Genomic DNA, 576,716 nt, shown 5'->3' with positions numbered 1-576,716 from the left:
TAAGCCAACAAACTGGGAAATCTAGAAGAAATGTATAGATTCCTGGACACATACAACGCACCTAAATTGAGCCATGAAGACATAGGAAACCTAAAAATACACATAACCATGACGGAAATAAAAACAGTAATAAAGACCATCCCAACAAAGAAAAGCCCAGACCAGATGGCTTCATGACTGAACTCTACCAGATATTTAAAGAACTAACTCCAATTTTTCTCAAACTATTCAAAACAATTGAAAGAAAGGGAATCCTCCCAAATTATTTCTAAGAAGCCAACATCACCTTAATTCCTAAACCTGAAAAAGATGCAACTGAGAAAGGAAACTACAAACCAATTTCCTTGATAAACATCAACACAAAAAGTCCTCAACAAAATTCTTGCCAACTGAATCAAACAAAACATCAGAAAGATCATTTACCTGGACCAAGTGGGATTTATTCCTGGTATGCAGGGATGGTTCAACATTTGCAAATTAATCAATGTGATACATCACATTAAAAAAACTGAATTACAAAACAATTTTATTATCTCAATACATGCAGAGAAAGCATTTGATAAAATACAATACCCTTTCATGAAAAAAATATAAATAAGTTGAGTATAGAAGGAATATTCCTCAACACAATTAAGGCAATTTATAACAAATTGATGGCCAGCATCCTATTGAATGAGGGGAAGGTTGGAAGCATTCCCACTGATCTGGAACCAGATATAGATGCCCTCAGTCACCATTGGTATTCAATATAGTCCTGGAATTTTTAGCCAGAGCCATCAAGCAAGAACAAAAAAATCAAAGGAATACAAATTGGGAAAGAGGAAGTCAAACTATTCCTATTTGCAGATGACATGATTCTATAGATAGGAGATCCAAAACACTCTACTAGGAGACTACTAGAACTCATAGAACAGTTTGATAAAGTTACAGGATATAAAGTCAATATACAAAAATCAATAGCCTTTGTATACACAGACAACACCAAGGCTGAGAAAGAACTTCTAAGATCAATCCAATTCACAATAGCTACAAAAAAATCAAATACCTTAGAATAAATTGAACCAAGGATATCAAAGATCTCTATGATGAGAATTATAAAACTTTAAAGAAAGAAAGAAAAGATACAAAAAATGGAAAAATCTGCCATGTTCATGGATTGGAAAAATCACTATCATCAAAATCTCCACACTTTCAAAAGCAATTTATAGATTCAATGCAATACCAATCAAAATATCAAGGGCATTCTTCACAGATCCAGATATAATGATGTTGAAATTCAGATGGAAACACTGGAGACCCTGAATAGCTAAAGCAATCTTATACAACAAAAACAAAGTGAGAGGCATAAAAATACCAGATTTTAAGGCATACTACAAGGGCATTATAATCAAAACAGACTGGTACAAAAGCAGATGGATAGACCAATGGAACAGAATAGAAATGCCAGAAATCAATCCAAGCATCTACAATCAACTCATATTTGACAAAGGAGCTAAAATCAATCCTTGGAGCAAGGACAGTCTCTTCAACAAATGGTGCTGGGAAAGCTGGATTTCCACATGCAGAAGTATGAAGCAAAATCCCTACCTTACACCTTACGAAAAATCCACTCAAAATGGATTAAATACCTAAATCCATGACCTGAAACCATTAAACTAAGAGAGAACATTGGGGAAACCCTGCAAGACAGTGGCATAGGCAATGAATTCTTAGAAAAGACCCCAGAGGCACAAGCAATCAATGCCAGAATTCACAAATGGGATTACATCAAATCAAGAAGCTTTTGTACCACAAAAGGAATACTCAAGAAACTGAAGAGGAAGCAACAGAATGGGAGAAGTTATTTGCAAACTATTCAACTAATAAAAGATTAATAACCAAAATAGATAAAGAGATCAAGGAGCTCCACAACAACAAAACAAACAACTCAGTGAAGAAATGGGCAAAGGACTTGAACAGACATTTTTGAAAAGAGGAAATTCAAATGGCCAACAGACATATGAAAAAATGCTCAAGAACACTAGCTGTCATGGAAATGCAAATCAAAACCACAATGAGGTATCACCTCATCCCAGTTAGAATGGCTTTCATACAGAAATCAATGAACAACAAATGCTAGCAAGGATGTGGGGAAAAAGGTACCCTAATCCACTGTTGGTGGGAACGTAAACTTGTAAAGCCACTATGGAAAACAGCATGTAGATACCTCAGAAATCTGAATATAGACCTACAATATGACCCAGCCATCCCACCCCTGGGAATTTTACCACCATGTTTATTGCAGCTCAGTTCACATTAGCTAAGACATGGAATCAACACAAATGCCCATCAACTGAAGACTGGATAAAGAAATTATGGGATATGTACACTATGGAATACTATGCAGTAAAAAAAATGAAATCTAGACAGTTACAACAAAATTCGTGAATCTGGAAAGCATCATACTTAGTGCAATAAGCCCATCCCAAAGGAACAAATGCCACATATCCTCCCTGACCTGTGATAACTAATAGAGTACCTAAAAGGCAATTACTAGAAGTGAAATTCACAATTTGAGAAGAAATGACTTGGAAGCCCTTGTCTTGAGTGTTGAGGACAGTTTTTTTTTAATACTATTTGTTGAACTCTTTAATTCGCATAGAGTTAAAAATGTGTATAAAGTTAATTGAAATAGATCTCAGTAAAAAGAGTGTGAATAAGAGTGGGAGGAGGAAGAGGGATTCAGAGTATTGGTGGGAGGATGGTCATGGTGGTAAGAATCACCATGTTCCTAAAGTTTAATTATGAAGTACTTGAAATTTGTAAATGTAAAGCTGTGTAGTTCTGCATACATTCATACAGACTTATTTCTTTTTTTATTATTTTTTTCAGGCAGAGTTAGACAGTGAGAGAGAGACAGAGGGAAAGGTCTTCCTTTTTCTGTTGCAAACAGTTTATTATTTTTTTTTTTACAGTACTTGGCTTTTTATTATGTATGACACCATCTTTGCAGTAGCTATTGTTTTGGAAAACTCTGGGTATGTTTCAAAAGTTCTTATTTCTTTTTTTTCTTTTTTTTTATTAAACTTTTATTTAATGAATATAAATTTCCAAGGTATAGCTTATGGGTTACAATGGCTTCCCCCCTCCCATAACTTCCCTCCCGCCCGCAACCCTCCCCCCTCCCGCTCCCTCTCCCCTTCCATTCATGTAAAGATTCATTTTCAATTCTCTTTGTATACAGAAGATCAGTTTAGTATATACTAGGTAAAGATTTCAACATTTTGCCCATATAGCAACATCAAGTGAAAAAACTAACATTGGATTACTAATTATAGCATTAAATAGCAATGTACAGCACATTAAAGACAGAGATCCTACATAATTTTTTTTTTCAAAATAATTAATTTTCTATGCCATTTCCATTTTAACACCAGGTTGTTTTGTTTTTTTTTTTTCATTTCCAATTCTCTTTATATACAGAAGATCACTTCAGTATATAATTAGCAAAGACCTCATCAGTCTGCGCCCACACAGAAACGCAAAGTATAAAAATACTCTTTCAGTACCAGTCCTAGCATCACTTGGCTTTAGATGACACATTAGGGACAGATCCCGCATGGGGTGTAAGTACACAGTGACTCCTGTTGCTGACTTAACAATTTGACACTCCTGTTCATGGCGTCAGTAATCTCCCTGGGCTCTAGTCATGAGTTGCCAGGGCTATGGAAGCCTTTAGAGTTCGCTGACTTTGATATTGTTCCGATAGGGTCATAGTCAAAGTGGAGGTTCTCTCCTCCCTTCGGAGAAGGGTACCTCCTTCTTTGAAGGCCCCGTTCTTTCCACTGGGATCTCATTCACAGAGATCATTCATTTAGGTCTTTTTTTTTTTTTTTCCATGATATCTTGGCTTTCCATGCCTGCTATACTCTCATGGGCTCTTCAGCCAGATCTGAATGCCTTGAGGGCTGATTCTGAGGCCGGAGTGCTGTGTAGGACATCTGCCATCCTATGAGTCTGCTGTGTATCCCACTTCCCATGTTGGATCTTTCTCTCCCTTTTTGATTCTATCAGTTAGTATTAGCAGATACTTGTCTTGTTTGTGTGATCTCTTTGACTCTTAGACCTATCGGAGCTATCAATTGTGAGCTGAAATTGATTACTTGGACTAGTGCGATGGCATTGGTACCTGCCATCTTGATGGAATTGTGTTGGAATCCCCTGCACATTTCTGACTCCACCATTTGTGGCCAGTCCGATTGAGCATGTTCCTAATTGTTCATTTCCTCCCTCTCTTTTTCCACTCTTAGATTTAACAGGGATCACTTTTCAGTTAAAATTTAAACACCTGAGAATAATTGTGTGTTAATTACTGAGTTCAACCAATAGTACTAGAACAACAACAACAACAACAAATACTAAAAAGGATAGAGTATTACATTGTACATCTAAAGTCAGGACAGGAGCTGATCAGGTCATTGTTGCTTATAGTGTCCATTTCACTTAACAGGTTTTCTCTTTGGCGCTCAGTTGTCACCGATCAGGGAAAACAAATGATATTTCTCTCTTTGGGACTGGCTCAATTCACTCAGCATGATGTTTTCCAGATTGCTCCATCTTGTTGCAAATGACTGGGTTTCATTGTTTCTTACTGCTGTATAGTATTCTATGGAGTACATGTCCCACAATTTCTTTATCCAGTCTACTGTTGATGGGCATTTGGGTTGGTTCCAGGTCTTAGCTATTGTGAATTGAGCTGCAATAAACATTAATGTGCAGATGGCTTTTTTATTTGCCAAATTAAATTCCTTTGGGTAAATTCCAAGGAGTGGGATGGCTGGGTTGTATGGTAGGGTTATGTTCAGGTTTCTGAGGAATCTCCAGACTGACTTCCATAGTGGCTTAACCAGTTTGCATTCCCACCAACAGTGGGTTAGTGTCCCTTTTTCCCCACATCCTCTCCAGCATCTGTTGTTGGTAGATTTCTGAATGTGAGCCATTCTCACCGGGGTGAGATGGAACCTCATTGTGGTTTTGATTTGCATTTCTCTGATTGCTAGTGATCTTGAACATTTTTTCATGTGTCTGTTGGCCATTTGGATTCCTCTTTTGAAAAATGTCTTTTGAGGTCCTTGGCCCATCTCTTAAGTGGGTTGTTTGTTTTGTTGTTGTGGGTTTTCTTGATTTCTTTGTAGATTCTGGTTATCAATCCTTTATCTGTAGTATAGTTTGCGAATATTTTTTCCCATTCTGTTGGTTGCCTCTTCACTTTCCTGACTGTTTCTTTTGAAGTACAGAAACTTCTCAATTTGATGCAATCCCAAATGTTAATTTTGGTTTTGACTGCCTGTGCTGTTGGAGTATTTTCCAGGAAGTCTTTGCCTGTGCCTATATCTTGCAGGGTTTCTCCAATGCTCTCTAATAATTTGATGGTTTCGGGTCGTAGATTTAAGTCTTTAATCCATGTTGAGTGAATTTTTGTGTAAGGTGAAAGGTATGGGTCTTGCTTTAAGCTTCTGCACATTGAAATCCAATTTTCCCAGCACCATTTATTGAATAGACTGTCCTTATTTCAGGGATTAGATTTGGATCTTTGGTCAAATATAAGTTGGCTGTAGATGTTTGGATTGATTTCTGGTGTTTCTATTCTGTTCCATTGGTCTATCCATCTGTTTCTGTACCAGTACCATGCTGTTTTGACAACAACTGCCCTGTAGTATGTCCTGAAATCAGGTATTGTGATGCCTCCGGCTTTGTTTTTGTTGTACAGGATTGCTTTGGCTATTCGAGGTCTTCTGTGTCTCCATATGAATTTCAGCATCATTTTTTCTAGATCTGAGAAGAAGGTCTTCGGGATCTTGATGGGTATTGCATTGAATGTATAAATTGCTTTTGGGAGGATAGACATTTTGATGATATTGATTCTTCCAATCCATGAGCATGGAAGATTTCTCCATTTTTTGGTGTCCTCTTCTATTTCTTTCTGTAAGGTTTTGTAGTTTTCATCATAGAGATCTTTAACGTCCTTGGTTAAGTTTATTCCAAGGTATTTGACTGTTTTTGTAGCTATTGTGAATGGGATTGATTTTAGAAGTTCTTCCTCAGCCGTGGCATTGCCTGTGTATACAAAGGCTGTTGATTTTTGTGGATTGATTTTATATCCTGCTACTTTGCCAAACTCTTCGATGAGTTCCAGCAGTCTCTTAGTAGAGTTCTTTGGGTCCCCTAAATAAAGAATCATATCATCTGCAAAGAGGGATAGTTTGAGTTCGTCCTTCCCGATTTGTATCCCTTTAATTTTTTTTTCTTGCCTAATAGCTCTGGCCAAAACTTCCAGAACTATATTGAATAGCAGTGGTGAGAGAGGGCATCCCTGTCTGGTACCAGATTTCAGTGGAAATGCTTCCAACTTTTCCCCATTCAATAGGATGTTGGCCGTGGGTTTTTCATATATTGCTTTGATTGTATTAAGGAATGTTCCTTCCATACCCAGTTTGCTTAGAGTTTTCATCATGAAAGGGTGTTGTATTTTATCAAATGCTTTCTCTGCGTCTATTGAGAGAATCATATGGTTTTTCTTCTGCAGTCTGTTAATGTAGTGTATTACGTTGATTGTTTTGCGAATGTTGAACCATCCCTGCATACCGGGGATGAATCCCACTTGGTCTGGGTGGATGATCTTTCTGATGTGTTGTTGCATTCTATTGGCCAGAATTTTATTGAGAATTTTTGCATCTATGTTCATCAGGGATATTGGTCTGTAATTCTCTTTCAATGTTGCGTCTCTTTCTGGCTTAGGAATTAAGGTGATGGTGGCTTCATAGAAAGAATTTGGGAGGATTCCCTCTTTTTCGATTGCTCTGAATAGTTTGAGAAGAATTGGAGTTAGTTCTTCTCTAAATGTCTGGTAGAACTCAGCAGTGAATCCGTCTGGCCCTGGGCTTTTCTTTGTTGGGAGGGCCTTTATTACTGTTTCAATTTCTGTGTCAGTTATTGGTCTGTTTAGGTTTTCTATGTCTTCCTGGCTCAATTTAAGTAGGTTGTATGTGTCCAAGAATCTGTCCATTTCTGATACATTTCCCTGTTTGCTGGCATACAAGTCCTTGTAGTAATTTCTGATGATTCTTTTTATTTCTGTGGCGTCTGTTGTTACGTTTCCCATTTCATCTCTGATCCTATTGATTTGGGTCTTTTCTCTTCTTTTTTTAGTTAGTTGGGCCAATGGGGTGTCAATTTTGTTTATTTTTTCAAAAAACCAGCTCCTCGTTTGGCTGATTTTTTGTAATGTTTTTTTGGATTCAATCCTGTTGATTTCTTCTCTGATTTTAATTATTTCTCTTCTCCTACTGGGTTTGGGTTTGGTTTGCTGCAGATTTTCTAGATCCTTGAGATGGCTTGAAAGCTCATCTATTTGGTGCCTTTCCAATTTCTTGATGTAGGCACCTATTGATATAAACTTTCCTCTTAACACTGCTTTTGTTGTATCCCATAGGTTTTGGTATGTTGTGCTGTTATCCTCATTTACTTCCAGAAAATTTTTGATTTCTCTTTTAATTTCTTCTATGACCCATTGTTCATTCAGGAGCATGTTGTTCAATCTCCATGTGTTTGCACGTGCTCTAGGGATTCCTGAGTTGCCAATTTCCAATTTCATTCCTTTGTGGTCTGAGAAGCTGCATGGTATGATTCTAATTCTTTTGAATTTGCTGAGACTTGCTTTATGGCCTAGTATGTGGTCAATCCTAGAGAGGGTTCCATGTACTGCTGAGAAGAATGTAAAGTCCTTAGATGTAGGATGAAATGTTCTGTAGATGTCTGTTAGATCCATTTGGGCTATAGTGTCATTTAAATCTACTGTCTCCTTGTTGATCTTCTGTCCTGTTGATCTGTCTATCTCTGAGAGTGGAGTATTGAAGTCCCCCAGTACTATTGTATTGGGGTCTAAGTCTCCCTTTAAGTCCCTTAACAAGTCTTTTAAATAATCTGGTGCCCTGTAATTAGGTGCATATACGTTGAGAATCGTTATATCTTCCTGTTGAATGGATCCCTTAATCATTATATAGTGCCCCTCTTTGTCTCTCCTAACAGTTTTTGTGGTAAAGTTTATGTTGTCCGATATTAAGATGGCTACGCCCGCTCTCTTTTCATTTCTGTTGGCGTGGTATATCTTTTTCCAGCCTTTCACTCTCAGCTTGTATGGATCATTGTTGGATAGATGGGTTTCTTGTAAGCAGCAAAAGGATGGGTTTTGTTCCTTAACCCAATCGGCCAATCGGTGTCTTTTAACTGGACAGTTCAAGCCATTAACATTCAATGTGACTATTGAGAAGGAGTAACTTTGCCCTGCCATTTGCCAAAGATATTTTCTAATATATGCTTTGAGATTCCTGTGATCTTTTGCTCTGAGGTTTCCTTCCTTTACCTTCTTTCATATTGGTGACCGTGTTTCTGTGTTTCTGTATGTAACACATCTTTAAGCATCGTTTGCAGGGCTGGACGAGTGGCAACAAATTCTTTCAATTTCTGTTTGCTGTGAAAGGTCTTAATTTCACCTTCATTCACAAATGAGAGCTTTGCAGGATATAATATTCTGGGCTGGCAGTTTTTCTCTCTTAGTACCTGGGCTATATCTCGCCATTCTCTCCTGGCTTGTAGGGTTTCTGATGAGAAATCAGCTGTAAGTCTAATTGGAGATCCTCTGAGAGTAATCTGGCGTTTCTCTCTTGCACATTTTAGGATCTTTTCTTTGTGTTTCACTGTGGTGAGTTTGATTACGACGTGTCGTGGTGAGGATCTCTTTTGATCATGTTTATTAGGGGTTCTCTGAGCTTCCTGTACTAGGATGTCTCTGTCCTTCTCCAAACCTGGGAAATTTTCTGCTAGTATCTCACTAAAAAGGCCTTCTAATCCTTTCTCCCTTTCCATGCCTTCAGGAACACCTAGAACCCGAATGTTGGGTTTTTTAATAGTATCCTGTAGATTCCTGACAGTATTTTTTAGATTTCTGATTTCTTCTTCTTTTCTTTGATTTGACTGTTTCCTTTCCTGTTCTCTGTCTTCTAATTCCGATATTCTCTCTTCTGCTTCATCCATTCTGTTTTTAAGGCTCTCTAATGTGTTTGCCATTTGATCTATTGAGTTCTTCATTTCATTGATGTTTTTTGCCAGTATCGCAGTTTCCTGTTCCACTAATTTTTTCATTTCATTTTGATTCCTCCTTAATATTTCATTTTCATGGGAGAGATTTTCTATCTTGTCCATTAAGGATTTCTGTAGTTCAAGAATTTGTTTTTGAGAACTTCTTAATGTTCTTATGAATTTTTTAAAATCTGCTTCTTGCATTTGCTCTATCTCTTCATCTGCATAATCTTGCATTGGCGTGTCTTGATCACCTGGGGGCGTCATAGTGCTTTCGTTGTTCTTGGTACCTCCGCTTCTATGTTTCTTGCTTGGCATGTTGGAGATAATTTGTGGTGTTTTTGTTTTTGTTTTTGTTTTCTCTCGTTATACTATGCCTCTAAGTGAGCTGTCTGTTTAGTTGGAGCCTTAGGGGCTGTGATGGGTGTGGCCAGAGAGCTATGCTTGTTTCTTGAGGTTTAAGGCTGTGTAAAGAGCGACTCTCCCAGAATACTTGCTCCTTGCTGGGATACTCTCTCTCTCTCTTTTTTTTTTTTTTCTTTTGACTCAGTTGGGAGTGGAGTTGAGGGTAGTTGAAATCTAGCCTCTGTGAGTATTCGTTTGATCTACCCCTGGGACCACACAAAGAGTTTATGCAGCCCTCAATGTGTTCTCCAGTTTCGCTAAAGATACTGAGTTTGGCTGAGCTTTACATATGTAAAATCGCGGTGCTCTTTGTTTTGCTTGGTGAGTGAAGGGAGAGGCCTCTGTTCCCCCTCCCCCCAATGTCTCGGACTTCTCAGGTCTTTGTCTTACCCTCCTGGGTTCCCGCGCTGGCGAGATTCTGTGGCTCTGGCTCCGCTCCCGCAGCTGCCGCTCGGCTTGTCTCGGTTGGTTTTCCACGCGGTGGGTTCCCTGTAAGTCCTCTGTGTCTCATCCACAAGATCCGGAAGCGTTTCCTCTGCAGTTTTTTTTCTTGAGTCTTTTCCTGAGGCTACAGTAGTTCCACTTTTATGAAAGTTTATTTTCCCAAAGTAAGGCACACGTCCTCACTATCCGCCATCTTGGCTCCGCCCCCCCTGTTGCATACAGTTTAAAAACTTGCCATAGGACCCCAAATCCCCTTAAGCTGAGTGGTAAAAATATGATTTCACATATTAAAGTGATCGTATGCATAAGATTAAGGGCCTGGTAATAATAATAGATCAAACTAAACAGGAATGAATGCTCCAACATGGGAAGCAGTCTATACAGCACACTCATACAATGACAATCACTTCAAATAGCACTCTGACCTCAGATGCAGCCCTTAAGGCATTCTGGTCTGGCTGAAAAGCCCATAAGAGCATTTCAGGCTTGGAAAGCCAAGACATTGAAGCAAAAATGTCTTACATGAAGGGTTTCAGTGGGTGAGACCCAGTGGAAAGAAGTGGTCATCAAAGAAGGAGGTACTTTTCTCTGAAGGGAGGAGAGAAATTCCTCTTTGCTTACAGCCCTGTCTAAAGTTTGTGGATTCAGATGGCTTCCATAGCCTAGGCAACTCATGTCAAGAGCCTTGGGTGATCTCTGATATCATACATAAGAGTGTTAATTGTTAAATTAACAACAAGTGTCATTGTGCACTAGTTTCCCATGCAGGACCTCTGTCCTCAAAGAGTTGTATTATAACTATGTCTAACTGTTCCCAAAAGATGTATCATTCTTGGTTGCTTCATTAAAGTCAATTAAGTTTTCTTAAAAAAAAAAGAAATAAGTGAAATTAAATTCAAGATGCAATTATTTTGAATAGCTTTTGTCTTGACTGTTGAGGAAGAGGCTTTGTTTTGTGTTGTTTTGTTTTTTGCTTTTTTTTTAATTGTACAAATTGTTGAACTCTTAATTTTTTAAAAATTGTTTTGACAAGTAGAGTTGTAGACAGTGAGAGAGAGAGACAGAGAGAAAGGTCTTCCCTTCGTTGGTTCATTCCCCAAAAGGCCGCAATGGCCAGTGCTGTGCCAATCCGAAGCCAGGAGCGAGGTGCTTCTCCCTGGTCTCCCATGCGGGTGCAGGGGCCCAAGCACTTGGGCCATCCTCCACTGCCCTCCCAGGCCACAGCAGAGAGCTGGACTGGAAGAGGAGCAACCGTGACTAGAACCCGGTGCCCATATGGGATGCCAATGCCGCAGGCAGAGGATTAATCAAGTGAGCCATGGCGCTGGCCCCTGAACTCTTTACTTAGTATAGAGTTGGTCTTCTGTGTATAAAGTTAATCAAAAATGAACCTTAGTGGAGAGGAGACTGGGAATGGCAGAGGGAGGAGAAGGAAGAGTGGGAGAGTGGGTGGTAAGGCTGGTATGGAAGAATCACTATATTCCTAAAGTTGTATTTATGAAATGCATGAAGACTGATTCCTTAAATAAAAGGTTTATATTGGAGGAAATAAATAATTTTTTTGAAAAGTATGTATACCACCACTAGTGGTATACATTATATAGTCATGGGAAATAGAGTCTAAACTCACAAATTTTTCAGATGATCCCTCTGTTAAATGGCTGGCAAATGTAAGCTTTTGTTTGGACTCTACTCAACTGGGCCAACTATTATTTATAGCTCTTGTGGAACACTGGTCTTTCTACTTGTTGACTTCTTTATTTAAAATAGAGGATTAAATTTATGATTATAAAATATATTGAAAATGCGTTATCACAAAATTAAAAAATAAAGGAAGGAAAGAGAGAGGGAGGAGGGGAAGTATCTTTATATTCTTTTTTTTTTAAATTTTTGACAGGCAGAGTGGACAATGAGAAAGAGAGACAGAGAGAAAGGTTTTCCTTTGCCGTTGGTTCACCCTCCAATGGCCACCGTGGCTGGCGCGCTGCGGCCGGCACACCGCACTGATCCGAAGGCAGGAGCCAGGTGCTTCTCCTGGTCTCCCATGGGGTGCAGGGCCCAAGCACTTGGGCCATCCTCCACTGCACTCTCGGGCCATAGCAGAGAGCTGGCCTGGAAGAGGGGCAACTGGGACAGAATCCAGTGCCCCGACCGGGACTAGAACCCAGTGTGGCGGCGTCGCAAGGCGGAGGATTAGCCTGTTGAGCCACGGTGCCGGCCGGTATCTTTATATTCTTAAAATTGTATATTAAATACATGAAATCTGTTCTCTTTATATTATTTTAAAAGTATATATAATTTATATTCAAGAATGAAATCTTCTTTCAGAATGTTATAAAAAAAGACTCCAATATAGATATATAGATTTGTAATTTTAAAAATATACCAGAATACCATGAAATATAAATCTAGGGAATGATTCCACAACATGTTAAGTAAGTGTTTCAGTGACATGCTACATATGGTAGTAGGTGTATACAATAAAACAATGTTTAATTACATACCTGAGTTGAAAGGTAAAAAAGAGATCTAAGGTGGTACTTAAGATCTAAGTGATAAATTCAGGACCTAGTATTCCAGAAAGCCAGAGAAAAGTGTCCCAAGACCTGAGTTTTATGGTATACCTAACGTGTTTATTGCCCATAAAGATACAGAAGGCATGATTTGGGGCTCAGGTAAAGTAGGTGCTAAGGTATGAATGCCCTATTCAATGCCCATGTTGAAATTTGTTTGTTGTTGTGGCAGTGTTAGAAGGTGGGACTTCTGGGAGATGATGGGGCTGTGATGGCTGGTCCCTTAGTAGAGTAATAACAAAGGTGTTGATGGAGGCATTTTGCCCTCTCTTGCCCTCTTGCCCTCCCACCTTTGATCATATGATGATGTAGCAAGAAAGTCCTCGCTAGATGCTGGCATCTTGATCTTGGACTTCCAAGTTTCCAGAAATGTGAGCGAGTAAATTTCTGTTCTTTTTAAATTACCTAATCTCAGCTATCTGTTAGAGCAGAAAAAATGGCTTAAGACAGTGGGGGAGCTAAAGAATGACACCATCTAATGCTGGGATAGTTGAAGGTCTATCCTTACGAAAGGGGATGTTCCAACTACTGACACAGAAGGTAAAAGGAAGCTTCTTTGTGAATCTGAGGGAATTGTGAAATCACTTATGAAAAATAAAAACTCCAAGTCTGTTGAAATTTATATCACCCATGGATATGGACATTCTTAATCTGAAAAATTCACAGTAATATTGATCTCAGTTTGGTGAAATTCTTGGAGAACCCAGAAAAAAACAGATATGAAGCTATTCCAAAGCAGCATTTTCTTAAGTGCCAGGACTCCAAAGTGGAGTGGGGGAGGCACAAAGATAAGAATATTCTACAGTTAGTAACTCTGCCACATGTAAGTAACGACACAAGAGAATGTAAATACCCACAGCAAATATAAGGAATATATACTGTCATTACTCTCAGTCAGACATGATATAATCTGGGGTGTGTGAATGCCTAGCAGTTAAGATGCTGCTTGGGATATAAGCATCCCATACTGGAGTGCCTACAACTGAGTGCTGGCTCCTGACTCCAGCGTCCTGCTTATGTGTATCTTGTGAGGCAACTCGTGATGGCTCAAATAGTTGGATCTCTGCCATTCTCACAGGAGGCCTGGACTGAGTTTCTGGATCCTGGCTTCAGTTTGGTCCTTTTGTGGCCATTGTGGACATTTTGAGAGGGAGCCAGCAAATAGGAGCTTTCTGTCTGTCTGTCTGTCTCTCTCTCTCTCTCTCTCTTTCTTTCTCTCTCTCTGGCTCTCAGACAAGGAAATTATGTAAACATTGTACAATCCAGCAATGCGAAGGACTTCATAAATTGATTAGAGAAAAAAGGAATAAAAATAAAACTCAAAGGATATGATAATATAAAAAATATAGTAGACTGAAAAAGAAAGATATTTAGAAACACAGAAAAAGTCAAATTAAAAACTGAATTAAAATAAGTAAATATTTAAAAATGGATAGAGAACTAACAAACTGGGAAACTAACTTAAAGAAATTAGCCAGGGCTGGCACTGTGGTGTAGTAGATAAAGCCACCTCCTATAGTGCCGGCATCCTATATGGGTGCCGGTTCGAGACCCGGCTGCTCCCACTTCTGATCAAGCTCTCTGCTATGGCCTGGGAAAGCAGTAGGAATGGCCCAAGTCCTTGGGCCCCTGCACCTGCATGGGAGACCTGGAAGAAACTCTTGGCTCCTGGCTTCAGATCAGTGCAGCCCTGGCCATTGCAGCCATCTGGGGAGTGAACCAGTGGATGGAAGACCTCTCTCTCTCTCTAGATCTCTCTCTCTCTCTTTCTCTCCCCCTCCCATGCTCTCTCCCTCCCTCCTTCCCTCCCTCCTTCCCTCCCTCCCTTCCTCTCTGCTTCTCCTTCTCTCTGTGTAACTCTGACTTTCAAGTAAAATAAATAAATCTTTTTTAAAAAAAGAAATTAGCCCAACTGCAGCACAGAGAGATGAAAAGCAGGACAAAATATTGGTAGAAACATGAAGGATAGACTATCTGACATAGTTGAATGAAAGGCTACAGAAGACAAAACAGACAATGGGGATTGTTGATCAAAGATATGTTGATAATTTTTCAGAGTTAATGAAATACATGAATCTTCAAATTGTAGAACATCAAAGACATTATGAAAATCCTAAAGGAAATCAAGGGAAAGAACAGACTACCTAGAAAGTAAAAGTTAATTTCATGGCTTGGAGAAAGATGTCATTGGATGGAATTAGAATAAGCATGTAGTTGTATCTATAAAAGTTTATTCTTTCAAAAAATGATCTGAAGCAAATGTAGAAACATTATTATTGTTAAATATGTATAAAGGTATAATGGTTCTTGTTATATTTCTATTAATTATCTATGTGCTTAACCTATTTCTGAATTAAAATATAAAAGTTGAAGTGTAGTAAGTCTCATCAATAAAATAATGGTCATTTATCACAATTAGCTCCATCTCCTTATTTCCATGACCCAAATCCCCACACCAAGCAGTAGTTTTAAAACAGAGTTGAGAGGTTAATACTAATATTCAACTTGGAAGATGCTTAACAGTTACCTTAATGGTGCAGTATAATTTGTCAGGAGTTTTCTAACTATGACCTTGAGGTAGCCACCTTTTCTGTAAAGAATTTTGTTGGAACACAGCCATAGTCCTTTATGTATTGTCTATGGTTGCTTTAACTGTATAAATAGGGGAATTACATAGTTGCAAACCTACAGTGTTTACTATCTAGCCTTTTAAGACAAAGTTTACCAGGACCAGTGTTATAATACAATGAGTTAAGTGGCTGTTTGGGATACCAGCATCTCAGCAACAGTGCCAGTTAGGTGAGTGAGAGTGTCAGTTTGAGTCCTGGCTGCTCTGCTTTCTATCCATCTCCTTGTTAATGTGCCTGGAAAAGCAGTAGAAGACAACTCAAGTACTTGAGCCCCTGTCACCCATATGGAAGACCAGGATGGAGTTCCTGGCTCCCAGCCTTGGCCATTGTGGCCATTTGTGGAATGAACCAGTAGATGAATGGTCTCTTTTTCTCTCTGTCTCTACCCTTCTCTCTGTTACTCTGCCTTTCAAATAAACAAGTTTTTTGAAAAAGTAAAAGTTTAGCAATTCCTGATTTAAATAATGATATTCTTTTTGTTTCCCTTTAACAAATTAGCAGTGTATTTTTATGATGAAATCATAAACCTTACAGATTTAAAGATAATAATTAACTAAGTTTAGTGGTATTAGATTTGTACGCAGGGAAATTTGAAGTAAAAATAAATAGTGAGAAATTCTAAAATACCTTTGAGTATTTATTTAGTTGGACTTCCCAACATCAAGATTCTCAATAATCAAGAAAAACTGGTTTGGGTAACATGAAAGTTCAAAACAGTCATCTGATTCTGAAATACAGCCTAATTAATCTTATGTGTGTAGTTCTTTCCCATGCTCACCAGCCCCAGCTAAATAGGCATTAATTTTACTTTAGCTTAGAAAGCACAGGAAGAAATTATTTGTCTGAGCTTATATTTTTAAAAATTCTCTTTCCAAGGCCAGTGCCGTGGCTCAACAGGCTAATCCTCCGCTTAGCAGCACCGGCACACCAGGTTCTAGTCCCGGTCAGGGCACCGGATTCTGTCCCGGTTGCCCCTCTTCCAGGCCAGCTCTCTGCTATGGCCCGGGAAGGCAGTGGAGGATGGCCCAAGTGCTTGGGCCCTGCACCCCATGGGAGACCAGGAGAAGCACCTGGCTCCTGCCTTCGGATCAGCGCGGTGTGCCGGCCGCAGCGGCCATTGGAGGGTGAACCAACGGCAAAAGGGAGACCTTTCTCTCTGTCTCTCTCTCTCACTGTCCACTCTGCTTGTCAAAAAATAAAAAATTTAAAAATTTAAAAAAAAATTCTCTTTCCATGCATATTTCAGCTTCTCATGAAAAAGCTGAAAATATTGGCATTTCTTATATTTAAGATGGCTGAAATTCATATTATCATACCACTTAATATATCTTGTGTTTGAAGAGAGTAACTCATCACTTAGTCATGGTTGAAAAGACTGAATTTCTCATCTCAGTGTTTGCTTAAACCTCAGGAAATCTTTTCTTTTCTTTCAATTGGAGAATTTTTCTTTCATTAAAGACTGGAGATTTTACTGATTAAATCACTTAAGTCAATAAAAATTATAATAATAGCTTCTTTGAGGATACACGTTATTACTTCCTGCAAATTTGGAAAGGAAAATTACCATAATTTGAGTCCTTCAAGTCCCTTTGTCACCAGGCTCCACCTTCCCTCTGTGCTTCTCCTGCATTCTTGAATCTTGCTTTTCTCAACCACAGCCTGCCATGCCCAATAGCCTGCTCACTCCCACATACCCCTGTAGTTAGGCCTAATTTACAGCTTTTATTTTTTATTCGTCTTGCTGATGCTTGGTTCCAATAATACCATCCTCTAATGATCATTTCATAAATGGATATTGAATTAATTAGTTAATTAATTCACAAATCATTGATAAACTCCTTTATCCTAAAATGATCTTGCCCTTCTCTGAATTCCTGTAGTTCATAATTTTAGAAATCAAACAAACACAAGGGCACATGGGCATTCCCTCCAAGGTGATATTGCTGAGGAACCTGGTATCCGTTTTAATACTCGTTGACTTTTATATATGTCATATGCGTATTTTCTATTTGAAGAAACAAATACTTTTTCAATGTAGTAGTATTTAAAAATTATATTAACTTGGTTTTAAATTGGAAATTGCATAGAAAATTAATCAATTTTTAAAAAAATATCATGTAGGATCTCTGTCCTTAATGTGCTGTACATTGTGATTTAATGCTATAACTAGTACTCCAACAGTATTTTCAACTTGGGGTTGCTATGTGGGTGCAAACTGTTGAAATCTTTACTTAATATATACTAAACTGATCTTCTGTATATAAAGAGAATTGAAAATAAAAAAAATTATATTACATTAGTGAGATATACTTTGGAATCCATTAGATGAATATTTTAAGATCAAATTATTCCTCTTTAAGCAAAAATTCAAAATGGGAATTAGCAAAACAGCAAACAAGGCATTGATACTCAGTTTCTAAGTCCATTTTACTAGCTGACTTATAGTTGGATTTATATTTAAGAGCTTATAGAAGAACTGAACCTGAAAACAGGCAAGAGTGTGTAATTATTCTTTTGCAAGCCAGAGACTATTTTTCATTTTCATTGAAGGTTAAAGTCAGAATCACTAGATTTGTAACTTAGAACTTTTTTACTTCTTACTCTCCTCTGCTTTTCATTTTAACCATCAGAGCTATTTTCTGAGGTGTTTAAATGGGTAATTTCCAAAGAACAACAGTCTCCAAAGCCAGTAATAAGTTAAATCGTAAAATTACCTTCCTTTATAGAAAGCTCATGGACTTTCCACAAAACCCTCCTGTAGTATTTCTAACCACCTCCAACCCCTCTGCTGCTCACTCCTCCTTCTCCTTCTCTACCTTGGATCCACAACTCAATTTTGGCCTGTTACTGGTTGCATAATAGCCATTGACACATATTGTCCATGCTCTCCAAATAAAATGGACATGTGTGTTTTTTAACATTCTTTTACAAAATGTCCAGAAACCGTTTTGCCCTTTAGGCAGGTTGTCAGGAGGAGGCAGATGGTTGAAAGTAAGCCTGGGGATGGGAGAGTTAATAATACATGTGCTTATATTTTGGTATGTACTCCTACCTTCTTGGGACAAAGAGAAGTATTTTCAACAATTTTCTTTAAAGAAAGATCAAGTGACACACTAACAACACAGTGAGTCTGTCCCCAAACAGCGGAACTGAATGAGACACGGTTATTTTCCTTGTGATGATTCACCATTGGTTCACCCCAACAGAAAAGTATTGGAGAATAATAACCATAATTCACACTGAGACCTCTTTGAAGACAAGAAGCCTAATTTCATCTTTGAGTATCCAAAAACTTATAAATATCTGTTGTATAAATATTTGTTGAGTGACTGAATGAGTTTTTATTCTCCTTGTCTTTCCTGAGCAGTACCAAGACCAAATTCCCATGAGTATTCAAGAGCCTGTCTTGAATGTCTTGAAGGGTTGTGCTATATTATGTGTGTGTGTGTGTAATGACATACAAGATCACATGAATGAGGAAATAAATCAATATGAATAGGTATAATTTGCAGCTAAAATTATTTCAACCACAATGCACAGAAATGATTATCATTGATTATTAATGGTTGTGCCTATCAAAAGATGAAAAGGTAGATTTATTTATTTGGTCATTCAATAAGATTCAAATAAGTGGTTATCATGTGCCTTGATCCTGAGCTAGGTACTGTGAATGACACAAACATAGGTCAGATATCTCATTGTCCCTGCAGGTGATTTGTCTGGATATACCACACTCACCATTTTAGAGGACCAAGCATCTATGACCTTCTTCCTTGCTGAGCAACATGGAGTTTCCTAAAAATCTCATCACAGATGGGAGAAGGAGAGGCAGAGAAAGAATTTAGGTTGCACCTACCACAGCTTCAGTTTCATGCTCTTAGGATCTTCAAAAGGTTTGTGGAAAATGAGCATTACGGGAAAAAAATAGATTTCAAATTTTTCAGCTTATCTTCTTTTTTTTTTTTTTTTTTTTTGACAGGCAGAGTGGACAGTGAGAGAGAGAGAAACAGAGAGAAAGGTCTTCCTTTTTGTCGTTGGTTCACCCTCCAATGGCCGCCGCGGTAGCGCGCTGCGGCCGGCACACCGCGCTGATCCGATGGCAGGAGCCAGGTGCTTCTCCTGGTCTCCCATGGGGTGCAGGGCCCAAGCACTTGGGCCATCCTCCACTGCACTCCCTGGCCACAGCAGAGAGCTGGCCTGGAAGAGGGGCAACCGGGACAGGATCGGTGCCCTGACCGGGACTAGAACCCGGTGTGCCGGCGCCGCAAGGCGGAGGATTAGCCTAGTGTCTTCTAATTCCATTTTCCATTAACTTGTTTTTCTTTTTATGTTTATTTATTTTTATTTTTGGGTTAACAGATTTATATTGTAGTCAGTAGTTTGATGCTCCACTAAATAAAAAGCTCAACAAATAAAAAGTAAAAAGACTTTCAGCAGGAGAAATGTTTTTGATTAATTTGGTTTCTCATTTATCCTTCATGCCTCTTACGTCTTCTCTTTGTCAAACTCTGAAAACTGTGAATATGTTATCCTCTATATAATATTAGCTGTTTTGTAGTTTAAAAAATTTTATTGGCATAAAAAGTGTTATGCTTTCCATAGGTGCAGTTCCAAGAAGACAACTCCACTTTCGTCACTCCCCCATTCCCCTTCAATATCCCCCCCTCCATCTGCTCCCGTCATCAGTTTTTCCAAGGAGATAGTTTTAGTCCACTCTATATTCATAGGCTTATTTCACTAAGCATAATGGTTTCCAGTTGCATCCATGTTATTGCAAAAGACATGATTTCATTCTTTTTTTTAAGGCTGAGTAGCATTCCATAGTACCTATATACCACATATTTCTTATGCAAGAATCAGCTGATGGATACCTGAGTTGAGTCTTAGCTATTGTGAATTGAGTGACAATTAAACATGGGGGTATAAAAAAACTTTTTGCCCTTTTAATTTTGCTTGAATAAACTCCAAGGAGTGGAGAGCAGGTCATATTGTAGATCTATTTTCAGATCTCTGAGAAATCTCCATACTGTATTAGTTTATATTCTCACCACCAGAGAATTAGGGTACCTTTGTCCCCATATTCTTATCAGCATTTTTTGTTTGTTGATTTCTGTATGAAAGCCATTCTAACAGGAGTGAAGTGAAATCTCATTGTGGCTTTTTGTAAAGATTTATTTATTTATTTGAAAGGCAGAGCAACAGATAGGCAGAGGCAGGGGGAGAGAGAGAAGTCTTCCATTCACTTGTCCACTCCCCAGATGATTGCAATGACCGGATATGAGCCAATGTGAAGCCAGGAGCCAGGAGCCTACCCTGGGTCTCCCAAGCGAGTACGAGGCCTAAGGACTTGGGCCATCCTCCACTGCTTTTCCAGGCCACAGCATAGAGCTGGATTGGAAGTGGAGCACCCAGGACATGAACCCGAACCAGCGCCCATATGGGACACCAGCACTGTAGGTAGCAGCTCCACCCACCACTCCACAGCACCAGCCCCCTCATTGTGGTTTTGATTTGAATTTCCCTCATGGCTAATGATCCTGAGCATTTTTTCATGTGTTTGTTGCCATTTGTATTTATTCTTTTTTTTTTTAACTTTTATTTAATGAATATAAATTTCCAAAGTATAGCCCATGGGTTACAATGGCTTCCCCCCTCCCATAACTTCCCTCCCGCCCGCAATCCTCCCCCTTCCCGCTCCCTTTCCCCTTCCATTCATGTAAAGATTCATTTTCAATTCTCTTTGTATACAGAAGATCAGTTTAGTATATATTAGGTAAAGATTTCAACATTTTGCCCATATAGCAACATAAAGTGAAAAAACTACCATTGGATTACTAATTATAGCATTAAATAGCAATGTACAGCACATTAAAGACAGAGATCCTACATAATTTTTTTTTCAAATTAATTAATTTTCTATGCCATTTCCATTTTAACACCAGGTTGTTTTTTTTTTCATTTCCAATTCTCTTTATATACAGAAGATCAATTCAGTATATAATTAGTAAAGACCTCATCAGTTTGTGCCCACACAGAAACGCAAAGTATAAAAATACTGTCTCAGTACTAGTTATAGCATCACTTCGCTTTAGACGACACATTAGGGACAGATCCCACATGGGGTGTAAGTACACAGTGACTCCTGTTGCTGATTTAACAATTTGACACTCCTGTTCATGGCGTCAGTAATCTCCCTAGGCTCTAGTCATGAGTTGCCAGGGCTATGGAAGCCTTTAGAGTTCGCTGACTTCGATCTTATTCCGATAGGGTCATAGTCAAAGTGGAAGTTCTCTCCTCCCTTCGGAGAAGGGTACCTCCTTCTTTGATGGCCCCGTTCTTTCCACTGGGATCTCACTCACAGAGATCATTCATTTAGGTCTTTTTTTTTTTTCCATGATATCTTGGCTTTCCATGCCTGCTATACTCTCATGGGCTCTTCAGCCAGATCTGAATGCCTTGAGGGCTGATTCTGAGGCCGGAGTGTTGTTTAGGACATCTGCCATCCTATGAGTCTGCTGTGTATCCCACTTCCCATGCTGGATCTTTCTCTCCCTTTTTGATTCTATCAGTTAGTATTAGCAGATACTTGTCTTGTTTGTGTGATCTCTTTGACTCTTAGACCTATCAGAACTATCAATTGTGAGCTGAAATTGATCACTTGGACTAGTGCGATGGCATTGGTACATGCCATCTTGATGGGATTGTGTTGGAATCCCCTGGCACATTTCTAACTCCACCATTTGCGGCCAGTCCGATTGAGCATGTTCCAAATTGTTCGTCTCCTCCCTCTCTTTTTCCACTCTTAGATTTAACAGGGATCACTTTTCAGTTAAAATTTAAACACCTAAGAATAATTGTGTGTTAATTACTGAGTTCAACCAATAGTACTAGAACAACAACAACAACAACAAATACTAAAAAGGATAAAGTATTACATTGTACATCTAAAGTCAGGACAGGAGCCGATCAGTTCATTGTTGCTTATAGTGTCCATTTCACTTAACAGGTTTCCCCTGTTCAAAATCACTAGCAATCAGAGAAATGCAAATCAAAACCACAATGAGGTTCCATCTCACCCCGGTGAGAATGGCTCACATTCAGAAATCGACCAACAACAGATGCTGGAGAGGATGTGGGGAAAAAGGGACACTAACCCACTGTTGGTGGGAATGCAAACTGGTTAAGCCACTATGGAAGTCAGTCTGGAGATTCCTCAGAAACCTGAACATAACCCTACCATACAACCCAGCCATCCCACTCCTTGGAATTTACCCAAAGGAAATTAATTTGGCAAATAAAAAAGCCATCTGCACATTAATGTTTATTGCAGCTCAATTCACAATAGCTAAGACCTGGAACCAACCCAAATGCCCATCAACAGTAGACTGGATAAAGAAATTATGGGACATGTACTCCATAGAATACTATACAGCAGTAAGAAACAACGAAACCCAGTCATTTGCAACAAGATGGAGCAATCTGGAAAACATCATGCTGAGTGAATTAAGCCAGTCCCAAAGAGAAAAATATCATTTGTTTTCCCTGATCGGTGACAACTGAGTGCCAAAGGGGAAACCTGTTAAGTGAAATGGACACTATAAGCCATTTGTATTTATTCTTTGAAAATTGCCTGCTCACCCCTTTACCCATTTCTTAATTGATTGGTTGGTTTGTTTGTTATTGAAATTCTTCAGCTCTTTATAGATCTGTATATTAATCATTTATTGTTGCATAGTTTGCAAATATGTTCTCCCATTTTGTCAGTTGCCTCTTCACTTTGATTAGTGTTCCCCTTGCAGTGCAGCAGCCTCTTAGCTTGATGTAGTTCCATTTGTCTGCTTTTGCTTGGATTGATTATGCTTCTGGAATCTTTTCTAAGAAGTCTTTGTCTATACCAGTATATTGCAGAGTTCCCCTAATTTAATGGTATCAGCTTGTAGATTTAGGTCATTTATCCATTTTGATTTGGTTTTTGTTTAAGGTGTAAGGGGATTTGTTTCATGCTTTTTCATGTGGAGATCCAGTTTTCCCAGAAGAGACTGTCCTTTCTCCAGTGAATGATTTCAGCTCGTTTGTCAAAGATTAGCTGGTAGTAGATGTGTGGGATGATTTCTGGGGCTTCTAAACTGTTCCATTTTTGTGCCAATACAGGGCTGTTTTGATTATAACTTCCCTGTAATATGTTTTGAAGTCTCAAATTGAGATGCCTCCAGCTTGGTTTTTTGTTGTTTAAAATTGCTTTTGCTATTTAGTATTTTGTGTTTCCATATGAATTTTAGCATTTTTTCTAGCCCTGAGAATTATATCATTGGTATTTTAATTGGGATTGCATTGAACCTGTAAATTGCTTTTGGTAGTATGAATATTTTGATAATATTAGTTCTTCAAATTTACAAGCATGGAAGATTTTTCCATTTTTTGTGTTTTCTTCTACTTCTTTCTTTAATCTTTTGTAATTTTCATTGTAGAGATCTTTGACCTTCTTGGTTAAATTTATTCCAAGGTATTTAAGGTTTTTTTTAGCTATTTTGAATGAGACTGATCTTACAAGCTCCTTCTCAGCCATGGCATTTTCTGTGTATGAAAAGGCCATTGGTTTTTGTGTGTTGATTTTATATCCTGCCAGTTTACCAAACTCTTTTATGAGTTCCAATAGTCTCCTAGAGGGGACTTTGGTTCCCCTATGTATAGAATCAAGTCATCTTCAAATAAGGATAATTTGACTTCCTATTCCCAATTTGTATCCCTTTGATTTCTTTTTCTTGCCTAATGGCTCTGGCTAAAACTTCCAGGACTGTATTGAATAGCAATGGCAAGGATAGGCACCCTTGTGTGGTTCAAGATCTTAGTGAGAATGCCTCCAACTTTTCCCCATTCATTGTGATGATGGCTGTTTGTTTGTCATAAATTACCTTAATTGTGTTGAGGAATGCTCCTTCTATATCCAGTTTGCTTAAGGTTTTAATCATAAATGAATGTTGTATTTTATCAAATGCTTTCTCTGTGTCTATTGAGATAACCATGTTTTTTGTTCTTTAGTTTATTAATGTGATGTATCAAATTTATTGACTTGTGAATGTTGAACCATTCTTGCATACCAGGCATAAATACCACTTGGTCCAGGTGGATGATCTTTTTGATGTGTTGTTGGATTCAATTATGTAGTATTTTGTTGAGGATTTTTTCCATCTGTGTTCATCAGGGATATTGGTCTAAAGTTCTCTTTCTCTGTTGTTTTTTTTTTCTGGTTTAGGAATTATGTGATGCTGGTCTCATAGGAGTTTGAGAGGCTTCCCTCCCTTTCAACTGATTTGAATAGTTTGCAAAGAATTGGAATTAATTCTTCTTTAACAGTTTGCTAGTATCCAGTAGTGAAGCCTTCTGGTTCTGGGCTTTTCTTTGCTTGGAGTGTATTTATTACTAGTTCAATCTCAGTCTGGGATATTAGTATATTTAGATTTCCTGTGTCTTCATGATTCAATTTTAGTAGGTTGCATGTGTCCTGAAATGTATTTGTTTCTTATATATTTTCCAGTTTGTTGGCAGATAGTTGTTTATAGTAATTGCTGATCTTTTTATTTTGATGGAAGTTGTTATTCCATCTCCTTTTTCATCTCTGATTTTATTTGTTTGGGTCTTCTTCCTCCTTTCATTTTGTTTAGTTGGGCCAATGGTTTATTAATTTTGTTTATTTTTTCAAAAAACTCTCATTTTACTGATTTTAAAAATCTTTTTTTGGTTTCAGTTTTTATTTCTTCTCCAATTTTAATTATTTATCCCTACTACTAATTTTTGATTTTTTTTGTTTTTCTAAGACCTTGAGATGCATTAATAGATAATTTTTGTTGCCTTTCCAGTTTCATGATGTAGACTCTAATTGCTATAAACATCCCTTTTAATACTGTTTTCTCTGCATCACATGAGTTTTGATATGTTGTGTTGTCATCTTCATTCATTTCCAGCAAGTTTTTATTTCCCTCTTATTTCTTCTATAACCATGCTTCATTCAGCTTGTGTTATTTAGTCTCCATGTGTTTGTATATTTTCTCATGTTAATTTCTAGCTTTATTCCACTGTGGTTACAAAAGATACATGACATTATTTCCATTTTTTAATTTGTTAGGACTTGGTTTATGGCCTAGCATATGGTCTATCCTAGAGAAAGTTCCATGTACTGATTAAAAGAATGTGTATTCTTCAACTGGGATAAAATGTTCTGTAAATATCAGTTAGGTTCCTTTGCTCCACACTTTAGTTTTGCTCTGTAGTTTCTTTATTGATTTTCTGTCCAGTTGATATGTTCATTGATGAAAGTGGGGTGTTGAAGTCCCCAATTATTATTGTATTGAAGTCTGTGTCTCCACTTAGATTCATTAACACACTTTTTTAAATAGCCAGGTGCTCTGTAATTAGTTGCATATATGTTTATTATAGTCACATCATCCTGTTGAATTGATCTCTTAATCATTACATACCATCAAAAAACTAGATAACATTGGGGAAACTCTGCAAGACATTGGAGACACTGACATAGGCAAAAACTTCTTGGAAAAGACCTCAGAAGCACAAGCAGTCAAAGTCAAAATTGGCAAATGGGGTTACATCAAATTGAGAAGTTTCTGCACTGCAAAAGAAACACCCAGCAAAGTGAAGTGGCAATCAACAGAATGAGAGAAAATATTTGCAAAGCATGAAACTGATAAAGGGAATTCTGACTGTAATGAACTAAAAAACATCAACAATAACAAAACAATCCAGTTAAGAAATGGGCAAAGGATATGAACAGGCAATTTTTCAAAAAAGGAAATATAAAAGTCCAACAGACACATGAAAAAATACTCAGAATCACCAGCTATCAGGGAAATGCAAATCAAAACCACAATGACATTTCATCTCACCCCCATTAGAATGGCTCTCATACAGAAATCAACAAACAATAAATGCTGGTAAGGATGTGGAGAAAAAGGTACCCTAACCATTGTTGGTGGGAATATAAATTGGTGCAGCCATTGTAGGAGACATTATGAAGATACTTCAGAAATATGAATATGGACCTACCATATCAGCCACCATCCCTCTCCTGGGAATTTACCCAAACAAAATGAAATCAGCTGATAAAAGAGTTATCTGTATCCCCATGTTCATTGCAGCTTGATTCACAATAGCTAAGATATGAAATCAACCCATTCTCCATCAACTGATGATTGGATAAAGAAATTATGGTATACATACACTATGGAATACTATTCAGCCATTAAAAAATTAAATCCTGTCTTTTGCAACAAGTTGGATTTAAGTGGAAACCATTATACTTAGTGAAATAAGCTAGTCCCAAAAAAAACAGACACCATGTTTTCTCTAATCTGAGGTAACTAATAGAGTACCTAATGTATTGGAGTGAAATTGACATTTTGAAATTTGATGGTTGTTTACAGGCCTTGCCTCTACTGTTGAGGAACAGTGTTTTTTACTTCATATTTGTTGAACTCTTTACTTAGTAGAGGGTTAATCTTATGAGTACAAATTTCACTGAAGATAGATCTTTGTAAAAATTAAGAGTGAGAATAGGAGAGGGAAGAGGAAGAAGGATGGAAGTGAGGCCAAAATGGAAAGTAGCATATGAAGTATTACTGTGTTTCTAAAACTGTGTATATGAAATACATGAAATTTGTATACTTTAAATAAAATCTTAAAAATCATTACATAATGAATACCCTTGTCTCTTTTAAGAGTTTTATGTTAAAGTCTATTTTGTCTGATATTAGGATGGCTACACCTATTGTTTTTTGCTTTCCATTAGCATGGAATATCTTTTTCCATTTTTTCACTTTCAGTCTGTGAGTATCTTTGTTGGTGAGATATGTTTATTGTAGGCAGCAAATAGATGGGTTTTATTTCTTAATTCATTTGACCAACCTGTATCTTTTAACCTCAGAATTTAGGCCATTTATTTTCAAGATTAATATTGATAAATAATGATTTGTTCCTCCCAGTTTTTCCATGAATATTCATATTGTTTGCTTTGGGTTTCCTTTGTGCTTTTACTAGGAGATTTTCTGCCTTCACATAATTTCATAATGATGTCTATCAATCTCTGTTGCTGCGTGTAGCACATCCTTAAGACTCATTCATAAAGCTGTGGAATAGTGACAAATTCTTTCAGTTTCTGTTTGTTTTGGAAGGTCTTTATTTCACACTCATTTATATATGGCAGCTTTGCTGGGTACAGTATTCTGGCCTGATAGTTTCTTTAAGGATTTGGACTATGTCACTTCATTCTCTCCTATCCTGTAGGGTTTCTGATGATAAATCAGCTGTTAATCTAACTAGGGATCCTCTGAAGGTATTCTGGAATTTCTCTCAAGCACATTTTAGAATATTTTCTTTATACTTTACTGTTGAAAGTTTGACTATAATGTGTCATGGTATAGATCATTTCTGATCATGTCTATTAGGAATTCTATTTGCTTCCTGAACTTGGATATTGCTCTCTTTCCCCAAATTTGCTAAGTTTTCTGCTATTATTTTGCAGAAATTATAGGCCTATATTATTGATATGATACATTCTCTTTCCACACCCTTAGGAACTCCTAACACACAAATGTTGGGTCATTTGATAGTATCCCATAAATCTCAAACACTGCTTTCAGTTTTTCTCATTTTTGTCTGATTGAAATATTCCCAAGGATTTGTCTTCTGGCTCAGATATTCTTTCTTCTGTCTCACCAATTCTGTTGTTGAGGCTTTACACTGTATTTTCTATTTCACATACTGAATTCTTAATTTCTACTGTTTCTCTTCAATATCTGTATCTCAGCAAACATTTTCATCCATTTTGTATATGGATTTCTGTATCTCTTGAATTTGTTTCTCTGTGTTTCTGAATGATCTTATGATCATTCTTTTGAATTCATTGTCAGATGTTTCATCACTCTTAATCTTCAATTTCTAATATTGAAGTGTTTTTGAGTTCCTTTTGGGAAGTTATATTGTCTTCCTTGCTCCTTGTTTCTTGTATTTCTGTGTTTATTTTTAAGGTTTGTGGAAATACTTGGTTTCTCCCCTTATCTTTATCTTTGAACTATGCCTCTGTGTTTTAGTGGAGTGTCTGTTCCTTCCGTGGATATCCAGAGATGTGTGCTTGTTAGGGCCAGGGAGCTCTGGTCAGTGCTCCAGGGTGGGGTGAGACTCCAGGGTTACACCTAAGATGGGAGTGGTATATCTTCTCTATTGTCAGCAGTTGGAGGGTATGATCATATCTGCTGGTATAAGCACAGCCTCACCTCCTCTCTTCCAAGGTGGTCAATGCTCAGGGTAAGACCACAGTGGCTACAATCTCCACTCAGGCAGGAACACCAACAAAGGATCTTTGCAGTCCTCAGTGTGAGGACAGAAACCTCTGTAATGACCCACCCCAGGCAGTCAGGGAATTCTGAGCCTGTGAATCCAGACACAGTGATTACCCAGAGACCCAGTTATACACCACGTCTTGTCACAGAATTCCCTCAGTCATAGTATGCAGATCTCTCTCAGTCATATGGTGTATGGGATCCGCTCTCAGCCCAGCAAGCCTGCCCATCCATGGAGAGAACAGAGGCATTCCCAGGGAGCTACCTGTTGATGCTCTGCCTTGGCTGTGCCCTGGAGCTGGTTATAGGGTAGGGGGATGGGAGCATATCAGTCCTGAGTGCATAACCAATGTCCTGCCAACCCTCTGGGCAAGACTCAAAGTCAGTGGGGACACAGATTTACCCCCTGATAAAATCCCCTAGTCAAAGGTGCACAAGAGCTGCCATAGCCTCTACTGGCTTTAAGATGGTACTTTCTCCCTGCTGTTCACCAGGCGCCCTTGTGGGGACATGGGGAAAAAGAAATGTGTTTTCTTTTCAACAGCTTGCATGAGTACCCTGCTCCCTGCTAGGATTCCAGTCTGGACTCAAATTAGTATGGTCCACATGTTCTCCCTTAGGCAATATCAGCAGTGACACGGGCTGCCAAAGCCTGCTCTCAGCTTGCTCTCAGAAGCTGATGTCTCCTCCAGCCTTAGGCTGTGGGAGTCATGGGTAGTGTCCCCACTTGCTGTGGAGTGTCTGTACTGTACATGCTGCTCCATGGCATCTCTCTTCTTTCTGTAGAATTTCACTTTTGTTGTTGGTGCTGTGTTTTTAAAGATTTATTTATTTATTTAGAAGGCAGAGTTACAGAGAAGCAGAGGCAGAGAGAATCGTCCATCCACTGGTTCACTCCCCAAATGGCCACAATGGCTGGAGCTGTGCCAATCTGATGCTAGAAGCTAAGAGCTTCTTCCTAGACCCCCACGTGGGTGCAGGGGCCCAAGCACTTGGGTCATCTTCTACTGCTTTCCCCAGCCATAGCAGAGAGCTGGATGGAAACTAGAGCAGCAGGGACTCGTGCCATATGGGATGCCAGCGCTGCAGGTGGTGGCTCTACCCACTACGCCACAGCGCTGGCCCCATGTAGAATTTCCACTGCAAACTTCTAACTCTCCCCTGGGAATGAAGTTCCTCTGCTTTTCTTCTATTATCTTCCCCTGATAAAAATCAGCACATTTTTTCCCTGTTCAGCCATCTTGGAATCCCTCCATGAACTTTTTGAAGTATCCAAACATATCTTGTATACCCCATTGGTAACATGGTTTTTCTCCCCAAACTTTCTAGCTCCCCTGGGCTTCTCTTTCCTTATCCCAAGGCACAGTTTTGTGCAATGCTCTTTTCCAGGACAACTCTGGAGCAAACATAATTTGTCTTGTCTGAAGGAAGAGCAGATTGATCTGTTTTTCTTAGGCCTGGTGCCATCAACCCACTAGTTGGAAGGCAGGATCTTAAACAGATTGTGAAGGACTCCATGCTGGTAGTTTATTTGGAAGGTGAACCAAGAGAACGGTGTTAGGACAGACAGGGAGGGATAGGCAGCCAAGACAGTACACCTTTGGGTAATTGGTGCTTAATCTTGCTGGGATTTATGGTAGCTAGTGTCAGACATCCACTTTACCTACCCCTTGCTGAGGTATTTTTTCACCAATTCCCAGCATTTGTTGGTTGAGGGCTGCTCCCAGGTGGTAGTTATCAATCTTCTGACATTTCTGGCCTGCCTTGCACACAGGCACAGTGGGATTTGGCAGAGCAGCTGCTGGCTATGCAGACAGACCTTAGGCAAAGTGGTGAGATGCTGGGATCTGAAAGCTGGGCCCAGACACACAATGGTAAGGTCTGAGGACATAGGAACAGAGTACTGGTGGCATCTTTATAATATCATTAGACAAAAACAAATCAACATAATATCCTTCTCTTGAAGAATTTCCATTCTACTTTACATATATGCAGCATATATGTAAAAGTTGGAAGACAACACCAAATGATCTGAGGCAGTGCCTTTAGGCATATGCTGCAGAGATACTATTCATTCCAATAGCTTCTAAATCTGTGCTCGAAAATGGCATGGGTGCTAGGGATAAAGGTACAGTCTATGTCTTTAAGGAGCTTGGAGTAAGAGCTAGGGTAGGGCAACTGTTGTGATTCAGAAGGGTCAACTAATGGAAATGAGCGGGGATGGAATGAGGCAGCTTTGAACCGAGTTCTTCAGAGTTCTGAAGACAGAGAGTAGGATTTCAGCATAGATGTGATGGAGTCAGAGGGACTCAGAGAGGCAAGTGGGAGGAAAGCTAAACCAGGCTGACAGTCAGCAAGTTCGTAGGTTCCAGAGAGAAGCATAACTCTAGAGGATAGTAAACTATTTGATTTAGCTAGCAATGCGGTGGGCCTGGCCTGAATCTTCACTAAGGTAGGCTCAGTATAAATGTAACTAGCAGAACTTGAGCCAGAGGAAGGACCGTTCTTTATTATTTTCATACCTCTTCAGTCTTTACTACCAGAACCCCCTTAGATTGTAGTAGAACTAGCACATCTTGACTCCCATTGTGCCATCTATGAGTGGATACCTGGTTTTTTGTTGGAATAATTAATAGCAGAAAGAATAACTCATAGAGAATTTCCTGTGTGCCAGGCACTATGCTAGGTAGATGACATATAACTGCTCATTTAATCCTATTCTAAACCCAGAGTTATAGAGACAGTCATTGTCTGCATTTTGAAGATAAAGAAGCTGAAATCGTAATGTCCCCCAGATTGCACAAATATGAGTGTTGGAGCTGATATATTTTTAAGCTTTATTTTTATTTTAAACTGAAACCTAAAATTTTATTTATGGGGTAATATGCGATATTTGGATACATGTAAATGCTGCATAATTTTCAAATCAGGGTAAATATATCTACTGGTGAGCAGATAAATGTAGCCTGGTGTCAGAGCCAGCACTTGCTCCCTATTGGAGGGACTATTTGACTTTGGCCTTTTACCTTTTCCTTACACTATTTTGAAAGGTGGAGGTAAGTATGTGTAATAGCATGTTGTGCCTAATGTTTCTAGGAACCTCTGAGGGGACTGCTTGGCTGAGTTTGATCCCAAGACACTTCTAGTCCTAAGATTCCTCACTGTAGCTACATTCACTGCCACTAATTTCTACCCTCCAAATGGTTGCCTTGTGGGAATGGAAATAGATAAGAGTAGTTCTACCATTTTGCTTTGTGTAGCAAATTGTAACAGCTTCTCTCTCTAGCTTCTTCCTGTCTCAAAACCTAAAACATGAGAGTAGGAAGCTAAATGTGATTTCGTCTGAGAGTGTGCTTTTGCCCTCTCTCTTCCCTGCAAAGCTGAAGATGGGGAAGAATGTGAGACCTCCATAATATAGGAGATGTTGTGTGAGTTGTTCCTTCTCACTCAAACCATCATGTTGAATTGGAAAAATGCCGTTCTATGCTTATCCCCAAACTTATTGTGGTATTTTTCTGCTCCTTATTGTGTAACTTCCAGATTATGTTGTTCCCTGACACATGTCTGACTTTCTCCCACTGGAGTCATCTAAAAGATAGATGATAATGTTGTTTCTCCTCAAACTGATGTCTTCACACTATCCTGGGAAACGTGATCTCCTCCCACCTCACATGACCATGGAACTTGGTCTGCATTGAATAAAAAACAAAATCAAAACAAATCAATGAGGGAGTAGAGGTTGTTCTTTCTATTATAAATTAAGCAAGTAATAAAGTCTGTCTCAACAAAATTTGGGGAATGTAGGGATTATTATAAAGGAACGAGATGAAAGATTCTTCAGCATCCCTGATTATATATAGTAGATCTTGTTTTCCTGGGTTGAAATAGCTCTTTGGACATTTCCTGCACTTTCATCTGTATACTGATTTATTTTTTCTCTAAGTGAATTTAGGTGATGAGAAAGGTGCCTACTTGACATCTCCAGAGAATAAATCCTTCTAATTATCCACTGGAGAAGAGAAACAGAAGGGCAGTCACAAAGCAAATACCTCCTACAATATTTTAGAGATGTGTCTCAAGTCTGAACTTAGCTAAAAACAACTAAAACTTAAGAAATTACTCGGGCTTTCAGGAAAACTCTGGATTTTCTTATAGTTGCTAGTAAATTCATCAATTACTGTCACTCACTGTGGCTGCACAGCTTTTAAAATCTGAAGGAGCCCCCATTCCATTTAGTTCTGGCCGCCAAGCAGACACAAGGGAGTGATAGACATTTAGGCAAGGCCTAAATGCTTGCCCAGGGTTTCTCAACTTCAGCATGATTGATTACCAGATAACTCTTTTTTATAGGGGGTATCCTGTGTATTATAGGATGCTTAACAGCTGCTCTGGTCTCTACCCATTAGTTGCTAGTAGCTCTTTGGCTCCAGTAGCTCCTCCTCTCTTCCTCATCTCTTCCCCTGTTGTCACAATAAATGATATTATCAGGCATTGTAAAATATCTCCTATGGAGAAATTCACCCTAGATGAGAACCTTGACCAGAAGAAACTGTGGACATAGGTCTTAAAGCCCTACAATCACTTATGCGCATACTTTCTGTTGTAGAACATACATTTAATCAAATTCATTTTCATTCTTCTTTGGACTATCCCTTTATTATTTTCTCAGATATATGATTAAAGTTACTCATAGATTTTTCTTATAAGTAATACTTCTTTTATCCTCTAATTTTACAAAAACAATGCCTTGGTGAAGATAAAGAGCTTGAGAAGTGATAGAGTACAGAGAACACAGAGGAAAGTAGGGTGACGCAAAACAGATCACATAAGACAGGAAGTGGAATAGGCAGGCCTTGTAGACTGTTGTGGGGAAGAGTCTAGATTTTAATCTAAAGGCATTGGGAAGCCATTTAAATTTTCAAAAAGGGGAGTGGCATGAACTTGTTTATGATTTAAAAAATCACCCTACCTAGAAAATGAGTTATTAAAAGGAAAAAATGGAATTAGAAAAACCAACTAAGGGATTAATTAAATCATATAATTGGGATTTAATGGTAGAGTGACTCCAATGATGACAGAGAAGATGAAGAAAAGTGGACAGATTCAAGAACCACAATTATCATGGTGAAGGCTGAAGGAAAAGCAAGAAAAACAACTGGGAGAATGTGAATGCCATTTACTAAGTTGAGAAAGACCAGGGGAGAATGAATTTGGCAAAGTTTGGTATGAAGAGTGCCATTGTGAATATATTGTCTACCTTGCTTAATTAATTTCCAAGTAGAAATGGCAAGTTGGATATATAAATCTAGAGGATGAGGAGAAATATGAGCAAAACTGGGTGTCACTGGCATCTAGGTGTTACTTAAAGCCATTAGACTACAACAGATCATGTGGAAAAGACCTTAGGCAGAAGAGATGAGGGCACTGGGAACAGATGCAGGACATCTGTGCATTTAGAGATTTGGAGGTGGAGGCAGAACAAGTGAAGAAGACCAAACAGAAAATGACTGGGAAAGTAGGATGAAATTGGAGGATTATGATATAATGAAATGTGGGAATATCAAAGTACAACAATAGAAGGAAAAGACCAATGAAAGCACAATTCTTTGCCTTTGGTGTCTTTCAGTAGAGTAATTTCCAACTATGAAATTGCTTAAGTCAACACTATAAATATGTTACACATTCTAATAGATACTGCTAAGTTTTCTTCCATAAGCATAGTTATTTTTGTTCTCATCAGCAGTGTGCAGATAAAATAGTGACTTTTACTAAAGTGAACATTGTATTCAAGTATAACATAATAGAGAAATATAAATAACTCACATACAGCACTTAATCTTCAAATATCCAGTACCCAGATGAAAAAACAATACAAAACCAACTGCCCAGAAATCCTTTTCATGTCCTCACTATCACTACCCCAATCAAGGCAACCACTATCTTGACTTCTAACATGATAGATTAACTTGACCACTTTTTGAGCTTTATACAAAAGGATTCACAAAGCATATATTCTTTTGCATCTGTTTTTGTTAAACATAATGTCTGTGATATTTTCCATGTTGTTGAATGTTTGTTCATTATATACTTGGTTAATTCTATTGTCCTTACATGACTCAATTAATTGGTCCACTCCAAGACTGATGAACATGTACAGTGTTTTTGGATTTACACTATTACAAATAGTGCTGCTAATTGTTTCATATGTACATTTTGGTGAACACATACATAAATTTGCCATATATCTAAGAGTAAAGTTGATGAGACACAGGGCATTCTTGTATACAAATTTAATAGATATTACTGAACTGTTGATTCACCAACAGTTTATGACAGTCCCAATTACTCCACGTTCTTGTCAACACTTGGTATTGTCGGTTGTTTTCATTTTAGCCATTCTAGTAAGTGTGAAAAGGTATCTCATTGTAGTTTCTCTTTGTATCTCTATGAAGACTGAATTTTAAAATATATTATTTTTTGGCCATTTGTATGTCCTATTTTGAAAAGTACATGTGGAAGCCTCTTGCATATTTTTCTATTGAGTCAGATTATTATTATTATTTTCTTATTGATTCTTTGGAGTTATTTTGTATATGAACTCTTTGTAAGTGTTGGATGTTGAAAAACATCTTCTCCGACTCCCTTTTTTGCCTTTTTGTTCTGTTGATGCCTTTTGATGATGAGAATTTTCTAAGTTCAAAATAGTCTAATTTTTCAAATTATTCCTTTCTTGTAAATATTTTTTTGTATCTTTTTAAAACAATTTTTGCCTATCATGGTTTTCAAAATATTCCCTATGTTTTCATATAGGAGCCTTTTTTACATTAAAGTTTTTTTAAAAAGATTTATTAATTTGGAAGGCAGAATTACAGAGTTAGGGGGGGAGATGGTGAGAGAAAGATCTTCCATCTTCTGGTTTACTCCCCAAATGGCTGTAATGGCTTGTGCTAGACCAGACTGATGACAGGAGCCTGGAACTCCCTCTAAGTTTCCAATGTGGGTGGCGGAACTCAAATAACTGCACCATCTTCCACTGACTTCCCAGGAACATTAGTAGGGAGCTGGATCAGAAGTGGAGCATCCAGGATTGAACCAAGGTCCATATGAGATGCTGGCAATGCAAGCAGCAGCTTAACCCACTGTGCTACAACACTGGTCCTTAAGATTTACTACTCATTAAGATTAAGATTTACTATTAATTAAGATTTACTATTAATATTTACTATTCATTTGGCATTTATTTTTGTGTATTGTGTGATAGAGGTCAAGACAAACTCTTTTCCTTTACAGACAACTAACTGAGCAAGCATCATTGATTGAAAGCCCTCTGCTCTGTAGGGTCAGTTTTGCCATGATATAGTTGATCACATATGTATTTCTGTATCTGCAAGTTCCATTCTGTTTGGCAGACTGTTATACTTGCTCCAATACCACACTATCATAAACTATAATAGCTTTACAATAAGTCATGATACAAGGCTTCTAGCTTAGTTCCTCTTTTTCAAGATTGTTTTGGTTATTCTTAACTCTTGCATTTCCATATACATTTTAGAGTAAGACTGTCAGTTTGCATTCACACACACACATATACACACACACGTTACCTGGAATTTTATTGTTACTATATTGAAGTTAATCTGGGGGAAAACTGACACTGAGTCTCTCAATCTGTAAGCATAATATTTTTTTTTTTTATCCAATAAGGATTTCAGCCTTTGCCAACCATATGGAATATCAGAATGGAATTCCTGGCTTCTAACTTTTTCCTGGTCCAGTCCTGGCTGTTGCAATCATTTGTGAACCAGAAGATAGAATGTCTCTCTCTTTCTCTCTATCACTCTTTCAATTAAATGAGTAAATAAATCTTTCAAAAAAGAAAATTTGATATACTAATAATTAACATTAACATTAATAATAATTAACACTAATGATGATTATCAATCATTTCATTCTGTTTTTTGAATCATTAGTTTTCTTTAATAAAAATTATGCACATGTTTGGGCAATATATGATGTTTCATTCCGGGTATAAATTATGTAATATCCAATGAGAATAAATATAGTTATCCTTTCAAGCATTTAACATTTCTTTAGAGTGAAAATATCCCAAATTCATTGTTTAAAAGATTCATTTATTTATTTGAAAGGCAGAGTAACAGAGTGGAATCAGAGAGAGAGAGAGAGAGAGATCTTCCATCTGCTACTTCACTCCCCAAATGGCCACAATAGCCAGGGTTGGGCCAGGCTGAAGCCAGGTGGCAGGAGCTTCTTCCAGGTCTCTCATGTGGGTGCAGGAGTCTAAGTAATTGGGGTATCTTCTTCTGCTTTCCCAGATGCATTAGCAGGGAGCTCTATGAGAAGTGGAGCAGCCGGAACTCAAACTGGAGTCCTTATAGGATGCCAGCCCCACTGGCATTGGCTTTACCTGCTATACCATGGCGCTGGCCCTGAAAATATCCCAAATTCTATCTTCTCACTTTTTTTAAACAGATAAATATACAGTGCATAAACTTTATCTATAGTCACTGTATTGTGCAATAGAACCTCAGAACTTGTTACTCCCATCTAGCTATAACCTAGCACCTTCAATCAATTTTTCCCCAACCCTCCCTCCTCACTTCCCTCCCCAGCCTCTAACAATCCATTCTTTTGTACTCTACATATGAGTGAGATCATGTGATATTTGTCTTTTTGTGCTTGGCTTATTTCACAATATGATGACCTCCAGTTTTGTTTCAGATCATAAGATTTCATGCTGTTCTATGACTGAGTAATATTCTGTTGTATATAAGTAGCACATTTTCTTTATCTATTCATCATTGGATGGGCACTTAGGTTGTTTCCATATCTTGGCTATTGTGAATTGCACTGCAATAAACATGGGGGTGCAGATGTCTCTTCAACAGATGGATTTCATTTCCCTTGAGTGTATACCCAGGAGTGGGATTGCTGGATGGTTCTACTTGTACATTTTTGAGAAACCTCCATATTGTTTTCCACAGTGCCTGCACTAACACAGTGTTCAGGGGTCCCCTTTTTCCTACTTCCTTGCTAGTACTTACCTTTTGTCTTTCTGAAAAATAGCAATATTACCCTAGTGAGGTGATATTTCTTTGTGGTTTTATTTTCATTCCCTGATGATCAGTGATATTGAGCATTTTTTCATGTACCTTTTGACCATTTGTATATCTACCGTTTAAAAATGGTATTTGCATCTACTGCACAATTTTAATTCAATTATTTGTTTTTGCCATGGAGTTGTTTGAGTTCTTTACATATTCTTGATATTAACCACTTGCCAGGTGTATAGCTTGCAAACATTTTCTCCCATTCTGCATGCTATCTCTTCACTCTGATGTTTGTTTCCTTTTCTGTTTTCACTATATTAGAAATATTTCACTGGGGGCCAGCCTTGTTAAGCTGCTGCCTGTGACATTGGCATTGCATATGGGTGCCAGTGCATGTCCTGGGTGTTCCAGTTCTGATCCAGCTCACTGCTATTGGCTAGGGAAATGCAGCGGAAGATAGCCCAAGTCCCATTTGACTGTTGTGGCCATTTGGAGAGTGAACCAGTGGGTGGAAGATCTCTATCTCTCTCTGTCTCTCTCTGTAACTCTGACTTTCAAATAAATAAATACATCTTTAACAATAAATCTTGAATAATCAAATCAGCTTCCATAAAACAATTAAATTTATATATAGTTGTAATGTTTTTCAAATGTCTGGGATATACATTCTCTGTGTATGTTCAGTGCTCAGTGCCTGATTTAACCATCAGATGTCATGCTGAATATGCATTCCCATTTCATACACACACATTTCATACACACAAAAGCCTTAAAGTATTTTGTTAATTTCAATTTAACTTCTCCACTATTGAATGTGGTTATACATGTGCATTAAAATTTGAAAATGATAAAAGTTATTGATAATGGTAAATATGTTCTTGATTCAATATTCAAAGCAATTATGCATAAACTCAGTTATTTATGATTGGCAACCATAAGAGTCTTTATACCTCTGATTTCAAAAATCAGTTCTTATTGTGCCCCCACTCTAGATTTCACCTTATCTAGGAAATTTTATTCCAGATATCTCAGTTTCAATTCCAAGAAAAACTGAACAATTCAAAATATGCAATTTTTACCTAATTTCCCCTGATTCTTGAGGTGTATTCTACATTTCTGTTTCTTGGCTGTATTTCAAGATTTCTAATAAGCTAACCACAGAAATCCCAGAATTTGTGTACAAACTTCATGCTTCCAAGATTTCCTAGGTGGATATAAATCTTTTCTCCACAGGGTTCATAAAACTCAATACAAATTTAATTATCTTTCACAACATGGCCAAAAGGGTAAAAAAAAAAGAGAGAGAGATGAAGTTCAGACCAAAGAAAACAAAATCGAGGAAACAATAACAACCAAATATAACCCCAAGGTTAATAGCACAAGTTTTTATATCGTATGGTAATTAATTGTTCATATTATTATACAGATGAAGGAATATTTGTCATTTGTATACTTTATAAAGTGAAATACTACCAAGTAACATACAAGATAATCCTTAGGAAGCCATCTGACATTTAGAGAAACACATATCCTGCTTTTTTTTTTAAGATTTTTGTTTGTTTATTTGAAATAAAGAGTTACAGAGAAAGAGGGAGAGACAGACGGAGAGAGAGAGAGAGATCTTACATCTTATGTTTCACTCCTCTAATGACCATAATAACCAGGGCTAGGTCAAGTTGAAACCGGGAGCCAGGAGGTTCATCTGGTTCTCCCATGGAGGTACAGGGGTTCAGGGACTTAGGTCATTATATGTTGCTTTCCCAGGAGCATTAGTAAGCAGCTGGATCAGAAGTGGAGCAGCCAGGACTTAAGCCAGCACCCATATGGGATTCTGACCTTGCAGGCGGTGGCTTAACCCACTGTGCCAAAGCACCAGTCCCCATGTCCTGCTTTTAAAATGAAAGTCTAAACAGAGATAAGCAATGAAATAAATTTTAAAATATATAATTAAAAGGAAAGAAAATATAATTTATTCTTTCTCATGAATACAATTTTGGAGGCAGATAGATTTGATCCATTTAACATCTCAAGATCTTCTAATGATCCTAGGTGGTTCTAAGTCATACCTACACTGGTCTGTCCATGGCCATTGTCAACATTTGGCAAGTTGCCTCATGAATTTTCAGTTGTGTGTTTTGGGTAATTTCCCATTTTACAATGTAAACTGAGATGCTGTGTATGGCTGTCTAATCCACAATCCCCACACAGCTATGTGCAGTCAGAATTCGTGAACACTGGCTTCCATAGGAAATAGAACCTTGTCCAGCATATCATAGGTTGCCATTTATCTTCTGCACTACAAAGAAGCTATTTTTTCTAATAAGAAGTACTGCACACTGCAAATATTATACTTGAAATTGTCTGCCCTCTAAGAAAGGGAAATGCTTTCATTCTGGAAATTAAAGAATGATATCATCATAGTCCATAAGCCCAAAGCAGACAGGAAATACTGTCATTATTTATTCATGATGGAACTTAGCACTCAAAATAGGACTCAGAGTGTTAACCTCTTATCTAAAGGGCTAAAAGCAACAAGCAGTAAAAGTAGAAAACTCTCAATCAGAAGCAATTTGATTCAGAAAATTTACTGAATAGGAAATATATCTCTTCTTGATAACCTTTTTCAATGGCCTACTTTTATACTTTTATTATATATTTATGTAATTTTTAGGAACTTAAAATTTTATTTTAGGAGCTTAAAATTTTATTTATGTTTTGAAGAAATCTTCCTCATAACTGTTTCTTTTTAAAATGTATGTGTTTATTTGAGGAGCAGAGAAACGCACATGGAGAGACAAAGAAACAGAGAGAGAGGACAGAGAGCTCCTATCCCTGGTTCATTCCCTGTATTTCCACAATGACAGGGCTTGGGCTGGACCCAAGCCTGGAGCTGGAAACTCAATCCAGGGCTCCAGCATGGGTGGCTAGGATCACACTATTCGAGATACCACATGCTCTCTCAGGGTGTGCATGATCAGGAAGCTGGAATTGGGAGTTGAGCTGGGACTAGAACCTGAACACTCCAATGCGGGACATGGTCACTTCAGCTCTGTATAACCACTAGGCCAAATACCAACCCTTCAGCTAGCATATTTTATTTATTTTCTTAAGATTCATTATTTATTTATTTATCTGTCTATCTATCTATGTATTTATTTATTTATTTAAAAAGCAGGGTGAGAGAGAGAGACAGCGAGAGACAGAGAGAGATTGTACATCCCTTGGTTTGCTCCCCAAATGCTTGCAGCAGCCAGAGCTGGACCAAGCTGAAACCATGAGCGAGAAAGTCCATCCAGATCTCCCATGTGGTTGGTGGGCACACAAGTACTTTGGCTATCATCTGCTGCCTTAGAGGTGTATTGTTAAGAAGCTGCATCAGAAGTGGAGGACCTGGTGCTGGAAACTGGCACTCCAGCATAAGACGCCAAGTCTTCCTCGTGGTGGCTTAATGTGCTATGCCACAACACTGGCCACAGTTAGCACATTTTGCATGAAGATTTAGGGCACATAAAGACACTAAGACATAACTTGCAGGAGAAAAGCTTTAACTTTGGGATCTAGAGAGCCATGAATTTAGAATTCAAAGGAATTTGGGTCTTCCAGTTTATTTCCCTTGTTCTGAAAATGAAGAAACTGAGTAGAAGTAAGTGGCTAGCTCTAAGTTATGTTGCTACTTGATGGTACAAGCAGGAAAAGATATATATGTTTTACACGCTCTGCACACATGGTCTGAGTAATGCTAGAAATATCCTGGGTCTTTTCTCCAAGGCAGCATTGGAATTCTGCTTCTCCAACACCACTATCATGAAGACCAATGCAATGATCCTTCCATTATTCAAGAATAATGAATTCTGCTGGCTCATGTACACGTGTATCCCAAATGTTTGTAAGAAGCTTGTTACTATTTCTAGGAAAAGGCATTCCCTTACTCTTTCCTATGCCTAAGTCATTCAGTGTGCCCATTCAAGTGTTTTTGTCTGTCTTTTACCAAACCATGCCTGTCGTATTTCATACTCTCTGGAAAGCTTATCAGTATCATAAAGCTTCTATAGGTTAATTCTTTGCCACTGCTCACTTCCTTTTCCAACATTTCCTTCTTCTACCCCCTTTCCTTCTCAAGAGACTATGTATTTTTTTCTTAACACACTTTAAAACTAATATTTTATATGTTCACCAGCTAGGTTTAATTTCACCTATAACTAACTAAAAGCCAAACTGTAGCTTAAACAGAACTCTGGAGGTAGAACTATGCTTGGGAAGCAGCAGATCAAATTAGATCCAAAGCTGTTTTATAGCGTCTGTGGTGGCAGAAATGAACCCGATTACTATCAGTCTAGGCTGACTTAGTAATTGAAAATACCTAGCTGAAGGGGAAGATATGTGGGCAGAGCAAGCAGCAGGCAGATCATGTCAGAATTGGGATAATACATACCAACCTGTTAAGATAAGCTATTGTAAAGGACTTCTCAATAACTGGGTGCCACAGAAATAACAAGCAACGAATTTATTTTCTGTAAAAATCAAATGGAGTACTTGAGGAGGGGAGGGAGCACTGGATTTCAATGGGTAACTTCAATTCATGAGCCCATGAGAGTATTGTAGGCATGGAAAGCCAAGATACCATGGAAAAGAAAAAAAAAAAAAAAAAAGAAGAAGACCTAAATGAAAGATCTTTGTGAGTGAGATCCCAGTGGAAAGAACGGGGCCATCAAAGAAGGAGGTACCTTTCTCTGAAGGGAGGAGAGAACTTCCACTTTGACTATGACCCTATCGGAATAAGATCAAAGTCAGCGAACTCTAAAGGCTTCCATAGCCCTGGCAACTCATGACTAGAGCCTAGGGAGATTACTGACACCATAAACAAGAGTGTCAAATTGTTAAATCAGCAACAGGAGTCACTGTGTACTTACATCCCATGTGGGATCTGTCCTTAATGTGTTGTCTAATGTGCAGTGATGCTATAACTAGTACTGAAACCGTATTTTTACACTTTGTGTTTCTGCGTGGGTACAAACTGATGAGATCTTTACTAATTATATACTGAATCGATCTTTTGTATATAAAGATAATTGGAAATGAAAAAAAAAAACAAACCTGGTGTTAAATTGGAAATGGCATAGAAAATTAATTAATTTTTTTTTAAATATTATGTAGGATCTCTGTCTTTAATGTGCTGTACACTCTTATTTAATGCTATAACTAGTACTCCAACAGTATTTTTTTTTCACTTTGTGTTGCTATATGGGGGCAAACTGTTGAAATCGTTACCTAATATATACTAAACTGATCTTCTGTATATAAAGAGAATTGAAAATGAATCATGATGCGATTGGAAGGGGAGAGGGAGCGGGAAAGGGGAGGGTTGCGGGTGGGAGGGAAGTTTTGGGAGGGGGAAGCCATTGTAACCCATAAGCTGTACTTTGGAAATTTATATTCATTAAATAAAAGTTTAATAAAAAAATTACTTCCTGTAATTTTCCAGCCATCTAGACTTAGGATCTCCAGATATTGATCATTTAAGACCATCTCTCTCCTCAGGTCTGTACTCTAGTTTAGAAGACTGACACAAAAAATTACAGTTCCATGTGATGACTGTTCTAACAGTTATATATTAAATGGTGTGCAAATCACAGCAGACAGTAACTAAATTTGCTTGAGCGTATCAGAGAAGACACGTCTGAGGCTGACTTTTAAGGAAAGAAAAGAGAAGGTATCCAAAGACCAGAAGACTACCAAGAGTATAAATGTAATGGCATGAAAGAACACAATGTTTTCAGTGAAAAATGAGGTTTATGGAATTAGAATGTACTATTCCAGATAGAGGGTGAAACTTTTTTTTTTTTGCTAAGATCTATTTATTTGAAAGTTAGAGTTACAGAGAAAGAAGGAGAGAGAGAGAGAGAGAGAGAGAGAGAGAGAGAGAATCATCCATCCACTCATGCACTCCCCAGATGGCTGCAATGGGCAGAGCTGGGCCAGATGCAGCTGTCCTGGTACAGCGGGTAAAGCCACCACTTACGATGCTGCCATCCCTTATGGGCGCCAGTTTGTGTTCCACATACTTTATCTCCTCCTGTGTTAATGGATGTCGTGAAGGTATATTTATCACTTATTTCCATACTCTTGTCAACAGCAAAAGCCAAAAATTTCAAAGAATTCTTTTTCTGTTTTTGTATCAGAGGAAAACTTTATTAAAATTTCATGTCTATTGTCTCCATGAAAGTTAGAATACTTATGTATAATACAAAGCTTAATAAGCTAAAGAAAGTATGAGACTATATTGTTTCATGTTTCACTATAAGTAGCTAATGAAGGTTTCTACATTTAAGTGACTTCTATTCTTTCTTCAAATCATAGCAACATAAGTATATACATGTGGAGTTTAGGTATTATATACAGCTCAAGAGTTGTATTCTAATTATTAAATTGTATATAATCTCTTTTTCTTTTTCAAGTAATTAGACTGCATAATACTGATATATGTTCTACTTTCTATATTTACTACTTATTTACACAAACTGAGTGGTGAACACATTTGCTTCTTGTAGGCTACTTGGCAATCTAAACATTTATAATCTTTGCTCTAGGAAGTGTAATAAAAGAGAAAATTCTTAAGCTGGAAAACTGAAGTTCTGATCTGTTCTAAAATGCATTCCCTATTTCCAAAATAACATTCTTAATCTCAGCTTTGTGATAAGAGATCTTAAATGTGCAATAGCATATGCTTTACTTTCAGCACTGTACACCATCCTCCACTCCGAGCTTATAGACCTGGTTTATGGTTCCACTTCAGGTATAAAGCTGTCCCCTTTAATGTCATCTATCCTATGTAATGTACTCTCAGCTCATCTTCATGCTAAATGAGAATCCTTTAAAGTAGCTGGTGAGACTATATGGCATTACAAACCCCATGCAGGTAGGCATCTAAATCTCTACTTTAGGAGATTCAGAACTCAGCTTTATTCTAAAGTCATCTTCAGCTGTTTTGGGACTAACAGCTCTCTTAGATCAGACCTCAGGAGAAGCCTGTCAGTGTATAGTCTGACAGCCACCCTGGGTACCACTGCTTATTGGAACAGTCTGTTAGAGAAATATTCTCATTCTACTTCCTAAATTCACCTTTGAACTAAGACTCTTTGGTACTGAGAATTACTTGCCCTTGTCCTTTCATTAATGTTTATCATGTCTACACATATTGGAGCCATCTAGCTGATATACCGAAGATGCTAGCATAAGAGGTTATACAATTCATCATATGCAGGGGAAAACTCTATTTCCACTACTTTTAGAAGCTAAATCTTGTAAGCAGAAAACACAGATCTACAGTAAATTTCTGGGATATCTTGGCTAAGGAAGTCTTATTTTCACTCTTGCATTCACCAAAGAGCACCCTTGAATTAATTCAAGTTTCTCAGCTTCAATAATATTGGCTTGTGGGGCTAGATAATTCATGGCTGTGGGGCTGTCTTGTGCCCTGTAGGATGTTTAGCAAAATCCCTAGCCTCTACCCTTTAGATTCCCAGTAGCTTCTCCACAGTGTGACAATCAAAAGTGTGTCTTGATATTGCCAACTGTCTCCTGTGGAGTAAAATCGCCTCTGGTTGAGAGTCACTGGACTGACAGTAAGAAAGGAGGGAGCTACTCTCTCCACATAAGTAATAAAGCTCACACAGAACTCCTGCCTGAAAGAAACTCATGCAACAGAAAACAGATTGGCCTTTTTATTGTTTGTCCTAAACCTCCTCAGGCCACCTTCTGGATTGCTGCTTGAATGCTGACAGGGAAGTCTACTTTCTCAATCAAAGTATCGTTAAAAAAATACCCAGTGAAATGCTGTATGATATGGTGCCATACAATAGTCAAGTATGGGAATATTACAAATGTCACAATATTAGTTGATAATAGGTAAGATTTTTTTGAAACCAATTTTTGTATAGCACTCAGTCAATGTGTTTTTTTAAATTCTAAATAAATGCCTTGCTTTGTTTAAAACCTCTACTTGTTTAAAATAAGAATGATTCTCTTTTTTTGTAAATAAAGATAAAAATCTATTAACCATGGACCTAATTGAATTAAATAATTCATTTTTTTAAAAGCCAAGGGGTGGGCTGCGTCTCCATTTTCACAGTCCCTACAAGCTGCAGTATCTATTGTCTCAGCCTGTAACTCTGCTTGCCGGTTAAGGTCACTTCAATGTGAAGAGAAAGAGAAAGAATTCTGCTGTGGACATTGAAAGAAGTAATTTTTTTTCCAGTCATTTCCTACCCATCTTGCTCATCCACTCCACCCCACCCAATATTCAAACATATGCTCAGTACTTTCAGGAAGGAAGGAAAGCTACCCAGGGGGTATAAAATGAGCGTGATTCAAATGCTTTGTCAGCTGGAGTCCAAGCCAGCAACCAATTTTCGCAAACTCTGCTACGTTATTCAAATTATCATAATATTATTCAAATAATCATAACACAGCATTGGGTCTTTGACCTATTAATTATCCTTTCATCCATTCCCTCCCTGCTGCCGAGTTAATTAGTCAGATGGCGGGGTCTCTGCTTTATGTACATTAGCTCAACCACAGAAAGCCACCAAGTTGTGTCAAGAGCTGCAGTGTTAGAGTCATCCTTTTCCGTTCTAATAATCATGTATGCAAATGATGTTTAATCTTTTTCTTCCTGCTAATAGCCTCACTGTTCGGAGGACAGCAAGCTTCCCTTCATCTCCTTTCTACTGCAAGTGTGTAAGTGTGTTTAAGAAGAAATGAATGGCAGCCAGCCACCCGTCACCCCAGATTTCCTCCTTGCCCCAGTTTTCCTTCTCCTTGAAATAGAGGAAACCATTTCTTAGACATGTGGAATTCTCTTTAATCTGTCCTGTGTGCCCCAAAGCCATGATTGAGTGTCCTTGATTGGCACTGGCAGTGGGGATATGGTCCTGTCTCCTGCCGTACTAACACCACTGGGCTCATCATTCAGAAATCTAATCCTCTGCCTCTCACAGAGTGCCTTCCTGGAATTCCTTTCTCATGTACTGTCGGGCTCACCCTAGGACATCAGTCTTGGTAAGCAAACAGCAAGCACATATCTCATGTCAGAAATGCCATCAAGGTGTTTTTAAATGTATGTACCTCTAAACAAACTGAACGGGTTTTCTGTCTTTGGAGTACAACAGTCCCTTTCAAATTGACAAGGAAGACTATTTCTGTGAATGCAGGATTGAAATTAGCATAGCTTTATTTTCTTTTCTATTAATGCAAGTTGAGTCAGGAAAACAGAAACTACTCTAGATATTTTGAAAGAAGGAAATTTCATGCAGTGTATTGGTTGCACAGTGATGGCAGAGCTAAGAAGCCAAATATGGAATGAAAACAGCCCTGAGATTAGCAACAGCAGGAAGCCACAGTGCCAATAGACAGGAGGTGCTGGTGCTAGAACCAAGAAGTCATGTTTTCCAGCTGAAGCTAGACTCATGAGCAGGCTGCCCAGTGGAAATGACACCAAAGAGAAATGCAGTCACTGTAGGAAACTAGCCCACATGAAGCAGAAGTAGACATGGAGAAGTACTCTGGCTGCTTCCTTCTTCCTGCCATCTAATCTCTCACCAGGTCTGCACTGATGGCTAAGAGCCAGATGCTGGGAAACCTGGAAAACATTATTTGCAGAAGGGTGGGAGATGAGTCTGGAACTTGGATTCATCTTTTCTTTTCTTTTGTCCACAGTGATAGGTGAATGAGTGCAGAACTAATCAATAACAGTTGAATAACAGTACCCAGATACACATAGAATTCAGCCCCTCTCAACTAGAATTCATGACAAGTCACAAGGTGTTACCCATCTAACGAACTAAAGAGTGCTCTGAGCAAGTTGAAGGAATAAACACAAACACCTAAGAAACCAACTATTACAAGCATTCTGGTACTTCTAGGATACCATAGTTGGCAGGGCAATGACCTCCTAAAGAGGTCCAAGACCTAATTTCTAGAACTTGTTTATATGTTATTGGGGTGGATGTTTTACCTTGCTGTTAAGATGCTGATTAGGATGTCTATAGCCCATATCAGACTATGTGGGTTTGATCTCTATTCTGGCTCCTGATCCCAACTTCTTGCTAATGTGAACTGTGGGAGGCAGTAGTGATGGCTCAACTAGTTGGATTCCTACCATCCTGGGGAGACATGGATTGAGTTCCTCGTTCCTAGCTCCCAGTACTAGCCATTGCAGGCATTTGATGAGTAAACCAGAATATAGATTTCCCTCTCTCTCTCTCTCTCTCTCTCTTGTCCCCTCCTTTTCTTTAAAATTAGTAGTTTTGGGGGCCAGCACTGTGGTGTAGTGGGTAAAGCAACCGCCTGCAATGCCAGCATCTTATATGGGTGCCAGTTCAAATCCTGGCTGCACCACTTCTGATCCAGCTCTCTGCTATGGCCTGGGATAGCAGTGGAAGATGGCCCAAATCCTTGGGCCCCTGCACCTGTGTGGGGAAACCCAGAGGAAGCTCCTGGCTCCTGACTCCTGGTTTTGGATCGTCACAGCTCTGGCCAACTGGAGAGTGAACCAGTGGCTGGAGGATCCCTTTCTCTCTTTCTGCCTCTCCTTCTCTCTATGTGTAACTCGGACTTTCAAATAAATAAATCCTCAAAAATCAATCAATCAATCAATTAAATTGATTGAATTAATATTTTAATTTATGTTGAGATATTTTACATTTTCTGTTACCACTTAAACCCACTCTGCTCAGGCCAGGAGACAAGAATGCATTCCATGTCTCCCACATAGGTGGCAGGAAACCAACTACTTGAGCCATCACCACTGCTTCCCAGGGTGCATATTAGCATGGGCAGAGCTGGTAAACAAACACAAATACTCTTGTGTGGGATGTGTTTGTCCTAACTGCTTAGCTGTTCCTGCACTCATTCCTTTGATGATCTTGTCCCTTCTCATGGATTAAAATACCACCTATTTACTGATCACTCCCAAATTTTATCCACAGTCCAGGATTCTCTGCAGAACTGTAGACCCAGATATCTAAGTCCCTCCTTGCCAGCTTTGCTGGCATGATTATTAGGCACGTCAGTGTAACATAGCTAAATTGAATGCCAGGGTCTCCATCTAAACCTCTTCCACCTCAGCCAATCCAGCTCAATTCATGATACCTCCATCCTTCCATTAGCTCAGACCCAAAACCTGGACACATATACATAAGTCTCAAATACAAGGAACACACCTAGCAACTACTTACCACTTTTTCACTCTAAGGACCCAGGAATTCTTACAGGCATGGTTGATTCTTGGATCAGGGCTGGAAAATACAGATCTGGAATATAGGCTGGATCATTTTATTGTGCCACAGTGAGAAAGTATTAAAATTAGAATGGAGCATATCAAAAGGACATGAGAACCAGCTTATAAAGGTTCCCACTGATGAAATATGAGATAACTTGAGCATCTAAATACACAATGTTATTAATGGATTATGATCCATTGAATACAAAGAATCTGTTTTATCCATTAATTGATTAATAGAAGGAAAGGGGTGGTATCTCCTTCAATAGAAAGGCAATCAGTAAATTTAGAAGATGGAATTTTAAAAGTCATCATTTGACATTATAATAATTATCAATCCATAGAAAAGTCATCAGTGCATGCTAAAATTTATAAGTAAAAGTCTAATGAGTAGCAGAGTATTTATTGCACAGTTTCAAAGTATCTCCCCACAAGATATTTATTAATTGAAAAGAGAAAATAGTAACTTGATAACAGAGAACCATGTCAGGCATTGTCTCAACCAAGTAACCTTCATAGGAAAGGAACAAATCGATGACATATGGCTCCCATTATATGATGCACTATGAGGCCCACAGCGCCCTTCTGTGACATTCCTGCCACAAACACAAAACCTGCATCTAATCAGAAGACATCAGACAAAGTCAAATTGAGGCATACTTTAAAGAACAAACAAATAAAAAACTGGACAGTGTACTTTAAAATTTTCCATGTAGCCAAAGACAAAGGAAGACTGAGAAATAATTCTTACTTAAAGGAAATTAAAGAGAAAACAATTGAATGCAACATGTGATTCAAGATTATCTTGTACTTTAATAGATAATAATTGGCAAAACTAGTGAAATATGAACAAGGTCTAAAGGTTAGATAGCACTTTTTAGCATATCAATGCTAATTTCCTGATCTTTAATATCATTGTGGAGTTTTGTAAGACATACACACACACACACACACACGGAGCACAAATGTAATAATACATGAGATCATTACAAACGCAATAATATAAATGCAATAATATAATGGGAACTCATTATGCAATAATATAATGGGAACTCATTTATTCTTGAAATTATTCTGTAAGCCTAAAATTCTTTCAAAAGTAAAGTTCTTACATGTTCATAGAACGCTATATATGAACCCAGATTCTTTGTGCTTGTCATCCCTGTTGTTACCACTCTCAGCCCCACCACCATCTGTTTCCAACCCCAAATACCACAGCAGCCTCTGCACTGGTTTCCTGCTTCTGCTCTCATCCCTTGCTGTCTGTTGTCAACACAGCAGCCAGAGCAGTCCCTTTAGAACCTAGGTTGGACCATGGAAACCCTCTATTTGTAATTGTCAGGGGCTTCTTGTCACTCAGAGCCAAATACAAAGCCCTTGCACAGTCTCACAAGACCCTAGCATGATTTGGCATCTCACTTTCTCCTCTCCAACCAGTCACCTTCTTCTTTCTCTAGAACCTCTGCATTGACTGTTCCAATGTCTGTAAGATTCTTCCTCAGAATTCATCCTTCAGCCTTCCTTCCAAGTTCTCAGTGGAGCTCACACTAACCTTTCACTTCAAGATTATTTTTTATCGTTTGAAAGGCAGGATTATAGCGAGAGAGAGAGAGAGACTTCTATCTGCTGGGTTACTCCCCAAATGGCTGCAATGGCCACTGCTGGGCCAGGTAGAAGTCAGGACCCAGGGTTTTATCCAGGTGGGTCTCCCACATGGGTGACACTGGTCCAAGTGCTTGGGCCATCTTCTGTGTCTTTCCCAGGAGCATTATCAGTAAGCTGGATGGAAGTGGAGCTGCCAGGAAATGATACCAGTACTGCAAGCAGTGGTTTAACCCTCTGTGCCACAACACTTGAGCTCCCATTTAAAGTTTTTTTTCTTTTTTTTTTAAACTTTTATTAAATGAATATAAATTTCCAAAGTACAGCTTATGGGTTACAATGGCTCCCCCCCCCCAAACTTCCCTCCCACCCGCAACCCTCCCCTTTCCCGCTCCCTCACCCCTTTCATTCACATCAAGATTCATTTTCAATTCTCTTTACATACAGAAGATCAGTTCAGTATATATTAAGTAAAGATTTCAACAGTTTGCCCCCACATAATAACACAAAGTGAAAAATACTGTTGGAGTACTAGTTATAGCATTAAATCACAATGTACAGCACATTAAAGACAGAGATCCTACATGATATTTTTTTAAAATTGATTAATTTTCTATGCAATTTCCAATTTAAAACCAAGTTTTTTTTTTTCATTTTCAATTATCTTTATATACAAAAGATCAATTCAGTATATACTAAGTAAGAATTTCATCAGTTTGCACCCATACAGAAACACAAAGTGTAAAATACTGTTTCAGTACTAGTTACAGCATTACTTCACATTGGACAACACATTAAGGACAGATCCCACAGACACAGTGACTCCTGTTGTTGATTTAACAATTTGACACTCTTGTTTATGGCATCAGTAATCTCCCTAGGCTCTTGTCATGAGTTGCCAAGGCTATGGAAGCCTTTCGAGTTCGCTGACTTTGATCTTATTCCAACAGGGTCATAGTCAAAGTGGAAGTTCTCTCCTCCCTTCAGAGAAAGGTAGCTCCTTCTTTGATGGCCCCGTTCTTTCCACTGGGATCTCACTTGCAGAGATCTTTCATTTAGGTCTTCTTTCTTTTTTTTTTTCCCCCCAGAATGTCTTGGCTTTCCATGCCTAAAATACTCTCATGGGCTTTTTGGCCATATCTGAATGCCTTAAGGGCTGATTCTGAGGCCAGAGTGCTATTTAGGACATCTGCTATTCTATGGGTCTGCTGTGTCTCCCGCTTCCCATGTTGGATTGTTCTCTCCCTTTTTGATTCTATCAGTTAGTATTAGCAGACACTTGTCTTGTTTGTGTGATCCCTTTGACTCTTAGACCTATCAGAGCCATCGAATGTGAACTGAAATTGATCACTTGGACTAGTGAGATGGCATTGGTACATGCCACCTTGATGGGATTGTATTGGAATCCCTGGCATGTTTCTAACTCCATCATTTGGGGCAAGTCCGATTGAGCATGTCCCGAATTGTACATCTCCTCCCTCTCTTTTTCCCACTCTTATATTTAACAGTGATCACTTTTCAGTTAAAATTTAAACACCTAAGAATAATTGTGTGTTACTTACAGAGTTCAACCACCAGTACTAGAACAAAAAAAAAAAATACTAAAATAGATAAAGTATTAAATTGTACATCAACAGTCAGGAGGACAAGAGCTGATCAAGTCACTGTTTCTCATAGTGTCCATTTCACTTCAACAGGTTTCCTTTTTGGTGCTCTGTTAGTTGTCGCCAGTCAGGGAGAACACATGATATTTGTCTCTTTGGGACTGGCTTAATTCACTCAGCATGATGTTTTCCAGATTCCTCCATCTTGTTGCAAATTACCTGATTTCGTTGTTTTTGACCACTGTATAGTATTCTTAAAGTTACACCACCCTCAATTCCCTTACCTTGCTCCATTTTCTTTTATTCTTATTGTCCTTTTCTTTAACTATATGTGATCCTGTATAGTTCACATACTTATTCTCTCTACTATAAATGGACTACCTTCAACTATTGGAACCTAACTTCCAAAAGTATTAAACACCATCAGTTTTGCTTACTGATCAGGATATATCCCAGTACAATGTGTGTGCAAATTTAATGCTTAAGAAATATTGCCAGAATGGATTAATGAACCTGCACTGTCTTGGCCTTGATTTTTTTTTTTTTTGCTCAACTTTAGGTACTTGAGATTTATAATGTCGTTTATGTGAATATATGGATAGAATGTTCATTCACTTGTAGTTAGAATTTATTCATATTTCACAATTATATAGTGTGGGCTATTGCATGCATGTGCCACAGTTTATTCAAAATGTTGATGGATATTAAGTTTTATGTGCTTCTTGTTTATTACCTATGGATACAAATATTATTGGACACACGCATGATACAAATATACAAATCTTTCTCAGTGTTAAATGTTTAGAAGTAGAAGTTCTAGGATATAGAACATGTGCATCTTTAAATTCAAATTATTTTAAACCACTAAATTTGTGGTAATTTGTTAAAGCAGTAGTAGAAAACTAGTATATACCTAGAGTGATGGCTATCCCCAGTTTTCTAGACCCTTCCTCTTTTTTACTTTTCTTTTTTGTGTTGAACAATACATGCCATTTCCTATACATTATAATTGTTATTATTTCATGTCTATCCCAATAAATTACAAAAGACAGAGAGTCTTTTTGCCTTATTCTCTACTATATCCCCTGAACATAGTACTATAGTGTCTGAACATAAAATACAAGGATCAATAAACATTTGTGGGAAAAATATCAGATTTGAGAGTTTACATTAATAGGAGCAGTCGTTTGTGAAACTGCTTTTATCTTATCAATTTAAACTTGGAATTTTCCATAGCATTATCAAAATGCTCTTCAAATTATACTCAAATGATTTCTTTAAAGGTGGTTTTCATTTTCCTGGAAAAAAGCCTTGTAAGATAGCTACAAGTTGATGCATCCAGGGCTGATTATATTAAGGATTATACACACTGAGCCACAGGAGGAACTCCTGAACCCACTTTAATAAATGGATAACATTTCACCAATTTCATCTACTGTTTAGAGAACCTCCTTCTGCCATAAATCAGCTCTATGGCCTAAGAACAAGGCAGGGGATTGTCAACGTCCCTTTACTGAGTAATTCCAGAAATGCCTTAAAGTTCAACAAAGGAGAGATCCTGACATTAGAAGGCTGGAATTTACAACCTAAGGGAAAGCCCCAGTAGGACGAATCAAAACACCAGGCTGAAAGCCCCATGAGACCATCTCAGTCTTTGCTTGCAAAAGTATTCATATTTCTGTACCAAGACTTTTTCAAGGAAAGAAATTAATGCACTCAAATTCAGCTTACCTTGTAACTAGGACAAAAGCTCTGCCTTTGTCACATTTCTTTGTAATGTTCCAGGAGGTGATCATATAAACAGTCTGCTGTAGATCTGTTTGGCTCCAAAAGAGGAAATGGCTTTTTCCTGTGAACTTGCTAGAAACTTGATGATGTCAGTGGTCTAAGCTCGGGTCACTTCCTGGGACCTGTTAAGGAGCATCAGCTGCATGTGTAAGCACCAAGAAAGTTACACACAGCTCAGATGACAGGAGAACATGTTGGAGCACAACTTCACTCAAGAAGTTATCTTTGGTTTCTAGTAAGGATGTAGTTTTCCAAGATAAAAAAGACACAAAGGCTTCCTTTCATCTGTAAAAACATTATGTAGATTTATTACTTTCATCATATGAAACAATAAAAGATTTTTGATCTGTTGGACTGTCTTTTCCTTTAAAGCAGCTTACCTGGTAGAGTTCTGCCTAATTAAAATCAAGACTACCAAGTATTGCTAAAAATCTATACAAAGTGATCTTACTCAACATTTGAGAGTTGCTCAAGCAAATTGCATTGAAACTAGGGTATGTTTGTAATTGCTGGTTTGCTAAATTTTGATTGCACTAACATGTAGGACACGATGTATATTTGTTGGATAAACTGCATTTACATATATGATACTGAGTATGATAGATGGATTAAACTCAGATGTGAGACAAGCTCACATAAACTTAAAACAACCAAAACAACCAAAAAACAATATAGGCTAAATATCGCTTCAATAAGCTTAAATACTGCGCTGTATACTATCAAAATTAAAGAAAAGTTTACTGAGCTAAGGAATCATTCAGTTATAATCAAACACTTCTCTTACAAATACATGTCTTCTACAAAATAGTGATACCCTCATTAAACTTGGAGCTTTTCACAAATCTAACCCATGGTCTTATAGCTTTGGAGACTAACATCCTATAGTTGTAAAGCACGTAGAAACTGTACGTTTTAACTTTCATCAATGTCCTGAGTGAATAGGAAACATTGATTTAGCTGAGGTAGTCACCTGGAGAGAGAGTGAATTCCTTAACAGATGGGATTGGAATGCAAAATGACCTTGCTACGTCAGAGAGGCAGATAGATGCAGGCAGAAAGACACTCCAGAATGATTAGCACAATAATTAGAGTAAAAATAGCACAAAAATATATAACCAAAGAAAAGGGCAAACCTGGTAAGAAAGGTTACACTGTAAAGAGCCTGGAAGTTGTGAATGTGAAGCAAATTAGATAGCATAGAACAATTAATAGAGTAAGTGAATAATCAAAGCAAGCAAAATATTTACTATAGTTTATGTGCAGATGTGAAAAGAGGAGTTAGATTTTAAAATCCCTCTAAATTCTGAGCATGAAAGTTTTACAAGAGGATTGTTCTAGAAGAATAAATCTGAATTTATTCTTCACTCACTTGTTACGCAATGGAAATACTAAGGTGTATTCTTAATTGCTGTCAAGGAGTCAAGAGTCTAATAAGAGAAGTGTACATAAGCAAACAAATGCAACAGATAGGTATTTTGAAAGAAGATTGATGGAATATTTAACAGTAGTCTTTAAGCACGCATTGTAATCAATGTAATAAGGAAACTGAGACGTACTGATAGAAGGAGAAATTCTGTCCAAGTAGTCTGACTCCAGAGTCACACTCTTGACCTCTCTGAATACTGCACCACTTTGTAAGAACACAAAAATTAAGGGTTGTGAGAACAGTGACTTAAGGACAACTGTCTGATATCTAACGCTCAAGATGGGAAATTTGATTCCTACTGGTTCACATACAAGGAAAGCTAGCCAAACTGACACCTTGAAGGAAACAGGCCAATTACTTAGGTAGCATGGACTTCCCACATCCTCCCTGAGTATTGCACATATTACTTTTCTTTTTTAAAAGATTATTTATTTATTTGAAAGGCATAGAGAAAGGGAGGAGAGAGAAATCTTCCATTCACTGATTCACTCCCAAATGGCTGCAACAGCCAGGGTTGGGCCAGACCAAAGCCAGGAACTTGGAACTCCATCTGGGTCTCCCACATGGTTGCAGGCACCCAACACTTGGACCATTTTCTGCTGTTTCTCAGAAGCATTAGCTGTGAGCAAGATCAGAAATGGAGCAGCTAGAACTCAAACTGATGTTCATATGGGATGCTGGGATTGCAGGTGGTGCCTGTTCCACAACACTGGCCCATGGACACATTATTTTTCTTGGTACAGTATTAATTTCTAGAGGAGAGAGGAACCAAGACTTACTTAAATGAACTCAAGTGAAATAGGAGTTTATCCTAAGAGTGGAGCTAGCCATGGGTAAGGTAAGAGCCTCTGTCACTGGGTCAGGTGTTCTTGGAAACCCACAGAAAGGTAAAACCCCTAGCCTCATGGGAAGAACAGGAGCAGCAGAGGACCAGCATGAGCAAGAAGAACAAGTCAGGGAGTGAGTTCGTTCCAGGCTGGCTCGAAGGGGCCCTCAGCTGCAGGACTTGACTGAGCCTCTGGCATCAGGATAACGTGGCTGTCTGACCTTTGTTTTTCCTGGACCCAGGGCTGCCAACTAACCGATTCATCTTCTCTTCCCTTAAGTTCTTCCTTGTCTGAGTTCTGTCTGCTACAAAAGTGTACCATTGCTTGTGTGGCTCAAAAGCAACATAAATGACTTTCCCCCAGTTCTGAGGCTGGCAGTATGAAAGCAGGGTGCCAGCATGGTCGAGTACTGTGAGGGCGGTCTTCCAGGCTGCAGACTGCTGACTTCTCACTGAAACTTCACATGGCTGAAGAAGAGTGAGGCAGCTCTCTTGGGTCCCTTTTATAATCCTGTATAAAAACCCCATCACGGTGCCAGATTCTATCCCGGTTGCCCCTCTTCCAGGTCAGCTCTCTGCTATGGCCCGGGAAGGCAGTGGAGGATGGCCCAAGTCCTTGGGCCCTGCACCCGCATGGGAGACCAGGAGAAGCACCTGGCTCCTGGCTTTGGATCAGCGCGGTGCGCTGGCCGCAGCGGCCATTGGAGGGTGAACCAACGGCAAAATGGAAGACCTTTCTCTCTGTCTATCTATCTCACTGTCCACTCTGCCTGTCAAAAAAAAAAAAAAATCACAAGGAGTCCACCCTCATGACCTAATCACCTTTCAAGGGTGACATTGGGAATCAGGATTTCAATAAATAAATTTCTAGAGGATGAGAATATTCAGTCCATTGCACTGTCCTGTGGTTTCTGTGAGTTCAACCATGCTGCTTCCTCCTCATTTCAAAGTGTTTGTGGACCTGACTATCTCAAACCTTGGCTCTTTCAGATTCTGTTAATTCATTCTATAAATCTCACTTTAAAATGTTTAGGGAGAGGCTGGCATTGTGGAATGGTAGGGCTAAGCCTCTCTACCTGTGGTGCTGGCATCCAATATGGGCATATGGATGCCAGGCTGTTCCTCTTCCGATACAGCTCTCTGCTATGGCCTGGGAAAGCAGCAGAAGATGGCCCAAGTCCTTGGGCCCCTGCGTCCATGTGGGAGACCCAGAAGAAGCTCCTGGCTCCTGGCTTCGGATTGGCGCAGCTCCAGACATTGTGGCCATTTGGGGAGTGAAACAGCAGATGGAAGACTTTTCTGTCTCTCCATCTCTCTGTCTGTAACTCTGCCTCTCAAAAATAAAATCATAAAAGAAATGTTTAGGGAAACAGGACCTGATTTGCGACACTGATCTTATTGTCTTTATTTGGAGAAGGCTTTTTATGCTCTGTATGAATCAGCTGTGTGTCTCCAGAGGTGTCTGAGGTTTGGGGTGGCAAAGCGAGTATGGGGAATTAGACAAGCCCAGGTGAATCAGAAGTTGGCAACTTCTGCTCAAGAAATGGTGTAGGACCATTCACTTACCCAAACATTTGCTGGTCTCTAAGATGTGCTTAGATACACACAGCCCATTGACACAACCCTGAGAGGTCAGGATTACTGCCCCTACTTGCGGTGGTAAAGTGCTTATGTTGCTGTGCGTGACAGGGCTTAGGTCTGACCCATGTCTGCTCCACCTGAAAGATCTTCTTTGCTCCACCCTGTGTTGTTTGACGTGACTTCATTCCTCTGCACTCTTCTCCAAGCAAGAACTGAGGGGGCAGTGAGAGCAGTACCTAGGACTTCTTGAACTAGGCTCTGGGAAGAAATGTCATGATGAAATAGAAATTGTCTTATATTTAGTTTCTTTGTTCCAAAGTGAACTTAAAAGAAAATTGGCAGCTATCATCCTCATATCACTGACACCAAATCCTGCCTAAGTGCAAATACCTGAACCAGCTGATCTCTGAAAGTTAAAAAAAAGTGCAAGACGTTTGTGTAACACTGAATCTGGGGGAAAAAAAACCCTTTATTTAATGTGCATTTACTCCTTTAATCATCACAGTACTCCAGAAAGTGTTTTACCATGTCTATTTCACAGATAGGAAGACTGAGGCAGTGTGAAACACAAGGTCACCCAGCCATGGGGTGAAGGGCCAGGACTCCATCCCGGCCTTAATGACGCCATAGTGCTTTGGCTCTGCTCTTCCAAGCTTCTGCGCCCTTCATCAGGTGGGTGCAAACATTCTCACCAGGGTATGAGTATGTTTCACCTGTTCCCTGAAGACAGGGGAAGCGTCTCCCTTTTCTAGATGCAAATTGGAAGTTTGTCTACAAAGAGAGGTGTAAATCTGTCATGAGTAAAAGCCTATCAAGGTTTTTTAGAGCAGCTCCATATACCAATATTTGAATTTTAATCCCATAGAGGTCTCTTTCCGTATGTTTCAGACCGATACATGAAGAGCTATGAGTCACAGGGAGATCTGTAAACAATACAGTAGCCAGCATTAATTGTATTATTTACTCTTGAAAAAGGATGACTCTGGAATATGAAAGTGTTCTCATTGTTGCTATAACAACTTCAGCTTGCTTTTAGATTCCCTCTGTTCAATGAAATGCTTATGTTTACCAGAACTAACGATCATGAAGCTTAAAAATATTATGTATCCATAATGCATGCTACTTAGCCAATTCATTTATAAAGGGAAATAATGAGCAAGTGGTGAAAGGTAATGAGTGAAATTCCTTGAGAACTGAACTCAGAGAAGTTCATTGTGAAGCACGCTCCACATAAAGCTCTGTGCTGCCTGTGGCCATGCATTGCTCCCACATCAGCATGCAGGCGGCAGGGGACCAAGACTTGGGTGCCTGTTGTAAACCCAGCACCCAAACAATGCCTGGCAAAGTCATTTGCTGAATAAATGATAAGCAATGCTAGAATCCTCTCGTTTCAGACCACAATGAATGTTTGGTCTCTTTAGTTTATCGACTATTGACAGCAAGTGGAACATAGGATGCTTACCTTCATGGTAGGAGTTGGATTTTCTTGATTTTTGAGTTCTTGCTGTAATGTTGATTTTTTTTTTTTTTTTGCATAGAAGATGCACAGCCAGCAAGTAATTAACTGCTGAGGTGTTAATATTCAAGGAAACAGAGAATAGCCTCATAACTTAGAATTTGAGGTATTATTATGTTCTTTTAAATTATAGAGGTAATTTAATCTTCATTGCTTCCTTCAAATATAAAGGAATCTGACTAGCAAGAGTGCAATGTGAAAGTCAAAGGCACAAGAAAACTAAGCATGCAGGTAACATAGAGACATTCTTGCAGAAAAGAATTGTTCAAGACACTATAGAGCTGCTCAAATAAGCCCACACCTTCCCACTCCTAGAGTCTGACAGTTGAAATGTCAGTGATTACTGGGGCAGGGGAAAGACATCCCCAGGTTCCCTGGAGTAGGGCTTGCTCTGACTGTGATAATTTGTGGATTACTCACAAACCATGTGATCAAGAAAGGAAGCAGTAGAGCCCAAGACTGCAGGTAGTGATGCCTGCTAAACCCTGTAGGTATGGAGAAAAAGGAAGGGGCCGCTTCACCAGCAAGTGATGTTATTTCATTGTCACCTCTCTTGTCTCACGCACATGTGCTTGAAGGCAGGAATCCAGGCTCTTACTATGGGGAGAGCAGGTCACAGTAGCAGCATCCTGTGCTCTTCCTCTTCCTGTTACCTTTCTTTCCTCACTCCTATCTCCCTTACCAGCTATATCCCCTGCCCCTTCTCCACATCACACATCCCATAAAGCCAGGGGGAAAGGGTGAAAAAAATGTGTGTGTGTTTGTGTGTGTGTCACATCATATAATTCTTTACAGCAGTTCCCAAAGTTTTAGAACACACAAAATCAGAAGGGCTTGGGATGTTTGACGGTCATCAGAATAAAACTGGGAACGCAACAATATGCTACAAAAATTCTGAGGGTCTCTTGAGTGCAAAACATGGTAACCAGAAGGTTATATTTGTAATATCTGGAACATAGTTTTAAGAAGCCATAAATGGTAAGATGTACTATAAGTTAAATATCAGGTTTTCAGGAGGAAAAATGCCCACAAATTGATTGTACAAACAAACATGAATTTGTAATAAAGGACAAAACATTCATATATCCATTTAATTAAAGACAATTTTCTCCTACAGGGTAATGAGCAAAGTTGGAATGGACAATGTATTCAGATATGTTGTGTAGGAGTCAGTGGAGCCACACTGAACCCCGGGCAGATTAGCCTGGCATCATGGTAACAAGCTATTTTTCATAACCAGTACACATCATTTTGGTTTCTTTAGCCCTTGAAGATTGACAGTATAATTCTGAAAAATATCAGAGTTTTTTCTGCATTTTCTATTTGGTTAAACTAATAGTTTCATATTTTTCCTTCATTAAATTACATTTCACTGGAAGTTAAGCAGCTTTTCTTGAAAGTCAGCCCAAAGGTTTTGACAGTTGTGTTACTCAAAAGAGTTGAGTCTCTTCATGGCCCACCTTGGCATGGTGTCACCTTTCGAAGGAAAACCAATCTTAAAGTCCAGAAATAATCAAAAAGCAATTTAAATCTTTAGTGCAATCTTTTAAAAATGCCAAAAAATGATTTTGTTTATATCACATAGGAAAACACATTTAAATATTCTTCCTCCAGCTCTCCCTCTCACACCTCCCCCTGCACCCTGACACCCTGACCGCCATCCCACAGAACAAAACACTAGCACTCTCTAGCACTACCCATGTTAAATGTCCTGCCAGCTGTTGCCTCTCCCTTCTCCTCCCCATGGTCCTCTTGGTCTTCTTCCTCCATAGGAAACTCTCTGCTTTCCCAGTGTGCATCTGCTGAGCTGGTTGTGTCTTCCACTCCCCAGTGAGATTTTCTGTTTATTTCTATACATTTTTATTTACTTATTTTATTTTTTAAAAAGATCTATTTATCCAAAGGCAGAGTTACACTTGGGCCATCTTCCACTGCTTTTCCAGGCACATTAGCAGGGAGCTGGATCAGAAGTGTGGTAGCCAGGACTTGAACTGGTGACCATATGAGATACTGGTACTGTGGGCAGTGGCTTTTCCCACTCTTCCTGAGTACTGGCCCTTTATTTATCTCTTTATTTGAAAAGCAGAGATACTGAGAGACAGAGAGGTAGATAGATAGACAGAGGAAGATTTCCCATCTGCTGGTTCAATCCCCACATCCCTGTAACAGCTGGAACTCAAGCCAAGAGCAGGAAACTCAATGCACATATCTCATGTGGGTGGCCAGGACCACTTCAGGAATCACTGCTGCCACCAAGGGTCTGCATTAGCCGGAAGCAGGAATCAGGAACAGAGCCAGGATTTGAACACAGGCGCTGTGATGTGGGATGTGGGCATCCACACGGATCCTTTACCACTATGCCAAGTGCCTGCCCAGAGATTCTCTAGCTAGCCTGTTACTGACCTTATTTTTGCAAAGTTGGGGAGTGAAACAAGGTAAATAAAGTATGGAATTTGGAATTTTAAACAACCAGACCTCAAATTTGATATTGAATTTTTAATCTCTTTAAAAGTCTGTTTCCTGATTGTGGAAAAGGGTTAAGTAAGTACCTGAAGTCACAGTGTCATCCTAGTGGGAAATGAGATGATCTGGAGGCATGCAGAGGGCCTGGAACACAGGAAATACTCAAAGACACTCCCATTCATACCCATGCTCTCAATCTGTACCACTATCTCGGGATATTCATTGATGAATTTTAAAAATGTTGTGCTCGTTTGGGTTTTTCATTTCTTTTTCTTTGTCTTTGTTTCTCTTTCTCTTCTTCACAGGGAATTGGTAGGGAGGGAGGTAAGTGGCACAGCAGAACATTAAAGCTCTAAGTCCTGCTTGGATTTCTTTTACTCAAAGCCACAGACCGTGAGTGTGAAGAAAGTTCTCCTCACTGCTAGTGGGTGTTCTTCCTGGGGGTGTGCAAGTGGCAGAAGGAGGGAGGGAGTGTCACGGAGGCTGGGATGAGAGAAATTACATCCCACTGAGGGAATGGGGTGGTGGCAAGAGCCCAAAGAGGAAAACAGCAGCACTCACATCTAGCAGAGTGTGACTTTACATACCCTTACCCAAAACCTCCTATGTGCTAAGCATGGCGGGGTGTCTGGGCCTGATGAGGCCATAGAGACAGGGACAAGGGACCTCTCAGCAGCAGCTTGTAGGTACCAAATGGAATAAGATAAAGAGGAACCCCCAAATCTAGGCCTTGTTTAAGTTCCCAGAAACATGGCAAAACCCCCAAAACTAACAGGGGAGGATCCCAATAAAGATAGTTTTCCTCTTCTCTGCAAATCCAGTAGAATCAATGCTCAGAGCCAGAAATTAAGTTCAATTTGAGAAGGAAAATTTTCTGTCCTGCACACCAGAGCTCATGAGCCTGAGGTAGGACACGAATATGAGTCTTCCCTTATGCCGTTTCCCATTTTTATCCAAGTGTACAAATGAGGGTACAAAGTGACTACAAAGTCCGGAGCTTTCATCCGTTAAGGTAGTCACAAAGCCGTGTTTCTAAATGAAACCATGAAATCCTTATAATCCTGCAATAATTCCAAGAGTCATTCTTTATGAATAATACATCACCAAATTACACTGCCCCTTTCACTTAGAAAAGAAGCAGGTTGAGTGTTAAATTCTTTATAGATGTCTCCATTTGCCACATGTGAACATGTTTAAATAAGATGTTTTACTGTACATGGAATTGGTTGCTCCCTGGAATATTTGCTGTCATTTTTACTAACTATTTACTCATTCATTCATTTGTTCATTCACTTACCAAGTGTCTAGCTGGTTCCAGACACTACAGCCAACCCATTACTGTCAACCCAAATGCATGCACAGTCTTTACCTCTTCTAATCTGAAATTTCTTTTATTCTTGACGTGCATTTGACCTCCATTTTCTGAGGATCAAAATCAGCCCCAGAGGGCATGCCTAAGTCGCTGACTGAGTTCAAGGGTTCCCATTCTTTTCATTAGGAGAAAAGAATTCTCCAGGGCGAAAGCTTGCACTGTTAATCTGCAGTGAACTCCTAGAATCTTACTAAAGACATTTTAAAATAAATTGGAAAAACAAGATAACAGTGTCAATGCTTCTCACCTGTACTGTAAGAAGCCCTGAAGACAGCACACTGGACAAGATATTTTGGATAAATTAGAGAACCAAATACTTTAGGGATCAATCCAAGATGACAGAATGGAGAGACCCTAAACTCTCCTCCACCACAGAAAAGAACCAGAACAACAAAGGAAGGGCCACATTTCTATGAGAGTGACTGAGGGAAAACTTTAATAGAGAAGTGACAGGAACACTAAATAGCACAGAAACTCTGAAAACCAGCAGAGAGGGAGGAACAAAGCACACTGTAGGTCCTGCCCTGGCTCCCCAACAAGGGGTATGCCATGTTGCTCAGCAAACTAAGTGGAAAGTTCCATGCCTGCCACCAGTGCCACAAACTGGCAGTCCTAACTGCAGAAGAGTTCCATAGAGTCCTCAATGACTTTAAATCCAAGCTAGAAAGCTGACTGAGATCTAAGCAACAATAGAAGCTTACTTTGCCTCTGTCCACCCCTAGAGCCCCAGTTCAGCTCCTGAACTCCATTCTGTCTTTGGGACAGCCAATAGCCCTGTCACTACCAAAAGCTGCAGAGTTAAAGCCAGGGTGTTTCATAGATCAGAGAGGAGATCCCTCTGCATCCCACATCTATGGCATTTCTGGGCATGAGCCCTGAAGTCATGCTTACTTTCTCTGAACAATCTAGAGTTGTTTCCCTCAGGTCTGCCTCTTGGGACTCAGTGACAGCAGCAGCCCATATACAAACCCAGAGAACCAGACCTGAGGAAGTCCCCTCTGCACCTCTTAACACAGAATGCTGGGTGGCCCGAGCAGAAGTCTCTCTTCTGCATCTCTGGGACTACAGCTGCTGCTTCTACAATCCTGGTAGTAATTCATATTCACTAGTAGAACGTGTGGGGCTCTATCTGAATTCCTCTGCTTTGGGCTAGTGGCTGCCAGTCCACATCCCCAGTGTAACCAGCACTATTCCAATGAAACCTGGGTACAGACTCCACTGCATCTTATAGCTCTGGAGCTATGACTGATGGCTCCATAAGTCCTGGGAATACCTGAGTTCTCCCTGTGGGACCCAGGGAAGGCTGTATCTCCATTCCATTGCTGCAGACCCATGGTTGCCAGTGCACAATTTCCAGCATAACCTATGCTTTTCCTGTGAGACCTAGACAAGGTACCCTTCCTGCCCTGCAGCTCCAGGACTGTGACTATTCGTATAATATTCTTCAGTGTCAGCAAAAACCATACTGTGGAATCTAGGGAAGACCCTACTTTAACTCCACTACTCCAAGCTCACACCTGCCAGTGCAAAATCCCCAGCATAATCTGTATTCACCTTGTGGGATTTCAGGAAGGTCCCCCTTCACAAGCCCCAGGCTTTTGATTCTATAAACCTCAGCCTCATCCATGTACAAACAGCAGGACCTATGTAATGTAGATCCAGGGACACAGCTCTTGGTGCCACAAGCTCCAGTGTCACTGAACCCTGCCTGTTGGGACTCTATGTCCCACAGCTTCAGGAATATGAGTAGTTTCATCACAAACCCTAATATGATTGACACCCAATTTTATGGGGGACTAAAGACAATATGAATGTCCTCGTTCACTCCAATGATATACTACTACTTCCATAAACTGCTCGGAACTAGATAAACAGGACACTTTATATATTGCTGGCATTGATTATTGCAGAATAAATCACTCAGAAGTTATACTTCTGGGTTCACCTAGAATCAAAGGCAAAGCAACTACCTAACTTATATCCCACATTCTACCTAAAAAAAAGACTTTTCCAACAAAAACTACTCCACAAAGAAGAAGGAACTGTTACCCCAAATGCTCAGACACTAACATAAAGACACAGTAAATATGAAGAGCAATGAAGCATGGCACCTCCAAAAAGAACAATAGTTCTCCAGAAATAAATCTTGATTTGAAGGAAATCTATAAAATACCTGATAAAGAATTCAAAATAATGATCCTAAGGAAACTATATAAGATACAAGAGAAAACAATCAAATAAATAAATAAAACCATTCATGATAAGAATGAGAAGTTCAACAGAGATAGACATAATAAAAAGAATCAATCAGAAATGTTGAAACTTAAAAATTCAACTAGTAAAAAAATACAAATGAGAACTTCAACAATAGAATAAACCATGTAAAAGAAAGAATTTCTTATCTTCAGGACAAAATTTTGAAATAACTCAGTCAGACAAAACTACAGAGAAAATAAGAGAATGAAGTAAGCATATAAAACATAAGAGATATCTTTAAGTGAACAAATATTCATCTTATAGCCATACTTGAAGGAGAAGAGAAAGAAAGAGGCTTTGAGAACCTGCTGAATGAAATAATAGTTGAAAACTTCCCAAGTCTTGAAAGTGGTATTGGCATCCAGATATAAGAAAAACAAAGGACCCCAACCAGGCTCAACCAAAATGACTTTCTCTGAGGCATATTCTAGACAAATTTTCCAAAGCTAAGGACAAGTAGAGAATCCTAAAGACACTGAGAGAAAGTATTAAATTAAAAATAAAGTGAAACCCATTAGACTAACAGCAGACTTCTAAGTAGAAATTTTAGAAGCCGGAAGACAATGGGATGATTCATACAAAGTATGAAAAAAAAATCCAACCAAAAACATCCAGTGAAGATATCAGTCAGAAGAGAGAGAAAAATAAAGAATTTCTGAGACAGGCAAAAAACAGAATTTATCAATGCAAGACCAGCCCCACAATAATTCTTGAAAGGAGTCCTACATTAAAAATATTCATCATGAAAATATGACAGTAAAAAATTCACTAACACTTCAAATACACAAAAGAGAAAGAGAATCCAAGCTTATTATTACAGAAAGCCACAAAAACACAAAATCAAACAGCAGAGGCAGAACTGAACAGAGGAGATATAAAATAAATACCAAGCAATCAACAAAATGCCAGGAGTTAGTACTTATCTGTCAATATTAACCTCCAATGAAAATGGATTAAGTTCCCCAGTCAAAAGATATTGGTTGGCCAAATGGATAAAAACAACACACAATTATATGCTGCCTATAAGAAACTCACTTCACAGGTAAAGATGCATAAAGATTGAAAATGAAAAGATCTAAAAAGATATACCATGGATATGGAAACCAAAACTGAGCTGGAGTAGTTATGTTCATATCAGACAAAACAGACTTCAAATAAAAAAAATGTAAAAAGAAACAAAGAAAGACATTATATATTGAATAACAATGAATTCCTCAAGATGATATAACAATCATAATATATATGCACCTACCAGAAGACAACAAAATGTAAAGCAAATACTATTAGACCTAAAGGGAGCCAACTTCAACAATCCACTGTCATTAATGGATAGATCATTCAGACAGAGCATTAAGAAAAATACATTAGAGTTGAATAATACTATAGTGCAAATTGATCTAACAAACATTACAGAACATTTCATCTACTAACTACAGAATACACATTCTTCTCATCAACACAGGGAGCATTTTCTAGGATAGACCATATATTAGGCTACAAAACAAGACTCAGTAAATTTAAAATAAAATACCATGTCTATTGTCAGACTACAAAGGAATAAAATTAGAAATCAACAAGAAGAATAAGAGAAAATATGCAAATACATTGAAATTCAACAACATGCTCCTGAGTGACCAATGGATCACTGAAGAAATTAAAAAGGAAGTAAAAAATTATTGAATCAAATGAAAATGAAAACATAATATATCAAGATGTGGCTATAGTAAAAATTATTAAAAAGGAGGTTTATAGCAATGAGTGTATATATTCATAAAGACTTCAAATTTATTACAAATAATTATATATATTTATGTCTACAGTATTATATTTCAAGACATATATAAATGTGTACTGATCTTCTTTCTATGACCATTTACATGTATCAATGTGAGCAGTTGCTGAGAGGAATCTCACTAGAAAAATAATCATAACAACAGTGTAATAATGTAGATTATTCTATTCTGCCAAAGTACAAGTAAGATAGGATGAATATGCAAAAACTTAGCCAAGTAACTCTGTGAACCCCTCATCAACTCTATTCATGTACCCAGTTCAAATCATTATTACATTAGGACATAAGCAGTATACATAATGAAGTAATCTTTTATGCATTACATAGTCCTTTATAATCCTGAAAATCAAGATTCTTCTGTTTAGTATTTTTATCCTGCTGGACTACTCTGGCCCCCTAGCTACAAAATCAAGTCTCAAACTGTGGTGTTCAGAATTAAACAAGTGTTCCTAAAGTAATCGACTTTAGGAAATGGATAACTCTGGGAAAATCCAGGTTAACTTTGTTTAAAGTTGCTTTAGTATAATGATGAGATGCTATTGTGGTTTGGATGTGGTTTGTCCCGCAAAAGTGCATATGTTGAAGCTTGGTCCTCAGTGTGGTGGTATTGATATGATAGAAACTTAGAATTGGGGCTCAGTGGAAAGTAATTAGGTCATGGAGGCACCACTTTTATGAATGGATTGATGCTCTCAACAGCCATTCTCTCTGGTGTGACTAGATTCATTCCCCATGAAAATGCACAGTTATCAGTGAGTCTGACACCACCCTAGAATCCTACCTCTGCATGTGTTCTCACTATTATGATGCCATTGACCAAAAGCTCATCTCCAGAGTTTACCAGATGCTAGTACAAGTACTTGAATGTCATTAACTGATTAAAATAAACCTCTTTATTTCATAAAGTACCTAATCTCAGGCATTTTATTATAGTGACATAAAACAGACTAATATATGTGCATTTGCAGTAGAAAGTGACCTTGACTTAATTTAAAAAAATGCAAGGAAATCCATTATATTGAATTATATATTTGAAAAAATAGATATATGCAGTATAATTATGAAGATAATTGAAAAATGTATAGATTATATCTATGTCTATATCTATTGTATTTACAATAAACTCATTCTAAAGATAAAAATTAGATACATTAAAAATAAAAAGGAGAAAGATATACCATGCAAAAAACCTATCAAAAGAAAACTGGAACAGCTATGATAATTTCAAAGTAGATTTTCAAGTTAGGAAGATTATCAGGAATAAAGATGGGTACAACATGGTGATAAAGAAGCAATTCTCCAAGAGACATGAATATTGTAACTGAATCTTTGATTAACCATAGTCCTTTATAATATGTGAAGTAAAAATTGTGATATATCCTGAAGGAGAAAAGTAGACAAATCTCCAATTATAATTGTAGGCTTAAACATTCCTCTTTTGGGAATTAATAAGACAATTAGAAAATCAGTAAGAATATTCATGACCGGGGCCAGCACTGTGGCGCACTAGGTTAATCCTGTACCTGCAGCACCGGCATCCCACATGGGCGCCGTTTCTTGTCCTGGTTGCTCCTCTTCCAGTCCAGCTCTCTGCTGTGGCCTATGGTAGCAGTGGAGGATGGCCCAGGTCCTTGGGCCCTGCGCCCGCATGGGAGACCAGGAGAGGCAACTGGCTCCTGGCTTGGGATTGGCACAGCTCCGGCTATTGCAGCCATTTGGAGAGTGAACCAACAGAAGGAAGACCTTTCTCTCTGTCTTTCTCTCTCTCTCTCTGTCTGTAACTCTGCCTGTCAAATAAATAAATAAATAATCTAAAAAAAAAAAAGAATATTCATGACCTGAACAATACATTCAACTAACTCGGTGTAACTGATGTATATTTTTAAAGATTTATTTATTCATTTGAAAGGCAGAGATACAGAGATAAGTAAAGATGGTGAGGAGGGAGATAGAGAGAAAGAGAACTTAATGGCTGCGGCTGGGCCAAGCTGAAGCGACTAGCCAGGAGCTTCTAGGTCTCCCATGTGGGTACAGGGGCCCAAGTACATGGGCCATCTTCTGCTTTCCCAGGTGCATTAGCAGGGAGCTGGATTCTAAGTGGAGCAACCAGGACTCAAACTAGTACCCATAAGAGATGCCAATGGCCGCTGCGGCTGGCGCGCTGCAGCTGGCGCACTGCGGCCTGCGTACCACGCTGATCCAAAGCCAGGAGCCAGGTGCTTCTCCCGGTCTCCCATGCGGGTGCAGGGCCTAAGGACCTGGGCCATCCTCCACTGCACTCCCGGGCCACAGCAGAGAGCTGGACAGGAAGAGGAGCGACTGGGACAGAATCCGGTGCCCTGACCAGGACTAGAACCTGGGGTGCCGGCGCCGCAGGTGGAGGATTAGCCTATTGAGCCGCAGCGCCGGCCTTGAAATTTTTTTAAAAGTACTTCTAAACAATATAGGGATTAAAAGTAACTTCAGGGAAAATTTAAAAAATTTTGAAATAAATGAAATTACAAATATCAAAATTTGTGGGATGCCACTAAGTAGTGCTTAAAGGGAAATTTTTACATTAAATGCATTAAAAAGCAAAAATGCCTAAATCAATAGTCTAAATTTCCAAATTCAGAAACTAGAAAGAAGAGTACATTAAAATTAAAGAAAACAGAAAAAGAAAATAATAAATACTAGAGCAGAAATTAATGAGCTGTCCCCTTCCCCAATATCAGAAACAAGTCAAGGATTCTACTCTTAAACTTCCATTCAAGTTTTTCACAAAGGTAGAGCCAGAGCAATTTAGGTAAGGAAATGAAACAAAATACATTTTGATTGGACAGGAAGAAATATAAACTATATATATTTACAGAGTAACATGATCTTGCATAAAGAAAATCACACAGAATCCAGTTTAAAAAAATAACTGTTAGAACTCAAAAAAAAAAAGTTCGCCAAAGTGACAGGTTACAAGAATCAATTGTATTTCAATTCACTAACAGTGAAAAATCCTAAAATAAAAATAAGAAAACAATTGCATTTGTAATAGCATCATGGAAAATAAAATATTTAGAAATAAATTTAACAACTGAGGATAAAACATTGTTGAAAGAGATTAGAGGGGCCGGCACTGTGGCAGAACAAGCCTGCAGTGCCGGTTCGAGTCCCAGCTGCTAGTCTTCTGAGCAGAGAAGATGGCCTAACTCCTTGAGCCCCTGCACCCATATGGGAGACTCAGAAGAAGCTCCTGGCTCCTGGCTTCAGATCAGCTCAGCTCTGGCCATTGTGGTCATTTGGGAGTGAACCAGCGGAATGGAAGACCTCTCTCTCTCTCCCTCTGGCTCTACTTTTCTCTGTAACTGCCTTTCAAATAAAATAAAATAACTCTTAAAAAAAAAAGATATTATAGAAATTTAAATAAATGGAAAGGCATACCTAGTTCATGGACTGGAAGACTTAAGATTGTTAATATAGTAATATTCCCCAACCAATCTACAGATTCAATGCAATCCATATCAAATGTACTGTTTGGACTTTATAGATATTCATGGACTCACCCTGAAATTCATATGGAAACTCAAGGGACTTGGAATAGCCAAAAAGTTCCAGAAAAGGACCAACAAAATTAGAGAACTCAGATTTCCCCATTTCAAAATCTAACATAAAACTGTAGTAAATTTGTACAAAAATAGAGAGTTTTCAACAGAGATGACAAGATAGTTCAATGATGAAAGAATAGTCTTGCCAACAAATAGCACTGGGAAAGCTGGACAACCGTCTACAAAGAATGAAGGTAAGCCTCTTCCGCATACTATATACAAAAATTAAGATAAAACAAATCATTTACCTAAATTTAATGGCCAAAACAATAAAACTGTTAATGAAAATCTGAGAGTACATCTCCATATGACAGCATGTTAGACAAAATCTTCTTAGATCTGACACTAAAAACACAATGATAAACTGTAGTTTATTAAAATATATTTTGTTCATGAAAGGACACTAAAAAGAAATTGACAAAGCAACCCACAGAAGGGAATAATTGAAAACCATGTATCTGATAATGATCTGTACCTAGAATCTCTAAAGAACTCTTACAACTCAGTAATAAAAAGATGGAGTGGGCATTTGGCACAGTGGTGATGATGCCTCTTAGGATGCCTGTGTCTTACATCAGAGTGCCTGGGTTCAAGTCTGCTTCCAATCCTGGTTTCCTACTGTTGCATACCTTGGGAAACATCTTGTGCTTCCTAAAAGTGTATATAGCACATAGGAAAGGAAAACTGTAAAATGAAGATAATGTTTACCTGGACATGGGGGAGGAAATGTTCTCAGGAGATGACACACAGGACATTGTAATATTTTATTTCTTAAAGCAGGTAGCAGGGATACAAGTATTTGTGTGTTACATTCTTCTTAGTATTTAAAGTCTGAAATAATTAAGAATGAATACAGCTTAATTAAATCAATCTAGCTAGTCTATAAAGTTTTTAAAAACGCCCTAAAGCTTGATTATTTCTCACACACTCATTACAACCACATATCCAGCAGCCAGATACAGAAACATCATATGAGCAGCACCCCAGCACCTTAGCCCCTCACGAGGGGCACTGTACTGACTTCCAACACCACCAAAACGATACGTTTTTGATAAGGAGCACCACCATCGTGGCAGAATGGGACAGGAACTTTCTACTTTTCATTTTACACCTTCCTGTATTTTTCTTTATAACTCTGTAAGGACAAACCTCAGCTCTCTTATTTGCAGCTTCTTGATATGACTTCTCCCTGAGTTCTGCTTCCCATTGCCTAGGCCACACTCCAACACTGGTCACCACAAGTAATTGTACTCCTGGAAAATTGTGAGAGTACCTTCATTCCAGTGTTTCAACACTACCTACGCCTACTCCATCACTACTTCTGTCTCCCAGGCCCTCTAATCCCTACTTATGTCCAGTTCATGGATGCCTCTCCTGCACACACACACACACAAACACACACACACACCGGGAGCCAGGAGGGGGAGAGAAAGAGAGAGACATAATGATGTGGTTTCTGTATCCCTGGTGATAGACAAAAATGACAGCTATTCTGATAAAAGCATGCCTGTTAGCAATCCAGGAAGGCTTCTGGAGTAAATGCCAACCCCAGGAGTGTGTACATCATTCCCCTCTCCAAAATCCACAGAACCCCATCAAAGCAAAGTGATAGGTTATGCCTAAAGAAACCTCCTCGTACCTGACCTCACCAGTATTACTGTTCTAAGTCCAATCACTTCGTATAAAATCATCATATCACATGCTGAGAGGTAAAGCACTTCTTGTCTTGCTAATTCTTCCTCTTTCCATGAGACCTCTTTCTTCCTGTGCCTTCTTCATTCTGCTTGGAAATGCGTGCTGGTCCCTCTGCGTGAAATGGCTTCCCAGAAGTCTTCACTTTTTTTTGTATTTATTTATTTACTTGAGAGGCAGAGTTACAAAGAGAGGTTTTCCATCCGCTGGTTCACTCCCCAGATGACTGCTAAAGTTGGGCTGATCCAAAGCCAGGAGTCAGGAGCTTCTTCCCGGTCTCCCAGTGGGTGCAAAAGCCCAAGCCCTGGGCCATCCTCCACTACCTGGGACTCAACTGGTACCCGTATGGGATGCTGGTACTGCAGGCAGATAGATGCCCAACCTACTATGCCACAGTGCCAGACCCAGTCCTCACTTCTCCACATTTTCTTGTTTTCTTGGAAATGGCTTGTCTGGGTTCCCTACACCTACTCTCCAGACAGCTGATCCTTATCTGCTGGGAACACCTGTCCTAGTATGAGAAATATCATTTCCTCTGCTTGGCAGCAGATTACACACATGAAAATACAGAGAAAGCTGCTAAAAGTCACATATTCATTCCATGGGTTACTAGGTTAACAAGCAATGGTGGCGGAACAAAAGATACTGCAAATGCAATAAATGCAGTCGGGGAGAGAAGAGGTTCAATGTAGCATATATTGTAAGTGACACAAGTCTGGAAGCTAGTCCAAGTTTAATGAAGAAGATAAAATAATTGCTTAGCTTTGATAATTGGCATCCTTTAAAACACACATACAAATAAAAACATTTCTTAAACTTCCCATTAAGAAGCATTTATCATTACAGTATTATTTCAACAGACTTTGTGTACATAAACAAAAATTGGCATTAGAAAGTCCTAGCTGAAGACTACTTTTAGAACCATTTTTTCTGTCACTTGTGTTCCTACCAATTGGTGACTGGTTTACAAAGGGGCCTGCCTCTGTTCTGAGCTACATCCTTGAGCTGATGCCCTGAAATGTGAGGGAAGGGTGGATCCCTGATGCATTTTGCAGCTGTCCATGTTTGTATGCCCACCCAGGCTCTAGGAAACATCCGGGTCAAATGGTATCTGACTCCTGGATGCCAATTCGGATGCACTGAACGAAGGAGTGGAAAACAGAACCAGAGACGTAGAGCAGGAATCAGGGTAGCAGTAAGTCTAGTTTCTTAGGGCGCCTCTGTTTGGGGATGGGGAAACCCAGACCCTGCCAGACCACCAGCACTGCAAAGCCCTTCCCTGCAGGCTTCAATCTGGAAGTGCAATTCCACACCTCAACCTAACCCAGGCCTGAACTGCCACCCAGGGCAAGGGTCACAGCTCCCCATTCACACCCACATTCTCTGGTTTGCAATCTTAGCCACAGCCTCGGTGTTGTCATTCAATTCAGAGAAAGCCTTTCAACAAGGCCACGGAGGTCATGGAGATGGCTGGAAGCTCTGGGGAAGGCGGACTCTCCTGCTTCCTGACTTAACATCTGCCACTCAGTTTGAGGCTCCCTTTCTTCCTGGTAGCTTTAAAGAAGAAAAATTATTGAATAGCCCAGGGGTAGGGTAGTGAAAAATCTCATTACTTCGTCTCTTCTGTCTTCTCTCAGGATGCATTTCCTAGTCAATATTCTTGCAACAAATCATTTTTAATTTGAAAGTCACACTCCACCATAAAATGTACACAAATATTAGGAGCCTAGGCAGGGAATTGCTATGCTCAGCATATTGTAAATACAAGAACGGTTTCCCTAATGCAGGAGGAATAAATTATCAATTTATCTTCCCAGGGCTGTCTCATCTGGTTATAAATGATAGCAGAGCTTTAACTAAATTTAAATATTGAAGTTCATTAAACAACTAAGATTTCATCCAAAAACAAAAACAAAACAGTGGAGAGCTGAGCCGTCTGTCATATCTCAGGAAATGTAAATAGGATACAAATTGGCCTAAATTAAACAAAATCATGTTTAAATTCTGCTTCAAAGTTGATTTTAAAAAATAAAGTAATTCTAACAACTTGAATAAACATGGAAATGACCTTCGACTTTTTCTAATTCACTGAAAATATGAATGAAACTGGTTCACCGCTAAAATTCTATGAAGTTGAATTCTGAAAGTAATATTTGTATGTCATTTATGACCAAAATTTGGAATAAAGAGAGGTATCTTTTGGGGTTTTTTCCAATACACGGCCAGTCTGAGAGAGAACCCAGAATAGAGTTCAGATAAGGAAAGATAGGTATCTTACACTTATGAATATCAGTGTGTGTGAGTGGTACAAGTGTATGTGTTCACAAGAGGAGTAGGCGTACATTAATAAGGAAAACACTTTGAGTTTTTGTTTGTGCATAGTTTGAATTTTTAAAACTTAATAATGTGGTGCTGGGTAAACTGCATAAATGTAAAATGACATGTCTACAAATCATCTTAGAGTTTAGGAGCTTGAAGAGCTGTTGGAGACTATGTCCTCATCTTCTAAATTTCCTGATAAACCAACTAGGACCAAGAAGAGGTTGGTGGCTTTCATGTAACCCCAAGTGTTGAACTCAGGCAGCTTCTTCATGGGACAATTTTCTCGTGATCTTCCTTCTTCCCTCCCTTTTTTGGGTTTTCACTTGAAATTTTTAAGAATAAAGCAAAGTGTAAAGGCAAAATCGAGTAGAAAACCCACCACTGCACACTTACTATGATAAGCTATAGTTCCATTGGCTTCAGGTGAACGCCTCATTGACCAAGCATTCTTTCAATTCAGAGAGGTCCACTTTTTAATTTGCTTCAAGCATCTTAAAGAGACACCATGTGTACACAGTCTAGGAGGGTAGGAAGACCCAGGAGGTAGAACCAGAATGACAGTTGAGGATCCCACGTGAGTTGTTGAGTTGTGACCATCACAGGTCTCAGATTTCTAGTCAACAAAATAAAAGGACTGAACCAGGGAATGCCAGGCAGATTATTTACTTTTTCTGGGAGGCTGCAAAAGCACCAGCAAGTATCAGTTACAGCTGGGGAGGAAAAGTGAAGGATCAGAGACAGAAAGCAGTTCTAGGTGTCGAGTGTGAGGGATGAGGGAAGACTATAAACAGGCTGAGAAGTCAAAGAGTTGTGAAATGGATGGAAGAAACAGCCTTGGGAGAGAGAGCAGGAATCCTGATTTTGTGTGGCCCTCGCTGCTTAGCAAAGAGAGTTCATAACAGTGACACTAATTCTCGTGTCCTCCTAAAAGCCTCTGACCAATGCATACTGTAACAAGATCATTGTGGAAAGTCAGAAATATTCACCTTGTCATCTCCATTGTATCAGATCCATTGATATGCACATGATGTATCTTGCCCTGGTCTCTGATAATTTTGTGGATTGGTAATAAAATATTTTCTCTGTGTATTCTTTGTCTTCCACCAATGGATTATAAGCAATATATAAACGAAAGCTATTATTCTACATCAAGGTGCCCAATAAACTGTTTCATAATAGGTACTTAAATATTTATTTATAAATTATTAAATAAGTGATAAAAGCAATACTATTGCAAGATATCATTTAATCACTCATCCATCCAAAATCTCTTTTGAACCTATTACATGTCAGCTATCAGTTTAGATGCAGAGGAATGGAAATACAGCAGAGAAAAAAAAAAGCTTTGTTCTAACATCTAACATCTCCCTCTATGTGGGGCAGTCAAGAAAATTATGTTATTATAATATCCTTGGCCCATGCCACACTAAGAAGTAGTCAAAAGAGAAAACAGACAGCAACCAGCTGATTCTTGGGAAGCCCAGATGGGGTTGTTGAGGAAGGTTTCATAGAGAAGATGATTTGAGTTTTGAAGTTTAATTAGGAGTTTTCCAGAAGGACCAGATGTGGAAATGTGTAATAGAACTCATTGTGCGTGTCTACATCCCAGAATTCTTGGGTTTCAAGAAACTAAGGATAGAGTTAGAAAAGAAGCAAGGACTATTCTGGAACAAGGCTTAGATTCCGTAAGAAGAGTTAGCTTTCAAGTCTCAGAGAAATAACTTCTAGATGTTAGGTTTAACAGACTAGCATATTCCAAAGACATTTTAAGATGAACACGTTTTTAACTTCCCATTGAAATCATTTTTTTAAACTTACATTTATAAAATCAGCATTTCATAAAAGAAAGGATATTTTTAATACCAAAAAACAGAAAAGATATAATCCACAAAAATAGTCCTTTAAGTAAATAAATTTATTTTTGTCAAAATTCTTTAGCTTTGATGCATTAAAACTTCTATCTCAAGCCAGTGGTGTTGCACAGAGGGTTAAGCCACTGCTTGAGATTCTCAGTCCCATATCCTGGCTACTCCACTTCCCTGCTAATGTGTCTGGGTCATAGGATGATGGCTCAAATACCAAAGTCCCTGCCATTCATGTGGGAGAGCTGGTAGAATTCCTTGATCCTGGCTTTGCCCTGGCCTAGCCCCAGCTATTGCAGATATTTGCAGGGAGTAAATTAGTGGCTATAAGATCTTTCTTTCTGTGTCGTTCTTCCTTTCAATAAATAAATAATCTTTTAAAAAAGCTTTCATTGCAAATTGGTGTATATTCCATGATCTTGAATCTGAGAAACTCAAATTTATGTAGCTGATGAAGAACCAATGAAGAATTTCAAGTAAGAGAATTATAGAAAGTTTTGATGTATCTAAATAAAAATAATTCTTACATTCCATCAGAATCCTTAGCCATGTATTCCACATACATTTTTTTCATATTGTATAATTGCCTACTTTATTGTCCTAACATTATGGGGACAAAGATGTTGAAGAGTCATTAAACATTTGGTGACAGTAATACTGGGGACAGCAAACCCAAGGGAGATCAGATATGACTTTGTGTTCTATGTACCCTACTAAATTCTGTCATTAAGGCAGAGTTAGGCAATCCACAAAATCATATGAGACTCCTCAGAAAAAGGCATTCTTAATCCATCCTGCATGTTACTTGAAAATATAAAAATTTAAGATAATTTTTAGATAAATCTGAATCATCATACTCATAGATCAACTTGATTTGTTTATTGTCTTGTTCATTTATTCCCATTAATTCCACAGAAGAGCTCAAGTAGTCATACTTTAAGGGATCTTGTATTTTCATGATTAATGGCAACATATAACCCCAAATCAGAGAAACACTAAGTGATGGATGAAATTCTAAAGCTCTACAAGCTCAGTCCACTTGGAATTCGCATCAAAACATACAGAGGCCTAGCCCAGGCTCATGCTGAAACTGCTAAATTGGGCAGTAAATCTCATGAGAATTCAGCACATGCAATCTGTGGTATTTCCTGCTTTTAATTCATCCACAAATACTTCAAGGATAGATTTTCTTATCATATTTCAGAACATGCTCTTGTGAAATGGGGACACAGATGAGATTTGGTTTGTGTTAATAAGACTGGTTCAAATGTGGCTCAACAGCAGTCATTATATTACTGAAATCAATTGATATATCCCCTACCAAAGGGAAAATGGAAACTTCTTCAAGAATAGAAAGAATCTATTTGGTAACGCAGTGTAAGATATTCTTTAATTCTGACAAAAAGAAAAATGACTTGCAAATCCAAAGTTATAGTGTGGAAATAAAAGACACAAAACAACAGCATTTTCAGTTGGGAGAACTAAGAAAAATTTCCTCAAAGCCATCAAGCTCCTCATAGTCTGTGTGCAATGTTTTATGAATCCTTCCCCTGTTCCTATTTTTCCACTCTCTTCTTGGATAGCTGAAATGTCAAAATTCATTGACCCTGCAATCTATTCCTGGTGCCCTCAGAGTGGCATGTGCACATTTTTCTTAGTCCAGTGGTTTATCCTTTGAAAGGAAGCATCAGTAATCTGGAAGCACGCAAACAGAGGCATGAGAGAGAAAATGAACAACAAAGAACTTCAAAAAATAAATAAATAAAAAAGAAGAACTTAAGCATGCATGTTGTAATGTGCTTGACTAATTGATAAGCCTCGACCCCCATCTTTCTTTTTCATTGCTTTTTTGCAAACTCTATCAGCAAATGGATCTAGTTAATTGACTGTTCTATGTGAACCTTATGCCAACCTCTTGTTGGCAAAAGGTAAGTTGGAGTTGCTCAGGAAAGGTAGGAGCTAATGGACATCCGATGGAAGCAAATTCATGTTTTGTGCAGCGTGAAGCTTAAACAAGTTGGAAGGCCACTTTTAATAAGAATGTAAAATTTAAAAAAAAAACATAATAAGCTACAAATTAAGTACATTTTAAAATGAGAAAAGGAATTACAAGAAATTTTCAGAGCCTTGAAGATTTCTTCTGAGCTCTCTCATCTGAAATGCCTCCGGATTGCATCTTGACCACATTTTCCCATCAAGAATACAAGCAGCAGCTCCCACATCACCGTAGTTCCTCTGAGGGACTCTTTGTCTTAAGAGGAAGTTTGCAAGAATAATGAGGATTTTGTAATTCTTTCTTACTTTTACAAGCCTTTGAATTCAAAAATGGTACAAGCCACTTGCGACTAGGAGATGGACAATGATACTTCTTTAGAATATTATGAGATTGCTACCTGAAAGAAAAACAGACAGTAGGAAAAGTCTCCAAACAGACAAAACCAAGGTAGATATTGGTTTCTCAGTCAGTCTGATAATCATTTTTTGTTGCTTATCCTTCTATGGAGGGCAAATCTTCCTGTTACAGAGATGAGAAAATCAATAGTTCCATGACATCTAGGTAATATGGTTTTAGTATGAGAGTCTAGTGATGATTTTAGTTTTTAAAAAAGTGGAAAATATGCAAATATTTCCTAAGGAAGGACCTCAATGATTCTACAACTGAAATCAGCCATTGTTGAAACCAGTTACAATTTTTTTGTTATTTAATTTATTTGAGAGACACATAGAGAGAGACAGCATATGTGCACCACACAGCTCCCATCTGCTGGTTCACTCCTCAAATGCCTAAAACATCTTGGACTGGGCCCAGCAGAATCCAGGAGCTTGGAAGTCAACCTGGGTATACCATATGTGTGGCGAAAAACCAACTACTTGAGTCATCTCCGTTATCTTCTAGGGTGCCCATTAGCAGAAAGTTGGGATAGGAAGTGAATTTGGGACTCAAACCCAACTGACAATCGCTACACCAAATACTTATCCCCAAAGGTATAATTTTTGATGATTTTCACTAACTTGTAACTGATATATGGTTAATTATCTCCACGTAGTAAATCTCCTCATTTAATTACTTGAGAATACATTCTGCAAAAGACTTATTTCAGAAGCTATGCCGAGCAGTTTAACCACAAGTATTTCTGGAAATATAGAAAATAATTGAAAACAATGGATGGATAAGAATCATTGTAGATTTGAAAAGAGGAGCTTGCATTTTGGAACCATATTTGTTCATTTTTGCATTGCTATACATTTAAAACTTATTTTAATGAATTGAAAGTCCAGATCTTCCAGTGAGAGTCCTTTAGCATCATAGATGTCTTGTGTTTAGATATATATCCTGAGAAACTCCTAATGTTCATAGAAAGAAACCTGCCCACTCCCCACAATACCTACACACACACACACACACACAGGTTGATGGGCTATTAACAAATATGATTCCACACTTGTCTGTAGAGTAACCAGCTGTCCCAGTTTTCCAGGACTGTCCTGATTTAACACTGAAATCCTGCATCCCAGGAAACCCCTCAGACCCAAGCAAACTAGGACAGTTGGTCACCCTATCTCTATGAAAACACGAATGTGTTATAAGTTTTCACTCTTGCTAAATATCAAAAATTCATACTTGAGCTATATTCTTAACCTTAAACTTCCCAAACTTTTAAAAATTTATAACTCTTAGAAACTGTGATCAAAATTTGGTGTGTGTGTGTGTGTGTCTGTGTATGTTTTGTGTGTCTGTGTGTGTATGCACAATTTTCTGTTCAGAGGTTTGCAGTTTTCATCAGATTTTTAATGTGGTTCACCCAGCAAAGTTTAGAGAAACATAGGCTATGGAGGATTGCCTAAAAGATGTGCAGTCCATTTATTTGTCTAAATACCCCTAGTTATTTTTTGCTTCATTGCAGTTTGGATAAGTTAATCAGTTAACTAGAACTACCCAGAGATGTTTGTCTATGTGACAAGGACATTGCTCATTATGGCATAATGTCTGCCTTTTGTAAGAAGTCTTGGAAAGAAATATCTGTCTTGCCTTGCTATCAAAATTCATCTTCTTGTAAGTAACTTTTCTTTTTTCTTACAAATCAGTGACCACATTTCCCTCTTCCTGCTGTCTCCCAGACACCTTAGTAACAAATATCTGACCTTCCATAACATGTATTTAGTGCTTCATGTGGTATACTTTTTGTACACATACATTCCAGTTCAGCTCTGTGTTCCTGCTCTTGTAATCCCTTTGCTTCCAAATTCCCACTGCCTTCTAAACTTATTATTCTATCAGTTAGGAGTTAGATTTGGCTGTGAGAGTGAGAAACTCCCTAAATAGTGCTTACACAAGCAGAGTTTTATTTTGCTTACACAACAGTAGAGGAGACTTTTCTTCCCACAATTGTTGTCTTGTGTCATCAAAGTGACTGTTCTACTATAGCAGCGAATCCTCCTTCCAGGAATGAAAAGAAGAAACACAAATACCAGAAAGCACGTAGCATTTCTGCTCGTGTTCATTGGCCAGAACGTTATCAAATACCAACCCTGCTGGAAGGGGTTCTGGGAAATGTAATATTGTTTTCCTGGGCCCCACTGCCACTGGACAAAGCCAGGGCTCGGTTGACATAAAGAGGAGGAGAATCACAACCTACCATGACTGCACTGTTATCTTCTGGAATATTATGTGATCTTCACTACTGTAAGTCTTGTTAGGAGCATGTGGAGGGGGTCATAGTAACAATCAAATACATCGAATTGTAATAGGTGATCATAAAAATTCTCAGATGGTTTCTGGGATGTTATGATTAGAACTCAGATGTGAGATGTAATTCCCAGCTCACCTGTCATCTATTTCAAAATCTCAGTTTTGTTCCATTGAGACAATTTGGGATACAGAAAACTTACAGATGTAGTTCTCATTCTCAGTTAACTGCCAAAGAAAGCGATCCCATTCTTTGTATTTAGAGTATCTGCTTTATGCCAGGCAATATGCTGAGTTATAGGAATTTGAAAGTTAACGGTTCAGTCAGTTCCTGGCTCCAAGAAGCATGGTTAGGAGAAAACAACAGGGAGTGATAGCATCTGATCGGTGCTAGGGTAGGTGCAAGCACTTGACACTGTAGGAGCATAACTGGCCTGTAGTGGTAAGGGCGCTGGGAGATTTTCTGGAGGCGGCAACACTTGACCTTGAGGAGGAGCTGGGATTAATGCCTGTGTGTAGTGAAGAGGGGATTTGCAGGCTGATGTGCATAAGTGGAGAAGTTGCAAGTAGCCCTGAAATCTGTCTGAGGTAGCAATATTGAAGAGTTCCAGATGCCAGGAGGCATGTCCTCTACGCTAAAGAGGCTGCATTTTGCACTACAATGGGACAATAGCGATGTTTTTTCTCTCGTGGAAAGGGGTTGCATCAGTACATCTGAATATTTAAAAAGGTGCATTGACAACTTGTTCTCCATGGATTGGAGGCAGAAGGAAGTGTTGGGAGGCAGTTGCAGGGGTCCAAGAAAGAGAGACTTAACCAGGGCTGTGGCTCTTCAAGGAAAGTGATTGAGACAGACTTGAAAGCTATAGGGATTGCAGCCTGGTCAGGATTCTGTGACTGAACCCAGGGGTGTTAGTAGGAGCTTAGAGCGACTCTGCCATAGGTTTTTGACTTTATTAACTGGGTAACTTAGTCAATGTTGGTAGCATTTTCCAGAACAGAGGACACAAAGTAAAGAGGTTGCTGGGCAGAGGTTTGTAGAGGAAATCTCAGGAGAGAGGTGTCCTAAAGGGGAGAGGTGATTTCAGATTTTTTTATGTGTTGAAAACAGCTCTTAAACACCTTTGTGAAGTTGCATAGAAGTAGTCAGAAGTCCTTCTCCTTTTGATTCCTCCAGGAGCCTCCTATGGCAATTAATCCCTGTCTTCTGAGGGCCACTTTCACTGTAGCCGGGAGCTACATTCCCCGTGTGACTCCTGTCTCCATCTCCACCTTCACCTCCGTCACTCCTCACCTCCACTTTCTGCTCCAAGTGTGTGCCATGCTTTCTCCTACCTCAGGGCCTTAGCATAGGTTTTACACTCTTCCTGCACACTGTCTTCATTCTGCTCACGTGGCCAGCTCCTATGTATGCCTTTCCAAACCCACAGACAATATTTGTTTTATATTCCCAGAGCCCCCAATACTTCATATCATTTGGTCTGATTGCAATGGTTCATTTAATTACTTATAATTATTTATTTAAATCCTGTTGCTCATGATAAACTTTTACTCCATGAGAGTAAAGGCATTGCCTTGCATAAAGCTTGGCCACAGCACCCAGTAGGCATTGACTGATTACATGACAATGTGCAAGTCTTTCTTGTCTTCAAAAATGAACATAGCTTCTTTCCACTCCTAAATACGAATATCTTTAGCCTTTGGCATGTAGTTCTCCCCTGTCTGCTATCAAGCATCTTGAAACATGTTCTGGTGCTTGCCTCATAAGGTGTGGTGCATCAAGCAGATTGGAAAGAGAAAGGCAGACTTCTCTTCTGGCAGAGAAGACAAGTGTGGACCAGGAAAAGTTGGGGTGACAAAGGCCTGGATTAACATAAACACAAGCAGTCTTCCTATTCTCTGTTTTCATGGTTTCTTCTACTATTTATGTCTTACTTCATATCCCTATCCGTCCACTGGATCAGCTGGGAAAATGGACCTGCAGAACTTGCTGTTGTAAAACCTAATGACTGATTTCAGTGATTAAGTTGACCCCTTTACAGCATTGAACTCCATGGCCCTTCCCCTTTGATGGTTTCTCTAACACTGCTTCTTCCTGGATCCCTCCCTCTCTGAAAAGCTCTTCTCTGTCCCCTCACTTTGTTCCTTTGGCCATTTAATAAATAGCCTGACCTTATTCTATTTAGCTTTATCACTGAAAATCAAGCTATGATCCTGGCAGTCATCTGTACAGTTTCCCAGTAGAAGTTCCATTTCTTCCCATGAAAGAAGGGTCCACACAGGAATGTTATAGGGAGTGGCTTTAAAAAACGTCCAGCTTAGATGCAGATTAGTTTGTAGGAGAAAGGTTTTGGAGTCTTGCTGGCGGTCTCTGCTTCTTGGCAAGGAAAGTAGGAGGAAAATGGAGTGTCACAGACGTGGCGTAATGAGGAGAAAAGAAAGGATGTGTAGTAGAAACAGTGGAATATTGGAGAAGCCCCCGCCTAGGGTTGCGAGCTGGACTGTCAAGGAACCCCTCAAGCACTGAGGGACAGGGGCCTCTGCTGGGCTGGGGGAATCTCTAGCAGTTCCCAGGAGCCAGAATAGCTCAGTTCAGAGAGCCTTGGCAGTGGGACTGCCCCAGGCCTGGAGATACATACAACAGGTATCACGGGAAAACAAGGGGGAAAAGAGAATGATGGTGCTGGGGTGGGCATAGGTGAGCACACAGAATGTAGAGGGAGAAAGGAGGAGATAGAAAGACACTAATAGAGCAGGAGAAAATTAGTGATCAAGGAATGGCTGACTCCTGCCAGCCCAAGGGCTGCTCTTGAAGGACTTATTTCTATAAAAGTAGAAGAGGGAAGCAGCCAGCATTCTTTCTTTTCTAACTTTAGCTTACTCTCTTGTTCTTTCATGTCCTTATACAGCAGAATGAGATAAACACCCTATGATGACTGTCTTTGAAGTCAAGCAGGGCTGGCTCCCCCACTTACCCTTGACCTTGGGGAGGTTCTTTAACGTTTCTAAGCCTAATTCTTATCAACCAGAAACAGATGATGACAGTGGTCCTTCATTCATCAGACTGATGTAAGAATTAAGTAATTCTATACATACAAAACTTAGTAGGGGCCTAGAATATAATACACACTCAGTAAAAGCTCTTATTATTATTCACATCTGGAAAAACGAATGTTTACTAAGAATTACTTTAAGATCAGACAAATGTGAGACAATGTTTCTATAATAAATTATAGTTCCTAATGGGGATTTTCCACCCTAAGATTAGTATATCCTGTGCTGAATTAGCAGAATAATTGAGTTGGATGTGACTCATTGCTGTAGTCTAGGTCTGATTCTATTAATGCCCAACTGGGCCTTTAGATCATCCTTGGGGTACAGAAATCTTGAAATTTACAAACTAGTGGAGAGACAGGCAACTTCGTTGCCCAGGGGTGACAACGTGCACTCTTCATTTGTCAAATTAATGTCCTGGGCCTCCTGGCACCACTTTAGTGTGCCTTAAATTGGAGTTTTAGATGGATAAGAATTTTCTTGAGCTAACTGTTCTTGTCAATCACTATAACCAAGCAATTTCTGTATTTGCTGCATCAGCACAACATTGTATTCAGTTGTCATTCTTCATAACCCCATGAGCAGTAATGCAGTTACCAGCTTGGGTACAGAGTGAGACAGAGCTAGTGTCTACTTTTGGCCATACGACTGACTGACCTGTGATTTAAAGCAATTTTCTTGACCTCTGTATGCTCCAGAGTACTAATCTGTAAAATGGGATAATAATAAGAGTGCCTACATCACAGACTGTGGTGACTGTTAAGGGAGATAACATAAAACAAGAAATGCCTCCACTCAGCGCCTGGTGTATGGTCAGTACCAACACAAATTGACTAATTACTAATGTTTCTTATTTCTCATCAGTCTTTTTCATGTTGTCTTATCCATTTTGGTAACAAAATTACGAAATAGTTGAGCTATGTGATTAGTCTTACATTAAAAAGAAATATAGCTGCTCTCAAACTAGACTTTAGCAGCTCTGGACGATTCAAACCACCTTAAATAAGTATGAGTGAGTCATCAAAATAAAACATTTATTTTTAAGATAGTGTGTGAATAAGATGTAAAACTATCAGTCTGTATGAGATTTCACAGACCAGGTGGTACCATTGCCTGCAGGTTCCACAGTCTTTGGGTCATGGTGACTGCTGCTGCAGGGTTGGTGCTGTTTTGCACCAGGACCACAGTGCTGAGGAAGATAAAATAAGAGTCAGGAGGCTGGGTTGGAATCCAGAGAATAAGTCAACCCTGTCTCTGCACCTGAGGACAAAGCTCTTTGTGTGTATGTGTGTGCATGCACAAGTGTGTGTGTGTGTGTGTGTGAGAGAGAGAGAGAGAGAGAGAGAGTGTGTGTCTCATTTCTTTTCTTTTCAGCGAAGATATCTGGGGTTCTGTGGACCAGAACTGGCGAGGACAGCATTCCCTGAGAAGTCCTCACCACTTCTTTGTAGAGCAGAGTGGCAGTTTGCACTCCATCTTTCCAGCCTACACCTGGAAACTGACCCAACTTTAAAATCTGAAGGGATAGCCCCAAGTATCAGCTGCAGTTGCTTAACAACTCCCAAGGCTGGGCTCTTTTGCCTGGTAATGAACCTGAATTATTCTTCTAGAGCTGAACTGTTTTCCTTTGTTCTTTCCTCAAGTAGAGTTGAGGGCGGTAATGTGAACGGGATTCAACGTGAATCAGGGGAGAGGGACAAAATACCATGTTTATAGTCTGCCCCTATATGTGATATTCTTGGAAGTCGCAAGTCATAGTGCATTTCCAACACAGAATTCTCTTGGTTTTTTAAAATTCATAACATGTTAGGTATCAACTCTAAAAGTGTTATTTTTGAAAAATTACATTATATTTACCAGAAATAAAAACTAATTACTCTCACTCAAATAGAGCTGTGGATCCTACTTAAATAGAGCTATGGATCCCATTCTATGTACGAATGGGCGTCAAAACATTTGTGAGAAAATGAAGTTAAAAGACAATGTGCATTTTTCATGAATTTTTGAAGCCCCCTCATACTGCTCTAAAAGGCAGTATTCATTTTTTAACTTTACTAAATAATTGCTAAACTTCACTGGTGGTAAATTTAGTTGGGATTTTATGGATCAAATGATATTTGATTGCAACAGTAAAAAAGTTATTCTAAAATCTGTTGCTATTTCAGCTAAATAAAATATTTATGTGGGTTGGTTTCTGTAGAGCACAGAATTTTCATTGATGGCTGCTGCCTGTTGCTGTGAGCTTAGTCATGCCCTAAGTGAGACTATTCAATGCAGACCAAAGTTCTATTCATCATGTGCATTGTGTTCTATGGGTTTAATCTCACATTTACATTGCTGGATATAACTTAGAAGCAGAAATCCATGCAAAAATAAGACTTGAAAAACACTTTGACTCATAAATTGATATTTGGAGGAAATCTAGGCAGTGTTTTCCAATATAGGCAGAGAAAATCCTTTTGGCCACATCCTTATTAGAAGATTTTTCAGGAAATTTCTGGACTTAAGGCAGAGACAGAAACAATCTGCATCTGAGTTCACCACATTTCTCTTCTCTTCTACTTCCCTCTTTTGGAGCAGTACCCTCAGGTCAGCACCATCCCCACCAGGCTTCCCAAGGTTGTGGAGAAGCATCTGCCTTACTGCTGGAGGGCCATCACTCACTTGTGTAAATCACGCTTGTTCAGACATTCAAGTTAGGCTGACAGCTGGAAGAAGAGGGTTTCACAATCTTCCTCCAGAAAGCTCAAGTTGTTTTACAAGCTTCACTGGGCAGAGACCCTTCTCTGAGTCTGAACTAAATCCTTCAAACCACAGTTTAAAACATTTCTAAGGCATCATAATAACTCTGAAGACAAATAGTCCACACCTTTCCTGTACCTTAGGCCACACCTTTATCTTTTCTTCCTAGATTCGACTTAGCTTAAGTAATATTCCTACTGTCTCCATTCCTATCAGGAGGGTTGGTAATGACACTGGAAAGTAGAGCAGACATCCCTCTTTAGGCTACAGCTGTTCATACTTCCAAGAGTCATTCCTTCCTTGTAAAAATATTTTTGCAAGAACATGTTACAAGAGAAACTTGGAAAAGTACACATGTGTGTATGTACATAAATGTACACACACACTTTCTACTCCTTTCAAATAAATGGTATATACATTTTTGTGTTCCCAATCACTGCCCTTGTATGCGGCAAAGCATTCTATCCAAAGGTGGTTGTAAAATATCCCCCCATTCCACCTGCACGTCTGTAAGTTCCCTTGATAGACAACCTCATTAAGAGGTAGAGTCTCACTGCCCTCTCTTGCATACGGACTGGCCTGGTGACTCTCCAATATCCAATAGAATGGGCAGAAGTGATGCACTTGACTTCCATGAATATATCAGAAAAGATCATGCAGTGTCCACTTGGGTCTTTCAGAAAGGTCACCCTCCAGATGTTCCCAATTTAGTGGCCATCTTAGAACACAGACCCCATGCTGGGAAAAGCCACAGGTGAGACTTGGCATGGAATCTCTGGTCATTAAATCAGTTGAGCCCACCCTCTGAGTCTCCCAGCCCAGGTACAAAGAATCTGAGAGAAGAAACTTCTAAATGATTCCAGTCTCAGCTTATCCAGTCACCCCCACCACCAACCGTTCAAGTTTACAAGCTGATATCCCAGAATTGTGCAGCCAAGATAACTGATGCCTGCTGTGCCCCACCAATCTCCAACCAGAAGAATCTGTGGCATTCCTTCTTTTGTTCCTCTAAAATGTTAAAGTGTTTGCAACTCAACAGTAAATAATTGAAGCAAAGTGTCACAAATGCAGTTTCTTAACTATAATCTTAGAAGTGTATGGTTTTATATTTTGCACTTTCCCCCACTCAGCCTTTAATTATTCACCAGTATGCTTGCTGTCATAAAGAAGGCATCTAAACAATAGCGGAAAAGTACATGCGTTCGACTCATACAGTCCTGGATATCTGGGCATCTCAGGCAGCTGAGAGATAACTACTTATTTGTTCCAAGTCTTGGTTCCTTCCTCCATCGTTGCTGATAGTAGCATTTTTCCTACATGGATTATTGTGAGGATTAAATGAGATAAGTCATATAACAATAAGTGATATGATTCCTGATAGCGGATTTCTATAAATATTTCCCTTTTCCTTTGTTAACTGTATGCTTATCACCTTATTGGCTTCCTTCTTTCTTTAAAAATATGGAGATATGAAGGCAAGTCACAAGGTTTTTGAGAAGACGAAAATATAAGTTTATTTTGGTGCAAATTTTTGAAATCATAGATATGCGAGATCATCAGAAAGTTCATAGTAAATTTATATGATGAAAAATTATGCATAGATAGTAAAGGAAACTTACCTTCTTTAAATTAATTTTTTATTTTGCTTAAGAGACAGAGAAAGAGAAAGAGAGTGCAAGTACACTCCCATCCACTGGCTAACTCCCAAATGACCTCAACAGCTGAGAAGCTAAAGTCAGGAAGTGGGAACTCAATCCAAGTCTCCCTTGTGGGTGGCAGGGACCCAAGTGTTTGAGCCATCACTTGCTGCCTCCCAGTCTGTATTAGCAGGGAGCTGTAATCAGAAACTCGAGCTTGCTTCAAACTAAGGCCCTTTGATATGGGATGTGGGTGTCTTGACCAGCATCATAACCACTAGGCTATCTTTTAATTCCATTTTCCATAGACTTGAGACTTACTTTCATATACTGCCAATTTTCAATCACTCAGCAAAATATCATAAAAATAAAAAATGTTTCTTTATATGAGATCTCAGGTCTTTACCTCATATTAACTGAGAATTTCATTCTATATATATATGCATGCTCTCCCAGTGTTAACATACAGAAGGGTTTAGAAAGTTGACCAGTATCTGGTGTATGCTATCAAAATATTTAGCGATAAGTATGATTACTTTCTACTTATTTCCATTGAACTGTATTCAATTGTTTCTGATTAGTGTTCAACTTCATTATAACAATTTTGAAGCTGGAATTTCTAAGCAAGAACATGTTATAGATGCTCTAACTCCATTCAAACTTTTTTTAAAAAAAAGATTTTATTTATTTCTTTTATTTATTTCTTTTAGAGGTAGAGTTACAGATAGAGAGAGGTAGAGACAGAAAGAAAGATCTTACATCCACTGGTTCACTCCCCCAAATGGCTGTAACAGTCCGAGCTGGGCAGAATGAAACCAGGAGCCAGGAGCTTCCACATGGGTCTCCCATGTGGCTGCAGCGGCCCAAACAGGTGAGCCATCTTCCACTGCTTTCCCAGGCCATAAGCAGAGAGCTGGATCAGAAGAGGAGTAGCCAGGACACGAACCAGCACCCTATGGGAGAGGCTTAGGCTACTACGCCACAGTGCCAGCCCCCATCCAATCAACCTTTTAATGCCCTGGCCTTCTGATTTGCCCTGTTATATATTTTTTTGTTTTATTAGTGAGGTTAAAAAACTTGAAATTATATATACAAAATAGCATCCAAAAATTCATAGAAAACCCATACTGGGAAAAATAATATATGAATTTCAAATTTGTTTGCACCAAAATAAAATCATTATTTAATCCCATTTCTGTATGACTTGTTTGAGACTAGCTAGCCCATTATTTGTCCCCAAGGTCTGTCTGCTGGACTGCTTGCCTCTTAAGTACTCTGTGCTGATACAGAGGTCGGTGAATGTAACCTCTGTCTTCAAACACATGTGGTAATTGAGAGTAGTAACAGAAGTGCACTGCTAGGTCTAGAGCTCAATCTTCAGAATTACTGTCTTCCAGATGACCCCACTTTATACATGTAAGTTATTCAGATGGGATAACCCAGAAAATTATTTTGCAGAAGGATTTTCCTAATCTTTGACTTAAATTCCTGCTGTCGCAGATAAAGTTTATTGCCTCCCTATCAAGTCATTCAGTACAGGCAAGTTTTCCAAAAGCATCCGCCCCATAGTGCTGCAAGTCTTTAAGGACCATCAATCGACCCCAGTGTTTTATCTATGAGACATGCAGGAAAATGGATTTCCAACTGTAAATCACTGTCGTGTTTCTCCAAGTGGACAATGAGCTATTAATAATAATTCTTTTAATATATTTTATATGTTTCTTGGTCAGTGTCTCTCAAGATAAATCTATCAGGTTAATCAGCCCTGAAGTTTGATTTGCCAAAGCTTTGAGGGTGATTAATCAATACCTTCTTGGGCATACTTAAAATTTTGAAATGATGTTTTCTAATGTATTTTCTAGATGGTTAAATTAACTTATCTTTCATGCTTTTCAGAGTTAGCTTCTAAAATAATGTATCTTCCTATCACTGCTACCCTCAAGTTCTAAAAAGTGATAGCAGCTACTTGTGTCATAATTGCAATACATCGCTGTGGATGTTTATCACATCTCACTCATTCTAAATTTCATCATCAGTTAATTCCATGTTCCTGCTCCATATTCTGATTTCTATTTCCTTTTTTTTTATTTGACAGGTAGAGTTATACACAATGAGAGAGAGAGAGACAGAGAGAAAGGTCTTCCTTCCATTGGTTCACTCCCCAAATGGCCACTATGGCTGGAGCTGCGGGTGAGGGACCCAAGCACTTGGGCCATCCTCCACTGCCCTCCCAGGCCACAGCAGAGAGCTGGACTAGAAGAGGAGCAGCTAGGACTAGAACCTGGCGCCTATATGGGATGCCAATGCTGCAGGTGGAGGATTAACCAAGTGAGCCACAGCGCCGGCCCTGATTTCTATTTCTTACTGTGTATTCTGATATCCTGCTCTTCTAATCTAAATGTAAAATGAGTAAAGGAATGACTGTGGACATGTGTATACTTTCTCTTCTATTCTCTTTTCCATTATTGAAACTATATTTTTTCACATTTTTTTATCTTCAGCTTAATTTTTAAGGCTCACATTTCTTTTGGTTCTTTTTAAATTTAACTTCTTCCTTAATTTGATACTTCTTTGTTTATTATTGAAATCTGTTTTCCTTTTCTGCTGTCATTTCCACTTAATTCACTTAATCACAAGTACTAGAAAATGCCTACTAGGTGTGATACCCAGTGCTAAGCGTAGAATCAACCCTCCTATCACCTCTGGAGAAGCCTGGGGCTCAGGGCCGGGTCTACTCCCATCCCCACCAGGCTTCCAAGAGTGAAGTAAGATGGAGATGCATAGAAAGCTGGTCGTGTGTGAGAAGTTAGATTCCAGGTGAGCACCTAGAAGCTGGAGCTCTATGCAGGGAGAAGAAAAGTCAAGACAGTGGACCGAGCACATGGTCTTCTTCCCCACTTGCAAGTCCTCTCCCTCAGCCAGACTTCATTCTCACTCCCGGCCCATGGGTCCTAACTCCCTTACCCATCGCTGTCCAGAGGGACCTGTTTTCTTGCTATGAGATGTATTTCATATGGTTTGGAAGGCTGAAGGGAAGGAAGAGCCTTGAGCTTGGCAGAGATGACATTTACAGTGGTCCCCAGGCTTTCTCCAGAGAATCACCAGCTTTGGTGCTCCAATCCACCCAGGCCTGTGTCCACTCAGGGGCAGGTTTCTGCACTTCTGCTCCGAGTTCACTGGGCATCCAGATTCCCCCAAAGCTGGTGAAGAACCACAGGGCCACCTGAGTGCCTTCCCTGGACTTGCTGTGCCTCTGGCCCTTTGGATGGCTTTTAAAGCACCCTCTTTCCTTGAAATGTTGGAAGGTTTTCTGCTTTGGAGACTGGACGCTGTCTCAAATGCCTTGAACTAGCAAAATATTTAAAAATAGAATTAGCAGCACAATGTGTAACCCATGAACCACAGAAAAGCAAAACTGAAGGGGGCCATCACCTGAGAAGATGAGCAGGACGGCGGCAGGGGTCCAGGGAAGTTGGTGTCAGCAGAAAGTGAGAGAGGAAATGGATGGGTGATTAGGCAGAGCTGAATGTGGTACAGCTTCAGCCTATCGTTTGCCTTCTGCCTGTGCCAAAGCAAGTGACAGTAGCAGGGGATTTGAGGCTAAGGCAGCAAGGGCAGGCATGGACTTGAAGGGGAAGAGTTTTGTTACCCAGAGAGCTGCTTCTCCCAGGAGGAAATAGGAAGCTGTCTAACAAGAAAACAAGTTGCCAGAACATTTTCATGTCAGCTTGTCCCATCCCTTGCCTACAGCTGAATTGTCAGTGGTAATAGACCAAAAGCCCAGCTAATATTCACAGAACAGTAAACAGGGATTTTTAAATACAAAGATGAGCAGACAACTAAGAATTCCCTGAATATTTGAGGGAAGTCAATAAATGCTATCAAAGAGAGGTCTGGAATTTCACTTATGAAAGGACTTTTCCTGGAAAAATTATTAATATGGCAAGTAGAGAATCTTAAAATAAGTAAAATTAATATCCATAAGGAGATTGAGAGGACAATGCCTCCGTGCAAAAGGAAATAAATATGAATATTCATACATTAAGTATTTCAGTGATAATATTAAAAATACAGTGTTTAATGAATCAGAGAATCTTCATAGTTAAGGAGTAACTCATTAAACCAGAAGGTCAGGCTGAAAAGTCTCTCCCAATGCAGCTCAAAAGAACATAGCTGTGGACAGGATGAGAGCTCTGTGACAGACATAAATGATACACTCACAAGTCCAATGTCTGCTTAATAAGAAATCCTGGAAAAGAACAGGGAGAATGGGGCTAGAGCAGTAATCAATAAAATGATCAAATAAAACCTCACCTGAAGAAGGACTTGGGTACTCAGATTTAAAAATTGAGCACAATTGTAGAAACAGAATGCCTAGAAACGGCACATCTAGAAACATCACAGTGAAATTTCAAAGCAACAGAGAAAATCTTTAGTTTCCAGGAAAAAAAAATCATGTAATCATACAAAAAGAGAATCAGATTGGCAGCAGATTTTTATTGGCAATACCAAGTATGAGAAAACGTGGAAATGTTTATCAAAGTTCTGAGAAAAATATTTTTAAGCTAAAATCTTATATTTTAAAAGCAGTTGTAGAATTGTTAATACCAGACAGTATTCGATAAAATAGAGTTCAAGGAAAAACACATTTTTTGGAGTAGGGCAATAGTGATATTTCCCATTGACAAAAGGCTCAATCAACGAGGAAATTTCACACAGCCAACAAAACTTGAACTATGTAGCATAGAATAGGATGGCAATGTAAGGAGAAATTGATAACCATAGTGAGAGACTCTAATGTACCTCAGTCATGAATCAAAATCTCAGACAGTGGCTTGAAGGACCATAATCAATAGAATTAAAAAACTAAAAATGGGAGAAAATATTTGCAAATAATGTATCTGATAAGAAGTTAATATCCACAATACATAGACAATGCATACTACTCAACAACAGCAAAATAACCTGATTAAAGAGTTGACAAAGGACATTTCTTAAAAAAAAAAAAAAAAAGATAGTCAAATAGCCAAGAAGCAAATGAAAAGATGTTCAGCATTACTAAACATTAGGGAATTGCAAATCAAAACCACAGTACCAGATATCACTTCATCCCATTAGGATGGCAGCTTTTAAACACCACTAGCCATTGGTGAGGATGTGAAGAAATTAGACATTTGTAAATGGCAAGTGAGGAGGTAAATGGTGTAGCCACTGTAGAAACTAAGGTTATGTTGTGATCCAGCAACTCCATCTCTGAATACATATCCAAAAGAATGGAAAGCAGGGACTTGAAGAGATATATACACATCCATTTTCATAGTGGCATTATTCACAGCAGAAGCTACCCAGGTGTCAACTGGCAGATGAATGGGTAAACAGAATATCACATACCATACATTAGAGTATATTCAAATTTAAAAAGGAAGGACATTCTGACACATGCTACAACATGGATTGAGCTTGAAAACATTGTGCTCAGTAAAATGTGCCAGAAAAAAAGGTCAAACACTATGTAATTTTACTTACAATGGGAACTAGAATACTCAAATTCATAGAAAGTAGAATGGCTACCAGAGACTGGGGAGGGGGAGCTTGGAGAGTTAATATCTAATGGGTATAGAGCTTCAGTTGAGTTAGATGAAACAATTCTGAAGATGGATGATGCTGACAGCTGTACAAAAATGAATGTACTTGATGCTATTGAATTGTATGCTTTAAAATGATTAAAATGGTACATTTTTGAGATGTATATTTTATCACAATGAAAATAAACACATTTTTAAAAAGAAAGAAAGGACAAGCAGAGAAAGCAGGGAGAAACTAGGAGCAAAAAAGGCTTGTACCTTGCTTCTCAGGATGTAATTATACTTCTTCTAGAATTCTGGGTGGAGACCCCTCCTCAACACGGATTTCCAGAGTAGAGTGGAAATTGGAAAAATCAAGGCCGAGAGAAGTCTGAAATAGTGCCTCCCCTAGACCCGTGCAAGTAGGCTTTCCAAAAGACCTCATTGGGTACCTGATTTGACTTCTCTCCATAGCATTTATAACTATCTGTCCATTTTCTTTGTTTTCTTTTCTTTTTTAAAAGATTTATTTATTTGTAAGGCAGAGTTACAGAGAGGCAGAGGCAGAGGCAAAGACAGAGACAGAGACAGAGACAGAGATCTTCCATCTGCTGGTTCACTCCCCAAATGGCCACAACAACCAGAGCTGGGCTGATCTGAAACCAGGAGCTTCTTCAGGGTCTCCCACGTGAGTGCAGGGGCCCAAGGACTTTGGCCATCCTCCACTGCTTTCCCAGGCCACAGCAGAAAGCTGGAGCAGAAGTGGAGCAGCTTGGCCTTGAACCAGTGCCCATATGGGATGCTAGCACTATAGGCAGTGGCTTTACCCACTATGCTGCAGTTCCGGCCCCCATCTGTCGCTTTTCTAGTTTATCAGTTTGTGTATTTGTTATCTGACCCTTCCCTCAAGACTGTAATCTTCCTGGAAGGAGGTAGGTCAGTGTGCTGTGTTTATAAGAATACTGACCCTGAATATGAGCCCTATGAATATTTGTTGGATGAATAAATGAATATCTTTAAAGTGAATCTTTTTACAAATATGCAAGTATTTTTATAAGAAGGATTCCTGGAGCTATAACAACTGCTGTATCAGAGGACATTAGCACTGTATTTTGGTTGCTGTTAGGTTATCAGTATGTTCATACTGTTCAATGGACTTGAAGCAGTCAGTGTGTATGGAGTGGGCATTGCTTTGGGGCAGATCAGTGAGTATGGGTTCATCCATGCATCCCCAGGTGGTTCTCATGTGCAACCAAGTTGAAGAACCACTGTCTTAGGCCATCTTCTATGTTGTTCTCGTTACTTATATAGTGCATGAACGTGTGGTTTCCATGTAACTGCTCCAGTCCATTCATCCACAATTACCTAGTCTAACAATTCATTAAATATAGTTTTTTATTATAAATGCTGGCACTGACAGTGAAGAGTAGAGATTGTTTGGAAGAGTTATGTGGCTATCCTGTTTTCTTATCCAATTGTCTTGAAATTAGGTTCTTAATTGGTATAACATACAATTTTAAACACACATCGCCTATTTGGATCTTTGATTTCTTACATCGATGGTTGTTTATAAGCAATGTGCATGCAAGTGAGACTGTCATAGAGAAGGGCTTTGATGACATCTGCCTGTATGGTCAAAAACTCTTATGTGGTTGTGGACAATAGAACACAATTGCAAGAATCTTATCCTTGTGCCTGTTAGGTGTGTGACTCAGAACAGTAAAATTTTTAAATGTCTTATCAATGAAATATGTGAACAAGTAATTATGATGTGTTACTATTTTACTACTAAGTTTTAACATATGCAAGAATGGCATATTGATTGATCTTATGAGAGTTAATAAAGAAGTGGATCATAAATAAGATAGCAAACAGAGACTAGGGATTCAAGAAAAAAAGTATGAAAATTGGGATTTCCTAAAGAAGAATCTAGAACTGGTGGACAATGGCAATAGTAAAATTATAGTAAGAGAGAATGTTGCTGAGGTTAGCTGGATTTTCACCAAAGGAAAACTTGTAACTAAATAAATTCTGGAAAAAAAATGCCTTAAGGACAAAAAAGAAAACATTTTCATGGTTTTCAAGGGTGCAAAACTGTATCAAGTTATATACAAGATGAGAATCAGACCAGTCTTGCTATTTCTTTTTGACAACCAAGATACAATTGGACTGTAAACCTAGAACTCTGAGATTTGTCATTCATGTGCATAAGAAATAGATGGTCCTAGATATGTGAGGGCTCAGAAAATAGCTCATGCATGAATGCCACACACAAAAATAATTACTTAAAAATTGTCTATAGCTGATGAAAAGATTAATGAGGTTGACTATTCCAGTTCTTAACCTATAAAATGTGCAATGATCAAAAAGCTTGATAATACAGTGCTGGCAAGGATGTGACAGGAAATAGACACTCATTTCTTATTCATGGGAGCATAAATTGGTGCAGTCGCTTTCAAAGGCAATTGAAACAGCTAACAACATTTGAAATGCTTGTATCTTCTGGTAGCTAAGAAACTACAAACCGCTTGGAGCAGATGTAGAAGAAAGCATAGAATTGTCATGGCAACATCTCAGAGTCAGCTGGATACCAACATTTGCACAAAGGGTGAAGGGTGGTGCTCATGGGTTAAAACCTTTGGCAAGTTGTAGAGAAAATGGAAATTTCTTAACAACCATTTCAATGCTGACTGTGCTACTAAGGAAATGTAGTTGCTGAATCTTGTAGGGAACAGTCAGAAAACAGCAGTGGGCTTGCAAAGTGAGGAGAAGCCCATCTTAATTGCAATCTTTCCCTCATGGGGGCCTAGAATCAGAGAGGACATAAAGTTGTAATTAATTGGTGAGATCCTATCACCCCCACATCAAAGATGGAGGGGGGAGCCCTGGCTACGAAGACTAGAACACCATGGACATTGAGGCTGTGTCCCTAATATCCCTTTTCTCTCTCCCAGTTTTACGTATTTGTTTAAGATTTATTTATGTATGTGAAAGGCAGAGCAATGGATTGGGGAGGGAGAGAGCCTCCATCTGCTGATTCATTCTCCAAATTGTTGCAACAGCAAGGACTAGACCAGGACAAAGCCAGGAACCAGGAACTCCATCATGGGTGGCAGAGACCAAAGTACGTAGGCCATCTTCTGCTGCCTTCACGGGTGCATTAGCAGGGAGCTAGATCAGAGGTGGAGCAGCCAGGACATAAACTAGTGTACCAATAGGGGATGCAGGCATCACAAGCAGCAGCTTAACCCACTCTGCCATGATGCCACCCTCCTCCCAGTTTTGATAATGATAATCCTCTTTGTCCTGGCTGTCCAAGCGCTATCTAAGCCATTGAGAAAGGGGATTGTGGATATGTGACCAGTGAGAAGTTAGGCAAGGCTTACTGGGAGCTTCTGGAAAAAGTTTCCTCTCAATAGAAACTCTAGGAGATCTCCTGTCTCCCTGCTCGGGGTGTTATTTTGTACACACGTGAAACCAGGAACTTCTGTAGCCGTTTTCTGATCTCTTCAAAAGTAATGGCAATAAAAGAAGGAAACAAGATTAAGCCAAACGTAAAGCCCGCCATACTCCAGGACCTCCGGTTAAGTCAGCTCATCATTTCTCCCTCGTTTGATAAGCTAGTGTGACTTGAGCTTGCTCCCACAATAGTCTGAGGCCTCTTCAATGCTACAGCGGATGTGGTGAGAGAGCATGGAGGGCGCCCTCATGGCCAAGCTTAGCCCGCTACAGTGGGATTTGGGTAAGACCAGCAATCTATCCCCACTCACCTAAGACCTGGAAACTTTTACTGCTTAAAAGGAAAAGGGTTTTGCCAGGCACAGTGCACCTGAGGTGAAAAGAGCTGACGTGGTGCGGAAGAAAGCTGATACACAGAACTAGCACTTCAGCCTCATGTCAAATTTCATACAAACCCCTATTTCACAGGCAGTAGCAAACCAGCCTCGCTCTTCCTGTGTCTCTGGGGATCCATCAACACATCCAGGAGGGATACTGCCTGTATTTCTTCTGGTGCCTTTTGGTTTCAAGTTCCTAAGACTCAGCATTTTTCAGCCCTTTTGTGTCTTTTCTGATCATGTCTGGTGGCTGTGCACTGCCCGATAGTATCTCACCAAAGGCTGCCCGTAGCTGACTTTGCTGCAGGTGTGAGGCCATGTAGGGTACAGAGCAGCGGAGCAGAGCCAGCAGCTTAGCCCTGAATCTCAGATGCCCCACTCCTCACAGCATTCCTTTGATTTCTGGCTGGGTCTTTTGCTTGGGCTTCAGTTTCTTGCTATGTTGTTGATCCTCTGATCTTTCCACTTTCTTCTCTTCCCAGCTCATTTGCCCCTTCAAGAATTCTGGTTTCAAATCAAGAACAGTTTAGCTGTCTTGTTGACTCATCCAGCTTATTCCAATCATGCCCAAAAAGGCTTAATTACCTCTTAAAGTAACATACTTTTTCTCCTTACACATTTGTAATAGCAACAACCAAACAATGAAAACAATCCAAATGCTCAGGAACAGGGGTTTATTTAAGCAAGTTATAGTGCATCCTGTAGTAGAACACAAAGTAGCCATTAGCATCTTGTCATAGGCTTCCATCTCAATATGACAGGCTGAGCATGTTTCAAAGGAAGACAGTAAAGTTTAAAAAAAGAAGAAGAAAAGAAGAAGAACAGTGCACAACTGTGTTGTGAAGGAAGAGGAGGTATCAGGGAAGCAGGTGTTTGGAGAAATCTCTGGAAGTGAGAAAGCACAGTGGACACTGTAGAGCCTGTAAGGGGGGGAGTCACTGTCTTCAGCAGCAAAGTCAAGGCGATGTTCTAGTCTTAGAGGGAGCCAAACTAGGAATAAGGAGGAAAAATCAAGATGATTAATTCAAGGGTTCTCTGCCTAGCAGCTACAAACTCTGGCCCTTCCTCAACCCCATCCCACCTTCTCTACGATAATCGCAGTATTTGCTTTCTGGACAAAACCCAAGGACTACTGTGTAAAGAAACTGACCCATGGGCCAGGCAGAAGGAAGGGTGATTGAGGAATGGAAGAACTCAGAGCAAAGGTTTCCTCATTTGGAATGAAAAAGGATGGATCTAGTGTGCTTGTCTGCCTGCTTGTTAAAAAAATAAATATTTATTTATTTATTTTTACTTTAAAGGCAATGTGAGAGAGAGAGAGAGAGAGAGAGAGAGAGATTTTTCATCCACTGGTTCATTCCTCAAATGCCCAGAACAGCTAGGGTTTGGCCACGTTGAAACCAGGAGCCTAGAATTACATCCAGGTCTCCCACATGGATGGCAGGGACCTAAATACTTGGGCCATCACTGCTGCCTTCCAGGGTATACATGAGCAGAAAGCTGGACCAGAAACAGAGACAGGATTTGAACCCAGGTATCCCATTAGGGATGTGTGCATTCCCAGAGGTATTTTAACCACTGAGCCAAATCCCTGCCTCTGCCTGTTTTCTCATCTCCCTCCCTTACTTGAGGTTTTCCAACAATCACTCTGCTTGTATTCACACTCTGTCTTCCATGAATGGAGACACTTATTGGTTCATGAGGTCTAGACACCCACAGAAGAAACTCAAACCATTTCCTTATACTAAACAAGTTTATCTTTTTGGCCGTTGTACATACACATGATGCAATAAAGCAACTGACCAGAAAAGAAACAGTGATAATTAAGGCAATAGAAAAGAATTTTTAAGATATTAGAGAACAAGTTGCCTATGGAAAATAAACATATCCTATTAAGAAAAATATACATCCAGAGAACTCAAAGAAATGTAAAATAGTGTAAAATTAAGAAATTTGCGAGGGCCTAGCAGATAAGATGTTGGTTAGGATGCCCACATCTCATATCAAAGTTTCAGGGTTTTATTTCAGCTCTGCCTCTGGCTCCAGCTTCCTGACAATGTGAACCCTGGGGGGCAAATGGTAGTGGCTCAAATAGTTGAATCCCTGCCACCTGGACTAATTTCCTGGCTTCCAGGGTCAGTCCTGGCCCAGTTCCAGTCATGGCAGGCATTTGGGAAGGAATCAGTGGATGGCAGTTTCTCTCTGCTTCTCAAATAAATAATTTTAAATAAGATATTAAACAGAAATTTTGGGTGCGGGAATTAAGGAAATAATCTCGAAGATTAAAAAATAGTAGAAAATTTAAGACTTACAAGATCAATCCAGGAGATTCAATATTTATCAAATATCTAATAAGAGTTCTTAAATGAAAGAACAGAGACTATTACAGAGAGAGAAATAATGAAAGGACATTTCTGAAACCTAAAACTATGAATATGAATTGAAAATTCTTACTAAATACCTCTGGCAGATTATTTCGGAAGATTGTCACAACTATATATCCTGTCCCACATGATTTTTGAAATGAGACTTTATTATCCTTTTCATCAAAATAAAGAGTCAATTCCCTTGCCCTTAAGCCTGCGCTTATCAAGAAATCTGCTTTGACCAGCAGAATGTGGCGGCAGTGGCAGTGGGAAGATTGTGAGACCAGGAGTGGGGAGGCTTCGTGCCTGCCTCTTAGCTTGGCTTGAAGAAGCCAGCCACCGTGCTGCAGGAGTGCTCAGGTTAGATCAGATGAAGGGCACAAATGCAGAACGATGCTCCCTGAGTAAGCACCAGAGCAGCAAAGATACCAATGACGCCTTCTTGTTCCTTCCAGCCTACACCAGCGGTCAGCAGCACACAACCGAGTGACCACTGTCGACCCCAATGCAGAAAACAGTTGCCCAGCCAAGTTCTTCATTCTTGCCTGACCAACAGCTCAAGAAAAACAGTAACTTTCTGTTGTCTTAAAGCATTCACCTTCGGGGACACATGTTCTAACTCCATTAGTATTTTCTTAAAGACCCTTACTTGGACATATCTATACATTTTTCAGAACTCCCATGATACAGATGAGACCCCTCAAGGTTCCAGAAAGAAAGAACAATTATATATACAAAGGAATGAGAATAAGAATGGTATCAGACTTTTCATTGGGGACATTAAATACTGTAAGCCAATTGCAAAGTACTGAGTAAAAATCATTTTTGGGTCCTAATTCTACCCAGCCAAAATATAAATTATATATGAATAGAAAGTAGACTAATTTTGACCTGAAAATAGTCAAAAGTTTATCACAAACTACAGACTATATCTGAAGACACTACTTAAGAATGTCCTATAGGGACTGGCATTGTGGCATAGCAGGCAAAGCTGTCTCCTGTGGCGCTGGCATCCCACATGATCCCTGTCCAGCTGCAGGTGGCCCAAGTGTTTGAACCCCCCTCCACCCGCATGGGAGACCTGGCTAAAGCAAAGCTCCTGGCTCCTGGCTCTGGCCTGTCCATCCCTATCCACTGTAGCCATCTTGGGAGTGAACCAGCAGATGGAAGATATCTCTCTGTAAATCGGACTTCCTCCTCCTCCTCCTCCTCCTCCTCCTCCTCCTCCTCCTCCTCCTCCTCCTCCTCGTCCTCCTCCTCCTCCTCTACTATAGGGGCTGGTGCTGTGGCATAGCAGGTAAAGTTGCCTCCTACAGTGCCGGCACCCCATATGGGTGCTGGTTTGAGTCTCGGCTCCTCCACTTCTGATCCAGCTGTCTGCTGTGGCCTGGGAAAGCAGTGGAAGATGGCCCAAATCCTTGGATCCCTGTTCCTACATGGGAGACCTGGAAGAAACTCCTGGCTCCCGGCTTTGGATCAGCGCAGCTCCGACCATTGCTGCTATCTAGGGAGTGAACCAATGGATGGAAGACCTCTCTCTCTCTCTCTCTCTCTCTCTCTGCCTCTGCCTCTGCCTCTCTGTAACTCTGCCTTTCAAATAAATAAATAAATCTTTTTTTAAAAAAAAAGATCTGCTAAAGCAAATTGGAAAAATAATTTTAGGAAAAATTAAATCCAAGGAACAAATGAATTGCAAAGAAAGAAATTTAAACTTGACAGCAATAAAAAAGTCTATAAGACAACAGATAAAACTTATGTCAGGGAGTCACAGACTCCAACAAGAATACATTTAGGGGCCAGCGCCTTGGCTCACTAGGTTAATCCTCCGCCTGCAGCACTGGCATCCCATATGGGCTCCAGGTTCTAGTCCCAGTTGCTCCTCTTCCAGTCCAGCTCTCTGCTGTGGTCTGGGAAGGCAGTGGAGTGCCTTGGGCCCCTGCACCCACATGGGAGACAAGGAGGAGGCACCTGGCTCCTGGCTCCTGGCTTCGGATCGGTGTAGCTCCGGCTGTAGTGGCCATTTGGAGGGGGTGAACCAATGGAAGGAAGACCTTTCTCTTTGTCGCTCACTCTCGTTGTCTGTAACTCTACCTGTCAAGTAAGTAAATAAAAATCTTTTAAAAAAAGAATACATTTAAAGGAAAATTGATTATTCATGATAAATATAAAATATCTAGATTGTCAAAAAGATAAAATCATGCTCTAATAAGAGAGAGAGGAGGAGGAGAAAGATTGCAGTGCCTCTTTTTCCTCTCTTTATTCCACTCTTTATCCTTCTAATCTGCTTTTAGCAATTATTTTGTTGGGGTATAGCACAGATTTAGTGATATAAGAATACATATCCTATTTCCCAGGAGAAATTTTAATTTGTGTTTTATAACTTACTAAATGGTTTGAAATTTTGTTACCATGTGCATACATTACTTATATAAAATGTTGTTTACATTTTGCTATAAAATATTTGCAAATGTTACCCTAGATTTCCGTTACAGGAAAAATATACCATTTTATTTTTTTAAAAGTATATGCATATAAATAAAGAACACTTTGGATTTAGTAAACTACCAATATTTTTTATTTTATAGTAATTCAAATTTTTTTTAAACTTTTATTTAATGAATATAAATTTCCAGTGTACAGCTTATGGATTACAATGGCTTCCCCCTCCCATAACTTCCCTCCCACCCGCAACCCTCCCCTCTCCCGCTCCCTCTCCCCTTCCATTTGCATCAAGATTCATTTTCAATTCTCTTTATATACAGAAGATCAATTTAGTATAAAGGTTTCAACAGTTTGCACCCACATAGACACACAAAGTGAAACATACTGTTTGAGTACTAGTTATAGCATTAAATCACAATGTACAGCACATTAAGGACAGAGATCCCACATGAGGAGCAAGTAATTCAAATTTTTACACTGAAAACTGGAATTGACAATAAGTTTTTAAATTTATATCTCTCAAAAATAATCAGAAAATAAAAATTCATTGAGCAGATTATATCAGGAAAATTTAAACATTTGGCAATAGACCATACCTTCCATGCTTAACTTCCCAAAGCTCATATTATTATAATACCTTTGGGATTTAGGAGTTAACAGATGCATTTTATTATCAATTTTAATTTCAGTCATTTAGTGTCTTGTCCTGTGTATTCATTGTGTACTCATAGTTCTTTGACATATGCATTCATAAAGTCCAGAGGCTTCTATGCTATTTAAAAATTGAAGCTAACACAGTTTTTGTTCTCTATGCAATTAATGTTGAGGAGTTTGGGTTATGATGTGAGTTTCTTGTTCCTTAGTCATTCATTTTTATAGAGAAAGGTATATGTTTGTGTGTAGGCCTTTGCAAGCACAGCCAGCAGAGATAATGATATGAAAGGCAATTGATTGGAATTTAGTTTAGTTATCTCTTAGCATCACCAATGTGGACATGGTGGATGTACAAATCCTGTAGAAACTACAACAACATTTAGTTGAAATGCAGGAAATAAACTGGTAGGCAGAAGATGGAAAAATTTTTCAAGCCAAAGAGAAGCTTTGGAGAACATGAAACAGGATGGGAGAAAAAAAGAGTTGAGTGCTAGGTTAATTAATTCTGTCATATTGGTTTTGGAGACCAATTGGGAGTGGACTCAAAGCATCTGGTAAGGTACTTGAATTAAAATCCAGGGGAGAAATATTTTTTCACACGATGCAAACAGTTTTGACTCAATCCTTCCAAATATCCTTTCCAAGTTATACCAGTTCTAACAGAAGTTGTTTGTTTCTGTATGGTTAGAGGTCAATAGGGCAAATTATTTCTTGGTCACCTTGAAATAAAATGTCTCCTATATTATAAATTAACCCATGATCATGGGTATAGTCGTCATTGATATGTAGGCTCAGACTATCTTTGATCCCTGGACAGCTGTTATGGGCAGGCACGGAGAGAAAAGTAGTGAAATCACTGTCAGGGATGAATCACCTCAGTCCTTGCAAACGGGGCTATCAGGCAAGGCAAAGCTGTAACAAAATCCAGGCACCCTTAGCCATGGGGCAAGGGTGTGCGTGTTGTGGGGGGAGTGCGACGATGAAAACAGAGGGCTTAAGTTATCCAAAAAGGAAATAGAGAAATAAAAGGAGGATCAGTTGTGCCAATCCAGAAGCCAGGAGCAAGCAGCCTCCTCTGGGTCTTTCCCTGCGGGTTCAGGGGCCCAAGGACTTGGGCCATCCTCCATTGCTTTCCCAGGCCATAGTAGAGAGCTGGGTTGGAAGTGGAGCAGTTGGGTCTTAAATTGGTGCCCATATGGGATGCTGGCACTGCAGGCAGTGGCCTCATTGGCTACACCACAGTGCCTGCCCCTCCTTTTTTTTTTTTTTTTTTTGAAGATTGTATTTATTTATTTGAGAGGTAGAGTTACAGACAGAGAGTGAGAGAGTGAGAGAAAGAGAGTGAGAGAGAGAGAGAGAGGTCTTCCATCCACTGGTTCACTCCCCAAATGGCTGTAATGGCTGGACCAAGCCAATCCAAAGCCAGGAGCCAGGAGCTTCCCCTGGTTCTCCCACACAGGTGCAGGGACCCAAGCATTTGGGCCATCTTCTACTGCTTTCCCAGGCCATAAACTGAGAGCTGGATTGAAAGTAGAGCAACCAGGACATGAACCAAAGCCCATGTGGGATCTGGCACTGCAGGTGGCGGCTTTCCCTGCTATGCCACCAAACCAGCACTAGAATATCCTTTCCTTTTAACGTTTAACATTATTCTGTCACATGGATGTATCATATTTTGCTCGTCCATTCATCTGGGTATGGACATTTGGGTAGCTCCCATCTTTTGGCAATGATAAAATCATGCTGCTTAGAATATAAATTAATATTAATTCAAGACCCTGATGTCAATTCTTTTGGTTACATGAGTATTTTCAGAAGTGGGGTTGTTGGATCATATAGTAATTCTATTTTTCCATTTTTGACCAACAGTCACCCTGTTTTCCACAAGGACCACATGGTTTTACATGTAGAGCAGAACTCAGGTAGGGTCCAGAATAGAGAAACACTACTCCCTGCCTCCCACCTTTCCACAGTAGTGCCCTCACCTAGGCAGAAGGTTTCCTACTCTGGCTCTTGAGCTTTCCTGAGCCCTCCAGCTGTTTTCCATCCTACAAGGACCTAGGAGCAGGACCAAGTAGATGTGGTCACTCTTAGCTAACATGTCCACTTCTAGATTGCACTTACTCTATGGGCCTCCTCCCTGGTTCATCTTATGAAAGGCCTACATCTCTCTTATATTTGAAATTCTAGCCCTGAGGGTAGCCAAGGAACACTCACTTGTAGTCACTGGAATTTGGATTAACTATTCAGTATATGATTCGCCAACTGTACCATTACTCCAGGCTTGCAAGGCCTAGAGTTGGGCTGTATAATAAGTGTGGGACAAACAGAATGATTTTATGCATAGGTAAATAGAGGAGAAGTTTTGGGACAAAATGTATCATTACTACTTTTAAACAACAGAACATACTTAAGCAGATCTACAATATATCTTTAAATAGAAAACAAATGTGATTATTTTGTGTCAGAAAGATATTTCCATATATGTGAGGTCTTCAATTTCTTTTTTCTAACTTTTATTTAATGAATATAAATTTCCAAAGTATAGTTTATGGATTACAATGGCTTTTTCCCTCCCATAACTTCCCTCCTACCTGCAACCCTCCCCTCTCCCGCTCCCTCTCCCCTTTCATTCACATCAAGATTCATTTTCAATTATCTTTATATACAGAAGATCAATTTAGTATATATTAAGTAAAACTTTCAACAGTTTGCACCCACATAGAAACATAAAGTGAAAAATACTGTTTGAGTACTAGTTATAGCATTAAATCACAATGTACAGCACATTAAGGACAGAGATCCTACATGAGGAGTAAGTGCACAGTGACTCCTGTTGTTGACTTAACAAATTGACACTCTTGTTTATGGCATCAGTAATCACCCTAGACTCTTGTCATGAGTTGCCAAGGCTTTGGAGGTCTTTTGGGTTCGCCAACTCTGATCATATTTAGACAAAGTTATAGTCAAACTGGAAGTTCTCTCCTCCCTTCAGAGAAAGGTACCTCCTTCTTTGACAGTCTTCAATTTTTTTTTTTTTTTGCAAACAAATAAGAATTATCTTTTTGCTCCATTTTTTCATGAGCTTTCTTCATGGAAATTCTTCTCACCCTGTATGTTCTTCTAGAAGCTTGCCATTCCCTCATAAACAGGTAGATTCTATGAACTCTCCTTACACCTGCATGAACTTTCATGATTTCTTCAATTAATAGTTTACAGCAAAAGTAGCCCCATTAATTAAAAAAATATAGCTCCTACCTAGTGTTCTCTCTCTCTCTCTCTCTCTCTCTCTCTCTCTCTCTCTCTCTCGACACTTGTTTTAGGAACTCATTCACCAAACTATGAAGAAGCCAAGAACCTACAGGGAAGGCCAAAGCGTATGCCATGTTATTATCTGAAGTACCAGCCAGCAGCAAGCAGTACCCACCAGACATGTGAGCAAGACCTCAGAATATTCCAAGTTGCACAGACACACCCCAGCTGATATCAAATAGAACAGATAGGAGCAGTCCCCCATCCGATCCTGTGCAAATCCTAGGTTAAGCAATTGTTTTAAGCCACCAAGTGTGGAATGTGTTTATCTATTACTCAACAATAGATAAATAGATCCCCAAGGATGAAATAGTTTTATTTTAAAATGTGTCATTATATCACATGCTTCACCTTTAAATATAACTTTTTTAAAATAAAGGCAACTTAAGAAGTTGAGTTATGGCTCTTTCTACATGTAACCACGTATAACTCTATTTAATAAATGTAATGTTTGAATTTAGCTAAATTGAGGACCACGTCACAACCATTGGGGTGACTTCTGTCACACACGCACGTGGCCACATACACAGAGAGCAAGGGAACAATCAAGACAGAGAGGATAATAAGTGTTAGTGAGAATGTGGAGAAATTGGAGATGTTATGCATGGCTGGTAGAAGGTAAAATGGTACGCCGCCCATGGAAACAGTGTGACAGTCACTCAAAATTGCCCCAGAAATTCTTTTTCTAAAAATATAATACTGACTTGTTTTAAATTTTTTATTTATTTGAAAGAGACAGACAGATAGCAATCGATCTTCTCCCTGTTGGCTCACTTTCCAAATGCTGACAGCTAGAGCTGGGCCAGGCTGAAGTCAGGAGCTCCTAACTCATTCCAGGTCTCCCATGTGGGTGGCAGAAACCCAAGTACTTGAGTCAACATCTGCTGCCTCCCAGGGAGTGCCTTCACAGGAAGCTGGAATCAAAAGCGGAGCCAGGACCAGAACCCAGGGACTCTGATATGGAATGCACATGCCCCAGGTGGCATGTCAACTGCTAGGCCAAACACCACCTTTGTCCCTAGTCATTCATAAAATCCTCCCTTTCCATCTGTTGTCAGATCTCCAAAAAAATCCTCTCCACTTTCAGCATATATAATCTTTTTTCTGTTATTTCTTCTTACCTCCCCAATCCTACTCCTTTGTTGTACAATGGACATTGTGTATAAATGGACATTATGTATAAATTGACATTAAATGTAAATTAAATTGTATTGACACTAAATCATTCTCCCCCCTGCTGTCACTGTTCTAGTCTTTCTGCTTGTTATTCTACTCTTTTTATCCAAAGCCAAGAGAAGCAGACATTTTCGAAGGGAAATAAAATGAAAGAACAAAGCCAAAATTCTCTCTTGCAGACAGGTGGTGAGTATGAGAGAGAAATGAAACATCTTCATACACCAGTAATTCTTAGTCTGTTGCATTCTAATAGCTACAAAATTTATTGCCCTTTCAATGACAGTATAAAGCTGTTCACAGAAAATCTCTAAACTTAAAATGCTGAAGCTACGGCCTCATCCAGACCATAATTTTTAAATAACATCAGCAACAAGAGCTTAATAAATTAAAGACTATCTTCACTTCTTTCAAGGGCCTCGGGGAGCTTAAAACCTAAAAGAAGAGTTAGTGCCACTGCTTTCTCTCTGCACAGCTTTGGTTTGGAGAGTTAGAGTGGTTTGCACTGAAATTTTGACCCTGAACACTGTGAAATTCCCGCCCATGATGTGAGTCCCAAGAAAACATCTGGGTTCTTGTGCAATAAGTCTCTAAATTTTCATTTCCCCATGCGGTGCCCAGACAGGTTGCACATTGTGATTTAATCAGCTGTCTTTAGAAAAACAGGCACTTAGAATTCTAACACACTGGAACCGGCTGTGGCGTTTTAAAAGTAACAGCAGGGCCACACTTACACCCCAGGACAGAGCTCTGTCAAGGGTTCTTTATATCGTTTTACAGTTCCTCTCTTTGTACAAAGTAAACTTTTCTTCCTTTGGTCAAAAGGACATAGGACGAGCTATCGAAATGAAAGCACGGTTTCTTGTCTCTCATGAATCACTAAGTGATTTGGTTCAGCATTAGGTCACTGGAACACAGCCTGTAACAGAAACACATAAAAGCTCTAGCAGGGGAGGGGAGAGACGCTATTCTGGAATACCGTTGCCCGAGTAACATAAACCTCGTGTGTTTTCACAAGGAAATGAGTCACTTGTTTCTGTTGGCTAAAACCCTGTTTTCTTTAATTTCATATTTTAGCTGTCTAATATATGCTGAAAGAGCCGAGGGTTTCCAGCCTTCAGACGGAGATAACTTGCTAATTAAAAGCTCAACAGAGGGTTTGCGTGGTAATTAAACAGAACTGGATAAAAGGAACACTCCAACAACCAGGAGCACAGAGCAAAGACAAGACTGAGAGCACTCAACCCACAATCAGTTCTCTAAGAGAGCGCCCGGGGAGAAAGGCCCCCACATATTGAGATAATTCAGAAGAAAACAACAACTGGAAATAGCACTTAGGGACATCCATTTGCTAAAACGTAATGGGATACTCAGACAAAGTCAGGACTTTTTTGCCTGGAATCCTTGGGTGATGGTGGTGGTTTTCATTCGTTTTGATGATGTGCATTGGAAAGAATTAGGGCAAGAGCTAAGACTGCAAATGCCCCCAGAGCTCAGGCAGGCTGGCTATAGGACAGCAAGGAGTGTTGGGGACTGGGGCATTCAATCAGAAAATGTAAAACACTGTGCTTTGCAAGCAACAATATCTGTGAGCCTGATTCATCCTATCATGCTCGATAGTGGGACCTCCATGCTAGAGTGCCAAGAACACATTTATTGTATTCTTTACTATTATTTGGATACTGGCTTTCTAAGAAATATATTCACTGATAAAAATATCAATAGCTGTTCACATTTTTTAAATAATTATTAAAACAGTTACATAGAATAACCATCCCAGTACTTGCCTTTAGGATTCATGTGTTGTGCCTCTTTTAGGCTCCTCTCTTGTCTGCTTCCCAAAATGTGTGGGGAGTCTTAGAAATTCAAAAAAAAAAAAAAAAAAAAAGCAAACTATGAAAAAACTGCATAGATTTCAACAAATTTTGCACCAAAATAAACTTATCTTTTAGCTCCATTTCTTCATAAACTTTTTGAAGTACCCTCCTATATGACTATTGGCACTATTCTGGCTGTATTTTTTCTCCCTGCTTTTCTTGATACCTCTTTAAACAAGTGGTTAGTACAGCCTACTGCTAACATGTTAGATCCCCAACCCCTACATCCCCTAACCCAAGTCTCTATGCCCACTTTGCTGGAGGCTTTGACCTCCTAAGCACCATATCTAACAGGCATTCTGACTTCCTATTCATTCCCTTTGGCCTCCCTACGGTGCTGGTCATCACTGAGGCCACTCTTCACTGTTACACTCTCCTTCATCAGCTTCTCCCTCAACCACACTATGTTAATCCCACTCTATCCAGCTGTCCTCTGATGACTTCCTTACGTAAATTATTCAAGGCTAATCTAATCCCTCTCTCTAATTACCTCTTGAATAGTTTTACTTGATTTCCACTGTTCCATCCCAATGCAATATTTTAAATATCAACGCCCCACTCTTTCCTCTTCAAAACCAGCCTTTCTTCCTGACTTTGTTATTTCTTTAGATGGTCTATTATGCTCAGAACAAGGAGCTGTCTTTGATTCTTCCCTCTCCTTCTTCCTACACATCTGATCAGTCACAGTTTTGTTGATTCTGATGAAATAATCTAGTTTGTGTCCATGCCTTTCTTACCAATCCCATAGCCATATCCTTGTCTACAACATTGGTACTACTTCATGCCAAACTTATGATTTCCTATTTCCTTTGATCTTTCCGTGCTACAATGTACCTGCTTACTTCTGCCAGATATTCTGTGTTTTAAAACTCAAGGTGCCTTGCTCAGTCCTGCTCAGAGCCGCCAGTGAGAAATTCAGACATGGCAATCTGACATCCAAGCTCTCCTTAAGAATGCATCCTTTTGATGTACCTCCTCCTAGAAAGCATGCCCCACCCCATTTTACTCATACGCCTACTGTCTTGGTTCATTTCACTGGCCACCTCTTCCTTGGTTGCGCAGGCACTTTTTGCTCTGTTTCAGGGTGTATTATTACATTTTCATGAGTTTGGATCTTGTGCTCAAGAATTGGTGGCTTTGTCAAGACAAGTCTTGTTCATGTATTCTGTAGTCTCAGTGATATTGTTGCAGTAGGTTCTCCTGTAGTGATTTCTTTAATAAAAATGGCAGTTAATGTCATCTATAGCTGCCAAGTTGTACCTTGAGCTGAATATTTTTAATACATTTTAATGAATGTGTTTTCAAGATTTTCATAACTTCTTTTTTGACATCATTTGTTCATCTTCATGCTTGTCTGAAAGATTTAAGAATATTAATTAAATGTCTAATCAATATGCATCATAATTAAATTCATGTAAATCCTTATTTAGCTTCTGTGTTCTTTCTTTTCTGCTTAGAAGCAATTTTTTTCCTCTCAGGGATACTTTTTTTCTTCTGTATTTGTATTCCTTTATATATGCAAGATTACTTCATAAAGTTAATGGGAAATTGAATTGAAAGATAAGTTTCCTTTGGTGCAAAAAAATTTTGAAATCCATCTGTAGCTTTTTTTCATAATACACATTTCCATGGGCTTTTTGAAGACCATTAGTATTTTACTAATTCTTATTTTTTCATTTTTTAAGTTATCAATTTTTAGACTTCAAACTCAAAAAAGTATGATACACTCATATGCACGGATTTCAAAAATTTTTGCGCCAAAATAAACTTTCCTAAATTCCATTTTCCATGAACTTTTAAAGTCCCTTGATGTATATATAAATATTCTCCCATTTTTCAGTTGAGTAAGATGACTTCCAAGAAATCAGATTACTGGGTCCAAGGTTATTTTCACTCACAATTTTGACAGCAATGAATAAATGACCACAAATGAACTATCTTATTCCCACAGAAATGATACGTAGGAGTTGCTATTTCTCCAAAGTTCTAACATGTGCATTGTCAAACTTTTGGCATTGTGTAAACAGCTTGATTGGTGAAAATCAAATAAGGATAATTTTGAAACACTCATCTTTATTGACATATAATTTATGTCATAAAATTTCTGTGAAGTGTACAATTTGATGAGTTTCCACAAACATCTATGACTTTGTAATCACCCCATAAGCATGATATAAAATACTTCCATCACACACAAGTTTTCCTCTTGCCCCTCTACTGCCAATTCTCTGTCCCCTTTCCCAGTCCATGACAACTACCAATTTACTTTCAGTCACCATAGTTTTACCTTTTATAGAACTTCATATGAAGGAAATTGCGTGGTATGTACATTTTTCTATAAGACTCCACTCCTTAGCCAATTAGTTTTGAGCATCAGGTATGCTGATGTGTTTACCAGTCTTTCATTCATGTGTTGCAGAGTAACATCCCATTGTAAGGATAAACCAAAATTCGTATACCCACTTACCAGTTGTTGCACATGTTATTTATTTCCTTTGTGGAGTTATTATGAATAAAGTCACCATAAATAATTGAATATAAAGTTTGGGTAAAAATATGTTTTCATTTTTCTTGGACAAACTAACTACAAATTATATTTCAATTTCTCTTGGATAAATTACTAGTTGCATGATGCATATATTTAATGTGTCATTGTACAAACCTTGAATAATTTTAAAAACTTAATCCTGGATCTGTTGCTGTGGCTTGGTAGGTAAAGCTGCCTCCTCCTGCCAGGCCGGCATCCCATATATGTGCCAGTTCGAGTCCCGGCTGCTTCACTTCCCATTCAGCTCTCTGCTATGGCCTGGAAAGCAGTACAAGGTGGTCCAAGGGCTTGGGCATCTGCACCTGTGTTGGAGACTTGGATGAAGCTCCTGGCTCCCGGCTTTGAATTGGTGCGGCTTGTCCTCTTATGGCCATCTGGAGAGTGAACCAGCAGATGGAAGACCTCTCCCTCTGTCTCTCTGCCTCTGCCTCTCTGTAACTCTGCCTTTCAAATAAATAAATAAATCTTAAAAAATAAACTTAATCCTAAATATTTCCTGTTTGGTACTCTTATAAATGGTATTTTTATCTTCATTTCTTATTATTTCTTGATAGCATAGGTATTTCTGATTTTTGTTTATGGCCTTATATTCCCAAGTTTTTGTTAAATTTGTTGACTAATTTTCTATGACCATGATCATGTTATTTGAAAATTGAATTTTAATTCTTATCTGTGCCTTTATTTGTATTATTTTCTGTATGGGCACTGCGCAATATGTATAATGCCCCCCCAAAATGATGTGTTCCTTTGCCTTGTTCCTGATTCGATGGGAGAAGTTTTGATTTTTTTCATCAACAATTGTGGTTTAAATATTTTTTGTCAATATCGTTTATTAATTGGAGGAAGTTCCCTCTTAGCCCTAGTTTCAGGGAATTTTTCCATGAGTACATACTGAATTTTCTTTCTCATGTTTTACATATCTACTGACATCATTATGGCTTTTCTTTTTTAGTCTATCCATAGGGTATCTACTCCATTGATTGGTTTTTCATACGTTAAAGCAAATTTTCATTCCTGTGATGAACTCCATCTGGCCATGATATATATTATTCTTCTTACTGCTGGCTTGATTTACCAAAATGTTATCAAGGATTATTGCTTCTATGTTCATGAGAATAACTGATCTGAAGTTTTCTTGTCTTATCTTTTTTTTTTTTTTTTTTTTTTTTTAATTAAACTTTTATTTAATGAATATAAATTTCCAAAGTATAGCTTATGGGTTACAATGGCTTCCCCCCTCCCATAACTTCCCTCCCGCCCGCTACCCTCCCCTTTCCCGCTCCCTTTCCCCTTCCATTCATGTAAAGATTCATTTTCAATTCTCTTTGTATACAGAAGATCAGTTTAGTATATATTAGGTAAAGATTTCAACTTTTTGCCCATATAGCAACATCAAGTGAAAAAACTACCATTGGATTACTAATTATAGCATTAAATAGCAATGTACAGCACATTAAAGACAGAGATCCTACATAATTTTTTTTTTCAAATTAATTAATTTTCTATGCCATTTCCATTTTAACACCAGGTTGTTTTTTTTTTTTTTTCATTTCCAATTCTCTTTATATACAGAAGATCACTTCAGTATATAATTAGCAAAGACCTCATCAGTCTGCGCCCACACAGAAACGCAAAGTATAAAAATACCGTTTCAGTACCAGTCATAGCATCACTTGGCTTTAGACGACACATTAGGGACAGATCCCACATGGGGTGTAAGTACACAGTGACTCCTGTTGCTGATTTAACAATTTGACACTCCTGTTCATGGCGTCAGTAATCTCCCTAGGCTCTAGTCATGAGTTGCCAGGGCTATGGAAGCCTTTAGAGTTCGCTGACTTTGATCTTATTCCGATAGGGTCATAGTCAAAGTGGAGGTTCTCTCCTCCCTTCGGAGAAGGGTACCTCCTTCTTTGATGGCCCCGTTCTTTCCACTGGGATCTCACTCACAGAGATCATTCACTTAGGTCTTTTTTTTTTTTTTTTCCCCATGGTATCTTGGCTTTCCATGCCTGCTATACTCTCATGGGCTCTTCAGCCAGATCTGAATGCCTTGAGGGCTGATTCTGAGGCCAGAGTGTTGTTTAGGACATCTGCCATCCTATGAGTCTGCTGTGTATCCCACTTCCCATGTTGGATCTTTCTCTCCCTTTTTGATTCTATCAGTTAGTATTAGCAGATACTTGTCTTGTTTGTGTGATCTCTTTGAGTCTTAGACCTATCAGAGCTATCAATTGTGAGCTGAAATTGGTCACTTGGACTAGTGCGATGGCATTGGTACATGCCATCTTGATGGAATTGTGTTGGAATCCCCTGGCACGTTTCTAACTCCACCATTTGCGGCCAGTCCGATTGAGCATGTTCCAAATTGTTCATCTCCTCCCTCTCTTTTTCCACTCTTAGATTTAACAGGGATCACTTTTCAGTTAAAATTTAAACACCTAAGAATAATTGTGTGTTAATTACTGAGTTCAACCAATAGTACTAGAACAACAACAATAACAACAAATACTAAAATGGATAAAGTATTACATTGTACATCTAAAGTCAGGACAGGAGCTGATCAGTTCATTGTTGCTTATAGTGTCCATTTCACTTAACAGGTTTCCCCTTTGGCACTCAGTTGTCACCGATCAGGGAAAACAAATGATATTTTTCTCTTTGGGTCTGGCTTAATTCACTCAGCATGATGTTTTCCAGATTGCTCCATCTTGTTGCAAATGACTGGGTTTCGTTGTTTCTTACTGCTGTATAGTATTCTATGGAGTACATGTCCCATAATTTCTTTATCCAGTCTACTGTTGATGGGCATTTGGGTTGGTTCCAGGTCTTAGCTATTGTGAATTGAGCTGCAATAAACATTAATGTGCAGATGGCTTTTTTATTAGCCAAATTAATTTCCTTTGGGTAAATTCCAAGGAGTGGGATGGCTGGGTTGTATGGTAGGGTTATGTTCAGGTTTCTGAGGAATCTCCAGACAGACTTCCATAGTGGCTTAACCAGTTTGCATTCCCACCAACAGTGGGTTAGTGTCCCTTTTTCCCCACATCCTCTCCAGCATCTGTTGTTGGTAGATTTCTGAATGTGAGCCATTCTCACCGGGGTGAGGTGGAACCTCATTGTGGTTTTGATTTGCATTTCTCTGATTGCTAGTGATCTTGAACATTTTTTCATGTGTGTGTTGGCCATTTGGATTTCCTCTTTCGAAAAATGTCTATTGAGGTCCTTGGCCCATCTCTTTAGTGGGTTGTTTGTTTTGTTGTTGTGGATTTTCTTGATTTCTTTGTAGATTCTGGTTATCAATCCTTTATCTGTAGTATAGTTTGCGAATATTTTTTCCCATTCTGTTGGTTGCCTCTTCACTTTCCTGACTGTTTCTTTTGAAGTACAGAAACTTCTCAATTTGATGCAATCCCAAATGTTAATTTTGGTTTTGACTGCCTGTGCTGTTGGAGTATTTTCCAGGAAGTCTTTGCCTGTGCCTATATCTTGCAGGGTTTCTCCAATGCTCTCTAATAATTTGATGGTTTCGGGTCGTAGATTTAAGTCTTTAATCCATGTTGAGTGGATTTTTGTGTAAGGTGATAGGTATGGGTCTTGCTTCAAGCTTCTGCACGTGGAAATCCAATTTTCCCAGCACCATTTATTGAATAGACTGTCCTTATTCCAGGGATTAGATTTGGATCTTTGGTCAAATATAAGTTGGCTGTAGATGTTTGGATTGATTTCTGGTGTTTCTATTCTGTTCCATTGGTCTATCCATCTGTTTCTGTACCAGTACCATGCTGTTTTGATAACAACTGCCCTGTAGTATGTCCTGAAATCAGGTATTGTGATGCCTCCGGCTTTGTTTTTGTTGTACAGGATTGCTTTGGCTATTCGAGGTCTTCTGTGTCTCCATATGAATTTCAGCATCGTTTTTTCTAGGTCTGAGAAGAAGGTCTTCGGGATCTTAATGGGTATTGCATTGAATGTATAAATTGCTTTTGGGAGAATAGACATTTTGATGATATTGATTCTTCCAATCCATGAGCATGGAAGATTTCTCCATTTTTTGGTATCCTCTTCTATTTCTTTCTTTAAGGTTTTGTAGTTTTCATCGTAGAGATCTTTAACGTCTTTGGTTAAGTTTATTCCAAGATATTTGATTGTTTTTGTAGCTATTGTGAATGGGATTGATTTTAGAAGTTCTTCCTCAGCCGTGGCATTGCCTGTGTATACAAAGGCTGTTGATTTTTGTGGATTGATTTTATATCCTGCTACTTTGCCAAACTCTTCGATGAGTTCCAGCAGTCTCTTAGTAGAGTTCTTTGGGTCCCCTAAATAAAGAATCATATCATCTGCAAAGAGGGATAGTTTGAGTTCGTCCTTCCCGATTTGTATCCCTTTAATTTCTTTTTCTTGCCTAATAGCTCTGGCCAAAACTTCCAGAACTATATTGAATAGCAGTGGTGAGAGAGGGCATCCCTGTCTGGTACCAGATTTCAGTGGAAATGCTTCCAACTTTTCCCCATTCAATAGGATGTTGGCCGTGGGTTTTTCATATATTGCTTTGATTGTATTGAGGAATGTTCCTTCCATACCCAGTTTGCTTAGAGTTTTCATCATGAAAGGGTGTTGTATTTTATCAAATGCTTTCTCTGCGTCTATTGAGAGAATCATATGGTTTTTCTTCTGCAGTCTGTTAATGTAGTGTATTACGTTGATTGTTTTGCGAATGTTGAACCATCCCTGCATACCGGGGATGAATCCCACTTGGTCTGGGTGGATGATCTTTCTGATGTGTTGTTGCATTCTATTGGCCAGAATTTTATTGAGTATTTTTGCATCTATGTTCATCAGGGATATTGGTCTGTAATTCTCTTTCAATGTTGCGTCTCTTTCTGGCTTAGGAATTAAGGTGATGGTGGCTTCATAGAAAGAATTTGGGAGGATTCCCTCTTTTTCGATTGCTCTGAATAGTTTGAGAAGAATTGGAGTTAGTTCTTCTCTAAATGCCTGGTAGAACTCAGCAGTGAATCCATCTGGCCCTGGGCTTTTCTTTGTTGGGAGGGCCTTTATTACTGTTTCAATTTCTGTGTCAGTTATTGGTCTGTTTAGGTTTTCTATGTCTTCCTGGCTCAATTTAGGGAGGTTGTATGTGTCCAAGAATCTGTCCATTTCTGATAGATTTCCCTGTTTGCTGGCATACAAGTCCTTGTAGTAATTTCTGATGATTCTTTTTATTTCTGTGGCGTCTGTTGTTACGTTTCCCATTTCATCTCTGATCCTATTGATTTGGGTCTTTTCTCTTCTTTTTTTAGTTAGTTGGGCCAATGGGGTGTCAATTTTGTTTATTTTTTCAAAAAACCAGCTCCTCGTTTGGCTGATTTTTTGTAATGTTTTTTTGGATTCAATCCTGTTGATTTCTTCTCTGATTTTAATTATTTCTCTTCTCCTACTGGGTTTGGGTTTGGCTTGCTGCAGATTTTCTAGATCCTTGAGATGACTTGAAAGCTCATCTATTTGGTGCCTTTCCAATTTCTTGATGTAGGCACCTATTGATATAAACTTTCCTCTTAACACTGCTTTTGTTGTATCCCATAGGTTTTGGTATGTTGTGCTGTTATCCTCATTTACTTCCAGAAAATTTTTGATTTCTCTTTTAATTTCTTCTATGACCCATTGTTCATTCAGGAGCATGTTGTTCAATCTCCATGTGTTTGCACGTGCTCTAGGGATTCCTGAGTTGCCAATTTCCAATTTCATTCCTTTGTGGTCTGAGAAGCTGCATGGTATGATTCTAATTCTTTTGAATTTGCTGAGACTTGCTTTATGGCCTAGTATGTGGTCAATCCTAGAGAGGGTTCCATGTACTGCTGAGAAGAATGTAAAGTCCTTAGATGTAGGATGAAATGTTCTGTAGATATCTGTTAGATCCATTTGGGCTATAGTGTCATTTAAATCTACTGTCTCCTTGTTGATCTTCTGTCCTGTTGATCTGTCTATCTCTGAGAGTGGAGTATTGAAGTCCCCCAGTACTATTGTATTGGGGTCTAAGTCTCCCTTTAAGTCCCTTAACAAGTCTTTTAAATAAGCTGGTGCCCTATGATTAGGTGCATATACGTTGATAATCGTTATATCTTCCTGTTGAATGGATCCCTTAATCATTATATAGTGCCCCTCTTTGTCTCTCCTAACAGTTTTTGTGGTAAAGTTTATGTTGTCCGATATTAAGATGGCTACGCCCGCTCTCTTTTCATTTCTGTTGGCGTGGTATATCTTTTTCCAGCCTTTCACTCTCAGCTTGTATGGATCATTGTTGGATAGATGGGTTTCTTGTAAGCAGCAAAAGGATGGGTTTTGTTCCTTAACCCAGTCAGCCAATCGGTGTCTTTTAACTGGACAGTTCAAGCCATTAACATTCAATGTGACTATTGAGAAGGAGTAACTTTGCCCTGCCATTTGCCAAAGATATTTTCTAATATCTGGTTTGAGATTCCTGTGATCTTTTGCTGTGAGGTTTCCTTCCTTTAACTTCTTTCATATTGGTGACCGTGTTTCTGTGTTTCTGTATGTAACACATCTTTAAGCATCTTTTGCAGGGCTGGACGAGTGGCGACAAATTCTTTCAATTTCTGTTTGCTGTGAAAGGTCTTAATTTCACCTTCATTCACAAATGAGAGCTTTGCAGGATATAATATTCTGGGCTGGCAGTTTTTCTCTCTTAGTACCTGGGCTATATCTCGCCATTCTCTCCTGGCTTGTAGGGTTTCTGATGAGAAATCAGCTGTAAGTCTAATTGGAGATCCTCTGAGAGTAATCTGGCGTTTCTCTCTTGCACATTTGAGGATCTTTTCTTTGTGTTTCACTGTGGTGAGTTTGATTACGACGTGTCGTGGTGAGGATCTCTTTTGATCATGTTTATTAGGGGTTCTCTGAGCTTCCTGTACTAGGATGTCTCTGTCCTTCTCCAAACTTGGGAAATTTTCTGCTAGTATCTCACTAAAAAGGCCTTCTAATCCTTTCTCCCTTTCCATGCCTTCAGGAACTCCTAGAACCCGAATGTTAGGTTTTTTAATAGTATCCTGTAGGTTCCTGACAGTATTTTTTAGATTTCTGATTTCTTCTTCTTTTCTTTGATTTGACTGTTTCCTTTCCTGTTCTCTGTCTTCTAATTCCGATATTCTCTCTTCTGCTTCACCCATTCTGTTTTTAAGGCTCTCTAATGTGTTTGCCATTTGATCTATTGTGTTCTTCATTTCATTGTGGTTTTTTGTCAGTATCGCGAATTCCTGCTCCATTAGTTTTTTCATTTCATTTTGATTCCTCCTTAATATTTCATTTTCACGGGAGAGATTTTCTATCTTGTCCATTAAGGATTTCTGTAGTTCAAGAATTTGTTTTTGAGAACTTCTTAATGTTCTTATCATAAATTTTTTGAAATCTGTATCTTTCATTTCTTCTATCTCATAATCTTCATAATCTTGCATTGGCGTGTCTTGTTCACTTGGGGGCGTCATAGTGCCTTCCCTGTCCTTGGTACCTCCGCTTCTATGTTTCTTGCTTGGCATGTTAGAGATAATTTGTGGTGTTTTTGTTTTTGTTTTTTTCTCTCGTTATACTATGCCTCTAAGTGAGCTGTCTGCTTTGTTGGAGCCTTAGGGGCTGTGATGGGTGTGGCCAGAGAGCTATGCTTGTTTCTTCAGGTTTAAGGCTGTGTAAAGAGCAACTCTCCCAGATTTCTCACTCACTTGCTCCTTGCTGGCTCGCTCTCTCTCTCTCTCTTTTTTTTTTTTTTTGACTCAGTTGGGAGTGGGGTTGAGTGTAGTTGAAATCTGGCCTTTGTGAGTATTCGTTTGATCTACCCCTGGGACCATCCACAGAGATTATGCAGCCCTCAATGTGTTCTCCAGTTTCGCTAAAGATACTGAGTTTGGCTGAGCTTTACATATGTAAATTCGCAGTGTTCTTTGTTTTGCTTGGTGAGTGAAGGGAGAGGCCTCTGTTCCCCCTCCCCCCAATGTCTCGGACTTCTCAGGTCTTTGTCTTACCCTCCTCCTCCGTTCCCGCGCTGGCGAGATTCTGAGGCTCTGGCTCCTCTCTCGCCGCTGCCACTCGGCTCCTCTCGGTTGGTTTTCCACGCGGTGGGTTCCCTGTAAGTCCTCTGTGTCTCATCCACGAGATCCGGAAGCGTTTCCTCTGCAGTTTTTTTCTTGAGTCTTTTCCTGAGGCTACAGTAATTCCACTTTTATGAAAGTTTATTTTCCCAAACTAAGGCACACGTCCTCACTATCCGCCATCTTGGCTCCGCCCTTGTCTTATCTTTTATGGGTTGCTATCAAGGCAACTCTAGCCTTGATTAGGGGAAATATTCCCATTTTCTTAATCAGATTTCTGTGAGAAGTTGCATAGAAATAATTTTTAAGAGCTATATGGTTAACTTACTAGTGAAATTTTGGTGCTAAGAGTTTTCTTTCTGAAAAGGTTTTTAAGTATCAATTCAGTTTCTCTATAGATTTGAAATTATTCATGTTATCTATTTCTCCTTATCGAGTTTACTTAAGTTGTGTCTTTCAGTGGAATTTGTTCATTGTATCTTTGCAACAGATTTAATGTCATGAAGTTGTTCATAATATTCCCTTATTAGCCTTTTAATATCTGTAGACTATGTAATAAGTTTACTTTTTCCATTATTGAATCTAATTGTGCTCTATAGCTATCTTTTATTTTGTTGTTAATCTGACTAGAACTATTTAAACAGTATTATTTAATATTATTTAAAACAATATTATTGGGGCTGGCACCATGGCTTACTTGGTTAATCCTCTGCCTGTGGCACCAGCATCCCACATGGGCTCCGGGTTCTAGTCTCGGTTGCTCCTCTTCCAGTCCAGCTCTCTGCTGTGGCCCGGAGGGCAGTGGAGGATGGCCCAAGTGCTTGGGCCCCTGCACCTGCATGGGAGACCAGGAGTAAGCACCTGGCTCCTGGCTTCAGATCAGCGCAGCGCACCTACCTTAGTGGCCATTTGGGGGGTGAACCAATGGAGGGAAGACCTTTCTCTCTCTCTCTCTCTCTCTCTCTCACTGTCTCACTCTGCCTGTCAAAAAAAAAAAAAACCAATATTATTGTTCTCTAAAAACTCCAACTTCTGGTTTCATTGTTTTTCTCTGTTGTCTTTCTGTTTTCTATTTTACTAACTCAATTTGTCTTTATTATTCCATTCCTTCTCCTTATGTTAAGTTTAATTTGTTTGTCTTTTCTAGTTTCTTAAGATATAAGCTAGGATCATTATTGAAGATTTTTTCTCCTTTTTAGATATAAGCATTTAATGACATACATTTTCTCCACATTAGTGGTTGTCAGAGGCTGGAAAGGGGTATAAAGAATTGGCTATATAGGGGTGTGAGGAAAACTAGGTGATAAGAATGTTCTTACAGATTTTGTTTTCTTTGTTTCCACTTTCATTCAGCTTAAAATATTTTCTAAATTAGCATTGTGGTTCCTTCCCTGACTCATGGAGTATTTAAAAGTGTGTTGACCACTTTTCAAGTGCTTTGTATTTTCCAGATAACTATCATCAATTTCCAACAACCTTGATTTATTAAGGTTCTCTTTTATTATTTCAATCCTTTTATATTAATTGAGACTTGTTAATGACCCATACTATGATCTATCTTGATAAATGTTCTGTATTCATTTGAAAAGAATGTATATTCTGGGATTTGCTATAAATATCAATTAGGTCATGTTGGTTGAAGTATTGTTTGACTATTTTGGATTGTTTCTGATTTTCTGTCTTCTTGTTCTATCAATTACCAGAAGAGTAATATTAAATCTTTATTTAAATGATCTGTTTATCTTTTTTAAGTTCTATCTGTTCTTCTCCACATATTTTGAAGCTCTGTTATTAAGTTCATGCACATTTTGGATCGCTATGTCCTCTTGATGAACTGACCTGTTTCTCATTAAAAAATGTTTTTCTTTCTCTTTTTTCTTTGTTCTAAAAACTATTCTGTTAGATATTAACAGAGCAACTCTAGCTTTTTATTTAATAAGTGTTTATTTAATAAGTGTTTGCTTTATTCTCACCTCTTTGTGTCTTTAGATTTTAAATGGGTTTCTTATAAACAACATATTCGGTTCTGCATTTCATATCCAATTTGACAATCTCTGCATTTTAATTGAGGCATTTAGGCTATTTACATTTAATGTGACTAGCAATACATGATTGGTTTAAATCTACCATATCATTCCTTTTGCTTTTTTACCCCATTCATTCTGTTCCTTCCCCCCTCCCTTTTGCTTTTAGGATAAATATTTTTTTAAATGATACTATTTTATCTTTACTATTTTAGCTTTATCTCTGCCTTAGAATTTTCAATTTAGCTGTTAAACTTGGCATTGTCTGTTTTTCTTAAAGCAAAAAAAAAATCTAGTTTAGTGGTTATGTGGACAAGGGTTATAAACAATAAAATGGAAAGATGACCACTTCACATATTTATGTTCAGTAAATATTGAAATAATCACAGATCATTTAGACTAAAATAGTATGGCATTTCTTTACCATTGGTTTGACAAAGAAATAAAACAAAGCTTAATTTGCAGCAATAATGATACACACAGGCATTTCTTTTTCTTTATTGTTTTTGATTTTTTTTTCCTTTTTTAATTTTAGGTACCACATTTAAGGGAAAACATACGGTATTTCTCTTTTTGTGTACAGCTTACTTCACTCAGTGTAATGTCCTCCAGTTGTGTCCATTTTTATGCAAATGGTAGAATTTCATTTTTTATAGCTGAATAATATTCCATTTTATGTATATATCAACTTTTATTTATTTATCTAATGATGGACACTTTGGTTAATTCCGTATTTTGGCTATTGTGAATAGTGATGCTATAAATATGAAACAATGAGTTCATGTCTTTTGGATGTATACCCAGTGGTGAGATTGCTGGGTCATATGGAAAGTCTGTTTCTAGTTTTTAAAGAAATCTTCATATTGTTTTCCACTGGGGCTGCACTAATTTACATTCCCACCAGCAGGGTAAGCCTATTCCCCTTTTTCCACATCCTTGCCAGCAATTGTTACTCTCTACCTTTTGAATGATAACCATTCTGACACAGGGGAGATGACATCTCATTGTGGTTTTGATTTGTATTTTCCTTATGGCTAGTGACGTTGAACATTTTTTCATATATTTGTTGGCCATCTATATTCTTATGAAAACTGTCTGTTGATGTCCTTTGCCCGTTTCTGAATTGGATTATTGGGTTTTTTTTTTTTGTTGTTGAATTTTTTGAGTTGCTGATATAGTCTGGATATTAATCCTTTGTGAGATATATAGCCTGCAAATATATTTTCCCATTCTGTTGGATGTCTCTTCACTGTGTTGGTTCCTTTGACTTAAAGAAGCTTCTGAGTTTGATATAATCTCATTTGTTCAGTTTTGCTTTTGTTATCTGTGCTTTCGGGATTTTATTCAAAAAGTTATCACCTACACTAATACCTTGAAGAATTTGCCCTACATTTTCTTTCATCATCTTCATAGTCTCAGGTCTTAAATATAGGTCTTTAAACCATCTTGAATTGATTTTGGTATATGGTAAGAGATATGTGCCTAATTTCATTCTCTACATTTATACATCCATTTTTGTTAATGTAAAATTAAAGAGAGTATTCTTACTCCAATGTTTGGCCTGAGCACTTTTGTCAAAATTCAGTTGACTGTATGTATGTAGATTGATTCCTGGGCTTTCTATTCTGTTCCACTGATCTGTGTGTTAGTTTTATGCCACTACCATGCTCTTTATGCCAGCACTGCAGCACTGTAGTATTATACTAGAAGTCAGGTGTTGTGATGCCTCAGCTGATTTTTTTCCTTCCTTAGGATTGCTTTAATGATTCTGGGTCTTTTGGACTGGCTTATTTCACTCAGCATAATGTTTTCCAGATTCCTCCATCTTGTTGCAAATGACCGGGTTTCATTGTTCCTTACTGCTGTATAGTATTTTATAGAGTACATGTCCCATAATTTCTTTATCCAGTCTACTGTTGATGGGCATTTGGGTTGGTTCCAGGTCTTAGCTATTGTGAATTGAGCTGCAATAAACATTAATGTGCAGACAGCTTTTTTGTTTGCCAATTTAATTTCCTTTGGGTAAATTCCAAGGAGTGGGATGGCTGGGTTGTATGGTAGGGTTATATTCAGGTTTCTGAGGAATCTCCAGACTGACTTCCATAGTGGCTTAACCAGTTTGCATTCCCACCAACAGTGGGTTAGTGTCCCTTTTCCCCCACATCCTCTCCAGCATCTATTGTTGGTAGATTTCTGAATGTGAGCCATTCTAACCGGGGTGAGGTGAAACCTCATTGTGGTTTTGATTTGCATTTCCCTGATGGCTAGTAATCTTGAACATTTTTTCATGTGTCTGTTGGCCATTTGGATTTCCTCTTTTGAAAAATGTCTATTGAGGTCCTTGGCCCATCTCTTAAGTGGGTTGTTTGTTTTGATGTTGTGGAGTTTCTTGATTTCTTTGTAGAGCAAGGAACTTCTTTCCACTTTTTTGTATCATTGCTGATTTCTTTCATTAATGTTTTTTAATTTTCATTGTAGAGATGCTTAAGTTATTTGGTTTAATTTACTCCTAAATATTTGATTGTTCTTGTGGCTTTTGTGAATGACACTTCTTTCTTAATTTCTCTTTCAGGGAGTTTGTCATCAGCATATTAAAAAGCTACTGTTTTTGTATGTTTATTTTGTGACCCTAACTTCACTGTATTGCTTATTAATTCTCACAGATTTTTGGTGGAGTTTTTCCATGCACATCATGTAATCTGCAAACATGGATATTTTGATTTCCTCTTTTCCAATTTTGATACTGTTTGTTTCTTTCTCTTTCCCAACTGCTCTTGGTAATAGTTCCAATAGTATATTTTAGAAGAGTAGTGAAGTGAACATCCTTGCCTTGTTCCGGATCTGAAGAGAAATGCTTTCAGATTTTCCCCACTCAGTACAATATTGGCTGTTGGTTTGTCAAATATAGCTTTTATAATTTTTAGGTATCTTCCTTCTAAACCTAACTGGTGGAGGGTTTGTATCATGAAGTAGTGTTGACTATTATCAAATTTTTTCTTTGCATCACTTGAGATGACCATGTGATTTAAGTTTATTGATTTGCAAATGTTGAACCACCTTTGCATTGCTGTGATAAATCCCACTTTTTTGTGATGTATGATTTTTTTGATGTGATTTTAGAGTCAGTGTGCTAATAATTTTGTTGAGAATCATTGCATCTATGTTCATCAAGCATTTGGCCTGTAGTTATCTTTTTATGTTGTATCTTTGTTCGGCTTTGGTATCAGAGTGATGCTGACCTCATAAAAAGGTTAGCAGTGTTTCAGTTTATTCAATATTTTGTAGTAGTTTGAAAATTATTGGAGTTGCGTTCTCTTTAAATGTTTTGTAGAATTCAGTAGTAAAGCCATCAGGTCTTGGACTTTTCCCTGATAGAAGACTGTTAACTTGTACTTCAATCTCATTGCTTGTTATGAGTCTTTTTAGATCATCTGGATCTTCTTCATTTAATCTTGGTATATTATATGTTTCTTGGAATTTATCTCATATTTTTGAGGATTTCCAGTTTACTACATATCATTTTTCATGGTAGCTTCTTATGATCCTTTGTATTTCAGTGGTGTCAATCGTAATGTCTCCTTTTTCATCTCTAATTTAATTTATTTGAGTTTTTTCTTTGCTACTTTTACTAAAGGTTTGTCTATTTGTTTATCTCCTCTAGAAACAGCTTTTTGCTTTTTTGAACTTTTGTAATTTTAGTTTCAGTTGCACTTATTTCTGCTCTGAGCTTTATTATTTCTTGCCTCCTGCTGATTTTGAGTTTGGTTTGTTCTTATTTTTCTAAGTCTTTGAGATGCATCATTAGGTCATTTATTTGCAACATTTCTCTTTTTTAATGTAAGCACTTAATGCTATAAGCATACCTCTTAATACTGCATTTGCTGTATCCATGGGTTTTGATATGTTATGCTTTTATTTTCATTTATTTCAAGAACTTTTTAAATTTCCTTTTAAATTTATCCAATGACCCCTTGATCTTTCAGTAGCATGTTCTTAATTTCCATGTGTTTATGAGTTTTGTATTGTTCCTCTTGTTGTTGATTTCTAGTTATATTTGTTTGTTGTCTGAAAAGATACATGGTATAATTTCAATAATTTTAAATTTACTGAGACTTGATTAGTGGCCTAATATATGATCTATCCTAGAAAATATTCCATATGTTGATGAGAAAAATGTATATTCTGTAGCTGTTGGGTGAAATGTCCTGTAATATCTGTCAGGTCCATTTGCTCAATATTGTGTCTAAACTCTGATGTGTCATTATTGATTTTCTGTCTGAATGACCTGTTCATTGATGAGAGTGGATTATTCAAGTCTCCCACTATTGTTGTATTGGAGTCTATCTCTTCTTTTAGGTCTAATAGCATTTGCTATAAATATCTTGGTGGTCTTGTATTGGTTGCATATATATGATTGTTAGATCTTCTTGTTAAATCAATCTTTTTATCAAAATACAATGTCATTGCTTATCTCTTTTTACAATTTGATTTAAAGCCTCTTTTATCTGAAATGAATATAGCTACTTTTTGGTTTCCATTTGCCTGGTATGTCTTTTTCCAACCCTTCACTTTCAGTCTATGTGTATCTTTAATTGTGAAGTCAGTTTCTTGTAGGCAGCATATAACTGGTTCTTGGTTTTTTTATCCATTCAGCCAATAGTCTTTTGGCAGTTGAATATAATCCATTTACATTCAAGGTTACTATTGATAGACAAGAACTAACACCTATTATTTTGTTGATTGGATACAGATTTTACCTGCTCTCTTAGTGAATTTGATGGTGGCATAAGTTTTCTTATTTGCTTCTAATGTAGGACTCTTCAGAATTTCTTAAAAGGTTGGTCAGATGTAAAGAATTCTTTCCATTTTTGCTTATCTGGAAAATACCTTATTTCTCCTTCCCTTCTAAAGGATAGGTTCACAGGATACAATATTCTTGGCTGAAAGTTTTTTTTCTTTTTAGACCTTGAATATATTATCTAATTCTCTTCTCACCTGTATGGTTTTTGCTGAGATGTGTGATGTTAGTATAATTGGTTATCCTTTTTTGTAACATGATGCTTTTCTCTTATGATCTTTAGGAGTCTCTCTTCATCTTTAACTTTTGACAATTTGGTTACAATATGCCATGGAGAAGATCTTTTTTGCTTGAGTCTGAGGGGTCCTTTGATCATCCTATATCTGGATATGCATGTATCTTTCAAGACTTAGAAATTTTCAACTATTATATCATTTAGCAAGTTCTCAATACCCTGTTCCTTCTTTTCTTTTTCAGGAATATCTATAATACAAACACAATGGTCATTTAATGGTATCCAAAACTCCACATAGACTTTCTTCATTCTTTTAAATTCTTTTTTCTTTATTTTTGTCTGATTAGGCTATTTCAAAAGTCTTATCCTTGAGGTCAGAGATAATTTGGTTCACTTGGTCTATTTTGTGTCTATTTTTATTTGACTGAAAAAAAATTCATCTCCAAAATTTCTATTTTGTTCTTTTTAATGATTTCTATCTCCTTAGTAACATTTTCTTCCCTGTCACTCATTGATTTTCTCATTCCTCTAATCTGTCTATGTGTGTTCTTTTGTATAACACTGAGTTCCCTTACAATCATTATTTTGAATTCTATTTCTGGCATTTCATAGATTTCCTTCAGATCAGGAGCCAGTTCTGGGAAACTATTGTGTTCTTTTGGAGGTATCTTGCTGCCTTGCTTCTTCATGTTTCCTGTGTCCTGAGATTGACAGCTGTGCATTTGGTATAATAGTCCCTTCTTCTTCATGGAGTAGATTTTCTTGGAAAAAAGTTTATGGTTTAGATGAAATGCAGGGTATCACTTGGGTTATTGCTTTGCTTTGGTTCTAGGTGAGCCCAGAAGTCTAGCCTCTGAGTGATTTCCATTGTTTTCATTAACGTCAGCTGAATCTAAAAGTGACACAGTGGTCTAGTCAGCTGCAGTTCGCAGGGTTTGGAGTGTGATTGTGAATTGAATTTGGGTTTCCTAGGGTGAGTATCTTCAGTCCACAGAGAGTTTGGTGTCAGTCACACTGGGCATTGTGATAGAAGAGCCTTATTTTTGGTGCTGGGGAAGACAAAGTGGGTGGTGCCCTTGTCGCACTGGCAAGTCTGAGTGATGCTGGGGCTTGTAACACCAGTTGCTGACTCTAGAACTGTGTGATGTCAGTGGTCCCTTCCTCAGGTCTTGCTGGGAGAGTGTAGCTAGTACTGTGGCTTATAACACTAGCAACCCTAGTCCCAAGACAGGAGGATGTGAACTGAGTCCTGCTCCAGTCCTGCGGAGTGATTACAAGGTATACAAGAAAGACATGAGTCCAGTGAGGCGGAATGCAGGTTGGTTTTTCCCTTGGCCTACTGGCTATAGATTCCAGTGGGACTGAGGAAATTAGAACTGATTATCACAGTCCTGTTGGAGGGTATAGTGGGGTCGTTACCCAGCTCTCCCAGGGTGGGAGCAGATTATTTATGTGCTGCTGCTGCTATCCCCCAGCAACTAAGGGAACTTCTCTCCCTCTTACATAAAGTGAGTGAACGTAGTTCCAGGGCCAATGCCCGAAAACTCCCACAGATGCCAGATGCAGGGGATCTGTTCTGTGCACCACACATTGCCCTGAGTCTGACCCTGATCACTTCTGATAGCAGTGGTGCAGAGATCTGCCGTGCAATCTTCACAGCGCTCTGCGGGGATGAGGGAAGGGAGGGAGGCAATGTGGATTACCTTCTCAGAGCGCAGCAGTTGCTCAGACCTCCGGCAGCTCTTCAGGCTGAAGTTGCAGTCAGTGGTCCACTGAGGACTTCTCTCTCATCTAAAGCTCTGGGTGGCAGGGCGCATGGCAACTTCTTTCCATCTTTATTCGATATGATGGCGATTCCCAGCCAGTAGCTGTCTACACTGCACCGCAGGCACCAGCCATGTCTCTGTCTTCATTGTTTTGTTATGTATGTACTGAAAATTTCTGTCCGTCAGACCCCTAGAAATGTGGTATTTCTTGGTCCTTGCTTTTGCGTATTCCGAATCCCAAGGCAGCTTATTCACCCTCACAAGGCTGCACATCCATTTCCTCCCTTCTGCCTTTTGTGCTAGTTTTGTTCACCTCTTTACTACAATATGCACTATCACTATCACTTCTATAATACATTGTTGTTGTTGCTTTAAATGGATAATTGGCTGCTAAATAGGTTTTAGAAGTAAGAAAAAATAAGCCCTTATACTTCCCATATATTTTTTTTAATTTCTGATGCTCTCCATAAATTTGCATAGACCCAAATTCCCCTCTGGTATCATTTCCCTTTTCCACGAGGAATTTAAAAAAAATATTTCTTGCAGTACAGATCTGCTGGTGATAAATTCTTTCAGCTGTGATATGTCTGTCATTTTTTACTTTACATTGACTGCTTACAAAATTCTAGGTTGACAGATTTTTTTTTTTTCCTTTTAGTACTTTTAAAATATCCCTCTACTGTCTTCTGGCTGGCATTGCATTAGATAAGAATTCTTCTATCAGTGCTAACGTTGTTCCTCTGTGCATAAAGTGTCTAGATTCTGTCTGCTTTCAAGGATTTTTTTTTTTCCTTTAACCGAGGTTTTCATCAATTTAATGATGATGTCCTTCATCCTGGTTTTCTTTATGTCTGAATGTCTAGACTCATTGAGCTTCTTAGATTTTGGAATTTGTAGTATTCATCACATTTGGAAAAAAATTGATCAGTGTTTCTTCAGATAATTTTTTTGACAGTCAGAGTGGACAGTGAGAGAGAGAGAGAGACAGAGAGAAAGGTCTTCCTTTGCCGTTGGTTCACCCTCCAATGGCCTCCATGGCTGGCGTGCTGCGGCTGGCGCACTGCGCTGATCCGAAGGCAGGAGCCAGGTGCTTCTCCTGGTCTCCCATGGGTTGCAGGGCCCAAGCACTTGGGCCATCCTCCACTGCACTCCCTGGCCACAGCAGAGAGCTGGCCTGGAAGAGGGGCAACCGGGACAGAATCCGGCGCCCCGACAGGGACTAGAACCCGGAGGATTATTCTAGTGAGCCATAGCGCCAGCCCTGCCCCATCATTTTCTAGTAGAATCAAATATTCTTCTGGTCTCCCATGTATGACAGGCAGGAAATCCTGTATGAGTTGTGATCATATAGATTTTTTTTTTTTTTGACAGGCAGAGTTAGACAGAGAGAGACAGAGAGAAAGGTCTTCCTTCCGTTGGATCACCCCTCAAATGGCCGCTACTGCCAGTGTGCTGCGCCCATCCGAAGCCAGAAGCCAGGTGCTTCTCCTGGTCTCCCATGTGGGTGCAGGGCCCAAGCACTTGGGCCATTCTCCACTGCACTCCCTGGTCATAGCAGAGAGCTGGCCTGGAAAAGGGGCAACTGGGACAGCATCCAGCGCCCCGACCGGGACTAGAACCCAGTGTGCCGGTGCCGCTAGGCGGAGGATTATTCTATTGAGCCATGGCGCCGGCCTCAGATAATTTTTTGGACCATACTTCCTTCTCTCAGACACAAATTAAACACATATTAGACCACTTGAAAGTATCCAACAGGTCACTGTTACTAAGTTTTCTTTTGTTTTGTTTTAGTATTGTTTTCCCTGTGCATTTTTATTAGTTTCTATTTTTTTTTATTTTTAAAAAAATTTTTATTTAATAAATGTGAATTTACAAAGTGCAACTTTTGCTTTATTGTGGCTTTCCCCCCCAACCTCCCTCCCTCCCGAAGCCCTCCCCTCTGCCACTCCCTCTCCTTTTTTTTTTTTTTGTTAAACTTTTATTTAATGAATATAAATTTCCAAAGTATAGCTTATGGGTTACAATGGCTTCCCCCCTCCCATAACTTCCCTCCTGCCCGCAACCCTCCCCTTTCCCGCTCCCTTTCCCCTTCCATTCATGTAAAGATTCATTTTCAATTCTCTTTGTATACAGAAGATCAGTTTAGTATATATTAGGTAAAGATTTCAACATTTTGCCCATATAGCAACATAAAGTGAAAAAACTACATTGGATTACTAATTATAGCATTAAATAGCAATGTACAGCACATTAAAGACAGAGATCCTACATAATTTTTTTGCAAATTAATTAATTTTCTATGCCATTTCCATTTTAACACCAGGTTGTTTTTTTTTCATTTCCAATTCTCTTTATATACAGAAGATCACTTCAGTATGTAATTAGTAAAGACCTCATCAGTTTGTGCCCACACAGAAACGCAAAGTATAAAAATACTGTTTCAGTACTAGTTATTAGTTTCTATTTTTAAAGATTTATTTATTTACTTGAGGGGCAGAGTTACACAGAGAGAGGAGAGGCAGGGAGGCAGAGAGAGAGAGAGAGAGAGAGAGAGAGAGAGAAGTCTTCCATCCATTGGTTCACTCCCTAGATGGCCACAACGGCTGGAGCTGTGCCAACCTGAAGCCAGGAGCCAGGAGCTTCTTCTGGGTCTCCCATACGGGTGCAGGGACCCAAGCACTTGGACCATCTTCTACTGCTTTCCCAGGCCATAGCAGAGAGCTGGATTGGAAGAGAAGCAGTTGGGACTTGAACCAGCACCCATGTGGGATGCCAGCTCTGTGAGTGGCAGCTTTACCTGCTATGTCACGGCGCCGGCCCCTATAGTTGTTTTATTTCAAGTTGAATTTTCAAAATTTCTTTTTATTTATCTAATTTAAAATGTTAATTAGTTTTTGACATATTTAATGTGCTTTGTAGATGCAATTCTTTTTTTGGGGGGGGGTTGAATTGACTTTATTATTCTGTAAATGTGAAATTTTTTTATTAAACTTTTATTTACTGAATATAAATTTCCAAAGTACAGCTCATGGGTTACAATGGCTTCCCCCTCCCAAAACTTCCCTCCCACCCACAACCCTCCCCTTTCCCGCTCCCTCTCCCCTTCCAATCACGTCATGATTCATTTTCAATTCTCTTTATATACAAAAGATCAGTTTAGTATAAATTAGGTAACGATTTCAACAGTTTGCCCCCATATAGCAACACAAAGTGAAAAAAAAATACTGTTGGAGTACTAGTTATAGCATTAAATAAGAGTGTACAGCACATTAAAGACAGAGATCTTACATAATATTTTTTAAAAAATTAATTAATTTTCTATGCCATTTCCAATTTAACACCAGGTTTGTTTTTTTTTTTCATTTCCAATTATCTTTATATACAGAAGATCGATTCAGTATATAATTAGTAAGGACCTCATCAGTTTGTACCCACACAGAAACACAAAGTGTAAAAATACTGTTTCAGTACTAGTTATAGCATCACTGCACATTGGACAACACATTAAGGACAGATCCCACATGGGATGTAAGTACACAGTGACTCCTGTTGCTGACTTAACAATTTGACACTCCTGCTCATGGCGTCAGTAATCTCCCTAGGCTCTAGTCCGAATGCCTTAAGGGCTGATTCTGAGGCCAGAGTGTTGTTTAGGACATCTGCCATTCTATGAGTCTGCTGTGTATCCCACTTCCCATGCTGGATCTTTCTCTCCCTTTTTGATTCTATCAGTTAGTATTAGCAGACACTTGTCTTGTTTGTGTGATCCCTTTGTTTCTTAGACATATCCAAGCCATCGAATGTGAACTGAAATTGATCACTTGGACTAGTGAGATGGCATTGGTACATGCCACCTTGATGGGATTGTGTTGGAATCCCCTGGCACATTTCTAACTCCATCATTTGGGGCAAGACTGATTGTGCATGTCCCAAATTGTGCATCTCCTCCCTCTCTTTTTCCACTCTGAAATTTAACAGGGATCACTTTTCAGTTAAAATTTAAACACCTAAGAATAATTGTGTGTTAATTACAGAGTTCAACCACTAGTACTAGAACAACAACAACAACAACAAATACTAAAAAGGATAAAGTATTACATTGTACATCTAGAGTCAGGACAAAAGCTGATCAGGTCATTGTTTCTTATAGTGTCCATTTCACTTCAACAGGTTTCCCCTTTGGTGCTCATTTGTCGCCAATCAGGGAAAACAAATGATATTTGTCTCTTTGGGACTGGCTTAATTCACTCAGCATGATGCTTTCCAGATCCCTCCATCTTGTTGCAAATGACTGGGTTTCGTTGTTTCTTACTGCTGTATAGTATTCTATGGAGTACATGTCCCATAGTTTCTTTATCCAGTCTACTGTTGATGGGCATTTGGGTTGGTTCCAGGTCTTAGCTATTGTGAATTGAGCTGCAATAAACATTAATGTGCAGATGGCTTTTTTATTAGCCAAATTAATTTCCTTTGGGTAAATTCCAAGGAGTGGGATGGCTGGGTTGTATGGTAGGGTTATGTTCAGGTTTCTGAGGAATATCCAGACTGACTTCCATAGTGGCTTAACCAGTTTGCATTCCCACCAACAGTGGGTTAGTGTCCCTTTTCCCCCACATCCTCTCCAGCATCTATTGTTGGTAGATTTCTGGATGTGAGCCATTCTCACCGGGGTGAGGTGAAACCTCATTGTGGTTTTGATTTGCATTTCTCTGATTGCTAGTGATCTTGAACATTTTTTCATGTGTCTGTTGGCCATTTGGATTTCCTCTTTTGAAAAATGACTATTGAGGTCCTTGGCCCATCTCTTCAGTGGGTTGTTTGTTCTGTTGTTGTGGATTTTCTTGATTTCTTTGTAGATTCTGGTTATCAACCCTTTATCTGTAGTATAGTTGGCAAATATTTTTTCCCATTCTGTCGGTTGCCTCTTCACTTTGCTGACTGTTTCTTTTGAAGTACAGAAACTTCTCAATTTGATGCAATCCCAAATGTTAATTTTGGTTTTGACTGCCTGTGCTCCTGGGGTCTTTTCCAAGAAGTCTTTGTCTGTACCTATATCTTGCAGAGTTTCTCCAATGCTCTCTAATAATTTAATGGTTTCGGTTCGTAGATTTAAGTCTTTAATCCACGTTGAGTGGCAATTCTAAGAACATAATGATGTTCCCTCCTCTCTCCCTCCCTTCCTCCCTCTCTTGCCCTATATCCTTCCACATTCCTCCTTTCTCCTTTTCTTTTTTTTTTTAATTTTTAAGATAACATATTTAAAATTTACATTATGGTAAAAATGCTTAGTATTTCACCAAATAAGCTTAACAAGTAAAAAACAAAAAGACCCTGGTTTAGTGAGAATGTAGATAATGACTATAAACAATAACTGAATGGAAAACCAAATATTTCACCCATATACAGTAAATTTCAAAATAATCTCAGATCATTAAAACTATGGTAAACCATTCTTAACCAAAGGTTTCACAAAGGCATAAAATAGTTTTATAAAAGTGTATTTGCAGCAATACTGCTACACACAGACATTTGTTTCTTCTTCTTCCTCCTCCTCCTCCTCCTCCTGCTCCTGCTCCTCCTCCTCTTATAGCTTCCACCTATAAGAACAGGCAGTATTTGTCTTTCTTATTCTGGCTTATTTCACTCAACATGATGTCCTCCAATTGCATCTGTTTTGCTATAAATGGTAGAATTTCAGTCTTTTTTTTTAATAGCATAATATTTCATTGTATACGTGCACAATATTTTCTTTATCCATGCATCTGATGATGGACATCTGGGTTGTTTCCAAATTTTGGCTATTGTGAATAGAGCTGCTATAAACATGGTAGTGCAGGTATCTGGTACATTGTATTCACGTCTTTTGGATATATATCAGTAGTGGGATTCCTGGATCACATGGCGAGCCTATTTCTAGTTTTTTAAGAAATTTTAAGTTTTCCACCATGGCTGCACTAATTTGCATTCCCACCAACAGTGTATGAGTGTCCCCCTTTCCCCACATCCTTGTCAGCATTTGTTACTCTCTGGGTTTTGAATTTTAGCCAATCTGATAGGGTTGAGGTGATATCTCATTGTGGTTTTGACTTGCATTTCCCTGAAGGCTAGTGATGTTGAGCATTTTTTCCATATATTTGTTGTTCATTTTATATTTCTTCTTTTGAGAACTGTCTTTTGAAATCCTTTGCCCATTTCTCAACTAGATTGGTTTTTTTATTGTTCAGTTTTTTAAGTTGTTGATATATTCAGGATATTAATCCTTTGTCAGATAAGTGGTTTGCAAATATTTTTCCCATTCTGGTAGATCTTTCTTCACTCTATGGATTGCTACCTTTGCCATGCAAAAGCTTCTGAGTTTGATATGGTCCCATTTGTTTAGTTTTGCTTTTGTAACCTGTGCACAGAGGGTTTTGTCCAAGAAGTTGCCACCATATCAATGTTTTGAAGTGTTTCTCTTATGTTTTTTTTCCAGCAACTTCATAGTCTCAGGTCTTAAATTTAGGTCTCTGATCCATCTTGAGTTAACTTTTATATGTGGTGCGAGGTATGGCTCTAATTTCTTTCTTCTACATATGTAAGTCTAGTTTTACTGGCACCATTTCTTGAAGAAACTATCATTACTTTACTGTATTTACTTTTAAGTAAATAAAAATCTTCAAAAAAACTATAAAAAATTACAAACTATTAGAGGGCCTACAGAAGTATTATATAAAATAAATGTTTTCTCAAACTCAAAAAATCATGCTGCTCATTTGTACTATGTTTGCTAATTAGCTGTTAATTCCATCCAGTATATTATTCATTGAATATATTGAAACCTCCTTTACTTGAAAACTTAATACTAGTACAATTTAATTATTTATTTTTATGCTTTCCATTTCTCTTCTCATAATATCCGTGTTTTATTAAACATGTGAAGCAGAGTTATAGTAGTTCTTTTAATATCCTTGTCTTCTAGTTCCATCATTTCTTTTTGATTGATTTTTCCTGGTTTCACATCATGTTTTCTGCATTTTAGCAAATCTAGTAGTTTTAGGGGACATTTTGCTCTGTTGTTTGTGGCTGAATTTCTTGTGTTTCTTTAAAAGTGTTATATTATGTTTTTATGCACAATTGAGTAGTTGAAATTAATTTGGTCATTTCAAACCTTGCTTTTAAAGCTTTTAAACTGTTAGGAAGGGTCTCATCAGGCTTTAGTTGAGGACCAATTCTGCACTGCCCCTTGGAATTCTATCAATGCTTGTGTATTAGGTCTTTTCGCTCTAGCTGGTGTGAACACAAAGCATTAGCAACCCTGTGTGGGATCCTGGAGTTTGTCAGCCTACTGATTTCCAGTTGCTTTTTACCCAGCCTGAGACGTTTTCCTCTCCTAGATGTATAGATTAGTAATTTGTAAAAGACTCGAGAGACCCTCCTGCAGATCCCCAGAGCCCTCTCTCACCAGGTTTCTGCTCGCCACAGTTTCTAACGCCTGGCCTCCCTGAACTGCAGTTGCTGTCTCCAGCTCTCACTAATGAGAGAAAGGTTGTTGAATGATTGAAAGCCACTGCCTGCAGTGGTGGCATCTCATATGGGTGCCAGTTCTAGTCCCGGCTACTCCTCTTCAATCCAGCTCTCTGCTGTGGCCTGGGAAAACAGTAGAAGATGGCCAAGCCCTTGGGCCCCTACACCCACACGGGACACCCGGAAGAAGCTCCTGGCTCCTGGCTCCTGGCTCTTGGCTTCAGATCAGCATAGCTCCAGTTGTTGCGGCCATTTGGGGAGTGAACCACCGGAAGGAGGACCTTTCTCTCTGTCTCTCTCTCTCACTTTCTGTAACTCTACCTCTCAAATAAATAAAGTCTTAAAAAAGAAAAAAGAAAAGAAAGTGAGAGTCCTGAAAAACAGCAGCTCCAATTCAAAGCCTGGATGCACCAGTCTCAGAGACCTGGAGAAAACATGGTGTTGCCCTATAATAAATGAGGACTAGATTCTCGAACAATTCATTAGTATTTTCATGGATACTAGTGCATGTTTTTGGTTCTACTGATGTGATCACTGTTGTTGCATTTAAATGAAAGACAATGAGGAATCAGCAACAGACTTCATTGCTATACTTCATTTATATCACATTCTGGTCCTTCTGCTAGCGACCTCTAGGCTTCCCACCAGCAGAAGGATTAACTAATCTTTCTTTCTCAACCGCATACTTGTCAGTATTTCTCTGACCTCCTGACCATACTGAACCAGAAGGTCTCCCCTAAGGCTGCCCTGGGAGACCTGGTAGTGCGGCTTTGTCAAATCACACTTCAGGCTACATGCTGAATCTCCACTGTATTTGTAGTTGATGAAGCTTCATCCCATGTGCTGACTGTGGCTGGCCTTGTGAATCCTGTGTAGCTACTCAAGGAGGGGTACTCTCAGTTGAGTTTTTCTGCTCTTAACTTCTTCACAAACTCTACCATCAGAGCATCTACTTTTTTTTTTTTTTTTTTTGACAGCCAGAATGGACAGTGAGAGAGAGACAGAGAGAAAGGTCTTCCTTTGCCGTTGGTTCACCCTCCAATGGCCGCCGCGGTAGGCGCGCTGCCACTGGCGCACCGCGCTGTTCCGATGGCAGGAGCCAGGTGCTTCTCCTGGTCTCCCATGGGGTGCAGGGCCCAAGCACTTGGGCCATCCTCCACTGCACTCCCGGGCCACAGCAGAGAGCCGCCCTGGAATAGGGGCATCCGGGACAGGATCGGTGCCCCAACCGAAGAGCAACTACTTTTTTCCCATTAATGGATCACACTTCTAAAACCTTATTAGTGGGAAGGAATAATATCACCTCTTGAGGCTCATCTTTCATTCCTGAATTGACCAAAAGGCCTGAGGTTTTTGATAGTTCAAAATGGGATCAATCCAGTAGGTAAACGTGTTTGATCAAAAGAATAAAGATTGGGAATTACTTCAGTAGCAAAGAAATATATGTCACTTGATCAAATTTATAAAAATTTGAATTAAAATGTAAACACTATTGAAGATGATGCATTGTAACCCTGAATCTGGTGAGATTTTCCTATTCAAAGACAGATACCATTTCTCTGGCATTTTTTTTAAATTTGGGCTATATTATGTTTTTTATAAGGGACACTTTCAATGGAGTTTTTTTAATGGCTGATAACAAAACAGTGGACAACGTAAGACTTAGCAATCACAAGCAGAAATAAACAGCAGAGGCAATATTAACATGATATAAGTTAAATTTAGGTTTGTTAAATTTAAGTTTCAAAGCACTAAACAGGATAAAGAGAGAATATGATGATAAAAATTACAAGTCATAAGATAAAAGTCATGTCTTCAAAGAAGGTAACATTTAGAGATCTATATGCACAAAACTGCAAACAAGAAAAATCTTTAGACATGCAGAAAGTGGATATTTTTAAATGCAATTATAATAGGAGACTTTAAATACTCTTTCAGATATTCGCTGATAAGTAACAATGAAAAGAAATAAGAAAGAAAGAGCCAAACAGTACAATAAGCAAACTCACAATGTAAACAGAGGTACTTCAAATTAACAGGTTTCTGTTTCTTCCCACAAGCACATGAAACACTTACACAATCAGTTATATACTGGCCACAGGGGCAGAACTGCCCTTAGCAAAATTTTAAACTAGGTATTTTAGAAGCCATTTCCACAATCATAACCCAATAAAATTAGAATGAATCATTAAGATGTCCAAGCAATTCTACCAAGTCGGAAATTAAGGCACCCATGTATAAACAACCCTTAGCACTGAAAATGACTACTAAAAATGGATGAAGTAGAAGAGACCCACATACTACATGGACACAGGCCTCTGTGCAGATGAGAGGTCGTTCTTCATTCCTGTCTGTCACTTTTATGTTTAGCAAAGCAGTTATACTTACTCATTGTTTATGCCGATATGAGTCTGGTTTTGATATTTACCTGTTTATTTATTTATATCACTGGTTCATCCTGTTAAAAATTAAACCAGTAATTCAAGAACAAATTAAATCAACCAGCTTTTTTAAACATTTAGTGCATGTGATTGGTTTTGGTATTTCATATATACAGTTTAACACAGTTTAATCCAGTAAGGTGTTCATAAATATTCATACCCGAGTAAACGACAAACACTTAGGACAGGGCACAGCACAGCGTGTCATACGTCCTGTGTTACCGTTTCATTCATGAGTTCCCACCTACTCAGCATAGTAGAGAGTCCCACCCCATGACTACCTACAGGTTCCCTCCCCTAATATTTTCACAAGACTTCCATGGTGCTTGTTCCTCCCGTAGGGCAATTTCCACTGCTCTCAGTGGGCTCTGGGAGCTGGCACTTGTATGTCTCTCCCTGACGCTGGAGCTATGAGAACACAAGCGAACATTTTAGAGCAGTGGGCTTTCCCTTTAGCACTCTAGCTGGGCTCCACTTGCCAAGAATATCTCTTGCCTTCCCCGCTGCAGCCCAGCTCTCTGGGAACTGGTCAGGAAGTGGAAATGCCTAGCTCTCTATCTCAGCAAATGTCTGCTCTGTGTCCTCAACAGGGGCCTTGCAGAAGTTACATCCTGATGGGCAAGACGGAAAACAAAGAAACCATTAATAATGTAGTAACAGTAGGGATAAGTGCTGTGTAAACCATAAAGCACAGTCCATCAGTCAGATCCAGCAAGGGCGACAGCAGTCCGGAGTTTAAGACGTGGTATTCGTCAGTGCGATATTAGAAATGCTTAAACAGCGTATGTATGACAAGCAGGCAACCCTCTTTGCGCATGCGCTCACCTTTGGCCTTGCCTGTGCTGGTAGGGAGGCTGCTAACTCTCCTGCCGGTCTGTGCATCCAGACCACACCTCCGGGAGATTCTAAGGTGATTCCTGACACTAACCAGCGAGCCAGCGCTAAGTACGCTGCATTAGCCAGGGGTCTGACCCTCCCTATCGACAAGTAAAGTCATTTTTCAAGAAGTTTTTTATAGACTGTAAGATGCTTGTAAATCAATCTCCAAATCCCTCGTTCTTGGCCATTTTTCTGGAAATTCCTTTATAATTAAGTCCCTGGACTCTTCACACAGCATCACTTAAGTAGTCCAGTTCTACTGAGACAGCCAGCGCCCAAAGAGCACAGCCTTCAGGAGTTACATCCTAAACTGCAAGCAGAACGTCCCACGAGACCTTGTAAATCTTGGCGCAGCCCCGTGACAGCGCAGCCAGAGCTTACTGTCTCCGGAGCTGTCCTGTCACCGGATTCTTTCCAACCATTCAGATGGGAGGGAGCAGGTGTGAGACGATGGTGACTGAGCCTGCAGGGTTGCTGGGGTGCTAGGGCTCTCTGCTAGTTCTTATCAGGACAGAGAAAAGTTCAGTACCACTCCTTAATGAAAAATACAAGCCCTCAGAGGGAGATGCCGGAGAAATTCCAGCAACTAAGATCGATTCGTGCGGCTCTTGACAGAACCTCGGAGTCCAAATACAAAGAAGTTCCATGTGTCACAAAATACTTCTATTTTGTGATTTCCGCCAACATTTAACAATATGCAAACCACACTTAGAGTCACACCAACAAAAACAAGACAATAATTAACAGGAGAAACAAGCAGTCGAACGGGAGGAGAAATATAATAACAACATTGCACATGACTCAGCCAAGACTAAAAGCCAGATTCAGAACAATGCCAACACTGAGTTTTGATCTAACATAAAATAATGATCTAATTCTATTAGGAAGATGGGGTGAAACTGAGAAGGAAGAAAGGATGTTGAAAAGACCCAAGCTCTCAGCTCCATTGGTAAACAGGATGCCCAATAGTAATATCTAAAAGAAAATTCAAGTACTTGCAATTCTAAATATGGAAAAACATGAAACTTTAGGAAAAACCTAAAGAATTTTGAAATATTCATTTGATTTTATGAAACATTCAGCTATAATATGAGAAAATAATTTTTCCAGAATCATATTTCCATGGTGACTAGCTTCTCTGATGTTCATAGAACTTTTCTCCCAGTGTTTGAATCTAATTTTGGGATGTTAATCTCCCATAAGATTAAATGTCCTATGTAGCAAGGTGAGTCACTTTGTCATTAATCAAAGATGACCATATAAATGGTATGCCTTCAAGATTGTTCAGTGCACAACCTACACACTGCTGTCAACCTGATGCTTTCTACCACCCCCATATTTACAAACTATAAGATGAATACCAGAGCAGGTAACACCAATTTTCCTAAAATATGGTAATCTTTTTACTAAAGAAGTTCTTATGGTTTTCATTTCATTTAGTAAATTACTTTAGAATCAGCCTACTACTAAAAAACTAGTAAACTGTAGGGTCGAAGTGTGGCTCAGTGGGTTAGGCATCCTATATGGCCCCCAGTTCAAGTCCCAGCTTCTCCACTCCCAATCCAGCTCCCTGCTTATGTGCCTGGGAAGGAAGTGGAGGGTGGCCCAAGCCTTTGGGCCCCTGCACCCATGTGGGAGACCCAGAAGAAGATCCTAGCTCCTAGCTTTGGCCTGGCTTAGTTTTGGCTGTTGAGGCCATTTAGGGAGTGAATCAGCAGATGGAAGATAGCCCTCTTTCTCTCTCTCTCTCTCTCTCTCTCTCTCTCTCTCTCTCGCTGTAAATCTGCCTTTCAAATAAATAAATAAATCTTTAAAACAAGAAAACTAGTGAACTGAGCCCAAATATTTAAACATATTACAAACCATGTTGGAAATCCCTAGAGAATTCACATGGAGGAGAGCAGTATTTGTGGCAAATAGTCTGCCTAAGATGTCTTCCTGGAGGCCGTAGAGGCCCTCACTGGGTCCCGGATGCTCATGTGTGCACCTGAATCACATGAGAGTAGCCAGGTGGCAATCTCTGAGAACCAGTGAAGAACAGTGGACACAGGGTGAGGCCAGAATAAAAAGCAAACCAAAGCAAAGAAGCTACCTAGCCAGAAAATGTGGATGCCTAAAGAGCCCAAGGGAAGAGACGAACAAAGTAAGTCAAAGCACCATACTGATGTCTTTCCGAAGTTAGCAGGCGCCCCCCGCAGAAGTGACACCGCCTTGAATCAGAGACTGAGAGAAGAGAAGCTATTACTCAGGTCAAGAAGGGTGTTTCGTTTTTAAGTGTGCTTTGTTCCCTGCCACACTGACGCTAGCCCTGCTGCTGGCACACTGGCTGTGTGTCTTCTCTGACCCCCACATGGAGGGACACGGAGCCAATCCACAAGCTGCAAGGACAGCACAGACTGGCAGCTTAACAGGTACCAGCCTGCCAGGTTTTATTGCTTCTTACACAAACAGTTCTAAATACCACAGCTTCTGGGGGCAGCGATAAGCTTCAGTTGCTTAGCTTGGTTAACATTCCTTCCTTTCTTTCCCAAAAGCCTTTTCCACCAGCGCTTGGACTTTTCTGGGCTGCGCTCTGCATTAAGTTCTTTAACAAACAAAGACCCTTTCTTGTTATATAATTACCTAGACAGTGTCTTTTTGTTAGGAGCTTCTTAGAATGTATATTATTATCTTAACCGAATTATCCAGTGAATGTCAGCACCTGGAGAGACTTTGTTTCATGTGTTCTGAATCTACCAGATCAACTGTTCTGACTGCACTAGGCACGTGCCGTTGAGCAGTTCACCAGTCTTGTCTGAGTTTTGTCCATGTATTGGTGCATTGCTCTGCCTGGCTGGCATGATATCACAGCCAAGAATGTGAAAAGGCAATGGGATAGGCATACCTTTCTGCACACACACACACTCACACACACTCATGTGCACACCCGCCAATACTTGGAGAAGCAGGTGAGATTCTTGTATTGGAGCAGGTATTCTAAAAACAATCCTCCCTGAGCATTGAGGTCTTTTTTATTAGCAAACAGCATAATTAATTTAGACTACTTTGATGATTAGTTTCACAATGCTAATTGTGTTCAATTAAGCAGATTAGATGGTACCAATTGAGTAGTAAATAGGCATTCAAAGACCTGGGATAATATGGAAGGATACTCTAAGCTCATTCTGTAAAGGATATTGGGAAATGGTCTGGTAATTTACTAACTTTTGCTGTCACTTAGAAATAGGCTCAGTTTCTCCTTCCGTCAAATAGTAAGAAATCTTCCTACCATAATGCTAATAAAACTTTATATCCAGGAAGCAAGTGAATTCCTTTTAAATACCAGTTGTGCATTGTGAAGTAAAAGATACTTGACTATAACCTATTGAACTAATTCTCCAGGGAAAAGGTTATATGGATAATAGAAGATAGTACCCAAATAACAGAAAATACAAATGTATGTGTTCATTTAGAATATATACATATGTATATGTATAAAATACAAATGTATATGTTCATTTAGAATATATGCATACACATACATAAATAAATATTATATATATAAACACACAAAACACACATTGCTCAGGTCATTAAATGAATTTTATCTTTTAGGTTAATGCTTTTTCTAAATTGTCCAAAATCATCCAGGAACTTTTAAAAACCACAGATTGCCTAGCCTTTCTCTAAATAAAGATGCTGTTATTATACAATTAAGTAGACAGTGTCTTTTTGTTAGGTGCTTCTTAATGTGTGTATTATGATCAGGACTGAATTATCCCGTGACCTTTAGTACCTGGAGAGACTTTGTTTCATGTGCTCTTATGTCTAACAGAAGAACTCCTGGCCATGCCCAGAAGTGATGTCCTGGCATATATTTTTATTTTCTGAATGATTGTGACCAGGTTTGGAATGACTGACTTAGAAGGCTCACCATTAGTTATGTCTGATTACTTTTCCTGTCTTAAAAAAAATCAATATATTCATCATCAGGTGATATAGAGTTGAGTCAGTTAATTATTCATGCAGAAAAGTCCTAAAATGAGATCTTGGAGAGATACATTAATATTTCTCCATCCTTGAAACATTGCTTTAAAGACCACTCCCTGGACCTCTCTGTTCATCCCTGAGATGCTGAATCTAATTTACTTTCAGGGCATAAGGAGACTGAGTAAATAGTTTAAGAATACATTGGAAAATTTAATGTTGCCTGGTTAATAATTTTATGGCTGGATAATAGTTTGATTGAGTGATTTATAGGCTTTTCCTACTGTGTATTTTCCACTTTCTCCTTCTCCAGTTTAGGTGAAACTTTCCACAAAGAGGTGAGATCAGAACTTGGATGTAATACAAAGATAACTGGAGAAAAAATAAAAAGGGGAGTAAAAAATATATATCTTGCATACCTGAGTTTATAAACAGAAAATCATGTACAGTATAAGTTGCATTCAAATGTTGAGTATGTATACAAGGTGCTTAATATTTATAAAGTGTGTTGTATGTACTGACCAGGTATTTCAGTGAAGTATCTCCCTAGCCTTCCCTTCAGTGCTCATGTTTAGCACAGTGTAAGCACTTGCCCAGTAGCAATGAATGAGTAAACAAGGGTATCATAGAGCATTCCAACAAAAAACATATGATTCACTGGATGTTAATGCAGCCTGGTTTTTCTTTGAAGATATAAAAAATACTTATAATAAGTTAGTTTCTTTAATTTCTGAACCTGGTGTTATTTTAAATCATTTCATTAAAAAAAACCCTGAGCTTCATTTTTCTCCTTCAAAAAGTAGATTTACGTGAGAGTTGCAGTTTCTCCAAAAAATTCTATATGCTAGCACAACATTGAAAATTCATTTGATTAAAAACATTCCTTAGAACTATGGGTTTTTGAAAAGGTTGATTTTCTTCTAATGTAGTCAGATTCATAAATCAGAATGCTAGTACTCTAGTAGATATTTATTTCAGAAATGTCAACCAAAAATTCAGACCCTTATAACAAAGTAGGAAAATAGTAGTTATAGAACCCATATCACTCTGGAATTATAGCAAAAAGAAGACTGTATATATTACATAGAAACATTTTTATGAGATGAAACTTTGATTCAACCAGTTCCACATATTTAGTGACCTTGTTTCATGGATAAAAATAGGGAAACGTTCTCCTCTGTCCGTCTCATCTTTTTGAGGAAGAAACATAAGAATACAGTCAGATGTTTGCATGGTTGGGTCTAAGTTCCCCTACAGAGAGGCATTTAAAGCTTTTTCATAGCCTATGAATTCAGAATAAAAGATTTATTTTAAAAAATACTTTGTGTGTGTGCCTGTGTATTCAGAAAAAAAATGGTTGAATTAACTAATCTAAGAGACACAAAGCTGATTTCTTGCCATGAAGGAATAACATCACCTTTGACATTACTGCCAAAGATTTCCAGGGGTTCAAAAACAATTCCAGGCCATCAATTACTCATAAAAGTTAAATGCTTATTTTTGAAATCATAAAAATGTAATGCTCACAAGTAGATGTAGATGTGCATTTAATTTTTAATATCTAATTCATCTGTACCTTACCCCTTTGTTCTTACTACTTTCTTCCCTTTCAAAAAACCAAGGGCATCCCTTACAGAACTAGAAACAAAATCTTAAAATTTATATTGAATCATAAAAGACCCAGAATAGTCTCAGAAACCCTGTGTAAAAAAGAAAAGTCACAATGGAGGCCTCACAATACCTGACTTCAAAGCATACTTTGGAACTATAGCAATTAAAACAGCATGGTACTAGCATAAAAACTGACACATAGATCAATGGAACAGAATAGAGAACCCAGAAATTAATCTACATAAATATAGCCAACTGATTTTTTACAAAAGTGCCCAGACCATGCTTTGGAGAAAGGATAATCTCTTCAATAAATGGTGCTCACAAACCTGAATGTATATATGCAGAAGAATGAAATCAGTTCCCTACCTGTCACCACATACTAAAATAAATGCAAAATGGATCAGACTTAAATTGAAGACCTGAGACTATGAAGTTGTTGAAAGAAAATGTAGGGGAAACACTTTAAGACATTGGTGTAGGTTGCACATGCAACAAAAACAAAACTAAATAAATGGGATTATAGCAATCTCAGAAACTTCTGCACAGCAAAGGAAACAATAGAGTGAAGAGACAGCAGACAGAATGAGAAAAATTTTTTGCAAGAAACTTACCCAATGAAGGTTAATACCCAGAATAGGTCAGCAACTCAAAAAATTCAACAAGAAAAATGCAGCCAATCCAGTGAAGTAATGGGCAAAGGACCTCAGTAGACAGTTTTCAAAAAAAAAAAAAAAAGAAATACAAATGTTCAACAAATATCTGAAAAAGTGCTCAACATCACTAGTCATCAGGGAAATGCAAATAAAAGCCACAATGAAATATCATCTCACCCCTGTCAGAATGACTAAAATCCCAAAGACAGAGAGGAACAAATGCTGGCCAGGATATGGAGCAAGGCAAATCTTATACTCCAGGGGTGAAATGTAAACTAGTGCAGCCATTCTGGAAAGCAGTATGTAGATTTCTTTAAAAACTAGAAACATGACCGGCGCCGTGGCTTAACAGGCTAATCCTCCGCCTAGCGGCGCCCGCACACCAGGTTCTAGTCCCAGTTGGGGCGCCAGATTCTATCCCGGTTGCCCCTCTTCCAGGCCAGCTCTCTGCTATGGCCTGGGAAGGCAGTGGAGGATAGCCCAAGTGCTTGGGCCCTGCACCCCATGGGAGACCAGGAGAAGCACCTGGCTCCTGGCTTCGGATCAGCACGATGCACCAGCCACAGCGGCCATTGGAGGGTGAACCAACAGCAAAAAGGAAGACCTTTCTCTCTGTCTCTCTAACTATCCACTCTGCCTGTCAAAAAAAAAAAAAAAAAAAAAAAAAAAAAAAAAAAAAACTAGAAACAGACTTGCCATATGACCCAGCCGTCCCACTATATACCCAAAAGATATAAACACATTGTATCAAGGAGATACCTGCCATCACCAGGTTTATAGCAGTACTGTTCACAATAGCAAAAATATGGAATCAACCAAGGTGCCATCATCAAATAAATAGATTAAGAACTTGGATTAAAAAATACATATAATAAAATACTATTCAACTATAAAAAGAAAATTCGCACAAAAATGGATACAACTGGAGTACATCATGTTAAGTGAAATAAGTCTGACACAGAAGGACAAATACTACATGCTCTCCCTTATATCTAGAACTAAAATTAAAAAGTAAAAATAATCAAAAAACAAAAAAAAAGAAATAAAGAAATGCCTGTGTGTATCAGTATGGCTGCAAATGTAATTTGTCAAACTTTAGTTTATATCTTTTCAAAAAATGGTTAAGAATGATATACCACTATAGTTTTAATGATCTGTGATCATTTAAAAAAAATTTTAAATTTACTGAATATGAGTAAAATTGACATCTTTTCATTTAGTTATTATTTATAGCTCTTGCCTATATTCCTGCTGAACTATGGTCTTTTTACTTGTTGAACTTTTTATCTAGTGGAGCATTAAGCCTTTGAGTGTATATAACAATTGAAAATATGTTATCTCAAAAAATTATAAAGAGAAGGAAAGGAGAGATGTAGGGAGGGGGAAGGGAATTATCATTATATTCTTAGAATTGTATCTATAGGAGAGATGTAGGGAGGGGGAAGGGAATTATCATTATATTCTTAGAATTGTATCTATGAACTGCATTGAATCTGTTCTCTTTATATTTAAATACAAATAAATAAATAAAAACTGGAAACAACAAAAATGAATTTAAAATACTATAGAATCACAAAAATATAAGTCTGAAACAGTTCATTCATTCTATAACTCCTTCTTGAAACTCTTAAATCATCCTTAGATATTGAAGTTGGAGGTCTTCCTAAACCACTGTGTATGTGTGTTTTCTTTTGAGGGTACAAGGTTTTGGGAGAACCAGGAAAGTGTAGTTTGGGAGGTCTTAGCACAATTATCTGCCTCCCATATGCAGGCTGGACAAGGAGGGGAGGCCACACACATTGGACTTCCTTCGTGACAGCATACTGGAAGAAATGTCAGTGGCCCAGCCTTGACCTGATTCCATTTGGTTTTAAAGAAATGGAAAGGATTGAAAGAGGAAATACTTTGTGTCCTCAGGGAAAACACCAAAATGGTGTTAAATCAGAGCAGATTTCCACAAGAACTAAATTATTATACGAGGTTAGGGAGCAACGCCATTTCCTTCAGCATAGTAGAGAGACTCTAGCACAAAGTGAAAACGTATTGCTCCAAATTTGTCCCAAACCGATCAGTGACTATGAGCTAGAATAAATACCCAAGTTACAGACCAGAAAACCCTGATGATGGTCTCAGTTATAAAGAAGAAAGTTGTCACTACTATGATATTTCTACTATGAATAAAATTAAGTGCAAGCTGGAGCAGTCATTTGGCACAGCGGTTAAGCTGGTTTTTGGAATGCCTGCTCCCAAATCAGATGCCTGGTTCGAGTCCCAGCTTCACTTCTGTATTTTAGTTTCCTATTAATGTGCACCCTGGAAGGCAGCAGGTGCTGGCTCAAGTACTCGGGTTTCTGTGACACACACTAAGTTCCAGGCTGCTGGCTTTGGCCTGACCAACCTCCGACTGTTGCAAGCATTTGGGGTGTGAACCAACAGACAGGTCTCTGTCTCTCTGTCTCTTTCCCCTGTCAATCTGCCTTTCAACTAAAATGAAAAAAAATAAAATAAAAACAAATTTTAAAAAATGATCTATCTGTAAAATATGTCTGCATTTGTCCAAACTTTCTTAAAATTAGAAACTTTTAAAAAACATTTTTGGCCGTGATCAGATAAAAGGTTTCAAAGTTGGACTGTAAGGGCAAATTTGAAAATGGACTTAGAATTAGCCATCTATCCATTTAGTAAACAGATGGGTTAGATGCTAATAGCTTGTAGATATTATGCAAGGTGTAGGGCATACAAAGATGAAAACAGAGGCTTTTCTTCATAAAACTTAAAAATTAGTAGAATTTGGCTTAAAAAAGGAATAAATTACTTATAAACTTCAAAAATATTATGTTAAATGAGAGAAATCAGGCACAAAAGGTCATATATTGTATGATTCCATTTATCTGAAATGTCCAGAGTAGGCAAATGTACAAAGACAGAAAGCAGATGAGTGGATTTCTACAGGGGAGTAGGGAATGGGAAATTTCTGCTTTAGGACACATCATTTGGCGTATGCATGGATGTTTAAGTATAAATTGAAAGAGGTAAATTTTACTATTTTAAAATTATATTTCCAGCCGGCACCATGGCTTAACAGGCTAATCCTCCGCCTTGCAGCGCCGGCACACTGGGTTCTAGTCCCTGTTGGGGCGCCGGATTCTATCCCGGTTGCCCCTCTTCCAGGCCAGCTCTCTGCTATGGCCTGGGAAGGCAGTGGAGGATGGCCCAAGTGCTTGGGCCCTGCACCCGCATGGGAGACCAGGAGAAGCACCTGGCTCCTGGCTTCGGATCAGCGAGATGCACCGGCCGCGGCGGCCATTGGAGGGTGAACCAATGGCAAAAAGGAAGACCGTTCTCTCTGTCTCTCTCTCTCTCTCTCTCACTTTCCACTCTGCCTGTCAAAAAAATAAATAATAAAAAAATTATATTTCAGAGATATTAAAATTTATTAGCAAAGATAGATATATTCTTAAAACGGTATAAAGGGCATGATTAGCTCTATTCTAAATGTAATTTTTGAAAGGGGATAGGGGAGGGAAGGGAGGATGGAAAGTATCATTATGTTCCTGAATCTGTATATATGAAATTTGTGTACCTAAGATATTTTTTTTTAAAAAAGGGTGATAGGATATACTAAAAAAATGGCAATTAATTTAAACACAAGGCATGAAGGAGAAATGTAAGATTAATGGTTCCTGAGTAATTAGTACACGGTCATCCCAAAATACTTCTTTGTAATTCATTCAAAAATGAAATCAACACAATCAGTGTTTCAGAACTAATATGTCAGTGAAGACTCCCACATAAAAATGGAAGATTTAATTCACACAATTATCTCTTAAGATCCCAAAAACTGGAGTTAAATATATTTGAAAAGGTTAAAAAGTCATAAAGTCAAAGAAAAGACAAGAAATGATGACTGGTGGAATGATGTCAACAAATTATAGGAATTACCAGCAGTAACATTGAAAGATGGAAGACAATGGAGCAATGATTTCAAAATTTGGTAACAATTTCTAAACTATAGCTTATACCCAGCCAAGCTTTTACTCAAGTTTGAAGCTTAAAAAAAGAAAAAAAGGATCTCAAAACTGTATTCCCATGTACCCCTGCCCAGGCAGTTAATAAAGGATGTCTCAAAACAAAGAAAAACAAATGAATAAAGCAAAAGAGGAAGCATGAGATCCAACTGAAGAGTAAGATAAAGGGATGCCCTCTGATGATTGGCCTCAGGAAATTTAGGCAGCTTCAAGTCCAGATTGGAACCTGAGAATCAAGGATTCCAGGAAGCACTCAGTTCCTGGGGGTGGAGGAGTGGTCAGAAAATAAACAAGGCTATTTAGTGTATTTAACCACATGGTGGAGAATTTTGTAGTGTTTTTAAAAAATAGATGTAGAAATGGAGACAATTTTAAATGACAATATGGGGTAATTATTAACTGTAAGCCTAACAGAAAGTTGTACAAGAAAGAAATTATAATCATAACACTATTAGTAAATAGTGATCAATATTTATATAAGCACAATAGTTGAAGTCCTATATATTTACTTTGTGACAAAACTTACATAGTTTTCTTAAGCAGAAGAAGAGGGAAAATAGCAAAGGTTGGCAGTGATAGGAGAGCTTGATTCTTATTTTGAAAGACTTGAAGAGCCAATAAATTATGGCAGGCATTTGGCACAGAGGTTAAGATGCCACTTGGGATACCCACATTCCGTTTCACAATGCTTGGATTTGAATCCCAGCTCTGCTCTGATTCCATCTCCCTGCTAATGTACACGCTGGGTGGTGGCAGGTGATGGCTCAAGCACTCTGGTACCTGCCACTGATGTGGGAGACCAGATTGAGCTCCAGGCTCCTGGCTTCAGCCTGGCCCAACCTTGACTGCAGCCATTTGGGAAATGAACAACAGTATGGGATATTCTCTCTCTCTCTCTCTCTCTCTCTCTCTCTCTCTCTCAAGTTAAATGAATAAATAATTCTTTTAAAAAACCAAGACACATTATTTTAAAATATTGAGTTAATTAGCTCAAAAAACACCTGCCAGATCTCTGAATGTAGTTACTTCTAGGTAATAAAACTCAGGTAGGCATGGAACAAGAGATTGCTATTTTTATTATGTCTTTGGTTAGTTTTTGATATGATAACTTTGTAAATGTATTTATTCAATAAAATTGACTTTTGGAAAACATATGCAGCACTGAAAGTATTGCCAAGTCAAGAACATGAAGAGTACAGTAACATGAGATTCCCTACAGCACAATAAGCACATGCTGTTTAATAATCACCATTCAAATGCTACTTCAGTAGATTGGGTAATGCCTCTTGTGCAATATAATCTGGAACTAAATTTCTCCTTCCATGAGGGCCTACAGGTCATAAGATGCATGAGGTTCTTTGTTCTGATATTGAAAAGAGTGATTGGATGGCAACCAGAGGAAACTAGACAGCTGTCTGTATTAAGTGCATAATGCCTGCCCCACTGCATGTGTTCATACATTAAACAATACTTTTCATTAGCAAATCTAGAGAACTGGTAATAGGAACCGGGAACTTCTAGTTTTACAATTTTTGTGCCCTGTAGAACTTTGGATCCTGTTTCAACAGTTTCAAAAGAATTCTCTTGGGGTGGGCTTTGTGGCATGGTGGGTTAAGCCACTACTTGGGGCGCCCGCATCTCACATTGGGATGCCTCATTCAAGGTCTGGCTCCTCTGCTTCCAATCAAGCCTCTTGCTAATGCATTTGGGAGGCAGCAGATGATTGTTCAAGTACTTTAGTTCCTTCCACCCACATGGGAGCCCTGGAAAGAGTTCCTGGTTCCTGCTCCTTCCTTCAGCCAGGCCCAACCTTGGCTGTTATGGCATTTGGAGGATGAACCATCATTTGGAAGCTCTCTCTATGTCACTCCACCTTCCAAATAAATAAACAAACACATCTTTTTTAAAAGAAAGGATTCCATTCTTCCTTCAAAATCAATCAATTTAAGATATATTAGAAATATCAGTGTGGCAAATACATGGAGCTCAAGAGACACCTACTCCCCACTTCCCTTACCAAAGCAGATACCGCCATCTAAATACATTCTTAGGCAGTAGAAATGGTTTGTCATTTTCAGGAACACACAAGTTTACTGGGTTGACTGCAGTAGAAATTTATACAATATTTAGCAGAGATTGACCTAGGTGTCCACCAAAACAGGAACAACTGAGGCTGAGGCTTGAGTATCTACTTAAAGATTTCTAATGTGATTCATTGATAGTGGGAACACTTTTTGAACTGGGAAGCAGCTTAGTAAGAGATACCACACTCAGCAAAGAAGCTCCGACATCGCAGCTCTAAGGTCCTGCTGACAATCATTTGAAGGATAGTAGAAATGAAGCAGAGATGGCAAGTAGAGGGATTGTTAAGGAGGGAGAGAAATGACTTGGTATATTAGTCAATGAAGGAGCAAGGAGAAGACAGAATTGTAAGTAATGTTAGTAACCATACAAGCTTTTCTAAAAGCACTTAGTATGATGCCAGGGCATTAAACACTTTCCTTATGTTACTCTTTAAATCCACTGAGAGGGATTTTGTCACTCCACCTTCATCCCATTCTCTAGCTGAGGAAGCTGAGGCAATACAGAATGAGTTGTCCACAGTCCCTCAACCTGTAAGTCATTAGAGCCAGTTTTAACCCACTCCATTTCCTAGAGTGGAGAACTCATGTGGGTGGGTGGGGGACTGGATATCCAAGCAGAAGAGTGAGTAGTTAGATATATGGAAGAGAGTTTATGTGAGAGGTCAGGATTTAAAAGATTTGTGTGGAGTCACCATCATTTTGATGAAAGCATTACTTTTGAGAAAGGATGGACCTAGAGCCAAGAACAAACCCTTGGATAATGGTCAATAGGAGAAACTGAAATTCACTGATGGAAAAACAGAAGTGGTGAAGGGAGAAGGCAGTGATCAGACACAGTCTTAGGAAGAAGATAATCAATAGTATCAAGTGCCCCAGAGATATTTAATGTGGTAATAACTGAGAAAATGACACAAGCATGGTAGAAAAGCACAGAGAAAACCATTTCGGCTTTTTGGTAGGAGTGGAACCAGGTAACAGAGATGTACTATGAGGATAGGTAATGAAGAAATTCGCACAATCAATATATTTTATCTGTTCAGGGATTTGGCAGTAAAAGCTGGTAAATAAATTTTTCTCTGCAAGTGTAGTCATCAGCTAACATCTTATTCTCTCTAGATAACCCTGTGCCTAACATCTTCTTTGGACGATCCACGAAAAATGGTGTGCCTCCAACTCCTTGCCACTCATCTGGGAGAGATGTGCTGGCCAAGAGGGGCGTATTGAATGTTCAGAGGAGGTGACTAATTCTGCCAGAACAGAAGCTTCAAAACCACAAAGCTTACTCATGGGTCTAAAGGATGGTAAGTTAGGAAACGTGTGGCAGAGGGTGAGGTGGGGGCACTCTTGAGAACACTCAAGAGGCAAACAGTCCCCAGTCATATGAATGGGCATTCTTGTTATCACCTGGCACAGCTCACATCGCAGGAATTGGGAGGTGGCAGTCTGTCTCCACTGCACAGGCCAAGGACTGTCTACATGACAAACAGCCAGCTGGCCATGCCCCTCATACACACTAAAGCAGCTGAGAAGAAGGACAGAAGCTCTATAATCAGTCTGAGGACTGGTAGGCACAACGCTAGTGCTTTCCTGCTACCACAGCCTCCAACATGCCTGAAGGTAAGAGAGGAAGCAGATGAGGAATCTGGGAAAATCAAAGTCTCCTACTCTGTAGTTCCCCGTATGACACTGGCAGAAGTGAGACTGGAATCCAGCATCCCCACTTCCTCCACTAGTGCTTTCCTCATTATATATGCTAACTCTCTGCTGTCTCAAATGAGTGACCCCCAGTGCAACCAATTTAGTTATTTGACATTTATTGTCTTTTCAATTTGAATCAGAAGCTACTAATCCAGAGTTAAATCCTTAGGCAATATGTTTGTCCTTTCTAAGCAGGGTAGGTAAAAATCCTCACCTTCTTTGAATGCCCAGAGCTAACAATTAACTTTCCGTCTTTATGTCTACATCAAATCTGCCAAAAAGAAAAATCAAAAACATCCTCCCTGGAACAGCAAATTCAAAAGCTGAAAAACATCTTAAGAATTAATCTCTGTGCCCTCTTCTTTGGCTGGCAGGTTAAAAACTGAATTTGCATAAATCCATAGAAGTTGGCCCTCTCTTGTTTGTGAGGATAAAAGAGGTCTTTACATGCTGAAGGGAAGAGGGTTAGCACGCTCTTACAAAGTCACAAAAAAATGGTACAAGGATGAGTACAATGGAGTGCTTTAACTAGGAATCTGGAGGTAATTTTAAGACAAAGAAAGAGTAGACAAGTGGATGAAAAAAGGTTAAATCTACTACCCAGTGGCATATAGACATGGTCTAATCTGGACAGGGAGGGGCAAGGGAGAAGAAGGTAGAAGTTTAGATGAGGGGTTTATCTGAGATTTATGGAGCCTGCCACAGATCAAAGACCCTCTGAACACTCAGTAGCTTACTCTGCCAGCTCCCTCCTCCCCCCATGATATATACAAGACAGATAGGTGTCCATATAGCCCAACTCTGGCATCTGTGCTGATTGGCTGATGCCATGTCATACTTCAGTCAATATTTTAATATCACCCCTTTCCGTATCCAAAACTGTACTCATTAGCTTTAGAACTAAACTCTTTAGAACGTTCAGAAGCTGAACTCATTATCTTCCTTTAGAAGCTAAACTCATTATCTCACTATATTCAGTAGTCCTTCTCGTGGGCTTTCTTTACTCTGTGCCACGTCCATATTCCTAATCAGCCTCACATAGCTTTTAATTCTTGCCCCACACCAGCCTGCATCCTCCAAAGTGTAAGCAGATCCCAAATCCAGTAGAGTCTGCCTGGCGCATACTGAAATTTTACAGAGCATTGTCAATTATATCCTAGACAGGCAAGACCATCAGACAAGACAGCACTTGTGTGCACTAGAGGGTGGTTGGAAGCAGAACAATTGCTAAGGGAGCCATAGTTGCTGGCACAGAAGTTCAGTCTGGTGAGCAAATGTGAGGACAAGGGGTACAGGGTTCTTTGATGTAAACCAGGTAGTCTGGGGGAGTTGGGGCAAATTAGCAGTCATCAGTTTTCTGATGAATCAGGTGCCTCTTGTCTTCCAAGAGCAGGTGAAACCTGGCATTTGTCACATTGTTGGCCACATGATTCTTGGTAGGTCTTTGAACAAGTGGCAGGGCTGATGCTGTCTTAGAGTTTAGCCAAGGACCCAACAATGGTGCGTGAAGGTAATAATAAGACAACACAAATTGGTAGCCCTTGAATGGGATTGTGTTTCTGGACAATTAGCACAAACAAAACTTGAGAACAGGGGTAAGTCAGGAGGGCAACTATAAGAACTGAGTCATGGGGCAAGTAGGATAAAGCCCAAGAATAAGGCAGAATCTTTATCAGAATTCAGCCAATCAATAAATATTTATATCTATCTACTATAAATCATCATAGTGAATACTGGGAAAGAGTTTAAATATAGATGTAGTTCAGTGTGATCACTGCCAAATCCTAATCAAGACAAGAGAAAAGCTGAGAGGAGGGGATGGAGTTATTACATGAGGCTACCTAGAGGGGATGATGCTCAAGCAGACTGCAGAAGTATGAGTAAACGCCAGTGATGTAGAAAAGGAATGTCAGACAGAGGCATGGCAAAGGTGCTGAAGATGGAGTATCTTGAGAACTTTAAGGTGCTCGTGCACTTTGTACTAACAGAGGGTGGCTGAGGGTGTAGCCACCAGAACCTATGGTTCCATGGATGAAACTCTGTAGTCTCTGACTAGAAGTGACCCTGAATGGATATTCAAGCAGGGGTGGACTCAAAGACCTAATCTGAGTGGAGAGGAAGGAAAGACATATTTAAATATATCTAGCTTGACACTTCTGCATTGTGTCCTCTCCATTTCATATTTCAAAGACTGCTGTGGGCCTCCTATTTACTTGTGTCATATCATGAACATAATATAAACAGTCATACAAGTGTGGCCTTGACAGTGGAGGTAAGGGGTGGGAAGTTGAGAGAAGTAGGAGTTAGGTGGAGCTGAAGCCTCAGGCTGACTAGATCTGTCTGTCCTTCCATTTCTTAGACCCTTTTTCTCTTCTGTCTTTGGAAGAGTGAGTATAGAACCCAGGAACCAGAGCTGACATGGGTGACATTATTGTAGCTTTCCAAATGTGTCCTCTGTGACACTGCCTTGTTTTCTTCATTGGTTTTATTTTTGTTTCTTTGCTTGTCTGATCACTTGCATCTTATACTTTCAAAATGTAATAGGTGTTCTTACTAAAATTGGAATGATATAATGATATGCCCCAGCATACAGATGATACACAAATCCATGAAGGGTTCCATACTTTTTTGTAAATTGAAGTTCAATTCACAATAGTCCAGATGTCCATCAACTAATTACTGGAAAAAGAAAATGTGGTATATATACACAATGGAATAGTACTCAGGAATAAAAAAGAATGAAGTCCTCTCTTTTGCAACAAAATAGATGCAACTGGAAACCATTATACTTAATGAAATAAACCAGTCTTGGAAAGACAAATATATGTTTTCTCTGATATGTAGCATTTAATATAGAATACAAAAAGATGTATGAAATGAAGTGGACATTTTGGGATATGACTGCTGCTTTTAGCCCTTGTTTATACTCCTATGGAACTGTGGTATATTATGATTAGTGGTGAATTAAACCTGTGAATATAGAGTGGATTAAAATTGTGGCTTTGCAAAAATTCATGAGGAGAGGGGAGGAAGGAAGGGAGATTGGGAGGGGGAACAAGGGAGTGAGGGAGGTGGCTATCTTCTTGGAACTATACCTATGGAACACATGAAATATGATGTCTTTATTGTAATACATTTTTTTTAGAAAACATAATGGTTAACTACCAGTGCAGCCTTCCTGTGCCAAGTTTTTTTTTTTTTTTAATGCATGTGGAATGAAATGCATTTTGCTTATAAATTTCACTGGTATTTAAAATAGATTTGAAAAGTAAAATAAAGTAAATCAAAGACATCAACCATTATTTTTACTATTGCAACACTTAAAATCTTGAACCAATAAGGCTTTAAGTATAAAATGGTAAGAATTTCTAATTCTAAAATCGTCCACCTTTTTGAAAGTTGAGTATCATATACACAAACAGTAACTGCCATAACAGATGACTATAGAACATCAAGTTATCTGTGAAGGGAGATCAGTGTACATCAGAAAAGCAACTTCTGATTTTTTTATTGAATATTTTTTTAAAAATCTCAAAGAAAAGAGGAAAGGTAAAATCAACGCACCTTCTAATTTTTTTAACAAGTGGCTCCTGTAAGTTTCCAAAAGTAATATTGAATAATTTTGCACTTACTACAGTGTTCCCAAAACATCACAGTGTAATTTCAGGATCTGGGCTCCATTTCAGTGGTCACGGTTCACCTTAAGGAAAAGACCTTTCTAAAGGCAGCATTTCCAAAGAACATAAATGGTTTCTATCTCCCCTCATAGTCTGCTTTTCAATTCTAGTCCATGTCTATGACTGCAAAGACTGCAATTTACAGGTCGGATTCAGAGAAACAAACTTCCCTAAACATCTATCTACCCATGAAACTAAAAGCTCTACAAACCACTATTGGCCTCAAACCTAAGATTTTGTTACAAATGACACCAGGAATTTGGCACAGGAAGGAAGCAGGGTCAGGCTGCCTGGCTGGGCCCAGCAGAGCACATTCCTATGGCTTCCATTAGTGAGGGCCTGTTTCCCAGGGCAGCCGACCACAGCCAGGCTCTGGGCCACCGCAGGAAGAGTTCAGGAAATACACTACACTCGGCTGCTGAAGCACCCCGTTGCAATCCTAAGACCTCCGTTCCCGAGGACTGGAGCACCAGGCGGGAGGCCTTGTGTTACTGGGAACAGAGGAGCCGGCAAAGCAAGGGCAGCTCCACACAGGAAGCAGCAGCTCTGCAATGCCGCCGAAAACCCAGTGCTTTCAGATTTCTGCTGTTTTCTGCTCAGGGTTTGGTTTTTGTTCTCAGCCCTTCGGTCCTGGGAATATAAGATGGCTGCCTCCATCCCGGTACCCCGTGTCTTCCCGAAGTCACTCCAGAACGCAACAGAAAGATGCATTCTCAGGGGGGTGTTTGTTAGCTGGGAGGGAAACCAGTTGGCTGCCCTGCAGGTCCCTGAAACACAGGTTAGGTCCCTTGTGCCAACCCTTATTGTAAGGGAGGGAAGCAATATTGGGTATGTTCTTGTCTTTCGTTGTCTGACAGCAAGATAGAGGTGGTAGCTGCTCACGGCGTAGGAGCAGCTGCAGGATGTAATTCAGTGGACAACCAGCTGTGTCACTCTAGATAGCTAACCACTTTTAATGGCAGCTCTTTCTGGGCATAAACATTGGGCTCCTTTCATGATAATGATGTTGACTGAATGATGCACAAAATACTAATGTTTACAAGGTAATTTTCTGGGAATTTCTAAATGATTGACTTTTCTCCTGAGATAACCATTCTTTAGGGCCTTATACTTAAGTCCTATGAATCAATATCCTCAATATGTAAAAATGGGCAGAGCATGAATAACATTATAACAAGGGCTTAAAATTTTTTTAATGTATTTGAATTGCAAAGAGACAGAAAGATCATCATCCACCAGCTGGTTCACTCATCAAATGTGTATAACAACTGAGACTGGGCCAGGCCAAAGCCAAGAGCCAAGAACTCAATGTGTGTCTCCCAGGCAGGTGGCAGGGACCCAAATTCTTTAGACATCACCTGCTGCCTCCCAGGGAGTGCATTAGCAGGAAGTTGGAATTGGAAACAGAGACAGGACCTGAACCAGATACTCCAATATTGTATATATCAGACACATGGGATGTGGACTTTCCAAGCAGAGTCCTAAGTCTGCTGCATCAAACCCACCTCTTGATGGTGTGTGTGTGTGTGTGTGTACTTTTTATATATAATTTTTTTCAAGAATTTTTTCTAAACTTGGGTAGATGAGGATTGATTACGTCAATTATTGAATCTCCTCCCAAGGGCAGAGTTCACCTGAGGAGTGGGTAGGTGGGCCCCATTTGGTCCGTGGGAGAAGCATTCTTCTGGGCTATGTCAATATAGTACTGCAGCCCAATTGCACAAAAAGTTAATCAACATTTCTACAGGAGTACTGTGCTGACTTCCATAAACTACTTTTAAGAAGAAAGATAGGCTTAGAAGAGAATTCATGCTGAAGTCATGCTTAATTATTTTATTTACTTGCTAGATGGGCACATAAAGTAAAAGGCCATTACTACATGTGACTTGATAGTTCCACAAAGCTTTCTCCTAGGACCTGACTCCTTATCCATTTTCCTTCACAAGTATCTTCTGTTCACAGCTATTTAAAAATAGGTCAAGGAACACAGGTGGTAGGGGGAAGCCTTGAGATACAGACATCCATGGTACAAAGGCAGGTTTGTGACCTTGGAAAACCGCTTATATCCCATCCTCTGTCATCACAGCAGCACAAAGAAGCCCATGTCGGAATGAGACAGGGCTGGGGAGAGGACAGCAGGCAGGGAGGAATGCTGGGAGGAGAGGCTGGGCCTTGTAGGAAGACTCAAAGGTGGTGCTGACACCAATAACAGCTGCACTTCCTGGGAGTTTGTGAGACATGTGGAATCCTAGGCTACCCCCAAACCCACTGAGTCAGGCTCTGGACTTGAGCAAGATCCTTAGGAGATTTTTGAGCAGGTTAATAAGATCTGAGAAGCACTGCTCAAGGACGGGAGGCCCCAAGAACAACCCTGGCTGAGCCTTGGCAGCTGGGGAACGGTCTGGGCTGAAGGTGAGTGTGAGGTTAGATGCATGAGACAGGCACTCTTAGGTATCAAAACAGCCGCGACGACAATTATGATTGGCAGCTTTAATTAGACACTGACCATATGGCAGGTACCATGGTTACTTTTCATGTATGGTGTCTGATTTTCACAATAACCCTGCAACCCAGGTGTCATAAGGAAACAGAGGCTTAGGGAAGTTCGGTAACTTATTCAGGATTATATAGCTAGCAGGTGATAAAACCTCCAGCGACCCTGGGCTTTGGAATCAGTAAAAAGCTGAGTTTAAATTCTGTCTGCTTCTTATGTCCCGTCTCTGGGCCTCAATTTTCTCCTCTGGAAAATGAAGATAAGGAAACATTTAGCTTTCAGGTTACTGTGAGCTCGAAATTATAGATGTGTGTGTGTGTGTGTATTTACTACTCTTTCCAGAAAGAAGGAGGTCTCCAAAACCAGTCACTTCTTCACAATTATGCCCATGCAAGCCTTGTTTCAGCAGGTTGACTTGGAACCCAATGAGATGTGCAAAAATGCTTATGATCTGGGCCTCTCTCTCATTTGACATGCACACCGGTGAAGAGTCTTCATTTGTCAAGAAAGCCTGGTCGACCGAGTCATTCTTGAAAAAAAAAAAAAAAATGTGGCAAGCATTGATCATGTGAAAACACAAAAATGAAATGCAAAGCCGGTAATGGTCCCTAACCTGAAGAGGTGACTGCCACCATCTGGCAAATGACAGAGGAGGGAGAGGTACATTGTGCCCACGTGGGGTGTTAAGTGAACAGGGAGAATATGGCAGGCCCTCTCAGAGATGCAAGGAGGGCTCCACGGAGAAGCTGCTGTCTCACCTGTGACCTCAACAATCACTTCATACATCCAAGTATGATTTTAGAAAGTTCAGGCACTAACTCTCATCCAACTACATAATGAAAATGGAATTATCTTTTTTTCACTGAAAAGAAATTATTTGCATGTCCACTGCACTTCCCTATGAGTGGAAAAAGCAAAGATTTCTTGGTTTGCCAGCCTTATCACTTTCTCATGTGCTAAAGAATTAGTTTCCATTCCTCCATATTCTTTGGACTTTCCTTTAACAGTATTTCTTGAAGTCTACTAAAACGTGAAGTTGGAGGAGTTCAGAATTATCCAGAATCACATTCCTGAGACTATAGCATTTGTTCTTAGGATGCGCTTATTAGTCATGAAATAAGGGAACAAATTACTTCAGAAGCGATGGGGTGTGGTAGGAAGGAGCTTGACTGGCGAGTGAGAGGACCTGGATCCACTCCAGCTTTGCCACTAAAATGGCTGGGTGGCCTTCCTCTTCATGAGCCTCAACTTTCTCATCTGAAACTGAGGGGGTTGAGGCAGTCGTATGGCCTCCAAGGGAGCAGGAAATTTGGTAAAAACAAACAAACAAAATGCAAGTTTCCACACTCCACACTCAGATTCAGAATCAAATCCAAAACCCACTCAAATGGACCCCAGGACTGGCTTGTTAGTGAGTTTTCATGTTAATGGCTCCCCAGGGGATGCCAGTGCAGGTGCAGACTGTGCTCAGAGACCCTGCCAGGAGGTCTCCTCTCGCTTTAGCTGTCCACCACTCCATGTCCCAAATGGGGACCCTGGAAGCCTGGGCTTGTGAGCATCCGTGGGGATTTCATTTGTCCCCTGTTTCTTTTTGGGAGACTGTGGATATTAGTAAGCTCTCATTGTTATACCACTTAACACGCCTGAAAATGCCTGACAACTGCTCCGCTTTTTCTGTTGTGCTGACTGGTAGACAAAGTACGTTGTGGTGGTAGCTGCCGTCGTGAGTGAGCTCTTTGTTGGAGTGCAACACAGGGAGAGTCCTTTGCCTTTTGGCACTCTGTCTTTCCTGGAAGGCTCCCTCACTCCTCTCAGGAAACACTTCCCGTCAGTCAAATCTGTGGTCTTGCGTGGGGCCGGCCTCTCCACTTCCGATCCAGGTCCCCTGCACCCACACGGGAGACCTGGAAGACGCTGTTGGCTTCAGCCTGGCCTAGCCCCTGCCCTTGCAGCCATTTGGGGAGTGACCCAGCAGATGGAAGACTCTGTCTCTCCCTTTCTCTCTGTAATTCTGATTTTCAAACAAGTGAAATAAATCTTAAAAGAAAATGCTGTACTATGATTTGAGAGGACATTTTGGGAATACTGAAGAGTGAGTATTCAGCTCCGTGTTGTTGTTTCACTCACAGAAAACCTGAGTGGTAAATTGGTGTTGGTGTTGTTGCAATGTAATATTTTCTTAGCTGATTTTTGGAAGGGATTCTTTCAAAAATTTAAAACAGGCGAGCATTTACAATTTTCTAAGAGCTAAAATCATGAACTGTGTGGAATGGGTTTGCCTTTCACCTTTGGTTATGTTTTTTTAATTGATTCTAATTGATTCTTCTGCAGTGATTCAGATCAGTGAAATGTGTATTAACAGAATATAAACATGCTTTAGACCCAGAAAAGCTTCTGTGTGCTACAGGAAAACAAGCTTATTCATGCCATTCTTTGTTTCCACAAGACGCTAACAAGGACTTCCAGGGGACTTGTAAGTGGGAACAAGATTTAATTGACCAAGAGTCAAGAAAACTCAGATTTTTTGTATCCTCTATAAACTAAGAAAACTTTTTATAATCCAAGAAAAAGAATAGAAAATTAATATCTTGTTAACAGAGTACATGTGAACACATACCCAAGGTCATACACTTCCCCCTGCTAGAATCAGAATTCTAATTAAGGGAAAACTTAAGTTAACAGTAAAAATTCAGCTGAAATGTAAATGTTACAAAAGCTTGCTATTTTTCAAAAGTGGAATTTGGGCTTGCTTTTAGAGTCTGGTTAGTTAGCACTTCCCAAAAATTCTTGGAGGCCAGAACAATGGAACAAGGATAAATTGCTTACTGTGTCTCCAGGCAGAGCCCTAACCTCACCCAGAAAGCCTCTGTCTCAAACTTTTTCTAATTTAATACCAGTCTCCCATTTCCTGGCAGAATTTGCTTTCTCGCCTGCATCCCAAGCTTCATTGGCTCATGCCTGTGCAAGCACAGGGTGTCTGGTAAAGGCAAACTTGCTACCCATCTTCCTTTATTCTCCTTATTGGCAAATTCATACTCCTAGGTTTACTGGGGGAATTATTTTTTAGTTGAAGCACATTCAATAACTTATCTAAACACCTCATATTTTTAACTTTTTAATTAAATTATATCAAGGAAAAATAAATACAAAAAGCATACACATCTCGTATGCAGAGTGAACACACCCACATATTCTCTAGATCCGGAGATGGAAAATCACCACTACTCAGAGTCGCTGCTTGTGGCATCCAAGTACAGTCACTCTGACAGAAAGCCTATCTTGTTACTTCTCACACCATGTTACTTTTGCTAGTTTTTTTTTAAATTTACAAAATTAAATTCTTGTACTGTTGCTCCTCTTTGTTTGCTTTAGTCCAACGTTACATTTGTGAGATTCATTCATGTTGTATGTAGCTCCTTTTCATTGCTATATGTCATGGCATTTTACAAATACATCATTATTTGGTAACTTGATAGAAATTTTATTTCTACTAGACAGGCGTTTTAACCAGCTAAGCAACAAGGCCCCATAACATTATGCTGAGTGAATTAAGCCAGTCCCAAAGAGACAAATATCATATGTACTCCCTGGTCGGCGACAACTAGCTGAGCACCAAAGGGGAAACCTGTTGAAGTTAAATGGACACTATGAGAAACAGTGACTTGATCAGCCCTTGTCCTGACTGTTGATGTACAATGTAATACTTTATCCATTTTAGTATTTTTTTTTTGTTCTAGTACTAGTGGTTGAACTCTGTAATTAACACACAATTATTCTTAGGTGTTTAAATTTTAACTGAAAAGTGATCCCTGTTAAATATAAGAGTGGGAATAAGAGAGGGAGGAGATGTACAATTTGGGACATGCTCAATCAGACTTGCCCCAAATGGTGGAGTTAGAAATGTGCCAGGGGATTCCAATTCAATCCCATCAAGGTGGCAGGTACCAATGCCATCTCACTAGTCCAAGTGATCATCTTCAGTTCACAGTTGATCACACTGATAGGTCTAAGAGTCAAAGGGATCACACAAACAAGACAAGTGTCTGCTAATACTAACTGATAGAATCAAAAAGGGAAAAAACAATCCAACATGGGAATCAGGAGACACAGCAGACTCATAGGATGACAGATGTCCTAAATAGCACTCTGGCCTCAGAATCAGCCCTTAAGGCATTTGGATATGGCTGAAGAGCCCATGAGAGTATTTTAGGCATGGAAAGCCAAGACACTCTGGAAAAAAAAAAAAAAGAAGAAGAAGACCTAAATGAAAGAAATGAAAGACCTCTGCAAGTGAGATCCCAGTGGGAAGAACGGGGCAATCAAAGAAGGAGGTACCTTTCTCTGAAGGGAGGAGAGAACTTCCACTTTGACTATGACCCTGTAGGAATAAGATCGAAGTCGGCAAACTCAAAAGGATTCCATTGCCTTGGCAACTCATGACTAGAGCCTAGGGAGATTACTGACACCATAAACAAGAGTGTCAAATTGTTAAGTCAACAACAGGAGTCACTGTGTACTTATGTCTCATGTAGGATCTGTCCTTAATGTGTTGTCCAATGTGAAGTAATGCTATAACTAGTACTGAAACAGTATTTTACACTTTGTGTTTCTATGTGGGTGCAAACTGATGGAATCTTTACTTAATATATACTAAATCGATCTTCTGTATATAAAGATAATTGAAAATGAATCTTGATGTGAATGGAATGGGAGAGGGAGCGGGAGATAGGAGGGGTGCGAGTGGGAGGGAAGTTATGGGGGGGAAGCCATTGTAATCCATAAACTGTACTTTGGAAATTTATATTTACTAGATAAAAGTTTAAAAAATCCATAAAAAATCAATAGAAAAAGAAATTTTATTTCTAGTTTGGTTCAAAATTGTGTGCTACGAGTAACTTTATACATATTTTTGGTGAACATGCACTTGGACTTGTGGTATACAAAGAACCAGGAGAGGAATTGCTGGGTCAGATTTCATAGACATTTCAAAATGTTTCTCATTGTTTGGCTTGCAGCAATTTTTACTATAATATGCCTTGGTTTGACTTTTATTTCTCTTTTTTGAACTATTTCTTAAATTTGAGTTCATCAATTTAGGCAAATGCTTTATGTGTATCTTCTAATACTGCTTGTGCTCTCACCCTTACTGATATAAATATCAATTGACATGATAGAGTATTTCTGTGTTTTCCATGTGTCTTTGGTGCTACTTTCTGTATATTCCATTTTTTTCATCTCTATTCAGTTGATCTGTCTCTTTCAAAGCATTGATCCTGTCTTGTGCTCAATCTATTCTGCTATAAAATCCTCCTTGTGAATTTTTGTTTTACAGTTTTACAATTTCCACTTACGTCTTTTTTTATTTTTTTTATTTTTATTTTTTGACAGGCAGAGTGGACAGTGAGAGAGAGACAGAGAGAAAGGTCTGCCTTTTTGCCATTGGTTCACCCTCCAATTAAGTCTTTAATTGATTCCACCTCTTTAGTGAAATTTTTCAGCTTGTCTTTATCTTCTCCACCTCTTCTCTATTTTTGTTAGCATCTAATCATAGTTAAGATCACCTGTAGGCGTGTTTGTCTCTTATCTATGTTTTCTCTTATTTTGGCCATATGAACCTGTCTTGACATACACAATCATTTTTATGGACTACTAGATAAGGGATAGACAGGTAGAAACGTGGATGGATACATAGGTGGTTATATAAACACCTCTGTATCCTGTAGAGGCTCCATATAATGTAAACTTCATCCAGAAATTGTTGCTTTCAGGTTAGGTTCTTCTCCTTTCCAGCCACAGCTTTGGATTTTCAGGGTGGGACTGGGTTGTGAGGGGAAACACAGATGCAGACCATTTGGCTGAAATCGCTGAGGTTTCCGCCTTCATGGAATATTCCTCCTCTCCACAGTCCTGGTGGTTTGAGCAGCTCCCTGATGCCTTGAATTGTTCTGCTTTGTTTTATCTAGCTATCCTGGTTATCTCAAGCTACAGACTGTCTGCTACAAAATGCTTCAACATAACCAGAAGCAAAAATTTATAGTGTTTGTAAAATAAGTTCTAAGGAGCCCTTGCTACAATACAAAAGAGGAGCTACTGGGAAATGCAGGCATATCTGGGGACTCCCTGGCTGATGCACCTCAGTGGACATCTGGGAGTCAGAATAACTGATTGCCACCAGGACTCCTTGTGAACTTGCTGAAGAGCATAGACCAGCCATTCAACTTTCCCTACTTTAAAAAGACGACATTATCTGCTTTTATATGACAGAGCTGTCATGAGAAACAAATATTGATTTAAGTGTCTTGTAAAAGTAAACATGACATACATTATGAATCAAATCAGTTCTATATCATCAAATATGTGTTTACTCTCTAGCTGTTCGGTGGATGAATGTCTTTCTCTCCCAAGACGGCAAACATTTTAAGGACAGGGCCTGTATCCTCTACTTGTATTTTATTTCCTGCAGTTTCCACTTTTGTGCAATTCAAAAAATAGGCACTGTTTAAATGTGTTACTGAAAAAAATGCTGCCTTACTCTATGTCTGCCTGTAAGTGAAAAGCAGGCAACCATCCTTGCTATGGTCTGAATGTGTCCCACTAAAATCCATACACTGAATTCCTACCCCTCGAGGTGATGCTGGTGTGAGGTAACTGGGTCCTGAGGGCAGAGCCCCCGTGACCGAGATGACTGCCCCAGAGAACAAGCTTGATCCTTCCGCCGTGCGAGAACCCAGAGGGAAACTTCCAGCTATGAACGGGAAAACGAGCCCTCACCAGACTGCCCCGCCGCCAGAACCGTGGGAAGTCTCCATTGCTGATATGCTGCCCCGTTTACAGAACTTTGTTATAGCAACCTGGGTGGACTGACAAGCCTCATTTTGATTTGTACTGGGCTGTGTTGGTAAACCCCAGCTTAGGGACTCAGCGTGTTATCCGTTGGCTAATGTGGGGGACAAAATTTCGGTAATTATCTTTTACTCTTTCATCCTTTCAGATAATAAAGCCTTAGGGTAAGGAACTTTCAATTGTGTGCGAGAACAGATGACTTCCCTCGCTTATGATCATTAGACTGAGCAGCTTTTTCCCGTAAATACTAGTATGTGGTAGAAATGGGTCACTGCTCACAAAGATGGAGCACTTAAAGTGAAATGGGCCTCTGCACCCATCCATTTCCCACCCTTCTGACCCTTCCTTTCATCTAAAAGCAAAAAGAATCAGTTACTTTTTTCAAGGTAGTCCTGAAAATCATTTAGGCATAATTAAAGCTAGCAATATCCTGTAAACAAGTATTATATTCTAATATTTTCTGCCAAGAATTGAATTTGCTAGGCATGACACATTTATTGCTGGCAGTAGATGTACCAAAACCTACCAACACCCGGGAATTAATAAATACCACAGGCCTCCTATGGAGCAAGTTGTATGAATATTTAATAGGAAATGCATGATGAATTTCTTGCATGATTATGCAGAAAAACATTTGGGAATGGTTGCAGCTGTTACATGAACTAGCTCAGTCTCTTTCCCCCATCTCCTTCAATCTTTATCAATCTCAATATTGTGCTTTAACTTCTGCAGTAAGCTATCTCCAAAGATGAGTTTTGCAGACACCTGTCAACATTTTTGCAAATGTGTGACTCTTTACATATGCTGTCTGGTTGTGCGTACCTTACAACTTTTAGTGGTACGTTTTGAGGGAACAACTGAGAGGTTCTTGGAAAATGGGAGGGCCATTAGGGAACTCTGACTTAAGAATGTGAAAGAAGCTAAAAGGTAACAGCTGCCATGCTTATGGATGTATGAAATTTTCGCTGACAACTACTTTACATCTCCACCTAAGCCTTGTGAAAATATATTCCAAAGTAAATATAGTGAGGTTTTGTTTTGCAGATTCTAGATGTTTTCTAGTATTATAAAGATCATTTTTTTCTCCTACTACCTCAAATACATACTTTTTCAACAGGGAAAATATGCCTTTATCATTTCTGAAATTTCTGGAATATCCATAAGGTTGAAAGATTATAGCACAGTGGAATTTATTTTAAATCAACAGTTAGAAGCAGAAGATAACTCATTAGAATTATTTGAACAGTGAGGTCGGATCAACACATTTTGAAAGGCAGTTGGTTTGAATTCTCCAGAGCTTTAAAGGGCATCTCTCTGAAACAAAAACCCACTCCGATGCCATTCACATATCACAATTCATAGTATATCTTCAGCATCATGTTCTCTAGAAACGGGGATTCCAGAAAAACCTCAAACTCTGGAACATCCATGATGCCCAATGTTATCAAATCATTGCAGGGAGCTTAGTCGTGTTCAGTGTTTGTCAATGACCAGTGACCTTTTAATGAATTGCAGGGGATTCAGTGTCTATGCCCTCTAAAGCAATTCAGTGCTTACTAGATGCCATTAAAGAGTTGGCAGCCCTTAAATTACCAAGTGATAATTAGATTCTTGGCTTCAAAACAATAAGAAAATCCTCCTTAATTGCATATTTATTCCTCGAGTGTGACAGTAAGATGAATTGTACCATCTAAAAGGGTGACTTTATTTACCTTATTTACTGTTCTCACATTTTGGAATCTTTTTGAGAAGAACTCTCAGTCAACCTGGACAGAAACTCTGCAGTCACAAAGATAAATGCATCTTCATAGAGAGGAATGTTTCTGGTTAGAGAAAGTTTAAACATAAGAGAGGATATAGTTAAAGTCCCAAAGCTCCAGGATGTGCATCCAGATTTACAAAAGCAAGGTGACCAATACTAGAAAGCAACTGTCTTTTTCAAATGTAAAACTGTCACAGTTGAGCAAGACAGCTTGTATTCTTGCTTTTCTGACAGTTTGGCCCTGGCATCTAAATGTCTAATATGTGAGCATTCTTCCAGAAAAAGTCTCACATTAGTGAGAAAGTCCAAGGCTGTGAGCCAAAACCCTTACAAATACATAATCCCCAGAATGGCCCTGTGCTACACAAGGGACACTCCAGTGTCAGTGAGGAATGTGCATCGTTAGCCGTCAGAGAGCCTTTTCCAGCAACATAGTACCCTGGGCATACAACGTAAGATGAAATAGACACACATCACCTCCTCTTTCCATTTTGCCAAAGTCTAAAATTACAACTGGTTCTTATGCAAAAAAAAAAAAATCAAAAAAGGAAAAGCTAGAATTAACCTAAATGCTTTATTTATAAGGGTCCATATTTGGCACTTTGGAATATTCTGTGCTGTCAGAAATAAATGTGTTAAAGGAGAAGAAAGCTAAATGTCCTTTGCTACAAAGAGACGCTTGGAATACATATTCAATCTGACCATTAAATGTTATCTGTGTCGTTAAAACATGAAGTTTAGTTAGTGACGATAACTTGATATAGGACTCAGAGCATTATGGTGGGGGTGGTAGAAGAGAGAGTTCTAGTTCTAGTTCTAGTGATCCACAAAGACCTTTTTATTAAGTATTTTATCAACAATTCTCAAGTAAAGTGATCTAAATATTTATAATAACTCACAAAAGGAAACATTTAGTAAGAAAATCGTCATTGCTTTTTGTGTCATGCAGGTTAGTTCAAAGCTCTCAAATGAATAAAACGTTTTTTTTTAAATTTAATGAATAACACTTAAAATATTATATATAATATTAAAATATATATTACTATTAAAATATTCGGCAATATTTTTAAATTTTCTATCAGAAGCTGACCTGACCCATCTCAGACTTGCTCTAGAGGAGTCCAATTCAAGCCAGCCATGGGGAAGGGGCCGAAGCATAGGCAACAACTTCCTGTTGCCTGAATGTTTTACTGTGTTGGCTCATTAAAACTCCTTGTTTGTATTTGCATTTTACTCTTGGGCAATTTTACAACATAGAATAGCGATAAGCTTTCAGACTGATCCCACTCATTATGCCTAATCATAACTGCAATAAGGGAGATCATGGTATCATGCCTCTGTCTCAGACATACAGCAGTGATTTTAAAATAGACCCGTCCTTTACAAGAGCCGCAGCTCCCGTTCTCCCTGCCTCTCTCTTTTTTCAAGATGAGCTCTTCAAACACAAAATAAAAGGCATAGAACAAACTTGGAGAGGTCCCCATTTTTATTTAGAATGTATGATTAAAACAAGGGGAAAGCCTTGCCTAAAAGCAAATGTGTGGAAACAGAGGGGGAGAGAGAGAGAGAATGGATGACTATCATTAAAAGGCTGGTTGATGGTCTGAGGCTGCCCACACCCCTGCTGTAAGACATTCATCTTAGTGTGGTACACAAGGACCCCGTGTTGTCTCGGGTTGGCCTCCTGCACATTAAGGTTCATATTATAGTTTAACAGAGCTAATGCTTCAGTTTCTGGCATAAGTTACTAATTTTCTTATGTTAATGAAAAACACACATCAGCTCCTTGAAATTCCCAAAAGCAGCATCAGTTTTGCCGCTAATTGCAGTACTGCTGGGGCTGTGGAGGGAGAGGAGAGTGATTCCCATAGAAATAGTTGGGCCAGGGCTCTGCCTCCCTGAGTGGTCCTCTAACTGGAAACATTTGAGCCTTGCCCCTCCTGGCCATGAGTTCTCATGAATTTTAAGAAATTAGAAGCTCCCAGGAGCACCAGAGCATGATGAAATAATGGAACTCTGGTCTAGGAGATATGAGGGAGAAAGTCTGGCGCACACTTCAAACCCCAGCAGAAGGGAGTTGGAGACATAACCATTTGATCTTGTGTCTCAACCTGACAAGCTATGCCTCTTCAGGGCCAAATGAACTCATACTGGCTTCTTCAACAACTAATACCTTATGCATGAGGATATTCTAATGAATCTGACAAGCACAAATACAATAAATTGGCTTTCCATGAGACATAATTTTTTAAACAACCAGAGGACTTTGGGATGTTGAAAATTCCCCCCCCCTCAAACTTGGGGGAAATCACCAGAGGGGTTTTTCCTCTCCTGAAACCCATTTGGAGATTTTCTAATCCTCATTGCCAATGCATAGAAATCAGTTTTGCTAAATAAAATGTGTTCTCTATGTGTCAGGACAGGGGGGAGTGAGGGAGGACCAGGAATATCATAAAAGGGTTGAAGACCCCATTGTGCACAATATCTCAACGTGTGCATATTTAAAACACACATGCTCTGCAGATATTTTAGTAAAATTGTTTTCTGCAAAACACGAACCAGGCAGGAAGGCTATGCACAACGAGTTGATTTCCAAGTCTTATTTGTGGCTGATTTGAGGTTAGAGAGCATTTCTGTGCTGGGTGGAGTGGCAAAATGGATGTTTATTGTTTAGGATTTAAAAGGTCCATTATCATGCAGACTCAGTAAGGTTCTGCCTCACAGGACTGAGTGCCAGACCAACAGGCAACTGATTCAAGTGACAAGAGGTGAGCTGCAACAGCCCTTCCATGTTAATAAAACATGTCCCAGCACTCAAGGAACCCTTGCACAATATGAGAACAGATAGGATTTATTAATCAGAACTACTGTTAGCTGTAATTATAGACTTCCCCCAAGTTACAAAATAAACGGATGCCTTGGCATTAGGGTGGTGTTTTGTATATTGAATCCTGTATTTCCACTGAATCCTCTTATTATAATTGAAAGTGAGTTTTGATAGAAAAAAGTCAAATCCCATTAATAGGTACGGTGAGATAGCTCCCTATCCAATTTCCCACTTTTAACCTTGTAATCTTTATTCTGGCTGGAGTGCTTGTCCGGGAGTCCGGAATAGGAAGCTGCTTCTGGCTCTGCCAGTCATTAAATGTGGGACCTTAAGTCAGTGAGTTTCCCGATGGCCCAAGGTAACTGACTAGATCAGTTCCTTGCAAACACCGGGGAGCCAGTGACAACCCCTGAAAGGATCTTACAAAAACTAGTGACCCTCTCCCCGGAAATACACATGTACACAGGTGCACAGGGCGTGCAGTGTCAACAGCGACTCCACAGAAGGCTTTTTCAGGAATCTCAGATGTAAAACTTTTAAAACAGATCATCTAAGGTAATCTGAGTTTTAAAACCTTTCTGTGATGCTACTTCCACATGGAGATAATGGATTAGAAACATGAAATAAGAGCATTCTTAGGTCTATTCTTGATCAACCAAGACGGCTGTTTACTTCTTTCTTGTCAGCTATCTCTACCTATTTTGCTTTAAGTAACCCATATTGGAGGATGTAAAATACCAATGCTGCCATCATAAAGCCAGGGAGACCTTGTGAGTAGGCCAGCACTGCAGAGGATTTAAGTGCAGCAGATTTCATGAGCAAAGGCCTGTGGGGTGAAGGAGTCACAGAGGCCCTGGGTGTAGCAGCATGCGGGCACACTGCACAGCCTTCCCTCCAGCTCCAGGCAGAGTGTGCCGCTCATGCTGTGCTGTTCCCGTGTGGGCTCCTGCAGTAAGTACCGGAGGAGCAATAGTGCAGGGAGTTCTTGCAGCTACCGTTTTGAAACATGAAACACTTGAAATCACATCTTCAAGCTTCCCTCTTTCAGCATTTAAAATTATTTGGATAACGTATTAAAAATGCTCACGCTCATCCCTGACACTCACCCTTGAAAGTGTAACTCCAACCCTGAAATTACCCTTAGATGCAACCTTTTGTAGGTGAGGCTCTGAGGAGGCAGAGAGAGTGAGGGTCAGGACAAAGATGAGAATCAGGGGATGGAATAAAAGTCAGGGACCGGATCTGTGTTTACAGCTAAGGACTTTCAGGGTCACCAACCTCATACTTTCCCTCACTATCCTTACCCAAATTGAATCAAAGGAGTGTATTTTAGTCTCTGTACACTCAATATACTCGTAAAGAGGCCTTTACTCAAAAGAAAGAGCCTTAGAGAAATAAGCCCAGAATTATTCTGGAAATCTAATATGCCTAGTAATGACCCACCAAGGAAGATAAAGTGATGAATGCTAAGTACCTTGATTTAGATATTATTTGGGCATCTCCCAAAGGCCTATGTGTTAAAGGCTAGATCCCTAAAACTTATTTATCAACTACACCATCAAATGAGCATAATAAGCATTTGAATTTTTGTTGGACAAAAACGTGGTAACTTTTAATTATTTTAGTCCTTTCAGAAAACTCGAGTCTCTCATTCAAGAGAAAATACACTGTGTATGAAAACTAAATTTCATTTTGTGACTAAGCACATCACGTAAGAAATGAGCTTGCATTGCTGTCTGTGTATAGTAGTTCCCTCCGCCCCCCCCACTTACCAACAGTGCTGCTTTCTGTGGTTTTAGTTACTCACAGTTAACTGTTGTCCAAAAATATTAGGTGGAAAATTCCAGAGACAAACAATTCATACATTTTGAATTGCACACCATTTTGAGTCGTTTGATGAAACCTCATGCTGGCCTGCTTCATCCCACACAGGATGTGAATCATCCCTTGGTCCAGCATATCCACAGTGTATACACTGCCTGCCCAGCTGTCACTCAGCTGCCAGCTCAGTTATCAGACCAGCTATCCTGGTTTCACAGAGCCTGTGTTCGAGTAACACTGAAGTAGTCACCTACTGCAGGTGGCACAATGCCTACATCACTCACCTCACTTCACCTCATCTTGGAGGAACTGTGTCATCTCACATCATTACAAAAAGGGGAAGTACAGTAAGATACTTTGAGACAGAAAGACCACATCCATGTAATTTGTATTGCAGTATATTTTTACAATTGTTCTATTTTACTATTGTTAATCTCTTATGGTGCTTAATTTATAAATTAACCTTTGTCATAGGCATGTCTGTATAGGAAAAAAAAAAAAGCAGTGCTTATGGGGTTTGGTACTATCTCTAGTTTCAGGAGTTTTCTGGAAGTCTTGGAATATATCCCTCGTGGGTAAGGGTGCACTTGTGTAGGATAAAAGCCACTCAGCCAGAAAACAGCTTTAAGTCCTGATTCTGCCAGAACACCTGCTGACTTGGTGCTTACATTCTTTACATTCAAATAATAACCACACAGTCAGCACCCCTCATTCAGCTGTATGAAGGTAAAAGGGAACTTCAGTTTGTCAAAAAATGAAATTAAAAGATAGTGCAAAAAATTTTGAAATCTATACATAGTTTTTCCATAACATACATTTTCCATGAACTTTTTGACAGCTCTCACATACATGAATTTCAAAATGTTTTGCACCACACTGAACTTCTCCATGAATTTTTTGAAATATCCTTGTGTAGTATGGAGATGTTAGGATAACTTATTGATATAAAGAGTTTACTATACACAGTCCTAAATAAAGGAACAAAAAGGCTGTATAATGGCTCAGGCACCAATCTTTAGTCTTTCCCCACTGCGAACAATGACCTACTTTTTATTTTTTGTTAAAAAAGACAAATTATTTATTTGAAAGGTGAAGTGACAGAGATAGGGAAAGGTAGAGAAAGAGAGAAAGAGATCGATCTTCCGTCTGCTGATTCACTCCTCAAATGGCTGCAACTGCAAGATGTATGGCAGGCCAAAGGCAGGAACCAGAAAATTCATCGGGGTCTTTCAACTTGGTCACTGGAGTCCAAGTACTTGTGCCATCTTCTGCTGCCTTCCCAGGAGCATTAGCAAGGAGCTTGATAGGAAATGGAGCAGCAAAGATTCAAGCCAGCACTCATATATATGATGCCAGTGTTAAAAGTGAAGACTTAACTCACTGCACCACAGTCCTGGCCCCAAATGCTTAATCCTCCTTGCTGTCAATAACTGTGAAATAGCAGCTGCCATGTAGTGGGAGGGCAGCCTTGGGTGTGTACAGGAAAGCAGAACAGAGAACATCAAAAGTAGACAAAGTAGTAAGAGTTCTAAATGATTAATCCAAAACGCAAGTGAAAAGAAGAAAACTGCTTTGCAAACATTTTTAAAACATTGCTACTTTGCACATAATCAAGACAATCACAACCTGTTCTAAGTATCTAACACTTCTGAGTAGATGTTGGCAGAGACTGGGGAGTTGTAAGAGGCCCCAGAGTGGTTAATGGGGAATTAGCACAATTCAGAAAAGACATTAATTAGGTCAGTCTGCAGTTTTGAAAAACTTCAGCACCTCTCCAATGCTATTAGTGAATTAATGACCCCAGTTCCTGAACAATAGACAAAGATTAACACAAAAAGTTGGGCTGTAAAAGCTGACTTTAAAAGGAGAAGTCCAAAGAGAGAGCTAACAAAGATGGAAAATTGCAGTAAGAATTAATAAAAGTGTGTTTATGAATTATGAAAAGACAATGAATCTTTTGTAAAACCTAAATCTCACAGTTAAAAGGAAGAGAATGAGAATGCCCAGTGATACTGAGCCTAACAAGAGTGATTGTGTAACTTTTTAAAAAAAAATTTTTTTAACTTGTGTAGAAAGAATCAATTTGCTGAATAATACCTGAGATCAAGAAGCATCCCAATAAATTTTTGATTTTTAAATTAAATTAATTCTGGCTTCTGCTTTGGCTATTATAGAACCCAAGACACATGTGTTTTGCCTCCAAGCAGCAAATGGACCTGTCCCTAAACTCAGTGGTGGTTTCCATAGCTGATGCCTCTTTTTTTTTTTTTTTTTTTAGAGCAAAGGTTTATTGTCAGATTGTCGGGTAGGGGAGAGAGGGTGATAGAGAGGAGAGCATAAGAGAGAGAGCGAGGAGGACCAGGCAGGGAAGTAGAAGCAGTGAATCCCATTAAGGTGGGGATGGAGCTGACACCTGTGGTTGGGCCATCTGGTCACCTGGCTTCTAGCAATGGTGATAGGGGCTAGAGCCTAGGATGGCGTCCAGGGCATAGATCACACCACAGATAAGACTGTGGCATTTTACTAACATTCCCCCTTTTGTTTTTTGTAAAGCAAGAGTCCAAGAGGGGTGGAGGGATGATGATCTGTCTTTAGAGCTACTTCCTGCTGACATGAGGCAACGAGGTACTCTCTGCTGGCTTAGGACAATGTCTCAAGCTGCTGTCTCCTGGACAGGGAGCTGAGTATATCCCTGTAGCAGCATTTGGTTGACTGCTTGGTTGGTAAAGTCTTTGGTTTGCTCTAATATCACCTCCTGTAAATACTTAGACAAGGTAGTATAAAAGACAGGGTGAGAATAGCAACCAATGATCCTGAGAGTAGCATTAGAGGGGTTTGTCTGTAGAGAAATTCTAATAACATTAAGTGGGGAAGAGGGCCATCAATATACACAGGTTGTGGGTAGAGCCATTGATGTAAAAGCAGAGGAATGAGGCCCCAAGTGGGCTAGACAGGATCTGGAACAAAGGACAGAGTCATTATTGGAGGACCTAAGAAAGGTGCTGTCTTAACCACAACTAAGTTTTCTGATTGAAAGGCAAATAGAAACTGACAGAAGGGGCCTGATATTAATCAGGTGGGCTTTAAGGCCTTGTCAGTTATGAGGCCCAGGCATATCTATCTCTTCCCATGGGGTACATCCTAAGGGAGGTGGGAACCTCCTAAGGGAAGGCACTCTGTTGACTTCCATTACCTAGCTGGCCTTGGAGGGGAGCTGGCCAGGTAAAGGCAGGTGGCATCTCTAACAGGAAATTTACAGTTCTGCCTGCAATGTTGCTGACCCCACTTGGCCGTCCCATCAGCAGTGGTGGTACAAGTGAACGGCTTCACTTGGCCCATAAGATCTGTGGCTCTGACCTGAAGTCCTCCAACTCCAGGGCAGTTCCGTTTGTTGGTGCTTTTAGAAACCTGGTCCTCCCCTTCAGTCTATCCCTGGTCCTCCCCTTCAGTCTATCAGTGTTGCTCCAGAAAGGACAGAACTTTCCTTCCCAGAAGTCCCCAAAATGACAACTGCAAACTCAGAGGAATTCTACAGTATCACCTTATAGGGTCTAACGAAGTAAGTACAGGCCTTTTACCAAGCAGTATAATATTTCCTTGTCCATGTGTTGCAAATAACATTCAGTTGTTTTACAGCAGCCAGGGTTACATAATTTAAAAAGCTATTTGTTTCGAAACACAGATACCATAATCAACAAACACTTCTATTGGGAAAAGTATGCAAAAACCCAAAACTCAACCAAATATCAAGACTTTGTGTGCATTTTTATGGAAAAAACAATGCTTTTGAAATATCTCAATAACTAATATTGGATATGTTACAAACAGTCTTTTTTTTTTAAAAAAAAAAAAGGATTTATTTATTTATTTATTTGAAAGAATTACAGAGAGAGGGAGAGGGAAAAACAGAGCATGAGATCTTCATCTGCTGGTTCATTCCCCAAGCAGCTGCAGCAGCCTGGGCTAGGCCAGACTGAAGCCAGGAGCTTCTTCTGGGTCTCCTAAGTAGGTGGGTAGGGGCCCAAATACTTGGGTCATCTTCTGCTGCTTTTCCCAGGCCATTAGCAGGGAGCTGGATTGGAAGCAGAGCAGCTGGGATGTGAACCAATGCCCTTCTGGGATTCTGGCATTTCAGGGGGTGGCTTTACACCCCACGCCACAACACTGGCCCCTATATTCTATCATGTTATAAAAATAAAAATTCATTATTAAGAGTTAAATCTTTTGCCTCTACACAAATAATTCTAGAAAAGGGAAAAATCAAGATTTGAAAGAAATATGCCTGATTCCAAAGCTTGTGATCCTTTAAAAACATTAAACCACCCTTCTTCCTGTTAGAATGATCACTTCCTAATAAAGGCTTTTGTGAGCATGAAGATGCTGGATATAAAAGCTATTCATGAAGAAACCATGCTGAGGGCCTGGGCACTGTGACATAGTAGGTTCATCCTCTACCTGTGGCACCAGCATCCCATATGGGCACCGTTTGAGTCCTGGCTGCTCATCTTCCAATCCAGCTATGGCCTGGAAAAGCAGTAGAAGATGGCCTAAGCCCTGGGACCCCTGCATCCATGTGGGCAACCTGGAGGAAGCTCCTGGATCCTGGCTTTGGATCGGCGCAACTCCAGCCATTGTGGCCATTTGCAGAGTGAACCAACAGATGGAAGACCTTTCTCTCTCTTCCTCTCACTGTCTGTAACTCTACCTTTCAAATGGATAAATCAAATCTTTCTTGAAAATTTTAAAAAAGAAACCATGCTGACTACTCACATCTCCCCTCCCAGTACTGTAATTTTTTCTCTTTTGTATGATACAGCTGTAGTAAGCATCTTGAAGATGTCTTATCTACAGCCTACCCCCACCAAAATCCCTGGTAGGGGCACCCTGACAGGCCCTGTGGCCCCATGTTTCTGTAAGCTCAAATCTTCAGCAATGGCTGACCCATGACCAGCCTGTCCATTGGTTGGGTTAGCAACCAGATTCCTCCCTAAATACATAGAGAAGGATCAAACGGTATTAAATACAGACCCAAAAGTTCCTGTCAAACTAGGGTTGGCAACAATGCAGGGCCAAATGAGAAAGTAGAAGAAGCCAGTGTGAATAGAAAGCACCAAGAAAAGCAGAGATCAGAGGAACCACAGACTGCTCCTGCCATAGTTCATTTGCCTTAGATCCTAATTCTGTAAAGACTGGACATATTTTCAGATTTTCATTTCATGTGGTCCTCGTGTTATTTCAACAATGCCCTTTTTACCTGAGTCAGCTTGAGTAGGTCTCCCAGTAGACAAAGAGCCTTGCCTAGAAGTCAGTTTGCTCTCTGGTCAACATTTACTACTTTCCTGCTTTGGACACCACACTTCACCTTTGTAGTTACACTTCCATTTTGGCACTTTTATCTCACCTTCAGTTAATGTTAATTATGCATATGACTTCCTCCCCACTCTTCCTTCAAATGAAGTCCATTCATCTTTCCCTTATCCCTGGTAGAACCTGGCATGCACTAGAATCTTAAACATTTACTGAGTTGGGTAATGCTTGGTGGTATTACTAACCTCCCCATTAACCAGGCCTTATGAAACTATGTTATTGACATACCATAAATGGTTTTAGCATCATTGCCACCTACGTATTTGGGATAGGCACTCCTAACAGGTGACAAAGAAGGAAAGCGAGGCAATGATGTTTAGCCAATCACTCATGTCTGTCTGCTCCTCTGTGGTGCAGGGCTGCTGTGTTAAATGACTTTCCAGCTGAAGACTGTATTTCCCAGCTCCCTTTACATCTAGGGAAGTTGGTATATAACTAGTTCTTTCCCACAGTGTGTGAGCCAAAGGGATGGAAGCCTTTTCTAAGCCTAAGTGATTCATAATTGGTTATCAGGAACATACAATATAGAAGGAGGCTGGGTCCCCAAAAAACCCCACAGGGGGCTGCTAGCCACAAAATGTTTCATGCATTATAATAGGAAAAATCAGTAAAGTTTTATTGGCTCAAATTTCCTGGGACTTCATGGTTTATCTGTTACAGCAAAGGTGAAGATTAAACAGGAGAGCATGGACCCATTGGAGTATTCAATTTCTTCTAGTCTTTTGTTCCCTATGGTATTGAGATTGATGGATTGATTGATTCACTATTTTTAAACTTTAATGAGCCCTCTTTACATCTTTTTACATATTCCTGTGTTACATTTTCTTGATGTTTACCAGCATGTCCTAAGGAGAGGGGGATGGATAGAGACCAGGATATGGAGTCAATGATTCTGAACTTGATTAAAATCCTGGGAGCCTTCACCAGCAGATGGATTATTAAGATTACCTAACTCAAAGTGATCCTAAGCACTAACAGTGTGATAGAGACAAGCCTTCATTGTATGGACTCTGCACCTAGTATCTCGGATTCAGCAAGTAAAATGTGAATGTTGCCCTTTAGCAGGGGGTGGAGCAGATCATTAACATGTTTGATTTTTATTCAGCATTAGAGCCCTCCCTGGAGGTTTTTACCATGAACTTCATATACAAGGCAATTCTATAATATACCACCAAAAAACAATGAGCAAAGTTGTGGTTTTAAGATAGATGGTGCAATTCCATGATGTAAAGTAGTAATGCTCTTGTGTGTGAGGTTCCCTTTTGTGAAATCTAAACTTGAACGATGATTAATGGTGCTGGAGAGAATCATGATTTGGATAAGGCCCCAAGTTCATGGAGTGCCTTACATGTTTTGGCATCTGTTCAGATCCCACAGATCATTAGGAACAGAATGTGCTTCAATTCAGGGTTCTTACTTCAATTGCGTTGGAAGCCAAAATTGAATGACCTTAGCTTAGGAATCAAAGGAATCTCATTTGTGGACATCCAACTATCCAGTGTTCTTCAACATGACCCAAAGCCATGATATTAAACACAGAGTTGCCTCAGTTTCACAGATGAAGGGGCTATTCTAACATTTTCTAGTAATGTAGGAGTATGAATTAGCGCTTATTAGGCTACATATGGCTAGGTAGAAGTCTTTTTGTTTAATTCTTGGCATTTGTTAACTAAGCAATCCTCATGGTAAGTGGATCAAGTTATCCTGCTATCAGTGTTCTCTCAGAACTGAGAAAAGCAAGGCTTATAGAGGTCAATAATTTTTCTAAGGTCACAGCATTAAGCCAGGAAGAGACCCATGGATTGGAAGCAAGACACTCTAAATTCAATGTTCTCTTTAAAAAAAATTTCATTAACATGTAATGTTAATATGTGATGTAAAAATTAATTAGAGGACATATAAAAAGTTAAAATGTTATATTCCTATTACTGAAAGATCTCCAGTATAACACCTCAAAGCAAATACTTTCAGATCCTATCCTATATATACATATTTATTTTTATCAAAATGAGATCATGCTGTAACCTAGTTCTAAAACCTGCTTTTTTCAGTCATCAAGCAGTTTATTTTCTTATTAGTTAATTCTAAAACTAAATTAAAGTTTCCCCAATGACCCAAAAGTGCCCTTTATTGTTCCTCTAGGTAACTACCCAGCGTGGGACCACATACTATGTCTCTTATGTACTTGAGATTCTTTTGTCCTTTAATGGCATCAGTTTGTTGAGGAGACCAACCGGTTGTCCTGTGCAATACCCCATCTTCTGGATTTGCCTCATGGTGCCATTTGTCTCGTTCCTGTATCCCTTGCTAGTTGTGAGTGACATATCATATATGGTAGTAAGAGTTGGAATTTCAACCCATGATCTATTAATGATGCCTTTGAATAATGTGTTAATGTTATTAAGTCTTGGTTGGTCCTAGAGGAGTACAGGGGATAAATATGATAACACTGCTGTGTGAAGAGCAGATTCCTGTGCTGTGAAGTTGGATTCTTTCTCCTGAGAGTACGGAACTGGGACTGAGGAACTCCAGGCTGGCTGGTCTGAGCAGGTCTGATGCATAGAGATGTTATAACTCAGGGTCTGTGCATTAGCTATCTTCTGCCTCATATCTAGAGCAGCATCCTTTTTAAAAAAATTATAAATACAAAAGAACATATTTATGCATTCCATAGGTACAGTTTCAAGAGAACAACCACACTTCCCTCACTCCCCTGTTGTTTCCCAATCCCCCTCCCTCCATACCCTCTCTTCATCAGATTTTGCAAAGCCAAATTTTAATCTACTCTACATCCACAGGCTTAATTTGCCCCTAATCATATTCAAGAAGCAAAAAATTAAAAGACCACAGTTCCACAGAAGTATAAACAGCAGCCAAAAGTGACCATCGTATCCCAAATGACCATTTTCTTTCTATATATATTTTTGGTTTTCTACATTAACTGCCACATATCAGAGAAAATATATGATACTTACTTTATTTGTTTAATTTTATTTAAGGAATAGAAACTTCATACATCTAATATATATAAATTTGGGAACATGATGATTCTTTCTCTTCTCCTCCCTCCCACCCATAAGCCCACATTTCCTCCTCCCTCTCCCTTTTCCATTCTTATTTTTCACAGAGGTCAGTTTTCAGTTAATTTTATGCTCATAAGATTAACCCTACACTAAGTAGAGAGTTCACTGAATAGTATGAAGGAAAAAGAAAAAAAGAACAGAAATAAACAAGAAAAACATTGTTCCTCGACTGTCAAGACAAGAGCTACTCAAAATCATCACATCTCAAGGTATCATTTTTGATCCTATAGATTACCTTTTAGTTACTATTAGTTATCACAGATCAGAGAGACCATGTGGTATTTCTCTTTTCGGGACTGGCTTATTTCGCTAAGTATAATGATTTTCATTTACATCCCTTTTGATGCAAATGACAGGGCTTAATTTTTTTACTGCTATGTAATATTCTTTAGTGTATATATACTGTAATTTTTTTATCCAGTCTTCAGCTGATGGACATCTGTGTTGATTCCATATTTTAGCTATTGTAAAATGAGCTAAAATGAACATGGGAGTACAGATCACTCTTTCATATGCTCATTTCATTTCTTTTGGATAAATTCCCAGGAGTGGGATGGCTGGGTCATATGGTAGGTCTATATTCAGCTTTCTGAGATATCTGTTTTACACAGTGGCTTTACCAATTTAGCTTCCCACCAGCAGTGGATTAGGGTACCCTTCTCCTCACATTCATGCCAGCATTTTTTGTTTGTTGATTTCTGTATGAGAGCCATTCTAGTGGGAGTGAGGTAAAACTTCATCGTGGTTTCAATTTATATTTCCCTGATAGCTAGTGATCCTGAGCATTTTTTCATGTATCTGTTGGACATTTTAATTTCCTCTCTTGAAAAATGTTCAGATTTGTTCATTTCTTAACTAGCTTGTTTTGCAGTTGTTGAGTTTCTTGGTCTCTATAGATTCTGGAAATTAATCCTTGATCAGTTGCATAGTTTGTAAATATTTTCTCCCATTCTGTTGGTTGCCTCTTCACTTTGCTGAGTGTTTCTTTTGTAGTGCAGAAGTTTCTCAGTTTGATGTAATCCCATTTGTTAATTTTGGCTTTGATTGCCAGTGCTTCTGGGGTCTTTTCTAAGTCTTTTCCTATGCCAATGCCCTGCAGAGTTTCCCCAGTGTTCTCTAGTTATTTGATAATATCAAGTCATATACTTGGGTCTCTGATCCATTTTGAATGGGTTTTTGTGTAAGATGTGAGGTAGGGGTCTTGTTTCAGACTTCTGTGTGAGGAGATCCAGTTTTCCCAGCACCATTTGTTGAAGAGACTATCTTGGCTTCAGGAATTGCTTTTTGCTCCTTTGTCAAAAATAAGTTGGTTGTAGATGCATGGATTGATATCTGGAATTTCTATTCTCCTATATTGGTCTACAAGTCTGTTTTTGTGCCACTACCAGGCTGTTTTCATTATAACTGCCCTGTAGTATTTGTCTCTTATGTTTTCATATAAATTTTAACACAATGTTTTCTAGATTTGAGAAGAATGTTGTTGATATTTTGATTGGGATCACATTGAATCTATAAATTGCTTTCAGTAGTATGAATATTTTGACAATGTTGATTCTTCCAATCCATGAACATGGAAGATTTTTCCACTTTTTTATGTCTTCTTATATTTCTTTCTTTAATGTTTTGTAATTCTCATCATAGAAATCTTTGACATCCTTGGTTAAATTTATTCCAAAGTATTTAATTTTTGTAGTTATTGTGAATGGGATTGATCTTAGAATTTTTTTTTCAGCTATGGCATTTCTATATATACAAAGGCTACTGATTTTTGTGTGTTGATTTTATAGCCTGCTAATTTGCCAAGCACTTTTATGAGTTCCAATAGCCTCTTCGTGGAATCTTTTGGGTCCCCTATGTATAAAATCATGTCATCAGCAAAAAGGGATAGTTTGACTCCCTCCTTTCTAATTTGTATCCCTTCAATTTCTTTTTCTTGCCAAATGACTCTGGATAAAACTTCCAGAACTACATTGAATAGTAATAGTAAGAGTTGACATCCTTCTCTGGTTCTGCATCTTGGTGAAAATGCTTCCAACTTTTCCCCATTCAATATGATGCTGGATGTGGGTTTTTTATACACTGCCTTGGTTGTTTTGAGGAATGTTCCCTGTGTACCCAATTTGCCTAAGGTTTTTTTTTTAACCATGAAAGTATGTTGTATTTTATCAAATTCTGTCTCTCATCTATTGAGATAATCAAATGGATATTATTCTTCAATATGTTAATAGGATGCATCATATTTATTGATTTGTGAATGTTGAGGCACCCTGCATATCAGGCATAAATCCCACTTGGTCCAGGTGAATGATCTTTTTGATGTGTTATTGGATTCAATTACATAGTATTTTGTTGAAGATTTTTGCATCTATGTTCATCAGGGATATTCGTCTGTAGTTCTCTTTCTTTATTGTATCTTTTTCTGGTTTTGGAATTAAGTGATGCTGACTTCCTAGAAGGAGTTTGGGAGGCTTCTCTCCCTTTTAATTGTTTCGAATAGTTTGTAAAGAAATGGATTTAGTTCTCTAAAAGTTAGGTAGAATTCAGCAGTGCAAGCATCCAGTCCTGGGCATTTCTTTGGGAGGATATTTAAGATTCAAACTCTGTTGTGATTATTGATCTATTTAAGTTTTCTATATCTTTGTGACAGTTTTAGTAGATTGTATATGTCCTTCTCCCTCTTTTTTTTCTGTTAGTTGGGCAAATTTTGTATCAATTTTGTTTATTTTTTTAAAAAAACAGTTCATTTCATTGATTTTTGGCATCATTTTTTGTTTCACTTTGTTTATTCTCTAATTTTATTTCTTTCCTTCTATTAACTTTTGATTTAATTTTTTGTTGTTTGTCTAGGACCTTGAGATGCAATGATTGATAATTTATTTGATTTATGTCCAATTTCTTGACATAAGCACTAATTGCTATAAACTTACTTCTTAACACTGCTTTTGCCATATCCCACAAGCTTTGATATGTTGGGTTTTCATCATCATTCACTTGCAGGAATTTTTTATTTCCCTTTTGATTTCTTCTATGACCCACTTTTCATTCAGGAGCATGTTTTTCAGTCTTCCTGTGATTGCATATTTTCTAGAGTTTCTAAAGTTGTTAATTTCTAGTGTCATTCCACTATGGTCAGAAAAGATACATGGTATGGCTCCAATTTTTTTAAATTAGCTGACACTTGCTTTATGGCCTAGCATATGGTCTATCCTAGAGAAAGTTCCATGCATTGATGAAATTGAAAAGAACACGTATTCTGCAACCATAGGGTAAAATGTTCTGTAGATATCAATTAAGTCCTTTTGGTCCACAATGTTGATTAGCTCTGTTGCTTCTTTGTTGATTTTCTGTTTAGTTGATCTGTCCATTGATGAAAGTGGGGTGTTGAAGTCCCCCATTATTATTGTATTGGAGTCTATGTCCCCCTTTAGATCCATTAACATTTGTTTTAAATAGTCAGATACCCCTGCATTGGGTGCATATAAGTTTATCATAGTCACATCTTCCTGTTGAATTGATCCCTTAATCATTACATAATGCCCTTCTTTGTCTCTTTTAACAGTTTTTATTTTAAAGTCTATTTTGTCTGATATTAGGAAGGCTATAAAGCTCCTTTTGAGAAGTAATATTGTCTTCCTTATTCTTGTTTCTTGTATTTCTGTGTTTATTTTTAAACAAATGTGAAAATGCTTGGTTTTTCTCTCTAATGGCTTTATCTTTGAACTATGCCTCTGTGCTGTAGAGGATATTCTTCAGTGGATATCCAGAAATGTGTGTTGGTTAGGACCGGGAGCCCAAAGGTGGGACGAGAGCCCAGGGTGACACCCAAGTTCAGCATGGTAGATCTTTTCTATTGTCAGCTGGGGAAAAAGGGTGGGGGTAATGATCACATCTGTTGGCATAAACACAGCATCACTGTATCTCTTATAAAGTGATCGATAACCAGGTTTAGCCCACAGTGGCTATAACCCCCACCCATGCAGGCGCATGAACCACATCAAGGATCTGCAGTCTTCAGTGTGAGGACTGAACCCTCTGCAAGGACTCAACCCAGATGATCAGAGAGCTCTGAGCCTCTGCGGCCAGACAAAGTGATTGTCCAGAGACTCAGCCACATCCCATGGCATTTCATGAAGTCCCGGAGTTTCCATAGTCATAGTGCACAAGTCTCCCAGAGTCATAGTGTACAGAGGATCCACTCCAGCCCCATGTACTGGCCTAGTCTACTTAGAGGGGAAAGGCATTTCCAGAGCCAGCTGCCTGTGGGTGCTCCACCTTGGAAGTTTGAGCCCCAGAGCCTGTGATAGGGTAAGCTGTTGGGAGGGCCTCAGTCCTAAATGTGCATCCAGTCCCCTGCCAACTCTCCAGGCCAGACTCAAAGTCAATAGGGGACTTGGATTTTCCTTCTGGTAAAATGCCCTAGTCTCGTGCAAGAGCCCTTCAGCCTCTACTGGAGTTAAGATGGTGCTTTCTTCCTGCTGGTCACTGGGTGCCCTTTTGGGGAGGATGGGGAGAAAGAAATATGCTTTTCTTAAGCAGGCCCCACGAGGGCTTCAGGCCAGACTCAAGGTCACCGTGATCCGCAAGGTTCTCCGTCAGGCAATACCACCAGTGACAGGGGCTGCCACAGTCTGCTCTTACCTGTTCCAGAAGCTGGCGTTTCTTCCAGCTGCCAGCTGCAGGAGTGGCAGTGGTGTCCCCCGCTCACTGCTGTGTGTTTATAGGTAGCATCTTAAACTATTTTTCAGAAATGCTTGCAAGAATAAAAAAGGCTTTCTAATTTTTCCATTCTTTTCCATGTTCTGTTTTCAATCTCTCTCTGCACTTTGAATCTATGAGATAGCCTTGAATACTTGTAATAATGCATCTATTCTTGATTTCTGTTACTTGTAACCAAACACAGCTGTAAATGTCCTATGAGACTACTGAAACTATATATGCACATATTGCAGTCTCTAACTTGATAATACATGGTTAGCATTACCATGTCCTTTACAAAAGTTTCAAAAGAGTCAACAGATTTTCCACTTAGCTAACTAAGTACCAGATAATGGCAATGCTATTGGCTAAAATGTTTATTTCAGAGGAATATTTAAATTGACAATATTTTCACAAAGAAATATTTTTTTCTGATATAGAAAAAGGGACAAGATAGAGCAAGCTGTTCTAAGGTACAACATATCAATCAAGCATTAGGATATATAAAAAGGGTGGTCATTTAAACACAGCAGGTTAAGCTACTGCTTGCAATGACCACATACTATATCTGAATGCCTGGTTCAAGTCCAGGCTACTCTGCTTCTAACCAAGCTTCCTGCTATGCATATCCTGGGAGGAAGTAGCTAATGGATGAAGTACTTGTATCCCTACTGTAGAAGTGGGAAGCCTAGGTGGAGTCCTGAGCTCTTGGCTTCAGCTGTTGAGGGCATTTGGGAAGTGAAGCAGTGGATGGAAGCTCTCTTTCTCCCTCTTCCTCTACGCTCTCCCTCTCTCCCCCTTCCTGCCTCCCTTTCCACCCTCTCTCACCTTCCCTTTTGTGTCTCTGTCACTCTGCCTTTCAAAGAAAATATTTTTAAAGAAACATAAAAATGGAGGCTGGCACTGTGGCATGGCAGGTAGGTATGGCATGTAAAGTTGTTGTCTGCAATGCTGGCATCCTATATGGGTGCCAGTTCGAGTCCCAGCTGCTCCACTTGCAATCCAGCTCTCAGAAAAGCAGTAGAAGATGGCCCAAATCCTTGGACGTCTGCACCCATGGAGGAAGAACTGGAGGAAGCTCTTGGCTCCTGGCTTTGGATTGGCACAGCTCTGGCTGTTGTAGCCAATTAGGGAGTAAACCAGCAGATGGACGCGCGCGCTCTCTCTCTCTCTCTCTCTCTCTCTCTCTCTCTTTCTCTCTGCCTCTCCTTCTCTCTCTGTGTAACTCTGATTGTCAAATAAATAAACAAATCTTTTTAAAAAATAAAGAAACATAAAAATGGCAGTGATTGACATGGTAGAGCATTTCTGCCTAATGTGCCTTCTTAAAAATGGTTGGAGAATATTAATATCTAATGAATCACCACTGAGACCTAGCACATAGTTTTATGTTTCTCAAAAGAAACAGAATGGCAATACTTCAAGCACGGCAGCTATCAAGAATATCAAAGTCATATTTTTCTTTTTTTAAAAAAGATTTATTTGAAATAGTTAGAGGCAGAGGCAGAGAGAGAGAAAGGTATTCTATCTGATGGTTCACTTCCAAAATAGCCACAATTGCTAGAGCTGGGCCGACCCGAAACAAGGAGCCTTGAACTTCTTCAATGTCCCCAATGTGGGTGCAGGGACCCAAGGACCTGAGCCATCTTATACTTCTTTCCCAGGCCATCAAAGAGAGCTGGGTCGGAAATGGAGCAGCTGGGACTCAAACTGGTGCCCATATGGGATGCTGGTACTGTAGGCAGTGACTTTACCTGCTTTACAGCACCAGATCTTCAAATTCACATTTTTTCCAATAAATATATGAGACAGATGAAAAAGAAAAGTAGCATCAGAGAAGTTGTTGACTTGAAGATTCTCAAGATGAAAATGTTTCTAACCATCCTACATATGTATACTTTCAAAACTAGAGGAGCTAATCCACTTATCTGCTTTGTCAAACTATTATTCCTATTGGAGTGCTCAATAAGGGGAATTTGTGATAAGAAAGAAAATTTTCAGGCAATAAAGTTCAAGTAACTATATAAAGATGCTTTGTTAGAACAACAATTTAATATTAATCCTCAAAATGTTTTGTGAATTGAAAATTAATACTAAATTGATTACATGCCACAATTCTATTTTGAGAATTACTCAAGGCCTACAACTATAATTTTGTACAAAATGTCAGGTAATATTGACAAAAGATACCACCCAAATTCAAGAATAAAGTCATTAGCAAAACGAACCATGCAATCTTTCCTTAAACATGTACTCCCTCAAAATGTTCACTGTATCATGTGGTAGATAAGACCTCCAGAATAATTATGAACAGATTAGTTCATTCATCAAAAACATGTATCAGATATCTATTACATGCCAAGCAAGTGTTCAAGACCCTGGAGTTACAGAAATGAACAAAAGACACCAAATCCCTTCTCTCAAGGACTTCTTATTTGAGGGCAAGGGAAGCAGGCATATGAGGGAAACATGGTGATCAATACCAGTTAAAACTTACATGTTTTGTAATGTCATGATATTAACCATAAATGAAATGAGGCAAAGTAAACATAAAGGGAGAGGTAGAAGAGAGAAAGGCTGTTTTCACTACTGGGCTCTGGAAAGCACTCTGAGATGAGGTAACATTGAGCAAAGATGTCAAAGTTAAGTGAGTCATGTGCATGTTGGTAGGAAAACTCTTCCAAGAAATTGAATAAATAATAAGTGCATAGACACTAGGGTAGAAACGTATCTCACATCTGTTGTGTTTTAGGATTAGTAAATGCAAACATGGCTGAAGCTGGGTATGTAAAGGTGGGAAACTGGAAGAAATGAGATCAGAGAAGTATCTCATGGGCAAATTGTGGTCTTAGGTTTGTCCACAAATTTCATAATAACCCTTTGCTATGGATTGAATATGGTTTGTCCCCTCTGAAACTCATATTAGAATGTAATAACAGCACTTGTCCTGGCTGTTGATGGACAATGTAATACTTTATCCTTTTTAGTTTTTTTTTTTGTTGTTGTTGTTGTTGTTCTAGTACTAGTGGTTGAACTCTGTAATTAACACACAATTATTCTTAGGTGTTTAAATTTTAACTGAAAAGTGATCCATGTTAAATATAAGAGTGGGAAGAAAAGAGGGAGGAGATGTACAATCTGGGACATGCTCAATCGGACTTGCCCCAAATGGTGGAGTTAGAAATGTGCCAGGGGATTCCAATTCAATCCCATCAAGGTGGCAGGTACCAATGCCATCTCACTAGTCCAGGTGATCATCTTCAGTTCACAGTTGATCACACTGATAGGTCTAAGAGTCAAAGGGATTACATAAACAAGACTAGTGTCTGCTAATACTAACTGATAGAATTAAAAAGGGAGAGAACGATCCAACATGGGAAGCAGGATACACAGCAGACTCATAGAATGACAGATGTCCTAAATAGCACTCTGGCCTCAGAATCAGCCCTTAAGGCATTCGAATCTGGCTGAAGAGCCCATGAGAGTATTTTAGACATGGAAATCCAAGACACTCTGGAAAAAAAAAAAGAAGAAGACCTAAATGAAAGATCTCTGTGAGTGAGATCCCAGTAGAAAGAACAGGGCCATCAAAGAAGGAGGTACCTTTCTCTGAAGGGAGGAGAGAACTTCCACTTTGACTATGACCCTGTCGAAATAAGATCAAAATTGGCGGACCCTAAAGGCTTCCTTAGCCTTGGCAACTCATAACTAGAGTCTAGGGAGATTACTGACACCATAAACAAGAGTGTCAAATTGTTAAATCAACGACAGGAGTCACTGTGTACTTATGTCTCATGTGGGATCTGTCCTTAATGTGTTGTCCAATGTGAAGTAATGCTATAACTAGTACTAAAACAGTATTTTACACTTTGTGTTTCTGTGTGGGTGCAAACTGATGAAATCTTTACTTAGTATATACTGAATCGATCTTCGGTATATAAAGATAATTGAAAATGAAAAAAAAAACTTGGTGTTAAATTGGACATTGCATAGAAAATTAATCAATATTTTTATTAAACTTTTATTTAATGAATATAAATTTCCAAAGTACAGCTTATGGGTTACAATGGCTTCCCCCCTCCCATAACTTCCCTCCCGCCCGCAACCCTCCCCTTTCCCGCTCCCTCTCCCCTTCCATTCACATCAAGATTCATTTTCAATTCTCTTTATATACAGAAAGAAAATTAATCAATTTTTTAAAAAATATCATGTGGGATCTCTGTACTTAATGTGCTGTACATTGTGATTTAATGCTATATCTAGTACTCCACAGTATTTTTCACTTTGTGTTGCTATGTGTGTGCAAACTGTTGAAATCTTTACTTAATATATACTAAACTGATCTTCTGTATATAAAGAGAATTGAAAATGAATCTTGATGTAAATGGAAGGGGAGAGGGAGTGGGAAAGGGGAGGGTTGCGGGTGGGAGGGAAGTTATGGGGGGGAAGCCATTGTAATCCATAAGCTGTGGAAATTTATATTCATTAAATAAAAGTTAAAATAAAAGAATGCAATAATTGTGAGATAGTAAGTGGGACTAGTGGGACATTTAAGAGGTGATTAGTGCTATGCCATCATGCCTGGATTTACCCATTAATGCCATTAATGATTTATGGGTTAACCCAAGAGGGGAGCTGCTGTAACAGCCAGCTTGGCTAGGTCTTTTCCACTCTCCCTGTCTCCCCTCATCTGATGTGCTGCCTGCCCTGGGACTCTGCCAGGCAGAAAGTCATTGCCTGATGAGGGCTCTCAGCCTTGGACCAGAACTGTGAGTCAGGAGAAGCCTCTTTTCTTTATAGCGTCCCCAGTCTGTGGTATTGTGCTGTTAGACACCAAGCCTCCAAGAAAGGGGAGCCTTGGTCTCTTCCCCTTACTTGTGAACCAGACTTACTTACTTAGTTCCAATCAGTAGAAGGTTGCAGAGGGATGTCATATGATTTTCAAGGCTAAGACATAAACTGGGCAGATTCTACCCACCCTCTCTCTCTAATCACTCATTCTGGAGAAAACCATGTAGTATATTGCAAAGGTACTCAGGCAGCGTATAGAGATGCCCATGTAATTAGGAACTGAAGCCCCCCCACTAAGAACGAGGGATAACCTGCCAGGGATAAGAATAAACTTTCTCTGAAGTGGAGACTCTATCCTCAGTGAAGCCCTCCAATGACTGCTACCCTAGACAAAGTTTTACTGAGACCTCATAAAAGGCTCCAACCTAGAACTACCTAGGTAAAATACTATTTCCTGACCCAGAGAATCTCTGAGAGATAATAAATTTTTATTTTTATGTTGCAAGCTATTAAGCTTTAGCATAATTTTTTATGTAGCAGTAGACAAGTAATACATAGATAACATAGGGTCTAGAAAATGGTAAGGACTATTGTTTTTGTTCTAAATGGGACGTGGACACATTAGAGTGTTTAATCAGAAGAGGTATACAATATGAGTCTTTTAAAGTCAACTTGGTTGCTCTGTGAATACAAAGGAGGAGGAAATGGTGAAAGGAGATACATGCATGAATGTGGATTAAAGAATATATTAGCTCAAGAAGCTGGGTCCCTGCCATGCACATGATTGACCCAGATTCAGTTCCCAGCTCGTGGATTCAGCCTGGCCCACTCCTGGATGTTGGAGGCATCTGGGGAGTGAACCAGTGGATTGGAATTCTTTTTCCTTCTATCTCTCTGCTTCTCAAATAAAACAATTTTCAAAAGGAATATGTTGCCTTATATCTGAGGAGTAGAAGTTGTGGAAATAGAGAGGTGTTTAAATTTCAGATGCACTTGAAAGTAAACAACTACCAGGATTTGATTATGTATTAAATGGGGTGTGCAAGACCAAGAAATGAGTCACAGGTTACTCCAAGGCTTTTGGCTTAAGCCTCCAAAAATAATGAAGTTGTACTTAATGGGATAGAGTAACTAGGAATGAAGCTGGTTTGACAGCTTCTTTGGTTTTAAACATGTTTAAAAAAAAATGTTAGTTAAACCAAAACTGGAAATGCTGGGAAGGCAATTAGAGGGGCTGGCATTGTGGTAGAGGGTTAAGCCACTGTTTGTGACACCAGCATCCCATTCCAGTGGGCCAGTGTCAACCCCAGCTGCTAAGCTTCCAATCCAGCTTCCTGTTGATGTGCCTGGAAGGCAGGAAAAGATGCCCCAAACACTTGGGCCCCTCCCACCCACATGGGACACTCAAATGGAGTTCCTGGCTCCCGTCTTTGGCCTGGGCTAGCCTATCCCTTACTGTTGAGGCCATTGAGAGAGTGAACCAGTAGATGGACAATCTCTCCCCACTCCCCATACGTTGCCTTTTGAATACATAAGTCTTTTAAATTTTTTACAAAGAAGGCAAGTATAAAGAAGGTTCAAGTTCAGGGAGAAGTTGGTTTTAAGATTGTCAACGTAGAGGTCTTTTGATACATAGAGGGAAATAAAGTCATAACCCCGAGTGAGCAGAACTAGCTAGAGAGCAAAGATAGAGAAGAAAAGAGTTTCTGCCCAAGGGCTGGTCAATTGTAACGTTTTGATATTTAGAAAATGGGAAGGAATTGTCAAAGGAGACTCAAGAGTAACTGGTGAGGTAGGAAGAAAGGATAAAATAGTAGTGTCTTAGAAACCACATAAAGATTCAAAATAGAGGGAGAGATTAGAAGTGGGTTGGGGCGCCGGATTCTGTCCCGGTTGCTCCTCTTCCAGGCCAGCTTTCTGCTATGGCCCGGGAGTGCAGTGGAGGATGGCCCAAGTGCTTGGGCCCTGCACCCCAAGGGAGACCAGGAGAAGCTCCTGGCTCCTGCCTTTGGATCAGTGCAGTGCACTGGCCGCAGTGCACCTGCCACAGCGGCCGTTGGAGGGTGAACCAACGGCAAAAGGAAGACCTTTCTCTCTCTCTCTCTCTCTCTCACTGTCCACTCTGCCTGTCAAAAAAAAAAAAAAAAAAAAAGAAGTGGGTCAAATACTGCTTGAGTAAGATTACAATGAAAATTTATTATTGGATTTTAAAATCTGTAGTTTTGATGAGTGCTTTCAGGAGGGGTATGGGCATAAAGCTCAATTACAGTAGTTTAAAGAGACAATGGGAATGTTCAGGTATATATAAGCTCTAGAGTAACTATTAAGAAAATAATTAAAAACATTTCAGAAAAAAATCACTAAATTAACTAAAATAGTATAGTAGAAAATATTCACTTAATATAAAAATATTAAGGCATGAAGTGAAAAATGATATGAGATGTTCAGAAATCAAAAAGATGCCAGATATAAATCCCATTTGATCAATAATAACACATATGAATAGATTAAATAGTCTAATAAAAAAGAAGGATTTGTCAGGTTAGATGAACAAAAATCAAGACCCAATTACTTAGACACAATTAGAATGAAAGATCCAAATTGAAAACAAAAGGATGGGGGTCCAGCACTGAGGCCTAGCAAGTTAAGCCTTCGTCTGCAGCATTAGCATCCCATATGGGCGCCTGTTTGAGTCCTGGTTGCTCCACTTCTGATCCAAGTTCCTGCTAATACGCCTAGGAAAAGCAGTAGAAGATGGCCTAAGTACTTGGGCCCTTGCGTCCATATGGGAGACCTGGAAGAAGCTCCTGGCAATGGTTTTTGGAGACAGGCAATAAAAGCAAAACTAGACAGAAGGAATTATATCCAACTCAGAAGCTTCTGCACAGGAAAGGAAATAATCAATAACATGAAGAGAAATAGGACAGAATGGGAGAAAACATTTGTGAGCTGCTTGTCTGCCATGGGGTGAATATCCAGAAGGTAACAGGAAATCTAAGAACTCAGTAACCAGTGCAATCAATCCAGTTAAGAAATGGATTAAGGACCCCAATAGACAATTCTCAAATGAAGGAATACAAATAAGCAACAAATTATGAAAAAATGTTGAATAGTACTTGCCATCAGTGAATATAAATGTAAATCAAATGTAAATCAAAACCACCATGACCTCATTCTTGTAATAATGGCTACCCTCAAAAGTACAGAAATAGGGGCCAGCACTGTAGCGTAGTAGGTTAAAGCCCCAGCCTGCAGCACCAGCATCCCATATGGGCACTGGTTCTAGTCCTGGCTACTCCACTTCTGACCCAGCTCTCTGCTGTGACCTGAGAAAGCAGCAAAGGATGGCCCAAGTCCTTGGGCCCCTGCACCCTTGTAGGAGACCCGGAAGAAGCTCCTGGCTTTGGCCTGGCCCAGCCCTGATTGTTGCAGCCATTTGAGGGAGTGAACTCGCAGATGGAAAACCTCTCCCTCTATTACTCTGTCTTTCAAATAAATAAATCTTTAAAAAATAACAACCTTTGTTTAAAAAAAGTACAGAAATAGCAAATGCTGATAAGGATGTGTGCAAAGGAGAACTCCCACACAAAGTTAGTATATCAATCCAAGAAAACATTTATAAATATGTACACATCAAACACAGCCTCCAAAATTCATTTGGCAAGAATTGATAGAATTGAACAGAGAAATAGACAATTCAATAATAACTGAGACTTCATGGCTGTACTGTAATGATGGATAGAACAACAGAACAAAAATAAACAAGGAATAGAAGACTTGAGCAATGCTACAATCAACATAGCCTAATAGATACTCGGGAACACTCTACCTGACAACAGCAGGATCCCATTATTCTCAAGTACATCTTAGATGTTCTCTAGGAGGGATTTGGGCCATAATCCTGACAGATACATCTCAAACACCACAGTCCTAAACAGGGAAATCCCAAAAGATCAAAAACCCAAAAAATACAATTATGGAAATAGTGATTTTAAAAATTCCTTAAAATATACTTTTTATATTTTTATAGACGGTTTACTTGAAAAGCATAAGACAGACCATATTATAGGCCACTTTATATGATAAAATGGACAGTAAAAACATACGTTTTTTCAAGCATAAACATTCAAACCTATGATATTGCATAAGTATAACAGTTATGAGCAGAAAAAAACACATTCATGTAGAAATAGATCAAGGGGCCTGTACTGTGGTGTAGGCTGTAAAACCTGGCAGTGCTGGCATCTTATATGGGTGCCAGTTCAAGTCTCGACTGTTCCACTTCTGACCTAGCTCTCTGCTATGGCCTGGGAAAGCAGTAAAAGATGGCCTAAGTCCTTGGGCCCCTGCATCCATGTGGAAGATCAGGAAGAGGCTCCTGGATCCTGATTTTGGATTGGCCCAGCTCCAGCTATTGTGGCCATGTGGGGAGTGAATCAGCAGATGGAACACACTCTCTCTCTCTCTCTCTCCCTCTCCCTTTTCTATGAAACAAAATTTCATAGAAAGTAGTTTAGATGATTGAGTGCTACATACCAAAATGTATGGGATGCAACTAAAAACTACTTACAGAGAAATTTATACTTGTAAAAATTATAAAAGAGTATCTCAAATCAATATCCTTGTACTTTAAGATACTAGGAGTCAAAGCACACACTACACACAGCAAGCAGAAGGGAAGAAAGAACAGACTCTAGTGAAATAAAGAATAGAAGAAACAGTGAATAAAAATCAAAAGTTGGTCTTTGAAAAGATTAGCAAAATTGGACTGACCAAGCAAAACAGCAAGATGCAAATATTAAAATTGGAAGCAAAAAATAGATAATATTGTGAATCATACAGAAATAGAAAGAACAATATGAACTACTCTGAACAACTATATGCCAAAAAATCAGATAAATATAATAAGGAAATCTTTAGATATAAGCTACAGAAATTGACTCAAGGAAAGTAGAAAAATCAAAATATACTATAACAATTTAGGAGATTGAACTAGTAGTTAAAAATTACAAGAAAAATGCAGGTCCAGATTTCACTGGTAAGTTCTATCAAATATTTAAAGAATGAATATCAATACTACAAAAACTCTTTTGAAAAAATTGAAGAAACACTCAACTTATTCTATGAGATTTGTTTTACTCAGATTCTAAACCCAAAGTCATCACAAGAAGATACTGAATTCAATAACACAAAAAAATCTATGCTACAGTTCCATGGAATTTACCACAGAAATGTAAATCTGGTTTAACATATTAACATCAAAAAATATAGTACACCATACAAATTTAATTTTTAAAAAACCCACAGGGTCACCTCAATAAATGCAGAAAAGGCATTTAGCAAAATTCTACAGACATTTGTGATAAAAAAAAATACTAGACAAACTAGAAATAGAAAGAAAATACCTAACTTTGATGAAGGGCATCTACAGTAAAAACCACAGCAAATATCACATTCAGTAGTGAAGAAAGCTTTTTCCTTAAGATACATGACAAAACAAAATGTATGCTCTCAGCATATTTATTTGGCACTATACTAGCAGCTCTAGCCAGGGTAATTGGGTAAAAAAAGTAAAAACATTGTGACTGGGAAAAAGAAGAATTAAAATTATCTATATTTGCAAATAATGTGATCCTATATAGAGACCCAAAGATCTGGTACTTGGAAAATCCTGTGAATCCACTAAAAATCTATTAGAAGTAATAAACAAGTCTAACAAGGTTATAGGATACAATATCAATATGCAAAAAATCAGTTGTGTTGTTACACACTAGTGATGAAGAATCTAGAAATGTAGAAAACAATTCCACTTATAATAGCACAAAAAGGAACAAAATATTTAGATACAAAAGTATAAAAATTATACTGTGAAAACTGCAAAGCATTGTTGAAAAATACTGAAGAAGACCTAAATAATGGAGAGATAGCCCATATTCATGGACTGGAATACAATGTTGTGACCATGGCAGTATTCCCCATGTATCTATGGATTCATTGTAATATGTAATGAAATCTCACCTAGCTTCTTTTCATAAATTGGTAAACTGATACTAGAATTAAAATAAAAATTCAAGAAACCTATAATAGCCAAAATAATGTTGAATAAAAAAAAGAAAGGTTAGAGGACTTAAACATCCTAGTTTCAAAACTTACAAAACAGGTATGCTTCTTGCATTGGATAGGCAAATGGATTAACAGAATGGAATTGGGACTCCAGAAATATAACTCTGATTAATTGACTTTTTGAATAGGATCATAAGAAAATTCTATAGTATTTTCAGCAAATGGTGCTGGGACCACTAGATACCTACTTGCAAAACCAATGGAGTTGAACTCTTACCTTACTCCAATACACAATAATTAATTCAAAATAGGTTGAAAAATATGAAACTCTTAAAAGAGAACATAGTATGTGGAGTGGATTAAGCAATGGTTTCCTTGATCTAACATCAAAAGCATGAACAATATAAAAATAGTCAACAAAATTTCATCAAAATTAAGCATTTTGTGCTTCAAAGGACATGATAAATAAAGTCAAAGTGAAAATAAAAGCCACAATGAGATATCACCTCAGTCCAATTTGGTTGGCTATTATCAAAAAGATGAAAAATAACCAATGTTGGTAAAGATGTAGAGAAAAAGGAAATTTTGAACCTTGTTGGTGGAAATGCAAATTAGTACAGCCATTGTGGAAAACAGTATGGAGTTTCCTCAAAAAACTAAAACTACATACTACCACATAATTCTGTAACCCTATCACTGGAGGTGTATATCCAAGAGAAATGAAATCAGTCTGTTGAAGAGACATCTGCACTTCTGTATTTATTACAGGACTATTTCACTAGCCAAGAAATTGAAAAAACTTAAGTGTCTATCAGTTTTGAATGGATAAAGAAAATGCAGTACATGCACACAGTAGAATAGTATTCAGTCATACAGAGGATGGAATCTTGTCATTTGTGATAACATGAATGGAATCAGAGATCATATTACTTAATGAAATAATCCAGGCACAAAAATACAAATACCACATTATTTCACTCACATGTGATAACTAAAAAAGTTGATCTCTGGGGCTGGTGGTGTGGCATAGCGGGTAAAGCTGCCATCTTCAATGTCAGAATCTCAAGTCCCACCTGCTCCACTTCCAACCCAGATCCCTGTTAATGAGCCTGGGAAAAGCAGCAGAAGATGATCCAAGTGCTTGAATCCCTGCACCTACATGGGAGACCCAGAAGAAGCTCCTGGGTCCTGGCTATGGGGAGGCCCAGACCTGGCTGTTGTAGCCACCTGGGCAGTGAACTAGCAGATGGAAGGTTCTCTCTCTCTCTCTCTCTCTCTCTCTCTCTCTCTCTCTCTCTCACTTTCCCTAACTCTGCCTTTCAAAAAAACAAATCTTTAAGTAAAAAAATAAGTTGATATCAAAGAAATTGAGAGTATAATTATGATTACCAGAGGCTGGGAAGAGTAGGGAGGAAAGAAGGTGATGAAAAGATTATTTAACAGTTATTAAAATATAGTTAGAAATGAGTAAGAACCTTTGGTATTTTATTGAAGATAATACAAATTCTGTATATTTTTCTAAAAAGAAAGTAGCAGAAAGAATTTTGAATATTTTCAACATAAATAAATCCTACATGAGGAGATAATTAGATACTACCCAAAGTATACCTATACTGTAACATCACACAGTATTCCATAAGTATACAAAATTTCCATGTGTCAGTTAAAATTGAAAGAAAAAAAAAAAAACAAGTGAAAAGACAACCCAAAAGATGGGAGCAAATATTTGTAAGTCATATATATAATAAGAGACTTGAATGTGGAATATATAAACAATGCTTACAACATGGTTTACAAAAGGAGAAATAATCCAGTTGAAAATTGGGCAGGACTGTCCATTTGGCACAGCTGTTAGACACTGCTTGGGATGCCCACATCTCACGTTGGAGTGCCTGCTTCAAGTCCAAGCTCTGCTTCCAGGCCAGCTTCTCATTCACGTGCACCTTGAGAGGCAGCAGGTGATGACTCAAAAACTTGAGTCTGCCACCCATGTGGGCTACCCAAGTGGAGTTCATGGCTCCTGGTTTCAGCATGGCCTAGCACTTGCTGTTATGGGCATTTGGAGAGTGAACCAATAGATGCAAGTTATCTCTCTGGCTTTCAAATAAAAAATACAAACTTCTTCGAAAAACTGGGCAAAAGCTGTGAAAAGCGACTTCTCTAAACAAGATATAGAAATGACTAATAAGCACATGAAAAGATGCTCACTATCATTAGCCATCAGGGAACCATAAAACAAAGCCACAATGAGATGCAAGTTATGTCAGGATGCTAGGATAAAAAAGATCAAAAACAATACTGAATAGAGTGTGCAGAAAGTGGAATCTTGCTGATGAGAATGTAAAAAGGTGTGAGCATTTAGGAAAAGAGCTTGAGAGTTCTTCAAAATGTTAAACATAGATTTAACTTAAGACCCAGAAATTCTACCACTAAGTATGTAAACCACATGCCCACACAACTCATACATAGGTGTTTAATGTTAGCAGCATTAATCATAGTAGCCATCTGTAACAATCTGAACCAGAAGGATTCGTGTGTGTTGTCTATTGCCACTGTCTAATTCCAGAACATTTTCATCTCTCCAAAAAGAAATTTTGACATTATCCAAAGAAACCCAATATTAGCAGCCATTCTTCATTGCTTCCCTTATGTGCATGGCCCAGAATGAACCAACTGATAGGGACAGAAAGTGAAACTTAGCTATCACAGAAGTCTTAAAACATATGACCTTTTGTGTCGTCTTTGTGTGTGTGTGTGTGTGTTTTGACAAGATGGCTTTCAAGCTTCATTTATGTTGTAATATTTCTTTAAAGGATATGAGAGTAGGAGATGGGAGGGGTGCGAGTGGGAGGGGGAGCCATTGTAATCCATAAACTGTACTTTGGAAATTTATATTTACTAAATAAAAGTTAAAAAAAAAATAAAGGATGTGAGAAAATTTATGAAAAGCCATTTCATTTAAAAAAAATTTTTTAAGATTTTATTTGTTTATTTGAGAGGTAAAGTTACAGACAGTAAGAGGGTGAGAGAGAGATCTTCCATCCACTGATCCTCTCCCTAAATGGCTGCAACAGCCATTACTGGGCCAATCCAAAGCCAGAAGCCAGGAGCTTCTTCCAGGTCTCCCACGTGAGTGCAGGGATCCAAGGACTTGGGTCATCTTCTACCGCTTTCCCAGGCCATAGCAGAGAGCTGGATCAGAAGAGGAGCAGCTGGGACATTAACCAGCACCCATATGGGATGCCGGCACTGGAGGTGGAGGATTAACCTGCACCACTGCACAGGCCCCTCATTTTAAGAAGAATGCTTGGTCTGTGAATGGAATGAGGAGCAGAAAGACACCTTACTCACCTCCAGGACATAGAAAAGAATCACAAGGAAACAAAGAAACTCAAGGACAGTCAGGTTTCTGGTACATTATTCAACTTCCGTTATTGCCCCCCTGTGAAACATTTTAGGGATTTTGTGTGATCATCCCCATGAAACTCATGAAATTTTAATATCCATATCTGTATTTTATACATAAACAAAATTTTTTTTCAACTCCCAAAAACTCATCTTTGCCCTTGTTGAGAATGCATGTGTTACATCAATAAGATGAAGTGGAGAAGAGGTTGAAAATAAATTAAATCCATCACATAAAGTACTCAGATACCAGGTCCATTCATATATATCACTAAATTCCTCATGTAACCTATATCCAATTAACCAAAAAAAGAGGAAATAACTATGTAGAAGTGAAAAATGGAATCACAAACCTCCAGTTACAGCTGATGTCTGGTTCCGCACGATGTGGAGGTTTTGATATAATAAATACTATCTGCAGAGTCCTCAATAATGTTATATGTCCCTAATGTTTTTATCCATAAAAAGAGAATGTTAATCATCTAATACTTGTCTGTACTTGAAAAACATACCAGAGATAGTTCTATACTTTAACCAAAATTAATTATCCATATTCTTATTATTATGTTTGGGAAAGTTACAGTGCATAGACTTCCAACATGTCTGGGCTGTGTGAACCAACTATTTGGCAAGCTTTCTTGTTGTGAATACATCCATTCATTTCATATGAAAAAGTGGATGACTTTGTTCTAAAGGAAAAACACACAAATAGTTGCAGTGTTGCAATTGTGCAGTAATGAGAAAGGAGAAGGGAAGCAATTTGTTAGGATTGATACCCAAAGAGGAGGAAAGGGAAACTTGAATAGCAGGTGGTGCTTAGAGCCACTTAACCAAAGTTCCAGAAACGTCCACCACAGCAGTTCTGTTCAGACCGCCTTCCAGCAGTCAACAGCATTTGGTGGCCAGAGCAAAGGCAATGGAAGCTGAACACCAGTCCTCTTTTTTTTTTTTTTTTTTTTTGACAGGCAGAGTAGACAATGAGAGAGAGACAGAGACAGAGAGAAAGGTCTTCCTTTGCCGTTGGTTCACCCTCCAATGGCCACCACGGCCAGTGCACTGCAGCCGGCGCACCGCGCTGATCCGAAGCCAGGAGCCAGGTGCTTCCTCCTGGTCTCCCATGGGGTGCAGGGCCCAAGCACTTGGGCCATCCTCCACTGCCCTCCCAGGCCACAGCAGAGAGCTGGACTGGAAGAGGGGCAACCGGAACAGAATCCAGCGCCCCTACCGGGACTAGACCGGGACTACACCGGGTATGCCGGTGCCGCAGGCAGAGGATTAGCCTATTGAGCTGTGGCGCCAGCCCACCAGTCCTCTTGAGAGAGAGCAAATGATTAGGTTTTATGATCCTTTTGAGGAAAAAGCCCAGAACAGTGCATTTTGAACTCTGGGTCTTGAAGCCACGAATGTGTTATACACTCCAGTTAGTAGACCACAACCAGCATTTTACAAAACAGAATGGAATGGAGCAGAACAGAATAAAAGTATCCAGAATATATCACACATACTAGAATTAAGAACTATTTCATGGGCCGGCACCGCAGCTCAATGGGGCTAATCCTCCGCCTTGCGGCGCCGGCACACCGGGTTCTAGTCCCGGTCAGGGAGCCGGATTCTGTTTAGGTTGCACCTCTTCCTGTCCAGCTCTCTGCTATGGCCCGGGAGGGCAGTGAAGGATGGCCCAAGTGCTTGGGCCCTGCACCTGCATAGGAGACCAGGAGAAGCACCTGGCTCCTGGCTTCGGATCAGCACGATGCGCTAGCCGCAGCGCACAGGCCGCAGCGGCCATTGGAGGGTGAACCAACGGCAAAAGGAAGACCTATCTCTCTGTCTCTCTCTCTCACTGTCCACTCTGCCTGTCAAAAAAAAAAAAGAACTATTTCATGAAGCTTGTGGACCAGGTACGTGAATCCATAGGCATGTATACACATGCAGGTATGTAGGTCATGGGTGATGATGTGAAATACATTTCCTGGTTTGTATCACAGGCTAAAAGTTAAAAGGGACTGTCAGCTACAGAACCACAGCTGCAAATGTCAATGCAATCCATCTCACATTCCTTATGCTTCTGATCTCTCTTCTATCAAACCTCTCATTTTGTACTTCCAATCTGTTCTCGCTTGCATTTCTCCCACTATTTTCTTTGTTAAAACTTCAGTCAGCAATCTCCTATCATCTGAAACTAGATGGAGGTGGAGGTCAGGAGCTAGTAGCTGCAACCCAATTTTTCCTTCTCTCACCTTCAAACGTTGCTGGTCAGACAGCAAGCTGAAAGCCAGGGCTTCTAACCTCCTGCATCCTGCATAAACCAAGTATCTATTTAACACAGAATGTGAGCCTTACTATCCAGCCAACATCACTGCTAACGTTGGGTAAGCAAGAACAAATGTCCATTAGGCATTCTGTCTGTACCGTTAGAAGGCTCTGAAACAGTGTCTCAGAAGTGGTGGTCCCAGATCAAGCATCCGAAGCATAGGTGAACACGCACAGACAGAATCACAGCTCAAAATCCCATGTCAGAAATTCTGGGTCGGAAGGGCTTCCAGGTGGCATGTAGGCGAGATGGTGAGCTAGGAGATTTTATGAGAAACTGCATTTTCTTAGAAAACCCCACTGTTCCATCTAGATTGTATAAAATAGATTAAAATGGCAAGTTTTCTAAAAATGCTTAATTGTTTATCTTATGTAAGAGATACTATATTATGCTTTTTTTATTTTTTTTTTTTTGACTGTTATTCTACACTGTTTGGAATAGCTTCTGCTAGAGATTGTTGGGGATCAAATTCCCCTCCCCATCTCTCTGACACCACTTGAATGTATTTTCCTCCTTTTAAACACGTGGCTCTTTCAAAGGTATCTTTTCAGGAAAGGTTACACCAAATTCTCTCTGAAGTTCTCCAATGCATGCACTACAAGCAGCTTGAAAATAATGGAGCACCGGAGCTCTCAAAACAGCAAACACAGGCAAAAAAAAAAAAAAAAAAAAGCCCTCATCAGCAAGCAATGTGCAACCCTTTTTAAAAATTGAGATATTAGGCAAACGTGATCACTGCACTACAGAAACTTGCAGAAAGAAATGTAATGTATATGAGTGCAATTGACATTTGAGATTTGATTACTGTCTATAGCTCTTGTCTATACTCTTGAGAAACAGTGGTTTTTCTGCCTACTACTTGTTGAATCCTTTAGTGGAGGGTTAAGCTTGTGATTTGAAAGTATGTCATTGTAAAATTAAAATAAGAAGAGGAGAGAAGGTTGGGTATATATGAAATATACAGAATTTGTTCCCTTTTTATAAATATAAAAAATTTTAATTGATATATTCACCTACCATTTTAAAGTATACAATTCAACAGGTTTTAGTACATTCACAGTTATGTGACTATTGTCCCTAATTCCAGAACATTCTTATCATTCTAAAAAGAAATCCCCTATATTACCCAAAGAAACCCAAGGATACTAGCAGTCATTGCTCAATTCCTGGCATGCACTCATTGCTTCCTGTCTCGATGAATTGGCTCATTCTGGACATTTTACATAGGGAAGTCCTAGAACACTTGACTTTTGGGGTCTGGCTTCTTTACCATGATGTTTTCAAGATTCATTTATGTGGTAGCATGTATCTGTATGTCCTTCCATTTTATGCCTGAATAATAGTCTATTTTATGTGTTGAAAGAAGAAATTACAACAAATTTAGTTGAAAGATCTCAATCGGCTTTTATTTACAATTCTCAAATCGGGCAGCTTCCAGAACCAGAACAGATTCAAGAACTCTGGGGCTGCAATGTGGCCAGACATTTATCCACAGAAAATGGAAGTGACATACAGAGATAACTTAACTGGGTAGAGCTCAGGGTTTTGCCTTATTTGAATCAGCTGGTTGCCTGCGGTTGCCTGAGGTTCAGCTGCTATGATTGACTGAGACTCTGCTGCTTGTTCCAAGAGCATCCTAAGAGAAGCTTTCGGTTAATCTATATACTCACCCAGGTTGCGATTTGCCATATAAAGTCTCCAATATGGAGAATTCCACAAGTTTAATTTAGTTTATGACATTTTATTTACCCATTTATATACTCATCAGTTGATGGATGCTTGGGTTGTTTCCACTTTTTCACAGTTATGTGTAATGCTACTTTGTCAATCCTTCATGAAGGCCTCCTCTCAGGACTTCCTTTGTGGATCTTGCATAAACAGTGAGAGGAAATGCAAATGGGGGATGGGGAGAGGAGAGAGGTAGTAGTAGGGTCTGTGCAGTAGGCCTTGGGGACCTGGGTCAGGCAGTGCCTGTGCTTGTGTGGTACCAACATCACAAGACCAAGGCCCTTGGTGAGCTGGCCCTGACTCCACACCCCTTGGAACTGTGTGTGCTTCTCTGAGTGGAAGAGGAGACATATGTAGGAGGCAGCCACAGCCCTCAGCTCTAGGCAGCCAGGCCAAGAGAAGGGTGATTATAAAGACACTACCATAGTATGTTTCAGTCTGATGACAGTCTCATCACATTTCACTTAACCTGATTTCTCTGTCTGCTTGTCCTGTTATGCACTCCCTCTGTTCCCACCCCTTACCCAGCAGATTCAACCCTGGATTTGTCCATGGACTTGGACATTCAAATCTTGGTTGTCCCCCTGCTTTGAATCTCTGTCCCCGCCCATCTTGATCCTGCTGTTCCTTCACAGATGCCCCCTTGTGCTTTTGAGCTCAGCCTGCCCTGGCCTTGGTTTGCCGTTCCAAGCTTGGCTCCGGCAACTCCTAGTGATCTCATCCACTGCTGAGCCTAAATGGGACAGCCATGTTCAAAAAGGTCACTGGTCAATAGGGTATTTGGAACTCAAAGAATTTCCCCATAGAAAAAAAAATCGTTATAAATAGTAGTATGGTTCGCAGGCCATCCACAAAGGCCTATTTAAACAACCATAGTGTTGGCAGAGCTATCATAAGCCATCCAGTTTCTCAAGTCTTATGCAGTTGGCCTGGAGAGAAATAGGCGAGAAAGTGTTGGCCCCTGAGAATTGATCAGTTTCCATGGAAACAGGGAAGGAGGAAATACTATGGTAGAGGAAGCCAGGAAAAGGTTGAATAATCCAGGGGTCACCCATCAAAGGTGAAGGGGATGTGGGGACCATGATACAAAGAGAGGGTGTTCCTGCCCAGAGAGGACTCACAAAGTAAGGACCAACAAAAATCAAAAAGAGTCCCAGGGAATGGGAACAGAGGCCAGCCCTCTGGTCTTCTGTGAGTATGGAGGCACTACTGCAGGTCTCCTCTTGGCTGCTGGGTAAGTAATCAGCTGGTAACGCTGTCCCTGCCCCATGTTCTCATGAAGTTTCAGATTCTTCTTAGACCCTTGAACCACCACTCACCCATCTCACCTTGCTTACCAATGTCCCCTGCTTGCTGGCTTTTTGCATGGTAAGGTTTACTTTCCTTGGTTTGTTTGCTGGTTGGTTGAGGATTTAATTTGTTTCAACTGTCCCACATCTACTCCATTTAATACCCTTCCATTGAGCAATGGATTCTGAATCCCCCTCTCACACTGGATAAAGAGTGTGGAATTTTTGTTGAAGGCATTGTGCCTTCCCCCTTGCTAGGGATTCGCTTTTGCCTCCTTCTAACTCACTTTCTAGCTTTCCTTTAAATCTGTGAGTACTTCCATGGCCTTTAAGGGAATTCCTTTGAGTTTGAATCTACCATATTTGCAACTACAGATTTCTACAACAAACAGGCTATCAGACTGTTCTGTTCCTTGCTTGTTTCATGCTTTCTAATACACCTCCTGAATGCTTGCCTGACACTGGCCCAGTGTATTCCTGTACTGACTCCTATAAAAACACATGTGTGCAGCTAGCCAGGTACCCCATTGCTCTTTCCTGCAAGGTTTGGGCTAAAAGGAGAGAAAATGCTTCTCATGTTGCCTTCTCGGACCCTGCCATGTCTTCCCCTTCAAGCAACACACCCCATTTTTCTAGGCACCATGTTTCAGAACCTTCTCTGTCATTGAATGAAATGCAGACACTCGGGCCCCAAACCTAGGTGTTCTGTTTCAGAGGATCTGGTGTGGAGCCCCGGAATCTGCATGTGGTCAAACACCCCAGGTGATTAGGAGGCCCATGATCTGAGCAAAGCTGCTGTGTGGCAACCCCCACTGCTGCCCACACGTGTCAGCTGAGCCCACCTGCGCTGGTGCTCCGACACAGTCCTGCTGTCAGGAGATCTCGAGACTTCAGGGGAGAAAATGCTCTCACTTTTCACGGGATAGTGAGAGGACACAAAGGGAGAACTGCCAACAGGAACATCAGAATCCATTGGCAGATTTTCACAGTAACCTCCATCAAGTTGATTCTTGATAAAATCATTTTGAGTGGGGGGGTGAGAGGAAATCTGCATACTGACACACCTACAGATATGTTGGTTGACAGATTTACACACTTATCCCATCCCCCTTTTCCTTTCAGTCCTCATTTTAAAATCGCAAGAATAAAAACATGCATGCATAGTGAAAGACACCTGATGGAGAGGAGCAGCAATAATTCAAAACCTTGCATGCCTAAGCACTCGATTCAGTGGAAGTGCACCAGACCATGTGGAGGAGCCCTGCATCCAAGGCAGCAGGAGGGGGCCGCCGCAGAGCAGGAGTGGATAGTCTAGCTCTCCTTTCTGTCCTGTGCAAGGGGGAATTGTGGAAACAGAGGCAGCAAAACAAAGCACGTGGGATTTCAGGCTTCTGAAAAGCGTTCTATTACAGGCACCTCTTAATCTGAAACTAAGACCCAAGGCCCACTCCACTGTGTGCATTATGATTATTAAACGAGCCAACCTTCTGCATGTCTGGGAACAGACATTTCTGCACAGGAGGCGGCCTGGGGAGCTAGCTCAGCTTGTTTTTTCTTTGTTTCAACATTTTCCTCTCCAGCTTCCTTTCACTCCTTTCTGGAAAGAAGAAGAAGGAGGAGAAGAAAACTATTTGTAGGAGCTGCTCTAGTTTCTGCCCTTAGAAATCTGCTCTATTTATTAACTACTCCTCCGGTGAAGAAATTCCACTGAAATTCCTTCAGGGCCTGGCTGCCTTTCAGCTTCTCTCTGCACATTCCTGCCTCTATGTATGTCACCATCTTAAATAGCTGAGCCTTCCTTCTGTGCTTTAATAAGGTCTCTCTATAATCTTTTTTTTTTCAAGAACGCAGACCTAGTTTTGCTAAGTTTCTGAATACCTCAGATTGTAAAGCCCCCATAATACTAATTAATTCCTCGTCTACCTTGTCTGTGTCCTCACCGGTCGCCTAATAACATAAGGACCAGAACTGACCTCATTACAATAACTTCTTACATTTCTTACATCGTAATCTCAATGATTCCTTCAGGCTGGTATTCAAATTACATCTCCCCTCACAGCACCCCTCCTTCCCAGAGGCGCCATGTTAAAGATTTAGAAGTGCATTCTTCATAGATTTCGGTTTTCAGGGTCCCCAATTTCTGGTACTGAATTTTTCAAAAGGCATATTCTTTCTCTTTGCCTTGTTCATGACTTGTCCCTGGATTGCACTGTCTGCTTAAAATCATGCTCCTAAATCACCATCAGCCAGAGTTTTCCAAAAAGAGAGGAGACTGCAAATGGCCTATTGTCTTGATGATAGGGGCGTGCTTGCAGAACAGCCTTCAGAAGTTCTTAGGGAGAGCATCCCACCCCGAGGGTGTAAGCAGTGGAGCAAACACTTTGTCTTGATTTCCCACAGATGGCAGCTCTGGAGGGATGGTCCTATGAAAACAATCCCAGAACTACCCCCGGCCCCCTGCAAGTTCCCACGAGTGAATTACTCTGTATGTGCCTCCATCCCCTTCTCTACCCCCTTCCCACTCCCCTTCCTAAATTACCTCCAGACCCTTGGTTGCCAATCAGAGCACACAATTTGCTGACTTTTGGGGGGTAAAGTCCCCCTGCCGACATGTTGGGCCACGTTCAGTTTCCTGCTCAAGCAACTTCTGACATTTCCGGTGGAATCAGGTGCCCTGCCAAGCTAACGCGCTCTGTAATAGCTGTATGTAAAAGGTGACTTTCAAAAGTTCGGGGGAAATGGAATCAAAAGGTAAGTTTATTTTTGTGCAAAAAAAAAAAATTGTTAAACCCATGCATAATTATTTCATAATATGCATTTCCAGGAACTTTTTGAAGACATCCTATCTGCCACCATCTTAAACAGTGTGATATCCAGGGCAAACTTGAGATTAGAGGTGGCCTGCTGCCAGCTTTCTCCCTCCAGGGGATGAGACCTTCCTGCACCTATACAGAGCATTCCTCCTCCCTGTGACTTCCATTGTGGGTTTGCACAGTCAAAACACCCTATATGACCTGAATGGCACTACAGTTTTCCTACTGAATTGCCTTCCACAGCTCACTTTCAGCCCAAACGATCTGCTTAGATCCTATCACTCAAATAAAAACTGGGTATAATTGCTTAGACCAATTTGGAGGCTAATTATATTTGAAGACATCCCTACCTATTGAGCTGTGGCAGCAAGGGATCGTGTCCCCTAGCACCATTTCCATCTCTTTCGCAGCATAGACCTTTTCCTTTGAGGAGCCCCTGATCACCCGGTGGAGCTCACACACTGCTTTATCCCTGGAGCACAGAGGAGGCTGCCTCGGATTGGGCCACCCTCAGGGCATTTGCTCTGCCAAAGCCAGGCCAAGCAGCATCTTCTCGTGCTAGGGAGACACAGATGCTGAGTGAAGGGAGCCCTTTGATGTGGGGATGGATTCAATGCACCAACGCAGCTCTGGCTGCCAGGCAGAGAGGGTGGAGAGAACCAAGCAGAGGCAAGAGGCAGAGACGGATCCACAGTCCTTGTCCCTGACGCTGGTGCCCAGAGCTTCTCTGAGAGCTGCTGTATCCTCCTGAACCTCTTCTGTGAGCTCACTTCTCCCAGCCTGCATTATCTTCAACTTATTAGAGCTAATTCACTGTCTGATGCTTAAGATCGTTTGTCTGAGGTTTCAGTAGAAACCAAAAGCACTCTAACTAAAACCCCTTCCCTTGTGAATGATGTTCTAGAGGCTGCATTGTTCTCAGGGAAATTTTGAGAAACCTAAGAGGATAGCAACTCTCAGCTAATTATGGTGAGCAGAGCAGGTGGGGGCCTGTGGACCGATGGAAATGTCTGCAGTGAAAGTATTCTAAAGCTCCCAGCAAGGGAGCGAACCATGAGATCCATGACGGCCTCATTTTAAAGAAGGGCAAAGACAAGGAAGTGACTGATGCAAAGCCTGGCCAGAGACAGAGGGTGGCAGGGGTCACAGTACTGAAAAGGCACATCAGGCAGGGTAGCCACGCAGCAAAGCCCAAGATCAAACGCTGCCAAGGAAGGGAGGTGTTCATGTCACCTGTTTGGGAATTGCCCAAGAATGTTACATTCAAAAACACGCTTTCAAAATGGAAGAGAAGGGGCATGCTTAAACTCCACAGCAATACAAGCATGAGCAGAGCCAGGCCAACCGTGACCTGCTCTGGAGCCCCCTGTCTTCTGGGTGATCTCTAAGGGACCAATATGCATGTATTTTGTATGACTGACAATCTACCAGCCAACCGCTTCCCAGGTACTCCTACAATCTAATCAAACTTCAGGAGACCCAGACTCTTTGGCTTTATATTGGCCATTCTGATTTGGAAATGTTTACCAATTTTTTAAGTTGTATTATGGGAGCAAGAAAACATCACAATATAGATAATCCACTGGAGCTCAGACTCCAGTGAAGGGGTTAGCCATGTACAGAGGACCTCATACAGAGGAGAAGGAATGGTAGAGCTCTCCTCCATGGGAACTAGATAGTGCCTCAGTGTTCTGGCCTGTAAAATGGGAGAGTAGTAGGACACATACCTCTTAGAGGTATAGTAAGGAATAGTGAGTTAGTTACAGAGTGAGTGAGTTAGTTACAGAGCTTCTAATAATACTTGAGATATAATGTTCTTCAAAAAGTTTGTGGAAATGGAATTAAAAGATAAGTTTGGGGGCCAGAGCTGTGGCATAGTAGGCTAAACCTCCACCTGTGGTGTCAGTGTCCCATATGGGTGCCAGTTCCTGTCCCAGCTGTCCTCTTCTGATCCAGCTTTCTGCCGTGGCCTGGGAAAGCAGTGGAAGGTGGCCGAAGTTCTTGGGCCCCTGCACCCACATGGGAGATCCAGAGGAAGCTTCTGGCTCAGCTCTGGCCATCGCGGCCACTTAGGGAGGGAACTAGCACATGGAAGACCTTTCTTTCCATCTCTCCCTCTCTTGGTCTGTATTCTACCTCTCAAATGAATAAAGAAAATCTTTAAAAAAGATTATTTTTGATGCAAATACATTTTCAAGTCAGTGTATAATATTTTTATATTACAGCCTTCTGAAGATGCCCTTTGCATAGCTAGTGATGTGAAAGTGCTGACCCGTGTGCTATCATCCTGGCTGGGCTGGAAATACCAGATTGCTCCTTGTCTCTGCGGTGGGAGAGCAGGCTGGATTTCCAGAGTCTTTCCCTGAAGCAGCTGCTCACAGCGTGATGTGTTCACAGGACAGCTTCATTCCCTGTGAGCCAGGAAATGTCAGGCACATCATTCCGTTGCCTCACCCCTCCTGCCCCAAACGCACCACACTTCCCCAAGCCTCTGCAGCCGCCACTTCCGAAAACAGTTGCAAACTATTTAACAGTGAGACATTTTTGTCAAAGGAAATCTGAAATGTAATTTCCCGCAATATAAAAATCACTAAGTATCCTTTTATTTTTCCCCTCCCCGGCCCTCAAATCTGTTTCCAGGCTTTAGTTGGTTGGTTGTTTCATTGATTGACAATTTCATTCATTCATTGGTTTTAAAGTAGCAAGAAAATCCAAACTCCCAAAGATATCTATTGTAAGTGGTATTTTTTAAATTTTTTTTTTGCAGTGTCCTTGTATTCTGGGGAAACTTTAAGTAAACAGACATGGCAATAGAAATTTTCTGCTAAAATCTGCACAAAATTTATACCCAGTATGTATAACATATGTGTTATTTTTCATTATTAATGCCAATCTTCTTAAAATATATCTTAAGCAAATTCTAATACAATGCTGGCAGTACCCTTTATCCACCTCTTGTATAGGGTGGGCAGAAATCTAGGGCGGCTCTTAGAGTTCCATCCCCTGATACACACACTCCATGTAATCCCTTCCCCCTTGAGTATGGAAGGAACTTGTGAGTTTAATGGGGCATGATTCTCATGATTAGACTAAACTAAATGGCAAAGGTGAAGGGATTTTGCAGAAGTAAATCATGATTTTCCTCAGTTGACTTGGAGTTCAACCAAAGGAGGTTTTCTTGGGTGGAGCTGCCCCAAAGGAGACTCAAATCAACAACTGCTTCTCTCCAAGGGAGAGGTATCAAAAACGCCTGTGTGCACATGTGGGGTGGCGGGGGATGTAAAACATTACGAATAGCATTTATCTTCTTGAATCTAAGTAGTAAAATGATGCATACTCATTGAAGTACTTTTTGGTAATGAATGGGAAAGAAAATGTGTTTTTGACATAGTTGTGAGAATATGGATTTTGTGCCTTGCTTTTGTCAATCAGTATTCTTCCAACTGATTGCATTTTATCATCTGCATCATTTTAAGGGCTGTGTACTATTCCATCTCGTGCCATGTGCCATTCCCCTGTTGCTAGAAGTTAAAGCTGCTCTCCATTTTATAATATGGACTCTGAGCTTGGGGAAAACCTCGTGCATCAAAACCTGTAGGGAATGGTGTTTGTTCCTAGAGCTTCTTGCCCTGATGTTTGCCAACATTCAGCAGGCTAAACAAATCCGGCAGGGGTTCCTGCTGTGTAAAATCCTCTCTTATTCCTACAGTTTCCAGTGTCCTCAGATTTTCTTCTTGTTCAAACATGCTCTGGCTTCATCCAAAGTACTTGTTCTCGTTGTGATTTCGTCCCCTGGGAAATCTGGCTCTTTCCTGGCCCCTCTCCCCGGGCTCCTTTGTCAACATTCAGGTATGATATGAGATGGCTCCTAGGTAATGTTTACTTTCCCCTTCAGTCAAAGGCCTCTTCCATCTCTGAGAAAGCCACATTGTTGCTGTCACTAATAATTCCTTCCTTGTGCACATGGAAAAAAAAAAAAAAGCCCTACTGGCCTCTCCCTGGTAACCCTGCCATCCTCCCACTGTGCCACTGTGTGATTTTCATTTGTCATGCTTTCCCTACATGCTCTTGAATTTACTTTGTAATCTCTCCAACTTGCCTCGGTCTGTGCTGCCATTTGTTTACAACTAGCACAGGGAAGCCACAGGAGCTAGAGGCATGTGGCTTGGTCTTGAAGGCAGACCTGGAGTTCTGAGCCACCTTCAGCAGGTAACTGGTATACCTGATGGGAGCAGGGCTCCATTGGAGCAAAGTCATGCACCGTGTCTGAATGACAACACAATAGAATGCAACAATGTGGCCTTTAGAACCAGATAGACCTGAGGGCATGTAACCATTCTGTGGCTGTATGTAAGTTACTTTGCCTCAGTTGACTCAGTTGAAACGTGTGATTGATAATAGCACTAACATCTTCGGAATGTTATGTAGGTTAAGTGAAATGATGTCCTAGACATCATTTAAAATGGATAAAATGAATAAAAATGGAAAATTAAAGCCTCGACATCTATAAGTTGTCCTTGATTGCAAGTTTCCTGGGGAAGTGAGGATCAACCTGAGGTAAATATCACAAGGAAGAGCAATGTGTGTGGGACAGTGGGTGAAGTTGAGACAGGAGACATAAAGCAAGGAACAGGCCAGGGAACCCTGTACACCTCGCCTGGGACTTGGCTCCTGATCCTCAGTGCAGTGGAAATTCACTTAAATATTTCCACCGGGGGAGGGGAGCACAAAAGGGGGTGATGACATCATATTTATACCCCAAGGTGAGTTCTTTTAGGAGCAATGGGAAAACTGAACTGGAGATGATTAAAATGGACAAAGGAGGCCCTTTAGCAGGCTAGTGCTCCAGGATGAGCAAGGAGAGGGTAGCTCAGACAGACTGCTGGTTTTGACAATGGAAAGAAGCAGGGAAAAATTGAGAGATGTTGACAAAGATGAAGGACAAAGGAAATGTCAAGAATAGCTTCAAGAATTCAGGCTGGCTCAGCCGCATAGATTAAGGAACCATTACCCAAGAGAGAGGACTTGGCAAAAGAAAATGTCTTAGAGAGAGCATGCCATGTTGAGTTTGAAACGCCTCGTAGATACTCCCATGGACAGGTTGAGTGCAGACAAGTATGTCTGTCTTGACCTCAGAGGCCAGTGAATCATCCAGAGGAAAGTGGCGTAGGGGATGGCTGGGGCCACTAGAACTGGGAGTACTGAGCAAGACCAGTTAAATCCCAATATCTGAAGGTGAGATTTGAGTAGTATACTTTTTTTAAAAAATTGATTTATTTATTTGAGATGTAGAGTTACAGATAGAGGTAGAGACAGAGAGAAAGGCCTTCCACCTACTGGTTCACTCCCCAAATGGCCACAGTCCTAAGATAGGCCAATCCTAAACCAGGAGCCAGGAGCTTCTTCTGGGTTACCCATACCAGTGCAGGGGCCCAAGCCCCTGGGCCCACTTCCACTGCTTTCCCAGGCCATAAGCAGAGAGCTAGATTGAAGAGGAGCTGCCAGAATATGAACTGACACCCATATAGAGATGCTGGCACTGCAGGCAGAGGCTTAGCCGACTATGCCACGGTGCTGCCCCAAGCAGCATCCTTTTTAAAGTTCTCAGGTAATGCTGATGTGTACCAAGATTGACAATTGCACCAGCTACTCTGTCATGCTGAGGCAGGAACAAGGGACTGGCCAGGGATGGGGGCCTCTTATGTAACTAGTGGCTCTTGCAGTCTGCTCTCTGCTGGGTTTTGTTCCTTTTTTGGCTATTGCTGAACTCACTCAAAATCCTCTGGCTTCATCCCAAGGCACCTGGTGGCCTTTTTAGAAGGCTCTAAGTCCTTCTCCACTGTCTGCTGTGAGGATCACTCCCAGCTGATCATTTCTACTTATCTGGGATAAATGCCCAAGGGTGGAAATGCTGGGATGTGTGATAGTTGCATGTTTAGTTTTGTAAGAAATTGCTTCATGGTACAAGGTAGTTCTTTGAGTGCCAGCTATCATTAGCTGAGTCCAGAGCACAGGAAGAAAAGCAGAAAGGCAAGGAGAAGGGGAAGGACACGGACGAGAAGAGAGACGGGGAGTGGAGGAGGAGGAGAAGAGAGGGGAGCGGGGGGGAGGAAGTCGCTTCCAAGTAATTCACTTTTCTTTAGTCAGACTTCCCAGAAGTCATACACAACACTTACACTTAAATCTTACAACCAACTCTTGGTTTCCTGAATACCTAGCCACACAGAAGTCTAGGAAATTTTACCTCATCTGGGTGCATTGCTACTATGAATAAAACCAGGGTTCTATCTATCAGGATGAAGTGTGTTGTTATGAAGCAACAACAACAACAAATCACAAAGACTAATAACACCAGGACTTATTTTCCTCTCATACTATATGAGCACTCTGGATCACTTAGGGCTCAGTTCTGTGGCATCTTGACTCTGAAACCTAGAACCACTTTCAGCAACAGAAGTGTTTGGTAAAAGCAGCTAATGACTCATCACAGTAGAGGAGGAAGGGGAGAGTGGATGTGGAGACAGGAAGCAATCTTGTCACAATCTCAATCTTATATTTGTAGTCTACTTTTGCTTTGACAAGCTTCTGTATATAGGTGATCCTGGAGTTTTAATTGTATTACCTAAATAAACTATGCTATTTTGTTCTTTAGTGCATTTTTCAATGGAGTTTGTACTCCCTAGAATGTTCTTCCCCATTTAAATCCAATATTCTAGAGATTTGATAGAGATTCCCTTAAACCCTGTGTCCCATGCCCATCCCACAGCACCTTGTCTATACTTACCACTTAGGGTTAGGTACAGCTATGAGAATAGTGCCACAGTCTCAACTGAGCATGGCAGTTCTGTTCTACAAAATCACTGGATATCAAGGATCCTTCACGTCACACTCTCTCATTCTTCGATGCCACCTCATGTACAGCTTGGTGGCTTGAATTCCAGCCATCATGCCTTCACTCCAGCCACTAGGAAGGATGAAAGTCAAAGAATGATTCATAACCCCCTTAAAAGTTGCACAGATGCGCTTAAAAGAGCTTTCTCATTAAGTAAAAATGATAACTTCCATTTATACCCCACTAACTAGAACTCTGTCATATAAGTATATCCTACTGCAAGGGAGGCTGGGAGAATTCACTGTTTTTCTAGAGAAGCATGTGTGCAGATCAGAACTGATGGCTTGTTCATAATGTAGCGGAGATGATGTTGAGAGAAGCTGCAGTATAAACAGCAGTCTCTATTGCAAAGATGAGCATGTGTCTATTGTTCTCCTTCCATTTTAGACTTCATTCACCAAAACATAACACTTGGGTTCCTATGGTCCAACAGTAGACAAGACACATGTAGTTCCTGCATTTATGAAGTTTACAAACCTTAAACAATTAATGACACAGGTATAAATACTGATTGGTTAAATAAAAAAAATCTGCATAGAGAGAGGCTAATGGATATAGAGCTAACTCCTATAAAAGGAGGGACCAGGGAAAGCTGTTTGAGGGTTGTGGGGAGAAGCATGACTGGGGAAGGCTGGCACAGAGATCAGTTGGCAGTGGACTGGGGCTGTTCCAGGAAGAGAGGGAAGTATCTGCCAAGACCCTGAAGCAAGAAGGAACTAGGCGTGCTTTGTAAAAACAGGTAAAGGGAGTGGGCATTTAAGGTGCCTGTGTCCCTATATCAGTTTGCCTATGTTTGATGCCTAACTTAGGCCCTGATGCCAGCTTCCTGCCAACGCAGACCCGGAGGCAGCAGTGATGCCTCAAGTAGTCGCATACCTGCCACCCCTGTGGAAGATCGGATTGAACTTGTGGCCAGCCTGGCTTTGGCCTTGTGTGTTGTGTTCATTTGAGGAATGAACCAAAGATTGGGAATACTCTTGCTCTCCCTCTATCCTTCCTTCCCTTCCTCCTTCCCACCTTCGCTCTCTCCTTGGATAAATTTTTAAAATTTAAGAAAAAAAAGCAACAGAAGGAAGGCCATGTGGCTGGGTCCTGGTTAGGCAGAAGAGAGGTGTGAAACAGCTGGGAATGTGGGCAGAGACCAGAGCCCAGTCTTTGCAGGTCATGTGAAAGGTTTGGGATTTTATTTCAAATGCATTCAGAAGGCAATGGAGTGACACAGTTAACAGATACTAAATAAATAAGGAAGTTAGGAAATAGTGGTTTCTTATTTTTCATGTTATATTTTTCCATACATTCCCCTGCTATTTTTATCACTCTTTGTATAATCATGTTTCTTTGAACATTTTTCCATTTCCTATTCAGATTCATGCAGTAATATTTGCATTCCTCTGAATTGGCCTTGTTAAAATTCATCGTCGGTTTATTTTTGTTCCTTCTTAGATCCCTGTTTATCATTTGCCTATTCTGTAAAAGAAGCAGAAAAACATAAGGCAATTCATTCAAGAAAAAGAAATGGTTATTTAATATACTGAAATTTGGGACCTATCCCCAGTCTTTTTTCTGATATAACTATTATCAGCCTTGCTTTGCAATTTCACAGAGCTGCTGTAAACCATAAACTTCTAGATTCATCATTAGCCTGTATAGCTGCAAAGATGAGATGGGGGAGGGGGTGGAATTCTGTGACTGCTTCTTTCAGACTTTAGCCCTGCTGTGTTTCCTGCATCCTGATTTGCACCTTGGCCCCTGACTCCAGGCAATGAACTACTCCAACTTGATGCTAGCTTGACTTCTCCCTAGGATGTCTCTAGAGACCCACACAGTGGCCCTGAAGCTGGTCTTGGGACCCTTGCTTCAGCCATGAGATTTTTTTATTTTTTAAACATCATTGTATTTTAGATGTTTCTTTACTTATATCTAACCATAGCAAGTCTAGGGAATAAAGGCAAGTTTTGCTAAAAGAGAGAATAATGGGAATGTGATTACTTCAGAAAAAAGGAAGATTCAGGGAGAGCCTTTTAGGACTGCAGGAAAAAGTGTGACAAGTTCCCCCTTCTGAGGGGGGAGGAAGACTTCTATTGATCGCCTGCTTGTGTCCGCACTCCGCTAAGTGCTGGGATTCAAGGATGCCTTGTCAGTCCAGGAAGAATTCACAGAAAGATACCTCCATAGCTAAGACCTGATGCATGAGTAGAAGGATTAGCAGATGAACGTGACAGGGAGGGACATCCGGGAGGAGGCTCAGTATGAAAGCACAAGTGTGTGGATCTGGCAGTGCAGCACGTTGTGGAACTGTCACATGTGCGGGGCTAGTGGGGAGGGTGCAGGAGGCAGAGCATCAAGACGTGAGACTGATAAGGCAAGGAGCACCTTGATGTGCAGGGCCTTGTATCCTGTGGAAAATAGAGAGAAATTAAAGGATTGTTTTAGGTAGAAAATGGAAGTGAGGAAATCTGCTTTTTGGAATGAACTTCTTGAAAGTGGCATGAAAGGGTGTTTTGAAAGTGATCCTGGAAGCAGGGAAGTCCGTTTTTAAAGCAGTCTATGTGAGACGTGGTGGCAAACTGACCTTGTGTAATGGCAATCATGTTTGAGTGATTCAAGAAGGCCCAGCAGGGAGACAGAATGGACACACCTTGGGAAATAATTAGATTGGGTGTGATTGATAGTCAGGGATCAAAGACGAATCCCAGTTTGTGGTTGGTGCTATCAAGTGACACAGATCACTGAGTTAAGCAATACAGGAGAAAAGCAAGTTTGTTAGGAAAGATGATGAGTTCATATTCAGACATGTTGAGTCAGCTGATTTGAATGGGCAGAAAGGAAGTTGCCTTTAACTCCAACCCATTTATATTTCATTGTTTCTTTAGTGAAAGTAAAAGCCAAGAATAAAAGAGACTAACAAAAAGAATGAGTGAAGAGGAAGTAGGATATACGGGCAATCAACCACAGCACCATAAAATTAATGGCAGGTAATTTTACAAATATTCACAAAACACATACAATTCCCAAGATATTATTCTATAAAAACTCTAAAGACTGCTAAGCCATATAGAGAGAACACAAGTTTAAAATATAACAAAAATGCACTACTAACAGAGGGCTACCAGAATGCCAAAAAACAAAATGCAAATATGAGAAATACTTTTATAATGGAGAAGATCTGGTAGTCACGAACTCATCTCAGTGATCAAACATATTATTCCTGGATGTGGGATACCCTGACATGTTGTATTTCCTATTGTGGTGCAATATTGAAGTAGCATCTATTAAGCATTCTTCACAAAAAGTTAATGAAGTCTTTACATATAACTTCCAAATCATATATAATACAGAGAGTTTAGGAGCAAGTACAGTAGCATCAATAGGAAAAAGAAATTCAGGAATATTCTAGAATATACCTGGTATGGTCTCCTCAAAAAGGCTATATTGTAGGGAAAGAAGAATAGCAAAATTGGTCTAGATTGCAAAATTAAAGAGACATAACAATAAATGCAGTGAGTGAACTTTGGGTTTACTTTGAAGAAATCACTACAAAAAAGCATTTGAGGAACAGATGAAGAAATATATATATATATATTAACTGGAATATTAAATGATATTATGGGATTAGATTAAGATGGCAGAGTAGGAATGGAGCTTGCTGCTAGAGTCTCAGAGAAAATAGTTTTTAAAAAGTGGAGGCCAGCGCCACGGCTCACTAGGCTAATCCTCCACCTAGCGGCGCCGGCACACCGGGTTCTAGTCCCGGTTGGGGCGCCAGATTCTGTCCCGGTTGCTCCTCTTCCAGTCCAGCTCTCTGCTGTGGCCCAGGAGTGCAGTGGAGGATGTCCCAAGTGCTTGGGCCCTGCACCTGCATGGGAGACCGGGAGGGGCACTCAGCTCCTGGCTTCAGATTGGCGCAGCGTGCCAGCTGTAGCAACCATTTTGGGGGTGAACCAATGGAAAAAGGAAGACTTTTCACTCTGTCTCTCTCTCTCACTAACTCTGCCTGTCAAAAAAATTAATTAATTAATTAATTTTTAAAAAGTGGCGAGAGTACAGTCTCGGGGAAAAGTTAGGGAGAAAGCAGCAGAGGAAGCTCTATACAAATTGGAGGAACACAGTGGGCCTACGTGAAGGGCAAGGATGCAAACAACTAAGGACCCCAGCAGCTAAGAGCATCCACACCAGCCTTGGAGAGGGAGGTGAGACCAGACTGCAGCAACCAAAACCACTGGTGAAAAAGCTACAAGAAGACCCGAGAAAGAATCTTGCTTGGAGCCCCATGAGGGATAGTGTACCTACCAAACTAGAGGAGAAAAACTAAAGGTGAGGCATGTTTTCTCTCTCCCTGATTGCCCTGCACAGGTGCCCTATAACAAGCTGACAGAGAGCAGGCACCATTTTGGACATATGTAACAGCTGCGCCAGCTTGTGTCCACACCCAGCAACCAGCCCAGCTGAGACTCCTGAATCTGTTAGGGAGAACAGACAGGGGGTTGGGAGGCTTGTGTGCTGGGACTGTGAAAACACTGAGGCTGTGAGGGAGGACACAGGGTGTGGCTGGGACATTGGGCAGGCACTGTGGGAGGCTCGACATGATCAGGGCTTCCTGGTTCCCTGGTAAGGGACATTGCTGGGGAATCTGAGCTTACACTGAGGACTACACGGATCCTTTGTGTGTTCCTCGTGGCACTGGGGCTAATGCTCAGGCACTGGCCTCCTTCGAGGAAAGGAGCTCAGCTGAGAATATGCCAACAGATAAGAAGAAAATTCCACTCTGATCAAAAAATAATTTACCTCAGACACGCCCTTCTCACTGGAGCACTGAAAAGAGCTTCCTGGCCACACCCACAAATTGGATCTAGATATTCCCTGAAAGACACTCCACTAATCTATTCAGACATAGTTCAAAGATTAAAACTGCCACAGTGAAAAGACAAAAAGAAACCAATGAGTAGCTCCACAAATGCTGAATTACAGTGCACCAATTCAAGAAACAAGAATAGGGAGGACAGCACAATGCTAGAAAAACAATATAACACTTCAGTACTAGATTGTGAAGATGATGAAATTGAAGAAATACCAGAAATAGAATTCAAAAAATTGATCTTAGTATTACATAGAAGTAATCAGAAGCAAATGCATGAAGTAATGAAATCCATACATGGAGTGAAAGAAAATTATTCCCATGAAATTGATATCTAAGAGAAATCAAAATGAAATCTTGGAAATAAAGAATTCAACAGAACAAATAAAAAATACAGTGGAAAGACTTAACAGAATTGGTGAAGCAGAAAAAAGAATATCTGACTTAGAAGACAAAGCACAGGAAATTATACAGTCAGACCAAACACAAGAAGAAATTAGAAAACTAAAAAACACTGTTGGGAATCTACAAGATACTACCAAACGATGCAACATACAAGTTCTAGGAGTTCCTGAAGGCATGGAGACAAAGGACTAAAAGGCCTTTTTAGTGAAATAACAGAAAATTTACCCAATTTGGAGAAAGAAAGTGGTATACAACTGCAGGAAGCACATAGAACCCATAATAGACATGACCAGAAAAGATCTTCAGCATGACACATTGTAATCAAACTCTCCGCAGAAAAACATAAAGAAAAGATTCTAAACTGTGAATGAGAGAAACACCAGATTACTTTCAGAGGATCTCCAGTTAGACTCATAGTGGACTTCTCCAGAAGCCATACAGGCTTGGAGAGAATGTCAAGTTACATTCCAAGCCTTAAAAGAAAAAAACTGTCAACCCAGAATACTGTACCCTGCAAAGCTCTCATTTATGAATGAAGGTGAAATAAATCTTCCATAACAAACAAAAATTGAAAGAATTTGTCACTACCCTTCCAGCCCTATAAAAAAATGCTTAAGGATGTGTTGGACACAGAAACACAGAAACATGGTCATCAGCACAAAAGAAGGTAAGGAGGAAAATCTCTCTTATAGAAGTTCAAAGGAAATTCAAAGTAAAAAATAGGAATATTATTGGAAAAATGGCAGGGTAAAGTCGTTACTTATCAACAGTTACCTTGAATGTAAATGTTCTCAATTCTCTAGTTAAAATATACGGACTAGGGGCCGGCACTGTGGTATAGTGGGTAAAGCTGTCACCTTCAGTGCCAGCATTCCATATGGGCACCAGTTTGTGTTTCCAGCTGCTCTACTTCCAATCCAGCTCTCTGCTATGGCCTGGGAAAGCAGTAGAGGATGGTTCAGGTCCTTAGGCCCCTGCACCCATGTGGGAGACCAAGAAGAAGCCCCTGGCTCCTGGCTTCAGAGTGGTGCAGCTCCAGCCATTGTGGCTAAGTGGGGAGTGAACCAGCAGATAGAAGACCAATTCTCTCTCTCTCTCTCTCTCTCTCTCTCTCACACACACACACACACACACACACACACACACATCTCTGCCTATCCTTCTCTCTCAGTATAATACTGACTTTCAAATAAATAAATAAATCTTTAAAGAGAAAAGACTCAGACTGGCTGAACGGATTAAAAACAAAATCCATCTATTTGTTGCCTACAAGAAGCACAACTCACCAACAAAGATGCATGCAGACTGAAATTGAAAGGTTAGAAGAAGATATTCCATGCTAACAGAAACCAAAAAACAGTTAATTCAGCCATCTTAATTTCAGAAAAATAGACTTTAACACAAAAACTGTTAAAAGAGAGAAAGATTTGCACTATATAATGATTAACAGATCAATTCAACAGGAAGATGTAACTATTATAAACGTAAATGCACCTAATTACAGGGCACTGGGTTATTTAAAAGATACATTAAGGAAGCCCGGCGTCGTGGCTCAACAGGCTAATCCTCTGCCTTGCGGCGCTGGCACACCGGGTTCTAGTCCCGGTTGAGGGACCGGATTCTGTCCCAGTTGCCCCTCTTCTAGGCCAGCTCTCTGCTGTGGCCAGGGAGTGCAGTGGAGGATGGCCCAGGTCCTTGGGCCCTTCACCCCATGGGAGACCAGGAGAAGCACCTGGCTCCTGCCATCGGATCAGTGCGGTGCACCGGCCGCAGCGCGCCGGCCGCGGAGGCCATTGGAGGGTGAACCAATGGCAAAAGGAAGACCTTTCTCTCTGTCTCTCTCTCTCTCACTGTCCACTCTGCCTGTCAAAAATAAAAAAATAAAAATAAAATTTAAAAAAAGATACATTAAGGAGCTTAAAGGGAGACTTAGACTCCAATACAATAATATTGGGGGAATACAATACCCCACTTTGAGTAATAGACAGATCAACCGGACAGAAGGTCAACAAGGAAACAGCAGATTTAATTGACACTATAGACCAAATGGATCTAACAGATATCTACAGAACTTCTAATCCTACAGTTGCAGAATACACATTCTTCTCAACAGTACATAGAACCAATCTCTAGGATTGACCACATGCTAGGCCATAAAATGAGTCTCAGCAAACTGGAAAAAATCAAAATCATACCATGCATCTTCTTGGACCACAATGCAATGAAGCTGGAAATCAGCAACTCAGGAATCTCTATAACATATGAAAACACATGGAAAATGAAAAACATGCTCCTGAATGAACAGTGAGTCATAGAAGAAATTTAAAAAAATTCTGGAAACAAATGAAGAACAATACAACATATCAGAACTTATTAGATACAGCAAAAGCAGAGTTAAGAGGAAAGTTTATAGCAATTGGTACCTACATCAAGATGAGAAAGACACTAATTAAATGAGCTATCAATGCATCTCAAGGATCTAGAAAAACAAAAGCAAAGCAAACCCAAAACTAGTAAAATAAAATAAATTATTAAAATTAGAGATTAAGGCTGGCACCCCAGCTCACTAAGCTAATCCACCGCCTGCAGCACCAGCACCCCAGGTTCTAGTCCTGGTTGGGGTGCCGGATTCTGTCCCGGTTGCTCCCCTTCCAGTCCAGCTCTCTGCTGTGGCCAGGGAGTGCAGTGGAGGATGGCCCAAGTCCCTGGGCCCTGCACCCGCATGGGAGATCAGGAGGAAGCACCTGGCTCCTGGCTTCGGATTGGCACAGTGTGCTGGCCACAACACGCTGGCCTTGGTGGCCACTTGGGGGTGAACCAACGGAAAAAGCAAGGCCTTTCTCTCTGTCTCTCTCGCTCTCTCTCTCTCTCTGTCTAACTCTGCCTGTCAAAAAAAAAAAAAAAAACTTAACAAAATTTAAAAAAATAAAATTAGAGATTAAATAAAATTGAAACCAAAAAACAAAACAAAACATCAGCAAAAAGAAGAGCTGGTTTATTGAAAAAATAAACAAATTTAACACAACATTGGCCCAACTAACCAAAAAAAGGAGAGAGATGACTCAAATCAATAAATTAGAGATAGAAAGGGAAATGTAACAACAGGCACCACAGAAATAAAAATAATCATCAGAAATTACTACAAAGAGCTCTATGCCAATAGACTGGGAAACCTTGAAGAAATAGATTCTTGGACACATTGAGCCATGAAGAGATAGAAAACTTAAACAGAACAATTACCAAGATGGAAATTAAATCATTAATGAAGACCCTCCCAACAAAGAAAAGCCCAGGACTAGATGGCTTCACTGCTGAATTCTACTAGATATTTAGAGAAAAAATTAACTCCAATTCTTCTCAAGTTATTCAAAACAACTGAAAGGGACGGAATCCTCCGAAATTCTTTCTAGGAAGCCAGTATCACCTTAATTCTTAAACCCAGAAAAGATGCAACAGAGAAAGAGAACTACAGAGCATTTTCCCTGATGAATATAGATGTAAAAATCCTCAGCAAAATTCTAGCCAATCAAATCAAACAACACATCAGAAAGATCATTCACTCAGGCCAAGTAGGATTTATCCCTGGTATGCAAGGGTGGTTTAACATTCGCCAATCAATCAATGTGATGCAACACATTAAGAAACTGAAAACAGGGCCTGGCACTGTGGCACAGCAGGTTAACACCCTGGTCTGAAGCACCAGCATCTCTTATGAGCGCCAGTTGGAATCCTGGATGCTCCACTTCCCATCCAGCTCTCTGCTATAGCTTGGGATAGCAGAAGAAGGCCCAAGTCCTTGGGCCCCTGCACCCACATGGGAGACCCGGAAGAAGCTCCTGACTTTGGATTCTCGCAGTTCTGGCCATTGTGGCCAATGGGGGAGTAAACCATTGGACGAAAGACCTCTCTCTCTCTGCCTCTCCTCTCTCTGTGTAACTCTGATATTCAAGTAAAATAAATAAATCTTAAAAAAAAAAAGAAAAGAAACTGAAAACAAAAACCATACGACTATCTCAATAGATGCGGAGAAAGCATTTGATAAAATACAACACCCTTTCATGATGAGAACTCTAAGCAAATTGTATTGAAGGAACATTCCTCAACACAATCAAGGTGATCTATGACAAACACACGGCTAGAATCCTATTGAATGGGGAAACGCTGGAAGCATTACCACTGAGATCTGGTACCAGACAAGGATGCCCACTCTCACCATTGCTATTCAATATAGTCTTGGAAGTTCTAGCCAGAGCCATTAGGCAAGAAAAAAAATCAAAGGGATATAAAATGGGATGGAGGAAGTCAAACTATCCTTATTTGTAGATGACATAATCCTATATATAGGAGATCCAAAAGACTCCACCAAGAGACTTTTTTTTTTTTGACAGGCAGAGTGGACAGTGAGAGAGAGAGACAGAGAGAAAGGTCTTCCTTTGCCATTGGTTCACCCTCCAATGGCCTCCGCGGCCGGTGCGCTGCGGCCAGCGCACCGCGCTGATCCGATGGCAGGAGCCAGGTGCTTCTCCTGGTCTCCCATGGGGTGAAGGGCCCAAGGACCTGGGCCATCCTCTACTGCACTCCCTGGCCACAGCAGAGAGCTGGCCTGGAAGAGGGGCAACCGGGACAGAATCTGGCGCACCAACCGGGACTAGAACCCGGTGTGCCAGCGCCGCAAGGCAGAGGATTAGCCTATTGAGCTGTGGCGCCAGCTCACCAAGAGACTATTAGAACTCATAGAAGAGTTTGGTAAAGTAGCAGGGTATAAAATCAACACACAAAAATCAACATCCTTTGTATACACAATGCCATGGCTAAAAAACAACTTCTAAAATTGATCCCATTCACAATAGCTACAAAAGAATCAAATATGTTAGAATAAATTTAACCAAGGATGTCAGTGATCTCTACAAGGAGAATTACAAAACATTAAAGAAATAAATAGAAGAAGATACAAAAAATACAAAAATATTCCATGTTAATAGATTAGAAGAATCAGTATCATCAAAATGTCCATACTACTGAAAGCAATTTACAGATTCAATGTGATACCAATCAAAACACCAAAGATATTCTCAGATCTAGAAAAACTGATGCCAAAATTCATATGGAAACACAGGAGACTTTGAATAGCTAAAATAATCTTATACAACACAAACAAAGCCGAAGGCATCACAATACCAAATTTCAAGACATACTACAAGGCAGTTATAATCAAAACAGCCTGGTGCTGGTATAAAAATAGATGGATGGACAAATGGAACAGAATAGAAATGCCAGAATCAATCCAGGCATATAGAACAAACTTATATTTGACCAAGGAGTTAAACCAATACCTGGATCAAGGACAGTCTCTTCAACAAATGCTGCTGGGAAAATTAGATTTCCACATGCAGAAGTATGAAGCAGGACCCCATCTTACACCTTACAGAAAAATCCATTCAAAGTGGATTAAATACTTAAATCTATGACCTGATACTATCAAAGTATTAAAGAAAATTGGGAAACCCTAAAAGACATTGGCACAAAGAGCTCTTGGAAATGACCCCAGAGGCAAAGGCAATCAAAGCCAAAATTAACAAATGAGATTACATCAAATTTAGAAGCAACTGTACTGCAAAAGAAACACTCAGCAAAGTGAAGAGGCAACTGACAGAATGGGAGAAATTATTTGCAAATGGTGCACTCATAAATGATTAATAACCAAAATACATAAGGATATCAAGAAACTCCAAAACAACAAAATAAACCAGTTAAGAAAAGGGCAGAGGACTTAAACAAACATATTTCTTATTTTAACGGGTAGAGTTACAGACAGTGAGAGAGACAAAGAGAAAAGTCTTCCTTCCATTTGTTCACTCCCCAAATGGCCACTATGGCCAGTGATGTGCCTATCCGAAGCCAGGAACCAGGTGTTTCTTCCTGGTCTTCCATGTGGGTGCAGGGGCCCAAGCACTTGGGCCATCCTCCACTGCCCTCTCGGGCCACAGCAGAGAGCTGGACTAGAAGAGGAGCAACTGGGACTAGAACCCGGGCCCATATGGGATGCTGGTGCCACAGGCAGAGGATTAACCAAGTGAGCCATGGCGCTGGCCCTAAACAAACATATTTCTAAAGAGGAATACCAAATGGCCAACAGACAAATGAAAAAATGCTCAGGATCACTAGCCATTAGGGAAATGCAAATCAAAATCACAATGATGTTTCTCCTCCCCCTCTGTTAGAATGGCTTTCATAACATAATCAATAAACAACAAATGCTGGTGAGGATGTGGGGAAAAAGGTACCCTAATCCACTTTTGGTGGAATGAAATTGGTAAAACCACTGTGAAAGTCAGTTTGGAGATATCTCAGAAATCTGAATACAGTTATACCATATGACCCAGCCATTCCATTCCTGGGAATTTACCCAAGGGAAATGAAATCAGCATATGAAAAAGTTATCTATACCCCTATGTTTATTGCAACTCAATTCACAATAGCTAAGACATGTTAGCACCCTAAATACCTATCAACTGAAGACTGGATAAAGAAATTATGGTATATGTGCTCTAAGGAATACTACACAGTGGTAAAAAAAAAAATGAAATCTGGTCATTTGCAGCTAAATGGATAAATCTGGAAAGCAACATACTTAGTGACATAAGCCAGTCCCCAAATACCATATGTTTTCCCTGATATGTGGTAACTATAATAGAACACATAAAAGGAAATCTGTAGAAGTGAAGTTGACACTTTGAGGTCAATGACTTGAACAGCGCTTATCTTGACTATGGAAGAACAGTTTTTGTTTTATTTTTCTTAATGGAGAATGGGACTGGAAATGGAATGGGGAGGAGGAGGTAGAGTGGGAGTAGGGGTTGGAGGTCAGCTATGGTGGGAATAATTAGTATATTCCTAAAGTTGTACTTACAAAATTTCTACTCATTAAACAAAAGGTTTCTTTGGGGGGAAATAAATAAATAATATTTAAGAAAGTATTGCTAATTTTCTTCAATGATAACAGTTTTGAGGTTGACAGAACACATCTTTAATTTCAAAAGAAACATGTTAAATAATTTAAAGGCAGCATTATTTAGAATCAGGGAAACAGAACATACTAAAAATAGAGGATTCAATATAGGGAGGTGTCTAAAAAGATTCTGAATGAGTTGAAACAATGAGAAAAAGACAATCCAGAAATTAGCGAATCAGGAAGTTCCTATCACCCCTTGGGTTGAAGAAAAAATGGAAGGAAGTTATTTTTTCAAAACCCAGGGGAATAGGCCCTCTCACAAAGATTGGCCCAGATTTCTGTATGCTTCCCATTGGCCAAAACCTGAACAGAACCCAGTTGCAAGGGAAATTGGGAAATGTAGATTGCAAACATTGATTCCATGAGATACATTAACAGTTCAGGGGAAGAGCAGGGAATAGATCAAGAAGGCAAATGACTGTCCCTGGGAAAAATTGTCATGATGCTTACAATTTATTAGCAAAATGGTTCAGCAAACAAATACATACTTATAGATCTAGAGAACATAAATTTGGTAAAATGTTGAATACATTGGGATATTCATTATATTCATTTGCTTTTTCTATATGTTGGAAATTTTTCACAGTGAAAATTCCTTCTAATATTCTGTGACAGAGATGACAGTAAACAGATACAAGGTCACGGCCATGAAACTGTGAAGAGGAAATTCTCAAATCAAGTTTGATACATTTTTTTCATTAAATCCTTGTAACCAAGAAGGGAACAATGTGAACCCAAGCAGTATTTGCCATATTTTTTTCATGCCACTGCACAATGGATAGTTGATTTTTCTATTTGTCACTTTTCCAGGGGCATATCCACTAATATTCCCATGGCAGCTGTAATTTCTTTTTTTATTTAAGTATTTCTAATATGTGTTTTTATTCTAGTATACAGTTCACTTTCTTTTTCAGTTCCCCTGAACTTGTGATTATTTCTTTTTTTTAACTTTTATTTAATGAATATAAATTTCCAAAGTACAGCTTATGGATTACAATGGCTCCCCCCACCCCATAACTTCCCTCCCACCGCAACCCTCCCCTTTCCCGCTCCCTCTCCCCTTCCAATCACATCAAGATTCATTTTCAATTCTCTTTATGTACAGAAGATCAGTTTAGTATATATTAAGTAAAGATTTCAACAGTTTGCCCCCACATAGCAACACAAAGTGAAAAAATACTGTTGGAGTACTAGTTATAGCATTAAATAAGAGTGTACAGCACATTAAAGACAGAGATCCTACATGATATTTTTAAAAAATTAATTAATTTTCTATGCCATTTCCAATTTAACACCAGGTTTTTTTTTTCTTCATTTCCAGTTATCTTTATATACAGAAGATCGATTCAGTATATACTAAGTAAAGATTTCATCAGTTTGCACCCACACAGAAACACAAAGTGTAAAAATACTGTTTTAGTACTAATTATAGCATCACTTCACATTAGACAACACATTAAGGACAGATCCCACATGAGATGTAAGTACACAGTGACTCCTGTTGTTGATTTAACAATTTGACACTCAGCTGTAATTTCTACCACACTCTAAATTTTGCTAGAATGGATATGAATGAGATTTGGTAGTAGTCTTTAATTTGCCCTTTTTAAAAAGAAACATATCAGTTTTGAAAAATCTCACATTTAATTGCAACGGCAGTACAGTTGACAAAACTTTAGCTAGGAAAAATAGTATAATTATGAAGCCACATTCATGATTGAGCACTGTACCCAAAGTTGTTGTTTAATGTGTAGATGTCAGCCTGGAGCGTGGCTCCCCACGATGGCCCAGAGGGTTCTTTGCTAGTTTTGCCCTATCAGGCTTTATATTTTATCACTCTCTTATATGAGATTTAGAAGAAAAGCTGATTATAATTGCTGATGGCATGAAAACTAGAGTGAGAGTGAATGCTAGTTAATGATCCACAGAGATTTTGGTCAACCAGAGTGGTGAACCAGTATCAGTTGATACCTAGTAGAAATGCGTAACAAGACTTTCACTTGGACAAGATGTTTTGTTGATAGCACTAAACAGCCTGAAAGCATTCTCTGGTTCAGCAAGTTACTTTATCTCTCAATGAGTCTCTGTATTGGTTAATAAAGATAATGATAATCATAGTTTCTACTTCTTAGCCACTCAAATGACTCAATATATCTGAGGTAATCAAATAGTCCCTGAGACATAGTAAGAGAAGTGATAGTTGTCATTACTGATATGTGTGTTGGAGTGTTGATGGCTATATTAACTTGTAAATAGTATGAAAGAAACCTAACACATAATATATTCAATAAATTTCAGTTTTAGAACAGAGTAAACAAAGGAGTCTGTGATATTGAAGGCTTATCTTTTTCATTTTTTGTGGCAAAATACACATAATGTAAAATTCACCATCTTAACTGTTTTCAAATGTAAATTTAAGTAGCTTAAGCGCATTCAAAATGTTGGGCTACATCACCACCATCCATTTCCAGAGCTCTTCTCAGAGCTCAGCTCTTCCAGAGCTGTAGTTCTGCACTCATTAAAGAATACCACTCCCCTCCTGCTTCCTTCAAGCCCCTGACAACCACCACCCTACCTCCTACCTCTGATTTGATTGCCCCAAGTACTGCTTATAGGTGGCATTTAAACAATATTTGTGCGTGTATGTGACTGCCTTATGTCCCTCTGCATAATATCCTCAAAGTTCACCCATGTAGTGATGTCAGTCAGATTTCCTTTTTTTAAAGGCTGAATAATGAACATTCCATTGTTAGTATATACCAAGATTGACTTATCCATTCTTCTGTGAATGAACACTTTAGTTGCCTCCCTATTTTAGGTAGTATCAATAATTTTAGGTAGTATGAATAAAACTGCTATGAATTTAAGTGTACAAATATCTCTTCAGAATCCTTTTAATTCCTTTAAGTAGATACACAGAAGTGAAATTGCTAGAGCATAATATAGCTCTATTTCTTTTAATTTTTTGTAACTATTGTTTTCCACAGTGACTATATCATTTTAAATTCCTACCATCAGTGCAAAAGAACTCCATTTACTCTACATTCCTCCAACTATTGTTATTTTCTGTTTCTGTTTCTGCTCCTCCCTCTACTCTTCCCATCCCCCTGCCCATTTCTTATTCTTCTCCTTCATTAGTAACCACCCTCATGGGTGAAAGGTAATATATTATTGTGATTTTATATTCATTTCCTTAATGATTAGTGATGTTGAGCATTTTTTGTGTGATTATTGGCTATTTGTTTTCCTCTTTCCAGAAGATTTGTCTATTCAAGTCCTTAGTTCATTTCTGAAATGAGTTGTGTGCCCCTTTTTGTCTTGGTAAGGCTTTATTTAATAGAATTCCACTTCTTAGAATGATACTGATAAAAGACATGATTTACTCTGTTCTGTTCAGGTTGGAACTAGAGCAAGGAATTGGGATCAGGTGCCCTGGCTGCAAACTACTGTAGACAAATTGAAATCTGCTCAACACAGAGCTGAAATGCGAGAGCTGGACAGAATTTGAGGTTTCAGGCTGTCTAAAAGTGGAATGGACTGTGGAATAGAATTTTGAATATATTTCCTATGGTGTTCATGGGTTTCTCCAGAACCAATGAGTCAGTTACCATGACATAGACAGTTACCATGACATAGTCTACATAATGTATATTTTCCTCCTCATCAGAGTGGGTCCTTTTGGAGTGTGTTAAATTCCCTTTCCTTATCATGACAAAGCATCATATTTCAGGATGACTACATGACAAGGATAAAGATGAGACCTATAGCTTGGATGTGTAATTGGAATAGATATCTTCAGATTGTCCCCCCAAAATCCCAAGCTATTATCCAATGAAGTTCCAAGATTCTAGGCTGGTGCTGTAGCACAGCAAGTTAAACTGCCATTTGATACATGGACATCTTTCATCGGAGCACCAGTTAGAGTCCGAGCTGCTCCTTTTCCTTTCCAGCTTTCCGCTAATGTACCTGAGAAAACAGCAGGAGATGGCCCAGGTGCTTGGGCCCCTACATCCTCATGGGAGACCTGAATGGAGTTCCAGGTTCCTGGCTTTGGCCTGGGCCAGCCCCAGCTATTGTGGTCATTTGAGGACTGAACCAGTGAATAGGAGATCTCTTTCTCTGTGCGTCTCTTCCTTTCTTCTCTTTCTGTCACTCTGCCTTTAAAAAAAGTAAAATAAAACTTTTTAGAAAAACTTTTAAGGGTTCTAGATTGGTTTCTAGTAACATTCTCAACTGCTTCCCATACTGCTGCCTCTTAAGCTTTTATCCGGTTTTTTTAAGCTCTCAGCCAAAGGGACTGTACTGTTTTTTTTTTTTTATTTTTTTACCACCAAATAGGTTAAATACTCAGTGTGTTCATTTTTTTCGGAAATGAAGTTGAAATGATTAAACAGGAAATATGCACTTAACTCCTAATGTTAGCTACCTCAAGACAAAATCAATTCCATTTGAAATGGAATGCTATTGGAGAGCTGTTTAGAAATCTGTTGATAGGAAAGAAATATTGAAGGTGAATGCACCAGAGACAGGAAATGAGAGACTTAAAGATATCTGTTAATGCTAAAAGGCACTCTGTCTTTCCTGTCCTCTAAACCTTGAAGAAATTTTTGAAATATTCTGCTCATTTGAGGCATAAAGACTTTGGGCTAACAGCCAATGATACCCGAATAAAGAACCAAAGCTTTCTCTATCAGATCCTCTATGGAAATTTGAATTCATAAGATGCCCAAAGCACTGACCACACCTGCCTTCATTAGTTTGTAGTGAGGGAGGAAAGAGAAAAACTTTGCTAGTTCTGGCACCTTGCTATGAATAAGCCAGTGGCTCACATCTACATGGCCTCTGCTGTCAACCAGGAAGCATGGTTCTTTTTCAGCCTGAGAAGCAGAGTTCACATATGACATGGAGCAGTGTCTCATTTCCTTCTCCAGGGCTGGCTCCACTGCTCAGCAAGGGGAACTTTTCCAAGTCTTTCAATGGAATTCAGCAGTTTAGACCACACAGTGTAAGCTGTTCAAGTTGGCACTGCCCAGGTTCACCTAGGTTTCTAGATTTCATTAAGTAACCAAAACATATGTTCAGGATCCTGGCCTCCAGCCAGAGATGAAGTCGGAAGCTTGAAACCTAAGTTGAATGTGTTGTATTTTTATTCAGTGTTAGGTTTTCTTGTCTGACCCATGAAAATTATAGGAATCAAATATGTATTTTAAAGGCTTCCTTGGGGTGAGGGGAGATGATTTTACAATATTGAAATTTAATCAGCTATTCTTTCCAAATTTTAGAACACAGACTAAGCACAATTTCCAGAAATCAATGGTAAATGAAATGACAGCCAGCAAAAAATTGTCTTGTGGTAGTGTAAAATCTGATTTTCTCTCATGAGAGCTCAGGTTCTCTGTTTTCTATGATTTATATTTTTCACCTCTCAATCCAAAACTCCTCAGTTCCTGTATCTTAAAGCAGGTGCCACAACTTCCTGATTGGAAGGCATCCTTGTCTTCCAGTCTAGGTGTCTTTCTAAAGAACTATGAGATGCTGCCTCTACTTAACGACATGAGGGTTTGGTTTTGTTTTATGAGAAAGTCCATTGTTGGTGATATGGAAACAGGAAGAAGCAGGAATGCAGCAGTATCAATAGAAATAAGATGGTGTATTTCACCAAGAAAATGTATTTTTTAATGATTCTGAATAAAATATACCTTTGTGAGTTTTGGCAATAACCTTGAAAAGTGTTTTATAATTCTGGAATAGTTAGTAACTTTAACCTTTGTGTTATATAATAATACATCAGTAGGTTTTGCTCAAAGCAAATTATAGACAAGGCCTATTGGTAAAGTGCTGGGCAGAATGAAGAGAATGCTCCCAGAAAAGGCCATTTTCCTACCCTTGGAAAACCTTGCCTGCTTTCTAAGTTATTCTGTTTCCTTGTTGATATCACCCAAAATTGAAATTCTTTAAAAAAAAAACAATTAATTAAGAAAAGCTTATGTTATAATTTCTCAAAGTGACCATCCATAGATTGAAAACTGCCTACTCTTAAGGAGAAAATAAGGGTTTACCTCAATCTTATGTGATTTGCAATAGAGTAGGTACTCAGTAAATGCTTATTGAAAAAAATCACTCAATAATCAAGTGAATAAGAAGATGGATGGAAAAAAATTGGAATACTACAATATAACAGGCTAAAAAATAACTGACGTTTCAATATGAAGAAACTTGCAGGGTGATTGTAATGATTAATAGAGGGAAACAGCTATCATAATCCCATATCATTTATTTTATTTAGTAGGTTTTCTGATTTTCCTCTAAGTAGATGTCTAACCAGCAAGCATTTATTTACATATTTGCAAAATCCACATTTAGAAGTTAGATGGACTTAGAAAAGAAACTTAAACTCTCTGAGACTCATTTCTTCCTCAGCAAAATGGAAATGACAATGCAGTAAAGTTACTGATGGGGGGGAGGGCCTGGAACACCATAATTTGCTAAAGGTGTGATTATATTTTCATCTTCCTTAGTGGAGTCATTAGATTCAGAGAAAGTAATAATTTACTTTCAGAAGATTTTTAGGAAGCTGATCACTTTATAACAATGATTTTCATTTGTGTTGGACTCAAGTCCACAACAGGAAAGGGGCTTCAAATGTTTCCTTGCCTCAAAGACTGAGGCAATGCATGGTTTAGCATTCACTGCCCACAGCATCTTACAGTCTCATGATCACAGATCTGGGGTATTCAAATCTGTTTGTGAAATGTGTGAAAGGACCCGTGTATAATAGAACAGATTCTCTCCCTAACCCAGAGCTGGCCTCACCAAAATTTCCTTCATGAGGGTTTACCTTTATGTTCCTTTGGATCAACGATTTCACTCCTACGTGGGAGAATGCTGAGTCAGTCCTCTTGCCAAAAATGAAGAGCGGAACAGAGAACTGCAAAGAGAAGAAGGACAGTAGAGGACATGCTAGGACTAGAGAAAGAAGCTTTGCAAAGAAAGGAATATTGAGAAAAAGCAGACCCCAGTTTGGAGCTCCTGTGAGTATTTGTAAGGAGGGCAGGAATGAGATTCTAGTAAAAGGCAATTAGGAGACTTCACGTGAATAAAAATCTTGCCAACATAATTGATCCTCTACTATTGTACCTCACAGATGGAACATTTAATCCATCTCACAGCAACCCTCTTGGAAACGTACTCTTAGCCTCCCTCTACAAAGATGCTGATTCATAAGAGGGTTTAAAGGTACTCAAGGCAAACACAGGGTTTGAACCCAGGTACTGGAACTCCAGAAAGTGCACTTTCACACTATGTGGCGCATCCTCATGACTAAATCTATAAATTCTCTGTCCCGCAGCAGGGTAGAAGATGTGCTTAACTGTCCATGACAAAAACTACACAGCACATTTGCATCTCAGAAGCTCTAGTTATGCTTTATCTCTGAGCCCAGGATGAGGGGAAAGTCAAAATTGAGGCAAAAATTCAAAAGATAAGAATCATGAAAGAAACAAAAACAAGCCATCTCTGGGGCCAGTGCTGTAGCACAGCAGATTAAACCACTGCCTGTGGCGCCAACATCCCATATAGGAGCCAGTTTGAGTCCTGGCTGCTCCACTTCCATTCCATCTCCCTGCTAGTGTACCTGGGAAATCAATGGAAGATGCCCCAAGTGCTTGGGCCCCGGATGCTGTGTGGGAGATGCTGAGGAAGCTCCTGACTTCTGGCTTCAGCCTGGCCCTATCCATGAGACAATTTGGGAGATGAATCAGAGATTGGAAGATTCTCTCTCTCTCTCCTCTCTCTCTCTCTCTTTCTCATTCAATCTCATTCTCGCTCTGTGTCTCCCTTAAAAAGAAAGGGGCTGGTGCTGTGACACAGTGGGTTAAAGCCCTAGCCTGAAGTGCCGGCATCCCATATAGACACCAGTTCTAGTCCTGGCTGCTCCTCTTCTGATCCAGCTCTCTGCTGTGGCCTAGGATAGCAGTAGAGGATGGCCCAAGTGCTTGGGCCCCTGCACCCACCTGGGAGACCCATAAGAAGCTCATGACTCCTGGCACTGGCTCGGCGCAGCTCTAGCCATTGTTGCCATCTAGGGAGTGATCCAGTGGATGGAAGAACTCTCTCTGTCTCCACCTCTCTCTATAACTGTCTTTCAAATAAATAAAATAAATCTTTAAAAAAAAAAAAAAGAAGAAGAAAAAGAAGCCATCTCTTTGCAGGAAGGTTATCAGTAGCAAAGGGAAACAAAGTATCTCACCAAAATGTTAAAGGGGGAAGATTCTAGAGATTCCCTCATAAGATTTTTAAAGAGAAGAAATGGAAAGCAACCACACACTACTAGTTTACCCACCATAGCCTGCCCATGAACCAGATTTCTCTTCTGAGTAGAACCTTCTGGTTTTCCTTTGGGAAATTGCCTTTTCCTACTCTCAGTGCAAATTCTGATGATGCCGGCTCCCCTCCTAGCTTCAGCATTAAATGTTCTGCCTCCCAATGATTAGTATGTGTGAAAGACTAACAATAAGCCATGGAATTTTAACAGAAGCACCAGGAAGGAGAAGTCTTCATCCTAGGAATTCTCAAAGTGTGTTCTTGGCCTGGACTTGGTAGTGGCTGTCTTTTTGTACTACTGGATGAAGCCTGTCGCAAATGAGGACAACACAGGATAGTGAGTAAGACACACTGTGCTAAGTTGTGGGTATTATTTTAAGTGTTCCCAAAGGTCCTCGTATTTATAAAGGCTCTGCCCACAGGGTGACACTATTGGGAAGCAACAAACCTTTAGGAAATGGAGCCTAGCAGAAGTTCCTTGGGTTGCAGGGGCATGCCCATGGACGGTACTTCTCACGAGATGGTTGGGTATAAAAGGTATGGCCCAAACATTCTCTCTCTGCTTCCTGGTCACCATGTAATCCCTTTGCCCATACTCTGATATTGACCCTCATCTGAAGCCAAACCAATGGGGCTGCCCAATCTTTGACTGTGAGCCTCCAAAATTGGGAGCCAAGATAAAACTTTTTCCTTTATGAAGTTGGTCTCCCTCAGCCACTTTGTTATAATAATGAAAAACTAATACATGTGGGGAAGAATACAGATTCCTCAGAGTCTCACATGTATATCTTGACACTTCTGGGCCTTCCAACTTGACTTTTAGTTCTATAATCAAGAGGAAAAAAAGTTCTTAATTTAATTTGACTTTTTGCCAGTTGTAGTACACAGACTGTTCCAATTGAACTACTACACTTATATGAGAAATGTAAAATACTCAATGATGATCTCTTTATTCAGTTAGGCAGCTTCAGCATTTTAATTTTATGTTTACACAAGTATATAAAATAATAGCTTTACTTAGTATTTAATCCCTCAACCCCTTTATTCCTGTAATTTCCAAACTTTATGGCCAGTGAATTCTTCTCCCATGGTGTTTTTAGAAACCTAAGCCTCATGTGTTGAGAGGGCTACCATACAGTATATTTAGTATCACACAGCTGTTTTATTACAGTGATTTTAATGAATAACAGGCCAAAGACTTTATTAAGAAGGTAATATAGAGCTCCTTCAGCACCACATTATATTGCTTAAGTAATTTCTTTAAAAAGTTAACATATTCAATGGAAATCTGAAATTAATGAATACAGATAGAACAGTGGCCCTCCTACTTTAATGTGCAAAAGAATTACCTGGAAGTTTAATGAATCACAGATTCCTGAATCCTACCCTCAGAGTAGCAATTTGGAATTTTCTGCATGAAACCCAGGAGATGAAATTTTCACAAAGTTTGTGAGGCAATTCTTTTTTTAATCTTCTTTTTCTTTACTATTTAGTAAATATAAATTTCAAAAGTACAGTTTATGGAATACAATGGTTTCCCCACCCCATAATTTCCCTCCCACTCGCACCCCTCCCATCTCCCACTCCCTCTCCCATTCCATTCACATCAAGATTATTTCAATTATCTTTATATACAGAAGATCGATTTAGCATATATTAAGTAAATATTTCATCAGTTCGCACCCACACAGAAACACAAAGTGTAAAATACTGTTTCAGTACTAGTTACAGCATTACTTCACATTAGACAACACATTAAGGACAGATCCCACATAAGAAGTAAGTACACAGTGACTCCTGTTGTTGACTTAACAATTTGACACTCTTGTTTATGGCGTCAGTAATCTCCCTAGGCTCTAGTCATGATTGCCAAGGCTATGGAAGCCTTTTGAGTTCTCTGGCTTTGATCTTATTCCAACAGGGTCATAGTCAAAGTGCAAGTTCTCTTCTCCCTTCAGAGAAAGATACCTCCTTCTTTGATGGCCCCATTCTTTCCACTGGGATCTCACTCGCAGAGATCTTTCATTTAGGTCTTCTTCTTTTTTTTTTTTTTTTTCTTTTCCATGGTATCTTGGCTTTCCATGCCTACAATACTCTCATGGGCTCTTCAGCCAGATTCGAATGCCTTAAGGGCCGATTCTGAGGCCAGAGTGTTGTTTAGGACATCTGCCATTCTATGAGTCTGCTGTGTCTCCCGATTCCCATGTTGGATTGTTTTTTCCCCTTTTTGATTCTATCAGTTAGTATTAGCAGACACTAGTCTTGTTTGTGTGATCCCTTTGACTCTTAGACCTATCAGAGTCATCAACTGTGAACTGAGATTGATCACCTGGACTAGTGAGATGGCATTGGTACATACCACCTTGATGGGATTGTATTGGAATTCCCTGGCACATTTCTAACTCCACCATTTGGGGCAAGTCCGATTGAGCATGTCCCAAATTGTACATCTCCTCCCTCTCTTCTTCCCACTCTTATATTTAATAGTGATCACTTTTCAGTTAAAATTTAAACACCTAAGAATAATTGTGTGTTAATTACAGAGTTCAACCAATAGTATTAGAACAAAAAAATACTAAAATGGATAAAGTATTACATTGTACATCAACAGTCAGGACAAGGGCTGATCAAGTCACTGTTTCTCATAGTGTCCATTTCACTTCAACAGGTTTCCCCTTTGGTGCTCTGTTAGTTGTCGCCAGTCAGGGAGAACACATGATATTTGTCCCTTTGAGGCAATTATAACACAAGTACTCTTGGTAGTCTCACTGAGCATCAGTAAAGATATTAGTTTAGGCAGGTAAGTGGTGGATTTTTGTATCCAGAAATAGTCTACAATCCTTAAGGATAAACCTGAAACTCCCCCTCACTTTACTTCATGATCATGTGGTCAGGATTAAATGAGAAAATGAATATAAAGAATTTCATGCAGGTAGCCTGTGCTGGGGGTCAATTATTTTTAACATGTTTATTGAAAGCATCTATGAAAGCATTAGAATTAGGCATTGTGATACATTTATAGAATCCAGCTGTTATACCCCTCTAGAAGTGTTAATATACAAAAAAAGCTAAGTATTGTCCTGGTTTTCAAGCTTTTGTCCATCACAGCCAAGCTTTCTAGATGCCTCTGGATTACAGGGCAAGTGTAAAGCACATTTGTGTGTGCCTCTCTAACCATTTGCCAAGTAACTTAGAAAGCTCCACATTTCCAGTAGGCTCACAGAACAAGAAGACTCTGCAGCAGCTCCAGTTCACAAAGCTTGCATTTCTCTTCAGTTTGGCCCTCTTAGACCCAGGGATACTTGAAGTAGACCGATTTCACCCAAGTCATTCAAAACCAGATCCCCCAGTGCCAGAAACTCGGATTGCCCCTCCCTTCTTTGTGTATTTTTGGTCTTATTTCTTGGTTAGTTTATTCCCTCTCATTTGGTTTAAGGTTCCAAATTGTTCACAGGCACCTCTGGCCTTGAAGCCAGTGTTCCTGAGATGCTTACTCATGATAGTCACAAAATAGGGGAGTAATTATTCATACACTGGTAAAGTTGAGTAATCCCTACCCAAATTAAAGGGAAAAGCCATATGATTCTCTAAGGAGAATCCAAATAGAATATGAGACGTGTCTTCATGGCCAAGATTTGGAAGTCAAGTATTTTGTTTTGAAGTACCTTGCTATCTTTAATAATATTCCTCACCCTAGTGTTTGTCTGTATTGCAGAAGTCAAATGTGTAATCTCCAGGGTCTTAATTGCTACTACACAGCTGCTATTATACCACATACTTCAACGAGTGTCATCTAACAAAGAAAACAAGAAGGTCTGATGATTAAGAGTTGAAAACAACTATCTCTGAAAACTCAATACACAAGTATAGTCTCTCAAGAATCAGTACAGGGGCTGGCACTGTGGTGTAACTGGTAAAACAGTAGCCTGCAGTGCTGGCATCCCAAATGGGCACCGATTCAAGACCTGGCTGCTCCACTTCCGATCCAGCTCTCTGCTATGGCCTGGGAAAACTGTAGAAAATGGCCCAAGTGCTTGGGCCCCTGCACCCTTGTGGGAGACCTGGAAGAAGCTCCTGGCTTCAGATCAGTCCAACTCCACCAATTGCAGCCATTTAGGAAGTGAACCAGTAGATGGAAGACATCTCTCTCTCTCTCTCTCTCTCTCTCTCTCTCTCTCTTCCTCTCTCTCTTTCTCTATGCCTCTGCCTCTCTGTAAATTTGTCTTTCAAGTAAATAAATAAATCTTAAAAACAGAAGAAAAAGTACAGATCTGGACTGATCACATCCCACAAAGATAATAGTCCATTTTTCAGAAAGAGAGCCTGATCTGATGAAGTTAAAACAAACGAGCAAAAGAACTCCACCTCTGCTGGTAACTGTGAATGCAATATTTGAAAACCAAGCAAAGATCACAACATGCAAAACTGGACTGGGGCTCACAAGAGACAAACTGTCTTAGACTATGACATGAAAGGATATGCAATCCATACTCATTCTTTTAACACAGCTCATTTAGATTCATGTTTCCTAAGATAAGACCACTAACAAACTATTCCAAATGCTAACTCTGTGGACTCACGTGTTAGAGATAAGACCAGTGACTGCACCAGCAACATGACTTCTTTATGGATTCTAACCAATACCCAAAAAGATGATTCTACAACCAACCCCATGAACACTTCCCTAATCCACTCAGTGTGAGTTACTCCATGGTTCCCCATCATGTACTGACCCTTCCTGCAGCAAGCTAATAAACCTATGTTTGTGTTTCCAGGAAATTTAACACCAAGTACATACATTACCCAGAAAGGGCTAGTCTGATAGAATGAGCTATAGAGGATTCAGTTACAATACCAGCTATGAGAAAATATCCTGCAGAGTTTGATTTGTCTCTTGCAGGCTGTGTAAGCTTTGAGTCAGTAACCCATAGGAGGTTGTTTTTCCCAGGGCTGGAATAGTTGGGTCCAAGAATTATCAAGGTATCACAGTGGGATTGACTTCTTTCAATATTGTACCCACTCGGAGTTCATTTGATTCCTGTTCTTTCAATTTTGAATTCTGCAGGTTTGGAGATTTAGAAGAATGATTCCACCAAAGAACATAGCAATGATCTCCCTGAAGTGGAAGTAGAGATGGCTGCCTGACCACTTTGAACTATTTATGCCACCAAATCAATGACCAACAGAAAGGATCACTTTGGCCTGGAATGATTAATCCTGATTACCAAGAAGAAGAAGTTAAATTATGGCTACAAAATGGAACCTGGAAGGACAATCTATGGAACCTGGTGTCATTCTTTCAGGTACTTCCTAGTGTTTCCATTTTGAATAGCAAAAGTTTATGGAAAACTCTAAGAACTAAAGGGAGGCCTGCCCAATATGGATCCAACCACTTTAGTAATGAAGATTTGGGTCACCCCACCAGGCAAAAGATTTAGGCCACTTAAGTGCTAGCTGAGGGCAAAGTAAACATGAAAAGTTTAGATGGAGAAGGAAGTTATAAATATCATCACAGTCTTATGAAACTAGGACTGCAGTAATGATGCATGTGCTCTTCTTTGACTGTTATGTGACTATGATATATTGCCTGGTGCTATATTATACAAGGATAATTCAGAAAGCCAGTGGAAAATGGAACTAAAAGGTAAGTTTATATTGGCACAAATTTCTTTGGAAATATATAATATATATTTTCCATAGACTTTTTGAAGACCTCTTATACTATTGTAATATGTTATTCCTTATTTTGTTATTACCTTGTAGGTATTACCAGTAATATTTTGTGTATTTTATTACATACATAATTACATACACTAACAAATGTCTTTTTTCCTTCCTTTTACCCTGAGCATCATGAAAAAATTATTGGTAAAATTACCTTTGTAATGTAGTCATCAGATTATAGAGCATCATACAGGACTGGAAATGAATTTGGGGAGCAATCAATAAGACCTATAGATAGAAATCATGACTGTCACCCACATTAAAAAATTACGAATGTTAGGATGTGATCCAATTTGACTATAGTAAATGTATATCTTCCCTGTAAGGAGAGAGGGTGAAAACAACTTGTGTGAGGGTGATAATTGCTATATTTGTTATTGCTGCTGTAAGAAATTTCAAATATGATTAGAAAGCACTATATGCATGCTGAGCAGCCCAAAATTTGGACCATGCCCCTGTTTAAGCTTTGCCTCTAAGTTCCAAACCCATTCATTTGTACCCTGCTTTGGAATCCTGGCATGAGAAGGCTGCAAACTGTAGGCCTTCTCTGCCAGCTGGCTCTTTGAGGGGCTGTGTTAATAGAGGGCACCAGAGGGAGACTGACAGGCTAGGGGAGAAAGAAAGACTTCCTTCCTCCTATCACCGTGGCCCCAGCAATTGCTCTTCCTCCTGTCACTGACAGGCGGTTAGTCTGTCGTTTTCTGGCAGTCCCAGAATCAACCTTATTGAGCTCCCTCACATACCAGCTCTCGCCAGGCAGTGCCACCTCCTCAGAGCCCTGATCCTAGCATCTCAGAGCCTCCACCCCATTTTCTAGATTCTAGTGGTTCCAAACTCCCCTTTGTTCTTCCAGTCCCATGGTGCTAGCTCTTCCTGCTGTCACTACCTTCATGTAAGTACAATGTTCCCCTTTTGCTTTGTGATTCTCTAGCAACCATTTTATCAAGGTCTTAGATCAAGTTTTCTGTGCTGAAACAAATAGCAATTAGTAGAGTTTATTTTCCCAGACTGGATGCTATCAGACACATATACAAATAGCACCATTAGCTTAAGATGGGATATCACAAAGTTCACCTTTTTAATTAAGCAAGAGAATCCCTGTACTAATAACATTAGACTTTTGGAATACAGGTCAAAAATTAATTATTCAAAGATTTCATGGACAGAAGTGCTTCAGAATTCTTCAGATTTTAGGAAGACAGTAGGGTGAATATATCAAATAGGGTGTAATTGTTCCAATAAGGTTTGGAGCAGTACTTCATAATTGGGTCAGATTTGGCCATCCAATGAGTTACCTAAAAACATAAACAAAATAGGATTTTTTCCAGAACTTTTTAACCTTGAAATTGTGGGAGCCTCTATTAGGAAAATCTACCCAATGAGCAATCAAAGGACCAATTATTTAGAAAAATCATTACAGTGTTTTCAAGAACACATTGTGTAAATCTGGGTAGGGAAGTAGCCCCTGACTTAAACACAAGGAGGTGACACAGAAATGGAGATCTTTTGCAGCCTACTCTGTAACCTGCAGGAAAATCTTCCCTGATCCATGTGAAAATCAAACAATTATTGCTGGGGCAGGTATTTGGCTTAACAGTTAAGTTATTAGTTAGGATGCCCACATCCCATATTGGATAATCTGGGTTCAATTCCCAGCTCCACTCAAATTCCAGACCCTGACAAGTAGAAGAGAGGTCTCAAGTAGTTGGGTCCCTGCTACCAGAATGGGAGAATCAGATTGAGTTCCTGGCTCCCAGCTTTGGCCTGGCCCAGGCCTGGCAGTCGTAAGCAGAATGAAGTATGGATAGGAGACAGCACTTTCTCTATTTCTCTCTGCCTCTGGAGTAAATAAATAAGATTTTAAAAGTTAAATGGGAAGCAGTCCACACAGCAAACTCATAGAATGACAAACACCCTAAATAGCACTCTGACCTCAGAATAAGCCCTTAAGGCTTCCTGGTCTGGCTGAAAGGCCCATGAGAGCAATTCCAGCATGGAAAGCCAAGACACTGTGGCAAAAAATGTTCTACATGAAGGATCTCTGTGAGAGACCCCAGTGGAAATAAGTGGCCATCACAGAAGGATGTACTTTTCTCTAAAGGGAGAAGAGAACTTCCATTTTGTTTATGGTCTTGTCCAAATACTGTCAGAGTCTTTGGACTCAAAAGGCTCCCATAGCCTAGAAAGCTCATTTCAAGAGCCTCGGGTGATCCCTGACATCATACATAAGAGTGCTAATTGTTGGCTGGTGCCGTAGCTCACTTGGCTAATCCTCCAGCTGTGGCGCCAACACCCCGGGGTTCTAGTCCCTGCTGGGGCACCAGGTACTAGTCCAAGTTGCTCCTCTTCCAGTCCAGCTCTCTGCTGTGGCCCGGGAGGGCAGTGGAGGATGGCCCAAGTGCTTGGGTCCCTGTACCTGCATGGGAGACCAGGAAGAAGTACCCAGCTCCTGGCTCTGAATGGTGCAGCACTGGCCGTATCAGCCATTAGGGGAATGAACCAATGGAGGGAGGACCTTTCTCTCTGTCTCTCTCTCACACTGTCTATAACTCTCTCTCTGTCTCTCTCACTGTCTAACTCTGCCTGGCAAAAAAAAATAAGAGTGCTAATTGTTAAATTAACAACAGGAGTCACTGTGCACTAACTTCCAAGCAGGACCTCTGTCCTCAATGAGTCATATTGAGAGTTAACTGTAAAATTAGTTCTCAAATAGTTTTGTGCATGTGTGTGTGTATGTGTGCAAATTGTTGAAATCTTTACTTAGTATAGAGTTGGTCTTCTATGTTCAAAGTTAATTAAAAATGAATCTTAATGGAGAATGGGACTGGCAAGGGGAGAGGGAGGAGGAGGAAGGGTGGAAGTGTGGGTGGGAGGGCTGATATGGTAGGAAGAATAACTATATTCTTCCTACAGTTGTACTTATGGAATTTGTATTCCTAAATAAATAAAAGTTAAAAGAAATTCAAGCAGAATTTTCTTTAAAAAAAAAAGTGTTTCTGAATGGAAAAGAAACTATTCTGACATCAAACCATGGGTGTTCTTATTTTGATTCAAGGTTAATGCTATGATTTGGATGTTGACTTTCCCCCAAAGGCCCATATGGTAAAGGGATATGGTGGAAATTTTAGGACATAGGGCCTAGTGGTAAGTCCTTAGCTCATTGGAGATATGCCCTTGGGAATTCTTCTGTGACCTCTTTTTAAAAAAAGATGGATTAACTTGTTTGTTTACTTATTTTTGTTAAAGGCAGAGCAACAAAGATTGATGAAGGGAGAGACATCTCTTCCATCTGCCAATTCACTTCCTAGATGGCTGTAACAGCCAGGAGCCTGAAATTACATCTAGGTCACCTACCTGGGGCGGCAGGGGCCTGAGCACTTGGGCCATCATCTGTGGCTTTCCCAGTCCATCAGCAGGAAGCTGAATTGGAAGCAGAGCAGCCAGAACTCAAATCAGCACTCCAATATGGGAAGCCAGTATACAAGCAGCAGCCCAACCCACTGCACCACACTGCTGACCCATTAAATTGACCATTTAATTTCTGCTAGAGGATTATTATAAAAGCCCAGTTTTGGACCCAGCCATTCTTTCTGGCTCACCCTGTGATCCTTCCTCTGCAGGGACTCCAGCATTTGCCATGGGACCTTTGCCAAAGCCTGTCTATGCTGTTTGGACATTCAACTTCCAATACTGTGAGTCAAATATACCTGTTTCCTTCATAATTAGTTTGTCTCAGGTGTTTTGTTGTAGTAACAATAAGTGACATTTAGGTAGTGCAATTCTGTCATAGGAACTGTGATAGTGCCACATGGAGCTTGTCCTAACATGCCAATTTGTTATTTTGTTTTCTCATGTGTTACAAAATTAAGCAGAGAGAAAAAGGCTATTTATAAATATATCCCTGGTGATTTAAATACATCAGTTTAGCTGCCAGAATTTAAAACAGGTAAAAATGATTTATCTTGGGAAGCTGGACTGAGGAAATGGAAAATAGGGAAGGAAGGAAGGCTCTTTGTTTTAGCTCTTTGTTTAGACTATATTAACTCAATAAAATATTTTAATTATTTTCTAAAATGTATAGACAACATGAAACATGTCTCTATGATTATGAAGCAGTACTTAATCAAATGCACAGTTTTTTGTTTTTTTTTTTTTAAGATTTTATTTATTTATTTATTTATTTGAGAGGTAAAGTCATAGACAGTGAGAGGAAGAGACAGGGAGAAAGATCTTCCATCCGCTGGTTCACTCCCCAATTGGCCTCAATGGCTGGGACTGTGCAGATCTGAAGCCAGGAGCCAGGAGCTTCTGGGTCTTCCACGTGGATACAGGGTCCAAGGATTTGGGTCATCTTCTGCTTTCCCAGGCCATAGCAGAGAATTGGATCAGAAGAGGAGCAGAAGGGACTAGAACTGGAACCAATATGGGACGCCAGTGCTGCAGGCAGAGTCTTTAGCCCACTATACCACAGCGCTGGCCCCAAATGCAGTTTTGTCTTTTCCTTTTAAAAAAGATTTGATTATTTATTTAAAAGGCAGAGTGACAGAGGGAGAGGCAGAGAGGGAAAGAGATCTTTCATCTGCTGGTTCACTCCCCAAATAGCTGCAATGGCCAGCACTGAGCCAGGCCAAAGCCAGAAATCTGGAACTCCATCCAAGTCTCCTACATAGTTGTCAGGTCCCAAGCACTTGGGCCATTGCACTGCCTTTCCAGGCACCTTAACAGGAAGCTGGATGAGAATCAGAGTAGCCAGGACTCACGTCAGTACTCCTATGTGGAGTCACAAGTTGTGGTTTAACCCATTGAGCCACAACGCCAGCCACAGCAGTTTTTGAAGAGAAATTTAAAATTTTATTTAATAAAATTCAGTCAAGTCAACTCGACTTCTAGTTTAAGGTAGCCCAGTAAAGATATTTCTGCCCCTGTTTTCTCTATTCCCCAAAACCAACATAAACAAAAAGAATAAAAACTGAGACGAAAGCTTTATCTTCAATGAAGCTGGACAGTAATCACAACCCCAAACCACAAACTAGAAAAACAACAAAGGCAGATGATCCTGTGCCAAATTTTTGAAAGGCTAGGAGAGAAGACACCAATGACAGCTTTTGCACAGTAGGCCAAATTCCCTAGAGGGCTCAGTCAGTGACGGCTCATTTAGAACAGCAGGTTCACGGGGTTTGTTCAGGGATGTTCCCAAAGCCTGCCCTGGCCTGCTGGTGGCAGAGAATGTGGCGCTGAGTGAGAAACACTTAGACATGGCATTCTTAAAAGAAGACTTCCAGTTTAACAGGATGGGACAGAGATGAAAAGAAGCAGTGAGCTAGTATAGCAGGGGATCACAGACAGCTTAACTTAGCAGTCAGTGCTTATATTTAAAGGAAATTTTCAGGGTCCCTTACACATTTTAATCCACTTAATCCTGACATCCCTATGAGCTAGGTGATAATCATCACCATCCTCATGTTGCAGGTGAGGAACTGAGGTGCCAGAAGTGAAGTGCCAGAAATGGGGCTTGTCAGTGACAGAACATGAATTCAAACATAGATGAATGCCTCCAGAGTCCATGCTCCTAACTAGTTGTGATGTATCCTTGAAGAGAAATAAGAGTGAATGAAACAGCGAAAGAAGGAATGACAATTGAAACGTCATCACATAAAGGATCATCACTATTACAATGGAAGCTAACTTGCTCTCACTAAGGAGGATACACAGTGTACTGAAACACGGGGAAGAAGTACTATGATGCTTTCAGAGATTCCATGAACTCTGTCTTTTTTGAAAATATTTATTTATTTGAAAGGTAGAGTTACAGAGACAGAAATGGAGACACATACACACATACAGAGAGAGAGAGAGAGAGATTTTTCATCCACTGGTTTACTCCTCAAATGGCTGCAACAGCCAGGGCTGGGCCTGCCTGAAGCCAGGAGCTTCATCCATATCTCCCTCGCGGGTACAGGGGTCCAAGTACTTTGGCCATTCTCTGCTGCTTTCCCAGGTGCATTAGCAGGGAGCTGGATCAGAAGTGGAACAGGCAGTACTCTAACCAGCACCCATATGAGATGCAGGTGTTACCGGCAGTGGCTTCTACCCGATATGCCACAATGCCAACGCAGAACTTTATGTCTTAAATCATTGTTAGCTGGTTCCATGGGGTTAAAACTTCCCACTGCTTCAGCTCACTCTTGGGATCCCTGTCCTCCAGGTTCTTGAGCTCATAGTTCATTATGATCAGACAAAAACCAGAAATGGAGGGCCGGCGCCGCGGCTCACTAGGCTAATCCTCCGCCTTGCGGCGCCGGCACACCAGGTTCTAGTCCTGGTCGGGGCACCGATCCTGTCCCGGTTGCCCCTCTTCCAGGCCAGCTCTCTGCTGTGGCCCAGGAGTGCAGTGGAGGATGGCCCAAGTGCTTGGGCCCTGCACCCCATGGGAGACCAGGAGAAGCACCTGGCTCCTGCCATCGGATCAGCGCAGTGCGCCAGCCGTGCACGCGGCGGCCATTGGAGGGTGAACCAACAGCAAAAGGAAGACCTTTCTCTTTGTCTCTCTCTCACTGTCCACTCTGCCTGTCAAAAAAAAAAAAAAAAAAGAATGAAAAAAAAATCAGAAATGGAACTGTGCAGTCAACACAAAAGAAAAAACCAAAGCTGAAAAGACTGATTCAACTCTAGAAAAACAGTAAAGTGAGCAGCTGAAAGAAAATCAAGCAAATGCAAAAACTAAGTAAGGAAAGAAGAGAGACTTAGTGCCAAGGATCTGAGGGAAAAAAAAAATCTAAACTCGCATACCACATGTCCTGTGTGCTGTAAGATTTACGAGCCAGGAAGAAATTGCGCTGCCTGGAGACAGCTCAAGCCCATAGGACGGTGTGTTAGAGACACAGGCTGTATAGAACCAAGATTTCTCAGATTACTGGTACTCCGATAACCTGTGTCTCCCTCCACATCTCCTAAAAATAGCTTGAGCAGGAAGAATTGTCCTCATTTTGAAATCAATAATTTTTCAAAAAAGGAATCAGCTTAGAATCTGTGCTAAAACACTTGAAGAAAAACAGTTAACAAAAACAGGATACAGAAACACATGCACACATGAACACACACATTTTTACTGTAGAACGGCCAGAAGAGTTCTCTGTGAAAAAAAAAGAAAAAAAAATGGTCTTTATGCAAAAAGAAGTTGAAACAGCCAGCTAACATTTACTGAGTGGTTAAAATGTCCTTGGCATTATTCTAAGTGAAAGACTCAAACTTAAGTGATTAAATAGAAAATTTGTGAGATTCCAGACAAAAACAAATAATAAACACAATGATGTCATTTAGAAAGGCTTTTTAGAAAAGATTAGCTTTGGGGGCTGGCATTGTGGTACAGCATGTTAGCTACTGCCTGCCACTCTGGCATACAACATGAGCACTTGTTCTAATTATAGATGCTCCACTTCTGATCTAGCTCCCCACTGATGTGCACGGGAAAGCAACAGAAAATGATCCAAGAACGTGGGCTCTACCTCTCACATAGAAGACCTAGATGTAGTTCCAGACTCCTGGCTTCAGCCTGGCCCAGCCCTGGCTATTGAAATCATTTGGGGAGTGAATTAGTGGATGGAAGATTCTCTCTCTCTCTCTCTTGCTCACTTTTTCACTTTCTCACTTTCACTCTTGGTAATCCTTTCAAATAAATAAAATAAACTCTTGATTTTTCAGAAGTATAGCCATGTTTACAAAAAGCTAAGAGAAAAAATGGCAGCCAAATATTTATATAAATATAAGATAAATAGCTATTTCAAAACAATAGCTATTACCAAAACAAGTAGAGATAAGACCAAAATTAATAAAATTAGAGATAAAAAAGGATATGTAACAACGGCAACACAGAAAAAATAAGAATCATCAGAAATTACTACAAAGAGCTGTATGTCAATAGACTGGGAAGTCTAGAAGAAATGGAAAGGTTCCTGGACACATACAACCTACCTAAATTGAGCCATGAAGACATAAAAACCTAAACAGATCAATTACCCAGAAATTGAATCATTAATGAAGACCATCCTAACAAAGAAAAGCCCAGGACCAGATTGCTTTACTGCTGAATTCTACCAGGCATTTAAAGAAGAACTAACTCTACTTCTTTTCAAGTTTTCCAAAACAATCGAAAGGGATCTTCCCAAATTCTTTCTATGAAGGCAGCATAATCTTAATTCCTAAACCAAGAAAAAACACAACAGAGAAAGACAACTACAGACCAATTTCCTTGATGAACATAGATGAAAACATCCTCAACAAAATTTAGTCAACTGAAACAAACAACACATCAGAAAGATCATTCACCTGAACCAAATAGGATTTATTCCTGGTATGCAGGGATGTTTCCACACTCACAAATCAATCAATATGATACATCACCATAACAAACTGAAGAACAAAGACCATATGATTATATCAATAGACACCAAGAAAGCATTTTATAAAAGGCAAAACACCTTTCACAATGAAAACTCTAAGCAGTTGAGTTTAGGAGGAACATTTATCAACACAATCAAGGCAATTTATGAAAAAACTATGGCCAGCATCCTATTGAATGGGGAAGTTAGAAGCATTCCCACTGAGATCTGGTACCAGAAAAGATACCCACTCTCACCATTGCTATACAATATAGCCCTGGAAGTTTTAACCAGAGCGATTAGCAAGAAAAGGAAATCAAAGGGATTCAAATCAGGAAAAAGGTAGTCAAAATACCCTCATTTGCAGATGACATGATTCTATATATAGGGGATCCAAAAAACTCCAACAAGACATTTTTGGAACTCATAGAAGAGTTTGGTAAAGTAGTAGGATATAAAATCAACACAAAAATCAACAGCATTTATAAACACAGATAATGCCACAGCTAAAAAAGAACTTCTAATATCAACCCCATTCACAGTAGCTACAAAAAAAAGCAAATAAATTTAACCAAGGATGCCAAAGATCTCTACGAGGAGAATTACAAAACATTACAGAAAGAAATAGAACAAAAAAATACAAAATAAGGGAAAAATCTTCCATGTTCATGGATTGGAAGAATCAGTATCATCAAAATGTCCATTCTTCCAAAAGCAGTTTACAAATTCAAGGCGATACCAATAAAAATACCAAAGATATTCTTCTCAGATCTAGAAAAACTGATGCCTCTTCACTTTCCTGACTGTTTCTTTTGAAGTACAGAAACTTCTCAATTTGATATAATCCCAATAGTTAATTTTGACTTTGACTGCCTGGGCCTCTGGGGTATTTTCCAAGAAGTCTTTGCCTGTACCTATATCTTGCAGGGTTTCTCCCATGTTCTCCAATAATTTGATGGTGTCATGTAGTAGATTTAGATCTTTAATCCATGTTGAGTGGATTTTTGTGTAAGGTGTAAGGTAGGGGTTTTGCTTCATGCTTCTGCACATGGAAATCCAATTTTCCCAGCACCATTTATTAAATAGACTGTCCTTCCTCCAGGAATTAGTTTTATATCCTTGATCAAATATAAGTTGGCTGTAGATGTTTGGATTGATTTCTGGTGTTTCTATTCTGTTCCATTGGTCTATCCATCTGTTTCTGTACCAGTACCATGCTGTTTTGATTACAACTGCCCTGTAGTATGTCCTGAAATCTGGTATTGTGATGCCTCCGGCTTTGTTTTTGTTGTACAAGATTGCTTTAGCTATTCGAGGTCTCCTGCGTCTCCATATGAATTTCAGCATCATTTTTTCCAGATCTGAGAAGAATGTCTTTGGTATCTTGATTGGTATTGCATTGAATGTATAAATTGCTTTTGGGAGAATGGACATTTTGATGATGTTGATTCTTCCAATCCATGAGCATGGAAGATTTTCCATTTTTTGGTATCCTCTTCTATTTCTTTCTTTAAGATTTTGTAATTCTAATCATAGAGATCTTTAACATCCTTGGTTAAGTTTATTCCAAGGTGTTTGATTGTTTTTGTGGCTATTGTGAATGGGATTGATCGAATGATTACAGACATCATAAATAAGAGTATCAATTGTTAAATCAACAATAGGAAGCACTGTGCACTTACTCCCCATGTAGGATCTCTGTCCTTAATGTGTTGTACTATGTGAATTAATGCTATAACTAGTACTCAGACAATACTTTATGCTTCGTGTTTCTGTGTGGGTGCAAACTGTTGAAATCTTTACTTAGTATATACTAAATTGATATTCTGTATATAAAGATAATTAAAAATGAAACTTGATGAAGAATGGGATGGGAGAGGAAGTGGGAGATGGGATGGTTGTGGGTGGGAGGGAGGTTATAGGGGAAAAAGCTGCTATAACCAAAAGTTGTACTTTGGAAATTTGTATTTATTAAAGAAAAGTTAAAAAAAGAAAAATAAATAATCTATAAAGCTTGTAATCAACACATTTGTGTAAAGTATTCAACATTTCTTTGGCAGCTTTGGACAAATATGGACAATAAAATCTTCATGATGCATGTGAAAATAAATAAATAATCCATTCAACATGCATTAAAGACCTAAATCTAAGGCCTTATACCATCAAATTATTAGAGAGCATTGGGGAAACGTTGCAAGACATTAGGACAGGAAAGAGTTCTTGGAAAAGATGCCAGAGGCACAGACAATCGAAGCCAAAATTGACAAATGGGGTTACATCAATTTGAGAAACTCTTGTACTACAAAAGAAACACTCAGCAAAGTGAAGAGGCAACCAACAGAATGGGAGAAATTATTTGCAAACAATGTAACTGATAAAGCATTAATAACCAGAATATATAAAGAGACCAAGAAACTCCACCACAACAAAGAAACAAACAGTTAAGAAATGGGCAAAGGTCTTAAACAGAAATTTTCCAAAAGAAGAATTCCGAGTGACCAACACACACATGAAAAAATGCTCAGGATCACTAGCCATCAGGGAAATGCAAATCAAAATGACAAAGAGGTGAAACACCTCACCCCAGTTATAATGGCTTTCATAGAGAAATCAATGAACAACAAATACTGGCGAGGATTCAGGGGAAAGATATCTTAGTCCATCTTGGCTTAATGTAAACTGGTAAAGCCACTATGGAAGACAGTTTGGAGATACCTCAGAAATCTGCATATAATCCTACCATATGACCCAACCATATCACTCCTAGGAATTTACCCAAGGGAAAAGAAATCAGCAAATAAAAAATTATCTGCACCTCCATGTTTATTGCAGCTCAATTCACAATAGCTAAGACATGGAATCAACCTAAGTGCCCATCAACTGAAGACTAGATAAAGAAATTATGGGATAGGTTCTATATGGAATACTACACAGTGGTAAAAAAATAAAATAAAATAAAATCCGGTCATTTGCAACAAAATGGAGGAATCTGGAAAACATCATACTTAGTGAAATAAGCCAGTCCCAAAGGGACAAATACCATAAGTTCTCTCTGATCTGTGATAATTAATAGAGCACCTAAAGGGAAATTTGTAGAAGTGAAATTGACACTTTGAGAAGCAATGACTTGAACAGCCCTTTTCTTGATTGTTGAGGAACAGTTTTTTTTGTTTGTTTGTTTTTCTTCCTAATATCATTGGTTGAGCTCTTTAGTAAACATAGAATTAATCATATGTGTATAATGTCAATTGAAAATAGATTCCAGTAAAAAAATACGAGTGAGAATAACAGAGGGAGAAAGAAACTTATAACTGTAAAGCTGTATAGTTCTCCATACATTCCTATGGACTTACTTCTAAGGGTACAACCAAAAACTTGCTATGGGACTCCAAATCCCATTAAGCTAGATGGTAATAATGTGATCTTAAAGTGATCATATTAATTGTGAAGTTGATTATTTAGATAGGATTAAGTGTTAAGGGATCATATAAATAAGATCAAGTGCCTGGTAATAACAGTAGCTAGAATTAAAAAGGTGAGAATATTCCAACATGGGAAGCAGTCCACATGACAGACTTATAGAATGACAAATTCCCTAAACAGCACTCTGACCTCTGAATCAGCCTTTAACTCATTCTGGTCTGGCTGAAAAGCCCACAAGAGCATTTCAGGCATGGAAAGCCAAGACACTAAGGTACCAAAAAAACAAAACAAAACAAAAATGGTGTCCTACATGAAAGAAATCAGCAATTGAGACCCCAGTGGAAAGAAAGGATTATCAAAGAAGGAGGTATTTTTTTCTGAAGAGAGGAGAGAGCTTCCACTTTGCATATGGCCTTGTCTAAATACTGATGGAGATTGTGGACTCAAAAGGCTTTCATAGCCTCGGCAGCTCATGTCAAGAGCCTTAGGTGGTCACTGATGTCATACATAGGAGTGTTAATTGTTAAATTAACAAGTCACTGTGCACTTACTCCCAATGCTGAATCTCTGTCCTCAATGAGTTGTACTATGAGAATTAACTGTAAAACTTTGTTTTCAAACAGTTCTTTTCATATTGTGTGTGTGTGTGAAAATTGTTTAATTCTTTACTTAGTATAAAGTTGATCTTCTGTGTATAAAGTTAATTGAAAATGAATCTTAATGGAGAATGGAACTGAGAATGGGAGAGGGAGGAGGCGGTGGGGTGGGAGTAGGATTGGGAGGGCGGGTATGGTGGGGAGAACCACTATATTCCTAAAGTTATACTTATGAGATTTGTACTCATTAAATAAAAGGTTTCTTTGGAAAAAATAAATAAATTATTAGTTTTGAAAAAAATCACTACTTTCTGATGGGAATGATTTACCTAAAAATCTGTCAATTTTGAGATCCATTAAAATAAAGCTTAGTGAGAACAACAGATAAGAATAATAAAATAAATTTTTATATTTAAAACAAATCAATGACATCTGTAGCTAATATTGTACTTATTGATGAAACACTAAAAGCTTTCCCCCTAAGATCAGGAGCCAAAGAAGGAAGTCCACTCTCACCACTACTCCAGAACATTGTGTTGAAGGTTCTAGCCAGAGCAAAAAAGCAAGAGAAAAAAGTATGACATTACATTCCAATACAGGCTGCAAAGGAAAAATAAAGGTGTTTTTATTTCTATTCTATATAATTTCCCATAACTGACCAAAAAGCTAAAAAACATAAAACATTGATGAAAGAAATCAATGATATATGAAATACATCATGTTCAGGGGCCAAGAAATTCAATATCACTAAGGCGTCAATTCTCCCAAAAATTCATCTATGGATCAATGTGATTATAAATTAGAGTCATAAAAGTCATGTTTATAGAAAGTCATTAGTTCTAAAATTTATATGGAAGATCAGAGGCCCTGGCTAATGAAAATAATTTTGAAAACAAACAAAAAGAACAAAGTTGAAGGACTGATACAAACTGATTTCAAGTTCAACCATAAAACTCTTGGAAAATATGGTAGTGATAAAGCACATGAGCAAGGGGAACCTTCACTGCTACTGGGAAGGCAAATGATCCAGCCACTTTGGAAGGCACTTTGGAAGTTTGTCACAGAACTAAATGCATATTATCCAGAAATCATATAACCTAGTATGAGTTTAAAGCAGTTAAAATACATGGCTACACAAAAACCTACACATGGATGTTAACAGCAGCCTAATTGATAATTATCAAAACAGTGAAGGTATTAGAAAGATTGGTGGTTGTCAAGGCTAGAGTGGGGAGGAGGAATGAATAGCAGATGACAAAGGTTATTTATGGCAGTGAAACAACTCTGTATGAAGCTTTAATGGTATATACGTGTCATTGCACATGTGTTCAAATGCATAGGATATAGGGTACCAAGAACACACCCTGCTGTAAACTATGGACTTCTGTAATAATGGTATTTTAATGCAGGTGCATTGATGGTAAGAAATCTACAACTTTGGTGGAGGATGTTAATAATGGGTGTGACTGCATGTGTGGAGGCTGGGGATATTTGGAATATCTCTGTACCTTCCATTCAGTTTTGCTGAGAACATAAAACTGCTTTTTAAAAAATAGTCTTTAATAAATTATGATCCATCACAACTAAGTTTTAAGATAAATCCTGCAATGATCTGTTAAAACAGGAGTCATTTCATATAATAATATAAAGTATAGTTAGAAAGAAGAATTAAAGAAAATAATGTAACTCATTAAAATTAGAAACTGGATGAGAGATATGTGGAAATGGACATAAATTAATCTTCTTACTCTACTCAATGCATACTGTCAAAAGCTGATAAATCAAAAAATGTTCACGTTTGTGCATTACTTAAAGTTCTAAAATAACCATCAATGGCCTAAAAACATATTATAAATTTTCTAATCTATCAGAAGAAAAACACATATATACATTTAATTCTTTTTTTTTTTTTTTGACAGGCAGAGTGGATAGTGGGAGAGAGAGACAGAGAGAAAGGTCTTCCATTTTGCCGCTGGTTCACCCTCCAATGGCCGCTGCGGCCGGCACACCTCGCTGATCCGAAGCCAGGAGCCAGGTGCTTCTCCTGGTCTCCCATGGGGTGCAGGGCCCAAGCACTTGGGCCATCCTCCACTGCACTCCTGGGCCACAGCAGAGAGCTGTCCTGGAAGAGGGGCAACCGGGACAGAATCCGGTGCCCCAACCGGGACTAGAACCCGGTGTGCTGGCGCCGCAAGGTGGAGGATTAGCCTATTGAGCCACGATGCCAGCACATTTAATTCTTAAAATGTAGACTTTTTGGCAAAATAAAAAGTATAGTATAGTAGTAACAGCAGAAAGAACTGAAGGCAAACATATCTGTATATCAGTATGTATAAATGAGAAAAAGCCACCTATTAAGAGAAAAAATTCTCAAAACAATTTAGAAAACTAAATTCATTCATTGTTCCATGCAAGAGTTACACTTACAGAAACATTAAGAACTAAACACATGGATCAGATTATGGCCAAAAAAGGCCAACAGTGATGACTTCATTGATAGCAAACAGAATTTATTCACAGCCAATAGCATTATATAAGACAAATCAGTTCACTTGATAATGATAAAAGAGACATGGGTTATTAATACCAAAAGAAATGAGCAATATAAAATTTGAACAAAATATGAACAAAATGAAAATTCTTAAAGCAAAAACTGCCTAAAAGAAGTGGAGAAATAAAAGCACAGCAGTAACAAAGAAAGTTCGTTCATTCTCTTGATCCAGGACAGAAGAAGTAGGCAGCAAGATGTACAGCTGTAGTATCAAATTCCATTATTCACAGAGTCTCTCTACAAGCTGCATATCATACCCTTCATCCATTGGTAAGCATGCAAAGGATATTAATATAAACTCAGTGTATGTTAGACCACCAAATACTCTCAATATATTTAAGAAGAAATGGCACAAAACATATTTTCAAATTTTAACACAAAGAAAGTAGAATTGATTTATTTTAAATAGTAAACAAAATTCAAACTGTCTAAAGATTAGGACTGTTAAAAAAAAGTTGACTTAAAGGCAATAGAAACTGAAATTGAAAGGTCCTTAGAAAATAGCAAAAAGAAAAACACTATGCATCAGAATCCATGTCTTATGGCTAAAATCAGTGTTTTAAGGAAAAATTCAGAGCCTTAACCAAGTTATTAAAAAGGAAAAAAAGAAAAATGAATTGATATTTAAAGCAAAAGGAAAGAAAAATAATAAGATAATCTAATGAAAGCCAAAAAAGAAATCTAATATAAAAACAAATTATTTTGAAACAAAAATATGGAAAAAAATAAACATAAGAACTGATCATTTGAAAATATCAATGAAATGATTAAAAGTGATAGTTTGTTCAATTTTTAAAGGAATTGTAAGGAAAGCATAAAAATACCAAATCAGTAATTAAAATGGTTAAAAGGGAGCCAAAAAAGTTATTAAAGAATGCTTTGTATAAAATTGTGCTAACATACTTAAAAATCTAGATAAAATTAATCAGTTTCTAGAGAAATATAAATTATCAACATTGACCCTAAGAAGACCTCTAAGAATAAACTGACTGATTAGCAGTAAAGAAATTGAGAAGGTTATCAAGGATTAACCCCTCACAAAACACCAGGCTCTGTCTGTCTCACTAATGACTTTATTCAAAACATCTAGAAGCACATTATTTCAATCCTAAGTGATCTGTAAACACACAGAGAAAGAATGACACTGACACTGAGCCTGACAAATAAAGTGCAAAAAGGGAAAGCACAGACCAGCATATAATTTATAAATAGTTTAGGATGACATAAAATGCAAACAAGTTAACAAATTAATATAGAATGATCAAGCAGGGTTGTGCTTGGGTTGCAAGAAATACTTCAACATGAAGAGCTCTGTTATTCCATTATTATCACATTAACTGATTAAAAGAGAAATACCATTTAATCACCTCAATAAGTTGTAAAAAGGTATTTTGCAAAGTTGAGCATGCTTCCCTAATTTAGAGTCATATATAGAGCTATAAATTCACATGTATGTGTATGTGTACATATATAGTATATATATAACTATATTTTATATACATGCATACATACAAATAACCAAAATCAAGTATCAAAACTCAATGAAGTATCATTAAAATTATTTCCATCACCATAAGAAATGAGATGAAAAGAAGACTGCTCCATGAGAATGGTGTTGGCATGAGAACATCAAGGGAAGCCCAGTGACAGCTGGTAATGATGAGAGCAGCATCGTAATGGGGATAAGGAGCATATCAGTGCCAGCCAGTGTCTGTTTCCCACTCAAGGACAATGTCAAGATGGTGTGACAGGGACAGCCTGGCAGGATCAGGAAATTAGCTACATGCAGGCGACTAGACAAATAAGTCACCTTTCTAAAGATTCTGAGAGACAGATTTCTCACTAATGAAGAAGGAAAAATAAAAATATGAGAATGAAAGAAAGAGAATGAACCCTGGGGTATTGCACTAAGAACTGGAGCTGTGCAAACTTGGGGAGATTATGTGTATGCATGGGCAAGAGGTCTTCAAAAAGTTCGTGAAAATACATATTATGATATGACTGTGCATGGATTTCAAAATTTTTTTGCACCAAGTTGAACATACCTTTGAATCCCATTCTTCCATGAACTTTCAAAACACCCTGCTATATGTCTTTCTATAAGATGTGTCTGTATATCTTGTGCTATTCTCCCTGAGAGGGACTTGGAGCAGCAAAAACTCATTAAACATGAGGACCCTTAGCACCCAATTCTTGATTTCTGACTAACACTCTCAAGAGAAAGAAATCAGGACTACTTGAGGGAAAGAGCTAATTCCAGGGCTAGACAGGGAAGGTACATGAAGAGCCCAGAACATCCTGTGATGCCAGGAAGTAAGGAAATGCTGAAAGAATGATGGCACTTGTCAAAGGGACATGGAGGACAGCTTAAAGGGGTATCTGACATCCAAATGTAAGACAATGTGAGAATAAAGATAGTGATGGACTATAATCCCCTGAATAAGAGCCCCTGGATCCATCCACATACTGTAAATCAGTCAACAAATAAATAGAAATTTCTTTCTTACTATAGAAAGTAAAAAAATAAGTGGGGAAAATGGTGGAATTTTAAGTCATTTGGCCTTCTTTAGAGTAATAATTCAGGCAAGAAAAGATCAATGGCTCTAAAACTAGCAGGTAAAAGTAAGATAAGAAATGTAATATTTACATATTCTCAAAATCATCTCCTCATAGAATACCTATTAATTATAAAAGGGAAGAAAATAACTTTGTAGTAGCAGATCTTAACTAAGTATTAAAAGTTAGGGTCATAAGTATTGGTACGAATTGACTTGTATGATACCACATGGGATGCAAAAAACAGAATTTAGGCTCATTTCTGTGATATTCTCTCCAAAGATGCATAGCCTGGGTCTACTCATGCAAAAGCACTGGACAAATCCAAACTTATGCACATTCAGAATAGAGGAAAGCCCTGTAATCTTCCAAAATGTCAATGGCATGGAACTTGGCCAGATTGAGGGAGACTAGAAAGACTTGACAACTGGATATAGCACTGATCCTTACTTGGATCCTCTTGCCATGAAGGGCATTGTTAGAACTTCAGTGAAACTTGATTTGGTTAAGTGTTGAGAGCCAGATTTCTTTTGTTGTAAAGGCAGCTTTATTTCTCAATTGGCAGTTAGCAATGAGGACACATGCAGGCAGCAGGAGATGGGGCTTCTCCAGAACTACTTTTCACCTAATGGGTTTGGCCTTTAGCATCCATGGATCATCCTGGCATAAATCAATTACTTCATTAGAAATTGCAGCATGATGGTTTTCTGATTTCTTCATTTCCTCTACAGTTATTAGATGACTTTTTTCTATAAAAAAGAGCATTCCCTTATTATCTTCTATAAAGATGTGGTAAATGATCATTCTTTCCCTTTAATTATACATTTTACATAGTAAAGTGTTGATCGAAAAGTCACCTTCAATGTGGCAAATAATACGTGCACCTCTATCCATGAACTTATGGGTAATAATCAGACATAGTTCATATAGTTAAAATGTCAAAATTGTCCAACACTTGGCCAAGTTGGAGTGTCTTCTCTTTGGCCCTTAGGTGCTTTTGCCACATGTGCATTGGCCTTTGATCTCTTCCTTTCTTTTGAGTACTATAAAACATCCCAGGCTTACTTTATACTTTTTCATCCACGTAGCTAAAATCAACCATGATTTCTTTGAGCTCCAAGGCATTTAGAAATCAAGATGAGGTTCTTAAGTATTACTGTTACTACTGTAGTCTCAGTGGCTATGAATAATTACAGTATAAAGTTTGATAGAAGAGCCAGGATTTTTACATTAATATGTATTTCAATTCAGATGTGAACCTCAGAGGATTTTTTTCCTTCAACTCTTTTAATTTTCCATATTTGTCTCTTTTTGCTTCCATTAAAAATCTTGGTTCCTAAGAACATTAACAGTTTGTCTTAATTGCTTTACCCTACAATATTTAAATAGTTTCAAATTGATAATAATACCAACAGTAAAATTAACATAATAGTTAAATTATCTTTGCAGTTCTTTTTGTCTTTAGAGTGTCATACTAAATTTTAAAACAAAATATCACACCAAGACTGTCATCTGAGAAATGCAGATCAAAATGAAAATGAAAAACCACTTCATACCCATTGTGATGACTGTAATCAAAAAGACAGATAATCGCAAGTTACTAGGATGTGGAGAAACTGAAACCTTCATACATTACTGGCAGATATATAAAATGATTCACTTTTTCAGAAAACACTCTTCAGTTCTTAAAAACATTAAACATAGATTTGCCATATAACCTAGCAATTCAAATTCTAATATAACCAAAAGAAATGAAAACATACATCCACATAAAAACTAATTCATAGCAACATTATTCATAATAGCCAGAAAGTAGAAACCACACACTGATGAATGGATAAATAAAATGAAGCATAATGGATTGTTATTATTATTCAGTAATAAAAGCAGAATGAAATACCAATGCATGCCACAACTTGGATGAATCTTGAGCACATTAAGCTAAGTGAAAGAAATCAGTCATAAAAGACCACACATATTGTTTGATTCCATTTATGGGAATGGTCCAGAAAAGGCAAATAATAATTAGAGAGGCAGAATGTAGAGTAGTGGTTGCCATGGGAAGGAGAGAGAGGAAGTGGTAGATTGATAGAAAGATAGATACTGCTAATAGGTTCAGGGTTTCTTTTGGGAGTGATAAAAATGTTTTAAACAGATGTTGGTGATAGTTGTGCAATTCTGTGAATATGCTAGCCACCACAGAATTGCACAATTTAAATTTTGTGGTATTTGAATTAAAACAAAAAAGATATAGAACTTTTGATTGCATCACATTTCATAGCAATGGACTGATTATTTTCCCTAAAACCAGGAATTTTTAAAAAATAGGATGTCAGCTCAAACCACTTTTTTCTAACAGTATTTTAGAGGTCCTAGCCAGTGCCTGAGGCACACAAACAAATAAACAAATGCTAAATAAAAGATAAAAAGAATGAAAGGGAAGAAGTAAGACAACATTATCTTTAAAAATATATAAAGGAGCTAATGGAATTAATAGGTGAATTTAGCAACTTACTAAAGAGAAAGCTAACATATGAAAGTCAAATGTATTTCCATATAAAATCAATAGACCAATTTTTTTTTGACAGGCAGAGTGGACAGTGAGAGAGAGAGAGAGAGACAGAGAGAAAGGTCTTCCTTTGCCGTTGGTTCACCCTCCAATGGCCGCCGCGTGCGCGGCTGGCGCACTGCGCTGATCCGAAGGCAGGAGCCAGGTGCTTCTCCTGGTCTTCCATGGGGTGCAGGGCCCAAGCACTTGGGCCATCCTCCACTGCACTCCCGGGCCATAGCAGAGAGCTGGCCTGGAAGAAGGGCAACCGGGACAGAATCCGGCGCCCCGACCGGGACTAGAACCTGGTGTGCCGGCGCCTCTAGGTAAAGGATTAGCCTGTTGAGCCACGGCGCCGGCCAATAGACCATTTTAAAATGACATTAAATGAATAATTCCATTTAAAATATCATCCAAAAACACTAAACACTTAGAGATACATTTATATTTTTTAAACCTTTTATTTATGAACGCAAATTTCAAAGGTACAACTTTAGGAATATAGTGGTTCTTCTCTTCATACCCACCATTCCACCCCAACTCCTGTCATACCTCCTACTCCTTCTCCCATCCCATTCTACATTAAGATTTATTTTTAATTAACTTATAAACAAAAGACTAACTCTATAGTAAGTAAAGATTTCAACACTTTGCACACACACATACACACATGCAACATATAAAGTACTGTTTGAGAAGAAGTTTTGTAGTTAATTCTCATAGTATAACACATTAGGGACAGAGGTCCTACATGGGGAGTAAGTGACTCCTGTTGTTAATTTAACAATTAACACTCTTATTTAGGTATCACTCAGTGATTACCCGAGACTCTTGCCATCAGCTGCAAAGGCTGTGGAAGCCTTTTGTAACCACAAACTCCGTCAGTATTTAGACAAGGCCATAAGCAAAGTGGAAGTTCTCTCTTCCCGTCAGAGAAAAGTACATCGTTCTTTGATGGCCCCTTTTTTCCACTAGGGGCTCACTCACAGAGACCCTTCATGTAGGATTTTTTTTTTTTTTTTTTTTGCCACAATATCTTGGCTTTCTATGCCTGAAATGCTCTCATAGGCTTGTCAGCCACATCCAAATGCCATAGTGATTGTCATTCTGCAAGTAGGCTGTGAGGACTGCTCCCTATGTTGGACATTCCCTCTTTTTTAATTCTATTATTATTACCAGGCATTTAATGCTATTTATATAATCACTTTAACAATTAATCCTGTCTATATGTTCACTTTAACACTTAATATGATCATGTTAACAATTAAGATGACATTTTTACAACCAATTTTAATCAGATTTGGAGTCCCATGACAAGTTTTTAAACTGTACCCTTAGAAGTAAGTCCATAGGACTGAATGCAGAACTATACAGCTTTACAGTTACAAACTTCCTCCTCTCTCTCTTATTTTTTATTGAGATCTATTTTCAGTTGACTTTATATACATATGATTAACTCTGTGTTAAGTAAAGAGTTCAAGTATGAAGAAGAGAAAAAAATAAAGAATAAATAAAAAACTGTTCCTCTACAGTCAAGAAAAGGGCTATTCACGTCATTGCTTCTCAAAGTGTCAGTTTCACTTCTACAGCTTTTGTTTTAGGTGTGCTATTAATTCTTGCAGATCAGGGAGAACAAATAGTATTTGTCCATTTGGGACTGACTTATTTCACTAAGCATGATGTTTTCCAGATTCATCCATTTTGTTGTAAATGACAAGATTTCATTTTTTTATGCTGTGTGGTATTCCACAGTGTACATATCCCATAATTTCTTTATCTAGCCTTCAACTGATGGGCATTTAGGTTGATTCCATGTCTTAACCTATTGTGAATCAAGCTGCAATAAACATGGAGGCGCAGATAGCTCTTTTGTTTATTGATTTCATTTCCCTTGGATGAATTCCTAAGAGTGGGATGACTGGGTCATATGGTAGGATTATATTCAGATTTTTGAAGAATAACCATACTGCCTTCCATAATGGCTTTACCAGTTTATAAGCCTACCAACAGTGGATTAGGGTACCTTATTCCCCACATCATCTCCAATATTTTTTTGTTTGTTGATTTCTGTATGAGAGCCATTTTAACTGGGGTGAGGTGAAACCTCATTATGGTTTTGATTTTCATTTTCCTGATAACTAGTGATCCTTAACATTTTTTCATATGCCTGTTGGCCATTTGGATTTCCTCTTTTTAAAATGTCTGTTTAAGTCCTTTGTGCATTTCTCAACTGGGTTGTTTCTTTTGTTGTTGTAGAGTTTCTTGATCTCTTTGTAGATTCTGGTTATTAATCCTTTATAAATTGGGTAGTTTGCAAATAATTTTTCCCACTCTCTTGGTTGCCTCTTCACTTTCCTGGTTTTTTTGTTTTGTTTTTTTGCCATATAGAAACTTCTCAATTTGATGTATTCTCATTTGTTAATTTTGGCTTTGACTGCCTGTGCCTCTGGGCTCTTCTCCAAGAACTCTTTGCCTGTGCCAATGTCTTGCAGGGTTTACCAATTACTTTTTTGGTGTCCATCATAGATATAGATCTTTAATCCATGTTGAGTGGATTTTTGTGTAAGGTGTAATGTAGGGTCTTTCTTCATGTTTCTGCATGTAGAAATCCAGTTTTTCCAGCACCATTTGTTGAAGAGACTGTCCTTGCTCCAGGAATTGGCTTTAGCTCCTTGGTCAAATGAAAGTTGGTAGGAAATGCATGCATTGATTTCTAGTGTTTCTATTCTGTTCCATTGGTCTATACATCTCTTATTGTACCAATACTAGGCTGTGTTGATTATAACTGCTTTCTAGCATATCTTGAAATCTGATATTGTCATGCCTCTAGCTTTGTTTTTTGTTGTATAAGATTGCTTTAGCTATTCAAGGTCTCCTGTGCCTCCATATGAATTTCAGCATCATTTTCTCTAGATCTGAGAAGAATGTCTGGTATTTTGATTGGCATTGCATTGAATCTGTAAATTGCTTTAAGAATAATGAACATTTTGATAATATTGACTCTTCCAATACATGAACATGGAAGATTTTTCTTTTTTTTGTATCTTCTTTGTGTGTTGATTTTTGTATGTTGACTTTATTTCCTGCTGCTTTACCGAATTCTTCTATGAGTTCCAATATTCTCTTGGTGGAGGCTTTTGGATGCCTTTTTTATAGAATCATGTCATTTTCAAATAGGGATACTTTGAATTCCTCCTTCCCAATTTGTATCCCTTTGATTCATTTCTTTTTCTTGCCTAAGGGCTCTGGCTAAAACTTCCAGGACTATATTGAATAGCAATGGCAAGAGTGGTCATCTTGTCTGGTACCAGATCTCAATGGGAATGCTTCCAACTTTTCCCCATGTAATAGGATGCTGGCCTTGGGTTTGAAATAACTTGTATTAATTTTGTTGAGCAATGTTCCTTCTAAACACAAGTTGCTTAGAGTTTTCATTATGAAAGGAGTTTTACTTTTTATCAAATGCTTTCTCTGCATCTATTGAGATAATCATGTGGTCTTTGTTCTTCAGTTTGTAGTGTGATGTATCACATCAATTGATTCGTGAATGGGGAAACATCCCTGCATACCAGGGATAAATCCCACTTGGTACAGGTGAATGATCTTTCTGATGTGTTGTTGTATTCAACTGGCCAGAATTTTGTTGAGGATTTTTGCATCTATGTTCATCAGGGAAATTGGTCTGTAGTTTTCTTTCTCTGTTGCATCTTTTCTGGGTTTAGGAATTAAGGTGATAATGGCTTCATAGAAAGAATTTGGGAAGACTCCTTCACTTTCAATTATTTTGAATGACTTGAGAGTAATTGGAGTTAGTTCTTCTTTAAATATCTGGTAGAATTCAGCAGTAAATCCATCTGGTCCTGGGCTTTTCTTTGTCAAGAGGGTCTTTATTATTAATTCAATTTCTGTCTTGATTATGGATCTGTTTAGGTTTTCATGTCTTCATGGCTCAATTTAGATATGTTATATGTTAGGTATATGTCCATTTACTCTAGGTTTCCCAGTTTGTTGGTATATAGCTTTTTGTAGTAGTTTCTGATGGTTCTTTTTATTTCTGTGATATCTGTTGTTACATTTACTTTTTCATCTCTAATTGTGTTGATTTTGGTCTTCTCTCTCCTTTTTTTGGTTAGTTGGGCCAATGGTGTGTCAATTTTGTTTATTTTTTTGAAAAAAACAGCTCTTCATTTCACTGATCTTTTATATTGTCTTTTTGGTTTCAATATTGATTTCTTCTCTAATTTTAATCATTTCTTTTCTCCCTACTAGTTTTGGGTTTGGTTTGTTGTTGTTTTTCTAGATCCTTGAGGTGCATTGATAGTTCATTTATTTGGTGCCTTTCCAGTTTCTTGATGTAGACACCAATTGCTATAAATTTGTGTCTTAACACTACTTTTGCTATATCCCACAAATTTTCATATGTTAAATTGTCATCTTCATTTTTTCCAGAAATTTTTTATTTCCCTTTTGATTTCTTTTATGACCCACTTTTCATTGAGAAACAGTATTCATTCTGCATGTGTTTGTATGTGATGTAGAGATTCTTGAGTTGTTGATTCCAAGCTTTATTGCATTGTGGTCTTATAAGATGCATGGCATGATTTTGATATTTTTGAATTTGCTGAGACTCACTTTATGACCTAGCATAAGGTCAATCCTAGAGAAAATTCCATGCACTAGAGAAAAAAGTGTGTATTCTGTGGCTGTATGTTGGAAGGTTCTGTAAATATCTGCTAGGTCTTTTTGGTCAATGGTGTCAATTAACTCTGTCGTTTCCTTTTTTATTTTCTATTTGGTTGATCTGTCCACTGCTGAAAGTGAGGTATTGAAGTCCCCCAATACTATTGTATTGGAGTCTATATCTTCCTTTAAATCCCTTAACAGTTATTTTAAACAGCCAGGTGCCCTGTAATTAGGTGCATATACATTTATAAGTCACATCTTCCTATTGAATTGATCCTTTAATCATTATATAGTGCCCTTCTTTCTCTCTTTTAATAGTTTTTGTGTTAAAGACTATTTTGTCTGATATTAGGATGGCCACACCAGCTCTTTTTTGGTTTCTGTTAGCATGGATTATCTTTTTCCATCCTTTCACTTTCAGTCTGTGTGCATCCTTATTAGTAAGGTGTATTTCTTGTAGGCAACAAATAGATGGGTTTTCTTTTTTTTTTTAAATCCATTCAGGCAGTCTCTGTCTTTTAACTAGAGAGTTGAGACCATTTACATTCAGTGTGACTATTGTTAAATACCATCTTTGCCCTCCCATGTTTCCTTAAATAGTCCTGTTTATGTATTTGGATTTCATTTGTACTTTTGCTGCTGGGGCCAGGCTCGCTTCTCACTGGTGTAGGAAATAAGCTCGGATTTTCTCTGTCTAGGACTACTCTTTGTTGTTCAGCTTCTGTGGTGGGGAGGAAATCACTCTGACGTGTGATCCTTGTTCCTGGGTGGCGAATGTTGTGAGGTGGCCCCCCAGAGTTAATGGGCGAGTGTGCGAGAAGCAAATGCAGCAGCCCCCTGCTTACACTTGAAAATGTAAACAATCAATATGGCTTCTTCCCACCGGCTGTAGGTCCTGTTGGGGGACAGGTGTAGACATAGCTGGACTGCAGTGTGCCCAACCTCTCATCTTGTTCGGCTATAATTTCTCCTTCTTCCCGCTTGGAGCTTCAAACGTAGTTTTCCAAACTCCCCTGCCCACCATTATCTGCAGCTCTGTAGACTTCTCGCTGCACCTCCACCACTTCTCCTTCTTCTCTGCTCCCTTAGTGTGGACCCAAGCAGTCTCTGGTGGACTCTTGGGCTACTCTGCATGAATGTCTTGCAATTCTATCACTGGTTTGTATCCCCTCTGCTTATTAACTATCTATTTTTCCCCATAGGACTTGGAACGTCTTGCTGCTATACCACCATATTGGCCCCTCCAATCTAGAGGTACATTTAATAAAACTATGTGCAAGATCTATGCATGGAAAATGAAATTAAAAATATCTAAATAAATGCAGGGTTGGAAGACTCAGTATGGTTAAGATGTCATTTCTGTTCAAATTGATCTACAGATTCAATGCAATCCCAATCGAAACATCAGCAGGCTTTTGTATCATAATTGCAAAGATCTAGAAAGAATAAAACAATTTTGAAGAAAATAACAGAGTTGGGGAACTTAAAATATGATTTTAAGATTTATTATAAAGCTAAAGTAATTAAGAGTTACTACAAAGCAAGTAATCAAAACAGTATAGTATTGGCATAAGAAGAAACAGAAAAACAAATGAAATAGGATAAAGAGTAAAGAAATAGACCTGCGTTTATAAGAATTGGTTTTTAACAAAGGTAGCAAGGTAACTCAATGTGAAAAGGATAGTCTTTTCAACAAATTATACTGGAACAACTGGAAATCCATAAAAAGAAAAGCCAAGCTCAGTATTTTGTTCTACACACACACAAACAATTAACACTTTTGCTCTTCAGAGATACTTTTAAGAAATGAAAAGGCAAGTCACAAACAAGGAGAAAATATTGGCAATACATTTCTCTGACAAAGATCTTATATCGAAATATATGAAGAAATCTTATAGCTCAATAATTCTCTTAAAAAGTAACCCAATTTTAAAAAATGAACAGAATATTTGAACAGCTCCTTCACAAAAGCAGATATACAAGTGGTCCTTAAGCACATGAATACATAGTCAACATTATTAGCTCCCGGGGAAATGCAAGTTAGAACCACAATGAAATACAACAACATATCCTAATTAAAATGACTAAAAAGATGAGGGAAAAAGCAAGCATTTGCATATAATTCTCATCATTGGCTGATGAGAATGCAAAATTCTATAGCCACTTTGCAAACACTTCAGCAGTTTCTCTTTTTTAAGGTTTATCCATTTATTTGAAGTGCAGAGATACAGAAAGAGAAAAGAGGAAAGAGAGAGAGAGAGAGAGAGAGAGATTCCATTGCTGGTCCACTCCCCAAATGGCCACAGTGGCTGGAGCTGGGCTGATCCGAAGCCAGAAGCCAGGAGTTTCATTCAGTCATCAACATAGGTGCAGGGGCCCAAGAACTTGGCCTATTTTCTGGTGCCCCCCCTATCCTACCCCCCGCTGCCCCAGGCTTGTCAGCAGCGAAATGGGTTGGAAGCAGAGCAGCCAGAGCTGCAACCAGCACTCACATGGTATGCCAGCACTGTAGGCGGTGGCTTAGCCTTCTATGCCACTGCACCAGCTCCTGCAGCAGTTTCTCACAGAGTTAAACCGTATACATAGTATATGACTCAGAAATTCTACCTCTAGATATTTACTCAAGAGAAATGAAAATGCAGGAATATAAGCATATATACACATTCCTAACAGCTGCTTATATCTACTTTGAGTAGAAAGAGAAGTGGCCCAAGCTTAAAATATAGGATTCAGAGGCCAAAAAAGAGTCAGCTAATCAGAGACCTGGAGAAAAAAAATTAGAAGATTAAATATGAGGTCTAAGATGGAGTCATATGGATCGACATGTGGGAACAATGTGAACATCTATAAATCACATATCAACACCCACCAGAGATGAGGCACCAAAGCAAAGACATCAACCAAGCAGACAAATGACTTAGACAGCTGAAAGCAACAGCCCCATTTGTTGACTACAAGGGTCCATCTCATTCTGGGAGGGCCAGAGGTTTGTTCTCCCAAAATACACACTTACTCCAGGTATGGGTTTGCCTTTCTTGCCAGCAGAATTTCAGCCAGGACTACTCTCTGCTGGCTAATCAAGTGTTTGATCCAAGCATTGGATCCTGCATCCCAGGGGCCTCACTTCACAGCAAAGATACTTGAGCCATCTATAGCTACGGAATCTACTGTTTGTACCAAATGTATCATCCATGAGCAACTGGCATACTCGGAGAATTTGCTGTACAGTATCTTTCAAGGTCACTCATAAGTTCTTGGTTTATACATACAAATCTAGCAGATCCACTCATAAATCAAATCCCCATGTAACCATAAATGTCAGCCAAAATGCTTTTCTAGACACAGGGCCAGGCTTTCTGCTCACATAGCTTGCTGGTGCTGCCTGGTCCTGCCTGTACGTGACCCCCAACATTTTACTGCCATCTCATGGTGGATGACCTCTGGGCTGGACTTGACTATGTGACTCAGCAGGTCAGACAGATCTGAGACCGCCATGGGCAGTTCCAAGTTCATGGGCACTGTCCTCTTGGGAATGCTGGGTCAGGCACTGTCTCTGGCAGAGCGCAATTTTCTGATAGTAAGAAGACATGTTCAGCTATTTCTGTTTTTTCATAAGGCAGTTTTACTATTCAGTCTCCAATTTCTTTATAACATGCATTCTTCAAACAATTTCATAAAAATTGAAATATGAAAATCAAGCATTAGATATATACTTTTCTGAGTCCCAGATACCAAAAAATGTAAGAATCCTAGTCTTATTTCACATTCAAATCATAATCTTATGTTTTATTCTTGTCAATTTTGTTCTTGAATTAGAAAAAAAAAAGCCTTAAGTTCAAATGTGACAAAAGATTGCAGTTTTTAGCATGCTTTTATGGTTTGCATTTTTGTCTTGCTTTTATTAAGCATATGAAAGGCCCATTGATTAATATTAGCACTTCTATTTTTGTCATTAAAATTGGGACAAAAAAATATTCAGTTAATTGTCCAATTCAGCTAATTAACAAAGATGTTGATGCTGGAAAAGCTGAACTATTGATTAGCACCCAACATCATCATGGAAAAGCTTAACAGCTTTTTATCAGCTCATGTACAAAAATCTAAATTCAGTAAAAAGAGAGGTTTTAGATATTTAAAAGAGTGTCCAAAAGTCAAATGTAAAAATCTAGTACTGGCTGTCTTGCACATAATTTAAATTTTAAATCAAATTACTTCCCCACTAAAAATGATATCAGATGAGCCATGAAGTTAATGCATGAAAAGACTAGAGAAAAGCCACACTGAAAGGTTTCTGACACACAAGGCCATGTGTAGTAAATGGGACTGTGCCCCATCTGGATCCCTCAAGCCTACCCACAACAGGCATTCCAGCACTTTCCATAGCCAGTTCACCTGTATCCCTCTGTCAGAGGGTACAAACACTGGAACATGGAAGAGTGAACACCGCCCTGCTTCCTCCCCCCCGAAAGCTCTCAACCACTGATACCAGGGAGTTGGCATTCAATATCCCAGTTCCTTGGCTTTCACTGGGATAAAACCAAGCAACATGTTATGCCATTTTGCAGGATTTCCCTGGGGATTAAATGCCAGCCAGCCACCCACAGTGCTTGCTAATAGGCGCTTGTTGTCTTGCTTCCCCACCCAGAACACCATTCCCTACCAGCGTCTCAAACTTCCTATAAACCACATAGTACATAGAAATCCTCACATCTTGAGGTATGATTGGGCATCACTGACCCCACCACCTTGACCACACTAATTGCAACAGCAGTTGGCGAGTTAATCACCTCTGCAATGACCAGTTTTGAGACACAGAAGGGCAATGAATATTGAATGGACCAACAACCCCAACCAATGCACTCCTTGGAAGTGGAACAGTTGAAAACAGAGTTGATCTGGGCAGAAGAAACTCAGAGACACTTCGGGGCCAGGGAAACAATCAGGAGGTAAGAAATGGTGCCAAGCATCTGCAGCAGTCGTGGGAATCAAGTTTCTTACATGTTCCATGGTTCATTCTCATAATGAATGAACCTAGCATCAAAACCAGTACCTTCTGCCTTTGATGCATTCACTCAACTCTGCATTTTCCTTTCTATAAGCCTGCAATACCGTTCATATTTGAAGCATATTATTCAAGTATCATTTTATACCTAACAAATATTGATTGATACCTGGCATTACAAAGATCAAATAAAGAGGATTAAGCATGGAAGTTGGTCAAGTATCCAGAAAGGGTCTAAATTTAAATGGCTCATATTACAAAGACTCAAAAAACGTAATGTTCCTCTTTTGCAGTTTGCTTCTTTCCACACTCCTGTGAGTACTACTTTAAGAAAAAAAAAAAAAGAGTTCCTCAGAATATCAACATTTTCCTTCTGGTTAGAGGAGGTATAACATCTTTCTTCCTCTTAAGTCATAGCCCAAATTGTAGCTAAAAACATAGGGCTGCAACTTGGGCTAGAAAGAGATTTTCAGGGTTGTACCAGTGTTAACGAAGCTTCTCAGAGCTATCTAAAAGGAGGCATGTACACTTTCGGCAGCTTTTCTCGAGCCTAAGATAGATAGCAGTGATGTGTTTAAGGTTTTAGGAATGTTTGTAATCATCTTCTCATGTTCTTGGTTCAGGAATCCATGAGATAAGGAGGGCAGATTTCCCCTGAAAGAGGAAGAAATTGAGATGCTACACATTCAGTTAACTGCAGCAAGATTCAAATGCACTGTTGGTAAAGCCAAGATGTGAACCTCCCAGCCTAGGACTCTTTGTCCTCCACAGCAATATCTGCAATCTGTGATTTTTAACATTGCCAGTCCCTTGAGAGCAGGGGTCATGTCTTCCAATTTGATGGCTGAGAACACTGCAATACACATGGAATGCAGTAACTGGACATTCATCTGTGATAGCTTAAAATATTTCCCATAGGCCCAAAATATGTTAAGAGTCCTTGAATAAGAAATAATCCTTGAAAACATCAATTGTGAGAGATTTCAATCCTTTGAAGACATAAAATACTCCCCATCACTCTTTCCGTTTATGTGTTTATGATATTTTAGGAAAAAAAAACTAGGGAGGCAAGAATCCATATAGTTTTTCATTTGGATAGTAACAGGAAGATTCTTAAAAGTGTCTAAGCTCCATTTCCAACCATTCTGGCAGCACTTTGTCACACAATATTGTTTGGCTAGTAAGAGTAATCATAGTGAGACAGTATGATTTTAAAAGTTATATTAAAGAAATGTCTATCACAGTTTACTATGACTTTATGTTTTAGAGTGTACATGTTCAATTTTGGATGCAAACTTGAGGTTTTCTTTTGGTACTTCCAAATATCTCACATTTTATTTCTATTCTCAAAAAAAAAAAATGGAGCAACTTGTACCACTGCTTCCTTTTAAGGGCAAAGTTTGTGAATTGGAGAACAAGGCTTCCTCCACTCTTGCTCCTTCCTGCTCAGCTGAAATGTAAGTTAGATGACCTTTGTTTCTAGGGAACAGTGGCACGGTAAGCCCAGGAATCCTGTAATTATACCCTGAGGACCATCTCCAGAACCAGACTCCACTGAGGCCTTTGGAGGGTCGTTTCAATGACATTCTTTAGCTCCAGGGCAGCAGGACACAGTGGTCCCTTTAACCATGGTGGAATTCTCTCATCCCTGTTAGAAAGTCATGGGCAGGTGCTGCCACCTGATATGTAGCATCCAGATTCTCCAGTGTTTATACTAAGGTGCTGGCATTTTAAGCTTTATTTCCAAGAGCCTAACACATACATTTGGTAAAATCCAAAATTCTTTTCACCATAAATTTCATCTATGTATCTTTCTAGACAGTATTTCTCTTCTTGTCTTCACCAACTGAAAATTGCTTCCCCTTCCTCACCAAGGTCACCTTCAAAGCCCCTGTGGAAATTTTTGTATGTGTTTTGGGTTTGAGCTGTCAAAGCATATTTTTTGTATCACAAATCATTCCTCTCTCCCTCTCCTGCACAATTCCTCAAGCTCAGAAAAGGCTGCATTTTGAACTGAGAATTCTTGAATTAACATTGATTTTCAATATAGGTTTACTATCCTGATAACCAAGAACAAATTCATTTGTGAGGGTTATCAGCAACCTCTAACCGTGTTGCTTTCTGGAAGAAGCTGATGATAGCATATTTATATATGAATCAGATTCATAAAATTCTGAGCATCTTGCCATGTGTGTATTTGCTTTACTTGAACATAATAAACTGGATTGATAGACATGAAGCCTAAAGGACACATCCTGGATGACTTAACCAAGAGTTCCTGTTCAATAGCAGACACAGAAAAGCAGAGATCAATACATGAATGAGCAAATAATTACATAATTAAGAGAAATCATTTAACCTCACTATCCTTTAAGTCTAATAATGTATTATAGTAAGTATTAATATAATAGTGTGTCTTAAACATTAAGATGCCATTAAAGATAATATCCACAGTGGGACTTGATCATTGCTGTCCATTTGTATTCACTATTCCTGTTTACCTGTCTAGTTTGTCTAATGATGCCTCCTAATTCAGAAGTCGTGATAATCCAAATCCCCTCTCCCCACTTCTCATCACAACCAGGACACAGGCACATGAGTGGGCTCACCAGGATGTTGAAATCTGAGTCAAGGATAAAACTATCTGGGGAGAATTCAAGATCAACTGAAAGGCATAAAGTGATGAACCGGATCCCACAAGTGTGACCTTCATTGCCAGGTACAGAGACACTGCCTTGATTCTTGCTGATTCTCTAAACCTCGTCCTCAAGCTTCCTGCTAATTTTCTATATTCTCAAATCTTTCTCACCATTTTTATAAAGAAAGACTGAATTGTTTTCTATTGATTATTTAAAAAAAAAAAAGAATTCAAGGAGTGCTTAGCATTCCACTAGTGATTCCCCCATTCCATATCAGAGTGCCTGGGTCTGAGTTCCAGTTTCACTCCTGATTCCAGATTCCTAATAAGGCACATTCTGGGAGGCAACAGGTGATTTCTCAAGTACTCAGGACCCTGATACCCACATGGGAGACCCAGACTGAGTTCTGGGCTCTTGGATTCAACCTCACACATTCTGGCCACTGTGGGCATTTGGGGAGTGAACCAGCATATAGAAAACTTTGCCCTACCCTATATTGCCTCTACCTTTTAAGTAAAATGAAAATAAATAATTATTTCCTAAAAGAAGAACCTAGACTTATCTTGATTGAATCAGTCAAGATCCCAAGAGAAAAGAGAATTCCAGTTTGATGAATGCCCTAAAGAAAATTTAATGAAGAGAAAATTTACAGAGGTGTGGAAAAGATAAAGAGACCCCTGAGGGGAGTTGAAGTGAACAAAAACTAGCACCATTACTACCTGTAGGCCTGAATGGAAAGTAAAGGACCTGCTGTTGCTGGAACACAATGGTAGCTGAGGCCAAAAGGAAAGGGCTAGAAATCCTCCACAACCCTAATCTCCTGTGTGGGCCTCCCACAGACTGAGCTCTACCTGGAGCCTGTCAACATGGGACAGCATGTGGGTTACTTTGCAGGGAGTCAGCCTTCCAGAGCACAGTGCAGGCCAGAGCTTTCAGAAGACAGAAGAGAATAACCAGCAGGAGAAGTGTGAAGACAATCAAGCTCTTAAAAATTTTCTGTATAGAAAAAGAGAACTATAGCCCAATATCCCTGATGACTATAGACACAAAAAATCCTCAACAAAATATTAGCTAATCAAATCCAACAACATATCACAAATATCATTCACCCGGACCAAGTGGAATGTAGCCCAGGTACACAGGGATGGTTCAACATTCACAGCTGTTGCAAGCATTTGGGGTTGTGAACCAGTAGATGAAAGACATCTCTCTTCTATCTTGCTCACATATACTCTCTCTCTCTCTCTCCTTTCATCTGCCTTGCAACTAAATAAATCCTTTTTAAAAACTGAAGGCAACATTTATAATTCTCCACTATTCAATTTTATGACACTCAATGTTTTAAAAATAACCTTATTTTCATATTTATTTTCCATGTCAACCTATTTACATGATTATACATATGGATTTATATAAATTTTATAATAATAATGAAAATGCAAAGTAGGTAGATGATGTAATTTTAACAGGATTATAGAACAGGAAATAAAATTATTATTAACTCAATTTTTAATAAAGCTAAGTAAAGCTTCATGGTACAGTCAAATGCTAGGGTATTATCCAGATGTGAAAATATATCAGGAAAATTCAAACAAAAAAAACAGTGACTACAATATTATTTTCAGTCAAAAAAGAATTCAAGACAAAAAACACACTAGTACCATAACATAACAACAAAGGGACATTTTATGTTAATAAAGTATAAAATCAATAAAAATATTGTCATGAAACTGTATTTCAAATAAAATATATAAAGTACCCCATGGGAGACCAGGAGAAGCCCCTGGCTCCTGCCATCGGATCAGCGTGGCGCGCCGGCCGCAGCGTGCTACCGCAGCGGCCATTGGAGGGTGAACCAATGGCAAAAGGAAGACCTTTCTCTCTGTCTCTCTCTCACTGTCCACTCTGCCTGTCAAAAAAATATATATATAAAGTAAAAAAGTTAAGCAAACAACACAACAAATATGTTTTGCCTCACTTCTTGATATGTCAATCGACAGAAGTATTGAAGTGCTGAACAATGTAATTAATAAGATTAATTTAGTAACTACAAATGGAACCCAGTACTCAACAGAAAATACCATTTCTACTTTAAAGACCCGAAGAAAATTAATAAAAATGATCATACACTCTGAGTCTCAAAGAACTTGAGTGTAAGCGTTGGTGTTCCCTAGTGAGTCTCTTCATGCAACTTCGTTCAGTGCCCACTTCTGACTCCCACTGAAACTAGCCTTTCCAGTCAACAAATCTCAGCCACAAAAGCTGAGCTCTCAAGCCAACTTCTCAGTCTCTCATTTTTTAAATATAAAGGACCAGCCAATATCATTAGTCATGAAAATAAAGCCTTCCATATGAAAGAGACTAATTATGGCTCACATTTGTTAAGTGCTTACTATGTGCTGGGTGTTGTCATAAGCAAATTCTCTAGATCTTCACAATTGAGGGAATTTGGTATAACTACTATGCCTTGGGAAACTGAGGCAGAGATGGCCTGTGTAAGCTTATATAAAAGTAATTAGTTAAGCTTGCATTAGAGGTGGAATTTGATGTTTCCAGTCTGCACTGATAAACTACTATGTGGTATCACCTTTCATGATAAATAAACAGAGAACTGGCCCCAGGGGAAACAAAAGAACTTAGGCCAAAATTTAATTAGAAATTCCAGAAAATATTGTACTTGTAAAGTAATACAAAAAGGTAACAATGATTGAGTAAGTTATGAGCGCTTAAAACTTTCAAATATAAAGAGAGGACCATAAATCATGGAATTTTTAAAAAAAATAAAAAGACCCAGAGGAAAGGGATATAGGAAATCAATCTGATGGTCAAACATCTAAAAGCCACAGCAGACATAGAGATAAGATGAAGCAGTAAAGCAAAAATAAAGCAATTTTTAAAAATTATTTTATTTAGGGGCTGGTGTTCTCACATAGCAAATAAAGCTGCTGCCTGCTGGCATCCCATATGGGTGCCAGTTTGTGTCTCAGCTGCTCTACTTCTGATCCAGCTCTCTGCTATGGCCTGGGAAAAGCAGCGGAAAATGACCCAAGTCCCTGGGTCCCTACTACCATGTGAAAGACAGAAGAAGCTCCTTGCTCCTGGCTTTGGCCTGGCCCACCCTCAACTGTTGCAGCCATTTGAGGAGTGAACCAGAGATAGAAGAGCCCTCTCTCTGTGTCCCTTCTCTCTGGCTCTGGCTCTAGCTCTCTCTCTGTCTCTCTCTCTCTCTCTCTCTGTCTCTCTCTCTCTCTCTCTGTTTGACTCTCTTTCAGTGACTCTGACTTTCAAATAAATAAATCTTCAAAAGTATTTTATTTTTAAAAAGTTGATTAGCATGCAGTACTTGTTCATTTTTATGAGATAAAGTACAACATTCCAACACATACAACATAAACCACACCAGACAAGTAGCCCTCCCAGCTCCTCGCTTCCAGTTCTCCATGCAGTATTCTATATGACTGTGCCCTATTGACACCCAGTGTGCTCTAGAACACTAGAAATTGATACTTCTGATCATCTTCTTTACAAGTTATCCAACCTCCACCTCCTTCTATCCCCTTCTCTCCAACTGTTCCCTACTCTACTAATCACTCTTCTAAGTGCATGTTTTGAAATCTCATATTGTGCTACCTCCAGTTTTATTCTTTTTGTCCAAGATTTACGTGGCTATTAGGGGCTTCTGTGCTTCCACATGTATTTTTGGAATCACTTTATTTAGTTCTATGAAGGATTTCATTAGTATTTTGGTGGGGATTGCATTGAATCTGTAAATTTTAGCAATATTGATTCTTCCCATTTATGAACATGGGAAGTTGTGCCATTTTTTTATGTGTCTTCTTCAATCAGTGTTTTGTAATTTTCGATGTAGAGGTCTTTCATATCCTTGATTAAATTTATTCCAGTGTGATTTTTTTTTGTTTTACTTTCCTTTTTTTTAAAAAAAAATATTTGTTGATTGATTTGAAAGTTAGAGTTACACAGAGAGAGAAGGAGAGGAAGAGAGAGAGAGGTCTTCCATCCACTGGTTCACTCCCCAATTGGCCACAATGGCCAGAGCTGCACCAATCCAAAGCCAGGAGCCTGGAGCTTCCTTTAGGTCTCCCAGGCAGGTGCAGGGACCCAAGGACTTGGGCCATCTTCTTCTTCTTTCCCAGGCCAAGCAGAGAGCTGGATCAGAAGTGGAGCAGCCAGAACTTGAACTAGCACCCATATGGGATGCCAGTACTGCCTCCAGCAGCTTTACCCAAAGCAAAGTGCCAACCCTTTCCTTTTTTTTTGTAACTGTTGTGAGTGGGTTGTTTTTTACTTGCTTTCTTGTTGAGTTCATTATTGGTGTATGAAAGTGATACTGATGTGGCCAGTGCTATGGAGTAGCATATTAAGCCACCACTGGCAGTGCCAGCAACCCATATGGGCGCCAACTCAAGTCCTGGTAACTCCACTTCCGATCTAGCTCCCTGCTAATATACCTGGGAAAATAAGTGGAAGATGGCCCAAGTGCTTGGGTCACTACACCCATGTGGGATACCCAGATGAAGCTCCTGGATCCTGGCTTTAGATCAGCCCAGCTCCAGCCATTGCAACCATTTGGGAAGTGAACCAATGGATGGAAGATCTCTGTCTGTCTCTCCCTCTCTGTCTCTCTTTGCAACTCTGCCTTTCAAATAAACAAACCAAATCTTTTTTTTTTTAAAGTGCTACTGATTTTAGAAATTTTTTTATTTATTTGTATTTGATCTGAAAAGCAGACAGAAAGAGGACTCTTCCATCCACTAGTTCACTTCCCAAATGCCCACAACAGCCAGTACTGGAACAGACTGAAAGCACGAGTTCAATTTGGGTCTCCCACATGGGTGACAGGAACCCAAGTACTTGAGCCATCATCTAATGCCTCACAGGGTGCACATTAGCAGGAAGTTGGATCAGAAGGGAAGAGGCAGGACTCACACCAGGTACTCTAATGAAGAATGTGGGCATCCGAAGTGCCATCCTAAATGATGAACCAAATGTGTGTCCCAAAATGCTACAAATTTTTGAGTTGATTCTCTGTCTTGAAACTTTATTGAATTCATTTATCTGTTCTAATAGTCTCCTGGTGGAGTACTCAGGTTTCTCTACATAGAATCATGTCATCTGCACACAGGGATAATCTGACTTCTTCCTTTCTTATATATATATATTTTTTTTAATTTCTTTCTCTTGCCTAATACTTCTGGTTAAAATCTCCAATCCTATATTGAATAAGAACAGTGAGAGTGGACATCCTTGTCTGGTTCCAAATCTTAGAGGAAATGCCTTCACCTTTTCCCCATTCAGATTTGGCATTGTTTATGGGTTGTCATATATTGTCATTTTTATGTGGTAGTATGCTTCTTCTAACCTAATTTATTTAAGCTTTTTATCATGAAGGGTACTTAATTTTACCAATATTTTTTCTGCAACTATTGAGGTGATTTTATTTTCCATTCTGTTGAAGTGGTGTATTACATGTACTGATTTGTATACATTGAACTACTCTTGCATCTGGGTAAATCCCTCTTGATCAAGATGAATGATTTTTTTCAGGTATTCTTGGATTAGATTTGCTAATGTTTTATTGAAAATGTTAAAATCTGTTTATCAGGGGTATTTGTCTATAATTTTCTTTCTTTTAAGCTTGTCCTTGTCTGGCTTTGAAATCAAACTAATACTGGTTTTGTAGAATGAGTTCAGAATAATTTGAGAAGAATTTGTGTTCTTAAAAGTTTAGTAGCACTCAGCAGTGAAGCCCTCTGGTCAAGGGTTTGTTTGTTTAGAGTTATATTGTTTTGTTTTGTAGGGAGACTTTTGATTCCTGATTCAATCTCATTGATTATTGGTTTGTTCAGGTTTTCTGTCCTCATGGTTCAATTTTGGCAAGTTATTATTTATCCACTTCTTTTTATATTTTGCTTATTTTGTAATTTTATTTTTCCCCCAGAAACCTTTTATTTAAGGAATACAAGCTTCATACATTTCATAATTACAACTTTAGAAACATGGCGATTCCTCCCGCTTTACCCTCCCTGCCACCCACTATCCTATCTTTTTCCTCCTCCCTCTCCCATTCCCACTCTTATTCTTTTTACTAAGATATATTTTCAATTAACTTTGTACACAAATGATTAACTCTATGTTAAGTAAAAGTTCAACAAATAGTATGAAAAAACAAAAACAAAAAAAAAAAACTGTTCCTCAACAGTCAAGACAAGGGCTGTACAAGTCACTGCTTCTCAAAGTGTCAATTTCACGTCTATAGATTGCCTTTTAGGTGCTCTATTAGTTGTCACAGGTCAGAGACATATGGTATTTGCTTGGAACTGGCTTATTTCACTGAGTATGATATTTTCCAGTTTCATCCATTTTGTTTCAAATTACTAGATTTTGGATGTTTTGTTTGTTTTTGTTTGTTTTAACAACTGTGTAGTATTCCTTGGTGTACATATCCCACAATTTCTTTATCCAGTCTTTAGTTAATGGGCATTTGGATTGATTCCATATCTTAACTATTGTGATTTGAACTGCAATAAACATGGGGGTACAGATAACTCTTTCATATTGATTTCATTTCCCTTGGGTAAATTTCTAGGAGTGGGATGGCTGGGTCATATGGTAGAACTGTATTCAGATTTCTGAGGTATCTCTGTACTGTCTTCCATAGACACTTTACCAGTTTTCATTCCCACCAATAGTGGATTAGGATACCTTTTTCCCAAAAACTTCACAAGCATTTGGTTTTTGTTGATTACTCTATGAAAGCCATTCTAAGAAGAGCGAAGGAGAAACCTCATTGGAGTTTCAATTTGCATTTCCCTGACAGCTAGTGATCCTGAATATTTTTTCATGTGTATGTTAGCTTTTTGGAATTCCTCTTTTGAAAAGTGCCTGTTAGGCCAGTCCACTGCAGTGGCTTTCAATGTGGTAAGCCTGGGCTTCAGCAGAAGTCAGCTTGTGAAGAGCCCTGGCAGCTCTGCCAAGAGTTGGATCACTGGAAATGGACCTGCCATGGAGTCGAAGGATGCCCAGGTCAGAGCCACAGATCTTATTGGCTCTAAGCTGAAAAGCCCTTCACTCAGCCCAACTTCCAAAGTGACCACTGCAGCTGAGGGGATGGCCAAGCAGGGTCAGCAACATTGCAGGCAGAACTGTAAATTTCTTGTTAGAGATGCCACTTGCCTTTACCTGGCCAGCTCTCCTCCCAGGCCAGCCAAGTAATGAAAGTCAACAGGGTGCCTTCCCCTAGGAGGTTCACACCTCCCTTAGGATATACCCCATGTGAAGAGATAGATAGGTCTGGGCCTCTTAACTTACAAGGCCTAAAGCCCAACAGATTATTATCAAGCCCCTTCTATCAGGTTCTATTTGCCTCTTAATCAGAAAACTTAATTGTAGCTTAGACAGCACCTTTCTTAGCTCCTCTAATAATGACTCTGTCCTTTCTTCTAGACCCTGTCTAGTGCATTTGGGCCTCATTCCTTTGTAATCATAACCTCTACTCTACCACCCATGGCTCTACTCCCAACCTGTGTGTACTGATGGTCCTCTTCCCCACTTAATGCTGTATAATTGTTCAGACCTGGTTAACGCCACTCTTAGGAACATTGGTTACTGTCCTCACTCTGTCTTTTATGACCTTGTCTAAATATGATCAGAGTCGGCAAACTTGGAAGGCTTCCATAGCCTTGGCAACTCATGACGAGAGCCTAGGGTGGTTACTGGCGCCATAAACTAGAGTGTCAATTTGTTGGGTCAACAACAAGAGCCACTGTGCACTTGCTCCTCATGTGGGATCTCTGTCCTTAATGTGCTGTCCATTGTGATTTAATGCTATAACTAGTACTCAAACAGTATGTTTCACTTTGTGTTTCTATGTGGGTGCAAACTGTTGAAATCTTGACTTAATATATACTAAATTGATCTTCTGTATATAAAGAGAATTGAAAATGAATCTTGATGCAAATGGAAGGGGAGAGGGAGCGGGAGAGGGGAGGGTTGCGGGTGGTAGGGAAGTTATGGGGGGGGGGGAAGCCATTGTAATCCATAAGCTGTACACTGGAAATTTATATGCATTAAATAAAAGTTTAAAAAAAAAAGAAAAGTGCCTGTTAAAGTCACTTGCCCATTTCTTAACTGGGTTGTTTGTTTTGTTGTTGTGGAGTTTCTTGATCACTTTACATATTCTGGTTATTAATCCGTTCTGCTGGTTGCCTCTTCACTTTGCTGAGTGTTTCTTCTGCAGTACAGAAGCTTCTCCATTTGGTGTATTCCCATTTGTCAATTTTGGCTTTTATTATCTGTGCCTCTGGGGCCTTTTCCAAGAACTCTGCCTATGCCAATGTCTTGCAGGGTTTCTTCAATGGTATCCTGATGGTATCAGGTTGTAGATTTAGGTCTTTAATACATTTTGAGTAGATTTTGGTATACGATGTAAGGTAAGGGTCCTGCTTCATACTTCTACACATGGAGATCTAGTTTTCCCAGCACCATTTGTGGAAGAGATTGTCCTTGCTCCATGGATTGGTTTTAGCTCCTTGGTCAAATATAAGTTAGTTGTAGATGCATGGATTGATTTCTGGCATTTCTATTCTGTTCCATTGGTCTGTCCATCTGTTTTTGTGCCAGTACCAGGCTGTTTTGATTATAATTGCCCTGTAGTATGTCTTGAAATCTGGTATTGTGATGCCTCTGGCTTTGTTTTTGTTGTATAAAATTGCTGTAGCTATTCAGGGTCTCCTATGTTTCCATATGATTTTTAGAATCATTTGTTCTATATCTGTATATCAATCTATGTTGATTGATATTACATTGAATTGATAATTTGCTTACAGTAGTATAGACATTTTGATGATATTGATCCATGAACATGTAAGATATATCCATTTCTTTGTATTTTCCTCTATTTCTTTGGTGCTTTGTAATTCTCATCATAGAGTTCTTTGACATCCTTAGTTGAAAATTTATTCCAAAGTATTTGATTTTTTTTGTATCTATTGTGAATGGGATGGATCTTAGAAGTTCGTTCTTGGCTGTGACATTGTTTGTATATACAAAGGCTGTTGATTTTTCTGTGTTGATTTTATATCTTGGTACTTTATGAAACTCTTCTATGAGTTCCAATAGTCCTCAGAGGAGATTTTTGGATCTCCTATATACAGAATCATGTCATCTGCAAATAGGGATAGTTTGACTTCCTCCTTCCCTATTTGTATCCCTTTGATTTCTTTTTCTTGCCTAATGGCTCTGGCTAAAACTTTAAGGATTATATTGAATAGCAATGGTGAGAGTGGGCATCCTTGTCTGGTTCCAGATCTCAGTGGGAATGGTTCCAACTTTTCCCCATTCAGTAGGTAGCTGGCTTTGGGTTTGTCATAAATTTCCTTGTTTTGAGGAATGTTACTTCTATATCTTCTACATAGCTTAGAGTTTTCATCATGAAAGGGTGTTGTATTTTATCAAATGCTTCTCATCTATTGAGATAATCATATGGCTTTTGTTCTTCAATTTGTTAATGTGATGTATCACATTGATTGATTTGTGAATGTTGAACCATACCTGCATATATCAGGGATAAATCCCACTTGGTCTGAGTGAATGATCTTTCTGAAGTATTGTTGTATTCGGTTGGCTGATATTTTGTTGAGGATTTTTGTGTCTATGTTCATCAGGGAAACTGGTCTGTAGTTCTCTTTCTCTGTTGTATCTTTTTTGGGTTTAGGAATTAAGGTTATGCTGACTTCATAAAAAGAAATTGGGAGGATTACCTCTCTTTCAATTGTTTTTAATTTCTTGAGAAGAATTGGAGTTACTTCTTTAAATGTCTGGTAGAATTCAGAAGTGAAGCCACCCAGTCCTGGGGTTTTCTTTGTTGGGAGAGTCTTCATTACTGATTCAATTTCTGTCTTGGTAATGGGTATGTTTAGGTTTTTCTGTGGCTTCATGGCTCAGTTTAGGTAGGTTGTATGTGTTCAGGCATCTATCCATTTTTTTCTAGGTTTCTCAGTCTGTTGGCATAGAGCTCTTTGTAGTAATTTCTGATGTTTCTTTTTATTTCTGTGGTGTCTGTTGTTACATTCCCCTTTTCATCTCTGATTTTATTGATTTGGATCTTTTTTCCAGATTTTTGTGGTTAGTTGAGTCAATGGTGTGTCAGTTTTGTTTATTTTTTCAAAATATCAACTCTTAATTTTGCTGAAATTTTATATTTTTTGGTTTCAATTTTATTGATTTTTTTCTCTAGTTTTAATTAATTCTTTTCTCCTACTAGTTTTGGCTTTGGTGCTGTGGTTTTTCTAGGTCCTTGAGATGAATTGATAGCTCATTTATTTTGTGCCTTTCCAATTTCTTTTTTTTAAGATTTTATTTATTTAGTTATTTGAAAGGCAGGGTTATATAGAGAGGTAGAGAAAAAGAGAGAGACAGGTATTCCACCCACTGGTTCACTTCCCAGATTGCCACAATGGCTGGAGCTGTTCCAATCTGAAGCCAGGAGCCAGGAGCTTCCTCTGGGTCTATAACGTGGGTGCAGGGACTCAAGGACCTAGGCCATCCTCCACTGCCTTTCCAGGCCCCAGCAGAGAGCTAGACCAGAAGTTGAGCAGGTGGGACTTTAACTGACACTCAAATGGGATGCTGGCACTGCAGCTGCAGCTTTACCTGCTATGCTACAGCACTGGCTCCAATTTCTTGATGTAGGCACCAATTGCTGTAAATATGCCTCTTAACACTGCTTTTGCTATAGCCCATAAATTCTGATATGTTGCATTGTCATCATCATTCATCTCCAGAAATTTTTTTTTATTTCTTTCATGACCCACTGTTCATTCAGGAGCATGTTGTTAAGTCTCCATGTGTTTGCATATGTTCTATAGATTCCTGAGTTGTTGGTTCCCAGCTTAACTCCATTGTGGTCAGAGAAGATGCATGATATTGTTTTGATATTTTTTAATTTGCTGAGACTTACTGTATGATCTAGCATAAGCCTGGGCTTTTCTTTGTTGGCAGGGTCTTCATTACTGATTCAATTTCCATCATGGTTATGAATATATTTAGGTTTTCTGTGTCTTCATGGCTCAATTTATGTAGGTGGTATGTGTCCAGGAATCTACCCATTTCTTCTAGGTTTTCCAGTTTGTTGGCATACAACTCTTTGTAGTAGTTTCTGATGATTCTTTTTATTTCTGTGATGTCTGTTGTTACATTTCCTTTTTCATCTCTAATTTTATTCATTTGCATCTTCTCTCTCCTTTTTTTGGTTAGTAGAGCCAATGGTGTGTCAATTTTGTGAAGATACACATTGGTTTTGTTTTGTTTTGCTTTGCTTTTTCCCTGTGGTGGCTTTTATCTTTGGACTATGCTTCTGTGGCTTAGTGGAATGTCTGCTTTTTAAGTGAATAACTAGAGGTGTGTGATGGATATGGCCAGGGAGCTCTGTTCAGTGCTCCAGGGTGAAGGTAGTATCTAAGACAATACCCAGGTTGGGCCTGGTAAATATCTCTCTCTTTCTCTCTCTCTCTTTTTTATTAGAGGAGAAGTTTGTACTGCTCTGTTGGCATAGTCTCAACTCACTTCCTATCTTCAAAGGATACCAGTGCTTAGGTGCTAACCCCAGTGGGTATGATATTTGTCGACACTGCCACAAGAACCACACAAAGGAAATGTGCAGTCCTCAGTGTAAGCACAGATTCTGCAGCAGTGACCCTCACCAGGGGATCAGGGAGCCTTGAGTGTATGGAGCCTCCCATATTGACTGCCCAAAGTCTCAGCCACATCCTGAGTCCTTCCACACAGCCACAGTGTTTTCACAGTCCTGGCACATAATCCTCCCACAGTCATGAGCACCAAGCCCCCTGTCAGTTCTCCTAGCCAGACTCAGGCATCTCTGCTCTGCTAGTTGCTGGATGGGTGGACTCGAGCTGGCATAGCTATTACTTATGTCTAAAATGGCACCTGCCCTCTCTCAGCTTGTTACAGGACTCTGGTAGCAGGTGGTCAAAGAGAAAGAAATGTGCCCCCTCTTATTTCTCCTCTAGTTTAGCAGGTACATTGTCCCCCACAGGGCTTCAAGCTGTATTCCCACTAGGCTCTTACTGCAGCTTTATCACTAGTGGCTTAGGCTGTTGCAGTCTGGTCTCACCTCACTCCAAAGCTGATGCTGAGGTTCTTGGCTGCTGGAGTATTGAGTTGTGCATGTCCATACCCTCCATGTAGGTCCACGGTGTCCCTCTAATTTGTGTGGAGTTTCCTCTGCCATTATCTCTCTAACTGTTCCCTAATACTGTGCTCCCTCCACTTTTTAAAACTATCTTATTCTAGACTAGACCAGGAAACTCCCTCCCTATTCTACCATCTTGGATCAAGAACCAGAATGTATCCATTTCTCCTAGGATTAATAGTTAACTGACATATAGTTGTTTATAATAGCCCTAATTTGTATTTGTGTCATAGCAACTGTAATATCTCCTTTTTTCTTCTCACATTGTATTTACTTATCTTCTTTTTTCTTAGTTAGCTACAGGTTTATTTATTTATTTATTTATTTGCTATCTTTTCTAAATACCAACTCTTCATTTCATTAGTCTTTTGTGATTTTTTTTAAAAATCAATAGCTATGGTTATTTTTTTAATCAATGGCTGAAGTTATTTTTAAATTTTTATTTAATTTGAAAAACCAATGACACACAGATGGAAAAAGAACCTCATCCATAGGTTCACTCCCCAAATGCTCATAACAACCAGGGCTAGGCCAGGCTAAAGTCAGCAGCCCAGAGTTCAACTCAGGTTTCCCACATGAGTAGCAGAGACAACTAATTGAGCTATCACATGCTGCCTCCCAGGATATGCATTATCAGGAAGCTGGATCAGAAGCAGAAGGGCCTGGACTCTAAACAGGTGCTCTGACACAGGATGCCGGCGTCTCAAGTGTCATCTTAATTGCTGTGTCAAATGCCTACCCCTGTATTTCTTAGTTTATATTTCACTTATTCTGGCTTTGGACTTTATTATTCCTTTTTCTTTACTAACTATGGTTTTGATTTGTTTTTGTTCTTCAAGGTCCCTGACATTCATTTTTAGGTTGTTTATTTGATACCTCAATCTTTTAGTATAGATACCTACTGTTATAAACTTCCCTATTAGTACTGTTTTCACTCTCTCATAAGTTTTGGCATGTTGTATTTAAATTTTCATTTAAAATTTCCCCTTTGATTTCTTCAATGATCCTTTGTTCATTCAGGAGTATGTTGTGCAGTCCCCATGTATTTGAATATTTTCTAGAGTTTCTTTCTTTTTTTTTTTTTTGGCCATTTTCCAGTTTTATTCCATATGGTCAGAAAAAAACAGCATAATTTTTATATTTTTTAATTTGTTAAGAATTGTCGGCTGGCGCTGCGGCTCAATAGGCTAATCCTCTGCCTGCGGCACCAGCACACCGGGTTGTAGTCCAGCTCTCTGCTGTGGCCTGGGAGTGCAGTGAAGGATGGCCCAAGTGCTTGGGCCCTGCACCCACATGGGAAACCAGGAGAAGCACCTGGCTCCTGGCTTCAGATCAGCACGGTGCACCAGCTGCAGCGCACCGGCCACAGTAGCCATTGCGGGGTGAACAAACGGAAAAGGAAGACCTGTCTCTCTGTCTCTCTCTCTCACTGTCCACTCTGCCTGTCAAAAAAAAAAAAAAAAAAAAAAGTTGTCTTGTGACCTAATTATGTGGTGTATCCTAGATAATGTCTCATGTGCTAATGAAAACAGTGTGTAATGTGCAATTGTTAGTTGAAATGTCTTATGAATGTCCATCAAGTCCACTTGGTCTATGGTATATTTTAATGCTGATGTTTTTCATTGGAATGATCTGTTTATTGATGGAAGTGAGATATTAAAGTTCCCCACTATTATTGAGTTGAATCCTATCTCTCCCTTTAGATCTAATCATGTTAGCTTTATATGATCAATTGAACAATCAATAGGTGAATAAACAATTACAAGTGTCCTATCTTCTTGTTGAATTGATCCCTTGGTCACTATATAGTGACTTTCTTTTTCACCTTTTACAATTATTGTCTTACAGTCTATTTCATCTGAGTATAGCTATTCCTGTTCACTTTCAGATCCCCTGGAATACTTTTTTCCATGCTTTCATTCTGAAGTGTCTTTGCCAATGAAGTGAATTTCTCATTTTGTAATCCATAGAGCCTGTCTGTATCTTTTAATTGGATAATTTACACCAAAAAATACATTCAAAGTTATTACTTATAAATAATGTCTTATTCATGTCAGTTTAAAAATTCCTTCTTTTTGTTTGGAATATCTTTGTGCTGTCTCTAGTAGGTTTTATACTTTCATACATGTTTTCTTGATGTTTGTTATCTTCTTTTTTCTTCATGTGTGTGGTATCCCATTAAGCATCTCTTTTAGGTTTGTATAGTGCTGATGAATTCCATTAGATTTTGTTTGCCTTGGAAAAATTATTTTCTCTTCTTCATTTATGAAATATAATTTTATTGGATATTCTTGACTGGCAGTTGTTTTCTTTCAGAACTTGGGACATATAATTCTATTCCCTGCTGACCTGTAAAGTTTCTGTTGAAAAATCTGCTGTTAATCTACCAGGAATTTCCTTAAAAGTAACTAGGCAACTTTCCCTTACAAAGTTTAGAATTCTCTCCTGTGCTGTACTTTTCCTTTCTTTCTTTCTTTCTTTTTTTTTTTTTTTTTTTTTTTTTTTTACAAGCAGAGTTAGACAGTGAGAGAGAGACAGACAGAGAGAAAGGTCTTCCTTTCTGTTTGTTCACCCCCCAAATGGTCTCAACAGCCGGCACGCTGCGCTGATCTGAAGCCAGGAGCCAGGTGCTTCCTCCTGGTCTCCCATGTGGGTGCAGGGCCCAAGCACTTGGGCCATCCTCCACTGCCTTCCCGGGCCACAGCAGAGAGCTGGACTGGAAGAGGAGCGACCGGGACAGAATCCGGCGCCCCAGCTGGGACTAGAACCTGGGGTGCTGGCGCAGCAGGCAGAGGATTAGCCTAGTGAGCTGCGGTGCCAGCCAGTGCTGTACTTTTTCAAGTTTGATTATAAAGTGTTCCTTTGAGGATCTATTCCAGTTATGTTTATTTGGGATAGTATGGAACTCCTGTAGTTAGATATCCACATCTTTCTACATAATGGGGAAATTTTCAGCTATTGTACATTTGAATAAGTTTTTTTTAAAGCCTCTACTCTCTTCACTCCCAACAATTCCCACTATTCAAATATTTGTTTGTTTAATAGTTTCTCAAAGGTCCTTTGTGGAAGGGGGGCTGTTTCCATTATTCTTTTCTTTACTTCTTTTTGGTCTGGGATATTTCATCTAAAAAAAAAAAAAAAATCTGTCTCCAAGTTCAGATTCCGCCATCTTGCCGCTCAGATATTCTTTCTCTGATCTATCTGTTCTATTGTTGAGGGGTGCAATTATATTTTTATTTGACATTTAAGTTCATTTTTAAGGCCTGTTTGGTTCTTTTTCAATATATCTCTCTTTTCAATGAATCTCTCATTTATACCCAACATTGTTTCCCTGATTTCATTCAATTATCTCCTGAATCTCTCTTTTTAAGATTTATTTAATTATTTGAAAGGTTGAGTGATTGAGAGAGAGGGAAACAAACGGTGAGAAAGAGATCTACCATCTATAGGTTCACTCCCCAAATGGCCACAATGGCCAGGACTGTGCCAAACTGAAGCCAGGAACCTGGAAATCCACCCAGGTATCCCACATAGCTGGCAGGTGGCCAAATACTTGGGCCGCTGCTTTCTCAAGCACTTTAGCAGGGAGCTGGATTGAAAGCAGTGCAAGTGGGATCTGACCTGACACTGCAAAACGAGATGCTGGCATTGCAAATGGCAGCTTAACCTATTGTACCACAATGCTGGCCCCTCTTGAATCTCTCTGAACATCTTTATAATCATTCTTTGGAGTTCTTTCTCAGACATTTGGTCAACCTGCTTTTCTTTGAGTCTGTTGCTAAAGCATCATTGTGTTCCTTTGGGGTCATCATATTGTCTTGCTTTTTTCATGCTTCCCATGTCCCTACATTTGCATTTGCTAACCCGATGGATTCGTTGTTTCTGTTATTTTTGACAAGTGGCTTTAATGGTAAAAGGCTTTTTCCTCAAGATATGTTCTCAAGTATATATCTTCAGCTATATGTCTTGATAGGCTATTATAGCTTTACTTCCAGTTAGATGTCGGGGTGTAATCTCCCTGTATCTTTGTCCACAACAATTGATGATAGTAATAGTAGGGGCATATGATCTTCTTCTCAAACCCAGCAGGTGTGTGTCTTAGTAGCAGTGCATAGGGAAGGCTCTGGGGTTATAGGGCTCTTAGTTCACTGTGCCTGAGGTTGTATAAACATTTTCCTGGGATTCTGCAGAGTTACTTGGGTACCTGTGTTAGCAGGAGCATGGCTAGGGTCACAATAGTGGCAACTTAAGGTCCAGCAAAAGTGAAAAGTCCCTTTAGTGCTAGTTCCAGGTTTCTATGTTGTCTTGGCACCCACATACCTTTTCTTCCTCCAAGAAGACCATTAGTCTCCCCATGCTATACTACCTGGAGTTGGAGAAAGAATAAAGCATGCCGTCCTGTTACAACCTATGCTGCAATGCAATTCTAGATCACACCAAGAGCCCACAGGCCTCCCCAAGACCAGTAGAGCATAGGCTAAGACCAAGTCTACTTTGCTACCAGCTGCCTGTTACTAACATAAGTTTACAGTCCAAGGCTGTAACAACACACCACTGGTGATGCAGGCTGGGATATAAACCCAATTTTCTTGGCCACACATCTCCACCAGGAGATCTACTTGCAAATACTTGCCTAGGGACAGTGACCCTTAATATCTGTCCAGTATTGGTTCTTCCAAATCCAAGCTGCAGTTGTGAAACTTCTTGGTGCCCTACTCCCCAGTAACTGGACTCTTGCTCCTTGACATCTGTCCACAGTTATGGAGGGGTAGCAAAGTCGGTCCCTTAGCCATACAGGCTGACACCAAGCTGGGTCACACCTGATTCTCATAGTCACCAGGCCTGGCACAGTCTCAGAGTGTCCACCAAGCCTACAAGAGCCTTGTTCATCCCACTAAGGCACAAGATTCTGCCTGAATCGGGGGCAGATCTGGAGGCTGCTTCTGTGAGCACTGGCTTATGGGTAGAGACTTTTGGGCTTTCTCTGGTGCTAGGTATCACTGTTACCTAGCTCTGTGTAACAAGGTAAAGCCCTAAATTTTTCTTTTTTTTAAGAGTTTTTATTTACTTGAGAGGCCGAGTTAGAGACAGAGAGAAGGAGAGACAGAGAGAAAGGTCTTCTATCTGCTAGTTCACTCCCCAAATGGCCACAATGACCAGAGCTGGGCTGATCCAAAGCCAGGAGCCAGGAGCTTCTTCCAGGTATCCCTTACGGGTGCAGGGGCCCAAGCACTTGGACCATCTTCCATTTGTTTTCCTAGGTGCATTAGCAGGGAGCTGGGTCAGAAGTGGAGCAGCCAGGACTCAAACAAGCACTCATAAGGGATGTGGGTGCCACAGGCAGATGCTTAACCTACTATGCCACAGCAACTACCCCAAAGCCCTAAATTTTCTTCCAGCTCCCTGCTAATGCCCCTTGGAAAGCAGCAGAAGATAGCCCATGTACTTTGAAGGAAGGGGGCAAGAAGTAGAAAGAAGAAAAGAAGAAAGAAAAATGCCTTCAGGATGGGCATTTGGCTCAACTACTTAGGTCACTCACAAGCCACATCAGTGTGCTTGGGTTCACATACTGGTTCCACTTATGATTCGATTCTAGCTTCTTGCTGTTGCATAGCCTTGGAGGCAACAGAAGATGGGTCAAGTACTAGGGTCCCTGCCACCCACATGGTAGACCCAGACTGAGTTCTGGCTCCTGGCTTTGGTACAACTCAGCTATTGTTGCAGGTATTTGGTGAATGAACCAGTGAATGGAAGATCTTTATTAGTTTCTAGCTCTCTGCCTTTCAAATAAATTAAGTATGTTTAAAAGAAAAAGAATTCCTTCATATTTTAAGAGAATATTTTTCAGGTGCTGTACCAATCAAGATTCTTCAGAGGAAGAACAGAATCGATAGTGTTATATATTAATGTTAGCCATTGCAAAACACACCGAACACCGGAGTAAGGGTAGGGGTTTATTGGGGAACACCCAACACACCGGAGTGAAGGGGTGGCGAAGGAAAAAGAGAAGGAGACTATAAGTGAGAGAGATAATATTCTTTACTTAAAGTGAAAGTTTTAAATTGACTTTACCTAAAGTCAAAGTTAAATTCCTTAAATACATATAGAGCTATTGAAACTTTTTTCCTTCTCCATGTCAGTTTTCTGAATGTGTGTTTTTGAAGAAATATGTTCATTTCACGTAAGTTGCCAGAATTGTTAGCATAAAATTGTTTAGCATCATTTAAAAGATTAAAAGTAGAGTTATTCTACTATGCAGCAGTCCCCACTATTGGGTAGACATCCCAGGGAAATGAAATCAGTCTGTCCAAGAAATCTGCAAACTCCCATGCCGGTTGCAGCAGTATTGACAATGACCTAGGTATGAAATCCACCTCAGTGTCCATCAGCAGATGAACAGATGGAGAAAATGTGGTGAATACACATAATGGAGCCCCATTCAGCCATTAAAAAAGTTGAAATCCTGTCATTTGTAACTATGTATTTGAATCTATTGGACTGTGTGTTAAGTGACATAAGCCACACACAGGATGACAAATAATGCATCATGTCATCTACATGTAGACTCTAAAAATGCTGCTGTTATGGAAGCTGAGGGCAGGGTAGTGGTTACCAGAGGATGAGGTAGGGAGGGGAGGCTACATTAGCAGGGAGGTTAGTTACTCTGTACCAGGTTGTAGTTAGAGAGGAGGAACAAGTTCTAGTATTCTATTGTGCAACAGAGTGAATATAGTTAGCAATAATATATATTTCTTTTTAAAGACTTATTTAACTTATTGGAAAGGCAGAGCTACAGAGAGAGAGGGAGAGATAGAGACAGAGAGAGAGAGAGAGAATGAATCTTCCATCCATTGGATCTCTCTCCAAATGGCCACAATTGTGAAGGCTGGGCCAGGCTAAAGCCAGGAATGTGAAACTCCATCTAGGTCTCCCACATGGGTGGCAAGGGACCAAGTACTTGAGCCACCTTCCACTTCCTAACCAGGTACATTAACAGGGAGCTGGATAAGAAATAGAGCAGCCAAGACTTGAATCAGCACTCATGTGGAATGCTGGTATTGCAGGCACCAGCTTAATCTATTGTGCCACAATGCTGGCTCCATGTTGCACATTTCAAAATAGCTAAGAAAGGATTTTTTTAACTTCTCATCATAAAAAAAAATGTTTGACATGATGGATATATTAATTACTCTAATTTGATCATTACACAATATACAGCCATATCAAAAATCACATAGTAGTACCCTGTAAATCCATATATATAATTGTGCATTAGTGAAAAAGTTTCAAAAATAATTTAAAATTCAGTTGTAGATATGAAAGACATCTACAAATTATCCTCACAGCAACATGTACAGTAGTTTTTAAATAACTGGGTACTGTATGGGTACTGTATGCTAACCAAATTGGTGAATACTCATAAAACTAACCATCACAGGTCCTTAAGCCTCCCCCTCCCATTTTTAAAAAGTATAATAAATAATAAATTAAAGCATAGCATTATCTTCACCACAGCAGTGTTTGAACATTCCAGTTTTTCAACATCTTTGCCAACACATTATTTTTCATTTCTTTTGCTTTGCTTTGCTTTTTCTGTCCAGCCCTTTTCTTCCTTCCTACTTCCCTTCCTTCCTTTCTCCCCTCACCCCTTTCTTTTACTGTGGCCATCCTAGTGGATATGAAGTGGTATCTCATAGTAATTCAGATTTGAATCTCCCCAATGACTCCAACATTTAGCGTCTTTTAATATCTTGATGGCTACTAGCATATCTTCTTTGCGTAAATGTCTGTTTACACCCATTACTCATTTTTGAATTGGGTTGTTTTTCTTTTTCTTTTTAAGATGTAAGGATTATTTATATGTTCCAAAAACTAGAACCTTAATGAATATATGACTTGCAGATATTTTCTCCCATTCCATGATTGTATTTTCAGTCTCTTCATAGTGTCTTGTGATGTATAAAATGTCTCAATTTTAATAAAATCCAATTTATCCATTTTTTCTTTGGGTTTTGTGCTTTTGGTATCAGCTCTGAGAAATTATTTTCAAAGCTAAAATCAGCAAAATCTATTCCTATTCCTAGCAGTTTTATAGTTCTAACTCTTACATTTAGAATTTTTTTTATCTTTTTTTTTAGGGTTTTCTGGCTACACATTTATTTAATACAAAGAAATTCTATTCAGCTTACTGAGATGGCTGACCACGTTCGTGGCCAAATCTACCTCTTCTTTGAGATTCAGTTGCTGGACAAGTCCCAACTGTGACTTTATTGTTGACACTGAGGACACAGCACTGGATTTGCAAGTATCTGTGTCATTGCCCTGTAATATGTCTTGAAATCTGATATTAGGATGCCTCTGGCTTTGTTTTTGTTGTATAAGATTGCTTTAACTATTTGGGGTTTCTTTTGTTTCCATGTGGATGTTAGCATTGTTTTTTCTAGATCTGAGAAGAATGTCATTGGTATTTTGATTGTGATCACATTGAATCTGTAAATTGTTTTTGGTAGTATGGACATTTTGATGATATTAATCCTTTCAGTCCCACAAACATGGAAAATTTTTCCATTTTTTTGTTTTTTTATTTCTTTAATGTTTTATAAATTTCATCATAGAGATCTTTGACTTCCTTGGTTAAATTTATTTCAAGGTATTTAATTTTTGTAGCTATTGTAATGGGATTCATCTTAGAAATTCTTTCTCAGCCATGGCATTGTCTTAAAATTTTATTCCATTGACCTACTTGTCTCTCCTGGTATCAGTAACATACTGTTTTGATTACTATAGCTTTGTAGCAAGTTATGAAATAGAGAACTGAACTCCAACTTTGTCTTTATTTTTCAACAAGATTTTAGCTATTTCAATTCCTTTACAGCATTTCTATATGAATTTAAGGAGTGTGTGTGTGTGTGTGTGTATGAATTTTGATAAACATTATGTTGAACCTGTGGTTTGCTTCGGGTGGTATTCTCATCTTAACAATATTATTCCTTCTTACCCATGAAACTGTTATGTCATTCCATTTACTTAAGTTTTCTTTAATTTATTTAGTAGTATTTTATAGTTTTCAGTATACAAGTCTTTTGCCTCCTTGGTTAAATTTATTCCTAAATATTTTACTCTTTTAGATGCTATTTTCATTTTTTATTATTAATTACTAATATATAAAATTACAAAGGAATTTTTTGTGTTGATCTTATCTTTATTGAGTTCATTTATCAATTCTAAAATTTGGGGAAATATTTTAGTATTGTATAAGACCATGGCATCTATGAATAGATAGTTTTGCTTCCTTTGTAATCTGGATGCTTTTTACTTCATCTGCTTATCTGATTGTCCTGGCTGAAACTCTCAGTACAAAATTGAATAGAAATAGCAAATGGCAGGCAACCTTGTCTTGTTCTATTCTTACAGAGAAAACTTTCAGGCTTTCATTGTTGAATATGATTTTGGCTGTGGGTTTTTTACAAAACCCTTTTATCACATTAGGAAGTTGTAAGGGAATTTTTTTACAAGCTGTAATTCTACATTTAGTCAAGCTCTCAATCACAGTTGAGAGCAGAATCAAAGACATTTTCAAAGGGAGAGTATCAGGATCTTTCATCCTGTGCATCTTTTCTGAAGCAGTTGCTTATAAATGTATTACAGCAAAACAAAGGAGCAAAGTAATCAAAGGAAAGATGTAGGATCCAAGAAGTATTAGATCCAAAGAAGCCAGAAGCACAGTAAAAGGAAGCACTTAGGATGACATAAATCTAGAAAGCAACCAGTACAAATTATAACACTAGTAAGACTAAATCATTCCAAGGAGATCTGTGGTAATGCTTGGGAGTAGGCATAAGTATGCAAAAGGCATTAGTCCACAAAAGAAGAAACTAGAAAAACTCAAACAGGAAGTCAAGAGCCTTAGGATACAATAAAATAGTTTACAAGTAATAAAAACAGTGAGAAAGGGACTATTAAATACATAGTAGGGGATACATCATAAAAAAAAATCCTAGTCCAAGCTTGGATTTATGAAATAAAGTGTGGAATAATTTTAAGCAAGTGGTGGTACCAGAAATGAACTTACATTTGAACACACACAAGAAACACCTCCTTGGAATGGCACTGAGGTCATGATATTGTACCATTCAGGAACCTCTGAGTGATTACTCTTGATATGCTCATGGGAATGTGAAAGCTACTAATCAGTTTTCAATAATCACAAGCAGTAGATAAATAAATCAAAGGAAAGTTGAAGTATAGTCATGAAACAAAATGAAAATATAACCGAAATCTCATGGGAAAATAAACAAAAAAAATTGAGGGACTATGCCTTTGACAAGAACTTGCTCCTCGTAGATCAGATTGTTCTTGGTAATGAATGCTACCAATGGGCCTTGCCGGATGAGTGTAGGGAAATGACAGGCTTGGAAGGATATGTGAATATTGGCAGAAAGTCCCAAAAAGTAGAAAGGAAGGAAGGTTTCCAAAAGTATTGATGTAAGAAAGCAGGAGATTCTTTCCTCCTCTGGACATGAAAAAAGCAATGGTGATTGGTGATAAGGACACTTGAGATGGAGGGAAAGTTCCAGGGGAATTTGCCAGATTACTTGAAAGTCCCACTATTTCACAAGTTTCTTACATTTGCATGCAAACCAGGAATGACATATCACATTCAATTCATTTAAGTATAAATTTGAATCCATGAATAAAGTTTTTCATTTTTGTAGACACCACACCCCTTTCCTGTTCTCTAGCTCTTTTCAATTTTGTTCCATAAGCTAATTGTGCCATTAAGCCCTCATGGAAACCATTCCACGCATTCTTGGCATCAGTTTTTGGTCATTTTGGTATCTTTAACTCCTGCTAAATGTGAAAGGGCATGACGTCAGTATCAAAGGGTCATTTAGTCCGGCATATGTGAGATATGCTCATAATAGATTATTTTCTGTGCATGAAATATACGCAAATCCAAAGCTTGCCCAGAATATAAATAGTTCTCAAACATATTCTGTCCTTCTTGAAAAGCAGTGCTGTATTTTTGTACATAAATCCCATGATTCCTCCTAGTCATTTTGGACATATTATATGTGACTTCACCAGAAAAAGAAAGTGGATAGTTAAGCAATTATCCAATGAATGTATTTAATGGAGACAGTCAGTCTGGACCACATGAGCAGTAAAACATTTTTCTCAGAATCTCTTTTTGAAACTTGAATTATCAATACAGGCACCTCACTCCCACAATTATTTGTGCATATACAACAGATTACCTAGAAAGCAGATATTAAGTGGAAATATTTTGCCTGTTTTCATAGAAAAAGAAGAAACTGACACTTTAAATTTGCAAATCTTTTGAGGTAGACCGTGGCAAGTTCAGTTTCTTTCAGTGTGTTAAGACCATAAGCTCCAGCTAAAATCTGAATGTTGGTACCCAGGCCTTCCTCTGGATCACTACTGAATACAATCTCACCTGACACACTTAGAAGTGAAAGAGGTAAGAGAGAGAGAACAGAGCTGACACTCAAAGATTCTTCTAGAGACTTGTGTACTTGTATTTAAAACTTGGGGACTCAGAGTGTAAATATGTAGAATTCATGTGTTAGCACCTTGAATCATCAGTCAAGGTATTTTTTTTACCCAGCACTGAAAGATGGAAAATCTCCTCGTCCCACTCTTGTGCTCCTTCAAATGGTCCCACAGGAAGCTTTGTTTCTCATTCTCTCCAGTCTTAGAGCTCTGCCTCAGGCAAGGGCAGCTCAATGGAGTTGCCCCAGTCGGCTTGTCAAGTTTCAGAGTGAAGAGGAAGATGCTCAGAGCTGGACTTTGTTAGTTTCAATACAGAGATGATATCAGTTACAGAAGCTAATACAAAAATGCATTTAGCATTAAGGACAAGACAAGGCCAAGCAAGTATTCATCTGCATATAGATCTTGCACTTATTTTCAGGGTTGGTTGGCAAAAGAATGTAGTTGAGAAATCTCTGTAGTAATCTACAAGTCTCTAAAATTTATTTCTGTGTTACATTGGGACTTCAGTCTTCCTCATCACATGTGACCATCTTCATGTCCCACCCCCAATATGACCCTTCCTAAAAGTGACCACATAGTCCTTCCTCAACTAAATAACTAAATATCAATTTTTTCCACCTCCAGCCCATTGTAATATTCATGAGCCAATGTACCTCAACTCCAAAGGTCTCTACCTTGAAAATCTCAACTCTGAAACTCCCTATAGTCTAATAGCTTCCACTGGACAATACTCCATCACTTATGCAGCAGTGTCTGTATTTGGTTATCAACATTTTGGATAACTGAGCCAATACATTGTCAGTTTTTTTTTTTCTCTATATTATAGGTAGTCATTTAAAATTTGTCACTTAAAAATTATCCTTTTTCCAACTTGCAGATATAAAATGTGCTCATGGACACTTCATTCTTCAGCTTTACACTATTCCAAAATGCAGATGTGTGTTAAATGGTTGACCCATTCAACATTGTGTTCATCTGGAAGCCTTTTAATAGTCATTGTTTTGCCAGCCACTATGTTTCTTCCATAAGTGGTGATCTGTTGCGATCCTGATATTGGAAATGACCCCCTAAAATCTATCCAAAAAAATGGCCCTTTAAAGTTCCCCAGAAGTGCCATCTGGGTTGTTACCAGAATTTGGGGTGCCATACAATATCACCATATGCTTATTAGTAAATCCCCAATATTAATAAGCCCGAGAGGGCTCTTGCCTAATATTTAGAGAAGAATTCTAAATACCAGCATCAATAAATGAGGCAGCATGGTACATTTTAGGCTTTTATTTAGTGCAAAAGATGTGTAGCAGAGTGAGAGCTTTATCTAAGAGAGAGGTAAATCTGGGTTCATACCAAGCATGAAGAACCAGCTACGAGGAGAAGCATCTAGGCCAGGAAGCCTAGGGCGGGTGGCCCAAAGGCCACACGGCCTGGAGGCTCAGGGCTATAGCAAGCCCCCTCCTGGCAAGAGGCCAGGGAAGAGAGGGGCGGACACACCATGTCCCAGGCTTTTAACCCATTCCAAAGGGGAGTAGTTAATTAATCTGATTGGCTTGTGGGCACCCAGGTGTGGCATGAGGTCACACAGGGGCGTGGTGAAGGCGTGGTCTTCCAGCTCACAAACCTAATCAAGTTTAACCTGTATGCCTGCCTACTTCAATGCTGTTCCTGTTTCTAGGCTGATGAATTTTTTTAGAGGAGGTCACAAAATCCATTGATAGAAGCTGTTTCAAAATCATGCTCCCCAAGCCGCCCGGATCCTTTCGATCATTGGCTATCTTTCAGTGTCCTTACCAAGTCACTATTTGAATCCCAACCACTGCTTTTCTTGATTTGATTTTTCTGACCTTAACCCCCAGCCCTGCCCTTGATTTCCCTCTTTCTGGGCAGATGCTTTAGCACTACACTTTACCGCAAAGATAAACATCATCTGATTTGACTTGGCCCAAGCAATTCTTGTGGTCTTGTTCCTGTTATCCTTTAGTCAGTGCAAATCAGAACTTTCACCCCTCCCCCACCACAAGGCTCAGCCTATTACTTCCCCTGGGGCCTTGCCCTTTTATCTTTCTGGATGTACCATGGAGAGATTCAACTCCTGTTCACACAACTTGCTAGTGGAACTGCTGGGCTTTAGACCCAGGCAAACTGGCTGCAAATTCCTGTACTTAATAACTGTGCTGTCCTGCCTCTCATTCATGCTGCTGCCTTCTCTCTTCTTCCACCACCTTCAAGTTTCCTGAAGGAATCATCTGTGGCTCATGTTTAAATCTTTACCACTCATTGTTTAATCCTCTGCATTGTTCCTTGTAAGGCCCCCCAAGTCTTGAAACTCTTCTCTCCAAGATGGCCTCATCCAAAGGCTTTGTCTTCCTTCTATCATCCTTAGCCCCTCCAGGGGTTTGAGTCTATTGGTAGTGGTGAAGGATATGGGGAAAGAACTCAGGTTTACTAAGTGGCTGTTAGGTATCAAAACCTTTGCATATTTTCTAATCTAACTTAGTATTTGCAGCAGCTCTATGATGTAAATAATGTTTCTTTTTCATAGCAGAGGAAAATATTTGTAAAACATTTGTTTAAGGATTTGTTCATCAGAATTTATTTTAAAACAAGAGGAACCTCTTAGAACTCAGTAAGGAGATGCAGAATCTAATTTCAAAAATGAGTAAAAGATTTGAGCAGACACTTCATCAAAGAGCAGTAAACAAATAATAAAAAGATGCTCAACAACATTAATTACTAGCAAACTGCAAATTAGAAAGATACCATCTAGACACACTCTTGAATGGCCAAAACTAAGACTGACAATATTAAGTATTGGCAAACATGTAAAACAACAGCATACATGGATGGCATGGATGTAAAATGGTACAGCCAATTTTAAAACAACTTGACAGTTTCTTTAAAAAGACTCCTACCATATAACTCACTAGACCAACTGCTATGAGAACATGTTTCTCAATTATTATTGCAGGTTATTAACCCCACAGAGACATAAGTAAGGTGCACAAGTGAGAGCAAGATTTATTTGAAAGTTTAAGGGTGAATATAAATTCATGCATGAGTGTAGGCAGCCCTACATAAAGAAATACCTGTCCTGAGTCGATCAGAGAGTTGTCTATGAAGATAGAGTGTGAGAGGAGGCCAGAGGGAAGGATCAACAAGGACCAGAAGCCAAAAACAAAAGGGCATGCTCCCACATATAATTCCCTTTTATAAGGTAGGGGATGTTTCTCTAATTTAATATACAAATAGGGTGGAGTTTGATTGGAGCTAAGTATGTGTAAGGCTTTCTGGAAATTTCATGGTACCACCACATGGAGTTTAACTTGCACACAGTCATTATGGTATCTTCTCCTTCCTAGTCTAAGAGAAGCAGGTGCACCCAGGGAACGTGGGCATACTGCTGACACATAAGCAGGACTAGAAGCAGAAATTGTGATAAAACTCTTCCAGTTCAACTGCTTCTACATAATCTTCCTGCCTATTTCTCAGTATCCTCGCCACTAAATATTGACCTAAAGAAATAGTGGTAAATAAAAGAATAGATAACTACTCAACAGTAAAAAGGAATGAATTATGATGCCTGCTCCAACATGCATGAATCTCAAAAGCACTGTGTGAAATGAAAAAAGCCAGGGACAAGAGATTAAATATTTATATATGTGAATTTTTCATTTATATATGAAATTCTAGAAAAGCTGAAAATACATTGATAACAAGCATTTCATTTGTTGCTGGAGGCCAGCAGTGTGAGGAAGGAGTTGCATGTAAAAAGAGATCATGGAATTTTGGGTGATGACGCAATTGTCCTATATCAGGATTGTGGTGACAGTTTCACACAGTTAAACATTTGCCAAAAATAATCAATAGTCCATTTTAAGCAGGTGAATTTATTGTGCATCACTTATACCTCAATAAGACAAAAATTGGAAAAGAATAAGAAAATGTGTAAGTAATTGGGAATTAGAAGAGCTGCACAGACCCTACTATTTCCCTCTGCACCCCTTTGTTTCTTTTCTTCTGCTCCTTCCTTATTGCTCTGCAGTCTTTTCCCCACTCCTCAAGCTTTAATTTGCACAAGTGATCAGCTCTGTGAGTTATGTGATAATGCAGAGAGAGAGTTACAGGAGCAGGACAGAGAGAAGGGCTGTGTGGAAGTCTGTGCTTTGGACTTTCTCATGACTAGATAAGCAAAGCTCTATTAGAGTGAAACATAGCCATAACTATGTTATCATAATGATGGCTGCCAGGAAGCCAGAACCACATTTGTTGCTAAACACAGCAACTCTATTAGCCCTTGAGGTTGACATATTTATTCTCTCGTCCTTTCTCCACGGTCTTGATTTTTTGTTCCAGTTTCAACATCCTCCTGATAGATCTCTTTTTCTTCATGATCCCCTAAATTCCTTTTGATAAAGAAAAGTCATGTAAATAGTGGAAGTAAAATTATAACAGTGTTGATGATGTTTATGATAATGGGATTATTCCTACATAAGGAAACAACTGTGGTGGTTTACACTCCACTTATAGTTCCTTCCCCAAAACACGGAGGAAATTAATATTTCCCAGGACCAGTGTGTAAGAACTTCAAATACAGGAAACAAAGAAGTATGTTGGTGCCCTTTATTTCCTTATTTATATATAAATTAAATGTGCTGCTGCACTTGTGAAAGCAGCCTGTGTGACCGCTAACCTGAGGGCTTCTCCACTCCTCCTTGGGAGTGATGCTGATGGCAGAGTGGTTGCTGGCTGCCCCTCCAGACCTACTCCCTACCCCTCACTGTGTTGGGACAGCATCAATTGACATATTTTTCTCTGGCATCTGTTTTTTATTTGACCCATGGAACACACCACTAGCAAGTTGGGAAGAGAGCAAAGTATTTATTCTCTTGGCTCTTTATGTGAAAATCAACTGAATTCCTCTATCAAACATCCCATTGTTGTTGAGTGCACCTTTACCATCTGCAGTAACAGCCATTGGCTCTCAGTTCTATGCACAGCATCTTGCCCTTTTTCCTGTAGGCCTAGGTACAACAAAAACAAAACCTATATTCCTAGTTCGTTACCCCAGCCCTGGTGCAGTGGGGTGGATGATGGTCCTCAAATAAATATCCCCAAGGACCTGTGAACATGACCTTATTTGGAAGAGATCTTTGCAGATGCAATTAAGTTGAGGATAGTGCACTTGAAGAGATAGGTCCTGACTATCTCAGTGGGCCCTAGATCCAGGGACAAATATCCTTGTAAAACAAAGGCAAAGGGAGGTGTGACACAAACAGAAAGAAAGTTATAAAGGAGAAGGTGAAACAAAGAGGCAGAGTTTGGAGTGATGTGCTCACAAACAGAGGAAGTCAAGACTTTCAACAACCTCCAGAGTCTGGGAGAGATAAGGAGAGGATTCCCCCGAGAATCTCCGGAGGGTTCAGCCCTACCAACACCTTCATTTCCGATATCTGGCCCCCAAAACAATGAGAGAATAAACTCTTTGTGTTTTAAGCCATCAAATTTGTGGTTATTTTTTTTGACAGTTTTTTTTTAAATAAGATTTATTTATTTCTTCAAGAGGCAGTGTTACAGGCAGAGAGAAGGAGAGACAGAGAGAAAGGTCTTCCATCAGCTGGTTTACTCCCCACTAGCCACAACGGATGAAGCTGAGCCGATCCGAAGCCAGAAACCAGGAGCTTCTTCCAGGTCTCCCACGCGGATACAGAGGCCCAAGCACTTGGGCAATCTTCTACTGCCTTCCCAGGCCATGACAGAGAGCTGGATTGAAGTACAACAGCTGAGACTTGAACAGGTACCCATATGGGATGCTGGTGCCACAGGCAGGGTGCTTAACCTACCACACCACAGCACCAGCTCCATATTTGTGGTTATTTATTACAGCAAACCTAGGAAGCAAATATGCCTGCCTGCATCTTTGTAAACAGACCTTCTCAACACTCCTGCCAATTACAGTTTGCAGGTTTCACCTAACCCCTGCCAATGTCTGTCTGATCTGAGTATGCACCTCATTATCAGAACTCTAACTCTAGCAAATGCAAAATAGGCATTTATAGTATTTACATTTCTGTAGCTTACATTTCTGCTAACTTTCTGTGTAACATGGGGTTGGTCTAGATGAGTAACAAGATTACAATGTCCCTCTTGAACTTATGGTGGATTGTTTCTCCTATAAAATAGTTCTACAAGAAAGATTATAGTGTTTTTTTTTTAATCTATTCTGTGAAAGTTCCTATGGAGTAGGAATTGATACCTGGAAAAAGAGACTTTGAGTTCATTTCTTGAAAAATAATTTTCATGTCTAATTTCCAAAGCTATGATCAAAGCAAGAATACAGTCATCAAGTATCCTACTAAAACAACCTCTTTTGGAGAGATCAGGGCAACAGGGAAGCAATGTGAATGTTGTTTGGAGACAGGTGGAGCCACATACATTCTAGGTGAAATTAGCCAAAGAAGGGCCTGGGGACGCCTCTTTGGAGAGGACCTGCATGTGAGATGCTAGAGGTGAAAGAAGCAGCAGGAGTGTGGTTAGACAGCACAGGAGTGTGGGGAGTTTTGAGATACCTGAAAACATGGGATATTTCCAAATCTGAGCCTTAGAGGTTCAGAGGAATGAGTACTAAAAAAGATCATTAACCTGGGGACTTTCAGGAGAGTGCCTGGGACAAAAGCCAGATTGCGAGAGAAGGATCTGCTTATTGGTGATAAGGGTCTACCATGCTGAGTCAACTTCCAAACAAACAAACAGCAACTCTTTTAAACATTGGCTCTCAATGTTGGCTGTGTGTTCTAATTCTAATCCCTGGGGAACTCCTAAACAATGCCAATAACAGTGGGGGCCCATCCCAGACAATCCAATCAGAACTTGGGGGAGTGGAGTCCAAGCAATAGCACAGCTTCAAAACCCTGGGGTTCTTCTAATGAGCATCCAAGATTGAGAATTTCTGCTGCAGAGAGGCTCACAAACTACACTCCAGCTCCAAACTCACCAAGCTGACTGTTTTTCCAAATAAAGTTTATTGGAAAACAGGTATCCCCATTTGTTTGCTGCAATATTGTCAGAGGCTGCTTTCATGCCCCAATGGCAGCACTGAGAAGCAATGACGGAGGCCACATGGCCCTCGAAGGTGAAAAGATTAATTAGCTGGCGCTTCATAAAGAGTCTGCAGATCTGTGGTAGAAAGCAGGGTTTCCCAGCTTCAGCGCTTCTGACATTTTTGGCAGAATAATTCTTTGGTATTGGGAGCTGTCCTGTGCATTGTAGGCAGCTGGAGTGTTTTTTTTTTCTTTCAGCTTTATTTTATCATTATTTTTTAAGTTTTGCACAGAGACATAAAAATTATACATATTATGGAGTACTGTGTGATGTTTTGAAACATGTTCACATTATATAAGATCTAATCAGAGAATATGTATCTATATCCTCAAACAGTTAATATTTCTTTATGGGGAAAACATTTAATATTTAATACAATTAAATTTAATATTGTATATATTTAATATTGTAATAATAGATTCCTACAATTTAATATTGTAGGAAGTTTAACAGCATCCTTGGCCCCCTCCTAACCCACACCATCATCCAGACATGACAACAAAATTGCCAAAAGTTCTATGGGATAACATCACCCTGAGAACAATAGCTGTAGAGTATCAAAGAATATAAAGTTGGTTCTTGTTATTCATGGTAGATATGTTCACTAATGTCATTAAAAACAACAAATGTGTGACTCCTGAATCATTACTCCTAAAGGAAATGCAGGCTTCGGTTAGTGTGAGTTTCTGGTTACCACAACTGATCAACATATAATCTTGTTTGGTTTTTCTGTTTAAAGATCTTATTTTCAATACACACTTCTTCCAGATAATTATGTTCAGTATTTCTTTATGGTAAAATATGAGCCTAGAGAGGTTTAACATTTTCCTGAACCTGGGTGAGCTGACTGTAAATTCTTTGCTTTTTGGTCTCACAGATCATTATCTCATGAAGCCACAGTTCAGCCCCTTTCCTGTAGGATCATTGTGCACTAGAGATGTTCCTTGAGCATACCCCAGAGCAGTCCTGCTTACAGACTGGTGAGTTTCCTCTTCCTTTTTCTGGCATACACTGTATCTTACATTGGTCAGCAGTGAACTCACAGCCAACAGCACTATAACTTGTGTTTGAGCGAAGCTTATTGAACACATGTGTTTTTTTGTCCATAAAGCACACTGCAGATTTCGTGTGTTTCCCAACTCTAGACAGCAGTTCACATAGTGAAGGTCTTCTTGAACACTGAGGTCACTTAAGAAAATGTGCAGGGGCCAGTTCTGTGGCATAGCAGGGAAAGCCGCCGCCTGAAGAGGCGGCATCCCATATGGGCACCGGTTCGAGTCCCCCCTGCTCCATTTCTGATCCAGCACTCTGCTATGGCCTGGAAAAGCAGTAGAGGATGGCCCAAGTCCTTGGGCCCCTGCACCTGCATAGGAGACCTGGAAGAAGCTCCTGGCTCCTGGCTTTGGATGGGTGCAGCTCTCGGGGAGTGAACCAGTGGATGGAAGACCTCTCTCTCTCTCTCTCTCTCTCTATTTCTGCCTCTCCTTCTCTCTGTGTGTAACTCTGACTTTCAAATAAATAAATAAATAAATAAATCTTTTAAAAAAGAAAAGAAAAAACACAGAAATGCAAAAAAATTGCAGTAAGTAGACTGCAAAGAAGACACAGTTTAGTTTTGAGCAAAGAGCTGAAATGATAAGAAAGAACAATGTCTTGTTGACTTCAGCTGGAAATGTGTGTGACTGGGAACTCAAATTTTTCATCACCTTACACATGTCTGCAAATTACTGCAAAAGTCCCACAAGTATTGACTTTGCAATTACAAAAAAAAGTCAGCAAATAGACTAAATAATCTAGATCGACTGTATAATTGATCAACACTAAACTTCCAGAGTGTCATTTCCATTTGGACATATCAGTTCTTAATACATAGGAGTATTCAATAATTAGTAGTCTAATTAATACATACTCAAAATGAGAAAGTATTCTAATATGCTTGTGGTCCTTTTAAAATTAAACAGTCTTACAAATGGCATGAAGAAGGGAAATTTATAAAAATCCTAATAGTTCTACTGACTGTGCCATCAGATCTGAAGAAGTTTGAAATTTAGAAACTGCTAACCCGATATGGAGAGCACAGATAAACTGTTGAGGTGGTGCCATGGGAAAAGCAGAGAAAATAGCAAGGAGGAAACTCAGGCAATTTGCAGTTCCCTGTAACTCAAGGATGTTTGGAAGAAGAAACCCACGCATCCTGACCTCTGCAGACTCTGTCCGATCACCAGCTCTGTGCATCTCAAAAGGAGTCATAATTGCTCTGGTTAGCCACTAACCAAACCTCAGAATTCACTTAATCACGGAATACTGGTAACTTTGATCAATAAGGAGCAAATTCTTTTCTTCATGTTTGTGCATCACCTAGGAGTTCCTATGATGTCTGGAATTTCTATGAAGAATTGCTTTCTCTTGCCAATTATTTTTAAGCACAATCTTTTTATTACCCAAGATTAGCGTGTCACTATGGTAGTAAAAGACAATGAGATCTTATATTTTAAAAATTTTTGAAAAGTTTTTTTTATTTTTACTCTATTTGAAAGGCAGACACAGAGAGAAAGAGAAAGAGAAAGAGAAAGAGAAAGAGAAAGAGAAAGAGAGAGAGAGAGAGTGTGTGTGTGTCTTCCACCCATGGATTTGTTCCTCAAATGCCTGCAACAGCCAGGAGCATGGAACTCAGCCTAGGTCTCCCGTGTGGGTAGCAGGGACCCAAATGCCCACCTCGCATCTTACATTTTAAAATCCACAGTTGCTAACATATATGTATATAGTTGTTGGCCAAGAACCCTTGTCAGTGATGTATAGATTTTGATATATATATTGATTTATTTTCAATACAACAACCCAAGTAGGAAGAATTCTCATCCTCCTAATAATAATATCCTCATTTATAATAAGGAATCTGAGGCATCCAGAGGTTAAGTAATTTGGCCAGGGCCACACAGCAATTAAGAGGAAGGGCTCAAGGAAACAAGCAACTGTAACAAAAAATGTAGCAATGTGAGGTGATGGACATGATTGTACCAATCATTTCAGAGCACATTCATATATCAGAAATCACATTGTATACTTTAACTACAAAAAGTTTTTCTTAACTATATTTCTATAAAGGTGGGAAAATTAAATAATATAAACAGAGCAAGAGTTCAAATCTGTCTTCTTCCAAACTTCTAGGTACCAAAACATACAGTGCAATGACATTGCACCATAATTTCTTATGATCAGCAGGTATGTCTTGGGCTAAATTTTCTGAGTCTGTGGATCTATCAACACTCAGGAATACTGATTGATCACATACCTGCTAGACACTGGTAAAATAAGAAATTTCATCACCGGTGAGTTTTTAGATTTTTACCAGAGCCTGATGGGAAAGATTTCTCAGCCTGCTTTGTTTTGGTTTTATTTTGTCATGTGCTTCAGACTGTCGCCTTCTTTTGCTTCTTTTCATGAATGTAAGTGGCCTCAAAGTTATAACACAAAAAAGGATCTTGTCTTTGTTAATAAGGATTTTCTAAGTCACAGGAAAAAAAATCAAGGCAACCTGTCAAAGTGATATTAACCATGTTCAAAAGAATGAAATAGGAGCCTAGAAATCCCAGGAGCTACTGTGGCATGAATAGAAGAAAACAATCATTTCCACTAAGACAGACTTTACTACGCATGAACTAAGGTGATTTAAGGTCAGGAATAGTTTCATACAGTGGCTGCCAGAAGAACCTAGAAAACCTACTCTATTTTGTCCATAACAAAATGAATCACATGTAGAACAGTTAAATCTGATAGACAGTCCTTATCTAGCACTTGTGACTGCATATCAGCCTCAATGCCAAAATGAAAAAAACAAAAGCACACGAGAGAAGGCTGGAACAAGGCGAACATTTGCACTATTGTTTATATCCTTCAAAACAAAAAGAATTTCTAAGATAAAAGTAAATGAGGAAAGCAGGCCTGTCAGAATGTTGATGTCGGAGGAAAACAATCAACCTATTTTTGTAGGACAGATTTATAAAATCAACTAGCCCAAGTGAAAGCAATTAATGCACTATGCTTTAGGAAAACATGCCTCACCTATTAAGAAAATCCCCATGTAATCCCCTAAAAACATTTGATTTGGGATGAGGACTACGTAGAAAATATAAAAGTAGGGAGGTTTATCAGGTATGAATTAAATAGCCACTTCTATCCTTGACTAATCTTTGTCTTTTTAGCAAGGCATTTATTTTTATTTGAAAGACAGAGAGGAGGGGCCAGTGCTGTGGCGCAGTAGGTTAATCTTCCACCTGTGGCATCACATATGGATGCCGGTTCTAGTCCTGGCTGCTCCTCTTCCAATCCAGCTCTCTGCTGTGGCCCTGGGAAAGCAGTAGAAGATCGCCCAAGTGCTTGGGCCCCCGCACCCATGTGGGAGACCCCGAAGAAGCACCTGGCTCCTGGCTTCGGATCGGCGCAGCTCTGGCAGTTGCAGCCCTTTGGGGAGTGAACCAATGGAAGGAAGACCTTTCTCTCTTTCTCTCCCTCTCACTGTCTGTAATTCTACCTCTCAAATAAATAAATAACTTAAAAAAGGGGGGGTGGGTGGGAGGGGGAGACACACAGAGAGCTCTTTCATCCTCTGGTTCATCGCCCAAAAGCCCATAACAGGCAGGGCTGGGCCATGCAGAAGCCAGGAGCCAGGTAATCCGTCCAGGTCTCCTGAGAGTACTTGAGAGGCAGCATGCCACCTTACCAGGAGCTTTAGCAGGAAGCTGGATCCAAAGCAGAGTAGCTCGGACTGGAACCAGGCGCTTTTACAGGAGATGCAGGCATGTCAAATGTGGTTTGACCTGCTGCTCTGCAGTGCCAGCTCCATTCATGGACTTTCTAAACCTCCTCATATTTTCCAGCTTCCTGATAGTTAAAAGGAGCAAAATAAAAGCTAATGGGAGGCAATCTGAAGATTATCAGTAGAATGGTAAATAGGGATTTTGTTTCCCAAATCCATCTGACCTCACTGAACAAAAATAATGTCATTCTGTGTGTGTGTGTGTGTGTAAGATGACAGAGGGATTTTCATTGCTGTGTAATGTAAATCTTATATCGCTAAGCAAGAGTTAACTCATTTTTGGGAGATGAGTGGAGGTATATAGTTATCTTCTCTCTTAAGCATAATCAGATATTCACAGTCACAGATTTTTTAATATATGTATTTACACTTACACAATTGGGGATTTTCAATAGGTAATATTTACTATTTTGTTCTAATGTTATGTTATAATATAAAATTATGCTAATGAATCTAAAGTCATAGGAAATCTAAAATATACATTATTTTCTCTTGACCCTTATTTATTATTTCCTTAATTTTAAATTCATGAAAAATGTCTCCTACATTAGATATAAAGGTTTAAGAAGTGCATGAAGTTTCTCTGTTACCAGCGGGAAAATTAAATTGAAAGTGTGAATAGGTTTTGAAATGGGATTGTTGAGGAAATTAAGATCACTCCGAGTGCCTGGATCTTGTTAAAAATAGGCCACAGCCTCATCTGGCTAGGCTGCTTTTGGTGTGGCTCCGACTGGAAGCAGGAGGCTGGACTAGAATAGATGACCACACGCTCTCCCTGACGGCCTGAGGACTCTACGATTCAAGAAATGCTTGCACTCAGACATTGTGGGAGTGAAGGAGAGGAAAACCCTTCAGAGTCTGTATTGAACCACCAGGGTCTGAGAAGGAAACACATCCTTCATTACCGTAGGCTTCTTTAACTGAGAAACACCTAGAATAGATGGCGAGTGTCGTTTTACACTGGATGTTCATCATGGTGGTGCTAGAAAGGATTTCAGAAATTATCCAGCCTTAGGCAGACATGCTCACAAGTCTGGGGGTGCTCTTGATTTGAGAAAGTGAATCTCCTGAGATGTGGGGAGAGCGTTTCTGTTGAAAGGGATTCTATGCTGAATCCTTTTGTTAAAAACATTCATCTACTCTTGTTTTTTTTTGTTTGTTTGTTTGTTCATAAATCTGGCTTTCCTGAAGTAAAGTGTTCATGTACTGTCTTAATTTTCACCGCCACATTGAAGAATTTTTTAAAATATCATTAAATATTTACTGAGTGTATGATATGGCTACTAAAATTACAACTTTAGATACTATCCAACATGGAAAAATGTAAATAAAATGTTACATGAGAATGGGAGAATCGGAACTTGTGCATTTGCTAGGCTTACAACCATACACAAATCCTAGTGTGAACTGAGATCAGAAGATGCATTTACAAGATGAGTGTGGATAAAGACACTTACAGAGAATTTACAAACATGTGTCAATCACTTTAAAATATATTACGAATTTAATAATATTCATGTGTTCCATAGCCTGTTTGCTTAAAGCGAAATAATGAAGCTAATGCATTGAATCAAATTCTGTTTCCTCCACTGCTTTGAGCAGTTGTGACCTCACACAACTTTGTCTTCTAATCTCCAGATGTGCAGATAGTGACCTCCCTAACAAGGAGATTTGAAGATTAAGTGAAATAACAGTAAGTGACTGACATTGTGTCAGAGCTATTGTAAGTATAAGAGATTCATGGAAGTCAAATGTGAGCCGACTAAAAAAGGCTGTCTTTTGGACTGGATTCTGATGGGGCACTGACCTAGCTGCACTTTGCCTATCTTCCACCAATACCAGCTACCTGGGAGTTTAGTAGGTAACTAAGTAGGTAACCCAGGCAATTACCAGGCACAGCACTCACTCACTATGGGATGATAGCGCCTCCTTTTGAGTAGATAAAAGACCAATCTCTGGGAGAGTTGGAACATCCTAATGATTGCACAGCACTGCTCTGTAATCGCATTACCAGGGAGCCTAACTTACTTTCTTGTAGAGATCAGGAAGCAGGTACTATTCTTCTGAATGCTTGATTAGATTTCTTTCTCCCCAGGCCAGACTTCTTCCAAAAACAAAGAATTGCATCCAAAGCGTCTTGACAGCGCCGAGTTACTTGTATTTCATTATCATTGCTGTGTCTGTCATGATACATACGAAATGCAGAATGTCCTGACAAAGATCGGGCAGTTTGTAATCCCTGCGTTCTGCATTGTGCATAGAGGAAATGGAAAAACTTGAGGTTCATATAAGCTGGAATTTAGTCCTCTAGACAGATTTACGTCTTGCTTTTGTTCCAGTACCCATTAGAGCGGGAAGGTTGCAAACATAAAAGGTTCATGAAATCCTAGGAGCATAATTTGGTGGAGAGTAATATCCCAAAAGTACGAGTGAACAGCTTAGGGTCAATCTCATTGACAGCAACCACACTGGGGTGAATTTTAGTTCCCAAATCTTGTTCAATAGTCCTTATTAGTGACAAAATAGAATTAGGAAAATTCTCAGTTCTGCTATGATAACAAATAAGATAAGATTATTAACCTTTAAAAAACACAGGAAGAAAATTAAAAGTATTCTTTATAAATTGGAAATACCTGGACAACGAAGGGTTTACTAGAAAAGTATGGAAGTAATATTAACATGTCTAAAATTAAAATATTTTGCTGATGTATTTGGAGAAATGATAATGTAAACATAAACATCAATAAATGGGGACCGGCACCGTGGCTCACTTGGTTAATCCTCTGCCTGTGGCGCTGGCATCCCATATGGGCGCCAGGTTCTAGTCCCGGTTGCTCCTCTTCTAGTCCAGCTCTCTGCTGTGGCCTGGGAGGGCAGTGGAGGATGGCCAAGGGCTTGGGCCCTGCACTTGCATGGGAGACCAGGAAGAAGCACCTGGCTCCTGGCTTCGAATCGGCACGGCTGTAGCGGCCATTTGGGGAGTAAACCAGTGGAGGGAAGACCCTCTCTCTTTCTCTCTCTCTCTCATTGTCTATAACTCTACCTGTCAAATATTAAAAAAATCAATAAATGAGCTTGAAATCATAATAGGACAATAGTTTAAGACACTGATAAATAAATACTGGATTTTTTGTGTTCATTTTAATAATAATAGAACATGACGCTATCTTAAAAAAGAGTAGACTGTAAAAATTCAGTAGAACATATACTTTATTAAGCATGAGACTATTCCTCACTAGACTATCCAATTGAATTTGATATAGTAAATTACAGGAGACCTAGAAAATGAATCTGAATATTAAAAAAAATATTGAAGGGAAAGAGGAAAGGCCTGAGGTTATTTAGTTAGTAGAAAAGATGCCTGAGAAATTATTTATATCATGGAGTACTGAATAAACATTATCCATCTTCCATAGGGCAGAGTGTGATTTCTTAATGTCATAAGTTGTAATATGAACACCTAGAAAGAAGGGATTTCTTAATAACAAGAATGACTAAACTCTTGGGTAAATTATTGATGGAAGGAATATATTCCTAAAGGTCAATAAGTCAACGATGAATGAGGAGAAGCTGTGCCTTTTTATTATTTGTAGTTTACTTGAAGGCAGAGTGACAGAGAGAGAAAGGGAAAGACAGACATAAAAAGATCTTCCATCCATTGATTCACTCCCCAAATGAGTGCAACAGTCAGGGCTGGGCCTGGCAAAATCAGGAACCAGCCAGGAACTCCATTCTGGTCTTCTGCATGGGTGGCAGGGGCTCAGTCACTTGGACCATCTTCTACTACCTTCCCATGTATCTGGATTGGAAGCAAAGTAGCCAAGTTAGGGGGAGCAGCTGGGATTTGAATCAGTTCTTTGATGTGTGATGCTGGCATTGCAAACAGTGGCTCAACCCAGTGTACCACAATGCCAACCTTGAGAAACTCTGCCTTACATGGATTAGTTGATGCTAAAGGGAGAGAAGGTATTGGATCAGAAAATGGCTAGAGGTTTTTGCTAAGTCTTGCAGTCTAGAAACATGCTTACTGAATTCTTACTTTTGCTTGATTGCTTTTTTGTGTGTGTGCTCTCCTTGGGAAATATCATACCTTCTTTTGATTTTAACTACAACCCATGTATTGTTACTGACTCCCAAGTCTGTATCCCTCTCTGACTGCTCCTGTACATTTCAGGCTCACAGATACCAATAACTGCTGGCCACATTTACTCAGATGTTTACTGGTGCCTCAAAAGGAGTAACCTTCCATGAATACTTTTACACACATGTGCACAGGAGTACTATTCACAATAGCCAAATGATGACGCTATCCAAATATCCATCATGGATGAAAGGATAAACTAATTGTGGTGCATATATGCAATGGAATATTGTTCAGCCATATAAAGGAATGAAGCACTGACACCTGTTACAATGTAGATGAATCTCAAAAATATTGTGCAAAGTGAAGGAAACCATACAAAAAGAGAATAATATAATTTCACTTATATGAAATATGCAGGATTGGTAAATCTATAGAAATAGAAAGCAAATTGTTGCTTACCAAAGCCTAGGAAGAAGGGTGGAGGATGGGGAATAACTGCTTAATGAGAAATTTTCTGAATTAACTTCCATGAAACATACAACATTTATTTTTTAAGATTTATTTACTTATTGGAAAGGCAGAATGATGGGGAGAAATGGAGACACACATACATAGAGAGAGAGAGAGAGAGAGAGAGAGAGAGAGATCTTCATTTGCTGGTTCACTCCCCAAATGACTACAATAACTAGTTCTGTGCCAGGCCAAAGCCAAGAGCCTGGAACTCCATCCAGATCTCCCATATGGGTGGTACAGGCCTCAACACTTGGGCCATCTTCTACCAAAGTTCATTAGCAAGGAACTGGATTGAAAACAAAGTAGCTGGGACTCAAACCAGCATTCTGATATTGGATGCTGGTGTTGCAAACAACAGCTTAACCAACAGGGCCACGCTATCAGTCGCACTATGCTTATTTTTGCCTAAGTAAGTAGAGTAAGTTAAAAGAGTATGTAAGAAAAATGGGTGGTTATTTTTGAAGTCTCTATGTACATCATCATGCAGTGAGCCTCCAAGAAAACCTCTAATGAGTCCTTTTCCTGGAGTTGGCCTTGTGAGGTATCAGTCCTCTTCCCAATGTGACTAACAGTGCGGCACTTGAGAGTGTGGCACTTCTGAGAAGAAGTTGTGAAAGCTACAGCAGCCTCTGTCTTTGTCAAGGACATTTCCTCTCTTTCTCTCTCTCTCTGATCATCCATTCTGGAGAAAGCCAGATGCCATATCATCAGAGTCCTGTCGAGAGAGGCTTACACAGAGACGACCTGAGGATACCAGCCGGCAGCCACATGAGTGAGCGTGGAAGTGGATCCTCCAGCCCCAGTCAAACATTTGGTGACTATTGCCCCAGATGACAGCTTCCTCTCATGAGAGGCATTGAGGTGGATCCACCCAGTTAAGCCACTTCCGAATTCCTGGCTCTGAGAAACCATGTAAAATCATGAATGTTTGTTAGTTAAGCTGGCAAACTGTGCAGCTACAGCTAACTCAGGCAAGCATTAAAACTCAAGAATAACCATGGCAAGTGTTTGGAAGTTAGAGAAGCAAAGTTTTTCAGAGGTGTGTGTTCTATTGCTAACATTGTTCGGGGATCAATAGGGTTCACAAAGGTAACACAAAGCAGGCTTTCATTTAGCTTTGAAATCCTCCAGACAGCGCACTCCCTTTCCGCCTGCACCTAGCGGGGATCACTTCTGCTGCTAGTTTAAGCCACTGTCTAGTTTAAGCCATTGTCACTTCTTCCCAGGAATAACTGGACTTTGTCATTCGATTTCTCGCCATTCCCGTGGAATTTGTCTACACCATCAATAAGAACCAAATTTTTTCTGAACATAAATCTGATCTCATTACTTAGTTTGCATCTCAGATTCATAAAACCCTCCAAACCTTCTGTACCTACAGAATCAAGCCCAGGTAACATACAGCGTTCTTTGTCTTCTTGGTGCTTGAAATATTTAAAAAGTTCACTTAATGCACAATGGTATTCTAATAAAGTTCTAGGGATATGGCCCTTCCTTAATTCTTTTTCAACCCCAATCTTACTCATCTCTGCAAATATCATAGTCTGTTTGTGCTGCTATAACAAAGTACAACAAGGTGGACAATTCACAAGCAATAGAAATTTCTTCCTCAAAGCCCGGAGGCTGGGATGACCAGGACCAAGGTGTTGCCATTCAGTGTCTGGTGAGGACCTTGTTTTGTTCTCACATGACCAAAAAAAAAAAAAAAAAAAAAAAAAAAAAACCAGAAAGACAAAAAGGACCTGGTTCCCTCCATTCTTTTTTTTTTTTTTTTGCATTTTTTAAAATTTATTTGACAGATAGAGTTAGACAGTGAGAAAGAGAGAGACAGAGAGAAAGGTCTTCCTTCCATTGGTTCACCCCCCAAATGGCCGATACGGCGAGAGCTACACTGATCTGAAGCCAGGAGCCAGGTGCTTCTTCCTGGTCTCCCATGTGGGTGCAGGGCCCAAACACTTGATCGTCCACTGCACTCCCATGGCCACAGCAGAGAACTGGACTGGAAGAAGAGCAACTGGAACTAGAACCCGGCGCCCATATGGGATGCCAGTGCTGCAAGGCGGAGGTTTAAGTGAGCCACGGCGCTGGCTCCCTCCTTCCCTTTTTAAAGGCATTAATCCACTCATGAGGGCTCTTCATACCACAGTAAGGATTTAGTTCAATATAAATTTTGGGGGACATTCAGACCATAACAGCATGTACTTGGATTTGTAAGCAATACTGAATGGCTTGTGATTCTCCAGCTATATTCCCTATACTATTTAAAAAAAATTTTATTTATTTATTTATTTATTTGAAAGAATTACAGAGAAAGAAGGAGAGACACGCAGAGATCTTCCATCCACAGGTTCACTCCCCAGATCTCTGCAACAGCCCAGGCTGAAGCCAGGAGCCAGGAGCTTTTTCTGGATCTCTCATGTGGGTTCAAGGGCCCAGGGACTGGGGCCATCTTCCGCTGATTTCCCCGGTGCATTAGCAAGGAGCAGGATTGGAAATAGAGCCGCCTGGACTTGAACCAGTGCCAATACTGGTTGCTGGCGCTTCTGCCTTAACTCGCTGCACCACAGCGCCAGCCCCATCCAGCTATACTCTTACAAGATATAACTCTTGTACACACTACTCTTTTCTCTTGTAATTCTCCAACTCTCCTCCAGTTCTACTCCTACTCTGTTACAATTGTATACCTATTTACATGGTGAATTTATTTTGTTTTCACAAACTGCAGTTGAAAATGTTTCTCCACAGAGAAGCTTCACCAGTGCTTCCTCCTCATCCAGCCCATTACAGTCGATAGCAATTAGATGATTTCATGTCTGCTTTATCTATTAAGCCTAGACTCACTCAAGGACAGGAATCATATTCATTTTGTCTTTAGTCCCCACTTGCTTAACACAGTATTAGGCTGCCCCATAGGCAGGTACTAAATAATGGAATGAGTACTCTGTCCTTAATGTGTTTTACTATGAAACGTAAAAACATTACTAGTCGAACAGTACCCTATACCTTGTGCGGTTGTGTGAATGCAGCCTGTTGAAATCCTTGCTTAGTATATACTAAGTTGATCTTCAGTGTATGAAGGTAATTGAAAATGAAACTCGATAAAGGGCTGGATGGGAGAGGGAGAGGGGAGGGCCACGGGATGGAGGGAGGTTGGGGGGGAAGCCACAACAATACAAAAGTTGCACTTTGTAAATTCACATTTATGAAATAAAAAATAAACAAATTAAAGAAACTACAGCACAAAAGCTATACCTCTGTAACTCACATACTATAGCAATTTTTACTTGGGCTTTTCCATATTATTCTATAAATTTCTAATTTCTACTCACAACATTCACAAAGTTTAGTGATCTACATTTATCTTTCACTTTGTGTAGCTTACTTTGCTAATGTTCAAGTTCACAAATTTTTCCTTCCACAGTGTCTAAACTGCTGTGAATCTTTTCAAGTACACTTTTATCTCTGGCAGGTTTGTGTAGACAAGTAGAGCTCAGAACAGCAAGTTAAACATTCAGCAGGGTGTAGGTGTCAGCTAACAAAAGCAGCCTGAGGACTGGTAGCCTACAAGAAAGAAAATAGTGAAGTGAGACATTTTTCCCTCCTCTGCCTATTGAACTGATTTACTTAACTCTCCCCCAATTTTTAATTATTTTGGGCTTTGATATCATCAAAGGTTATAATGATACTTATCAGCAACTTGTTATACAAACACACCTACAGGATCAGTTACAGCCTTCAAATCATCTAACTGAGAAATAGTCCCTTGCAAACTGATGGTGCTTACTAAATGCTTACTGGGTGAATTAATTAGTGTCAACATGATTCCATCATCTTGTGATGGAGATGGTCATCTGGGTATAGTGACCCTAATTATGACTCTAATTATGGATGACCTGCTGTAAGCAGAGCTGACTGGGGGAACGTATGTCCTGGATGGCTAACTGAATCCTTATTTCCTGCCTATGCTCACAGTGAACAACTGCATGCATTGCTTGCTAATTTAGGACACAGTAATCCACCATCATCAAATTAAATATCCATTGTAGCTGTGTTCCTCAACGTGCCCACTTTAGCCCTCAGAAAGAAATGTATCCAAAAATTGTAATTCATCTCAAATTTGTGTCCTCTCCACTTTTTCCAGGAATGCTTTTCTAATGTTTATACATGCTGGGAGAGAGATATGCATTCAATTAGTTTTCTAAAACAAACAAAACCAGGAGGGAATGAATGGCTAACTGTTGTACAGCCACTCTTGAAAAATCACAAAATCGCTGGATTTCTGAATTGGAAGGGACTGTTAAGGACTTAAGAAAACCATCTCCTACCACAAATTATGGAGGATGCTTGTTCCTGACACTTCTCCAAGTCACTTCAATGAATGTGCACATTAACTGGATATTTGATGTTTGGAGAGAGATTCAGATTGGGTATCATGGGAGGGTCACTCAACCCAGTCTGGTGGCTAAAAGAAATCTAGACGGAGCTGAGTTTTAGGGAAATAGTAACAGTGAGTCAGGTGAAGACAGGTAAAAGGTGCTCCAGGCAGATGCATCAGTAAAAGTCAAAGATGGCTGCACTTGTACAAGGTTATGATGAGGTTTGGGAAGATTGGGCATGGAAAAGAGGGAAGAATTACAAGCCAAGAGTAACATGGTGAAAGGAAATAAATTTGGGAAAGCAGGAGGGGTCTGGATGGAAAGGTAGTTTTAAGTCATGGTGACAAGTATGCACTAAACGGCGCTTCTCAAATTGTGGTGAGGATATGCGACACATTCTGAGAATTTAAAAATTTTGATTCATTTTGATTAAAAATATATTGCTATCCGTTAAGAAAATATGCTTCCTTTGGATGATATATAATAAGTTCTTAGCTTCTTAATTTAGGGCTCCATAAAATAGTTCAAGGATAGATATCTGAGAAACATCATGCAAAACATCATGTTTCCTGAAACATCCACTTTTTTGATAAAAACTCATCATAGACAAAAAGCCTAATGTCCTTTTATCTATATTCTTGTTTGCTTAATAATACTCCAACATATATGCCAGACACACTTTCCCCTTGAAGAAAACTATGTTGCCTGTCAGTTCAAGTGTTCAGTAAATGTTATTGCACATATCACCTAGTTACCCAATATGGAAGCAAAACCACTCACCAATTAGTCATTCTCTGATTGCTGCATGAGGTCTTTCTCATGAGCCTAAATCCTATTTTGAATTCGCTGATTCCCTAGAATAGAGACTCTTTGTAGCAAAAATGTCTAATTTTATCCTCCAGTTATTTCAGTACTCCCAGGCAGATGGCAAAAGAACAAAGGCACTAATCAAAACTAATTTGTTTGGTCCACTTCTGATTAAATATAATAAAAAATGTTTACCTTGGTTATAAGATAAATCAGATTGGAGATCTTGGTTGGGAATAGTTGTGTCTCAAGTTCTTCTGCAGGAATACAACTCTTCACTTTTACCCCATACAAGGTTTTCACGGCTGACCCATTGCTATCCATCACAGCTCTTTGCAGAGGTTGCCCTGATAAGTCTACTTAAACTTCCTAATCTTACTCCCACGAAGTTACTCTCCTCCCAATATCCTGTTCATTTCTTCATAGAGTTTATCATGATTTGTCATTGTCTTCATCTCTGACTCCCTCGTGAGATCATGGGCTCCATGAAGGCAGGCACTAAGTCTGCTGTACTCCAACATTCTGGACACAGGGGATGCTTCTTCAGTCTTGGCGAAGATATGAATATATAATTGTACCCCTTGAAGTCTTTCAACAGCTCATGCTCTCCTATGGGTCATCTTGGCACACTTTTCTTTTCTTTCTTATTTTTTTTTTTTGACAAGCAGAGTTAGACAGTGAGAGAGAGAGAGAGAGAGACAGAGAGAAAGGTCTTCCTTCTGTTGGTTCACCCCCCAAATGGTTGCTATGGCCGGCGCGCTGTGCCGATCTGAAGCCAGGAGCCAGGTGCTTCCTCCTGGTCTCCCATGCAGGTGCAGGGCCCAAGCAATTGGGCCATCCTCCACTGCCCTCCAGGGCCACAGCAGAGAGCTGGACTGGAAGAGGAGCAACCGGGACAGAATTCGGTGCTTCAACTGGGACTAGAACTCGGGTACTGGTGCCACAGGCAGAGGATTAGCCAGGTGAGCCACGGTGCTGGCCAGCACACTTTTTTCATTAGGAATCTTTCATGAACTCTTTTCCTCCAGGGTAGCAACTATATAGGACACATTTGAAGGAATTTGTTATTTTTCTAAAAACTGACCTGGGTTTCTTAAATGAATGGCTAATTCAAGTATGGGTCAAGTTATGTCAGAACCTGGAACATATTACTGGACTAAACAACAAAAAATAGCTATCAAAAACTATTAGGATCTGGTAGAAAAGACACAGAAAGTGACTGGAAGGGCTCCCATTGGCCACAGATAGGACAATTTGATCATCAACAAGAATGTTATCTGCATTGGACAGAAGCCATTGAAAAGTATTAAAATCCATGAGTTCAAAATTTCACATAAAATTAGTCAGCTTTAGAACTTATTATAGCACTAACTCATTTTCAGAAAATTGGTAAATGAGGGGAAATCATCCTGTTTGTTTCCTGTGATAACTTTATTTCAACTTGACCAAATACTTAAAGAAGGTTCTTTACCATAGATAATTTACAACTAAGTGCAGAAGAAATGATTAAATTGGGAAAAGGGGGCCTGCACTGTGGTGTAATTGGTACAGCTGCCGCAGGCAGTGCTGGCATTCCATATGGGTGCCAATTCAAGTCCCGGCTGCTTCTCTTCCAATCCAGCTCTCTACTATGGCCTTGGGAAAGCAGTGGAAGGTGGCCCAAGTCCTTGGGCCCTTAGACCCACATGGCAGACCTGGAAGAACCTCCTGGCTCCTGGCTATGGATCGGCCCAGCTCTGGCCATTGCAGCCATTTGGGGAGTGAAGCAGCAGATGGAAGACCTCTCTCTCTCTCTTTGCCTCTGCCTCTCTGTAACTCTACCTTTCCAATAAATAAATAAATATTTTTTAAAAAATTGGGGGAAAAAATCACAGTTTTAGAATTCCTAACAACATAATGGATTAAAATAACACTCATGAATGTTAAAAAACAGCTTGTGAATGGTTGATGGGGAACTTTAAAATGGATAATTCAGACTGATAATATTTGAACTTCTGATCAGCCTTGACATCACTAAAAGAGAGACAACTGGATATTACATGTCTCCTGATGTCATACACGTCACATCTCCCATGTGTGTTCAGTACCACTCAGGAAGTACTCTGTGCTAAAAATGTGAACCTGCCCCCAATCAATTTTCTAGAACTGATCATCTCTTTGAATGACACCATAAGTTTTTTTTTTTTTTTTTGACAGGCAGAGTGGACAGAGAGAGAGAGACAGAAAGGTCTTCCTTTGCCGTTGGTTCACCCTCCAATGGCCGCCGCAGCTGGTGCGCTGCGTCCGGCGCACCGCGCTGATCCGATGGCAGGAGCCAGGTGCTTCTCCTGGTCTCCCATGAGGGTGCAGGGCCCAAGCACTTGGGCCATCCTCCACTGCACTCCCGGGCCACAGCAGAGAGCTGTGCTGGAAGAGGGGCAACCGAGACAGAATCCGGCGCCCTAACCGGGACTAGAACCCGGTGTGCCAGCGCCGCAAGGCGGAGGATTAGCCTACTGAGCCGCGGCGCCAGCCATGAATGACACCATAAGTTCTAATCACCCATGTGGGACATTTGATAGGACAAACAACCCGAATCCTTTAACAAATAAATATCAACTTTAAAGGCGAGTGGGACTGAACTTTTATACATTAAAGAGGCTCATGGGGCAGGGCAAATCAACTGAATTTAATATGTGGAAATTGTTTCATCCTGACTGAAATAAACCATAAAAAGAAATTTTTAGACAATGAGAATAAAGTGAACAATAAATGGTTATTAGCTGATGCTAATAAATTGTTACATTTGTTAGGTATGTTAGTGGTATTTGAAAAAGTTTTCATATGTTGGAGGTAGATACTACAATAGTTACTGGTAAAATAATATGATGTTTGGATTTGCCTTAAAATATGCCAGGGAAATGTAAGTAAGTACATGTGTGCATGTTTGCATGTGTGAAGCAAGAATGAGAGAATACTAATAAGGGTGGAAGCCAAGTGTTAAAATTGGAAGAGTCCTTATTCTATTCTTTCTGCTTTTGTGTTTGTTTGATCACGATCATGTTTAAAATCAAAAGGTGACTTTACAAATATCTTAATGTGAAATGCACCAAATACACAAGAGTCTGTGAGCCACTTGGAGAATATTGAAATATATTCTTCAGTATTCACAACCCAGAAAATCACCCAGAGTGTTAGCATCTGTGTCCGTCTCCTCTGCACCCTCCTGGAGTTGCTCATTCTATTTTTTTCCTTGTTTTTCTTCATTGATTCTTTACTCACTCATGTACCCAACATAGTGTTTTTGTGTTTCATACAAATGGTGTCATGTTTCATGCATTCTGTTGACTTGCTTCTGTGTTCAATATCAATTTTGAAATTATCCGTGTTGATGCTTCTAACTGTAGTTTATTAAAGTTTGCTGTTGTGAAGTGTCCCATTATGTGCCTATACCACAACCTTCCTAACCATCCTACAGCTGGTGGACAGTCAGTTGTTTGCCATGTATTATGACTACCCTTGGTCATTTCTCATGGTTCACACATAGAAAATTTCCTTAAGGTATGTGTTTCAGAATACATGCAAATAAAATTGAATAATAACAAAATACTTTCTAAGGTGGTGGTTGTACCAGTTTATATATCCTCCAGGAAGCATTTTTAAAAAAAATTTCCCACTTCCAGATTTTTCCTTTTTTAAAAAGATTTATTTGTCTGAAAATCAGAGGCACAGGAGGGAGGGAGGGAGAGAGTTAGAAATCATTCTTCTATCCACTAGTTCACTTCCCAGATAACCACAAAGGCCAGGGCTGGGCCAGGCCAAAGCCAAGAGCCAGGGGTTTCTTTCAAGTCTCTCACGCAGGTGTAGAGGTGCAAGCACTTGGGCCATCTTCCACTGCTTTCCCAGGCACATTGGCAGGGAGAAAGATCGGAAATGAAGCAGCTGAGACTTGAACCTATACCCATGTGGGATGCCAGCACTGTAGATGGCAGCTTAACTTGCTATGCCACAGCACCAGCCCACGATTTTTCCCCCACTCCAATTATTTTCAGAGTTCTTCAATTTTGTTAGTCTGGTGGTGAGTGTGAAATTTTATTATTTTAATTTTTCCCTTTATTACTAATAATGTTAGCATCATGTCATACATTTTTCTGGGCACTTGTGTTTGCTCTGTGAAAGTACACATTCTTTTGCTCATATTCTCAAAAGCTGTTTCTTGTCATTGATTCTCAGGTGTTCTTTATATATCTCATAAATGGACTTTTTGCAGTTATATTGTCTTACAAGTAACTATTTTGTGACACGTTTGTTCACTGTCTTTATATACTGTGTCGATGAACCAACATTATTAATTTCAATATAGTCAGAGTTAGCAATCTTGCAGTTTTATTCACCCCATTGAAGACATCTTTCCCTGCCTCAAGGTCAAAAAAGCTATTCCCCTGTATTGTGTTCTCACAGCTTTATAGTTTGGCTTCCCATCTCCATCTAGGTCTTTAATCCACCTAAACTCTCCCTCCACCTTTGTTACTTGTCAGGCAGAGCTCCAATTTCATTTCCTCCATATGGACACACAATTGACCTAGAATCATTTATTGAAAATTTCATTCTTTTCCCCACTGCTCTGTATTACCGACTCAGCCATACATCAGACATTTGTATAGGTGTAGGCGTGGGTCTGCTTTGGGGCTGTCTAAAGCAGCCTGAATTTTCATCATCATTAAAAAACCAGTAAGTAGAACAGTCTAATTTTGGTAATTTCCCTTATCACTTCAAATCTAGAACTTCTGAGATTGTTCTCAGCTTAGTTCTCTTCCTTCAGTCACGCCTCCGAGTCATCGTTTCTCGCTCACCTAGGTTCCTAAAACACACGTCAGCGTGTGGCAGTTCTCTGGTTTAAAACACTGACGGAGCTTATATTGGAACAATATAGGAGATTTCTTAAGCTCCCCTCGCTAGACAGGGAGACACCCCCAACCGACTCGAGGCTGGCATTAACCTTGACAGTGCTCATGGCATACTAGGAGCTTAGTAAATATTCATTTCCTTATAGGATTTCACATGGGTAAATGTGGAGGGGCTCGATTTCTTTTCTGGCATATCCAAAATGCTCTCACACAAACTACATTTATTTTGCTTTTGTCAAACACGTAAGACTTAGAAATGCATCTAAATATCAGGATTACATGGGGTTCAATCCACATTATTTATTTCTTCATTATCCTAAGCATCTTATGAAACCTGCTTTGAAATGTTATCCTACAAAAATGTAAATGTTGAACAAAGTCAGGCATTCTAGTTCAGTTTGATTTTCCCTGTGCTGTTAAGATTCTGAAAACCAATATGACAAAACAAAATAATGAAGATCTACTTGATAACAAATGAGTTTTTCGCTGCACTTTATTAAATGTGCAAGGCCATCAGTTTGAGAATGCTTTCTTTCATACCTGTCCTATTTTAGTATCGTTCTGCAGGCTGCTTTGGGGACCAATTACTCCATTACATTATATCCAGTTATGTTGTGAGCCGAACCACCGTTCGTCTGGGGCTGTCTAGAGCGGTGACAATTAGGAGATGGAGAGAGGCAGAGGGAGATTGATTTCATATGTCACCGAAGCACGCTGCAACAATATGCCGGCGTGACTTTCAAAATGGCCTTAAAATATTCCAAACTCAGGGAGTTTCCTCGCTCCTGAGTGGGAGTTGACAGACTGTCTGGCAGCATTTGAAAGAGGCAAAGAGCTGATGTCTATATTGTGTCCTCTAATCACATCCTGTCTCTTTGCGGCATCCCTCCCCTTGGAAGGAGCCGTCTGTTTGTTGTGAGGCGCGCGCGCGTTTGTGTGTGTGTGTGTGTGTGTGTTCCCCTTGGAAGGAGCCGTCTGTTTGTTATGAGGCGTGTGTGTGTGTGTGTGTGTGCGCTCGCGCGCGCGCGCACCCGCGCGCCTGTGAGCATTGCCTCCCCCTGGTGCAGGGGCATGATTTCACCTCTCACTACCGGGAAAACCAAACGGAAGGACACTCACCCTCCCAAGGTCACCTAGAAAATTAGTGTAGTGGTCTGGGGTGGGGGTGACACAGAACCCGCGCGTCCCCACTCCAGCTTTGTGCTGGGCACTAAATCATGTTCCTTCCCTTTTGGGGGAAAAAAGAAAAAAGCATCAGTCCGCGGGGTGTGCGGGGTGGGGAGGGCAGTGAGAGATTAATCAGATTTCCTCTTTCCCGTACCTCCCCTCCCCCCTACGAAGCCAAGAACTCCGGAGAGCAGAAGAGGTGCCCTCTCCACCCCCGCCCCCACGCCGACACAAAGCGGTCTGGGCTCGCAGGGCTCCCGCCGTCCTAGCCCAGCGAGCCGGGGAGGTGAGCGGCGCTCCCAACTCTGCCCTCACCTCCAGCGGGTCCCGGGCTCCGCGGCGCGCAGGCCCCGCCCCCGCCCGCCCTTCCCCCACGGCCGCGGCCCGCCAGCCCCTCTCCCTGCTCCAGTCGGGCGCACCCACCCCAGATGCCGCCTGGCACCGAGCGCAGCCGCCGCCGCCGCCGCCGCCGCAGCCGCAGCAGCACTTTCCACTTGTATTGATCCCCTCCCCGCCCCGCGCCGCCTGCTCGCCGAGCGGAGCGCGGCCCGCGCGCCAGCCCTTGGCAGCCCCGGCGCAGTCGGGCACCGGGAGGAAACTCCTTGGGAGCGCCCTGTCCGGGGTGCCCTCTGCGCGCTGCAGTGTCTTTCTCTCTGCTCGGGAGGAGGAGGAGGAGGAGGAGGAGGAGGAGGAGAGGGAGGAGGAGGAGGAGGAGGAGGCGGAGGACGTCTGGTCCCGGCTGGGAGGTGGAGCAGCGGCAGCAGCAGCAGCCGCCGCCGAGGCAGCCGCCGCCGCCGCCGCCGCCGGAAAGGGAGAGGCAGGAGCGATCGAGACTTGGAAACCCCAAAGTGTCCGCGACCCTGCACGGCAGGCTTCCTTCCAGCTTCATGGGCAAAGTGTGGAAACAGCAGATGTACCCTCAGTACGCCACCTACTACTACCCCCAGTATCTGCAAGCTAAGGTAAGGGGGCGCCGGCCGAGGGGCGGCGGGGGCGCGCGCGGGGTCGGCCCGGGAGAGGCGCGCGGCGCCCCCCGCCGCCCCGGGCGGAGTTGATGGAAGGTTGCTAACTATAGCGCTGGCCTGGGCAGAGCCGCGCTGCGCTGGGCGGCGGCTTCCCGGGGCGCCGATTGCGGGGATCGGGTTACAGAAAGCCGCGGGGGGAGAGACCAGACAGGAAAGAGCCGCCAGCCCCTTCCTGGCCCGGGAGGAGGCGACGAGGGTCGAGGGGCCGAGCGGCGCCCTGCGCCCGGTGCTCCCCGGCCGGCGGCCGACGCCTGGGGCCCGCGGCGCCCGGACCCCCTCTCCAGGGCCTCGCCCACTGAGCAGTAACTCTTCTCTTCCCCGGGAGCGGCGCGGGGCCTCCCGCCCCCAGGGACGCCCCTCTACCTCGCGCGCGCGCGTCGACCCGGGCTGCAGGGCGGGGTGGGGGTGGGGGGCCGGGACGTTTTCCTGCCCGCCTCCGGCCCTGCGCGCCCGCCCCTCGCCTCTGATCTTTGTGCGGTGTGGCACTTCACCTGGTTACTGATTTCTACTTTTACGCTGGTGTTTTGGGTAGAAAAGTGGCCAAAGTTCACTCAGTGTTCATTGATGTCCCTTTGGATCTTTTCTGTGGCTTTTTAAAAATTTTTTGCAAAGGGGGAATAATGGGCAGATTTCAGCGCAGAGAAAGAAGTGAGTTTGTATTTAGTTAAAACAGGAAGAAAAAAAAAACACCTCATGTGTTTTACCACCGATCGATTTCCAGTGGTGTTTTCTCAAAAGTGGCCTGCATGCACTCTTGGGTTCCAGCAGCTGATGACATATAGCCCTGCCAATTGCGACCGGCTTGTGGGGGGCCCTGGCTACTTTGTTTAGAGGGCCTATCTCATATTCACTGTAAGAATGTGATGCCTTCTGAACTCATTAACAAAAGAAGGAGGAGAAGAGGAACAAAGTTGGGTACGTGAAGAGTGACGATTTCTGCTTTAAAAGCTTCTGCCACGGTTTGGAAGGGCGGAAGTTGGATGCAGCAAGCTCCTTAAGCCTTTAACATCTAGCACAGCTCCGCCTGCCCTTCTAGCTCAGAAAACGACCAGGTATGGATGCTGTGCCTGAACTTCCTTCGAGAGAGATGGTAACCATGACCGGCTGGCTGGCACACTGGGCATCACTGGCCTGGCTCAAAGAATCTCAGTTTCAGCCTTGAACTGTAAGAAAGTCTCTTACAATGTGTGTGGTCCGTGTTGCATGTACCTGCAACACAGACCTGTATTTGGCCCTGCAAAAAGGACACTTGTCAAGGCCAGGAATGTCCAAGCACTCCAGGGTCTCTTTCTCACTCCCCACATCACCCCCTCCTCACTTCTTGTTTTACTTTGAGTCACCAGAAAGCTGCAGGAGGGTACCAGCAAGGAAACCCATCTGTTCATTTCTGTGTGGTTCTGACGGGTTTGTTTTCAGGAACTTGGGAGATGCTCGATTTTGGGGGGTGCTCCATTGTAACTGTTCAAAGAAATTTTGTGGCATAATCAATGCCCTACCTTTTAGATGTCTTATATATTTAATGCACTTGTTTAAATTATGCAGCATTGGGTGCCTGAAAGACAACCTATTCAACACTTAACTATATGAATAATAAATATATACACTCAGGTGAAGAAGAAAATAAAAGCTGTGTTTCTACAGGCACATTTACCTTGGTAATTTTTATGTGCCATTAGTAAGTTAGAAACCAAGTACCTAACATTTAATATAGCTAATGCAATGCCATTTGGCTTTTTTTGCCCTGTAAATAATTGAAGAGAGAGACAAACGGCAAGAGCCTTCTCTGGTAATTAGGGTCGGATCCCAGAAAGCTTTAGGGCCCATTTTCTGAAAGTGTGCTTCCTGCATAAAGCATTTAATATTGATTTGTGTTACAGTAAATGCCATTCTCAAAACGTATTTTGCTGTTTCTACTATGAAATCTGAAATCCTAATACTCTGGGTCTCTTTGTTTCCAAAGAAAGGTACATATACTCACTTGACCTATATAGCATCGTATTAAAGTTTGGTAATGAAATCTCAATTCCCGATGGTAAAAGTATCTTGATTATCTCAGTAAGGGATATCACCTAAAACTGAGAAGTGATTAGATGCAGATTTTAGGTAAGCAGGGTTTGGAACATGTAGACTTTTTCTTTTCCTCTCTCTCTCTCTCTCTCTCTCTCCTCTCTCTCTCATATCTGTTAGTAACAATGTAATATGTAGTTTAAAAAGATAGGCTTTGTTTGATTTGTAGTTAATTTAAAAACAAGCATTGCCTAATCGACCTAAAGAGTTTATAGACTTCTTAGAATCTGCCAGATGATGCTTGCTTGTGCGTTTTAACCTTCCTGAAGTGTGGGCTAGAAAACGTCACTCTGTTTAAAGTACAGGGATGTGTTTGCTAGCCTGAGTTGTTTTGAAACTTTTGTCTAGTAGCTCTATCAAAAACCTAGGAATGGCATGGTTGTTTAAAAGTGGTATTAAACTTGTGATCAAGAGATACATGCAATTTTATTGAATCAAGAAGAAATAAATGGATACGATTTCTTTTCATCGGAAGGAATGGATGATACCAAATAAGGGCACTTGAAAATGACTTTTGTTCCCATTCTTTAAAAAGTTACATATGCCAAACCATTCTTCTTCTGCAGATGATCCCGGCAGAGTATTTTTTAGCTAATTTACTTTGTAATTCCCCTCCCTCTGCCAAATGTTAGCTACTTCTGCATTTTCTTAGCAACAACAAAAAATAACATCGGTGGGTCTATTTTAGAACAAATGACCGTCTTGGTATGCTTTGTGCTTAGAAGGAAAACACTGTTCACCAAAGTACTGCATCTGCATTCAACATAGAGTAAACTTGAGGGTGCTTTGAAAGGCTAGGGCTTGGGTGGCAATGTAGGAGATTATGTAATTTTCAGAATACCTTCGTGTAGATTTCAAGTAACCTGCTTTTACACACTGCTGAGATTTTTTTTCTTTTAATTTTCCAGTCACGATAATCTTATCGCAGCAAATTCTCTTTGTGACCTAACATATTTATTCTGAAATGTAGTTTGATGTATCTTTGTAAACATAAACACATATTGTTTAAAGGATTTTCTGGGTTTTAAAATGACTTGTGTTATATTATGAAAATTAAATTTAAATTCTGCCATTCTAACATTTTAACTTAAAGATTTGTATGTACACATTTTCAAGCAATGGCTGTAGTAATTTCATTTATTGTAAAGGCAACCCCTGGATCTTGGTTTATGTCAATGATAGTATAACATTCATTATTGCTAATGTATGTTTGCAAATGTTTGTGGGAATTGAAATACTTGTTCTATTTCTTTTGAAGAAATAATTAGGTAGCTGGATATTTTGTACCAACTGAAAGCACTTTGACACATTTGTAATCTTTATTCATGTATTTCTAAAATATGTTTCTATAAAACACATAAAAAGCTTTTAAGTTTTTCTGCATATAGCAGTATTGTGTCTATATTAAAGAAACCTTTATTTCTAGAACAAAAATTAATTTTAGGCTGTTTTGTATAAATGTATGGCAAGGAACAAATCTGAACATAGCTTCAAAATCTGAAAAATAATGAGTGATTTAACTCGGGATTCCAGTAATAAAGGATACCAAAACAAAGCAGTTTTTCTGAATCGAACCTTTATGTGCTTTTTATTTAATTGTAGCCAAATGAATATTGTGTTAAACAATCTGCCTCTCCAGAAATTAGCAGCCATGATTTTACACATAGAACTACTGAGAATAATAGACTGGCATACAGAGACAGAAGGTGCTTTGTATCCTAAGACATAACCACATTTATAAGGTGAATAAAATTTGCTTAAATCTCTCAATTTAGTAATACAGTATTTTGCACTGATGAATAAACGTTGCATCCTTACATGAGTGGGGCGTTGTGCCTGTCTGGAAAAGGTATTGCAAGATTCAAGCTCATGTAAACGTTGAAATGAAGATGCAGAATATAAATATATCATATCACATTTTAGCATCCTTCCCTTTGGGTAGCTTTCTGTTCTTTTGAATTTCTCATAATACTGTTATTGTGTGGACTACTTTTTCTATGTGGGCAGTCGAATGCAAAGGGCCTCGAAGGGAACAGTAGTGGTAAGTAACAAGAAGTAGGAAAGTCCCGATCATTTCCTAACAGTATAACTAGATATACCTTCCGTTTTTGGCAATCTTGACTTTGGATTTAAATTCAAATGTGGGCAATTTCCATGAAATACACTTTCAAGAAAAAATGTTAATAAACTTTACTGAAGTACTTCTTTGTATTTTGCTTAATAGTTTATTGAAGCTTCAGATTATCCCAACTTACTTAATGAGTACTAAAAAATGTTTAGTTATGCGTCCTTTAGTTAAAAACAGAAGGATCTTTTTTCCCTTTCTTTTTACTAAAGAGGGACTTACCAGAAAAGGAAATCACTTATTTTTTTTTTTTCTAAATCTGTTTAACCGATAAAAATCACATGAGAAAGATCCAGAAAGGAAGGATAAGTGCTCAGTAAAAATGACACAGTTACGGTTGCACATTGTTTATGGAGATGAGGAATTTCTTCTCTAGTTTGTTTTTCATTGGAACTCAGTTAACAGAAGTTTATTTTCTCCGGGCATGGTCTCAGGACCCCACTGCATGCCTCTCTATAAAGGATGTCAACACCTCCTGAGTTTCTTGCTTGATTCCTAGTACAGTAGGTGCTACGTAAGTGCTTCTTCAGGAAGCACTGTTGTTCAGGGGGAAAATGTGTGCAGAAATTTGTTATATCAGAAAAGTTTGTAGGCCAAAATCTACAAATATTATAATATTCTATCCTAAATTTTAGATGAAATCTCAATATAACCTTATTTGCATTTTGATTTATTTTATTACTAAAATGAAAACTTTCAAGTTGTTTAATGTATTAAATGAGATCTCTAAGAAGAATCATTTCAATTGGCTAAGGATTACATTTATAGAATCAAAAGTGATTTTTTGCATAATCTTTTTAAAGAATATGGGTGCCACAGGGCTGGCATTGTCATGCAGCCAGTTAAGCATCTGCCTACAACACCAGAATCCCCTATCAGAGCCCTAGTAGGAGTCACAGGTGCTCTGCTTCCGATCCAGCTCCCTGCTAATGTGCCTGGAAAGGCAGAGGATGATGACCCAAGTACTTGGGCCCCTGCAACTCATATGAGAGCTATAGATGAAGTTCCTGACTCCTGGATTTCGCCTGGCCCAGCCCTGGCTGTTGCAGCCATTTGCATAGTGAACCAGTGGATTGAAGATCTCTTTCTCTCTCTCTCTGTATTTCCCTCTGTCTCTCAAATATGTAAGTAAATAAATCTTGGGGAAAAAAATGGATGCCAGAGAAAGTCTCACAGTGGCAGTTTGAAGGGAAAGATGTCATAGAGAAGTGATGACACAGCAGGTATATGCCTCCATTATGTCCTACCTCAATCAGCCAGAGCCACTCAAACATTTTCTGCTTGATTTTCAAGAAAATCCCCTTTCTAGGGTATTCTAGATATGGCCAGAACATTTACTTCTTTAATGAATGATAACTAAAATATAAACTAGGGTTGATGTATTGAATATTATAGTTTTGTTTCAGTTACTGACTATTGCATAACCCTAAATGTGACATTTGGCCGCCTGGCTTTTGAATTGGGAAAGTATACTTTTTAACCCATTCTTTGGGATATTATAGAATAAAGCAGGAATATATTAAGTAGGTCTAAAGTAGAAAGGTTTTATTCAGTATGAAAGAATGCAGTTTTTATTTAAAAATTGGTAGTGATATGTTAGTTATTTAAATGCAACATCATAATATTTGGTAAGAAGTCAAACCACAAACTCGGAATTTGGACATTGGACTTGAGGATGTTATGTGGGATGACTTTAAATGTTCTTGTTTCTGTGCAGTATCATTTTCATGAATAAAATAGTAAGACCTGCTGGAACTTGGCTATGCCTCACGAACGGCAGCACTTGGATGAGAAAGAGGTTTACCACTGGGAGTTTGGTCAGATGACATACACAGCAAAACGTCTTGGAACCATGTGTGTTGAACACACATACAGATTTGATAATGGAAACTAAACATTTCTCAATCTGACATGTATGCAGGACATGGCGATTGTAAAGTGGATGGTGACGGCTAAGCCAACAATAAACTGAACATGTATCTCCAGTAATCTAATTCCTTATTTTTGTTTAATGTATCTTGTCTTTTTAACATAATTATATGAATATTTTAATTTTTCAAAGAAGCACTGGAAAACAAGCATGTCAGGATGATGAGAGAGAAAAAAAAAAAGGAAAGGGCAAAAATCAGCATGTAGGCCTCCTAGGAGAGCAAATGTCTAATGCTGAGTGTGGCTGCTCTGCCTGCATTGTCGGCCAGCTAATTCTTAAATGGATGCATCTCATCTGCCATTTGAGAAGATGGAGGGTGGATTATATTCTTCTGGGTGATGACTACGTCTAAAGAGAACTCAGATGCTAATGTGGACAGTTACCTTGCTTCTACACCTGACACTGTAAACATGCAAAGATCAACATCCAGTGGGTGATCTCCTACAGTGGCAGTCGCATCTGTATTCTGGAATTAGGTGAGTTTTAAGCTGGAAGCTTGTTGGAAAATTATTGAAGCCCATAATGGGCTAAAGCACTAGCTAAACAAACAAATGAACAAACAAAAAAACAAAAGCCAAATAGTAGCTAATCAATCTTGTTTACCAACTGACCCTAATGCGCCATTCTCTGCACTTGACATTGGGAAAGGTTAGGGAGTGGAATATATGATTCCCACTTTCCTGAACCTCACAGAAAACCAGGGAAGACAGAGGACACACAACACAAGAAATCAGCAAAGGATATTGGCAAAAGAGTAGACCAAGGAAGGCAGCATAACAGCTGATGGTCTGAGTGACAGGGAATGTACTAAGATATGTGAGTGGGATTAAAAAGTCTGTGTGCATTTTGTCAAAAACAATGCTAAAGAAGCTACTACAACCCTGGGGGTTTCAGGAAGAAATCTGGCTGTATTTTTTTTTTTCTTATTTTTAAAATTTTTAATTAGTTTGTAACAGATTAAATGTGGTTGGTGGATACAGTTCTAAGAATATAATCATATGCCCTTCCTCCCTCTCTCCTCCCCATCCCCATTCACCCTACCACTGTCCCTCTCTCTTTCTTTCGTTTTTTTTTTTTTTTAGTTTTTGAGATAACATTTTAAATTTACATTACAAAAAAAGCTAATGCTTCACCAAATAAGAAGTTTAACAAGTAAAAAGCAAAAAGACTCTATGGAGAATATAGACAACAGCTGTATACAATAATGGAATGTAAAAGCATTTCACCCATATATAGTGAGTTTTAAAGTAATCACAGATCATTAAAACTATAGTAGTATATCATTCTTAACCATTGCTTTGACAAAGGCATAAAATGAAGTTTTACAAAACTGTATTTGCAGCAATACTGATAAACACAGGCATTTCTTTTTTTTTTTTTTTCTTTTTTTAAATGTTAACTCTTACATATAAGGGAGAACATGTAGCATTTGTCTTTCTGTGCCTGGCTTATTTCCCTCAAATTGCACCCATTTTGATGTAAATGGTAGAATTTCATTCTTTTTATAGTTGAATAATATTCCATTATATATATGTATATGATAATTATATATATCACATTTTGTTTATCCATTCATCTGATGATGGACACCTTGGTAGATTCCATATTTTGGCTTTTGTGAACGGTGCCGCTATAACTGTGGTGGTGCAGGTATCTCTTTGATACGTTGTGTTCATGTCTTTTGGGTATATACCCAGTAGTGGGTTAGCTGGATCATACGGCAAGTCTATTTCTAGTTTTTTTAAGAAATCGCCATACTGTTTTACACAGTGCCTGCACTAATTTACATTCCCACCAACAGTGTGGAAGTGTTCCGCTTTCTCCACATTCTCACCAGCATTTGTTCCTCTCTGTCTTTTGCATTTTAGCCATTCTGATATCTCATTGTGGTTTTGATTTGCGTTTCACTGATGGCTAGTGATGTTGAGAATTTTGTCATATATTTGTTGGCCATTTATATTTCTTTTGAAAACTGTCTATTGAAGAAATAAGGCTTTAAATGGAAGAATGAAAATTTATTGGGTTGATAATCAGCATTGTTTTGTATATTCTTTATGAATTATAATCCTTTTAAGGCTATTTGGAATTTTAAAAGAATACCATCTTTTTGTAGTTTGTCTTCATTTTGAAATTTCATGTTCAGTTACTGTATTTTACTTTGTTATTTTTTTTGCAGCTTTATGCTTATAAATGTGCTGTTAAACCAACCTCTTAGGGTTATAACAGGCTTATAATGTAATTCTCAAATGATGACATAATGGTTATACAGAAATGTTACTCCTAGTGTTCTGAAACATTTAAAATGATGTGCATTTCTCATAATTCATTAGCCTTGCTAACAGCAAAGGGGAAAAATAAGTTTGGGGTATTATGATGCTGCTAATTAGATCATCGCCTACAATCTATGCATTAATAATATGTCTAATGTGAGCTAGCATTTCTTCAGAAAATAACATTTAAAAAAATTATTCCTGATCTTTTGTGGATATCTCATTTTCGGGCCAAATCAAGCTTTAGTTCCTTCAAGATAAACAGTTACTCATCTGCAGCTGGAACCAAGGGCTTTAGGAGTCATATTGCCCTCCACCTGGCCTCAGTGTAGAACCCTGAATCCATTCCCCTGCAAATGTGAGCCCATTTCAGACAGTACTGGCCGTGTTTTTCTATGAGTTGAAAAATGAATACTTAGAGTTGCAGAAGTGGATGGCCATATGTAACTTGAGTTTCTTGGGGTGGAAAAAATCAAAGTTACCAAAAATGAATTTTATATGATAAATTTCCAGTATATTATCCTCAAGTAACACTGTACTTTTTCTGTTGCTAAATACCTTTAAAACATGATGATTTTCAGTTGCTGTTGGGAATTTGTTTGTCCTAAAGAACCTCTGAACTTCCTGTTACCCACAGAATTACAAGAAATATTTTCACAACTTATTTCAATTTCAGAGCAAATACTTCTTCATACTAAAAGTAAATTTCATTAGAAATTTGTAATACCATCAACTTACTTTTGTCTTTTCAAAAACAATTGGAGCTCATCACTAACTAGGTTTTTGATAAATACAGATGTTCATGAAATAAAACACTGCCAGAAAAATTTATTTGAAGTCATTCACTGAAATATTCCCAAGGTCCTCCCTGCCTTCCACCAAGCACAGCTCTGATTAATTTTAATGTTTGAAAAATGAAACTATATATATTTTTAAAAGGTGCCTAATCTCAATCTCTTTTTAGGTTTTATTCTACAGAATCACTTGCAGACTTTTATTTAAAAAACAATTAAACAGCACAGAAAGAACTGGCTACTAGATGATATTTTTCTTGTGTTCTATGTAATTTGCTCAATAATTGAGCGTATGTTGACTTACAAGTGAATTGTATTTGCAACAAATTTTATTTCAGACAGTTCACTTCTCAGTTGGTTATTAAGAACCTGAAACTCATTTCATATATAAATTTTCATACTTAGTGGTTGGGTTCTCCTATCTGTAAGAGTGTATGAAAAAAGTAACCCACTGGGGCTGGCACTGTGGCACAGCAAGTTAAGCCTCAGCCTGCAGAATCCCATACAAGCGCTGGTTCGTGTCCTGGCTGCCCCTCTTCTGATCCAGCTCTCTGCTAGTGGCCTGGGAAAGCAATAGAAGATGGCCCAAGTACTTGAGCCCATGAACCCACATGAGAGACCCGGAGGAAGCTCCTGGCTCCTAGCTTAGGATCAGCCCAGCTCCTACCATTGCAGCCATTTAGGGAGTAAACCAGCAGGTGGACAATCTCTCTCTCTCTTTCTCTGTCTCTCCGTCTCTTTTGTATCTGTCTTTCAAATAAATAAATCTTTTTTTAAAGAGGAAAAAATAAAAATAAAAATAAAAATCCACTTACACATACATATAATTCACATACATATTCTAATCTAGCATAGAACTATAGCGTTAGAACCTACCTTTGCTTTTTAATGTGTTTTCACTTTATTTGAAAGCAATAAAGTGTGTGTGCCCACACATATGTGCACATACACAGAGGGAGAGCGAGAAAGTGAGAGTGAGCGAGAGACTGATCTAACTGCTGCTGGCTCACTACTAAAATGCCTGCCATGGTCAGGACTGGGCCAGGCCGAAGTCAGGAGCCAGGAACTCCATCCTGGTCTCTGGTGACAGGGGATCAAGTACTTGAGCTATTCTCTACTGTCTCCCAGGATGGGCACTAGCAGGAAGCTGGAATGCAAAGCGGAGCTGGGACTTGAACCGGGCACTCTGACATGATACCACCCTTAGCAGAGTGGTAAGGCAGGCTTCCTCGCAGTCCTTGAATAGGGATTTGGGCTTTTAGGACCGAGGAAGGGGTTTCCAGAAGGTGGGGGGTGTGGCAACCCTAGGGAAACCTAGGGAAACCTAGAGTTGTTGGTCGGACCTTGGAAACCCTCCTTCCCTAAGCGAGCGCGGCTTCTCTGTTTTCTCGTGCCAGTCTCACCAATAACCGCTGTCTCTCTCCCTCCCCATCAGAATTTTTGGGAGCAGCCTGATGGTTGCTTGTAGCACATTTCATCCAGGCCTCAGCAGTGGCTACATGATTGCAGCCTCACAGCTTTTCCTTCCTCCAGCCTTGAATGAGGCCAGCGTCTCTTGAGGCTAGTAAGAATAAGGAAACAAAGAGGCAGAGGGAAAACCGCGCCTTTTCATTGCTTTTCTCTGATTCCCTGGTTCACTGATGGTTTGTAGTTCTTAGGGGAAGCCCTGGCCTCCTTGAATTCCTGATGGTTGCACGCGTTCCTGTTCACCTCAAAGCTTTGCCTGGACTCCGCCTGTGGAGCACGGGTTATGAATCCCACCGTGAGAGGAGCGCAGAGCCTGAATCAGTCTGTGCCTAGAGAGTGCTCAGACCAGTGATCCCTTTGCTCCTGGATGGTGGCTCAGCAGATGGTGGGTGAGGAGCAAGGCCCAGCAGTTTGTCAGGTGGGCGTGATGGGTGGCAAATGCGTGGTCCTGTCCAGCCAGAGTTTGGACAGTCACAAAGTGCTGCCTTTCTCTCTTCTCCCCCACTCCTGCTCCCAACTTTTCTTCCTGCACTGAGAGCTGAGCCACTCTGGACCCACCTCTTAGCATTAACAGATGTCTGGTAGATTCTCGAGGCGTGGGCATTACATGTCAGCAACTTTCACTTCGTCTGCTCAAATCAGTGCGTCTGACTTAATTTAGCTAAAATAATATTTACTAACTCGTTTATGAGTGTGAAAGACAGAGAGACTTGTCTGTTGGTTCACTGCCCCAACTGTTTGCAACATCCAGGGCTGGGCCAGGCCAAAGCTGGGAGCTGGAGGAACTCAACCTAGGTCTCCCATGTGGGTAGCAGAAGCCAAACTAATTAGTTGAGCCACCACCTGTTGTCTCCCAGGCTCTGCACTGGGGGCGAGCTGGACCTAAATTCATCACATCTTAACTGCAAGGCTAAATGCCTGCCCCTTTGCTCACTGCTACAGATTATCATTAAGAATTTGCTAACTACAATTATTCCTTTGAGTCAGATTTTCTTTTCTGATTCTTGATCCAATTTTATATGGAAATTTTAAATAAAATTTTATTTGGTAATGTATAAGTGTGTTATAGAAGCACAGACATGATGTAATACTCTGAATGAAAGAATATATAATTAGCATCATAGAAACTAGTTTGATGATAAATGTGTATTTCTAATGAGATTAGAATTTAAATATGATATAGTCAAATGCTAAGCTGCTTACATTTTTCTTAACCTGTAGTAAAATTTAAAGTCACTTATACCATTTTCCTAGTTTTTGACTATTGCACTAAGCAAGTCTTTATTTAAATTAAACACAAAAGAGTTACATGTTTTCTCATGTGCAGTAAAAATGGTGTATTTGTAACATGGCAATAGTTTCTCAGATTTTAATTTTAATGGCAGAAATCTTAAACACTGACTTTGATTGCATTTTTTAGGAAGACTAGATTTGTTTTTTAAACATACAAATAAGATTTGAAGTGACAGTGAGTGATACCCGGTGCTCTCTCCTACCCCTCTGTCACTGTCACAGAATTCAGCAGTACAGGATGTTCTTCAGAGCACGTCCTCTGAGCCTTCAGAATTTGATTTGACTGTGTGGTCTGGCGATAGCGTGTTCAGATAAGTGCATTGTGATAGGAATCTCTGTGTCTGCACCCTAATGAACAGCTGCTTTCTAGGGCGCCAAACTGTACCTTTCTGTATTTTTTCTTCCTTTGCCTCTTTGATTTGAATCTTGTCAAACCCTGCACGCAGGGTCCTTTTTGTTTGTTTTTCAGGATGCAGATGATCCCATCACCTTTTTTTTTTGTGGGGTGGGGGGAGCCATATTTTTCCATGTGAATGAGTGCACTGAGAATTTAACAGGAGTCTACAGGGAAGCACACAGCCATTTGTATCTTCTTTTAACAGTTCAGACATGTTATATTAAGATCGTGTAGTTGGATCATATAGATGAAATACCTAACACATGTAATTAAATACAGTCAATGCCTATTGATCCTGGAAGGCGCCAACATATGATTAAGGCAGAGTCGGAGCCATCATGGAGGATAGTGGGATTACTCTACTTGTTTATTTAAAATTTGTATTGAGGTGAGAAATACATACAGTATAGAGTAATACATTTTGATGTATAAGTCATGTGCTAGCCACCCAGGTGACAATATAACATTTCTAGCACCCGGAAACCAAACTTAATTGTACCCACCGAAGGTAACTGCCCATCTGATTTCTATCTTTGTAGCACGGTTTTGCCTATTTTTGTACTTCGTAAGAATGAACTTAAATAGTATGTATCTTTTTGTATTCCAACTCTTCTGCTCATGATTAATTTGATTGCTTCATTGATGTTATTTAACAGATTGATTCATTGATTTTATTCACCCAATTGCTGGCATTTTTTTAATTCTATGCAGTATTCCATCGCAGAATATACTACAATTTATTTTTACATTATTAGTGGGCATTTGGACTAAATGTGGGGCTAGTATGAGTGAACTTGTATAGTTATTTTTGCTTGTAGCATGTGTTCATTATATGTAGCTATGTAGGTCATAGAATATATGTATGTTCAGCCTTGCTAGATATTGTCAGTTTTCTACTCCTGTTAGCCAAGCCTGGGAAATGTCATTACTCTGCATTCTCACGAACACCTGTATTGTCAGTCTTTTTAACTTTAGCCTTTCTGATGAGTGGTGTCCCATTATGGTTTTAATTTGCATTTTCCTGATGATTAATAACACTGAGCACTTTTTCATGTATTTGTTCGCCAGTTGGACATCCTCTTGTGAAATCTCTGTCAAGGTTTTTGCTCACTTTTTAAAAATAAAAATTTTATTAGGATACAGTTTTCATACAGCACCACTTAACTTTCTGCTCACTTTTAAAATTGTCTTTTGTTATTGGTTTGTAAGTTTTAAAATACATTCTGAATAAAGTCCTTCATCAGACATAAGTGTGAGAATATCTTCATCTAAGGTTCAGTTTTTCCTTTCACCACCTGATTTACATATCTTTTAATAAATAGAAGGTCTTAACGTAATGAAATCCAGTTTGTTAATCTTTTAGGATTTTGCTTTTTTGTGTCTGTTTAGGAAATCTTTGCTTACTTTAAAGTCAGGAAAATACTTCAGTTCCTACAAGAAGCTACATGTTATTTCTCACATTTAGCTCTGCAATCATTTCTGATAAATCTTTGAATCTGGTGTGAATAGGGACAAGATTTGTTTTTTCTGTCCACGTGGATACTTAATTGTTCACCACCATTTACTGAAAAGACATGCCCCTTTCCCCCTTTGAATTTTAGCATGGCCTTTGTTGTGACTCAGGGGGACCACTTGTGTGTGTGTGTGTGTGGCTCTTTTTCCGGACAATTGTGTTGGTCCCCGTGTATCCTTGTACCCATACCATGCTGTCTTACTTACTGTAGCAATGCAGGGAGTGTATGTTCTTCAAAATGATGTAGTAGCTATTACAGATCCTTTGCATTTTGCTATGTATCAGCTTGTGAATTTATTGGAATGACATTAAATCTATATATCAATTTGGAACAACTTGGTATCTTAACACTCATGACTTTTCCAAATTGTAAATATAGTGTGTGTATCTCTTATTTATTTCTGAGGTTACCACTTTCAAGTAATTAATAATAAAACATGCCAGGAAGTTATTGTTTTTCAATGTTTATTAAATATGTGCAATGATTTCTTCAATGTCTACAGTTTGATAATTTTTTTTTTTAATTTTTTTTTTTTGACAGGCAGAGTGGACAGTGAGAGAGAGAGAGACAGAGAGAAAGGTCTTCCTTTGCCGTTGGTTCACCCTCCAATGGCCGCCGCGGTTGGCGCGCTGCGGCCGGCGCACCGCGCTGATCCGATGGCAGGAGCCAGGTGCTTCTCCTGGTCTCCCATGGGGTGCAGGACCCAAGCACTTGGGCCATCCTCCACTGCACTCCCTGGCCACAGCAGAGAGCTGGCCTGGAAGAGGGGCAACCGGGATAGGATCGGTGCCCCGACCGGGACTAGAACCCGGTGTGCCGGCGCCGCAAGGTGGAGGATTAGCCTAGTGAGCCACGGCGCCGGCCTACAGTTTGATAATTGACATAAGCTCTGTGAATAAAATAATTCTGTTGAAGAGAGAATATTTATTATCAGAGATAAAAATTAATTTTGAAAAGCAGCTTGCCAATGGAATTTCCCCTTTAAAAGCAGGCGACATTCTTTTTGACTTCTTGAATGCATCTCAAAATATAACTGTGTTTCCCCTTTCTGCTCTTTTTTCTGTTTTCAAGATTGTGTTTATTTGATGTTGTTGTGATGCTCCATCCCCTCTTATATTTATAAACTTTGTAATAAATCAAAAATGAGTCTGCTTGGAGAATTTGTGGACATCCTGTGTGATTTTTAAATATGCCCTTGATATTGTGAAGATGCAAATTGGGAATCAGTGTTCATATTTATTTATTTATTTATTTGAAAGGCAGAGTTAAAGAAATCTTGCACCTGCTGGTTCACTCCCCAGATGGCTGCAGAGGCCAGGGCTAGGCCAGGCTGAAGCCAGGAGCCTGGAACTCTGTCCAGGTCTTTTGGATGGGGGTGTGGGTCCAAGCACTTGGGCTGTCTTTGCTTCCCCAGGTACATTAGCAGAGAGCCTGGTTGGAAGCAGAGCAGCCAAAACTCCAGCTGGCATTGAGATAATGGGATGCCAGCATTCCAAGCAGCTGAATTCTAAGCAATGAAAGTGCTGCTCCAAGGGCTTCACTCTTTCAGACTTTTTTTTTTAAAGATGTCCTAAAAACCTTATATATTTTTTTTCATTCCTTATATTTAAGGTTTTAAGCTTTGATTGTTGTCATATTCAGCCAGCCAAAAACAACTACATGGAACCTTCAAAGCTTATTAGTTCTGGCTAAGTTAGCCCCGATGAGTAGGAGGTTGAATAGATGACTTCTGAAGTTCCTTTCAACTCTAACTTTTATGATTCTCAGAATTTGTAACAGCCCAGCATCACCACAGGTTAGAATTGGAAGGAACTTTGGGATCCTCTGATCAAAGCCACTTGTTTTGCGGATGAGGAAGCCTTGCCAGAGTGAAGAGACAGAGGGAGGGGAGCTCTGGAGAGGCAGAGAGAGGGGGCAGCTGCGGGAGGGCCGGAGGTGGGCAGCCAGGACCTTACTGCTCCTGTCTGGTCCTGCAGAGGAGAGGAGCAGGTAGACCACACACGAGCCTCAGCAATCACTCCAGGAAAACTGATTGCAGACTTTGCATGGGGTGTGAAGGGGTCAGTGTGAGCAGCTGGTGTCTGAACTGGAATGGCTGGTGGTCACTCTGTCTGAGCTCACCCAGCAGTAATGGCCAGTCAGACCTCTGTGGCCACTAGTGTGGCCACTTCTCCCGGTTGGCTAAAACAGTGTGCAGAGCTTGCTCTGTTTTGCCGTCATATTTCTAACATGAAACAGATCAGCTGGATGGGCCAACATGTGGGCCCTGTGCATCCTTCATGGCTCCTGGGCAACTCACAGTATTTTTCTGTTTCTGGATTCTTCCTTTACCACATTCCTTAGGGTATTTGTTTTCTTAGTCTAGGGCCAAAACCCTCTGACTTTTTCAGCATGCCTGGAGCTTTCCTACATTGGCAGGGTAGATTTCAGGCTACATTCTCCCTGAGCCTTCCACCATCCTGCCATCACTACCTGCTGTAACCTGCTGGTCAACACCCCCCCCCCCCCACCCCCCGCCCCAAAACAAAAAAAGAAAAAGAAAAACCAGCCAGGCTATCATTAAACACCTGCTGTATTTGTTGACGTCAACCTTGTTGTTCTCCAGCTTTATGGGAACTACCTTCTGCCTAGGACACACCACTCTGCACTCTTCTGCTTTCCCTGAGCTGTTTGAACAGGGTTGGCAGATTGGCAGCCTTTGGCACTCATCATCCCATTAGGCTTAAGGAGCTCTGTTTTAGTCAATTATGTGGATAACCTCAGAATAACAAAGTGCACAGTAGGTGGTCTCGAGAAGCCCATTGTGCCATTTGGGCATAGCTTTCCCCCTGTGCTGTTTGGCTCACGTGCTCATTAACTGTACCAGCTGACAATGTAAAGACTGGCTGTGTGCCACACGTTAGGGAAATCAACCACGGGGGGAGCTAGGATGTATTCATAAGCAAGCAAGAGACTGATTTTTCAACAGTTTTTTCCAACAATTTGCAAGTAAATTCAACAGGGAAATGTTCCCTTAGTTCCTTTACAAAAAGGATTATTACAGGTTACAAACTCTGACAAAATGTATAATTTAGAGTTAAGCCACCAAGAACCATGACCTATTAAAGATTAACTAGATATTAAGAAAAATGGTTTGTGAAATAATATCTTAAGCCCATTGGAAAGAATTTTATTTTATTTGATCTACACTCAACTTCTTAGGATTGCATAATTGAGTGAAAGCAAACTCAACCATAGCTAGATTTGTTCCCTTTTCTTTTTGTTTATTTCTCATTGTTTCGTGTGTCCTCTGTCCTAGTTAGTTCAAAGCTTTTTTTTTTTTTTCCTCTCCTAAAATTGTGTGTGACCATAACTGGAAGCTATGAGATAGATACACAGAAGGAACTGACAGGAAGGACTGTGGGCGATGTAAAATCCCGTTATCTGTAAGAAAACCGAGTTGTATGTGGACCATTATTACTTGACAGATGTCATAGAGTGGTTTCCAGGGACGTGTTACATTTAAAGGATGGGAAGAAGCCTGCCTTTGTAGACAACTTAGATACTTTTTTAGAGAGCGATTGACTGCTTGGGCTAAAAGATTCTTTCGGTTGGGATCGAGGGAATCAGCATGTTGAGGCAAAATATTTTGCTGTTATTGATATTCTTAAAGAAACTAGCTGTTCTGAATCTTTCTCCAAACAGCAGGAACCTTGCCTTTGGATTTCCCTTATTGAGTTCATTTCCAACAGTGTAAGATGGGTCTGTTTGACAAGTTAGAAGGTCATATAGGGTGCATTTTTGTGCAGATTGAGAGTGTACCCACTCAGTCAGAGAGATTTACATTCTAAAAGGAAAGTGAAGGTTCAGTTAAGCTGATGAGGACTTGTTATCCCTACAAACACAGGAACTTTCCTTTCCGATTGATCTGAATTTACTTTGCTAAACGGGAAGTTTCCTGTCTTAGTACCTTTCGCCTAACTTTCTCAACATTTTAAAGAACACACAGGCAAATGCAAGCGGATCTGTCCAGGTCTGTGTGGGTTGTGCTCGTCCACAGCCTGTGAAGTCTCATTCTTAGGATGTTTAAAAAATGGAGACATTAGAGTTTACTAATTTGATTTTTCTTTTTCTTATTATATTTTAACTTCCACTAAGTGGCATTTCATTTAGACTGCAGTGTATAATACATTTACGTTTAGTATTCGGGAGTAAAGGACTGACAAAATCAGAAAGTATCAGGAAAGGAAAAGCACAGCCTGAGGTTGCACGTCTATGCTGCGACAGTTTAGGGTAGTGTGTTGTGAAGTAAGTTGGGTACCGAGGGACCTCCTTCACAAGAATATAGGATCCTTACAGATGGGGTCTATATGTTGTTGAGTTTTGTGCCTACTAAAATGCTTTGTACACAGCAGGCACTTCGGTATTTATTGGATTGAATTTGCTAACATGCCGCAGAGAAATATGAGGCATAGATAGAATTCTTTAGGGATGCCGTGCTGTGGCTTCAAATACATAAATGATGAAGATAAAAGTGTGCTTTTAGTCTAAATTATCAAATTAATGTTCTCAGTCACGAGCTTTACTATTGGACTTGATCATTATGTCCTTAAAGGCAACCACTGCTGTTAAGCCTGTTTGTCACTGTCACAGAAGCACTTCATGAAGTACAAAAACAAAACAGTCAATGACGATCTTAGGTTAAATATAGTGAATATAATGTGTGTAGAAATGGGGGTCCATTAAAATGAAAAATTTCTACTCCATGACCCTAACTTTTAAAATAGTATGTGAGTAAGGCATTATAGAGAGAAGACCATTGAATATTTTAAAAAAATCAAAATATAGGCTACATTCCCAAAGACTGTGTTTCTTAGGATTAGCTGGCATTCTCTTTGGGCCTAGAATTGTGTCTGGCAAGAATCCGTGCTTTTATGAGCTGCATGAGTCGGGATTCTGATGGGAAACACGTGGCATGCTCAAATGTGGTATTCACGGAATGTTTACTAAACAAGAATGTTTACAAATGTGTTGGCAGGACTTAGGGAAACTGAAAACAGATACTGACATGTTCTGAGGCCAATCAAAGATGGGCGCCTTCACTGTGCAGAGTGTGGAGGGCAAGGTGGGAGCGGTTCCCAGACCTGCAGGAGTGGCCCTGGGCAGAGGCTCCCTGACAACAAGAGATTGCTTGGCCATCAACTGAGGATCAAGGCCAGTCCACCCCACCAGACAGCCCTGACTTGGCTCCCACCCTGGGTCTCATGCCAGTGCTTCCAGTCAGGAGCAATAGGAAGCTGGAGGGAGGAGAATCCTAGGTTTGCAGGATCTGCGCTCAACCTCCCAGGGCAGCGAAATAGGCAGAGAAGTTGGAGAGACAAATGGAGGTGTGGGGTTGGTAAATTTTATTGAATACATGGATGGCTGATTACTATTTTTCTTAAGAGATAGTCTTGTTTCTTTCAGTTAATAAGATTGTTTATTTTCTTCTTTAAAATCTGCTAGTATTGGGGCCAACACTGTGGTATAGCAGTCTGCAGTGCAAGCATCCATATGGGCACCGATTCAAGTCCCTGCTGCTCCACTTCCGATCCAGCTCCCTGCTTATTTGCCTGGGAAAGCAGAGGAAGATGGCCCGAGTGCTTGGGCTACTGTACCCATGTGGGACATCTGAATGATGCTCCTGGCTCCTGGCTTTGGTCTGGCCCAGCCCTGGCCATTGCAGCCACTTGGGGAGTGAATCAGCAGATAGAAGATTCATTCTCTCTCTCTCTCTCTCTCTCTCTCTTTCTCTCTCCCCCTCCCTCTTTCTCTTTTTTTTTTCTCTCTCTTTTTCTTTGCCTCTCTCTCTCTCTCTCTTTCTCTGTAACTTTGCCTTTCAAATAAATTTTAAAAAAAGAAGTAAGCTCTGCTAGTATTGCTCGAGTAAATGAGATAAGCAGCATTTGGTGAGTGCCATTCCATGCAAAGCATTTTGACAGGCCTTTTGCTATTGATAGTGGAAGACTTTCTAAGAAAATTAGTGGAGTGGTACCTTGCTTTCCATATAGAGAAATCTCTAAAATAACCAACCAAGTGGTAACACTGAATACTTTGAAGTGACGTTAGAAGGTAATCCAGAGCGTGATTTCAAGTGAGTTTGGAAGCTTACTATCTAAAGCAATCCTTTGTTGCCGGTCTGCCCGGTAGAACTTTCTGTGATGGTGGAAGTGTGTTGTATCTCACTCTCTTGTTGGTGGTCACTGACCCCATGGGGCAGTAAAGCACTTGAAATTTGGCCACTGCAACTGAGAAAATGAATTTTTGATTTTCAGCCTCCTGTGGCTCGTGGCTTTCACATTTGTGCAACTTAAGAGACTATGCACTTTCTGACTTACTTTTTTATTAATCTATTTTGAAATAAGAGATTAGATCTCATGATTTCAGATTTTCAGATTGCTGGCCTCTGTCTGTAGGAACCCTGCAAATACTAGGGACCAGCATGTAAAGGTACAGGATAGCAAAAGCGACTATATGGAGCAGGGCTTAAGTCCTTGACTAATAAAAGCAAAGCAAAAACATACAAGAACTCTTTCATGATTTATGGTATTTGCTTTAGGAAGGTAGACTATATATCTCTTAGACTGAGTTGTAGTGAAAAATAGACCACTAAGTCCAGGAATCCTCATTAAGAGAGGCTACTTAAATTAAGAAAACAATAAATTTATTTCTATGATACAGTTATTCTGGATAGTTGATCCCTAATTCCCACACTATTTGCTTCCAAATATAGGCAATTGATCGCAAAGAAGATAGGCAAAGGGTAAAGATAACGAAGCTATGTCTGTGGCTAGAAGAAAGCATGACTGATTATGTGTTCAAGGTGTATTTGTCTTCTGTTTTGTGTGTTCGTACTTCATGGCATCATTTCATTTTTTTGTTGCTGTTTTCTTTGGATTCCTTTTTTTGTTTTGTTTTTTAAAGATTTATTTATTTATTTGAAAGTCAGAGTTACACAGATAGAAAAAGAGAGGCAGAGAGATATAAAGGTCTTTCATCCTCTGGTTCACTCCCCAAATGGTTGCAATGGCCGAAGCTGTACCCATCTGAGGCCAGGAGCCAGGAGCTTCTTCCAGGTCTCCCACGTGCATACAGGGACCCAAGGACTTGGGCCATCTTCTACTGCTTTCCCAGGCCATAGCAGAGAGCTGGATCAAAGTGGAGCAGCTGGGACTTGAACTGGTGTCCACATGGGATGCTGGCACTACAGACAGCGGCTTTACCCACTAAGCCACAGCACTGGCCCCTTATTTGGATTTCTTGAGATCTATATCTATATCTATCTATCTATCTATCTATCTCTCTCTCTATCTCTCTCTCTATCTCTCTCTATATATAATTCAAAGACATAAAGCACATTCACATTGTTATGAAGTTATCACCACTCAAGAATTTTTAAAAATTTTAGAATCAGAGAGAGATTGAGAAACAAAGAGACAGAGTCAGAGAGAGCCACAGAGAGAGACAGAGACAGAGAGCTGCCATCCACTAGTTCACTCCCCAGATGTCCACAACATCTGGGGACAAAGCCAGGAGCCAGCAGTATGATCCAGGTTGCCCAGTGATTTGTGCGTCATTGCTGCCTCATGGGATCTAGCCGGAGGCCGGAGTCAGGAGCCTGAGTTGGGAGTCCAGCACAGGTACTCCCTGTGGGATGTGGGTCCCTTAGCTGCTAGGCTAAATGCCTGTTCCCCTCAAGAATGTTTTTTTGATCCTTAATATTAATGATTAAAGCGGCGAGTTTCTAGTTTCATGAGTTTTGTTCTGAAAAGAACAGCAACAAAGTCCCAGGAGGTCTCCTCTGTGTCAGTAAAGAAGCACCTGCTGAAATCCTCGCAAATGACATTGTAGAGTGGGAGTGAATTAGCAAAGCTTCTTCATCAACATGCGCAGAAAGAAGTTGTTGAAAATAACTTTAAAAATGAAAGTGTTACTTTAAATGGGAAGATGCTGTTATTTTGCTTAGTCCCATTTTGTTTTTGAAAGAATTTTGTCAGAAACTCAACTATAACCCTACACACACACACACACACACATATATGTATCATTTGTTTGTTTATTTGAAAAAGTTACAGAGAAGGAGAGGCAGAGGCAGAGAGAGAGAGAATGTATCTTCATCCTCTGGTTCACCCCCCAAATGGTTGCCTCGGCCAGGGCTGGATCAGACTGAAGCCAGGAGCCAGGAGTTCTTCCTGGTCTCCCACATGGCTACAGGGGCCCAAGCACTTGGATGGTCTTCTGCTGCTTTCCCACATACATTAGCTATTTTGGAAGTGGAGCAGCTGGGACTCCAAGCCAGCACTCATATGAGACGCTGGCTCTGCAGGCAGCGACTTTACCTGCTGCACTACAGCCCCGGCCCCACAGCTGACACTATAGACTTAACGATGCGGTGTGTTGAAGACTGTGCTTGTAATGTAGGGGTATGCCACACTTTGGGACTCACCTTCCTTTAATATGTTTTTCAAGTTTGTATAATAGCATCCAGACTTAAGCTGACTTTTCTTTTGTTCATTTAATTGAGTCTTTAAGAAGATAATAACACAACAATGAAACTTTTAACTTACTTTTATGTGATAAAGCCATAATTAACTCATTATGTCTTAGGGAAATATAAAGGGTAAAACCAGCATTCTTCCATAACCTGAGTTCATCTTATTTGTTGCCATAGTAACCAGATAAACACTAATAAAGCCAAAGGGGCAACAAAAAAAGTTTCTCACATAAATTGTGTTGAAAATCCTTCATGGGACTTTCAAAAAATAGGTTATCTGAGTAAAGGAAGAAAAGACTGAAGCAATGGCAGAGGGAGCAGCCTTATTTGAATGTAGAGGGATGAGGGGGTGGAAATCTGTGTTGCTGAGGAAGAGTTTTAGAGCAGCCTGTGCTGGTATTTTATACCAATTATGTGCAGCTATTGCTTTGAATAAATTTTGCTGCCCTGCTGAGATTTCCTTTTTACAAATCCTGGAGCAATTATAAGATGGAAGTCTGGAATGTATAAACAATGTCCTTTGAACAGTAAATGAGCCTCATTCTTGTAAAACTCCAGAGTAGGAATGTACTACCTTTTATCCTATGGGTCTCTGCCTTTTCCTTCCTCCTTAATCATAGCACAGAAACTAGTGTCTCCTGCAAGAGCGTACAAAAAATGATGATTCTTTTTTCCCGTAAAAATACTTTCAAATGATAAATTCCATCACAGTAGCAAACATCTCTCTGTGGCTATAACATAATAACCCATGTGCTTATTAATGATACCTGTTCCGTCCAGCTATTGATTATTTATTCCTGTTACACTTGGTTATTTTTCTGGCCTTCACACGTGCATCTGTGGTGATGGATGACCTTTTTCTATAGACCTGGAAACAGAACACCGGACCCAGTCAGTGTGCATGGAGGGGAGGGGAGGGTGACACCCTGAGAGCGTGCCAGGAGGCTGAATTTCCAAAGGGCAGCAGCTTGTTTTATGTGACAGAGCAATCTGCACTAATCATGGCAAACAACATACAAAATACTAAAGAGAAATCAACTGTCACTTGGAGTTAACTGTAAAAAGCCTGAGCTTCATTATTTTGCTAAACTTACAGAGTGTATACACCGTTTACAATAAGGCTGAGAGGGTTGCCTAGCATTGGAATATATACAATTAAACAACATAGTAGAATGGCCTTTTATGTCAGCACTGCTAAAAGACTGCCATTATACTCACATGATAGTCATTCTTGGAACTCTTAACATAAACAGAAATGGAGAGCATTCGTCTGTAATTCTAAGTGCATGCAGGATTTTATTTTATTTTATTCCTAGGAACCCCCATGAAATCTAAAGATAGTAATAATAAAGGGATCACCAAATGAGAAATATTTCTTTGTCAAAGAATGTAAGACTTTTATTTTGTTTGCAACTGATCCACAGAGTACCCAGCTCATTGGACTTTTATTTAAGCTCATTTAAGCAAAGGAGATTATATTTAAATTAACTGCAGACTGAATTTTATTTTTTTTGAAAAGAACACTGGAAATTAAGATGAAATACGCTTCATGGTTCCCTCTTGCAGACATTTTCTAACAAGAGCAAATACAAAGTGACAACACAATATTATAGGTTAAAATGAAATAAAACACAGGCTATATTTCAGTACACACCACCGTTTGTTAAAGCTAGATTAGGCTAACAGTAGTTATTGTGAGACCAACAAGGTTGATCTTTCAGTGCTGATGGCAATATAAGAGGAAACGATACACAGCTAAAGCATTTTTTTTCCTGAGAAAGCTAGAAATAGTTAAGAGACTGATTTATAGTTCTGTCACACAGAAATATAAATGTATGTTTTTAATATACATATTGGATTCTCCCTGAAGTATTTTTTGCTGCCAGTTTTCCAGGGATGTTTGGCGTTATAATTTTTAAAAATAGTTTACGTTGACACCAAAATAAAACATAACGGTGTCATCTGACACAAAAAAAGGCATGACTCAATACCGGGAGGAAGATTTGAGCTCAATTTAGGTCTCTGGAGCCAGTGGCTCCAGCAGTTTTTACCTTCATCTTCTAGACTGTTGTCTAAAGTGTGGGAATTTGTTAAGTATCTTTCTAGAAAGTTTTGAACTGCATGACACAGAGTTTACTTATCATATGGCAAAAACAAAATAATACTGTTGGCCAGATAGATGGGGAATTTGCAGTATGTTTGAATGACTGAGTGTTAGTATAGTGCAAAATATTCACAAATTACCTTAACTCTCATTTTCAATAAAAAATGAAATATTTGCTTCCCTCTGATATGACATGAACCTTGTAGTTTCCAGCTTTCAATATGGATGGGTTTTTGTTATTTACTTCCTTTTTAATATAAATCCTTCTCCCTACTTCTCAAATACCTAGTGGGTATTATTAAGTTGGACCCACGGATTTCCCAAATGTGGTTTGATTTCTCTTTTTGAAAGTGAGAGGAGGGCTTTTTTGCGTACTGCTTGTCAGTGGTAAGAGATCAACTAATTGCCCAATATCCCTTAAATAACTAATGAGTCAGTTCTTAGATGTATGTATGTGTTTGGGACAGTGAGAACAAGATAATCTTCAAACATTTGTGAATTACTATTGGTTTGATTTTTTTCAAGGAAATACATATTTCAAACATTTTCCTTTGACTAATTTTTCTAAAATTTGAGGAATAAATTCCCATTTTACAACTATAAAAGTATCTCCTTTAAATTAATGTGTTTCCAGATTTAAGAATCCTAATTTTAAAATGTATGCTTGAATAGAAATCTCTTTATTATTTTAGTTTTTAAAGATTTATTTATTTATTTGAAAGGTAGAGTTACAGAGAGGCAGAGGCAGAGGCAGAGAGAGAGAGAGAGAGAGAGAGAGGTCTTTCATCTGTTGGTTTACTCCCCAGATGGCTGCAATGGCTGGAGCTGAGCTGATCCAAAGCTAGGAGCCAGGAGCTTCCTCTGGGTCTCCTACATAGGTGCAGGGGCCCAAGGACTTGGGCCATCTTCTGCTGCTTTCCCAGGCCATAGCAGGGCTGGATTGTAGGTGGAGCAGCCGGGACTCGAATCGGCGCCCAGATGGGATGACGGCACTGCAGGGAGTGCTTTACCTGCCGTGTCACAGTGCCAGACCCATCTAGTCTTTCATTTTAGTTCTCTATTCTGTTTGTTTTCAAATAATTGCAACTTGTTGAGTGATGAATTAGATGCACTTGAATTTTTCCTTAACACTTCATTTATTCATTACCTATTTTAGGATTTATTTTGAAAGAGTTAGAGAGAGAGAGACAGAGAGATCTTCCATCTGCTCCCACTCTCCAGATGGCCACAGCTGCCAGCACTGGGCCAGGCCAAAGTCAAGAGCCAGGAGCTTCACCCAGATCTCCCACTTGGGCGTAGGGGCCCAGACACTTACACTGCTTTCCCAGACACATTAGCAGGGAGCTGGATTGGAAGTGGAGTAGCCAGGACTTGAACTGATACCCATATGGAATGCCCATGTCACAGGCAGCAGCCTAACCTACCACACCACGATGCTGGCACTCTGTTTTATTTATTTGAAAGGCAGAGTCACACACACACACACACACACAGAGAGAGAGAGAGAGAGAGAGAGAGAGAGAGAGGGAGAGAGAGAGAAAGAGATCTTCTATTCCCTGGTTAACTCCCCAAATGGCTGCAATAGTTGGGGCTGGGCCAGTTAGAAGCCAGGCACCTGGAACTCCCTCTGGATCTCCCACGTGAATTTGGCAGGTGTAGAAGGACTTGAGCCATCCTCCACTGCTTTCCCAGGTGCATTAACAGGGAGCTGTATTGAAGCAGGGCAAAAGGGAATTGGTCTGGCTTTCCTGTCTGGGATGCTGATGTCCCAAGCAGTGGCTTAACCCACTGAACTAAAAAGATATCTGAATTTTGTACATAGTAACATTATGCATTCAGTTTTACTCCCAATAAGTAACATTTCCTTCCCTGCCCAGGGTTTATTGCTCTTTTGGTTATGGTTCACGTTCTGATGCTACCTTTCAAGAACAGTGCAAAGTGACTCCCAAACATTGCTCCAGTGGTAACTGATAGTTTAGTGGGTGTGGTACTCTTATTCTTGTCGATATTGAAGATCATCTGTCACTTCTTTGTTTTTTATTTGAGAGGAAGAGAGACAGAGAGTGCGAGACAAAGAGAGGGCGTGGGTGTATCTATGTTCCCATCAAGATTCACTGTCAAATGTCTGTAATAGCTAGAGCCTCACCAGGCCAAAGCAGGGAGCCGGGGACTTAATCCAGGTCTCCAGGTGGTGACAGGAATTGAATTGCTTGAGCCATCACCACTGCCCTCCTGGTTCATGAGCAGGAAGTGGAAGTAGGGAGGCAGAGCAGGGCATGAAACCTACATGCTGCAGTATGGGATGTGGGCATCTTAACTGGCAAGCTAAATACTCACGCCCATGTGTTAGTTTCTGACCCACTTCCCCGTGGCTCATCATCATCGGCTCAGAATGCCACTGTGGCGAAGTGTTCTGTGCACATGGGGAGATTTCACTGCGACTTCTTTACAATGCTGTATAAAAAAAGTTAAGTAGACACGGGTCCTAGAGAGACTGTTCTTGGCATGGAAATCAAGGATTACATCATGCCTCTTCAATTGGTTTCTAGTTCAAGTTCCTGCTGAAATGTGCTTTATTGCACAGGTTCTCTTAACTAGGCCTATTGGGAATTTAAAGCCTGGAAGACATAGCCCCACTCTGATAGAGAGAACGACATGGTCTGATGGAGGAAATAGAGTAGCGCTAACAGACACAAACAATGAAGGTGAGGACCAGGGGTGGCATCTGCAGAGATGGCTACAGGAAAAACTGGACAGGCAGACCTCTAGGGCTGAGGCAACGTTTGTGGTCAGTCCTGAAGGATATCTCAGAGTGAGGGGTGTTATTTTGGGGGTGGTCAGGAGTAGAATAGGCTTGGTGTGCATCTCAGTTTGCATGGGCTGCCCTAGCAAAACATCACAGATGGGCAGTTGGAGACCCAAGACCAAGTCTTGGCAAGGCTGGTTTCTGTTGAGGCTTGTCTTCCTGACTGGTTCACACCCAGCTTTCTGTTGTGTTCCCCGTGCACCCACATGCTGTTGGTTTTTCTCCTACTCACAAGAAGACCAGGCCAGTGGGGGTTAGGACTCACTTATTTAACCGTATTTACTTCCTGAAAGGCCCTATTTCCAAATATAGCTACACAGAGAGTTAGGCTTTCAATGCATTCATTTCGAGGGGGGGCAGTATCGGTCCGTAACTGTATGTTTGAGTGGACAAGAAGAAAGGTGGATGAGGACTGCTGTGCATAGGCAAGTAAAAAGTTTCTCTTTTCCTTTGGTCAACAGGGATCCCTTAAAAGTTTTAAGCTAAGCAATGACAACATTGCAGTGATGTTAATACGGCAGGTGCATGATGAATGGTTTGGAGCTGAAGGGAACTCTAACATAATAAGCCTTTGTGTGTATTTTAAAGTGGATTCTGTAGATACCTTGTCAAAGATTTCTTGAAAACTCCTAATTGTGATACTGTGTATATTCTTTCCAGTTAGATTAGTGTTAAACATCCTTTTTCAATGCAGAATACAAAAACATTTAAGTACAAAATGAAATATGTCTGATGAGGTCTCAGTCCATTTTTTTTACTATAACAGAATACCTGAGACTGAATACTTTATAAAGAACAGGGGTTAAACAGCTCATGAATCTGGAGACTGAGAAGTCCAAGAGAATGGTGCTGGCATCTTTTCAGCATCGGTGAGAGTCTTGTGCTGCTTCAGCTAGTGGTGGGAAGTAGACACCTGTGGAGAGAGAAAAGGTGGCCAAGTTCCTGTGATAGCCTCACCCATTCCTGGGAGAAAGCCACTCATCCACTGAGGAGAGCCCTGCCTCCAAGGCCCAGACACCTCCCACTAGGTCCCACCTCCCAGCGCTGCTGCTGCTTTCTGGACTAAGACTCAATGTGAGTTTTGATGGGGACAAATCAGATTTAAAACACAGCAGATAAGATATGTGAGTGCCTCAAAAAGTTTGTGGACCATGGAATTAACAGCCAACTTATTGAATATCATGTGACAGGCAGTGTTCCAAGGAATTTATGTGTGTGTGTATGTGTGTGTCTCACTATTGTTATAATATATAGTTAAGTATGAACATTTCTCATGTTGAAGTAAATAATAGGAAAACAGAACAAGTTGATATGTTGATAAATGCACTCAATGTAAACTGTAAATATTGTTTATTTTCCTATAATCAGGAAAATACCTGTGTACTATGCTCTCTGGGAAATGAATCATGTTAATGTTTTATACTGACAGTTGAAAAACTCGGTAATCCAGTTCATTAACATATGCTAGAAAGTAAAAATAAGTTGGATTTATAGAATAATATTTGGGGAGTGTGATGTGGAGCTATTCCAAGAAGAACACCAGCTTGGATTTGTTTTTCTTTTACATCTACACCCGCACAACAGCCTCACAAATTTAAAAATATATCTGTGTGGTTTTGTCATCTTTGCTGTGGAGTTCCACACTCAGTGAAAGCCATAGTTGTCTGCATGAGGCTTCAGAGGCTGCCAGCGCAGGCCAAATGCACTTATAGAATCTTCTTATGAGTACGCCTTTAAGAAATTTATGATCACCACCCGCCCCCCCCCCCCCCCCGACACACAAACAATTTTCATTATTTTATCTATTCATTGTGAGGTCTACTTTTTATCTCCTTTATGTAAACTGATTTTTTGTTCCCAAATCTGTTAACTACTTACAGAAAATGTGTATGTCCTATAATTAGGTATGTTATCTTGTGGCAACTCTCCTAATATGTCCACAGAGTGATTTCTGGATGGTTGTTCCTTGGTGAGAGTTAGTTACAGGGAAATTGATAAGATCTCCTGGGAGAAAACAGAAGATCTGGACACAACTGCAGAGATCAGTGACTCTTTGAGGAAAAAGGGTCTGTAGCTAGTTGGGTACCAAGATGGGTGAATAAGAACCTGTGGACAGTGCTTTTGGTGTAGTGTTGTCCAACATGAAGAAATCAGAGCGTGCTAGAAAAACAGTGCATTTAAAAAAGGGCTGGTAGCTCTCAAGGCCTTGCAACCCTGAGTGCCAACAAGGGGCCCCAGTGTTCAGACAGTTTATGAGGGCAGAGTCCAAGGAAGCCTGGAGTCAGGGCTGCAATGGAGCAAGAAGCAAGAGGATGAGAAACAGACCCAGGCAAGAACCTCTGAGTCCTGCCTCTGTGGCAGACAGAGGATGCTGGTTTGAGTTAGGGTTGAAAGTAAGGGTGAACTTGGAAAGACTGCAAATGCCAGAAGGAATGATTCAGTGTGGAAACATGAGATAGACTGTGGAATTTGACAATGTGTATTTGTAATAGGTTTAATTTGTAGGTAGTTTGTTTCTTTAGGTTCTCTTTGTATTGGTTTATAAATAGCTACCAAGTTGATCATTTTTGTATATTCTAAATGATGGACTGAACATGTGGTGCTGAAGTATTCTAGGTCTGTATGGGTTATTGCAAGAGGAAGTCTAAGGGCATGACGCTAAGTGGCTCTGCCTTTGAAGGAGAAACCTGTATTGCGTTAGATGATGGTAGCAGAACATTTCCCATGGAATAGTACTGCAGAGCTTGTGTTTAAGGGTCCCCTGGGGCTGGGTTTTAGTGTATGTGTGGGTAATAATCCTAACACAGGTAAATACTGACTCTGTCTTGAGTAAAGGCAGAACTAATGCTAACAAATAACTTTTTAGCAAGCTGTTATAAAGCTAGCCCTGATATTTCTTTTAATGAAAGAGCTCAAATCTGTCTTAAATTAGAAAGTAGCTGTTCACTTTTCAAAGTTGAATAAATGATGGAAAGTTGCTTTAATGAAGCCTTACATTATAGTTTTGTAATATTTAAAATTAAAACTTTTTCAGAAAGTGCCCTTAAAATTTTTCTTATGTGAAAGTCAGAAGTAGAAAAAGAGAGAGATCTTCCGTCTGCTGGTTCACTCCCAAATGCCCTCAAGAGCCAAGGGTGGGGCCAGGCCAAAACTAGGAGCCTGGGACTCAACCTGAATCTTCCATGTGGATGGCAGAGACCTAAGTTCGTTCCAGGCAGGAAGCTGAAATTGGAAGTAGAGATAGGATTCTAACATAGTTACTCTGTTATGTGGACATCTCAAGCAGTATCTTAACTGCAGTACCAAGTGTCTGCCCCATTTTAAAAAGCAATTACATAGGATTAATTCCTCTCAAACTTTCCTGCCCCAAATACAAGTTATTTGTATCTACTTAATCTGTGTGTTTTAATCCAATGATCACAATTACATACATACATGCCATCCATAATATTGTTATTCTGAATGAAAGTTATTCAGATGTTAACATGAATCCCCATTCCCAGAGAAATGGTTAGTAAGCCACTTGTGAGGAGGGCTCAGGGCTTCAGTTGCTTTGAAACCTCTGTTATCCAGATGGTGTGGATGCAGCTAATAAATACTTGTTGAGTGCTCAAGACCCATGTAGAATATCATCTTGTTCTTGTAGGAAAACAGCTAGTGGGCTTCTTTAATTTTAGGGCACATGATCCCACCAACCATTACCATTCCTAAAGTCACATTGTATCTTACAGTTGATGGTGAATATTAATGGGTCATTGGTCTGGGTGGAAGTTGAGTCCTTCCAGAAGGAATTTGTGGATTTGTGCTTGCCATGTGTGGATACTAGCAACTTGTAAGCATTTGGAATGAAATTCTCTGCATGAGGTTTTCTTCTTGAAAACTGGTGGTGGGGCTGTGGTTCCAGCTGGGAGTTCAGATTCTCATGGGAGATGTTTGCTCATCAGCTGGTCACAACCTTGGGACACGCAGGTTTGCTTGCTTTCTCTTTCAGCATGCTGAGCTGCTTTCTGTTTGCCCTTTCCCAGGAAATTAGAATCTTCAGTATCTCAGTTCTTTTTTTTTTTTTTAAAGATTTACTTATTTATTTGAAAAGCAGAGTTATACAGAGGGAGAGGCAGAGAAGGAGAGAGAGAGAGAGAGAGAGAGAGGTCTTCCATCTGCTGGTTCACTCCCCATATGGCTGAAATGGCCAGGACTGGGCCAGGCTGAAGCCAGGAGCCAGGAGGTTCTCCTGGTCTGCCACATGGGTGCAGGGACCCAAGGACTTGGCGTCACCCTCTGCTGCTTTCCCAGGTGGATTAGCAGGGAGCCGGATCAGAAGTGGAGCAGTGAGGACTCACACCAGCTCCCATACTGGATTCCTCATTTTGGGACATTTTAAATTTATTTACTGACATATAGAAAAATGATTTTTTACTAATGCTGGCCTCTCATTTGTTTACTTTTACTTTTCGTTAATTTATTTGAGAGACAGAGACAGAGTGAGACAGAGACAGGTGTATTTAGAGAGAGCTCCCATCTGGTGGTTCATTCCACAAATGTGCAGGATGACTGAGGCTGGGTAAAAGGTGAATCTGGAGGACTGGCGCTGTGGCACAGCAGGTTAACACCCTGGTCTGAAGCGCCGGCATCCCATATGGGCGCCGGTTCGAGACCCGGCTGCGCCACTTCCGATCCAGCTCTCTGCTATGGCCTGGGGAAGCAGTAGAAGATGGCCCAAGTCTTGGGCCCCTGCACCCACGTGGGAGACCGGGAAGAAGCTTCTGGCTCCTGGCTTTATATCGGCGCAGTTCCGGCCATTGCAGCCAATTGGGGAGTGAACCATCTGATGGAAGACCTTTCTCTCTCTCTCTCTCTCTCTCTCTGTAACTCCGACTTCCAAATAAATAAATAAATCCTTTTTTAAAAAAAGGAGGTGAATCTGGAAGGTGGGAACCCAGTCAAGCTCTCCCACGTGGGTGGCAGGAGCACAATTACCTAAACCACCACTGCTGCCTCCCAAGATCTGCTTTAGAAAGAAATTGGAGTCAGAAACCAGAACTGGGACTCTAACTCAGATATTTTAATATGGGATGTGGGCATCTTAACCACTAAGATAAATGCCTGTCCCATGATGGTAGTATTTCAGATTTGATGAAACACTACTTGTGGGGGCTGGTGCTGTGGCACAGTGGATTAAAGCCCTGGCCTGCAGTGCCAGCATCCTGTATGGGTGCTGGCTCGAGTCCCAGCTGCTCCGCTTCTGATCTAGCTGTCTGCTATGGCCTGGGAAAGCAGTAGAAGATGGCTCATGTCCTTGGGCCCCTGCACCCATGTGGGAAACCCTAAAGAAGCTCCTGGCTCCTAGCTTCGGATCGGCCCAGTTCCGGACATTGCGACCAACTGGGGAGTGAACCAGTAGATAGATGGAAGATGTCTCTCTCTGTTTGTCTCTGTCTCTCTCTGTAACTCTTTCAAATAAGTAAAAAACAGATCTTAAAAATAAAAAAAGAAACACTATGTGTTTGGGTTGCCATTATTCAGCAGATCCATACCACTGGGTTGGTTGCTAGTGGTACCAAAAGACGTGCTTTGTATGGAAGATGGTTATGGTGGCCTTGCATTTCTGAAGTGACTGGTAAGTCTAGGTGACAATTAATGTCTTAACAGTGTTATTTTTGTGAAAATCTGTTTGGAGGGACTGGTGTTCTGGTGCAGCGGGTTAAGCTTACCCCTGCAATGCTGCCATCCCATAAGAACACTGGTTCAGGTTCCGGCCACTCCACTTCTGATCCAGCTCCCTACTAATACACCTAAGGGAACTACAGAAGATGCTCAAGTACTTGGCTCCTGCCACCCATGTGGGAGACCCTGATGGAGTTCCTGGCTCTTGACTTCAGCTTGCCCCAGCCCCAGCCATTGTGGCCATCTGGGGAGTGAAACAACAGATAGAAGATCTTTCTCAGTTTTTCCTTCTCTGTGACTTTGCCTTTCAAACAAGGAAATACATCTTTAAAAATAAAATTGAAAAAACCTATTTGGAGTTTGGGAAAGAGTGCTGCCAACAGTTTCATAATGCTCTGTTTCTAAATGATTCTCTTCTTTTTTGGGAAAAGAGACAGGAGGAATAGAATTAACATTTATTTATTACCATTTGTTTATGTCAAGCACAGTATATGATTTTTAAATCAATCTCACAGCACCCTGTAGTAGATAGTTATTATTATCCCATTTCACATAAGAAAAGACGAAGGCACACGAGGTGAAGCACCCTCCCAAGCCCATACAGCAGGAAAGCAGAGGAGTCAGGACTGAAAACCTCTGTTAGATAGGAATGCAGTTTGCTTTCTACCCTGCTGTATCCCTGGAGGCAGAGCTTCAGCCGGGATTTTTTTTTTTTTTTTTTTAGCTTCTTTTAATTCACTTAATTGATTGATTCACAAGAGAGATTCAAAATCAGTAAAGAAGTCAACTAAAAGCAGATTCTATCTCTTATGGTATCATGGATGCAGGCTCTGGACTTGAACTTTGGGCTCTAATTTGGATTTGTTGTGTGTGTGTATTGTATACATGTTGGCTTTTGGTTATTGTGTTAAGATTTAGTGAGTACTTTAGATAAAAATAAAAGCAGAGGCCCTCACTGTTCTAATTCTCAAATTTTAAAATCTTAAAATTAGCCTAACATCTGCTTTGGTGTCTCATTTTCACATGTATGTCTACTTTAGAGGTTGTTTTCCTCTTTAGGGCTTGGTGAGACTTCATTTGAAATCACACATTATTTTCTGTTTGCATTTTGTTGTACTCTGGGGAATCTCTAGACTGTATCACTGCCACATAACTTACTGAATACATTTAATAGCACAAGAGAAAATGCATTTAGAAGCTTTGGTTTTTTATATATGTGATTGGCAGATACGCAGATACAAGGTAACTTACTTGGGATAACAATAAATTTCAAGAAAAATATAATAAAATACATAGTGTGATATACCATATTTTAGTAATACCTAAATACTCTTTAAGCTAATGAACACTTTTCTGATTAGTGTTAGGATTATTGAGACAGATGACAGTTGTAATTACTAGGTCCAAATTGAAATTTTAGAAGTGTAAGTGGGAGAGAGTCTGTGTGTGTGTGTGTGTGTGTAGGGGGTTCCTGCCGAAGGCCTGACTTGTTTGCCTGGTCTCTTGTTCCTGTTGCTTGATCAGACCCAAGCAGAGGCTTGTATTATCTGAATCAGCCTTGTTATCTGATGGGCTCTACCGTGAGCTTTGATGATTGATCAGCACTAGAAAGGAGAGAATTTTGTGCCCCAGCTCTTGGTCTTGGTGTACAGTGAGTCAAGCCTGTTTAATGAGTCCACCCTGGGGTTCCTGACTCCTGATTTGTTGCTTGTGACTGGTCCGGATCTGGCCTTTTCATATCCGTAGACTTGGTCCTGTTTCAAAAGTAGGTGGTACTTGGAATAGTGTGCTGAAGAACTGGGGGTTGACACGTGATGACCAAAAGCATTGCACCTCTTTCATCTTTCATCAAATGCAAAGTTTGAATGGCAAATGTAGGATTGAGTTGGCTGGGACCGATGATGTTGGGCCTGATTTTTTCAGTATAGTTGGCCCATGTATGTAAGTGTTATTGTACAAAGGTTATTGTGGCTACTTTAGAGAAAAACAGGATGGGTAAGACTTAGTCTGCAGTATCTGGAGAATTGAGTCATAAGATGTTGAAGTGCTATTGTAGTGATTATGCCAAATTCAAGTATCGCATACTGTTGTCATTAATAGTGACAGGCTGGCCAATTAACATCTCTTTGGAGAACCTTCAAAGAAAGATCAACTTGATTGACTTTCTGTCGTTATGATTGTCCATAATTCACTCTGGAACATCTTCAAAACTCATTTGCTTAGATGGCCTTTTAAAAACTCTTGGCAAGAAGATAGTTAAATATAAGTATTGACTGTTTTATTTTTGGAACTACAGTAGCATGCTACTCTAAATAAGCACAGTGCAATTACTCTTGGGCAATTAAAAACCTTACAAATATCCTGCCTTACTATATACAGAAACCTTCACTGCAGAATATGAAAGGATTCCTAAGTAGGAATTAGGTATTTTGTGAAAGCCCGGTGAAGGCAAGGAATTTTTTAACTCTTTGTATTCCTGAATTAATGCCATGCTCAGCAACTATTGGTTGAATGTGTGAGTAATGGGTGATTGAATGAATTTAAGAAAATGTGTAGTTTTTAATTAAAAATATTCAGTTATACTATTTTCAGAAACTTACCTTACACAGAAAGCTGCAGAGAGTATTATGAAATACACCCTCATATCCACCTGAAAGTGTTAGCAGATGAAAGCAATGGCCTTATATGCTTTGCCTCATTTTTCTTTTTAATAAATAAAATATTAGTGGCCTTCCTTCCTCAGAAGCCCCTCTGATTATGAACCACGAGTCTGCCCTTTATATTCATACTGTCCCCATGTAGATACACACGTAATATGTATGTACGTATGGTGCTGTATTGTTTTATGTGTATTTTGAAATTTTTCTTTATGATATCATACTCTGCATCCTGTAATTTTTGTTCATTTAGAATGTCTTTGAGAAATGTCTCTCTCTATATGCATTTTTCATTTATTTCTTAGTAATCTTCTGTTTTTAAATATACCATAATTTATCTGTTCACATTTAAAAATAGCTTTTATTTATTTGAAAAGCAGAGAGAGAGAGAGAGAGAGAGAGTCAGACAGTCACCTGCTACCCTCTGGTTCACTCTTCAAATGCCCAAACCCAAATGTCTGAAACAGCTGGGACTGGGTCAGGCTGAAGCCAGGAGCCAGGAACTCATTCTAGGTCTCCTATATGGGTGGCAGAAACCCAACCATTGAGCCGTCACCAGCTGCCTCCCAGGGTGCACATTAGCAGGAAGCCGGATCAGAAGCAAAGCTGGACTTGGAAAGCAAACGCTCTGATGGGATGCTTGTGTTCAAAGCAGTGTCAAGCTGCAATATAATCCCTGCACCAAATGCCCACCACCATTCACTTTTTAAAATTTATTTATTTTATTTATTTGAGAGATGGAGAAAGAGATCTTCCATCCACTGGTTTTCTTCCCAAATGGCCACATCATCCAGGGGCTAAAGATGGGATTCCCACATGAGTGACAGGGGCCCAAGTACTTGGTCCATCTTCTGCTGCTTTGCCAGGTGCATTAGCAGGGAGGGAGCTGGATTGGAAGCAGGGCAGCCAAGGCTCCAACAAGTGCTTGGCTATGAGATGCTGGTGTACCTGGAGCACCACAATGCTGGCCCTTCTCTCTTCACTTTCTGATGCCTGTGTAGGCTGCTGCAGTTTTCTCACAATTGCAGAAAAACCCAGTGAGTATCACTGTATAAATCTGTGTGTGTGTACGTGCAGGAGATTCTCAGAGGTGCGCCTGCAGGTGCAGTGGGAGGTTGTGGTGTAGTGTGGTCTGTCTTGACTTAACCTTGCACTGGCATCCGGCAGAGTTCCATTACTCCATATTCTTTCAAAGATGCCTCAGTATTGAGTTAGTAAAACAGGCGAAGTAGGGTTTTTTCAAGTTCATGGTGGGTGGCTTAACTGCTATTTAATTTAGCAAATTTCAAATTCCTTTTTATAATCGAAAGAAAGGCAACATAATCCACAAAATGCTTGTGAATGGAAAAATGGAAACAGCAAAGGAATAAAAAAAAGACATTAAATTACAAATGCTCCTGTTGCCTTTCCTTGATGTTGCTTACTGAATACATGTCCTATAGAAAGGCTGAACCCACTGATTACAGTCCCGGTTAAAAAGGCTAAATAGGATCATTTTTAGTCCTAAAGACTTAGTCTTGTATCAGCCTGCAGTGACTTTTTTTTGAGAGGCATATTATACAATGGAAGCTGATAGCTACTGAAAGGTTCTGGATTAAATAGCTTAAGTGAATAAGCATCAGCTTTTACAGTTATTGGATTTGCCATCCTGACCATTCTGAACATCTTTTTGAGTCTCCATTTTTCTAGATCAGATACTATTTCGTTTATGTGAAACCAATTTTAGCAGAAACAAAACCCTGGTTTTGTCAGAAGACCAAAAAAAATTACCCGGGAGGGGCCAGAGCTGTGGCGTAGGAGGCAAAGCCACTGCCTGCAGTGCCAGCATCCCATATGGGCGCTGGTACATCCCAGATGCTCTTCTTCTGATCCACTTCCCTGCTGATGTGCCTGGGATAGCAGCGGAGGATGGCCCAAGTCCTTGGGCTCCTGCACCCACATGGGAGCCCTGGAAAAAGCTCCTGGCTCTTGGCTTATGATTGGCACAGCTCCAGCTATTGCAGCCATTTGGGGAATGAACCAGTGCGTGGAAGACTTCTCTCTCTATTTAATTCTGCTTCTCTGTAACTCTGCCTTTTAAATAAATAAATAAATAAATAAATAAATCTTTAGGGAAAAGAATTACCAAGGGGCTGCTATTATGGCATAGCACGTAAAGCTGTTACCTGTGATGCTGGCATCCCCTATGGGTACCTCTTCCAGTCTTGGCTGCTCCACGTCTGATCCAGCTCTCTGCTAATGGCCTGGGAAAAGCAAGGATGGGCGTAATGCTTGGGCCCCTGCACCCACATGGGAGACCCGGATGAAACTCCTGGTTTTGGCCTGGTCCTTTCCTGGCCATTGCGGCCATCTGAGGAGTGAACTAGCTGATGGACGATACTTCCATCCCTCCCTGTCTCTCTCTCTCTCTCTCTCTCTCTCTCTCTCTCTCTCTGTCTCTCTGTCTCTCTCTCTGACTTTCAAATAAATCAATAAACCTCAAAAGTTACCCAGTACCCATTATGACCAGTTTTATGGATCCACATTTGCTTCCTTTTTTCTCCCGAGAGTAGGTTCCAGTTTCTTCTCAGTTCTGCAGGAAGATCATATTTCTGTGCCATGCTCTTGTTACTGTGTAAACAGCAGGTGAAACACTGCCTTTTTAGCCTCAAATCTCTCCCATTCTTCTAAGGATTTCTTCTTCAACTGAAACAACCCATGTAAATCTACAAATGGCATGGCCCATACGATACTCCTCATCTATCACCCGATGTTTCTATTCCTCTTGCCAAATATTTTTATTGTTGAAAATATCATTTTAATCTACCTAGTAGAATCTCAAAAGCCACCAGGTTTTCCAGTCTCCCACCTGGGAGTCACTCACTGCCATGATCATCAAAGTATCCCCTTTTCCTCTTTCTTCAGCTCCTTTCCTTCTGCCCTAGTCCTACCAGTGCCATACATCAAGTTGTAAGGAGACAGAAAACTTCCTCAGGGTTGCTACCTAGAAACCCTGAGCAGAGGTCAGGGGTCAGGGCCTTGTTAGTTCATCATAGTGCTGAGCGTATTTGTGGACTCCATAAATAGGAAGCACAAACTCCGTAGTGCCAGTTTGCTAGCTTTGTGTGCTTTATGTGACTGAGAACAGGTTGTTTTTCTTCACAACGCATCTCGCCATCAGACCACTTGTGTACCCCCGCCAAAGATGGATCAAATGCACCTCCAAGCCTGGAGGACATGGGGCTCAACAGAAGAGAGCTTGGAAGGTGAATCAGCAGGTGGAGAGCATGGAAGGCGTCCCCCAGCTAAGGACAGTAATAATAACTCTGGGTTTGTCCGATGTTCTGGACCATCTGCTCTGCTACTTGCCTTCCATCACCATAGAAAATTGAGTATTGACTGAAACTGTTTTTTTTTTAATTTATTATTTGAGAGGCAGAGTTATAGATGGGGGAGTGGGGCGGGGAGAGGTATCTTCCATCCACTGGTTCACTCCGCAAATGGCCAATTCAAAGCCAGTATCCAGGAGCTTCTTCCAAGTCTCCTATTCAGATGCAGGGGCCCAAAGACTTGGGCCATCTTCTACTGCTTTCCCAGGCCATACCTGAGAGCTGGATTGGAAGTGGAGCAGCTGGGACTCGAACCAGCATCCATATGGGATGCCAGCACCACAGGTGGAAGCTTAAGCTACTAAACCACAGTGCTGGCCCCTGAAATTGTTAAATCACAGTGGTGACAATGATTCCTTTCAGCTGCCTACAATCCAGAAAGACTGTTTTGTAGCTAAGCAATTGGCTGAATGATCAGTGCCTAAAAGAAAATACCTAGCCAATCCAAGGAAAATGCAACTCTCTCCTTTCGGTAATGCCCTCTCTATTGTTTTCTACCGAAAAGTTGTATTTGTGAAGAATATCGGAATCCTAGCTGGAAACACATACTTATGTAAACCTCATGGAGCATACGAGTAGTGGAAACAGAACTGCTCACTCCGAGAGGATGGCAGCTAGGGGCGGTGATGTTTGGCAGCCAGAGCCGTGTCTTCCACAGACGTTGCAGCCCTGTGTGCTCACCACGGCCCTGGGGTGCTCTCAAAGCCAGAGCAGCCACCATGGCTTTCCTTGCAGAGGGGTCGAAGGTGTAGGCTCCGGTGCTTCAGTGACCGTTGTACTGAATTTCTAAAAATAAAATTAAAAGGACAGGAAATTACACCCTGTCCCACCACTTACTTGAATTGGAGTGAAGTAAGTTCTAGAACTTCCGATAAGGCCACGGCAGCCACCCTGTGCTCTGTGGAATGATGCTTGTCATCCTACTATTTGAACTTTATTCTTTTTTTACCAGAGCATTAATGGTGGTTTGGGAATAAAAAATGAAGAGTACATTCTCTGAGGGGGATACTATTCAGCTTCATTGCTCATTGCATTATTATAGTGGATTGGATTAGGAGCAGAAGGGACAGAGGTGCTTCATGTCTGTGGAAGAGGGGTCCAGGAAGGTCATGGCACCAGGAGGGTCTGGGTGGGCATTCCTCAGAGAGCTAAGGGAGCAAACTGAATATGCACCTTCTTCCTCCTTACCTCCCATGTCCGTCTGGATGTTGTATTAGTGGGATCCAAATAAGCTGAGACAAGTGCAGCATTAAAAGGGAGCAGGGGCAGGGGATTAGCTTAGTAGTTGGTGCCCGTGTCTCACATCAGAATACCAGGCTTCAATACCCAGCTTCTGGCTCCTGAAGTCCCTGCCACCCTTGTGGGAAGACCTGGATTGAGTTCCCAGTGCTCAGCTTTGGTCTGTGATGGCAGCCCTCACCATCACAGGCAGCACGGCACATAGGGGAGTGTGCTCTCTGCACGCCTGCTCTTCTCTCTCTCTCTCTCTCTGTCTCTTGCTCTCACTCTCTGTTGCTCAAATAAATAAACAGATGTATTTTTTAAAGGGAGCAAATCAGCCAAAGGGGAAAATACAAAAGAGCAGCACGTTGCCTGATGGCCCATGGGTAGAAAAGGCAGCGGGTATCACTACTGTGTCACGCAGCAGGTTCAGAACTTCCTTCCTCTGGTACCTTGCTAGTGATTGCCTGTGGCCACACCCCCACTGACCTGCAGCCATGCTCCAGGAGCTCTGTGCTGGCCTTAGGTGAAATTTCTTAGTTCTCAACCAGAGACCTTATCTGCAAACCTGGGGAAGCAGTGTTGAGCTGGCAGAGCTGTTGCCAGGGTTAGATCAGTTTCGATCTGCAGGGCCCCTGGTTGGAGGGGTGTGGGTGTGTGTGTGTGCCTGTGTTAGTGATCTGTGTTGATACCTTTAGGGCATGGTGGATGCTGAGTGATGGACGCTCCCCGATCTGATCCCTACATCTGATCGCCGATACTTTTTCCTCCTGCTCCTCTGACTTGATGCCTTTCAGAATCATTCAATGACCTCAACTTCCTGTTAAGCACATGCCTCACAAACTGCATGACCAGACACAGGGCATTCACCTCGATCGCATTGCTTTAGATGAGGCTGGGGAACCCCTGGAGGGAGAAGTGGAATCATTGCTACTTCTGCAAGTGTCTACCTTCCTTGGTCCAGAGGTTTGTTTTTAACATGACTACAAGGTTAATGGATTTAATTGTGTATTAGATTGTAATTAGGAATTCTTCCCAATTAATGATGCTGGAGTAGGAAAAGCCATAAATCCTCCCATGGCTCAGTGAACTTGAGCTTGAAGTCAAGAGGTTTTTAGAAGAAGTTCCTCTCTCTTAATATACACTTTTGTGCACATTGAGTTTAATCAGTATTGATGAACTGGCCTCTTGGAAAGAAGATCTGTGTATTAGACCTTAGCTCATCCAGTTAGTAAGCCAGTGGCTCTGCGTGAGTTTTACAGTCAGACATTATTCTGAAACATTACTTTCCAAATAATGGAAAAATAGAATGAATTATTTATCAGGAATTTTGGTCCTAAGATACCCCCGACCACTGGAAGCAATAAGATTAATCATATCATGTGAAATAATATATGACTGTGGTCAGTAGTTAATAATGATAAATGAGTGGTAGAAAGTGAAAAGCACTTTAAACATAAGTCAGGAACACCATACTTTTGTTTGAAAATTTTAAAGATTAGCACATGTATCATCTTTGGTTATTTAAAATATATCATTAAGAATTGAGGATTTAAAAGTTTCTCAAAAATGTATCTAATCTCTTAAGCAAGTGTGCTTTTAAAAAGATCATGAAGGATTTAAGAAAAACCATTTTCAATATAAATCTTAGAAGCAGAAGATATGGCAGTGCTTTGTGTGGGTCCTGTTAATTTTTCTAGGACAAAATTAAATGTCATGTACTTGCAAAGCCAGCCAGGGTTTTTTCTAAGGAAGACAACAACTCAGTAGCCCTTAGGAACAGGACATATGCATGGGAACTAGGAATAAATAAGCGAGTGTTAGGAAGGAGACAGAAAAGCTTGACTCTACATGAGTGGAAATGTAAAATGCGTAGACACTTTATTAACAGGACTATTTGCTACGTGAATGTGACCCAAACCTAGGCCAAATCATCTCAAAACATAATTGTGGTAACAGAAGATTAAACTGTAGAGTGGGTATCATTAGGACTTGTCTCCCAAGCAGTATCATGAAACCACTGTCTGATCTAAGCAACTATTTTAGCTGATGGAGCTGTTGCTTGGTGTTCTGATTTGTGGAGAAGGAAGGTGCGCGTGGGTACAAGGAGGCTGTGTGTGTCTAAAGCGAATGCACAGAGAGGGCCTGGAGAGTTCATTCTGTCTGTGTGTTCTGAAGCCTGGGAGCCCAAGATAGAACCAACAGTTCTTCCAACAGGTCTAAAGAATTTTGGGAGGTGTGTTTGCTATATGAATGCCTCTCTACTCCGCGTAAAGACTTACGTGACTTTAAATATGAGTGAATTGGGAAGAAAGTGCTTTTTAATGTAATTTGATGTTTGAAATAACTTTGATGACAAGTTTCTGGATCCACGTTTTAAATATTGACAGTTTTAATGATGATTTTTTCATTCAGTTTAATCGCCAAACCCAAGTAAATGTAAAAGTAAAAGTAAATATAGCGTTGTTGCTCTAAAGAGGGTCATATATATTTCTGCCACATAGCATGGTATTTAGCACAGAGTGTCTATTTCATGAATTTTGGTTGAATCAATAGAAGAATTCAGACAATCAGGCTAAAGAATAATTAGGTCCAAATGGGAGAGGTAAATGGGTTTCTGAACAATTTGATCTTTAAATCTTTTTTTATATACAAACCTTAATGCTGGAATACTCTGATTTTGAGATATTTGGCATGCATAATAGAAACCTATATTTTGCCTAGTTGTTTTACTCCTATGCCATAACCTGCCTCGGAATTGGTGAGCTAAGTCCACAAAGGGCAAGGAATCACTGAGGAAGTCACATGACGGGGGAAGTCTCACCTTCAGACTGACATCTATGAATGCATAGGCAGCACGGCTCAGCTGGCCGTAGGTTGTGTGTTGCCTGTGTAGCAATGTCTGGTCTGTGCTCTGAATCCCAGTTTTTAATTTCAACATGGATTTCTGATCCACGTTGAATTATATGGTAATTCACCAATTACCATATAGTAAATTCATAAGGCAAAGTTTTGACTATTTCTTCCAGCCATTAGTACTGCCACAAATGGTTATCTCCCTTCCCTCACTCCATTTGTGGCCGTGAAGCTTCGGAATCAGAAAAACCATGTTTGAATCCCAGCTGTACTCTCCTGGCTGTGAGAGCTTAAGTGAGTTGCTTACTATTCCAGAGATTCCATTTATGCCACTGTGAAATGAGGATACCAGTACCAGTTCATAAGACTGTCATTCTCTTCAACCTTTGTTAAGTGACACAGTCCGTTGGACCTGGCCAGCTCAGGTTTTCTGGAAAAGGAAGTGCAAGTTTTTTGGGTTTTGCACAGTACCTCTACAACTGTTGCTGACAAAATAGCCCATGGGTAACAAGTACAGCTCAAAATAGACTATAAAAATGGATTGGATGGGGCCAGCGCTGTGGCTCACTTGGTTACTTCTCTGCCTGAGGCACCGGCATCCCATATGGGCACTGAGTTCTAGTCCTGGTTGCTCCTCTTCCAGTCTAGCTCTCTGCTGTGGCCTGGGAGGGCAGTGGAGGATGGCCCAAGTGCTTGGGCCCTGCACCTGTATGGGAGATCAGGAAGAGGCATCTGGCTCCTGGCTTCGGATCAGCATAGCGCTGGCCATGGCGGCCATTTGGGGTGTGAACCAACGGAAGGAAGATCTTTCTCTCTGTCTCTCTCTCTCTCACTGTCTATAACTCTACCTGTCAAATAAATTGGAAAAAAAAATGGATTGGGTGGAATTGATTGACATTCAGTAGGTAATGGACAGCACAAGAGAGGTTGGAGAAGCAGCAGAATTAGAGATAGCAGGGGGTGGATTACCCAGTACTGAGACAGCAGCAGATAAGAGTTGGTAGCCTGAGAACGATAGAAGAAGCAGTCAAAATGCAAGGATCAGGGACAACACAAAGAGCATTCAGCTCCCATGTGGTGGAGGAACAGAGTCCCACATATCTCAATAGCTCTTGAGGTTGTTTTAAGGCAGAATATAATAACATGTTCAAATTAAGCTCAGTCTATGTGGAATATGAGATAACTTGATGCTCAGGATATGGTGTTTAACGAAAGAAGGGCAATATACAATGACTTAGAAAACTTTCATTAAAAAGAATAAGATTATCTATCATATTTTACTTAAGCCCAAGTTATAACTAGATTAAAAACAAACTAAAAAACTTACTGGAACTTAATTGCAAAAGCTCTAATTATAAAAGAAGTGATTTACAGGCCAGTCTTGGCACAACATATATATATATATATATGATTTATTTATTTGAAAGAGTTACACAGAGAGAGGAGAGGCAGAGAGAGATAGAGAGAGAGGTCTTCCATCCTATGGTTCACTCCCTAACTGGCTGCAATGGCCGGAGCTGTGCTGATCTGAAGCCAGGAGCCAGGAGCTTCTTCCGGGTCTCCCACATGGATGCAGGGGCCCAAGCACTTGGGCCATCCTCCACTGCTTTCTCAGGCCATACCAGAGAGCAGCCGGGTCTCAAACCGGTGCCCTTATGGGATGCCGACACTTCAGGCCAGGGCATTAACCCGCTGCGCCACAGTGCCAGCCCCTATATGTTTGTTTTTTAAAAAATAAAAAAAAAAAGAGCTGACATTCACTTTCTAGCTTCTTGATACTGGATTTAGCAGGAATTTCCTCATACTTAAAATGGAAACAAAAATATTATTCATCAAAGAGTGGTAAAAGGTTTAAATCATATAAACTACGGAAAGTGCTTAGCACAGCATCTAACACATAATATGAAGGGAGGAACTTTAGAAAATTCATGGGTAGGGGCCAGTGTTGTGGCTCAGCAGGTTAAGCCACCAACTGTAGTGCCAGCATCCAATATGGGCTCTGGTTCAAATCCTAGCTGCTCCACTTCCAATGCAGCTCCTGCTAATGCACCTGGGAAAGCAGCAGAAGAATGGCCCGAATGCTTGGGTTCCTGTCACTCATGTCGGAGACCCTGAAGAAGCTCCTGGTTCCTGGCTTCTGCCGGGCCCAGCCCTGGCTGTTGTGGCCATTTCGGGAGGGAACCAGCAGATGGAAGATTTCTCTCTCTCTTCCTGTCTCTCTCTCTGTCTCCAGGAAAAAAAAAGTTCATGAATAAAGTAAATTAAAAGATAAGTTTATTTTGGTGCAAAAATTTTTTGAAATTCGTGTGCTGTTTTTTCAGAATGTACACTTTCCATGAGCTTTCTAACGAATATCCTACACATGGATTTCAATTTTTTTCACCAAAATAAACTTATCTTTTAATTCCATTTTTCCATGGACTGTGCAAAGTACTGTTATATGTTCTAAATATGTTAGCTTTTATCATTGGTGTTCTTAACCAATGTTACAACTGCTATTTTACATTGCAAGAATTTTCCCCCTAAAACCATTAGGTCCAACTCCTTTTACATTGTCTGTAGGTCGTTGCTGTCTATTCCTTTGTTTGGCCTATATTCTCTTTTCTTTGATTTTTCCAAATAGTTTTTAAAATAATAGGTAAACCACTGCACTCAAAGTGCTTGAGAAAGGACTCTGTCTTACCTTGTATGTGATGGTTCTGATTGTTTCTCTGCACTCTTTCTTCGCTCACTCAGGCTGTACGTTGGATGCTTCCTGGTATCCTCTCCATGAGAGTCCCCTACAGCTGACCTTCCCATGGGCCAGTGGCACTCATGCGGCTCTCGTGCTTGCCGGCTGAAGTTCCTGCGGTTCTCTGTTCAGGATGCAACTCTGTTTCTCCTCTGCTTTCCTCTCCCCTTTTCTGGCTGTAACATTTGGTCTAAGGAAATGTCACAAGAACATCCTTAAAATGATACTGAATTTTATCTGCTTTTTGTGACATAATTGTAACTTGAGTGAATTTGCTCTCAACAGAAGGAATGATTGTGACATTTCTAAACAAACATAAACTCAGCCTTGCCGTTCCTTGTATACCATTCATAGCTCATCAGTCGAGGTGGGAAAGGCTATGTTTTCAATTGAAGTTGAAATGAAAAATTTGAGTTTCAGTCAACATCAGATACTGGTCTTTATCTTGACAAGAGGGTTTAAATGCTTTGGAATGATAGCTCTGATTAAACATTTGATGGCAGGCACAATGTGGCATTCTTGGATCCAGGGACTGTGCTGTAACCTTGTATACCTGAAGTGTATCATTCAAAGAAACAAGATTTGAGGAGGTTTGGGTTTACCTTTTAAGAATGATCAGAGACAAATATTTGACTGGTGAATATAATATTTGACTGATGGATGTTCAAATAACTATTATTCTAAAGGTTCTGAGAGATCAAATAAATGGAGAATTTTTCCATCTCACTAGTAATTCTGTCTACAAGAATTTTAATTTGGCACTTGAGAGTGATATTTTAAAAATGGAAATCTGATCCTGTCACCCTCCCTCCACTGCCTAAGACCTTTGATGGCTTACAGGTGCCCTTAGAAGAAAGTGCAGTCTCTGTCGCCAAACCCACCACCTCCCAGGGGCTCCAGGTTGGCTCATCAAACCCCATTTCTTCACCAGCTTGCAGGCAGACTGGCATGCCTCACTTTCTCAAACACACCAAGCTCCCTCCTGCCACCATGCCTGCCAGGACATTGTCCTTCATTGGGAATGTTCTCGTTCCCTTTCTGTACACAGTTAATTCCTCCTCAGCCTTCATTGCCCATTGTCACAGTGGTTTCCCTAAGAGAGGCCTCCCCTTGGGACCCTGAGTTCAGCTGGGATCTTCAGGTTGCTGTTTTTATGGCCTCTTGACCTTTTCCTGTGAGGCCCTCACCACGGTTCATAATTATACATTTATGTGAGACACTTGGATGCTGAACTGGCAAGTGCACACGTGACATTGCAAGGGAGGAGTAAACTGTTGGGATGGTGTGTCATTCTTGTGCCTTCTCAGTGTCTGTTTTAACCAATCCACCTCTCATGAGATTTCCTCAAAAATGGAAGTACATCTTAATTTGATTAGCAGCACTGTAGACAGCTGTTGAGTTCTGAGCTGGATGTACAACAAACAAAGGTGAAGTAGGTAAGCTACGTTGATAGAACCCATGCTGTAGTCAGAGAGATAACACTCATCTAATACTTTGGATACTGTATTAGTCAGCTTCCCATGACCATAGCAAAATGTCTGAGACGAGCTACTTTGTGTAGGAAAGAGAGATTTATTTAAAGCTCACGGTTTTGAGAAATGAAAGTTCAAATAGCACAATGCATGCTCTGGCCAAGTTTCCATGGCAGTTTGGGGATGGCAAAACTTTGCTCAGGAAGAATCATGGGTGTGGCACCAAACACAGGATTTTGCAACAACTCTGCCACAAGAACTACCAAGGAGTCAGTGAGATCTACCTCCGGCTGGCCTAATCCCAAAGGCTGAAGACGTCCCGCTAGAGGTTCCACTGCCTCCCAGTAATGTCACCCTGGGCACTGTCCTTTAACATATGAACCTTTTGGTTCCTGTCCAAGCCATAGCTGAGGGCAATATCATGAGTGCTATACAAGAGTCAGCTCTCAAGGGTTTGTGTTTTGGGGAAAGGTGGATGGTGTGGGAGAAGCTTTCATAGAGGAGGTGATGTTGAAGCTCAGTGGGCTGAGAGGGAGTCAGATTTTGCTGAATGGAGAAGGTTGGTGTGCAAATTAAAATGAGATGAGGTAGAGAGCTGTCAAAGTAGGTGCCATGGTCAGGAAGTTGGTGAGAAGTTCTGGTGACTGGGAGTGAGGAGAGAGGCTGGAAATGACTCTGGGCCAAAGACCTGAATCATTTGGATGATTTTGTTCAGGAGCTTGGCTGTTATTTTTCGGGCATCAGAGGCCATGAAGTGTTTTAAGCATGTAAGTGAGAGAGCAGATCTGTGTTTTGGAAACATAATGCTCAAATTCTATTTGAAGACCATTCTAAAAGCTGGTGGAGTGATGGCAGTGAGTCACCAAGTGAATGGGAAGTGACATGGAGGGCAGTGAATGAACGCCAATTTTTGCAGAAGTTAGATTGTTATGGGAAGGGAAACATTGAAGGGATCTCTTTTTAAGGTCTTTTTTTGTTTGTTTGTTTAAATTATGAAATTGTTATGCATATTTGCTTAATACAGAGGATCTGAAAAATGTAGAAAATTGTATATGAAAAAGAAAGGATGATCACAGTAAGACATCTGGAAGGGAAAGTGCTGTTAGGATGGTTAGAGCGAGAGGGGGAACTTTTGGAAAGGCTCCAGAGGAATCTCCTTTTATGGAGTTCCCTACTTTCTTTCTGGAAGGCTCTGATTCCATCCACGGGGGCAGCACAACCTTTTGGGACTCAAGATTTTTGCTTATATTTTTTCTCTCTGGAACATTTCCTCCTGCTATCCCTCCCCCCTTATTTTGCCTGGCTAACTTTCATTCCTCCTTCAGGACAACAGTAGTAATAGGCATCATCATAACAGCAGCGACATATATTGGTCATTTCCCCAGTGCTTGTCACTGTGGTTAGTGCTTTCATTTGTTATCTAACTTAACCCTCAATGGAGTCCTATATGAATACTATTAGTCTCCCCATTTTAAAGATTGACTTATTTATTTGAAAGTCAGAGTTATAGAGAGAGAGGGAGAGACAGACAAAGAGGTCTTCTGTCTGCTGGTTCACTCCTCAAATGGCTGCAATGGCTGGGATTGGGCTACGCTGAAGCCAGGAGCCAGGAGCCAGGAGCTTCTTCCTAGTCTCCCATGTAGGAGCAGGGGCCCAAGCACGTGGGCCATCTTCTGCAGCTTTTCCCAGGCCATTAGCAGGGAGCTAGATCGGAAGCAGAGTAGCCAGGACTTGAACTGGCTCCCATATGGGATGCTGGCATCACAGGTGGTGGCTTTACCTGCTACACCACAGTGCCGGCAGCTACCCCATTCTACAGATGAAAACACTAAGGCATTATAGAGGTCAGTGAGTTGAGCAAATATAAATATCACAATGTATCACTTTCTCAGGAGGCCTTCTTTGACTACACATCCCGCCCAAAACCACTAAGTTAGGAAGACCTGTAATTTTTGTGGGAGAATTTTACCATATTTATACCTATTTTATGAATGAGTGCTTGTCTTTTCTGCTGGGACAAAAGCCCTATGAGGACAGGTTCTGTATCTTTCTTGTTCCCTGTTCCTTGCCATACCCTCCAGTGCTCACCATTGTGATTGCCTGGCACATGGTGGGTTGTTCAGTGAACCGACCACTTGACATCAGGGTCACTACTCTTGCAGGAAGGTTGGTCTAAGCCTCTGATGCAGGACTCACGGTGGAAGGGAATACTTGCTGCCTTGCCATGATGGCCCTGGAGCCTTGGGATGAGAACCTTTGGATATCCTAGGGTGCAGAGGCCTCCAGATCCAGTTCTCTCTGTGTCCTTTCCATCTCTTCCCAATGTCCAGGATTCCATGGAGCCTGCTTACAACTGACTTAATTGTCTGGGCCTCAGACTGGATCACATTCTGTTGTCTTTTTTTAAAAAAAGATTTATTTTTATTTATTTGAAAGAGAGAGAGAGAGAGAGAGAGAGAGAGAGAGAGAGAGAGAGAAAGTCTTCTATCTGCTGGTTCACTCCCCAGATGGCTGTAATAGTCAGAGCTGAGCCGATCCAAAGCCAGGAGTCAGGAGATTTTCCAGGTCTCCCACATGGGTGCAGGGGCCCAAGAACTTGGGCCATCTTCTCCTGCTTTTCCAGGCCATAGCAGAGAGCTGGATTGGAAGAGGAGCAGTTGGGACTAGAACCGGCGCCCATATGGGATGCTGGCAGAGGCCAGAGCTTCAACCTGCTGTGCCACAGCGCTGGCCCCTGGATCACATTCTTAGGGAGGTCTAGCTGACAGGGACTGCAGGCCACATGGTTGGTACTCCAATTCTCTGAGCAGCCTCCTTTAAGGAGTTCAAGTTTGCTTTTTGCTTGTTGTTGTTTTTGGTTTTATCTATTTATGTCTTTTTAAAATTTTTTTATATTTATGTCTTTTAAAAATTATTAATTTAAAATTTGAGAAAGAGAGAGAAAGAGAGAGAGAGAGAGAGAGAGAGAGAGAGAGAATGAGCGCTCCTATGTACTAGTTCACTCCCCAAATGTCCATGACAATCAGCGCTGACCTGGGCTGATCTGGACTGAAGCTTGGCACTGGAAATGCAATTCATGTATCCCTTGGGTGGCAGGAACCCAATTATTTGAGCCACAGACACTGCTTCCCAGGGTGTGCATTTTCAGGAAGCTGGAGTCAGGATCCAGAGATGGGTGTCAAACTCAGACGCTTCAATATGGGATGCGGGTGTCTTAACCAGTAGGCCAAATGCCTGTCCCTATGTATTTTGTTATATTTTTAAAGATTTATTTATTTATTTGAAAGTTAGAGTTACACATAGAGAGAAGAAGAGGCAGAGAGAGAGAGAGATGTCTTCCATCTGCTGGTTCACTCCCCAAATGGCCACAATGGTTGGGGCTGGGCTAGGCCAAAGCCAGGAGCCAGGAGTTTCTTCCTGGTCTCCCATGTGGATGAAAGGGCCTAAGCACTTGGGCCATCTTCCACTGCTCTCCCAGGCACATTAGCAGGGAGCTGAATTGGAAGTAGAGCAGCAAGGACTCGAACCGGCACTCACAGGATTCCAGCACTACAGATGGCTGCTTAACTCGCTAGGCCACAGAGCCAACCCCTGTGTTTTATTTTTAATTGACATATAATAATTGTCCTTACTCATTGAGAGAAATGTATTACTTCGATATATGTACACATTGTATAATGTTCAAATCAGGTAGTTAGCATGTCACTCACCTCAAACATTTATCATGTGTTTGTGGTTAGAACATTCAAAATCTCTCTTCTAATTTGAAATACACAAGAAATGACTGTTTCTAAAATTTTAAATTGATATGCGATAATTGTACCTATTTATGGGGTACAATGTGATAATTTGATTCATGCACACAATATATAATGATCAAATCAGAGTAATTAGCACTGCTATCGCCTTAAACACCTGTCATTTCCTCTCTTCTAATTCTGTGTGATTTATGTAATGCATTGTTGTAAGCTCTTGTCACCTTAATACGCAATAGAACTTAGAACTTATTTCTTCTATTTATCTGAGCTTTGGTACCTGCTATCCAACCTCTGTTTATCACCTCCCCACTATACTCCCACCCCCGCTCCCCTTCTAGCCTCTTGTCATCACTATTCTTCTTCCATGAGATCATTGAGTTTGCTTTGTTTCAGGCTCTATCCATCTGGATTCACGGAACTTTTTTTTTAAAGATTTTTATTTGAAAGGCAGAGTTACAGAGAGGCAGAAAGAGAGAGAGAGAGAGATGTCTTCCATCTACTGGTTCACTCCCCAAATGCCACAATGGCCAGAGCTGGACCTATCTTGAAGCTAGGAGCCAGGAACTTCTTCCAGGTCTCCCATGCGAATGCAGGGGTCCAAGGGACTTGGGCCGCCTTCTACTGCTTTCCCAGGCCATAGCAGAGAGCTTTCCCAAGGGATACTGGCACCGCAGGCAGTGGCTTTACCCATTATGCCACAGCACTGGCCCCTTTACTGAACTTTTAAGGTTTTATAATTTGAAAACAAATTAGATTGAGATCATGAAAAGATAATTTTTTTAGGATAATGCTGCATGAAAAGTTTCATTCTTCTGGGAATGGGAGAGGGAGGAGGAGGAGGTGTGGGAGAGTGGGTGGGAGGGCGGGTATTGTAGGAAGAATCACTATATTCCTAAAGTTGTACTTTTGAAATGCATAAAGTTTGTATTCCTTAAATAAAAGGGTTTTTTGGGAAAATAATTTAAAAAATAAATAAATAAAAAGTTTCATTATATTTTTGTCTGATGGATTGGATTTAAGTATTTTTGAAAATTACTAATAAAAATGATGTTTGGCCACTGCCGTGGCTCACTAGGCTAATCCTCTGCCTGTGGCGCTGGCACACCGGGTTCTAGTCCCGGTTGGGGCGCCGGATTCTGTCCCGGTTGCTCCTCTTCCAGTCCAGGTCTCTGCTGTGGCCCGGGAGGGCAGTGGAGGATGGCCCAAGTCCTTGGATCCTGCAGCCGCATGGGAGACCAGGAGAAGCACCTGGCACCTGGCTTCGGATCAGCGTGGTGCGCTGGCTGCAGCGCGCCAGCTGCAGCGGCCATTGTGGAGTGAACCAAAGGAAAAAGGAAGACCTTTCTCTCTGTCTCTCTCTCTCACTGTCAACTCTGCCTGTCAAAAAAAAATGATGTTTACTTTATCACCAATGATAAGTCATTGATGTGTATGTTTTATTTCAAATATGGGTTTCACTTGTACATTCTAAAGCAAATACTTTTTTGGATTAATTTTGGACCAGTTCCTTCTTTATTCCATTTATCAAAAGAGACAAAAACCTGGAGGGCACTAGAGAGTGAACATTCTCATTTCACCAGGTTAATATTGATAATTTGAACACAACAAACCAACATCCAAAGTTTGCCAAAAGCAAACATTTTTAATAGCTTAACATGGGGCCGGTACTGTGGCATAGGAGTTGAGCTGCTGTCTGCAGTGCCACCATTCCACATGGGCACTGGTTCAAGTTCCAGTTGCTCCATTTCCAATCCAGCTCTGCTAATGCACCTGGGAAAGCAGTGGGAAATGGTCCAAGTCCTTGGGCTCCTGATACCCACAATGGAAACCCGAATGAAGCTTCTGACTCCTGGCTTTAGTCTGGCCCAGCCCTAGCTGTTATGGCAATTTGGGGAATGAATGAACAGATGGAAGACCTCTCTCTCTCTCTCTCTCTCTCTCTCTCTCTTTCTCTCTCTCTCTCTCCCCCTGTAACCCTGACTTTCACATAAATAAACCTTTAAAAAATTAGTTTAACATAAACAAATAGAATTAAGGATCCTGACATTTCTTGAACAGGTAATACAAAGTGTCACAGAAGAAGCAGATTATGATTTCTTTTTCTGATTTTAGATGTTTGGGTTTTTTTTTTTTTCTTTCTTTTTTAAAACCCAGTCATAGTATGATATTTAAGGCAGGTCAACACAAGTTTCACATTATTGGCTTTGGAACCACTTGAGTCTTTATCTTTGTCTTCCTGTTTATTTATAGACTGGAAAAGGAAGACAGCCTTTCCTGCTTTTTCAGTTTCCTAAGGATATCTCAGTTTGTAATGCTTTTATCCGAGGGAAGAAGGCATTCTTTGTATATCTGCAGAAGGTTCCACTGTTAAAAGCTGAGTGAATGGTTGTCAAACCCGGGTGGTTGAGTGATTTCCACCATTTCAGTTTGCTTAAATGTTAATGCAAATTTGTGAAAATAATTCTTAACTACTATTATGAAAATAGTGTTTAGGAATAGATATTTTATAAAATGATATGGGAATAATTATAAACCATAGTAAATCTGACCTTTTTTTTTTTTGTATTTTATGGCTGGTCCTATTACCAAATTTTGTTACTCCTAGTGAAATAAAGTTAACATATTCTACGACCTCATTGACCTAATTATAAAAATATTTTCCAGTGTTTTGCGTTCATTCATTCATTTAACAGACAATGCTAAGAGTGCCGAGTGCTAAGGATTCAACAATGAGTATGATTCATCTCCTAGTGAAAGGACATGGCTTTCTCTTCTCCATGGGTATCAAAAGCGTGATCCAGTCCACTCTTTAGAGCCACTGGAGCATCTGTTGACCCCCAGAACTCACAAGAGTCATGCTCTAGTGGATCTTGATCTCTGAATCTTCAAGTACTATTTTAACAACCTGGTTTGGAATAATAGAAGAGTGGACCAAGACCTATTCATTAATTCATTCATTTCCAAATCTAGATGGACATTTGTGCACAGGAAGATATCTGTGCAAACATGCCAGCAACATACAAATGAAAGTTACATTGCTGGCCTCCAGGAGCTTCCAGATCCGTTGGAGAAATAGACAAGTAACCACACAGAATTTCAGGGTGTAATGTAGCAAGTGTTTTTATCCTTTTGTGATTGCCCTATTATAATACTGTCTGTTCTTATATTCCCGTTGTAATATCAGCCATTATGATACAGTAAGCATAGACTTTCACGAAGAACAAAATAGAGTCATCTGGAAACAGTGCTGCAGGTTTAGCAACCTTCATTTTCCTCCTGCAGCTACGTTTCCCAGCTTCTTCTGCAGTAAGTGTGTAGTTTCGTGACTGAGTTGTGAGTGGAACATGGACAGAAGAGATGTGCACCACGGGGCCTGGACATAAAGTCCTCTGCACAGTCCTTCGTGCTCTCTTCCCTTTCTGAGGTGACCTCAAGGGCCTGATATAGAAGACAGTAGCATTTTCAGATGGAGAAGTCTGGGTCCTTGAAGGACCGTGTGCTGTTCACCTACCTAAAAATACTGCCTCCCACCCCAACAAGATCAGACTACAATATAAATGAGAAGTAAATGTGCATTGTGTCCCTTTAATTTGGAAGTTATTTTTAGAACAGTTAGTCTATACTGACTAGCATATGAGGACTCTTTAAAATGTTGATGGAAAATAAAAATATATTTATTTTGGTGCAAAAACTTGAAATCCATGATTTTTTGTTAATATACATTTTCCGTGAACTTTTTGAAAACCCTTTATATGGATGGGTTTCAATTTTTTTTGCACCAAAACAAACTTATCTTATTAATTCCATTTTCCACGTAACCTTGCAAAGTACCCTCATCCTCTCCTATGAACTCTCAGGCTACCTGCCCAGGGTAAGCATTGGTTACACAACAGAAATGCAGGAATAGTATTCTAGGTGGAGAAGAGCATGGGGAAGGAGAAAACTTGGTGTTTTCTGGCAACAGTAAGTGATTTGGCATGGCTTGTGTTCAGTGGCGATCTGGGGCATTATTTGTGGACTAGAAAGGAAAGTGAGAGTGAGAACCAGGAAAGTTTTGTGGGCAAAGCTTCGGGAGGAGACCACGTAGACCTGAAGAGAAATAGTCCAGGGGACGGATAGTTTGATGGCAGTGTTCAAGCAATGAAGAAAAAGAGCTAACCTACATATGGGAATTGATTTGTGAATAGAAAGAATTTCTTATAATAGAGACAGTTTTTAATAATGGTCATATGCAGTGGGTTTTCTTGTGTGCATGGTCTCCAAAAGTGTGTAAGTGTGGACCGTACCATGGATACTCTTGCGGGCATGGACACTGAGAGAGCAAGAGTAAAGCCATTGCACTGGGAATGTCTGGCTTGAGAAGGGGGAACGCCCGGAGAGCATGATCAGTGTCTTCACATGTCAGTGTAAGGGAAATGTGTGGTCTAAGGCTGGAAGGCTTCCAAAGAAAGAAAGCCGTGCTTGTCCACATATCTTCACCCAGAGTTAACCGTTTGACTCAATACATTAGTTGTTGGGGCTGATGAACAGGCGTGTGAACTAGTTAACATGCCTACATGGCCTTACAGTGGTATCACTGACTAGTGTGCCCAAGAGAATATCAAATCCCAACAGCAAGGCAGTGGGTGAAAAGGCAGATACAAAGATAGTGGAGAAAGAAACTTTCCCATAACTCCCTATTTATCAAAGCCAGGTAGGTTGGCTGTTCCGCTGAAACTGTCAGAATTTCTCTCATCTTTGCCTCTTAACTGATGGATGGGGTTTGGTCTTGCTTACTAAATGTGTGTCCTAGCAAGACACAACTTTATTTAAAATACCATTAAGATGCAAACACATTATGGTTACTCCGAAGGCCTTTTCGTAGAACATGAATTATTCAAATAGCTTCTTAATAACTGCATTGATTCCCACAGTTAAAAGCAGATCAGATTATGGAACCTGCTCAATACCACTTAAATGTTTATAGATGTTGGACTTGACAAAGACCTTTTAGACACTGATAATTTCTTTCACAAGACCAGAATGCTGGAGATTTGGCATTACTGCTAATGCTCTGTGATTATTTCTAATAAATGGGGAACACTGTAAGAGCAACCATTTAAGGTCTTCATTCTTATTCCATTTTAGTTCCAGAGTCATTGCCTGAAAATCTAGTTATGCGAAAAATCAGACCTGAAACTTTTACATTTATATTGATCAGAAGCTTTTATGTTTCCTTTGCGAAGATCAATGCAGTAAACATGTCTTAACCTGCATGTATTGGTGCATATATTTAAAAGTATCTATGAATATTTATAAGGATAAAATCCAATAATATTTCAGATTTTAGGTTGCTTTTACTTCCCCATGAAAGAGTAAAAGGGAGGCTAGGTTCTAACAATGTGAAGAAATTATAGAGGAAACAAAAATTGGATCTTACATTCTTTTTGATTCTTCCCTTATTTAGAAGTTTCTGGGAAGAGTAATTTATGTCATGTCTTCGTCTGCTCAGGCTACCATAAATAATACTATAGACTTAAACCATAGAAATTTATTTCCTAGCAGATTTGGGTGCTAGAAGTACAAGACCCAGGTGCCAGCTGGTTGGGTTCTAGTGAGGGCTCTCTTCCTGGTTTGCTGAAGTCACCTTCTTGCTGTGTGATCATGTGACCTGTCCCTAGTGTTTGCAGATGCAGAGAATAAAGGAGAGGGAGAGGGAAGTGGGAAGAGGGAGAGAAAGGAATAATCCACTCTCTTCCTCTTCTTATAAGACCACAAATTCTGTAGGATTAGGACCGACCTTTGTGTCATTGTTTAACCTTGATGACCTCCTTACAGGCCCTCTAGGCACATTGAAGGTAAGGGCTTCATCATGTGAGTGTTGGGGAGACGCATGCAAGCAGTGGTCTCTGGAATCAGCCTGCCTAATTCCGACTGTAACTTTTTAAAAGCAAGTCACTTACCTTCTCTGTTTCTCAGTTTTCTATAAAATGAGAGTAAAGATAATAGTAGTTTCATAGCTTTTTCACACTGAGTGAGTTGACATGCAGATTACTTATGGCATTTACTAAGCATACAATGAATGTTGGATATTAAGTATTGAATTAGATATTTATGTCTTTAGCTGAGCCTTTTATAATTTTATATATGTGATCTTCATGTTTATATATTATGATTATTGGCATTGGAAATTCACAGTATGTCTTAAAGTATTTTCCCCTGAATCTTGATAGATGCTCAAATATAAGGGAAAAAAATATATTTTATTGTGTAAAATTCTTATAAAAAGTTCTCATCAGAATTGCTCTGGTCCCCCTCCCCACTAACACAGGAGAATGCTCTCCAGTCAGGACTCCCTCCACTCATCTTCTCAAGACTGCTGGATGACCTTGTGCACTACACATTCCACAAAAACCAGTGAGAGCAGAGGCCCTTCCCTAGTAATTGAAGAAGGAATTTTCTACTTTTTCCATTTCCCAGTTGTCTGACTCTCTCTCTCTCTCTCTCTTTCTCTCTCTCTCTCTCTCTCTCTCTCTCACACACACACACACACACACACACAAACACACACCCTGAATTCCTCCTTATTCAATAAAAACAGAGTAAGTACATGGCTGTAGATCTTATTGCTGTGGAAATAAAAGTACTTCATTCATAATGAGAACTTCAGTAATCTTTAGATTCTTCCTGTAGAGACTTTGGGGTCCCCATTTGGTTGGTGTTTTATAAAATGAAGTAGGGGAACCGACGTTGTAACACAGCAGGATAAGCTGCTGTCTGTGATGCATCCTACATGAAGGCCCTGGTTTGAGTCCTGGCTGCTATGCTTCCAAACCAGCTCTGTTAATGTGCCTGAGGACAGAACAGAACATGGCCCAAATACTTGGGTCTCTTCCACTCATGTGGGAGACCCAGATAGAGATCCAGGCTTCTGGCTTCAGCCTGGCCCAGCCCCAGGAATTGTGGCCATTTTGGAAGTAAAACAGTGGATGGAAGATCTTAATGTGTGTGGTCCCTCTCTCTCTATCACTCTGCCTTTCAAATAAATAAAATAAATCTTTAAAAAAAAAAAAAAAGAAAGAAAGTGAAGTAAGGAGAAGTAGCCAAGTTACTGGAAGTGCTACAGGTAAGGTACAGTAGTGTTATTCTATCAGTATTGGCCAATATTCTTTCTTGTGTTGATTGAATTAAAAGGGTGGAGAAAGTGCCCTAGCTGAGTCTCCCATAACAAATTTTTCCTGTTTTCTATCACTCACTCTCAGGCAGGGTCTAATCCTTCCAGGCTCCATCTAAGGCTAGAGAAATAGCTTTATTCTTTTTTCAACAGAAATCAAGGTCTTTTCTGCTTCACAGGTGGAGTTTTTGTTTTGTTTTGTTTTAAAGGAGAAAAAGCAAAAAAAAAAAAAAAGGAAGCTGTCCATGGGTTAACGCTTCTTCGCAAGCAATTGTTTAGTTCCTGCCTTTGGAACTCATGCTCCCTGACTTGGGCCCACTGCTTCTTTCCACTCTAATTCCATTGTGAGGACATGAACAAGTCATAGATATTTTACACTTAAAAACATTTCATTCTAAGTAGTTGTACTTGTGATTCAAATTATAAGATTTTCACTAAAATTAGAACCTGAGTCTCTTTAGATCTGAGCTCTTGCTTTAAAAAAATCAAAGTGAAATATTTATGTAACGCAAAGTTGCTAACTGCTGTAGGATGTGCAGTGTGAATGATCTATCCTTGTAATACTTCTCAGTGTTGGGATGAGTGGTCCTATTAGAATATTGAATGTAATAGAAAATACAATCAGCATGCTGTGGGCACATGCAGCAGGAGTTTGAATATACTGAGATACTACAATTTCTCAAACTGTAGAGATGACCTCTCTTGTAAAAGAAATGAATCTTTATACCTGTCTCCATATTGAAAACTTGATTTGAATCAAATCACAAGCCCAACGTAAACTTGAAACTACAGTCAGTCTTCTAGAATAATACATAGGAGGATGTCTTTGTGATCATGGAGTGAGCATGATTTCTTGCATATGACACAAAGAAATAGAAGTCATAAACTTAAAAATTGACAAGTTGAATATCACCACAAGAAAACATTTCTGCTTACAAATTTGCACCATGTTTAAGAAAATGAACAAGCATGTACTAACTTGGAGCATACTCACAGCACTATATCTGACAAAGGACTTACATTTAAAATACATAAAGAATTTCTACAAATCTAGTTGAAAAGACAACCCAACGGAAGGTGTATGAAAGAAGATATATTAATGCCCAATAACCTCAGTGGGTGTGCTTAACACGATCAGACATCAGAAAAATACAAGTTATAGCTACAATGATAGCCATTTCCCATTCACTGAAATAGCTAATATGAAAAAGACTGCCAAGCCCAAAGGCTGGGGAGGATGTGTGGCACTTGGAACTCTCATTCTGAGAGTATAGAATTGTCTAGTCTTGTTGGCGAACTATTTGACAGTTTCTTATACTTGAACATGCATTTACTGTGTATGACCTAGCAAGTCCACTCTCAGGTATTTACCTACAAGAAATAAAAATGTAGGTTCACAAAAAGATTTAAATAAAACTGTTTATAGGAGCCTTATTCTTACTGTCAAAAGCTAGGAATAATACAAATGTCCATTGACAAGAAAATGAATAAACAGATTGTCTTAGAGTGGAATATTACTCAACAGTAAAAAGAAAGGAAGGAAGGAAGATAGTTAGAACAAATCACCAATTCTGGCAGTGATGTTGATGAGTCTTTTTTTTTTTTTTTTTTTTTTTTTTACACAGGCAGAGTGGACAGTGAGAGAGAGACAGACAGAGAGAAAGGTCTTCCTTTTGCCGTTGGTTCACCCTCCAATGGCCGCCGCAGCTGGCGCGCTGCCACTGGCGCACCGCGCTGATCTGATGGCAGGAGCCAGGTGCTTCTCCTGGTCTCCCATGGGGTGCAGGGCCCAAGCACCTGGGCCATCCTCCACTGCCCTCCTGGGCCACAGCAGAGAGCTGGCCTGGAAGAGGGGCAACCAGGACAGAATCTGGCGCCCCGATCGGGACTAGCGCCGCTAGGCGGAGGATTAGCCTATTGAGCCACGGCGCCGGCCTGATGAGTCTTAAACATGCTAAGTAAAAGAAGCCAGTTATAAAAAAAAAGTCCTTATTCTATGATTCAAGTTATATAAAGCCAAATACAAACAAAACTCATCAATAGTGACCAGACAGTGATTGGTAAGGAAGTTGAGAGGAAATGGGAATGGGAAAATACTCTTTTTTTTAAAGATTTATTTATTTATTTGAAAGGCAGAGTTACAGAGAGAGAGAGAGAGAGAGAGAGAGAGAGAGAGAAAGTCTTCTATCTGCTGATTCACTCCTCAGATGGCTGCAACAGCCAGAGCTGAGCTAATCCAAAGCCAGGAGCCAGGAGCTTCTTCCAGGTCTCCCACATGGGTGCAGGGGTCCAAGGACTTAGGCTATCTTCTGCTGTTTTCCCAGGCCATAGCAGAGAGCTGGATTGGAAATGGAGCAGCCAGGACTTGAACTGGCACCCATATGTGATGCCGGCACTACAGGCAGTGGCTTTTACCCACTACACCGTAGTTCCGGCCCCTGGAAATACTCTTTAAGGATGAAGATATCCTATATCTTGTTTTGACCATTGGTTACATAACTATATATGGATGTCAAAACTCAAATGTATGTATTTTATTCATGTACATTAATTTCAGGTTTTTTTTATTTTTTAATTTTTTTTCAACTTTTATCTAATAAATGTAAATTTCCAAAGTACAAATTTTGGATTATAGTGGCTTTTCCCCCCATAACCTCCCACCCACCCACAACTATCCCATCTCCCACTCCTCTCCCGTCCCATTCTTCATCACGATTCATTTTCAATTCTCTTTATATACAGAAGATCAACTTAGTATATACTAAGTAAAGATTTCAACAGTTTGCACCCACACAGATGCACAAAGTATAAAGTACTGTTCAGTTTTCAAAAAGTAAAAAAATAAAAGTCTGTCCCCATTGAAACAACTGCAGACTGATGAGTGATACAAGGCAGGAACTGCAGGAAGGGAGAAGAGTTATTGTGAGATTTCCTGGAACAAAAGGATGGCTGCTTCCAATGTGCACAAATATGTCCATTCCGTGAGAACCTCTTAAAAGAGTCTTCGAGAGGGGAACCTGGAGTCAACAGTTGCTAAGGAAATGGAGATGGGGAACATGGCTTCTGCCCTGACATAGTTAGAGACATCAATGAAGGGGTCATTTTTTTTAGACTGCGGAGGGGTGAGGAGGGAAGGGACGGGAGCATCCATTTTCCAGCAATCAAGATGGCCACTCATGTGTCACTTAGGGAGGGAGGTACATAGAGATCTTTCCTAGGTGTGCTTCAGGTGTTCCTTTGCTGGGAGTCAACTGCCTGAGTGGTCAGTTAGTGGGTGTCTGTCCGAGGTGGGGCTGAGTTAGAAGCATCCTGAAGTCGGGGCTGCTGGATTTGTTCTAGGTGTCAGAATTATTCCTTGGGGATGTGGCTCCTGCCTCAGACAGAAAGCAGAGTCCATATTGTCAGGCTTCTTGACAGAGAAGAGATGTCCTTCATGCTCACAGTTACCAGAAAGCATTGCTTCTCCAAAGACTGCCTTTGCGTAAACAATGGACTTTATAGAACTCGGTTCCCCTGTGGGGTCTCTTATAATGATCTCAAAGAGTATTCTTGACTTCTGAGTGCTTTCAGTGCCACAGAAAAGCAAAAGGACTTGTCAAGAAGTCAGAGAGAGTGTCAACATCAAAGTGACTTCTTCCCTTCCAGCAATGGAAGGAACAGCAGAACCCTAGGGCATTTCTCATTTCTTGTCCAGATCCTGACAAAAATCTCAGCTAATGCCTGAACACAGGAGTAAAAGTGGTATGAGCAGGATGATTCTCCTGCATTTTGGGGGTCAGGTTCTTGGAAACTGTTTCAGAGAATTTTACCTGTGTATCCTTAATCCTTTAAATGGAAGAAGTATCTAATATGACTGGCTAGAATTGAAACTTGATTTTAGGACCCTTAATACCAGTGCCTCTGGTTTTTCTTGAATGACAGCAATGTGTATTGCCTGTGATATGGACCATTCCTTTGTACTGTAGCCCTCAAAATTTGCACATTTATGCATGTTGTATGTTCTGGAGATGGAAAAATGTTGTGTGACAGTGTCCCTTCAAACCCTTGGGAAGTTGATCCAGAAGGAAGCATCGTATTCAGACTGCCGATGTTCATATTGCTATAGACATTTCAAGACGCGGTTGTCAACCACAAAATTGGTCATATTTCAACATTTGTTATTTCTGCACATACTGATGGAAAGATGAAGATTCTGTGCAGTGAATACTTGATTGGAGCGTTGGCATTTCTAACAGAACTGGCAACTTTTCAAATTGAGTAAGGCATTTGGGAGACCTTACTTTATGGCTTATATATCACTATCTTATAGATTATGTACCATGCTTGATGATTGTGTTAACTGAGAGAGACTGAAAGAGAAATGTGAACACTCTGTGCTTTGAACTTCTCCCTCCTTCAGAATGTCTTAGAAGGGCTGGACGAAGAAATGAAGCAGGTGGCAGAGGTGGACATTAGCTGGATGGCACTAGGGGATAACCATGAAGTTATAGGGTATTGACTTTCAGGAGTTATCCATTTGCTTTTCTACTTTTAGGTAAATTATGGTCTCCCTTAACATCACTCATAGAGGATTCAATCTAAATGAATTGGGAGCTCTAAAGCAGTTTTCTACTTGAGAGTATCCCCTTATAGCATTTTAGACTCCACAAGCTATTGCATTTCCCCTCCTTTTAAAAATACCATTCATACTTATAATGTCTATTAAAGATATTTTCCCAACATAATTTCATTGAGGGGAAACAAAACAGTCTCCTCCACAGTGAACAAGATTAATGCATAAACTTAGCACTTATTTACTTATGTTTTGCAATAATTTAAAGTTTTTATTCCGTCATTGAATTAAATATTCATAGTAAAAAGGAAAAGGCAAGATGTAGGTGGGGGCAGGGTTGAGATTCCAGGATTTGCTGCAGAGATGGACAGCCTGGCTTCTTGATTTCAGTTTTATAGGCTTATTTATGTGGTGATTTTTCTCCATCACCCTTCAAAGTTCAGTATAAAGGCCTTGGCTGAGAAATCTTTGGCTAAACAGATTCTTTCTAAACAGCATAAACATGTATGCTGTACGTTTCCAGGAACCCATGACTCAGATAGCTCCCTTACATTTTGTTTTTGGTTGGTGGTGGCAGTAAGAATGAGACCAATGCAACAGGGAGCCTCAAGGGTGTGCTTTCTGTTGGGGTGGGCCTTGACTGTGACAGTGACACCCTCAGAAATATGTGCGCTCAGCCATATTTAAACTTGAGGGAAAACGGGCCAAGGAAACTTCCTAGTTACTTCTTTTATTCAGAATAAGAAGTAGAAGTAGCAACTTGAGTAATCAAGTGTGGAAACAGATAGCATAACAAATCAATCCCAAGCTTTGCGGTCTAGAACAATAATAATTTATTATTTCCCATGATTCTGTAGCTCAGGAATTTGGACAGAGTTCGACTGCTCCATATGTTGTCAGCTGGTGTGGGTCACTGGGCTGCATTCAGCGGGGTTCTCTCGGCTGCACTCAGCTGGCAGCTTGATGGGCTTCATTTTTAATCGCTGATGCCTCTTGCTTTGCTCTTAGCCTTTCTCTTTCTGCATGGGCAGCTTGGCCTTTCTCACAGGATAGTGGTCTCAAGATAGCAGGACTTCTTTCCTAAAGTGGCTACCTTCCAAGAGAGAAGGTGGGAGCTACCAGGTGCAGCGTCCAAAGCACATCACCACGGCACCTCAGACTTGAGCTGAGACCCAGTAGATTCCAGCTTTTTTGAAGGCTGCAGTGGTATGTGAGTATCAGAAGGAAAGGAATTGATGGTGGCCATTTGGAGGTGATCTATCACAGCTTATGTATGTTAACTTAAGTTGGAAGGGATCATTTAGATTAACTGCCTGCTTGAAATTATTCCAGTCTGGTGGATTGCTACAGTGAAGATTATGAAAATAATCTTGGGGAAAACAATTTCTTGGTGAATTGCTTCTTTTGGGGTGGGGGTGACTTTATGAATCCAACAATGTTAATTAAAACTCCTCTCCTTTCCTACACCCCCACTTGAGAGTATCCTCTTATAACACTTTAGACTTCACTAAAACATTGTTCATACTTATTACATAATAGCTTGTTTATCTAATGGAACATTTATTTATACATTGAAGCTAAATCCTTGGGATACTATAGTGAATGGATTCTTTTTTTTTCTTTTTCTTTTTTTATTAAACTTTTATTTAATGAATATAAATTTCCAAAGTACAGCTTATGGGTTACAATGGCTTCCCCCTCCCAAAAATTCCCTCCCACCCACAACCCTCCCCTTTCCCGCTCCCTATCCCCTTCCAATCACATCATGATTCATTTTCAATTCTCTTTATATACAGAAGATCAGTTCAGTATATATTAGGTAACGATTTCAACAGTTTGCCCCCATATAGCAACACAAAGTGAAAAAAAATACTGTTGGAGTACTAGTTATAGCATTAAATAAGAGTGTACAGCACATTAAAGACAGAGATCCTACATAATATTTTTTTTTAAAAATTAATTAATTTTCTATGCCATTTCCAATTTAACACCAGGGTTTTTTTTTTTTTTTTTCATTTCCAATTATCTTTATATACAGAAGATCGATTCAGTATATAATTAGTAAAGATCTCATCAGTTTGTACCCACGCAGAAACACAAAGTGTAAAAATACTGTTTCACTACTAGTTATAGCATCACTGCTCATTAGATAACACATTAAGGACAGATCTCACATAGGATGTAAGTACACAGTGACTTCTGTTGCTGACTTAACAATTTGACACTAAATGGATTCTTGATTGTTAGAAAGTTTAGCCAAAGAAGGTTAATTTAGTCTAGACCTGAAAATAATTCTAGATTTTCCATTATTCTATTTCAACTGATCATGTGACTCTTCTCGCTTTTCCTCCTCCTTCCTGGAGGAATTATATAGGTTCCCCTTTTCACAGCCAAAGACAAACTTGAAAAGATGTGCCCCTTATTTTAGCAGAAAAAATAAACTGGAATTATAATGTTAAAATCCAAGCACAAAAACTAGTTTAAGTCTTCGTGATTTCAAAAAATCTACTATTCCTATTGCATTCTTTTTTTTTTTTTTTTTTTTTTTTTTTTTTTTAATTTTGACAGGCAGAGTGGACAGTGAGAGAGAGAGAGACAGAGAGAAAGGTCTTCCTTTGCCCCTTGGTTCACCCTCCAATGGCCACTGCAGCCGCTGCGGCCGGTGCACCACGCTGATCTGAAGCCAGGAGCCAGGTGCTTCTCCTGGTCTCCCATGCGGGTGCAGGGCCCAAGCACTTGGGCCATCCTCCACTGCACTCCCGGGCCACAGCAGAGAAGAGCTGGCCTGGAAGAGGGGCAACCGGTATAGAATCCGGCGCCCTGACCGAGACTAGAACCCGGTGTGCTGGCGCTGCTAGGCGGAGGATTAGCCTGTTGAGCCATGGCGCCGGCCCCTATTGCATTCTAACCATGATTAAATCAAATATATTCCATGGAATAGGAATCAGAGTACTGACTGGTGACCTTTGGCAAGCTGCTTAACTTCAAGCCTTTCTTAACTGAGATTAATTCCTTCTTCATTTGTCCCAATGTTTGTGAAGCTCAAATAAGTAGAACTATTCAGGGCCACAGATCAAGGATGATATCTGAGTGAAAAAAAGTATGGGGCCAGTGCCGCAGCTCAATAAGCTAATCCTCCACCTGCGGCACCGGCACCCCAAGTTCTAGTCCCGGTCAGGGCGCCGGATTCTGTCTCGGTTGCCCCTCTTCCAGGCCAGCTCTCTGCTGTGGCCCGGGAAGGCAATGGAGGATGGCCCAAGTGCTTGGGCCCTGCACCCGCATGGGAGACCAGGAGGAAGCACCTGGCTCCTGGCTTCAGATCTGCGCGGTGCACTGGCTGCAGCGCTGCAGCCGCAGCGGCCATTGTGGGGTGAACCAATGAAAAAGGAAGACCTTTCTCTCTGTCTCTTTCTCTCACTGTCCACTCTGCCTGTCAAAAAAAAAAAAAAAAAAAAAAAAGTAGTAGGATATCCTCCCCAGAGTGAGAAAGAACCCAGTTAAATAGATCTGTCTATCTATCCATCAGTCCGTCCATCTGTCCACCCTTCCATCCACACATCTATCTCTCTCTCTCCTGTAGGCTCACGGTCTCATTAGATCATTTTCCAGCAGTATAGCTAGTGAAGGCGTAGTGATACATTTAAGTAATCTCATTTCCAGACTTTCTTTTCAGTTCTGCCTGGTTCGGATTCTGTGGAAAGTCTGGGTCAGAGTGAACTGAGCTGGCCAAAGCACAGCCCCTTGGAACGTCTCATGCCTGGAAACGCTGGCTCACCTGGCGCAGCAGCACCACCGCACTCGGGAGTGGGCTTGTTCTTTCTGCAGTGGCATTTTTATCATTTTTGGCCTTCCTCGACAGTACTTTAATTATTTGTAGGCAAAACTCCTTTTCATGACTGATTGAATAAGGATTTTTAAAGATCATGAGATAAAAATAATTTCAGTCTCTTGCTCCTAATAAAATAATTGCCATATTTAACCTCAACTACAAGAATTTGCTTCTTCACTTTTCAGAGATTCAGTTAATTATAGGTCTGAGCTATTGGATATGGGAACCATAAAATACCTGTGACTATTTAAATTTAAATTTATTAAAATCAAATACTCAGGGGCCTGCATTAGAATGCAGGTGGTTGGGGCTGGTGCTGTGGCTCACTTGGTTAATCCTCCGCCTGTGGCACTGGCATCCCATGTGGGTGCTGGGTTCTGGTCCTGGTTGCTCCTCTTCCAGTCCAGCTCTCTGCTGTGGCCTGGGAGGGCAGTGAAGGATGGCCCGGGTGCTTGGGCCCCTGTACCCGCCTGGGAGACCGGAAGGAGGTGCCTGGCTCCTGGCTTCGGCCATGGCGGCCATTTTGGGGATGAACCAATGGAAGGAAGACCTTTCTCTCTGTCTCTCTCCCTCACTGTCTATAACACTCTCTGTCAAATAAATAAATATTTTTAAAATGCAGCTGGTTAAGCCATCACTTGTGATGCCAGTAGGCCGTATCGAAGTGCTGGTTTGAGTCCTGGCTGCTCCACTTCTGGTCCAGCTTCCCACTACTTTGCCTGGGAAGGCAGCAGAAAATGGCTCCCATTTTGGAGACCAGAATGAAGTTCCCATGACCTGGCTTCAACTTGGCCCACACCTGGTTGTTGTGGCCAAGTGGGGAGTGGATCAGTGCATGGTAGATCTCTGTGTCTCTCCTCTCTCTGTGTGTCACTCTGCCTTTCAAAGAAATGATAAGCAACTCTTTAAATACTCAGGTCTTTAGTCATGTTAGCCGTATTTCAAATGTTCATTGATTGCATTTGGCTAGTGGCCACCATGTTGGAGAGTGTAGACACAAAATATTGCCATCATCACAGAAAATTCTAATAGAAAGCACTGTTTCCGTTTATTTTGGTCTACATACCAAAGTTTATTAAAATAAAACATAACATACAGTAAAAAAAAAAAAACGACAATTGTTATTTACTGGCCCCAGTTTTAAGTTATTAACAAAATCATCCAACATTTTAGTCCAACAATGGCACTTTCTTTGTGGTACAATAACAACATGAAATTAAATGTTGAATAATGTTGAGTAACTGTTAGGAATATTTTATACATTGTCAGTGTTTTCAGTATGCCTTTTTTTCTCTCTAAAAGTGAAACTTTAAAAAAAAAACTGTGTAAGACACATGTAAGTTTTACATGATTATTGTTATTTTTCTTTCCTGCTATCTCCCTCAAAGTCTCTTTCAGTTATGTTTATTTATTTGTGTTAGGTGAGCCTGGTGGGGCGGGGGCAGGGGCAAAGAAGAGATAAAACTCATGTCCTATTTTTTAGTAATGTTAACAAAATAGCTGATAATTGTATAGACAGAAACTACTAAATAGAGATTTTGTGGGCTGGCATTGTGCTGTAGCAGGTGGGCTGCTGTCTGAAGTGCTGGCATCACATATGGGCTCTAGTTCAAGTCCTGGCTGCTCTATTTCTGATTCAGCTCCCTGCTAATGAGCCTGGGAAAGTGGAAGATGGCCCAAGTCCTTGGGTCCCTGCATCTATGTGGGAGACCCTGAAGAAGCTACTAGCTCCTGGCTTCAGCCTGGCCCAGCCGTGACCATTGCAACCATTTGGGGAGTGAACCAGCGGGTAGAAACTCGCTCTCTCTTTCTCCATCACTCTCCCTTTCTCTCTGTAATTCTGCCCTTCAAATAAGTAAGTGGCCGGCGCCGCGGCTCGCTAGGCTAATCCTATGCCTGCGGCGCCGGCACCCCAGGTTCTAGTCCCGGTCGGGGCGCCGGATTCTGTCCTGGTTGCTCCTCTTCCAGTCCAGCTCTCTGCTTTGGCCCGGGAAGGCAGTGGAGGATGGCCCAAGTGCTTGGGCCCTGAACCCACGTGGGAGACCAGGAGGAAACACCTGGCTCCTGGCTTGCGATCGGTGCAGCGCACTGACCATAGCTGCCATTTGGTGGGTGAACCAACGGAAGGAAGACCTTTCTCTCTGTCTCTCTCTCTCACTGTCTAACTCTGCCTGTCAAAAAAAAAAAAAGATAAGTAAGTAAGTAAGTAAGTAAATAAATAAATCTTTAAAGAAGATTCTAAAATGTTTTTAAGCTTATTTTATTGCCTAAAGCAGTGATTATTTTTAAAATATATGTACTTTTTTGTTGATGTATTTGAAAGGCAGAGTTACAGAGAAGGGGAGAGACGGAGATCTCCCATCTGCTCATTCAGTCCCCAGATGGCCATAACAGCCAGGTCTGTACAGGTGCCAGGGCCCAAGCATTTAGGCCATCTTCCGCTGATTTTCCCAGGCTATTAGTAGGGAGCTGAATCAGAAGTAGAGCATCTGGGACACAAACTGGTGCCCAATGGGATGCCAGCATCACAGGTGGCAGCTTTACCTGCTACGTCACAGTGCTGGCCTAAAGAATTTGTTTTTTAAATAGATTTAGAACCATGTATCAGCTAAACATTTTAAAGGATTGTTGACTACATTTTTCTTAGTGAGTGTTTCACAAACTCCTCTGCTGTATTGAAAATTAGGCCATTATGCTCATATCTAAGTCATTTGAAGTAATATGTGCCCTTTTCTTAGTTTAAACACAAGTTCTGATCCAAGATCTGTTCAGATCTTTATATGTGCCAATTAAAATATTGACTTTAAATAAAAGGGTCATAAAAAATGTGAGATTAAAATGATTAAAAGCTGAGTCCTTATCACATAAGCAAAAGTAAACGAGAATTGCACAATGCCGTCCTTAAGAGCACAGTTCAGCTGCACAGACACGTTCCTAGATGTTCTAAACTGCTTACAAATTATAGTGCTCCATGTGAGAGATTGGTATTAGAATACACTTGGCAATTAAAATTCACTTTATGTTGTATAGTTGCTCAGAGGCTTATAGAAAGCACCGTGTAGACAGGTTTTGAAAAAGAGCAGTCTCCAACGCCAAGCCACATTTTTTTTCGGTTCAGAGTCAGAAAATTTTGTGTAAGCAGTGTGGTTTACCAAACATGTCTTCCATAATGGAAACCTATTTTTCACTTCAACGCTGACATAATTTATGCAGAGCCAGGAAACAAAACCATACTACAGTGTCATGTCGTATTTGTTACCTGAACCAAATTTCAGTGATTTTAATTGTGAAACTAAGAATGAAAGTTCTGTTGCTGAACCCAGTAAACAGGCTTGTTTTGAGCGTGTTTCCTATCTTCGTTTCCAAACTAGTGAGAGTGGGTGCTGTCCTGGCGATCTAGCCAGTTAGCGAGGAGTCGGGAACCTCAGATGAGGAGAGAGGCTCATAGTCCATTTTGTTGGATCCCACACAATGAGAATCACTTAAGGGTTGGGCAAGTAGTATGATTTCCCAGGTCTAACTCAGCTTTGTCCTGGGTAGTTGGGCAGGCCACTTAGAATACCTATCCACAAACCATTAATGAAATGTGTGTCATCAGTATTTCTCAATCACTGTGTCATGTCCCATGAGTGTGTCACAAAGATTTCCTACACTGCTAATAGCAAGAATAGCTTTCCCCAGAGCTCCCACTCCTCTGACTCTTGACCAGCAGGCTCCTTCCATAGCCTGTGCTCTTTCTCCTCGGCCCCATACATGTTACACTTCTTATGTCTGGATTCGCCAAGGACTTGGTTTGGGCAGGTTTCATTGGCAGTTCCATCTGAGAGCCTCCACAGGTGCCAAGCTGCTATTGCAGTCTTGACACAATAAGACTCCCAGTTCATCCTAAAATGTCTCCTCTTTGAGTTAAGCATTGCCAGTGCTCCTTTAAACCACGATTTCTTGAATTTCCTGGAGTTTGGAAGGCTTTTGGGAACCAGGTATGAGGAGTGAAGATCAGAAGAGTGTTGGTGGGCATGACAGATGCTTGTGAACTTTACTAGGGGGCAGGAAACATAAATGTGTGAAACTTGCCCATTCTTACAGGCAGTTTCAGATTCTCCTCCATGAAGCGTTCTGTAGTCAGCACTTGGCCTCACTCTTCTCGTTCCAGCTCTCCCACTGCGATCCTTGTGTTACATACAGGGTGGAATCAGCTTTTCCACATGATAATTGTGGGTGTCTCTTCCTTATTAAAACTGTCAGATTCTTCTTTGTATCTTCAGATGTGTGCATAATATATAAATTTATATGTCAATCCCTTAATATATATTTAATATATGTTATATTGAAGTTCTATACGTACAATAGGTTTATATCCGATGGATAGTGTCGAATGTCTCTTCTGTATTGTATAAGACATTGGTGATAAAACAGTGAACAAAACTGATACAGCCCTTCTCTCCAGGAGCTTTCATAATGAAGCACAATGCCCATATTGTGGATATTAAATGATAATCTTAAATTTAAGCTCAGTAAGTCCCAAAAAGGAGATATGCAGTATTCTACATATAGACAATGCAGCAGGAAGACCTGGTTTCTTCTTGGGTCTAAGAAGGAAGATTATGCTGGTAGAGGTGGTTTAAGCTGAGACTTGAAGGATAAGTAGGAGTTATTTAGGTAAAGAGGTAGAGGGAGAACATTGCACGGAAAGGGAACAGCATCTGTGGAGCATACTACAGCTTGGTTGCCTTGCAAGTACAAGGAGCTCAGAGACCAGAGTGCCTGGATCGTAGTAGGTAAGGAAGAGAATGGTGCAGGAAGATGCTGGAGAAATTGGTAGAGTCGGATCTTACAGGGATTTCTGGGCCATGTGAAAGATTTCTTTCTTTAGCCTAAGATTAAGAAGTGGCCATAGAAAGATACAAAGTAGAAGAGACTTCATCTACATGTTTCCTAATAGTCTCCTGGTGGATTCCTGGCTTCCAGCGTCTGCAACTTACATTTGCAGTCTTATTTTCATTTTCCTCGTCACTGTTGTGGGAAAGGAGGAAGTAGCACGCCTTGTCCAGGGAATTAGAACCTCTCTACCAAAGAGAGTGAGATGCTTCCTCAGAAAAGAAACTGGCCAGTGGGTTGACGAACCACAGTTTGGACTTAAATCTTCTAACGCATTAATATCATTCCACCTTGGATGTGGGCCCCTTAGTTTATTCTGAAAATCTGATTTCTGGCAGCATCTTCCTCCAGTTTATTGTTGGAGGAGTGCCCAAGTGAACCAGAGCATTCTTCAATTCTGAAACCATTTCCTCTGCCACATCCAACTTTCCTTAAGAACTTCTAGCCATCAGTGGGAAAATCGCAGTGTCTTTCTCCTGCCGGAGCTCTATGTCTGTATCAGTTATACAGGATCTCACAGGTAACCCTAGAGGAGGGAAAATTTGATGAGGAGAACCATAAATGCAAAGGATCTGGTGTCAGATGCCCAATCATTGTTTTGTGCAATGATGACTCACATAGGAGAGTTGTAAAACTTAAGAGAATTGAAAATGAATCTTGATGCAAATGGAAGGGGAAAGGGAGCGGGAGAGGGGAGGGTTGCGGGTGGGAGGGAAGTTGTGGGGGGGGGGGAAGCCATTGTAATCCATAAGCTGTACACTGGAAATTTATATTCATTAAATAAAAGTTAAAAAAAAAAAACTTGAATATGGCAAGAATAAGCAAGGAAGAATTTTCAAGGGTTATTTAAAAAGCCAGTTTATAACATAGCCTGAAGATGCTCATGCTTTGTGTGTAGCACTTTTAAATGATGGATATTTGTTAAACATCAAGGCAAAGCTAAAGTGTGCATAGACAAAAAGGCATGGGTAAAGAAAGGTAATTTTTTCTTTTTGAACGTATAGGACCAGTGCAAATGAACGTTCAAATGTCTAGATTAACCAGTTCTTATGAAAAACAAGTATTCAAAAGAGTAGTTTTTATTAATACTTCATTATTTGATAATCATTACTATACTAGATACAAAATAGAAAATAGGGGTACAGTACCTACTTAGGAGAAGCATATCTCGGACTGGGCGCTGTGGTGTAGGGGCTTGGGCCATCCTCTGCAGTGCCGCCATCCCTTGTGGGCAGCAGTTTGTGTCCCAGCTGCTCTGCTTCCAGTCCAGCTCCCTGGACTTGGATGGCCCAAGTGCTTGGACTCCTGCACTCATGTGGGAAACCTGGATGGAGCTACGGAGCTCCTGGCTCCTGGCTTCAACCTGGCCTAGCCCTGGCCTTTGCAGCCATTTGGGGAGTAAGCCAACAGATGGAACATTTCTCTCCCCACCTCTGCCTCTTCCTCTCTGTAACTCTACCTTTCAAATAAATAAAATGTTTTTTTTTTAAAAGAGAAAGACCAAAAAAGGAATCTGTATCTTTAAAATGTAAACTTTGTCTTTAGCATTCTGAGATCTTGGGTAGGGCAACTGACCTTTGATCTGGTTTCTTCCAGTTAGTATTCCTAAAGACGACAGTGCATAGGAAAGGCTTTAACATTTTCTAGAATACCACACAGATGTATTCACTAGTATTGTTGTTTCAGTTATCTGTCACTGGGTAATAAGCCACTTCAGACCTGAAACGATGTTTTGTTATTTTGCACAATTCCTTGGGTTGGCTGGGACTTGCTGATGGCTCTTTGCTCCAGTTGACTTGGGCTGGGTCACTCATGTAGCTACATGAAGTTGAGGGCTCAGCTGGGGACAGAGCGTCCACTGTGGCCTTATTCACTGGCTGCTGGCTGGAATACCTCCCTTCTCCTCTAGCTGGCTTCTCATTCTGCAGGGCCTCTCTTCCACATGGGCTCTCACTGATGGCAGAGCAGCCAGACATCTTTACAGGGCAGTTGGCTGAGAGCCTTTTTAAGATCTAGCTCTGAAAGTCACTCAGTGATACTGCGGCGCTCTTCTGGTTACATCACAGGGCCATCCCATATTCCAAGGGAGGTAAAACAGATTCCAGCCCTTGACATAGGAGGGCAGCGTCACATAGGGACAGCATGTGTAAAAGGTGAGGGGTTGTAGCAACCCCATTTTGGGACATTCTCCCACAACTATTAGTATTGTTATATTTAAATTATTTATTGATTTATTTGTTTTATTTGAAAGGGACAGAGACAAACATAGATACTTGGGAAATCCTACATCTCCTGGTTCACTCACCAAATGCACACAACAGTTAGGACTAGGACAGGCCAAAACCAGGAGCCTGAAATTCAATCCAGGTCTTCTTCATGGTTGCAGGGACCTAAGGCCATGAGCCCCCGCCTGCTTTCTAGCCATCTCCTGCATTTCTAGGAAGTTGGATTAGAAGTATAGGCACTGGACTCAAAATAGGAACTCCAATATGGGATACTGGTGTCCCAAGTGGGCAACTTAACCACTGCACCACATGGCCAGCCCCGCAGTTATTTTTCAATAAAGCTGGAAAGAGTAAAAGGTCCAATTCCCAGTGAATATGCAACTAGAACCAAAATCATCCATACTATTTCCAGAGATTAGAATTTTTCAGACACTTTTCCTATAAATGTGCTGCACATAGTAATCCTCACATGTATTCACAGTAGTTATTCTAGTTTAAGGGGAACATATATTCCCCTAAAAATTCATTCTTGCTCTAATCTTATTGGCTAGTAAAAAGGAAATATACTATAATCATACTTTTTTGTTTCGTAAGTTAAATTAACTCTACCTGTTATTGATAGGAAGGGAATTTTGAACTCCCTCTAGTGGCAAAAGGTTTTCTTTCATATTTTCACAGAGCTTGCTTGGTAAGATGGCTGACTTAACCTGTAACAGAACAGAGTTCCAAAATATGATTAGTCGATGCCCACTTCCTCCTGTCTGAGTTATAGTGGGTTATATCATGCCCTGTGAAAACTATTAACCTTCATAAGCAACATTTATCACTTTGTATGAAAAAATAGAAAGGATCCTTTCTGTTAACTTTTTAAGTATAAAAAATGCCAACTTAGATAAAAATGACCATATTTTGCTAAGATATCTTGGTCTCTAAGAAGTAAGTTGAATTTTAAGTTTTTGTCTGAAGAATTATTTTTGGATAGGTGAATGTGTTAATTGTAAAAATCCTGAGAAAGCAAGAGATAGGCAGCTATTGAAATCCCAGGCATGGAAGGTACCAGTCGTCACAGTACTAAACAAACAAACAAACAATAGAAGTGCCAGTGTCTTGTATTTTCCTCTTTTAGCAAAGTTCAAATTTGGATTTTTGTAGCCAGCAGGAAAACAGTCTTCATCAGAGCGATCATGATTACTGCAGCCAAACGGAAGCACAGCACCAAAGGGTGGGAATCGGAAAACAGCAACTGCGCACTTCGGAAATCAAGGTTTTCCTATCCCCACCCTGCTGCCAAAGAGAGTTAATAATACTCATTAACTGACCATTTACAGATAGGTTTATTCTGATCCTTTAACAAAGGACATTTTCTGTAATGCTACAAGGAAAGACATTGTTACAAGGTGCTGTTTTCCCCACCACTTGCAGAAGTTGGTCCAACTTATGGATCCCATACTGTCTGGCAGGTGGACAACCATGTCCCTGTGTGCTTCTGTCCACAAAGATCGGAGGTTGGCCAGAGATGGTGAGGAGCCATATTTCTGGTTTTTTTTTTTTTTCCTTTTAAATCTGCAGATAGTGAATTCTCAAAGTAATTCACAGAGATTTTATTTTGTTTGAGAGATAACAAGTGAGCTAATAAGATTTCACTAAAACAATGAATCTGCCTAATAAAGAGGTAGCTTTTGTTTCTTTCCAATACTTCTTTTTAGTTCGACATTTATAACTGAGTATGTGTCTCTTGTGGTCTCGATTACATCCGGTGCTGTTAGCTGGCAGCATTTCCTCTGTGGAGGCCACCCTATGTTATTTGCCAGGCTATGGTTCTGTGAATATAAAGAGAGAAAACCACATTGTATTAGAGGATGAAATTTTAAGAAAACGATGAGTGTAAGTATGCACATAATTTCTAGTTTTGAAACAAAAAACGAGACACTATTTTTTTAAATAAGCAAACCAGATGTAGTTATTAAAATATATAGGCTACAAAAGTACATGGAAAGTCTTCCAGCCCTCTCATAGTCATCAAGCATGTCTTCTCTTGAATATTTATAAAATCTAATTTAACTAAAAGAGACCAGAGATTGCCTTCCCACTTTAGTTGCACAGATTTGAAATAATGAAAGTGAATTTGCATTTCTTAAAATGGTGTTTTCTTCCAGTTCTCATAGCAATGTTTTTGGAACAGTGGTCTGTACCAACAGCTGTATTCAATCTTGAATAAAAGTTGCTTCCTGAAGAGAAAGAAATTCAACTTCATATTCAAACTTGCCGGGCACGGAACCCTGTAGGGTGAGTGTACCACATGGTTATGAAATGGCACAGGCACCCTGCTGAGCTTGCTTGTAAATGGAACCATCAGAAACCACGAATCATTGTCCATGTTTTGAACTGAAGATCTACTATTCTGGCCCTTTATTTATTCAGCCATAAGACAGTCTTAATTTCCAAGAATTTTACTCCTTAATATTGTTACTATGCAGTTCATGCCCTTGTGGGATTAAGTGTGGAGTCTGTATCTCTATGTATGTACATACAACCATGTAGATGGAGAGATATAGATAGATAGATAAGGGTACTTAAAAAAGTCCATGGAAATAGATATTATGAAAAACTAGAAATGGCTTTCATTTTTTTTTTCACCAAGATCAGTCTTCTAATTTTTCCATAAAGGTTTTGAAATTCTTTTGTATATGTATATGTATTTATGCTTTATAGAATTTTAAAAAATTTTATAGAATTTTTTATAGAATTAAAAAAAATTTTTACTCAGTTTTACTCCTCCATTTGTTCATTTATTGCAAAGTGAGCCCAATTTGGACAGAACTTCTTTCTGGCTTTGTGAGGTCAGTTGATTAGTATATGTGTGTGAGGGGGGTATAATTTTTGCTAAGTAACATGGACTTAAAAATATCTTTTAGATAGGTTTTACTGACTTGCGTTCTCTTAAATTTTGTACTTATTTGGAAGCAGGAAAATCTTATACTATTATAACCTGAATATTGGTCATCTTTCATGGGATCTTGCCTAAGACAGAAAACTTTGGACTGCATCCTCTGTTTTCTGGATGGATCATTTTTTTTTCTTTTTGTCATCCAAACAATGAGTGCATAGTTTTCATTCACAGGCTATCATTTTGAAAGAGAGATAAAGTTTAACACATTAAGCCAGAGTGAACATGGACATTCCAGCCTTCTCAATTTGAAGGAATCAAAACCATTTCCTGCCTTACTTTGGTAACAAAGAGCAAGCTAGGCCTTTTTTTTTTCATTCCTTGAGTGAACCACTAAGTGGCCTTAAAGACCTTTGTTTATAATGTCTTCTTGCATTCTTCTCCTCTTGACATGCTCCCCTCCCTCCAGCAGTGAGATACTAATTAAAAGAGGCCACCGTGACCCTAGGTTGTTTAGAAGTCACCCGGAATGAGGTGGCGGCACAAATCTGGACAGGAAATACTCATTCTTGAAATATAACAGTCCTTAAGACCATTTTATCAAAAATCTGTTGGCTTCTAATAGCAAAAAAAGAACCTCCTTGGATTTAAAACATGCAGACTTCAAACCAAGATAAAGTCCTAAGACTTATTTGGAACAACACATCATATATATATATACTTCTTATAAAAACTTGCGATAAATAGTGTTAACATACATATACAATGATTATTTTAGAGATATTGAAATATATCAATATTAAATACATACTCATGTTTACATTTCATACTAGGGTAGCCTAGTCTGATATTTATGTGTTTGTTGTTGGGAGATAGCGTCTAACCATTCCTTTTCAGAATTTGGGACATCTAGGATTATGTATGAGGAACTTTTTTTTCCTTTTGCTTTTTTGGTTTAGAAAATAGGCAAGATTTTTAAATACTTTAATTGGGATGAGGGAGTGAATGTGTTGCCTACAGATTATATAGATGCATGGAGTACAATTCTTTTTAATAATAAATATTTTAAATAAAAGGAAATAATTTACTAATTGCCTTAAGTAAGCAAGTGATGCTGCCTGATATTAAATTGTGTCCCTCTGAAAATGACTGTGTTCACAGGTACTAACTTGTAAGGTGCAGTTTTTACACAGCTGTATTGGTATTTATTTAACAAGATACCTTTGATTGCAAGTAATAGAAACCCAGTACTGAAAGTGTCATAAGAAATAAATAAGGGAATAAGAATCTCAGTTGTAAAAGCAGTGGAACCTGGGAAATCTCCCAGTTCTCAGGATTGACAGAGACCCTGGTGGTTGCGGGCCTCATGGAGCCAAACGGAATGATTGTTCTCAGTTCAAGGCACAAGTTCAAGAGCAAGAGTTTTACGTTTATATTTTTCCTCTTGAACTTCTACCATTTCTGCTACTCAGTTGTTCTTTGTTTAGTCGGTTTTGGAGTCTGGCTGCTCTGCTTTTTTGGATCTACTGGCTTCTCATTCCTGTCTTCCTCTGCGTCTCAGTGCAGTTGAAAACTCTGAGTCACTGTGACAAGTGAGGATTCCTCTTTCTCCCTGCTTCTCCTTCCCCTCAGCATGTGCTTAGTCATGGCCTCTCTCTCTCTCTGCTTAGGCCCCACAACACTTCCACTATGGTCGGCTCCCTGAAAATGTTGCTTGAATGAATACATGAAGGACACATTGTAAGGAAATTTTGAAAAATACTGTTTTATGTTCTTTTGGATTCAGCCTTTGAAGGGAAAAGATATTTTGAAAATTTCAATCATGTCTCTCCCTTTTTGTTAAAGAGCATGTATTGGAAAGTAGTAAGAAATTATTTGTTTTGGAGGCAATGAAGAAGTGTGTACATTTAAAGGCGAGAGTTTGGACTCTCCCATTAAAGAAGATAATTATTCTTTACAATCTTCCCACTTCCTGTACCTCATTGAAGCACCTGGGCTGTCAAGAATGGAGGTGATATTTTGATGCCAAGAAGTGAAGCAGTCATTTTGTTGAACACATTCCATGCAAAAGCCAAGATTAAATTCTCTAATAAAGATCTAAAGACTACTTTTCCTAGGCCTTCAGATAATGTGTCTTGAACATCTTACCAATTCTTGAATATTTTTATGCTTAAATTTAAATCTCCCACCTTCCTGTTGCTCCTCATCTTTTCTCTTTTAGTTCAGGTTATAAAAATAAACCCCAGGAAAGACTTCTCAATTCTCCATTTCTTCACTTGGTTTTGTTTTTTTTAATATGAAAGAGAAGTTCTGCATTATGTAAAATCTTTCCTAGTTTCTGCCAGTCGTGGTCATTTAGGAGTGCATGGAGGGTAGATAGAGCTTGACTTAAATATGTAATTTTCTTTACATTTAAAAATTCTCAATGAAATGTTGGGTTGAAAAAGAACCTGCAAAGCAATTTACAGTTCATTTACTCAATGTGCCCTCTTGGAACGTAAAATCCAACAGTCTCCAGTTAAGGACATCTCCCCAGTACATGTCAGAGTATTTTCACTCAATAGAGTGCCTTCAGTTTCTGAAGGTTTTCCACGTGAAAACAAAACAAAACAAAATAATGCTAGAAGAAGGTGAGGCAAATTTTCTGAATTTTAGGCCATGGTACTTTTGTTTGCCTACTCACGAGTCAATACATTGGAGGTAACCTTTGTTTCTAGGGTTGCTGTGATGTCCAAGGCATTGATGTTGATCCCGTGCCCTTGATGGGTTTACATTCCCATGGAAGGGCAGGTAGATGGAACCAGAGCACAACGTAGAGGGCCTTAGAGGGGCGCATACTGACCTCAGGGGTGACATCGGAGAAGACAACAGTGACTGCCGGCTCAGAGACACAGAGCTCAGGGAAGCCTGACCCAGGAGCCCCCAGGAAAAGGGGCAAGAGAGGAGCTCTGGATGGAGGAGCCTTGTTCAGTGGTGATTTCTCAGTGCTACTTAAGGGTGAGATTAGAAATGGGAAAGGATCCACAGCAGAGAGGAAAAAGGGGCAAGGGAGGGTACCTGCAGGAGTAAATGACTTGGGATTTGGTGAGGCTGAGTGGCTGACGCTATTGCAGGACCAAGGCTGGAGGAGGATGGAGAGGTGGTTGTGGTTGAGTGCTGGGGTCAGGAGCCAGATTACAGCGGTCTGCAATGCGAAGAGGAAGTGAGGAATATAAACACCCGCTGATGAATGATCTTTCAAGAACTCTGGCAGTGCAGGAGAAGGAGTGAAATAGGTGAAGAAGGAAGAGCAACATTCCCACCCTCCCCACCCTGTTTTAGGATAGAGAAGACTTGAGCAGGTTAGTTTACTGGAAGAAAGCCATTGCATCTGCTGCTCCTGTTTCTAAAGGAAGATATTTTAATGCAATTGCCTTTCTAACAAAAAAGAAAAATTACAAACAAGCAGGGGAACCAGTGCAGAAGTTGGATTGGGAATAGTTGAGTGAGTGTGGGTGCAGGGGAAAGAGAAACTGATTTCAAATCAAGGATACAAATGGGAATCTCTATCTTGCAAAGAACTAGGAGCATTTCTACTACAAGGATAGAGAGGAGTGCCAAGGAGATATGCAAAAACATAGATGTATATTTGAGAAAGAACTGAGGCAATGTAACGTAAATGTCAAATGATTTCTACCTTATCGTTTGGCAGCGAAAGTGGGACTAGAGAGTTGGGGGAAAAAATAAGAAATTTGGAATTAATTTTGCATAGGGTGGGGTAGGAAGCTGCTTAGAAATGGGTAAAATGAATGCTAGTCAGCACCAAAGGTAGAACTAAAATTTAGTGAATTTTTAGGGAAATCAGTGCACATTGTTATGTTATATGTGGTCAGCAACTCAGGAGGAGGTATAGAAACATCTGATAAGCAGTGATCACTCAAAGGAAAAGATAAAAGGACTGTCAATACTTGGTACTGGAAATAACAAATGGAATTCTCTGATTTGGGGACTTAGGTCAATTTTTTTTTAAAACTTTTATTCAATGAATATAAATTTCCAAAGTACAGCTTATGGATTACAATGCCCCCCCCCCCATAACTTCCCTCCCACCCGCAACCCTCCCCTTTCCCACTCCCTCTCCCCTTCCATTCACATCAAGATTCATTTTCAATTCTCTTTATATACAGAAGATCAGTTTAGTATATATTAAGTAAAGATTTCAACAGTTTGCACCCACACAGCAACAAAGTGAAAAATACTGTTGGAGTACTAGTTATAGCGTTAAATCATAATGTACAGCACATTAAGGACAGAGATCCTACATAATATTTTTAAAAAATTGATTAATTTTCTATGCAATGTCCAATTTAAAACCAAGTTCTTTTTTTTCATTTTCAATTACCTTTATATACCGAAGATCGATTCAATATATACTAAGTAAAGATTTCATCAGTTTGTACCCACACAGAAACACAAAGTGTAAAAATACTGTTTCAGTACTAGTTATAGCATTACTTCACATTGGACAACACATTAAGGACAGATCCCACATGAGACGTAAGTACACAGTGACTCCTGTTGTTGACTTAACAATTTGACACTCTTGTTTATGGCGTCAGTAATCTCCCTAGGCTCTAGTCATGAGTTGCCAAGACTTAGGTCAATTTTTTTTTTTTTTTGACAGGCAGAGTGGACAGTGAGAGAGAGAGACAGAGAGAAAGGTCTTCCTTTTGTCGTTGGTTCACCCTCCAATGGCCACCGCGGCCGGCGCGCTGCGGCCGGCGCACTGCGCTGATCCGAAGGCAGGAGTCAGGTGCTTATCCTGGTCTCCCCTGGGGTGCAGGGCCCAAGCACCTGGGCCATCCTCCACTGCACTCCCTGGCCACAGCAGAGAGCTGGGACCTAGGTCAATTTTTAAATGAAATGCAGCATGGGTGGATGGGCACTGATGGTCATGGTGGTGACCTCAGAGGGATGGGAGAGTAAAGAGAATGAACGGGAAGCTAGAGTTTTCACTTCTGGTGGCAGGTGTTGTGCTGCAATAGGTTAAACCACCGCTTGCATCACTGGCTTCCATGTTAGTGTGTGTAGTCCTGGCTGTGCTGCTTCTAATCCCGCTCCCCACTAATGCCCCTAGGAAGGCAGCAGAAGATGGCCCAAGTGCTTGGGCCCCTGCCTCTTGTGTAGGAGACCTGGATCGAGTTCCTGTTTTCTGGCTCTGGCCTGGCCTAGGCCCAGCTGATGTGGTCATTTGGGGAGTGAACAAGTGGATGAAAGATCTCTCTCTCTTTTTCTCTTTCTCCCTCCTCTCTCTTTCAAATAAATATGTTATATTATAAATATACATATATATGTATATATATGTATTTATTTGTTTCCACTTCTGAAAATGGGAAGAATAGTAGTATAGGGTGAGGATTAATGAAACAATAGCTATAAAGTACTTTTAAATAATGTCTGGTACATATTGAACACTCAAAAATGTCTAATATCTTAAATTTTATTAATGGGGTGCAGAATAGATGACAAATGGAATTTCAGAACTTGCTAGCACACAATGCTGTCGCTGAAGGAAAGTGGAGGTGTAGGTCTGCTTGAAGAGCAAGTGTAAGGCTAGTGCTTAAGATGGAATGGTAATGTCACTCAGGAGAAGCTCTCTCTGAAGGTAGGCATTGCTGAAGATAAGCAAATGATAACCAATTTGCATGGCTTAACCAACTGAGTATTGTTTTGCTTCTCACAAAAAACTCTGTAGGACAACTATTGCTGTCTTTCCCCTTGTGTGTTAAGTGAAGGTTGGGAAGCTAGCAAGGTAGTAGAATTGTCTTTGGAACATTGTAGTTTTAATTGAAAGTCTGTGCCTTGTCCTAATCCCTACTATACACGGCAATGACAATTTGTAGGTGACAGGATGAGATGGAGTGGATCTGAATAGCTGTGCTGCTGTGCGTTGTGCAGGAACGAGAGGCAGATCCCCCTGGTGTGGGGAAGACAGAATGGACTGACTACTGGGGGTTCGAGGGGAATTGTGTCACCAAGAGGAAGTAATTCTTGGTGCTTCTGTCATTTTGGAATACATTTGGTACCATCATGGATTTTAGTAAATAAATGCCCACCCAAAGAAATACTTAATCATGCTCATAGGTCAAGAGCCTATCATTTTATATACCCTACCCTACAGCAAAACTTTTTTTATAGCGGGGGGGGGGTGGTGGTGGAGGAGAACTAGGCTAAAAAGCTAAATGTTTTATCTCTTCTGGAAAGTTCCTGTAGCCACTTTCTGGTTCATTCTTTCTATGATTTTCAGCTAAGAATGGGCATGTGTGTCTTCATCATTCTTGGCTCAGAATCATGGAGAAGTGAGCACAGTGACTATGGAGCACAGTGACTATAGGGTAACAGTCAGGTGTGCTGTATTGGAAAGGAGGCTAAGAAGTACTGATTTGTAGGGAATTCAGATCAGTCGGTACTCAGTGGGCTCCTGCAGGATGCCTTTCGCTGGAGTAAATAGTGGGAAAGACATGCTAAATCTTGGCCATGGTTTTTTCAGTAGTGGCATCTACAATGTAAAGGCACTATGTTGGTCTAATTTAGGCATTAATGTAGTCTTTGGAAAATAGATGAGAGTAGGAAAAATTCATGAGCTGTGATTTCAACAGAGTAAACAGAGGGAGGGATGAGTGTGGTTTGGCTGATGGAAAAACAGAGGCTGTTTCCTGGCAAATCTCGGAGCCAGCAAAGAGTGAGTTCATGGGCAGCCAAAACACAAATAGTAGCTGGAATGGAGGTAAAGGGGTAATGGAGGTAGAAAGTGGAGTATTTTACAAGTGTTGTTCAGAAATTGGCATTTGATGTGGGAGTTTTAGGAAGTAGAATGATATGGTCAAAGAGGCCATAAAAATTATTCTGGAAGCAGGGTACACAACAATTTAGGATAACTGAAGACCAGCCAGAAGGAAAACCAGAAGTGTTTCCAGCAGTCGGAGCTTGAGGAATCCGGTGGATGAGAGAGAGAAAGAAAAGAGAGTAGGAACCAAAGAGATGCTGTGAATTTAGAAACAGTGTATTTTCCCTGTCAAGTATGGAGATTCGCTGAATCCTATCTGTTCAGTCAGATTTGTTAGATTTCCTGATAGACTTACTATCACATTTGTACTGTCTAGACCATAGTCTCATATTTCATCTGTTTTAATGTTTTTTTCTTTATTAGGAGAGATTCTTTTATTGGGTGAAATGGATATATAGTTATCATAAAGAAAATGTAACCAGCTATATAGTTGTTTCCTACGGGTTGTACCACCAAGAAGCAGTTCGTGGCGTGTCTGTTATGGTACAACAAGTTAAGCTACCTCTTGTGATGTCCACATCCCACATTGGACTGCCTGGATTTGAGTGCTAGCTCCACTCCTGATTTAAGTTTCCTGCTAATGTGCTTGGGAGGCAGTATCCGATGGCCTAGGACTTAGGGTCTCTGTAACCCACAAGGAAAACTCAGATGCAATTCCTGGCAACTATTGGAGGCATTTGGGAAATGAACCAGACAATGGGAAATAGCTCTCATCTCTCTCTCTCTCTCTACCCCAACCCAGCCCAGTTTTCCCCCTTCATTCTCTGTTACTCTGCCTTTCCAATAAATTAATAAATAAATATTTCACAAAATAAAGAAGCAATTTGTCTTTTTGTCTAGAATCCTTAGAGTCAATCTTACAGTATTTTGAGTGTACTGATATCAACTAAAAGATGCTTTAATTATGGAAATTTTAAAGCATCACTAAAGTGGAATGAATAGCTCTAACATTTGTCCATTATTACTTCCTGATAGAATTTTTTTAACTGTTACATGTTAGAATAGAACCAATTATGATTTTCAATTATGGGAGTTTACATACCTATTTTTTAAAAAAATCTGTTAGTTACCAAAAGCTTAAGTTATGATATTTTTTTTAAATGAAGGGGACAGACAGATATAGAAACAGAGGAAACAGTCCTTATAGTTACTTGCAACACTTTATAGCCTGATGTATTTAATGATGTTCCTGGGAAATAGTTTATGTGAAGTATATGATTTCTCAAAAGAGTCCCTTAAATAGAATATATTTGCAAAACACTCAAGAGATCATGAATTACAAAACCTTAAATAATATTCATTGATACTGAGGAAGTTTGGCTAAATGAGTTAGAATTTTAAATTTATCATCAAGTTAACGGAACTCAAAATCATAAGCCTATTTGACTTTTCTGGAATAATAACATCTGCTTGAACCAGTTATTCATTTATCTGAATGAATATTAAAATGCCTACTATGTTCCAGGGTCTGAGTTTGAGGCTTAGGATACAACAGTGATTTGATATGTTAATAATTTCTATAAAATGATTTTCAAAGTTTTTCAAGGTGATGTCAATGACAATTTTTTCTCTTATAATAAGGGAAGCACTACAAATAAAAGAAATTCATAGATTATCTCCAAGCTTCAGTTTGACCAACCTGTAATCAGTACGTAATTGACCAGTTTGCTTTCCCTTTTTGTTGGGTTTATTATGTCCACCAGCAGTGGAGTGACTAAAAGGGATGCTGCATAAGAAGAGGAGGAATGGCAAGGGCACCGCTCTGTGCCTGAACAACTAGAAATCATCAGGTCAGGGTAGTCATTTCTCCAGGTGCGAATCATTTCCATCTCTCTCTATAACTGGGTCGCCTTACCTGTAATGTTATTGTCTTTTTATTAAGATTTATTTTTATCTGAAAGGCAGAGTTATGTGGGGGTGAGGGGGAAGACAAGAGAGAGACAGAGACAGAGACAGAATGATTCTTACAACTGCTGATTCAATTCCCAAATGGCTGCAACAGTTGGATATGGGCCAGACCAAAGCCAGGAGCCGGGAACTCTATCCAGGCCTCCCACGTCAGGAGCCGGGAACTCCATCCGTTCTCCCATGTGGGTGGCAGGCCCAAGCCCTTGGACTATTTTCTGCTGCTTTCGCAGGGAGCTCGATCAGAAGTGGAGCAGATGGGACCTGAACTGGTGCTCATATAGGGTGCCAGCATCGCAGGTGGCACTTAACTCACTTTGCCACAACACCAGCCCCTGTTATTGCTTTTGATTCATTTTGTAATTTTATATAAATTTTAAGGGCTATGATAACCATTTCAGATATATGTTTTCATAGCTAACTTACTTGATGTGCACAAAAATTATTTTTCTAATCTGAAACCCTAGGGAGACTGAGAACTGCCACTCCAGGGCCCCTGATAGGATAGAAATCTGTTGGTAAGACTTGGAAGTTGGAATGGTGCTTGTGCCAGAACAGCCTGATCTTTTGCGTGTGTGTGTGCCCATGTGGATGCATGTTTTTGGCTATAACTGCTAGAGGAGTGATAGTCCAGGATTAATGTTCTTAAGTTATGTTTTCAATTGACAACTTGCAAAAGACTTATTTCTTTATTTAATTTGAGGGAGAGAGGGGAAGGGAAGAGAGAGAGAGAGAGAGAGAGAGAGAGAGAGAGAGAGAGAGAGAGATCTTCAGGCTGTGGGTTTACTCTCCAAAAAGAGAAGCTGAGCCAAGACTCAGGCATTCCCTCTATGGGATGTGGGCATCCCAAGTGCTGCAGCGCAATGCCTGCTCCTGCAATGGACAACTTTTTTAAAGAATCAGTAGCAAGAAGCGTGGAGTGTAGAAATCTGGTAAGTATCTACAGGTTTTGTTTCATCTCCACTTAATTTTTTGTTATTTAAATGCACTGTACATATGAAACACTACAGGTGTAACTTGATATGATTGTGGGGAGATGGCTGAGAAGGGAAAGAGCTCTGCTTGCACCTTTGTGATGTGAGATTTAGGGGAGTGTTTCACTCTGTCTCCCAGACTGTGCCTTTACTTAGAAGACACACTGTCAGATCTCCTTGGAAAATCTGAGTGTTTTGAGTCATTTACTTTTAACCATCTAGTAGCTTTGTGTTCTTAGGAAGGTTAAAAATGATTGGTAAAATATATTTCTATAGCCTAAGTGACTTGTATGAAAAAAAGAACATGCATGGACATTTACATGTGGGGTGTTTATGTACATCATACATTCTAAGACTCACGTTTTTCACATTTTCCACACCTCTGAATGCATGATTTCTCATAATTACTGTCATGCACATTTTCACTTGTTAGCATCTCAGTAATTTCAGTCAGCTTACTATCAGTGGCATCTTAAGCTGTATGACATGCAGTTTCTTTCCAAATATTTGTAGGAAGCTGCTTGCCAAGAGATGAGTAGGAAACTCTTCTACCCAAATAGTCAAGCAAAAAGATTTATTTTGACAGTGACAGTTGAGGTCAAGGAAAACCATTTGGTTATGGAATCCTATTTCCTTAATGAGTCACATACACTTAGACAATGCGATATTTTACAATCCCTCTTGGGATCCGAGGTGATCTCAGGATTAGGGGGCAAAGTCACAATGTTCAATATAATTTGTAAAAATAAATTAAGATTCAATCACTAAATTTCTTACATTCAACTCTTTCTTTGAAAAGAGAGCAAAATATCCTTTCTGCCATTTGTGGATGTGCAAGGCAGCCGGCTTGCTTCCCTGATTCATGCCTCCATACCTATGTGCATGTGCAGGACAGTGGTTGAAGTACTCTTTAGAGATTTATATGTTGTTTGAGCAATCTTATAACATTAAGCCTAAAAAAAATAATGATTCAATCCTCACTTTCATGGGTAGGGAAATATGGAAGGAGAAAAACACTACACAATCAATAGAAGGCATAAATGTTAGTACTGGGTGGAACTGCGACAGATAATTTCAAATTTGAAAGGAATTTCTACCAGATATGACTAAGTATGAATAGATGGAGTGAAACACATTTTATTTGCTGGTCAAGGTATCTGGGGATAGATAGTAGAATTCATTCCATTACTGAAATGTTTATTGAATGATTATTTTATGCTAGGCACAAAGATTACTCCTTAATATTTCTTTCTGGGCTTGATGACCTAGGGCAAGTTGCTTAACCTATGTATCTATTTTTAAAAGATAGGGATGAGGGATACTTGCTCTGCCTCCTGTCCTGAGACTTTCATGTGATGATACGCAATCAAACACTTTAAAAACTATGACATTATGACATTTTCCTACACTCATTATGTTTGTAGGCATACATATATATTTTACCTATTTAAAGAGAATGTATATTAAATACAGGTCTGAAAAATATAAATATCTTCAAAAGTTTTCTACTTCCTCTTGACACTTTGTCCAACTTGGAAGAGTCTAACAGGATTTTCACGCTAATCCTTTAGTTGAAACAGCATTATACTTACCACTAGATCAACTATTAGATTGGGAGGGGAAAGGAGGGTGGTTCTGGGAGTATCTGCTTAACATGGTGTCAGTGTTCTGGGAGTGTTCTTTCAGTTTGGAATTAGGAGTTGCTGATGTCATGATCAGTCATGTTGTCATGACAACACCAGAATTTCCACATATGTCTTCTCTTCTCTTGGGGAGTATCAGTTCGCCACAGGTCTGTCATCAGTTTCCTCCATGTGTTAAGTTTATTAGATAACCCACAATTAGTCATTCTTGAGACTCTTAGGGTGGGGATTTTTATAAATCATTATGGGTTACATTTCAGTATTCTTAACTTTGTGTCCTGATGTTGGAAAGTTTGCCTTCATACACATTCAGCTGAATAGAAATTCATTTGTAATATCTCACTCCCTGAACTTTATGGCTCAGGGGAGAATGAAACACATTCCAGGATTCTCTTTTACAGAAATTATTCTAGCATCCTCGTCTTCTGTGAAACACAATTTAATTATAATCTTAGCAGCCGAAGAGAAAGGAAACTCTTTTTTTCCTAATGTGTTTTGAATACTTTCAAACCCAACTTGTGCTATGGAATCCACATTTTGGATGGACATTGATTATCTGCCCCCAGGCCCAGACATTTAGGAATGTCTTCTAATAACCTTTGCCAGCCTTAGCTTCCAGGAGGGCTTTGTTTGTCCCAGGTACAGTCTAATGTGTTCTCTCAAAGTTGTCTTTCCTGCAGTTGACTTTTACTCATAGAAAAGAGATGGGTCATTCCAGGTTCAAATTAACTTTGTTTCCCATGATTTAAAGATATTGGCTCTTTTCCACAAACTCTGTTGATATCCTAAATTCTTTCTGTCTCTTCCTACACCCAGTAGCAAGAAGTGGATGTCATTAACAATTTTGCTAGCACACCTCTCTGTCGCTCCCTCACCACACTCTTGTCCTTTACACATAGTTTGTTCACATACATAGATTGTGTTATTTTTCTTTTGCTAAACTGTAACTTCCAAGATTACTTAGTACTATCTTTCTTTCGTAATTTATAAATTTTAATACAATTCATGGGAAGTCAATAGGATTATCTTGAAATATTCTGAAAATAAGCACTTTTATTTTTATAGGCTTATTATAAGCATATGGATTAATAGCTCCAATAGCAATCTACAACATGTGACAAATGGAGCTTCTCTTTGTCTTGGTTTCTCAAATAACTGACTTGACTTTATTGTGGAATTTGGTCTACTAGTACAACTTCATAATAGTAAAAACCAAGACAAAGCAAAATCTCAAATTTTTAAAAATTCATATGGCCCTTTTTAGGATTTCCTTTAAAAACCATAACAATCCACATGCCTGTTTTTATAGAAAAACTTAGGAAAAGAAATTTACAGAGAATCCTTATGACACACCAAAATTTTAAGTGATCTTTGAATTTGTATTAACTTCTGTAAGAGCAGGGAAATAATTTATGAGCAGATTTTACCCAGACATTTTTGTAACTTTTTAATTTTGAATTTGTTTTCTCAAAGAGAAAAATGTCCTGACTGATGATTAGGATCACTTGACAAGCAAGTGTCTATGAATATGGTATTGAAGCTAATGTCTAATACATTCTCCTACTAGTATTCCAGGAACTCAGTTTTAATTCCAGATTCTGGGAATGCCTTTTACCTAAATGCCATTACAGCTTCTAGAAGGTAGTTCTTTCTGCCTGTCTTCCAACTGAAGACAACTTCCCACCTATCTCAGAAAATAAAACTGATTATAAGAGAAGAATTACACTTTAGCAACCATCTGTTAAGCAAAATTTAGATGCTAGATTAGGGCTAGAATATACTCATATATTTGTAGTCTGGTATTCTAATGTACAGTTTGCCTTCATATTTAAGGAATAAAAAATTCAGTGCTCAGATGTTTCCTACAACTTCCATGAAAAAACTGAAAAATACTACATGTCAAAAATGTACTGTCACTAACCAAGTGAACATCATGGTTCAGCAACACAGCGCACTGTAGAGTATCCTGTTCATCCTGTGACCCATGGAGCTGCCTGGGGGTTGCTGGTGTGAGAGAGGGTTATGAGAGTAGGAGTAGGGCAGTAGGGCAGTAGGTGAAAATTCAAAATCCAAAGTATAGTTTCCAGCAAATGCTTATCACTTTGTACAGTTGTAAAGTTGGAAACTTGTTCAGTTGAACCATTATTAATTGAGGAACATCTGTAATTCCATTATCCTGCTATAAATGAACAAACAGAGGCTCCCAGAAGGGTTCATTGACTTGCCCAAGAATTACACAGATAGTAAAAGTTGAAGCCAAGATTCAACACCAGGTGCTCTGATGGCCAAGCTTTGGCTGTTTATACCATGGAGGTTTTCTCCTGTGGGACTTGAGCTTCATCCATAGCTAGCAGTAATAATAACCATCGTTAGCACCATCAGTACTAATAAACATTTTCAGATGAACCTCAACAGCATCTGTTTAATCACATCAACAGGCAATGTTGAAGGCAGAAACCCTACTTCAAACCTCAGCTCAAAAATGCATTGACTGTGACCTTGGCAAAGTTACTTACATCCCTGAGCCTCTGTTTTTCTTCAACAAAATGGAATAAACATTCTTTTCTCATGGATGTGTGTGTGTGTGTGTGTGTGATGTGCTTAGAAAGTGCTTGGAATATAGTAGTTACTACATAGAGTCTATGCAAAGAAGCAACAGTAGGGCAAAATTTAATTGTTCTGTTTTGTTCACCAGGCTGGATTTAAGAATCCTCAGAATACAGCTTCTGGTGAGACTCATCAAAGTATTGCTATGTTTATATTGTTCTATATACTGTCTCAAATTATATAGTTTTATTATAGTGGTTTCATTTTTATATACATGTGATTTTATATGTGTCTAGGGAGCCTTTAAGGCTCAAATAAGAAGAGCAGATTTTTTTTAAAAAAAGAAGCATAGTGAATAATGGAAAATATTGCTACTACTTTTGAAATGGAGTCCTTTATCAACTCTACTTTATACCAGGAAAGCATAGAAAGTTAAAGAATCTTTTGACCTCATTGTCTCTCTCTCTTTCTCTGTTTTATTCTATCTCCCCTCCCTTCCTTTCTTGCCAGGATCTCGAGGTTTTGTGAGCTTTTAAACATAAAGACTCTCAAATGTAAATAGATTTTTTTTGTGTGTGAGCTTCTTTAACTAACGAATATTTTGTAGCTATATTTTATGTATTAAATGTTGTAACTTGACATAATGTAGAATGAATCTTTCTTTTAATTCCTTTTTGTGTTCCATTTGATCCAAATGAAAAAGGGTGCTTGCTTTAGCAATGGTACTGGGGCAGAACCTTCTATACTACATGTCAGTTTTTCTCTTGATAGAGCTGTGTTCTGTTCTTTTCTCATTGGACACCTTTTCTGCCACTTTTTTCTTCTTTCAAAATTGATTTTCATTGTAGTAATTTTATTCAGAGGCTCCTTAATACTATGTGCATGGAGAGGAGGTTCCCTGGGCTTTTGACTCTTTCGTATCTGTCTCTTTCAAGAGGTTCATCTATTAGTGATCATTTCAGTAATTTCCCCCAAATCTCCATCCTTGCCACACTGGCCTTCTGTCTCTCAATCTGTATTTCTGGTCATCTGCACATTGCTGCTTTCTGAATGTCCCTCAAACAAAACATTTATCCAGCTGAGCTTCCCACACCCATGTTATATCCTGTATTGATCTCCCTCTTCTGTGGACTCCCTTAGCACTTTATTGTCTAGGCCACTTGCCTGGCACTTAGCACTTAATGCCTTGCATTATTCCTGTATAGCTGTATGGGTGCTATATAGATTACAAGTACTCCTAGGAGGTGGAGCATTGTTTAGAAGGATTTTTTGAATGCAGCATTATAGAGTTTGAAGGAGCACAGTAAGTGTTTTAACCCTAACTGGGTCTAAAATTTAACCCCAGTTTGCTGTTTACGTACTAGCTCTGTGGGTAGGTCAATCTCTCTCTCTCTCTCTCTCTCTCTCTCTCTCTTTATTTTTGCTTTCACCTGTTTATTGAGCCTGATAATGTTCCATTTTCTTTAAGATTTATGTATTTAAAACTGTTTGTTTATTTATTTGAAAGAATTACAGAGAGAGAGATCTTCTATCTGCTGGTTCACTCCCCATATTGCTGCAATGGCAAGGGCTGGGCCTGGCTGAAACCAGGGGCTTCTTCTGGGTCTCCAACATGGGTAGCAGGAGCCCAAGCACTTAGGCCATCTTCTGCTGCTTTTCCCAGGCCTTTTACAGGAAGCTAGACTGCAATTGAAGCAGCCAGTACATGAACCGGTGCCCACATGGGATTCTGGCCTTGCAGGCAGTAGCTTTTACCCATTATGCCACAATGCTGGCCACAAGATTTATGTATTTTATGTGATTGGCAGAGTTACAGAGAGAGGCAGAGACACAGATAGAACAAGACAGAGAGAGAGAGAGCAGTGGCTGGGGTTAGGCCAGGTTCAAGCCAGGAGCCTGGAAATATATCTGGGTCTCCCACGTGGGTGTCAGGGGCCCAAGCACTTGGGCCATCTTCTGTTCCACACCCAATAGCAGGATGCTGGATCAGAAATGGAACAGCCAGGACTCAAACCAGTGCTCACATGGGATGCCAGGTGTTACAGGCAGTGGCTGCATCACAACGCTAGCCAAAATAACTTTCAATTTTATGAGAATGTTGTGAAAGTGAAATGAAATGTGAAATACTTAAAACTGAAACTCTCATTTTGAAATTGTTTCTATGGGACAAATGTCATGTAAATTCAGATTTTCACATTCCAGTTGTGCAAGCTCTTTTAAGTCATTGAAGGCATCACTCCTTACATGTCCCATGTAGATGGCAGGCTTCTGCAGGTCCTGGTGGCTTTGTCCTTATCATCCTCCCGAGTTTACTCCTCCTGCCCAGCAGAGTGTGGTCCTGCACACAGTCTCCCTATTCATTCAGAAATGGCCCTGGTCCAACACACAGCTTCTCTAAAGGAAACTGGATGCAACAAAGGAAGAAAATCTTGACTGCACCTTCACCTTTTGACCGGGCTCAATTCTCAGTCCTTCAAAGCTAAGACTGTAGCATCCACAGGCTTGGAAAGCATATTCCTGTGACCTCCCTTTACCTAAATTTGCTCCTTTTCCTTGTCGACAGTTCCCACTATCCTCCAGCTCCTGTTCTTTCATGGCCAGCCAGACTTACTAAGCAGCAGTTGGATAAACAGCACAACCACTGAAATCCACAATCCCCCCCCCCCCCCCGCTGTAAAACCTCGGAAAACAATCATAACCGCTGACACTTACGGAGTTTGGCATTTTTGTTGGGGGGGGGGGGGGTGCTGTGCTTAAGACAACCTAAGGGAGAACAAGCTTGGGGCCAGAGAGCTTACCTAACTTGCCCAGAGCCATGTGGCTAGCCAGGGAGAAGCTGTATGTAGAGCCAGATCTCTTTGGTTCTGTTTTCATTTTGTTCCTTGGCTTGGAAAGTCCAGATCCATTTCAGCTGCCTTGAGGAGCCAGTGGGGGAGAGTTGCAGGTGTACACACATGGGAAGGCTGGGTGTCTGAGGGGCCCACACAGCCCTCAGGACTCAGCTCCCACCATCATCTCACCGCCAAGCGCTCACCGGCTCCTGGCGTCGGCTCTGCTCTCTGCTTGCTGCCAGTCAGCTTCCTGTTTACTCATAGTTTCTGCTTCCTCATAACCTTGGCTTGCATATGGTTTTGGCTTATTGTGGCTTCAACTCTACCCCAGGCGCTCTCTCAGTTTCTGCCCCTTTGCCTACTGGTTCCACTCGTGGAGTTTCCTGTATTGAATTCCTGAGGGTGAGAACGGGATTGGGCGTACTCAGGTCATAGGTTACCAGCCTGCCCAAGGATTGGCTGCCCCTGGGTGAGATTCCCACAGCTGAGGGTGGGGATGAGGATGCTGGAGGACAGGCCTCAAGGCAAACCCTCCTCCATTTCCCTTCACAGAGGATGAGCAAATCCAGGACAGGATCCCAAGCCCTTACTCTTACTATGACACATTGCAGTCCTTCTGGTCTGCTCCTTTACCTTCCCCTCCTCCTCCTTCACTTCTTCTTCTTCTTTTTTTTTTTCCCCCCAGATTTACTTATTTATTTGAAAGGCAGAGTTACAGAGAGGCAGAGGCAGTGAGAGAGAGAGAGAGAGAGAGATCTTCCATCCACTGTTTCACTCCCCAAATGGCTGCAACAGCTGGAGCTGGGCTGATCTGAAGCCAGGAGCCAGGAGCTTCTTCTGGGTCTCTCACAAGGATGCAGTGGTCCAAGGCCTTGGGCCATCTTCCACTGCTTTCCCAGGCCATAGCAGAGAGCTGGATTGGAAGAGGAGCAGCTGGGATTCAAACTAGCAACCATATGGGATGCCACCACTGCAGGCAGTGGCTTTATCTGCCATGCCACATCACCGGCCCCACCTTCTCTTCTGAAAACATTTGTTTCGAAGGTCAATAAACTTCTCCAGGCGAACCTCACCAGGATTTATCCCTGTAATCATTCTTACAGCCAAACACTTGTGAGCATGTATAATTGAGTATATATGTCAAATGTGTGTGTTCATAGCTCTGTTATTTCTCTTAGATTGGACTCACTGGGCTTGAGTGACTGCATTACATTTTGTAGCTTTTGCGGATAGACATCTTTTCCTCTTTAGAATGCTTTGCTTGGTTGCTCTTAACTTAGAAAATTTGAGGCCTGGTAGACATTGCATTTTAAATTATATGCCCGTTCTTTCCTTTTATGCCGTTCATCAGTGTGGAATGCATGGCTGGGGTCCTTCAAAAAATTCCTGGAAAATATGTATTTTGAAAAATCGATATGTGGATTTTAATTTTTGCACCAAAATAAATTTAACTTTTAATTCCATTTCCAGGAACTTTTGGAAACAGTTTTATACTACAATATGTTGATTTTTTGATATCTTTTTTAATCTTAGAGAGTCATTTTAATATTCTTTTGGTAGTTTTAGCATATCTTAATACTTAGTATTATAAATCTTCTGGAATTTATTTAATTTTTATGATCACTTTAAAGCAGTTCTTATCCCTGTAAAAAACCATTTCAGGCTATCCAATCAAGTGTTAGCATTCTGGAATGACCTCAGAGTAGTGCCATAGAAAAATTAATCTATGCTGTTCTTCTGTGGTTATTCTGTGGTTTCCTATGAGACCAGTCATGACATTGAGGTTGGACATGGATTTTTCTTCCATAGATGATTCTGGGGCCTTGAGCATTATGTCCTCAGCAAAAGGCAACAATGACTTGAACAGTTCTAACCGAAACCTACTTCCTGTCTGTGCTTAACAAGAGTTCTAGTGAGGGAGTCAGTTGTGTAGGAATGGAGGAGCAGAGGGTGGTTTTAACATCTATGGGACTCACATACAGCTGAATGCTGCCTGTGCTGTGTTTGTTGCCCAATCTCTTGAAGAAACAAACATTTTACTGTGAATCTTATCTCACAAGTTTTAACTTGTCCACTGTGTACCTAGGACTGTGCCCAGAATAAATTCCTTTGTTGCCTTTTTTTTCCGAATGAAAAGAATTAGAAATTTCATGTGTGTTAAAACATGATGTGTATAGTTTTAATAGATGAGATTCGCTGATTCTCATCATTTTTGCTGGAGAATGTTGGGAGCTCTTTCCAGTATGGAAGGGGCTCATTCAATCCCTGAGGTAGCCAGGATGGGCATCTTTGCAATTCTTTGGAAAAGCCCTTGGATGGCTTTGCCGGAGACTCCATTTCGGTGGGAGACGCGTTGCTTTCCTGGTGGTAAACAGTAGTCGAGTCCCTTGCCTTCATAAGCAAGCTATGATGAAGCTGCGATTTTCCTTTACCATAGCTGACTGGCTTTCACAGGAAGGTGTTAGAATCTAGAGGCCCTGGAAGAACTCTGTAGTGCACACCCACAGTGATACTTCTCTGCGATACCCACCAGGGAACCCCACCGGGGAACAGGCCAGCCCACAAGACAGCAAGCAAGCGCGGCCCAGCGACCGGTCCACAGCGCTGCTCGGCTCCTTGCCGTCGGGGCTTTCCGCACTGGGCCGGTTCCGGGCTTCACGCAGCCCCCCAAAAGCTGGTGGAGACGGGGGTGGGGGCAGCTTGAGGACAGCCCTCCCAGCGAACAAAGGAAATCACCTCCTCCCTTTGTCCCTTTTCTTGCCGAGTTTGTCTCTTGAAGAGAACGCGTTGGTGTCCCATCTAACAATGCACGCAAGGAAGGGCTGCGCTTTTCCAGGTCTTAGCCGGGAGAGAAGCCCTGCTAGGGGTCGGCCTTGACCTCTCCTCGCCGCCCACTTGCTATTGTCACCTCGAAGGAGAGCTTGTTAACTCTGGCGCAGGAGCGAAACCCCGCAGCCCCCGCAGCCCCCGCAGAGGCGCCGGGCGGTGGAGACCCGTTCCCTCGGCCACAGTTGCAGCGTGGGAATGGGGGGGGGGTGTGGCTCGGAGCTCTGCCGAGGTCCGTCCAAGTAGGGGTGACTGCCCGCACCGTTCCCGCGACGGCGTAGTTTGGAAGATGCGGGAACAGAGAGAACACCTGGGGGCCAGTTCGCCTCCTGCCCAGATGCCAGCGCGATTCCCCGAAGCTACGCCCTTCAAAGGGGGCGTCGAGCGGGGCTGCCAAGTGGCCACTCGGGCATCGAACCGAGGGGGAACCGACAGGAGGGGGGCTTGGCTACTCCAAGGAATGTGCGGCACGCGGGGAGCCAGACCCAACCATTGCACCAGAGCGGGGGCGCCAGCGGCTCCCAGGGCTGCGCGGCCCCGGCCCGGGCCCCGGCCCTAAAAGCCGGGCGGGAGAGCGCCGAGGCCGCGCCCAGCGAGCGGGCGGGCAGCGGGCGGGGAGGCGCGGGTGGGCCTGGGCGCGGCGCGAGGCGGTGCGCGGCCGCCTCCCCGCCCCCGGCCGGCGCGCTCTCGGGGCGGTGGTTGAGGCCGCGGTAGGTGGGGACGCGGCGGCGCTGCTCCTCCGCTGCCGGCAGGAGAGTCGGCGGCGCCGCCAGCTCCGCGCGCGAACTCCCGTCCATGGCACGCAGGGCGGCGGCCGCCCGAGCTGCTCGAGTGTCGCCCGCCGCCGGCGCGCCGCACTTTTAGGCGAGTGCGGGGGGTCGAGAAGTCCTCCCGGAGCTGCAGCCCCGGCCGGCCGCCGCCGCGCGGCGAGAGGGAGTTCCCGGAGCGGCCGCGGCCCCGGCCCGGCCGGCCCCCGCCCTGCGCCCTCCCCCTCGCGGCGAGGCTGCCCCGCGCCCGCCGCCCGCCGCCCGCCGCCCGCCGCCCGCCGCCCGCCGCCCGCCGCCCGCCGCCCGCCGCGATGATCTTCCCCAGCAGCAGCGGCAACCCCGGGGGCAGCAGCAGCAGCTGCCGGACGCCCTATCGCAAGCAGGTGAGGCGGCGCCGGGGTGCCGCGCGCTACAAAGGGCGGCCGCGGCGCTCGGCCGGCGCCGCGGCTCCTCGGAGGCACCGGGCTGGGCGGTGACCTTGTTTCCCCAGAAGGCGGCCCGCGGGACGGCTCGGGCGGGCGACCCTAGCAGGGGAGATGCCCTGGCCCTGCGGCTCGAGCCGGCGGGGTGGGACGTGGGGGAGGAGGGAGAGGCGGCGAGAGCCGGAGAGCGCCGGGCCGGGGGGCTTCGCCCAGCTTCTGCAACAAGTTTGGGCTTCCCCCGAAACCTTTGTGTGTGCAAGAGTACGGCAGTTAAGTCGCAACGCCGCTTTGCAGTGCTCACTTGGAGCCTCCAAGAACCTGTCTGATTCGCAGGAAACCCGGAAGGCGTGCGTGTGTGTGTTGTGTGAGTGTGTGTGTGTGTGTGGGGTGTGTGGTGTTCGCGCGCGCCCCCTCCTTATTTAAAAAAAGAGAGAACGAAACAGGAACTTCTGTCACTTTCTCAAGGTTTTCAGTTTTCAGAAGCACAGGGAAATCCTGTGACATCCTCGCTGCAGAGATACTTGGAGCAGCCTGAGTCATAACATGTCTTTTCCTATTTTCATACCGTTTCATACATTTTTAAGCAGATTGAACTCCAGAGGCACTTCAGTGGTTAGATCCGAATCCCCTGCCGGGAAAAGGAATGGAGCTGAGAGCTTAGACTTGTGGCCTTTTGTTTTGTTTTTCATCTTTGTTTTTAAAAGAAGGTTCCTTGAAGCCATGTTGGGCGAAATCTCCCGGAGCCCTTCAGCAGGAGCAATAACAAAACCTAGCTTTAAATTATGTAAAAAATGTGCGGGTCTGTTTGGAAAAGGTTAAACTGATTTAGAGGTCAGTGGCAAGATGCTTGTTGAGAAAACAAAAACACGATTGCAGATATTTTTCCTCCATAATAAATCTCCTGTCTCCATCCTTAGCCACTGAGACAAATCAATTAAGTTATTATCCCAATAATGATACCAGCGAACTGAATCCTTTTATGCCGGCCGTGGCTCCATTAAGATCGGGACCAAAGGCAAGTGATGCTGGTGGCTTGCCTCTAGAATTAATTCTGATGTCCAGTTCTTGTTCTTGGAGTCATTTCTGGGTGGGCATCTCCTAGCATCAGTCTGTATCTGCAAGTATTTTGGCAGTGTCAAAAAGTCATGTTTTCTGTCTTCTGGTCTGTGGTTCTTTTACCCGTGAAATGCCCCTCAACAGGCAGTAAACACACCCTGTTCCATGTGCCCTTGATGTTGAAATGAATGGAACTTTTACTTGGGTTAAGAAGATGTCCCTTCCTTTAATTAAAAGAAAATAAAGCCGCATTTGTGACTTGGTTGACGTGTATGGCAAAATTGTCAGGATTCAGGAGCAGGTGTCTTTAAACTCTTTTCCTGGGGCTTCATTGAAAATAAATGCCCTCGGATCTACCACACTTACCTCAACTTCATAGGTGAAGCCAATTTCCCATAAATATTCTTCTCTCAACCCCTCCTCCCCCTCCCACCCCACTTACCTGCAAGGATGGCTAATTATGTTAAGGCCTTGTGTATGCATTTATTTGTTGTCAAAACCCAGCGGGGTGTTAGCTCTGAAAAGGGGGAAAAGCTCTGAGGGCGAGGCCTTTTGCTTCGAGGGGCTGGAGGTTTTGTGTGTGCAGGGGGACAGCCTGCTGGTCTGGAGCAGGCTGATAAGATGCTGTTCTTCTCCTAGGGCTCTCCTTAGATTCAAAGACTGAAAGGGCTGACTGAATCAGAAAAACAAACAGACTTTCTTTTTTCTATAGGCAAAGAAAGAAATGAATGTGTAGGCATTATCCAGACACAAGACCCGGGTACCACTGGTATTTGAGTCAAAGGTTTCTTTTGTTCGTATTTAGCCATTCACTGGGAAAGCACACTTCCAGCGCGGGGACCTGGTTACCATGACTGACTTTTGTGATCTCATCCTGGCTTAGCCTAACCGGGAAGTCTAATTAATGCTTTTTATAAGAGTTCGTGATGTTAAGCTTGCACCTTTCCGTTCTCATTAGTTTGTTCATTTTGATGAAAGCATTGGCAAATCTTAGGTGTATAATGCAGTTTGATTTTTTTAACCCAGAAATACACAATCAACTGTGAGAGCTCATTTCAGATAATTTGCCTGAGGGGAAAAATTCAATGTAAGGAATAGTACTTAAAAATCACCTTTGGGGGAAAAAAAAAAAAACCCACCCACACTGGGTCAGAATCACTCTTGTATTGTGCATGTGTTAGAGTGGTAGCTAGGAGTCCTGGAGTACCTCACTACCTGCAGCTTGCTGTTGTGAATGCTCCCTGTGGATTAAGTGATTTGTTCATCTTGACAGTCTTCTGAGACAGGTAATGTTAACATCACCATTTCACAGTTGAGAACACAGTGCTGTGGATTAAATAACTTGCCCAAAGTCTGTAGAACCCCAGGCGCAGAGCCAGGATTTGAACCCTGGCTATTGGAGGCTTCAACAAGTGCCCACTTAACATATGTATCCCAGTAGAAACCTTAGAGCTGATCTGTGTCCTCACCTGCCTCCCTGTGGGTCTCAGAGATCTGCTTTTGCCCCCTCCCACCTTTTGAAGGGCGTGCTGGAGGTGCTGAGGTGGCAGGTGAGGGAAGAAGTAATGGATGATATGGATGTTCATGGTGTTTGGGAGCAGCAGTAGTGTCAACATGCTCCATTGAATGATGGTATAATTCCTAAAACTTTCTACGTATTACATTGGTAAGAGCCAGCCAGTTTCAGTGAAAGCAGGGGTGGGTGGTGCTCATCCCCTTCCTGCCCCCACAGAGCGTAGCCAGCCCATCTGGGAGCACTGATCTCTGGAGTCATCTGGGATAAACAGGATTTTCCTGCATTACAGACCTGTAAGCACATTCAAAATACACCTGCTCTGCTCAAGTCAAAGCGAGACACTTGTAGAGTGATAACCCAGATAAAGGTGGACAAACGTGTGCATCCGACACTGTTGACTGTGACATTGAAATAAATGATATTTGTTCAGCAGATCCGGTCTGGTTATATAACAATGGCATCCCAAAAACCAAAATGAAAATGATTTATCAGAACTTTTGTATTGTGACAGTATGCATTGGCTGGGGCTGTCCTTCGGTCCAGTGAGAGCCTAGAACTGGAAAGCAATCCAGGTCTCTCACTAATTACTTCAAGTCATCACCTGCTGCCTTCCAAGGTGTACATTAGCAGGCAGCTACAATCAGGATTCAGAAGGAGTTACAAATCCACTTACCGTGCAGGCATCCTAACTGCAGGAGTTTAACTGTTAGGCCAACAGCCCACCCCTTTAGTGTGTTTTGAAAGAAGTTCTCTATGCTTTGAAGTCTTTAAATATAGAAAATAGGTATTTCTGTTTTTCCTTGGCTATTCTCTTTATGTTTTCATACTTCCGCTGTGGAACTGCTTTCTTGAGATAGCTGACTCAGGCCATATATTTTAGTCTTTGCAATTGGTAGGATACAGCAAGTCCCGTTTTGCTAAGTACTGTGCAGTTCTAATGGTTCACAGTGGGGTGTTGGAGGTAAGGGAGTGCATGCAAGAGTTGAGCTTGCCCTTCTAATATTTGTTAAGTGTTGCTACATTTTGATGAGTGATGTACTTATCTACTCACTTTAAGTCAATTTACATAGTTTGCTGCTTTCTTGAAGATTAACTGGGTGTAGCTGCACGTGAGGAATTCAACAATGATTCAATGTTTGGCCTTGTTTAGGGGATGACATCAAAGCTGCTGATTAATCCTCTTCAAGCAGTGTCTGTTCACGGTGATTTGTGTTCAGTGGACTACGTTTTGTTAAAGTTTGAAGATTAACGTTGTGCGTGGAAGAGAGATTTAAATGAACACCATTTGAACCAGTCTCGATTTGTTGTTTTCTTAAGAGAAAGTAAATATATACAAGACACAGAGATTGGAGGCTTAACGGGAGGCACCAGAGAATTAAATGGGTATCTGTAAGCAATGTCTTGCCCGGTTTTTATGCTATCTCTATGTATTTGTGTTTTAATATTTGAGTCAAGGTGACTGTCTCAAATATCTATCCATAGCCATTTGAAAACTCTAGACTTCTTCATCAGTGATTGCCTCTGTTTTCTGCCAGGCTTGCCTTTTGGCACTTCACTCCACTTTCCATAGTTCCCTTCAGGTTTGGAGCACATTTCTAGTTTTTGCTTTTTCCTTCCTTTTAGAGATTATTGTCAGCTAGGCTCACCATACACTGGCAATACTTTTATATTTGAGTCTTTTCTTGGTGATGTGGGAGAGTCCGTCTGATCCAAATTTCTGAGAATGTATTTCAGAAGTACTCAGCCAATATATAAATAATTTCAAGGTGTCTGTAATATCCCCTTCCAGCTCCAGTTCTGTCTAATCCTCACAACACCCATATAAAATAGAGAAGGGTTTGGGATTTTGAGGCAATGGAATTGAGTGGCCTAGCTGGTGAAAGGCAGGTCCCTGGGGTCAAGGGCTGTGTTTGCTACTAGGAAAAAGAGAAGGAAGCTCAGTCAAGAACAGCTGTAGCCTCCCTGCACTTCCCTTTATTTGGCCTCCCAAAGACATGTGGCACACAGAACAGGCTAGATTTCAGCTTGGGGAATTGTGGCTCTGTAATTTATTAGTGTTTTTTGTTTGTTCCATGAAGGCCTTCACATTGTCAGATAACATGCTAGATGTTGAGTTAAATTTGAATTTCAGCTAAACAGTGATTTCTTAGGATAAGTATCTCAAATACTTTGTCACACTGTGTATTTTTGTTCATTAAATCCAGCAACCCTACCTTAGGAGAACCCAACTGATGTATTAAAACTAGGTATTTTTAAAAAGTCATGATCAAACAACATACTCTTCCTATTTTTTCACTTGAAATTTTGCATATTAGCATATTCTTTGAGCCCTGATAATAATGGAAATCTCACATTTCACTTTCTTAAGCCATTTGGTCAGTGCTTCCTCCTCCATAGAGTCCAATCTGCCTCTATCATATTTGCATGCTTTTCCGCTTAGCCTCCTAAACCTTGATTTCCACTAAGTAAAAACAGTAGTGCGCATTTCACAGGGTGGTTGTGGCTAATTCTTCCAAAGTGTTATTACTGTTAATGTCCCTGGGGAGCATGCAACAGCAGGGGGTCCTGGGAGCAACTTGCATGGTCCTGGGAAGTGTGACACAGCCTCCTAAGAACGGGCAGGCTGTGTTTATAGCATCTCTGGAGGGAACCAAGTTTAGAAGGTGGAACTGCTTCAAAAGGGATAATGACCTACAGGCTGAAAATGAAATTTTCCACTACATTTTAAAAAGATTACTAAAATGAAATACAAAATGGGTCCCATTATATTTTTAAACAATTGTCATAGATTAAACTCTTTGTAGCAGTTTATTTACCCCTCTTTGGGGAAGAAAAGTCCTTTAGTCCTTTCTGCATTTGATGCAAATATATGCTGAGGGAAGCAAGGAAAACTGCTGCTTTTTAGTTTGCTTGAAAATTGACAGGTGATATTAATGTATGCACGGGTATTTCCCAAGTTCTTTGTCTTGTATGTTTTGTTTTCAAAGATGTTCTTTTTGTATAACTCAGGAAAAAATTTTAGTGGAAGGAGTTGGTCCTTGACATCTATAGGCATATAGGTGTCTGTTTTTAAACTTACAACTGTACAGATTCTTCGCTTACCTCATTCTAAAAGGTTGGCAAACTTTGTAATAGGAGAGATGAAAACTTATCCTGAAATTAGGTAAGGTAAGAGATTCAAACAGAGCAAGCTGAATTCTGTATTAAAATAATAATTAAGTGCAACTGTCAATGCACAGGAAATGAAAGGAGCAGCAGCAGAACTCTGTGCTACACAGAACAGCAGGCTAACAAGTAGACAGACATCTTAGTTGGGCCCCATTTACTGATTTAAACATATGAAATTTCATATGGATGTAACATAAACTAGGAATGTTTCCTGTTTGTTGTGTATAGAATAGTCTGTTTTTTTTTTTTTTTTAACCTGGAAGGAAATATATCAAAATTTTAACAAGTAGTTTTCTCTCATGTAGAATTAAGAATGACTATTTTTATGTGATTCCTTAGATTTTTGTCAAGTTTGTAGTCCTTCTTGTCTCCCACAATGACCACACAATTCTTTGTTATATAGAAAGAGTGTGTAGGGGGGACTAAAAATTGCATTTTTAATATCTAAAAATTATGGAAAACCCCAAAGAATTCATGTTGTTGAGAATTCCAACAAATACTATGAAAGTGCTGCTTGCTTCTAGCACATGGGTTTTCAGAAGCAATCCTTCCCCTCCCTTATAACTTTCTATTATTTTTATTTCATGCAAACACCTGTATCACCTTTTTGGAAATTATTTATCCCTGACAGGTACTATTTTATACGTATTTTAATCAGTCTATACTTTTTAGAGAACATTTTTTAAGGATTAATTTATCCATATGGGCTAGTAGGGGGTGGGCAGAGAATGTAGCTATGTATGTGAAATTTCAAATCCAGTTTACTTTCTAGGAGAGTAGCTTTGTAGATATTGAGGAATGATCACAATTGCTTGTTTTCATTTGACTTACAGGTACATTTAAATAGAGCTCTTTTGTGGGCAGATACCCCCTCCCCAACACACACATTTAAGAAATTTGACTGAGCTCTACTTATGATGGAATTCTCTGAATTTATCTTATTATTAATATTCAGTGATTGTCTTCACTGAAAACTTCCCTTCAGTTGTGAGCTCTTCAAGGGACAGTGTGGGGGAGGTGTGGCATCTTTAAGGGGTCTTCAGGGTCTAATGGACCCATGAGGGCTTCTGTGAGAAGTGCATAATATAGATAGGTCAGCACTGTAGGAGCAGTTGTTAATGTGTAACCCAGAGGGTCTCTGGCTCTGGAGAGTTTCAAATGAAAGGAGGAAGACAGAGTGCTGGAGGGGAGAGTGAAAGGCAGAGACAGAGAGAGGGAGGGAGGGAGCCAGAGAGGGGGCAGAGGGAGAGAAGGAAGGGGAGAGAGGGAGGAAGCAGTATTACCTTATTAGGCTATTATTTTGCTAATTAATGCATCACTTGATAAAATCTGTGTAAGGCTCATTATTTTGGTGTTGAGTAGATTGGGAACAAACATGTAGTTTCATTGTTTGGCATTAACTCAGATGCTTCTATCCTATTTTTTCCTTTAGATCAGTGGTGTGACTTCAGTCCTCTGTTCTAAGACAAGATCTCTTTGTGACTTTCCTTTTAGGAGAGGTGTCCATAAATCACCTTTTTGGAAGACCATTTATAACCAACTATGGCCGGCTTATCCAAATATTCTTTGTATTCCAAGTTTGATAGGTCAAATGTATCAGACTAACTCAAGAGAGTAAAGATAAATTCTTTTATTTAACTGAAACTCTAACAGAAGCTCAGAAACATTGTGTTTAAAAGTTACCGACTTTGTAGCATAAGTTAAATGGTTTTTCAAACAGATATGAATCCCTAGGAAGCAAACTGGTGGCATGCAGGAGATACACTGTTGCAACCAGGGAAAGCAGTGAGCTAGCTGCTAAGGCTACTGAGAGAGATGATAGAGGACCTCTTCCCCTCCCCCCCATGCAGTTCCATTATAGACAGGAGTGACCAGATTTTACAGCTATTTGAGTACCTGAAGTCTTAAATGTTCTAAAAGATTTTGTCCATTGGCTATTTTATGGGATTGGTCAAAGGGACCTGAATCTTCCAAAAGATTCTGTGATTGCATGTGGAAGCAGGACTTGAAGATGATGCCAGCATTTCTAATTCAGCAGTGAGATTATTGGTTGTGTGGTGGTGGGAACATCGCAGCACAGACATGAAGAAAGAAAAGACACTCTTTATTAGGTGACTAGAGAGTAGTTCAGGTCCTCAAGGTGCAGGGCAGAGGTTGCAGGGCAGGATGAAGCTGCTGACATGGATGAGAACACAGCCCAAGGCTAGAAGGTGCTGTCACCGATGAGGAGTGGTGGCAGGGTACAAGGACACAATAGAATGGAGTGAAGCTACTGTGCAGAAAGCATTGACACGGTGTGACTGGTGACAAGATGGAGAGGGGAGGATCTTAGGAAAAGAAGGTCCTAGGTTTCTAGTCTTAAATGATTGGAAAAATGAAAAGTTAGTGCACCCTTGCTTACCTTGGGATCAGTGATGGTGAAAGACCCGCCTTTCCATTACAGGGACTTTCTAACTTGTTTTAGCTGTTAATATGAATGGGGGAAGGATCGCTGAATTCTCCTGAACTCAGTGTCAGACACCAGGATCGCAAGTGAAGTGTCTAGGTCAGTTTCTCCTAGGGAAGAATTGTCAGCATAAGTGGCTAATCACACTCCTAGTGAGGACCACTGTAAGAACTCATTTTGGATTCAGAAAATGACTGTAAACACATCTTCACTGCTTGCTTGGGATTGCCTTGAATTCAGTTGGAGGCTGCTTCAAATGGTTGCTGGATTTTTCTGTTTGACCTGGACTCTCATGCACATACACACAAATATATATATATTTGCAAATATATATGCATAAGTCTCTCTTGGTGATATATACTCTCTGTAACTGTACAGTTGTCTGTTACGTCTATAGCATAATGTACATTAGTTATGGTAGATCATTTTCTTCCTCAACAGGAATATGGAAGGTAGACAAGTAGGATGATAAAGGGGTTAGAGTATTCATCCTACCAAAATTAAATAATTTTTTTAAAAAGGTAGTGAGTCTTTTTGGCCATTTCAAGCTGGCCACACGAATTATGTATTACTCTGTATACTCCCAGTCCCAGAAAATGTGTCATAGCAGTTGAAAATACAAGAATCTTTAAAAAGTTCATGGGAAGTGTGTGTTGTGGATGAAATTGTATATGAAATTCAAGATTTTTTGTCACCACAATAAATTTATCTTTTTATTCCGTTTTCCACAAACATTTTGAAGTACCTTCATATAGAACTGGAGCAGCTGGGGGAAGAAGCACTGGACCACCTCTGACTTTGCAGGTAGAGCATTAGGACTGACTCAGAGTGCTCAAGGGAGAGGTGTTAAGACAAGACAGGGGGCTTCCCTTGAGGAGCACAGATTCTGTTCTGAAGAGTAAGTTGAGCCTTTGGCAAAGTAAAGAAATGACCAAACACAGGGAGAATCCAGAGAGTGGCACAGACACCAAGGAGGAATAAAGTTTCAGGAGGTGGTCAGCTCTGTTAAATGTTGCCAAGAGGTCAGGGAAGACAAAGGCCAGTAAAAGGCTGTTGGAATGGCCACGGGGAGCTCTTTGTAAGCCTTTGAGATGCAGGTTTCAATGGAGCCCTGTGTGTGTGGTGGGGCCAGAGAGGGGCGGCCTCAAGCACATTCCAAAGGGTTTAAAGAGTGATGGAGTCAAGAGCCTGTGTCTTCTGGGGAAAATCAGACTCCGAAAGAAATGAGAGTCCTTCCTGAAATTTTCAAGATCCACAGCCTGGAGACAAGATTGTTTTAGCATCCGACTGTAGCTGTAGTTACTAGAAAAAAGAAGGGATCTCTGAAAGTGGGTCTTCCTTTTAAGAAAGATCGAGGTGGAGTTTGTCTTAATGGAAAGGGACCTCCTCAGAGAGTTTGCTGTCAGCCAGACAGGGAGGAGCGGGGCTGTGTAGAGGGAATGAGGAGGAAGGCCTGTGAAGCTCCCCCTTTTGAAAGCTCACGTTTCAGTAGAGTCAGAGTCCTGTGTTGATTGACACACACTCACACCAAAAGATGAGAGTCTGGGGATACGGTGAACATTCAAAAGGGGATGAAGGAAAGGGCCCCTGAGCTATGGTGAGGGCCCTGGTGGCTTAGGTCTGAGTCACTCTGACCCATTTTCAGCAATCCATGGAGGCAGGAGAGAACCTGGACAAAGGGTTTGTGTAGGCCTTGGCACTGGAAAGGTGTGGATGATGTGAACATTGGGAGAATTGCTTTGAAAGGCAGGTGAATGAGCTTTCAGAACAAGGAGAGGCATGAAGGTTCTGGTAAGATTAAAAAGAAAGCCCCTGGGAGACAGGTGAGACATAAAACAGATGGCATTATTAGGGGTCATCTTGAAGGGTGAGTAGTTCCAGGACCCTTCACTGGCAGTGTTGGGAGGATGAAATGAAATAATACTTACGTGCCTGTCTGGCACTGAGTAAGGACTCAAGTGATTATCATCATTAAAGTGTGACTCTTGTATAAGTTACTCCTTGTTGCAACTACTGTAATATTTGTGTAAATCAAATCATTTCAACCAGACTTCCACCAATCATGAACCACAAATCAAAGGAAATTGTTCTTTTTTTATTCAAAAGGCAGAGAGAGAGCGCGCTCGCGTGTGCACTGGAGCAATCAATGTCAATATTGAGTTCTTCCATCTACTGGTTCATTCCCCTGAATAGCCCCAATAGCTAGTGTTGGACCAGGCCGAAGCCTGGAGCCTGGAACCCTATCTGGGTGTCCCGCATGGGTGGGATGGGCTCTAGTATTCGGGCCATCTTCTGCTGCCTTCATAAGTGCATTAGCAGGGAGCTGGATCAGAGGTAGAGCTGCTGAGCCTTGAACCAGTGCTTTGATATGGAATGCTGGTGTTGAAGTGATGACTTAACCTGCTGTGCCACCAATGCTGGTCCCAAATTGTTAATTTTTTAATCTGAACCATTAGCTAAACTTCAGTTTTAAGACACCATCAAACCATTTCAAAACATCCTAAGTTGCTTTAGAGAAAGAAAAAGGGGGATGGATATAGCTGTGGATCCCAGTTTCATTTATTAGTACTGTGACTGAAAGCTCGTTAAACTTTCTGGTTCTTAATTTTTTCGGTGGCAGAACTAAGGACAAGTCTAGAGTCATAATGGGACAGAACTTGTCACACTACCAGCACAGGCACTGTGGCTCTTTCCTTCCTCTTTTGGGTGTCTTAACACATCAGTTTATACAAAGAGTGTCTTGAAGGATGGGTCAAGGAAATCCTGCAGTCCTAATGGTGGAAGACAACTGACCTTTCTAAGCATTAGCAGCAAGTACTCTCTGATGAGAAAGATCTCATAGAGAATTGCGGTTCTCTGTGGGAAAATGGTTCTTTTCATCTGCCCTATCCAGGATTAAGAGTCAAACAAGTTAATATAAGTTAAATGCTCTACAAGCACTATGGAGATGTTACTCAGCTTCTGAAATGAATACTTTAAACTATTGTGCAAGTATTTTGCTTCTTTCAGCGTCTGCTTTTATATTGATGAAGTTTATTGTTTAAAGCTTCTTTGCCCAGATTGTATTCACGGAGACACTCACGTTCTATTAAATGTTGCAAGTGTCGCAGAAATTAGAATATTCAGTGCTCAAAGAAACTTGGTAAATGTTACATCCTACATACGATTGCCTGGGACGGTAACAGAATAACCAGTCACACTCAAGATTCTGGAAAGTCCTGCAAGGAAGCCATTTGTTCAGCTTTATGTATTTCATTGTTTTCCTAGAACTAACCACAAAACCACTTAGTCCTAGAATATTTATTGACTGTATTCTTGAACGAGTTTGGGGAACACTGATTTAGAGGAACCTTTTGCAGTTTAAAGTGGGAAAGGACAGTAGAGGTTATCTGGACCAGCTTACTTAATTTACCTAGAAGAGAAGAAAATCCAAGAACATCAAAGTGGTTTGTCCAAAGTTTTTACTTCTCCAAATATGCCACATGGTTGCCCGGTGCTTTTCTAAGAGCCTTTAAAGAACATACCCTTTTTAAAAAAATCACTGATAAAACTTTGGGACTATTTTCATATGAGTTCCCCCTCCAGCTCCCAATAATTTTCTGAACAAAGTAACCTTTACTGGTGGTGTATTGCATGTTATCTTCAGAGAGAATAATATCTGTCAATACTCATTACTTTTTTGCTTATAATTTCTCCTCTCATAAGATCACTCCCTCTAACCCCATTTTATAGCTTCTTAAAGCACTTACGGAATCAAGATAACTGACTTGAGAAATCAATTTAGTTGAAAATATCAGTGATCTGGAAAACCCACACATTCTAATTATTAATGAATACACTTTTGCCCTCTAAATTAGTTTGTCTTTTTCATATAATTGGCTGTGGGTAGATAAATTTGCATATTTTTAATCCCCTTCCTGCCTGACTTCTTACAGCATGCAAGATTTACTCTGTGGTTTCTAGGTGCAAGTTCCTGTGTAGAAGAAACCACAATCAAGACTTTGTAACCCTACTGTGTTGAAGGCTCAGCTGGACCACACCACTGTGTTCTTGAAAACTTTGGCCACTCCATCTTACTGCCCTTTCTTGTTACTTTATATATATTGCAATTGTTACTTTATATATATATGTGTATATATATATACACATAAATATACATATATATATTGCAATTATATATATATAATTTCAGACACAAATTACTTGCTTTGTAGCATTTCTGTTTTTTAAACTAGTTTTAGGTTTTTAGATGCCTAGTCTGAAAAACTGTGGTAGGTGTTTGCCAGGGGCCCTCACCTACTGTTTTTGTTACCTGCAACATCAAATTTTACCCTGCACCAATTGTGTGGGTTGGGACTGTTTTGGGTGAAGTGATCTGAAGGAATATCTATTATCTTATGTGTTATTATAAAAGAAGTGTGGTAAATTAGCTCCTAAAGAACCTGAAGAGATCAGCTTTTCCCACTATGCATTCTAGGGGTGAGGATCTTTCAACATCACATTGCTTATTTGTAACAGAGCCAGGGCTAGAACCCTTGTGTTCTGACTGCCACTGTAGTCTGGGCCTTTGCACACAAATCCAGCTTGGATTATCATTCATTCATTCAATCAATATTTTAGAGCCCATTATGAACCAAGCTCTGTGTTGGGTCCTGAAAATAATAACTAACGATTCTGTTCTCAGCCTTGTAAGTCTAATATATATACCTGTGGAGCAGGAATAGAAATAACTTTGTAAGGGAGAAATAATGCCAATGAGGTTAAAATACTTTAAAAATATATAGTAATAACATGTCTAACCCGTGGCTGTCAGACTCCAATTGACCTGAATTTAGACAATGTTTTCATGCGGGTGCGTTTGATTTGATTCCAGGATAAGAACAGAATTCTCACTCATTCAGCTGCTTTGTGTTGGCTCTCACCTTTGTTACCCTACTCTTTAATTGTGTGAAGCTGCTTATTAGGCGACAAGGCAGAATAGAGAAAAAAAGGAAGAATATTTCCATGTTCTCGGCTTCAGTTCATTGTGAAATTTGGTTTTAAGTTCTTTAAAAGTGATGTAGAGAAACTAAAGAACACTAAGAGCAAATCGAGCAAAAAAGATTGAAATTCAATTTCTGAGAGGCTGTTTTCTCATTGTCCTCTAGTCAAATGTATGAAGAGAGAGTGGAGTTCAGATTATTGACAGTCAAGAGCAATAATCTGTAAAGGTTTGTTTAGGAATTGGTCTTATATTTTACAGACTATCTGTAGTTGAGGTTGGCTTAGCAAATGCTTGTCTGTAAAGGGCCAGAAGTAAATTTTAGGGTTTTTTAAGTCATAAGGTCCCTGCCAGTTACGCAGCACTGCTTGTGTAGCTTAAAAGCAGCCATAGATGATACATAAACAAATTAGCATGACTGTGTTTTTGTAAAACTTCATATACAAAAGGCAGCTGCAGTGGCCAGTATTGCGGTGTGGTAGGTTGGGCCACCTCTTGTGACACTGGCATCCCATACCATCCCATATTGGAGTACCAGTTTGAGTCCCAGCTGTTCTACTTCCAGTCCAGCTTCCTGCTAATGCACCTGGGAGGGCAGAAGATAATAGCCCAAGTACGTGGGCCCCTTCTGCCCATGAGGGAAACCTGGATGGAGTTCCTGACTATTGGCTTTGGCCATGTGGCCATGTAGGGAGTGAACCTGCAGATGGAAAAATCTCTATCTTCCTTTCCTGTTCCCCTACACAGCCACCCCATCCCACACCCCATTACTCTGCCTTTCAAATAAATACATTTAAAAAACAAAAATAAAACGAAGTAAAGCCAGATGCAGGTGCTATGTGGCCTGCAGACAGTAATTTGCTGCTTTTGATTCATAGGGTCCTTCTTTGTGGACTTGTTTACCAAAAGATGCACAAAGGACATGGACAGAAAATGAAACCCAAAGCAGAAAATAATGATGCTTATTAGCACCATCAATATAAAGCAGACACAGAATAAAACTTGGTAAAGTCTTTCTGATTGAAAGCTTTGGTCAGAAAGGTTCTGATTAAGGGTTCAATCTTTTCTTTTTTGAAGATGAATGTATTTGAAAGGCGGAGTTAGCACGTGCAGGATCTTCCATCTACTGGTTCACTCCCCAAATCGCTGCTACATCCTGGACTGGGCCAGATTGAAGTCAGTAGCTGCATCCAAGGTTCCCCCCTGAGTTGCAAGGGCCTTAAGCACTTGGGCCATCTTCTGCTGCTTTACTAGGTGCATGACCAGGGAGCTGAATCAGAAGTGTAGCAGCCAGGACTCAAACCGCCAGCATTATAGGCAGTGGCTTAACCTGCTGCACTATGATGCTGGTCCCCAAGGGTTTGACCTGGACTAGGTAGTTATTTAGTGCTTTTCAGGAAGGCATTTTTTTGTGTGTATTTATGTAATCATTCTCTTCGTTATTTTTATTTTGAATTACTAAGCCTTGACCATAATTCTAAAGTAATGAGACTGAGAGGGTAAAATAGGAATTTGCTAGCAAAAACTTTTTTTTTTTTTTTGCAAAATTTGCTTTTTCCTGATTATTAAACCACAGAAAACTGCTGAAGCATCAGTGTATTAGTTTGCCATGGCTGCTCTAACTAGTTCTTTACAGAAAGTTATTTTCTCACAGTCTTGGTGGCTGGATTTCCAAGACCAAGGTGTCAGGGAGGCACAGGCCCCTGACAGTGTAGGGAAAGCTCTGCTGCACACTTTTATCCCAGCTTCGAAGGACCCCAGTCTTGACATGACCTTCTCCCATTGTGCCTATCTGTGTCTGTTTCCAAATTCCTCCCTTTTTATAGTAATACCCATCACGTTGGAGTAGGTCCTTGTTTTACCTTGATTACCTTTTATTAGAGACCCTGTCTCCAACTCAGGTTACATTCTAAGCACTGAGGTTTCGGACTTCAATCTACTTTGGGGACAAGAGCACACACAGAATTCAATCCATAACAACTTGGTACCACACTTTTAATTACTTTAGGCCACGGGTGGGCACTGTCTGGCCCGGGCACCATATGAGGCCCATGAAATCACTTGCTCTGGCCACTGCCAAGGCAACCAGAGGCAGGACTAGAAAGTCAGTGAATCTGTAGTAGGCTAATTTTTGGTTGTGTGGCCTGAAAATGATGTTTCCAAATATGCAAATAGCCCTTGGCTGAAAAAAGGTTGCCCACCCCTGCTTTAGACAAGAGTCATCAATTAGACACCTCAGTGGACCCTAATTAAGGCACGGTGCTTCCTGACTCACTCATGGTCACATTCCTGTCCATACAGAAGCATAAATCCAGTGGCCCTGTGGTACATAATGTGGAGGAAATGTGGGGTTGTTGTTTTTAACTTGCTAGAAAGAAGGTAGCTTTACAGAAATAGCTTAATCATGTAAGTGGCTATGGACGTATCCACCTCTGATCACAGCCTTCGGTGACCATGAGTACCTGCCACTTCCCCTGTTCCGCTTTGCCCAAGTCTGTTCCCTCCTCACTACTTGAAGTTTGCTTTTCCTTTCTCTCGTTCCAGCTCTCCATGGGTTCTTACAACTTATTCTCTCACCTTCAAGTTCATATCTCTTTGTCAAGTTGAAATTCAAGGAAGATGATCTCTGGCTCTGCTCTTTTCTTTTTCTTTCTTTCTTTCTTTCTTTATTTTTTAAAAAAAGGTTCATTTATTTGAAGGTCAGAGTCACTGAGAGAACAAGAGACAGAAAGAGAGAAACCTTCCATGCACTGGTTCACTCCTCAGATGACCACAACAGCTAGGGCTGGGCCAGGCCAAAGCCAGGAGCCAGAAGCTTCATCCAGGTCTCCCATGTTGGGGGCAGAGGCCCAAGTACTTGCGCCATTTTCTGCTGCTTTTCCCAGACCATTAGCAGGGAGCTGGATCAGACATGGAACAGCCGGGATATAAACCGACACTTGTATGGGATGCCAGCATCACAGGCAGTGGGCGGCTTTACCTGACATGCCACCACGTTGGCCCCTCTCCTTTTTCTTTTGTTTCTGCTGTTTACTGCATTAGAACAGAGTCCTGTTGTAAAGGGTTTCTGTCTCCTCGCTTGAGTGCTGTGTGAGTGGGTGGAGTGAGAAAGCAGACATGCCCTTTCTATTGGGGAGGCCATGAGTTGCACTGCTGCCCATGAAGTTGCTGGGTTCCCGCTGGGGTATGGGAATGAGTCCCTGTCATGATTAGGTAAGCCCTTCATAACCAGGGGATTCTTGCCCATTTGCCCAGTTGCTTTGTAAGTTGTTTTAGAACCATGGTTTTCTGTAAGAATGCGAGACTGTATTCAATCTTAAGTTTGAGTTTTAGGCAAGGATTTAAAGATGTACATATGTTTCATTACTGGTGCCTCAATTTTGTGATGCTCAGCTTTCACTTTAAAAAAAAATTTTTTTCCAGGGGCAGCGAGCACTGTGTTGTAGTAGGCTAAGCCTCCACCTGCAGTGCCAGTATCCCATATAAGATGCTGCTCGTGTCCGCTTGTGTCCCAGCTGCTCCACTTCTGATCTAGCTCTCTGCTGTGGCCTGGGAAAGCGTTAGAAGAGGACTGAAGTGCTTGGACCTTACAGCTGTGTAGGAGACCCGGAAAAAGCTCCTGGATTCAGATCAGACCAACTCTGGTCGTTGTGGCCATTTGAGGGAGTGAACCAGCAGATGGAAGACACTCTTTCTCTCTCTCTCTCTCTCTCTCTGTGTGTGTGTGTGTGTGTGTGTCTGTCTGTCTCTCTCTCTGTAACTCTACCTCTCAAATAAATAAAAGTCCTTAAAAAAAGTTTCCTCCATTTTTAATTTGCAGAATATGGTGGATATGTCTCATGGCAATGATTTAAAACAACTAAATCAGTCATTTCTCTTTCTATATAACAGTTGCTTAATTGCTGGAGTGTTCGTTAGCATTTTGTTTGCGCACTGAATCCTCTGTTTGTAGCATAGTTTATGTATTTTTTTGCGTATTTTGGGGGCACAATATTTGCTGAATCTATTGTCTCTTTACATTTAAAACTTGGATTTGCTCACTTTGAATTCTCCAAAACCACATCCAGCTCATGAGCTTATGTAGCAGTCATAGTTCAGCAAGAATTTATCAGTGCCTGGCATGCTGTGTGTCAGGGAAGGGACCTAGAGAGGACCAGAATGAGGTCATTGGGTCTTCCAGTGCAGCCACTTTGAGACATTTTTGCCACAGTCATGTTGAAACAACGTGTGCAAGGAGCACATGTGGAATTGATTCCATGTCTGAATAGGAGCAGAAGAGTCTTGTCTCATCACTGTGTAGGAGGGGCTCTGCTAGGACAGAAAGACCATCCTGACGGATGTGGTTCTGTCTGTAGCCAGGGAAGTATGTAGAGTTGTTAACCTAGAGCTGGACACTGGATGCACCTAAAACTTCTGACATCTGGACGAGGCGTGGTTGGAAGCGTCAGATCAGGGAAGCACAATTTGCTTCCATCAGCCAGTACAAAAGAGGATCTGGAGGGTGCGGTCATAGAGTGTGCAGTTTTCCAGGCAGGAGACGCCTTTTCCTGATGGCCAGTGAAAGGTCAAGTGTCCTTTGGAACAGTTGACAGTAGGTGCTGTGGAACAAGGGACATCATGGTGACAGTAACTTGGCATGTGGCAGACACAGGGCCATGGTGTCCTAAGGCCACATCTGCTGGGGAAACTTCAGGGTAGGTTTTCTAGATTTTCCCTGGGAGGGACACAGGGCCTCTGAGTTTCAGTGCCACACTAACATGGCTTTTACTGCAAAGGGGTTTCCTAAAGTGTGGTTCCAGCCTACTCACATCGCAATATCCTGATGGCCATTTTAAGGTCTTAAGAAGAATTAGAAGCTCAACAAGCTCCAAGAGCCATTGAGGGAAAGCTTCCTCCGAGTATTGTTCTGCACATTTGAGTTTTTGAGTGACGAAGAATGAACCGTCTGATAAAGTAGTGGTCTTTGGAGTCCAAGAGTGATGCAGCCAGGAAATGGTTCCAAGTAAAGAATGACACATTCATGAGTAACCGACTCAAAAGGGGATCCAGAGAAGAATCGAGACATTTCTCCTAAGGCTGATGTCAGGATAGCCAACAGCATGTGTTCCTTGGACACGCTGATTCTGAATCCCCAGGGAAGCAGGAAAGGGTTGCAGGGGCTTGGCCCTAGGTGTGCTGAGCCAGCTGGGATGCCTGCACCGTACATAGACCTCAGTTGAAAACTCTGATGCCCTGCCTAGGGACAGGCTTTCTCTGTTCATTCTTCTTCTTCTTTACCTCCTGTCAAACATTTGTCAAGTATTTTTCAAGTACCAACCCAAGGTGTGCATGCCTTCTGCGGGTGGGAGGGTCTATGTGACTTGTCAGGGAGGCATGACAAGGAGGACAGATTCTTGAGCATCTCCAAACTCGAGACGAAACTCTGTGCACAGGGGGAGCAGGACTGCCACTGGCAACAGAGACAGGAAGGCTAAAGGGCTTGGGCCATTGCAGAGACCTCTCCACCCCCAGCACCTGGCCCTCTGTCCAATTAAAGAAGGCAACAGGCTGTTCTGAGCATCTGCTTGCTTAGCCACTGTGCTGGCCTAAGTCTTTTCCCCATCATTACAACCTTCCAGCTCTACCTGCCAATAACGATATGTTGAACTTTTTGACTTCCCTGCTGACAGCCATGTATTGGTTTGTTAGATTGAGCAGAAAGCAGCCAGGAAAATCAAGGGGTGGGGACGTCCTCGGATTTGGTAAATGGACAGGGAACATCCTGTGATCATGTTTGCTGAAAATAGGCACTTGCACCCTGTAGAAAACACGCTTCTCAATCCTTCAGAGGACTCCTCGCTAGGAGGAATTGTGTGCTACAGAGAATAGCAGTTGGCTTTCAACAAAGGTACCAGCATGCTGGAAGACAAGTCCAAGACAACAAAAGGAAGGTCAGTAGGAATAAGTAATCATTAAAGCTTCCAACTTCTGGAGATTGGAAGTCTGAGGTCAGGATGTCGTGGTCAGGTGCTCTTTCAGGTTGCACACTTCTGACCTCTGGATCTTAATGGGGCAGACGGAGGCACAGAGCTTCCTGGGGTCTGTTTTCTAAGGACCCTGATTCCATTCATGAGCGCTCCACCCTCATGACCTAAATTACCTTCTGAAGGCCCCAACCTCCTAATACTGTCATACTGGACATTAGAATCTCAGCATCTGGGTTGGGTTGAGAAGGGGGCATATCCAGTCCATCACAATTGGTTTGGTCATAAGTAAGGCTTAGCCAACAAATGGATTCAGCAGCTTAGACTGTTTTGGATTAATAAATAAAATCATCTAGCTGCATAGGAAGAAAATTCTAGTCCAGAAGTTCTTCTCTTAATTGGGAGTTTAAAAATCAGAAAACTTTTTTGTTTTTCATAGAAATGTTGTATTTCAGAATCCCCTATTGAAAAGTCACTGGTGGTTAGACTCGCAGGTTAGCCCAGAACTCCTGTCTTTTAGTAGCATTGGATTTGATAGTGGCAGCTTCAGTTCGGAGTCTTGTAAGCAGAGGTGTGTCATTAGGTGGAGGAAGGGAATATCTTCCTTACTCCAATAATTATGAAAAATGCAAATGGGTTGGCCTTTTGCACCCTCCCTGTCTTTTTCTCTGAAGCTTGAGAATGATGGGAGTGAGACATCACTAGTGCAACATACGTCCATCCATACATTCCCTTTCAGATGCTCACTGCAGCTGTCTTAGGTTCTGTTTCACCATGTCATATCCTGAAAGTGCTGGAAATTTAAAGAGATGCCCATGCCCTAATGCACCTCTGATTAAAATTCTAGGTGGCAGAACTAAGCCCAGGTGAAAGTGTGGGAGTGGTGCCAGTGCTGAGTGGGCCAGCCTTTCCAGCGGCCCTTGCTGGACAGTCGGCCCCCTCTGCTTCACCTGCCATTCCTGTTGTCTCCCACTTTGGAATTCATAGGCTCTTTTTTCTTCTACTTCTATCCATTTTTCTTTCAGTGTGGCTATGCAAAGGAGCCTCAGGATAGGAGGGAGGGGTATTGAGAAGATATGGATCAGTATTATGGCTGGAACTGGTGGTGCCGGCACTGGGCAAAGCCCATCTGGCCATCTGGATGGCGCACATAGAGAAAGATGTTGAGAGAGATGGACTGGAGTGGAGGTAACAGTTTTGGAGCACTTCTGGGAAGCTGACATCTGACTGAGGGCCCACTGGTCATTAGCTTACGTGATCCTCACCACCACCCTGGGAGCTACATTGGATAGGCGTTACCATCTCCCTGCTCAGCAGATAAAGAGATCAGATCTGTCCTTTCAACTCTAATCACTGTCCTGCCTCCTTAGGTATTGCTAAGGCTGAAGAAATCCTAACTGTTTGCTTTGAGGTTTTGCAGTACCATTGGAGAATAATGATTATCATTAAGAATTTAAGTTTGGATAAGAGAGGGGAAGAACTGGGAGTGACTCAGTATCTGTGGCTTAAGCCACTTGGATTATGGTGATTTATTTCAGCAGCCCACCAAAACTAGTGTTGTCCACTTTCTATTTTCTTTCCCATTATAGTACATCTCCAATTTTGGAATAGCTTAATGCATATATACAGTGTTGTAATTACTATACGTTAGGCCTCCCCACCCACATGAAGACCTGAAAGAAGCTCCTGGCTCCTGGCTTTGGATTGGCACAGTCTGGCCATTTCTGGCCATCTGGGGAGTGAAACAGTGGATGGAAGACCTCTCTCTCACTCTAACTATACCTTTCAAACAAATAAATAAGTCTTTAAAAAATAAAGAAATGCTAAATTTTAGATTTTTTGGTAGAAATTAATTGCCTTTAAATTGCTTTAGGCTAGCCTCAGTAATGACATATTCAGGAGATGAGGTACATTTCAAGGAGTAGGCTTCTGTTTTTATTTATTTTTTGAGCCTCACTGGGGGTGTTTTACCTCATTTGAAAGAACTGATGAAATCACTCAGGTGATTCCAGTAAGAAGCTAGTCCCCTAAATAACTCTGACTTACACTTCTCTAAGGTTAAAAGTCAATTAAAAGGATTGGAGTGAAAGTGTCATTTTTCAATTGAAAGTCTAATAAAGTGAATCCTGGCAAGAATGAATAACAACTGCCTGGCCAGATGTGGCAATTACCAAAGGCAGGGGGGCTCCCAATGTGGTTCCATCGTCTTGAAGGTTTATAGTAATTCTGATTAATCTGTTTTGAAAAGGCAGATACCCCCATAGCCCTTGAATCCATAGGCAATGAGATTAAGATTATTAGGATTCATAATTTTTTTTTAATTAGAACTCTCACTATCAATCATGATTTGTCAGTGTCTCTGGTGTTTTGAAGCCTAAACTCAGAATTTTTTTTTCTACTCAATTAGCTCTTATTTATTTATTTATTTTACATTTATTACGCCATGAATTCATAAGGAATGGGTTCCAGCAGTTCAGGCTCCTTTCCATTGGTTCTGACAAAGTGGGCTTCTCTGGGTGGAGCAGGCTGACGCTTTAGTTGAACCCAGGTACCCTTCTCTTTGGTTTCCTTCTTTTTCTGATCATTTTCCTTCACACGTTTCAAGAAGCTATCTCGGCTCTTAGAGTGCTTAATGTGTTCAATACGCACATTTATTCTCTTGGCAAGAATCTTGCCCTTCACTTGTTTGTTTACAACAATGCCAACAGCATGCTGGGTAACGTTGTAGACTTCCAGTTTTTCCGTGGTAACATTTATGGGGCATTCCTTTTTGAACAGTACCCATTCCCTTGATGTCCACAATGTCACCTTTCTTGTAAATGCGCATGTATGTGGCCAAAGGAACAACTCAATGTTTTCAGAAATTGTTCCAGAGATGCTTCAGTCTGGAGAGGAAGTCCGGTTCCCAGTGAGAGGGAAGACCTGTGTCAGCTAGGAAAGTGATCTGATTGATGCCTTTCTCCGTTGGTGTCAGAGTCCTTGCTAAGATGCTTAGGCTTTCTGCCATCCAGCTCTTGCCAGCCTGGCCAACTCCTTAGACCCCAGAGTTCTTCAACATACACCATGTCAGTCTCTGGCATACTAGGTCAAGGTTCTGAACTACAGGATAGAACGACCAAGCAGGGCATGATCCCATGTCCTTATGGGTTACAGACTGGCCATGAGATTTGCTCTTTGTTTAAATGTAGAAAAGCCAAATTAGGGGCTGGTATTGAGGCGCAGCAGATTACTTTACCCCCTGCCACGTCAGCATCCCTTATGAACAGCCGTCCAAGTCCCAGCTGGCTGCTCCACTTACGATCCAGCTCTTTAGTAATGTGCCTGGGAAAGCAGCTGAAGAGGGCCCCTGCACCCACAGGAGACTTGGATATAGTTTCAGGCTCCTGGTTTCTGGATGGACCAGCCCCAGCTTTTGTGAACACTGGGAGAAAAAAAGAGCCAATAGAAGATCTTTGTCTCTTTTATGTGTGTGTAACTCTGCCTTTCAAATAAGTAAATTCTTTAAAAAAAAAAAAAAAGAGCAATAAGGGTTGGCTTTGTGGTGTAGTAGGCTAAACCTCTTCCTGCAGTGCCAGCATCCCATATGGGCACTGGTTCCTGTTTTGGCTGCTCCTCTTCCAATTCAAATCTCTACTATGGCCTGGGAAAGTAGTGGAAGGTGGCCTGAGTGCTTGGGCCCCTGCACCCACTTGGGAGACCTGGAGAAGCTCCTGGCTCCTGGCTTCGGATCAGCCCAGCTTCGGCTATTGTGGCCATTTGAGGAGTGAACCAGCGGACGGAAGACCTTTCTTTGCCTCTCCAGAGTTCTCGCTCTAACTCTTGCCTCTCAAATAAATAAATAAAAATATTAAAAAAAAAAAGTAAAGTAAGAAATACCATCTTAAAAAATAAAAACCTTTTGCCGATATTGTGATATTATATATTGAGAAGGCGTTTAGGAAAGCAGATCTCCTGAATTTCCTAGTGATTCGCCTTCCCAGTTCCATCACGCTGCAGCACTGGAGAAAGGGAAGAAAGTCGTGCAGCTGTTCACTGCCCTGCAGTCAGTTGGGCAAGACAAGCCTTTTGGTTAGGTTTTATTGGACGGTTTCTGTTAACAGTGATATAGGTAGACTGTGTTCCAACAGCCTTTGCTAGAACAACTGTGTACTAAGGCCTCTAACACAGTGAAATTTAGTGGCACACTTCTCCTTTACGTCCATTTGCTCTGGCACTTAGCTCCTAAGAGGGACCTTATTTCACAACCGAGCTGTCACCTCCTCAGTGGCCTTGGGGAGAATCCCTGAACCTTTGTGTTTTCTTATCTGTAAGTTTGGAGATAAGCTATCTACCTTACTGTGATTAAATGAAAGGCTGAATACAAAGCACAGAGCCTGATGCCAAAACCATCCTAAATGCTCAGAAAATGTGAACAGTACCATGAATAATCCTCAGTTTTCTAGGGGAAAAAATTTTTCCATCAGTTATCATGATTTAAAATGTTTTTCCCATTGACTATTTGCTTAGTTGGCCATTTTTTAAAGATCACATGGATAACTTTGATAGTAACAAAAAGATAAAGTATCATAAGCTGAACTAAAATGAGTAAATGAAGAACTACACTTAACCCACCTCTTAAGGAAAAACAGTGTTTCTGGTGTTTTATCTGTTTTTAGGGTAACTGCTGGCTAGGATTTGCGTATCAGGTAGTATTGCAAGTACAATGGAATTTTACAATCCTGGAGATCCTGAAATAAATGAGAGTCTATAACGCAGGCAGCGTTTCTCAATGCATTGCTGAGGGAGAGCAGTGCATTCTAACTTGTCCAAGGCACTGTGGATTAAATTTGACCCCAATATGTACAATTTCTATATTACCATTTAAAAACGTATCCAGGCAGGATTCAACTATCCTTAAGATTTGTATCTCCTCTTAATTTGCCTCGTGATGGAAGTTCTTGTAACTGTCAGGTGATAGTTTAATTTGCACAACTCTTATGTAACTGGAGCAGCTGCTGGGTTGCAGGGAACAGCCAAGTGGCTGATGGTGGCCTCTGTGTGCCACGAGGAGGTGATGGGCTCCTCCGGCTTCCTGGCTGTGCTGTAGAAAAGGAAGCTTGCCCTTCCTTCCTAAATTGTTTTCCACGCCGGAAGTTAGCGTGCTTGGATCTGACCCTCACGGGAAAGAGTGCACTATTGTACAGAGTACTGTTTTGAGATTAGATGTAGTCAAAAATGCGAGGAAAGTATCCAAAGACTCGCAGTTGAAGAATTTGGGAAGGTGTCTTTCTTTGAAAAGAAATAGAAACTTAAGAGCAGTTTGGGTCCCCTTCCTGCATTTTTTCGCGCTGAGCCAGATGATGTGATGACGTCAGGAAGCTCTGAAGTTTCGCTTCTGCTGCTTTCCGTTCCCGGAACTCTGAGATCCTGGCGCGGCTGCCGGCCCCACCCAGACAACGGTTCCTGTCTGCTGTGGCCAGGCGGGGGTCCACCGCAGTGTTTGGGCTCTGGCCTGATATTTCCTTTCTTGTTTTCGGAAGATCACTGGCTGCTTTGGATTAGGTGGGGGTGGGACGGGGAAGCGGCCCTGGTCACTGGTCATTGAGTGTGGAACTCTCCCAAAGCCAGTTCCCACTTAAGCAGTTTTCTTCATAACTGTGTTTCTTTGTTGCCAGTAAGAGATGGTGCCACCTTCTTGTTTCATGGGTTTAGAAGGGCAGAAATCACGAAACCCAGTTGAGTACTCATTGCTAATAAATGAGGTTAATCCAGTAGGGAGGGACAGTGAAAGACACATATTCGACTATGTGTGGCAATGGTAAAATATATATAAGGAAACTAAATATAAGGAAAGCTAAGAAGGATGTGAAAAATTGAGGGAGGGAACTGAGTGCTGTGCTGCCCGCTGATCCCCACACAGACCCCTTTCAAACACACGGAGGCTCTGATCTCCCCTCTGGGGAGCCAGAGTTTTACATTGTCCCAGGTCCCTTGGCAAAGTAGCGCTCTCTGCCATTTCAGTATCTAGCAGTGTGTACATTTATCTCCTTTTGGTAAAGAACATGAGCTAATATCCAGTGATTACTTTTAGAAATAAAAAGATGTTTAGGATGAGTATAATATCTTCACTTTTTACTTGTTAAGCAGTAACTCCCTATTCTAAGTTGAGCATCGTGAAATAATCGTGCAACTAAAAGGGAAAAAGAAAATTGCATCTGGTTTGTGTAAATATTGAGACCTTTTCCCAGATTCTGTTTCAAAGAGGTTCTGCTTCAGAAGGGATGAAGGGAGGATTGAACCTCTCCAGCCCTGGGTTTGGCTGGTAAGCTTCCTGGTGATTGCATCACCACTGATGTGGTTAGACAATAGTGCGGGAGCTGACACCCTCACGGAAAGGGAGGTCTCGGGGCTAATGTTGGCAGGAGATAATCAGTCCAAATATGCAGCCTCGTTAAGTAGAAATCTGAAGCATCCCTGTAAACATGGGAGCGTGCGTATTCCAGTCACATAAGAAACACTTCTGCGGATCCCGCTGACGGGCTGCTGGGAGGGAGTGACACACATTTCAGACTTCCCAAGGAAACTAGTTTGTCTTAGAGAACTAATCTGAGTTCATGCATGGCAGAGCTTGAGGAGAAAAGCGAACGCTGGAGGACGTGGAAGAATCCATGCATTTGGTTTTAAGGGAACTGAGAGGCTGGAGTCAGTTGTTTTAAGTGTGTGAATGTGTGACAGGTGGGAAGACCGGACACTGCGTGGACGATTGTAGTGATTCTCCAAAGGCTTCTAATGAAGCCGATGGCACTGCCGGTTGACCTTCAATTCTCCTCTGGCAGAATGGCATTCAGCTACTACAAGTAATTTCTTTGATTTTTGTGTTTTCTTGTAAATGTTCTAAATAACGATCATGTGTGCTATTTACAAGTGCTAATATAATTTATAAAGTGAATGTGTTTTCTTTTTTTAAGCAAGAAACTCGGTGTCTAGCATAGACATAGCTATCCAAGTAAGTCATCTGGAAATTGACAGTGGATAAAGTATGAGGTGTAAAAGAAGCTGTATGATACATTTTTTCCTATGATATCTTATCAGGAATGACATATCAGTTTTACTTATTTTTAAAAACCTTTTCAGGAAAACTTTTTCTGTATCATCATTGCAGCAAACAAGGATTGGTGCTTTAAAAAAGCAACGTTGGGAATGGAGACCTAGTTCTGCCTCTAATTAGCTCTCTGGCCTTAGGTGTGTAGTTTGACTTGTCCCTCAGGTTTCCTGAAAAAATGAGGGGTTGAATTAAATCAGTGCTTCTCAGATTTTTTAATGCCAAGCTCCCTTTGAAAGCACTGTATCTACTCCAATCCCCGCCCTGCTGTCTCTCAGTTCTGTTATACTTCCAGTGCAGAATTATTGGATCTTAAAATTTCTGATGTTCCTCTCAGCTTTAAAAAATTGTCATTCTGAGCAGAAACAGGTTGCAAATCAGTGGAACAAAGATTCTCATCTCACTTGGTGAATACATGTAGCTTGCTTGTCTTAGAGCTGAAAGGGGAGCTTTCCAGACTCCATCCTTACAAACCTGCAGTCCTGCCTTGAATCTGCTGAGTAAAACCTTGCGGCTTGTTAGACATGCAGAATGTCAGCCCCAACCCAGAAGGCTGAGCCGAAATCTGCGTGTTTCACCAACAATGCAGGTGGTTCATGTAGCAGCACATCAGCTGGGGGAATGCTGCAGACCCGCTGTTTTTAACTGATGGATGGCAATATTACTGGAGACTCCAGTCAATTTAGTAGGCCACTACCAGCATTTGTGGGGTTTGTTTTGTTTTATAAAGTACTCTTTTTTATTTTTAAGATTTATTATATTTATTTGAAATACAGAGTTACAGAGAGAGGTAGAGACAGAGAGAGAGGTCTTCGATCCGCTGGTTCACTCCCCAGATGGCCGCAATGGCCAGAGCTGCGCCGATCTGAAGCCAGGAACTTCCTCCGGGTCTCCAACATGGGTGTAGGAGCCCAAGGATTTGGGCCATCCTCTACTGCTTTCCCAGGCCATAGCAGAGAGCTGGATTGGAAGAGGAGCAGCCGGGACTAGAACTGGCATCCATATGGGATGCTGGCACCTCAAGCCAGGACGTTAACCCACTGCACAACAGCGCAGGCCCCCTGCATTTGTTTTTTTAATGGAGTTGACTGAAAAAGGTAATATATTAACATTCATTTCACGTTAAGGTACGTCGCATATCGTAAAGTAAAATACTGTTTCAACAGACTCCTGTTTCAGCTTTATCTGTGGATGTCCATGTATGTACACATGGTAAGCATCTTGGGCAAAATGTTAATTTGTGAGGTGGATTCAAGCCAAAAAAAAAAAAAAAGAAACCCTCTACCGAGGTTTTATAGGCAGTATAGCTCAGATACAAACACCCATTCCTTCTCTTTGTTCTTGGAGACACAGAGACGTACTAGCGGACTTCAAAAAATTTATGGAAAAATGAAGCTTAAAAATAGGCTCATTTTCACCAAAAAGGAAACCTGTTGAAGTGAAATGGACACTATGAGAAACCATGACTTGATCAGCCCTTGTCCTGACTGTCGAGGAACAACTTATCCCTTTTAGTATTTTTTGTTGTTGTTGTTGTTCTACTTAATACCATAGGTTGAACTCTGTAATTAACACACAATTATTCTTAGGTGTTTAAATTTAACTGAAAAGTGATCCCTGTTAAATATAAGAGAAGGAGGAGATGTACAGTTCGGCACATGCTCAATCAGACTTGCCCCAAACGGTAGAGTTAGAAATGTGCCTGGGGGCCGGCGCCGCGGCTCACTAGGCTAATCCTCCGCCTTGCGGCGCCGGCACACCGGGTTCTAGTCCCGGTCGGGGCACCGATCCTGTCCCGGTTGCCCCTCTTCCAGGCCAGCTCTCTGCTGTGGCTAGGGAGTGCAGTGGAGGATGGCCCAAGTCCTTGGGCCCTGCACCCCATGGGAGACCAGGATAAGCACCTGGCTCCTGCCATCGGATCAGCGCGGTGCGCCGGCCGCAGCGCGCTACCGCGGCGGCCATTGGAGGGTGAACCAACGGCAAAAGGAAGACCTTTCTCTCTGTCTCTCTCTCACTGTCCACTCTGCCTGTCAAAAAAAAAAAAAAAAAAAAAAAAAGAAATGTGCCTGGGAATTCCAATTCAGTCCCATCAAGTGGCATGTACCAATGCCATCTCACTAGTCATAATGAAAGGATTAAGAGTCAAAGGGACCACATAAACAAGACTAGTGTCTGCTAATACTAACTGATAGAATTAAAAAGGAGAGAATGATCCAACATGGGAAGCGGGATACACAGCAGACTCATAGAATGGCAATGTCCTAAACAGTACTTTGGCCTCAGAATCAGCCCTTAAAGCATTCAGATCTGGCTAAAAACCCATGAGAGTATTTCAGGCATGGAAAGCCAAGACACTCTGGCAAAAAAAAAAAAAAAGGAAGATCTCTGTGAGTGAGATCCCACCAGAAAGAACGGACCATCAAAGAAGGAGGTACCTTTCTCTGGAGGGAGGAGAGAACTTCCAATTTGACTATGACCTTGTCCAAATAAGATCAGAGTTGGCAAACTCAAAAGGTTTCCATAGCCTTGGGCAGCTCATGACAAGAGCCTCGGGTGATTACTGACGCCATAAACAAGAGTGTCAATTGTTAAATCAACAACAGGAGTCACTGTGCACTTACTCCCCATGTAGGATCTCTGTCCTTAATGTGTTGTACTATGTGAATTAACGGTATAACTAGTACTCAAACAGTACTTTACACTTTGTGTTTCTGTGTGGGTGCAAACTGTTGAAATCTTTACTTAGCATATACTAAATTGACCTTCTGTTATATAAAGATAATTGAAAATGAATCTTGATGTGAATGGGATGGGAGAGGGAGTGGGAGATAGGATGGTTGCGGGTGGGAGGGAAGTTATGGGGGGAAAAAGCCACTGTAATCTAAAAGCTGTACTTTGGAAATTTGTATTTATTAAATAAAAGTTTAAAAATAAAAAAAAATAGGCTCATTTTGGTGCAGAAATTGAAACTAGGCATAGTTTTTTTTTGGGGGGGGAGAGGGGAGGGATAAAGATTTACTTATTTAAGAAACAGTCACAGACAGATGGAGAGACAAACAGAGAGGTTCTCCATCCAATGGTTCACTTCCCAAATGGCCACAACAGCTGGAGCTGGCCAGATCTGGAGCCTGCAGCTTCTTCCAGCTCTCCACGTGGCATCAGGAGCTCAAGCACTTGGGGCATTTTCCACTGCTTTCCCAGGCCATTAGCAGAGAGCTGGACTGGAAGTAGAGCAGCCAGAACTCAAACTGGAGCCCATATGGGATGCCAGTGCCACAAGCAGAGGCTTAACTTGCTACACCACAGTGCCCGCCCCAGTGCAAAGTTTTTCATAATAAAATTTCCTATGAACTTTTTGAAGTGCCGTTATCCATAGAAGTACATAGACGGATACAAAATAAATTAAGGGCCATTTGACATGAGTGTCACTAGCTGCCATTATTCCTGTGGTATCAGCTCTAAGTTATTGGATGTTTCCCTGAGTAGAAACAAATGCAGGCATCACATTTTGAATGGCATGAAATCAAAAAACTTTCCGATTGATGTTTTACTTTGTGTTTATACAAATTACTACAACATTGTCAGATAAGGCTTCATGTTGTTATGGTTCTTGGGATGTTTCAAATATGTACTTGTGCAGTTTCGTGGAAGTAAAGGTTTTTGTTTTTGTTTTTTCCTCTAAGAGCAAATTTATGAAACCCCTAATAGTGCAGGCTCATTCACATGTCCCATGCATCTTAAATAGATAAAGAATTGGAATAAACTAGGTTGGGGGAGCAGGGTAACCTTATTCAGAATCTAAGTGTAGTTAATCACTTTCAGATACTTTCCATAAGTTGTTCAAGGTAGAGAAAGGGGATTGCAGAATGGATAGTTATGACCCTGAGAACTTTGCAGCCTCAGCCATAGTGCTTTACTCACAATTACTGTGGAGAATATTCAGACTGTGCGGTAGAGAGACTGGATACTGCAACCCAGGCGGGAAGAAGTTGTCAACCCTGGAATCCAGACGACACTGGGACGAGGCAGAGATCGAGAACATTGCAGAGGCGCTCTGAACTGTCAGAGTGCAGGTCATGTTTCATTTCCTTTAGGAAGTTTTCTTTTCTTTTATTTATCTTAAGGAGGAAGGAGAGGAAGAGTTTTGCCCTTCTCTGCTTCCCATAGCTTTGTGTATAAAAAAAACCGGTAAGAATCTGAAAATTCCCCATTTGGGGCTGAGAAGGTGAAAACCAGCACTTCTTGCACACCTGTGTTCAGAATCCAGAAGAATAATTAATGTCACACCTGGTCTTGGGCAGGATTTAATGTTTACCATGTTCTAATGTAGCTGGTTGTGTGGGATGTAATTTGTTTATTGTTTTGAATTTTCTTTGATGGTGGTTTTGGAACTTTTCTCTGTAAGAGATTGAGTAGAATGTGCAGTGCAGGTTTTATGCTGATTGCATGTTAGTGCCAGCCTACTAGCTAACCCAAGTCTCAATACATTTCAGTTGTTTGGTAAGTTCAGCTGTAATACAGTTTTCACCTAAGGACTCTCCAGTTTGGGGAGCTCTGTATATTATGTAATTTTTAGTTTTACATTTCTTCCTTTAGGCTTTTGTTGTAATTTTAGAACAGCTTATGTGTTTAGAATATGTTCTCAGACTCATCTGTTACTAAGCAGGGAGTCGGTGCTGGCCTAAGGAGCACAGGAAAGCAGCACTGTGGTGTGACTTCCGCTGGCCTTAGATGCATGGTGTAACAGAAGTCGTCCTTCTTGGGGTCTGCTGGTTTCATTAACCTCCTGCCCCGTTTTCCCGGCTGCTGGCAGGCAGGTAAGACTGTCTGCAAGGCCTGGCTGGATTCCCTCTGGATACGCCTTAGCTGGAAACAGCCAGGAGCGTTTCCAGCCGTGGGATTCTGGGAATGGAAGGGAGTTCAGCTAGCATCCAGTCTGACCTTCTTGGTCCATGCGAGAGGACTGGAGCTGTCCAGAGTGACCTCTGTTCCCATGCTGGCTCAGGGTGGAACTTGAATCTGGATATTTGAATTCTTCCATCCAGTCATTTTTTTAGTATAAATAAATAAAAAGAGTCGCCGTGTATCTACGTCTTGCCTAGGGTCCCCCTCAGCCTGTCTGTGTCCTTTCACCCTTCCCCCCTGACCTGCTCCTGGGTGAACTCTTAGTATTATTAGAAACTGCGCCCTCCCCTACCATTACCTGCAATTCCATGAAGGGTGCCGCTGAGAAAAGCTTTTCCTTCTGAAGACTGTGTCCCTAGCAAGGAAGTTTTGGAACCGTTGCCTTAGGCCCTTTATTTTCTTTCTTAGCCCTCCTGTTTTCTGGTGGAGAACTTAAATGCAATGTCTGCACTCCGTCTGGGAACTCCGTGTGGGTCTTTATTTCTGGCCCACCCCCCTTGCCATGTATAAATGGTGTTATAAAACCAGAAAGAACAAAAAGCGCTGGAGTGCTGGGAACAGCTTGGTGAATCACTGGGGTTCTTGGAAGAAGCTTCGGAAGGGACAGCACTGTTGGGCTGATTTGCAAGAGCCTAGAACTGATTTGCGCAAGATGTTTGAGTGATAAGGAATCTCATTTCTTAGTGGATCCAGAAGAAAAATTTGCCTTAGAAGCTACATATTGTATTTAATGTATGTTTTCTACCCTGGATTACCAACAGTCGCATACCCTGTCTAATTGTCACCCCCCTCCCAAGTGCTACGTCCACACCAAGGAGCTTGTCTCAGTTGGCTTAATCCCTAAGGAACCTTCCCCTCTGGTGTCATGCCTGTTCCCATCTGCAGCATGGTCTCCATCCAGCATGTGATGTTGTGTTCAACAGTGCATGTCTTACATGCATTTCTTTTATCTAAAGTTTAAGATGATGGTTTCTTCATGAATTTAGGTAAAGAGATTTCTTTGCGGATATTGCAGGGATCAGCTTTGATAGAGATCTTGGAGAATTAATTGGAAAAGCCTACTGGGGAGTTTTTATTTTTGGATTAGATTTGAATAGCTAATATAACACGGACCCCTCTCCTTTGAGAGGCTTTAATTCAACAAGAAAATATTTACAATCTGGTGCTTAGTTTCAGGGCCTGGAGACATGTTGCAAAGTTTATTTCCAAACAGGAGAGAGTGAAGGTAGGAGAGCCAGTGGCATTCGCTAGGGGATTTTCAGTTTTGGTGTCCTTGTATCCAATGGGGTACTTGATATTTCTCCATCAGTGCTCTAAGAATGGTTGAGGCACTGGGAAGGGGCTCTATAATTCTTCCTTAATCTAGGTGCCGCGCTGCAGCTTCCGGGCCTCAGCCGTTCTTTCCCTGATATGCCCAGAAGTGCAACTTCTTCCAGCCAGTTTTTCAGCTCTCACGTTCACCTCACACTTCTCAGTTTGGCTTTTCCAGTTCTTGGGCTCAAACTGCTCTTTCCAAGCCACCATACCCAGCTCTGCTTTGGCCACTCAGATGGCTGAAAGGAAACAAAGAAGTAAAATTGGCCCATTTGGGTACCCCCATCCACGCATGGCTACCTTGCTTAAATCATTAACTTCTGTCATTTCTTGAAAGCGTACAGTGAGGAAGCCGCGTATGAAAATTAGAGTAGCACACCGCGTCCCTACAGCGTGCTGAGTTCCTCCAGCTGACAGGCTGCGAGTGTCTCCTGGTGAAAACGGCGATGGTCTGGGACTTCTCTCTGCTCTCAGAAGCAGCTGTAGTGATTGTTTTGCTTCTGGATAAGGCAGAGAGTTGGTGTACTAAACCACCCTGCTGTTCCAGGTGGTGGTGGTGGTGATGGTGGTGGTGTGTGCGTGCTTAGGGACCACAGGGTGAGTGTTTTATCCCTTCAAGGATGGTAGCCTTCAGTTCTAAGTTGCCTTTCCTTTTAAAATGTGCTGGAATTCCTAAGGAAATTGCTAAGTGGGGGCAAAGGGAAGTGGGGTAGCTGCAGCTCTAAGTTGGTTAGAGTACTCTTTAGGCAATTAGCAATAGAAAATGAAACAATAGAGTGTGAAAATGATGTCTTCATTTAAAAATATATTTATTTGAGAGGCAGAGAGACAGACAGTTGTCATTCACTGATTCACTCCTCATAGGACCGCAACAGCTATGGAAGGCCAGCCTTGGGGACGGAGAATTCAGTCTCCCATGTGGGTGGCAGGAAGTCAAGTACTTGGGCCAGAACTTGCCTGGAGTCAGAGTGGGAAGCGAATCCAGGAACTAGGATGTGGGACGCGGGCCTCTTAACCACTAGGCCAGGTGCAGATGCTGGTCCCTAAGTCTTCATTTTTTGTCTTTGCTGAATAGAAATCAGTAACAAGGTGTATGGCCACTAATGATGGATATATAATTTCATGCATGATTAATTCTGCTTCTTTTCAAAAGGACCTTTAGCCTTATCCAGAAGAGACCGCATAGTGTGGTGTTGGATGGTGGGTGATGCGATGGAGAGAGGGAAATAGAACTGTAGTGTAGGCATCCCAGTGAGCCTTTCAGAAGAGAAGTCTTTCCTCGAGGAGTGCTGCCCGCACAGGAAGTGTTCCCTGAGGGCTGTGGACACAGAAGTCCTCCTTCAGTGCTGGCTTCTCTGGGTGCTGATGAGCACTCCTCTCCTTCTCCTCCTTTTTTAAAAAATTTTTGAGATTGATTTATTTATTTGAGGGGCAAAATTGCAGAGAGAGAGAGGTCTTCCATCTGCTGGTTCACTCCCAAATGGCTGCAATGGCCGGAACTGGACTGATCTGAAGCCAGGAGCCAGGAACTTCTGGGTCTCCCACACAGGTGCAGGGACCCAAGCACTTGGGCCATCTTCTGCTTTCCCAGGTCATAGCAGAGAGCTGGGTTAGAAGAGCAGCCAGGACATGAACCGGCACCCATATGGGATGCCAGCACCACAGGCAGAGGCTTAGCCCACTACGCCACAGTGCCTGCCCCGGAGCACTCTTCTTGATGGTGCCTTACGACTCCTGCCAGACAGTGTAGAGATCTGCTACGACAGCCACCCTATTTATTTGCCACTGGATTGATTGTCTATCAATTTTGGCATGTGTTTAAACCAGATAAATTTAATCGTAAAAGCTGAATTAACTATTTCCCTTGCCCATGGATAAACAGAATAGAGAGTGTTTACCTGACCGTAAGCAGTGAAATTTGGCTGCAGGCTACTGAGATAGGCTCCTGGGCTCTTTGGAGATGGGTAGGCACTTGGCTGTGGTCAGCTTGCCACTAAGTTCCCTAACTGGACTGAAGTTTTTTAAACCATCCCGAGGCTGCATCCACAGGGATGCAGTTTAGGAGTTTTGAGATGCAAAAATGAAAAAGAAAAACCAGGGATGCAAGTGGAATCTGGTAAAATATTTTTTTGTAGATTTCTTTAAGTTTACCATTTGTGCCGTCAGGACACACTAACTGCAGAGTGTCATCGTTTTAAACGTATCAGAGTTCTGAAGCTGGAGTTAAGCTCGTCAGTGTTTGCATTTCGGTCCAGGAGAGTTTAATTCTTCACTGTTTTAAGTCCTGCTCTCCCAAAATGCAGTCTAATGTTTAGCCACAGTATGCTATAACTTTCAAAAGTTGGTTGCATAATTCATTTTTTATTGAAAAGGTTTATAAGGTGGAATTTAAAAACCACTAAAAAAACTAGCCTTGCTTTTAAAAAAGCACTAGCTGGCTATGTGCTCATTAAATTAAGTCCGAGGTGCTTTTCTCCTTCCTTAAAAAGGCGGGGGGCGGGGTGGGGGTAAGCATTGTGGCATAGCGGGTCAGGCCGGTGCTTGGGTCATCCGCATCCCATATCAGTGCCCTGTGTGACCCAGGCTCCTCTGCTCCTGAGCTGGCTTCCTGCTAAGGGGCCCTTGAGTCCCTGCCACCCAGGTTAGGAGGTCCAGATGGAGCTTCTGGCTCCAGGCTTGACTGGCCCGTCCCTGGCCTCTATGAGCATTTGGGCAATGAACCAGCAGATGGAATATCAGCCTCTCCCCAGCTGCCTCTCTCTCTCCCCTCCCTGTCACTCTGCCTTGCCTTTCAAATAAATAAGTAAAAGTTCACAAAACAACACAGGAACATAGCAGTCAGTGGTATTCAGTGTTACGTTTCCGAGAAACTAGCATTTGGTAGTTAGGTTGTAGGAAGGCTGGTCACAGAAAATTTAAGAATATAAATAGGACATTGAGGAAAGAGAGGGGAATTTGGAGTACTATTTGAAGGCACTGGCATTGCTGTCTGTCTGATCTGGGTTCAAGTTCCAGCCCTTCTGCTTTCTAAAGGTGTGACCTTGGTGCTTTGCTTAACCTGTCTTAAGACTCAGTTTACTAATCAACAGTAGTGGGCCTGTCCTACCGAACTAAGTAACATAATGCATGTAAAGCACTGACCACAGTGCTGGGCATGCAGTACCTGTGCAGTGTGTCACATGAGCTGTTACTCATACTGTTACAATTATTATCAACCCATTCAGCATAGTCAGTAGTAAGTGGATTTATGATGTTTGACTTTTCTTTAAACATGTGTCCAGTCCTTTTTCAAACTTAGGTTTTTAGTCTCAATAAGTTAATAAAATTTAATCTTTGATCAAACTATTTTTCCACCAGAAAGTAAGAAAAAAAATTGGCAAATTAATTCCGTGCTTCTTTCTTTCAGGTATTTTTCTCTGTTGTCAGCTAGCCCTGAGAAGGAGTTAATATTCAGGTGAAATTTAAATGAGAACTCTTGCTCTGTGTAGGATCTGCCCCAAGGCCAGGAGCCCTTTGCTGGAGGGGGGACCCCTTGTCTTACCTGGGCTCAGAACACTGGGAGATTTCACTCCCTAATAGTGAAGATGGAAGGGAAGGCATGGAGTCACAGGCTGCATGAGGGGGTCTTCAAAAGATTCGTGAAAAATACGTTATGACAAAAGTGTGCAGGATTTTTTTTTAAAAAATTGCACTAAATTACCTGTTGGTTGGATTTTTCCACAGACTTTTGAAATGCCCTGGCCCATGCTCCCCACCCACTTCCCACATTGGAGAGCTGTTACTGTAGCAAATACAGACCCCTGGCCAAGCCCTATGGTCAGCCAGGTGCAGTCAGAAATGGGAATTATGGTCCTGCTGTCACAAGTAGCAGCACAAACAAAAACTCAGTACTTTCATGTCCAAATACTCTTCAAAATAATTAAACCCCACATGTGTCTTTTAGTCGCATAGTTCCACAGGCAGCACTCCCTTTTCCAGCCTAAACAAAAGCCGAGTTTCGGGTGGATGCAGAATTGTAATACCATCTTTTAAATATCTGATACTGAGGTCCCCACTCTGGCATGCAGGCCAAGCCTCTGCCTGCGGTGCCAGTATCTCATATGGGTGCTGGTTCATATCCTGTTTACTCCTCTTCTGATCCAGCTCTCTGCTTATGGCCTGGGAAAGTAGTGGAAGATGGCCCAAGTGCTTAGGCCCAAGTGCTGATGCCACGTGGGAGACCGGGAAGAAGCTCCTGGCTTTGTATTGGCCCAGCTCCAGCTGTTGTGACCATTTGGAGAGTGAACCAGCAGATGAAAGACACCTCTCTCTCTCTCTCTCTCTCTCTCTTTCTCTCACTCTCTCTGTAACTCAGCCTCTCAAATAAATAAATAAAATCTTAAAAAAAAAAAAGGTCAAGGCTCATACAATATCAAAAAGATTTGAGTCAGATTAAAAAAATAATGCCTGCTGCGGGGTGGGTGCTTGTCCTGGCAGTTGAGATGCTGTGCACATCGGAGTGCCCGAGTGCAAGTCCTGGCTTCATTTCAGCATTCCTGCTGGTGCAGACTCTGGGAGGCAGCAGGTGATGGCTCTAGTAGTTGGGCTCCTGCCACCCACTGGAGAGACCTGGTCTGAGTTCCCACCTCCTGGCTTCCGCTTGGCTTAGCCCCAGCTGTTGAGGGCAATTTAGAGTGAACCATTGCATGGGCAGTCTGCGTCTGTCTGTCTCTCTCCTTTCTCTGTATCTCAAATAAAATACAATTTAAATGGCAACAAAAATAAAATATCTGCTAGCTCCATTGTGTGGGGTTGATAGAGTTCCGCTAAGAGGTGGGGCTGGCCATGACCCGCGGCTTCTCCCCAGCTTCTCTGAGTCTCACCCAGGGTGTCTGTGTTTCCTCCGCCGACTGCCAGAACATGGTGAGCCCTCTTGTGAATGGCAAGCGGTGTGGTTTGTGTCAATGATGGCTTCTCAGATGCTAATCCACCAAGATTTCAGCTTCAGTCTTGTCTAGCTCTGTTTGCAACTGCAAGTTCCCTGTGTCCATCAGAGGTTTGGACCAGGAGGCAAAGATATTACTTCCCAGCACCTTGGTTCTCACTGATGTGAAGAGTAGGGGAGAGTAGGGGAAATGGCAGCTAGCAATTGAGTGACTCCAAAGGGTGTCAAGTGTCACTGGTGGCAAAGCGAGGGGGAGAGAGCTTAGTCTTAGTGTTATACCTAGAGACTGCCATCTTTAGCCCCTGGGGGAAAGCCAGTGGTGTGGAGAAAGGATATGAGTTCAACTACTTATTAAGGGCATGAATCAGATAGATTTGCTAGAATGTGAACTTAGGCAGGTTTTGTTCTTGAGCTAAGTCGTACTGATGTTCTCGGTGCAAATTCAGCCTTCAGTAAAATAGCACCTCCACGTTGACTGTTTGTCAACCCTTCTTCTACTGTACCTCCAAGAGGAAACCACTTTCGATATGTTGGTCCTTGGACTCTGATGATATCTCTGTAAGGACTCCGTAAGGACAGTGGGAAGCAGAGTCTGGAAGGTATAGGACCAAAAGAAATGGCTGCATGGCTAAATTCCAGAGATCCTAGTATGTGGGCATGTTAGGGAATCGGGATGATCGTGGCAGAAGCTGAGTGCAGGACCAGGAATTGATGGTGGGTAGCTGACAAGCGCAGCGAGTGTTCGTTTTTGAACTTGCCACTGTGGAATTATTTCATCTTCTATATGTGTAGTTTTCTTGTCTGTGGTAGTAAAAGTTAAACTCATACGACATGACATTTTTTATGCATTGTCTAGTGACTGTTGAATTTTCTAAGTTCAAATGGCTGGTGTGAGTGATGTCCTTTAGTGTATTTGTTATGGAATGTGAGGTGAGAGCATTGCCATCCTGCTGCTGTGAGGACCCTGGGTTGCTAGGAAGCTGAGCTGTCTCACTTCCTCTAAAGTCATGGGTGTGGCGTGGGGTCAGAGAGCTGTGGCCTGGCTCCGCAGTTCACAGAGAATGATCCCGTGCACGTACAGTTTCAGACATTCTTCCTAGGTGGCTGCTGCTTGTAAAACCAGCCCAAGCCCTTGGTTTGCCAGTTTTACAAGAGCTGTGATGGTTGCTGCACGCACTGGGAAGCTTTCCAAAGACTCCAGCAGTCTTATAGGGGTTAAATTTCACAAGGTTGGCCAGAGCGAAAGGCAGCACGCCTGTCCCTCTAATCCAGGTGCCTCGATGAAGTGCTGTGCCGCTCTTGATAGGAGGGTGAAGTGCTTATTTGGGAATCTAGATGAAACCTAAGTTTCTTACACTTTTTACTTTTTTTGACAAATCATCTTAATAAAGTTATCAGTGACATTCAATCAGTTGTTCTTCAGAATTTGGAAAGTTTTACAAAAGTCTAGTGATATCTAAATTACCATCATAGGACCTCATGCAATTTTGAATCTCAGTAGGTGTATTCCTTAAAAATGTGTTAATGGATTAATCCTATACAAATTTAGTCATATTTAAGGTACACCTAGAGTTTTTTTCTACTGAGTAAAATCCTGTTACTTTCATGTTGAAGGAGAATTTGCTTGTTTTTTTTGTTTGTTTGTTTGTTTGTTTTTTTAGTAGAATGAGCAGATCTTTTGAAAGGTGTAAATTGAAGTTGCTACATCAGCATAGTTCCAGGTGGTCTGCACTTGGGTCCAGACAGTTTCATTTTCCTTTGGAGATGAGACGGCCTCTGCGTGGTGCTGGGGCCCTAGCAAGCTAATGCTCCTGATCTTTGTTTTCCAGCAGTCTCTGGTCCCAGCCCACCCCATGGCCCCTCCCAGTCCCAGCACCACCAGCAGTAATAACAACAGTAGCAGCAGTAGCAACTCAGGATGGGATCAGCTAAGCAAAACGAACCTCTATATCCGAGGACTGCCCCCCAACACCACCGACCAGGACCTTGTGAAGCTCTGTCAACCGTAAGTAGTGGTTGTTCTTGTTGTTTCAGCTGCTGAATGTATCCTGGGTCCTGTGATAGAGTGATGCAAAGCGTGCTATTGGAGAGGGTTAGGAGACAAAGCTGCGGACCCTTAGTGTCCACAGTAAAATGAATTTCCAAGGTCTTGGGCACTTAGTAGAAACATGAGCAGGGTGCTTATCTAACAAAATAATTCAATAAAATTCAATAGAATTCAACTTTATTGGAATCGGAGAAGTAAAATATGAATTAAAAAAAAAAAATCTGTGCTTAGATCCTTTTCAGGAGTGCTGATTTCTGGTGGACGTCTGGGGTCCGGTCTGTCCTCCATGAGAAACTTAAGCTGTCACTGTTTGTGAGAAAGGTGGCTAGCCAGCCAGCCTCATCCTATCTGTGTGTGAAGGTCTTAGTTCAGTGAGCTTGGTGCTAGTGTGTCTTGATGAGCACCTGTAGTTCTGTGGTCCCGGTTGTTCACCCTCACCTCTTTGGGAATAAGAACCACTTCCTCTCTTTCTGAATCTTATGAAGACATGTGTGTGCGACTGCATAAAGTTCTAAAGGAAATTTGCATTATATGCTAATGTTGTGGTTGAATAGAATGTAGATTTGCTCCTTTACTGCAATTACATTAGCAGCTGAGAATGAAAGCACTAATTTAAATTACAGCACTAGCTGCACTGTATACAGCCATGATCATTGTGTAAAGACTAAAACCATCAAATGGCATTGAGCTATAAAAACCTACACATACAGCAGCACTTTTTGTTTGGCCAAAGGCAATAATGGTCCTTTACAAAAGGCATTTCGCTTAACTGTGAGAACTGACAGTGTTCCCTAGTCCCTAAAGGTGTTCCCGGTGCAGAGCATCTCATTTCTCTGGCCTTGGGTAAAATGCAGATTCCTTACTCTTTTATTTTTTTTTCTTTAAGGAAAAAATTCAAAAGTAACTTGGGCGATTTTCCCAAATTGGAACTAAAAGTCACCCCGACCTTCTCTGAGGCATTGGTGGTAGTTTTTGCTTCATTTTGAAAGAGGAGGTGCAGGACAGTAGGTGGTGGCTCTTTAGAACCTGAAGAACTTTCTAGAAGGCTATTACTCCGAACCCTCTTGTTCCTTTCTCATGTCACCCTTTTGCTCAGCCCTGGTGGACTTGTGAGTTTAGCGCTTGGCTTGGAAGGCGATGAAATAATGGCCTGTGGTAGGGTCTACTCTGAAAGCAAGTCCAGCCCTCGGGGTTTCTCCTGCCTGGTGAGAGGCAGCGGGAGCCCTGCCAGGCAAGCCCTGCCCTACTGCAGCTGCTCAAGACCACAAATAGGCCTTTTGCTATCTTGTCTGCTGCTGGCCTTTCATTGGCGTCTTCTGATGCTTCTGCAGCATAATTGCAGGTAGAAAGAGCGCCATAAAGTCTAAGGAGCTAAAAATACAACTTCATAGGAAACAAAAGAACGCTGCTAATGCCTGGATTCTTGAGGTGTACAAGTAGGGAAGAGGATTTCAAAAGGCAAATTGTCCCTTAGCTAGTTTTGAATTATAGGAGTGTTGACATCAAGAATCAAGAAGACAGCGTTAAAAAAAGCCCATCAAATAATTGAGTAATGCCATGCTTTATGCACTCCATTGTATTTATATATTCAATTGAGAAATTGAACCAGTAATGTTTTTATTGAATCAAATCACATTTCAAATGCGGTGGAAGAGTATTTTATCATTTTTTGCCTCAAATATTGACTCCTTTTTTTGTTATCGGTCTCTTTGATGTATATGGATTTTCTTAACTTGTGTGAACATTGCTCTCTTTGCTGTTATCAATAGCAGCAGTAACTGTTTGCCACTCTGTCTCTTGTCATTTACAAAGAAGTCTCTTACAAAATCTCAGTGCTGATATTAAACTCTGATGATAGTTTTTTTACGTGTATCGTACAAAGTCAAGATGTAGCAAAAATAGCAAATTCTATCTCAAAATCTAGAAGCTTCGTTCCATTTAATACAGAGAATCTAGTAATCAGTGGATTTTACTTGCTGACAATTTTGTGTCTTAGAATGTAGAGAAACCGAAAAAGGGCATTCCTGTTCTGGTCTTAATCATTTTCAATGAAGAATAAGCTGGTTGGTGACATAGAAGTGACAACCTTATGGGAAGGTGACTCATCCTATTGCTTAAAAAACCCAGTGGACCTAATTAGAGATTTTGGAAAAGTTAACATCAGGAACTTCTCAGAAAAGGTGGGATGTAAATCCTTGGCTCATCAAGAGAAACAAAAAAAATCATTTTAGAACCAGAAATTGGCATCATAATTACAAATTGACCTGATGAGACTGAACTGGGGAGGGGCAGCACTTGACACAAGAGGTTTGGCTCTCCAGGAGACCTGGCGTTTGTAACAGTGGGCCCAGTTTCATACAATGTGTGAGGTTTAAAGGCAAGTGTGAGGCAGACTTTGTGAGGCAGCCTGAGTTCCTGGTCCCACTTCCTGCTACTCCCTGCTTCCCATCCAGCTTCCTGTGGATCTGAGAGCCAGCAGATGCTGGTCCAAGTACTTGGGTTCTTTTCTCCCCTGTTGGAGACCTGGGTAGAATTCCTGGCTCAACTAACCCCAGATGTTGTAGATATTTGGGGGAGGGGGAATGAAACAGAAGTGGAAAGTATTTCTCTCTTTCTTGCTGTCACTCTTGCAGTGTCACTCTGCTTTTCAAATAAATATGTTAGCATTTTTTTTTAAAGAAAGGCAAATATATGAACATTCAAAAAAACTAAAGAGAGAAACAAGAATTATTTTTTAAAACTCTTTGGAGTAGAACATAGGATACTTGATGTTAGAAGGAATAACATTGAGAAAGTAAGAAACTCATGGGCTGTTGCTGTGGTGTAGCAGATAAAGCCACCGCCTGCAGTGCCGGCATCCCATATGGGCGCCAGTTCAAGTCATGGCTGCTCCACTTCCGATCCCGCTCTGCTATGGTCTGGGAAAGCAGTAGAAGATGGTCCAAGTCCTTGGGCCCCTGCACCCACATGGGAGACCCGGAAGAAGCTCCTGTCTTCTGGCTTCAGATCAGCATAGCTCCGGCTGATGCAGCCAGTTGGGGAGTGAACCAGCAGATGGTAGACTCCCTCCCTCTCTCCCTCTTCCTCCTTCCCTCTCTTTCTCTCTCTCTCTCTCTCTCTCTCCCCTTCTTTCTGTGTGTAACTCTGAATTTAAATAAATAAGTAAATCTCAAAGAAAAAAAAAAAAAAGAGAGAGGAACTCATGACACCAGGAGTGCAGCCACCACAGTGGCGAGGATGGGAGTGTGTATAGGAGGGGACTCAGGCTGGAAGGCAGCCCCTTTATGTTGCTGTAGTAGGGAGAAGAGCAGTGAGGAGCAGACAGAGTGGTGACAGTGGGTAATATAGATTGGGTAGTATAGATTCAAAGTAGATGCACTTGTAGGACCATTTAGTTTAACATTTTTATTTCAGAGACAGAGTATCTCCCATCTGCTAGTTTGCTTCCTAAGTGCTCATAAGAGCTAAAGCTAGACCAGCCTGATTCTAGGAGCCAGAAACTCATTCTTAGTCTCCGATGTAGGTGACAGAGACCCAACTGCTTAAGCCATCACCTGCTGCCTTCCAGGGTATGCATTAGCACATGCATCGGCAGGAAGCTGGGATGAGAGCAGAGCTGAACTCAACACCAAGCATTCTAGTGTGGGCTACACATGTCCCTAGCAGTGTCCTCACTGCCGTGTCGTATAGCCATACCTTCTAGGAGCATTTAGTGGAAGAATCCCACTCATCCTACCTAAGTTCTAAAATTTGAAGCATGCATGGGAAATGTTGGGACCTCAGGACTTTCCCAGGCTGCTGCAACTTGGCTCCCTGTTTCTGGAAGTTTATCTATTAAAGAGTGTACCTTTCCAGTGACACAGCAAGTTGAGGAAGTGGAATGATCTGGGTAGCAGAAAGGACTTATCAGTTACCCCTTGACCTTCAGATATTCTTAATCCTCTCCTTCCTCTAAAAATCAAGCCAAACACACACTCCCATTGACTGTGCTTGTTTCACATGTGGGATTTGTCTAATACATGTTTTTTCCAGGAAAAAGCTCATGCAAACTTCTCTGGTGAATTTTCTAGACAGATGAATCTGGGGTTCTCGTTGCTTCCACTTTCTTGTCTCTGTAACTGTTTGCCTTTTACCTTCAGGGTCTTAGGCGAAACTGCAGCGTCTGTGTCCACTCCTGTCCACTCTCCTCTTGGCTCTTGGCTCTGCTGGTGTCTGTGTTTCCTTCTCGATCCCTCTAGTCGCATCCTCTTGGCTTTAGTCTCCATTCCTGCCAATTTTCTATACATTTTCCTCCTGAATATTTTATTTGCACTTCAAAATCAATATTGCCACCTCTCTCTTAATGCTTTCACTTTTCCAGATTTAGTCTCTTAAACTTGAAACGTGGGAGCAGTCCTTGTCTGCATCCTGTTGTCATCTCAGGCACCAGGTCCCCGTGGATGCCGCTTTGGCCTGTCTACCTTTTCTCTGTCCCTGTTCCCTAGAGTGGGGGCAAGGGAGAGCAAATTGCTGCCTACAGTTCTGTCCTCCGTGAGCCTGTGCCATTGCGCAGGTGTGACAGCGTACAGAGGTAATGACCCGTCGTCTTCGAAGGTTCCACATCTGGCTTGCAAGATCTTCCAAGTCAGGGCTGCTGGAATTTGAAATTGCACTTGTCAGTCTCAGTGCGAGGCAAATACCCAGTTCTCTGACACTAGCCCACCACATGGCCCCCACGTTGCCTATTTCAGAAAGCTTCTTGAAAAATGGAGTTAAGCGATAAGTTTGTTTTGGGGAACATATATTTTGAAATCCATGCCTAGATTTTTGATAGTATCCGTTTTCTGCAAACTTGTTGAAGTCCTCTCTCACCATATGTAAGGTTGTGATCAGGATTAAAGCGAGTAATACTATGTAAGTAGAGCATCTGGTGCCCTGCCTGGAACACACTTGTCACTGAACAAGGGTGGGTCCCTCTCGCCCTGCTCCTTTGCACCTCCGAATCCTAACTACTCAAACAAGCTTAAATTACCTCTAGCCTTACATTTAAAAGTAAGAAAAAGTGCCACCTGCCAGATTTTGATTTTGCAAGCTGGGAAAGCCAGGGAATTAGGTTATGTGAACATACTTTCCATTTTCTTCTCCCTTGGGCCCTTGGTTTGGTACTTATGAAAGACTAGTTTGAGCCTCCCGCGGCCCACCCAATACATTCCTGTCAGAGTAGCTATTACAGCACCCAAAGTCTTCCGTGCCATCCAGGCTCCCTCTCTTGTAGGTTTAAAACTAGTGTCTGTGCAAGGCTTGGGCCACAGCTCTTCTTGATTTGCGATGGGAGCAGAGGTGTGTGAGTCTCTTGGCTGGGGCTGGGCAGCTTCAAGATGATGCTAGTTCTGATAGTCATATGAAGAAGTCTGCTAGCACAGTGTACCGGCAGCTTGCTTGACAGGAGGAACAATTTATGGTATTAAAACACAAGGAGGTTCTATTCCCTCTCACTTCCTGAACCGATGCTTCATCCACAAGTTTCTTTCTTTCTTTTCATTCAGTAGGTTTCTAATTTGTTTCAAGAACAGTAAAAGAAAATGAAATTAAGCCTAGTTTATGGTATGAGAACCTGTTACTAATTAAAAGGAAGTGTTTCTGAAATATAATCAGTTTCCCTGGTTGCAATATCCAATACATTTTTATTTCCTTACATTTGTTTTCTGTTCTCTGCAGGTTTTCCCCATTCTTTTGAATACAATAAAGATTGTAAGAGGTGAAGCAGAAAAGCACCACGGGTCAGCATAGGCAGACATAAGCAACCGAGCTTAACTTAAGACAGAAAGAAGTCAGAGTTACTATCAGTGCCTTGTTCTGGGAGAACGCAGGTAGCCTTGACTCTCATGTGGGAAGGTTGGGTTAGCTTTTAGGGAGAAGATGACAAGGATGCCCCGCTAAGTCCTTGGCCTTAAAGGAAAAGGAAAATTTCATGAAAGATGAAATAGTGTCCTTCAGGCCTCAAGAATAGCACAGAGGCTTGAGAATGCTTGCATGTTTAAAAAAACAAAACCAAAAAAAAAAAAAAAAAAAAAACAGGGAAAAGGCTTCTGGGTGCATCAGTGGCGTCTAGCAGTGTTACTCTGGTCTCCTGGTGACCAGCTTGGAGACCGTGGGTAAGGAGGAAACAGTGGAGATGCAGGTTGGAAGATATTTTTAGCATCTTGAATTAAGACGCTCAGGGGTTTTTGAGTTTATCCTTTAGGTACAGAGAAGCTAGCCATGGGGTGGAGGAAGAGAAGAATCAATCTCTTTTCTTGCTCTCACAGGGCAATTCTGACAAAAGTGGCAAGGCTGGCTTGGAGAAGGAGGAGACGTGCATGTCTGAGAGATGATGCGGACCCAGGGATGTGATAGGAATGGAAATGGGAGAGAAAACCCGGGAAACGGGAGGGAGTTTACACACGGGAACAGTGGTTCTCCAGCGTGATTAAAAATGACTGGAGCGTTTTCCCTCTCCATACAGAGAAGACTCAAGTTGCAGTAGTAGAGGCAGCAGGGGGAAGGCATTGACTCTTAGGGGTTTTCTCTTGCACCCTGAACCTTGGCCTCTTCCTGTGCTCCTGAGATGCCCCCTCCCCTCCCCCGCTGTTATTTGTGGTTCACACAGATGAGGCCACATAACCCAGAATGCTTTTCTGAAACCATTAGTCTGCCATTAGTCTGTCCCACTGATTTTATTAGTTTATTGTTTCTTTTTGTTTGTGGAACACTGATTTGTAAGATAATATTTTTAAGTTGTTTTGATTGTCATAGGAAATTAGGGCAACTAACAGGAAAATGGACAACTTGAAATGGTTGTTTTATTTCTCCGTGTATCACCATTTAGCTCTGTAATGCTAAGATAGCCAGGTTCATTAAATAGTCCACCTGCCAACAGGTTTTTTCTTCTGACCTGGGTTTCAGTGACCATCCTTTCTTGTCCATCTTGAGTGATTAGGCCCATGGCTGCCATGATTACTTTATGGTGTCATAATGAACAGCAAGTGATCGTGTTGTGGCCACTTGGATGTTTAAGTTTGCATTGTAGACATTTGAATTTTTAGATTTTTAAAAGGTACTGAAAACTATAGTGAATTTTTCTAAAGATTTATTTTATTTATTTGAAAGAGTTACAGAGAAAGGTAGAGAGAGAGAGAGAGAGGTAGGTCTTCCATCTGCTGGTTCACTCCCCAGATGGCTGCAATGGCTGGAGCTGGGCCGATGCAAAGCCAGGAGCTTCTTCTGGGTCTCCCACGTGGGTACAGGGGCCCAAGGACCTGGGCCCTCTTCCACTGTATTCACAGGCTGTAGCAGAGAGCTGGATCGGGAGAGGAACAGCCAGGACTAGAACCAGTGCCTGTATGGGATGCCAGCACTTCAGGCCATGGCGTTAACCCACTGCACCACAGCGCCGGCCCTTATAGTGAATTTTTTAATTATCAGATTTCTTTGAAGGACAGAGACAGAAAAAGAAAAATTTACTGGAAAAGTAGAATAGTGGAAAAATAGTTCTTTCATTGTGTCCCTTTCAAAAAAATAGTCTTTGTTGACTGGAAAATTTTTTTTAATCTTCACAAAATGAGAAGCTAAGATGATGAGTTTTCCATGGCTAATCATAGAAAATACATGCCATTTTTTGTTTCTACTACCATTATATGTTTCTTACCCATTTACATATTTTATTTCATAAATAATGAAATTCCTTTTAAGTTCCATATGTTTTTGTCCTATAAAGCAGTTAATTTTTATCCTCTCAAAGCTTCTTTCCAAATTGGTGTAGAAGATTCTTGGTAGACAAAATACAAATAGAATGGTTTCTGGAACTTGACTTGTTCCTATTATTGCCAGCAAAATAGGATGACATGTAATAAATAACACAAAGAGGGCTTAGAACAAGGAGCTTGATCGTTTTGCAGAAAAGTGTGATCTAACATATGAAGTTTTCAGACTTTGTCTCATCCTTTAAAAAAAGGAATTCCAATCTATTGAGTCCAAATGTTGAGTCATTAGTTGCAGTTTAACTCTCTCCTCGTAGACCAATAAGTATCCCAGTAAGTTGAAGAGTTTGCATTTGAAACAAGACAAATGCCTTATCTTTGATTGTTTTTAAGAAAATGTCATTTATTTGAGGAGCAGAGTGACAGAATGAGAGGGAAAGACAGAGAGAGAAGTCTTCTGTTTCACTCCCCGAGTGCATGCATCAGCCAAGGCTGGGCCATACTGAAGTCAGGAGCTTGAAACTCTATCTGGGTCTCCCTCATGGGTGACAGGGACTCAAGCACTCGAGCCATAATCTGCTGTCCCGCGGGAGCATCAGTAAGAAGCCGAAGCAGGAGGAGAGGCAGGGCCGGAACCCAAGCACTCCAGTGTGGGATGTTAAGCATCCCATGTGGCTTACTCCATTGTGCCGCAATGCCGGATCCTTTCTGATCACCTCCCGAATAAATAGATGTCAAAGCAGAGTTGAGAGTTTAGGATCAACAGCGTATTTGATTGAGTCTTCTTCGCATTCATCGCTCGGGAAAGCCAGAAAGAGAACCATTTTCTTGATCCTGTTGGTTGCTCTAGTTCCCTTGATATGGAGGAATCCTGGCACTTTGAAGAAATGCTATGAACTCTTTGGTGGAGTAGCTTAAGCAGAATCTCTTATCAGAGTACCAGTTCCAGTCCCAGCTACTGTGCTTTCCATCCTGTTTGCGGCTGACGCATTTTCTGGGAGACAACAAGTAATGGCTCAAGTACTTGAATCCCTGCCAATCTGTAGACTTAGACTGAATTCCACGCTCCTGGCTTCAGCCTGGCCCAGCCCTGACTGTTGCAGATATTTGGGGAGTGAACCAGCACATGGAAGATTCTCTGTCTCTGCCTCTATGTCTGTCTGTCTCCACACCCCTCCCTGTCCCTCTGTCTCTGCCATTCAAATAAATAAAAGAAAACCTTTTAAAAGAGTGAAAAGAAAAATTTTCAAAGTGCTTTATGTATAGTGCAAGGGTACTTTAAAAGTTTGGGAAGAATTGGAATTAAAAGGTGTTTATTTGGTGCTAAAAAACTTGATGTCCATGCTCGTGGGTGTCTTCAAAAAGCTAATGGAAAAATGCATATCAGAAGAACCTGCATGGATTTCAAATACTTTTGCACTACTAAATAAATTTATCTGTTAATTACATTTTTCTTATGAACTTTGTAAAATACCCTTTGACATACAAAAGTATAAGCTGAAGACTTTTTGGAAACCCCAAGGTTTCACAAAATAATTTTAGGATGAAGAATTCCCAGGAAATAAATAACTGCTTTCTGAGAGAACCAAAGCCCTTACACCTCTGCTCTTCAGCTTTATCCTTAAAACTGCCAGCTACAATTTGCAAACATTTACAGTATTTAACCTGCTCCTGAGAGTTGCTGCATTCCCAGGCAGAGCAAAGCCTCATGGAAATAAGAAGCCCAGAAGATGGGCCGTGATACCTCACTGGCAGCAAGGTTCACCTCCCTCTGCTTAGGGTACCCGCAACTCCAGTACCTGCTGTAGGAAAATGAAAATGGGCTGCAGGTCAGGGATTTCAGGGTCCGCGTGAGTGGTTGGAGCCTCAAATATTAATTATTACCACCACCTACGATATGCATGCCGTGGATATTTTAGTGGAAACATCTCAGCGATGTCTGTTTTCTAATTTATCCCCAGTGTAAAATCTGCTGGCCCGCATGGCTCTTTCGGTATTTAGCTTCCATATTGTCAGTGACCTTTTTCCTGAGGATGTCTTTTTGCTATTCCGAGGCGTGATCATGAGCCGTTCTCCTGTCACAGCCAAACTCTGCACACTCTGTTGGCAAGTCATTTTTGATATCAGCCGTCACAGAATTTAATTGGAAAGTCGGGGCTGAAAATAATGATCATAACCACAAGAAGTTTTCTAAAAATCTTGTCCTCCCTTTCTGTGAGTACAGGTGGTATTTACTGTATCTCCATCCCCTGCTCCTATATTTGAACTATGGATTTCTGTAGCAGAAGTTCAGAGGTCTTGGCTGCTATATGAAGGTGAAGGTAGACCACCAGAAAGCATGGCCTCTAAAATCTTCATTTGGCAGTTGTGCGTGGTCTAATTTAGAATTCCCTTATTGCAGTACCATGAATTTCAGAAATTTACAACCCTCTCCTTTGTCTTTCCCCTTCTTCCATTCGTATTAACTTTATGCGAAGAAAGGCTGTATAATGTATCATCTATGCTAGGAGCTGACATTTCATCTAATGCTTGCTGTGTGCCAGCCACAATGCCAAGTGTTTTATCATTTAATCCTTAGAACAATTTTATGGGTAATGTTATCCCCCTGTTGAAGATGCACTTGGGAGAGATTTTTCAATATGGCTGGTGACAGTGGAGCCGGAAGTCCAGCTCAGACAATCTGTCTCTCCTGAGCCACCGTGCTTCCTCCTTCCCAGGTACAGTCTGGATGCAGTTCATTATCTTCCTCCTCCTCCTCTCCCTCCTCCCATCAGCAGCCCTGGTCCTCCATTTACCACATGCTACGAAGATGCATTTCTCCAGGATTCTAAAAGAGATGCTCAGCCATGATAGATTTAACAGGATTTTGTAGAGAAATTAACGTTGAAGTCCAGTTGAGTGGCCAGTAGAATCAAGAGCTCAGGGGAAGGGCAGAAGGAGAGAGGAGAATCCATGTTTCCTGACAGCTAACAAAGTAATTCCTTTTAGTATAGTGGATTGTATGAAACTTAGCTCCTGAGTAACTTGTCTGTATACAGCTCTCCAAAATTCCACAGTACAGAGAACATATGTAATGTCATTTGCTTGGTGTTGGAGAGGGTTTGTGCATATATTAAATGAAAGGTTTTTTAGGTGTCACTGACTTATAAATCTTCACACTGCTTTAGAAAATAATGGCCATTTACGAACATTATAATTATAGTCTGAGTATAAATCTGATGAGGCCACTTTTGGGAAGAAGTAAAAGGTAAATCTCATTTTCATCTAATTTAACACATTTGTTAAGCATTGTACCAGTGATTTTTGGTAGATACTGCCCTGAGAAAGACACATTTTCTGCCTTGCAACAGGTTTTTGTCTTCTGTAGGAAATGAACTCCACACCTAAGATGGATCAGAATGTGAGAGGTTGAAAAGTGGCACCCCCCCTCCCCCCCCAGCACACGGTGATTGCACATGACTGGGGTATCAGGCAAACCTTGGCATCTGGATGAGCCTCCAGGCTGGGCTGGCCAGCCCAAGCCAGCACTGAAGACAGGACTGGTGTGCTGGCCTGCCCTGCCTGCTATTCCCTTTGGGCTAAGTGGTCCAGGGAGTGTACTTCCTGAGAAGATAAGTGATAGCAATTCCTCCTGGCTTGCCCTTAAGGGAATGTGGAATAGAGGGTGGATCCAAGGAGGAGATGACTCAAAGATGATTGTAACATTTGAGTCTCAGAAACTGGAAGTTCAGTATCCTTAACAGATACGCAGGTCAGGAAGGAGAGCTTATTTTTATTCTTGCCTGGAAATTCTCGTCCACTCTCAGGGGAAACTTTTCAAATTTAGTGTTTGTCTACTTTATGAGCCTGTGTACTTTTGGGATAGCTGTTGAAAGGAAAGAAGTAGTACATCAATTCCAGACTGATGAATCTTCCCTCAAAAGACAAACCAGCAATTAAACATATTTGTCAGCCGGAGTAGGTGACCTAGTCATTCGTTCCTCGTTTGACCATTGGCAGCTCATTTGAACCTTTCAGTGGAGATGGTCTTTATGATCATCATTGAGAAGATCTGTATTCTTCTCCAACGTTATTTTCCTAAAATTTTAGAGTTCACTGTTAGGGGTTTAAGCTTTCTTCTAAATTGGTTTTTGTTTAGTGAAGTGCTTTGCAAGTCCCTTGATTGGAATCACTTGGCTTTAAACAGGAGCTTTTTGGAGACAGGTTTTGTAAGAGAGCCATGGACTGAGTGAGAGGAGAGGAAGATGGGTTTCCATAAACGGGGTATCTAGAATTAGCAAGGAAGCAGACTCATAATACAAACAGTCCTGACCAGGCTACTAGCACTGCCAGGGATGTGGGCTTTCCTCCTGGCTGGCCCAGGACCACTGCTCTTCCTTGTTTTTCCCTTCATGTGGTAGTAGCTTCCTGCCTTTAGTAAGTCCTATGTCAGTGAGGGAACCAGGACAGGAGGCCAACTTTTTTTTTGACTATCAGTGTTTTCCTGAGTAGTTTTCGATTTCCAAGTTTACAAAGGAACTTTCAGGTGGAGTAAGGCATGTTTCTTTAAAGATGAGGTAAAACCATTTGTAGTCCTACAAAACAAACTGGGCCTGCATGCACATTCGCCTAGGAGTGCCTATCCTTCCCAAGAGTATTTGCAAAATGTTTCATCTTTACCTATGAATCCAGGCCATACACTATGAGATTATTGTCAGTGCCTTGGGGAGGTAAGGTATAACTTTGGCTCCAATTTTTAGTCTACTTCAATGACCATGTGTAGCTAGCTAGATAATATTTTGTTTCTTGGATTTTTTTTCCCCCTACTATCCCTTTATTCATTCTCTTTTGTTGAGGTTTGACAGCATGCAATTAGCTGTTAAAAGCCTTACTTACTTAATCTGGGTTCGGTGTTTTCTAGCAAAAAAAATTTTAACATTTAATTACAGTGGATTAAACTTTTTTCATCTCTAGTCTGAATTACAGAACTTTACATCTCTTCTGGTCATGTGGCTGTTAACGAGGAATGCCCACCAGAGGTGAACCTTGCATGCCCAGACCCTTCTGTTAGATCCTGAGACAGAAGACTTGGAGACGCACAGGCAGGTAGGATAGCGTGCACTTGTGGTGAGGAGCCCAGCCTCACAGCTTGCCACCCGGTTCTACCACTTGCTTGAGCAAATTTCTCAACCTCTCCTTGCCCCAGTTTCCACACCTGTAAAAACAGGATAATAATAGTACCTATAACACAGGTTCTTCTAGGGACTAAATGGGTTAATATAAAACACTCCAAGCATTTCTTGGCACATGCTACTATTACTGGTATCATTATATGTTTTTAAAAGCTTCTCAGGAGATTCTGATGTTCAGTCTCAGTTCACAGCTTCTGTTTTAGTCTTTTCATGTTATAATTAAGTAGGCTAAAGCTCACTAGGGGTTAAATGTAGCCTTCTTGGAGTCACAGACTGGGAAATGGCAAATTCAGAACTAGATTCCTTGTCTCTTGAAACACTCACCTATTTGGGTTTGTGTAAATTACAAATGCATAAACTACTGTGCACTCTGCTCCTCTTAATCATGAATATGAAATTTCTGCACTTTGGTTTCTTGCCAAAGAACTTTATTCTTTCCACTGCCTTGCTCTTGTCAAAAGCTGTTACAAGAAATCACATTTATGAAGAATTGCCTAAAAGATTTGGAGTCCATTATTTATTCCAACTTTGTCATGATACACACAGAAAAGGATAATATTTATGTTGCATTATGTTGGTATGGCATTAGATTATATTGCGTTATTGCCAGTGAACAAGGCTGCTCACTGCTGGAGGTGACAGGCCCCACCCAGTCTCTGAGGTTGATGGGATCAATATCTCTTCACACTTGAAATGGAGGTACTTCAGCAAGCTTTTGTTCTTTTGATTTTTTTTTTTTAAAGTAGAACAGTCCTTTAATCAATGAAGTCTTTTTTTTTTTAAATAATTATTTTATTTACTTGAAAGACTGAGTAACAGAGAGAGAGAGAGCCAGAGAGAGAGAGCTTCCATTCTGGTGGCTCACTCCCCAAATGACCCAACCAGAGCTGAGCTGATCTGAAGCTGAAGGAGCTTCTTCCAGGTCTCCCATGCAAGTGCAGGAGCCCAAGGAGTTGGGCCATCTTCTACTGCTTTCCTAGGCCATAGCAGAGAGCTGGATCGGAAGAGGAGCAGCCGAGACTGGAACTGGTGCCCATATGGGATGCAGGTGCTGTGGGCTGGGGCTTTAACCCATTGTGTCACTGCACCAACCCCTCAATGAAGTCTTAAACAAAACCATGATTACATATACAAATGTTTAAAATATATAATGTTTTTAAATTATGTATTTTATAAATGCAGATTTACAACACTTAAGAAATTGATCAGGGAGAAGTCATTCAGTTTTGATTAACTCAGAAATTTGAGATTAGGGCTCCTGGATGACTGGAGCAGAACAGAATCAACATTTTTAGTTTAATGTATCTAAGTATCTTAGTATCCTCTTAAATTATTCTGATCCAAAAGCTGCAAATAACCAGAATTTGTTTTGGGGTCACTGTTAAAATCCTAATAATACACCTAATTACATACCTCACGATAGATACAAAAGTCAGATTCCAAGCACCTAATACTTAGAATCAGTACTGTCAATGATATCACTTGACCGTGATTCACCATGGAAGGTAGATTACTATTGTACAAGTGGCTGTTAGATCATGGTGAGGATGTGTGCCAACTAGTTGAACCTGCTCTTGGCCTTGCATTTGAGTGTAATGTGTGTGTGTGTAGGTCGCTTGTACAACTTTATGCAAATGGACATGCACAGACTAGAATTTCCAGAAGAATACCTACACAAAGTTACAACTTTCCTAATCAGTGACTCATTTTTAAGTTCACATGTGCCCAAAGAGGTGACAGGAAACAGGTTTGTCCAGCGTCCACCCTTGAAGCTGCTTAATGTAGATGTCATCAAGTTTGTTCAAATTTGCTATGTCATATACAAGGGTACGTCAAAATGCTCACAGAAAATGAAATTAAATATGCATTTTCTGTGAATTTTTTGAAGACCTTTCATGTTCAGCTGCATTTCCCATTGATTGTTTTTTAACTTAAAGCTAAGAATTAATGTTCCAATGGAAAATTGAAGAACTCCCTAAGCACTTGTTTGGAGCCTGATCCAGTAGCCACTGCTGTAGGGAATATGGATTTTATCCCCACACTTGTATATTACCGACACAGCTCTGCCTTTGCAGAACTCCAGCCTGCATGGGTTGCTGGTGCTGCAGGCCTTCATTTAACCAGGCTTTGCACACAGGATGTGGCCCTTGGGGAGACTCACCGGAGGACGCTCCTAGCCCCAGTGCTGTGAAAACAGAAATTCCATGGAGCCCATGGTTTATTCCACTGGACACTCAATTTTGTAATTGTATGTCCTTCTTACTCGGACTACTAGAAAGTTCTGCGTTGACTTTGCATTCTGCATTGCCATTTCTGTGGAATCACTCTGTGATTCACAAATTTGTGGAGTAACTCTGCCTCTGGGTTTATTTTCCCTTCACCTGGAACTCCCCATGTGTTTCTGACTTGGGCTGTTACATATATTTTTGCCAAGCAGCCTCGAACTTTTTGGGGAAAGAAATATAAATAAATGTTTCCCATGTGTTTTATTTGACTAACCTCTCTTCAAATCACAGTTCAAAGAATGTTGCATGATCATCTTCTTGGTCAGTTTGTCTAGTCACTACTATCCATCCTTAAGGTGGCTCACTTGGAAGCGCTGATATGTTGGATATCTAGTGACATTTCCATTGGGAAGGAAAGTCTGCACCCAGTCTTAATGACCCTACAAGGACATAGGTGTTTGCACAACAGCTTCCTGGACTGTGATAAATATTAAAATCCGTGAATACTCACAACTGTGATTTCCAGCAACCTTTACTTGATCGATAGTGACAGGAAAGGTTTGTTGTTGCTATTGTTGTTGTTTTTTAATGGGATTTTTCCTATATTCATGTTCATTTTGGCCTTGAATGAGTTGTCACCCTTTTAAATGCTTGAAGCCAGGAATTATTGAGCAATTTCTCTGGATATGTGTTTTAGCTGCAGAAATTTGTTTTACTTATATTTTTCATTTTTATTTATTATTTATTTATTTATTTGAAAGGTGGAGAGAGAGAGATTTCTCCATCTGTTAGTTTACTTCCCAGGTGCCTATGACAGCTGGGGTTGGGTCAAGCCAAAACTAGGACCTAGGAAACTGCATCCAAGTCTCCTACACGGGAGGTATTGAGGGCCATCCGTAACTTGGGCCATCATCTGCTGCTTCTGAGATTATGTGTTAGCAGGAAGCTGCATTGGAGCAGAGGCAGGGGAGTCTGAGACACTCTGATAGGGCTGCAGCGTCCCAGATGGTAGCTGAACCCACTGTGCCACAGTGCCCCCATCTGTGCTTTGGTGGCTTCCACATCTCACTTAAAGTTGTTGGCTGCACCTGTAAAGCTCCTGTGGGCTGAGTTCCTGATAAATTCCTTCATCTGTTCTCCGCCTTGAGCTTGAAGAAACATTCTTCTGGAAGTAGCTTCTCACATGCTGTTAATTAGTTTTTTCTCCTCCAGTCCCTGGTTTTCCTCTCTTTTTGGATGTCTGTTGGAAAAGTACCAGCCTTTACTCTGCGTGCATAGGTAGTGATAATACATGGATTATGAGGTTGTCAGGATTGTTTTCCTTCTTTTTAGGGTTCAATTATACTTCAGCCTTGTTTTGTGTATTTAATGGTTTTCCTGAGCTCTGAGGCTACCAGATGGAGGTCTCCTATGTGGGTCCCCTGCTGACACATGTCCAGAGCAGAAAGTGTAATGCCACGTTGATGGGAAGTGAGGAGGTGACATTTCACAAGGGACCTGGACTTGCGGCTCACCAGGCAGGCTTTCCTCCTGTTACCTTCTAAACCTCTGCGCAGCGTGATCCCCAGGATGCTCACTGGGTGTGTCGCAGCCCCAGCATGTCTCTGCAGGTTGCAGCCTGAGGTGAGCCATAAAGATAAGCATCTTGGGACGCAGGCCTGAGATCTGTACACCCTGCTGCTGCCCGCATCTGCAGGAAATGTACAAGTCAGCCCTATCTCCGAAGGCAACTCCTGGCCTACTGACCCCAAATACTTTTTTCACTGAGACTTTCTTACGTCTTACAATGACCACAACAGCTGTGTTGCCTGTCCCTTCTTCCCATAATCTGACTTCTCCCCGAACACACACACTTCATTCCAGCCTAGTGGAATTCTTTTTTTTTCTCTCTCCTTTTTTAAAAGGCTTATTTATTTATTTGAAAGGCAGAGTTACAGAGAGGCAGAGGCAGGGCAGGGAATGGGGTGTCTTCCATCCACTGGTTCATGCCCCAGATGTCCACAACAGCTGGAGCTGCGCCGATCTGAAGGCAGGAGCTTCTTCCGGATCTCCCACATGGGTACAGGGGCCCAAAGAGTTGGGCCATCCTCTAATGCTTCCCCAGGCCATATCAGAGAGCTGGATCAGAATTGGAGAATCCGGGACTTGAACCAGAGCCCATAGGGGATGCCAGCACTGCAGGTGGTGGCTTTACCCACTATGCCACAGTGCCAGCCCCCAGCCTACTGGACTTCTTAAGCTTTTCTGAGCCCACCTGCCATCCACTCGCATCATTGCTTTTCCTCTCGATACCTGAAAGAGCCACTTTCTCAACTTGCCTGGCTTGGCCACCCTTTAAAAACTCAGACCCACCTCCCCTTCTCCTTGACACTTTCAGTCTCACATCTTTTCCTTGTGTCTAATTATCATGATGCCACTCTGTAACCTTGTAAGCTACTGTGTAATTTGCTTATTTTTGCTTACTTATTACCAGCAGATGTCCATATGTATCTTTGAAGGAATGAACAAAATACTGCTTTCAGTGGCACAAAGGAAGGCTAAGGTGTGAGCCCTAATCCCTAAATACAGAAACATTGTTATCTTGAAGGCCAAACTCAGCACCTGTTCCTGGGGTCCACATGTGGGAACTTCAAAAGTTCATGGAAAAATGAAATTCAAAGTAAATTTATTTTGGTGCAAAAATTTTGAAAGCCATGCATAGATTTTTCATAATACCCATTTTCCATGAATTTTCTGAAGATGTCACATATGCATGGATTTTAAAAATTTTTGCACTGAAATAAGCTTACCTTTTTTTAAAAAGATTATTTATTTATTTGAAAGTCAGGGTTACACACAGAGAGAAGGAGAAGCAGAGAGAGAGAGAGAAAGAGAGGGCGAGGTCTTCCCATCCGCTGGTTCAGGGTCTCTCACGTGGGTTCAGGGGTCCAAGGACTTGGGCCATCTTCTGTGCTTTCCCAGGCCATAGCAGAGAGCTGGATTGGAAGTGGAATAGCCGGGATTCCAACTGGCACCCATATAGGATGCTGGCACTGCAGGCAGCAGCTTTACCCGCTACGCCACAGCACCGGCCCCATAAGCTTACCTTTTTTTTTTTTTTTTTTTGACAGGCAGAGTGGACAGTGAGAGAGAGAGACAGAGACAGAGAGAAAGGTCTTCCTTTTGCCGTTGGTTCACCCTCCAATGGCTGCCGCGGCTGGCGCACCGCGCTGATCCGAAGCCAGAAGCCAGGTGCTTCTCCTGGTCTCCCATGGGGTGCAGGGCCCAAGCACTTGGGCCATCCTCCACTGCACTCCCTGGCCACAGCAGAGAGCTGGACTGGAAAAGGGGCAACCGGGACAGAATCTGGTGCCCTGACCAGGACTAGAACCCAGTGTGCCGGCGCCGCAGGCGGAGGATTAGCAAGCTTACCTTTTAGTCACATCTTTTTCAGTCAACTTTTTAAAGTACCCTTGGATTTCTGTCACGTGCTTTCTCCTTCGCTCTCTCTTCCTTTTTTCTTCCCTCACTGAGATGAGCAACTGAAATACCAGTGAGTGCGGATTCCTCAGTGCTGGAACAGGCTTCACACTTGCCGTCTCCTCCCCTGTGGCACGTGTTTCTCCCTCTCGTCCTGTTTTTCTCATCTATTTATTATTATCTAACTATGTGTATGTTGGTAACACATCATGCATTTTTTTATAATAAGGCAAGCTACAAATAAATCTAGTAAAAATGGTAAATAGCCAGCCAGCTACTCTAAGCCTCCAGGTCTTCCTTGGTGACGTCAGCAAATTGAAGCAGAGATCAGGAGTAAACAAGTAAGTGGCTGTGCACTGCCTCGTTTCCTCTCTCCAGGCAGGACTGCTAATAAATAGATGAGAACGCTTTCCTGCCGGGCCTGGCTGGGCCTCAGAATCCTTCCCTGCACAACATGACTACTAGCAGCTCATCAGAACTGGCACACACGAGGAAAACTGTTTGAAACTCTTGGTAGATTCCTTCCAGCTCTCTGGTCCAAGGAAAGGAGAAATAAAGGGTTATTCTGTGTCTTCCTAGGGACCTGGAGCCTTGCTGCTTGAGATTTTTTTTGATATGAAGTATTTTTGTGTGAAACATTAAGAAAAATGTATCTTCTAGTATAATCAAGAAATAGGTTATACTAATTAATTAAATTTTCAAATTATAGGCTTTTACCTTATATATCTTACATGACTTGTTGATTGTCAAAGCATAGAGATGCATGTTCTTCTCGTGATTCAGGTTACACTTAACACTTGGACTTTTTTCATCGTTAGGACCAGTTATCGTTGACCTGTGCTCGTGCTGAGGAGCTGTTTATGATAGAGTTGTCAGTCAGGTGCTTCATCTCCAGGGCGCTTGCTGTATTTGATCAGTGCTGGTTGGCAGTCATTAGACAGGTTCTTCAGGCTCAACCACTGATGAGAAGTTGGGGGCTTGAGACAGTCGACCTCTCTTGGTCTCGTTTCGTCCTTGCCTCAGTTTCGCCTTTGTCCTGTGTTCCTCTCTACCATTTTTTTAAACCTTTGTCTTAGTAGTCTTCTAGAGTGCATCTCTTTAGAAGCTACTTAAGTGCTTCCTAGAATAGGACAGGCTCAGCTTATATAAATAGGGACGTGTACGCACGCACACACACACACACACTGTTTTTATGCGTAGATGGACAAATGTCATTCTTCTGTAAGTAAAATAGTGAAAAACAGCAATGATAGAAATCGTTTCACTCCTGTAAAGAAGGTATTTTTTTTTTAAGATTTATTTATTTATTTGAAAGAGTTACACAGAGAGAGAAAGAGAGGCAGAGAGAGAGAGAGAGGTCGTCCATCCGCTGGTTCACTCCTCGAGTGGCTGCAACGGCTGGAGCTGCACTGATCCAACGCCAGTAGCCAAAGCTGCTTCCATTCTCCCACGTGGGTGTAGGGGCCTAAGGGCTTGAGCCATCTTACTCTGCTTTCCTGGGCCACAGCAGAGAGCTGGATTGGAAGTGGAGCAGCCGGGTCTCAAACCGATGCCCATATGGGATGCCAGCGCTTCAGGCCAGGGCGTTAAGCCTCTGTACCACAGCACTGGCTCCAAGAAGGTATTTTTGAACAACACACCTTTTGAAATGTCTTGAGAGAACATTTGGGGTGTCAAATGCATACATCTTTTTGTTTTTGTTTTTTTCTTTTTAAATATATCCAGTTTTGGTTTGGGGTAGATTTATATGATGGTTTCCTTTCTCACTACATTTAAAGTGCAGTAAATAGAACTCTGATTGGTTCACAGTTAGGAAAACTTGCTTAAGATAATAAATTTAGAGATAATGACTTTGCAGGCCATTGTTCTTTTCTAGAATGGCCAAGGGGCTGAACTATTGCCCATGCCTGTTCTTGCAGTAGACAATGTCTAATTTGTTAGGTTTAGTTTATTTTAGCCTTTCTCAACCCTTAACTCTAAATTAATATTAAAATAATGAATACAAAAGTGTCTTTGTAAAGTAGAAAACACTCTTGAAACAGGATTGGTGATGTCCAGGCCTCTGTTGGTGTGCTGCTGGGCTGGGCTGCCAATATTGCCCATGAAATGCAGTAGAAAGTGCTCTTATGTGGCGTCGGAGATCACAAAAGTGCGACTTTCAAAACTGTTCACTCCACAGATGGACATTGGTGGGCAGAACTGCCAGCTGGTTTCATTCACAGCATCCAGGATCGCTTATTTATACCAATATTTGTTGATCTCCAACGAGAAAGCTGATTAGGTCTCCCACTGTCTTATGTTCACCACCATTCTGCTTAGAATAATTTTCCAGTTCTACAAGCTCATCTAATTGTGTTACATCAATGAAATTCATTATTGTGTGTATCTCATACCATCCTGGATCTCAGACGGATGCACTAGGTAGATATAAAATAAGGTTTGAAATGGTATTTAAATGACAATGCACATTATACACAGAATGATGTTATAACCCTTACGTGAAAACTTGTTTGAGAATTTTGTATTTGAACAAAGTTGTAGTTTCATTGGTGGTTATATAGTTTGAATTATTACATTTACAGAGGCCATATAACATTGCTTTAATATTCTAAGCAATTAATTGCCTGCCCTTAGAAAGGAAATGACATCAGTGGTTCCAACTCTGCATTTACACTAAAAGTGATTTTATTCCTTTAGTTCAAAGTCATTCATTCTTCCTCTGATATTCATTTCTTTTTTTTTTTTTATTTGAAAGAGTTACATAGAGAGAGGAGAGGCAGAGAGAGAGAGAGAGATCTTCCACCCACTGATTCACTCCCCAACTGGCCGCAACAGCCAGAGCTGCGCCGATCCGAAGCCAGGAGCCAGGAGCTTCCTCCGGGTCTCCCACACGGGTACAGGGGCCCAAGGACTTGGGCCATCATCTGCTGTTTTCCCAGGCCATGGCAGAGAGCTAGATGGGAAGTGGAGCAGCTGGGACTCAAACCGGCGCCCATTTGGGATACTGGTGCTTCAGGCCAGGGCTTTAACCTGCTGCGCCACAACGTTGGCCCCCTTTGATATTCATTTCTTACATGACTTAAAGTAGAGCACTAAGATTCACCCTCTGCTAATGGTTTTACACTTATTTTTTCACTAGTGATAAGAAAAGATCTTTTTTTCATGGTACTCCTAGAAAAGGAAACAATTACTTTTCTTTTATAATCATTCTTCTGCAAAGTTTGCTTTTCAAAAAGAATATCTGCACAATGATTATATTTAAACAATTTATGAAGAAACCCTAATGAAAAGTGGGAGCTCTCTTTGGTGTTTTCTGGAAAGTAGCTTTAAGAAATTTTGTTCAGAACTCTGTGCTGTTTAGAGGATATTGTTATTGGATGAAATAAAGTCATACTTTTGTTCAGTTCTTCATTGCATTGAATTGCCTTCAGTCTTAGCTCTTAAGAATGGCTTAAAACATGGGGCCGGAGCTGTGGCGCAGCGGGTTAATGCCCTGGCCTGAAGCACCAGCATCCCATATGGGTGCCGGTTCTAGTCCTGGCTGCTCCTCTTCTGATCCAGCTCACTGCTGTGGCCTGCGATAGCAGTAGAAGATGGCCCAAGTCCTTGGGCCCCTGTACATGCATGGGAGACCTGGAAGAAGCTCCTGGCTCCTGGCTTCAGATCAGCGCAGCTCCAGCCATTGTGGCCATCTGAGTAGTAAACCAGCGGATGGAAGACCTTTTTCTCTGTCTCTACCTCTCTCTGTAACTCTCTTTCAAATACATAAAATAAATTTTAAAAAATTGATTAAAACAAATCAAAGATTCAGTTGTAGCATTAATCATTTAGGCAGTTAATAGTAACACCTCCTTTTTACTGGCTGCTTTCACCCTAGCCCCATTCCTGGATTGGTTAGGAGAGGAATGGACAGAGAGTAGGAACATATGCTGGTTTTATAGCATTATGCTAAATAATAAAATAGGTAAAAAGGAGACTTGGATATTTTCTATGATTTGTCTACTGCAAAGACAGGTTCTGTTTCTTTAGATATAAGGATATGCTTTGGAAAGTTTGTGCAAATTTGAAAGATGTTTATCTTGATGCAGAATATTTTTGAAATTCATGTGTTTGCATGCATGGTTTTCATAAAGTGGACTATGGATTCAAAAATGTCTTGCACCAAGGCAGGCGCCACGGCTTACTTGGCTAATCCTCCACCTGCAGCGCCGGTACCCCAGGTTCTAGTCCCAGTTGGGGCACTGGATTCTGTGCCGGTTGCTCCTCTTCCAGTCCAGCTCTCTGCTGTGGCCCGGGAAGGCAGTGGAGGATGGCCCAGGTCCTTGGGCCCTGCACCTGCATGGGAGGCCAGGAGGAAGCACCTGGCTTCTGGCCTCAGATCAGTGCAGCGCCAGCCGTAGCAGCCATTTTGGGGGTGAACCAACGGAAGGAAGACCTTTCTCTCTGTCTCTCTCTCTCACTACACCTGTCCACAAAAAAAAAAAAAAAAAAAAAAAAAAAAGTCTTGTACCAAAGTAAACTTAATCTTTTAATTCTGTTTTCCACAAACTTTTTTGAACAAAATTTCTGTTTTCGGAAAGCAGACCATATCCTGGAAGAATGACCAGAGGGACTCGGGCTGACCTTCCGCTCCAGGAGGCCCCGCTGGCCATTGCCCACTTTGATTAGCCAGTGTCTGTGTCATACCAGTTCAGTATTTTTAGAATCAAATCTGTGCTGGCATGTGTGTGTGTGATGGGTGAATAATATGCTAGCTCATTGCTAAAAGGGCTCGTAAAGACTGAAGAGGTCATCTCTACTGAATGTCTGTTTTTTAGAGTGGGCATATGTGGGAGAAATTCAGTGGTTGAGGGTCTAAGATTTGGGGAAATCTGTTTATCAAGTAGTGAAGCAAGTGTTATTAAGCATACTTACTGTGCTAGGGTTCTAATTCCAATGTAAAGTTAATAACATAATCTATCACTTTCCATAGTCACTGTCTGCTTACAGCACTAATTTTGTCACCATGCTTGGTGTAGCCTGAACTGCTACAGTGATACCCAACCTTCTGGAAGCTTAAAGCTGATAATAAAAGGGAAGACTTTCCCTCAAACCCCTTCCCTGATAAAGCCAGAATATTTAGCAATTAGAACAGACTCTAGCCAGTTGGAATAAGCACAAACAAACTGAACATTACCCTCATTCTGCTCCCCCATGGGCAAGGTGTCTGATTTTTTTAAATTGGAATTTTAAGGGATGTAATTCACCTGGCTGTCATCTCAAAGAATAAGTCAAAGACAAAGCATACGATTTGGAGCCAGTTTACAAGCAGAAGATCTGATTTCAGCCCTTCAATCTACCATTTACAAACCAGGGTCAGTTAGAAGCCAACCCTTGAGAACGCACTCTGTCTAGGTTTCAGTTCCTGTGATGCTACATTGAATATGAATGTCTTATCCCTTCTTCAGTTCCCCTAGCTTTTCTCCCTAGTGGGTGGTTTCAGGTCCCTCTTGAAGAACTCTTGACTGTCCCGTGAAACACCACCGGCCTCTGCTTCAGGGCCAACTCTTTCTTCCTTTGAATGTTGATAACTCGCTCTGCCGTGCTTCTCCCATACTTTTAGCTGCTTTGTGCACTGATGCTGTCTGATATGGAAATGTCTGGGTGAGCCCTCTTTTCTGGGCCGTTGTCTTATGTTTCTCTCTACTAATCTCTAGGACTGAGTATGCTACAGATTACTCAGCTTGGCATCGCGGGTTTCCAGACCGAAAGAAAAAGGTTCTATTTTTAGTTCTTCTGAAGGTACTGCCTTAATCAAGTTTGCCCAAGACACAGTTTCGTATTTTGTAAAATAAGGACAGAATGCTGACATGCCAAGGTTATGTTTAGGGGCTACAGAAACACATCCTACCTGCCTTGTGGACCGGCAAACCATGGCAACACTCATCCCTGGAAGTCTCTTCATATTACCCATGTCCTTATGTTCCAAGTTACAGATTCATGATGCATCACCTCCCCAGTCTAGGAAGTCACTGTATGTTAGGTTAAGTCTAATAAACTTGTATTTGAGCATCTTCTGTGTGTCAGGCACTGTGCTAAAAGATGGGATGATGCTAAGCCCAACAAGCAGAGATGACTGTAATCCATTGCACCTTACACTTACCCACTTGCTTTGTAACGTGAGTTTCCTTTCTGTTCCTCTATCTAGTCTGGCATCTAGACTACAGGCCAAATTGGAATAGGCACTCAGTAAATACTTGTGAAATGATGTAGTTATGAACTGTTTTGCCATTCTTATACACTTGTCTCTTAAAATTTTCCCTCTTTCTGAATAGTTTGTATCCTCATAGGAAATATCAATGTTTCCATACATTGTTAAAGTCTTAGATGCCAGTGTGTATCAAGGCATGCACGCTGGCGTACATATGGAAAGAATGTATCTGTCCATCTCCTGTCTTTGGGTGTGGCCACACAGAAAGTATTTCTGAAAGGTAACAGCTTAATCTTAGGTTCATATCCCTAGAGAAATAAACTGTTGTCTTTGTTAGTAATAGCTGCTGCTTTCGCCTGTGTTACTGCTTGCATGGCACCTGACTTACCTACTTTAAATAGGCCTGTGTGAGAGACTGAATAGTTGTGTACTTAAGATATCAAAATGAGTCAGTTTTACTGATTTCATGTTGATCTTTTAAAAATAAAACTTACAGATAGAAATAAAATTGCAATTTGAATGTTCTCCTGGATTCCATATTGTTCAGATTCCTATTAATTGTTATGCTGCATTAAAAAATAACTAATATCTTAAAAAGATAAGAATGTGCTTGGCCACCAGAGGATAGCATAGGAAATGTATGTAGCTTTAAAACATGTATCAGCAAGTCCCGCAATAGTGATGTGCATGTCAGGCTCCTTTCCATCAGGAAATTCAGTTTCTTGTAGCTCATGTTCCTGAACTTTGAAAAAATATACTATGTAATTTGCCGAATTAATAACACATGAAAAGTAGAATAGATACATTATGATCTCACTTTCCAGATGAATTATTTTTAGATTTTATAAAGAGCTTTCGTTGTAATTATTCTCCTAATGACAAAGCAAATACTGTAAACAGCATTTTACAATCACAGATGCCTCGCAAGAAGCCTTCTTATATCATCCTTACTCCCATTTTCTCTGGTTGATAATTAAATTTTACTCCAGGTGACTCACAGCAGAGGTCAGAACTTCCTATAATGGCAATAATGCACATTAATAACTGGGTGGTAGCCAGTAACACGATCCTTAATTAGAGCCAGTAATCTGATAGGCTTAATAAGGAACCAGGAGGCCCCATGGAGCTTGTTCCATTTCCATATGCAGACCTGGGATAAAGCCACAGCTATCATTTGGCTACGATAATAAGACAGCAAATGTAGCCCAAAGCTGTAGTGCTATATAAAGTCAGTTTTTCATTTCAATGTAGATTTAAGGTCTTTACATTTATGGCATTCAAAGAGAATTTCTGAAATGCCTAATGGCCATTTTTGAAGGTACAGCTAATGGACACTTTGATTTTCCTTTTAGGAGTATTCCCTAGAAATCTGATTATGCTTTACCTTCTTTTGTGAAAAGAGCAATTCATAACCTTATGAGAACTGTGTTTTGCCTCTCCTTGGATATAGCATTTGATTGAAGTCAGCATTTTTAAAAAATTAATTTATTATTTATTTGAAAGGCAGAGAGAGATAGAGAGCCAGACAGAGAAGTCTGATCCACTGATTTGTTCCCAAATGTCCACAACAGGGCAGGGCCAGGCAAAGCTAGGGGCCTAGGAATTCAATTCAGATCTCCCACATAGGTGGCAGAGACCCAAATACCCGGGCCATCACCCGCCACTCTCCCAGAGAGTGCATTACCATGAAGCTGGAATCAGGAGCAGAGCCAGGATTTGAACCCAAGCGCTCTGATATGGGACGCAGGTGTCTCTCAAGTGACAACCACTGCACCAAGTGCTCATCCCTAAGTGAGCTAGCAGAACTCCCTCCCTGCTGCAGTGTGCCATGAATTTCCTGGGATCATAATCTGATTCCATCTGTAAGTTTCCATGAAATGGGTTCCATGCCATGGTGACTTCCTGGTCCCTCATTCCATTTCTTAGGAGGTCATCATTTTTTCATATATCACCTGAGGACTCATAGTTTGGGTTCCAGCAGGTGATAACAAAATAAAATTTGTCTTAGAAAAAATGGTACTGATTTTCTCTCTGTAATGCTAGCTTGATATATTCCTGTAAGGATTCTGATGCGAGCAAATGATATGGGTGCTTCGTGGTGGAATGAGTTCTGTTTGACCATGAAGAATATGCTGTTTCTGCTCTAATGCTGATTTAGTAATCTTCAGAAGAGACCTCACTGTTTGAACATTTAAAGAGTCAGCTGGTACTATTAACACATGAACATAATGGCTTTGAAAATAATCCTGTTGGTTGGTTTTCTTACTTTGTGCTACACCTTTCGCATTTTCACTTAATAAAAGGAACACATTGTTGTGTTTAGTTATTTAGACATACAAAGCATATCTAAGAACACGTACTTCTTAGAAGGTGGTTTTGCCTCCCAAAGTTTCATTGTATTATTCCAAACATTAATAGAAACCATTTGGTTTGAGGAGAAAGAGTCCGATACTGAAGACAAATTTTTATAAATGATAATAAAACAGTTGCTCAAAATTGAGGACATATCGATTTTTCCTGTGAAAGACAAGTTATGGTTGCTTGATTTCATAGGTGATTTTACCAGGTTGTAAAATCCAGTTTTAAAATTGTGAAATGAAACTTATTCATCATTCCTGGATAAAACAAATAGCATAAGAAGTGTCTCAGCAGGTCTATTCAACTTTTCCTTTGGAGAGGACATTTTTATTGAGTATTCTCAGTATTGTTAGTAGACCACAATGTTCAGTCATAAATGTCGAACAGACTAGAGGTAGGAGTTCAGTCTCAGATCTTGGTCACATTCATTTATCCACACCAAATTTACCGAGACATTTGAAATGGAAGGGAAATGTATGTGTGGGATAACATGATTTGGACATTTTCATGTTCCTTGCTGGCTCAGTTTAGAACACACTTCCTGGGAGGCCGAGAATGGGGAAGGTGTCTTGAGATGCGACCTAGTTTGTATGTCTTTTCTTGTGGCAGTAGAACTAGGTTTGTTTTGGTTTTTCAGTTCTGATTTCTTCTGAAGCCATTATATCCCAAATTTTCAAGTCTGTGAGTATTTCAGTGATGTAATTCCCAGTTATCAGAAGTGCTATATTTGTTGCTCAGAGTCTTTAAGGTGCCCTACATGTAGGACAAGGGGGACATAACAGATCAACTTTCCCCACCTTACAGTGAAGAGTAAAGATGGGAGCCTTGCCCCTGGGGCTGCCAAGAGGGAGACTTTCTGCCCTTAACAGTGGTATCAGGATGAAAGTGCTGGGACTTGGGGCTCCTCTCCTCACTGAGTGTGAACAGGGAGGTGGGTGCTAGGCAGGAGATGTCAGCAAAAGAGGATTTGTCACAGCGTCATCTGTAAAGGCAACAAATATTCAAAAATAATTACTGAATTTACAGTATTGCTTTAAGACATAGTCACTGCAAATTGTGGTTTTGAATAATAGGAAGAGTCTTCAAAAATTCGTGGAAAATGTATTATGAAAAAGTTATGCCTGGATTTCAAAATATTTTGTGCCAAAATAAACTTGCCTTTCAATTTCATTTCCATTGGAATTTTTGAAGTACTCTCATATTTTAACAACATGAAAGAATTCTCGTATTAAGTAAAGAAGATTTAATACTTATACTTTAAACATCTTAATTTTGTTAAAAATTTTTACTTATCTACCAATTCACATACATACATTTTTAATTTTGGAAAAACATAACTTTTTAAATTTTAGAGTGATTTTTATAATAGGAACATTTCATAAATGGAAATAAATGATAAGGAAATTGAAAGTAGACTGAAATGTACTTAATCACTAGATTAGGGATAATCATCATATGGGATATAACACCTTTAATAGTTGATTATTTAAGTCAGCTTAAGTGTATTATTCAATCCCCTAAAACACATTTTTTAAAAAAGATTTATATATTTGAAAGGCAGAGGGAGAAAGGGGTGGGGGGGAGAGGGAGGGAGAGAGAGAGAGAACACTTCTTACTGGTTTACTTTTAAAATGGGTGCAATAGCTGGTGTTGAGCCAGGCTGAAGCCAAGAGCTTCATCCAGGTTTCCCATGTGGTTGACAAGGGCCCAAGGACTTGGACCATCGTCTACTGCTTTTACCAGGCCATTAGCAGGGAACTGCATTGGAAGTGGAGCAGCAAGGACTTGAAACAGCAATCATAAGGGATGATGGCTTTGCAGGTGGCAGCTAAACTTGCTGCATCACAACTCCTGCCCCAAACTTACATATGTTTTGTAATAGCAAGTTTTGAAACAAATTCTGTTCAAGAATATTTACTAATATCTCTGAGTAACCCAATTATCAAAATAATTGAACTGTTTCACTTTTTCGTTAAGGGCTATGAACACATAATGCTGATTTCTTCTGCTCTGACATATAGCTTGTGATGTTTTTATAAGCTGCACATCAGAAAATTCTGGTTATCTGCATTTTTTCTTTGCTGAATTTGCACCTGTTTTCAGATTTTTTTCCAATGCTGTTGGCCTCACACCCTCAAGCCTTGTATAAGTCCTATCATTGTCCCCTTAGAGGGTTCTTGTTTCTTCCTTTTCCCTCATGGACCTGAGGTCAGCTGGTGCGTCTCTGCTGTTACTAGATTACTCCTTGGAGAACCGAAAATCAGTCTTGGGCCTCCTGGGAGTTCAGTTTGAGATATTGTGCCTTCCAGTGTCTTTCAGAGTCTGATATTCATGTAAGAACACAAGCTCGCAGATGTCCCTTTTTAAAACCATTAGTGATTGAGCAGAATTAGAGATGTTTACGAACAATTTTTATGCCCACCTATTTTGGATGGTGTTGATTCAACAGTAAATCACAGCAAAGGAAACAATATGTTTTAATACTTTCTCTCAGAAGTAATAGGTGCTCATGAAAAATTGGAAAATAGAATTGGGAATTAAAAATCAAAAGTAATCACACTGCAAAAGAAGTCTCTCAAGAGTTGATTGGTTGATACTTGCAATTTGTACATCTAGGGAACATTCACTGTTCATTAAGGCCTACAGTGCGCAGCTCCCTATTTTCACCAGTGTGTTCAAGAGTGAGTGTGATGGATGGAGATGTCAGAACCCAAACCACACAGCTTTGGAAGGACAGGGGCATACAGTTACATAGCACCCACACAAACCACACATGAACTACATAGCACTATGGGAAGACTAGTCTAACTATTACAGTTTATTTTAGTTACAAAGGCTATGTTTATATGTATTTACATATTGTTTTTAAGGATATATATTAAATGTATTTTAAGTAAATATAGTAAATTATAGCAGCCTACATTGTTATGTATTTTTGAAGTTGTATCCCACATACACACGTATGTATGTAAATTTGGATGCTAATACAGAGCATGCACGTATGTTCATTTGGCTTCTCGGGACCGTTCACTAAGCGTCTTTTTAAAGACACTCCACAGTAGGTAACAGATATATTGTTTGGGGCCCACACTGTGGCATAGCGGGTTAAGCTTCTGCCTGTGGCTCCAGCATCGCATATTGGCATTGGTTCAAGTCCTGGCTGCTCCAGTTCTGATCCAGCTCCCTGCTAATGTGCCTTGGAAAGCAGTAGAAGATGGCTCAGGTCCTTGGGCCCCTGTACCCACGTGGGAGACCCAAAAAAAGCTTCTGTCTTTGGATTAGCTCCAGCCAATGTGGACATCTGGGGAGTGAACCAGCAGATGGAAGAGTTCTCTCTCTCTGCCTTTCCCTCTCTCTCTGTAACCCTGTCTCTCAAATAAATGCATTTTTAAAGATAGATAGATAGGATTGTTTGTTTCAGTTACTGGCACTGTGTTGAAAATTTAATTTACCAAGATGGTTTCCAGAAATTTTATATCACCACAAATTATATTTTTTAAAGATTTATTTATTTATATGAAAGGCAGAGTTACAGAGAGAGAGAGAGGTCTTCCATCTGCTGGTTCATTCCTCAAATGGCCATAATGATGGGGGCTGGGCCAGGCTGAAGCCAGGAGCTTCTTCCAGGTCTCCTACGTAGGTGCAGGGTCCCAAGGATGTGGGCCATCTTCCACTACTTTCCCAAGAGTTTTAGCAGGGAGCGGACCAGGATTTGAACTTTCGCCTGACTGGAGTGCCCGCACAGCAGCTTGTAGCTTAACCAGCTGTGTCACAGTGCCGGTTCCCACAAATTATTTTTTTAAGTAGCTAATTATTTTAAGATTTGAAAGGCAGAGAAACAGAGATCTACTGTCAGCTGGTTCAGTCCCCATATGCCTACAACAGCTAAGGCTGGGCCAGGCCAAAGCCAGGAGCCTGGAACTCAATCTGGGTGTCCCACGTGACTGGCAAGGACCCAAGTACTTGAGCCATCTCGGCTGCCCCCCAGGGTGTGCATCAGCAGGAAGCAAAGGAGTGGAGCTGGGACTCAAACCCAGGCGCTGTTCTATGGGACGTGGGTGTCCCAAGTAGCATCTTGACGCTGTGCTAAAGGCCTGTCCCACCATAAATAATGTTAGAGCACCCACGTAACGCTGACATCCTTTACATTCCAACTATATCAAAAGCACAGGGGAAATTCATAGAAAAATCATTGTACTACAAATTTCAAAAGTGGAAGAACTCAAAGTATTTGTTTTCCTGGAGTGTATCTTGACTATTATTAAAACAGTCATCCATTTAGAATTTACACTGAGACTGTAATGTTATTCACAAAGCAAATAAACTTGTTTCCATGCAACCAATGAGATGTGTGACAGGCAAAGGGAAAAGGTACCTGCAAGTCTCAGCTGGGGTGACGTACAAACGAGTGTTCCTTTAGAGTCTGGAAAGCTGGCCTCGTGAGCCTTTTGTCAGCAGCTACGTCCGGCTGGGCTGGGGAACGAGGGAGTGGGATATGAGTTGGCACAGCCACCTCTGTGATGGCGGGATGATCCAGCGCAAGTTGCTTTTGTCTTCTGACCTCAGTATTCTCAGTTCATAAAGTGGGGACTATAATGCCTGTTTGAGGATTAAGTGCAATAACAAACAGAGTTCTTTGGATAGCGGCTGGCCTGGGCAGGGCATGGGACAAATACTGTTGCCTTCTTCCCTTTCCATCCCCTTCTCTAACTATCAAGTGGCTATCAGATATTGTTCTGTGCTCATCCTGTCCGCTCTGCCTCGTGGCCACTACCTTTCCTTTTTGCACTGGTGCCACAAGGTGGAGGATTAGCCTATTGAGCCTCAGCACTGGCCCTCATGTGCTTTTTATAAGATCTTCCTGAAGTTTTGAAATTTTAATTTCTTCTTTTTTTTCTTTTTCTTTTCTTTTCTTTCTTTTTTTTTTTTTTTAATTTTTGACAGGCAGAGTGGACAGTGTGAGAGAGACAGAGAGAAAGGTCTTCCTTTTGCCGTTGGTTCACCTTCCAATGGCCGCCGCGGTAGGCGCACTGCGGCCAGCGCACCGCGCTGATCCGATGGCAGGAGCCAGGTGCTTCTCCTGGTCTCCCATGGGGTGCAGGGCCCAAGCACTTGGGCCATCCTCCACTGCACTCCCTGGCCACAGCAGAGAGCTGGCCTGGAAGAGGGGCAACCGGGACAGGATCAGTGCCCCGACCAGGACTAGAACCCGGTGTGCCGGCGCCGCAAGGCGGAGGATTAGCCTAGTGAGCCACGGCGCCGGCCTGAAATTTTAATTTCTAAGTTATGTTTCCTTCCATCTCCCACTGAGTCACCAAGTCTTGAACCTTAAGGGCTAGTTGCCACCCTAGTTGCTCCCCTCACATCACATGGTAGTGTATGACTGATATGTGACATTTCAGACAAGTAGAGGTCTCAGATCTCCAAGGTCATTTGGCTTAACACTTAATTCTCTGTAATTTGTTTTTAATTTTTCTTTTCTTCTTCCTTTTTTAATTTTAAAAACAGAGAGACAGATTGAGAAAGATCTTTCATCATCTGATTTACTCCCCCCAAAACTGGTTTACTCCTCAAAAGCCTGCAACAGTCAAGACTGAGCCAGACCAAAACTACAAGCCTAGAACTTAATCCAAGTCTCTCATATGAGTGGCAGGGACCCAAGTACTTGAACCATCACCTGCTGCTTGCTGAGTGCATTAGCAAGAAACTAGTTCTGAAGCAGAGGAGCCAGGCACTCTGATGTGGGATACAGCCTTCCCAAGTGCTGTACCAAACTCCCAGCTCTAGTTCTTTGTTTTTGTTATTATTTTTTAAAGATTTATTTGAAAGGCAGAGTTAGAGAGGAAGAGAGGGAGACAGAGAGAGGTCTCCCCAGATGGCTGCAATGGCTGGGGCTGGACCAGGTCGAAGCCAGAGCCCCGAGCCAGGAGCTTCATCGTGGTCTCCCACGTGGATGCAGGGTGCAGGGGCCCGAGCACTTTGACCATCTTCCACTGCTTTGCCCGGCACATCAGCAGGGAGCTGGATCAGAAGTAGAGCAGCCAGGACTCTGCTGGTGCCCATGTGGGATGCAATGTCTTAGGCAGCAGCTTTATCTGCTATGCCACAACACTGGCCCCAGTCCTTTGTTTTTAGGCAATAAATAAATATGTGACTATCCTTCCCCCTACCAAGAAGTTTTTGTTAAAATGAGTTGTGTCCAATCAGAATGTACCATTCTGATGTGATTTCAAGTCATAGCTAGACTTGTCTATTATTCATTCCATTCCGAGGATGGAAATGATATTTTCTCATTGATATTGTATATTCATTCCATCTTGATCATGTTTTGGATGTATTGGGTTAGAGAAAATGTTACTGAAATTAGTTTCATCTGTTCCTTGTCTTATTGTGGTTATCAAGCAGAAAGTTTAACATTACATGCATTCATTGTATTTGTGGTTTGCATTCTGATTCTGTTGGATGGCCCTGATCGATCCTTGTAGAAAAGAAGAGGGCCCATGTGTATGGTTTCTTCACAGCCTACATCTGTAAGATGCAATATCCTGTTCCCTTGTTCTGAGAGGCCTGGGTCATCTCTGCCCTGAAACAGGGACCCATAACATCACTGAGTAAACACTTTTTCCATTCTGTAGCTATTCTATCATTTACTTAGCATCTAGGTGGTTTACAGCTTTTCTGTACAATCTTTGCTACAGTCTTAAGCAGTTTCTTAGGAGAGACAATTTAAAGCTTTCACTGAGAATTGCCAAATCGTCCTCCAAGTGCAACCGGTTTGCTCTTAACCTACGTTGCCTGCCTGTTTCACCATTTCTCTCCAGCCAGGGGGTTTTTGCTTGTTGTTGTTATCATTTCCAGCTTGACACATCACATGCTTTCTCTCTCTCAGAGAAGGGAAAACGCCTGACTTTGACACACTGACATCAGCTGCTCAGTGTAAAATAGCAGGAGAGAATGACAAGGAACGACTTACTCTCGCCTGCTTTGGAGCGAGATCTGAATTAACTTGTCCTCTGTGCCGGAGCCCATCAGCCTCGGCGACCACTCTAAATCATAGTTTTAATGAATGAGCCTCTTTGTCAGCCATGAAGACTATCAGAAATAAATCATTTGCATCACATGCAGCACCTGGCAAGGTGAATCTTGTGTGAACCAATCCATCTAGATGTGCCCTAGGAACAAAAGGAAGCTAAGAACAGTTACCGTCGTGTGTACTTTTGGAAGTCCATAATGAAGATCCTGGGGAAAAGAGTCCTTCTCGACTGGGAAGTTTTTAATTGGCATGGCTACGTGAGACACAGTTACATCAGGATTGCAAGGCCAATTAGCAAGAGTTTACGAAAATCTGTCCTGTGCTTTCTGAACTTAAGACGAACAAACGAAAAGGAAACCCTGGACATACTTTTGTTTTCCTTCGTCTCAGTTAGCAAAACTAGGAACTAGTTTATGTCAAAAATTGATCATCACTGTTGTCTCCAGCACATTAACATTTTTCACACACAGCAATTGGAACAGTTCCCTTGGAGGCTACTGTCCTATGATTGTCATGTCTGGGTTTGCTCCGCGGTTGTAACAGTGAGAGCGGCTCAGCCCGCTGATGAGTTGGATGCTCTGCCGCCTCCTTTTCCCAGCTAATCCGTATGCTCAGTAGACCTTAATGGTACCTGCAAATCATTATACCTTTGCATTTTTTCCCCACTTGGTTCATCAACTTGATAATAAAATAAATACATTTTGAAATGTGTTTTCCCCCGAATGATGTCTTCTTCATTCTCTTATCACCTTTGCAGGTGATGGATGGTAGATCAGTCACATGCCATTTCTCTAGGAATCATTTCCCATTGCTGAGTGTGTAGATTAGACCTCAACACAGTGCTTGGCAAAAAATGAACACTCAGAAGCCAGAAGAAAGGAACACAGGAATGAGTAAAGGAATAAGGAGAACCTGCTTTCACTGAGTACTTTCAACATTGAATGTCATCACGCATCTCTTTTAACCTTGTCTGCTGGACTCTCGGATGAGAGTGAGCGCCGTACTCAAGCATCTGGGAGTGGTATTCTAGAAGGAAAAGCCAAAGGCTTTGCAAGCAGAAAGACTGCAGAGCCTTGTTTTGTTTTTTTTTTTTTTTCTGCTGTATTTCCCCATATCAGTATAAAATCTTAGGTGTGCATTATAACTTTAAGTGTTTGACACAAAGATTAAAGTTTTGGGTTGTTTTCCCCGAAGTCACCTCAAGTCTCTACTGTGTTAAACTCAACCTGAACCCAGCCTGGGATGGTGACTAAAAGGTAGACTGGCGTTGAAGCGGCTTAGTTTTGACTCCCTGAAAAGAGTTGTGTCACATCATTTCCATGGCACAGGTCCCATCTCGCCTCTCCCCTTTTTTCACCAACCGTTTCCTTGACACACACATTGTCCCTGGAAATGACTGCTCAGTGAACTTCAGGAGGAACCTGACTCAGATGCATTTTTATTCTGAGGGCCTACCAAACGGCCTGGTTTTCTCTTGTGGTTTCTTTCTACTGCAGTGCAGTGGAAAGATGAGTCAGGTATCCCCTCAGCCTCTGTTTCCTTCCTCTGTAGGATGGGGCCCCCTTGACTGGGTTGCCACAAGGCTGGAGCAGGCTATATGTGTTAAAGCCCTTCTGTGAAGTGTCAGATGTGGCACAGTGTCCCAAGTTTATCATAGATGTCAAGTACTTGTCATAGCTTCTGTCCTGGTTCTCACCCTGCTTGCTCACACGTCCGTCGTAAACTTGTTGGGAATAGAAACACCCCTCATTAGCACACTGGCTTCCTAGGACATCTTATTCTCCCTTTCTGCAGCATCTCTTACGTAATGTCATGTCAGAGAAATGGAAATCTCTGAGTACTGTAGATAAGTGCTCTATGAATAGCCGTGGCGGATTTCCTCATTGAAAAGAACCAAAGTATTTATAGAACTAAGTTCTCAAAGTATTCGTGGTCAGAAAGGATTTACCAATGTGGGCATCTCGCTACACACGGAACTAGAATAGCTGCTCTGTCCCTCGAGTGCTCATCTGTTGAAAATAAAGGCGTCTTATGCCTCTGCTTTCTGTAAGCTTCACTAGTCAGGGGTCACGCTGAAGAGTTCCGTGGCTACCTCACTCTGCAAGTGTGTGTAGGTTTCACAGAGGCCTGCACGTGATTATCTCCTGAATTTCCATCACAACTTCTGTCTGCATCTGCTCTGACAGTACCTCTGGTGTTTCGTGTCTTGTCACTAGAAGGAAATGCAATTTTTCACTTAATGAACCCAAAAGTCCTTATTGTACTTATTCCAGTCCACCACCTTTATAAATGAACTTGGTGGTGTGGGAGGGGTTGGAATCAGGTGTAGGGAGTGAGCTGCAGCCAGTGGCCTTAGCCTGCTTTGTTTCTGCCTTAAGGTGTTTGTGAGAGGAAGCAGCAGGGGTTTGGAGCAATTAGTGAGCCCAGTGTAGACCAGGGTGTTAAGGGGGCAATTATCACCTGGCTCTGGCTGTGGTTTGGAACAGGCATTAGACTGTGCAGCAATCCCAGGCTGACCTGGTGGGGGGCTGACCCAGGTGAAAGAAAACAAATATTTTGGTGAGCTGAGCTCTGAACAAGTAAATAGTGGGAAAGGGTACTTAATTTTTATTTAGAATTCGATCTTTCCTTTTACCTCTGTTCTAAAACTGACAGCATATTGCTTATGAGAGAATGGGAGTTAGTAGTGTTAGGATTGTGCTGCAGAGTATCTGTAGTGTGTATTTTTCAAATGGGCACAGAGCAAAGTATCATGCGATTTTTAACTGGGGCTCAAAAAAACTGAAGCCCAGGGTACCTGCTTCCACCTCCCCATCACCACCCAGCCATGCCTGCATGGGGTCCATGAAGACTTTAATCCTGAAATGGTGCGCTCACTCTTCAAAGCACAGAGGACTTCACCTGGAAAGAACTGAACCTGGTGTGTATGAAGCCATGTCACCTAGTGACGCCGCCTGGCACATTCCTGGACACCGGGTCTTCAGAGATTGGCCAGGACGGTTGAGATCCCAGCTCCCATTGGAGGATTCAGTCCTTTGAGGTTCAGAGGGACCTTCCCGTGGGTCTGTAAACTGCCCTCCTTACCTCAGGACCCTTCTGCCTAGACTGTAGAAGCAGGCAAGGAGGAACAAGCCCTGACGAAGCAGCACAGGAAACAGGAAGGCAGTTGGACACGGGGGTGTGTCCTGCCACCTCAACGGGACAATTAGGGGGAGCATGAGGAGACTCAGTGCTGCTGACACGCCCACTTCAGCTCAGTCCTGGGGGAAGGAGAGGGAGGAGAGCTAATCGGAAACCTCTTTGCTGTCTGTCTGAACGTGTCTCTCTCTCTCTCTCTCTCTCTCTCTCTCTCTCTCTGCTTAGGTAGACTTTTGTTTGTGGCATAGTCAGTTTCTATGCAATTTTAGAAAATTCTTTTGGACAGTTTGTATCTCGGTTTATACTTAAGTTGAGGGGATGGTACTGCGGTGCTGTGAGTTGAGTCAGAGTGCTAGGTTGAGTCCTGCCCACTCAGTTTCCTCTCCAGCTTCCTGCTAATGTGCCTGGGAAGGTAGCCACAGATGGCCCAGGTGCTTGCGCCCCTGCCACCCATTTGGGAGACCAGGATAGAGTTCCTGGTTCCTGATTTCCACCCGGCCCAGTCCTGGCTATTGCAGACATTTAGGAGAGTGAACCAGTGAATGGAAGGTCTCTTTCTGTCACTTTTCCTTTCAAATAAATAAGTCAGCTTTTTAAAAGTGAACATCCACTGGAACAACCACCGTCTTACCTCTTTTCATAAAAGAGGACATTTTAATATGCTACTATTGGAAGTACGTACTCTCAGGATGCATTCACTCTTTGGCCAGAGTCGCTGCACTCCTTTGTCTGTTGTGGACACTGGGGAGAACCTCCTTCCAGGATGGTTTCTGTGCCACACTGCTCTGTGATGCCACCCCTGAGCACCAGGTGCTCACCCAGCTCTGCTTGAAAACCCATGGTAGCAGCAAACACCATGCTTCAGTTTTCCTTCCTTTTCCAGGGGTGCACCTGCAAGACCTACCAGTCTTCCTTCCTCTCAGATTGTGACTCCCAGAGCTCACTGCCATGTGAAAGAGCTCAGAACACTGGGTTGATAATCGCAGTAATCGCCTTCAGTGTGGAGAGTACTCGGTGAAAGCTGGTGGCCGGTACTCATTCACTTGTTTCTGCTGGATTTTGGACGTTTATGATTAGTCAGGCACTTTGCTGAGGTCTAACATACTCCGAGGAAAGCAGCCCAAGGGCACAGCCCTAACGGTGACAGCAGCCAGTGTGCAGACAGTGCAGCCGCTTGTTGAGCACTGCGGCAGCTGCCGCACCCCCAGGCGGCCGTGGGCACGGTGCAGAGGCAGCACTTCGCGCAGGTGCCGAAGGACAGGAGGACGAGCTACTGGAAGCACCGTTAAACTGAGTTTCCCAAGTGAAGTCATAACGTAAAGGGCAGGAAATTGTGATGGAACAGGGCAGGCACAGAGACCCGTGAAGGAATACGCAGGCGGCCTGGAGATGTTCCTTTGATAGGGCTCCCATAACACAGTACTACAAACTGAGTCACACAGGACCATTTACTGTGGCACAGTTCTGCAGGCCAGAAGTCCAAAATTAAGGTAGCAGCAGGGCGTTGCTTTCTCTGCAAGCCATGGAGGAGAATGCTCTTCCCTTTCCCAGCTCTGATGGCTGGCCAGCAGTCCTTAGCAGCCTGGCTAGTCGTTGCATCCCTGTAGTCTCCTGCCTCAGTTGCTAGCTACATGCCTTCACGCCGTGTGTCTCTGTATTCAAAATTTCCTCTTGAGTGACACCAGTCACAGTAGATTAGGGTCTACCCCAAGGGACTCATCTTGACTTGATTACATCTACAAAGACTTTTTTCCAAATAAGTTCACAGTTAGAGGTCCTGGGGCTCCATACGTGGGCATATCCTTTGCGGGGATGTGGTTCATCCCATGACCACAGATGTTGGAGAATGGCAATAGAAAAGGCACAAGAGCATGATTTCTTTGTGGGGTCAGCAGCATCCACTTTTCTCGGTGCAACCTAAGTTATAGTTATTCAGAGAACTTGAACGTGTGCCTAATCCAAAAACCCAGAGAGTTGCTAGAGCTGCTCGTGTATAAGCCAAGGTTTTTCCTAAATTTGTACAGTTGATTTTGCCTCTTTGGAAATTCTATGTGAGACCACTTTTCCCTGGTAAATATTTTTATATTGGCATCAGCCAAGTATTCATTCTAGCCTGTCAAAATGTTTTCAGAGTATGAATTCTGACATCTTACACTCACCACCTAGCTTTGGGACATGTATATGTTTGATAAATGTGCTACCTGACTGATGTCTCTCTCTACAGTGTTTTTGATAGTGCTGGCCGTGGACAGAGAGCCCTGTGGCACATCCCCAGAGGCCCACATATGACCGTGGTCACTGACCAGCAGTCTTGAGCTTAATTGCTTGCTAAGCCAGTTACCCACTCAGCCAAAGCAAATTTTATTTTTCTTCGTCTAATCCATGAACATAAAGTGATTTTTGATGTGGCTCAAATCAAAATATACTGTGTACTGTTCACCAGCCAGCCCTGTCTTCCTCACCATCTCCCAAAATAGAAAGGTGAAAGGTGGGTTTTTTGGTTTTTCTTAAGTGCTTGGAGATCTTTTGTTTTCTTAAGGCTTCAACAGCAGGTGGAATGGAAGATACCTCCCACCTTGATCCCTTGGTCAATCAGGGCATTAGACACCTTTACTGCTTGTCCTGGAGGACCTCCACATCAATGCCTGTGTCTCGAGGTACCCCAGGTTGGTGGAGCCACCTCTATGACCCTCCCCCCCACCCCGTCAGCTTGTCACAAGGGTCTGTACACCCCTCTCAACAAATACCTTTGCTTCTGTAGGTTGCACACCAGGAGAATGCTCAGCTCCTGTGTCTCTCCAGTGCCCAGCCCGGCTGTCCCCTGGCCTTACTTTGCAGTTCTTAAAGGTTGAGCCTCTTGCATTTTCACTCCGTTTCAGGGAAAGACAAAAGGAACTTAACTGAAATCCCAAAGCCCTCTCTTCTCAGAGTGGCTTCCTCGAGGAGCTCTGTGCTTTACCTCTTGCCTCGGTGATATTAACATGCATGACCTGCTCTTGTTCCTTTCACAAGTGTCTCTAACCTTCTAGTTACCAATTCACTCCAGAATTTTGCTTCAGATCAGTGATATCCTTACCTGCCTTTAGATTCTGGAATGTAACTTTTATGTTCTTTAAAATAATCTGAATGGCATTTGGCCATCCCTTAGCATGGCTCCAGTTAGGCAAGATTTCTGAAAACAACCAAGATGGGAAAATTCTTACTGGGTCATGTACATCAGAACCTCTTTGGGGCAGTGGTGGACGTTTTGGTACAATGTGTTAAGCTGTTACTTGTGACACTTGCATCCCATGTCAAGAGTGCCCCTTCCAGTCCCAGCTACTCAGTTTCTGATCCAGATCCTGACAGGGAGGGCAGGGAGAAATAGATATTGTCTCAGGTACTTGAGTCCCTGCCACCCAAGTGGGCTACCCAGATGGCAATCCTGGCTCCTAGCTTTAGCCAGGCCCAGTCCCAGCTGTTGCAGACATTTGGAGAGTGAACCAGTATATGGAAAATCTATTGCTCTCTCGCTTTTGCTCTGTCACTGTACCTTTCAAATAAATAAATAAGTAAATCTATTTAAAAAAAAAAAAAAGGCAGCTAGAAGCTCTTTAGATCAGGCATTTGGTTCAGTGGTTAGGACGTCACTTGAGATGTCTGCATCCCATATTGAGGTGCCTCGGTTCAAATCCAAGCTCTGCTCCCAGTTCCAGCTTCCTGCTGGGTGCGCCCTGGGAGGCAGCCAGGTGGTGGCTCAGGTAGTTGGGTTCCTGCCAGATGTGTGGGAGACCTGGATTGAGGTCCTGGCCCAGGCTTGGCTCATTCCTGGCTGTTGCAGGCATTTGAGAGATTCATATTCTCTCTCTTCTCTCTCTTCTCTCTCTCCCTCCCTCCCTCCCTCCCTCCCTCCCTCCCTCCCTCCCTCCCTCTTCCTCCTCCTCCTTCTCCTCCTCCTCCTGCTCCTCCTCCTTTTCCTCCTCCCTCCTTCCCTCCCTTTCAAAAAAGAAAAAAAAATTAAGCAAAGGTAGTTCTGTTAACTCTGTCTCTATCTACTGCTCCCTCACTCACAAAGGACAGGCAACAGCGCATCTGCAAAGTACTGTGGGTTTGAGCTTTGTTGAAAGTCAGGTTTATTCCCTTTGTCTGCAATGTGGTAGTTGTGAAACTGGTATTAGTTTTACAGCACTTGGTCTCTTTACTTACCTTTTTTTTTGAGTACAGATAATTCCTATCTGATTTTCTTAAGTTTTAAGACAAATTTTGGAGCTGCATTACTTACTCTGCCTTGGGAGTGATTGCACGTCTTTATCTGCAGTATCTAAAGACAGAGCAGTTCAGAGGTAGACCAAGAGGAAATCAATATGGGAGCCTTATTTATCCTTTTCCATCAGCTCTGCCCTTAGAGCTGTAACCATTGTCACTAGTGACCTTTGAGCTTAGTATCTAAGTTTAGAAACGTCACCTCTGCCGGCTGGCTACGTGAGCAGTGACTTGCTTATACAGCTCAACCGTGTCTTTTGCTAGTGATTCATTCATATCGTATCCCTGAATTTCTTAGAGGTGAAGTGAGTAAAATAGATATCATTTGCTTTGTCAGTCTGTTTTTCAGACTGGCTTTTCAAGGTCGTGGGGCAGCCAGGATTTATGACTTTAGAAAGGGAGGAATTGCATTTGGAAATCAATACATGGGGGCTGTTTTGGCTCCAAGCCAAAGGTAGTGTGCAGTGCAAGAAATGTCCAATTTGACTCCTGCCTTTTCAGATTGTGTCAGAATGAAGAGAAATTTCTAGGTAATTTTGCACACTCCATTTTAATAGTTTCAGATAACTCTGTTTTGCTTCAAAGAGCATGTTTACTTTTACTCTCTGTCATGCTATTCTTGTTTTGAATGAAGCAGTCATGGTTTTCAGTGTTGGGGTTTAATGTGTTCAATTTCTACAGACTTTAGCTTAGTTGTTTGGTTGTGTGTGCACAAGATTTCCAGTTTTTTTGTAAAAAGGAGCAACAAATTTATAGATACTTGAAAACCAATCTACAGACACAAATTCTGGATTTTGTGGGTGCTTCCCTTAAGTGGCGACAGTTTTCTTTTTGCTATTACATTTTTTTTTTTCTTAAGATTTATTTTACTTATTTGAAAGGCAGAGTTACAGAGAGACAGAGGGAGAAATAGGGAGAGGTCTTCCATCCACTGCTTCACTCCCAGATGGCTGCAACAGCCAGGGCTGGCCCCTGTCAAAGCCAAGAAAGAACCAGGAGCTTCATCCAGTTCTCCCATGTGCATTCAGCGAGCCAAACACTTGGGGCATCTTCTGCTGCTTTTCCAGGCAATTAGCATGGAGCTGGATCAAAAGTGGGGCAGCTGGGACTCCAAACACCAGCCCCTTGGTACTACTTTTTAATTCCATCCAAAATTCCTGAATTACCTGGCTTCCCTCCTGTGTTTTTGTAACTTGAGATAAAATACAAGGCCATGCCCATTTTCTTAAGGCAAAGTGTAGTATTTCCCCTCTCTCCATCACTGCTGATGTCTCTACAATGCACACTATAAGGGAAGGAAATCATGCTGCCTGTTTGATTCCTTGAACTATCTGTGTGGAGTGGTTGCAGCATGCCGAAAGCCATGCAAAGAAAGTTACAAGGTGGTCCATCCGCCTTTTTCAACATCTTGCGTCAAAAGACCACGTTGGTATTCCGGTGAGAAGGTGATTGACATCAGTGTTCTCAGGTGATCAGAATCTTAGATATTCTTACTGTAGGGACAGCAGGAGAAAAGCATAATGGGTATTGGTCATTGGTCATCCGTTATGCCTCAAGCACTGTGCTGGGCCCTGAACAACAGCCCCGTGAACTGAGTGATACCATACCACTTCCCAGATGAGGGTGGACGCTGAGGCCCAGCAGTGACGTCAGCATCCCGGCCCGCTGAGCACCTGGGGACAGGTCGCTTGCATTGCAGCACTCTCTTCCTTCCACTAAAGCGTTGTCTTCCTTATGATACCATAGAGCCAGGTACTAAATAAACATGAAAGCGAGAGTATCCAAGCAAAGGAACAGTCCAAGTTTTGGTGGGTGGGGTGTGGGGCATTAAAGAGGTATTCTTAGTCGGTGCATACATTCAATTGAGAAATAAAAGACCACTTTCTATAATGAAATTACCTTTGCTTTCACAGCTGGTCATTACTCGTGTTTGAGACTTTCAGGGATTCATTTTTATGATAGATAATATGCATTTTACTTGCAAAATACTGGGCTTCATTTTCACATATTGTTTACCTCTGACTTATTAGTACTTGGAAGCACTAATTTGGGTTTGGCCATCTGTGACTGCATCCTTAAGTGCTGCAGCACAGTGGCGTGTGGCAAACATATTGTCATAAGATAATGTAAACGACCTTTTGTGTGCTGTGTGCTCTTAAAGGACCATAAAGTAGTGTAAAGCTACTTTACCTTGATTGCGGATCATAACAGACTTGGAAACTAAACTGTAATAGCAAATCCATGTAATAAATCAAATGCTTTAGGGAGTGCTTTTTATTCAGAAGAGGTTACTTTTTTAATAGAATATGGCAAGAAATGTATTAGCCATTCTTAATGAGGTTGTTGCAGTGTTCATTCTACCTGAGTTTTTTTTGTTCCAGGCATACGTGTAACAAACAACATCACTTCCTTCCTTTGTCTAGCGTATGTAATGGATTCCCCGGTTTCACCCAGGAATGCTGGTGAGGCTGATTAGCAGGAATGGCTCTCCACTTAGTGGAGAAACGTTTATTAGTTCCCAAATCTGTGCTCAAATGACTAAGTTCATTGGTACAGTGAAAGGATACATTTATCTTAAAATTTAGATGTGAAAAATCAGGGATGTAGATGTGTATATTTTCTCTTGGAAAAAAAAAAAATAGAATAGATGGTCACAAACGCCCTGTAGTTGCCTTCCCATCAGCTCATGTGAGGTAAAGGTGAGACCACAGGAGATGCTCGGAGCGGCTGCTAAGTCATCTTATCTCCGCTCATCTGCAGCTCTGGTCTGTACCTGGAGCTGCAAGACAGCTCACTCAAGGGAACTCGTTGGATCTTTTTCTCCATCTTAGAGTTCCCAGAGCAAGCCGTCGGCTATGCATAGCACGGATACCATGAATTATCTTTCTCAGATGTCACTTTGTGTATTTAAGGCTCTTTCCAGAAGTCCTGCGCCTTGGGACCCTTTCACCCTTCAGAACCTTCTGTTCTGCTCCCAATTCTCATCATCTCTGCATTTTAATTTCTTGAACATGGGTTATTGTTTGGGTGTAAAAAGAAAAAAAAAAGTGGCACCTCTGTGCTAATCTTGAAAAAGGTTTTCATTAATCTTCCTAAAATCTTGCTTTCATTATTTCCTTCTACAGTGAAAACCTCCAGCTTTGTTCTGCTCCCAGCCCCCAGCCTCAACTTGGCACCCTCCAAATCATTTCAGATTTCATTTCCATTACTCCCACATAGGTTTGCAGCCTGCATTTCTGTTTTCCCAGAAATCTTCCTAGCTCAACTTCATCTTCCTCCTTTGTGCAACTTGCATCACAGAGGTCCTCATATTTTTATAGCCCTTTGCCCCTGGAAGATTGTCCCCCTTGTGTGGCATCTGAAGTATTTGTCATCAGTCTTGTATGGTAAAAGGTACTGTAGACATGGATTTGACTGTGTATATCTTTTGTGTGATCCACTCACCATCAGCACCAGGTTTTCAGTTAGTTCTGACCTTTAGGCTTGCAATGACTTTTCATGCCACATGTTCTCTTCCTTTAAACCCCAGTTTCAATTCCAGCTGCAGAAGGTATAGCTTTCTTGTCTACATATCCCAGCAATCTATACACACAGGCAGCCTGCATTACTGATAAAACACAAGAGGAAGGGGCAGTTAGCTAATGAAAAGAATTGAGCCAAAAAGAGAGAGAGAGAGAGAGAGAAGAGAAATGAAATCTTGTTCTATGCTCCCAATATTTTTGGATTGGAAGAGGTTTATAGAAACATTGAAAATCACCAGAGCGCAAAAGGTAGTCTTAACAAAATCTGTTTGATATTGATTGTCTCGTTTAAAATTTTCACATGTCTCATAACTCATCTTCAAATGCTTCCCACTTCCTATATCAAGTAAAGAAAGAAAATATAACAAGCTGAACCGCTCAAGGTAGTGGGGATTTGGAAGAACACGGACAAATGATTCATTCTTTCTGTAATTTTATTCTAGGCTTTACTCTCCAACAGTCTTCTTTTAGCTAAAGAGTTGTAGTTTAGATTTTTGTTTTCTATGCCCAGTCTAGTCACTGTCAGAAGAGCTAAAGCAAATTTTAGGAAACAGCCTTCCTCTAATAGATCATTGGAAAAACAAAGAACCAAAAAAGACAAATTAGAAAACTGTGTATATAGTTTTGTGTGTATATATGAGGGTAGGGGTGTATATGTGTATATATAATTTTTTTATCCTAACATCTCTAAAATTGCTAAAGGGATTTGGGCTTCTAGTCCCCAAATTCATTCCTACCAAATAGAAACATGAGCTCCTCTTTTTCTTTTCTTTTCTTTTTTTTTTAAGACAATCATGTCTTCTCACTGATACAGATGTTCAAAGGTGGGCCAATGTCAAGTCTCCAGAAAGCCGTGAGGCAGGTAGCCTCTTTCAGAATGTTATTGGACTCTTAGAGAAATTAACTGTCCCCAAGTTTGTGCTTTACTCCTTTGGAGCTGTGCACATTCAAAGTGGGAACTGCTTTGAGCTTATGGAAAAATCTGGTGTGGTTGACCCAAGTTTCTGCAACACTCAACATGCTTGGTCTTTAAACTCCAGAACAAACTTCCTGTGCTTCTTATTAGCTGTGTGACCTGGAGGAGGCCCCTTATGCCCCACATCTACAGAGTGTAATGCCGTTCCACCTACTAAAGAAAAGGCTGTTGTGAAAATTAAAATAATTGTCCTGAATCATGTAAAGAACAGTGCCTGGCATAGAATAAAAGCTATGTAAGCTGTTACTTTTATTGTTCCTCTCAATTAATTCACTTTGTCATAAGCTTTCAGGTGTTCATGTTTTGCTCTTTCTTTGTTTTTGCTTCTCTTATGTCAACCCCCGTCCCTCCTTCTTGCTGATTTTCTATTTGCACAGGCACATCTCTCACAGGATGCATGGGTCTCTGTTTGTCCTTCCAGAGCAGTCAACTGTTAAAACAAACACAAAGCATCCTATGTGCATGAGCAATATCCAGCCCTTTTTCAAACTCATGGTATCATTTTTGTTTACATTAGAAATATGTTGTTTTTCAAGCTGCATAAACGCTGCTTTTCCAGGTGTAATAATGTTCATAAAATATCTCAAAGTAATACAAATACTGCAAATGACCCCATGGTACCTTAAATGAATTTACAGCTGAAATGACCTCTACTCAAAGAACTCATCAACCATGATCGCCATCTATTGGTGATGGTGGGAGCGGACTCCACTCTCCTTGGCTTGCAATTGGGAATGTCCAAAAACTGCACATTCCCTAGTAGAGAAGAGTGTGCATGTGTGTGCATGCACATATACATTGGACAAACGCTAAGGATGTGCACCAGTGTTCATATCCAGGACTTCAAGTGATTTTAATTCTTTAACTACTTTGATGTGTTTTCAAATTACAATTAAGCATATGTTTCTTTTTTTAATTTAGGTAAATTAACAAAAAGGTAGAATTTAGGAGGGACTAAGTAACAGGAGCTAAGAAGAAAATTAATCTATATGTACTCAATGCAAACTAAAGTTTACTTCAATTTATTACTACATCAGATCAAAGAGGGGGTATAAGTGGAGTTGGGGGAGAAACACATAACACTGTGGTACAAACTAAGGGAGTTTTAATAGATTCTAAGCCCAATTATCAGCCAAGTGCACTTAGGCTGCTAGGTTTAAATGTGAATTTTTACTTGTTATCTTCTCTTTGAAATTCTAATTATTCCATAGTGTAGGCTCTTAATTACTCTTTATCCTTTTACAGTCAGAGCTTCCTCTGGAGTGGATTAAGTACCCTTAGCAAAGAATATTGTAGTCTTTGTGGCTAGGGTGTGGCCTGAGCCTTGTTACTTTCAGGGTGGACAGAACCCACAGAACCTTCATGGTCCTGGTTTTTTTCCATAAAGTGCTAGGGCTTGCTTGCTTGGGCATGCATCTCCCTGGTGTTGTTGCAGGGTAGATTCTGCTGGTAATGAGAGCTATTTCTCTCCCCTCTGTGTCCCTCTGTGTCCCTGTTCCTTAATGGTGATTGGTTGTTTGAAGCAAGCTCCAAATTGGAAAAGGAGTGGTAACAATCTGGTTGCTTTATGAATTTTTACTCAGAGGCATTGGTAGGCATTGGTGGTTATTGTGGAATTAGACTAAATGCTAAGTATCTGTTAGGGCTGCCCCTCACCCTCTAGTAAATCTTTCTACAGGGAAAATGAGAGAGGGAGTTGGTTACTGCTCTGAACCCTGCCACCCCTTCCCCCTTCCTCAGGGGGCCATTTGGTAGATGGCTCTGTCTCATAATCAAGATCTCAGTCTTTCCTGGCCCTTTTGTCATGCCACCAGAACTACTTATTCTGCAGAGAGCATTGGGCATAGTGGTTAAGATGCCAGTTAGGATGCCTGTATCCCATCTCAAAGGCCTGGATTTGAGTCCTGGCTCTGCTCCTGGCCCAGCTTCCTATTAATGTGTACCCTGAGAGGCAGCAGGTGATGTAGCTCAAATACTGAGGTCTTGCTACTCACATAGGCAGGAATTCCAGGTTCCCTGTTTCAGGCTGGTCCTGTTCCTGCACTTAAGGGAATTGGGAGTGGACCAATGGATGTGAGTGCCTTTCTCTCTCTCTCTCTCTCTCTCTCTCTCTCTCTCTCTCTTATCCCCCTTCCTTTCTCTGAAATAAATAAATAAATCATAAAAACAAAACAAAACAAAAAAAAAAACTACCACTACTTACTCTGTACTTCATTACCAATGTAAGGTGACCAGTTGCCAGAGAGCCAGCTTACCAAGGCCTGAATGATTTAATGTTGTATCTTCTGGTTCCGGGCCCATAATTAAGCCTCTTGTACTGTGAACAGTGTAACTGAGTGCACAGCCCCACAGAGAAGATGCTTTCCGAAAGGGAAGGCCCTCAGCCCCTTCAGGTGACTCCAGAGAAGGAGCTTCGTGACTCCCTTTTTGCAAGAGATCATGTGCAGTAGCTCCATGGACAGACAGGGACCTGTTTTTCTAACTTTCCTTGATATCATGGTCTGTCAATCTTAACCCACAAATCATGATGGAAACCACAGTGGAAAATAAAATTTCAGAAATATCTCCTCTTCTACCCCAACCTCTTTCAGCCATGAGCCACACACTTGTTTCTCTCTTTTTAAATATGTATTGATTTATTTATGTATGTATTTATTTGAAAGGCAGAGTGATAGGGAGAGACACAGAGAGAAAGAATCTTCCACCCCGTTTCACTCCCCAAATGGCTGCAACAAATGAAGCTGCAAATAGGAAGAGGTAGAGATAAAAATCTGGTTCCTTTATGAATTTTTACTCAGAGATCTGTTACTCTTGTAGGCATTGGTGGTTGACAGTAGAGTTAGACTAATTGCTGATTATCTGTAAGAGCTGCCCAGGTCTAGGCCATGCCAAAATCAGAAGCCAGGAACTCCACCCTAGCCTCCCTTGTAGGTGGCAGGGGTCCAAGTACTTTGGCCATCTCTGATGCCTTCCCAGGCACATCAGCAGGAAGTTGGATTGGAAGTGGAGCAACAGAGACTTGAACTAGTGCTCTGATATGAGATGCTTATGTTATAAGCAGTGGCTTAACCTGCTGCACCACAACACTGGGCCCCAGACATGCTTGTTTATTATGTGCAAAAAAAAAAAAAATTGCATGGGCTTGAAAAATTAATCTATCTCAGTATCATTTTGATCTGTGTTCATACTCTGAGTATGTAAAGAAAGCATTGTTTTCTAATCATTTCACTGATAAATTGCAGTGAGAACATAAACACTGTTACATTTTGAGCTTTGGGACTTTAGACAATGTCTCGGACTCACAGTGTCTAAGAGCTTTTTTTTCCCCATGTGCAAAAATGAAAATAACACCACCTACCCTCATAAAATTGTTGTGAAGCTAAATGAGACTATACGTGTAAAGCGCCTGGCACAGTGCCTAGAACTTAAGTAGAAACTCACTAAATGGAATTCCCCTTCCTCATTTCTTATAAAATGGGCGAGAAGATTAGGGATGGTTTCATGGAAAAGAGAACGTTTGAACAGGTCTTTCAGCTTCAGGCATGGGTACAGTGGCATAATGGACAGATGGACAGATATTCTTAATATGGTGTTTAAGACAAAGTGAAGCAGTAAAGACACAGGTCCTTCTGGAAGGACCCGAGGGGACAGAAACTACTATGTACTTTGGCATAAGGCCAGGCCCAGTGAAGGGAAGGAGTGACTATTAGAAGCCTATCAAAGATAAAACTCAAAAGCAGTTGGACTGAGTTGATGATGTCTCAAGGACCTCAAGGTTGGTAGAAGGTTGGGGATGTGAGCTCTTGGCATGGTCCCCAAACAACTGCACCTCTTTTGATGGATCCATGCAGGTCACCACCAGATTCCTCAACCCTGAATAATTTATAAAATTTAGAGAACAAATAGAACTTTTTCAAAAAGAAAAAGAAAAATCCTGTGAGCGTGACTATGGTATTGAAGAGAAGGTATATGGAAATTATATGGGGAGAAGACAGGGAAAGATATGTTTGGGGTGTTGTGTGATATTGAATTAGACATGTAACTTTCGTAAGAAAACATTAAGATATTTAAATAGAAAAGAGAGCCATCAAAGCTTTGGTGGCATTTAAAAAAAAAAAAAAAGGAGATATGGATGTCTTCAGAGATTCATTGGATATAACTGCCCTGTATGGATAACCTATGGAAGGGAAAGGTTGAGGACCAAATACCAAATTCAATCAAAGTGCTCAGTGAAGAGGAAAAAGAAAGCCTTAAAAGAGGGCTGAGAGGTAGAATGAAATCAGGAAATGCTGGGCCCATGAGGCAGAGAGAGGGGTGCCCTTGGCATAGATGTGGAAGTGAGGACTAAGGTCAGATGTAGCAGAGTTCAGAGACAGCCAGAACTATGGCAGGCATTTGGCATACCAGTTAATACACCAGTTAGTATGCCCGCATCCTACGTCAGAGTGCCTGCTTTCAAGTCCACTCCTTATTCCAGCTTCCTGGTATTGTGTACCTTGGGCATGAGCAGTGATGGATCAAGTGGTTGGGTCCCTGCCACCCCTGTGGAAGATCAGGATTGAGTTTCTGGCTTGTGGCTTATGTCCTGGTGCAGCTCCAGATGTCGGGGGCATTTGGGGAGCGAACCAACATATGGGAGCTTGCCCTCTATCTAACAATAATTGTAAAAACAGAGTCAAATCCAGAAGAGAGTGTAGCATGGATTATCAGTCCTACCAAGAACCTTTTCTCTTTGCCTTCTCCCAATCTCCCTTTTCTTTCCCATCCTCATTGAATATTGAAAGGGGAACCAGAAGAATAGAAGGCTGCCCCCTTATCCTCTCCTAAAAGTCTTCTGTTTGATTTACAAAAGGCCCTGAACTCTGAGACCTCAGGCAGAGTCTCAATCCTCTTATCTTAAATCTCTTATCTTAAATTGGAGACCTACCAACTTTCCCCCCTGCTTTTGAAAAGGTCTGAGGCAGGGATGTGATATAAAAATACTCAAATTGAAAACTTGTGCAAATGAGAGAGTGGCGAGCAGGTAAATCTTAAACATGCAACCTAGGGTGATAAGTGGTTGCTAAAAGGTGTTCTTTATGTCACTTATTTTTTCTCATTTGTGGATTAAAAAAAAAATTTTTTTTTTTTTTTGGTGAGCTTAGTGATATGTGTTAATGTTGTTATAAATACTCAGAATCTCTACAGGGAGTCGAAGCCACTTTATGCCTCTTGGATATAATTGTCATGTGAACTTTAAATTTATCTTTACTTTCATGCCTAGTTAGTAATCATTTGATTACATGATTACACAGAGTGAAAATGGGTAAAATTAGCTGGAGTAGAGTGGTGGCTCAAGCCATTTGTTTCTTCTAGATAAATACATTTCAGCTAGTTTCAGTGTGTGAAGAATAGACATCCATAATATCCCCAACAGTTTAAAATGCCATCCTTACTCTTCCTCAGACATTTAAGACTCTTCCTAGTCTTCAGAATCAATCATGAGAAAGTTAAAGTAGAGCAGATGTGGAACTTTTAAGGTTAAAATATAGGAAACGCGAATTTTGGAATTTATCGTGTATAAATGAGGAAGCTTGAATCTCAAACATATGGAATTACGTGCATTTTCCAAAGTCTGATTTTTAAACATTTTAAAAATTATTGTTCCAAGGTTTCCCACCCCCTACCCCCCAATTTTTAGGTGAAAAGCATAATTACAGTGCTGTTTCTGAAGATCTCCACTCTGAGGGAGTACATATATTCTGTCATTTCATTTTTAACAAGAGTGTGCCGAATGTTATGTTCTGCATTCCGCACCCTGCATCTTCCATGGCACATTAGGAATTTAAGCATATTTGCATATAAACCCTCATGGAATCAATGATTGGTTTATATTCTTGGTTGTCCATTTTTTACATGCATGTGCATGCACGCACATTAATTACTGGGTGGTTATTGAGCTAGAAATGATGTTAATAAATATATTTACCAACAATTATGTAAGTTATCAATAAAAAGAGCTGCTGTAAACCATTGTGTCCAACCTGTGCCTGAGTGCATGCATACCCACCCTTCCCTGATGCCCAAGAGCCATGCAGTGCTGTTCTCAGAACTGCCAAGAATACCATGCTGCAGGCAGCTTCTCCCTGCTATGATGTCACAAAAGCTGTGTGGGTCACAGTACTTTCCTTTGGTAATTCTGTAGCCTCTCACTTGGCTCTGAACTTGACTACCAGACATAGGGTTATTAGAAGCAAATAGTTTTTACACAGCTCATAGTTCGTGTTTTTGTCCCAAAGTTGTCAGGTAAGTACATGTTCTTCAAAGCTAAACATCAAAATGTAATGGAAAGATTCAAATGGGAAAACCTAGCCATTCGGTTTTTAAGTTTAGCTTTCAGAATTTTCATTTCCTGTCCTCTTAGTCAAAGAACATTTTGTACTTTAAAGTTTGTAGATGTTTTAAAAGAATGTGTAGTCTTTGGACTTAGACATCAATAAGAGTATTTTTATAAATTCTTTTTCCTAACTTTTGAAAATTTTTCTTTTTTAGATATGGGAAAATAGTATCCACGAAGGCAATTTTGGATAAAACAACGAACAAATGCAAAGGTATGTTTTCTTGGCTGGTTATTTGCTAAATCATAGCTGTAGAAAACCAATGGAATTTTAAACCTGATCTTTGGATTCAAAACTGCCCTTATATTATTATATGTCACCCGTTTCTGTCTTGCACAACATCAGGGTATTGTTTACATTTGTCCCTGGTTAAAGTTTGGCTGGAAACCCCACAGCAGCCAGCAGTTTGCCAGGATTCCGGATTTGGCGCCAGTAGAGTTAACAGTGAAAATACTGGTTGGCATTTAGCCCCTGCTTTTAAAGGGGGAGTAGAGTTAGAAAATAGCCTTTCTTTCCTGAGCCCGAGGAGATTAGAGCTGCTTACTGAAGACCACTGGACTGTACTAAAGAACTGAAAAGATTACATAGTGTGCAAATTGGCTCTATTAATTAGAATAGAGTCGTTTTAAGCAGTACTTAATTACATGTTTCAATACTCCCAATTGTTCTCTGCTGAATATCTGTTGACAATATTGGCAGCGGGGAGGAGAGAACCATTTTCACTGACCAAATTGTACGAGGGAGGGGAGGTCATGCGCCCCTTTGAAATATGCTGCTGCATTAATTTGATGCACTGACCTTCAGTTTTCCATGTAATTAGGATGAGCTCATCGAGCTCCAGGAGCGGGAAGAGGAGGCGTCTACAGTAGGCAGCCCTGCTGCTCTGTGGTTCGGAGTTTTAATGATCTCGCATCTTCACAATAGGCACGTGATCTCCAGGAAAGGGAAGAATGGAGTCAGCTGACTTTCAGTCTAAGGACTGACCCCATGCATTGAAATAAGGTTGACAGGAAGAGGCAGAGAAGGCAAATCTCCTCATTAATTAGACTCCAGGTTTTCAAGTAGTGGTGACGGGGCAGTGGCTTAGCACATAGTCTGAAAAAGAACATAAAGGAACCCTATGGTAGGCCCTCTCCTTGTAAGCCAGCTATTTCCTTTAATCTGGACTTGAAGTGGTGCTTTGGATTTCTGTCTCTTCTTCAGAGTGCTGGGATTAAAGAAGCTAGTGGCAGATATCTAAGCTCGTGTTTAGTCAACATGGCACATTAGGCAGTTTTGCCCTGTGTCAGCGACTAGCGTGTGCTATATGTAGAACAGTATCCAATAAATACTTAAAATGGGTTACAGTGCAGAGTCGGACGGTAGGCTGAAATGCATCCATAGGGACCAAGGTGAGTCCTGCCTAACATTTATAAATGATCAGGGAGCCCAGCGACATCCAAAAACCCCCTTTTGGTTTTATGACAAAAAACAGACTTTTGTAGGCATAAAACAGGAAGTGAACATCAATTTCAAACGGAGAAATCACAGTAGACAAGTGGTTTCAGCCTTACCCTGCCTTCCCTCCTTTTCTTCCCTGCTCCAAGAGAAATCTTACGTGGCAGCTCAGCCTGCTGAAAAACAGAGCTGCCCTAGTTAAGTGAGGGAGGCACCTTGAGACCTCCCTGGTTGAATCCTCCGCCACACACCAAACTGAACATCACTGCTGTCCACTCTTCTCCACTGGCAGCCTATTCCCAGGAAGCCCCAGTTCCACAGAGTGCTAGAGAAGGCAGGAGTGAAAAGTAAACAAGTGTGAAATCAATGTATCTCCACAGTGCAGATCCATAGCCATTTGGAAAGGGTCCCTAGATCCAATAAGGTTGGGGATAATTAAGAACGGATTTCAGGTATGGTAGGTCTCCTGGAGAGCCTTCCTTAGAGCTGGCCTTGGCAGATCCTGCCTCTGTGGGTGGGGACAGCGATAGAAACTGTGCAGGGCTTCACATGATAGGTAGCCATATAGATAACGCATATGAAAACAGATGAATTAAAGCATAAGGGATTATACAGAATGAGTATAAATGGTGCTCATTTGTGAACTAATTTTTGAGATTAGATTGATTCAAGAATTTTTATGTGGGAATCAAAGATCTCAAAACTGCTTTTGGATCCTCTATTTTGGGCAAAATTTACCTGAAGGAAACATTCACCTAAATAGCACGAACTTTAACCATTACATTTAAAAGTTCAAAATTAAATTTTATGTCAGAGTTTAGCCAACAACAGATATTTAAATGGCAACACTGGTCCCAACAAAAAGTTCACAAAGGATTGATTGTGAAAAAGACCAAAATACATACATACAGCTGATGGGTAGAAAAACACCAGCCCAATGGGAGAAATAAGAGGAAGAGCCAGAAACTTCATGTTTTTTTACAAAATGGTGTCATGTTTCCTAATGGCCAAAGCCAAAATAGGAAACTGAGCTGTTCTCATGATTCGGTCCTCACAGTGTGGGGAACATCCAGGGAGCCGTGGGTACTGTCACCGTTACTGGTCCTGAGACCTGGAAGAACTCTCCTGAGGAGTGTCATTGAACCACTGCCGTGTTGTTCAGTGAGCCCCACCTTTGAAAGCATCTTTGTACACATTGATGTAATGGAACTCTAGAGCCCTCATAACGCAGATTGTATAAAACTTTCTGTTCACTTCAAAGTAGCACTGAGAACAGGGAAAGAGCACAAGCTTGTATGCTTAGCTGTTATATTTGCCCTCAGCAGAGAAACAGTGAGTGTAGTAAATATTGGAAAAGGCAAGAAGAGAGTGTAAACAGTTAACAGAAATGTGACCCCTGTGGACTTCTCTTAATTACACGTAACAAAAGAATACTACCATTACCCGAATGGACAGTCATAATATCAAAATTGAGACTTTCCATGTTTATTGAAATTTTTTGACAATAGCAAAATTGGAGGCAAATATTAAATATGCATCAGAAAGAACTATGTGATTTCATGGTAATTTATTGGAAATAGAAAAATTGGCACATAAAACTTAAAAACCCATCAGTGGAAAATATCATTCAGTGGGTGTTCTTTTGTAACCTTATGAAATTGTATGTAGGAGAGAATAGGTATTTTCGTGTACCTGTGTCTCCATCGGGTGTTATGGGTTAGCATTCACCACATTTCTTAATAACATTCAGAATTATGTTTAACCTCACTTCTAACCTGGCAGCTGAAGAGCGTACTGTGTTTCAGCCTGTATTAGCCCCGTCCCTTTTTCTTTCCAACCTGCCATTTCTGTTGTCTAATTCAAATTAAGCCTTATTTCAGTCCAATCGTAAGTCATCTAAAGGAGCTGCTTTGTGTGTCAGCTTTAACAGTCATCTCTCCTAAAGCATCTGTTCCTGTAATTAGCAGGAATAGATGCTTTACATCCATTGCGTTGCATTACAACTTATTTTGTTACCAGGCAGTAGTTTTGGTGCTAATACTGACCTTGGACTGTCCCTGAGCTTTCTGTTTGACTTGGTTGGTATATGTCTATTTTGACACCAGCACCACTTTCTAAGTTGTGATTTCTTCATAATATTTAGAAATCAATGCTAGGGCTGGCCCTTCTACACAACCTCCAAATGGAACTTTACTTTTGCAAAATCTGTCATTTAAGATTAATTTTATAATAATATGTGAAAGTTCTTCCAAGGAACTCTGGTATTTTGCCTGATTCCCTGTTCCTTTAAACAGTGTACCAAATGTAATGTAACCTTCTCAGTAACTTCAGAGTCACCACATTAAGACATTCTGTGATGGTCGGTTCCTATCCAGTGATGCTCACGTGATTGTCGAGACTCTGTGGGGTTGTTGGCGCTCCTGCCAAGCCCCCATCTTCTCATGCATTTGCTTTTGTGGCCTGTCGCTAGTTGTTGCTGCTAGACATCACGTGTGTAGCTGCCCTACTCTTACCCTTTTTCCCCAGTTTCCTGTTTTGGATCTGTTGTGATCTGGGAAAGCAGAAGAGACCTGCTCATTAAAGATGTTTGTAAAGCTGTGGACAAATAAGTTTTGAACAAGGGCCTCCCTTAGGTGGTGGTTTTTATATTATGTCTTTTTTTTTTTTTTTTAACACTTTAGGCCATCACCCAGTTGTTTTGGGTAACTAGAGGCTATTTCTCCATTTATTTTGACAGGGATGAGTCGTATTTTAGGTAAATGATATTTTTAACGGAGCCCTAGTATGAAAATTATTTTGTGTTTTGAGTATCTAATGGCTATACTTATTTTAATTTGGAAAGTAGAGTTGGTCTCTAGGATGAATGTGCTTTGTTGCTGACAGGGGTAAAGCTGGGACGATGGTTCCCTATTTCTGCTTCGTTAGAAATACTGTTTCTCTGAAGTTCATCTCCATCGCCACCTTCCTTTTCTTAACCTTGGTTGGCAAATTAGTTGTCATTTCTTTTCTTTTTCCTTTTTTTTTTTTTTTTTGACAGGCAGAGTTAGTGAGAGACAGACAGACAGAAAGGTTTTCCTTCCATTGGTTCACCCCCCAAATGGCCGCTCCGGCCTGCGCGCTGCACCGATCCGAAGCCAGGAGCCAGGTGTTTCCTCCTGGTCTCCCATGCGGGTGCAGGGCCCAAGGACCTGGGCCATCCTCCACTGCACTCTCTGGCCACAGCAGAGAGCTGGACTGGAAGAGGAGCAACCGGGACACAATCCGGCGCCCCAATCGGGACTAGAACCCGGGGTGCTGGCACCGCAGGCGGAGGATTAGCCTAGTGAGCCGCAGCGCCGGCCAGTTGTCATTTCTTTTCAGTAACTACTGGACACTCTGGAAGATCCTGACCAGCAAAGAGCTGCCCCACCCCATCCTGTGAGAGAGGCTCCTCCCTCCCAGTGATAGAGCACTGGGAGGCGGGGCCTCAAGCCAGCCCTGCACCACAGCTCTTCACGCCTGGGATCTGTGAGGACGTTTCCATCTCTGTTGCCTGATCAGAAACAAAGCAGAGTCATTCTTTTACTCTTTCCATCATCATAAGAGTAGCTTAAAAACCAAGCATGTTTTACCTTTCAGGTTACGGTTTTGTCGACTTCGACAGTCCTGCAGCGGCTCAGAAAGCTGTGTCTGCCCTGAAGGCTAGTGGGGTTCAAGCTCAAATGGCAAAGGTGAGTTGAGCACCAGCCATCACTTCTCTATGCCATAGCTTTGCTTCTGAAGCCTGAGACATGTTTTTCTGTCACCATCTGCATTCCCTCTGCCTCCTCTGTAGCCCAGGATCCTTCTACCTCTACATCCTCAATAGCTGCTGTGCCAAAAAGTATTCCTTATAATCTAATGTGTGAATAGGGATTTATAAATGAATAAAATTCATATAGCAAATTACATAACCTCACAAATCAAGAAATAGCACCAGATTTTCTCAAGTAGTCAGGTGTTTTTGAATCTTTAAGATAGAATGTGTGTGGTTTTTTTTTTTTTTTCCTAATTTATTTTAAAAAATGAAGGAGTTACAGAGAGATAGACAGAGGCAGAGAGATTTCCATCCACTGGTTCACTTCCCAGATAGTGGCAGCTGCTGGGGATGAGCCAGGTTGAAGCCAGGAGCTTCTTCCAGGTCTGCCATGTAGGTGACAGGGCCCCAAACACCTGGGTCATCTGCTGCATCTTTTTTTAGGCCATTAGTAGGGAGCTTAATAAGTAGTGAAACAGCTGGGACACAAACCAGCACCCACATGGCATGCTGGCCTTGCAGGTTTTACCTGCCATGCCACAACACCAGTCCCCTGCATTGTTTTTAATAAAACATTTTAAGTGTTTGTTTTCATTAACTTGAAAGGCAGATTGAGAGAGAGTATCTTCCATTGGCTGGTTTACTCCCCATATACCTGCAACAGCCATTTGGACCAGGCCAAAGCCAAGAGCCCAGAACTCCATCTGGGTCCCCGACATGGGTGGCAGGGGCCAAGCACTTGAACCATGATCTGCTGCCTCCCAGGAGCATTTGGTGGGAAGCTGGATCAGAAGCAGAACTGATCCCTCTGATACGGGATGTGGGCATCCAAAGCAGCTGCTTAACCTGCTGTGTCACAACATCCTACCCTTAAAAATAATTTCAGAGCCTGGCACTGTGGCGCAGCGGGTTAAGGCACTAGCCTGAAGTGCCGGCATCCCATATGGGCGCCAGTTCAAGACCCAGATGCTCTACTTCTGATCCAACTCTCTGCTATGGCCTGGGAAGGCAGTGGAAGATGGCACAAGTCCTTGGGCCCCTGCGCTTGCGTGGGAGACCCAGAAAAAGCTCCTGGCTCCTGGCTTCAGATCGTCTCAGCTCCGGCCGTTGCAGCCAATTGGAAAGTGAACCAGCGGATGGAAGACCTCTCTCTCTCTTTCTCTCTCTGTCTCTCCTCTCTCTGTGTAACTCGAACTTTCAAATAAATAAATCTTTAAGAAAAATAATTTTAGAATGTCACTGCTCAGAGTCAACACACTGAAGGTGCACTGCACAACGTAAGTGTTTATAGGATGTCATATTTTGAAAGAGTATGGAACTGGCACATTACATGCTTTGTACAAATATACTGGTAGTTTCTAATGCAAATATTGGCTAAGGATGCTAGTCTGTACAAGAGTCCTTCATTTTTAGATATCATTCTAGGAATGATGCTATTCAGTAGTTCAATAAGGACTTTATTCATGACTACTTCCAATGGATTTTTAGTATTTTAGGTATGGAATATTTGTTGAAAATTTCACAGATTTTTAAACAGAGATCATGTTTATACATTAGTATGCATGAATATTAGTTACAGTGAGATAGAATATTTTTCTTGAAAATTTATCTTTTCATAGTTCACTTCCCAGGTTTTTATCTGGAATATCATAATTTATGAACATATTTGCTGTAGCCAGTCATTGTCTGTTTTCATATTAGGTTTATCATCAAACTTACAAAGCTGAAGCTGCCAACTTTCTTTTTCAAAAGTAATGATGCCTTAGACAGTTTTGATGAACTTGGAAAAGTTCATCTTATGTGATCTAAATCACTAGCCCAGAGGCAGATGTAATTCTGGAGCTGAAGGGACAAATTGGTGTTCTCCTAACTTCATTGTCAAGCGGCCATGGTGCTTTTGAAGAACTAAGATTCAGAGAGTAACCTTTGAAATGGCAAGCATCTCTGGAGAGATTCTGTTCTGTGACAGACATGTCCAGGAGTTACTATTGACTAAATTGATATTTGTGCCCCGTCTTTATTGCCTTACTGTGCGCTTGGGTCACATCCTAAAGACTAGTCCCTACAGTGCAGATTTAGAGACATTTGTGTAACTATGGGGATTTTTTTCCATCTGTGTTCCTTCAATTACTATGGAAAGTATCTTCGAGTCTGAAACTCAGTAGTTTGATATGTTGAGCATTCTTTGTGAAAGAGCAATAATTTTTATATTACCTGGCTTCATGAGACACAGAGAGAAGTAATTTTATACTACCCTTTGCTACTTCTGAATAGTAGCACATTATCATTCCCTGAGGAGCAGTCATCTGTCCATAGTAAAGAAAGTTTATGGAAGTAAAAGGGAAATGTCTTTAAGAGGGTAAGTCACCTGCTGAGATCTCAAGGCTACTGAAGAAATTGTTTTCAGCTACGAGGATAGAGATTGAATTTGAATAAAAGAATCAACACAAAGATTTCATAAAGGAGTTGATTGGTTTTCTACAGTAGTATGCCATTAACATTTTTAAAGCTTTACATTGAGGTGACTTTGGATTTTCTGAACATGTAGTAAGAAGAAGAAAATAAAACTATAAACACTAAGGACCATGATGATATTGTCTATCCTATGGAGCAACTTCCTGTGGCACTGTTGAAAGACAGTGGTTATGAGTTTTTGTAGACATTTACTATGAGTATGTGATGCTTACTTTGCAGAATGTTTCATCTGGTTCTGTAAACAGTAGGTGATCAGATATTCTAGAAGCAAGACCTTTAGGGCTCAGAAAGCAACGCATTCCTTTACTCAGTGATGCTCGTGGTTCCACTTTTGGATAAATCCGAAGCAGATATGACTATTCCAGCCACTCCCTTCCTTCCTTCCTTCTTTCCTTCCCTCCTTCCTTCCTTTTTTTTTTTTTCTTTTTTCTTTGCTTGCTTGCTTGCTTTTATTTAATCAATATAAATTTCTTAGGTACAGTTTTAGGAATATAGCAGTTCTTCCCCCTACTGCCCTCCCACCCCCACTCCTGTCCCACCTTCTACTCCCTCTCCTATCCCATTCTTCATTAAGATTCAGTTTTAATTATCTTTATACACAAAAGACCAACTCAGTATACACTTAGTACAGATTTCAACAGTTTGCACCCACACAGACACACAAAGTATAAAGTCCTGTTTGAAGGCAAGTTTTACTGTTTAATTCTCATAGTACAACTCATTAAGGACAGAGGTCCTACATGGGGAGCAAGTGCCCAGTGACTCCTGTTGTTGATTGAACAATTGACACTCTTATTTATGATGTCAGTGATCACCTGAGGCTCTTGTCATGATTTGCCAAGGCTGTGGAAGCCTTTTGAGTCCACAAACTCCATCAGTATTTAGACAGGGCCATAGTCAAAGTGGAAGTTCTCTCCTCCCTTCAGAGAAAGGTACCTCCTTCTTTGATGGCCCCTTCTTTCCACTGGCCACTCTGTTATTTCCATAACATCCCTTCAGTTGCTTTTTTCCAGTCAAGTCTTTCTGGTTGGCGTTTCTTTGGTAGAATGCCTCTTGATTTTTCAGATCCAAACTCAGCTGTTTCTATCTGTATTTATATGTATCTGACTTCAGTACAGCATTTTAAAGCAGACACTGCATAGGGAATGTCTTGAGTTACATTCCAAATACACTTTGTAAGATGTGAAGAACACGTGCAGGGGTTTTGCAGACTGCTGAGAGCCAGCCAGAGGGATGTTGCTAGAGCTGAGGGACACATCACAGCCTATAAAAGCAATTATTTGCTGGCAATATTGATTATTTGGTGATCAGAAAGCAGAATTTTAAAGGTTTCCATCCCAAAATAACTTTAGTACACAATATGTAATGAGTGTATTTAGTTACATTTTAGGAAATTGTAAGAAAATAAAATACTTACATTTTAGGAAACAGTTATAGGTTATGACTGGACTGTAGTACATAATTTTTTTCGTATTTTGAATCATGTGAACTAGGCTCCTCATCAATATAGTGGTACTGAATATCTGATTTTCAAGAACAGATTATTGATGCTAAGTGCACAATACCTATAACTTAAATGTCCAAACCTGTCTATTTAACAAAAACGTTGAGTATCATGACACGATGTCAAAGATTTCCCTTTCCCTAGATCAGCTATGCTCCAATGAGCAAGCTTGTAGTGGGATTGGAAGATGGTTTCCAAAGTGTTTGTGTTTCCAACTCTTCCATCAGCTTGCTAGCTGTGGTTTTCAACCTCTCCTGGGTAAGAGCAGTAGAAAATGATGGGAAATTTCTTGATCTGACAATGATGTGATCTGGCATTGCTTTCTCTGACTGGGCAGTAAACTGATGCTTTCTCTCATGAAATGCTTTCAGCATTTTTCTGAGATTGCTACCCGGCTCTGCCCTCCCTCCCAAATTGATTTTTCCCCTGTAGTTCCTGGAAGCTAGAGAAGACATGCCCTTGGGCTAAACCCTTCTGCCCCTTTCTATTGGGGTTTCTTGCTCCACAGGCAACCATCCCTCCAAGAATAGTTCCACATTTATAGGTCCCTTCACATCACCTTTCTACTTTTAGATTCCTCGCTTTTTGAGTCAGGCATGGGTTATTGAATCCACCAAGCTCCATGAGGCCCCGACAGAGCTTCCTGGGTGGCCAGGTGAAGCCTGCTTGCTTGACTGTCAGTGATAGGCAGGCAGCCCACATGGGGAGACTCAGAACACATCAGTGTTTTTCTTCATATAAATGTGTGTTCTCAGCCTCTCCGGGCTCTTAGAGATAGACAGAGGTAGGTTCTCAGCCAGCTCTTTGCAGGTTCTCCTTAGGTGGTCTTGTCTGTCACTCTGGAATGTGGGACATCCATTGTTTTGGGGCTTCCTCCTGAAACAGAAAGAGGGCTGTTTTTTTAATCTGTTAAAAATACAGAGGGTTTCTTTAGATTGGTCCCCAAATACTTACCTAGGCATCATTTCCAATGCCTAGAATAGTCAGCAGCATAATTTATTAAACATACCCATACACACAGCTTTTAAAGACATCTTTGCATTGTATTTAGTCAAAACTGTACTAAGTGTAGGTTGGCACTATGCATCATATCAACCATATACTTTCCCGAGGGTTGATAATGCGGCTTTTCAAAGATCTACTTGGAAGGCTTGATACTGCAAATTGGTCAGGAAAGGGGACCCCTTCCTCCTTCATCTGTAGGGAAGACAGTACACAGGTTCTAGCTGTGTGCCAACATTCTGTATGTTATGAATTTATTCAGGTCCCTGAAAATGACTTGAGTTTCCTGAGCCTATTTTTATTCTTCATTATCATTAAAGTTACAGAAGGTATTTTAAACGCCAGCAGTTCTTTTGTTCTATACCATAGAATGAAGGCTTTGAGTGTCTGAACTTGACTTAGCCTCTTGCTGTCTGGTTAATAAGCACCTGTACACATCTCTGGGGTGGAGGGATGGGGAGGGCTGTAAGAGGAAGTTTAAGTCTGGCTCCTGTAGTTGGAGGATAAGGAACCCACGACAGTCTACTTTCCTCTATTGAATTAATCAGGATACTATAATATGTTGAAAACTGATATTGCCACATATTAAAGGCTTACTTTCTTATGCAGTCAGAAAAAATAAGAAGCATTCAGTTGGAAGAGGGGATGTGTAACAATAATGTTGCTTGACACATTGGCTTCCTGGGTTGTAAAATAACCCAACAGAAACTTAAAAAAAAAAAAGAGTTGCAAATCTGCAATTTGAGAGCATTACAGACCAGTGATTGTTTCTCATTCATGTTTAAATTTTCTGTGCCTTGCTTGGTACTGCCATACATAGATATCAAGTCATTTAAGTGAGGAAAAAAAAAAAAAAAAACTTTTTAGCTTGGGCAGATACTGAGAATTAAGAAAGGGGCATTTAAAAAGCCTGTGGCTCTGGTGCCCTGATGAAACTTATCAAATAGGAATTCCCTTGAGCCTTTTGTTAAACTTGAAAGAAGTTTTAGTTGTGTGCATTTTTCAAATAAAAGACACGGATTCTATGGAGAGAAAAGAAATGGGGATAATGAGCAAAAACGGTGTCAAACTTGAATCGGCGTTGGTGCATCTATTCAGAGTGACTTCCGTCAGCCTGCCAGTACCTCCTCGGGCGGGCTGGGGGTCAGCAGATTGGCGGGTGTGTTTGGCGGGTGGTAAGCTTGCACATTTTTTTTTTTTCAATAAATAGGCAGTCAAACAAGCAGGAATGTAATCTCCTGCCACCCCGAGGTCCCCTGTGCCCCAAGCAGTGCGCAGTCACATGCCGCTGAGCAGCTCTCTGCTGGTTGGTGAACCTATTCAGTACAAGAGAAAACAGATGTCTGCTCTTCCTGCCAAGTCCCTTTCTTGCCTTTTAGGAACCGTTCCACACGCACAGGGAGGCTTTGGTAATTTCTTTCAGAGGACGAGTGAGTGCTCTACAGCATGTGCCACTTCCACGCCCCGCTTTGCTACTCAAGTGAACAGTAATGGTCGTTTATTCCTCTCCCAGCCAAAGCGGCACCAGTTGTCCACTTGTTGGAGAAGCCCTTGAACCCCATCACGCGTAGGGCATAGAGAAGGTCATTGGCCCTCTTGTTAGGTTTGGCCAAAGTACTGACAGAATAATTGTTGTTGTTGTTTTTAAAGATTTATTTGCAAGTCAGAGTTACATAGAGAAGGAGAGAGAGAGAGAGAGAGAGAGTCTTCCATCCGCTGGTTCACTCCCCAAGTGGCCGTAACAGCTGGAGCTGCACCGATCCGAAGCCAGCAGCCAGGAGCCACCTTCAGGTCTCCCACGTGGATGCAGGGGCCCAAGGACTTGGGCCATCTTCTACTGCTTTCCCAGGCCTAGCAGAGAGCTGGATCAGAAGTGGAGCAGCCAGGTCTCAAACTAGCAGTCATATGGGATGCCGGCACTGCAAGCAGCAGCTTAACCCGCTATGCCACAGTGCCGGCACCCCCCCCCCCCTTATTTTTTTAAAGATTTATTTATTTTTGTTGTTTTTAAGACATAGCTCTGGAAGGCTGGCGCCGAGGGTCAACCGGCTAATCCTCCGCCTGCGGCGCTGGCACACCGGGTTCTAGTCCCGGTCGCGGCGCCAGATTCTGACCCGGTTGCCCCTCTTCCAGGCCAGCTCTCTGCTGTGGCCCGGGAGTGCAGTGGAGGATGGCCCAAGTGCTTGGGCCCTGCACCCCATAGGAGACCAGGAGAAGCACCTGGCTCCTGCCTTTGGATCAGCGCTGTGCACCGGCAGCAGCACGCTGGCCGCGGCGGCCATTGGAGAGTGAACCAATGCAAAGGAAGACCTTTCTCTCTGTCTCTCTCTCTCTCTCTCTCTCTCTCTGTCTCACTGTCCACTCTGCCTGTCAAAAAAAAAAAAAAAGACAGCTCTGTATGGAATACAACAGTTAATGACTGTGAAGAGACTAAGCTGTCATCACTCAAGACCTAGCACGCATTGCTGCAGGTATCCTGTGATCTGGACACTATGAAGGTACTAGTGAGGATACATGGCTGCTTTAAGGATGAGATACTTTTATGATCAGTGCTGCCAGCTTGGAATTTCTTCCCATTCTTTTGTGCTTTGCTTTTTCATTGTAAAAGCACTACAGCTTTATGGGTAACGTTTGCAGGAAGATTGACCATTTAAAAAGAAAGATAAATAACTTTCGCTGTCAAAGTGATTCCCAAAGAAGAAACCTGAGAGAGTTGCTATTGGAAATAAATGCAGGGGCCGGCGCCATGGCTCACTTGGTTAATCCTCCACCTGCGGCACCGGCATCCCATGTGGGTGTTGGTTCTAGATCGGGTTGCTCCTCTTCCAGTCCAGCTCTCTGCTGTGGCCTGGGAGGGCAGTGAAGGATGACCCAAGTGCTTGGGCCCTGCACCCGCATGGGAGACCAGGAGGAAGCACCTGGCTCCTGGCTTCGGGTCGGCACAGCACCGGCTGTGATGGGCGTTTGGGGAGTGAACCAACTGAAGGAAGACCTTTCTCTCTGTCTCTCTCTCTCTCACTGTCTACAACTTTACCTGTCAAATAAATTAAAAAAAAAAAAAAGAAAACAAATGCATAAAATCATACGAAATAGTCAACTGTGTTTCACTGTATAAAAGAGCAGGTTAAGAGCCCAGCTTCGGGGGTAGGCTTCTGGCCTAGCATGGAAGACACTGGTTAGGATGCTGACATCCCTCATCAGAGTGCCTGCTCCAGCTCCCTGATCCTGGTTACCCTGAGGCAGGGATGATGGCTGACATAGATGGCTCCCTGATCAATCTAAGGAGGCCCAGACTGAGTTCCCAGCTTTGGCCTGGCCCAGTCCCAGCGTTGTGGGCATTTGTGGAGTGAACCATACATGGGAGCTCAATGTCTCTCTTTCACTCTCTCCCTATTTAAAAAAAACAAAACAAAACAAAAAAAACTTTAAAGATAGATTTATTTATTTGAAAGGCAAACTGACAGAGAGAAGGAGAAACAGAGAGAGATCTTCCATCTGCTGTTTCACTCCTCAAATAATGACAATGGCTATGGCTGGTCCAGGCCAGTCAGAGGCTTCAAACTCCATCTGGGTCTCCCACGTGGCTACAGGGACCCAAGTACTTGGAACATCTTCTGCTGCTCTTCCAGGTGCACCAGAAAGGAAAGTGGCACAGGCCGGTCTCGAACTGGCACCCATATGGGATGCCGGCTCGCAGCCAGCAGTTTAACCTGCCTCACCACAACACCAGCTCCGAACTGAAAAAGAAAAATTTAACTTTCTAGATTTTTGTTTTCACATTTTTTAATCCCTATCTCTTTGTAAACTTTCAAGTTGAATAAAGACTTTAAAGAATGTGCAACACTTAATGTTTTAATAGGAGAAGCTAAAACATATTTTAAAAGCATTTAATGCTACATTGTCAAATCTCTTAACAATGCTTCAAAAAGTCACGTAATATTTTCCTGCAAGCATTCTTAACCATTAGCGATTGCGATTTTTTTGTAACTAATTTTCAAAAGAAAGCCCACAATATTTTGATATATTTCTTATATTTTTGTCCAAAGATTGTTTTAATGCTCTTTAATGAGGGAGTTCCCTGCTTTTGTCTGACTCAGCATGAGTCAGAAGCCCAAGACAGGTCTGCGCCTGTCACGCCCCTGCCTCCGTGCCTCCAGAACCTCTCTGTTTCTCAAGGTATGGCTCTCAAGCTGCAGCTCTTCCTACTGCCTGCTCCCACTCCCAGAGTACATGAAGTCATAGGATAAACACTGCTGATTTTCCTGCAGTATCTGCTTCTCTATTAAAACCGCAGTAGTTAGGGAGTAGATTGCGGTTAAAAAAAGACAAAGCATAAGGCTTCAGTGAAGATTTGCAGCTCTGGCAAGGCTACTTGGGCTTTTTCCTTCGCTGCTCAGGATAGGTCGTCATTCTCTGTGCTGTGAGCACTGCTTACTTTGGGGGAAGAAAAGCCTCAGGGACCAACAAGATCAAATTCCTTAGGGGCAAACAATTTGGCACAGCTTGTTAAGCTCCACTTGGGAGGCCAACATCTTCTATTAGAGTGCCTGCTATTTGACTTTGAATCCAGCTCCTTACTGATGTGCCTGGAAAGCAGTGGATGGCAATTCAAGTACTTGGGTCCCTGCCACCCACATGGGAGACCCAGATGGAGTTCCTTGCTCCTGGCTTCAGCCTGGCCCAACCCTGGCTGTTGCAGCCATTTGGGGAGTGAACCAGTGGATAGAAGATGGGTGGATCTCTCTCTCTCTTCCACCTTTCAAAGAAATAAATCTTTAAAAATAGAAAAATCAAATCCTTAGACGGTTTCTCACATCTGGTTTCAGCCTCTTGATTTCTGCTTCCTCCTGTAGTTCCAACTCAGTGTCATGTCCTCCCAACAAAGTATTCCCTAATGTCCCTAAGACAGACATCCCTAACTATCCTTCCATTGTCATTTGCTCATTTGCATACATCTCTATTATAGCTTTCATTACCTTGCTTCCTTCTCAAGCTTTCAGAAGACAGTACAGGAATCATAGTCATTTTATAGCAAGGATCTGGGGAGTACAAGATGCACTGGAGATGTCCTTTAGCTGTATGAAGCCCCAGGCCCTCCTTCAGACAGAGAGAACCTGTTAATATTGGCTGGTTCAGGACCTGACTACCAGAGTACCAAAGAACCACCTGACTGGTGCCAGTGCTGTAGCACAGTGGATTAACGCCCTGGCCTGAAGCGCGGGCATCCCACATGGGTGCCAGTTCCAGACCCAGCTGATCAACTTCTGATCCAGCTCTCTGCTATGGCCTGGGAAGGCAGTGGAAGATGGCACAAGTCCTTGGGCCCCTGCACCCACATGGGAGACCCGGAGGAAGCTCCTGGCTCCTGGCTTCGGATCGGCGCAGCTCCGGCTATGGCAGCCAATTGGGGAGTGAACCATCAGATGGAAGACCTCTCTCTCTGTCTCTACCTCTCTCTGCCTCTCCTATCTCTGTGTAACTCTGACTTTCAAATAAATAAATAAATCTTTAAAAAAAAAAAAAAGAACCACCTGACTCTGCAGGAGAGCCTCAGGGATGTGTTAGGTTAGAACCAAAATGAGATGGCTAACAGAGGAGCTGTGGCTGTAATTGGGTCACGTTGGCTGAGGTTATCAAATGAAGTGGAAGTAAGGGGAACAGAATTTCATATTTAAAATCATTTGTATTGCTTTCAACATTGCATCTGTTGTTGTCCTATGTGTCTTAAGTCACTTTCTAATTTTGAAACATTAAAAGGTAGACTCTATATTACTGTCCGCAGAAGGTATTCTTAGCATAAGATAATCAGTGATAGCAGGCTAAATTGACCTCATTTCAACTGAGAGCCAACAGAGTTGCCATTTTGTTTGGCCTGTGAAGGTATTGAAGATAAAGGCTCAATTTGCTGTTGACTATTTGAAAATTTTAATTTCTTCTTGGACCCACTCTGAAAGTCAAGCATACAAGCTGGGAGCCACCTTTGGAATGAGCTTAGTTACATGCTGTTCTCATTGGTGTCACCGCCAGGGAGGTTTTTTTTTTTTTTTTTTTTTTCAAGAGATTTATTTTATTTATTTGAAAGACAGAGTTACAGAAAGAGATAGATCCAGAGAGAGAGGTCTTCCATCCACTGGTTGACTCCCCAAATGATGGCAACGGTCAGAGCTGAGCTGATCTGAAGCCAGGAGCCGGGAGCTTCTTCCAGGTCTCCCAGGCGAGCACAGGGGCCCAAGTACTTGGGCCTTTTCCTGCTACTTTCCCAGTCCATAGCAGAGAGCTGGATCAGAAGTAGAACAGCCGGGTCTCAAACCAGCGCCCGTATGGGATGCCAGTGCTTACAGGCTGGGGCTTTAACCCACTACACCGCAGCATTGGCCCCACGGCCAGGGAGTTACGGGGCCGCTACTTTTTGCTCATATTTCTTGGTCTTTGGTAATTTTACTTCATGAAAATACCAGAATATTTCTGATTGCCTAGGATACCGGATTGTGTTGTAAAAGGTCAGTGTTCACCTTTACATGCAGATTATATTAAGAAAATGTTTCATTTCAGGTTTAATTAATGCTAGTATATATTTGAAATGAGAGACTTTGTACAAATTTAAACATGCATAATACCTCACGTGTATTTTTAAAGTCCAATGCCTTTCAAAAATCTAGAAAGTTCTAATGAGTATGCTATTCTGCAGCCTGAGGCTAACACACCAATTAATGACTTTACTAATAGTACTAATTAAAGAAAATCATCATCTCTGATATATTTCAATATGTAGAGATACAACCGGTTAGTAAGATCAAAGGAGAGACTGGCTACAAATTCATTAAGACTATATTAATCTCACAGTTGCAGAGGTGAAATTTGAGTTCATCAGAAAATAGTCCAGTTGTCAGATGAGCTTTTGTCTCTGCTAATCTGAATACCATGCTCTTCACCGGTTCTCAGAAAATTCAGTTGTATGTCTGGTTTCAGCCGATTCCTCTGAACAAAGGACAACTGGGTGAGAAATGATCAAACAGCATTGCTTCTCAATTGTATTAAAATGCAGCTACTGATTCTGTAGGTCTGAGGTGGAGCCTGAAATTCTACATTTCTAATAAGCTTCTAAGACTTTCTCTACTCAGAGTTTATAATTGTGCATGGTTTTGAGATCTCTTGTTTGGATTCATTTAGGAGCTCTTGTTTTCCATGGGTGGTCACAACTCAGAAATAGAATGGATTCTACCATAGAGCAGGAGGCGAGAATGTAGGCAAAACTCTCTTGAACTTTAGAGGACTTCACGGGTCTCTAAACTGAATTATTAGCAGTAATAGCTTCCTGCACAATGATGTGCCTGAAATGGACTCCTAAAAATAGCAGTGGAGGAGAGGTTGGTTATTTTGGGAAACACTGCAAATAGCTGAGAGTTGTGGTTCCAGAGGGCAACCTTCCCAACTCAGTAGTGGCCGCCAGCAGTGCCACTTCCCAGTCTGCTGGAGCTGCACAGATACTCCATGCTTTAGACATTGTATTCAAACTTGGGTGTTCTCTAGTTCCCATGGTCTTACTAGGAAGTTCAGAAGGACTTGAGCAAAAAGAGTGGCTGAAACAGTTTTTTAACATAATATCTTCTGTTGGAAATAAATGGACAATTCTGTGTTCTGTTTTAGCAACAGGAACAAGATCCTACAAACCTGTATATTTCTAATTTGCCATTATCCATGGATGAACAAGAACTTGAAAATATGCTCAAACCATTTGGACAAGTTATCTCTACCAGGATACTACGTGATTCCAGTGGTACAAGTCGTGGTGTTGGCTTTGCTAGGTAAGCATGCTGCCCTTTCTTCACAATATTGACAGTAAAACCTCTGGCCTGATTGTCCTAGAAAGTAAAAAACAACCAAAAATAGAGAATTTCAGCCATGGTTATTGGCGTAAGTTGCACCTGAAGTTAAATTACATGTAAAGATGTAAAGATTGGTTTGCATTGTCCCAAATCTTTAGGCAGTTTACTATGATTTGTTATTGTCGTTGTTGTTTTTACTATTATTATTATTATTATTATTATTATTATTGAGAGACAGAGTATCCCTCCCAAGCTATTTCTCTCCCACAAAGGCCTGCAATGGTAAGTGCTAGGCCAGGCCAAAACCAGTAACCCAGAACCCAGTCCAGGTTACCATGTAGTGCCATGGACCCAACCACTTGATCCCAACCACTTGAGCCATCACCTGCTGCCAAGGTGCCCCTTACCAGGAAGATGGAATCAGGAGTGGAGCTGGAATTCGAAACCAGGCATTCCAGTATGGTTTACAAGCATCCTAAATGGTGCCCTCACTTCCAAGCCAAACACCTGCCCTTCATTAGGTTCAAGTATCCTAAGGACACTAAATATTTGGTGGCTTGTGACAAGAAACATGAGCAATAGTTCTGAAAGTGACCTTAATATTTTAATTAGATCAGGATGGATGCCTTTTTTTTTTTAATCTGAGAGGCAGAGAGACAGAATTCCCTTCAGATGCCCACAATAGCCAGGACTGGTAGGAGCTGAGAATACAATCCAGGTCTCCTGTGTGGGTGACAGGAACCCAGCTGCTTGAGTTGTTGCCTCTGCCTCCCAGCACCTGCAGTAGCAGGAAGCTGGAGTCAGGAGCCAGAGCTGGATCTCAACGCAGGCACTCTGTTATGGGACAGAGGCTTCTTAAGTGCTAGGCTAACCACTAGCCTCCTGACTTCTTAAAAATAATAATCAGTCTCCTCAATTTCATATTTCAGTATTTTTTTCTCATTAGGTAGAAATTTGATTTGCCACCAGCAAATCAAGAAGAATCTGTCTAACCACCCTACAATTTAATAAATGTTTACATTTTATAATTTTCTGGTTTCAAAATTTTAAAGAAAATGTTCAGATGTCACAAGTACCTGCATTCCTTCTTGTTTTTATCCATTCTGTCCCAGAAAGATACCTAAGTAATTTTGTTTCTAAAGGAAATATATTAAACAGATAAAGCTTTGATTTTTGCCAGGGTTCTAAAATCCAAAAGCCCACATCCAAAAGCTGATTTTACCTGATGAGTTCTCCAGGAGCATATTAATAATGTGCTGCAACAGTTGATGTCTAATGTTTTCAATTATTGACTTTGACTCCAGAGGAAAAATTACTTTCATATACAAATGACAATCCCAGTCCTGTGATATCAACAAAGCATTGCATATTATTTTACATATGAGAGAACTGCGGCAAAAAGGGACCTTTCCTTCTTACCTGGCTGAAGCAAGGACGAGTAGCTGCTTCTTGTGGCTCTCTTAGTCCATTGTTCTTTCTTTTCTAATAAAATTGAAATCTCTGAGGAGTAAGTCTCCGAGGCCAGCATCTCCAGTGTACCCACTTCGCTGGTTAGAAGGATCCGGGTGACACACAGCTCTGCATCATCTATAATATCCTTCTAAAAGCAGATGAAATAGTACCATTTATGCATTCAAAACCAAAACTCAATTATACTTTTCATTGTTACCATCCATTAAAATGAAGGTGTAACTCTCTCTTAAGACTATAGCACATTTAGGATAGATTATTTAATGTTTCTTCCATTAAAGAAAAGCAAGTTAGTCACAGAACTGCCCAGAAGTGTTTTTCAAATGTTTTAGGTACCTGTCAGTATATGAGTGTGCTTCAAGAAGTTCATGAGAACTGCATGTTGTGGGAAAAAACATGCATGGATTTCAAATTTTTTTTTTGCACCAAAATAAATTTATCTTCCATTTTCCCTGAATTTTTGGAAGTACAATCAGAATAACCTCCAGAGATAGGCTCTATCCTTTAATTACTCCTTTGAAGCCAAGATGCCAAGCTATGTTATTGACTGAAATAGTATAAATCCTGAAGTAAACCTAAAAACATATAAGGCACACATTTTCTGGTTGGCACTAGCTGCCATCATGAGTCTTTAGTCTCCATTCTGTGAGTATGTGAAAGGAATGACCAGCTGTTTATTTATTTGGAGACACAATGAGATAGAGACAGAACTCTCATCCACTAGTTCACTCCCCAAATACCCACAGCAGCCCATGCTCAGCAGGCCAAATCCAGGAGCCAGAAGTCAGCTGACCTCTCTTGTGTGGGTTTCACAGACCCAACTACTTGAACCATCACTTGCTGCCTCCCAGGGTGTACATTAGCAGGAAGCTGGAATCACGAACCAAGCCAGGACTTGAACCCAAGCACTCTGATATGGGATGCGGGTGCCCCAGGCTGCCTCTTGGCCAGGTTCCCACCCTCCAGACCACCTCAGAAATAGCCAATATTCTAGCAAGTAGCAAATACACTAGTATTACACGCTGAGGTTTTTAACTCAGTGTCTTAACTAACTATTGTATACTGGTTTTTAGTTTGCCAACAAGTAAATAAAACTATATATCCTACGTGCTTGATAGTAAACACGTGAATATAAGTTATTCTGTCTTTTATGGTTCAGAATGTACTCTGGTTATCAGTTGTCATTGTACTATACGAGTACAGTATAGGTAAAAGAATAATCACTCTTTTTATCACAGCCATGTTTTTTGCTAGCTTTCATTTGTATCTGGAAATCCCTATAAGAATGTTTCTGTATGCAAAGAACAGAATGAAAACTAAGAGCCTCCTAAATATTTATAAATATTCTACATTTGTATTTAAATAGGATGGAATCAACAGAAAAATGCGAAGCTGTTATTGGTCATTTTAATGGAAAATTCATTAAGACACCACCAGGAGTTTCTGGTATGTTGTTCAACATTTTATCCCTAGTCTTTTATATCATGTGGGTGTAACTGCAGCACAGGGTGACTCTTTTATCAAAAACAAGAAGCCCTCAGGTCACCATTTAAAATTTTCTTTGGATTGCAAGTAAGACTTTAAACGTCTGTCTCTGGGCATTGGATGTTGAACTGTCAGTGGAAGCAGACCCAGCCGAAGGAGCCCTGTGACCTGGGGAGTAGCACAGTGCAGGCAGGGCTGCTGCTTGGCTGCGTCAGCTTTCTCTGGACCCGCCTAGTCTCCATCCCGGCAAGCTGCCCAGCACTGGGTCACGTTGCCGAGGAGGGTAATGCCTTTCCCATCCCTGTTGCACCTGGAGCTCACGCCCACGGCTGCTGCGTCCCCTCCACTCCAGCCACCACCTCCTCACTCCACCATGTGGTGTCATCTTCATGCACACCATGTGTCAGAAACTGTCCATCCCAAGGTCACGCTGACTCTGGCTCAGCTGGAACCTGATCTGAGATGCAATGGGATCCTTCCATTCCCATTATTTACTGGTCTTTCTGTTCCTGTTTCCTGTTCCTGCCGAATCCAGTGTCTACCTTGAGCGCTGCGTCTTTCTTGCGTGGCTTCCTCAGTGTTGTTACCCTGTCCTGGTCACGCCTGCCTGGCAGGACGCCTTCCCTGATCCTGTTACCTCTGCAGACCGCCGCTGTATGAGATCCACCCTGACAGAGGCACCGCTAGGTGTTCGTTGTTGTTGAGGTTTCACAGACTGTACTTGCTCACCTAGAGAGCGGAACCCCCTTCTCCCCCAGGCCAAGTCAGTCTTAGAGGCCACCGTTGTGTCTGTGGTCTGTCACAGACGGACACACTTGGACGTGGCACCCGTCCGCAGACGTCTTCAGCCGACCAGTCCCTTGGCACGGCCGCTGCGTGCTGGACGTGCTCGCCCTTCCCGGCTGCAGTGCCGGTGTTCAGCAGCCTCTGCAGTCCGCTCCCTAACTCGAAGCAGACGACTTCCCTTCCTGCTCGAGGAAAGAAATGGAGATCAGCAGGCAGAAGTGCCACGAGCTTCCCGCTTCCTCCCGACAGGGGACCTTCGCCCAGTTCCGGGCTCACCTCTCTCCTTCCTCCGGGCCATGGGTTCCCAAGCTGCCTTTGAGATCCCGTCCCTTCATGGTCTCGTTCTGCTAACTACACCCTCCCTCCCCCTCCTTGTAAAATGTCAATCTCTGTCTTGCTCTTCTTTTTTTCCAACAAAACCAAAAACTTACTTTCAATCTATGGCAAGACTAATTGGTGGAGAAATAGGAGAAAATGCACAAACACTAAGTTGTAGAAAGAAACTTTGTGAACAGAACTGCAATCGACATTTCTTAAAAATCACAGAATCTGATGAAAACTCTGCCAAAATTTTTCTAGAAAAAAAGATGCCCATTCGCGTTTGAGGTCATTTAAGTCTTTGCAGTCTTGAAACGAAGCAAATCTGAGCACTCTTCACCTCCCTCTTTTGTGATCTTTTATGTCTAACCTTCCTCACTTCCCACTCACATCCCAGCTCTGTACGATCTTGACATCTTCCCTAGCGTATAACTGACACGGCGCTTGGTAAGTACCTGCTAGGGTGCTTGTGACAGACCACCACAGAGTAGCTTCAGCAGCAGACATCTAGTGACTCAGGGTTTGGGGGCACATGGTCCAAGTGGGTGGCAAGATTGTGAGGAAGGATCCACTCCACGAATTTCCTCAGCCTATAGGGGCCATCTTCTCCCCTTCTCTATACCCATTTGCCTCTATACCCATTTGCTCACCCCACTGAACTCATTTGAAGACTATCTCTGAATAAGGTCGAATTCTGGGTTACTCAGGGCTAGGAGTCAGCTCTCACATCTGGATTTTTTGGCGACAGGAAAGATAGTACACAATTCAACGCATACCACTCATCTCCTGATTATCCAACCTGAGGGTGTCCCTGGCTTTTTAAAAATTTTTAATTTTTTTTAGATTTATTTATTTATTTGAAAGGCAGAAATACAGAGAGAAAAGGAGACAAGACAGAAAGAGAGAGAGAGACATCTTCAATCCACTGGTTCACTCCCCAGATGGCCACAATGGCCAGGTCTGGGCCAGGCTGAAGTCAGGTCTCCCATGTGGGTGCAGGGGTCTAAGCACTTGGGCCATCTTCTGCTGCTTTTCCCAAGTTCATTAGCAGGGAGTTGGACTGGAAGAAGAGCAGCTGGGACATGAACCGGTGCCCATGTGGAAAGCCGGCACTGCAGATAAAGGCTTAGCCTCCTGTGCCACAGCGCTGGCTCCCCTTCCCTGCTTTCATGGGCTGGGTCCGTAATGTGGTATTTGGTACCACTGGCTCCTCCCTGCTGTGTCCTCCCTCGGCTCTGCTGCTCCTCTCTAGTTTTTTCTCATCTCGGATTACTTTGTGGATTTGTTTCTTGGTTGTCAGTGTTTTCCTGCATTCCACTTTGGGCTCACAATTGCAATAGATTTCATCCATTCTCAAGATTCTACCTGTGACTTATATTTAGACAACACTTGACATGCGTCGCTCCAGCCTGGCTTTGCCTTGGGCTTTCAGGCTGCTTGGCCTCATTCACTTTCGGTTCATCCTCAACTGTTTCCCTTCCCATCTGATCCTGCTGTGCCCTCTTCTTGTCCTTATCAGTGGGACCAGTGTCCACTCAGGCACCTGAGTGAGAAACCTGGGCTCCCCACACCTATTTTCCTTCTGGTTCCATCTAGAATCTACTTTCTCCCTCCATTTCTCCTGCCACTGCCTGGTTTAACCCATATCGTCTCATGCCCAGGCCATAGCAGCAGCCTCCGGATGGCCCGCCCCACCTAGTCTTACTTCTTTCTGATGTCCTCCTGGACTGGCCAGAGAGATTTGGATACAACATCCTCGTTTGTATCACTTTACAGCTAAAACTGCCCCCTCCCCTAGCCAAGATAGGTCACTGAAGGCAGAGGGACTGCAGCTTTTGCCCACTTCAGGCCTTTGTCCTTCCGTTTCCTGCCCTCCTGGTGATCCTCTTCCAGTACCCACCCCCGGTGCTGTGCCAGCACGCCCTGTTGCATCATTTCTCTTTTTTTCCCCTCTTGTGGTTTCCAGTGCCTCTCATCCTTTGGGTTCCCTTTAACCAGGCTGCCTCTGACTCAGCAGTGATAGAGCACCCTGACACCCATCGTCGTTATAGCACTGAACAAACTAGAAGCTCCTGAAGGCAGAAACTATTTCTCGTCTTTTTTATGTTCGTGCTGAGGGTGGTACTTGAGCCATACTGAGCAACAGCAAATGTTTGTTGGTCTTGGGAAATTTTCGCTGCACTACGACAACAACTTAAAAGCTAGCATATGGGATAGAAGAAATGAAATGCCTTCGGACTTGAAGCCAGGCACCAGCCTGTTGCCTGCCCGCGGGAAGGCAGTTTTGAAATTTAGAAACCCTCCCCCCCCGCCCTTGCTTTGAGAGGGAGGTACTGCAGTTGTTAAAATGGGGGAATGAGAAAAAGTCCCAAACACCTTCTCCATCTTTAGCTGCCGTGATACATGCACCGTGCTGATTCGATGGCAAGGTGTCATCAGTCCTTAGGACCATGTCAGCTCACAGCCCCACCTGCTCGCCTCTCCCCCAGCAGGTCCTAGGGGTATGGCTGGGGCCTCACCTTCTGTTGGATACAAGTCTGGAGAAGGAGCCTTTCACTGCTCCACTCCACCCCCTGCTGGCCAGAGTCTCAGAGGTTGGATTGGCCCTGTCCACAGGACTGACCCTGAAATCCTCATGCAGCGGGGAGCAGGCCCCCGTGCTCATCCCTGAACTCAGAAGAAACCTCTGCAGCGAGTGCTCACAGCAAAACCGAGACGAGCACAAGACGGATCCTTGGATCCTCGGATGCTCTCTCCTAGCATGACAGGGTTCCTCCCCACGTTTTATATGCAAAGACACAGCACTGGAGTAAACAGATTCAGGGAGGTGAACCTTGCAGGTGAACATGAAAGGCAGGTGGGGCCTAACCTCTAGGACGTGAGCACAGAGGCCACATAGAATATTTATCCCGGGTTTTCACACTGGAGAGACAAGAAGGTGTTGAGGTATTTTGAAGTCAGATTAATTGCAGCCCGAAGTCACTGAAGCAAGTTTCTGCAAGGCTGTGCGTGCGTTCCCTGTGTTCAGTTCTCGGGCTCCTGTGGCTCCAAGGTTCCATCTTTAACTGGATGACTGATGGTTACCATTAAGGATTCACTTTCATTTTCTGCACCCAGTTGAGTTTCCATTTCATAGAGAAACTAATTTGTCAGTATGCGCAGTACCACAGGCTACACTTGATCTTGTAATACTGAAACCCGACAACACACTGTTTCTGTGGCTGTAGCTGAGGACGAGCGGCCCACAGGCACAAGTGTGGGAGCGTAAAATATGAGCCCTGGAAGTACTCTACTGTTAGAAAGGGAGCCTACGCAGAGGGCTTCCTTTTCGGTTTTGTTTTGTTGTTGTTGCTGTTGTTGTTTTTAAGGTAGTTTTGTTTTCCTACCAAGAAAACTTGAAAGAAAAAGAAACGGTCCAAACTTCTACTGAAGGCTAGGGAGCAATGTCATGGGCGGCCTCCTGTAAACCTACCCTCCAGGCCACTGAGTGCAGCATCTGTGCCCAGCTGCTGTCTTGTTGGCTGCCTCCGTGCCGTCCATCGGGACCACCAAGGCGTGGTCCCTTTCAAGAGCTGCTCAGCCACCTCCCGGTGAGCCGTTTGCCTTCCCAGCTCTGTCTTGCGTGAGACAAGTCCAGGAAGGGGAGACAGCCAGGGCACGTTTGTTGTGCTGTCGTGTCGGTCTGGGATGCACTCTGCCAGTTCGCTGAATGAAGGGCATCCCCGGGGTCACAGACTGAGGTTGGACGGTTTCCTTTCTTCTTCCAAAGGACGCCGTGGCCGTGCCATGGAGCAGTTCACAGACTATCGGCCTCTGTGCCATTGCAGGTGGTAGGGGAGAGTTTCTTCCAAGTTGTGCCAAGTGACAAATGGGGCATGAGAAACAGACGAGGTCTTCTCCCCCGAGAACAGGGCCGCGGCCTGTGCGGTTTTTGCAGCTAAGCCAGCCTCACTGCTCTGGGTCACACGTCACCATGCACCACTTTGGCACACCCCACGATCGTTCCTCTGTGTAGTCCTAGTTCTCGTCTCAACCGGATTGCAGGTTCTGCGGAGGCAGGAGCTGTGTGTGATTTTCATCGTGTGCCAGGCCCAGGAAGCCAGTGCGGCACCCTTCATGCAGAGCTCATCCCAGCAGTCATGGCTAGAGTGAGGGCCTTTGGGGTACCTTTATGCATGTAAGTGAGAATAAACTGTCCTTAGGCATGTGTGTTTGAAACATACAGCGTAGAACTCAGAAAGACACTCTCCCCAACACAAGTGCATTTAGACTTGCGCATCCACAGAGAATCTGGAACAGGTTCCAGGTTTTTTTTCCCTTTTCTTCTCCCTGTGAGAATTATCCCTGAGTACCTGTTTATTGGATGCTGCTCTCTCCTCTCATCCCACCTGAACAGCTACTCCATAATCCCAGTTTCTCCAGGGAGTGCACGTGATTATTGTCCACAGAACCAGATGAGCAACAGAAACGCTGTCAGGCAAGGGCAAATTGAATGGGCCTCCACTCTGGGATTTAAATAATGTAGGCTCGTTGCGAGGCAGACATAACATTTCACAAATACAGTCAGAGGATGGTTTATTTAATGATGCAAGATGTTTAGCTGGCATAAGCAGAATTACCCAGGATGGTTCCTGTCAGAGTGCTTGGATTCTTGCACGGCTGGCGATTTGCCTGTGACGCTGGAGCCAAGTGCAGGAAAGGAGCTCGCAATACACACAGGCCCCAGAAGACACACTCCAAAAAATGAACCGACCTAAGGAGGAGGTCAGCGGTGTGTGTGTGTGTGTGTGTGTGTGGTCACCTCTCATGTGCCACCCATACCCTTTCCACACAGTGTGGCAGGTGGCACGGCTGGGTCCGCCCCATACCTGACCTTGGGTATGGGCTTCTTGGAGACGTAGTTGTAGTTCTGTAAAAAAAGCTAACAGACCACATTGTAAATTCTAATGCGATTTGTTTTCTGAAATGCCTTTTTAAAATCCTGTGTTTTCGTGTCTGAAGTTACCATATTTTAAAAGAAACTTTGTCTGATAGCAGATGCTTCTTTAAATGTATAATATCATTTGTTGGAAAAAGAGTTGCTTATAATTCTTTCCCCACCCAGTCCTTTGTGTTCCCCTGAAATCGGTGGGATATTGTTCTGTATCTGGACTGACCTTGGATTTGAGTGCTGGCTGGATTGTAGTAAGTCAGGTGGGCTTGGAACATCCCTAACCAGGGTTCAAGAACCTACGGCTTCTTTTTGAGACACCCTACATGTGTTCCATAGTGGTTTTCAGTAACTCCCTCATGTGCGCTGGATAAACGTGCCATCCTGGGAAGCTAGTGGGCCGGCAGTTTCTACATAGTGAATGCTAGAACCAGGGATGGCAAGATGCAGTTGTGTAGAACTGGTGAGCACGTCAGGAGAATTTGTCCAGGCGGGAACACTGTGATCACCATCACAATTCAGGGATTTGTCTAACAACACTCTCCCAGGACCTGCCTAGAGCAGCAGAATGTCTGGGAGACTCATGCATGTGGGCCGTTGGCTGGCGCTCTCCTAGAGCTGCACATGGCCCTGGCACTGCCTGCCAGACACACTCACCCCCAGCCCCCCCAGGACAAAAGCCAACAGTGTGCTCGAGGCCACAGGAGATAGTGCGGCCACCCATCCCTCTTTGGGCCTCTCCATGACATTAGTGGAGTCTGGATGAGTCCCCATGTGTCAACAGCAGAAGAGTTTGAAAAGTGTCCACTCGCTGGGAATGTGAGTGCCTGTGCCATCCCCATTGCTGTGCCGGTGTCGTGTGCATGTATGGCTGTTGGCAGACTGCAGCCAAGGACTTGAGCTGCTGTTACATCTGCTTTCTGTGCTCCTCTGACTTCTTTGGGTATGTGCCCTGCAGGCTCTGACCCACCCATTGCAGAGCTCTCCGACTGCAGTGACAGTGTCCCATGGCAGGAGGCAGCAAAGGGCATGTTTACGTGACACACTACCTCTCTAGTAAAAGACCTGGAGGTTTTTCCATGGGGTTTTATTGCCCATTTTGGTGTGTGAGTGTTTGTCTTAGGCACTGTTACTCATACAGCCAGAAAATGTTGGCAGCTCTGCAACAAAAGGAGCACAGCCTTCCATGTCAGGAGTTCCACATCTGTGGGTTCACCCAACCTGGGATCAAAAATGCTCAAAAACTCTGTGTAGGTACTGCCCATGTGTGCAGCTTCGTCTCTTGTCCTTACTTCATAAACGGCTTACATAGCATTTACACTGTCTTCAGGATTCTAAGTAATCCAGAGATGACTTAAAGTGTACGGGGGACTCCATGGGTTATCTGTACATACTGCACCATCTTCTAGAAGGTGCTGCAGCCTTCATGGATTTTATTATCTACATCCTAGAACTGAGCCCCCATGGATACACCACAGGGTGAGTGTAGGTGAGGACACAAGCGATGATCCTGGTGCCTTCAGGGTGGTGCAGGCCTCCCTGTGCAGCTGCAGTCTCTGGTCGTATGATGGAACAGGTCCACGGGATCACACTGTGGGATGTGGCCGTCAGTGGCCACGCTGAGCAGCAGCCCCGGCTCTGAGTGGACAGGGGACAAGGGTCGTCTCGCAGAGCCAAGGCTCAGACTCCTTCTCCACTATGGAAGGGAAGGCTAGTTTTTAGAAAGACAAGGAACCACAGCTGGAGAGCTGCCAGTGTGTCAGGCCCATATGCTTTGGGGGCCACGGTAGTTGCAAATTTTATACCCATTCACTCTCAGGTTCTGCCAGTAAGGGATGATAAATAGTGGAGAACAGTTTTGCCCAATCGTAAGGGTCTTAGGTGCAAGATGTGAGTGTTGCTATGAAACAGTTTTCTAAGAGACATAAACTTCATCCCTAAAAATAATTGGAACATTTCTTCACCGTGTGAGAAGACAGCAGCCCTAGCTAGCTCATTATTAAATTTTACAGAATCCAATCCCGTGGAAAACATGCCAGTCCCTACAAATATTTGTGACTTCTGAGCCACAGCTCCTGCTCCTGAGAACTTCTAGTAATTTGAAAGCAAAATGAGCAACTAATTCAAAATGTTGAGTTCCCCAATTATAGTAATAGTTATACTAGCTGATATTCATTGAGCACTTCATATGTGACTTGTAATTGAGGGAGGTACTATCCCCATCTCAAAGACTATGAAACCAGAGACATTGAATGATTTTCCTGGAGTCACCAGCTAGTAAATTGCAAACCCAGGGAGACTCATCTTGAGCCAGTGTTCTAACCACTACACAGTACAACCACCAATATAGCAGTTGGTACTGGAGTTAAAAAGATAAATAAGACACACATGTTCATACATTGATAGTTATAAAGAACCTGTACATGACCCCTTTGCAAATAAAACATGATATAAACAAAATAGTCCTACAAGGTAGAGAATGGTCTACCACATACAGAAGAAAAGAACCTATCATGGCTAATGTGTAGAGCAATTGTACCTACATAGACTTAGAAACGAGGTCATGGGGGCATTGAGTTTGTGTTTTCTGTTTATTATGACTTTAATATTGTTAAATCATTTTTTGATGCATAGCCCTTCTTTGTTGGATTGAAAAGTGAGGTGAGGCGGAGGAGAGTTCTATTAAGAATAAAAAACTCAACAGAAACGAAGCTGTTGCACAAACACACTGCACTCCTCACTGTTTCCGCAGACTGAAAGGGAGGTGGATGCACTAGACAGGGATGGGAAAAGGAGACCAACACCTATAGCCCAGGTAGAAGAGCTTCCAGGGAGAGAAACTGTAGCCGAGCCTGGTGGTTGAGTGGGACAGCAGAGTTAAGTGTGTGCACAGAAAGTGGGTGTTTATTGGATCCTTGGGTTTTGTTTTTTTTTTTTTTTTAAAGCGCTCCAGATAGTTGAGGAATTTTGAGAGTAGCCACACTATCAGAACCACAGCTAATTCCAATTGCTGAGTGGCCTGGTTTTCAAAACTTGATGGAAAAGTTTCTTTTGAGGGCAGTCTACATTTTATAGGGTGTTGATTAGCTTAAAATACTGCATAACTAGAAAACACGAGTTGGGAAGCAGCAATTTCTGCAGCCGTGACTGCCAGCTGCATCTACAAGAACAGGTACGGAGCCCACGTGGGGGAAAGGGTCTGTTCTGTGACATGGGGCCTGGAGCCTGGGTTATATCAGCCAGCAGGACTTGCAGGAGAGCAAATCATGAGCCGCCCTGCTTCCTCGGAGCGTGCATTCTAGAAGTGATTTTTTAGTCTGAAGACAAGGGTACTTCAAAAAGTATGTGGAAAATGCAACTTGAAGATGTTTTTGGTACCAAAAGTTGAGCTCCGTGAGTAGTTTTCACATTATATATGTCTGATGCATTTTGAAGACCCCCTCATCTACGTGGAGTTCAAAATGCTTTTTACATCAGATGTCTTGGAATTCCATTCTTCATGAGCTTTCTGCAGCACCCTTGTGTCAAGGACAGACATGTAAGCCCACATGAGCATAGCGCTGGAGCCTCAGAAGAAGGGCAAGGAAAATGCTTGGTGTACAGCAAGTCACGGGCATCACCCACGTGACGCACAGTGTCTTAGGGCTGTGAGTGTTGTTAGTACTGCACACCATCAGGCATTTGTAAAACACCTTTCTCTGCAAAGCTCTATGGAGGCACATTGGAGAATCCAACAAGGCTGTTAGATGGTTGTGAGTGGTCTAAAACATTTTAGATCAGTGTTTACATGTGTGGTGTCGCCGAGGGCTTTGAACAAATGCTCTAGGTAACACTGCAATTGTCGAGCTTTCGGAAGTCCATGTTCTTGTTGGCCTGGTGAGGGTGATGAGGAGGAGAGTCTGCCACGAGAGCTCTTCTACATGTGCAGTGTAACCTTTACAGATCCAAAAGATCATGATCAGCTATGGGGAAATTCAGCCTAGGCATTCTGCCTGTTAGGCAACATTAATTGACAAGGGGGTAGTTCATGCGATTTTTCTGTCACTTGAATGTGGGTATTTATCTCAAGTCACTCATCATTTGTCAAAATTCTTTGCAACTGTTGTCTTTACACAATAAAGTAGAGTTGCTGTCTTGGAAAGGGATCTCTGAAAACTGATTAGCTGTTACATATTTTTTAATTTATATGGCAATTCCTTTTCCATGTGTCAGGCCTCCAATATTTCCCTTCTGAAAAGCAACCCAAGAGGCCAGCTGCCATGTCCCTAATGCAGAAAAGCCTGGCACCATACAGGTTCTTCCAAGTTTTCAACCTGCAACCTGTGTGTCAGCTCCAAAGGCAAACGAGGAACCACCCCAGTTTGGCAGAAGCCACAGGAGCTGCTGGTCAAATGAGGGGATCTCGTTTCTCACACGCCCTTAAAAATGAGTGAGTGGGCCATGACACAGGACATGGGCTTCTGTGTTCCGACCCAACAGTCTTGTTGAAGTCATCTAACCTTTGCCCAGCAGCCTCCTAAAGGCCACATGAGTATCGGTTACAAGAAGGCAGGCCTTTCTGCCGCCGACAGTACCTGGAAATTTCTTCAACCTCTACAGTTTGCTTCCTTAGAGCACACGGAAATAAGTCGTGAAGACCTCACAGGGCTACTCTGCTTCCGATACTGTCATCCCAAGGAACAGCAGCCACTGTAGAAGTGCAGCTGCTCCTGCATCACAAGTATTTTGCTTCTGGGTAACATTTCTATTAGAAATCTCTAAATGCTATCGACAGTGTTCTGTCCCATAAGTGAGCACATGGCTGTCCTAAGATGTGGTTCACTCTCATCCTGCTTAAGCTAAATGCCCCGTGAAAGCAGGGACCCTGTTTTATCAACCACTGTCACCCTGCTCGTGTGACTGTGGCACATAGAGGACACACACTCGATACAAATTTCACCTGCTAAATGGACCAAAGAAAACTTTTAATACAGCAAAGAAGCAGTATTTCATATTGCCACACGTGGAATACTGGGACACTCCCATTTCCCTGAAACAAGGGGCCTGCAGCTATCTGAAAAAGGTGTCATTTCTATCGGCTCTGATTGTTTAAAATAAGACACTGGCTTTCCTAGGATAGCAGACAGACTGTTTTAACTACATGCCGTTTTTGCTTATGGAGGAAACAATCTTAATGACAGCATAAAATCATGGAGTAGTTAGAATTCATTTTTCAAAGATTTAACTACATCTGTTCCAGTTGTTTCACTTTAAATGATATATTTGCAAACATGTCAGCACTCACTTGTTTACCTCATTGTCATGTATTTTCAGCAGGCTTTGTTGTCGCTTAGGATTTCTTTATCTTTAGAGGGCATAGTGCAGATGAATAAAAATGTGATAGGACTGCGTTGACCAGGGAGGCACTACCTACATCCATCCACACCTGGAGCCGTGAACTTCCAGAGTGGGGAGGGAACCAGTGGATGGGAAGAGCGCTCTCTGTAAATCTTTCAAATCAATCATTTAAAAAAGATTTTTATTTGAAAGATTTTGGTTTTTTTTTTAAGTGTCATCAGGGATGCAAAATATTTCATTCTATTTCATCTATTTAGTTCACCTTCTGTGACTTTTGGTGAAAGTAGAAATTTCCAAAAGTCAACACCTGTTTTTTGAAAAGGCAAGTAGTATAGTTTATCTGTGGTCTGAGCATTGGCCCCTAGTCCTTTGTTCATCACCAACACTTACCCTTAAAAAAAAAACTTATTTGAACGAGAGCATTAGAGAGGTAAAAAGAGAGAGATCTTCCATCTGCTGGTTCACTCCAACAGTCAGGCCTGGGCCAGGCCAAAGCCAGGAGCCAGGAACTTCTTCCTGATCTCCCACATGGGTACAGGGGGCAAGCACCTGGGCCATCTTCTGCTGCTTTCCTGGGACACAAGCTGGCACCCATGTGGGATGCTGGTGTCCCAGGAGGTGGTTTTACAACTGTGCCACTATGCCTTAAATTGAAGTTCCATGTATAGGAAAGCCCGGAGCGTGCTGGGGGAGCTGGCGTGAGGCAACGCGCTCACCAGCACCCAACATTTTTGGTCTTAGCTCCTGGGACTCATAGTACAGTTTCCACTCAGAAGTGAGCTCCCAACTAGCCCATCCCTCTGGGTTGGTTCATACCAGGGAGGAGAAAAAAGGGGTTCCAGCTGCAGCCTAGCCAGCTCCCCAAGAAAGAATTACTGTGAGTATTTGTTCTGTTTGTTGGCAAAGAAGTGTGGAGAGACACTTTAACTTCTACCCTGTGATTAGTGGGTGGGTAGTAGTGATATAAAAGAAGAGATGAATTAGGATAATAAGAGGCAGAGGAGACAAGAGTGAATTTTCCACAAATAATGTTTTTCTCCATGGTTATTTAACTTTGAAGGCAGTGATGATGGTTCTATGGTAAACAAAGGATGGAATGTGGGAACCAGACAGGAAGGTGTGAGCGCCTGCCTTTATTGCATTAACTGGAAGAGGACAGGAAAATGCACAGCCCCCGGGACACACTGTGGTTTCCTCCACAGCAGAGCAAAGGAAAAGGAAAACTCCAGAGTGCCCCAGGGTGCTGTAGCCCCTCTTTTTCTTAATCCTAATGGACAGATCGCCTTTACGCTCTCCACATCTTTTGCTTTCCTGTGTTCATGGATTCTCTGCGGCTCATTTTCTGAGAGGGAGATGTTGTAAAGCAACACCCAGTGGGATGATGAAAGGCATAGGTTCATCAGGGTGGGCAGGTGTTTCCAGCTTTTCCCCAGATGAGATCTGCTTGCATCCAGGTGTCGATTCAGCCAGGGTGTAGTAACAACCTACAGAGGGCCAGCCTCTCACCCGAGGCGAAATCCACCGGGTCACTGGCCCCATCAGGCTCACTTCTAGAGGGGGAAAGAGACGGAAACCAGTAATCACACTCCCCTGTCTTTCTGAATTTGGGGAATAAAGACGTGGTGTCAGACTTACCAAGGGGCCTGTCTGTGGGAAGTTAGTAGAGGCCCTGAGCTTTCTGCCCTGGGGGAGGGAGGTGGCATACTGCTGTCTGCATGTGGTGGTTCTGGTGACTGTGAGAGGTGGAACTGGAGTGGGCCCAGAGTGAAAGGAAGTGTCTGCACAGAAAAAAGCACAGAGTGAATTGAAGGATTCTTTTGCTTCCTCAGAGTAGTTCTGTAAATGATTTCATTAAACTCTGGTCTGGAAATAATGGCCAGTGTGCTATTCTGTGCTGTGTTTTTCACTGGTGGGTAAGTTTATAAGGATCTGAGTTAACTTCTGCCTTAAAGTGTTCTATCAATTCCCACATAGCCCTAACACTGGTCCTATTAAAAAAGAAATCCAATTACATTTTGTCATCTACTCACATAGAATTGTGGTTTCATATTATTTTTCCCTGTTTGCTCAGCTCCTACAGAGCCGTTATTATGTAAGTTTGCGGATGGAGGACAGAAGAAAAGACAGAACCCAAACAAATACATCCCTAATGGAAGAGCATGGCACAGAGAAGGAGAGGTGAGACTTGTAAGTCCTTTCTTGAAACTTTAGTGTGGGTGTGTAGTCCGGGAAGCTCGCATGCACGGTTGCACTAAAGGCATCTTGATTTGGCTGTTGTGCTTCTGAAAACAGCAGGTGCCTAAGTGAAACCTGCCTGCTGGTATGTTAAAATCCAGTGATGTCGTGGCGCAGGCACTTGGCACAGTGGTTAGGATCCAGCTTGGGATGTCCCAATCCTATATTGAATGCCTGCGTTCAAGTTCCAGCCGCACTCCCAATTCCAGCTTCCTGCAAATGCACACCTTGAGCAGCAGCCCATGATGGCTCAAGTAGCTGGGACAGCTCCTGCCACCCATATGGAAGACCCGGGACCAGCCCTGGCCATTGCAGCCATTCAGGGGGTGAACCAGTGGACAGTGGTACTCTGACTCTCCCTGCCCCATCTCTGCCTTTCAGATAAAGTCTTAAAAATATTTAAGATTTTAAGTGATGCAAGATGAAACTCCTGCCAGTGTGTAGAGTGCCAGCAGAGTGATGCTGTTTCAGATGGATGGGTAGAACCAGCTAGGTACAAAAGTAAAGGAGCATTCTGAATTGCCCTAAGAAATTCACAAGTGTTTTGGGCTTTTATGTGATGATTTAGACATTAAAATCCTTTAAATGGCTTGATGTTTATAATATCCAGAAATTATCCAAAATACCATCATTAAAATTAATAGTGTTTGTCATTGACCCTTTTGTTGCCTCAGTCTTTTGACTGAGTTTTCTTCTTAAAAAAATTCTTAATAAAATGTTGGGCTTCTACTTCCCCATGTTTATTTTCAGTGAATGGTTATTTAAAAAAAAAAAAAAAACCCTAGTGGCCCAAGAATGGGGAAAATGTTTGAGAATCTGTACTGCCCAATGATAGCGTCCCACTAGCCAATTACATACAGCTTTCCAAGCACTGGAAAGGTAGCTATACTGGAGTATATACTGGAGAGGTTGACTTTTCCATTTAATTTTAAATAGCCCCATGTGGCTAATGGTTACCATATGAAATAGCCCAGGTCTGGAGCTGAATTCTCATTACTGAGGTTGTAATTATTTTTGGCTAACAAAGTCATGTAGAATTTTGGAATCATGCCTTTATAGATGAATGTTCACATGTCGTTCTCTTTCCTACAGGCTGGAATGACACTTACTTATGACCCAACTACAGCTGCTATACAGAACGGGTATGTCCTAATGCATAATGGCTGAGGGACGGTGTGAAGGTAGAAAATGCCAGACATTTGTTCCACGGTTTATTCTCTTTAAGGATTACTTAATAAAGGCTTTTGTGTTTGTTCTAGATTTTACCCTTCACCATACAGTATTGCCACAAACCGAATGATCACTCAAACTTCTATTACACCCTATATTGCATCTCCTGTATCTGCCTACCAGGTTTGTACCTTTAGGATTCATCAGCAGTGTGACAACGTGTGCACCCTGAATCTCTGCTCCATTTTTATGTGTCTTAAGATTTCGAACATTTTATAATGGAATTTAAGTCAAATGTTATGCAGCTTGGATACCCAATTCAGAGTAAGCTGCTTTTCTTACTTGGCAGAGTGACTTACATGTAGGAGAATGTAAAAGCCAGGGAAAATGGTTGTCAGTTGTGAGTCCTTGGAATCACAGCATTTTTGAATTGGGATGAACCCAAATTGCTCCTCCCCAGCGGAACCTCTCTCAGAAATCCCAAACTAAGAGAATTACCACTAGGTGGAATACAGTGTAGAGCATACTTTTGCTTTTATTTATTCATCAATATATACTGGAAAAAAAAAACAACAGGTAGACATGCTACTACACAGATGTCTCTATTAAGTAACAGTGTATGGCAATGCAGAAGGATTTTGAAGACAAAAAAAATGATGACTCTGTTTAGGTTCTTTTGTGAGGAAGCTTTACCTTTAAGTTAATTCCCACATTAGAAGCAAAATCTTATTAAGCAGCTTGTTATAACAATGATTTGATTTGATTGCAGGATTAGCTCTCTATTCTCCCTGAACCCATGGTGTTACATGATTTCTTCTCCTGTATCAGAGTACCTCTAACAGGGTTACTGCCTTAGTCCAGACAGGAACATTATAATGGAGTTAAATTGTACACACGTGGGAGCAGAGTTCTCTTTTGTTGACTGTTGGGATCTTGTGTGACTAAACAAAATTTTTGTATATTCTTATTTTTAAAACCATTGCATTAGATGTTGTAGTCCTGACTTCTGGGGGTTAGGGGACTGCAATATCTAATCTAGTCACTTATTTTCATTTCTGTGAGCCTCAGTTTCCTCATCTGTAAAATGGGGATAATAAGTTTATCTCAGACTTGAGAGAGAAGAACGGAATGAAACTCTTAAGAGCTCCATATACTATTTGGCATATCCTCAGCATTCAACACAGGATAGCTGTGATTATCATCATCATTAATATACAGAATTAGATGGTAAGAGTGTATTCAGTATACTTTTAAAATAATGGATTGGATTTAAAATAATGGAACTGGCCTAAACCAGTTCTATCTAAAAACAAAAAGAAAAAAAAAAAATGGCTTTGAATAAGAGAGAAGCTATTAGATGTGCTGGAACAAATCTACAGTCTCTTCAGAGCCTCCCTCACCTTCTAAGGCCTTTTACTCTCCTTGCCTTGAATTGTCACTTAATGTCCCTTATTCTGGTGCTTCAGTCTGCTGGATATAGTAGTCACTCATTTAAGGCCTTTTAATTGTTTTAGACCTAAGATTCCTACTGTTTTCCTTGTCCACATAAGACTCGGTGACGTCTGCTATTTAGCAGATTTTCCCTATTGACAACTTGTATGTCTGATTGTAGAAAATAGACCTCTTTCCTAACTATCTGAACGTGGAAACTCCTTTAGACACATGTAAGCACATTGTCAGGCAGATGAAAGATGATACATATTAATTTATGTTGCTACATATGTTATAGCTATTAAAGCATCTCTCTGCCATTTCTCTCTTTAATCGGAGAGCAATGTATATTTGGTTCACAGAATCATTTCACAAAACAAAGACCAGTGTTGGTAGTAGATCTGATGTGGCTCACTGGTAAGAGCGTATTTCAAAGGCCTGATTTCCTCTCCTGGGCAGTTGTGCTTCTCTCAGATCCATGTGGACTTTCATTGCATTTACCTGACACTTGGTGCCATAGCATCTCAGACTGATAGCGCAACCCCTTAAGTTTAGTGACCAGATTTGGTCAATGAGTGAGCATGAAGTGGCCTGTGATCCCCCTTAAACTGTTGGCAGAATGTACTTTGTGTGTCTGCAATTAGTTCGGGGAAAGGGTCTTTCTTTCTTCAGATATTCCAAAGGATCCATGACCTGCAAGAGGTTACAAACCAATGGCAAAGACTGTATAGAGCATAGATTATTATTCCCATTTTATAATTAGGAAAAATTGAGGAATAGAAATTGACAGCAGCTGATTTGCTGCTTAAGAAGGAAAATTGGATTAGATGTCTTAGCTCCTTAACCCCATAATGCTGTAAGCTATTAAATTATTGAGACCTCTGAAGCATATGAAAAATGGGACCTCTGGCCCATACTGGGGTCTACAGAAAGCTGCTTGCCTCCCATGATTTGTCCAGTGAGGGCCCTGTACGACTCTTCTGGGAGTGGGCCTTTCTCCACTAAACCACCCTATAGCTTATGCAATTGGAGTTGAGAATTTCACATTTGCAAAAAACCACCAGTACCCCAGTGGGGAAAGGCTACAGTCCAGATAACTGAAATGTTAACAAGGCAGAAGCACTTAACTTTGGTCTGCCTTAGGTGGCAAAGGAAACCAGAGAAAGCAAGTATCGGGGCTCTGCTATCAAGGTAAATCACATTCTTCCCCCATGGCTCTTCCCATATCCTCTCTATAGAACCTCTGAAGTTAACAATAGGGGATAAGATACAGGAGGGTTTTGTTGTTAAGAAATTAGAAAATGCAATTTCTTTAATATTACATAGACTCTGGAAAAGTCTGGGCATCGAAAGGAAAAAAAAAAAAAACTGAGAAGTCTTTGTCTTGAGTGGCTGCATGTACTGTCTTTCCTGCCACCAAACCTGACTCTCGCATTTTATTTTTCAGTTCAGAGGGTCTGCTGTTAGATGCCCTTCTGTAGATGTCAAGATCTAGATACCAACGTTTAATTTCCTAAATCTGAACTTCAGATTTTGTATTGCCTCCATTAACTAGAAATTGTTGACCACCATACAAAATTTCTGAAACCTAATAGCATGGGTATCAAAGAGATTGAATTTGGTTATTCTCATCAAATAAGCACATACTTTAAGGGTTTGTTTCTAATAAGATGTGCTGGAATTAATCCTTATCCATCTGTATTCCTAAAGCACCTAGTTCATACTTGATTTTAAAACTTTGTACTAATTTATTTGAATTGTTTACTTGCCCATCTCCCTTGCCTTGACAGTAAATTTCTCCAGGGTGGGGCCCTTGTCTTACTCATTTTCCCTCTTTGATGCCTGATACTTAGTAAATACTTCTTGAGTGGGCAAATGGAAATTGGTTCTAAATGATCATTTCATCCCATTCAGAGTGACCGGTTTGCCAAGAATTCTAACTGCCTTCATCTTTTTAATCATTGATAGTATTGTTTCCTTATTTTCCTTCTGTAGACATTTAACATGACTAAAAGAGTTGTAGAGAAGTAGCTAAGCTTTGCAATGCACATCAGTATTTCTTTCATATACTCCTTTTCCCAGGTGCAAAGTCCTTCTTGGATGCAACCTCAACCATATATTCTCCAGCACCCTGTAAGTTTTTCATCTTAATCATTTTGTGCTTTGCCAGTAAGCAGTGTATCTGTAGTCCCGGTTCTCCAAAGGAGGTGTAGGGTTTATGAAATGTCAATCATGGGATATGAGAATGTTCACATTCCCTATAAAATTTCCACTCACCCTGTCTTCAAACTGGTAGTAGACCCTAAGTTCCATATTCTGTGAGAATTTAAAACACATTGTACTTGAAGCAGCACAGTGTTTTCTTAGCTCATTCCAGTTCAGTAGCAGATCATTCAATTGAGTAGCTAATTTTTTTTTTTACAATACTTGAGATAAAACATCTCTCAATTTCTTCATTTTGTTTAGTACAAATATAAAGCTGAAAATTAAGGTTGAAATTTTCATCAGTATTATTTAGCCTCTCCAAGAAAATGATTAACTCCACAATGGTAATGCATTCTTTGGTAAATAACAAATGTAATTTCTTGAGTGGCATGAGCATTTGTTGTTCTTATTATATCATGTTATTTAATGTATTTTTCAAAGATACACAAAATCCAGTTTTGAATTACAGCAGAGATCTAAAAAGTTGAAAAAATAAGAGAACAAAGTCCCACATAAAGCTAAGAAAGCCTACCAGGAGCTACGTGCTTGCCATGAGAAGGCCAGAGATTTGGACCTAAGCTTTCTAGTAAGCAATGCAAAATGGAAACCTTGATAAGCAGGGCAGCTGACAATATTTGTAAGATAAAACCAACTTGGTTGCTTAGGAAAAAGAGCTCTACTCTGGGCCATAGATAAGACTGGGAGTTGTCTCGGGCTACCTCCTGCAGTGGCTGCTGGGTATGAACTCAGCAATGCAGAGTAAGAAGTTGTGCAAAAGACGTTGCCGAGATGACTTTCAGAGTCAGATAAGCCATGCTTGGGTGCTACCACAGGAGAAGAGCTTTTTGATGACACCCATGGGTGTTTTGGGTGATCTATACACATGCACACTCACTTGCATCCACTAATCTACACTGGCTCCCAGTAATCTGTGACCCTGAGACTCCATGAATTCTGTTTTGGAATGCTGGAAGTCAACCCACTTTTGCTTTGAAACCTTCCTAGTACACTGCCTCCTACCAAAGGTGCTGATGAATGGGGAAAAGGACCAGGAAATTTCTTTCACTATATTCTGGCTTCTGAATCATTTCCATATTTCTACTTTTGATAGTGCACATATTTTTTCTTATGAAATATACTAATATCTCAGACACACTTTTTTTTTTTAGCAACTGTAGACGAAGGGCTGGATGTATTTCAGCATAACATCTTTGAGGAGACATTGGGAATGTATGCTAAAGATTCTGAGAATTCATTACATTTTACCACCCAGACTTAAGTGGCCTGATTTAAACAACTTACCTCTGCCCTTGTCTATAAATCTCATTATCAATAAATAGCATTAAATTTATTTTAATTTTCAGGTGCGGCAATACAAAAACATATTAGTATTTATAGAGTGTGTCAGAATACCTGCATTCTTGGGTGATTGGATGGTTGCAGAAATGGGAGCATTGGTATAATCCATAGGCGTATTATATGGTGAAAAATTAGAGACAGTTCAGAAGTTTAAAAATAGGTAATTAAACTTGGTTTTTACAGTCAGCACGCCATATGATCATTAAAAATGGTAAAACCGTAAGTTGGTTAATGTTCATGCTAAGTTAAAAGCACAAACCCACATGATGAAATTGTTTATGGACTCTGACTGCAAATCCAGGTAGTGGGATCCTAACATTGTCCACCTGGGTGGTACTAAAAAGGCAGGGTTTTTCCTTTCCTCTTTTCTTAAACACGGTCAATTTTACTTGCAATGACCAGCATTTTATTTTGCAAATAAAAGAATCTGGAATTAGAGTATCAACCATATTTTAATTGGTTTCCCAGTCCTAGCACCAAAACATCTTTAAATGTGTGGGAAATCCCAAGTGAATAAAGAATACATTCTTGATCCTAACAACCTAATCTTGAACCAAATGACTATAGAACTTTTTTTAAACAAAATGCCATATTGATCATATTATTTGTTTTAAAACCAGCCAACAGTAACCATGGTTTGTCTCCTGGTGTTGCTCCTCCTGCTGGACTAGCTTTCCTTTCAGTTCAAGAGAAGGGAAAGGGACAGCTGTATGTGGGTTAACACAGGAATTTCTGTGAAGAGAATGCCAAGATGGAATATCCCCTAATGCTTAACAAAATCTCAGGAAGAGCAAGCTAGAAGATTTTTGGGAAATTCTTTAGGATCCTATTTGCAAATTTGAGAGAGGTTATTTTTGCTTTGGATGTGCTAATAATAAGCACAGGGATTCTCCTCTGCAAAAGGTAACTACAGAGCCCTAACTCTCTCCCTGTTTGTCTTATGTCATGCTTGTCTCAACTCCCCAGGGTGCCGTGTTGACTCCCACCATGGAGCACACCATGTCACTACAGCCTGCATCGATGATCAGCCCCCTGGCCCAGCAGATGAGTCACCTGTCACTAGGCAGCACCGGAACAGTAGGTGGCAAATTAATATCACATGTCTCTGCAAACAGAGGAGGGTCAATCAGTGCAACCAGAGCTCCCCTTTCAAACACAGGCTCTGTGATGACAAAGATTATGTCTGGTCCCCTACCATACTCAGTGCCTTCTAGAAAGTAAACATTCAGCTATTTCTTGATTAATTGATGAGCTGGAAATCTATTCCCCTTCACTGCAATCTGTGCCCACACATCTAGCCTTTAATAGCTAGTGTCATTCATGATACTGTGGTAACCAAGATACAAGATGATACATGGTAGTAAAGGCAGAAGATTTTCCTGCACTTATTATTTTGTGGAACTGGAGGACATTGACTCATAATCTTAATACTGACTTATTTCACCAAGTCCTGGGAACTCAGTTGAACTGGTAACAGTTCAACTTCCACGTTGATATACTTAGCTTTTAGATTGTAAGATATGGCCACATGCATTTAAATCAGCCTATCTCTGTGATGGCTTCAAAGAACAGAGGGTGGTACATTTCCCCATCTGCCACTCAAAGCCAGCAGCATTTCTTCTTAGGAAGGCTAAGCCAGGGCCAATACATACAATGAGGTTCACTAAGAATTTCTCCTACTAGCTCAAAAGGCTAATCCTCCGCCTGCGGCACTGGCACACTAGGTTCTAGTCCCAGTAGGGGCACTGGATTCTGTCCCAGTTGCTCCTCTTCCAGTCCAGCTCTCTGCTGTGGCCCAGGAGTGCAGTGGATGATGGCCCAAGTGCTTGGGCTCTGCACCCGCATGGGAGACCAGGAGAAGCACTTGGCTCCTGGCTTTGGATCAGCGCAGTGCGCCAGCCGCAGCGGCCATTGGGGGGTGAACCAACGGCAAAGGAAGACCTTTCTCTCTGTCTCTCTCACTGTCCACTCTGCTGTCAAAAAAGAAATAAAATAAAAAAAGAATTTCTCCTACCTGTCAGCATCAAGAAAGCATTGGTGGCCGGCACCGTGGCTCACTAGGCTAATCCTCCTCCTGCGGCGCCGGCACCCCTGATTCTAGTCTCTGTTGGGGCACCAGGTACTAGTCCCGGTTACTCCTCTTTCACTCCAGCTCTCTGCTGTGGCCCGGGAGGGCAGTGGAGGATGGCCCAAGTGCTTGGGTCCCTGCACCCGCATGGGAGACCGGGAGAAGCACCTGGTTGCTGGCTTCAGATCAGCACAGTGCCGGCCGTAGCAACCATTAGGGGAGTGAACCAATGGAAGGAAGACCTTTCTCTGTCTCTCTCTTTCACTGTCTAACTCTGCCTGGCAAAAAATTTTAAAAAATTAAAAAAAAAAAAAAAAAAAAAAAAAAAAGAAAGCAGTGACCTGAGTGACCTGTTAAATGCCTAGCAAGCCTTTACCTCCCCCTTAAAAACAGTACTAAGTACTAGTTGAGGGAGCTACTAGAAGATAGTGAGGCCTGGGGCCAGTGTTGTGGTGCAGTGGTTAAGCCACCGTCTAAAATGCTGGCACCCCATATGAGCCCTGGTTCAAATCCCAGCTGCTCCACTTCTAATCCAGCTCCCTGCTAATGTGTCTGGAAAAGCAGCGGAAAGTGGCCCAAGTGCTTGGGCCTCTTCCATCTGTGTGATAAACCTGGGTGAAGTTTCAGGCTCTTGGCTTTGGCCTGGTCCATTGCAGCCTTTTAGGGAATGAACCAGTAGAGGAAAGATCTGTCTCACACACACACACATGCACACACATGCACTTTCTCTCTCCCTAACTCTGCCTCTAAAGATCTTCTAAAATAACATTGAGTTATTGAGGATGAGAAAGTCTAGTGATCCTCACCTGTTTGCGTCTTTTAAGTAGAAAACATTCCCTTTGCCTTCTGTCCTTGACTTGGGCACTAGCTAAGCTTTCAAGTGGCCTGTTTACGTTTCCCTCTTCAGACTTCCACCTACTCTAGAGCCATCTCAGAATTCCCCAGGGCCTGGCAGTTTTCCCTGGTTTGCCTTTGCCATCCTGACCTTGTTCTTGTTTCCAGTACATGCCCGCAACATCAGCTATGCAAGGAGCCTATTTGCCGCAGTATCCGCACATGCAGACGACAGCGGTTCCTGTTGAGGTTAGTACAGATCACCCGGCGGCAATGGTATTTTCAGGAATTGGTGAATTAAATAGAATGCAAAGCAAACTCTACCCAAAGTCAAACATTTGCATCAGTAATTGGACTTAGAGGAAGGCAAACCTACAGTGTCATCTTCATACAAATTAGGGTAACAACATCAGGCCACACCCAAGCATGTAGTGCACTCCATACCCCTTTAAGGAGGCTCTGTCTTATCTCCTGTGAAATGGTGTTCACAAGCACGTTAAGATAAATCTGGAGTTTGTGATCCTAGAATTATAGAGTGTATCAGTAATAATGACAAAGAAATCAGTTGTAATTAAGATACTTAAAACTTGTAACAGGATGAGAAAAAAACCATACCTGATTCTATAGAGGCTGTTAGTGTAGCTAAATAACATTCAGTTCTTGCATTAGAAGAAGTCTGTTATTTGCATTAAGGTTGGGAAGAAAGCATAGCATTTTTCTGCAAAGTAATCTTAAAATCCAAAGAAAATTCATCAGTCCATTTGATCCCACCCACTAAGTAGATCCCAAAGATTCTAATTCCAGGAATAGCCATAGGACTGCTTTGTTTGATTCTAATTGTGCAGTTATTGACAACCACCATTACCAGAACCTGAAATTCCTTTTCAGAAACTCACCCAACATTTTGCAAATAAAAATTCTGTTGATACCTACTTTAGCAAAAATCCTGACCTATGGCAAAACCCAACTTGAAGTGAGATAAGACAGAAATCTTTATACCATTTACTGTGTTAATCCATGCCTTTCAGTATTGAGCCATTAAGTTTAAGAGGTACAGCACTGTACCCTACTGGGGGGGGGGTGTCTTATATAAGTACCATATTTCATGTTCTAAGAATGTGAAAATACTGAGTTCCAAAATCACATCTTGTCCCAGGGGATAAGGGGATAAAAGATTTGTTTGATAAATTATAACGTGATAAGAATGGATAAGTCAAACATTTGGAAGAAAGGTTCTTTGCAACTACTCAGGGGAATGATTAACTTTGGAAGTTCCATATGATGTTTTGAAATTCACTTTAAAGAGTGCCTGTTTTTAAAGCACAATGCTGTCGGACTCAAGCCTAAGTAGCAGAGTGTGGATTTCATTGCTAACCTGTCTCATTTGTTCTGCTTTGTTGTAGGAGGCGAGTGGTCAGCAGCAGGTGGCTGTAGAGACGTCTAATGACCATTCTCCATATTCCTTTCAACCCACTAAGTAGCTGTGAGGTAGGAGGGAAGGCCTCCTTAACCATGGGCTCAGATGAAGCAAAGTCTGCGGTTCTTTCATCCAACTGTTGCTTAGAATAACCCAGATTCATTTGATCATACTGCCTTGACCATATCCAGTATATCCAATTTTACTGGAATGTTAAAATCAGTGATTTTATGAATTTGCAGAAATTATTCTGTCCAAAATTTACATTAAAGTCAAATATATATTTACTCCTCAGTCTCCCCAAAAGATGGTCCAGCATCAGGGAGCACCTCTACTAAAATCGTCCTCCAATATAAGTATCCTCTATTATATTACTCTAGCATTCATTGATTTAAAGGGCGATAGCAGAAGATGTCACTCAGTCTAGCATTGCAAGATTAGCAGTATCCTCTCTGTGAGTGTGTGTTAATGTCATTATCCACAGGTTCAGAGATCGTATTCCCAGCTCTCTTGAACCACAGATTTCAAAATGCATCACTTTACCATACAGAACACATTAAAATAGCTGTGTAGAACCGTTTACTGGATTGCCCTGGTAGCATAAATAGACCCAGATGAATTTGGCTGTGGTTCCCTGAGAGAAGAAGGTAACTTGCAAGTCCCAAGTTTAAAAGGCAGACTGGAAACATTGAAAGCGGCTGTTGGTTCCAGATTGCATTTAGCAGGCCTTCACCAGCCATGAGCACACCCTCGTTCAAACACGCATCTCTTTAAAACAAAGAGATCATGGAGGAAGTCTGCTGGTGTGTTACACCTCAGCTACAAGAAGCTTTTCTTTTTCTCTTCCAGATGTACAGAAGGCTGTTCTCTACATGAAGAAGGGTGTGAAGGCTGAACAATCATGGATTTTTCTGATCAATTGTGCTTTAGGAAATTATTGACAGTTTTGCACAGGTTCTTGAAAACGTTATTTATAATGAAATCAACTAAAACTATTTTTGCTATAAGTTCTATAAGGTGCATAAAACCCTTAAATTCATCTAGTAGCTGTTCCCCTGAACAGGTTTATTTTAGTAAAAAAAAAAAAAGAAAAAAAAAGAAAAAGAAAAAACAAAAATGAAAGATTTTTATCAAATGTTACAATGCAAAAAAAAGAAAAAAAGAAAAAAAAGAAAAAAGAACAGAAAAAAAAGAAAACTCCAATTTTCTGGGTATGCACAAAGACCATGAAGACTTATCCAAGTGCATGACCGGATTTTTGTGGTTTTTGTTCATTTTGTGTTGAATTTGTGTTTTTTCCCCAGCTGTATGAAATGGGCTTTCTGAAGTTTAAATAGTCTGACTTCACCCATGGTGGTCTGTGCTTGCAGTGCGAGTGTTGCGAACCTTCAGTGTTGATGTCAGTGTCTCTTTTCTTAGCTTTCCATTTTTTTTTTCCACGTAGTGTGAAGTGTCTTATCCTTTTCTATGAATTCCAATTTGCCTTAACTCTTTTGATGCTGTAGCTGTTTCAGTAAAAGTTAGTTCAAACTAATGATGTAGAATGCTTTGACCAAATGAGCTGGTCTATTATGCCTTGTAAAACAGCAGCATAGGGCTTTTAAAAGGTAGTCAATAAAAGTTGCTGAAATTTTGGCTTTTTTAAATACGTAGTAGGTGTTTTTAATGATTTTTCACATAATGTGTAAGGTAGTGAAATGCAAGAAGGGAAAAATGTTTTGTGTGAAACACATTTTCTGACTGGGGAACTTTTAATAGGGTAAATTGTTTGTAAGGCTGTACGCCAACAGTTTCCTCTGATAGTTTGACTGATTTAGGATATCTGCTGTATGATGCAATGTAAAGTCTTTTTTTGCCTTTTTTCAGGAAAAAAAAAATCCTAACTTGATGTTCTAGATTTAGTGTAGGTAGTGTCGGGGCTGGGGGCGGGGGGCGGGGCGGGGAGTCTCCGAATGTGTTGTCCTCCTTTATACTAATGATAGTGCTTTAGAATGAGAAGTACGCCTGAGATCTGGCAAACCGATAAAAGGAAAAAGAAAAAAAAAAAAGACAAAAAAAAAAAAAAACGGTTGCTATTGCAACTACATGGCAAAAGCTAAAAGTAAGGATTTATCTTCAAACGTAAGCTGAGATATGAATCGAAGCAAAACGCTTGGCTACTAGCTCTCTCTCTATTAGGTAAATTTGAAAACTCAAAATGACTTGGCACTTTTAAAGGTAACTTCACCAAAGACCGAAGAGCCAGTAACCAGTAGCTCCAGCTCGTCTCAGCATCCCATCTTCTGTGCTGTTTCTTTTTTGCCGGACCAGTTTGCCGTTAGGAGAATGTGCCTTTTTTGTACCTTTGCATTTAGGTTTTCTAATTTGAATTGATGTATGGACACACACACAAACAAAAAAAAAAAAGCATGAAGGAAGATTTGGATCCAAGCAGTGCCACACTTTACATCATCACTACAAGTGTTCAAGTGTAAAGAAAATCAATTTTGAAACTATGAAATTCCTGATTCATAAATACACAGTTCTTTCTACTTTAGTACATAGAAGATACTTCACTGTTACGAAAGCTCTTTTATTAAGGCAATTGCATAGGTTTTCAAAGCGATGGTCAATTAAGTTGTCTTCCAAAACTGTGTACTTTGCCTGGTCAGCAGTGTATGATCAGTTATCTACCTCAGAGTCTATTTTCTTTTGTGCTGGGACAGGTTGCTGGCCCTCCCTGTTTCCACAGACCAAATCCTCCTAGCTCAGGAGCTAGGGCTAAGCAGTTATTTCTTTCGAGTATTTTTTAGTTCTGAAATTTTATGCTTGTATTTGATTATAGATGTCAGTGACATTTCATAGTTTCAAAAGTCCTTGCTGCTCTGAGAAGTGTAGATTCTAGTGAAAATTACATAGTCATAAGAGAAATGTGTTTTTGTTTTTGTTTTTGTTTCATTTTTTTTTTTTTTAAAGTTGTGGTATTATTGGTTCTATGCTCCCTGGAATATTACTGCTTTGTCGAAGTCCAGACTGAACGCAGCACCCTCTGTGTACTTAGTACATTTACAAACCTGGGTCTCTCACTACTTGATATTTTTGCATTAGTTAAGACAGAAATCTGATAGCTGAGTTAGAGGGGAGGGGATACCTGCTGCTAGAATCGTCTGAACTAAGTGCCATACTCGTCTGGGTAAGATTTGGGAAACATAACCTCTGTACATAAAAAAAAAAAAATCAGTTAAACATCACATAGTAGACAGCCATTAAATTATAAAAAAATTAATTTATGAAGAAAGACCTTTTGTACAGATTGAAAAAAAAGATTTTCATAGAGATATCTATATGATCAAGAGAGTTAATTTTTTATTTTTGTTTTACTAGTGCCACAGACTTGCCAGTGGTAACTTATTTGTCCGGTTCAAGATAACTCTGTAGTTTTCTTTCCTAGGACTTGTTGTTAAACGCCAAAAGACATTTTTGAACTGTACATTTGATCAGATTGTTAGCTTTTTCTGTTTCATTTCTTTTAAGAACCTTTGAATAAAAAACATCTGAAATTTTATTCTTCCTGTCCCAGTTTTTTAAGTCAATTAAATGTATGTCAGAATTCTGTTTCCGACGCCTTCAGCGCAGATGGGTCTGTCTGAAAGGAGTTGAAAATTCGGTCAGGTTCAGTGTATACTCAGCATGCATTTTGTTGAAAAGAACTGGAAAAACGTTGCCGTTCCTTTCTTGCTGGTTATTTATCTGAGTAATGGCATCAAGCTCACCATGTTTCAGGTCAGCACAAGTCCTGCCCAAGACACAGCGCCCTTGGACTGGACCCCGGCCTCCCTCTTACCTGTTGACTGTATCATTGCATAGGTGGATGAACTAAAAATCAGTCTGCCCACTGGACCAAGCAAGCATGTGGATAAGGTTCTCATGGTGAGCTTATCCCCAGCCTGTGTGCCCGGGGTGACCTGAAGAGTAAACTTTGTTCCCAAAAAGAGGCTCCTCTCTCCCTCACTGCTGTGCTTTATGAGAGGCCCTTAACACAGGTATGGACTCCTACACAGAAGTCGATTAAATGCTTTCACGTGGTCGTTTAGTATTTTCTGCTGTCCAGTGACTCTGCCATGGTGGTAAAAGGAGTAGGCAAGAAAAAAGATGCCCTCCCCCATTTCCATCCGCCACCTCCGCAAGGTGGAGGGTGTACAGTGTGGATCACAGTGAATGACAGAGGGGGGCGTGGCAGTGCATGGAATGGCAAAGCCAGGAAGGCCCGGGTGGCTCTTTCAGAGAAAGAACCAACCGCGGGATGCTAGGAAGTGTGACCTCTCTGAGACAAACAAGGCTGCCAAGAAAGGAGGGGGTGTGTGCTCTGTGTCCCAGCCATGCCTGATTGCTCAATCACATGACCAGAAGCCACGCACAGGAAAAAAAGTCTTTCCAGGCTGCCGGGCACCTGAGGGTCTGTGAACCTTAGTTTTGCTTTTCCTATTTTAAGAAAGCTGTATGTTCTGAGCCCCAGAGATGTCCTCTGGCTGCATTACCCTGTCACTCTCAATATCTGGGGGACTGGTTCCAGGGCCCCTGTGCTCAGGTCTCTTTTATAAAATAGCATGGCATTTGCCGTCCACACAGCCTCCCATGTGCTTTAAATCATCTCAAGATGACTTAGAATACCCAGTACAAAGTAAATGCATAGTACATAGTTGCTCCACATTGTTTAGGGGAAAATGGCAAAATTCAGACCCGTTCAGGACAGACACAAGTTCTTTCCTAATATCGTTGATCTGGGGCTGGTTGCATCTCCGTGTGGAACCCATGGGTGATGGGGAGCCCGCTGCTGCTGCAGTTAATAACCTCTTCCATCAGCAGAAAAGGGAGGAGCGAGCCAGAGTCGTGCTGGTTCAGAGGGGGTTGCTGCTCACATAGAGCGGTTGTCACATCTAGGGAGGAACCCCACCTGGCCAGGAGGCTGTGGCTCCTCAGGCAGGTGAGTCACCAGGAGCCAGGTGTCTTTTTTGGCTCAGATGTGTGGAATTCTGTGTGCATGTGTGTGTGTGTACACACACATTTGCCTTTATTGTGAGAGCAGGTGAGACACTTCAGCAACAGTAAAAACATTTAAAAAAAAATTTATGAAAGGGATCCCGTGAGGCTGCCTGGCTGGTACCCCTGGAGCTCATAACATAGAAGCTGACTCAGAGCAGTAGGAAGAGAACTCCAAAGCCCACAAAGAACAAGGCCACCAGAGATGAGCAGCTTTTTTTTTTTTTTTTTAAGGTCTTCCTTCCATTGGTTCACTCCCCTAATGGCCACTACGGCTAGTGCTGCGCCGATCTGAAGCCAGGAGCCAGGAGCCGCCTCCTAGTCTCCCATGGGGTGCAGGGCCCAAGGACCTGGGCCATCCTCCACTGCCCTCCTGGGCCACAGCAGAGAGCTGGACTGGAAGAGGAGCAACCAGGACAGAATCCGGCGCCCTGACCGGGACTAGAACCCGGGGTGCCGGCGCCACAGGCAGAGGATTAGCCTAGTGAGCCATAGCACCAGCTGAGAAGCTCTTTCTAGATGTGCTTGGTGGAGATGACCTCATAGATGAAGAACTGGGAGAGGAAGAGCATTGCCAATGGCCAACAGCACAGCAGGGAGATGCGGGAAGACAGCCGGGTTCACTGGGCTGGTGTATCTGATATGGCCTACAGCTCCATTTCGTCCTGTTCCATTGTTACCCCAGCATCCCTCTCCTTCACGGGCAATAGCACTAGGTATACCCACAGGAGTTTGCATTCCACCTCCCCTGGAATTTCACAAACACTGCTTTAAAATTCCCCAGATCAAAGGCAGTGCCTCCCAGCCTGTGTGGGTCCTGATGTTAGGAAAGAACTGATCAGAGCCTCATTCCACGAGGGGAGCCAAAAAGGAAAAGATCCCGTGACACCACGAGTCACGGCTGTGACACAACCAATTCCCCTCCACAAACAGCCCAGGATGATAGGGGGGAGGGAGGCCTCCAGGAAACTCCAATGTCATAGTTCAAGGGAAGTTAGGCAGTTTCTTGCCCTCAAACGGGGATGATGTGAGAGGAGGGCCCCGCACCCAGGCCAGGTGTGGCTGAGCACAGGGAAGGGCCTCCACGCTGCATCCCGGGCTAGAGGTGCCGTCACATGGGCCCCGGGAATGGGGTTTCAGGGCTGTGGGAAAGCTCCCGTTAGTCTCCTGCCTGCCTACCCCAGGTAGGGCAAGAGGATGTTTGAGCTTGCGCCACTAGAGGGAGGATTTCCTCCTTCAGCCTTCTGCTATGAGCTATGAAACCTTGAGACCCAGATGCCGGCTGGGACCAGGAGGGCGGACTGGCAGGGGTGGGAGTGGGGGGCGGGCAGGATAGATTCCCTGGGCACAGGACCGGGGATCGCAGGGGTCTTGGGTTTGGAGTCTCTGAAAGGACTGAAGCACACAGCACGTCGTGGCCGGTGCTGGCAGTGCCTTCCTGGTGAGCGTTGTGGCTCAGACTGGGCAGTGACTTAGGCTCTGGGAAGCCACAGCCTCACCAAACCATGCCGATCTGGCACAGAAAAGCTCAAGCGCCGGCAGTTCTCTGGGCTGCTCCAAATTGAAAACAGGTGGCTTTGGACTCAACCCATATTGTAATACTCTTATTTATTTCTTTAAATAAAAAAGTTTTAACTGAGAGACTAAGATTTGAGAGGAGGTATTATCCCCCAAAGCCACCTGCCCTCCACACCTCTCTTAGGATGGTGCATCTTTTTGGAACGGCACTTAAGCTTGGTTAGAGTGTCAAAATTGGGGTCCTTGCAAATTCCACCTGCCAGCCTTTGTTCTACCAGCTGGGATGCCACAGAGCAAGTCACCCCTCCAGGGTGGCAACGTGATTGTGCAGCTGCAGCTGCTCATCTCTGGGTTACACATTCCCTCTACCACTAACTCTTCCCCATCGGATCTGGCTCCTGCAGCTCACCTTCTAGGTGCACCTCAGCTAACTGAGGACAAAACTCAGAGCCACGGGCAGCCTGGGGTGGACACATCTATCTCCTCTGCCATCTACTCCAGGTGAGACTTTCCTTTTTGATTTCTCAATATACCAAGAGTCTTAGAACCTGTTGCCATTGGAAGTCCCTGTGCTGTTTTTAAGATTGTGTTTATTTATTTGAGAGGTTCAGTTACAGACAGTGAGAGGGAGAGACAGAGAGAAAGGTCTTCCATCTGCAGGTTCCCTCCCCAGATGGCCGCAACAGCCAGAGCTGCACCAATCCGAAGCTAGGAGCCAGGTGCTTCTTCCTGGTCTCCCATATGGGTGCAGGGACCCAAGGACCTGGGCCATCCTCTACTGCTTTCCCAGGCTATAGCAGAGAGCTGGATTGGAAGAGGGGCAACCGGGATTAGAACTGGCGCCCATTGTTTTATTTTTTTTTTAAATCACAGTGATTATGATAAAAACATGAAAGGGAATTTAAGAAGTCACTAGAATGAAGTCATTTTAGTGACATGAAAAATGCTCAGGATATAAGGTGAATGGAAAGGGTCAGGTACAGAACTGTAGATGCATGTGATCATAATTATGAAGTATAAATATTTAAGTATCAATGAGAAATTACTTCAAAATGCTTAGCTATGGCCAGGAGGATTATGGAAAATGTGTACATTCTCATTTATACTTTTCTGAATTTTTCTAGTTTTTTATGAAAAGCTTTTATAACCAGAAAAAAATTGTTTTAGCAAACAATGTGGTCAGATCTTTCCTAAATTATGCAAGTTATGATGTTCATATTCCAACCAGGCACATGTCTAATCACTTTTTTTCTTTGCATTTAAAAGACAACGCAGCACATGCTGGAAGACACAAAGAAGATACGCTGTGGTCCCAGTCCTTGAGGAAGAATCTCGTGCAGACACACAAGTCTATAAGGGACAAGACTGCAAGGAGAACTAGAGTAAGAGCCCAGTAAAGAGCTTTGGGAGTCCCCTGGAGAAAACTAAGATTACATAAACATCTCTGCGGAGAGTCTCTTGGGCTCCACGTTACCAAACGGCTCCTTCTTTACTCATCAGAACTCACTCCAGGGAAGCCAGCTTTCTCTGTGGTTCTGCTACCTTCTCAGATGAAACCCAGGCTCATTTTTTTTTTAAGATTTATTTATTTGAAAGGCAGAGTTACAGAGAGGCAGAGGCAGAGGCAAAGAGAGTGCTAGCTCTTCCATCTGCTGGTTCACTCCCCAAGTGGCAGCAATGGCTGGAGCTGCGCCAATCCAAACCCAGGAGTTTCTTCTGGGTCTCCCACATGGGTGCAGGGCCCAAGCACTTGGACCATCTTCCACTGCCCTCCCAGGCAATAGCAGAGAGCTGGATTGGAAGTAGAGCAGCCAGGACTCGAACTGGCGCCCATATGGGATGCTGGCACTATAGGCAGAGGCTTTATCTACTATACCACAGCACTGGCCCCCCCAGGCTCATTCTTTCCTGTTTCTGCCCCAGTCTTGGAATTAGCCATTTCTCCAAAGAGCCCTGGTTCCTCTCAGTAGAGAATGACATTTACACTTTAAATTCTAACCCTGTTGGTAGACACGATGAGGCAACGTGTACATGCAGGTGCTCATGCACAAATGGAGGTACTTCAAAAATTTGTGGGAAATGAAACTAAATCCATGCAGTCTGGCCAGTGCTGTGGCGTAGTGAGTAAAACCACTGCCTGTGGTGTCGGCATCCCATATGGGTACCGGTTCAAGTCCCGGCTGCTCCACTTCCAATCCAGCTCTGTTATGGCCTGGGAAAGCAGTAGAAGATGGCCCACAGCCTTGGGCCCCTGCACCCACCTAGGAGACCAGAAGAATCTCTAGGCTCCTGGTTTTGGCCTGGCCCAGCCCTGGCTATTGTGGCCATTTGGGGAGTGAACCAGCAAATGGAAGATTGATCTCTGTCTCTCTCCTTCTGCCTCTCTTTAACTTTGCCTTTCAAATAAATTAATAAATCCTTTTTCAAAAGTCCATGCAGTCTTTTTTATAATACATATTTTCCATGAACTTTTTGAAATCCTTCATAGCCATGGATTTCAGTGTCTTTACATGAAAATAAACATTTAATCCTGTTCTCATGAACTTTAAGAATGCCTAAATTCACACACACACGGACATCTGTCTTGCCCAGATCTATAAATATTGAAAAGTATGAATTTGTACATCCATACTTCCACTTCTAATCTCACATCACAGGTTTCATTTTTCATTTTCATAATTTTCTCATTTCGACAAGAAACACAGCTCCCACTGTCCGTGACATATTGACTCATTTGATCAGTCTTCCAGCTCTGATACCACCTACTTTGCCATGCAAATGTCTTCCCCTGTCTAGGTTCTGGTGCCTTGCAGGGCATCAGAACACTTTTCCTCATATTCTCTGCCCAAAACACAAGGCAACCATGTATCCCTTCTGAAAGAGGAGGGCTTTTGTGATGCCCTTAATTTGCCTCATGAAATCTGCTTTCCTCTCACTGTCATTTGAAACTTCGTAAAGATTTGGAACAGAGTTGGAGAGCTAGAAGGATGTGGAAGTAAAAAATTTAGAAGGGGGGGGGGGCAGTGCTATGGAATAGCAGGTAAAGCCACCGCCTGCAGTGCCAGCATCCCATACGGGTGCCATTTCAAGTCCCGCTGCTCCACTTCTGATCCAGCTGTGGCCTGGGAAAGCAGAAGATGACCCAACTCCTTGGGCCCCTGCACCTGTGTGGGAGACCCAGAAGAAGCTCCAGGCTCCTGGCTTAGGATCAACCTAATCCAGCTGTTGCAGCTACCTGGGGAGTGAACCAGCGGATGGAAGTCCTCTCTCTCTCTCTCCTCTCTCCGTGTCCCCCTCTGTAACTCTGCCTTTCAAATACATATATAAATTTTTTTTAAAAAATTGAAAAAGTAGGTAGAAGGAAACGAGAGCATTGCATACAGAAAAAGAAAGTACAAAACAAAGACTTAAAGGAAGATGGGTAGGGACATTAATTTAAGAAAAAGTGTGGGAGATCCAAGATGGCTGAACAGGGTTTAGCCACACGAACTTCAGCTATTCTGGGATTTGAAAAGAACAAAGGGAGGAACAGATTTCCAGGGACGTGACTGAACTTTTTCACAAAGAACTGAAAAAAGAGTGAAGACTCCACGGGGCAGGAGGAGAGAGGACAGGGTCACTGCAGCAGCCAGCCGTGCCTGGCTTCCTACTATGACGAGGGAGAAGAAATTACTGCGTGTCCCACCACTTGCAGTTTTAGCTGAGAGAGAATTCCACAGTCACCCACTGACTTTTACCTAAGCCTGGAGAGCTGAGTGGGGCCTGAGCAACTGTTGGGCCTGGAGCAGGGAAGCCAAAGGCTTCTTCCGCTGCTCCATTGCTGCAGAGTGCCATACTCAGCAGTGTATAGCAGCATACTCTGTTCTACTCCTATCAGTATCAGAATCAGCAGCAGGAGGAGATGCCACCTTGTTAAAGAGAAATGAGAATGAGACTGCAGCAGCCATGTCGCTGGTGATAGATGGAGAACCTTGGGGACCACGTGGACTTGGACTGCAGCACAGAGCATTAGCAGGGGGCAGGGTGCCCACCTAAACCTGTGAAGCAAGAGCACATTGCCTGCTTCCCAGCTGCCCCCAACACACACTCAAAATGGCTCCCCGTGAAAAGTAGGGACGGTGCACCATCTTAAAGGCTGCAGCAGCTTGTGTACATATAAATCCGTGGTCCCCACTGACTTTGAGTCTGGCCTAGAGGATTGGCAAGGGGCAGAGCACTTATTTGAGCCTGTGAGGTGCTCCCCTTCCCTCTACATCACTGGTGCCTGTACTCACTGCCAAGGCAGAACAGTGACAGGCAGCTGGTTCTGGGAATGCCTCAGCTCTCTCCATGGACATAAGAGCTGAGAGTGAATCCCCTGCTCCCTGTGACTATGGGAACACTGCATGCTATCACTGCAGGAATTCTGTGACTGCACAATAGGGTATGGAGTGCACCTGGGTCTCTGGGCAATCACTGTGTCTGGCTTCAGAGGCTCAATTTCCTTGAGTGCTTGGGGTGGATCATTGCAGAGGGTTCTTCTGTGCTCACATTGAGAATTGTACAGATCCTTTGTGTGGTTGTGGGTGAATGCATGGGTGGGGTGTGTAGATAGGGTGGGATTGTCCTGGGAACTCATCACCTTGACATGAGGAGTTGAGGCAATGATCATACCAGCTAACATGATCATACCCTCCCCCTACTAACAATAGAGGAGATCTACCATGTCCACTGTGGTTGTCACCCTAGATGCTTTGTTCCATATCTAAGAACAGACTGGAGCTCCCTGGCCCCACCCAGCACATAATTCTGGCTATCCACAGAAGGAGCAGACACTCCACTAAGCCACAGAGGAATATTTCAAAGGTAAAAGCCATCAGAGGAGAAAACCAACAAGTAGTTCCACAAATGCCTAAATAAAAAGGGAGAAATGTTAACAAGGAAGACATTATGACTCCCTAAAGGAACACAACACCAGTTCAGTATTAGAATGTAAAGATGCTAGATGAAATGCCTGAAAAAGGAATTCAAACAAATGACCATAGGATTACTGAAAAGCAACTAGAAGCAAATTTATGAGTTAAAGAAATACATACATGACATGGATGAAATATTTTCCCATGAAGAGAAATCAAACGGAAATATTAGAAATGAAGAATTCAATATGCCAAATAAAAAATACAATGGAAAGATTTAACAGCAGACTTAGTGAGGCAAAAGAAAAGACCATCCGAGCTAGAAGACAAATCTTTGGAAATATCTAAATTACACACACACACAAAAAGAAATTAGAAAAATTAAAAATAGTGTTCAAGATTTATGGGATACTATTCAACAACCCAACATACAGGTTTTAGGAGTCCCTGAAGTTGTGAAATTGGAGAGTGAATTAGAAGCCCCCTTCAGTCAAATAATAACAGAAAACTTCTCTAATTTGGTGACAAAAAGGGACATCCAGGTTCAGGAAACACATAGAACTCCTAATAGAAATGACCAGAAAAGATCTTCACCAGGACACATTGTAGTCAAATTTTCCACAGTAAAACATAAAGATTCTAAAATATACACGAGAGAAATACCAGATTACCTTCAAAAGATCTCCAGTTAGAATGACAGCTGATTTATTATCAGAAACACTACAGGCTAGGAAAGAATGGAGAGAAATAATCCCAGTTTTAAAAGAAATACTATACCTTGCAAAACCCAAAGTTAATAGGAGAAAATAAATAAAATTAGGAAGAAACAAACAAAATTGATATCAAAAATAGGTACAAAAAATGAGTGAAATGAACAGCTGGTTTTTAGAAAAGATAAACAAAATGGAAACACCATTGGCCCAACTAACCAAAAAAAAGAAAAAAAAAAGACAAGATCCAAATTAATAAAATCAGAGATGAAAAAAGATGTTAGAATGAATACCACAAAAATAAAAAAAAAACATCATGAATTACTACAGCTATATGCCAACAAATTGGAAAATCTAGAAGAAATGGGAAGATTTCTGGATACATGCAATTTACCAAAATTGTGTCATAAACATATAGACAACCTGAATAGGCCAATAACCAAGATAGAGATTCAATAAGTAATAAAGACCCTCCCAACAAAGAAAAGCCCAGGACTGGATGACTTCACTGCTGAATTCTAGCCAACTTTTAAAGAACTAATTCCAATTCTTCTGAAGCTATCCAAAACAACTGAAAGGGAGGGAAACCTCCCAAGTTCTTTCTGTGAGGCCAGCATCACCTTAAGTCATAAACCAAAAATGAGACATCAGAGAAAGAGAATAGCCAATACCACTGAAGAAAATTCTCAGCAAAATAAAAGCTAATCAAATCCAACAATACATCAGAAAAACCATTTACCCAGTTCAAGTGGGATTTATCCCTGGTATTCAGGGATGGTTCAAAATATGCAAATCAATAAATGTGATATATCATACTAACAAATTGAAGAATAAAAACCATATGATTACCTCAATAGATGCAGAGAAAACATTTGACAAAATACAATATCCTTTCATTACAAAACTTTAAGCAAATTGGGTATAGAAGGAACATCCCTCAACACAATCAAGGCAATATATGACAAACCCACAGCCAGCATCATATCAAATGAGGAAAAGTTGGAAGCATTTCCACCTAAGATCCAGAACCAGACAAGCATGTATACTTTCACCATTGCTCTTCAATATAGTTATGGAAGTTTTAGCTAGAGCCTTTAGGCAAGAAAAAAAAAAGGGGGGGGGATACAAATTGGAAAGTAGAGAGTCAAATTATTCCTGTTCCCAGATGACATGATCCTATATGTAAGGAAACTAAAAGACTCCACTAAGAGACTATTGGAACTCATAAGAGAGTTTGGCAAAGTTGCAGGATATAAAATTAACAAAAATTAGTAGCCTTTCTTGTTTATTACATATATATATATTATATATAATGAAAGAAATACAAAACTTTAAAGAAATAAGACAAAAAATATGGAAGAATCCTCCATGTTCTTGAATTAGAAGAATATTATCAAACTGTCCATACTATCAAAAGCAATATACAGATTCAAAATGATCTCAAATTACCAATGACATTCTTCTTAGATCTAGAAGAGAGGATGCTGAACTTCATATGGAAACCTAGAGAACCCAAATAGCTAAATTAATTTTAAACAACCAAAACAAAGCTGGAGGCATCACAATACCAGATTCTAAAACATACTACGGGCAGTTATAATCAAAACAGCCTGGTACTGGCACAAAAATAGACATGTAGACCAATGGAACAGAATAGAAACCCCAGAAATCAATGCAAACATCTACAACCAACTAATCTTTGACAAAGAAGCTACAATCAATCCTTGGAGCAAGGGTAGTCTCTTCAAAAAGTGGTACTGGAAAATTGGATCTCTGCATGTATGAAACAAGACCACTACCTTCAGGGTGGAGCCAAGATGGCGGAATAGTGAGGGCGCACACTGATAGTCCAGGAAAAGATAGTTTAATAAAAGTGGAGTTACTGTAGTTTCAGGGAAAGGCTCGGGAAAAAATTGCAGAGGAAACTCTTCCAGATCTAGTGGATGTGACACGGAGGAGGGGAGAGGAGGGGAGAGCAAGGATGCCCATGGTTTGGGAGCCCAGCCATGGAGTCTACTCACCAGCGCTGGAAGGGGAGGTGAGGCAAAACCTCAGTAGCCCGAGACATTGGCGGGCAAATGGCATAAAGAGCCTAGAGGGAATGAGGCTTGAAGCCCCGCTGGGGAAAGTTCACCAGGCTAACTAGAGGAGAGAAAAACTAAACAAATAAAAGGGACTGGCATGGACACGAGCCTCTCTTTCCACTCACCTTACAAAGGCAAGCAAGACAAAGAGCAGGTGCCATTTTGGACATACGTAAAGCGGCACCCACCATTAGCCAAGCAGAAAAACCTGACTCTGGTGGGAAGAAATTACAGGAGGTTAGGACCTAGTGAAGGTGTGGAGCTAATGAACTGAGACTGTGAAAATCTGAGAGTGGGCGAGAGAACTCATGGAGTACACAAACTCGGTAATCTTGGCAACCCAGTGGGAGGCTGCAGAGAAATCTGAGATGACACTGAGGGCTGCATAGACCCTTTGTGTGGTCCTTGGGGCAGAGCAGACAAATATTAAACCCACAGGGGCCAGATTTCATACATTGACTACCCTCAATTCTGCTCATCTGTGTGGAATTACTTCCCTTCTGAGTTGAGAGAGAGAGAGAGAGAGAGAGAGAGAGAGAGAGAGAGAGAGAACAACCAGGGTGAGTGACCTTTGGCACACCCTTAACCCTGAAGAACTAAACAGAGCTCTCTGGCCACACCCATCACAGTCTCTAAGGATCCATCAAAAGCAGACAGTCCACTTAATCTAGAGTCATAGCATAATGAGAAAAACCACTACAGCAAAGAAATCAAAGAATATCTCCACAATGCCAAGCAACAAGTGCAGAAACTGAGGAAACAAGAACAAGGAAGACATTATGATGCCCCCAAATGAACAAGACACCCCAAGCCAAGATTATGAAGATGATGAGATAGAAGAGATGCAAGAAATGGATCTCAAAAAATTGATAAGAACATAAAGAAGTTCTCAAAAACAAATTCTTGAACTACAGAAATCCTTACTGGACAGGATAGAAAATCTCTCTCGTGAAAATGAAATATTAAGGAGGAATAAAAATGAAATGAAACAACTAGTGGAACAGGAAATGGTGACAGTGAAGAGAAATCAAAATGAAATGAAGAACTCAATA

General features: G+C 40.8%; 1 protein-coding gene and 1 pseudogene across 7 annotated transcripts; one reads left to right on the top strand and one right to left on the bottom strand.

The window, feature by feature from the left end:
- The first annotated feature begins 327,001 nt into the window (after positions 1-327,001).
- On the top strand, positions 327,002-564,982 carry RBMS1 (RNA binding motif single stranded interacting protein 1). Of its 7 annotated transcripts, none has more exons than XM_062187272.1 (15): positions 327,002-327,231; positions 463,749-463,924; positions 516,529-516,587; positions 521,430-521,521; positions 534,215-534,372; positions 537,230-537,309; positions 550,791-550,897; positions 552,047-552,096; positions 552,214-552,307; positions 554,699-554,746; positions 555,638-555,688; positions 558,086-558,196; positions 560,190-560,270; positions 561,425-561,509; positions 562,288-564,982. In XM_062187272.1, the coding sequence occupies exons 1-14, from the start codon at positions 327,157-327,159 to the stop codon at positions 561,500-561,502; spliced, it is 1,260 nt and encodes a 419-aa protein (XP_062043256.1). In that variant the 5' UTR covers positions 327,002-327,156; the 3' UTR covers positions 561,503-561,509; positions 562,288-564,982. The 7 variants fall into 7 exon arrangements, with proteins under 7 accessions (XP_062043256.1, XP_062043248.1, XP_062043239.1 ...); XM_062187264.1 differs by having other exon boundaries at positions 327,024-327,231; positions 463,752-463,924; positions 550,791-550,906; XM_062187255.1 differs by having other exon boundaries at positions 327,025-327,231; positions 550,791-550,906.
- LOC133772896 (large ribosomal subunit protein eL21-like) lies at positions 446,089-446,702 on the bottom strand (annotated as a pseudogene).
- Positions 564,983-576,716: the final 11,734 nt, after the last annotated feature.

The sequence above is a fragment of the Lepus europaeus genome, chromosome 1 (assembly GCF_033115175.1).
Source record: "Lepus europaeus isolate LE1 chromosome 1, mLepTim1.pri, whole genome shotgun sequence".
In the NCBI taxonomy this organism is placed as follows: Eukaryota; Metazoa; Chordata; class Mammalia; order Lagomorpha; family Leporidae; genus Lepus; species Lepus europaeus.
This window is presented reverse-complemented; position numbering and strand designations above follow the sequence as displayed.

What these genes read in the sequence shown, in the direction of transcription:
- RBMS1 (XM_062187255.1), top strand. Translation starts at nt 327,157, where the DNA reads ATGGGCAAAGTGTGGAAACAGCAGATGTACCCTCAGTACGCCACCTAC. An exon ending in CGTGGTGTTGGCTTTGCTAG is followed by an intron (nt 534,373 to 537,229) that starts GTAAGCATGCTG and finishes GTATTTAAATAG; the next exon opens with GATGGAATCAACAGAAAAAT. An exon ending in ACAGCTGCTATACAGAACGG is followed by an intron (nt 552,097 to 552,213) that starts GTATGTCCTAAT and finishes TGTTTGTTCTAG; the next exon opens with ATTTTACCCTTCACCATACA.